Source organism: Rhinolophus sinicus, chromosome 4 (genome assembly GCF_057876585.1).
Source record: "Rhinolophus sinicus isolate RSI-liver-muscle chromosome 4, RSI-T2T, whole genome shotgun sequence".
Taxonomy (NCBI): domain Eukaryota; kingdom Metazoa; phylum Chordata; class Mammalia; order Chiroptera; family Rhinolophidae; genus Rhinolophus; species Rhinolophus sinicus.
Window position 1 is genome coordinate 96,344,488 of NC_142504.1, and position 566,016 is coordinate 96,910,503.

The 566,016-nt window shown below is 45.1% G+C and overlaps 6 protein-coding genes across 22 annotated transcripts; 2 read left to right on the forward strand and 4 right to left on the reverse strand.

Moving 5' to 3' along the window:
- Positions 1-369: 369 nt before the first annotated feature.
- LOC148758421 (uncharacterized) lies at positions 370-6,621 on the reverse strand. The gene is made up of 3 exons (XM_088797615.1): positions 6,483-6,621; positions 4,825-6,394; positions 370-624 (listed from the first exon to the last, which is right to left on the reverse strand). The coding sequence occupies exons 1-2, from the start codon at positions 6,619-6,621 to the stop codon at positions 5,511-5,513; spliced, it is 1,023 nt and encodes a 340-aa protein (XP_088653741.1). The 3' UTR covers positions 370-624; positions 4,825-5,510.
- On the forward strand, positions 4,851-71,369 carry ARK2N (arkadia (RNF111) N-terminal like PKA signaling regulator 2N). 5 transcript variants are annotated; one of them, XM_019739682.3, is made up of 5 exons: positions 5,461-5,598; positions 28,410-29,192; positions 49,157-49,339; positions 59,599-59,725; positions 67,391-71,369. In XM_019739682.3, the coding sequence occupies exons 2-5, from the start codon at positions 28,478-28,480 to the stop codon at positions 67,578-67,580; spliced, it is 1,215 nt and encodes a 404-aa protein (XP_019595241.1). In that variant the 5' UTR covers positions 5,461-5,598; positions 28,410-28,477; the 3' UTR covers positions 67,581-71,369. The 5 variants fall into 5 exon arrangements, 4 of the variants coding, with proteins under 4 accessions (XP_074196138.2, XP_019595241.1, XP_019595244.1 ...); XR_016021167.1 differs by lacking the exons at positions 59,599-59,725; positions 67,391-71,369 and adding an exon at positions 37,049-47,227 and having other exon boundaries at positions 49,157-49,284; XM_019739685.3 differs by lacking the exon at positions 49,157-49,339.
- A 53,156-nt stretch (positions 71,370-124,525) lies between these two features.
- ARK2C (arkadia (RNF111) C-terminal like ring finger ubiquitin ligase 2C) lies at positions 124,526-226,783 on the forward strand. Of its 2 annotated transcripts, XM_019739698.3 has the most exons (8): positions 124,532-125,097; positions 204,585-204,900; positions 206,427-206,537; positions 211,663-211,792; positions 213,760-213,864; positions 214,183-214,278; positions 219,973-220,079; positions 220,612-226,783. In XM_019739698.3, the coding sequence occupies exons 1-8, from the start codon at positions 125,037-125,039 to the stop codon at positions 220,727-220,729; spliced, it is 1,044 nt and encodes a 347-aa protein (XP_019595257.1). In that variant the 5' UTR covers positions 124,532-125,036; the 3' UTR covers positions 220,730-226,783. The 2 variants fall into 2 exon arrangements, with proteins under 2 accessions (XP_019595258.1, XP_019595257.1); XM_019739699.3 differs by lacking the exon at positions 206,427-206,537 and having other exon boundaries at positions 124,526-125,097.
- Positions 226,784-229,324: 2,541 nt separating this feature from the next.
- On the reverse strand, positions 229,325-370,665 carry LOXHD1 (lipoxygenase homology PLAT domains 1). Of its 4 annotated transcripts, XM_074340027.2 has the most exons (42): positions 366,926-370,665; positions 362,611-362,725; positions 356,128-356,208; positions 353,706-353,890; positions 335,067-335,165; positions 332,502-332,650; positions 324,419-324,542; positions 321,588-321,838; positions 319,676-319,811; positions 318,959-319,119; positions 317,863-317,949; positions 317,303-317,438; positions 307,383-307,537; positions 305,754-305,914; positions 300,363-300,439; positions 299,312-299,508; positions 296,737-296,929; positions 294,754-294,914; positions 292,005-292,476; positions 291,364-291,518; positions 289,447-289,580; positions 285,190-285,329; positions 284,335-284,439; positions 281,552-281,680; positions 280,224-280,388; positions 277,735-277,916; positions 272,966-273,082; positions 272,088-272,250; positions 268,239-268,393; positions 264,059-264,268; positions 263,799-263,934; positions 261,626-261,834; positions 260,595-260,780; positions 257,486-257,613; positions 255,097-255,214; positions 254,060-254,234; positions 252,322-252,507; positions 243,168-243,338; positions 240,313-240,445; positions 238,346-238,504; positions 233,667-233,786; positions 229,325-233,014 (listed from the first exon to the last, which is right to left on the reverse strand). In XM_074340027.2, the coding sequence occupies exons 1-42, from the start codon at positions 367,053-367,055 to the stop codon at positions 232,534-232,536; spliced, it is 6,927 nt and encodes a 2,308-aa protein (XP_074196128.2). In that variant the 5' UTR covers positions 367,056-370,665; the 3' UTR covers positions 229,325-232,533. The 4 variants fall into 4 exon arrangements, with proteins under 4 accessions (XP_074196128.2, XP_088654102.1, XP_074196131.2 ...); XM_088797976.1 differs by lacking the exon at positions 272,966-273,082; XM_074340030.2 differs by lacking the exon at positions 233,667-233,786.
- A 17,294-nt stretch (positions 370,666-387,959) lies between these two features.
- Positions 387,960-436,796, reverse strand: ST8SIA5 (ST8 alpha-N-acetyl-neuraminide alpha-2,8-sialyltransferase 5). 2 transcript variants are annotated; one of them, XM_019739696.3, is made up of 8 exons: positions 435,671-436,796; positions 426,534-426,641; positions 413,467-413,559; positions 404,328-404,414; positions 400,708-400,852; positions 396,923-397,035; positions 396,057-396,149; positions 387,960-394,930 (listed from the first exon to the last, which is right to left on the reverse strand). In XM_019739696.3, exons 1-8 carry the CDS (start codon positions 435,799-435,801, stop codon positions 394,462-394,464), a joined length of 1,239 nt encoding a protein of 412 aa, XP_019595255.1. In that variant the 5' UTR covers positions 435,802-436,796; the 3' UTR covers positions 387,960-394,461. The 2 variants fall into 2 exon arrangements, with proteins under 2 accessions (XP_019595255.1, XP_019595256.1); XM_019739697.3 differs by lacking the exon at positions 426,534-426,641 and having other exon boundaries at positions 435,671-436,782.
- Positions 436,797-473,348: 36,552 nt separating this feature from the next.
- PIAS2 (protein inhibitor of activated STAT 2) lies at positions 473,349-550,612 on the reverse strand. Of its 8 annotated transcripts, none has more exons than XM_074340022.2 (15): positions 550,370-550,556; positions 532,647-532,735; positions 520,884-521,358; positions 515,907-515,991; positions 507,859-507,909; positions 507,639-507,729; positions 504,389-504,523; positions 501,960-502,065; positions 500,557-500,630; positions 498,482-498,642; positions 493,340-493,473; positions 491,613-491,784; positions 484,190-484,329; positions 479,339-479,376; positions 473,349-476,650 (listed from the first exon to the last, which is right to left on the reverse strand). In XM_074340022.2, the coding sequence occupies exons 3-15, from the start codon at positions 521,353-521,355 to the stop codon at positions 476,471-476,473; spliced, it is 1,839 nt and encodes a 612-aa protein (XP_074196123.1). In that variant the 5' UTR covers positions 521,356-521,358; positions 532,647-532,735; positions 550,370-550,556; the 3' UTR covers positions 473,349-476,470. The 8 variants fall into 8 exon arrangements, with proteins under 8 accessions (XP_074196123.1, XP_019595230.1, XP_019595232.1 ...); XM_019739672.3 differs by having other exon boundaries at positions 476,337-476,653; positions 550,370-550,508; XM_019739671.3 differs by lacking the exon at positions 532,647-532,735 and having other exon boundaries at positions 550,370-550,612.
- Between the last annotated feature and the right edge of the window lie 15,404 nt (positions 550,613-566,016).

Below are 566,016 nucleotides of genomic sequence, written 5' to 3' on the forward strand. Positions count from 1 at the left end.
GCCCTTCTCCCAGCCTCTCACCTATTTGGCACCTGCACCATTTCCTTGTTTTGACATCCTTTCAGGTTTCTGTGTCTCCCCACCTAGATGCTTAGATGGACTTCCTCCATTCACATCCGTGTACCGCAGGGCAGAACAACCCGTGTCCTATGGTCTGGGGTGTCAGACGGATGAGAAAGAAGAATATGCACAACAGGTACTCAGGAGGGCCAATGTCAGGAAGGGAACAAACAATGCTGTGATGGGCTAGTTTAAATGGGGTGTCAGAGGAGCCCCTCACCCCTCCTACCCCGGAGGTCCCCCAAGGTCTGATGCTGTGTCATACAGAGCTATTTTTTTCATTGAAAAATGAAAGACCAATAATACATATTTGTTGAAAAATTTTAAGCTGTCCTTTGCTTTTATTTCTAGTTTTTATTAGAAGTTACAAGCTTTACATAGAGAAGGGGTGTCAGAGGGATCACGTGGCTGGAAAGAACTTGGAGCCCAAGATGGAAGAGCTTGGATTATCCATCCCAGAGAATGGAGGGAGCTGAGGGAGGCGTCTCTCGCACTCACCCTTGTTGTGTCGTTGGAACTAACCACTGTTCATTCACAAAAGGTGAAGGAATTCACAGACTCAACCTGAAATGAGGAGAGCAAGGAAAGTTTTACTGAAGGTCGGGCAGACAGAGACTGTCTGTGTTTAAAGAAGACAGCTGTCCCTGGTAGTAAGGAGAGAAACACCAGCGGGGGCTGGAGGAGGGGCTGCAGGGGCAGAGTCTTAGAAAACTGCACCTTACTTTAGGTTAGCTTTTTCTTATATAGGAGAGGGTAGGTAAATTTCCTTACAGCAGGAGATGTGACATATAGACTGAAGTCATTTGATTGGCATATGTTAGTTATATTAGTTTCTTTCTGTGCATGCTCTTACCCATTTCTTACAGAAAAACTCTCAGGGTGCAGAGCAAGCCTTAATGTTCATTTTATTTTCATTGTATTATAATAAGGCTAGAGTTCAAATAACGGACAGGTTCCAGCAGTTTGTGTAGGCATCAAGAACCAGCTTACTCTGGTTAGGGTCTTATCTCTTTTTTCTAAGGGTGTTTGGACATCTTGATTTATTTCTAGGGGATGAGCCTGGGCAGTTCCTGGGGAGGGGATGCAGGCCTGGGCAGTCCTCCTTCAGGCCCACGTTTATTAACCCTTCTTCTGCCTCACCAACCCTCAGCCACCACGTGGCTCCATGTTCATTACATCCTTCTGCCCTGCTCTGTTCTGGTTCCACATGAACTTGTTGCTCTTGAAAAATGACTCAGTTGAGATGGCAGCGCCACTGTACTGACCAGTGTGAGTCTGTGCCTGTTGGAGGTGCTGGCTTGGAGGGTCGCCATCAGAACAGTGGTCCTTTATATTTATAGAGTGTTTTCTAAGCCAAGAGTTGTGCTGAGAGCTTTACACATATGACTCATTTCACCCTCACTCCTCACAAGATCCTACAAGGTAGTGTGGATAAAAAAGGGGCCACATACTAAACATGACAAGCTCAGGGGAGGCCACATGGCAGGCCCTACAAACTCAGAGACTGAAATTAACCACATAGAATGGTGTGAACATAATAATTCCTAACTAAGAGCGGATCATGGCGGGAAGTCATATCCTTGGCCTGTAGCTTCCTTGACAAAGGTCAATGTTTACCTTAAGTCAGACTGTCTATCGTCTTTTTTGCATCCAAGATAGCATGCCCTGGAATGTCAGAGTACTTCCTTTTTCTGGACCCCTGAAGGCACAACCCACCAGCACCAGAACAGAGAGACTATAGAACCCCTCACTGTTATCTTACCCGGAATACCATCTCTAGGTGCTGTAAAGTGTTAATTATTAACTATCCTGTACCCACCAATGTAAAAGAAGTATGCATCTCTCCATTTTACTTTTTATCCAGTCCCGGAGATTTTCCTGCTCTGCTTTCTCCCACCCCCTTAACTCTTTTGCTGTGTTAATTGATTTCAAGGTGTTTTTTTCCAAAAAGTGTTAAAAATCCAAAAATAACCAAAAAGTTGATATTTTGACTATTTTATGCATTTAATAATAACAATTTGAGCTGCTTTGTGTATAAATGACATTATTTTTATGTGTAAAAATTTCGGATATATTCACTCAGATATATCTGACCATCGTGGCACTTAATCTACCCCCAATGGATTTCATGTAACCCTCCTTATGTCTCCTCCTTTGACTGTAATGTATAAAATAAGCTGCAAAACAGCCATTCTCCAGAGCATTTTCTTAATCTGCTGAGATTGTGCTTCCCGGCAATTGTCAGCAGTTTGGCTCACGTAAACTCATTCAAGTTCTCTTCAGGTCTGGACGTTTCTTCCGTCAACAGTAGTATCAGGGGTCACCTGTGTTTGACACAGGAGAACGCTGAGGCTCTGCGAGGTTACAGAAGTGAGGCAGAACCAGATCCAAATTCAGATCTGTTGGACTCCAGAGCCCCGGGTCCTGATGACCAGGTCACCTTCTGCTATTTGGAATCCTTAGAATGTTCTGGATGGCCTTGCGTATGGAGACATAATTAAATTCTGTGGAATAACGGATGCTCTGAGGCCAAGCAGGTCATGTTAACTCTGGAAGAGGTGACTTGTCTGCGCATACGTGGCCATCTCAGTGCAGAGAGGTTCATCCGTGCCTCCATCCCCAATTCAACTGCCTTATAGTAACCTGCTCCATCGGGAAGGAACAGAGTATACAGAATAGTCAAAGCAGGGGCAACACACTCTGATGCTACTGGTTAGTTCACCACTTCTAATAGCATCTGCTGCAGGCCCAGCCCTATTCCAGGTGCATCAGAAGCAAACAACGATGCCGATGGACTTGGCATTGGCCTGCAGGGCTTAGGACAGAAGTTGAGAGAACCACTGATATGATTCAGTAGTAACACTGCAGAGAGGCCAAGGGGTGGACATGTGTATAGGACAATGTCTGTGAGCAGAGTATTCTTAATAGAAATTTCTGTAGCGGCCATGGGATGGAGGGAGCTGGTAAGGGTGCTGGTGATATGGGTGGTGTCTGGGCTGGGCTGGTTTTATGGAGATGGGATTTCAGGAGTTGGGAGAGCTGAGTATGTGATGCACAGGAGATTCTAGGAGATAAATCTAAGGCAGCAGTAGGATCAACTCCTCAGCCCTTCATGCTCCTATAGAGAGGAAGAAGAAAGCAATTGCCTTACTCGCAATCTAAATATGGCGGTAATAGGGATAATAGTAATTAGGATATCAAATGCTCTAGCCTCCAAAAATATGTAGAGTCCACTCACTGTAGGCAATTGACTTGCTATCAAACAGGAAAGGGAGCCAAGATGGTACCTCAGTAGTCAGGGTCCTACTTCAGTATCTCTACAGTATTGACCAGATAAGACTGTCAAGGAGTTATTTTAAAACTGAATGTAGGGTGGCCGGATGGCTCAGTTGGTTAGAGCGCGACCTCGGAACATCAAGGTTGCCGGTTCAATTCTCCGCATGGGATGGTGGGCTGTGCCCCCTGCAACTAAAGATTGAAAATGGCGACTGGACTTGGAGCTGAGCTGTGCCCTCCGCAACTAAATTGAAGGACGACTTGGAGCTGAAGAGCCCTAGAGAAAACACACTGTTCCCCAATAAAATTAAAAAACAAAAGCAAACCAAAAACTGAATGTATTAGTCCACATTAATTAATTCATTCCAAGACTGACAGCTATGATCTTAGTAGTTCTTTTCTCTTTTTCTCCTGAAAGAGCTTAGGCTCTTGTCACGATCACACAGGCTCTCAAATTCCTTGAGGACTAAAGTAGCAGGGAAATATATGAATAAGTGAATGAATGAGCGAAATAACCTACATAGACAAAATGTTTAGATGGTATATAGTATGATCTCAGTTAATTTCAAAGAGGCAGTTGGTGGTAGTGGTTGAGAAAGCAGGCTCTAGAGTTGGGCTGTCTGTGTGGTAATCCAGTCTTGCCACTTACTGATGTGTGACCTTGGGCAGGTCACTTTACTACTTTGTGTCTCATTTTCACCTTTGTCATTTGGGGCTAATAATACCACCAAACTCATAGGTTTGTTGAGAGGATTAAATAAATGAATCCATTTAAATGCACAGTACAGTGCCTGGCATATAGTAGGCATTCAATGAAAGTTAGCTATCACTATAAAATTATTTTATCAATTTATTTATTTAGTCAGGGATGGAAAACTCCCATGCTTGTAGGCAGTCAGCATAAATGAGTGAACTGGGGGGAGCTGAAGGGCCTGATTTAAAAAGGGGAGACTGATTTTAAGGGCTGAGTGGCACCAGCGCTGTGATTTTCAGAATCTCCTCTTGGGGAGTGTCACCCCAGGTCCCCACATGGCTCCTGAAAAGGTCAAGATCGTTAACATTTTCTTCCCAAGCCCTTATTTATTTATTTATTTATTTATCTATGAAAACCGTGCTTTTAGAGAGCACAGCCTCTGGGCCAGATCTTGAGCGGTGAGGTTTGTTCTCAGCACCTCATCTTCCAGCCTTCGGAAGCCCTGTACCCCACCAAGTGGCGTGTGCCCACCTCACCTTCCCGCCGGGTCCTGCGTCCAGCACGTTTCCCCAGACCCTAGGCCTCAAGGAAGGGCCTCGAAAACTCATAGAGTGCAACGGTGTGTCACCCTTCCCAAGGTGAACTGCCAGTCAGGGGAGTGACTCTGCATAGGTGGAATTTGGGGCGTCTGCAACGCGCACAAGGGCGGAGCGGGGTGTCCCTGGCCCACCCCGTCTCACCAGCAGGTGGCGGTCTATCTGCGAGGCCTGCAAGGTTCCATTCCAGAAACTTACGGGATGTTGATGGCATTGCATGAGTTGCACGGCCGAGTCTCCCAGAGCCAAGCGGTGGGCATCCGCGAAAAAGTGAGGGGAGAAGGCCGCGCATCCCTAATGGAGTGACTCAAGCATTCGGACACTACGCGCTTCATTCGGGAAGGCTTCAGGAAGGGTGAGTCCTGAGCAGCGCCCGGGAAAGGGAGCGCCGTCCTTTTCGCAGGGCATTGTCCTTGGCTTGCATTGACTGGCTTTCTGAGCCTGGAGAAAGGTATTTCTGGAACGGAGCTGCCTGATCAGAAGGAGGGAGCGCGGGAAAGAAGCCCGGGAAGCCAGCCGGTGCCCGCGCGCCGGGCACCGTGGAGTTGAGAGGAGCGCGGGTTCCCTCCGCCAGAGGGCGCTGTGTGGCTTTCCATCCGCCTCCCTCTCCAGCCCCTAGAGGCTCTCGCCGCAGCGGCCGCTCTAGCTGACTCGGTGCGGGCTCGGTGGTTCCGGGCGGAAGTGAGGCGCCGAGCGGAACGGCCTCTGGTGACATTTTCTCCGGGCGGCGCGGACGAGTGAAGGGACTTGGTGGTGGAGGCTGCGGAGGTGGCGAGATTCCCTTTAGCCTCAGCGGGGCTCTGACCGCGACCCTCTGCTCGCCGCTGGGGCTTGTGCCGAGGAGGAGAAGGCGACGGTGGCCGTCGCGTCCCGAGTGACCGCGGCTAGAAGAGTCCCGGCCCGGGGGTCGGTGCGTGCCCCGACGGGGCGCGCGGAGCCGGCGAGGAGGTGCGGAGCCGCCGCGGAGCGCAGGTGAGGCGGCGAGGGGCGCAGGGCCGCGGCCTGGCTACGGGTCGCTCAGCGGGACCCGGGCTGCGTCTCGGGGAGGGATCGAGTGGAGTCGGAGGGGTGCGGGCCGCGGGGGAGAGCCCTGCGGCGTCCGGGCGCTGGCGTGGTGACGGGCCCGGCTGGCGCTCGCCGGTGTGAGCGCCCGGACTTGGCGGGAGGCGCGGCGCGGCTTGGGGGCCAACGACGGGGGTTGCTCGCACGCCCGCCGGTGACCCTCTGTGCTCCTGGCCCGGCCGCGTTGGCGGGCCGAGGCCCCTCGCCTCCCCCGGATCGCTGGGACCCGGGGCTGAGAGGACGCGGGAGGTGCCGCAGTCTGTGGGGCGCGCGGGGGAGCGGCTTTGCGGCCCTGGAGTTGCCTTCACGCAACTTTCCGGCGCCCGGGCCCGCTGGGGACGCGGCAGCGGCGGCTCCGCCAGCCCCGCGGGTCGGGTCTGGCGCCGACACCTGCCCGGACTCCGGAGAGCCCAGGCGGCCGCACGAGCGCCGCGGCTGCGGTGGCCGAGGGGAGGCAGGAAAGGCTGTCTCGGGCTCGGCGCCGCCTGCCTCTCAGCGCTTCCACCACCTTCGGTCGGCGGTCGCCTCTGGTCACGGGGAGGGATGCGTCCATCCTCAAAATGGACCGCTCCCGGCGAGTTTGTCAACTTTATTCGGAAAACCGGCGAGGATGGAAATGGACGGACCTCCAAGTCCCAGATCGTCGTCTCCTCGGACTCCTCCCCGGGTTCTCTTCTTGTCCCCAGTAGCGCTTCGTACTTGATTTCTCAGAGCAGCCACCTCTGTGTGTCGTTGGAGCATTTGCCCCTAACACAACCGCACGTCATTCATTCGGCCTGTTCAGTCGTGCTCGCCGCTGTCACAGACCAGATGCTCGCAGCTGGAAGGCGTGACCCGCTGTACGTGTTCTCCGAGGTGGAGCCGCTTGAGCAGTTTATCCTTGGATGCGCTTTTCGTCGCGTGCCTGAGTTTTTGCTTTCTGAATCCTTCCATCTAGTAGGATGAAAATCCCGCTGAACGCTGCTTTGCCAAGGTTGGACCTCTTCGTTACGAATACGTCTGGCAGTTTTGCTTAGGCTGTTGTGTGGTGTCGCTGGGCACATGCTAACGGTTTGAATCACTCCTTTTCTTCTCCTGGGATATTTTAAGGATGGAGTCTGTTAACTTTCTAATGTCGTTTTGCTGATCCCGGCAATCTGGATTCCAACAGTAAGCATTGCCTTTTTGGTTTAACAAGCATTTTTAGAGGCCTACAATGGATAGTTATTACCTGATGTCCTGCGGAGTCACAAAGCCAACGGTTTTTTAGTAGGAAGTGTAACATTTTGGCGCAGTAATCTGGCTAATACAATGCCTAGTTGAGTGCTATCTGCTCAGTAAATGTAAAATTATGAATTCAATCTGAATTGAGAAAACTAAGATGGAATTTACTGTGATAACCTGTATGCTCCTTTAAAAAGAGCCTCAGTGAAATTTCATGCAGTTCCATGGATTAAATGAGAATTAAAAATGTTTTTAAACATTTCGAAATCAGGTTCCTTCAGACTGTTAAATACCACTTGCAATCTTAACGCTTCAAACCATATCTTTTTTGTAATGTTAAGATATAGGTGTAAACTTCACATATAGGTATACAATTCGAAACGAAGGGAGAAACTTCAAGGTAATTACACCTAGGCATCAGCTAAATATGATTTCTTAATGGAAAATTTTTGTTTTCTGACATCTTTTTGTGAAAAAGGGGAGGGACTAGATTTTGGAGCTACAAACTTTTTCCCTTGTTAGCACCATATTAAGTTCACAGTGTAGACATTCCTCACTAATTCAGTTTATATTATTCTTAAATGCGTTTATGAAAGAGCAAGTGTCATGATACTTTGTTTTATAGTCTTCATGATTTATCCAAGACCCATACATTAAGATAGGTTCAGCTTTAGATTCTAATTTAATGCAGTTCTGTTAGACCTGGGTGCTCAATGTATGTCCTTCAAAGGATTCTATTTTCATTGGTACCTTAAGTCTCCTTACTGTATGATGAGTAACTTTTGGGAGCTTCTGTAGTCACTCATTATTCAAGGGGTTGTTTTGCTGGGATCTTCAATCTTATGGTTTTGTTTTGGTGTGTGCATGAAGAGACTTGTGTGGGTAATAAGGATTTTTTTTTTTTAAGTTTGGAACTGTTATGCATTAGAGACCCAAACTCTACCTTTGTAACTTTGGTAAATCATCTTAGACCTTTGTAATTTTTCTGCATGTAACTAGGGACATGTTTACTGAGTTGACAATACTTGAGAAAACCTGTAGAAGATGAAAAATAACTACGATGTGCTTTCTTTTGAACCACACTGATTTCAGTATTCTCTATTATTTTATGAAAGAGTTTGGGGCCAAATGAAGTTTCTTGGGTAGCTGTAATTATAGGGTATAAATGAAATAGATGTATTAGTTAGTAACTGAGTAAAAAGCTGTGAGACTATAGAAAGGGGTAAGAGCTATTGAGAAATCTTTGGGAAAATACAGACAACAAAACATTCTGGTGGAACCTCTTTATTTTCACCACACTGATTTATTGATTGCTTACTGTGTGCCAGGAGAGCTCTCGTTGCTAGAGCTGTACTGGTGAGTAAGATTGACAAATTTCCTGATGCCAAAGGAACTTACACATTTAAACCTGAGATTTGAGGTGCATTTCCAGGTGGGCATTCCAGGCTATTGAACAGCTTATGCAAAGTCATGAGTATCCGTGATCTCGAATGGTTAAGTGTGGCCAGGGCCTTGAGTTTACAGAGAGGATATGTAGGGTGAGACGAAGGTAGGGCCAAGTTGTGAAGGTACAGTATCTTAGTCTGCTAATGAGTTAGTTACTTTATTGTTTTTTTGGCGGGGGGCGGGGACCTCAGGTGGAATATAAAAGATGAGATAGGCATTCCTTTTGAAAGATTTTTCTTTAGCCTTCAGTTCAGTAACTAGAATTTTATTGGTTTTATTTATTTTGGATTGATTTTTGATCATCAGACTAATTTCATAGTTATTCTTCTTTAGTTGTCAGTTCTAGTCTTAATTTAAATTTGACTATTGTCATGAAACTTTGAAATCCTTAGCCTTTATCTTTAATTGTACCTACTTTCCTTACTTTTTCAGGACTCATGATTGAATTTAAGGGAAATAAGCAGTATTTTCTGCTTCTGTGTGGGCAGCTTCTCTCAGCAGAAGTGGGGTTGATGTTCAGTCAGTTTTCACACGCAGCCTTCCCGTCCTTGTGGTAAGAGAGGCGCAGGGTGAAACTAAAAAAGCATCTTGCTTGTTTTATTCTCTTCTGTATTCCTAAACTGCTAGGGAGGAAATGTGTATGTCATACATATTTATCATAACAGTAGTAGTAGCTGATAATAGTAAATGTGATTTCTAAATTCTCTAAAATAACCAGTATGATTCAGATTTGATGGTTGTCTTATTTAGGATTTGTGGCTTTAATTTAGTGTTTAAATTTTGTTTATTCTCTTTCATGTCTTTATTCAAAACAGGGACCTCATTCCTCTTTGCTCAGATTCTGTCACTTAGTAGCCAATGGACAGATGGTGTAAATCCTGTTATTAACTTGACTTTATTTAATTTTAAAACTACATGGGTGAGTATTTTCTAGTTAAGATTAATCAAAAGTAGAAATCTATCTGCAGAATTATTTGTATGTGGGGTATTAATACCTGGTTAAATAATAAACTCATTTCCTGACCACTTAGGTCCCAGGTGGGGATGGATACGAAGATAAAAGAAATAATTTCTGCTCAGGGATTTCAAATGTAGCGAACCAGATGATTTCTAAGTTTCTTTCCTGTGGAGAAGAAAAGTACACGTAGGAGAAAAGTAGACTGTATAACAAAACAACTATAGTATGGCATTAGTCTTTTCTTTATAAAAATCATTTAAACTAAGGTATTGGACAATAGTATTTTATTAAATGGGTCGTTAAGCTTAAAAGAAATTGATTGGAGTCTTGAATGTTCTTTTTGTACTACCAGTTCATTTACAAAATACTTTTTACTCTGCCTGGAATTCAAGTCCATGTATTAGTAAATTGGTTTTGATTGTTTAAAGAGGAACAAAATTAAATCTGTTAAAACTTATATAAGTCGTTCCCATGAATGCGGATAAACTAGGATTGTGCGTAGGTAATCTAGAAATCAGAAGTTTTCATTAATGTGATTAACATTAGGGAAACAAGATACTTACCGAAGGGATCACAAGTTGTTTTTCAGTGAGTTGTCTCGTTTAAACAAACAGCTTTTATGATGTCCAGAGTCAGCATTTTGTTAGGTGCCTTATAATTAGAGAAAGGTATTGTTGGGGAGAGGGAAGTTGGGTGTGGACTAAAACTCTAGGAAAACAGGACTGTTTTCCTTTCTGTATTAAGAACAAAAACCTCATGTGGTTAAGATTTTAAGCAGTATCCTGTCTGCCTTAATTTTAACCTAGATAGAAGCATAGTTTATTCTTAAATCAACATTTCATCATCAAGGGCTTCCCATTTTTCTCCACTGCAATCCACTAAACAATTTGCTGTGAGCCTTAGGCCATGTATAGTAGATAGGTTTTTGGCAATACTGATCTTGGGGACCTTAGGTCCCAGCATGTGGTAACTCTTCTTTATATGTACTGTTTTCTGAAGGAGATAGAAAATAGGAAGTGGCCAGAGCAGAAGTCTTAGAAATCCTTAAATTAATTCTGATTTACACTGATGGCGCTTTTGAGTACCTAGATGGTTTCATTAGCCATGGTGCATTCTTTGCATTGGGTGACTTCCTTGGTTTCTCACTTGACGCTCGTGTATTCCCAGCCCTGGTGCTGGGCCAGCTGCGTGTCAGTAGCGGTGGTATCTGCTACATGAAGTGATTTGAGCAGCCATTATCACTCTTGGCCTATTTATAGAGCTTATATCAGTGGGGAAAACGTTGGCTAGCAAGCAAGCAAAGCTACTCTCTTCCCGTGCTTGCAATCTCACAATTTATATTTCAGTTCTGGGTAGGCCAAATAGTCAGCTGCATTAATTTTTAGAGTGCCTTTTTGGTATTCCACCCTTTAGCACTCTAGTTTCTTAGTAAACTTCACTTTTGAAGGAAAAAACAAACAAAAACTGAAAAATAGCAGTAATTTCTTAATATCATGATATTTGATGTTCAGATTTCTCTATTATCTCGTAAATGCAGTTATTCAGATCAAGATTCAAATAAGGTCTGCATTGTTTTGTAATCTGTAGGTTCCCCTTCCATTTCTTTTCCCTGGCAAATTATTTGTTAAAGATACAAAAATTTTCCTGCAGTTTGAATTTGCCAGTTACAGTCCTGTGGTGGTTTTAAACATGTTCCTCTGTCCCCTGGGTTTCTTGTTAATTGATATTAGGTTTTAGAGGCTTGATCAGATTCAGTTTCTATGAGGTATGTTCTCTCTTTCTTTGTTTATCTTTTTTTTTTCACTTTGAGCAAAAATGCTTTATAGCTGCTATTGAGTGCTCCCATCAGGAGGCACATAGTGGTTGGTTCTCTGTGATGTCAGCAGCTGTTGATGCTTATTGCTTAGCTCCATGAATTTATCACTCATAATTCCTCATTCTGAATGCCTTTCATCATTCCCAGTTCTGAGTCTTTTATACTGTATCTTGTTTATAGCCTCTTCAGCCTCATCCTTTTGAGAGAGCTAAGTGAAGGGAAAGGAAGGGAAAAGTTGCTGTGGAGAAAAGGGCCATTTCCACTGTATTGTAATTCTGTAGTATTTTTACTTTAATCGTCATCATTGGTTCCTGCACTATCCACGTTATCCATGCTACAACTTCTCAGGGGAAAAACTAACCCCAAATCCTGACATAATGGAAAGACGTCCTTAGAAAGCAAAATTTGTTTTGCAGTATTAGTGCTTATTTAAGAGTGAAGTTGTCATTAAATTGTGCTTCTATGTAAAAATTAGAAAAGTGGTTAATTTTTCTATTTCAGAAGATTTGGGAACATCACTGTTAATAGACGTAATGGAATCTCTTCCTAGACCTGAACATCTGGAGAGAGGGGACTTCATTTTCTTTTTTAGTAAGATGCTCTCTACCTCTTTAGTTTTTAGTGTCTGGTTTTTGCTTCTTTATGCAGGAGTATGCCATGATTTTATAATACAGTATTCTAAGTATAAGGAAACAGCTTTACTAGGCTGTTAGCAGTTGTGTCCGTTTTTGCTTATGTATTTATATAGAAAGGTGAAAGGAGAGTTACTCGATCAGAAATCATGTTGATTCTTTATCGTGGAATACATTTTTACATACAAGTCAGTAGTAGTAAGTGTTAAGCAAACAAGGCATTTCATTAGTGGTCTTGGTGATTTTTAAAAATGATTCAGTTAATCAATTCAACAAATATTTATTAAATATTGTGTGTTAGGAACTGAGTGAACTGAAGATGATTAACATAATCCCTGCTTTCAAAGGAGATTGTAATATAATGAGTTTGAGGGGGGTGAGTGAAAACATTTACACAAATAACTGTTTTTTTAATTGTTTGCCTCATAATATGCTATTTCCCTCCTCCCCCATCTGTAAGGCTAACTCTTAATTTCTTGGACTTAAATTTTCTCAGCCATTGCTGTGTGTGTGTGTTTGCTTTTGTTTGCTTTAAAAATCACCCTCTTACAGCAGTGTATTTGTGTGTCACAGAAAAATCAGGTAGTAATCGTTAGATTCTAATTTTTTTGGATGATTACTAGTATTGTGATAATTCCCTAACGTTAGATTGTCACAATATCTATTCTGATATCCAACTTGTCTAACTGTAGAGTCACTTTATAATTTTTCTGTGACAGTTGCCAACACCAGCAGGAAGTAGACACACAATACTGTTTGAAAGCCCTGCTTCATTCTAGTTTTATCTTCACGGGTTGCAATTTGTCTCTTGGTCCTGGTCTCCTGTTCTTGTTTATATTTAAAAAACAAAGCCAAGCAAAACTTCAAAACACCTTACCTTTTTTTTTGTTTTGTTTTTTAAGTGTCTGGGTATAGAGAGTAGCCAAAGTTTGACAAAGAGTTTAAGAGGGTAGTTTTAAAGACCTACAACTGATTGCCATGGATTTTGTTTTTTTAACCTTGGTCCCAGTGATTTACTTGCTACTTTAGTTAGTTACTACAACTTTTTAAAAAATGAGTTAGCAATAGATGCAAGCTGTAATCTGTTTTATATTATAACTGTCTTGGAGGCAGAAACTTCTAAGGTTAGCTACATTCCTGTTGGTGGTTTCATGACTTTTTTTTTTTAAAGTCCCATCCATATAAGAAGTAACTGTTTTTACAACAATTTAGAAAGAGGCCAGTTGCTTTGATATTTAGTGCTAGGAGAGTGCATCCTTTTTGACTCACAGATTCAGTAATAAACATGCCGAGTTGAATATTTAAACTGTAAGCCAGCTAACAATTTTTGGATTTTGAAGCTAAACCTATTAAAAAAAATAACTTTAAAAAAATGTGTTTATACTAGACTGTTGAGGCTATTTAAACCGCAACTCTCTTACTTATTAATAACTCCTTCCCTTTTTATATGGCATAGTTTTTACTTTCATTGATTGTGCCTTGGGCATAATTTAAAGTAAGCACACTATGGAAAACTATAATCTTCTCCTAATATAAAGATAACAAAGAAATGATGGTTGTGTGGTTTCCATAAAATGGATCAAAACAACGGATGTTTTGTTTTTAGGGAAAATTATCAAAGGAGCAGTCTTGTTCACCTTCTTAAGTGTAAAATGCAAATATGTCTTGATTTATACAAAAAATGTATTCCTGTAGATTGTGGGCAAAATCCAATTTTAAATATCAAACTTCAAATACGTTAGGAAAATTTATTGTAAAGGGGTCTGTTTCAAAATATTATCTTTTAAATGTATAACCTAATTTAACTTTTGTAAAGATCCAGACGTTCAGAACTTTTATTTTGGTTAGAGAAGGCTGCTTGTGTAGCATGATCTAGTCTTAGGTTAAGAAGCAGGTTGGAAATTCAGAAACTGTTCTAAATATATCTGTCTAAATCTATCTAAATATATCTTGGCCACTGACCTACATATTCTTTTCTTAGAAATGGGGATTATACATTTCAGGTTAACTATGAGCAATAATTAATAAAATAATTAAAATGTTCCGAAAACCTAAATAGAGTTGTTTAGATTCGGTGTATCTTTTTAAATGACAGTTTTTTAAAAATCCTACAAATATGTAATAAAAATTCATCAATTAAAAAAAGTCACTAGTGACTAAAGCATTTTTTTAGTGGGTTTTTCAAATGAAATTGCCTATATCTTTTTTGCTTTTTAAAATATCCCTTGAAACTTTCTGAAAACATTGAGGTCTTGGATAATTCATGGTTGGATGTTTATGCTGTGTCTAAAATTGATCAGCAGAGCCGCTTGGAGGCATTAGTTTCCCAGTGCTGGGAAGCAAAGGCCGGGGTAAGGCAGATTGTTTTCATGTTGCCCTTTTCATGAAGTCTACAAGTAGAGCCATTAACTGGAGTGGTTTTCTGTATGCTGTGACCCTGGCTCCTATGAAAATGTTTATGCAGAAGATGACTGTAACATATATACACATATATATAGTAGCTCCATATGCATTTATTAAAAAGAAAAAATGAGATTTAATAGGTTCATTTAACTGTGAGAAGTCCAATGTGCAACTGGCCTGCGGCCTAGTTGGATCTAGGAACTCATATCATCTGGGCATTATTTTTCTTTCTTTGTGTTCTGGCTCTGTACTGCTTTTCTTTGTGGCTTCATTTTCAGCAGGGCTTTCCTCTCATGAGGGCAAAAGTTGGCCCCAAGCAGCTCCAAGTTAACAAGTTTTCTCAGCATTAAAATACTACTACTACTGCTGGACTTTATTTTTTAGAGCAGTTTCAGGTTTGCAGAAACTGAGCAGAAAGTAGAGAGAGTTTCTATATGCACCCCTCAGTTTTCTCCATTAACTTCTTACATTAGTTTGTTACATTTGTTACAATTGATGAGCTAATGTTGCTACAGTACTCAAGTCTAAGTTCACATTAGGGGTCACTTTTTGTGTTGAAAAACAAATACTGTGTTGAATAATACTGAATAACTAACAATTCTGTGGGTTTGACAAATGTTATCCATCATTACACTATCTGACTACATAGTTTCACTGCCCTACTTGACACCTTCCTTTCTTCCCCCCATATTTACTCAGTGATCTCTCAGATTCATTCACATTTCTTTTTTGTCATTACCATCAGTCTAGAGCTACCATAATTTTTTTGCCTTGCCTTCAAATTGTTATACTGACATTTACTCTTGTCTTTTCCAGCCAGTCTCCATTATGCAACCTGGGTGGTCTTTTTGAAGTACAAGTCAGTTTAAATCTATGAGGTGTGATCAAATAATATAGTGAATGTTTAAATTAAAAAAAATTATTACAGTAAAAGACACATTGCCATTAATCCCTCTCAAAATACTCACCCTCGCTTTGAATGCACTTATCCCATCGTTTTTGCCACTTTCTGAAGCAGTTCTGGAAGTCTTCTTTCGTGAGTGTCTTTAGTTGTACTGTCATGTCTGCCTCGATGTCCTGAATCATTTTGACTTTGGGGAAGAGCCAGAAGTCACACGGTGCAAGATCCGGTGAATAAGGTGGATGAGGACACACTGTCATGTTTTTATTTGACAGAAATTGCTGTATAGAAGCATATTTTTTTATCACACCTCATTATGTTTCCCTCCTTTATTTGAAACAATGGGTTTCTATTAACTCCTCAGGGCTGCCTTCCTAGACGTCCTAGGCTGTGTTACAGTTTAATTCCTTTCATGGTGCCAACATATGTTCTCTCTACTGGATTTACCACATAAATACATTTTATATTTACTTGTGTGATTATTCAATTGTGTGTTTATTCGATTGTCTCTTACTTAGACTATAAGCTTTGTTGGGAAGGTACAGTATATTTTCCAGTGCCTGGCATAGGTAGCTGATACTAGGTATTCGGTAAGTGTGTGTTAAATGCATGAATGAATCCAGATGACTTTGGTTGTACAGAAGCGACTTGTTAATTCCGTGGTGGGCTTAAAGGGAAGAGGAAGAGGAAAGAATATAAAGATTTAAAAAATACTGTTTCTTTATTTATTTCACTTTGTGCTCATTGTGTATTAGGTGCTTTAAATGTATTACTCATTTCCTCCTACCAACGACTAAAGTTTTACAACGAAGGAAGCCGAGGTTTAGAGAACATCAATAATTAGTGGACCATAGCACTTCAAATTCCCTTTCTTCTCTAGCCTTAGGACTCGTGTTTTGTGAACTTTTGTTTTCATTTTTGAAAGATGTTGGATCACTGTATCTCATGGCTGCCACCGTATTGCATTAGTGCTGAGAGTGGCATCGATGAAAACTGACTCACAGCAGTTTTTGTTTTTGCAGGATTATTGTCTTTGTTAAAATAGACCTTTCATCTAAACCTAATAATCTTTAAGTGATCTCAGATGAAACTTTGAAATCCCTTCTTGGATTTTGAGTCTAGTGCCTCTGACCTTTCTTGTTTCTTTTGATTTTCCTCATGTCTCTCATTATAGAATATAGCTTTGAGATTTGTAGTAGCCCTTTTTTACTCTTGTTTTTATTAATTGCAATTATTCTTACCTTTACAAGCCCAGTTAAATTGTTACCCTCTTTATATAGACACTGTTTTCTAGTTCTGATCTTGTGAATGTCTAGAGTTCTTTATACCTCTGCCGTAGTGCTTACCCATTTCTGTCCTACTTACACTCCTCCAATTCATTTGTGTGAGCTGCTTGCTGTCTTTGACTGCCCTGAAACACTTAAATAGCAGGTCTTCAACAGATACTTGTTTTTGATTGTACTCGAGTGCGAGTACTGTGATTTATTCATTTTTGTAACCACGAACCTAGCATGTTGCCTGACACAATAGCTATTTGATTAAATATCTTCTGTCCTAGTCTGTTTTTAAAAAGTTTTAGTATTTTGAAGAGTTTAACCAGAGGCACAAGATTAGATTTTCATTTTTAAATAAAAACAATTTGGGTTGCAATTGTAGTGATCAGGAGTGGATGTGGGGAGACCACTAATGTTTTAATGTCGTCCAGGCAGTGGGTATTGGTAGCTCGGACTAGGTAGGCAGTAGAGAAATGAAAAGACTTGAATGATATTTGGGTGGCCAGATTGATAGGACGTGGTGATGGAATGGGATTTGGAGCAGTATGGTTTTGGATATGGTAATGATACCAAATTAATTGCGCATTAATTGCTTGCTAGGGGCAGGACAGATTTGGCTATTTATTTTAGCACCTTAAATTGGCAATATCTTTGAGATAATTTAAGTAGAATGTCAGGGAGAGAGCTGATCGTCTGTGTTTGGAGATCTTTGGAAGAGCCTTTGGGATAGAGGTATGAATTTGGGCGCTAGGGATATGGATGATATTACCTAGAAGTAAAATGAAAGAGAGCCTAGGACTGGGCCATGAAGAACTAAATTTAAAGAGACGAGAAGAAAGAGTCAACAAAGGAGATATAAATTGGTTGAATTGGAAAGGAAGGGGGCAAAGCCAGAATAGTGTAATGGTATAGAAGTCCGTGGAAGGGTATTTTCGGGAAGGGGGAGGCATGGTTAACAGTTAACGATACTGCTGAGAGGTAAGGAGTGAGGACTGCAAAACTCGTGGATTTGGTGATATGAAGTAATGTTAGTCTTAGCAAAACTTTAGGTGGAATAATAGGAATAGAAACTAGATTGCATCGGGTTAAGCAGTGGAAGGTAAGGAATTAGAAGTGCTGACAGTTCTTAAAGTTTGGCAGTTGCAGTGAAAGTAGAGCAGGAAAGACGGATGTTTTTTGTTTTTGTCTTTTTTAAAGGAGACACTTGGACATACTTTTTCAACTTTTCATTCTCTTGAACAGTGTCTTTTGCAGAGCTGAAGTGTTTGATTTTAATAAAGTCTACTTACCATTTTTTTCTTTCATGGATCATGCTTTTGGTATTGAATGTGTATATATAAACTCATTGTCATACCTAAGTTCAGCTAAATTTTTATTGTTTTCACCTAGAAGTTTTACAGTTTTTCATTTTACACTTATGTCCATAAGCCACTTTGAGTTAATTTTTGTGAAAGGTGTTAAGTAAGGTATATGTTTAGTTTACTTTTTTTTTCATGTGGATGTCCAATTGTTTCAGCACCATTTGTTGAGGAGACTTTTTCTCCATTGAATTGCTTTTGCTCTTTTGTCAGAGGTCAATTTACTATTTGTGTGGGTCTGTTTCTGGGCTCTCTATTTCAGTTCAGTTGACCTATGTATCTGTTCTTTGCCTCATATTATACTGTCTTGATTACTGTAGCTTTGTAGTAAGTCTTTAAGTTGGGTAGTGTCAAGTCCTACAAACTTCAGTATTGTGTTGACAATTCTGAACCTTTTGCCTTTCCATATAAACTTTAGGATCCTCATGCCACTATCTACAAAATAGCTTGTTGGGATTTTGCTTGGGAATGTGTTGACTCTGTGGATCAAATTGGGAAGAATTGACATTTCAACAATAATGAGTCTCCCAGGAGTGGCCATATGGCTCAGTTGGTTGGAGTGCGAGCTCTTAACAACTGGTTGCTGGTTTGATTCCCACATGGGCCAGTGAGCTGCGCCCTCCACAACTAGATTGAAGACAACAAGCTGCCAGAGGGGCAGCCAGATGGCTCAGCTGGTTAGAGCGCGAGCTCTCAACAATAGGGTTGCCGGTTCAATTCCCACATGGGATGGCGGGCTGCGCCCTCCACGGCTAGACTGAAGGACAATGACTTGGAGCTGATGGGCCCTGGAAGAACATACTGTTCCCCATTGTTCCCCAATAAAAATTAAAAAAACAAAAAGCAAAAACAAAGCAATGAGTCTTCCAAACCATGGGGTATAGAATATCCCCTCATTATTTATATCACCTTGAAGGTTAAGAACAGGGAGAATTGGTCTGTGGTGCTAAAGGTCAGAATAATGGTTACTTTTGGGGGGGCAGGTAATGACTAGAAGGTGACGTGAAGGCTTTGGATTTGGGGAATGTTTTGTATCTGTGCTCATTACATGGATATGTTCATTTAAACAGTCCATTAAGTTGCACACTAATGATGTGTACACTTCTCTGTGGTACTATTTCAATCAAATCGTCCTTAAAAAAGAATAAAACGTAGAGGATAGAATCTATTTTGATTTGAAGAGCAGAGAATTCAGTACCCAAGTTTGTTTTATAGTGAGTGGTCTAACACCCACTTACTACTACTTTTGAAAATTTGTGGGTATAGATTTTTTGGGCAGGCTAAGGGAAGTGGGTAAAGAATTTAAATATTAAAAATAAGAGCAGACACATGAAAAGTTGATCTTTAGTATGTTTCTTGGGACCGTTTTTATGTTGAATATATATGTTGGTCACAGATAATAGAATATTTAGTATTAACTTTAAATAAAATTAAGGACTACAGTAGACTGTGTATTGGAAAAAAAACTATATCATCAATTCTTTTTGAAACATAGCATTCTCTCAAGGAAGGTTGGTATAAGCACTATTACTTGGTATTTGAAGCTAGATTAAATAAAACAGAAGACGGTGTCCTATTGGACCATCCTGCATTGCAAGGGAATAGACAGGATTACCTGTAAGTCTTCTTTTTTAAACTTAAATTTCTGTGATGGGAAAATATTATAGCCTCTTCTTTAGTGGGAAAAAACATTCTTGTTTTGTTAGCAAAATATTGACCCTCTTTAAAGTTGCTTTTTTGTCTAAATTTGAAGTCATAATTAGTTCAGAATGTTGTTTTGTGCAAGAGAGAAAGTTGGAATTCATGAGTTTTCTAATACTGTGGCTTGTACCTGTAAAGAATCAGTGTAAGATAACTGATTCATATAGATCATGTTTGAGGTATTAGCTGCTTGTATTTCTTACAGTTCCAAGGTGGTGATAGGAAATAAACAGATGCAGGAGTGCTAGCAATTAGAATGCCCCATTTTACATGACTGTAGAGCAAAAACTTGCCTAGAAGCAGTTTCATTTAGCGGGGCTGTGCTTGTGTCAGCTTGTGGTTTCAACGGAAAAGTGCCTGTAGCAACAGTAAACTTGTAACAGCAAATGACTTCAGTTTGCATTTGTCACATCAGGAAGGACTATACAGTTTCAGTTTATTCATTCATTTTGTGTCAGTTAAAGGATGGTTAATGATAGTTGTTTCTCACAAGGGGTAAAATTGAAAGTCTTAAAAGGCAAGTCTTACTTATGTTGAATGCTTAGTGACTTTCTATGTGCCATGTCAAAACCCTCAGGAGGGCTTCCTGTATGGTTAGTCTTAGCTAAGACTCCATTAGTCATGGTTCTTTCTCACAATTCTAAGTCTATAGGAAGTTGTTAAACATCTAAGAATATATTGCAAGAAGGAAGACTTTCTTCTTGTGTGTGTGTTTTATGGATATCTTTTTTTTTTCCCTCCAAGAATTATTTCTTACCTACCAGTTTATACACCAAAGAACTGGTTTGCTGCTGCTGCCTTTTTTTTTTTTTTTTTTTTGTAAAGTCTCTTCTCTGTTCACTCTATGCTTTCTCCCTGGATGAACTGATATATTCAGCTGCCACCTCTACTTAATGATGATGTTCAAATCTGAATTTCTTTTCTTTGAGACCTGCGTTCCTATGAGCATTATCTAGTTCATAGCAAAGTTGATTATTTCTCTTTTTACTCTTCCTGTAGTCCACGTCTTAATTGGGGTTACCCTCTGTTCAATTGTAGATGCCAGTAACCACCCAAGGAGTGGAGTGGTCTATATATAATTTGTGTGGGTGGAGTTGGTTGATAATGTTCAAATCTTCTATATTCTTGCTGATTTTCAGTCTAGTTTTATTCATTTAGAATAAGGAATTGAAATCGATTAGTGTTGAATTATCTGTCCTTTCCATTCTGTTAGTTTTCCTGTTATGTTAACCTTTGTATCATTATGAAGTGTCCCTCTTTGTGTCTAGTAAAATTGTCTGATATTGATATAGACATTTCAGCTCTCCTATAGTTGCTCTTTGCGTAATATATCTTTTTCCTTTTATTTCAACTTGTATTTCTTCGTTGAATCTAAGGTATGTCTGTTTAAAGTGCCTACCGGTGTATCTTTTTTTTTTTTTTTTTTTAAAGATTTTATTGGGGAAGGGGAACAGGACTTTATTGGGAAACAGTGTGTACTTCCAGGACTTTTTTCCAAGTCAAGTTGTTGTTTTTTCAATCTTAGTTGTGGAGCACGCAGCTCAGCTCCAGGTCCAGTTGCCGTTTTCTAGTTGGGCAGGGGGCACAGCCCACCATCCCTTGCTGGAGTCGAACTGGCAACCTTGTGGTTGAGAGGACGCGCTCCAACCAACTGAGCCATCCGGGAGCTCAGCGGCAGCTCAGGTCAAGGTGCTGTGTTCAATCTTAGTTGCAGGGGGGCGGAGCCCACCATCCCTTGTGGGACTCCAGGAATTGAACCGGCAACCTTGTGCTTGAGAGCCCACTGGCCCATGTGGGAATCGAACCGGCAGCCTTCGGAGTTAGGAGCATGGAGCTCAAACTGCCTGAGCCACCGGGCCGGCCCCAGGTGTATCTTTTTTATCCAACTTGACAATCTCTGCCTTTTGATTGGAGTATTTAGGCCATTCACATTTAATGTGATTATTACTATGGTTGGATTTACATTCGCCATTTTGTTATTTATTTTCTAACGTTTCTTTTTTGTTATTTCTCTGTATCTCCTTTACTGCCTTGGGTACGGGTTAAACTATATTTTTTGTTATTTTCTTAGTGGTTGCGCTAGGGATTACATCTGTATCTTTACCACAGTCTTTTTAAATTAATACTTCCAATAAAATATAGAAACATTGCTCCAGGATTGGAGAGTTTGCTCTCCTCGCTCACTTTTATGCTATTGTTTTAATATATGTAGCATCTATTTATATTATAAATCTAGCAATACAATTTTATAATTACCATGTTTCCCCTGAAAGTAAGACCTAGCCGGACAATCAGCTCTAAAGCGTCTTTTGGAGTAAAAATTAATATAAGACGCTTACTATAAGACCAGGTTTTCTATGATATATGATATGATACGATATCATATGATATGATACCAGGTCTTATATTAATTTTTGCTCCAAAAGACACATTAGAACTGATTGTCCGGCTAGGTCTTATTTTCGGGGAGACATGGTAGATGGTCCTTCTGATACTGCCCATTCATTCTGTGAATTTTCCCACAATGATTTCGTTACCCACCCTACCTCAGCCAACTTACTTCCATAGTCATATTCTAACCAAATGCTTCTCAAACTATCTGTTGTGAAGTACCAGTATATTTTTATTTTCAGTGGTAGATTTTCTGGGTAAAATACAGTCAAAATCAATTACTGGGAAATTGAAATGCGGTTTGGTTGTTACAACAATATCAAATTGCTGTAAGTTTCTAATCAATTACTCTTAATTTCTGTACTCTCATTGCAGACAGTCCTTCCAGGAACAACACTTTGCGTAGCACTATGTTAGATCTTGTCAGTTACCAATAACTGCAACCCTCCTCTCATCTCAGTTTCATTTCTAGTGCCCTTGGCTTACCACCTTCTATCTTTCCAGCTCACTCTATGGATATAGTACCGACTGCACTGGGTTGTGCATTCCATTGGTCCTACCACATTTCACTGCCTTGTGCCTTCTTGATGTGACATTAAAATCATTTCCTCGCACACATTCTTGCTTCTTTCTTGCTTTGTTCTCCTTGCTTGGCAAAACTACAGTTCTGGTTAAATCCAATTTCTACCTCCTTTGCCCTGGGACTTACTATGCAGTTGAACTTGAAAGGAGAAAAACGTAACCACGGGTACCAGTCTCACTTTAATTTTAAGTTCATGGCTATAACCCTTTAAGTGGGTCCTTATTATTGTCTGGAAATCATATACTGTACTTCTAGTTTGTTCCCCTTCACACTACTGTTTCACACCTGATCAGCCACACCACCGTCTCATTCATCCTCATTCTTAACTGGTAATGACCTTGCTTGCTACCTCCTCGAGAAGAAACTTGCAGTCAGAAGAAAACTTCCACAGATTCCCATTATGCTTGTCATTGGGCGATGCAAGAGTAGGATGACACCTTTTGTCTCAATAATAATTTTTGCCTTAAGGTACGTTTTGGCCATTAATCATTGTGTTAAATCAGCTTGGGGGGGATTTATATAATTTTATTTTCCTTTGAAGCTTTATCTGTCCTTATGTATGGGGGATTGGCATTAAACAACAGTTACTTAGCTACAATTACACAAAGTGTTGTGAAGGAAAGTAGATGTGTAAAATGTTTATAACCGGGATCTTACTCGTCTTCACAGTTCCAGAGGATACCCCAGGGAAGTCATATTCATTCTGGTATCAGCAAGAGCACCAGCAAGAGGCAGGCACAAAATGAGTGTGAAAGGTCAAAGATCTGAAAAAAACGGTTTATGTGACATTCTTTGTAGCTGGAGAGAGCTAGGGTGTGAGTGGCCCTTGATGAAATGAGCCGAGGACAGATTTCGGGCAGGGGAGAGCGAGCACAGCCCCTCCTGCTCCTTAAGTTTGTGTCAGTGATCCTTCCGGAGTTTGGAAATGGAATGTTGTGAATTGTTCTTTTTGACTCTGTTTAATTCTCCGTCACAAATGTTACAACCCTTTTCCATTTTTCACAAACCCAAACCGTCCTTCCTTTTCACCTTGTATTAAGCTTTGCTGACCAAGAAGGAGGTCTGATATGAAATAAACTCCCTTCTGATTTTCACAGTAGCTTCATTCAGCCTTATACTTTTTACTTCCCTGCCTCCTCAGAGGGGCCAGTATACTACTTCCTTTCCATGGTTTAACTCTTCTACCTGTCCTCATCTTCTGTCTCAATTAGAGTGCAGGACTAATAGAACAAATGTTGCACTTTCATTGTCCAGAATTAACAGCTGGTTTTAAAACTTATTGCATATAAACCCTTTTAAAGGGGAGAGAAAAACATCAGATAAAATTCAAGTTGCCTTTAACTTTCCTCTTGGTCACCGTCCTCCCCCCCCCCCCCCATAGGACATTTAAAAAATATTTTCTATATATGTGGAATCTAAAAAAAAATCTTTCTTATATAAACGTGTCATTTGCCTTGTAAAAATATTGTTCTACCTGCTGTATGAAGAATTGGTGGGTTGGTAGGAGCAAGACTAAATACGGAGAGACAGGAGATAATTGTCAATCATTCCATTGAAAAATAAATGGTGGAGATTGTGTTTAGAGTGGTTGACAATAGAGATGAAGAATAGTGGGCAGGCTAGACATGTGAGCAGGGAGGATTGGTAGGAATTAGTGAATGATGGCTGCAGTGAATACAGGATAAGGCATTATCAGAGATAACCCTCAAGGTTTTGACATGAGCAGCAGAGGTCACAGTGACGCTATTTCTGAGCCTGGGGAAAGCAGGAGAAGGAGCAGAGGGGGCAGTTCAGAGATGACTGTGGACATGAAGAGCTCGCGGTGCCCTTGTGAAATCTAAATGGAGATGACTCGTCCAGAGAAAGTCTGAGATGAGTAACAAACTTACTCATACAGGGATGGTATTGGACTCTGGGTGTAGAAAAGGTCACTTCGGTGGGTGAGTGAAGGACCCAGCCCTAGGACTAACTGCTGAGATTTGGTAGAGGAAGTTAAACCTGCAAAGTAGCCTGAGAAGGGGCAGCAAGAATAGGAAATCTGGGAGCCAAAGAAACAGTAGTTTAAGGCGGAGAGGGAGTGGTTGGGCCTAGAATGCTGCTTAGACATTAAGTGAGATGAGAGCCAGCTTGTGTCTGTTGGATTTAGAGACATGGGGGTCTTTACTGACCCCGGTAAGGACTGTTCTACTGGTTTAATAGAAGCAGATACTGTGTTTCCCTGAAAATAAGACCGGGTCTCATATTAATTTTTGCTCCAAAAGACGCACTGGGGCTTATGTTCAGGGGATGTCATCCTGAAAAATCATGCTACGGCTTATTTTCCGGTTAGGTCTTATTTTCAGGGAAACACGGTATCCGATGGGACTGGGTTGGAGAGGGAATGTGAGCGGTAAGGAAATAGAGGCAGGCTGTTTAGACAACTCTCTTAATAAGGTTGGCTTCGAAAGAGCGAGTGTGGTACCTGGAGGGGGATATGGGAGGGGGAGGGAGGAGAGGGAGGGAGGAGGCAGAAGGAGAATTTAAAAAAATGAATAAATGGGCGAATGAATGAATGGACGGTCCAGTTGAGTGTGAGATGTTGAGGAGTGCCAAGGAATCGTCAGTAACGTGGGGTTCCAGGGAGCTGAGACGGGATGAGCTGTCGTAGCCACACAGAGGAGGATTGCCTGTGGATTAGAGAGAGGGAAGAAGAGCATGGAGGAAATGCTGTTCTAATAGGATAAATGCTATATTTTGTATGTCTAGTATTTCACTGTACATTCGCTGTGAACAGTAAACCAGAGGGTTGAGAGCCTTTTATCCCATTTATAAGATCGAACTCCCATTTGATAATTTTGTCATTTTCTATTGCTGTCTACTTTGGACTACCTCTACCAGAAAAGTCCACGTCCCCCCTCCCCAAACCAATATATGCAGTAAATAATCTGGTTGTTTGGGAAGATTAATCTGTACCTATGACATCTTTTCCCCCTGTGTTGTGGGGACTTCATTTTTATTCCACTTCAGGGTTTTGTCAGAGCTTCTATTTCCACTTCCTGTGGCTTATTTTCCCTTGTGTTTTATGAATTAGAACAAAATTCCACCATAGGGGAAATTCTAGTAATATTCACTTGACCATATTTGACCTAAATAGTGGTTGGTGTCATGAGCAGAAGAAGCACAACTCCTTTTTCTTCATAAGACTTTTCAGTAGACCTCTACGTGAGAGTGGATTTTTAAATATATAATACTTGTATGCAATACAAAATTCAAGAGGTACAAAACCAGGTACAGTAAAAAGTCTTTGATTCCTATTCCCTCATTCACTCTATTTCATTGCCAAGGTAGCTGGTGTTAACGTTTTCTTAAGTATCTTCCTGGAGAGTCTGTGCATCTACAGGCAAGCTCATTTATAAATATAATTTTGTTCTTTTTTGACACAAATGGTATAAAGTACCTTTTTTGTTCATGTAACATATATTGAAAATTGCTCCATATTAGTATATAAAGAACTTTTCATTCTTTATGGCCGTTCTTGTGTGGACATACACATGATAAGCTATTTATTTGTGTCCCATTTATGGTTGATGCCAGTATTTGTGATTGATTTGGGCATATGTAAGTGGGTTTGACTGCAATACTGGTTGCTTTTGAGGCAGCAGAAGTCATAAATCTCGATAAACACTTAAGTTTAAGGAACTTGAAATGAAAGATAATCGTTTGATTGATGTGTCATATTGAAAGACATTGATATTGTCATGTTTTCTTAGAAGGAAAAACAAGTCAAGATTCATTTGTGCTACCCACACTGTTTACAGAAGAAGCAAGAGTTTTATGGTTATTTTAATAAATTTACTTTTCAACCCAGTGTTATATTATGTGGTTTGAAAGGTCCAGTTCTTCTGCTTTCAGAAGTTAATTTGAGACTGTGGTGCTTGTGCTTTATGGCTGGCATTCATTTCACTTGAGTCTATTTCTCAGGTATTTCAGCTTTAAGAAAAAGCTTTATTCCAGAATATAAACTTCATTCGCTGCAGAAGAATCAACTCTCATTCTTATTCAGTTAGAAAATCTTGGTTTATTCCTCATGCCTGGGGTATGTCCTATCTGCAAATATTTTATTTCCTGTTTGTTTTGCCAGCCTGCTTCGTTTATGACACCAGCAGTTTGATGGTTTCACTTTTACTCCCTCTGTTGGCTTTCAGAGGTGTTACATTCCTTTTGTAATGGTGTTAGGAATAACATTTATGCTTATTTTCGTTTAACTCAAAAATTAGTAATGATGCAAATATGCTTATGAAATAGGCTATATACATGGGATTGTTTACAATTAATAACTGTTTCTAGTGGTTATGAATGTTCTGGTTTTCATGAATGTGATAAGGAAACTTCATCCAAATGTCTGTTTTATCAGCAGCTGAGAACAGGGTCATGAAAAACAAAAAGCAGGTATGTAGAAAATTCATATTTATGCTAAGCAAAAAAGTAGGCTTGGCATGATAGATCAATCAAAGGATTTTTGAAAATTTTTTATTGGGGAATATTGGGGAACAGTGTGTTTCTCCAGGGCCCATCAGCTCCAAGTCATTGTCCTTCAATCTAGTTGTGGAGGGCGCAGCTCAGCTCCAAGTCCATTCGTCGTTTTCAATCTTTAGTTGCAGGGGACGCAGCCCACCATCCCAGGCGGGAATCGAACTGGCAACCTTGTTGTTGAGAGCTCGCACTGTAACCAACGGAGCCATCCGGCCGCCCCCAGAAGCTCAGTGGCATCTTGTTGTCTTCAATCTAGTTGTGGAGGGCGCAGTTCATTGGCCCATGTGGGAATCGAACCGGCAACCCTGTTGTCCAGAGCTCGCGCTCTAACCAGCTGAGCCATCCGGCTGCCCCAATCAAAGGATTTTTCAGATATTTTCTAGCTGCTGCCTACCTCATAGTGAACTATCAAGTAGCTCGGAGTGAAGTGATGATGTCTTATTGTACCTGACCGGCATACTGCTTAGCGTAATGTTTATGTCGGTGTGTGACCTGTGGGCCATCATGAGAATTGCCTTCTTTAACTTCCTATGTACAGAGTGAGGTAATAATTGCCCTGCACATTCTTAATATCCTCTTAAAAACTACCAGTTAACGAAGCTTGTACTGTATAAGTCACAACTCTTGTGGTTAAAGATTATGTCCTGTTTCTCCATGATTTAGTGGGATTACAGTACACACAGTGGGGTAGGGCTGTTAAGTCCTAAAGTTAACATCAAGGTGGAAAATGTGTGTAGGGTGTTTTCTCTTAAACCCCTTAAGTCATTCGTTGAATAGAGTGTCCTAGGTTTTCTAAGTTCACAAAATAGTTGCTCTGTATTTAGTAGCTGCTGTTTATGAAATAAAACATACGGTTAAACACTAGATTCACACTCAGCATGATGAGAGGTACGTGGGAACTAGGAAGGCCTGAGGGAATAACAAATTCAGGCCTTTCGTCGTAATGCCCTCTAGAGCAGCTTTTACTGAGAGGAAGAGCAGGCAGGTTTGATGCATGTAATTGCTTTGGTTGCTCATTTGCCAAATACACCTCCTGTAGTTGAAGTTTTGTGTGTTTTTTTTAAACGTAAAGGTACAGTTGATGCTACTCCACTGTAACTCTCCCCCACGCCCCCTTTCTTAAATGATTTGAGTGTAAAATTAATCATTCCAGTTAACTTGTTTTCTAGAGCACTTTTAAAGCCTTCTTTGTCATTTATATTAAAGTCAAAACGTACATATTACCTATGTCAGAATTTTGAGGATCCATTTCTTAAACACATTAAATTAAGTTTTAAAGTTGAAAACCCTTATTTGGTTGCTTGCTGGCCTTGCAGGTTCAGGAATAGAGGATTAATATTGTGCCATTTTTGGTAGCTGTGTATGCTAGTATTTTGATAGTACTAAGTCTTTTGAATTTGACTGTCAATGAATATATGAAGATACATATATTTTAAAGGCCTGTATGTTAATAACTTTCGCCACCCACTTAGAAAGGTAGGCATATTGTGTTTATGAAAGAATTTGCCATTTCTGTTAATTGATTTTGTGTGTTTTTGTACAGGTTGCTTTCCTGTGGCATCTTTGACATAGTTTCCTAGACTGCTCCATGATTTAACTCGAAAGTCTGAAATGAAGATGGAGGAGGCAGTTGGAAAAGTCGAAGAACTCATTGAGTCGGAAGTTCCACCGAAAACATCCGAACAAGAGACAGCTAAGGAGGAAGACGGATCTGTAGAACTGGAATCTCAAGTTCAGAAAGATGGTGTAGTAGATTCTGCAGTTCTTTCTTCAATGCCCTGCTTATTGATGGAACTGAGAAGGGACTCTTCTGAGTCTCAGTTAGCGTCCACAGAGAGTGACAAGCCGACAACTGGCCGAGTTTATGAGAGTGACTCCTCTAATCACTGCATGCTTTCCCCTTCCTCTAGTGGTCACCTGGCTGACTCCGATACGTTGTCTTCTGCAGAAGAGAATGAACCCTCCCAGGCAGAAACTGCGGTAGAAGGAGACCCTTCTGGAGTGTCTGGTGCCACAGTTGGGCGCAAGTCTCGGCGGTCCCGCTCTGAAAGTGAAACATCCACTATGGCTGCCAAGAAAAACCGGCAATCCAGTGATAAACAGAACGGCCGAGTTGCCAAGGTGAAAGGTCACCGGAGCCAAAAGCAGAAGGAGAGAATCAGGCTCCTGAGGCAGAAACGGGAGGCTGCTGCGCGTAAGAAATACAACCTGTTGCAGGACAGTAGTACCAGTGACAGTGACCTGACTTGTGACTCAAGCACGAGCTCGTCAGATGATGATGAAGAGGTTTCAGGGAGCAGCAAGACAATCACTGCAGAGATACCAGGTAGAGGGTGTTTTTTAAACTGACTCTTGAGCACCTGACAGCATTTCTCAGCCGTCAGGCTCAGTTAGATGAGTGACACTTGAAAAAATCCAGGACACCTGCAGCTCTGTAAATTTGAAGACTGCAGTGTATTAACAAGACGTGGCCAATTTAAAAAACCTGTGCTGAGGTTTCCAGTGCACTTTAGCACATCAGCAAAAAGAATATTTAAATGGCTAATGATAGGGACAAGATTATTTTTAAGTAATGGAATTTTCCACACACCTCTTTCTCTGTGACACGTGACCTGACTCCCATCATTGCCTTCTTAGCGCTGCTTAGATTCAGTACTCACTGGCCAGCATTATTACTAAGTACACTATCCTCAGGAATCGGCACCTTGCTTTATTATATAGCCGCTGCACTCGAGCTTCTGGTGTCTGAAATAACATGTTCTATCTTTTGTTAAAGTTTTCTAATAACTGTTCATCCTAAAACAATAGTTTTATGTGTTTTTCCTCGATTCAGTGCATGATAAGCTAGTTATCCTTGGTGCACATTTTTCTACTTAAGTTGTCACTCTCATTGAAAATAATGTTTTTGCAAAATCTCCCCCTTACTCCCAAAGCTTTAGAAAGTTTGATAGAAATCTGCTTGTTCCAGCATTATTAGTATAGGGTTTAATTTATTAAATGTTTGACACTATCTCTTTCTCCGTGTTATCACATCTGGTATTGTGCATGATAAAGGAAGTCTTTGGATTTCATAGTGGAAGAAAGATGAGATCTGAACAGTTCCTAATTGGTGAATTCTCATTATTGAAGAGACTGTTAGGATTAGGAACATTCTGTAAACTAGATTGCACTTAATAGGTCATGACAACATTGTTTATTGCTATATTAAAGAGGGAAGTTTTGGTTTTCAGAGTTTTATGAGTGACTATGTTTTTTCCTCCTAGTTTTCTGAAAGGTTTTTGATTTTACATATGCAGACAGCATATTGCTGACATACAAAGAATATTTCAAGAAAAAGAATATTGGTTAATTAAACCTCTAGCTAATCAAAACTGATATAAACTCAAAACAAGAATGATGGGTTTTAAAGCACTTTATAAGTCTTCAATTTCTAATAATAAAAATCTCATCATATAGTATATTAAATATAAGTTTTTAACAGTCAGAAGAAAGGCTTACTGTTTTAATATCTACTGAATTCTTATGGTAGTTCCTTAAAATTAATGGGGAGGGGGTTTAATTGAAGCTCATCAGTTAAGTGCATGAGAGAAGCAGACTTTGGGGTTGTTCTAAGGCAGGTTCTACATATATTTCAGTTTTACGTTTAATATTTTTAAGAAAACTTATTAATACCTGTAAAATTGTTTGTTTATTCTTATGTTCTGTTCTAATCTTAATCATGATGGATCTCTTGATACAGTGCTTAATTGCACTCACTAAACAGATCTTTATGTAACCACCCCAATACTTTGCCTTTTTATGGGAAGGAAGAAGGTAGGTGAACAAAATTCCCTTTGAAGATAGACCCCATTGTAGAGGTGGCATGAGAAATGTGTTCATGGGCGCTCTTCGTTTGGCTTACATAGTTAGATGTGCTTTGTTTATATTTTCCAAACCTCTTTGCTAATTGACTACCTTGACCAGTGTTTAAAACTTTTAAACCACCAGGGGTCTGTTTCTTGTCTATTCGGAAATGAATACTTACCAAACACCAAAGTAAATTAGTATCTATAAATTTCAGTTTCTAAAATTTATTTTGTTCATATGATGTAGTAAGTTGTGACTTTTGAAAATATGTCGAGTTTTCTAAGGTCATCACGGAGAATAAAGTGGTAGGTAAAAGTGCAGGGTCGCTGTATGTGACTGCCTTAGTTGTGCCCTGTATAGTTTTAGGAGGTGCTGTTCACATGAGACAGGTATGAATGGTCTTTCCTGCAGTTATGCAAAGCAGCAAAGATGGAACAGCCTACATTTAAATATCAGGAAGTTCATTTCAACTGTCCATATTGTTACCCTGGAAAAATTGTGACCTTGTGCATTTTAATACAACAGTTATTTGTACCTCAGTTTTCTGAGTCACAGTATCACTATGGAGAAGGGGGATACACTCAACCTTCTATAGCAAGGGCAGTTGTGGAAAGGTGTGGAAATCGTACAGATAGGATAAATTATGAACTGACTTGAGTGCAGCACCATGGACACTCAGGCGAACCTTAGACTGGACGTGCCTAACAGTCTCTGGGATGTTGAAATCTGAGTCCAGCTGTTGACACAGAATGAAACCAACAGGATTCTGCTATACTGAGATTCTTGCTCTATTCTTTCATCAAGGTCATCTAATTTAATAATTCAGAAAATGCTTTGTTTATAAGCTTTTGTTTGGCAACAGCTTCAACATAGAAGGAATCATGCTAAGTGTTCTCTTATGCCAAATAATTTAACAACTAATGCTTTTTCTTTTAAGAGGGAAAATAATGATGCAGACTTACATAGTGCACGATAATGCTTAAGAATTGAGTTTGATATCTGGGCAACAGATTTTTATGAAGCCTTTTTTTTTAGTTAACAGTTAACTGGAAAGCAGCTTAGTATGCATACTAGATCGTTCTGTCCTTGAAGTTTTTGAAAATGTATTACTGTTTTAAGAATCTGTTTGGAGGCATACCAAGATAATTCTAGCAGTTCGTTCATTCTGGGGACTTGGAGATGAGCAAAAATGGAATGTTATAGTGACTATTAATGTGAAAAATACTGTGTGATGGTCTTGAGTATTCAAGGCTCTTATCAGATGTCTCATTTATCTCATAGATGATCTTGCTGTACCGTTAATCACTCTTTGCAGTTTTATGACGGGAGCATTATTTCTCCTGGAGGGGGCGTGTCTCTGTAAAAATCACTTTGAGACTAGCTCTGTAAAGTCGGCTCTTTCAGGGCATTTTGATTTTAGTGAATATGAATAATGGACATCACATTTCATTCAGTTCAAGAAATTCTCTGAACAGACTAACTTACGTGCATCAGTTTACATGGGCAGCGAGGAAGTTTTTTCAGTAAGTGTTGTTTTTCATAAAGATTTAGCCTGGAGTAAACTTTAGGGTAACTGAATCTTGTTTTGGCTAAAATGACCTGCTTTTATGTGGCTTAATAGTCACCATATAAATAAATGCCTATTTAGACAGGTTCCAAAAGTAGTAACCACCTTGGTAGGTAAGGGTCAGTTGTCTTGGCTGATTTGTATTTAGAAAATCTAATTGGTCTATTTTCGAGAATGTCAGGGAGCCTGTTGGGGACAGTGGTGTGAGATCACTGAATTCCCAAACTGTGTGGCCGGAACCGCTTAGCCCCATTCACGCTGGATGTCACCACCCGCTATTCATCATAACACGTTTATGCACTGAAGTGCATTGTGACATTGCCTCACAATTTTTCTGTGGTAGAGACTTATGCTTGAGATCAATTTACTCTTGCTTGAAAATTTAAAAAACAGAAGTTTTTAAGTAATAAATCCTTTGTAGAAATTTTTGAAAATAGAAAAATGTGAAGTAGATTAAAATCACCCATAATCCTGTTTTATGTTAACATTTGAATATGCTGCCTTCCATAATATATAACAAAATTTATCATACGATGTATATGTACTTCTGTTTTTCTTTTCCTCTTAACATTGCATTTTGAGAATTCAGCCAAAACAATATTCTCCGTAAAATTTATTATTTAAAAAAAAATAATTTAGCTAACTGTAAGATAACTTCCCTAACACTGGTCCTTTGGGGCTGTTTTTACTTTTTGCTATTATGGGAAAGGGTGTGAACATTTTCAGCCCTTGACACATACTGCCACATTGCTTTTAAAGAATATATTAAGTTTATTCCACTTAAGAGCTTGAGGGTTTGGTGCACTTTATTCTTGCTGAGTATTTATTAAAAAAAAAAAAATTGCTGATTCGATGGAAGAATTGTATCTTAGCATTAATTTGCATTTCTTTGCTCACTAGTGAAGTTGAAAAATCATGTTTGTCCATTTGTATTCTTTTGGTAAACAATCTTATGTTCTTTGCACGTTTTCCTCCTGCCACATTTGTTTTATGATTTGTGAAGGTTCTTAGCCTATTTATTGGGGATTGAATTGCTTGGAAAAAAATTAATATTAACTTAAGCAGTGGGGGACTCATGGTAGAAGACCCCAAACCTACACTGGTAATACCATGACCTTTTTCCTAGACTGAATATGAAGTGGCTAAAAGCCCACATTCCCATTTTAAGCCTTTTATAATCTGGTTGTATTTTAGTAGCTATTTAGGAGACCCAGTAAATACATTGGTAACAAAACACTGAGACAGAGTAATCAGGTGAAAACTGCTTATTTTCAGCTTAGTAAATGCAAACAAGGCAGGTAAAATCCATGCAGTTTTCAATCTGGCTGTATAATAGAATCATTTGGGGAGCAGTTAAGATTTATGATGCCCAGGCACCACTCCAGACCAATTAAATCAGAATCTCTGGGTCTGACCCAGGCACCACCATTCCCCCACCCCCGAGCTTTTTGGTGATCTAATTGACATACAACATTGTGTAAGTATAAGGTGTAAAACGTGATTACTTGGTGGATATTTGTATTGTGAAATGATTACCACAATAATGTTAGTTAACACATTCATCATTTCACATAGTTACAATTTGTGTGTATTAAGAACTTTTAAGATCTGCTGTCTTAGCAACTTTCATATATATCCAGTATTGTTAACTACAGTCACCATGCTGTACATTACATCCCCAGAACTTACTCATCTTATAACTGGAAGCTTGTGCCCTTTGATCACCTTCCCCCATCCTCTCCCCCACCCCACCCGCGCCCACCACCAATTTGCTGTTTCTGTGAGTTCAGTTTGATTAGATTCCACATGTAAGTGAAATCATACAGTCTTTGTCTTTTTCTGTCTGACTTATTTCACTGAGCATAAAGGCATCAGCATTTGTAAAGCTCCCCCAATGGTGAGTGAGCAGCCAGAGCTGAGAATTGGCATTTTAAGTCTCCCATAGCTAAACATCATCATGAAACTGCAGTCTGGTTCAGTTAAGCTGTGTTAGTGCTAGTGGATATCAAGGTCTGAACAGTGGAGTCGAGTTTTTAAAAATCTTATCAATTATAAAAACCACAGTGTAGCTTTATATTAATTAACAAGCATGAGCACTTTTTTCTTTTATTCCATTTAAGTGATTCTTTTAAAAGCATGCGTTGTTTAAATGTGGTTTTTTCTCTGCTACAATGTCTGGATAGTGTTACCTTAAGTTTAGAAGCTTTGATATCTTCCCGATGGCTGTCCTTCTGCAGTCTTGAATGTTAAAGCAACAAGGTATTATTTTCGGCCTGCTTTTCCTAACTTACTTCCTGAAGTTGAGTGCCTATATTAACTTTGTATATGCAAAAGCATAAGCTTTGCTTTCGATACAATTCTTTTTCTCAAAGTAGAATACATCTTAGTATTAATAAAAGAACATATGTGTGTTTAAGGTGAGAATATGGTTCCTGTTTTCTTTTTAATAGACTTTATTTCTTAGAGCAGTTTTCGGTTCACAGCAAAATTGAGCAGAAGGTAGAAAGATTTTCCATATACCTCCTGCCTTCACACATGCGCAGCCTCCCTCACTGTCAGCATCATGCACCAGAGTGGGACATTTGTTACAATCGATGAACCTGCATTGACACATCATTGTCACCCAGAGTCCATAGTTTACATTAGGGTTCACTCTTGGTGTTGAACATCCTATGGGTTTTGACAAATGTCTAATTGGTCCCTGTTTTTAAGATCTCAAAATATCTTGCTTATCAGTGTTTATTGCTGGTAGTCATCTTTATGAGGCTGAAACTTACCTCACTGTCCCCAGCATAAGTATTTTTATACCATTTTCTGAATTGAGCTTTTAAATACACATTTTTAACTGTTTGTTGAAAAATAAGCAATGCCAGAATCTGAAACAAATCAAAGTAGCCATCTGATTTCCTGTGCTATACCCAGCAGTTCAAACAGGGGAAACTGTGTAAAGAAAGTTTAATATTCTTTAAATTCCATTTAATCTTTCCATAAGCTAAATATACCACACTCTGGGGAAAGGTACTTCCTTCTTGAGGAAGTTTACATATAAACAATTTTTTTTTAAACATGAAGAAAGGCTGGAGTAATCGGGAAAAGTAGTAAGATGAAATTAGAGGGAAGATTGGTAACAAAACTTCATGACGTTTTTATTTACTAGATAAAATGGTGCTAAAAATTTGTCCCATGCTTTTAGTTATTGAAATGAGGTGGCATAACTGGTTAAACAGTTCTCATTGTCTAGGAGAAACACTTAATACTGGGATCTGGTAAATTTTTCTTTTACATCTTCATAAAAAACCACTATTAAGATAAAGTGAACCATATTTTCAGAAATATCTGGGGTTAATTACAATTGAGCGTTTCATAGGGCTGTTTTTAATAAGACTTCTTAATATATAGGTAGATGGTAAGGGCCAAGATTGATTCCCTCAATCATTCGTTTATTTAGCAAATAGTTGAGCACCTACTATTCAGCATTGGGAATGCAACAGTGAGTGAAAAATCCCTGCCCTCATGGAACTTACTCTTTTTTGAGGAGACTATAAATGAATTACCATATGCTATCGTGTTTCCCCGAAAATAAGACCTTGCTGGACCATCAGCTCTAATGCGTCTTTTGGAGCAAAACTTAACATAAGACCTGGTCTTATTTTAATATAAGACCCGGTCTTTTTTAAATATAATACCCGGTCTTATATTAATTTTTGCTCCAAAAGATGCATTAGAGCTGATGGTCTGGCTAGGTCTTATTTTCGGGGAAACAGTGTCAGCTAGGAATATGCACTATGAATAATAATAAAGCAGGATATAAGAGATGAAGACCAGGGGTGAGATAGAAAAGCCATTTTAGATAGTGTAGTCAAGTGGTCTGAGGAGGCAACATTTTTATTAGCTCCCTGAAAAAATGAAGAGTTCAGTATAATTAGTTTTTTTAGAGACCCAAACTGTATGGGACCCAAACCAAAGATAATCTGGCCTCATTCAAGGATAAAACAGGATATGTAGGGGAGCATATTCTAAACTGAAATCCCATGAAACCACTGTTCTACTGGATAGTAATAGCTGTACATTATGTGCACATTTAGAAAGTGTTGGATCATGTGGAAACAGGTTTCTTTATTGCAGGACAACTCAGCCATTGATTTGCTCTCCAGAGGGGTGGGTAGCATATCCCAAACTTGTGTATATCCTTTATGTGGTTTCCATAAGGAATTTTTTAAAACTTGAAATGAGTGTTTGGTAAGACTCAGCTGAGAATTATTGTATACTGACTTATTATGGGCCAGCTGCCAAAATGACACTTAGAATTTTAAAGTCAAAGCAATAAAAATATTGGAGGACATAGTGGTTCTTAACCAAGGCTGTACATTCCAATCACCTGGGGAGCTTAAAACAAAACAAAACAAGCTTATAATGCCTTGGAGCCCACCTAGGTTTTGGTATTTGTTACACCACTCCTGGTTTTTATGTGTTAGCTAAGGTTGAAAACCACTGTCATAGATTAATAGTTACTTGTATTGTAACAGAATATGTGTTGCCAGGCAGATATATTGAAGCTATGAAAAATGGTGGTTATGTTAGTTGTTTTATTTTTCTTGGAATTACCTTAGTTTGGTTAGTTAATTTAAGTGCTGCTTCTCACTGCTCTATTTATATGGCTGTTCTTAGTAATGCTTATGCTATTTTCCTGAATAAGCATGTCTTAATAAAAATACAATTTTCTGAATTAATGATGTTTTATCAAATGGCCTGCCTCAATGTCTTTAAAGCTGACTTCAGTCGTGCTGGGGGATCTGAAGGAGCGCCCAGGGAAATTCCAGGATTACTGGACAGGGGTGCTGTGTGTGATAGGAACCACGTAGGCAGTGTCCTAGAAGAGGCCATGAGCTGTTTTTCCCAGATGCAGAGGCAGACAGAGGAGACGCTCTGCGTGTGGATGGAAAAGTTAACTCACCTTGACACTGGCGAAGAGAACAATCCGCTGCTGGAACCCAGGGGACTTAAAATGCAGCTAGTTGGCCAAAGCCTTTCCCCTATCACCCAATCAGGTGCTTACATGCAGATGCCTGATTTCCAAGAACTGCCACAGCAGCCCTTTGATTCTTATGTGACTTGCTGGAGTGTTGACAGTACATTAGAATTCCCAAAGACTTGTAACAGTTTTTCAGTTAACTTGGCTGAGAATGGGAATATTTTAGAACAACCTTTGAATCTATCACAAAATTGTGTTAACTATCTGCTTTTTGGATTGTGTAAGAAAGAATTTGTTTTTGCCCATTGTAAGTTTCTTTTGATTTTTAAAAATTATAATAGTAAACAGTTTCTTTTTTAAAAATTAGATATTCAGAACAAAGCGGAATTTGACAAATCTTAGCTTGAGTTTTGTTACATATGGTTGGAATGTAGAACCATATTTATATGATAACTAGGAATGATCCTTATTTTATGTTTTTTTTCATGCCAAAAATATAAATAAGGTATAAAATAGGGAATCTTAGTGAATCCAAATAGGTAAGTAGTTAATTCTTTGAGACTCTTTTAGCATTTATTTCCTACAAACACTGTTGACTTGTTTCTGATTCCGGTAGGGGGAATCACATAATTAATCCCACTCTGAAGATCATGAATGAATGTACTGCATGAACATTTTTATATCATTCTTCCATATGTCGTTTAATGAACTAGTTTGTTGCTAGTCTTCCATGAATTATAATATTAAGTAACATTTATATGAAGGAAGAATGAATTAATTTTTGAGCAAATATATACTCTGTACGTACTATGCAAGATACTGTGGGGAAAGCAGATTAGACTGGAGTTTGATATCATGCATGAGAACAATAGTCTTTCATTGTTACATAGATGATCTTGAGCTCTATCTTAAAGTTCAGTGCCTGAGGTAATAGCCTGACAGATATCATCCAGTGAAATTGTCCAGTACCTGATGTAAAGGTACCTGTTGAGGAAACAGATGAAATGATCACTCTATTAAGGGTATGTATTGAATGGGTTTTTAAGTGACTAGTGACTACGTGTATTAGCTAATGTACTACCAATTTAATTTTGTTTTCAATCCCTGGACTGAAAATAAATGGTCTTTGGCATGTTAAAGGGCCCATGGAGTATGTCAAAGGGAAGAAAATGTCATAGGATTGAAAGTCTTGCAACATGATATCTGTATGTGTGGCCCAGTATTGGGAGATACTGGTATTTTATCTTTTCTGCATTGGTAGGAATATTGTGAGAAACAGCTAAATTAGGATGAAAGTTTTCAATAGGAATATGTAACTTTGCTAACACTACCTTTTTAAAAAAAATTGTGCTTTGTACAAATAAAAATTTATTAGTCTTTCCCTTCAAATTTATAAGAATTTCTAAACATGAAAAAAGTTAAATATTTTAATATCTGATGAAGTTGCAACTTAGGGAAAATATCTAATTCTGTGTTTTGTAAGATGAAGGATAGGTGGTGTGTTTGGAGTTTCATATATAAACAATCAAGAACTTTATTTTAATAATTTACCAATAATTTTAGTCAGAAAAACTATCACCACTTTTTTTACTCAGTTCTATATCCACATACTTGCAACTTGTAAACTAGCTGCAATAGACTGAGCCCATTTTTTTTTTCTTTTCTAGTTTTGAACTGAAAAATAACTATGTTATTTGGTGTTTTCTTTTTTAGAACTTGATGTATGAGCATTGGAAGTTAACTTGGGGGGGAAGGCTTGTTAATGTGCTCAGTTCTCATTTAAGAATATATGTATGAATTGATGAAAAAGACCAGAAGTGTCGTCTTTATTGTGTAATGACTGTCAGATTTCCTGAACATAATTTGACAAATAGGGCTTGTCACCAGTAAGGTTTGAGCACCAATGCAACTTATGATAAATTTCTTCACATATGCTAAACTCTTACATAATGTTAGTATGACTTTTCACCATAAAATATAGGAATTTATTGTAATTGATGGATTTTTCTCAGAAATAATAGTGCAACACTTGTAAACTACTTCAGCTAATTTTTTTTTAAAGTTAAGTTTTGTATCAATGGAAAGAGCATATTGGTTTTGGATGACTGACCAAATTTGAACTAATTCTATAATCCTTACTTGAAGTTGAGATGTTTTCAGGGAAGTTTGTTCTGTCTTCAACTTTTTACTGGGTGCACAGATTTTACTAGACATGGAATTTAGACATAAGAAAATATTAATTTCAGCATGGTAACGATATTTTTCTATGCATGTATTGAAGCAGTTTTGCTTCAAGCACTTTTTTGTTTCTTGATTTAATATTTGATATATATATAAGCATGTTCTGAAATGCTTTTTATTTTTAAAATAGAAAATAAGAATTCATCTTTTAAGAATAACATAGACAAATAATTCCTAGTATTGACTGGATATATTCTGATTGTTGTTATTAGATAACAGAGTAAGAAGTCTGGAGTTTTTTCTGTTTTGTTTCTATGAAAAATTTAATTGGAATGGAATTATCAAAGGCTTTATTTTATTTTATTGAGGTATTATTGACTTACAGCATTATATTATTTTCAGGTATATAACATAATGATTCAGTATTTGTATGTATTGTGAGCAGTATTTGTATTGTGAGTTGACTACAATAAGTCTAGTTTACATCTGTCACAACACCTAGTTGCAGAATTTTTTTTGTGTGATAAGAACTTTTCAGATTTACTCTCTTAGCAACATTCAAGTATACAGTATGGTATTATTAACTATAATCACCATGCATCCTTACATCTCCATGGCTTAATTTATTTTATAACTGTAAGTTTATATCTTTTGACTCTCTTCACCCATAAACACTCAACTCCTCACGCCCTGCCGTCTACCTCTGGCAATAGCCAATCTCTGAATTTGGTTTTTGTTTTTTTAGATTTCATAATGGCACTTGTCTTTGTTTTAGCATAATACCCTCAAGATTCATCCATGTTGTCGCAAGAATTCATTTTTTATGCCTGCCATAAAAAAGAATGGAGATATATATATATTCGAATAGCACGAATATATATATATAAAACTACATTTTCTTTATCCATTAATCCGTTTGGACACTTATTTCCATGCTTTGGCTGTTGTGAATAATGCTGCAGTGAACATGGGGATGTCCTTTCAATTTAATGTTTTCATTTTCTTTGGATAAATACCCAGAAGTTGAATTGCTGGATCACATAGCAGCTCTATTTTTAATTTTTTGAGGAATCGCCATACTGTTTTCTGTAGTGGCTGCAGCGATTTACACAAGGGTTCAAACATAAGTTTTAATAATTGATATTCAAGGTAATAACATTTTGAATATTTAGAAGGTATTAAACACTAATAATTTTGGGAAGCCTTTCTACATAATTTCGGATAAAGATTAGAGGGGTTTTGGTAAAAAGAAAGGGAACACCAGAATATATTGAATTAATTCATAGAATATATGCCAAAATGCTAAAATTTATTTTAAAGTAAAATTTGATATTTTGGGGTTTGGAGAGTTTTGTAGCAGAAACATATACAATTTTATCCTGATTTTCAGTTTCTCACAGGGCCTTGAAAATATGTTGCTGTCTTAAAGATTGTTTTGAAAAACAATGTTTTTATGAGTTGTGCTTTAAATGATTACACCTTCTCAGGTTGCATAATTTTAAAATTCCTCTTTTTTTTAAAAAAAAAGTTTGTTTTTGTATTATGGACATGTAAAGAAGCATCAAGTATTTGCAGTAGTTTTAATACTTCTTTTGTTTTTTTTAACTGCTGTTGTGGATTATTGAATGCTTTTACTGACGCAAAGTCTGTATTCGTAAGATTATAAGTAGTACTTACAAGTACTAATACGAAGAAGTGGGAATTACTTTTTGTATTGTATGGTGACATTTTCATGTAGGTATTGTTTTAGAAGTGCCTACTGGTCTTTCCTCAATTTACCTTGAATTCCCTTAATTTTCCTTGAGTTTTAAAAGGGTGAGGAGTGTATTCTGTTTAGACTCTTGTAGTCTATAAAGGGCTAATGCTGGAAAGAAGCTTCTTTCAACCTATAGCATTATTCAAGACATGGTTGAAATGCTGTTTATTTAAGAATAAAATTCTATATCTGGATTATTGCATTTCTCTAATATATGCACGTAGAATTTAGCTGCTGGTATTTAAAAGAAGGCATCATCGCCTCACTAAAGGTAAACGTGTTTTCTGATAATCTGTCTGTAGACTGCTTTCTGCCTAGTTTGTGTTAATTCAGTGTTCTAGGACATTAGATACCTAATCATTTTAAGCGAATTTAACCGGCAGATTCGACGGATCTGGTTATTTGAGCCGCTTATTAGGTAATACTAATTCATAATTATATTGATGCATATTTGTGTGCATTATTAAAATTAAGTGGAATAAAAGCCCAAATAAAATTTTAATTTAGAACACAACACAGTGAAATTAAAATCTTAAGATTAAAAAAAAAGATTTAATATTTTGCGTGAAGTGTTTTTTTCCCCCACTTAGAAGTAGAATAAAGGATTCTGTCATTTTGGATCTTCAAGAGAAAGAAAAGCCTGTTTTTTTGGTTACCAATTCAGAGGAATGAGCTTAGTTTCAAGGGTGTGTGTGTGTGTACCCACCTTCAGAATTCTGTAATTAATTTTGTATGTTTATTAATGTTATATTTGACAACTGTCTGGAGACAGATAACTGCAATCGTAATCAGGGATTTTACTGGATTCAGGTCATTAATATAATACCCATTCATTGAGTCTTAAATATATGTAAGAAAAAAATGTTGCCAACAGATAAACCTAGTTACGGTGATTAAATTGGAGGGAAAAAGTCATTTTATTTATTTTTATTGTTGGTGAAAGTTTTTCGACCTCTTGTTTGTTTCACTAGCAGACTGAGTAAAAGAAGATACAACAATTTATTTTGCTTCATTTGTCGTTCCCTACTGCTATGCAGATTTAATAGCAAGGATCTCTGAATATAAGTATATCTTAATTTACATAAGATTTATACTTAAAATTTGTATGCAAGTCCAAATATTAGAAATGAAATCATTTAAATCTTCTTGGTAATGAAAGAAGTGATATAGTGAGTCCTTTTGTTGAGCAAACAGAGCACCCCAGGTTGCTATTACTAATGATTTCCACTTTTAATATCAACTGAATTTGCCTAATGGTACAGTTACATGAAAGTTATATAAGAGATGGTATACAGGCTTTGTTGCTATCAACTGTTTAGAATAACAAATTATAGGCAAGTTATCTTATAGAAGGTGACCTTTTAAGTAATTGCACCCGTTCTGTTTTGTTTGGCTTATACTGTTTTCCCTTTCTCCTGTTTGTATTATTTAAATAGCATAGTGAGGGCACAATGAAACTGATTTTGTGGAATGCCACAGGGCAGAAAATACAGTGTCAAAACAATTTCAGCAAATTTATTAAAATTTATTTATTATTAAATTGTTATATAAAAATTGTTCTCAAAGAAAAATTCTTCTCAAAATCCTCTCCAGAAATAGCATATATGCCCTCAATCATTGTAGAGATAAGAAATTTGTATTTAAATTTGTCCTCAAGAGTTGTTTGAGTATTATGAGTTGCAAACTAGCTTGAAGAACTTCGGAGTTTCTATGTATACTTTTAATTTTTTCCTTGATTTCTAATTTTACTTCCTCTGAAGTTTAGGAAAGTTAGTGGGGATTGAAACCCAATTGAGTTTACTAGTATTATTGAGTCGATCTTTTCGTATTTAATTATCACAACATATAACAGAATGAAAGAATAATAATTCACGAGGAAGTGTATTCTTTGATAACAAAGTCTTATTCCTATTATAACTAAGATTTGAGAAGAATGTTATTAAATTACTGTGATTTTTATTTTATTGCATTTTTCTTTATATCTTTTATCTGACTGTGCATTTGAAATGTAACAACTGACCTAGATAAATAAAAATTTTAAAAAAGAAATGTTTCTCGTTACTCTGTTGAGGACAGTGTTGTTATATTAGTGATTCCCTACCAGTTAATTCACAGTAAGTGTTCCTGAGTCAAGAAACCTGCTTTTCCATAATGAAATCAATGGTATTAGCTTGTAGTTGATAAAGCTAATAATAGAATTTACATATTTGTGGATAATTTTCAGTTTTTTGGTAATTGGTATGTCGAAAAAGGAAATAACAGAATACCATATTTAACATACAATGTCAAGATTCTTTTCCTTGATATGTCCTAAATTATCCTGTTAAAAATTGAGGAATATTTTGAAAATAACAAAATTTAGACTGCTTTGAGGAGTAATTAAAAAGCTGGAGTGGATGAATCTTTAGCAGGGTACATAGACATGTTGATGTAGCCAAAATCCTATCCAGTTTTTGTGTTTTTCTTTCTTGTATGTAGTGCAGATATTTGTTTTATTCTCTGTAGATCTGAACCTTCAAAACAGTAGGTCATGGACCTGCCCCTGAAATAGAAAGATATATTGAAAGATCGTGACCTCTTCCAGTGCCCCGTTTTCTGTATTTTTCTCTCCAACATCCAGATAAATTACGTCATCTTTTTTGAGTTAACTCCTTGATTCAGTTTTCCCAACTATGTAGTTAGTGATGATGGGTTAAAATTAAATTGTTTTTCTTGTTTGGGATCAACTTTTTAACCACCCTGATAATCTTAAATATTTGCTGTTACCTCTTCTTGGATCCTTTCATAATTAACTCTTCTTCAGTATCATAGGTAACTTCTGGGTGGAGAAAAAGACCTGTCATTTACCAGTATGACATAAGGACAGATGTAATCCTTAAAACTTTATCCCCCCCTTGGAATCTTCATAACACCTACATTTTTAGTAATTGAGATAGGTATGATGAAACAAGTACAAAGTAGGCATTGATTCAGTTGTATTTTAAAAAAGACTTCCAAACAAAATTTCAGTGCATATTGCCACGTTTCATTTCCATTTTAGCCCTATCTTCTCAGACAGTTTTCTTTTTACTAAAACAGTTTTAAGATGTTATTCTGAAGAAAATATACACAATGCAGTTTTTGGTATTTAAAGCTCCTTTTTTTCTAGGTATGGCACTTTTCTACATAGATTTTTGTCTTTTTTGGTTGATGTAATTAATCATCTTTTCTAAGAGATGCTTTCAAAATGACTACTTTCTATTTTTGCAAATTGTTCTATGTATATATTTTTATTATTTGATAGTAATAAAAATACAGCATAAATATTTTTGTATTTTTTCTCATTTGCAAATATAAGTTGTCATCTTGGTAAATATTTTGGTGTGTAATGAAAAGGGTGTTTTTTTCTTGGATAGATTCTCCTAAAATGCAAATTCCCTTCTGCAACTCTTGAGGTTGGCCTTTTCCCTCAATCCCACACCTCATTTAACCACACCTATTCCCCTCACCTGGCCTCCACATGCCTTCTTAGACACTTTGGCTAGTTAAGTGCTAAGAATTCTTTCGGGTGTAACTTTTTTTTTTTGAATCTCACTATCTGGATTGAGGTTGAGTGTGATTTCCACCCTTTCCTCTTTTCCCTTAATGTTGTAGATAATGGCACTGGGCCTGGACCCCTTAATGACTGGGCTGACAGAGCCTGTATGAGGTTCTTTGGCAGCAACAAGGTAGATTTTTCCTCTCCTAGTGAGGGGTCTTTTGATGTTGGCTGTAGTAGGGAGGAAAGAAGGAATTTTTTCTGAGTTTTATTGTTTATTACTATAACCATAGAAATGGTACTTGAAGGGGCAAATAATGTATTGATTCATTGCCCCACCTTTCCTTGGCCCTAAGGCAGCAAGAGAGGAGTGATATTTCCAGGTATCTCAGGGATACAAAAGGAATTCCTGTTTCCCGGATCTAGACTTCGGACTGGGAGACTGACAACATTTGTGTTAGTGGAAGGGCTCTGCAGACAAGGATGATGCTAAATATGAAATAACCCAAACTGCTCTCTATTTCACTTTGAAATACTTGTATGTGACTGCATCCAAGATGACATTTCAAACAAAAATAAAAACCCAAAAGGCCCATTTGTGATGATCTGGTTAACTCCAGCAACACATTTACTTCAGAAGGTAAATGAATCTATGACCCATATCAGGCACCAGCCCAGGCAGTGTCTCAAAGCTTTCTGCGTACTGCGTACAGCAGAGTTTACATGCAAAGATAAGCAAACAAATAGCGAAGTAGGGCAGGTGCTAATTATAATGGAAAGGTGGGGGGACCAATATTTGAATTCCTGTGTTCTGTGTTATGTCTTCTCTAACCCTCACCATATAACCCTGTGGAGAAGCAGTAGGCAGGATTTTAACCCATGTGTTTGCTGCCCAAAATCGGTGTGTACTTGCTGTGCTGCTCCCAGTCTCGCCTGTACATTCCTGTTCCCTCAACAAGGAGAACAACTGTAATCTATTCTCTTTCCACCTAACAAGGACTCAAGTTTCTCATCCATAAAATGATTGTGGTAAATTTTGTAATTACCTTGTATAGTTTCAAAATTTTGTGCTTTTGATTGTCAAATTTGAAAGGAAGGATTTGTCACGGTTAAATGTAGTAAAGGATGTTAGGTTTTGCTTTGTTTTTTTGTTTATGTGATTCAAATTGTTTCCATGAGATTTCTATAGAAGAGAATGTATTTAACTGAAAGAAAACTAATTTATAAAATTAAACATTTGATGACAACAATATAGAAGGTGTAAGTTTGTAAAAGTATAAATCTCATTGTCAGGAATGTGTGATGACATCTACATTTTGGTATTTGAAAGTTAGAACCTATTTATAGGCTAGGAGGTCAGTAAGAGGGTACAAACCTATTTCTAGCATAAAATGGGTGAGTTGATGTTCTTACATACAAAAAGTAGTCTGTTGATTGCTGGACCTAAGTTTTCTTGCCTTGTAATTTGTAACAGGCAGCAGAATTTCAAAATGTTCCAATCAGGAGGAGAAATATAGCACTTTGCTTAACCACAGACGAAATCGTTATTAACTAATTGTGTTAAATTTACCTTTATAAGAGTGATACTTTAATTGTAGAAAAGCTAGTGAGTTCATTATTATAAATTTTTGTTTTAAGATTTTAATAGTAATCACAGCAGGTAGGAGAATGTGGAGTTTGGATAACCTTAAATATTGTAAAAATGGAATGTGCTTACATTAATGACCAGATCGTAAATTGGAAATGTTTCCATGTGTAACTTGACTTGAAGTGACTATTTGGATGTTTTTGAAAGTCAGAATAATCTTAGTAGCAGTCCAGTTGTTTAACAGCATAGAGGAATAATCAAATAAGAGGAAGGGCAGTATCTCTATGTTTATTCCATCCTGTAATGAATTGACAGAGACATTCTGTCAAGGTGCTGAATTTTTTTGGCTCCTCCTCAGTGGTTTGGTGTTGTTTTTTATCTTCAAGAGATACTTCTTTTAAAAGATCGATAATATTACTGCAGGACCTTACCTGTCTCTTAATTCTGCTATGAAGCATGAGTCTCATTTTAAAAGAATATTACAAATTGTCACCATCAGTTAGCTAATATTCACTTAATAATTCAAAGTCCAAGCTCTGATGCTAAATGTGTTAAACATATCTTACGTAATCTTGGTTTGCTAATGATAAGTGTAAGGTGACCTTGGAATGCAAGGTCCTTAATTGTGGTTTCTTGGAAGACAAAGTTGGAAAGGCAACTATTCCTTTACTTTATTAAAATTTGTGTAGTATTGACTTGTCATCGCTTGAATATACTGGAAATGAAAAATGACAGTGATAATCATTTGTTTTAACTGTTAACTGTAATTAAAATATGAAAATATTACTGTCTTTGTTTATGATGAATACAAAATTTAAGCTAAGCTATAAGGTGTGCTGTTTGGAAATATGGAAGATGCAAGAATGAAGCCAGATAACAAGTTTATGCTTGTATTTCCTACTGATGAAGACTTTCAGACAAGTTATTTCCATGGGTAGGTGCTATCACTCTGCATGTACACATACACTTAATACTTTTTTGCATGACTATACATGTAGGAGTGGTACAATTTTGACTTGACTGTTGACCTGTTACCTTAATTTGGTAGTTGTGGGGGAGGGATGTGGGGCAAGTGCTGTGAGTGGTATTAGTGATACAATTTAAAAATAAACCACTAATTTTTTGTAAACACAAAACACTTAAAAAAAATAAAGCCCTTTAAAATATAGAACATTTGGTCAAATAGTCAATATTGTACTTGACCTTCATATTTGGGCACAAGTATTTGGACATCACATAGTACCTCAATTCCATAATAATCATTTTGAACTCTGATGAGAACTCAATAAATGATACAGCTTTCTTTTCTTTTTTTAGAAAAGAAAAACCTCAAACATGAACCAATTTTTTTATTTTTTTTTGCCATTTGAACTAAAATCCATTACCAACTGATACCAAGGCCACACTGTTGAATTTTATGAACTCGATTTTACCCTTTTGGGGGAATTAGAAATTGTTTTTAAGTAGTCAACTGAAATTGTCATGATCGTCAGACTTTCATGTTGTGACATGTCTGTTCTTTATACAGTGGCACTTAACAATTCATTTGCCTTTATGTTTGGTCATTTTTTTGTTTTAAAAATGTTGCTACATAAGCCTGTGGTTTGGGAACATAGTTTTAATGGATAAATAAATACCCAAGTATGTTCCATGTTTTATTCAGTGACAGTTTACACAATGGATGTTTGTATTAAAACAATAATCTTTCATTGTGTTCTATTTTAATGATTCATTGGCATATGTATTCCTTCATAGTCAAGATTTCCATAAAATAGGTGTGTTTAATGTTAATTTGTTGGATAATATTAAAAAATCTTTATGGAAACATAATTTGCCTGCATTTCCTAGTTGTTGGGGGGAGAAACAGCATTCCTTTATTTCTGCTTCTAAATTGGTGGTAGTCGTAAGGGATGTGTTTCATACTTGAATGAAAACTGTGCTTTTTGCTGTTATGTTAGAAAAAGATTAGATTAGCATTTTAAAGCATGTATCTGTTCTACAAGCATGAACATTGAGTTATTTTAGCATGAATCACTACAGTGTAATTACTTTGGAACTCAGCTGCCCTTTTCCAGCTAGTTAGGGGTTTAGAGGTAGAAGGGAGCTCTTATTTTTCCAGTAAGAACTTCAATATCTTCCTCTGAAATAACCCATAAGATAGCGTATCATTTCCTTGAGTCTGAGCTGGTTGTCTTTCTCAGGGAAAAGAAAATATAAATATCCCTCACAAGACATCCAAAGCAAAATCCTGAAGATGGATTTTGTGAGTCTTGTCTTTTTGTAGAATGTTGTAAAATGTATAACATCCCTGATATTATAAAAGAGCTTTACTGGAAATAGTTAAGTCAGTCAAGTAGAGCTCTTAGTGTTAACCTGACTTCTTTAGAAAGTAGGAAAATATATATTTGATTTTCTTCGGAATCTACTGGGGAGGTTTAGTATTAGTTACTAAGAGAAAGAACTAGATTCATTCTCTTAAAAAATACAAATTCAGTTTTAATAATTTGCATCTTTTTTTTCTTTAAAAGATCATTTTCACTTTCTCTGTGGAGTCTTCCCCTTTTTCTTAATCTTTTGCTCTGAGAGTATGACGTCAGTTCAGTGTAACATTGTTCAGTATAGTCTTGTCTTCTGTTCTTCATAACACTCCTTTACCTCCTTCCCAAATGTGTCCCTCATCTTTGTAAGCGTGGGTTATCTTTTCCACTCCCACCCTGTGTACAAAATATTAGATGTATAAAGTGCAGCTTTTCTGATCAGCTAGAGTAAGATAAAGGCAACTGGCGTTTAGAGGGCTCTTAGTTTCAGAAGTGTTTTTCACCCCACACATTAGATACAAGTATACATTTTCTTTCCTCCCTAGATGGACCTCCAGTTGTAGCTCATTATGATATGTCTGACACCAGCTCTGACCCAGAAGTGGTAAATGTGGACACTTTACTGGCGGCTGCAGTAGTTCAAGAGCACAGTAATTCTGTAGGAGGCCAGGACACAGGAGCTACCTGGAGGACCAGCGGGCTTCTAGAGGAGCTGAATGCGGAGGCAGGTTGGTCTCCCTCCCTTTCCCCTTCTCTAATGGTGTCATGTGCATGTGTCCTGGTAGCTTGTTCTTGTAGTGGACCCTGCCGAGCAGAGCAGGCTAACCCGAGGCATCTGGCGCTAGGTGTTGGTGACTACCCAGGGTGCCGTGTATGACAAACTGAAGGGAGATTTGGGTGACATGTCATTCATCTTTCCTAATCGGGAGGAGGCAAAAGTGACAATACATAAGACATTAATTATAGGCATAGGTAGATCTCAGTAGGCGTATTTCTTGATGAAAAATGCCTAACGTATGTAAAAACCACCCGGATGACCTAATACTCCTCCCCTTGCCCCAGCCCATCTCCGTTTCTCAGTTGTTTCCTTCAGGTAACTGCACAGCTGCCTTGAAGCTGGGGGAGGGGCTCTTAAACTTGCCCTGTGGGGCTGTTGCTCTGCAGCGCTGCACTTCCTTCCACCTCTCCATGTGCAGTGTCACTGTTACTTCCCCACCATAGTTCTCACATTTGTCTTTTCTAACCCTTCTCTTTCAGTTTCTGCCTCCGTTACCTCAGGGAAACCTCTCCCTGTCTTGCGTTACTTATCTTGGTTCTGTGATGATTCTTAAATGTGATATTTATTCACTAAAAAAACCCATTTGCCACTACCTTTGAAAATCTTGCACAGTGAGTCCGAGTTTCCTTCAATATGTTTCTCAAAACTCTTTCAACATTCTTTCTAATTTAAACCTTTTTCTAAAAGTACTAGTACTGAAGTTTAAAAAAAGAAGGGGAGGAGATTGAGAGACTGCTTATATAGTGTGTATTTTCTTACTTTCGTGTTATGGAAGGATCATGCTTTCCTAGTTAAATTATAAATTGCATTGGCTTTTATGAGTGAATCTAGTAACTTAATCACTACCTAAAATATATTTATGGGAAATGAGTTTCTATTACAAAAATAACAATGGGTTATAGTTTAGAACATTTTATATAAAAATTGTTAGAAAATAAAAAACAACTCCATAGATCATCGTCCTTAATTCTTCCTTTCATAATTTTTGATGGAAGTAAGTAAAACTCTCTTATTTGTTGAACTTCTAATTAATGTATTATGGCTAATTTTGGAGCCCGACCTGAATTTAATTTTAACTATGTTTTGACTGCTAACTGCCTGTTTGACTTTGGATGAGCTGTTTCTCCTCTGAACTTCAATTTTTATATGTATAAATACTTGCTTTGCCCAACAAGGGTCTTTTAAAGATTTATTAATATGTAAAAGTACTTTTAAAAGAAGTAAGTAATAATACTTTGTATCCAAGAGTGGTAGTTTGACCACATTTTGTGTAATATGTGTTTCCAAGTTTTATAATTTGTTATGTATACTGGCTAGTTTATCTTCATTTTTCATCCATTGACAAGTAAGTGATCCATTTTATTTCAATTTTATTTCCCTGTTGCTTTAATCTTGCCATTAAATGTTGACCACTTTATAGTAAATTCTTGAGAAAAACATGAAAAATTAACTTTTTTTTGCTTTTCATATAGCTAATTTTAATATTTGGGCCATATGGAATTGTTAATATCTGACTTCTTGACCTACAACAAACCCAGCAATTTCATATGATTCAACCTAATAATGCCAGGTTTGGGATCTTAAAATATCAATAAGGTTGCCAGCGTTGGAGAAAGCATCACGTTTTCAGATTCAAGTAATTGTTAGCTTGGTTATTTAAAACATCACTAGCACGCGTGGCTTCAACTTTGTTCCTCTTTCTTTTCCCCTTTCTATTCCGAAGCTGTCCTGAATTTGGTATTTGATGTTGAGGATTACTATGTATTTATTTTTTTTACTGCATTTGTTACATATCTGTAAACAAGCATGTTTTAATACTAATTGGTATTAACATTGAAGGTAATCACTTACAAATTGCTTCTTTAGTTCACCAGTTTTTGAGCTATGTTCTTGTTAGTAAGTGTGGTTCTAGTGCATTCATTTTTCACTGCTGTTTAGTATTTCACTGTATGAATGAATATATCACAATTGACCTACCCATTCTTTTGGATATCTAAGGTGCTATTCCAAATGATGCTGCCATTAACGTTTCTTATACATGTCTTTTGGTACATGTGTGTGATAATTTCTCTAGGATATAATAGCGAGAACGTATGTGTCTGTCAGACCATAAATTATGTGTAACTTTTTGTATATCATAGGATGTGGTCATAGCTGGGACACTTTTTTACAAAGTCATTTATTGGCTCATTCAAAGGCTTTTTTCCCCTTAAATTTGGCAATGCAGGTATGAGAATCAATAAAACTTAGTATACTCGAGTCCCAATGTAATTGTCATAGTGGGAACTCATCTTGCAAACTCAAAAGTACTTAGTGTTGCAACAAAATGTTAAAAGAATTTATCCTCAATGGTCAGTTTATAGTTTTGAGATGAACTATTATCTATCAATTGGATGATCATTCTTGTGTCTTGAGTTTAAGATAAATGTTCTAAGGGTTAATCTGAGTCTTTCTCTCCCTCCCAACAAAATAAAAACCCAGTCACTAAATAGACTGTTCAGGGGTTAATCAGTAGCAGCTTCTCAGACCAGCTCTGCAGCCCTACTCCATTTAGGATCATGAACATAATCATTGGAGATAGAATGCAAAATAGTTTTTACTGTTTAGTTTTAGTGGTTTTTGGTTGTTATTTATTTTATTTTATTTGAGGAATATTGGGGAACAGTGTGTTTCTCCAGGGCCCATCAGCTCCAAGTCATTGTCCTTCAGTCTAGTTGTGGAGGGCACAGCTCAGCTCCAAGTCCAGTTGCCGTTTTCAATCTTTAGTTGCAGGGGGCGCAGCCCACCACCCCATGTGGGAATTGAACCGGCAACCCTATTGTTGAGAACTCGCCCTCTAACCAACTGAGCCATCTGGCCACCCCTCTGGCAGCTCAGCGGCAGCTCGTTGTCTTCAGTCTAGTTGTGGAGGGCGCAGCTCACTGGCCCATGTGGGAATCAAACCGGCGACTCTGTTCAGAGCTCGCGCTCTACTGAGCCATCTGGCCGCCCCTGTTTAGCTTTAGTTTTAACCAAAGCAAAGAGTTGAAATTAGGAAAGCCCCTGGTCAACAAAAGACCTAAACTTTCCATTTCAACTCTACTATCTGTTCACTTTTTCTTACTTGATGCTGTCATTGAACAGTATAGTAGGTGGCAACAAATGGCCTGGTTTTGAACCAGCAGCCACTTACAAACTGTATGACCTCAGGTAAATTATGTAAAGCCTCAGTTTTCCCTATTTACAAAATTGGGATAAAACAAGTGTCCACCCCAAAAGGTTATTGTTAATCATTAAGTGAAATAACATAATGTGATTGGTACAGGATACAGCACACAGTAGGCCCTCAGGAATGCTAACCAACATTATAGTAATATAGACTGAAATAGACTGAATAAGGAAGTGATTAATGGACCCAGTCAGTGGGGTTCTGATTTACTGTCCTGCCTTGGAATGAGTTGTTCTCACTGCAGTATTTCTTACACTTTGCTGAAGCATGGAAATTACCTGAGGTGCTTACAAAAGTTCAGACTCCTAGGTTTCTCGCTAAAGGTTCTATAAGTAGATCTGAAATGGAGTGTGGGAATCTGATTTTTATGATTACCCCCAGCTAACTATTTCATTGGACATGTTTAGGAAGCTGTACTGGTACATCTGAAAATGGCTTAATTTTTGTCTATTGCTAGTAATAGCTCACTGTAAATGTAGATGAAGCTAAGAGAAGCAGCGGTCTGATGCTTTCTTGGTGTGGAAGGCTTATAATTGTGGTAAACTAAGTTTATTTACAGTTTTTTCCCTCCTGGAAAATTAAAAATTTTGAACAAATGATTTCATTTTTCTGTCAGCCTTCTCGTCAAGAAGGTAGGCTACGAACATTTTCCCATTCTTAAAATAGGGATGGTAATCTTGATTTGTCTGTTACACAAGCTTCGTTATAGTGCAGAGAAACAAACCTTGGGTTTCTTGTTCTTTTAGCATAGTGCTTTTTATAATCGGACCAGCATGGCCATGTTTCTGTGATTAGTACTTTGAAGTCAATATGTCCGTCCTGTGAAGGAGATCAAGTTTGGTCACGTTCTTTTTGTTTACCAGCTTCATATGGACCACAAGATTTTAGATTTCTGAACTGCTTTTCCACTTTTTAAAGTTGTTTTTAACATTCTTGTTAAAAAAAAAACCAGACTAAACACAAGGTAATAATTTGCTTGTTTTAAAGCAAAATGAGTAGGGACTTAAGATATTAACCCGTTTTATAGCTACTACACCACTGTCAGCCAGTATGTAATAATTTCCTTTAATATGCTGCAAATAGACCAGGACTAGCTCTTACGCAGTAGACTTGTGAGTTAAAATGTAGTTACGTTATTTCTTTGGAAGACAAAAGAAAATGTCTGCCATGATACATTAGTTACTACATTTTGTGTGCTTCTTTCTGACTTACATGTTGAAAAGGTTGTAGTGGGAGGACAAAAATTTAGAATTTTCTCATAAAGTAAAGTTATCTTTCCAACGAGCCACACAGGCAAAGACCTACACAGAGATAGCCGGCTGCCATAGAGCTAAATATAAGTCCTCTGATTTATTTCCAATTTAATGTATGATAATTGTGGTATTTACACTTTTCCTGCAGGGCTTATTCTTGTCCTCGAACAGGAATAGATTACAACCACGGACAGTATTTGAAGAACCTCATAGCATCTTTGGCTTACTTTTGCATATTCTTTAGGCAGTGCTCTGCCATTGGATTCCTGTGAGATCATGGCGAGGGGAGGCGGTGGGAATGGCCCAAAGGCCAGAGAGTGTCAGACTGCACAGGAGCTCCCAAAGGAATGTGTGACATGCTAAAGAGGGTTACATTGCGAGGAAAGGACTCATTGTCCTGGCTTGGAAATAGACAGAAGGGGGATGCTTGCCTGGCTATTGGAGAATGCTTTGGTGTCTCTCAAAGAGTATGGCATCCCATAGATTGGTGTGGGTCAGCTGACTTGTTATCTGAGTGGCACATTTGATCTAATGGCTCTGACAGGAAATGTGGCAAAATTCTCACACCATTGGTCTAGAGTTAATATTCACTAGAAAATTTGTATTTAGCCCCTGTCAGTTAATCTCATGTCCCTGATTTTATCTCGTACTGAGTTTTAGACTAAGTAATAAAGAATATTGGCTGCAAGAGCAGACCCTGATTTTAGAACATTATACAAGTTCTCTATTAAATTCCAGCAGGGTTGGATTACAATATTTGTGGTCAAAGTAGCCTTGCCAAAATGGTTTGGATTGATCTAATAATGTGAAAGCAATGTGCAAAATATTAGTTTCTAGATCCATAATGGATGAATAAAGTTAGAAGAATCTTAAATATGGGTGATGGTTATCTTGCTCTTTTTAAGATATTATAAAATTATGAGCAAAAGTAGCATACTTATTTTTTCATTTCTTCCCCCTTATTTTAAAAAAAAGGCAGAGTGATGATGTTTCCAGGTCTAAAAGGAGGCGATGTAGGTGGTAGGGTCAGGATGCCCGGCCTAATCAGTGAAGACGGGTTATTCAGAAATGTTGATGACGGAGACATTTCATAGAACATTCCACAAGTTGCAGTTATAAATTAGAACTATGGAGATAGAGCTGGGCACAGAGATGCTAAGAATTAACTTTGTCATATTCTTGTTGTGTTTTCTTAATCACTGTTGTTTAAAAACATTGAGCAATCAAGGAGGAAGAGTTTGCTTATAACAACCCTGACTCCTACAATCTGCCCGTTCAGTGTAATTCAGTTGTTTCTCTTGAGGACCGTAAGGCCTGAGGCCCTTGCTGAGAGTCTACCACAGGGCGCTTTAAGTGTCTCTTGGGGCTCACTTAGCTCTTTGCTTCTTAGTGAGTAGGCATGGAGAGTTTTGCCGTGGTTGTACATATAAACAGTGAGTATTCATATAACGAGTAATAATGAGAGCGGGACTTAAAGTGGAGAGAGATGGAGGATAGGCTTTCTCAGGAGAGAAACCAAGCCAGATGCCAAAATTTTTCACGAAGGAGTGAAACTGCCCTGGAGTCCATGTCTGAGTGAAAGGGAAGCATCCTGGGAGATGCGGGCTGCTGGTGTCGGTCCAGGAGGATGGCGGACGGTCCGTTACTGAGCAGCCGCTTCAGAGGACTGCAGGGGAGGTGGCATTTCAGGAGAGTCAGGTTTCCACGAGGAGATGAGGAGAAAGAAGTCCCTGCAGTTTTCCGTGGAGCTGGCATTCCCGAGGCCAGTGCAAAAGTTGTAGGAAGGTGAGGAGTGAGCGGCTGTGGCAAACGAGAGTGGTAACACCGAGTGGAGGAGAAGGTGGGAGACAAATCGACAGGTCCAGAGGCTTGTGTTTTGTGGGTGGCCAGGAGGGTGGAAATACAGTGTTTTACGTCTCATAACCAAGTATTTATTGTAGGAACAAATAGATGAAGTCAACTTACACCCGTACAATCCACGGCTGCGCTGGTTTCCTCCTACCTTTTCCTAATGCTTGCTCTTTTTCCACTGGGGGCCTTTCTCTACTCTCCTGCTGTTCCCTCCCCTGCACTGTTCTTTTGCCTCATGGACCCCAGCAGCCGCCCTTCACGGTCCCCTCCAAGCTTCCCTTCTTTCCCCGCCTGGCATCTGTGAGCCCAGCTGTCCTTTGCCAGCCTCCTCCGCTCCTTGTATCGTCGGCGCCCCTGCACACTGGGAGTCTGTATCCACATGGCTCCGCACAGCTGGAGAAAAGCACATGGTGGGGAGTTCAGGGTGACGTAACCCCAATCTGCATCCTCGCCCTGGCGTCAGTGCTGCCCTGTGCCTTTTCTCAGCAGCATTCGTGCCTCACAGTGGCGACTTCACTTTTCTAATCCCCCACCCACACCTGCGCTCTGCAGATGGCCTGGCCACATTCTTCACAGGTCAACCGTTCCTCAGCTTCTGTCATCAAACCTGTTTGTGTTCTCTGCCTTTTTTCTAAATGTGGCCTGGTCTCTCCTGTCTTTAAAAACTGCGGACATACACATCCCCCCACTCAAACCCTTCTTCCGCTCTCAGTACCTCTCTCAGTTCTCCTTTCCCTTTCATTCTTCAGCGTGCTTTGCTGCATTTGCTTCCGCTCCATCACCCCTCCGAAGCTCCTCTTGCTACGGTCACGTATGGTCATTTTGTCACTGATTCTGATGGGCTCTGCTTAGTCCCTCCCCTTATCAGCCTTCTCTGTTGGGCATTGGTAAGCACTTCTTTCTAGAAATGCTCTTTCCCTGGTGTCCTGGCTTCATACCTTTGGGATTCCTTTCTACCTCACTTACCTTGGTGAGCACCCCCTCCTCTGTCCGTCCCTTAATTACTGGCACTTGTCACTGTCCTGTTTTAGGCCCTCTTCACTCCACTGGGTGACCTGCACCTTCCCACCTATTGCTGAGGACTTACTGCATCTCTGTTTCCTCTCTAGACCTCTGACCTGAGATTTAGGACAGTACCTCCAGCTGCCTGTTGGACATCTCAGAGGCATGTCGTTGTCATGGTCTAAGCAACCACCCTCAGCCATTCATTGGTACACTGAATGCCACTGTAACTACCCAGCTTCCTAAATCAGAAACCTAGACGTCACTGTTTACTACTTGTGTTCTTTCCTTTCCTTTGTCTGATTTCCACCATTAGTAACCCTCTGTACATTACACACACACAGAGCAGTCCCCATTTTGTTTTCCCTAGTTCAGCCGTAATCATTTCTCACCCACGAAACTACAGCAAACTGTTTTCCTTGCCTGCAGTATTCCTTGCCCCACTGTTAGTTCCATTTCCAAAAGGAAATTTTTCAAAATGGAAACCCAGATCATGGCCCTTCTCTGCTTAAATCCTTCGGTGGCTTTCGACTTCTCGAGGTCAAGTCCGGACTCCTTATGATGATCTGACCTCTGCTGACTTTGCCAGCCTCATTTCTCATTTCTCTTTTTACTACCATTACTCCAAATCTCACTGAACTTGTACACCCTAAAGGGCGTACTCCCATGCTCCTTACGCTGTTTTCCCTCCCTTGTGCCTGCTCTTCTCTGAGAGCTCAGCTCCTTTGATTATCCTGAAGTCTGGGAAAACGGTTCCGATGTGCTTCCGCCCCGTCAGAGCAGTTTTCAAGCCATAGTGCAATGGACTGCTTTTTATCATCCCTGAATATGTTATAAGCTCGTCGAGGGTAGAGACACCTGCCTTGTTCCCCGTAGTGTTCCTAGCACTTAACACAGTGCATATCATAAACAAGTATTTATTGTAGGAACAAATAGGTGAAGTAAACTGTTGGACCCACACAAACCAAGGCTGCTCGAAATACCGAATAGAGACAAAGAGCAGGTTTGAAAAAAGAGAGATCGTCAGTTTGTATTCCTCCCTGGAGTGGCAGCAGCAACACTGCATGACCACAGTGATAACTGCACCACCGAAGTAGAAATTGGGTAAAAGACGTGGCCACAAGCAAGGTATTGGGCTCAGAGCAAGAATCGAGGTTTACCAAATCTAGACTTAACCAAACTCCATGTAAACAGCCCCAGATTTAACAAAACTGGGTTTTGTCTGGTGCATGCCACCTTGTATGCTGGTAGGGTTCAAAGGTGAATGCTCACTGCCAATGCCACATAGAACCCCATCGAGATTATTCTTTGATACAGAGGTTAACAAGCTCATGCAGACTGTAAGACAATCACCAGTTGTATCTAGAAACCATTTTAAGCTTTTTAGTGTTCTGTTTTCTCGTAATTAAAGAAAAAAAGTGAAAATTATATTAAAGAATTGTAAAGAGAGATACATAGTCATACGTATTCAAATTTGATTCCTTTTCACAGCTTTTACCTAGCACCTACGTATTTTTATAGTGTTATGTGTGATACTTATATGTGCATACATTTCCCCAACTTTCTACATAGCACTGTAGTGACTGTCTTTGGACATCGTAACATTTTGCTTATTTAAAGTTCTTTCTCCTTAGACTGAATTGTCAGGGGTGGGATTACAGGGTCAGAGGGTGTAAAAGTTGGAAGGCTTTTGCTTTGGGACTACCTATAACTTTCAAAAGGGTTCCACTAAAAGTTGGCAGGAGAATGAAAGTGCAAGGTTTCTCAGTGACCTTGAAGCATTGGAATGAGTGAGGTGAAGGAAGGGAGAGTTCTATGTGTAAAATCTTATTGGTGTTGGTTTAGTTTATGTGGTGTCACAAAAGATTTTTTTTTACTATGAAAAAATTTGTATCAGATGACAATATATTTAAATTAAAATACTCTTTAAATAGTAAATGAAAATTTGCACCTGTTATAACTCTGTTTATACCATGTTAACTCCTAGATATTCTAAAATTCATCCTTTTCAGTCAGAGCATTCATTAGCTTCTCTTGAGATAGAATTCTGTGGAAGCTCATGATTTCTGTGACGTTGAAGAACGTGTTTTATTCTCCCATGTAATAGACGCTTTGTGAAGACCATTGTGAAAAAGTCCTTACATGCCTCTGTGCCACAGCTGTTTTACTCTCCAGAGTTATGTGGTTTGTGTCTGTCTAATGAGAACTGTCAGCAACGTACAGGTTATGTTTTAGTTCCTCAGAGCAAAAATTGAGATCTTCTCTTTCACATGTGATTTTGGGTCAGATTTTATCAAATTTAAATTCACATAGAGAAAATTGTTAAATCTTTCATAACGCATCCTGGTATAAATATGATATTAATGACTATTTCTACTATTTATTTCATGTATGCCTTGAGCTTTTTTGGTAGAATTTTGTTCTATTAAAATGATAAGCAGTAGAGAACTCCATTGCTCTCTCAGTGGTGAAAAAACTGTTACGTGGGTAACTTAAAGACTGTAATTGAATGCAAAAAGAATTATGGAATAAAATATAGAGTATTATCACAGTTTTTATACACCTATATTTAGATGCACATACTTACCAAAGTACTCCAGGTTTTTTCTCCTAAGGGATAGGAACAGAGAGTGAGACTTGGAGCTCTTACTTTGATGTACTTCCACATTGTTTGAACATTGTTTTAGCCATGAGCATGTATTCTGTTTATTTTTTTTTAACTTTTTGTTTTTTAATAGAGCACTGTCCTGGCTTATTTGCCATGGGTAACAGTTTCACTGTGGCAGGCTCTCATAAGCCCATTCTGTTTCTGTGATTAAACCTGGATGAGATCTGTCAGTGAGTTGTTTCTGCTGCTTGTAAGACAAAATGTGTTTTTCCCCCCTTCTCTCTCAGGTCATTTGGATCCAGGATTCCTAGCAAGTGAGAAGACATCTGCTGGCAATGCACCCCTCAATGAAGAAATTAATATTGCCTCTTCAGATAGTGAAGTGGAGATTGTGGGAGTTCAGGAACATGCAAGGTAGGATATTAATTGGAATATTCTGATATTTTAAATTGTGAATTTTATTTTATCCAGAAAATACATGAGGAGAAAATGGTAGGCCTCATGGTATGGCTGGCATGAATGGCGGGAGCTATCTCTCAGCTTCCTTTGGCTTAAGAAACACTTGATTAAACATGATATTAGCTACAAGATGTGCTGCATAAATTGTCTCATATCAAGAACATTTCGACCATATGTGTATGTGAACTAGAACTGATGTTTTTCTTGTCTAGATTGCTTGACAGATTTTTCTCTCAGGGCATAAGTATCATATGTTTTCCCTTTTATTCATATTTTCTTGCCTTTCACTTTATCGTGAAATATATTGGGAGCAAACAATTAGGAAATATGCACCTGACATCATAACCTCTTTTGCTTGTTTCCTAGACCATCTCTCCTTATCGTTCATTAAAACTTGTAAGTTACTATAGTCTGTTGCTAACAAAGTATATTTCTATGATGTGCATGTGACTCAGGGATTCTTGTTTCTCCGGGAAAAAGAGAAAAAGCCAAAAGACATCCAATTAGTTTGTAGTATTATGAAATTATTTTATGAGGTTTGGCATTTTTAAGGTAGAGGTCAGCAATCTATAGCCCATTGGCCAAATCTGGCTTGCTGCTGATTTTGTATGGACCTCGAGCTAAGAATGGTTTTTACATTTTTAATTGGTTGAGGGGAAAATCAAAAGAAGAATGATGTTTTATGACATACGAAAATTACATGAAATTCAAATAAAATGTATTCACCCATAACTTCAGTTTTATTGGAACAGAGCCATGCTTGTTCATGTACATAGTCTGTGGCTGGTTTTGCGCTCCAGTGGCAGAGTTGAGAAGTTTCAACACCTTCTAGCCCTCAAAAGCCCAAGATATGTACTGTCTAGTCCTTTGCAGAAAAAATTTACTGACTCTTGCTTTAAGATACGTTCCTAAGAATTGGATGCAGCCCTCTCAGAAGTATTCCTGAGGAACATTTAACACACTCACATATAGATAGAAAACAAAAATTTAGACTTTGGAAAATCCGTATTCTGTATAGCAGGCAACTTTTCTCCTGTGTCACAAGTCTTAAGTTGTGGTTTCCTGATTTCCCCACTATCTGCATTACCTTGCTCTTAAATCCGATTTTACTCTTTGATTAGTAAGGTAATAAAACATTCACCAGCATTTCTTCTGTTGCTATAAAAGGTAAGACTTTAGGAGTGGAGAGTGGGGGCAAAATACACATGCATTTCAATTGAGGGGCCTTTTTCTAATGAAAACTGATTATGCTGAGAGCACTTCTCAGTTAAACAGCTGGGGCTTGAAGGACGTAGAGTTAAGTCATAGCTCAGCCTCCAGCGGGGCCAGTGCTGTCAGAACTACAATTGTCCTGGCGGTTCGTTCTCTATTTATGCCGTAAACAGGCCTGCGTAACTGCTTCCTTTTTCTCTTTTGTTAATAGTTACTTCCCCTATTCTTGTGGGAAGGAATTTTCATTCTTTAATCTTTTCTTTATTTCATTCTTTTTTCTTCCTTGATCAAAAACTTTTTCCTATTAAGTTCTCTCCCATTTTTCCATCTATTCCCTTCAAGCTGACTTACCTATTAGATGAGGAAGATAGAACTCCTGTTTCTTCCTTTACGTCAGCAAATGCCTGCCCTTAGTTCATTTCACTGTTGTTCCTTATAATACAGAAGACATAATTATCCTTTTAAGCCCCATGTCAGGATCTTTCTAGAATAGAATAATAGTACTTTTTATTTTAGGCTCCCTACTATAAAACTCACCCTGCCTATTGACAGATTAACGTGGGTAAATTATCTTCAGTTGTGTCAGGAGCAGATTATCCATTCACCAACCTCCTCCTGAGTTACATTTCACATTTCAATTCACTGTTTCTCATGTGTTCCTACTTAAGTAGGCAAGAGTAGGTAATCACGTGCATTGTTTATGTACTCTCTGACTCTGCTGAGCCGTATCACTTGGTCCAGTTCTTCGTTCCTCACTGTTTCCTTATGCCTAGAAATGTTACAGAGTTAGCCACCCTTCTTTTCAGCTTCTTTGTTCAACTTTTCTTCCATCATTAAATCTTTTGCTTCTTTTTGTACAAATATTATTGGTATCTGGAGTTAAAATTATCATTATAGTTCTATTAAAACTTGGAATTTTAAATTCTGAGTCCCTCCTCACCTCCAACGCACACACGTACACAAATTATATCTCCCGTACACCCTTCTTTGAACTTGTTAGGTTGAACGTACCCAGATTGTCGTTTTACTCTATAGACAGGTTCCACTCTTGTACTAAGTCACGTGACTTGGCTACATTTTAAATGACATGCTGTAACATTACTTTCAAGGACTTTTTCTTACAGGCTCTGAAGCATAAAGATGTGTTTTATTCTGATCCTTTGGTTTGAATCCCGGGGAAATCCTGTCTTGGAGGTGACAGATCCATTCTGAAATCTCAGTGATGGTTAATATTATCCATACAATGAAATGTAGAGTTGACAGATACTGTTGGAGTACTTTGAATTGACTCTTGTATCAGTTTGAGGGGATTTTTCATTTTGATCTTTGGGTCTAGGACTGAGTAGAGTCTCACTGGCTCTTCTCTGCCTTTCTGAAAAAATTTCCAGCAGTTTCTTTAGAAGCCTTATAATCTTTCAAACATTGAGATGAAAATGCTGAGAAGCAGGTGGGGGATAGGTTTTCTTAATGGTTGCTTCAGAATTGCCCCTTTGGCTGCCTGTATCTCATCTGGAATTTATTTCTTTTACAGGTCTAGGGTTGCAGTTATGAAGTATTGATGGGCTTCTGGCAGGGTTATCGCTTGGAAAAAGGTTTTAGGTTTTGATCCACATCTTTTTGTTCTAATTTGACTTGCATGCATAGATGTTTTGTTTGGATTTAGCTTTCCTGTTCTTATTTTTTCTTTTAATATTTACCTTGTTGTGGGCTTTCTGGGAGTTTTTAAAAACTCAGACTTGGTCCTTGAGTTCTCTTTAGCATTGTGGTTGCTCTGACTTGCGTTGGGTGCCATTTTTCCATATTTGGAAGCATTTTGGTTGACCTTTGCACTCAATAATTCTAGTTGTGATGTGTCCTTTTTTTGATAAAAGTTTTATTTTTCTTGCATGTTAATATCTTTCCCTGCTCTTTTACTTTAGATTTTGGTGTGTTTCTTGTAGCCATGGACTGGAAAGCATGCTTTCTGAACTAATGGTTGATTGCATCTTTAATGGCTGCTTTGTATTGCCGTGATGAACTCCTGACCTAAATGTTGTCATTTCTAGATATGAATTATTAGACAGTCCAGTTTCACAAGATGTCCTTTGCCAGTGAGATGGAGACTTTTCTAACTTCTCCAGTTCTTCCATGTCACTTAATTTTGCCAGAATTTTTCATTTGTGACCTCCATGCCAATATTTTTCTTCGTCTTTGGTCGTTTTTCCTTCTCTTCTACCAGCCTCGTTGGTAATTGCCCTGGGAAGATAAATCCATGTAGTGCAGATCTTTCTGTCACAGAACTGTCGGAGCAGCTCCTTCCGTACCTATTCTCTGAAGTTTCTTTGATAACCAGACCCTTCATTTCACTGGACTCTTTGGTCCTGTGCTCACTGGTGTTAATGTTGGTTCATCCCTCAGGAAAAGAATTGATGCGGGAAGGCTTTTGCATTTAAGACTTGTTGCTTCCTAGAACCAATTGCTAACGCTAATCCTAAAAAAGCAGGGGAGGCAGACGAGTATTTCCCTAAAGACGCAAGGATTCATTTCATCCTGTTAGGAAAAATAAGTAGGAGTGTTATCTAAGAGGTCACCTTCAGGCTCTGTAAATGAGAGCAAAAATAATTAATTTTTAATGTTGTTTTCTTAGAATAGTAAGTTAACTGTATCAAAAGCTGACCAGCAGAGCCTGCCCTCTTTCTGCTCTGTGTTTTTTTTTTTTCCCCTTGTTTTCCACTGTGAAGTCTCACCTTTATTGGTTTCAGTGTATGGAGAGCAGAACATTATTATATCAAAAGTTATTGTTTTTAAAGTGTTGTGGTTTTTTGGTTTGTTTGTTTGTTTAAGGAAAGTAAGGCCTAAGCATTTTCTTGGTTATAAGACTCAAAATTTGACTCTAGGTTGTGTTTCATACCTATCGTTCTCCTTCATACGCAAATGTGAGAACAAAGCCTGTATCTTCTAGAATTGGATTGGACCAATTGAAAAGTAGCTGCGTATGCTCCCATCCCATATCTTTCATAATGCAGAAAAACAATGTGTGAAAATCTGTGCGTTATGTTAGTTGCCTTACAAAATTTTGAGCCTCTCACATTTTTCTTTATAAGGCATCTCCATAGGGGTTATAACTGTTGTGGTTCCATTTCCTCCTGCATTTCTTTCTTCTCTGGCATAAGTTATTCTGTAATGTACACCGTCTTATAAAATAACTGAAATGTTTCTCTAGCACCCTTTTGTTTACTAGCCTGACCTTTTTTCCCCTGTACTTAAAAAAAAAAAAATGTGTTAAAAGCCTCTTTCTGTTCTCATCCACCTCCTAGCCATCATGCAAGATGGTTCACATCGAGTCATAAAAAAAATTGTGAATGTTTTCTTGGCTTATAATATACACAGAAATGTCATAAATGTACACTTTAAATTTTGCAAACTGTTCATAGTCAAGTAACCACTCAGATAAAAAAATACAACAGAAGTCCCCCTGAACCGCCTCTGGTCACACCCTTCCCCCACCATGGCCCCTGTAACTTACTCTTCTGACTTCTAACAGGGAAGTTTTGCCTGCACTGTTCAAAATCTTAAAGTCACTGATGACCTTAAAGGTCATCTTAGAATCTCCCTTGACAGTCCTGACAGGTGGCCCAGCAATTGCTTGAACGTTTAAAAGGCAGTTCCCTCCATTTTGTAATGGCTGTAGCTGTGTAGTAAGCATCATCCAAAACTTGCCTTTCGGAAACTGATAAATGGTTCGTATTCTGCTCTTGAGAGCGCTGTACAAGGTGGAGTAGCTTTCCCATGGTGATTCTCCCTCCTTTGGGAACTGCCCTTCCAGTGCAGTTAATAGGGGCCTGGAAAGTTTTTGACCAAAGATAGAGCCATCACATTTTCCAGAGAATCTTAACAATTTGAACCAGGCGAAACAGACGGAGAGAGTTGGGGCTTGAGTCAAATGAATGAGGTTGAGTTGTTCCATCATCCTTATGTTCTTTGAGATGCTCCAGTGTCTTTCTAATAAATTCCCCTTGTGCTTAAAGTAGCCCAAGTTGGCTTCTGGTAACTAGAACCATTTGTAACGTAACTACAGAAGTGATCTGATGCAGACAGTTGGAAGAAGTGCCTCACTTCCTTCTTCTTCTTCTGTCTCTTCAACCATTCCTCTGTAGTCACCACTGCCTCTGAACATCTCACTCTCATTCTGGACATTTTCTAGAATCTGTTTTGCCGATTTTTTTGAGTGACCCACGGGGGAGAGGCAGTGCTCTTTACAATCAAACACAGTGTAATCTTCAGGTGTAGTCTGAGGACAGCATAGTTATGTAGTGGAAAATGAACTCCCCAGCAGAGACCAGATTTTGTCCTGGTTCTGTGCTTAACTTGCTTAAGACCCTGGCCAGTTGTCTTTTGACCTTGGTTTTCTCATTTTATTTGAGCAGATTGGCTCAGATCCCTCTTAAAGCAACTACCTGAAGATTCACCTTGTATTGTATGATTACTTAGGAAGCAGTACAGGTTAATAATTGGGACTAAATACCTATTACTTCAGAGCTGTTTCTAGGAATTCTGCCAAAGATGACGTTGAGTCTGTAGCCATTCGTTCCGAGGAATTCCTCCTAAATTTTGTAGCCAGCTATACTTCGAGTAGTACTGTACAGATAAGCCTTTGAACTGTTGAAGAACTTTATGTATTTTTAAATTGTTAGTCTGGACCTGTCTTTGTGCTCTGCTGACTCTCGCTGTGTGTGCCTGACCTAATTTAATACACAAATTTGTAAAGTGACAGACAACATGACATGGAGCGCGTTGGACCGGAAGCTGGAGTTCCTGGGCCTGCCATTTTCAAGCAGTGCGACCCTAGGCAAATCATGTAACCTCTTTGAATCCTCAGGTTCGCTGTCTGTAGAATAGCTAATAACTTCCACATCTACCCCATAGGTCTGTTGGGAGTGTCAGAGGAGGTAAAACTGCTTAGTAAGCTTAGTATTAACTGCTATCCATCATCAAAACCATTTCTATAAATGTTGAATGGACTCCTTGGCTGGCAGTCTTCTGTGACTGCAGGATTACTTAATCTGGTGTACTTAATGGGTTGGACAGATTGGATTCTATTTTAGAGTTTATGTCCCTTGATTTCATGCTTTTTACTAGCTAATCTTTGAAAATGTGGTAGCCCCTGGGTTAGTAGCTATTGACCCAGGTCTGAACTGGGGACAGGCCTTGGCACTGTAACAAGTCTATATTCTGCCCCTGCTCTGGCCCCGTGGGATCTGTTTCCCAGCACCTGTCTAGGTAAGGGAGTCCTTTTAGCTTTTGTAGGAGCAGGGCCGCTTTCAAGGAGCTTAAGGTCCTTGGAGCAGTTCTTCAACTGAACCTTACCCTTTGTACTCTAATGATCTTTTGAACTTGGTGGTGCAGCTCGCCTTGAATCAAGGCCGGAATTTTCAAGTGACCCAGCATCACTCGTTCTATACAGTTGTCAGAACAGCTGCTCAAGATCCACTGTGCTAGTTTGTGTGACTAGAACCATGCCACTTGTCACTTCTCACACATGCTGCCTAGGGACTGGTCAGCATTTTCAATGTGAGGACATACGTAGCAGTGATGGCGTGAGCTGCCTGCCTGCCACTTGTTTAAATCAAAACTTAGTGGTTCAGCCTGGAGGCCCACAGCCCTGTCATTTGACTGGAACGTGAAATTCAGTATGTCAGCGTTTCTGAAACAATTCTCTTCCAGCAAACTCTTGGTGAGATTGTCAGCAAGGCAGTTCTGTCCCTCTGCTGGAGTACTTTTAGGGACTCGAAACTGAGTAGTCGTTTCTTTTAGAGAATCTCCTCAGCTGAGCGTTGTTCCTTTCACTGAGCTAAAGCAGGAGTGCTCCTGGTGATCCAGCCCAAGGTTTCTGTTGTAACCTTCAGGATGAGGGGAATTGATCCTTATGGATTTTGGAAATCTAATCTGTAAAGGGGTGTTACTATTACTGTCTTTGAAGGTATTATTACCAAATACGGCACAGAGCTCATTTTAAGAACAATTTTCATCTATATTTCTTACTGTTTTCATTTGTTCAGACTAAGATTGGCCATCTTAATTTTGCTCTGGGTTTTTATATGGTGCCCTGCCCTGAAGATAAGAGGTTTGAATGAGTTCAGAGAAACGTCATCTTATCTATTGTCAGTAACAGACCTAGACATAACTCGGTTTCTGAGACAAGATTCTTGGTTGGTGTTTCTTAGGCTAAACTGAGAGGAGGGGGAGACAAGACAGACAGACAGACACGGAGGGAAGAAGGGAGGAAGAAGGATATTGGTTGTGGGTTTCATGAACTTGCATAATAGGTTGAACTTAGAAAAAGTATTGATCAGTACTAGTGAAGCTGTATTGCCTTCTATCTTTCCTATGGTACCATCAGCCGTGTTTTTCTCTTCATCTCACTTGCAGGTGTGTCCATCCTCGAGGAGGTGTGATTCAGAGCGTTTCTTCGTGGAAGCATGGCGCAGGCACGCAGTATGTTAGCAGCCGGCAAGCACAGTCATGGACAGCTGTTACTCCCCAGCAGACGTGGGCTTCCCCCGCCGAAGTTGTTGACCTCACCTTGGATGAGGACAGCAGACGTAAATACCTACTGTAATGCAATGTCACTGTGTTTCCTCTGCACTGCTCCCTTCCACTTCTTCCTCCCCCTTTTTGTGACATGGAAGTTCATTGTCATAGCTTCAGCGTCAGAAGCTGTTTGTGGCATTTGTATAATCAAAACTCATGGAAAATTGCCCCCCCCCTTTTTTTTTTAATTAAAAGAGGTCACTTAGGAAAATAACTTATCACAGAGAAAAGAATTTCTTTCTTCCCTCAGTAGGAATATGAAAATGATGAATTGAGTTAGACAAATTCATTTTACTTGGTGACCTTTAATCTTAGGAAACTCTGCCTTTTAGAATACTATTTTAATTACCAGGTGAAATGAATTTCAGTTTTTGAATCTTGTATTTATTTTGCTGTGTAATAAAATTAATATCTAGACTTGACCACTGTCAGCCTACCCATTGGCACTCCCACCTTAGGGCATTTGCACACATATTAGTCAGGTCTTTATTGGCACCTAGTAGGGCATGTACATTTGGAAACCTGTCCTTAAAAACAGAAGATAGAAGTATTACTTTCCTTTTAGCTTAAGACTTCTGCCTTCTTTCCTGACGTTGCTCCTGTCAGACTTCCCACAACACAGATAATTGACAGGCCCTTTTGTGTTTATAAATACTGCTGAGGTGACTTACCTGGTCTCCTTGTTGCAATAATTCAGAACTCTTTGGAAAATGTCTCCTTTTGGGGCCCGAGGCATTTTGGATACATACCCACCATGAGGTTTTCTGGGCGTGGGAAGAGAGTATGGAGAGATCACTAGGAAAATCTCTGTCCCTCAACTTTTTTTCCTAGTTAATTCAAATAACGGCAGAACATAGAAAGCTGTTACTTGGGTAGAATATAAACAGTTACGTGGCTTCCAAGGCTGTGGGCACTTGAAAATCTGAGAGGAAAGTGCCTTCTTTCATAGCTCGTTTCTCCATAAAGGATGTTCAACTGTTCAACACTTGAGCTGAAGTTGACTTGATGCTACATTTGGGTATTTTCCTCCTCTACCTTGTAAAAGTGGAAAAACCAAAATAATACCATAAGAAACCAGATGCAAAGCACATTAATGGCACTAGGTTTTACTATCTCAAAGGAATGGCAGAGGGTAACAGGAGCTTCAGGGAATTCAGGAAATGCCAGTGTTGGAGTTTGTGGCATTAGTTACTACCTTTTTTCCTGTGATGTGTTGTAGTTACTAGTGAATTATTTTACAAGCAATACTTAGAGTTAGAACACTACATACTGTGCACAAGGAGGGGTGAAGTGATACTGGCCTAGAAGACCTCGCCTTTTGTTTCTTCCACAGTTTTTGTTTGCTTTTGGGGGGCTGGAGGGGTGTCTTGTTTCCCTTTTTATCATACAATGTTGCTAAAGCTCTTTGCCTCCCTCTCCAATGCCTTGGTGGCTCTTCCTTATCGTAAGAGCATGAGAACCACCGTTTTCAGTTTTCATACAGCGGACACACATACACCAAGTGCCTGTTGTGCATCAGGCACTGTGCAGGGTGGGGGCTGTGGGGCCGCTGAAACGAATGACACCCCCTGCGTGCGCATGCATCAGTGTCTGCCTGGCTCCACCTGCCTGGCCTTTTCTTCTGTTGTGGAAAGACTCGTGTATCCCTTTACTGTTCTTCCTGCTGCTTTAGTTCTTCCATACACCTCTTCCATGGGAATGGATTCCAGCATGCGTTCTGTGATCTCTGATAGCATCTCATTTGATCTGGCCTCTGTTCACCAACTTTTAATTTTCTGTCAAGCTACTTTGAATAGATCAGGCTTTTAAAAGACCATGAACCTCCAGTTGTAGCACCTCACATCTCAAGTCTTTCACATGGCCACAGTTTAGACAAAAACCAAAGACCCAGAGGCCAGAGCAAAATAGGACCTTCTGCAGATTCACTACTGGTGTATTCTTGGACCTTCACGTTTTACTTTAAGATTAATTTATTGAATTTTACTGTTACATGTTGTTTTTGACTTGAATTAAAATGCCAGACAAAGCAGAAATGTACAATTTCTGGTCTGTGTTTTCCAGGAAAATCATTGGGAAAAGAATAGATTATGTGACTTGAAGTTTTTGCAGCTTATTTTGTCCCCAGTATCAGGGCAGAGCCCCATTTTAGAGAACGTTTTTGTATTACCCACTCTTATGTTAACAGTATGTTTGTCCAGTTCCATATAGCAGGTGATTTCCCATGATGTGTTTTCTTTAGCCCCTAATAGTCATCCTCTGAAGAGAATTCTTCTGGTGTACGGTGTGCACTGTGGATTGGACGCAGAACGAAGTTGTAACCAAGCTCCTTTCTGGCTTTTGCTTTTATATCCGGTTGCACTTTGCCCTCCTCTCTCCCTGTTCTAGCACCCCGAATAGCTGACTTAACCCACCAGAACAGAGATTTAGACATTAAGATGCAAAAAGAGGAGGGGGAGGAACGGAAGAGACACTCAGCTTTTCCCCTACTAGGTTGGAACTTGTCCACCTACTAAGTGTAGAGAGACGGATGTTCCAACTCTTTTCATTGCCGGATCCAGTAGAGCGGTGATGTGGCGTCTGGCAAGGTATGAATGAGAAAATTCTCTGTGGTAAGCAACTCCTGTGACATTGGAAATTTCTTTTAAGGGGATCTTTTTAAACCAAAGTTTTGCATTTGGTAGCGTAAATATTTATGCTTCACAGGACCTCATTTATTCAGAGTAATAATATCTATGCTAAATGGGACCCTTGGGTCCCACATTGGTTTATGGCACTCCTCCCCCCAGTTTGAAACCACAGAGCAGGAACCTAGCTATTGTAGCGTTACAACTGCCCTATAACATGTGATTGCTGCTCGCCAGTAGTTGTCTTCATGTTGATGGAAGAGGCCAGACTGAATGGACTCCATTATTCTTTACAATTGAGCATCCCATAAACTCTTGTTTTTATGAGTATCAATTGTGAATATGAACTGTCTGATTTGCTAATTTAGTCAATTGTTCATTGTTACTTTTAGCAGATGAGCACCATAGGTAACTTAAAAATGAATGTTGCCTGTTTTCTGTACTGTGTCACAAGGTTGTTTGAAAAAGCTGGGGACACCATTTTGTCTTTCAGTTTAAACGTGTTTTTTTAAAGGCAAAGAGCCCCTAATCCCTGTTTTCCAGTATGTGTATGATGTGACTTCCATGTATATATAAAAATGATTGCGCCCTAACCAAACTTCCTCAGATTGTGCACTGTTTGTTTAAAATAATCACGTATTTTAGTTCAATGCTGTTGTATTTTTTTCATTTTATTTAAAACACTACGTACTTATTCTTTTAACAAATTTTAAAGGGTAGTGATCTTTTAAAAAATCACTGGATAACTAGGAAATTTTTTTTGTGTTTTTTTTTCTGTGTGTGTGTTTTTTTTTAAAGAGTACAAAGGTCATTGAGCCTTTTGCTCCTCTTACCGTGAAAATGAAATGTTAGCCATTGTATGGCTAGGAACCAATGCACTTGGTGGTTAACAGATCTGCTGTTGCTGGAGTGTGAGCGTGAACTTGATGCAGTGACGACAAATCATTGCTTAGAGTTAATGTTTTAAAATGTGCAACTCTAGTTTTTAAAACAAAATTTGGTTCTTTACATTCATTATTTAGTTTTTGTTTCCATTTAGTATTTAATGGTCTTTGGAGAAAAAAATAATAAAACAGAGTGTTATATATATATTTTTTGGTGCAAGATAAGATTTTCTGTTTTTTGAAATAAGTCTGTAGCATAAAGGTTAAACTATTTTAAGATAAAAATAAAATAGAGTGTATTTAAACAATGATAATTTCTGAGGATTTTTTTTCTATCTGCTTCAGTTAATTAGAGGTGCCTGGAGCAGCTTCCAAGTTAGCTTTTGGATGTGGATTGATTATATTTTGTTAACAGAGCTTATTGTTATAAGATGCCTGATTTTCTCAAGCAATAGCTGTGTCCTACTCCCAAAATGTTTTGCAAGTGGCCTTTGGTGTATTAGATCTAGATAAAAATAGCTTTGCAGTAGCTTTCCTATAGCCCCATCCCCTTTCCGGCTAGGACCAGTGAGTTTTCAAAGAGGGCTGACGTCTCCCTAGTGCTTAGGCCCCTTGTTCCCAGGAACAAAACTCAGCTGACAGTTACTTCCCAGAGGTCAGTGCGGCAGGTAAGACGAAGTGACTGCATACATTTTGCATGTGGTTGAACACTGAAGCACGTGTTTCAAAAATAGCCTGAATAACTTTCCCCTCATTTCGTTCCAGTTTCAGATTTTTCATTTGGTTATCAAAATGATAGGAAATACCATATTAACATCTCGTGACTTCTGTAATTTATCTTCACGTAAAGGACAAGGAGGAACCAGGGAGAGTGCGGCCTATATTCATTAAAACATCCAGTCCTGGATCTGTTAACGTTCCTCAAGAATGTTCAGTTCTACTCACACTGGAAGGAGATCTGTTAACAACTAGGAAGTGTACTGTTAACAATTAGGAGATGTTTTCAGTTTTTTGAAATGTTTCTTCTACACACTATTCTTATATCTGAGACCTAGATGTATTAGTGCAATGTGACACCTCTTTTCTTGGGGTTGAAAAAATTTTGTTTACCTACTAAGTCCTTGCTTTTCAAGCCTTTTGCCCTTGGATGCTGCTTTTAAAGAATAGACAAAGCATGAGTAAGTAAAATAATCTGTGGGTAGTACTTAATCTCATTCTGGCTCCCTCCTTCTCTTCTTTGCTAGCTTTTGGCCTTGCTTTCCCTTATTTGAATGTCTTTTTCACAGTAGATGACAGCTATTTGTAACTTCAGTCCCAACAGAAAAATTATAGATAAATCTTTATGAAATACATAAATACTTCTCCAGCTCTAATTTTGCAACCAATGTGAATTTCTCTGAGGTTTTGTTTTAATCACGTCACTGATCTGTAAAGGAGTGATGCTTCTAGGCCATTGGTAGGTATGAGTTTCTCTGTTTGCCTGACTCCATGTTTGAGAGCACTGACTCAGAATCAGAGAAGGTCCTGGGCTACCGTGGAGCGTTGGCTGGGAGAACCTGCCTGGAGCAAAGAAGGCAGTGAGCTCAGGTGAAGACGCAGGTGATGACCGTGAGCCTCGTGGAGATGCAGAAAGAGCACCCATTGCTCCAGCAGAGGTTATGGGGCTGTGGGCTCAGTTCAGCTGCCCTTATGCTGCTCTGCAGGCGGCAGACCTTCTAGCTGGAGATGGCTTTAGGCATCAGGGATCCCTTTGTGTGATGAGGAATCACTGTTTTTCTGTCTGCCGAGCCTTGGGGTCCATTGGTGGGGTGGATGTGAGTGAAGGATGAGAGTGCCAGCTGCAGTGAAGTCCACCCTCTGACAGGAGGTGTGGTGGCAGCAGCTGGTGTGATCTCACAGATCCTGGCCTGCTCGTTGGCAATGCCCCTTGCTAGTAAATTATATCGAACTAGCTTCTTCTTTGGTGAAGGAAGATATTTGGTACCAGCTTTTTTCTTTGTACTTTGATAACTGACACCTCAGAGGAATCATTTTAGTTTCTGTCCCATGATTGCTTCATCCTCAGAGTTGGAAGGTAAAGTGTTGTGGCCTGTTGAGCCCTCACTCTTGTGGTTGAGTCTAAAGCAAGCAAGTCTGACTTTAGGATGGATCTCGGCACCTGCAGTGTGAGGGGGATCACACCAGAGGGTGGGGTAACTAATATATGAAAAGCCTGAACCAGAGGACAGGAGACTCCAGAAAGGTCACCTGACCACTGAGGGATTTGCTTTCTGTACCTGTAAGCTGAAGAATTTCTTAGATTTCTTTTCTGAGACCAAAAGGTAGGACTGTGTGACTTTAGGGGTAATTCGTTGTTCCACAGATTCATTGGGCTGTGTAGGCAGGAATTCAGGAGAGACGCTTACTCCAAAATGCTGTTCAAAGAACTACCATTCTCTCACTTAAGCTTTTGGAAGGCATTGGGTGATAACGCCCACAGAGCCTTGAATTTCTACAAACTCTTTATTTTCAAAGTCTTGAAAGAATATTTATTTCAGAATTTCCACATGGGGCAGGGTAAGCAGTGGTACAGATTGGTGTCCTGACTGTGCAGATTGGAAGACTGAGAACAGAAGAACAACAGCTTATCCAGATTTACATAGCTAGACTTCGCAAGGGAAGATTGTGTTCTATGGTTCAAATGAGGGCTTTATGCTTAAAGAAAAACAAAACCTCTTTTCTCTACCTGGGTTTTTTGTTGTTGTTCTTTTTGCTGCTGATTCTACTTTGCACTGGCCTGCCTGAGAAGAATTGAAGTCTTCCTGAGAAGGTAATGTTTGAAGGGTTGGTTTCCCTTTTCTCTTCAGCAAGTGGTCACACCTGAGTACGCGTCCCAACTCAGGCTCTGGGATAATCTTGGAAACTTTTTCTGTACTTTTTCTCGTAGATTCCCTCTCTCATAGTTTATGGAGCAGGAAAATACAGATGGCCAATAAACACAGGAAAGATGCTTGGGCCCACTACTAACTGTAGAAACGCGTACTTACATGACAGATGCTGTTTCTTCCAGGCAGAATCTGATAGGAGTACATTTCAATCCAACGAGGAGGCAGGCCAAGGACAACTTCCGTGTCTTGTGTGAGCGTAGTTTGCTACACCTATTTTGGAAAAGGGTGGGATTGTCTAGTAAAGCTGAATATGTTTATACCTCAAGCCACGAACTGAAGGTTTCTGCGTGTGCCCCCCCCATTCATATTTTGAAGCTCTACTCCCCAGTGTAATGTTATTTGGAGGTGGGATCCTTGGGAGGCAATTAAGTTTCGATGAGGTCATAAGGGTGGGGCCCCCGTGATGAGATTAGTGTTCTTACAAGAAGAGAAGTTGAGGTAAGCCTTGCGTGAGAAGGCAGCTGCCTATAAGACAGGAAGAGGGCTCGCACCTGAATCCAGCCGTGTTGGCACCCTGCTCCCAGGCTGCCAGCCTCTAGAACTGTGAGAAAAAAATGTCTTGTTTTAAGCCACCCACTCTATAGTGTTTGGTTATCGCAACCCAAACTGAGACAGCCCATGATCCCCCAATTTCACTCCTTGGGGTCATACCCCTGAGCAATTTTTAAACTGTGATGTGTGCTAGTTTATGTGCTCAAAAATGTTTAGTGTCATTTTCCCAGTTTTTGTCTATTTCAACATGGATATCTATCTATAGGATGGATAAATAATGTATTATACAATGTTTAGCCACTCACTGTGGAAATTAATGAACGAGAGCTATATTTATGCGCTTACACCAGGAATACCAACATGGATACATCTTCAACAATGTGGAGTGCAGAAAAGCAAGTTGCAGATTGTGTACTACTACATGATGGGTTTGGATGCAGTTTAAAAAGACAACCCAATACTACATATTGACAAAGAATAGAGAACTACATGAGAACAATAAACAAATTCAGGGTAAAATTTCTTAAGTTGGGTGGTGGGGACACAGACATATTTTATTCTTGGTACCTTTATGTGTATCTTAAATATTTCATAATAAAATTAAATTTTTTTCTCTGTCTCAAGTAGAAAGAATAAAAGCTCTTTTTGACTTTACAGATTGACATTAGTGGGAATGATTAGGATCCGAAGCTGAGCCCCAGCACTTACTGAATATATCACCAAAAGCACAAACATTAACAAAAAATTAATTTGATAAATTGGACTTCATCAAAATTCATTTTGTGTTTGAAAGGGTGCCATCAAAGTGAAAAGACAACCCACAGAATGGGAGAAAATTTTGGAAATCTTTTATCTGATAAGGGACTTGTATCTAGAACATAAAGAACTCTTACAACTCAACAATAAGAAGACTAAAACCCAATTAAAAAATGGCCAAAGGATCTAAATAGACATGTCTCCAAGGAAGACAGACAATTGGTCAAAAACACATGAAAAATGCTCAACATCATTAGGCATCAAGGAAATGCAAATCAAAACCACAGTGAGGTACCACTTCATATCTACGAGGATAGCTAGAACAAAAACGTGAAATAACAAATGTTGGTGATAGGGTAGAAAAATCAGAACCCTCATGCATTGCTGGTAGGAGTGTAAAATGGTGCAGCCACCTTGGAAAACTGTTTGACTGTTCCTCAAATGGTTAAACGTAGAGTTGTCATGTGTACTCAGCCATTCCACTCCTAGGTACACACCCAAAAGAAACGAAATACGTCCACACAAAAACTTGTACACACATTTTTGTAGTAACATTATTCATGATAGTCATCAAAAGGTGGTAACAACCCAAAAGTCCATCAGCTGATGATTGGATACGCAAAATGTGGTGTAACCGTACAACTGAGTGTTAATTTGTCCATAAATAAGAATGAAGGACTGATACATGCTACAGCGTGGATGAACCTTGAAAACATGTTAAATGAAAGAAGGCCTTTACAAAAGGCCACATATTCTTTCATTTATAGGAAATGTCCAGAGTAGAAAAATCTATAGAAACAAAGTAGATTAGTAGATGCCAGGAGCTGGGGGGAGGTGGAAATAGGGAGTGATTGCTAATGGGTAAGAGGTTTCTTTTGGAGGTGAAGAAAATATTCTAAAATTCCATAGGGTGAGGCTACACCACTCGAAATATACTAAAAACCACTGAATTACTTTAAAAGGGTGAATTTTATGGTAAGTGAATTATATATCAATACAGCTGTTATAAAAAAAAAGCCAGTTACCTTTGGAATTGAGGGTACCATGATGTAAGCTGTTAATCTGCGGAAAATGGGTTTAGATAATGGGGGCATAAAGAATAGGAAGTGGCAACCCAGCTGTGAAAGGGGACTCAGGAGACTCAGGTGACAGTAATTGAAGGCGAGAATGAGCAATTTCCTCATTGGGTGCAGGCTGCCCTGACCCTGAGGACCCCTCCCCCTTGAGAAGGGGACCTACCTTCTGTGGAGATGTGACTTGCTGAGGTTTCCTGGCTGTTCAAACCTGCCACCAGAGGTTCAAGATTATTCAGAAAGAAACCAACCATTGCTCACCGAAATGTGAATGTTTGCCCTCAGGACAAGGTCAGGACCATAGCCTGTGAGCTCCAGGGACCTGCCCCTGGTTCTTGCCCAGAGAGTTTGCAGCCGCCCTGTGGTACAATTTCTCACAGTTGACATCCTGCCAGAGTGGTCCTAACTGCATCGTTTGGGCAGTGAGTCACGGGTGGGGGTAGGGGCCATTTCTTACTATATATGCCCCTGTCTCCTGTGAGATACTGCTGTGAGCTGCCGAACGTCTCTCATTTTCTGCGTGTCTCTCAGAGGTGCTGAGGCAGAAAATGTGTTGGGACCTTGGCTGTAGGCAGTGCTGGGGAGTACCTCTTTCATCCATTTAGTAATTTGCCACATGCCAAAGTAGCTGGCTAACTTCTACTGATATGCTCTTTGGGCTTTTAGCAGAGTACATTCATTTGCTGTGACATTAAAAATGTATACCATTAAAAACACGAACTTATCACTCAGCGGTGAAATACTCAAAATCCTTCACAGGCTCTAGCCAGTCAGAACTAGCACTGGAATTGGGGCTGGCACGGGCTCCCGTGGCTGGCGTGGGATAACCCAGTCATGGCTGGGCTGTGGAGCCTGGGGGAGCAACCAGGGTGGTCGGGGAGGCGTGCTAGCAGTTCAGGGCTGGGCTGTTTTGCCAACTGCAATTGAAATATGGCATAATTTTAACAACGGATAGAACCAGAGTAGTGCACCGTCAGAGTATCAGTCTTGCATTCACCTAGGCTCTCTGTGCCTCAGGTTCCTCACCCATACAATGGGGACAGAAATACCCACCTTATAGGACTGTCACAAGGAGTAAATGAAGGGAGGAAGCCAAGTCCATGCCACCAGTCTTGCCAGCCCTACACCAGTCTGGCTAGCTCAGCCGGGAAGCGTGTAGACCAAATAAAATTTGTCTGTAGGCTGCTGACAGTTTCACAGCAGCGAAGTTAAATCCTTACAACATTCTGGAAACAGCAGTGAAGCACTTTGAAGCAAGCACGCAAGCCACAATTTGGGTATGTGGTACCAGGCCTAGGGTGGTGAAAAAAAGTCCCGGGATCTGGGTTTGAGTCCTGCCTTCGTCGCTAACAAGCTGTGTAAGCCACCAAGGTCACTGACCTCTCTGGATCTCAACGCGCTCATCTATGAAGGGAGGACACTTGCGGACTCCCCCGGGTGGGGAAAGGGGGACTCACATAAGGTGATAGGGCAGCATCGGGTGATTCAAAGACCTTTCAAAGCAAGGCTGGTGGTAGTGGAAGTAATACATTGGGCCAGACGAGTGTGAAGTGTGGCAAACGAGAGAGCTTATGTTTTGTCTACAGGGCAAAGTTGCATCGCTTGCCATCAGAGAGTACAGGCTTGATGTTGCCAGATCTATGGGTTTTCCAAGAGAAAATGGAAATCTGGATTTTAAAAATGTAAATGTGAAATTTCTGATTAGTAGACATTCTTGTGTGGCCATGGTCAGACATGCTGAATATACAGCTTAAACAGACCTGTTGGTACAGGAAGAAAGAAGAATAGAGTAAACCTGGGCAGCCTCTATGTCCCCCACTCTCCACTCCCTGAGTCCTGGCATGGGATAAAAAGCAGTGAACCCGGGGTGCTTTGGCTCTCTGACCCTCATGCTGTACAGGCTGCTGAGACTTTGGAGCTGTAAGGGGGACAGGCATGCACCCCAGGGAGCTGTGGTCACTTGTATCCACGGTCTGGTGTATTGCCTGAGTACATCTCTGGTTAACTAGACAGTCAGCGAAAGGGAGTGGAGGCCAATTCTATGTCGTTGGTGTCACCAGCCTGTAACCTGAGCAATCCTATTTAGCCTAGCTCATCCAGGAAGTGTGTGGGCCAAGGAAAATTTGTCTGCAGTCCTGATTTAGCATGCAGGCTGCCAGTGTGCTACCTCTGCACCATGCAAATTTCACTGGTTAGCAAACACTTGCTGTGTGCTAGGCACTGAGCCAGACCCCAGGGACACAGGGGACTGGAAGCCAGTCCTCACCCTCAAGTGACTTGCTCGGTCTGGTGTCACAAACCATTGTCACAAAGCCCGACAATCGCTAAGACAGAGCTCAGTGCGGTGAGAACAAACAGAAGGCTCGTGTGGTGGAATGAGCACATGGGAGAAGAGCTCCTGCAGGAGGTGCTGGCTGCGCTAAGTTTGCAGGAGGGGGAGGAACTAGGGGGTCAGAGGAGGTAGAGAGGGGAGGGTGTGGGTGGGTGTCATTCCAGGCGCAAAGCTCAGGTAAAGCATGAAGGTGAGAGAGAGCATAGCTCGACAGAGGAACCATTGTTGGGGGAAAGGAGGTGAGTGCTGGGGAGAACATTGGAGATACAGTGGGGAGCCACGCGGCCAAGGGCCTCCCTGGCATCCCACGGACACTCCGGGGATTGGTCTCCACCAATAGAACATGGACGTTAGCCTCCAAAAGCCCACATTTAGCGGCAGAAAATGGAGATCTAAATACATAAATGAAATGATGGGAGCATGAAGGTTTGGAGGGGGCGAGTAAGTAGCTTTTCCTGGGAAGTAAAATGGGAGGTGAATTAGAGGACAATTGAGATTGGAAGTGGGGGATTTGATTAGGAAGCTTCTGCAGGAATTGAACAGATAAATGAAGAAGGCTGAATTAGTGGGGGGAAGGAGAACAGAGGTCAGAGTGAAGAAACAAATGTAAGAGGTCGTATCTTCAGGACTTGGAGGCAGAGTATTGGGGAGCTGGGGGTTGCAGAGCATGGGGGTGAGGAAGAACGAGTCAGGAAGAGAGGCTCCCATGTTTTGCATCCACTGAGCAGGAAATGCAGAAAAAGGATCAGGTTTGGAGAATGGAGCAGAGGCTTTTGATGTCTCATATGTCACACCCCTCCAAGATGAGGACAAGTTACTGCCCTTTGTACCTTCTGCCATTAAGGAGACAGCGCTTGGTGGATCTCTGGCTTTGGGTCGCAGTCCATGCCATATTTGGAAATACTGCTCCAGCCCATTCATTGAGTGGCTTGGTGCAAGGAGGGGTTCTGCAGCAAGCGCAGGCTACACTCCAGCTGCCCTGCTGCTGGACCATCTGACCCAGCAAGTTCAGTGATGCTGGAGGAATTTGTGACGGATAGGCTGCAGTGTGGAGTCTCAGACAGGCCCCACTAGGGGAGCTATATCAGGGACCCTATGGGTTTTGGAGCAGAGAACTATTCACTGTTTGAAAAGCAGCTCCCACCATGCTTTCTTGGGCCCTGACCATGAGACATCAATTGACAAAGACATTAGAATGGCTCATCGTTAGCTGGGTTGTGTACCATTCACCTTATAAATCCCAGCAGGCCCAACAGCAGTCCATTCTAAGATGGAAGTGGTACATCTAGGATTGGCATGAGCAGGGCCAGTGGGCCCAAGTCAGTTGTACAAATAGACGGCACGTGCCTGTTCCCCAGCCCTCCAAGGCACAACCCCCCCGTGGCATCGATGACTCTCCCTCAGTTCACACCAAGCATTTCCTTGTGACCAGCTAAGAGTGGAAGAAAGGTCCCGGGCCTAGTTCCATGTGTTGGTGTTAGCCACAAACAGACTGCTGGTTTGCTGAAGCCCCAGCCAGGGCAGCCTTGAAAGACCGGTTCGTGGAACCTCTGCCAGGGGGCAGAACTTCGAGCTGTGCGCCTGTTTGTCAGTGTGGTCCAGAGGGGGAAGTGTCTCATGAGGATGCGTCCCTTGGGCAGTGGCAAAGGGCTTGGTTGGTTGGTCAGGGACCCGAAAGGAAGAAGAAGCAACGCACAGGAGGCCTGGGGAAGGGGCGTGTGGATGATCCTATGGGAGGGGGCGCAACGTGTGTGGGTCATGAGGTTCATGCTAATACTTGTCAGAGATCACACACCACAGAGGAGGTGCCGGACAGCAGGACGCCCTCTGGAGGTCAGCCTTGACCTCAGCCATCGCAGGGATTGCACGATGAGGGAATAGGGTGGCCATGGTGATGGATGGAGGCTAGGCACGCACTCAACAGCATGGGATCCCTGGCAGGGTTGGGGCCACTGCCACTGCTGACTGATCTGTCAGCACAGAGCCAGGCCTGAGCCCTTGCCCAGCCGGCTACTTGAGGGAAGCTGATTACATCAGGTCCCTTGTACACTGGAAAGAGCAATAAAACCTCTTCCTGGGATTAATACCTACTCTAGCGTTAATCCAAGAGTTTACAGAGAGCCTGATTTATCTACATATGATGCCTCGTAACAACGCCTCAGAAAAAGCGGCTCATTTTATAGCAAAGGAGGTGTGACAATGGGTGAGTGACCAGGGGATCCGTCGGTCTGGTGCAAATTACTGGAAGCGGTGGACCGAATAGAAGGATGGAATGGCTTATACAAATATCAGCGAAGGTCCCAACTCAAAGATTACACTCGAACTGGGTGTTCTCATCCAGAATATCGCTGCTCTGTGGCACTCGATGTATCCCCAATTGCTAGAATATGCAGGCCCAGGAATCAACGGTGGAGGTTGGATTGGTCCCTCTCCCCATCACTCTCAAGGGGCCACTTGTACCAGGTGAGAAAATGTCTGAAACTGAGGAGATTCACTCAGGAATAAGTCTGGAACTCAGGGCTTCCAAGTCTGGTGATATCAGAATAGCTTCTTGGAACAACCATGGCCTGGCAAGGCCATGTCGACTGAGGGCTCAGCCCCCTTAGGAATGTCGGTCCGGGTCACTCCATCAGGCAGGCAACCCAGACCAGCTGATGATCAGGAACATCTAGAAGAGAAGTGGAGAAAGCTAATGATGAGCAGGTTTAGCCTCTAGACCTGCTGCTGCCGTGAGTGGGGTAGTAGCTTCTCCCACTAACTCTCCTGTACAAAGTGTTTTCAAGAGATTATGGCTGGCCACTACCTTGAAGACTCAGCAACTGAATAGACAATGTGGGGCGTAAGGGGATCAGAGTGGTGCCAGGGGCAGACTGGATGGACCACTTTGGATGCCCTTCATCACATCCCCTTTGTCAACCTCTGACTTCAGCGGCAGCCGTGGTAGACAGTCCTTGCTAAGCTTGGGCACATGCCGACAGCACCCCTGATTCAAGCGCACGGAGTGCATCATTCTGATGTCTATTCTAGGGCCTTCTTCAAAAAGCCATGGGAGTCTGTTTGGCTTGCGTGGCTCAAACACAGCCCTGAAGTTAGGGGAGTTAATGACCCTGGGACAACCTTCAACAACAGAGGATGAGAACCAGTGGATAGATGCCCCCTCCTCACATACGCTAGCCAGGGGATAAATGTACATCTTTTGGTCGGACGATTCTTGGAAGCATTCTGCATACTTCTCAAGGGATCTCAGTAGAATTGAGCCCCCACTGCTCACAGCAGTAATTTTCATAATGGACCTTATAGACTTTTCCCCCTTTGCTCTCTCACTCTCTTCCATTCCTCACTCCTATTTCCTGAAACTGCCTCCCAATTAAACCACCTGCACCTGAGTCTGTCTCAGGCTCTGCTTCTGGGAGAATCCTGACTAAGACAGGGAGGAACAGGCTGAGTTCACTCTACGCTTGACGGGTCGAAGAGACCCCGTGGAAATGGGAGGCAGGCAGTGGCCATGTGACTTTTGGAGATACAGACTTATATATTAGCATAAGGTAGCAGATAAAATCTCAGGCCCAAAGAAAACTTACATGTAAGAGGCTAATGAAAGAGGAGCACCCTTCTAAGGCAGAGGTTCTCATCCAGGGGCCATTTGAAACACCTGAAGACATTTTTAATTGTCACAATGTGGGTGGAGGGGGGAGACGGTTGTTGCTACTTCTTGTGGGTAGAAGTCAGGGATGCTGCTAAACATCCAACAAAGCACAAGTCAGATCCCCGTAACAAAGAATTATCAACCCAAAATGTCAGTATTACTGAGGTTGAGAAATTCTGTTCTAAGAAGATTGCAAAGGAGCCGTGAGAGTGGTAGGAAGGAAACCAGGAGAGAGTGGTGCTATGAAAACCAGTTTCCCAGAGCCAGAAGGCCACAGGTCATGCTGCAAAGGGCGCAGGGGACGTAAGAGGCAATAACTGTCCATTTAGTTTAGTGACAAGGACCTTTGTTTAAGCAGTTTCATCAGCAACATGGGGCAGAAGTCAGTTTGGAGTCGGGGAAGGCAGTGAAGACAAGTACAGATTCTTTCCAGGAGCTTTGAGGTGACCGAAAGGAAGGGGTGTTAGGATTAGCTAGAAGAAACTACAGACTAGAGGGAGAGTTTAAAAAGATAATGGGAAGACAAACATACTGTATATGTTGATGGTAATGAGCAGGGATACAGGAAACAGGATGATTGATGGGAGACAGAGCCCAGGGACATCTATGGAACCAAAACCCAGAGCACTAACTTGGTCAGGTGAGGGCAACTTCTTTCTTCTGAAGCTGGAAGGAGGCAAGCGTATGCGTAGTTATACATACAGTAGGGGAGGGAGCGGAGAGTGTTGAGGGGTTTACCTGGGGCCTTTTTGTTCTTTGTGTGTCTCGGAGATGGCTCTCTGTAGGGTGTAAGGGGAGAGTGATAGGGTAAGAGGCTTATGATAATAATTATTTGTGGATTGATTATATATGGTTGTTTATTATATTATGATTTGTATGCTCTGTTCTTCCAAAAGTCTCGTTGGAAAGTTTGTCCTTTTTCTTGGTATATTCCAGAGGTGAGCATAAGGTTATCATGGAAACTCAGGTTTCCCCTGAGACATCAACTGAAATTCCCCTTCTCTGTGGAATGCTTGTAGAAATCCCAAGTTTTCTCCAAGATGTTTATGGACTTGGGGTTTAGGTTTTTGGGGTCACCTCTGCCTCCTGCTTCCTGTGTCTGTACATGCTCTCTCTGTTCTGCCATGGATTTAAACTTGGACATGAAACCTTTGTCATTCCATTATACAAAACAGGGTCTGGGGTCTTGCAGTGCCCACCCGCGTGCCATTTTATGAGCACTTTGTTCTTCCTCTTCCTTTCACTGCTCCTCACCTATTTCCCACAAGTTGCCCTCATCTCCAAACCCTTCTGCTTCTCAGCTCTCCTGAGCGCTTCATCCCCAGGCAGGTTTATCCAAACCATCATGGTGCGCAGGGGACAAGCGTGCACCTTCCTATTAGACAGATTCATCCTCTGCTAGGAGGCAATTAGGGTTAAAAATCGTGAAAATGTGCTTGAAATGCCAGACAACAAATTCAGCAGTTAGGGTTTGGGGAGGGACCTCTAAGATTTATGCCAAAACCCACTGCAGCTCCCCACTGTAAACCAGGAAGGCCCACTCTTCAGGGCCATCATCTCACCTTGTAATAATACCTTGTAATAATACCTTGTAAGGTATATTAGCTCTTTCAGGGACAGTGTAGGGAGAAGTCAGAAGGCAGAGCAAAGCTAGAGGGGAGTTAGCGGCCCAGCTGGGAAAAGGGTCCCAACCGACTCTCCTCCTGCTGGCCTAGAGAAGTCAGAAGACCCAGCTTCTGGAACTTGTTTCTCTACTTGCCAGCCTTGTGGTCTTTGGTATTCTCATCTGCAAAGTGCGGATGCCAAGGGAGGAACAAGGGTTTAATGAAACGGGATCTATGCATGCCTGCCTCACAGTAGCTACTTAATATGTTCCAGACACCACTGTCACCTCTGCATTTGCAACAAGAAAAAGACCCGAGCCTTAACGTTTCTTGCCTGCGTGCTCAAGAATCATTAGCTAAATGTTTGGTGACCTTGGACAACTTCTTTCTTCAGTGCTGGTCAATAAGTCAGCAAGTGAGGGTCAAACACCCACATGGTACCTCACCACCCTGGTTTCGGGTTAAGATACGCAGAACCCAAGTTGCCCTCTAGAGCTTCAGCTCTCCCTGGGGAGATGACATGATTACACAAAGTGAAGACTGAGTGTGGCGCTGATGACCAGGGCCGTGTTTCTTTTGGAAATTAAAATGAATTAACATTTTGTTTTAGATTTTTGTGTGTGTGTGTGTGTGTGTTTTGATTTTGTCCCAAGAGGAAATCGGTACCTGTTCCCCAGACCCACACACCCAGTCAGGGCGGCTGAGGACGCCTGATGCAGTGCTGGCGGCGCCCAGCAGGGGGCGGCCTCGCTCTTCTCTGTCCGGGTCCCGGCGGGAGAACAGCCGCTGCACGGCGATTTGGCGGAGATACTTTCGCCAAGCTAGAGCTTGGCAGACTTTTTTGACCAAGACCCACAGTTGGACCTGCATTTTACATCAGTGTAAGTTTACGCACATGTGTATTTTGCTAAGCGATACTTACCCTTACTACTTGAGTGCACTCTGATCTATTTCTAGTTTGTTCAGTTCAGCCCGAGATTTGACCATTAAAAAATGCTGCTCACACCCGCCAATAGATGGAGACCTGTGCTCTGAAACCCACTGGGCGGCTAAGCTGGGTGAATGGGGTCGGGGAGATTTGGGGTCACCTAGGAAAGGGCCTTCCGCATAGCGGTTAAAAGTGTGGGCTTGGGAGCCTGGCTACGCGTGGAATCCTGTCTCTGCCTTTTTCTCCACCTGTGTCCTGGGCGACTTACTCTACCCCTCTGTGTTCAACACAACACTGGTTCTAACAGCTCCTTTTGCACTTCTCACTTCGAAACCGGATTGCTGCAGAAAGCCAGTCATGGTGGAAGCCTGCCTGGCATCTCGGATTCATTGATCCCACATGTGTTGACACCTGTTACCACAGATAGCAGCAGAAAGCTGCGGGGCTGACTGAGGTGGCCAGGGTGGCCGAGAGGCACACAGTTCCAACAGAGGTGATCAGGGCGAAGTGGTTAGCACTGGACGCCCTGGGAACAGGTGGACACCTGAAGCCTTAGCTCAGCGCTTTAACCCCAAGGTACAGGACCAGAAACCTGGAGGTGGGCCTGGCTGTTGTAAATAAACCATCCATGATGCTGATGCCTGCTCTAATCTGAGAGTGGCTTCCATTCGTACTTTACAGTCACTTTGGGGGGCGGGGGGAGACCCGGAACTAATGTAATCACAATGTCTGGGAGCGGCAGGCAAGCATCAGTAGTTTGGTGTTTTTTTTCCAATTTTTTATTGGGAAATATTGGAGAACAGCATGTTTTTCCAGGGCCCATCAGCTCCAAGTCAAGTCATTGTCTTTCAGTCTAGTTGTGAAGGGCGCAGCTCAGCTCCAAGTACAGTCACCATTTTCAATGTTAGTTGCAGGGAGCGCAGCCCACCATCGCATGCAGGAATCGAACCTGCAACCCTGTGGTTAAGAGCTTGCGCTCTAACCAACTGAGCCATCCGGCTGTCCCCGCATCAGTAGTTTTTAAAGAGATTCTCAGGTGATTCCACTGTGCAGTGAAGTAGGGGGCCCCTGCCCCTACCCAAACCCAGGGTGTAGGCCTTGAGAAAGCTTCCTGGAGGGGGTGTCGTGTAGTCAGAAACCTTAAATGCATTGGGGGCTTGCAAGTGAGCATGGTCTGGAGGGGGAATGTGCAAGGGGGAGGGGACTGCTGGTGCCCATAGAGGGTTCAAAGGGCCTATAATCTATTGTTGAAGAATTTGGGCTCTGGAGACAAGCCCTCTGGGTGAGAATCCTGCTGCACCCTTACGAGCCGCTGTGACCACAGGCAGGTCATTTAACTTTTCTGTTCCTCGTCCCTGTGGGGTCCCCATGAGAATTAAGCACATGTAAGAGATGTTAGTTATTACTCTTGGAGTTGTAATTATAAATTGAGCTAAAGACCCAGAGATGAACCAGGAAATCTCAGGAGCTTAGTGTGACAAGAGATGACATTGGAAAGATGGGGACACAACATCACAGAAAGCTTTGTCACCGCACTCTGGACCTAACGGCTCTGGGAAGCTACTGGAGAGTCTCAGGTGTCGGGGAGCCATGTGGAGATACGTGTGGAGAATGTGCTCGAGAGCAGTAGCGCTGGAGGAGAGCGACCAGGGGGGGGGGGCTCGTCGCCTTGGGACAGTCAGATGTGCTGGTGGCCCGCCTGGCACAGGGGTGATAGAAAGGTGAAATAGGCAGGAGTTGGAGATGAGGAAATGTTTCATTTCTGGGCTGGACAAACTGGGTGGGCCACGTACTGAGTTGGGGCACTCCCCCTCTACACCCAGCCCCAGCCCCAAGTTTTCTCTTTGTTCTGTAGACCGAGGCCCAGTGATAGGCGTGATGAGAATGGACGTCACCCCCCAACCCCAACCAAATACTGCCCAGGAACTCATTCCTTGGTTGAAGGCAGTGAAGGCCCATCCAGGCGGGTTCACTTCTTGTCACTTCAGTGTGTCGTAGTTTTTCTTCCTTTCTGCAGTCCTTCGCCCATGCCTCTGTCTTTCCTCCTCATCTACCAGAATCCTGCTTTCAGGCTATCCCCCATCTCCACTCCAGAGCTCACGTTTCTGAAGCCCTCCTAACCACAGTGACTATCCTGGGAAGGCCAGCCATCACGGATGTGCCACTCAGTCCTGTCATCAGCCTCACACCTGTGGCAATGGAAATATGAGCCCCAGGAGGCTGAGGAGGGTCTCCACGCCTCTGCCCCTCCCATGCTCCCGGGCCCAGGGGTTTGCCCAGCAGATGTGGGAGTAAGGCCCCCTGACTGGTTTGGAAGGAAAACACAGAATTTAATTACCAGTCAGGAAGGCCTTGTTGAGAATTAGATTATCAGAATCATCAGCTGGGACCTCAACCCCCAGGGGCTCAGTGGGAGAGAACAGATGGCAGAACATTCGCAGTGTCATCCTCGCTGTGTCTCAGAGGGTTGGGTGTATCCCTTTGGTTTCTGTGATGTGGCCTATCCTTTATGCTGAGGTGAGGGGTGGAAACAGCTGGGCTGGGTCCTCTGTGCACCCTGTCCAGCCCCATCCAAGGCAACTTCTCCCTAGTCCTGGCGGTGGAGATGTCGGATGCAGCCAGCAGCCAGCAGCCAGCGAGGCGTGGGACCAGGGGTCATGCTCAAGGAGAGCCACTGAGCTGCGAAGGATCCACTGACTGTATGCCTATGGCCATGTTAAGTGCTACCCTGGAGGTGCCAGAAATGTTAAGATGAAAGCCCCAGAAACAACAGGAGAAGGGCTCAACATGAAGGGCTGGGCTGTGTAACACAGACGCTGGTGCCTGGCGGGTAAGGAAGGTAGTGCGAAGTTGGAATTTGGACCCAGACAGACACGGGGTTTGTTCCCCTGAGAACAGAGAACAGTGCAGGAATCTGAGCCTCTGTGAACCTCAGTTTCCTCATATGCTAAACGGGGATGATACTAACACCTGTTTTTCAAGTGCTTAAAACTTTATGTATTCAAAAGTGATTAAGTGAGACGTGATGAAGTCTGTATAGTCATTTAGTGAAGTTTCTGGCACAGAGCAAGCTCTAACAAGTGGGAGCTATTACCATTGCTGCTGTTTTGTTGTGGTTATGTATGATTGTAGGAGATCAGGAAAGGGCGAGGCCACGGAATGGTCCTGAATGAATGACCTGAGGAGACAGCACCTGTAAAATGGGTTAGAGAAGAGACAAGGACTAATCAGCCAGAGGGAGCAAAATGTCCTGATTCTCAAAAAGAGAATGTGGTTCCTGGGCTGTAAGCTGAATGTCACTCAACAGCATTCTAGAATTAGTCAACAGATGGTCTGGGAGCACTTTACAGAGAACCATGCTTGTTCCAGAATTAATTCATTAAATCATGTCAGACCAAACTCGCAGCGATGTAATTACCAAAGGATTTTTTTCCCCATTCACTCAACATATTTGTTGCCAGCATGTTAGGAAGAGCAAAGGCTCTTTTGGCAAGGCACTGAACAAAGTTTCCCACACTCTCCGTGTGGACAGGAGAGAGAAACATGAGCAGGGTGATGTGGTTAGATCTGGTGTGTAACAATATGAACAGCTTCTCCCCAAGAGCTGGACGAGTGGACCAATGTCCACCGGGAGACCTGTGCCTGGTGTCAGGCCATGGGGCTCTAGTCCAGTCATTGAAGAGCCAGAGGGAACACATGGTGGGGAGAGATGGCACAATAGAGTAAGTGTTGGCACTTAAGGACTCAGCTAATGAAGGGCCAAAAATAATTAACAGAACAACAGAGAAGTAATTTTTTCTAACTCGAGTAATATAAGTTCATGGTAAAAAAATTTGGAAAATATGGAAGGTCATAAGGAAGTAATTAAAAGACACCTGTAATTCTCCCTGAATGGCACAGTTTGACCAAGAAAAATGATGGTGAGATTTAAGATGGTGAGGAGTACAGGATTGTTGAACCTCGGAAAGGGTTCATACTACATCAGTCTTGGAAGACTCGGCAGGCTGTTGGGGAAAATGTGAAGGCTCATCCGTACTGTTCACGAGGGCAGAGCTGGAGCACAGAGGCTCCGGAGAGGCCAGTCTCAGCTCCCTGAGAATGAATGAGCTTTCCAGGAAGTAGCTCCGCCCACCCCAGGGCCGGCTGCCTCGGGGAGGCGGGGCTTCCCATTCATTGCGATTATTCAAACAGAAGCTGCTTCTTAGTCACCTTCTTTTCTGAATATTACCGAAGAGCTCCCTCCTTGCTCTGGTTCCTTTCAACTCTAAGATTCACCGATCTAGAGGTGAAGACATGGAGGCAGAAAGAAATGTGTTCAGTTAATGTTACGAGCATGTTGCAAATCGGCGTGCCCTCAATTTTGTTAGAAGCATAGTGAAGTATATATTCATTGAAAAGAGGTGGCAAGAAAATAAATATTAATGCTTGGGCTGTGGAAGATGCTTTTCACCTTTTGGGCAGTTTTGATTTTTTTCAAGTTTTCTGCAACCGACTTATTTTAAAAATCGAATAAATGTCATTTTACAGTAAAGTAAATGTGTCTCCTGCACGTACGAGGGTACTTTCTTTACCGAACAAGGTAGACTAGGGAAGGGATAGGAGGGAGTGTATTCTAGATAGATACACGGGGTGGGCTTGATTGTAGAGGCTTTGGAAATTAGGCAGAGCTGTTTAAGTTTTGATGGTCACTCCAGTGGCAAAAAGAATGACCTTATTTGCTGAACCAAACTCAGGACAGAGAGTTAGAGTCAAGTGGGATTTATTTATGTGGTTTGTGGTCAGTTCCATGTATAGTTAGCTTATTGCCAGTCATCCCAGTATAGCAATGGCCAGAGGTTTGTGTCCCAACATGCGTGTGTCCTCTGAGGCAAGACTACAGGACATGTGCGAAGCATAGGAAAAATAAGGTTTCAAATGATAGAGCCAGAAGCTAGTCTGGGAAACATTCTTTTGACCATCAAATGCGTAAAATCAAGAACTTTGGTTCTTATCAATCCTTATTCAAAATGGAAATGCAATCCTATGATCGACAAAGATTCTCTCCTTGACCAAACTCTAGTTAGGCTCCTCTGAGCTCTCTTTTCAACGAGGCCGTGACTTTTCGGTCTTCCATGTTCCTCTCTTCACTGTGCCGTTTTAGCAAGAATCCTGCTAAGTCAGTTTAACCAGAATCCCCCACCCTCCATATCTGATCACCCTCACCTCCTACCTGTCCTTGCGCCCAGATGGCGTCTGATCACCTTGGCGTTCCTTCAGTGAGAAGCCTGTAGGTCCATTGAGCCAGATACCTCCTTACTCCTGATGTTTCCTCTTAGTAATGGTCTACCACTGACCCCCAACCCTGCTCCTTCGCTATAAATTCCCACTTTCCCTTATTGTATTAAGCCTGATCTCTCTTCCCTACTAAAGCCCCCATTGTAGTAGCCCCCCCCATAAATTCTTCCTTACCAGCTTTAAAAACCAGCATGAATAAGATTTTTATTTTTCATTTTATTTTATTTATTTATTTAATTAGTTTCAGGTGTACAAAACAATGTAATAGTTAGACATTTATCATTTATATCCCTCACACAGTGACAACTCCCCTACCCCATCCACTAGCCCTCTGACATCGCACACAGCCATTACATTTCCACTGTCTCTATTCCTAGTGCTGTACTCCGCTTCTTGTAAATATATATGTACATATATATATAATTAAATTAAAAAATTTTAACATAAGACACACCATACTTTTTTTTTTTTTTAAGTGGGAATCATATGAACTAGAATTTATCAGATTTTCTTGTGTTTCAATTCTGGCTGATTTGAATAAGAAAACACGAAATGCCCTAAGTTCCTATAGCCCACATACAAAAGAAACGGATACAGATTTTCCCAAGTTTAGCAACAATCTTAAACATGTCCATGACAAAACCCATACTAATTTGTGAACATGAACATTTTCTAAACTATCCATCATAAAAAACAAATTTAGATCAACCATGTTTGAGGAAAGCCTAGAATATCTTTCTGTTTTCTCTACAGAAAAAATTATGAAATTGTCCCAAGAAGAGGTAAGCAAAGAGTATGCAACCCCAAAAATATAGAAGAAAAGTATAATGGAGGAGGGCTGTAAATTAGTAAAATAGTTGTTTTTCTGCATTTTTGTAATATTTGGTATTTCTTAGCTTTTTAACATTTGTAATTTGCTATGCTTTCTTTTCTCGTTCTAGGTAAATGTTCATGTTTGTACTAATTTTATATTTGTCATCCTGTATTATTTTTGTTACAGAGGCCTACCCCCACATCCCCTCACCAAAAAAAAAAAAACACCAAAAACCAAACCGCTGCACAAACTTCAGGCCCCTCTGTCCCTGCCCTGCGGATCTGTGACTTGGTCACTGTCTTTCTGCCTCTTCGTGTTTTCTCTCAATCAAGATTGGTGCCCTGACCTTGCACCAGACCTTCCGGGGGGGGGGGGGGGGGGGGATTAAAGAGATGAGCGAGTTAATCTCGCCACCACCTCTCACACCTGCCTGCAGAAGCAAAGCACAGGGCATCCATTACTTCACTCGATCCTTACCAAAAACCATGAGGAAAAAAGCCCCACTTTTGTGTTATAGAAATGTTCAAATAAATGTATGCAAAATGGGTGGAATAACCACAGCCCTGGCTGCAGGCTAGGCTTGGTGAGGCCCAGAGGCCCTGGGCTAGGCAGTGGAGGAGCCAGAAGTTAAACCTCGAGTCCGAATTCTCTCTCTGTGCTACCCCCACGTTTCATGGCGCTTGGCAGGTGTGGTTATGTGGTCACATCCGAACCCTTCCACCCAGCTTGGAAATGGGCAGAATCTGACTGGCGGGGCGGGGACAGGAAGACAGCAGCAGTTTTGGGGCTCCTTTGGAACACAAAATGGGACTGAGGCTGTTTCTCCCAGGGGTCTGATGGGCACAGGTCCCCAGACGTCCAGGCCTGGGGGTGGGGGTGGGGCAGCAGCATGATCATTGGGGAACTTTTTCCCATTATGTGCTGTGCACCTCCCCCACCCCCCACCTATTTTGATACAAGCCGGAATGGGGAGAGGACAGGTGCTTTTTGGAAAATTTCCCAGGCAAATATGATACCCACCCACTTTTGGGATGAGAACCACCACCCAAGGGGCTCATGGGAGTAACCGAGAGCCCAGATCTGCTCACTGCAGAACGGAGCCATCTGTTCCTGGCGGAGGGTGGAGCAGGGGCTGTATATATATAGCCGGCCTGGGGGCTAGACTGCCTGGGTGAATCCCCACCTCACCTCCTCACTAGCCACTTGGCCCTGGCAAGTCACTGGACCCTGGAATCTGCCTGCTTGTCTATAGAATGGAAATAATGAAGCCCCTTATCGTGAATGTGATAATGCACACAAAGCACTTAGCACAGAATTTGACACATGCCACTCCAAAATATTAGCCTCTGCTGTTATTCATCAGCCAAGGGTGAAGAGAAAGGTATATTCTCTTCTCTGAGGCCCAGGCGAGCGGCAGCCTCCTCACCCTCAGGAGGCCGGATGCCAAAGGCCAGAGTCTTCTGAAATCCAGCCCAGCCTGTATCTCCTTTCAGTTCAGCTGGGACCACCCTCTTTTGTCAGGGGCTGGGGAGACCAGTTTGGGGAACCAGTCTCTGGTGTCACCCATCCCCACCCCTTCTGCAGGGAACTAGGGGTTGTCCTGCAGACAGTCTTTCCTTTTCAGCAGGAACAGGTGGGAAGCCTGGAACCAGAGAAGGAAGCTGGGGGAAGGGGTGGGGGATGGCGCCTGGCGGGCGTCTTTGGCACCCTGTGAAGAAGACAGTTTTTCTCAGGCTCCCCAGCCTCCCCTTTTCTCTCCTCTCTGGTAGCTCAGGTCCCCAAGGTGCTCAGGCCCGACTCTACCCAAGGGCCGGTTCAGGAGAAAAGGGGTAAATTCACTTTCATGAGGGTGTCGAAGACCGAATGCATTTCAGCTAAGACAGGGCAGTGCCTTGTAGTGATTTTGAAATGGCAGCAGAGCTCTTTCAAGTGATCTCACTCAAGTGCTCTGACTGGGGACTGATGGGGGCGGGGACAGGGGAGAGGGATGGGGGTTTGGTACTCTCCCTGAGGTACCCCTATGGGCCCCTAGGGCTGGGGAGCTGTGTTTGGAGAAGCAAGCTGTTCTACAAGCGAAGGTCTCCCCAGCCACAGGGGGCCGCTCCCTACCCCACCCTTTCTGAGGCCAGTCAGGGCAGAGTCAGCGCTTGAACTCAGAGCTCCTCCCCCAACTCCTGCCGGGCCCTTAGCAAGTGGGCAGTGGAGACTATGGAAGGGCCTTCATTGCTGCCCACCTGCAGGCTGGCTCCTGGCCTGCAGGGCCCTCCTGGATGCACAGACCCAGGGACAAGCCCACAGTGTCCCAAATCCTGGGGTCCACAGCCCTTCTCTGGAAGTTTCTATTCCCTGTTCCTGGGAGCTGAGGGGAAGGGGACAAAAATGAAGATCTAACTCCAACACTCCTGCCTCCCCTGCCCAGGTATCAGGGATAGACAGGAAGTGCTTTAGAAGTAGCTCCCTAGAGCTCAGACGAGCTGATGAGATGAGCTGCCCCCCACCCCCAGCTGCTGGCCCTACCTTCACTCCCTCCTCTCCCCTGCTGTGCTTGCAGGACATCCCCCAATCGCCCTTGTCCCCACTCCCAACAAAGGCCAACACCTCTGGAATTAATCCAAGTTTAATTGGATGAACATGGACACACAGCAGCCACAGCAGCTGTTTGGTAAGTGTGGCTAAGAAGCTGAGCCCTGCTGGAGATTAGATTAGACAAATCTAATGTTTGAGGGCCTCGGGGCTGAGCTCTTTCAGATAACTCAAACCCCGGACCCTCACAAGTCCTGTGTGCTAGCACCAGCCTCCCTGTTCTGGCCTCAGATCTGTCAGGTGCCCCCCACCCCCCCACACACACAGCAGCAGTCAGAAGTAACAGATTTGATGTACAGGCAGCCGAATGGAGGGGCTTAAAACAGAATGGAGAGAAAAACATCAGAGAGTGAGATCCATAACACAACCCATTTACATTAATTAAAGTGATAATGTGGCCCAAACAAGCATGTTTAAAAATATGAATCCTGTTAGGAAGGTGCCTATGGAGAGGAAAGGGAGGGAGAAGGAAGTGGGATCCAAAGGAAATGAGAGAAGAAAGAGGGTGTGGGAGAGAGAGAGTGAGAGGGGGAAGGGAGACAGAGGGAAGAGGGAGAGAGAAAGAAGGAAGAGAAAGAAGAAATGGGGGAAGGAGGGGTGGCTCATTTGGTTAGAGCACGAGCTCTAGGCAACGGGGCTGCTGGTTTGATTCCCACATGGGCCAGAGAGCTGCGCCCTCCACAACTAGAATGAAGTCAATGAGCTGCTACTTAGCTCCCAGATGGCTCAGCTGGTTGGAGCATGTCCCCTCAATCACAAGGTTGTTGGTTCGATTCCCTCCAAGGGATGGTGGGCTGCGCCCCCTGCAACTAACAATGGCAACTGAACCTGGAGCTGAGCTGCGCCCTCCACAACTAAGATTGAAAGGACAACAATTTGACTTGGAAAAATCCTGGAAGTACATACTGTTCCTTAATAAAGTCCTGTTCCCCTTCCCCAATAAAATCTTATAAAACTAAAAAGAAGAAATGAAGGAAGGAAGAGAGGAGGGAGGGAGGGAAAGAAGGAAGTAAAAGTCTTTACAAACCACCTCTAAATGCTTCTTTTGGAAATAAAGTTTGGATTTACTTTTTTTTTCACATAAAACCATAGAGCCTATATAATTTTCAAAAATGGGAAATGTGTTGATTAACAATTTCTTAAGTGTATTGGCATAGAATTGACCCTTGGTCATTCACAGAAGGTGAAGGAATTCATAAGGCTCAGCAAAGTAGGAGCGCAAAGAAAGTTTTTTTGAACGTTGGGCAGAGAGAGCATGCCCATGGCAGTGTGTAAAGAAGCTGGCTGCTGCGGGTTTCTATTTTAAAGAGAAGTACTGGCAAACGGAGTTTGCCAGGGCAGAGTCTGATAGGGACAGCTGCACCTAACTTCCGGTTCGTTTTCTCCTATATAGGAAAGGGAGAGTCAGGCAGGCAGGTCTGAGGGCTGACATCGCTTCCTGGGGTCTGGTCTGGTTTAAGATAATGTTATCTCCGGACTCCAGACTCCCACTCGACCACCACAGCCTGGGGCTTTTGCGTCACCAGTAAAAACTGCAAGGGAGTTGCAAATTGGATTCAGGTGTCTGGGCGCCTGAGGATTAAGAAATTGCCCTTTCCAGGTTGGGATTCTGTTGATTAAATGGATTAATGAGGGATGGGCAGCCTTGAGAAAGGGAACAGAACAGAGTTCTTAAATTAATCGGTGAGGGGAGAAACAAAGAGGAAACAGCTGAATATCAGGATGGATTCAACTACAAACTAGGTGTAACTGCAAGTGGCTAGACAGTGAGCTACGAGCTACGTGGTGAGTTAAACTGCAAACTCGCATTATGTTATTGATTCCCAAATTTCACCCTTACATTAAGGGCATACATTTTTTTTCTTTCGTCCAAAAGCCATTTCAAGGTTTACAGAAAAAAGGACAAAGGACAGATATAATGTTCTTTTTAAAACATAGTTAGAAACAGAGAGAGAAGTATCTCTGCATGCAAGAAGGGAAAGCAGCATTGAGGAGCTGACCACAGGTGAGTGACCAGTGGCCACACTAGCCCGCGTCAGTGTCATTTGACTGTGCTATTGTGAGATTCAGACTTTGAACTGGTGAAGGTACAGAACGATTGCACACTGGGACCTGAACCATGAGGAAAAAAGAAGAAACGAGAGTGGAGAGTCGTGCACGCTCTGCTCTAGAGAGTCATACTCTAATGAGGGAGAGCATTCCTGGAGCCTAAATGACTGAAACCGTCCATAGATCAAACATGAACCAATTATAGGAGCCCTCATTGAGCCTTTGCATGGTAGGTTGTGGTCAGGGGCTGTTAATCCAGAAGGCTCCCTGGAGATGAGTGCTAGAAGCCAGGGGCACAAAGCCAGAGGCAGACCAGGTTGGGCAGGAGATATTGTCTCTGGGACGGGGGAGAACGTGGCTGATTTGGGGCCTTTGATCTTTAGGGGGATAGGTGAGACCATCCATCCAGCACAATCACTTAGTTAGCTTTTCTCAGCACCTTTGAAAGGGCATGAGCCCAAGGGCTGAGGCTGAACCTGGAGCTGGGTGTGGTTCATGCTCTGTGAGGGTGGAACCGCTCCAGAGGCTCCTGTAGGGATGCGTGTTGAGGACAGTCTGGGGCTTCCTGTGGAGCTGGCCATTCTCCACGGGCAAACGTGCGTACATGTGAGCATGCGCAAATGTGTGCATGTAGGGGGGTGTCAGCATCCAAATTTACCATCGAAGAGAGCCTCAGGTTGCAGTTTTGGTCAATGTGAAACATGAGATCCAGGCCGGCAAACCCCAGACCAGGACACAGGACAGCAGTCTCGGATTGGCAGAGGCCTTGGTTAGCAGGGGCGGGGCCACGGCTCCGTGACTCCAGCAGGGCCCATTAAAGGAAAAGGGCTCAGGGTCCCAAGTACCTGGAGGGGTGGCTACCATCTCCTACAGTGTGAGTGGAAATGACATGTATCACTTCTGGGCTGTGGCTTTTAAGGTGTGGGAATGCCTCCTCCAAGTTCTCTTTCCACCAGGCAGTTGCACACAATAAAACCTTGGGTCAGGGATGGTAGGACCACAAAAGGGAATGAGCCTGGGAACCTGCATCACTGCACGGAAGAGAGCTGTCCTCTAACCAGGCTTGGACTGTGCCTTGCCCAGGGACGTGAGAAAGGGATTTCTATTGTGTTTAAGTCTTTCCATATCTGGGATCCGTTGATCACAGCAGTTTACCTGCCCTCATGATACCCCCACCATTTCCAGGCCTGCAGCAGCATTCTCAACTCCCTAACACCTGTTGGTTCTGTTTCAACTTCCGTCTCCATAGCTGCTGTGGACCTTCCTCAATGTGCACACTGCGCTGAGTGCTGGCTCCCTGTCTTTTCCTTGAGTTGCTCATACTTCCCACCACCTCTCCAGCTTCTCTAAACCCCATTCAACTTTCACAGTCTAGTTCTGACCATGTCTGCCTGGAAGCCCTCCCTGACCATTTCAGGCCAGGCCTCTGATAGCTCTGTCCCTCCCTGCCCAGCCATCCATGAGTCCCCTCCCTTTCCTGGTAGAGAGGTGGGGGAGGCAGGAATGTGAATTCTCCAGCCCGGGATGGCGGGAGTCTCAGCTGGCAGAGGGAAGGCAAGAGCTAATTTTAACAACAAACCCACAGGTTGCAGGCATATGGAGGAAACATGACTCTCAGTAATGGATTACATTTCTCTTGGGTGTTCCTGGGCACATACCCCATGCATGCTCACTCTCACTCTCGCTCTCACTCTCACTCTCACTCTCACTCTCACTCTCACTCTCACTCTCACTCTCACTCTTGTTCTCTCTCTCTCTCAATCTCTCTCTCTCTCTCTCTCTCTCTCTCTCTCTCTCTCTCTCACACACACACACACACACACACACACACACACACACAGATGTCTTCAGGCCCACAAACAAGACAGCAAGGCCACATGTGCCTGAAACAGCTGAGCAGTTGGGTCTAAAGCAGGAAAATGCCATATCCACTGCTTCACTAGTCTAACCAACTTGGGTAAGTAAAAGTAGCGGTGGCAGCTGGCAGGCCTCGGCTGACCACAGGCCAGGCAGAACTATGACTCTGTGGGAGGACACTGGGACAGCCCAGGAAGCAGGCTCAGTGGGAGGGGTCTGAGCTTGGCCTCCAAGCCTAGGCATCAGAAGGTGCTGGAGAGGGCCCTGGAGCCCAGGCCACCCCCTTCTTTCGCTCGGCCTTTACCCACCTGCTCCTGTTTGCCTTTCTATGTTTTGCAGTTTTGACAGTCAGCTTTCTAAAGGTAACCTCCTCTGTGAAGCCTTCCTGGATTCCATCAGGCAGAGAAGTCTCTCCTACCTTTTTCATGTCTCTATTACAATTCTGAGGATGTTGTGTCAAATTCTTCTCCCTTTCTAAACTTGACCTCCTCAGGTGTAGGATACGTGGTCTCCAATATGGTGGCTGGCACGGTCGTAATAAAATGATATATCTCTAATATATAAAGTATTTAAAAACTGAAGGAAAAAATATTTAAAACTCAGTGGGCAAAGGTATGAACACAGCATTCATACACACAAAAAGATAAAAACAGCCGTTAAACATATAAAAATATGTAGAGAAATGCTAAATAAAACCACACGGAGACGTTTCCCACTCATCAGATTGGCAAAACAGCAGTAGCTTGACAGTCACTTTGTTGGGAGGCTGCGGGGAGATAGCGTCACTTAGGCCCCACTGGTGGGGTGCACAACAGCACAACCCCACAGACAGTTGTCAACAGTTTAGAAAACTACACGTACCCTTCCACCCAGGAAGCCCACTGCAGGAACTTGCCCTGCAGTTACCCCTCAACAATATGGAAATACGTGAGTATGCAGGGTTCCTGGCAGCATGATTTGTGATTGCAACAGACAGGAAATGACCTAAGTGTCAAAGCACAAGAGATTGGTTGAATAAACTAGGGAACACCCACCCAATGGAATACCATGCAGCTGGAAGTGAATGAGGAAGAGCTTTGACTGATCGGAAGTGATTTTCAGGATATACCGTAAGTGAAAAAGCAATATGCATGAAAGAGCATGTAGTATTACCTTTTACGTAAGAAAGAAGGGAAAATAAGAAAACATGCGTGTATCTGCCTATTTTTTCCCCAAATATGCACAGGAAGGAAACTACTGTAACTACTGAAATTGGGGATCTACACAGGGCAGGTGGGGGAGGGAGGCTGGAGGAAAGACAAATGAGAACACTTCTCTGAGGGTACCTTTTTATTTGGTTTTAACTTTTGGAATTACGTCAATATTCTATGTAGGAAAAAATGTATTAATTCAACAAGAATGGGGGTACTATAAAATTGAGTTCAAGTGGAAATAAATGGATCCGACTGTATTTCAAATGAATAAAATAACCACACTGAAAGAAAACAGAAGCAATCCATGTAATTTTTTGAATACAGCACTTTATCCCTCAATATTCAGACTAAAAGAGCCAGAAATAAATCTTGATTGCTTAGAAAGCTTACCTTTTGCAGTGGTATAAAGAACATTATTGGGGCGATTGACAAATTGGAATATAGATTTTAGATCTGAAAAAATTTTATCAATATTACAAATGTAAATAATGTTTGCAATATACCAAATTCCCCAAATTTGATAACTATACTATGATTACGTAAAAGAACATTCTTGTCCTTAGGAAATACATACTGAAGTATTCTTGCAACTTTTCCTAAATAAGTTTGAAATGATTTTGAAATAAAAATTGAAAAAAGAAAAACACAAGCCCTCACATTTCGTGCACTTACCATACAATGGACACTGTGCTAAGACTTTTCATCCATTCCCTAATTTAATCCTCAGGACACTGAAATAGGCAGTTTGCCGTTCCCATTCTACAGATGAGGAAACTGGGACTCAGGGATATCCCATTACTTGCCCAAGGTCATGCTGTCGTTATTTTGGGGAAAATTGAAGCCAAGTCTGCCTGACTCTGCAAACTTTTGTCCTTACCCATCACCTCTCCCAAACATTGAATGAATGAAGGACTGTGTTCCAGATGAAACTTTGTCATTCCTCCCTAGCCATACCATGGGGGCTTTCTCTTCTCAGTGTCTCAGTTTCCACACCTTTAAAATAATTCCCTGCCTCACTGGTATGTGTGATAGGCTAATGAGGTGACAGCTGCACATGTGGTGTGACAAACAGAAGAACCATTCTCAGCATGTTCTGGGGGTTGTAACTTAGCTGGGGGAGGACACAAGGGACACTGCAGACAGAATGAGGTTTTTCACGAGGATGGTGAGTGGGGCTCACTATTGCCAGTGGATATTCGCAGTGGGTGAGGAGAGGACCACACCGGAGAAGCAAGTGGGGTTGCTGTTGAGTGGGACGGGACAACTTCTTACTATAACTCCTGGCCTCCCCTCAGCCCTTCCAGGAGAGAGTCAGCCTTGCTCAGGAAGAGACTGTTTCCATGTGTCCTGTTCATTCCATTTCTTTCTGTTGTCAGAGGAGGGCAGGGATCATTTATCTCATCCTTTAGCAGAATGAAAGAGATAGGTGGGCTGGGCCTAGCTGCTCAGGTACCTTGCTGCTCACCAGTGGGGCTGGGAGGCCAGGTGCAGTGTCTGGGTGGGAGTAGGGAGACACCGGGAACCCATGCCCGGGATGTTCACATCATGTGTTTGCTGTCAGAGAACCCCTATTGGCTAAACGATAAAGAGGTACTCCGATCACCGCAGGGAGGCTGGACCCCTCCCACCCCTGCCCCCTAAGGGACCTCTGCTCAGTCTCAGTGCAACATGAAAGCCACTGCCCTGGTGGCCTCCATCGTCCCTGTTCCCTCCTCCAGGTTCCCTTTCGGGCATGCGGCTGCCCTGGACATTGAATTAGCTTAGTTTCCCCTGGAGTGTGGGAGTAGGGTGTTTGGACGTTCACCTTAGCACTGGCCCCAACTCAGGGACCTCAACCAGACCTGGGACTTCCTCCTGGCACGAGCCAGGAGGGGACTGGGAGGGAGGGAGCTGCAGAATGGACCGGGACTTACCTGGCTACCTGCTGGGCACAGGAGGATGGAGTGAGATGCTGTGTGTCAACTAGTCTTGGGAGGAGACTGACCCTTGGGCAGTGTCACCAGGGAATTGGTCTTCACACTTGTGAGAGTGAAAGGGGACAGTATTAATAACCACATGGAGTACCTCTCCCCGGCGCAATGGGAGGAAAGGTAACCTGCCTTTGGAGGACCCATTGGAAATGAAGGTGAGAGGCTCTGAGGTGCCCGTGGGAGCTGGTGGGTTTAGTGGCTATGCCCATAGACTAACCTTGGAACTTGTGGATGTGACATTGTTTGGAAAAAGGGCCTTTGCTGACATAATTAAGTTAAGAATCTTGAGATGAGATTACCCGGATGGGCCCTAATTCCAATGGCAAGGGCCTTGGAGAGACAGAATAAGACAGAAGACACAGGGATCCCGAGGAGAAGACCAGGTGAAGACACAGGCAGCGATTGCAGTGATGCGGCCACAGGAGCACCTGGGGCGACCAGAAGCCGGAAGAGGCAGGAAGGAGTCTCTCCTCGATCCTCTGGAGGGAGTACGCCCTGTTGATGCCTTGATGTTGGACTTAGAACTGTGAGAGAATTAAATTTCTCTTGTTTTAAGCCACGAAGTTTATGTAAGTTATCACAGCAGCCCTAGGAAACATATAGTTGGCCAGGGGGCCTTCATGGACACCTTTCCCCACAAGCTCTATCCCTCTCAGGGACTGTTTCCTGAATTGCATTGTTCTCATGCAAGAGGTTACCCACCACCTCCCACCTCCTGCATCTCCTTGCGGGGGTCAGTCCTGTGCAGGGAGAAGGTAGGTCTTCAGGCTTGAAAGGGTCCCTCTGGGAGCCCTAAGCCGCTGCTCTGGCCCAGGCCCCATGTAGTGGAGAGAGGCCTAATCTGCTCTGTTTGATGGGGCATTTGGCTGGGAAGCAGGGGCAGCAGGATTGGCCTGGAGCCCTGGGGGGACAGAGTCCCAGAAAGCAGTTTCCAGGCTCTCGGCCTCACATAGAAAGGTGCTGGCTCAGGTAGTAAATGGCCATCAACTGTGATTACATGGCCATCAGCTGTAACCAGTGAGCCATTGGCCACTAATATAACTGCTGTGGCTATGCTAGCAGAAAGAAATGGGGCTAGCAAGAAGATGGTGGCTGGGCCTGCAAGCGGCCGCGCAGTGAGTGTTGTGAACAGTGTGGTTCCTGCTTCCTGTGTCTCCAACCCAGCCGCCAGAGAGAATATAATAGTACGACTCCCCTACCTATGGCTCCGTGGGTGTTCCTTTTTGGCCTCACCATGTCCTGCTTTCTTAGGTGGGGAGCAGGAGCAGAGATCCCGCATGACACCCCGCAGGCCGCCCTGCATGACAACCCCATGGAGTTAGACCATCTCTAACCTCCCCATCTGTGGCCTTGTCTCTCCTCCCGACCACAGCCAGCTGTTTCCCCAGAGGCCCCCGCCCCCCCGGCCCTGTCTCCACTCAGCCTGGCCCCTTTCATCACTTTTAAGAGGTCTAATAAACTTGTTCTTTCCCAGGCTTGATCATAGAGCTTCCTCTCCCGGGGCACTTGTAGTTTTAACTGGGGGAGAGGGGAGGCTGCCTCAAGTTTAGGTGGAATTTCACATGTTATGTCCAGTCCCTGGAGACTCATTTTACGACACAGGCTTCCCACCTCTCCCTACTGCGAGGGGTAGTGTTCCTGTTCCATCACTCTCGTCACACTTTCTAACTAATGTCTGAAGTTGCCCCACAAATACAATAGACTGTAAAATCCTGCATGGTGGGGGAAAATAATAGTATTCTCCCCACTCATACTAGCATGCCATTTGGATTAGTACAATTTCTGTAGACCCTCAACCCTCCCTCACATATCAAGCCAGATGCGCTTTACCTTAGATAGACAATAGCCTTGGATGTTTGAGCCACTCTTCCTGGGGGAGGAGGGAGTCACTTATATGCAGCTGAAGCCCTCTTGGTATTGATGAAGAGGATTTGGAAGGTAGAGAGGAGGAGAAAGGGCATTTAGCAGAGGATTGGCGAGCAATGGCTGGAGGACAGCCTTGAGAAAGCCAGGTGTGTTGGGCAGGGATACCTCATCTGTGTAGGGGAATCCTGGAGGTAAAGCTGCGAAGGCTGGTGCGAGCCAGACTGCAAGACGGCCTTAAAGGAACTCGAGTGCCACTAGCCTGCTGGCAACCTTCCGTAAGTTGCTTTCTCCTGGCCAGGGATTTACTTAGATCAGAAACTTTTAAGAAGGTTGTGGACAGACTTCATGGGGTCCAAGCGCCTCCTGCCAAGTCACATAAGGTGTGCAGCGTCTACGTGTATTTTTCTGGAGAGAGGCTCACGACTTCCATCAGACTCTCTAACAGGTCTGTGGCTCCTGAAGAGTTACAAATCACTGCCCCAGCTGGTTTTAGCAAGAAAGGTCTCTCCCTGATGTTAGGTGGGCTCAAAAGAGCCTTTGGTGTTTTGGGGAGCAGGGCAGTAGACACAGCAAAATTAAGGTTTTTGGTACCAGAAAAAAAAAATTTAATTTGGTAACAAACGCCTGTAGAAAATGGGTTTTAAAAAGCTGAAAAGTGCAAAAGAGAAAACGAAAACTTCCCCATAATTATTCCATCCTACTATCATTATGGTCAATACATATATATGTATATATCTATATACAGTCATGCGCCATGTACATTTCAGTCAACGACAGACTGCATATACAATCAATGGGGGTCCCATCAGATTACAAAGCAGCTGCAAATTTTTTATCATCTATTGACATTGTAATTGTCTTAACGTAGTCACAGCACAGTGCGTTACTGATGTGTTTGTGGTGATGCTGGTAAACAAACTTACCGCGCTGCTAGTTTTATAAAAGTACTGTACTTACATTGTGTTGCAGTTGCCAACAGTATTCCATACAGCAACGTGCTGTATGGACTTGTAGCCCAGGAGCAATAGGCTCCCCCAGGTAGCCTAGGCGTGTAGTAGGCTAGACCACTTAGGGGGCCTGGTGTACGTGGGCTGGGGGATTTGCTGCAAGTCCCAGCAGAAAAGCCACTGGGGGTTTCCAGCCTGGGTAGGCTTCCCCTTCCCTGTCTTGGGACCTCCTCGTGGGAGGGGGCCCCCAGGCCCACAGCTGCTTTGCTTGCTCTGGTGACAGGTGGCCAACTGGGGAGGGTTGGGCAGGGGGTTGGGGAGAGTCCAGAGCCCTGGATCCCAGGGCACATGAGTGCTGCTCTCTGCCTGGACACCCAAGCCCACTGAGGACCTCAACCAAGCCTTGAGTGTTCCACCTCCCTCCCCTCCTTGCCATCCCTGGCACGGCTTTACAATTGAGTGCAAAGGACTGAGGGGTCCAGGGTTAGCTGACCCTGGCTTTGCAGAGTTTGGGACTGTAGCCCCGCTCCTCCACATCCTGGTTCTGTGACCTCGGGCAAATGACTTCACCTCAGTACCTCAGCGTCCTTATCTGTAACATACAGCACAGTAACAAAGCTCCCTCGTGAGGCGGAAGAGGGTTCATTGAGTTAATGTGTCAAGTTCTCCGAACAATGCTGGCACATACTAGGTGTGCAGTAAATGTGAGTGATTATTATTGTTTGCCCATTATCCATGGATATAGTGCCTTAGGCCTCATCTGCACTGTGCTAATGGTGGAATTGCTGGCATCCGCCAACAGGGAACATTTTAGGGACAGGTAGTTCTCAGGGCCTCACTCAAGCTCGTACATTGCAGATAGTTCCAGCCCTAATCGGAAAGGCTTCTGTTCACATTGTGTCTCTGGCTGGAGAAAGGATTTCTGAGAGCATTGATCTTCCCGTCCCCTCTGTGTCCTGTGACCTCTGGGACACATGGATCAGTTTAGAGCAGGGAGACTGGCCTGGTCTTTTGCCTCAATAAGACTGAGCTCAGTGTACGGCTTGACACATGCAGACTGTCTGGGAATCATGTATCTGCTGACAGCAGGCTTGGGGTGTGTGTGTGTGTGTGTGTGTGTGTGTGTGTGTGTGTGTGTGAGAGAGAGAGAGAGAGAGAGAGAGAGAGAGAGAGAGAGAGAGAGAGAGAGACAACTTGATGTCCATCAAAACTTTGTGCTTCTGTTTCCTTGGTCTATAGTTGTCACTAGAAATGCCTGTCTAGCTATGGATGACATTTCCAGGCCTCTTTTCTGTCTCCATCTGGGTGGAGCCATGTGACTAGTTCTTGCCAATGGCACTGAGTAGATGTGATGGCTCACTTCCCAGACAAGAAGTGTTGGCCGTTCAGAAGCAGGTGTGCTTTCTCCCTGTTCTCTTTCCTACCTGCCATGGGGAAGTTGGCAGGTTGGCAGGAGTCTGGGTCCCTGAATCACCAGATGGGAAGTGATGCCTGCCTGCTAGCTAGAAACAACTACTGCTGTGGACTGAATAACTGTGTCTCCCCAAATTCATATGTTGAAGTCCTAACCCCAATCTGATGGTGTTAGGAGGTGGGGCCTTTGGGAGGTGATTAGATCATAAGGGTGGAACCCTTGTGAATGAGTTTAGTGCCTTTATATGTAAGAAGAGACATGAAAGAGATGATCTTTCTCTGCCGTGTGAGCACACAGTGAGAAGATGGTTGTCTGTGAACCAGGAAGTGGGCTCTCAGCAGACACCAAATTTGCCATCACTGGATCACAGGATTTCCCAGCTTCCAGAATTGTGAGAAATAGTGTCTGTTGTTTAAGCTGCCCAGTCTGTGGTACTTAGTTATAGCAGCCCAAGCTAAGACCCCCACTATGATAAAGAGGGAAATATTCTGAAACGTTTCAGGTTTATTTGTTACAGCATCTAGCATTACTCTAATGAGGAGGAAGATGGGGGTGAGGGAAGGCTTCACAGAGAAGTTAAAACCTGAGCAAGGTTTGAAAGATAGGTAGAAATTGCAGGGGTGGAATCAGGGTGGGAGAAAGAGGAGGGGAGATTTCAGCTCAATATAGGAAAGAATTGTTGAACGGTGACAGTTGGCCCTAGAAAATCTCTGTGAAGCAATGAGTTCCTTGGTCCTGGGAGCATATAAGCAGATATTGTCAGGAATGTTACCCTGAGTTACCATCAGCTCCAAGGTCCCTTCCAGATTCCAGAAGGAAAGGGCGGAGTTCTCCATAGTGTTGCCCAGAGTATCCCACACCTTTCTCCAGGGCTCTCTGAGCCTGGAGCGAGAGCCCACTAATAACTACCCACAATGACCACGTTAACTGGGTATGCTGAGAAGCCACCTACAGTTCCCAACGTTATGACCGGGCTGTGTTCCAGAAATCTCCATGTGAGCCAGTTGTTTGGAACTCAGAATGCATTTTCCCATAGAAACCAAGTTATAAACGGTGGTTGGTTTTCCAGTCCAGTCCACAAATTTCTATTTAACTCATAATATTCCTGAAGTTTATAATTAACAGTGCAATGTTAACTGCCCTTGGTCAACATCTAAAGTGTGGTTTATATGGGAAAATGCATTTCAGGTTCCAATTTGGAGTTCAGATATGTATCTCGCTTCTAAGTGGCATCAGCGGACTGGGGGCTCCATAGAGAGTCTAGGGGATGGGAAAAGCATTGTGGAGACCAAGAACTCCTACTTGTCCCCCAAGGTGGACTGAAGGCTCCATGACCCAGAAGTTCTGAATTGGGGAACAATGGGTCATGTCTCCATGGTGAGACAGGGCAGGGGTAGGAATTCAGACACAAATACCTCTCCCCACCTTGCACATAAGTCATGGAGTCTGCACACACTCAGTGGCCCTGCTCAGGGAAGTCACTGAACCCTGACCGGTCCAGGCAGGTCCCTGTTTGTAAGCAGCCTATGTACAGGCCACTTGGTGACCATTTGGCTGGAAGAGCTCTGCCCATCAGGGGTGATGGATGGAGGTGTGGAGAGCCAGTCCATTTGGCTGCCTCCAGGATTTGGACTGTGGAATAGAGAGGGACCAGGTCAGCTGGTAGCCAGGGAGGGCTGGGATGCAGACACACATTCATCAGTCAGGGTTCCAGGATGCAAACGACAGACACTGACTCTGGCTTCACCACAGCCTGTTGAATGGGACAGATCTCTGGCTATAGGGAGCATGCTTGGCTTGCGTGTAGGGCAAACCGGAAGTGCTGGGGAGTTCATGCTTCGGGAAGCAGCTCTCAAACTATGATGGATGGGGAATTGATGAGTAAACACCCCAGCTCTCTGAGGCATGTTCTACAGTGTCTCCCAGAGCTCCCCAGCAGGAGCAAGCTCCAGTTGCCCTGAGTGCTGACTAACTTGATATAATAGTTATTTATTGCTATGGAACAAACCATCCACACATTGTGTGGTGTAATACAATAATGATTAATTGTTTCTCATGATTCTATGGGTTCACTGGAGGCTCTTCTGCTGTTTCATCTAGGCTCCTTCATGTAACTATAATACATTCAACTGGAGGTTGGCCAGGACAGGGGGTCTATGAAAGCCTTGAGCACATGTCTGGCAGTTGGCTGGGTGGCTCATTTCCTCTCCATGTGACCCCTCATCCTCCAGCAGGCTAGACCGGCCTCCTTAACAGGAAGCTGCCTCTGGTGGCTTCCCAGTCTGCCCTGGCCTGGTTCAGTTTCAGTCTTCACATTTCCTGACCATCATGTCCACCTTTCTTAAGATGTTTTAGGTGAGTCTTGGTTTCTTTCTACCAAAGGAGACCAACTAACAAAGCCCAAGCCCCTATGTACACAGGTACCCATGCTGTTGGGGTTAGTTGTCCCTGTGGGTCTGGAATTGGGACCATAACACCTTCTGTAGAGAGGGGCCGTTTCCTGGGTCCCAGCCATCCCTTACGGAGAGGCTGCCTGCTCTTGGGCCCCCATCTTCACCTTGGCTCCTAACAAACGGCTTCTGTAACCCAGCATCCACTGGGTTCTGATGAGTCTGTTATGCTTCACTTCTGGTGGCTGCCTCGCTTGTTGGTTCATTTGTTCACTCTACAAATTTTTATTGTATATGTTGGAAACATTCACCCTCTTGGGGAGAATCACAGACCCAAAGCTATTAAGTAAGAGCAATTTGTATGTTTATCAGTCAGTCAAATCAGACAATGGAACAATTTCCAAGTCAGAGCCTTTCAATAGTGCTATACTTTAATGAGTATTAAAAGTTAAAGCGATACATATACACATTTTACAAAAGATAGTACTAAACGGCTTATGACATAGTAAGTGGTAATTCCCTGCTCCACCTTCTCTCACTACCCCAGTTCTCCTCCTTCAAAGCCACCACGGGACTCCATTACCTATCTCTTCTGGAATGTACCCATTTCTATATGTCTGAATAATATACCTATGTTGTTTGTTGTCCTTTGATTACTTAACTTGAGGCATTATTGATTGATTTCTTATTACGATAGATGAGGCTTAGAACTCTTACACCAATATCCTCTCTCCTTCTCTTCCCCATCCTTCCAATATGGTTATTTTATAATGTTTGCTTAAATCAACATTCAGAATCTGGTTACTATGCCTATTATGCTTAAAACTTATTCACAGCCAAGCATTGTAATGCATGCTATTGTTTTCTTTTTGCTTTTATTTTTTACAAAGTTAATAATTGCTTTGTTGTTTTCATTTGCTTAACTTTCTTTATATCTATTGCACATTCTTCTCACAGCAGGCTTTCCTTTTCTTTTTTGAATTTTTGTCATTTGATTGAGCGAAACTGATGACAATTGCCAGTAAGCAAAATCGGAACGAATCAAGAAAACGCTCTCAGTAGGTTTTTCCATAAGGTCAGTCGTAGGAGGTGACCTATTAGTTAATTTTTTTCCTGGAGTTGTCCTTCTGGGAGACCTTCATTTTTCTCTAACCTGGACATGCTATTCTCTCTAGGCCTGCCATCCAGTTGTCTCCCTGGGACTTCCTTTTGCTGTCATCCTTAAAATTCTCTTTGCCTTTCTTTTGAGTCGTGGGTCTATGTATCCTGGATCTCATGGCTTTCTCTTCCTCAGTTTACTCCCTTGCTTTGGTAAAGCACATTGTCAGGTGAGCAATGTGGCCTGGCGAACAATGGCTGCTCCCGTCTGGACTGACGACTCTCTGGGGCTTCCGTCCGTCATCTTCCACAAAATTCATTTGGCTTTTCACTTGGTTGGATCTCCTGTTTCCTGCATTCCTCTTTCTTGGTTTTAGTGGTGAACACCTTCTAGGAGCTTCCTGAGAAAGGATTGAGAGTGGTAGTTTTTAGAGACTTTGCATGACTGAAAAAACAAAAACAAAGACAAAAACACTGTCCTATGTTGTTGATAATTTCCCTGGATAAAGAATTCTGGGGTGGAAAACATGTTCCTTCAGAAGGATGAGGGCCTTGCTTCATCAGCTTCTCTACCATTACGGACGCTGAGAGGTTCAAATCCATTGGGATCTCTGACCCCTCCTATGGCGCCTATGCTGTTCTCCCTGGAAGTCTGCTGGGTGTTCTTCTTGGCCTCAGTCTTCTGAAAATTCCTGGTGATGTGCACGGGAATGGCATTGTTTTCAGCCATGATGCTGGAAGTGCAGTGGGCTATGTAGTTTTCATGGTACAGAATTATTAAAAAGACTCTGGGGCGCAACTCTGGGTTGCTTAGACATGAACTAGCTGGGCCTCAGGGTCCCCATCTCCTGGTAGGAGGAACTATAGCTACGCTTAGCTTCCTACAGGACCAACAGCTTCCTCTCCCCTATTATTTCCCATTGGGAGCCTGGGGGTACACATAGAAATGCCCAGACTCCAAGGTCACCAGATGCTGGGCAACTGGTATTGCCCAACAACTGCAAACATCAGGTCTGCCTGGTGCCCGGTAGACTATTATTACCCTCTTAGCAAGGTTGCTTTCCTCCAGTTGCTTATAAAAGGGAGACCCACAGTGAGGGTGGGGTCCCCCCACTGGAGCCAGACCCACAGTGTGTCCCAGCAGCACCCTGACCCTAACAAACCTCTCTGGAATGATGGGAAATTCAAGAGTTCCCACACCTTTTTTTTCATGTCTCGTCTCACAGACCTTGGCCTTGTGGTGTTTTTCTTATTCCAGTCAAGACTGTTTCTTACCACTTACTGGGAGATGTGAAATTCTCCTTGAATCCTGGGGCATGTCAGAGGTGAAGACCCAGAAGGACCATGTTTACAACAGCTCTATAACTCACGTTCTTCTGGGTGGGGCACCATTCCTAAATTATTTCGAGAATGATTTAATCATCTCCATTTTCTCTGTCTCTCCGTCTCTCTCTCTCTCTTATTCTGATGCTAGAGCGCCAGGGTTTTCCTTGCATTTGTGTCTTTGTTCTCCTTTCTGAAAGATTGCCTCAAGTTCATCTTCCAACCCTTCTATTGAGTTTCACATGTCTTCTCTCACGTTTTTGATTTCCAAGAACCTTTTTTTGTTGTTGTTCTCTAAATGTTCCTTTAAAAAATAACATTCTGTTCTCGATATGCAACATCTCGTATTTCTCTGGGGGATGTTAATGATCTTTAATTTTTTTCTTCTTCCTGAATAACATCTGCTGCCTTCAGGTCATTTGGTCTCGGTATTAGAGAAGTTTTTCTAGGAAGTCTGGTAACCTTTGGTTGTCTGCTTACAGTTAAGTGCAGTGGTGGGTGGGGAGGCCCCGAAATGCTGATTGGAAACTCTGAGTAGTGAGGGGGGTCCTTTGACTTTGAGCTTCTCTGTACGGTGATCTTGGTGGACCCTTCTCTGGGGAACCTCTGTGTCATGTCTTTATTTTGTGCTTTCCTTTTGAATGGTCAAATGTCCAAAGTTCTTTTCAGATCTTCTGTCTGGAGGGTGAATGTCAGGTGCCAGTGTTGTGGAGGCTGAGTTTGGGAGAAGAACGTGGGGTGAGGGAGCACTAATTAATTCCCTGCTCCAAGACTCTCTGTTTATTTTGCAGAGAATAAGCCTCCAGACCCCTACCCTGATGGAGAAGGGGGCCGATGCCCAGCTGTGGAGTGCTTCTCAAATCTCCTAATTTTCAGCAGCCCCCTTGCTCCCAATTCCAAGGGTACCATTTTGGTCAGCTCTTGAGCCGTTGAGAATTCTGCAGTGGAATTGGATCCTTTCTCAATTTTTCTCCCACTGGCTTAGGGTTCAGCTCCCTTGGGGCTGCCCATTTCCAGTTACCCCTTGTCCATTTCCTTTTCAGCCACCCCCCCCACCCCCCAATTTGTTGCTGCAGTATCCTCTCCTGTCTTTCCTGTCCTTGTAGGTTTATGTCTTAAACACTTTTTTTGTTAATAGTTTTAGTGAATTGTGGAAGGGAGCAAACTCAGGTCTGCGTGTTCAGCCTGCGATCTTTGCCTGCTCTCCCACTAGGCTCTGATTAGTCTACCAAGTGATCAGATCCTTTTACAGGCCTCAGTCCTGCTGACTTCATCTCTCTGTCACCTGGCAGTTAGGCCAGGCCCCCACTGGGCTGCTTCTCGAATTGCTGCAGCTGGGAGGCAGGGACAGGTTCCCTAGGGACAGAGCCCTCCCCCATACCCTGCCCCCACCCCACTCCAACCCCAGGCCTCTCAGAGCCTCAAAGACCTACAGCTTCTTCACAGAGAGCTAGGAGGGAGGGAGGCATAGCCGTGGGGTGAGAGGGGTGGAGTCTTGCCAGGCATGGCCGAGGATAACCCAGTCTGGCAGCCTGGGTGGACCCTACAGTTGCCTACGTGTCCATAAGCTGTGGACAGCAGGGAGGAGGGGCCACTGGAAAGGCACTGACACTGTTCTTTCTGGTCTTTATTCAAATGCTTGCCTTCTGAAGCTTGATCATTTTGGGGCCCAGGCTCCTTCTTTCAGAACTGGGGCTGACTCTTATTGGTCAGGTTAACTCCTTTCTGACAACAGTACATTAGCAGTTCTTGCTCTGGAGTCTTCAGCCCAAGTCTCTCCCTGAGGGGCACTTTTGGTGCTCACCCAACAACCATGGCCTCTCTTCCCACCCAACAGAATATTGATTGGTGCGGCCGGTGTTGGGTCAACCCCAGGGTGGGTCATGAGCAGTCAAAGCCAGTCATAGAAATCCCATTCTCCTGTATCAAAACCAAACCAGAAAGATATAAGAGGCATGAAGCAGAAAGAGACTAAGCAGAATTACTTATGCCATGCTACCACTGCGTACAGGATATGTACGGGGCATTGCTATGGTCAGCACTGTGTTAAGCAGTTTACATTCAGTCTGCACACCACCCTCTTGTGTAGGTAGTGGTATTATACCCATTATACAGATGAAGAAACTGAGGCTCAGAGAACTTCCAAAACTTTTCCATGGTAGCACCACTAGTAAGCATTGGATCCTACACCCACACTTAATCACTTCCCAGGTATACAGATAATGAGAATCCCTTTTCCAGCCAAGAATAAGAGGATTTAATTTGCCAGAGGTAATAGGAAGAAGGCTGTGTTTGTTCAATCAGTCAACCAGCAGCTAGTCAGTGAGCAAATGAGCAACTGGTCATCTGTCAGTCAAACAAGCATGGATTCATTTCCTCATTTCACCCTGAGCCAAGAGCTCAGTAGGCTTGGGGTGGTGAGACTGGAGAAGACCCTGTCCCTGCCCTCTGGGCACTCACAGCCCAGACACCAGCAAACAGATGACCAGAGGACAACGTCACAAGGGTTGCATTGTCATACGCACAGGTGCCTTGGAACGCAGAGGATGGCCTGGTTATTTTGACTTAGGAGAAGGGGAGAGAGCTGGAAACTGACGCTTCACAGTGGAGGGAATATTTTGTGGATTTAAAAGCAAGGCTCAGAAAAACAGTTTGGTGGTTCCTCAAAAAGTTATCATAGAATTGGTATATGACCCAGCAATTCCTCTCCTAGGTATGTACCCCAAAGAATTGAAAACAGGAACTCAAACAGATACTTGATTTCATTGTGTTACGAATACCAGGACCGGAAAGAACCAAAGCAGCCCTCAGAGAGTTAGGAGGGTCAGCTTTATTACGCCGGCGGGCTCAACGGAATCCTTCCCAAAGACTGAACCCTAGCAAGGTTTTGAGCAGGTTTTTATGGGTTGGGGACTTCCTTGAGTTGGGGAAGGGGTAGGTGTCATCTGGTGATTGGCTCGGGGTGCGGCTTGCAGGGGGTTATGCGGAAGTGGGCTGGGGCTTAGGCTGGGGACTTCTCTGTCTGCTGGGGCCACCATTTTAGGTCAGTTTCACATGGCAGGGAACCATTTTAGGTCAGTTTCTCCATCAATTGCAGCATTACTCACAATAGCCAAAAGGAGGAAACAACCCAAATGTCCATTCACAGATGACTAAATAAACAAAATTTTGTTTATCCATACAAAGGAATAATATTCAACCCTAAAAAGGAGGAAAATTTCTGACATATGCTACACAGGGATGAACCTTGCAGATAGTATTATGTTAAGAGAAATAGGCCATCACAAAAGGGCACATATTATCTGATTCCACTTACATAAAGTACCGAGAATAGGCAAGTGCATAGAGACAGAAAGTAGATTAGAAGTGCCCAGGGGCTGGGGAGGGGGGAATGGGGTGCTTAATGGGTACAGAGTTTCTGTATGAGGTGATGAAAAAGTTCGGGAAATAGGGGTGATGGTTACACAATATTGTGAATGCACTTAAGTTAACATGAAAGTACTTACTAGGAATGTATGCTAAAAAGCTCAAAATGGTAAATTTATATTGGACTACAATAAAACAAAACAAAAAAGTGAGTTTCAAATTTTGCCCAGGTTGAGTTGAGAATATTTGTATATTTTGTTAGGAAATGTAGGGAAACAAAAATGATACAGACAGGCCTGGGCAGGGAGAAAGCACAACCAATAAAGGGGTTTAAGAACACAAGCAAAATAATAGCCCAGGGCTGGTTTAGCCTTTTGCCAGGGGTGAGGAGAGGGTTAGTTGGGGAGGTGTCAATCTGGGAGGGCATCCTGGCAGAGGGATGAAACAGGAATGGCAAATTCAAAAGCCTTCAGGGGCAGGCAGGTAATGAAATGAGATATTCGAGCCTGGAGAGGGAGTAAAGACCATAGGGAGTGAGGTCTATAGGGGGGAGTGAGGAGATTTGATGTAAAATTCAAACAGCAGGGCTCTGCCGGCTAAACAATCACACACAAAGCCCCACCTCTGCTGTCCTGGGACCTCCTGGGGCAGCCAGATTATGGCCCGACAGGAAATGGCTGTGGGTCCTCTGCATTCTCACCTCTGGTGATTTCCAGGTGTCTCACGGTAGCTTGCTCCGGGTCTGCACCTCCACCCCTTCCCCACCCCTAGGCTGTGCAGAGACCTGGGATTCACTCTCACAGCCTTCTTTGGAGCTCCTAGGATGAATATACTGCAGACCCTGGCGAGACACCTCAGGTCTCCCTTCAGCCATGACTCATTTAAGGACAAGTCTGCTGGGTCAGATGCCCAACAGGGCTTAAGAATTCCAGGATCAGAGAGTGTTAGAGCAGGCAGGGACTCTGGAGCACGTCTGGGTGACCCTCTACGTGTACAGATGGGTAGATGGGTCCCAGAAGGACGGACACATGAGGTAAGAGCCCTTTGTCACTTTAAGTATTTTTGCAAAGACTGAGTGACTAGTTGTGAGTGAGGCTACAATGAAGATTTCCTTCCTGAGTCGGGCATGGACTGGGTTTTGTGGACTGTCCCTTCTGGATCTGAGAGTCCCTGATGCAAGGCCCCCCCATGAAGCCATTCTCCCCGTGAATGGCAGCTCATTTCCCTCTTCATTCAGTTTGAACACTCCCCATCTGGCTTTGCTTTGGAGCGGTTATTATTGGTAATCAACCATCAATCCAGCCCTAATGATGTAACCTGAACATATTATTCAGAGAAGCCTGGACCACATCTGCCTTGCAGAGGGACGTCCCCAGGAGGTCTGGCTGGACCTGATCTCTTCCCACCTCCCTCTAAGCCTGTTAAGGGGTAGGGGCCGGGCCTCTGCCCTAAGCCTTCCCCTCCCCCATCCCTATCTCCAGGGCCAGCCTCTGAAGGCATCTGAAATCCAGCCTTCTGCCGGGCCCAAACCTCAAACTCTTGGGAGTCTGACCCAAGGTGCGGAGACTGCCCAGAGAAGCAGGGACAGGAGACCCAGGGGAGGGGAAAGGGAGAAAAAAGGCTGTGGAGATCAATTCAGCTACTGTGGTAAATATGCTAAGGAGGGCTGAGCTTGTGCCTCCTGAGCTGTGGGAAGACTCAGCTTCTAGAGAGTTGACAGGTCAGAGGGAGCCTCTTGCATAAATTTACTGGTTTGTCCCAAGGCCACATTCTAAGCCAGTGAACAAAATGCTTCACTGGTTAAACCATGGAATCCAAAGGAGTGAGGGATGGTGATATTTTAAGGCACTGTGCCTGATTTGGGGAGAAATGTTGAGGGGATGTCATGGGAATCCTGGGCCCCTCAAGTTCTACTGTTAAGTGAGGCCAGTGCCTCCAGTGAGGTGTGGGGCCAGCCTGGCTTCTGGAGGTTGGGATAGCGAGTCACCTAATGTCTGTGGTGGCGCAACCAGGACTGGGAAGCACGCCTTGGTGTGAATCTTTGCCCTTGACTTGGATAAAGTGACCTAACCTCTCCGAGCCTCAATTCCCTCGCCTGTGAAATGGGGACAAGCACAGTCACCAGTCACTGTGCCCATTCCAGGGAGGGACAAGGAACACCGTGTGAGAAGGACACCAGTGGGAGGCTCTGTAAATGTGAGGCCTCAGGCCCCAAACCCCGCCTCACCTCCGCACCCCGTCTCCTTCCTCAAGGTCTCCTTCCTCAAGGTCTCCTTCCTCAAGGTCTCCTTCCTCAAGGTCTCCTTCCTCAAGGTCTCCTTCCTCAAGGTCTCCTTCCTCAAGGTCTCCTTCCTCAAGGTCTCCTTCCTCAAGGTCTTCGCAGGCCCCGGCTCCAAAAGGATGAATCACCTACTACTAACACAGAGTTCATTGCCGGCTAATGAGACCCTGGCTTGCAAAGTCAGAAAGTCGGCTGAGGATAAAAATGCTGGTCTGAGAATCTGATTTTTTTTTTTTTTTTTTTTTAAGAAACTCCTCCATTCCTGTTGGATTAGACATTTCTTTTGTTCTCCCTCAGCAGGCTCAGAGCACAGAGCCAGCAGAAGTGGGAGTGTTTTTAAAGTCACTCTCTTGCTCAAGAATGCAGAGCAGCTCCCCTTTGCCAATAGACAGGCATGGAGTAGCCACGGGTCTGGCAGCATGCTGGGTACTGGGCATCTGATGAAGAGCAAAGCAGATACAGGGCAGGCTGCCCGAGTGGCTGACAGTCTCAATCTCACAGCTGGGTTTTCCTAGATGGCTCCTCGTCATCTGCATGAGATTCACCTGGGACCAGGTGGGGCTTACTAAAATGCAGGTTCCTGGGCCCTTGAGTCAGAATCTCATGGGCTGGCTCCTGAGGATCTACCTTTTAAGTGAGTTTTCCATATGATTCTTATGTGCACTCAAGTATGAGAACCACCACCAAAGGATGGTGAATCTAGGGATTCCCCTCTGCTCTCATGTGGATTTCCAGCCCTCACCCTCCCCCACCAACCAAAAAGAAAGAATGAGGGACCCAAGGAGCTAAGATAAGGTCAAAATGCCCTCATTGCTTGCAAGGACAAGTGAAGTCTTTCATCTGTCACACCCAATTTGTTTGATCTGCCCTAACATTCCATTGACTACAATTGGGCCACTTCCCCCCTGCTTTCCCCTTCCCCATTGCCTCTTGACATTCATGAAAGTAGTGTCTTTACTTAGGAACTTACAACTGACACATTTCCATAAACCAGAACAAAGCCTTGTATCATAGCCAACATGTCACCTCTGTCTAGTACCCACATAGGCAGGAATCAGTGGTCATATGGTCATTTTACACTTGGTTGCCCATAGGAGAAAGTGGGGGAAAGTTGCAAAATAACAATGGTTTCACTGAGAGAAATTAAAAAAAAAAAAAAAAAGAATGCTGAGAAGCTTAAAAGAAAGAAAGAAATTTAATTCTTTTCTATTTTAAGGAAGTCATGGGGAGGGCATCTGGGGCTGATAGTGTGGCTATGCGAAATCATCTGGTGTCCAGGCTCTCAAATTTGCTTCTCCACCATCTGCATGAGATTTACTATACACTTTCCACTTTATGGTCCTATATGGCTGTTTCAGCTCCGCCCCATACATCTATCTTCCAGTTAGTACAAATGATAAAAGGGAAAAGAAAGGCATACCTCCTCACCTTAAAGAACACTTTTGGGAGTCACACATGAACTTTTGCTTACATCCCATTGGTTAGATCTTTGGCACACAGCTGGCTGCAAAGGAATCTGGGAAATGTAGTCTTTATTCTAGGTGGCCATGTCTAATTAAAAGTCAGAGGTTGTATAATCAAGCAAGAAGGGGAGAACAGAAAACGGGGGCTGCTAGCACTCTGCAGCACCATTGTAGTCTTCCTCAATCTGAGGCATGTTTTCTATGGTGATGCTTACATTTGAGTTGATTTATGAATATCTATGACTGCTTCATGTCTACTAAGAACAAGTCAGAGAAAATGTGGAAAAGTTAGTAAGAGTTAGAATCAGATCATCACAAAGGGAATGAGAGTAAAACATAACTTTTCAGAGATGAATATAGAGAGTGTGCTAAAAAAAAGCATACACATTTTAAGAAAGGAAAAACACTATTAAAATTGTAATACTCAATATATACTGACAAAAGATGAATACAAGTCACGTTTGACGTCTGCAATTACAAGACGTGCTCAAAGTGGTTCCCATCAGCGTCCAGACACTTCTGATTATGGCAAACTACTGCTTGAGCAATGTTGTCCAAAGCGTCCACTTGTGTACATCTATTTGCCCCCCCCCCCCCATATATAATCACTTTGGATGTAGGAGCTATTGGGTGTGGGGACCACCTTTGGAATGTTACATTCTCATGAGGAGAGGAGTGCTCACAGAACATTCTTTTCTCTGGATAAAAATGTTAGCTGTGTCCTCTGTTCCTCCTTCACACCCCTGCCCTCAGGCTCAATGTGCCATTCCTGGTCTGGCTTTCAACCCCACCCCATGAGGTAGCCCCGATTTCCCAGCCCCTATAATCTACCCCCACCCCTGCTCATTTTGTGCATAGATCACTCTTCCTCATCAGTTCACTCCTCTGCTCAGAACATCCAGTGCCCCTCTCTCAGTTTACCAAAACACTCCTAATTTCTTCATCAGGCGTGTGCACACACACACACACACACACACACACACACACACACAGAGTCTATTCCCATCAAATAAAATCCTTGACTATTTCCTTAACTTACCCTGTGCCTTGGCTTCTGTGGGCTTCTGCGCAAGCGGCTATCACCACCGTGGGCACACCTTAGCAAGTTTCCACTCGCCCCTGTGGGAGAAGAGCATGCCCTGGCTAGCTGAGGAGGATGAGAGACATGTGGAGTAGAGCCACCCAGCAACCCACAGATTGGCGTGAGAAGCTGGACTCCCGTAGCTGCCTCTGCGCAGGGGTGGGGCTGGCCCCTGCAAGCCGGTGCGAATAAATGCTTATTGCTGTGTGCCGCTGTGATTTTATAACTCTTTCTTATGCAATATTTTTGTAGCAAGAACTAGCCTATCCACCTGAATAGATATACTCTTTCGGCAGCGGTTTAAACAAGGTAGGAGCTTATTTCTCTCTCATAGGAAGGTTGTGAAATAGGTAATTGTCCACAGCAGCAGCCATGGGAGGTGTGCTGGAACAGTCTGTGGTCCAGAGCCCTTTGTGCAGCAGAGTAGAGACAATCCGAGGGGGTGAGTGGGCACTGAAATTCAGCCCGAGCTCCTGACCTGGGGCTCTGAGGCATATGAGGAAGAAGCACCATTTTCTTTTTTTAAAGTGTGTTTTTCCAGGACCCATCAGCTCCAAGTCATGTAGTTGTTTCAATCAAGTTGCAGAGGGCGCAGCTCACGTGGCCCATGTGGGGATCGAACTGGTAACCTTGTTGTTAAGAGCATCGCACTCTAACCAACTGAGCTAACCAGCCACCCCAAGAAGCACCATTTTCTAAGTTGCCCAACCAGAGGAAACATCTTTTTGTGTGCCTGCAGAGGGCAAAAAAATGTGTGCCAACTGTCTTGTAAAAATTTCAAATATAAACTCTATTCGTCAGGATTCTCCAGAGAAACAGGACCACTAGGATATGTATATAAATATGTAGAAGATTTATTATAAGGGATTGGCTCACATGATTAAGGAAACTGAGAAGTCCCACGGTCTGCCGTCTGCAAGCTGGAGAACCAGGACAGCTGAAGGTAGAGTTCTAGTCCAGACCCAAAGGCCTGAGAACCAGGGGAGCCAATGGTGTAAGTCCTAGTCTGAATGTGAAGACTGAAGAACTAGGAGCAGGATGTCCAAGGGAAGATGAAGATGGATGTCCCAGCTCAAGCAGAGAGAGTGAATTTGCCGCCCCTCTGCCTTTTGTTCTATCCAGGCCCTCAGTAGATTGGATGAGGCCCACCCACAATGGGGACTGATCTTCTTTACTTCGTCTACCAATTCATTTGCTAATCTCTTCCAGAAAACATCCTCACAGATACTGCCAGAAACAATGTTTTACCAGCTCTCTGGGCATCCCTTAGCCCAGTCAAGTTGACACATAAAGTTAACCATCACATAAACTATACAGTAGAGAGAATAAAATAATGTAATGAACCCTTATGTATCCTTCATCTAATTTTAACAATTATCAACACAATGCCAACCTAGTTTCATCTATACTTCTCCCCCGGGGAGAGGTAAGGACCTTCTGTAAAGCATCTGCAAATATAATGATTCTTTGTGTAAACATAACCACAATACCATTATTCCATCTAAAAACCCAACATTTCCTTAATATCATTAACATCTAGTCAGTGTTTGCATTTCCCCAATTATTTTTATAGCTTATTTGTTTTAATCATGTTTCACAAAAGTCTAAATGTTGCATTTGGTTGATAAGTCCCCATGTCTCTATAAGTTCCCCCACCATCTCTTTCCCCCTTATCATTTATTTTTTGAAGAAAATGTTTGTCTCGTACAATCTCTATGATCTGGATTTTGCAAATTGTATCCCAATAGTATCTTCAAATATATTTCTCTGTTTCCTGTGCTTCCTCTTAATTGTGACTTAGAGGTTTGTTTAAGCTCAGGTTCCATTTTCCAGAAAGACTATTTCATAGGTGCTGGTCCATTCTTCTTTCAGGAGCCAAGTCATGTCCCATTGCCTCTCTTTTGGTGATGGCTATTGTCTAGAACTATTATTTCATTAAGATGCTATTCTCATTTTATCATTCCTTCTTCGTTTATTAGCCAGTACTTCTCTACGAGAAACTTCCCTGCGCCAAATATTTCATTATCCCTAAATGGAGTTCACAGAAGGAAAGGCAGGACACAGGGCTTGATGGTTCCGATTTACCAGTTACATGTTTTCCTCCAAGACACAAGGCCTTCCCATTTTCTCAGCCTGTTGGAAATGGGCCCACTCTGTAGAGTTCTCACCCGCAGTGCCACTTAGACTTCCGTCTGACTCCCCATCATCCTTGGTTATGGACAACCCCTCTTGAATCCTCCTTATTTTCTTGTGTTTATGCTCTCACTCCCCAGTGACTGTCAGTCCCTGGGGCTGGGCCTCTGTGACTGCAGGCTGCATCGGTCTCCCCCACCATGTTTAGCGCAGGGCCGTTGTGACCCCAGTCACACGGTTCTGAGGATTGAAGTGCAGCTGTTTTGCACAGATTTTCAAAGTGTGGTCTACGTGATGCCAACACAACCTAGAGAAGAGCAGGAATTTTGTCATCAGTCTTGGACAATTTTCGATATCAACATGACTCCTGTGGTAGATTTGTTTCCACTTGTTGATTAAAATGCAACAGTGGTTGTACCCCAGATCTGAGGTTGAGCTCCGAAGGAGTTTTCCAAACATGCTTCTGGGCTCCAGAAACACGATGCTCTTAGACACCTTTCTGCAGGTGGTCAGAGAGGAGACAAAAGAGAGTTAGAAATCAAAGTGTGGGTGGTGGTTCAAGGTGACAGTCCTGTTTTTACTGCTGTAGAGGGTCATGTTTCTCCACTTTGGATCAGGAAATATAGATTGACCTTCACCTTTCATTTTTTTATATTTATTCCTGAGTTTTACAGTGCTAAGCCTGCAAACATGCTCTTGGTATTGGTTTTGGCAGGGAGTGGGAAGAACATACAAAGAAAAAACCCAATGAATGAAATATTTCTACAGATCTTTCTATTCTCAAGAATCTGCTTTATTGTACTTTTGTGGGCTTTAACTAATGGCAGGGGGAGTGGAAAACAGTCATCCCAGCACAATGAAAGAAAATGAGAAGTAGGAGCAATACTGGGCTGTGTGCTAGGAAATATGGATTCTAGTTCTAAGTCAGCCAGGAATGGTTGTGACCTTTTCTCCATTTCTGAGCCTCAGTTTCCTCATCTGTAAAACAAGGAGATGAGCAAGATAATAATCAAGTTTCATTCTTGGAGATCCCACTGTATTTATGCTTCTATAATTTTCTTTATTACTTATGGACTCCATAACTATCTTCTCGATTGAGCTTCACAGTAGACCTTTAAGGAAAATCTGACAGTATTATCTCCATTAGACAGGTCGTGCATTGAGGCTGAGAAATGGTAGGTGTTTGTCCAAAATTTCCTTCAAAATGAAACTCTTCTCCCTAATCCACATGAACTCCTTCTTACCAGGAGGCACATGTCTTGTGTGAATGTTGGTGCATTGGTGAATGTGGGCATCTGTCTGTTGTGTTTCTCTGATGTGTAATTATGAAGGGTACAGTTGGTAGGTAGATTTCTCTAGGTTTATCGCACTGTTCTATTGCTTGATAATTGCTTTTGTCTGATGCATGGTCCTTGTCACGGTATAATTTACACGAAATGCAAACACTAGGCAATCACAAGTAGCAACGGGAGGGCAAAAAGAAGTGGGTAAGGAGGGATGGACAAGCAAAGGGGAAACAACTAAGGCTAATAGCCAGACAGTTTTCTACGAGTATGTGCTCTATAAGTATTAACTTACTTGGTCCTCACATTAATCCTATGAGGAAGGTTGCTATAATCATGCCCATTTTACAGATATTGAAACCAAGACCTAGAGAAGTTAAATAACTTGTCCAAGTGAGTCAGTGGCAGAGCCAGAACGTCAAGCCAGGCAATCTGACTTCAGTTTATTTAATCACTCTATGGTTCAGGTCAGATTGGGTAGTCATAAGCCTTTATGAACTGCTCTTTAACCAAGATTAAAAACAACAACAACAACAACAACAACAAATGCCTACCCAAAGCTAGGAAGGTTGCAGAGGAATCGGCACATCAAGTATTGCTGGTAGCATTGACGAGTGCAATCTTTTTTTTTTTTTTTTTTTTAATTTATTGGGGTGACAATTGTTAGTAAAATTACATAGATTTCAGGTATACAATTCTGTATTACATCATCTATAAATCCCATTGTGTGTTCACCACCCAGAGTCAGTTCTCCTTCCATCACCATATATTTGATCCCCCTTACCCTTATCTCCCACCCCCCACGCCCCTTACCCTCTGGTAACCACTAGACTATTGTCTGTGTCTATGAGTTTCTGTTTCTCATTTGTTTGTCTTGTTCTTTTGTTGTTTTTGGTTTATATACCACATATCAGTGAAATCACATGGTTCTCTGCTTTTTCTGTCTGACTTATTTCGCTCAGTATTACACTCTCAAGATCCATCCATGTTGTCACTAATGTTCCTATATCATCTTTTCTTACCGCTGAATAGTATTCCATTGTGTATATATACCACAACTTCTTTATCCATTCATCTATCGAAGGACATTTTGGTTGTTTCCATGTCTTGGCCACCGTAAATAAAGCTGCAATGAACATTGGAGCACACGTGTCTTTATGTATAAATGTTTTCAGATTTTTTGGGCAGATACCCAGGAGAGGGATTGCTGGGTCATATGGTAATTCTATTTGTAATTTTGTGAGGAACCTCCACACTGCCTTCCATAACGGCTGAATGCAACCTTTTAAAAAGCAATACGCGTATGTGGCAAGAACCATAAAGTTTTCCATACTCGTCGATTTAAGAATGCCAGTCCTAGAAATTTGTTCTAAGCTTATACACGCAGTTTAACAAGAGCAACAAGCCATAAGCATGAAGAAGTTCACTGTATGATCTGCAATAATGGAAAACTGGGAGCAAATTAAGTGTGTAAGAATAGAGTATAATTAAGTAATTTCACAGTACATTCACTTGTTGGAATACTATGAAAACATTTAAAATGACAATTATGGAAATTTTGTAAAAGGACGGGAAAATGTTAAATTTAAAAAGCAGGATTAAAAATATGTAGACTGTGACCGTGAATCCGATGTATATGCATATTGGCAAAGTCTGACATAGAACAGGACAAAAATTCTAATAGTCAGGGTGTTTGTTAGGTCTTTCCATTGGAAGATTTTTATTAGTGGTGGCATTATGTTTATTTGACAGATAATGGAAAAAGGAAAGATCTGGTGGCAGGAATGGGTTGAAATGATCTTCTAGAGTGAGGTTTGGGACAGTTGGGAGGTCTTTCCTGACTGCCTTCCTCCCTGAGTTCTTTGGGGGCAGCTGGAGGTGTTAATGTGGGGAAGAGGATCCATGTGTTTGGGAGAGAAAACCGTGAACTGGGATCCTACCCTGCCGTCACCACTGAATGTGGTAACTGTCTTGGCAAAGCCAGGCTATGGTTTTCCCTTTGCTGTCTTCTCCTTTGCCTCCTCTCACTTCTGTTCGTCATTCTTCAAGTCTCAGCTTAGAAATCACTTTCTGGAATCAACCCCGACTGCCCTTCCTACCTCCCACGCAGTGGCCTAGGCACCCCTCCTAGGTATCGCCTTCCACCACCCTATGCTGATGCCCTTCTCTGCACCTGGCAGGCTTTCTGATGATTGCGTTTACATTTCCGAGGTGCCCTCTGGGCTGCAAGGGTCGGGGTCTCAGGAGGACCTGCATCACTGTCCTACGCCCTGACACAAGTACAGCATGTATTCAATGAATGGTCCTCCTTTGCCTTATCTCTCCAAGAATGGCAGGTTGGGTTGGATTAGATTCCTTCCAGTTCCACACACTGTGATTTTACCATCTCGTTTTTTACCAAATTCGTTAAATAAAAGAGCCACTGGGTTTTGAAGACAAGTCCCAATGCAGGACATGGCCTCTATCTTTCCTCTTGTAGATGCTCTGTCTCCGCCCTCCTCCCCACCAAGCACAGTCTGAGGGTTGTGCTGAGAGTTTTCATAGCCAGTGGGCTGAGTGTGCAGGCACAATCTTAGCAGTCCACCTGACAACAGGGCTGCAGGGTGAAGGCTCTTTGCTTCTGTCTTGCTTGTACCTGGTAGGCCAGTCACAGGCCACACGTGACAGCGAGGCTGTGCCTCCACGTGTGACTCTAAGGAGCCTGGTAGCCCTGATGTCATATGTGTGCCTGCCTCCTGTGGAAGTGGGCGTGTCTGAACACATGGCTGGTTGTGCTTGTGTCAGAGTGGAACGAATGTTGGTTGAATGACTCTGGGTTTTCTGGGTGTGTCTCTGTATAGAATGTGGATGAGTGACATATCTCGGTGGATGAGTGACTTTCAATTCAACAAATAATTATTGCCAATTTTGTGCTCTGCAAGAGCAGCACAGTGGTGCGACAGGCAAGGAGCGTACATATCTGCATTGTGTACATATCTGCATTGTGTGTCCGCTCTGTGTGTCTTTGGGAATGTGTTCTTGGCACACTTCCTGCGTTAACAAGGATTTTGGGGTGTGCATGTCTGTGTGACCGTGCCTGGGTTCTGTGTGCGCCTGTTTGCTCGCTTTCCAGCTTCACTTGTGCCCGCAGTCAGGCTCTGCACGTGCGCCAGCCTCCATGCGCACGTCCCCAAGTGACCCGTGCGCGGTGTGCAAGGACCTCAGGGTCGTGTGCACTTGGTGCGCTCGTGCCTGTCTCTCCGCACGCACGAATGCACTTCCACATGTCTGGGTGCACGTCCCACTCAGTGTGTGCACGTTGCGTGTGCACGCCGCCCGTGTCTGTGTGCAGGGCACTTCACGCGCGTGCGCTCCGGCCTGCGGGCGGCCAAGGATCCGCGCTGGACTCCACGCGTCTCCCGGGGCTGACCCCCGCCCCCCTCACCTCCCGCGCCGGGCCGCGGGCCACTGCGATTGGCTGCCCGATCCCCTTCAGCCGTCACCCCTCCCTCCGCCCTCCCCCCCCACCCGCGCGCCCGCGGTCCCTGCTGTCCCCCGCGGTTTCGGCGAGGCCGCGCCGCGCTGCGCTCCGCTCCCATTGGCTGCGCGCGCCTTTGTGTGGCGGCAGCTGCGGCCCCAGCGCCTTTGAATGTCGAGAGGGGCCGGAAAGGGAGCCTTTCCATGGGCCATCTGTCTCCCCGCCAGCCGCCGCCCCACCACCGCCCGCGCCCCGCGCTCCGCCTCCCGCCCCGGCGGCTCCCGCAGCCCCGCCGCCGCCCGCGCCCGCGCCCCGGAGCCGCGCCACAAAGGGCCCGCGCGCAGCCGCCGCCGCCGCCGCTGCGCGAGGAGCCAGGATGGTCCTGGTCCACGTCGGCTATCTCGTGCTTCCAGTGTTTGGCTCTGTGCGAAACAGAGGTATCGCTTTTTCCTTTCGGGGTCCGCTTCGGAGCGTGGATTGCCGCAGGCACCGGGGCGGGGGCGGGCGCTGCGGGCGACGGGGGGCTCAGGGCACACCCGCGGGGACGCAGGGCGAGCAGTCTCTTCTCCCCTTTCTCTTTTGGGGGCACCCCCGAATGTGGAGGCGGCCGACCTCGTAGGAGCTTTTGCAGTGAAGTTAGGGTTTGGTGAATCCCCAGCCCCATTTTTTATTCTTTGCGGCGGATGCAGTTCCTCCAAATCACAGCCCCTTCCCCTAATACCTAGCCCTGTATGATCGAAAGACGGAGAGAGATACATGACTGTGTGTATCTGTGTGTGTGCGTGCGCGTGCGTGTGTTTCTGTGTGTGGAAACATACTTGGTTTTCTATGATTTGCTGTTTTTGAGGTACATGTGTGTTTTGTGTTGTGTTTGTATTTCATTTTTGGGCCATTGATACCGATGGCTGACGAGCTGGGATCTGGTATCTGCCCCATCCCATGCCCCAGCCCCCACCCCTCGTGGGCACTTGCATGATTTCCAGTCCTCTTTTCTCCCTATAACCCTTTAAGTATGTGTCGCCCGTGTGCTATCCTCTTTAGCCCCCATTGTCTTTGTATGACAGTTGCATTCACGGGTTCAAGATGCGTGTGTGTGTGTGTGTGCAAGAGTGTGCACGCCTCGGAGAGTCAGACGTGTACTGCTGTGCACCCCTGGGCCCAGACGGAGCGGGTTGCCCGGTTCTTGGGTGTTGCTGTGTGTGAGGATGAGGTGGGAAGCTGCCCCATGGTCAGGCCTCTGCCCCGGGCAGGCATTGACCAAGCAGCAGGCCGGCGCAGGCTTTGTTTTTAACTGTGATATATGGGGTGTGTTTGCACGGTCCCCTTCCCCACATCCCTTTTCACATTCTGCTACAATAGCTTGATTTCCCCCTCTTCTCCCCCGCACCCATTTCTTCCATTTCCTTTTAATCAAAAATTCCCACCTCCCAAAGTAAATCCGAGATGCATCTAGATTCATTTTTTTTTCCTTTTTGTATTCTGCGTCTGGACTCACAATTTCTCTTCTTGGAAATGTTTCTTCTTTCCTTTCCCACTCCACGTCTCCTTAAATCCCTGCGGGCTAAAGCCCTCCCCCTCGCCCTCCCTCAGGCACAGAATGATGTCTTCCCCCTGCGACCAGGGCTGCTCCACCAAGTCTGAGTGGGGGGTGGGGTCGCGGGGCCAGCACTTCAGTGCGCCCCAGGGGCCCGATTGGGCGAGAAAATGAAAGCCCAGCCCTCTTTCTTCCATCCCAGCTGTCCCAACCCCACGCCTCTCCCCGGAACCTAAAAGGCAAGGTTGGCCCTCTTAGGCCTGTTTGAACCGCAGTTTTTTTTGTGTGTGATGATAGAATGATGACATTCTGCATTTATCAAATCTTTTTTTTCTTCATTGTGTAGCTCAGTGAATGGTCAACTCGCTGCTGTGTGCGCTGTGACCCTCTGCCTCCGCATTTAGCTGTATTGTGACACCCCTCTTAACCATCTCCTGTCTCCATCTGAGGAAGGCATTGCTATTTAAGCGGCAGTATCCCCTATCTCAGGCCGGCCTAGCACTGGGGGGCGGTGGAGGAATGGGTGTGAGAGGAATAGGAAGGGGGGGGGCCTGGATGAGGTCCTCCTTGAAATGCCAATCCCTCCTGCCCCAAATCACAATTATGTCTTATTACTTGGCATTTCCTCTGAAAACGGGTGTGGAACATTACACTAGGCAGAAATTCAAAAATGATTAAGAAGGATGTTGAGCCTGAAAGTATAATTATCCTGATTAAATCATTATCATCCTCATTAATACCACCAATCTCTAAATACCATTGCAGGATGCCGATTCTGTGTTTTGAAATTCAAATTGCTCAGCTGCCTTTACATTTTATTTTTAATACCAACCCCCCACCCCCAAACAAACAAAAAAAAAATCCAACAGAACAAATTCTGCCTGTCAGTCAAAGTTTACTTTCATGGCAAACACGCCCACAGGAAATTCGAGGGCTGATGGTGACTCCGCCTGTGGGTAAAATTTAGCACAATGTGATAAGAATTCATGACCTTCGGATAGAGGATACTAATGCTTAACCCAACAAGGTCCTAAACCACAGTCTTCTTGTAAAACTATTAGATAGCTTGCCAGCTTAAATCTGTTCTTTTTAGTTTCCATTGTAGTAGTGTAGGATGTATGTAGGCCATTTCAGAATAGATGTAGAGAAATAACCATTTTTGTATCTTCATCTTGTTTAGCCGAGTACATTGCACTGTAAATCCCTGTTAAGTGGATTCCTTTTGCCTTGGCTTGGAGGCTGTAACCTCCCCATTTCCCACTTAGCTGGGTGGTCATCAGTTAGCTTCCTGGTAGCACCCAGGCATAAGTGAAGAGATTACATGTAACTGGAGGCAAAAAATAATATATATATGAAAATCTTTGATGAAATGACAGTTGCTGCTACTCCATAGCCTCTGAAAATTTGGTGCAGCAAGGTCCCTGGCTTAAGGGGGAGCCATACCAAAGTGTCTTAATTGTTTAGTCGGACAATGTCAAGAGCATCTTGGGACATTCGCCCTGGCCCTCCGAGCTGCCCCTTTAACAGCCGGCTGCCTTCTGTGGTCTTGTGGGCCAGACCTGCTTGAAACAACAAACAAAACAGAGCAATAATGAAAGAAGAAGGCCCCTAACTTCGAGGGCCCTTCCAAAATAAAGTCCCAAGTGGCCTCCCCAGATTGCCATGTGGCAATCTGAAAGAAAAGGGGCGGGGGGGTGGGGGAAGAAGAAAAAAGAATTCCCAGCAAAATGGTTTTCCATTAAACAGGGATAGCGTGTTCTGCTGTGCTGAATTACTTCCTGTTCTTATTTTGTGGGTAATTTTTTCTGTATCAAATATCCTTTTGGTTGTGTATCTTTTTCACCTTTTCTTGTACTAAAACTAAAGCATGATCTGTATTTTTTTACATTCCCCAGTTGACAATGTACAGCGCTCGGTTAGAGATGTTACCCTGCTGAACCGTACTGTGGTCGTGTAGCCCGGGCCATCTGCTCATTGTACGCTGCTTTTGTTCTGTTGCCCTTCGAAGCATGGTGGGCCCAGCCTTTTTTTTTTTTCTTTCTTTTTTTTTGTATCGTGTGCATGACAACATTGTTACACACAGAATCCACTAATACTAATATACAATCTCTCAATAAAGAACTAGTTTCCTATATTAACCTAGTGTGCTTTTTCTCTTGCTGTTTTCCCATTTATTGTTGTATCCTGCTGTTTAGATATTCCCCCTTGCTTTTCTATCCCCACCCTCACCCACCCACCACTCCCACCTCCCATTGTAAGATTTCGAGTGAATGCCTTTTTCTTTCTTTTTTTTTTTTTTTTTTTTTACTTTTTTGTTTTGTTTTGTAGTACAGATATGGTAACCTTAATTTCATCCAGTCCATATCTTTTTATAATAGGTGTCTGGGGTGATGGGAGGGTCAGTTGTCCTGTCACACCCAAACAGCTCAACTGGGTAGAGAGAATCCCTATCTTTGGCCACCTGTGTAGCCAGGAGCCTCCACATTTCATCTTGGTTTCCAAATTACACTGTCACTCGGTTTTATGATGCTGGTGACGAGAAGGGGATATAACACTTAGTTGAGAAAAGGGATACTGTTCTTAACTAGCAATCTTGTAGCATTTCAGACTTGCCTGACAAACCCATTTTTAGTTGTGTTTTAACTTTTACTGTCTCATTGATTGATTGACTGTTCTTCTAAATCATGCTGGGTGACATGTTACATGTAGTTGAAGCCATGATCTGGAATTTTAAAGTACCCTTTTCTGTGTGCATATTTACATTCTTGGGACTGGCAATGTAAGTTTTGCATTCAGATCTTGCATCAGGAAGAGTTTGAAAGAGAAACCAATTCAGACCACCCCCACATTCATCCCAGGGCCAGCAGCCTGACCTGTTAGCGTAGAAATAAGAGGGCCTATGCCCTCTGCAGGCTGGGAGCCAGTTAAAGCTGATTATAGCCTGGATCCTGACAGCTGCCTTATCTGTGGCCCTAGTGCCTCTCTTTGAGAAAGAAAACCAGAACTCTGCCATTGTCTGAGAGTGTGTGTGTGTGTGTGTGTGTGTGTGTGTGTTTGGGGAACGGGAGGGATCAGGAGGGAAGTCAGGACGTATCCCTAAATTGAATTGGAAGAAGAATCCTTAAAATGTATCTTTGTCCCATAATTACATTTGAGAAGCCAGTAGAGAGATATTTTTTTTCCCCCAGAGTGGAACCCAAATTCAAGCATTTGTCAATTACACCTATTCAATTTCAGCCCAGAACAAGCCTTGCTAAATGAGGCATTTTAGACACTGAGGAAATCAGTTGATTAAAGAAATTCACGGTTCTTTCAAAGGGTCATCATTTTGGACCTGCTTTTCCTTGGCTGACATACCTCTCCTCCCCTCCCCTCCCCTGCCCCTCCTCTGGGCTGTCTCCCGGGCTTGCCTCTGCCCCTCTGCCAGGGTTCCTTCCCTGGGCAGGTGCACCCCTGTCTGACCACGGTGCTTCCTTGCCTTCTTTGTGGCTTGGTGCAACTCTCCTCTCCCCCCATGGCTGCCCTTGCTGCTCTAGCCCTTTGTTCTCGCGCTCTCCCCAGCCCGAGTGGGAAAGCTGAGCTGATTTACTGTGACACATGGACACACATGGAAGTCCCCAGGGGAGGCTCATGCTGTAGTTGTACAAGAAGAGATAGGCAGGTCTTCGAGGATTTGGTTTCTTTTTCTTCTCATCCTTCTCTTTTATTTTGGTTTACACGAAACTTTACATGTTGTACCTAGTTTAAGAAATACAATAAACCACTCCCAACCCAACCTCCATAATGAGAAAACCACCTAAGCCAAGTGATCACCCTCACTTTTGCCCTAAGGAGCAGTGGCTCATTAGATCAGTATTAACCAACTCCAAGATTTTATTTTTTCTAAATTAGTATTAATGTATGTCAGAATTATTGGACCAACACATTTCGAGGATGGTTTAATGACCTAGTAATACTATAGAAAGTTACTGGGTTAATGGGAAGTCATGTTTTAGCAACTTATCAAATGCACACTGTATTTGCACACAGATTGTCAGAATAAACACATTCATATGAAGGAATCTTTTCTTCTGATGGGACAATCCAATCATTACAAAGCCATTGTACTTTATATCTTTTCTCTCAGCCATCTGACACATACCTGTTTTAATAACGTTTTGACTCCAGGATTTTGGACCAGCCAGCGGTTCCATAGATCCGATACCACAGACTTTGTAATAAGATGGAACACAACTCTTGTTTACAGCTCTTCTTTCTGAACTAGAGAATGTCTCTCTTGAAACTACTAGCATCAGATAAGGTCCGCTTAACTGATGAGTTTTCTAAAATAATAGTATCCCATAAACAAGCAAATACTGATCATAGCATTCAAGGTTAGGAGAAAAGCCCACCAAGAGTCTCAATGCCTTAGTATGCAAATGACAGCGACTGGGTCACCTCTCTTTTTGCAGTTTGCTCACCTCCTGCCTCCCTACTCCCCACCCCCGACGTCCTTTCCATCTTTAAATAAGCAGGCTGCAGTGTCAACTGGAAAACAATGGTTTTCTGGGCTAGGGAAGCCAACCGCTCCGTGCAGGATCCAAGTACAGTGTGGTGGCCCCTTTCCTGCCTGGAGACACAGGCCTTGCTTTCTGATTCAGGGTGCGACATTGATCTCTCAGTCCAACCCAAGCACTGTTCCACAGATGGGCAAGAGATTTGTGCCTTAGTTTTTCTATGGCTCTAAATAGCTCTTTAAGAATTCATGGCTTACCGTAGTCTGCATGTGAATTAGTATTTATTTGTTTCTAGTGTGGTTTAGCAGCAGATGACCAAGAGAATTGGGAGGGAGGGCAGGTAGAGGGGAGGGCTTATCTTAGAGAGACTCAGACTTTTCCGATGACTTAAGAACTAAAAGCAAACATTCATAACCCCACAGCTGAACTACTCACAAGGCCTGTACCTTCATTTATTCAGTCATTCATTTCTTCGCTTGTTTGTTCATTTAGTTAATGAATGTTTACTGAATACCTACTTGGGGCCATACAAAGGGGGATACGAAAGCAATGTAGGGTCTGGGTGACTGCCCTCCTGAGACTCGTGCTGGGGAAACCTAAGTGCCCAAATGGATGGCAGGACACCCTGACTGGAGAGGAGGAAAGAGTTTGGAGCCGTCTAGGGTTGAGTCCTAGCCCAGTCTTGACCTGGAAGGGTGAACTTAGGCCACTGCTCTGACCATCCTTTAAACAATAACTGTCTTAAATACCGACCTGCTAGGATGTGTCTAGATTATTTGGAGGTATCTGACACACAGCAGGTGGCTAGGTGTGGGAGATGGCTGTCCCCCACCCCCCACAACTGGAGGAGTTTACTGGCCCGAGGGATCAAATAAAATCCAGATGCCCTTGCTGAGGAGGTGGGGTTGAGGTGTGCCTCAAAGGAGCAGGAAGGAGGAGAGCTCCGGGTGGGAGGGGGGCAAGGAGGGAGACTGGCCTAGGCCAAGTGGTTCTGCTGATCTGGCAAGAACAGAAAGTGCATCTGAGGAGGGAGAGGGGTGTGTGTGTGTGTGTGTGTGTGTGTGCAGGCCTGTTGCCTTGCACAGCTACAGGTGGCACCAGGACCATTGCCCTGCCTTTCAGTGGTTCTCCCTAGAGCACAGCTCCAGGAGTTAAGCAGCAGTTCTGGAGAACGTGGAAGATAAGGCAGGAAGAGATGTGGGAACCAGGTTCTGAAGGCCGTTGGAGGCTCCAGTAGAGTTTGGACTTGCTCTTTTAGCCATTGGGGCCTCTCTGGGGACAGTGCTGTTTCAACAACTTATTCTGGCCGCTGATGACTCAGGGGTGAGCCTAGGGGGCTGGCTGAGGCCAGGGAGGAAGCGGGGGCAGGCTTCCAGGGGTGAGGGAAGCCCAAACGGCGGCCTGGGGGATGGGAAAGACACCTCACACCAGGGGCCTTACTATAAGAGGAAATAAGGAGAACTGAGTCGATGTGGAGGGGCAGGGAAATTTGGGGTGCTTGGGAGAGTATAAGACCACGAAGACAGACAGGGAAGAGGGGAGAAACAGACAGTTTTGGGGAGAGATGAGTTCAGCATGCAAATAACAGACTGAATTTGAGATGCTGAGAGTGACAGCGGGGAGGGGACTGTGGCAGTGCCCTGGACTTGACAACTTCTAATACTTGGTTGGGGTAGGAAATTAACTTCAGTAATAACAATTCCTCCTATTGACATGACATCCCTTCAAAAACCTCTCCATGCTTGAAATCCCCTTCTTTGGTTATGCGTATATATCTTTCTTTACTCAGCAACCTTTCCTACCACACTGACACTCCTGGACCCCTGGACCCCATATCAGTTTGAACAACTTTTATCAAAGTTCGCCTTTCTTGAGAAAAGAGACCCCAAGGCAAGCAAGTGCCAGGATTATTGCCTGCATAGGTTTGTAAAAAGGTGTCGCTACCCATGGGACAAGGAGGAGCTGGCGGGAGTCCCCCTGATAGTAGAGTATGGGGATGCGCTAACTGGAGCAAAGGCAGGGGGTGACAGGTGGGGCGCGGGCTCTGATCGCAGGTTTGGTCCTGTCCACAGAGAGCTGATTTTCCCCAATTCAAACCTTTTTCTCTTCTGTTATTTCATTTCCTCCTGGACACAGCTTGTGAGGTGGTAACTGGGGACCAGAGGAGGAAACTGAGGCTGAGGGTGGGGAAAGCCTTTGCCACGCCCCCCCGACCCCCCACCCCAGCTTGTAAATGGCTGAACCAGACGTAGATGCCAGGTGTGTTTCCTGCACTGCCTGCCATGCCCACACGCTGTTAGGAACCCCAGGCAAGAGACCCAGGCAAGAACTGGAAAGGAATCCCCACTTTTCTTCCATGTCTGGGGGGACCAATTCGGAAAGCGAGGCTCCTTGTCTGCATTGGGAGAGGCCTTTGTCCAGCTGAGGGCTGGCCAAGCTGTGAGGGGGTCTGAGTTTCCAACACTGAGCCCCAGGCCCCTGAAAGGCGCCTCAGAGAGACAAAGAAGGTGCACGGTGGACCAGAGGACCCCCCCCCCCCCCCGCCCAAAGTAGGAAATGAACAGGGGGCCAGAACCGGAGTGGTGAGTCCTCTAAACTCAGAGGGAGCCTGGCTGGCTTGATGGGAGGGCAGGGGGGACTCTGCTCTGATTGCCACACAAGTAATCGGGTGGTCTTCTGAGGACTTGGGCTCCCAAGTTGGAGCACATCTTCCATTTTTTTGTCAGTTCATCTCAGTGCCTTGAGACGTTATATCAGTGTGATGTCACGGAAGTCATATCATCACATTTTGGAAAGTTTAGAAAACAGACCAAAGGAAAAAAAATCTCTTAGGAGTCCATCCTATTATGATCATGTTAGTGAAAGACTTTCCATGTTTTGGTTCATACATATATATGTAGAACTGTAAACACAGTCATAAACAATTTTGTATTCTCCATTTCTTAACATTTAATCACAAGCCTTTTCATGTTCTGCTACATTGTTTTCACAAGCATCACTTTTAATGGCTGCGTAATATTCCACCTGCATGGTGGCTGTGTACTCAGGCTCAGTGGCTTCTGAGGTACACAAACGGCCCTGGGTTGCAGGGCCACTCCGTGCTGGTCTGTCCACCACCTCTCCTGGGCTGCTGTTCGGGAGGAGGTGGTTAGTGGAACGGGTCTGACAGCACCCACGTCTCTCTGCCCACCATCAGCCCTTTCTATCAATAGGCCCATGTAGGTGGTGGGGAGGGCAGAGAAGAGAGGGCTCAGGGAAGGAAGAAGGTTTGATAAACTATTCTGAGATCTGGGTTCTGGTCTTTGTTCTGCTGCAAACTTCCACTGTGATCTTGAGCAAGTCAACGTCCTCTACCAGGTCTCAGTTTCCCCTCTGTGAAATGGGTACAACAGGCCCATTGTTTCTGCTTCGTAGGACTTGTCACATGAAGGAATACATAGGAAACAAAGGGAGAAGCCAACCAAAGGCAACAGTAACAATGACGACTCACATTATTCACAGTGGTCATCCTCAGACAGGCCACGCTGAACAGTGGGAATAGCCCCGGCTGTGAGTCCCACTCTGTCAGTAACCACCCGTATGACATGTTGGCTGAGTCTGACTGCTCTGCGCCCACACTTCCTATCTGCCAAGGGAGATAATTGGCCTAATTGCCCCCTCCTGCTCTAAAAAGCTGTGATTTCCTCTTGATGAGAAGAACTTACATTTCCATTGCCTTTCTCCGGGGCAGTTTAGCGCTCAGTAGATAGGCATTTGCCCTTCCACTGGCCGAGCTGCTGTGCTGTAGGAGTGAAGGGGAGCAGCAGTTACTTCTGGCTGCTGGTGCCAGGGCAGTGAGCGCAAGCCCCCTGGGGGTCCCGAGCTTAGGGTGGTCCCACTTCCTGGCCCTGCTGCTCTTGTTCGGCCTCAGAACTAGAAGTTCCTGTACATATCATTGGTTCCTAAGGTTGTCCTGTGCTGCTACTGGGCAGGGGACAGCCCTCCAGGAAGTTACCCCCGAGGTGGCTGTCCCATCACAGGGCTCAGCTCCTCTCCCAAGGTGGCGGTGGCTGTGCAGTGTGGCCTCCAGAGCCTAGGAGAGAAGTGGCAGCTGCTGACTCAGCACCAGCCTGCGGGGAGGGGAGGGGGGGAGGAGCTCTCAGAGCTGGGAGGAAGTGAGAATTCAGCCAACACCTGTCTCAAGGAAGGGCAGGAAGCTTTGGAACAGCTGCTGCTCCCGCTCTGGGCTGTGAGCGGGAGGGAAGGGGGTGGAGGCGCTCGCAAGCCTTCTCTTTCCCCCAGCCAGCTTGCTTAGCTCTGGCTCTCGTCCTGCAGCTGCCAGCGCCTCCATACCACCTCCCTCTCCCTGACTCAGGGGCCCTGCAGTGCTGCCTGCCCCCCAGGACCACCCCACACCTACAACAATTGCTTCTGCTCCCAAACTCTGTGGGCACTAATGGGTTAATGTGCCCAACCCACTCCAGGGCTGGAGACCCTGGCTTTCCTTAAGCCCAAGTGTGGCCCTTCCTGGGAGAGGTGGGGGGTGGCTCAGCCTCCATGGCATTCCTGGAGGGAGAGCTGGAATGCACTGAGGAGGAGGTCCTATCCTGCCCCCCCCCCTGCCCCGCCCCCCACACACCTATGAGGCCTGGCCCTGCTGACCACAGCTGAGAAATCTGGGGAAGGTGAGGCGCTGACTGGGGGAGATCTGGGCCCACAGGCCAGTCCCCTTTTTCAAAGCTCCCGGCACTGCCATTCACTCCAAGGCCCAGTAGTATCTGTACCCAACTCGGTACTGAGAGAGGACAGAAGAGGCAGCTGGACAGAGCCTGGTTCGGTCGGCGTTCACCAGAGCCCCTTTTGGACACCAGGATTGGCATGCTCTGACCTTGGTTTCATCTTTGGTGGCCTCATCCTTGGGGGCATAGGTGGAGAGCAGGCCTGAAGAGGGGGCTCAGTCAGCTGTTCTGAGTGAAGCTGGGCCTGGAAGGCAGCTCCCGCCTGTCTTCCTTTGGCTGAGGAGACACTGCGGCTGCTGCAGGCAGGGGTGCCCAGGAGGCAGGGGTGTCATGGCCCATGGCAGTAGGGGAAGGGCAGGGAGAGGCCGCGGGAGGGAATCCAGCTCTCTCCCCACCAGCAGGAGTGGGACTCAGGAAGGGGTGGGGGAAGAGAGGTCATGTTGGGTGAAGGGAGCAACAGCCAACCTGCCCTCACCTGGGCAGGTGAACTGGGAGCATGATGGAGAAGGTAGAGGAGAAGCCCAGACATGAACCTGGGATAGCATTTTCATTTTCCTATTCTATCCTCATCCCATCCTGAAGGGTTCCTGACCAGTGCGAGGTTCTCCTAGGAGAGAGGTGGAGGAAAGAGGGAACAAGAAGGATGGGGAGGTGGGAGGAGGATGTCAGAGACATGCTCTGTTGTCACCGTCCCCCACCCCTTAGCAGGTACCACTCATCTCATGGGAACTCACTACGTGTGTGCTGGTACGTGCAGAGTCCTGCTTTGTGCTCGTCATGGGTGGGTGGGCCAGGCCTGCCCTCTGGGGGGATCCGGGCTAGAGGGGAGACCGGACAGGTGTGGAACAGTGAGCAGAACTCTCCGCTCAGGGCTATAAAGGGCCTTGCCACGCCACAGGAAAGACTCAGCATGGTTTCCAGTTTTACTGCTAAATGTAGGGAAAAGCAGATTTTTATATTAAACTAAACAAGGAACTCTTCTGTCACCAATGGCACATTTTGCATGAACTTTTGTGCAGAAACATAGAATTCGAGGAACGTAGTTCCTTCGGGTGGCCAGGCCAGGCCCCTGTGGCTGGGGTGCTGGGACGCTGGGGTTGTCTCACAGCCCTCTGATAGCTGGCTGCTTGTGAGGAAGTGTTTCTGGGTGGTGCAATGTCTTCTTCCTACAGAACTAGAAACCCAAGACTGTCTGGTGGCTGGAGTCGCAAAGCCAGCTTCCAAGAGTCCCTTCAGGATTGGGACCCTGTCTGTTGAGGGCCAGTGTCCTTTCGGGGTCTTGACGTAAGGCCAGTTGGAAGCAGTCCGAGTTCCAGCAGTCCCAGCAAGGGACACTTCACGGGCCAGGCTGAAGGCAGCATGGGGGTTAATTGGGCAGAGGGAGAAGGGTGGCATTTCAATATGGTGACTGATCTACACGTGTCTGTCTGGAGAGGCAGGGCCAGGACTGGGAGCGAGGGTCTGAGGCGGGAGGTGGGGGGATGGAGATGAACCTCAAGAACAGGCATGTGAGGGAGGCCTTCCTTTGGGGCACACCCATTGGGGGCTGCCCCTGGTACTCTAAGGACTCTCCCCACCCCCCTGCTTTTTTCACGGTGGTAAAATATATTTAGCATAAAATGTGCCATTTTAGCCGTTTTATACTGTACAATTCAGTGGCACTAGGTCCAGTCACAACGCTGTGCCACCATCACCACTTTTTATCCCCAAAAGGTTTTCATCTCCCCAAATAGAAACTCAGGGCCCCTTGACTTTGAAGCCTGCTCTCTGGCAAGGCTGCAGTTCCCGGGGCTTCTTGAGGATGGCTGGGGGAGAACAAGTGGTAGCGAGAAATGCATAGATGGTGGCATCAGGCTGTCTTGGGTTCAACTCCTGGCCTTCCCACCTATGCATGGGGTGACTTTGGACCTCTCTGAGCCTCAGTCTCTTCATCAGAAAAACTGAAGATAATCGTTATTAATACCAGTGTCATGGGGACGTGAGGATGAAGAGAGTTGTGATGCACGTAGAGTACAAAGCACACAAAAGCCTGGGAGGTACTTAGCAAAAGATGGCCATTCCCAACACCCCCTCCCTCCCTCTGAACACATCCCTGTTTGTTTGGGTCTGGAACAGTTTGAGGTGTCCTAAGGGTGTGCAAAGGGGACAGACAGACAGGAAAGGGCCAGGCATGTTAATTGCATAAGCAATTCCTGAGAATCTATTTTGAGCTGTGTACAACTGAGGCACAGACAGTTTCTGGCTCACGGCCTAGCTGGAGAGACCTTTGAGCACCCATGAAGTGGGTGGAGAACGCATGGACTGAGCTACAGGCCATGGTCACGCTGGCCAGAAAGTGTGGTCCAGCCTGGAAACAGCTGGCCAGAGGCTTGGATGGGGAGAGGTCACTAAGACCTGCAGAAGTGAGGAGGGCCTGCCTCCCAGAAGAGGCGAAACGAGCTCGAGGAGGGAGACCTGTAGCTCTGTTGCCTGGGGGAAGCTGTCAGCTCAGTCTGCCCCCCTGCGCTGCCCCCTCTCCCACGTAGGCCCAGGTTGGAACCAAGAGGTGAATGTTCAGAATCCTGGGGCGGTCACTTTGTCTGATTTTTCTTTTTCTTTTCTGGAGTATGGGGCCTCTCATTTCATTGTCATCCCACCCATTCCAGTCCCCTTCCTCCCTCCCATCCCCCTGGCCCTGGCCATTCCCCCTGGAATTCTCTGTCTCCTCTCCCATCACTCTGCCCAGCCAGACTGCCTGAGGGCTCTCTCGGGTCCATGCACTGTCCCCTGGGAGAGCTGGGCTGATGGTGAGGCTGGCCAAGGGGTTTCGTGACCTCACTCTGAAGTGGACAACCCTCTCGGGTCACTGGTCCTGCTTACTCCAGAATGGGGTACTCCTTACCTGCCAGGCTGCGTGAGGATCAAATGAGCTGGCAGATGTAATGCGCCCACCATGACGTCTGGCACCGAGTATGGGGCTCCTCTTATTATACATGGCTCCCTACTGGGGAGTTTCCATATGCAGAACCCCCCACCTGCTCCTACGAGGCACTTTGAATTTGGTAAGGGGAACAAAGGGGAGGGAAAAACTTCTCTGAGTCTTAGCACTGTCACCTGTAAAATGGAAATAATCCTAGTAAACCCCACAGGGTTATAATGAGCCTCAGATTTGATCATGGATTTGTGTGGCTCATCTCACTGATGGGCACTGAGCATGTGTGCTGGACCAGGTGCCAGCTGGGCACTGGACACATGGGGATAATGATAACAGCAAATGCTCCTGTCACACTTGCTCTGGGCCAGGCACTCTCCTAAGCACATTACCTGCCCTAAAGAGACTCAGTCCGGACGGAAACACATACGTGAACAATCGGAAAGTCTGGTCCAAGGTGTGTGCTGGGTGCTTTCTCAGCCTGCGGGGAGCTGTCCTGGGGAAAGTGATGCCTGGAGGGGCTGATGCTGAGCTGAGTCTTCAAGGATGCGCAGGGCTGACCAGGTGGGGTCGACCAGGTGGGGCCAGGGTGTTGTAGGCAGAGAGGCTGCAAGGACAGGGTGCATGGAGAAGCAGAGTGCTGCAGAAGGGGCCTGGGGAGGAGGCAGCTGTCCGGGGGGCGGGGGGGGGGCTGGGGCTTTGTCACTGCTCATTGTCAGCATAGCCGTGTTGCCTGTTGATCAGCATTGCTGCTGGCTGATTGGCTTTTGTCAAGAACAAAGTGCACACAATCCACCCAGAGCTTCAGGTGTCCTGAGCTAAGGTCTGGGGTGTGGGTCGGGGGCTGGGCATTGCCCTTGAGGATCTAGAAAACAAGGTTGGGGTCTTGACGGATGCCCACGAGAAGATGATGGGGCATCCTCCTCCTCACAACAAGAACAACAATAAGGTTATTATGGCCAGGTGCTGGGGGGGCGGGGAGGCGTTCAGAGGAGGGGGCTGTGGGGCCAGAGAGACCTGGAGAATGGGGATGGTGGTGCAGCTGACTCTTGAAGTAAGGGCCTGGGGCAGCACTTCCCACACTGTCCGACCAAGCACCAGGGCCCCTTGAGCTGTTAAAAATTGTTGGTGCAAATGAATGACATGTTCCACCAACACGGAAAATGCTGCACACTGCACACCTGTCTTGAAGAGCCCCGGTTCACATTAGCACGATAAAGGCTGTGGTAAGTCCCGCAGGAAAGGAAGCCCTTTGCTTCTGCTTCCATAGCATTTTCCCAAACGATCTGAGTGCAGCACCGTGTGTGTGTGTGTGTGTGTGTGTGTGTGTGTGTGTGTGTGTGTGTGTGTGTGTGTGACTCCTAGAAACATGCCTGGAACGTGGGGCATGGAGCACAGTTTGGGAAATGCTGACAGGAGAACTGGGTCATCTAGCTCAAGACTGGCCCAAAGCACCTCCCTCATTCTGAGGGGAAATGGCAACTGAGAGAAAGGCCATGGAAGGTGGCTCATCAGTTGGTGATTGCCTGTCTTGAAGCCCCCCCACCCCAGTCTTCCTCCCAAGAGCGCCATCCTTCCCTACATCAGGGCAAGTCAGAGGTCAGTGGTGAGCCGTTACTCATTCCCAGCAACACCCTTGCTGGCCACCTAGGGGAAGCTCTGCCAGTTGGTCGGGGGCCGAGCCGACCTGGACGGAGCTCTCAGCCACTGAGGGACTGACCTTGTATCAAAGCCCCACTCTGCTACGGGCTTCCCTCCCGCCTTCTATTCGTGACCTTGTCCAGATTCCTTGGAGGTGGGCTTTCTCCTTGCCCAGCTGGGAGCCCCTGTGGCCTTAACCCACAGCTACGTTTGACACATGGCACCTGGTCCATGTAGCACTCGAGGTTCAGAGAATAGTGTAGATGCTCATCCTTGATGCACAGCCATCCCCACATGACCCCCTGTGATCCACATTTGTGCACAATCCACACTCATTTAGAATGTCAGCATGGACACTCATTAACATCTGTACTAGACGAGAACACGCAGCATATACACACACACACATTCACAGATGCCCACACATGCATGCACTTACCCACATGCTGCTCACACACACGTGTACACACAGGTACATGCATGACTCCTACACAACTTTAAGGGGAGCTGCAGAACCTGGGCAATGGCACCCAGTTGTCACCGTCCTCATTTGGGGCCCAGGAGGGGTAGTATCCGCCTGGGCTAATGAGGGAGGCACAGCTGATTTGCCGTGGCCTCTGCTATAGCCAGCCTGGTGATGGATAAAACAAACATCGCGAAGCCCCTTTGGGATGCTGTGTGGTCTGGAGGGCTTCGTGGAGGAGGTGGGTCTCAAGCTGGGATTGAAGACTGAGGTCCATGTCAGTAGGAAGTTCAAGAGGGGAGGGCGCTGAGGTGGGGAGGCTGCCCGAGGGGCACAGGGAGGAGGGCACAGAGGTGGGGAGGCTGCCTGAGGGGCACAGGGAGGAGTAGCTTGGTTGGTGTCCCCCCAACCCTGAGGACCCTGCAGCGGTTGTGGGGACAGTTTGGGCAGAGGTGTAAGAAGAAGAGGTGGGGGCCAGGGAGTGGCCAGCAGCCCTACTTGGCTGGGGTTTCCTCCTGCACCCTGAGCCGTGGTCCTGACGCCTGGGAGACTCCTCAGCCAGTGCTCAGCCTCTGCACCCAGGTGGCTCGGGGAATTAAAGAGATGGTGCAATATTAATGTTGCTGCCCAGTCTTATAAAGTGTCCTAACAAGCTGGTGAGCCAGGCACACTCAATTTTATTTATGGCTGCTATTATTTCTCCGACATTGAGATTAATTTGACGATAGCTGCTTATAAGCTCTTCTATCATCAGATGGGCCCATTACCTGGGAGGAGAGGAAGGTTGGATTTAATTTGTCAACAGTGTGCTGGGTTTTCCTGCTCCCGGAGTGTGTATGGGAGTCACAGCCATAAATCATGACGGAAGGCAGCAGCGGTGCTGAGACCAGAGACTCGGAGCTCTCCAAGCTGGCAGTGTTGGGGAGACGGATGCTTGGCAGGTGGGCCAGTCTGCACTCCCAGGGAGCTGGGTGGGCACCCACAACCATCCGTGCTGGTAGAGAACCCGGGACATCACCTGGCCAAGGAGCTTCAAACTCTAGAGTCCACACTAAGTAAGAATCATCTGGAAGCTTGTTAACATACAGATTCTTTCAGCCCTATGGAGTCACCACCTCTGAGGAGGGGGCTTGGGGTTTCCCCAGGTCTGTAGTTTTCGCAAAGGACACGTGCCCAGTGGTGCACTCTTGCCCCTATGAGTCTCTGCCTATGGAGGGCAGGTAAACAGACCTTAGTGGTTCCCTCCAGGTTCCCCCTGCTCCAAGCATAGGCTTCCCTTCCCTCGATATCTGAAGAGAAAGAGACAAGAGATAGGCTGGCAAAGAATGAGGTTGGGTCTTGACCAAAATGGGAAAGTTAGCAAAGCCTGTCTCCTTCCATCTGTGGAGGACTCACCTGCCCCCTGCCAAGCATTGTCATCCCTCCTGCCAAGCAGGAGAGAAACAGCAGTTCACGACGGCTTTATAGGCGTCAGCTCTCTGTCATTTTATGTTGATCTTTGGGTGACCTTTTAAAAAACATTTTTTTATTGGAGAATATTGGGGAGCAGTGTGTTTCTCCAGGGCCCATCAGCTCCAAGTCGTTGTCCTTCAATCTAGTTGTGGAGGGTGCAGCTCACTGGCCCATGTGGGAATCGAACGGGCAACCTTGTTGTTGAGAGCTCATGCTCCATCCAACTCCTTGTTGAGAGCTCACGCTCCAACCAACAGCCATCTGGCCACCCCTGGGTGACTTTTTAAAAAACCCAATTGAAAGATAAGAAAACCAAGGCATTGTAAGAGGTGGTTTTAAGTTACATGGCCTAGAAACAGAGCTCAGGGTTTAAATCTAGCTCAATGTCACCGAGGTCCCTTCTATGACCTGAGACAGTGTTCACAACCCGGCTGCCGGGCCCCTCTGTGAATCCACATGCAGACATTGCATCCTTCACCTGACAGTAAAACTACTGGTGTGTGTTTGGGATGGGGTCCTCAGGAATTCCACCCACCTCGCAGTCTTTCTCCAAGGGGTGGGTGTAGTTTCCTGGGGGCCTCTGGAGCAGAAGGCAATGGATCCTTCTCCACTGGTGGCGCTGTCACTGCAGGTTAGTGGGGGAGTTGGTTGTAGGGCAGGAGAGACCGACTCACATACATAACCCCCATCAGTGGCCCATGGCAGGTGACCTTGCCCCTTGCCTATCCCTGCATTTCCTGGGTCTGTCCCAGGATGCTAGCTTTATGTTCTTTGCCTCCCAGGCGTTGGCCTTTCCACCATTAGTTCTCCTCTTAGCAGGCTCCACAGGGCTCTGCTGGGCACTTCTGAGACTCCTTCAGGCCAAGCATCCCCAGTCCTTTCTCCTGGATGCCCTGGGTCCCATCTAGGACACTTGCCTTGACGAACTCTGGTTGTTCAAAGCCCATAAGACGGGAAGGAAGCCAATATGAATTCCATCAGATGCCCTCCCCTCACCGAGAATCTACACTTCCATTAATGTAGCCTAAGTTTGCATCAGACGTTTTGGGAATACTTCATCCTGTCTTTGAGCTTAATTCACAGGGACCAGAACTCTCGAATCTGGTAACAGTTGCTATGGAGATGCTATGTCCTTGCCTAGTGGAGCTGGTTTATTGGGTAGGGTGTCCGTTTGGCTCTGGTGACAGAGACTCAAAATAAACGTGGCTTACAGGGGATATCAACTCTCTTGGAACAGCCTAGAATTAGTGGTACTGGGCAGGTTCTTGATGTCAGGGACCCAAGTGCTTCCCCTCTTGTTGCTCCCACCTCCCTAGGGTGTGGTCCTATCCTGCATGGTCCAGGACAGTTCACCTCATGTCTACTTTCCAAGCAGCAGGATGGAGGAAGAAAGGAAAAGGCAGGAAGAACATGACACGCTGCACAAATCATTCCTACTCACATCCCATTGGCCAGAACTAGGTCACATGGCCATGTATAGCTGCAAAGGAGGCTGGGAAATGTAGTCTTTATTCTGGAAGGACATGAGCCCAGCTGAATTCAGGGGTTCTATTATCACAGAAGGAGAGAAGACATATTGGGAGACAACCAGTCGTCTTTGCCTCAGTTGGTTCTTAGGACCCACACCTCAGGCCTTACATTGATCCTAGTTAAAGATTGTCCTGTGTCTGCCCCTCTCAGTTTGGTATCATGGCAGGTGGGGCTACCATGCCCTCCTTGGCTTCACTAACAGGCAAGGACAGAGCCCCAAGGCAGGAAGCGAAAAGCAACCAGCCACTTACAAGTTGGTGTCAAACCACTGACCTGTATTGATGGGATTTGCTCACTCATCTATTTAAAATTCTCCTCTTGTTCTGGTGACTAGCTCTCTTTTCCCATCTTGTCCATAAGAAGATAGTAGGATGTTAGAGTTAAGAATGAGATCATGAGTGTGAGTGCCCATCCCAGGGTGCGGTGTATAGTAGGCCCTCAACAAAAGCTATGTGTCCTTGGGCAAGGCATTTACCCTCTTGGCGCTTCAGTTTCTCATCTGAGAAATGGGGATGTAATCGTGATCCTCCCCTTGGGTTGTTGGGAAGATTCAGTGAGAGTCCAGAGGCAGCACCCTGTGCAACGTCTGGAGCCGGGACCGGGAGCTGCCACAGAGGCAGGATAGCCTGGGAGTTAAGAGCACAGGCTCTGCGTCAGGCTGCTGGCTGTGCCTGAGGCTCTGTAACATCCTGAGAGGTTGTGAGAATTAAAGGGGGTACAGAGAGCTTTTAGCACAGGTGCCTGGCGAGCAGTGGGCACTCGATGAATACTAGTTTGCTCCCTGTCACCTACCCGCCACCACTGGTAAGGGACATCACCTAAAAATTCCTTAATTCCACACCATCCCTCTACAGATGGTTGGTGAAGGATGGGGAGGACTCTTTGGAGGAAGTGATGGGGCCAAGGAGACATGAGCTGCTGGTGGGTAGAGGACCAGGACGCTGGCTCCTTAGGCCAGTGTCGTGCCCGCTGCCCCGTGCTCCTGCTGCGGGTCCTCCCTCTGGTGAGGGAAATGTGATGTGCCTCAGAAGTGTGAACCAGACACAGACGTCCCATGTCGAGGGTCCAGAGACCTGGAACTAGGGGCATGGCTCCCAGGGAGTCCTAGTTAGTGGCCTGGCTGGGCGCTGTCCACCAAGACCCCGGTCTCATGGATTGTATGGGACGCATGAATGGCAGGGCTGGAAGGGATCCCAGAGATATCTGGTCCATCACCCAAGCCCTCATTTTATAAAAGGCCCAGAGAGAGGAAAGGGCTTGGCCAAGGGCACTCAGAGGGGGTGAGGACACAGGGCCCCTCCCCTCATTGTCCATTTCACTCCTGCACCAGGGGAGCAGGAGCCACAAAATCTTCATGCCTGGGAAGGTTAAGGGAGGGGCACGCAGCTTAGCAGAGACGCCTGCAGTGGCTCTGGGACGGCCTTTTTGGGGGGGCAGCTGTGATGGGGAAGACGTTTTGCAGGATGGGCTCAGACGCCAACTTCTAGGCCCACTGGTGTGTGTTGAAGGGCACGAGTGAGCAAAATCACACCTGCCTCCTAGGGCTGGGATGGAGACGAACTAACACAAGTTTGTAAACTCTGAGGGGCCATTCAGATGTGAAGGCTTCTGTCCATTTGGGCTATAAAGATGAATGTGCTCATGCACGAGTCACAGGGTGGAGGATGTATGATCAGGGTGTGTAGGGGCCGAAATCCAACAGTGCTATTAGCCACACAGGACCCCCTTACGTCTTAGAGGTCAAGCAGGACCTTGAAATCTTTACAAGTCTCAGTAGTTGGTTAGAACATCCTAAGGGTCTCTGCCTGATGCTCTGTAGGGTGCTTATGGAACATAGCACTACCGTGAGCCACAGTACCTGTGAGCTTCTAAGATGCACACGCTTTCCCATTTTATATCTCTGAAACTGGGCTGTGCCTTATAAATGCCCATGTGTCCTAGTTTTAATTGTCTTAAAGAAATCTTTCAGTGGCTCATAAAGTGATGGTGCACCATGCGATAGATGGCCGTTTAGGGCTTGTGAAATTGTCATTCTTTTTTTATATACCCTGTTCACAAACTTTTGGGGGCCTTAGATAAGTCTGTGGACGCCTCCAAGGCAACCTGTGATTCAGAAGATCCAGGTTCTTTCTCACCAGACTCACCTCCTTCATCTTGTTTTGAACATTGCTTGACCCCTCATACCCAAGGATTCTGGAACACATCCAGAAGCCAGTGAATAGGGAGAGGGGAGTCCTGGGACCCCTCTGATGGAGACCAGCCTTGTTAACCTCTCTGGTGGTCTCAGGCTCCCCGCTGGTCCAGTGGGAATAACACCCTCTTTCTGCCTCACTCTCTAGGGGCTGGTGAAGGTTACCAGGGATACTTGCTTTCTAAAAATGTTCAGACATGCCCCAGAGTTAATATCCTCCCTAAATCAGCTATCCAAGCCCCCTTCCTGTGCCGATCTGAGGACCGACAACCTTCCAGACACGCAGGTGACACTTACAGAATGCCCTCCTTCTGCTCTTCCAACAGCCACGGTTTCCCAGCGCCCTGGGATGTCCCTTCCCAAGGCCTCCGTTGCCCCTGCATTTAATGCTTCCCTGGCCTCCTGGCAGTCCCCATCCTTTCTTCCACCCTTGTGTACCCAGCTGCCCCCCTCAGGACTTTTCCTAACCCCAGCATTGCACTTGTGATCCAAAGCCTTCCACGGCCCCACTGTACCTGCAGGACTTTGGCACCTGGACACCCAGTACTGTCCCACCACGTGACATATCTGACTGACACGGATGATGATGACACAGAAGGGTCTCTGTGGGGGGTTGGGGCATGGGCAGCTGCAGGACCAAGGCCCTGGGGGCTCATCCTTGGCAGGGATGCCATGGCCCTTGGCCCTAGGCAAGGATGAGGTTGGCTCAATGCAAGCTCAGGTCTGTATCTCTACTATTCTTCCCTCATTGTCCCCTTTATTTATACGTAACTGTTTATTAATCCCCTACTCTGTGCTAGGAACTATGCAGAGGCTGAAAAAGAGATTGCCTTATCTTCTTTCCATTCATTCATTCATTCATTCATTCCATAAATATTGATTGAGTGGCTGACCCTCTTCCAGGCATGTTCTAGACCCTGAGGATGCAGCAGTGAATAAGACACAGGCAGCTGGGGGTTGGAAGAGCTCCTGGGGTCTCGGCACCCCCTTCCAAGGCTCTGCCTCCCCAGGCCCTTCTCAATGGCGTTGCAATCTGCCCCTCTCATGGTGTCACCTCTTCTCCCTCTGACTCCCTGCCTCCATTCTAGACCTTGTTCACATCTGGTCATGCTGCAGGTGACAGAGGTTTAACACTCAGAGGAAACTGAGACCCCAAAGGCTTCCATCAGGGACAGATGGTGCCTGGGTTGGAAAGGCAGTGTTCTGTGCTTTGAGCTGCAGCGTAGACTTCAGGTAGGACCTGAAGGTATGGCGAGGTCTAGTTGCCATACCTGTCATTAGGGTTACCTGGGGAGCTCGCAAAAACCCGTGTTTCCAGGTCCCACAGCAGAGCTACCTTTCTGGGGTAGGAATCTTTATTTTTATGTATTTGCTAGTTGTTTTGTCATTAAAGAAGACAGACACACGTGGAGAAAATGTAAACAGTATGGAAAACTCATTGCTGAACAGTGGAAGTTTCTCTCTTGCTTCCTCCATCACCTTTGCCCCCCAGGCTCCCTGCCCCCCAGAAGTAATGACTGTTCATACTCATCCTGGGTTAAGTAGCAAGCGTGCTGCCGTACATGTTGTGTTAAACAGAACCCGTATGTCTCTGCCCTCATGGAGCTTATAGTTTAGTGACTGGGCGGGAACAAATGACCCACAAATACATATGTAATTGTGAAATGTGACAAGGGTCAGGCATGAGCAGAACAGGGTGTCAGGAGAGAGAACGGCAGGCACCACCTCAGTTTGGTGGGCTGGGCTGGAGGAGGTGGGTGATTTCTAGTCAGCACCCCAGGTGATTCTGAAGGAACACTCGGGGTGGGGGTGGGGTCCCAAGACCCTCTCCGCTTTCTTCTCACTCAGTCTCTGGGGTACAGAGGGGAGCAAGAACCCTCCTGATGCTTGGGAGTCTCCCTCCAGTTAGGGAGACAGAACATATCCAAAAGGATCGTATTGGTTTCCTACGGCTTCTATGACACAGCACCACAAACTGAGGGGCTTAAAACAATAAATAAAGACTTATTCTCTCACCGTTCTGGAGCCTGGGAACCTGAAGTCAAGGTATTGACAAGGTCATGCTTCCTCTGAAGTCTCTAGGGAAGGATCCTTCCTGCCTATTCTGGCTTCTGGTGGTTGTTGGCAATCCTTGGAGTTCCTTGATTTCTAGCAACCTCACTCAAATCTCCGCTTCTGTCATCACGTGGCATTCTCCGTGTGTCCCTATGTCTCTACATGACTTCCTTGTAAGAACACCAGTTGTTGTACTATGGCCCACTCTAATGCATTCATCCTAACTTGATCACATCAACAAAGACCCTGTTTCCAAATAAGGTCACATTCACAGGTACTGGGAGTTAGGACTTCAAGGTCTCTTTTTTGGGGGGCAGGGGTGGTACAAAACCCACAATAAGGACGAAACATGCAGGCCCAGGAACCGGGACAGTCTGGGAGGGCTGCAAGGATTCAAGGAAGGGGTTATGGTCCCTGCAGGCTGGGGTGGGGAGGGCAAGGCAGGCTTCCAGAAGGGGAAAATCTTGATGGTTTGGGAAGATCCAGGTACATGGGAATGAGGGCAGAGTGCGTGCAAGTGCATGAGTGAAAGATGGCAGAGGCAGGAGTGCAAAAAGCACACACTGCCATGGGGAAGAGGCTCCAGGGACCTCCTCAGACCCCCTTCTAGAATGGTGAGGTCAGTAAAATGAGGCCAGAGTAATTTTGAAGCCTGCAATGCCATCCTAAAAGCAACCCATTGTTCCTCTCCTGAAGGAAGTGATTGGGGGCTGTGTGGTGTTCTCAGCCTTCCTCGGAGACCTTTCCCAACTCCTGTTGGCTGTGGCCTTCAGGTATGGTGACTGTCACCTGGGCTCCTGGGATGAGCTAACATGTGACCCCAAAGGTCACAGCCTCTGACCCTCAAGGACATGCTCCAAACACCCCAAACCATCCCTTCCTCTCCTTCTTATGCCGTCACCAACCAACTTCCTTTTCCACTCCTTCCCTTCTCACACACTCAGGGAGAAACCTGCATGTAGGTGGCATGACACCTGCCTTATTCATCACTGTATGCCCCGTGCCTAGAGAGGGTCTGCTCCTCAGACCTTATCCCTGCAAAGACTCAGATCTCTCAGCCCTTCGTGCTCTGTGTCAGGAGGACCGGACTCAGGTCCCGCCACTGCCACTGAGCTGACATAAAGCTTGGGTGAGGCACTTGCCCTCCCTGGGCCTCAGTTACTCTCTCAGGAAAGTGGAGGGAGTAATATCCCCTTCACAGGGCTTACATGAGAGGGAAATGTCAACAGTTATCAGGAAGCTAGAATGATGGAGTTCAATTGAGCTGACAGTCTGAGCTCCTGCTCCGCAATCTGAGCCCTGTGGTGTCAGGCCCAGGGGATTCAGGCTGGACAAGACAGGCTGCTCCCTGCCAGCAAGGGTGATGATGGTCTGTCTGCTGGGAAAGCTGGATCGTCCGTAAGGAGTTTACAGAATGATGAGCTGTGCAAAGGAAGAGTTCAGGCAGCTCTGACGGGGTGTGGTTTGGATTTCTGCTGGTTCCAGGGTCAGAGAAAGCCTGCCTGAGGAGGTGGCGCCAAGAGGAGGAATTAGCCAGGCAAACACTGGGAGAAGAGTTCTCAGCAGGAGGAATAGCATTTTGGAGGCTAGAGCTCATGGCCTGCCTAGAATTAGAGAGCAGTCTGGTGTGGCTGGAGCATAGAGAGTTAAGAGGATGTGAGAACTGAGACCAGAGAGCCCAGATAGACTCCATCTGAAAGGCTATTATGAGTTAACGTTCAATTTGGTTTAAAATCTACAGTGTATTTTTCTCACCTGTTTAGAAGAAGTTGGCAGAACATTCCAGGGTGGGTGTGGTGCCCCATCGTGGCAGGGACTCCGGCTCCTTCTACTAATTGCTCTGTCATCCATGACTTCCATTCCCAAAGTCACTCATGGCCCAAGATGGCTGCTAAAGCTCCAGCCCTCGTGTCTGCACTTCAGCAAATGCAAAGGAGGAAGCGGTGGGGATGCTTTCTCAAATTAAGGCACTTCCTAGAAATTGCATACACCATTTTCATTTAAATCCAACTGGACAGATTTCAGTCACATACGTGGTCACGCTTAGCTTCAAGGGAAGCTGTGAAAGTATCTTTATTGCAGACAACCATGGGCCAACTAAGAATGAGAGATTCTATTACTATGGAAAGGGAGAAAGACGGGTATTGGGGAAATAGCTCATGGCTTCCACCATAGTTATCATGTTTAATATTATGGTTGGTGAGGGCACTCTAGGTCAAACATATCATGAACTGCACCATAAGTTCATGAGCTGGCACCACTCAAGGGCTTCCACCTCACTCCTCCAAATAGAACCATCCTCCTCCCATCAACATGGTTCATTTGAGGACTAACCTCCTCTCCCTCATGGAAACCTCACTCCCCACCAAGGTGTTGAGGCTATTGGGGGTTTTCATTCCTGTTGCTAGGATGGCAGGAAGAGGGACAGTGTGTTGACAGCCAGCCATGGAGGAACAGAGGGTGTTTTATAAACAGGGGGCTAAACTGGTGGTCAGGTCCCACTGTAAAAGCAGTCTTCCTGCTTCTGTGGGCTAATCTGGGAACTCAGGGTTACTTAGGAAAATGCAATTGGAATTCCAAACAACTCATTTACAAACAAACCCTCAAGATCCAGGTTGCTTACGACTTTTTCTCAAAGACATTTCCATGGCAACCCCGCTTTCCAACCTGACCCTCCTTTCCTTTCTTTTGGGAAGAGAGCATCAGACAGCACAAGGCAAAGGACCGCTGTGTTAGGAAAGTTGTCTGAGTTTCCCTGGGGGCCAGGAGGTGCGGTGCGATGAGAGAAGCCTGCCCTATCCCCAGGACTGCCTCTCCCAGGTGCAGAAAGTGGGCTGTGGAGTTCTGTCTGGGGTGGTGCCAGCAGAGTCAGGCTGATACCCAGGTGCTCAGGCTGGGAGGGAGCTGAATGGCATCCAGCCTTGGAGTGTTCAAGCTGCTCTTGGGGACACCTGGGGACAGAGCTGTGGAGGAGGGAGGAGCCCAGGGGCAGGGCTTCATTCCGCAGCAGATAACCTCCCATCAGCTTTCCGGTGGGCTTCCACTGGACATTGCATCTGAAGGAAAAGCATGGCAACTAGAAAAAGTTGAAGACTCCAGCGGCCCCTCAGTGACAGCTGGTGAGAAACAACCTTGAAGGGGCGAGCCACTTGCCCAGATTTGCCTGGCTAGCTGGAGGCAAAGCTGGGGTGTGAGTGCGTTTTCCTGATAGCCAGTGTAAAGGGTTTCACCACACCACCCACACCGCTGCAGTGCCGTTGGATTAGGTACTAGTTTCTCAATCTCCCGAGAGAGGAGTGCTGGGATGCTTTGAGCTGGCTTCTCCCTGGCTCAGATGGAAAAGCGACAGGAAAAAATGAACTCTCACCCTTGCTCTCCAACATGAAACTTCAACCCAACCCCTGCATCCCTGCTGTTCTAAAATAGAAGAGAAAAATATTAATTGTATGTATTTACAATAATATACAAATCATTAGATATATATTATATATATCTATATCTATAGATATGTACAGAGGGTGCCAAAAAAAGTATACACATTTTAAGAAAGGAAAAAACTACTAAAACTGTAATACTCAATATATACTGACAAAAGATGAATACAAGTCACGTTTGACTTCTGCAATTACAAAAGGTGCTCAAAGTGGTTACCATCAGCGTCCAGACACTTCTGATTATGGTGAACTACTGCTTGAGCAACCTTGACCAAAGTGTCCGCTTGTATATGTTTCTTGGGCACCCCTGTTATACAGAGATTACACACACACACGTGTATATACATATACGTATATATGTATAAATTTGACTGGGCATTACAGGCACACGATACAGTATCCAAAGGCAGACAGTGTACACACAATGAAAGCAGGGCCTCTTCCTTTCTTGTGCCCAGCCCCCTGGTGGCCTTCCACAATTTCCTCTGGACCCTATCGAGGATCTTGCTCGTCCCATTTGGGCCTCTTGGTCTCTGTCAATGTTATTCTCAAGGTTGTTACTATATGTACACGATTATGGAAGGACAGTAAAGCAGGCTGACTGGCTGGGGAAGAGCCTGCCTCACAGTTGAGTGGTGGCCTAGGTGCGAAGGCCTGCTCCCTTCTCAGGTGTGAGCTAGGAGGCTCCTGGGTGAATGAGTCTCCAACCCTCCCCAGACCTTACTCTCCTGCACTAGCAAATGAGGGGGTTGGGTGAGATGCTGCAGAAGATCCCTTTTAGCTCACATTTCCATGATCCTATTATCTACTTCATGCCCCGCTTCCCCACTTAAAGAAATTAAGAAATAGGGCAGCTTTGAAGATAATAGCTCATTTATGTCCCTGAAGGATTTCAAAGGCATTTACAGATTGCAAGCAAAATGCAGCTCAAATTCAGCTGTAGTTGGCCAGCTGAAGGCACTCCCCTCCCACTTGCTCCCTAGTAAAAAGTAAGCACTGTAGTGGGGAGGCCCCTGGCTCTAGGCTTGGGAGTAGGTCCAAGGTGATAAAGGGTCAGGAGGCAGTGGCTTTCCCCTTCAAGGCCAGTCTTTCCTCCACCAGGCCGCAAGGTGTACCCCATTGGTCCTTGGGATATATTCTCAAGGAAGTCAGGTTTTCCCTTAAAAGTTTTGTGAGAAAGTTGTTTTCTACCTGAGATTCCTTAAGCCTAAGAGCCAGCTGGGTGAGTCCCTTAGGGCACTCCTAAAAGAAACAACAGATTTTCCCCAAGGTGCTAGCCTTCCAGGAATGGGGGTGGGGCAGGGGGAGGATAATGGAGAGGTCCTTCAGGTGCTAGGAGTTTGGCTCACTTGTCAGCAATACCTGCAGTTCCATCCTGGATGTCCTCCTTGTGGTTCATATTCTGTTCTTGAAAATTCCAAAGAGCAGCACGGAAGATGCCAGAATAGGTGGTGGCACAGCCACGCCTCACTCGTTTGAACCAGTGAAAGCCCTGAAGCTTTGTTACTTACAGACTCAGGGTAACTCGACCTTGGCCAACAAAACTTTGGGAACCTGCTTCGTGAACAAATAAGAGGGATCTGTGATAACCACACCAAGTTCAGTTATACTGAAGCAGGTGTGTTCAAAGTACGTGACAAGGTTTCCTTTTCACCAGTCCCCTCCGGTCCTTTTCTTTAAGTCACAGAAGCATGGCATACTAGAGCAGAAAGCACTTGCGAGGTGTGTCACTCAGCCTCTCCATTTTGCAGAGGTAGATACTGAGTCGTGAAGGGGAAAAATCATGGGAAGATACACTGGCCAAGGGCAAGCCGGACCCCCGAAGCTCTCAGGTGGAGCCCACAGAGATCTTTCCATGCCTCAGAAAGAGTCTAGAGTTAAACGGAGACCAGCCTCTATTGTTACCAGAATGGAAGCTGATGAGGGCGTGGGTTTTGCCCGGGTTGTTAATTGCTGAATCCGCAGCGCCTGGCCCGGGGTTGACACAGAGTAAATGCTCTCACTACATAGTAGTTGACCAAATGAAGTTGATCACATTACTGGACCACATTCTAAATCAGAGGGCTCTGAATAAATGTGGCTTTGCTGTGCCGTCTGCTAAGAAAAGATCTTCTCTGGGCTTCGGGTGTGGCCCTGAAGGTGAGCATTCTTAATTCTTCCACCTCCTTTGGCTCCAGAGGAAGCAAAGGTCAAACCTTCTCTCTTGGCAGAATAGAGGCTCTATTCTAGGTATTAAAAAGATTGAAAGGAACACACCACAGGGCCTCCAGCCAGATCTGCCTTTGTGAAGCTCCAGCTTTCACGGGAGCTGTGCAGCCTGCAAGAGGTGCCTATACCTGGCTTCCCCCCAGGGCTTTGGCTGCTCCTCCACTTGAGGTGCCCAGGAATCAGCATTCACCTTATTCACCCCTGCACACCCCCTCCTGTGTGCTGGTTGATGCCGACTGTGTATGTAGCCTGTCGTGGGCCCAGGGGAGGGGACGTGGGGGAGAGCAGGTAGTTAAGTCACAGCAGAGCCCGTGGGGGCTGATGGGCTCGTTGAGGAGCTATGACTCCTTGTCACAGTGAGCTCACCATGTCCCCCAGCCTGGCTGCAAGCTCCTCGAGGGCAGGGAACATGCCTCTTTGTCTGGGGTCTCCTTGTGGTCACATGAAATAGCTGGGTCCCATCAATGAGAGTGTGATTTCCAGACCCACCTGTCAGAGGGCCTGAAGACCAGGGGCTGCTGCTCCCCAAACCACTTTCCTAAGGACCAGAGGTCTTCTGGGACCTTGTGATCCCCACCCCCTCCCTATGCACTTCCTCCCCAACCAGAAGTTTGCTTAAGTTAAAAAACCCTCAGCAGTTAGCCAAAATATATTGTGGTGTGATGACAAAACTTCAAAGAAAAAGCCCCGAGGACATAGAACACGTACTCTACCTGCAGAGAGGCTCAGTTTATGGGGCCCTACAGGACCCTGAGTGATGCCTGCCTTGCACAAAGGTGAGGTGACCCCCTGGGCATGTGATTTTAGGTCACTTCCCACCCCCCGCCTCTCATTGTAAGAAACCCTCCTCCATCTATGGCTCGATGCCTAGATTTTAGGATTGGTATATAATTGAATACTGTGTTCTTCAGCGGTGACCACAATGAGGCTGGAGGCTCTGTAGTGTCCTTTGGTGGTTTCATAGGGTTTCCCTTAGCCTGCTCTGACAGCCTGTCCTTGCACGCTGGTTGGGGGTGGCTTTTCCTGAGGACCACACATTCCATGGGAGCATTGGTACAACAGGAAACCAGGCCCCATGGTTTCCTCCAAGCTCCTCTCTGTATTGCAGGCTGGAGGCCTCTGGAAGTGGCTGCTGGATTGGCCAGGATTCCTGGAACTTCAGGGTGGTTCAAGTCGTAAAGAGCCCTGGTTTGGGATCCAGGAGAGCTGGGCACAGCTGGCTTCCTCCCAGGTCTCGGGGGTCTGTTTCTCATTCTGCGACAAGAGAAGGTGGTGGGTTAGGGGGTCTCTGGGACTCCCCTTGCTTCTAATGCCTTATGAGTCTGATTCTCTCAGGTGTCTCCTTCCCCAGCTTCTCTAGGCAGCTTCCTGCTTTCTTGTTAGAGGAGGTGGGGTGGAGCTGCTCTTTGGAACCAGACATGGGTGGGAGGAAGGGGACTTGGATGACAGAAGACTAGATGGCAGGTGACCTAAAACCTGGGCTTCAGGCTCCCATGTGGAATCTTCAGAAACCCAAGTCCTGTGTCACCCATCCCACACCCCTGACTCAGGGCCACATAAGGTCAAGGGTCCAGGGGTTCTGTTTTGGGACCCCTGTCTGTCTCTAGAAGTCCCTGGAGGAGTCTTTTCTATGCTGAGTGAACACATGTAGTTATTTCTTCACAAGGATGCTGGCTTTTGATATATAGGGCTCCGAGTGCGAATTCTGACCTGGGCACCTTTTCATTTTGTGACCTTGGACATCTCACTTCACTTCTGAGTTTCCACACCTTCACTCAGTAGCAGGGAGATATAACTTTGTGGTTAGACTTGCCTGAGAGCAGGGTGTGGGCAAAGGACAGGAATGACTCTGAGAGGTGTCCAGCTAGGTGGTCACCCTGAAGGAAGTTAAAATCATCTGCAAAGGAAATGTCATGGCTTGTGAACAAACAATGGAGCCTCAGTACAAGTTGGGGTCTAATTAAGTTAACTCTAGTGATCCAGGCTTAAGCCTTCTGGAAGATTAGGGAGAGATGAGCTGGGAACAGCTGAGAGTGTTCCCCCTCCTCCTCCCCAAGTCTAGCCCAGCCTCAGAGGACATCCTGTTTTTCCCAAATGCCTTACTCATACTCTATAGTTCATTTCATGGTAAGCCCCTGAGAACTTGGTGGAGGGCTCATGGAGTGTTCCTCCCTGTTTTCTGTATGCTCTTAGGAGTGGCCGTGCCCAGCAGTGACTTCTGGGGATCCCAGGAGAACTTCTTGATAGCACAGTGGTTATTATTAAATGCTGGAATCATGACTGAGAGGCATAGTAGGATTTCTGAAAAGCTTCTAAGCTGGGAAAAAGGTGTTTCTTTCTGGAATGACTCAAGTGTAGCTCTGCCTTGAGACTTTTCTCTTTCCTTCTCCGTCTTGAGATTGGTTTGAATTCATTCATTCATTCATTCATTCATTCATTCATTCATTTACTTAACACACACCTTTGGATTGCCCCCTATATGTTAGGCGCTGTGCTAGAGGCTAGGGAAATGAGAGGAAACAAAATAGTCCTGGAGAGTAAAAATGCAAGTCTAGCAAAAGGCCTTCTGTGTCCTGATGAAAAGAATGGATTTTCTGAAACTGGCTTAGGGCCCAGTCCTCCCGTTGGGCTTCTGGGATTCACACCAAAAGGAAATTCATCATATACTTAATTTCCAAGAAAAAGGAAATAAATCACCAAAGCAAAACAACACTGTAGACCTTATAAAGCAAACACAACAGGAAGACACTGGGGTTGGGTGGATGAAAGGCTCCTTCCAGGCTGCCCATCTGTGGGGGATGTGGGATCTCTTCTTACAGACGCCGAGTTTTGGGGATTTTCCAAGGACCTTTTGGGATTTCGCTTCCTATTCAACTGGTTAAACCCTCTCCAGATGTTGGGTAGACCAGATGACCCTCGAGGTCTCCTTCTGCTTTAAAATTCAGCAATTCAGGAATTTTTAGGATCTGAGCTCAAATTGGAAGATTGCATTAATGTTCATCATGAGTGGTAGGGAACAATTTGTCCATAGTTGTGACCCGGAAAGGAAGTGGGATCCTACTTGGAAGAAAAGTGGCTCTCTGCCCCATGCCTTTGTGCCAAAGCCTTGTACTGACTCTTCGTGGCCGGATAGAATTGGTTCTCGAATAACAGATTGCCTGGTGTTCTCATAATCAGGCCGTTTCCATAAAAAGGTGGCCCCCAACCTGGGCTTTAACACCCACATTACCTCAAGCGTCCAGTATGTAGCAAGTTGTGTCTGTATAACCTTTGGCAACACGCTCTACAAATTATCCTTGGTTTCCTCACCAGCCGTCTGTGACTTTGTGCTTCAGTCAAGACCAGACTCCAGCCCCCTGAATATCAGATCAGAGGTTTGGTTCTCGAGCCTTCTTAAGCGTCGTCGTCACTTCAATGCCTTAAAAAATTCAGATCACTGGGCTCTACTCCTTGATAGTCACTGCAGCTGGTCTCGGGTGAGGGCAAGCATGTATGTTTTTAACCACATCACTTATCTAATTTTGATGCCTAGTTAGGGTAGAGAACCACATTACCTGAGGCCAATGAGTCTCCAAGTGTGGTCCCCTTTGCCAAGGGAGCTTGGAGAGCTCACCTGGGGAGCTTGTTAAACATGGAGATTCCTGGCCTCCTCCCCAGCGCTACTGAATAAGATTCCATGGGTAATTTTGTGGCCTGTCTGCTCTCCTGGACCTCAATGAGCCCATATGCTTGTACACAGAAATCCCTCCCAGGAGAAGTTGATTGGAAGTTCGCTAAGTGGGTTTACCTTGGAGATGTAGGCTGGGCCTGCCTGATGTTAGCTGCGATTGGCTTGGGGTGTAAGGTCCTGAACGGAAAAATGAAAGATGTTGGTTAAATCATTCACTCTTCCCCCATGTGTCTCCTTTCTCACCCGGACTCCTACCCACATCACCACTCTAACCCCCCAGGGCCATTGGGTGGGAAACCAAGACTCCGGGACCAGGCCTAGTCATGGGATAGAAGAGCAGGAAGCAGCCCAGGAGTGCACCCAGCATCCTGGTAGACCCAGGAGACCCAGGTCACCTTAGTCCAAGTGTGTCATAGGGTGTTGTCCCTATTCTCATTTGCTGTCTAGGAGAAGCCAGCTGGACCTCCTGCTAAGGTAATTTAGTTGTGTAGTTCTGTTCACTTCCGGACCTGGAGTTCAGTCTTCTCAGGTACATAGGGGGTCATGAAGCATTTGCTGTGTGCCAAGGCCTGGCTAGGAATAAAGAAAGGGGCGAGTTGTACAGAAAGTCCAGCATGGCGGTTGGGATTATAGTCTGGAGTGAGAACACTTGGGTTCAAATCCTGCGCTGCCATTTACTAGTGATGTGACCTTTGGCAAGTCACTTAACCTCTGAGAACCTCAATGTCCTCATGTTTATTTGTTCATATCCATTCCACCAACAGCTGTTTACTGAATACTGACTCACAATGAGCTGAGCTTGGCCGCATGTCATTTCTGAGAGCTGGGTACAGGGTCCTGGACAGGCCGTGTCAGGAGGTGTCCTGAGATCAAGGCAGAGTTCCTTCAGGTTAGAACAAAGGGACTGGGATCTACATAGGAATGCACCACGAGGAGTGCTGGTGTGCTTTGTGTTGGCTGGCAGGTCCTCAAAGGCTGGACTATCTGTCACTCTTCAGCAATGCCAAGTTCAGGGACACTCTAGAACCCAGCAGCTCTCACTTGGGGTCCTTCAGAGGGTGCTGACCAAGACCTCTCTCTGGAGAGCGTGTGATTGGAGAATGGAAGAGTTCATTGTACTGCTGACCCTGCCACTCACTTGTGCATCCTTACTCAAGCCACTTTGCTTCTTCCCGCCCTGGGATGCGGAGCCACAAGCCAGCCACGGCCCCGCCCGGAAGCCCTGTGCACAAGATAGCCTGGAAATAGTTCTCTGTAACATAGGTCATTGTTGTCACTTCTGCCTTCCCCTCTGTGGGGCACCTTAGGCTCACTCTCAGCTCACCCCACATTCTAGCGTGTCTCGGTCTTGCAGGAGAGGGTCACCGTCTGTAGAACTAGCTCATGTTACCCTGGCAACAGGCAGGCATAGTCTTGGGAGTGCTGGCCTGAGGGGGTAGGGGTCCTCCTGTTAGGATGGTGGAGGGGAGGTAGCAAGACTTCTCTTGCTTTGGCCATAGGAACAAAAGGTTCTGTTGCCTCTGGCCAGGCTGTTTTATCTGTACTTGTGAAACCCTGTACGTTTTGAGAGGGACAAAATCCATATGTTCCCTTTATTCTAACCACACTGCACTGCTGTTATGTAAGGGCTGCGTGGTGTCCAGGAAGCCTTCTGGGCCATAGGGAAAATGAGATTTCTCACCCCTGCACCCTTTCACTCTCCCTTCTTTTCCCACAGCCTCCCAGTGGCACCACCAGCCCCACTGAGGGAAGGGAAACTTCCTGCTCTGAAACAGGAAGCCGTGTGTGTGTGTGTGTGTGTGTGTGTGTGTGTGTGTGTGTGTGTGTGTGTAGGAGGATGTAGACTTAAAACTCCAAAGGTAATAAGTGGACAGAGGGCCCTGTCGTTCTTCTCATTACAAACCCCAAGCCTCCTGTCCCTCTTACTTGGCCCCTGCAAGAGTGGGTCCTCTGCAAAAGTGCAAAGCAGTGAGCTTGATAGTGTGGCTCTTGGTCTAGCATGGCCAGTGCTTAGCCTCTGGGGAATGGCAATGCCAGCTGAAGTCCTGGGCTAATCCCAATGCAATTGTCCATAGAGCACCATGCAGGCTTTCTAAGGTCCCATTACTCTTTCATTCCAAAACCACCTGTGGAGATGGCTGGCCTATCAGGCAGATGAGGAAAGTGAGATCAAGGGATGCTGAGGGAGTAAGCTGGAGTGGCCCAGTGAGTGGTGGGCTCTGTCCAGGCCTCCTGACTCCCCAGCGGCCCCCCATGTCCTGCCTGGGAGGACTGGCCTGGTTGATGCATCCCAGAGAGCAGGCCACGCCAATGGTGTGTTTTGCTGCTGTTGACCCACTTGAAAGTGATGTGGTGATACGAGAGCATAGTGTTGAGGACACAGAGGTCTTCGGAAACCTCTGCTGATGCTGAGGATGGGGCCAAGCACCCCCACAGAGGCCCCCTGGGCTTCCAAACAGCCTGCCTGTCACCCCCAGAGCAGACACACGTGCAAATAGCCCCTCCTTGGTTCTTCCCCGGACTGGACCCGCCCCAGCATCTGAGGGACGGGAGGAGTTGTTATCTGCGTCATGCCCTGGGGAAGCTGGGCTCAGAGGGGCTCAGAGTGGGGCCTGCTTATGCGGCCTCGGCCCCCAGCCCCCAGGCCCCAGGCCCAGCCCCGTGCCCTCGAGTGCTCCCGGCAGCTGCCTGCTTTCCCAGAAGCAGATGGACAGTTGCTCCCACAAAGGGGTTGTGTGGCACTCGTGCTGCAGTTCCCATGGCAAACTCAGGCCCCTCATGTTTCTAATTACTCCCGGTGTGCTTTTCTTCCCGGTGTGAGTACCGCCAGGCTGGGGTATTCTTGTCATCCTGGTGCCCCCGCCCCGCCAACCCCCCCAGTGTCCCTGTGTGGAGTCCTTCTCACAATCAGGGAAACGGGGGCCCAGGCAGCTTATGCGCTAGCCAGAGGGCTTTTGTTTTCTTTTAAAATTGTTCTATTTTAATAGATTAATTAACTTTTATTGTAAAAATATACATTAAAAATTTACCATTTTAAGCACACCGTTTTAAAAGCAAATTTTCCATTTTAAGGGTCCAGTGCAGTGGCATTAAGAACATTCACATTGTGGTGCAACCATCACCGTGTCCTTTTCCAGAACTTTTTCATCTTCCCCAACTGCAGCTGTTCCTAATGGACAGTCTCCTGGTCCCCCCAGCGCCTGGCAACCTCTATTCTACTTTCTGTCTCTTATGAGTTGTGCTCATCCAGGAACCTCATATAAGCGAAATCATACAAGATTTGTCCTTTTGTGTCTGGCTCATTTCACTTAGAATATTGTCTTCGAGGTTAGTCCATGTTGTACCATGTGTCAGAATTTCCTTCCCCAGCCAAGTAGCTTTATGTCTTCTGTTTTGCTCTAAATCTTTAGTTTTTAAACTTAAAAAAAAAAAAGTGATGGAATTCTCTCTCAGTTTTATTCTTCCTCAATAAAATCCTTACCTGGAGGCTCAGTACATGAGGCAGACGGGAGCAGAGATGCGCTGGCTGCGCTGAGAGAGCTGGGGTTCCCACACTGACTTTGGCATTCCTGGGACCCTTTCCAGGATCTCCTGGGCACACAGCTGGCTGTGCCCCAGGGAGTGGGGACAATTTGATTGACGTTAGGTCTACCTGTTGGCACTGAGGGCCCTGGCCTCCCTCCATTGCTGCACTTCCGTCTTCCTTCCTTTTTTTCCCCCCAAAAAATGTCCTCGTCATGTCCCTGGGCCCCAGCCAGGACCTCCAGACCCATCTAACACAAAGAAAGGTACAAACATCCTTTGCCTGGGGGATTTGGAGTTTCTTCTTGCAAACCCCCTGTCATGCAGGGTGTCATGCGGGGTCTCAGCTCCCGCTCCCCATGTAAGAACGCAGGATATGATGAGGCCAAAAAGGAACACCCACGGAACCATAGGTAGGGGTGTCATACCACTATATTCTCACTGGCAGCTTGGTTGGAGACACAGGAAGCAGGAGCCACACTATCCGTAACCTGCCGGCCACTTCTCTCTGCCAACCCACCTCACTTGCTAGCTGCAATCCGCCGTGCTAACTGCAATCCGCTCTTGCTAGCTCAGCCACCATCTTCTTGCTAGCCCCCATTTGCTGCTAGCGTAGCCATGGCAGTTATATTAGTGGCCAGTGGCTCACTGGTTACAGCTGACGGCCAACTAGCCACAGCTGATGGCCATCCAATCACAGTTGACAGCCATTTACTACCTGAGCCAGCACCTTTCCACGTGAGGCCGAGAGCCTGGAAACTGCACTCCTGGCTCTGTCCCCACACCTCTTCCAGGCTGTATTTATCGGTGTCTGTGTGAGTCTCTTCCAGGACCTGGCAGGAGCCTCTCTCTCCTCCGCTCCATCTCCCATTCACTTTTTCTCCTCCTCACTTTCCATGCCCTCAGAGCCTTCCAACTCCTCCCAGACGGCCCTGACCACGTTCTGTTCTATTCCCAGTGGCTTCCCCTGTATACTGGCTCTAGACAGTTCCTTTCCCGTTCATAAGAAATTACTTGTCATGAGTTCCATTTCCATAGTGCCTCGTGGGCGTTAATTGCAGTATTAGTTGCTGTGTGGGTTTAGGCACCTGGGGAACTCTAGGGCCATCAGGTGCCTCCTGACTCCTGGCAGTTTTATGTGAAGGTCCAGAGCACACAGAATTTCAGAGCCCGTGACAGGCAAGGTGGGGGTGACATTTTGGAGTGAGAGCAGCAGAGCAGAGTACCTTTTGGGTGTGCCATAAATCCATGACAACCATGGCTCACCTACTGTGAGTCAGGGCCTCGGGCTCAGGCTATGGAAACAACAAAACAGGCTTAGACCCTGCCCTTGAGGAGACTGTGGAATCTGGGGCAAGTTACTTGACCTCTTTTCACTTTTTTTTGTTATCTGTCAAATGGGTTGATACTGTCTCCCAGGACGAGGATTAAATGAGACAGAGCACGCAGAGGGTTTAGAACAAGCCGCAGTCAATCCCAGCAAGCACTGGCCACTCTGAGTATTACCCTAACCTGGGGCTGAGGGGCCGCAGGCTCCTCTCTGTACCAGCTTTTAGGTCCCCGGCTTTTAAACAGCAAAACTATCACCTGTCCTTCCGGTCCCCTTTAAGTCCTTTCTAAAATCAACATACATCAGGGAGGAAGCCACATTAGGTGGCTGGCTTCTCTGTGGCCAGAATCTCGGTGAGGTAAGTGTTAGCGCAATCATTTTCCAGACAAGGAAACCGAGGTTCAGGGTGGTTAAGGGACATGCCCAAGACAATATGGTTAGGACGGTTAGGACCTGGGCGAAGCCTCAGCCCAGCCCTGGCCAGCCTTGCGTTGAACTTGGCTTCTGATGAGAAAAGAGGGGGAGCAGAAGCATGCAGGAAACACAGGATGCAGCCCCTGGGGGGATGTTTTGGTCAGGGGCCTTTTGAAGCTTCCTGGATGGGAACCCTAGGCCCCACCTGTGCCCTGGAACATTCGACCAGAATTTGTAGGATGTTGCAAAATTACGGCCTGTGACTGGGAAGTTTTTTTTGGGGGGGCCTCTATTCAGTTCATTGAATTTAATTCGGCAAGCATGGTTAAGGATCGTCTGTGTGTAGGGACTGGGAGAGAATCAAAGAGGTAAAACCCAGCCCCTGCCCCTAGGGAGCGAGCAGGCGACTGGGAGAGGCGGCAATGCAGCGGCCTTGTACTGAGCGGTTGACCTAAGGCCACTGCATTTGAGCTCCCAGTCGGCTCAGGGACTGACAAGGGATTATTTTAGAGTGTGAATATATTTCTATGGAAGATCTTCAGAAGGTATAAAATGATCACATTTAATTATATCTTTACTAAACAGCTCTTAATGAAAAGACTCCTGTTTCATAAAACAGAGGCTGGAAGTTTGAGACTTACAGTTAATGTCACCCCCCCCTTCCTTCCCTTCTGCGCCCTCCCTCCCTCCCCTTCAACAGGTATTTATTGGCACCTGTTATGTCCTAGACACACACCGAATAAGACGTTTTCAGTGAGGTGAGGGAATATCAAACCAAAACTGCTCTAAAAAAGAAGTCTATTTTTTAAGAGAAAAGCAACTTCAACATTGCTCCAAAATGGCTGTGCATGGTGGTGCCACAGGAGCCGCAGGAGGGCATGTCGCTCAGATCTGGAGCCGGGAGTGGCTGGAGGAAGTTTTCTGGGAAGAAGTGATGTGGGAGAGGTGACTAGGACAGCAATATTTTATCAGGGGAAGGGGTGGAGGTTGAGGTGGGTTGCTGGAGAGAGGGTGTCCAGTAGAGAGAAAACCATGTATGAAGGTTCTATGAGCCAAATGTATGGCAGGTCGGGGAAGAGTGTAATTAATTTTGCTTGAGGACAGAGGCACGGGGCCTAGACAGAGGCTTCAGGGAGGGTCTGGTGCTTGACTGGGGCATTGTGGGATGAGTAGGAGTTTGATAAGCAAAGGTGGAGAGTACTCTGGGCAGAAGGAGTGGCATGAGTCACCAAATGCATGGTATATTCAGAATATGATGTTTATTCAGGTCCCCAGGTCCAGGGCAAGGGGTAAAGGAGGTGGGACGTGGCATATCAGGCATCCAGAGGAAGATCTGGGGCAGGAGAACTGCTAGTAGGTGACGGTGGGCTGCATGAGGAAGGTGGTGCAGAAATGGAGAGGCGGGGTGGGTTCATGGGGCATTTAGAAAGAGGATGGTGGGTCTTGGCAGCTGATGAGTTGAAATAGTTGAGAGATGAGGCTGGTGGAAGATGACCCTGGTTTGCATTTTAGCAACTGCCTGCTCTGTGATCCTAGTGCAGACTTAATGCTCCAGGGGACCCCCAGCCATTTATCTGTTTGTATTGGGGGAGTAGCCTGGAGGGCATGGTGTTCCAAAGTGAGATAAGGACCCCACACACGACTTATGGCGGCCAAGTTCTAGCCTGCACAGTAATTCACAATAGTTTCTCCCTTTGCCCATAATACAGATGAGAAAACTGAGGCTGGGTGGTTGCTGAAGGCCACCTAGGAGGTAGGGCCAGCACTGGTGCTAGAAGCCAGGCACCTGAGGCATATCCTCTAGAATATTCATCCGTCTGAACATACTCTGTGGGAGGGACAGGGTGAAAAGTGATGGCCTTTGCACCTGTCTCTATAAATCACCACCCCAATTGGCAAGGCTTCAGGGAGCTTGGTGGGGAGCTCTGAGGTGTCTCTGCAGGGTACGTGTAACCTCCCACACTCCTTGCCCTACCTTTCCCCCAGCACAACTCACATGGATAAACAGCTGAAACTAACGATATGTCAAGTGGAGGGACCCCAGTGCCCACATGGGGCTTACCTGCTCCTAATTAGGGCTGGAATGGGGAGGGCAGAGGGGAGCCAAAGGGTAGTTGCCAGCGTCTGCTCCCCAGGACTCACAGGTGGAGGCAGGTAGCAAAGGAAGGGGAAGGCTTTGGGGCCTCACTGACCCTGCTAAGAGCCCCCAGCCCCCCCACCACAGCCCCCAACTCTACCCCATGATAAAAGAGAGGAGCTGGGAATGTTATGGTCCTGGCAAGTCACTCAATCAAGGAAAACCCTCTTTACTTTCTATTGGGAGTCATTTAAGCTTGTGGACCCCACTCGTCCCCACTTGGACGACAAACACAGAACACTCTCCTTTAACTGTAATTTGAAATTTAAGAGAACAAATCAATCTCACAGGGCAAAGTGCTGGTTTTGTTTCAGGGCTGATACCTCATCTCTCCAGACTCTGAGAGGAGCCTCCCTCCTGCACCTTCCCCCACCTTCCATTTTACAGAGGAGGGAACGAGCCCAGAGGGGTTGAGTGACCTGCCCAAGGCTACCCAGTGATTTGTCCCGTGGGCCTGGACAAGAGCCCCGGTCCTCAGCTCTTTCTCCCGACTCCTTCTTTTCCCACGACAAGCTTCCTCCTTAGACCACCTTTAGGGTTCTTCCCCCAGCCCAGCTAACCCCGAGGTGTGGCCTCTCTAAAGGTGGCCATCATGTAGCCAGCCACCCTGGGGACCGAGCGAGCCTTCTGAAGCTAAGGGTGTGATTTCAGGAGCACAGGGAGGGGGTGTGTGAAGCCAGGGATCTGTTTCCCGTCAAGAAGTGCTGCCCTGTGAGTACTTGCTCCTGAACCTGTAACTGCAGGCAGGGTCATCTTGCTTCCAGGCTGGAGGCCTGGCCCTCTGGGAGGTTCCTGCCACCAGCCCTGCTTGCTGACCTCATCTCAAATGGACCTGGAATGTGAGAGAAGAAGAGATGAAGGTCCAAAGGCAAAGGCCCCCCGACCCTGTGACACTTCCTGATTCTTGGTCTCAAATTCTCTCCATCAGTCACCTGTGCTGTTGGGTTAAACTGTTTCCTCGCTAAAGCATCTTAAAAACAGCTCACTCCTTCGCCTACCCACAAGGGACAGATGGAAGAGCCTTGAACCTCTGCCTCCCTCTCCACCACCTGTCTCTGGGCCTCAGTTTCCTCCTCTATAAAATAGGAGGGTGGGGCTGGAGGGTCTTCCCACTGCCTCTCAGCTCAACCATCTTTGACTCGGTGACTCACAGGAAGGGAGAAGGGAAAGGCTACTGATGGGGAGTACGGGAACCGCAAAAGAAACCGGAGTCGTGTGTGCACCGTTGGGAGGGGACACAGGTTCAAGTGGCCAACCTGTCACTGCCCAGGCTGGGGGCCTGGAGGTGGGCCCTGGAGGAACGAACCCAGGGACCTGTCTTCCTTCCTCCCCCGTTGGCTTGAGGTGGGCTGTGCAGGGTATCCACTGGTCTGAAGGAGGCCCAAGGAACTTGTTCCAGGTTTCACTAAGAAGGAAGTAAAGGTGATAAATACGGGGACAGCCAAGACATCAGGACCAATAGCAGTGGGAATAGTAACAGGGATGCTTTTGTGGCCCGTGCAGTGTGTCAGGCACTGGTCTCAGTGCTTTGCCTTTGTGAACTCTGGCCCAGGGACCTGTCTTTCCTCAGGTCCCCAAGCTTCTGAACCTGCTGCTTACAGTGACACTGTGCTCGCTGCTGGGTGCTGGAGACTCTCAGGTGCGGTGACCTCTGAGGTCTCCGAGCTCCCAGTCTCTGGGATCCTGGAGCTCTGAACCCAGCCCTGGGCAGGATGCTTGTGAGTGGCCCCCCAGATATTAGGAAAGAGAGGTGGGAAGGCAAGGCCTGCTCTCCTGGGTCAGGTCCCATCACACTCTCCCCAGCCCTCCTCGCCAAAGTCTCAGGGGAATCCCAGAGTCAGCCTCGTGATGGAGAAGGAATGAAAGGGACAGAGGGAAAACTACACAGAATGCAACCCCAGACTGGCTTGTGTTTCTTTGTTTCAAAAAGGAATCTGTTATAGAAAACATCTTTCACTTTTGGGTTCCTCTGCCGAGTGTGGGAGTGTGACACAGCCTTGGGCTCTGCACTTTCCTGGGTCTCAGTCTCCCCATCTGTAAAACGGGACAATATTAACACTCTGCCCTCCCCATGGATGGGAAGCAGAGCTGTCCTAAAGCGAGGAGGGACTGCTGTTACAGCCAGCCCAGCTTGGAGAGGCCAGGCACGTCCTCTGTTGTCCACACTGACGCCAGGTTCCATCCACACTTGTGCCCTGTCTCAGGCCACAAAGGCAGGTTCAGCCCCAGGAAGCAGTGACCTGGACCCAGGCGGTGCTGTGCTTCTCGGCACCCCTCCCTCCTTTGTCGGCCTTCTCTCCAACAGTCACGTTGCAGGCTGCCCCTTGCTCAGTGTCGCAGAGCTTTCTGCTGCATCGATGTTAGGCCCCTCTTAGTGTGCTATTTCCAGAGAGGCCTCCTGGAGGGGAAAACATCCTTTAAGATTCTCAGGAACAAAACTCCAGGGGTGGGATTTCGGGGACGATCGGTGAGAAGGTATTTTTGGAGAGATGCACTTTTCCCTGGCCCTCTGGCCCAGGACTCAGCTCAGGTGCCCACGGTGTCACTTGCAGTTGTGTCCCTCAGGCCTCACAGGCAAGGTGCTCCCCAAAGGCCCTGTGGCTGAGCTTCTAGAGGTGCTGGGAGATAGCAGTGTGGCGGGTGCAGGCTCTCCTCGGCTCTGCCTCTGTCTGTACAGTCAGGCAGCTTTGGTTTGTAAGTGAGAGGCAGCGAAGATTTCCGACACAGCAAGTCTTGGCAGCTGAGCAGCCGGCTCCCCGGCAGCACAGATCCCTGGGGCACCATTTCCCATCCTCCTGAGCAGGGGTGGCCCCAAGGTGGCAGGGGTCCCTAAGATCTACAGCTGGGGAGCAATGGGGGCACTGCAGGAGCCCCCACTGGACTGATATAGTCAGGGCCCCATCCACAGGCTCTGTCCTGCTTCAGATGGACTGCAGAGCTCAGAGCCCCGGACTGGGCCCCTGCTGGGTTTGGGTTTCTGCAAACTTGTGGTTTTCAGAGATGAGATTTTTTATTTTATTTTAAAGAAGAATCCTTCCTCTTGTATGTCATTGAATGTTTTGCATTAATGCTTTCATGTAGTGCAGCCTCTTATTTTCCCATTGTTTATTTTGCTTAGTCCTGAAGGTGAAACCTTGGCCAACCCATGAATCCCGGCAGGCTCTGTTGACACTTGCGTACCCTAAGTTTCCAGCTTTTCCAGCCATCCTCCATCTATTGTCCATCTCCTTTGCTATGCACCACAGGCTGGGCAGGTGGCACAGGTGTGATTTCCTCTGTGTGCAGGGACAGAAAGGCTCCCGGAGCTTCATTGCCGGCCCGAGGCTTCCTCCTGGTGCTGAGGCAGAGCCTGAAGGGTCTCAGTCTCCTAGTCCCCAGGTCTGGAGCCTCATGCGCACGCCAGCCTGCCAGGCCGGCTTGGCCAGGTCGTGGGATTCACCTCGTGTCCTCCTTCCTCTCCCTGGGCCAGGCCAGGGTCAGGCCGAGGGCCCGGCCAGGCCGGGATGGGAGCTGGCTGGGTGAGATAGACTCACGCTGGACAATGGCTGACCAAGACAGAGACGCAGACACACCCCGCCCACCTGTGTGAGGTGGCCGATGTTGGGGGCTGAAGACAGAGGATGAACCCAAGACAGTGACACATTTTCAGAATGTTAAAAACATAATTCTCCTACAAATATGTAGTGAGCATGAGTTAAAGATTTATTTAAGTCGTGAATGAGGGAACCAGCAGAACGATAGTTGGAAAGAGGAATTAAAAATAAATATGTTTTTATATTTATTTATTATTTTATATTTATATTTATATTATTTTATATTTATTTATATTTATATTTATAACCATACACATTAATGGAGAAAAAAAGAATACTGCAATACGATTGCTAAATTAGATTCAAAGCTAGCTAATGTCCAGCAGGCAATAAAGCCATACCCTTTGGTGTTATACCCTCCACTGGATAAAAGTCATTTGCATGTTATCAATTTTCTTTCTTTCTTTTTTTTTTTTTTAACATTTTATTGGGGAAGGGGAACAGTGTGTACCTCCAGTACTTTTTTTCCAAGTCAAGTTGTTGTCTTTTCAGTCTTAGTTGTGGAGGGCGCAGCTCAGCTCCAGGTCCAGTTGCCGTTTCTAGTTGCAGGGGGCACAGCCCACCATCCCTTGCAGGAGTCGAACCGGAACCTTCTTGTTGAGAGGACGCACTCCAACCAACTGAGCCACCCGGGAGCTCAGCGGCAGCTCAGCTCAAGGTGCCGTGTTTAATCTTAGTTGCAGGGGGCGCTGCCCACCATCCCTTGCGGGAGTCGAGGCGCATCTTATCAATTTTCTAACGATAGCATCTAACTTTACAGAGACTGGGCTCTACCAACAGTAAGTAGTGAGTCAGACAGAGTTATGTTGGCCTAGAAAGCCAGACGGTTCTTAGGCAGGACTATCAGACGTGTTCTAGTATGACTTTGAAAAGATGCAGTCTTCTTTTTGCCTTATTTCAAAGTTTTGGGTATTTTTTTCTTAACAGCCAGCAGAAGTAGGCAGGAGGTGAAACAGGGATTCCAGCCAGAGAGAGCCCAACACTGAGAGGGCACAGCAGGGGGTTCCCAATCCAAGGCCACTGTCCCTCTGAGCTGGTCCTGCCCCTGCACCCCAGCTTGGTCGATCCCTCCCCCCATCTAGAACGTGACTGGTTAATCGAACAACTGGGGCACTTTATGATGGACATGCGTCCCAGAGAGCTAGGGGTGCCCAACACCTCATCTGGGGCTCCCTGTGGGATCTCATCTTCCCAAGAACCTGCAGGCTGGTGTGTATGAGCATGTGTCTGTGAGATTCTACTTCCTTTCATCACAAGAACTCTCTCCTTCAGGGCTCTGCCCGGAGCTGGGGCTCGAGAGCCTCTTCTTTCTTGAAACACCTCTGCCCGTGTTCTCTAGTCTCTCCAAAATCTGTTGCTCTTTCCTTGACTTTTTCCCATGGATATATTACCCACACATAACATCTCCCAGATAAGCAAACCCACACACTCAGGTGCTCCATGAAGAGCACAGTCTCCCCAGCAGAAAGGGGCCATCCCTATCTTCCACTTCTTCCCACTTGGGACCAAGGTTAGCCCATGCCACACCTTTGCCTGAATTAGAAAACAGTTCTCCTTCCCCCTGGCAGAGCACTCGCGTGGCTGCTTCAGCCCCACTCACCCCACGCGTGACATCTCTGAGCCTGGCACAGACAGCACATCTATAAATAGGAAAATTCTTCCCTCCCCCTCAGAGATTTTCAGAGTGGTCTCCAGGGCTCCCTTCAACATCTCGGTTGGCAAAACTTTGGTAGTTCCAATGGGAGGTAGTCCAGCCAACACATGTTCTCCAATGTCCTGTTCACCACGCTAGCGCCAGCTCTTGTCTCTTGGGTTGGAGACTAGGGTTGTCTGGATGATGTGATGTCAGAGGCCAGGAGAAGCCCATCCTACTCCAGCAATTACAGAGCTGCTTCCTGGGTCCTAAATCAAATGGCACAGAAATCAGAGTTACTCAAAGAAGGTATGTCCTCTTGGGACACAAGAGTGGTGGTACAGCTTCACATTTGAGTGTAAATGGCTAGTGACAGATTGTCTTGTCTGGAGGCCCTGGGCACTAGGAAGACAGTGAGTGCATGTGTGTGCACGTGTGCCACGCGCGTGTGCAGTGAGGGGTTCTGAAGAGGAAGGTGATTCACAAGGATGTTGATGTTGAGACTGGAGCTTTCCATGTTGCCTCTGCTGACATAATGGACAGAGAACCGCCTCTGGAGCCTCTAAATTCCCCCAGATTCTGCTCCTCTCCGCTGATGGGTGGAAGGAGGAATAAGCCTTGTTTTAAAATGCACAGAGAGCAAATCTAAATACCAGCCCCTCATCTAAAGGTGTCACCTCTCACCCTCTGGAGTATGAGCTAAGCACCCACCACCTCCTTCCAGAGCTTCGGCACCACCCAATCCCCACCCTTCTTGATCCACCTCTGCAGATGTGGCAGGACCCCCTGGAGGTAATTAATTAATAAATCAGTGTTTGCCTTCTTCTTGGAAGAGTGGTTTTTTCCCCCCGTAAGTGTTAAGTATTTCAGCTGAGCCCAGTGAGGTGTCTGTGCTGGAGGAGTTGGTTTATTAACAGGTGCCTGGAGCGCTGGAATGTTGTCTCCATAAAATGAGGGGATGGGGCCAGGTTCCCTGCTGCTGTTTGCCAGCTCTGACACTCTGGCTCCATGGACCCTGTTTCCATAGGAGAAATCTTCCAGGCCATCTGGGCCTCCGTCTCAGTTTTTTGTCTTTATTTTTTTGCCAAAAAAGAAGTATTGGGGTCCACCCACAGCTTCCTGGGGCCTTGGCAGCAAATGCACTTGGCCCATCAGTTCAGAGGGAATAGTCTCGAGTGAGAAGGAAATGCTGCTGGGTCTCTACTGTACCAGGGTTTATCCCCCTTCTCCTGGCTGCCTCAGAGCCCACATGGTGAGGCAGGCTGAATGAAAGCCTTCCCCACCCATGTACAGGGATCTGTGGACTCTGACACCCCTGGCTACTCTTTAATCATCCATGTCCTCATCCTCAACGTCATCTCCGACGTTTGTACAATTTGATGCTTTGCTAAATGCCACCATATATGTGCTCGTCCTATTTGAGACATGAACCCCCACTCTGATGGAGGTGGGGCAGGAACACCCATCATTGTTCGAGAGGACACAGTGGCTCAGAGGCAATAATACCAGCTTTCTTCTAAGGCCTGTGAGTACTGGAGCCAGAACTAGCACCCAGGTCTCTTTCTATGGTATTTACCCCAGGTTCTTCTTTCCTTCATTCCTACAATCCTTCCTTCCTTCCTTCCTTCCTTCCTTCCTTCCTTCCTTCCTTCCTTCCTTCCTTCTATCCATCCATCCATCCATCCATCCATCCATCCATCCATCCATCCATGCATGCAACAGATCTAAGAGCCCATTTCATGCCAAGCAGGTAGGTAAGGGGAGAATAGGAAACAAAAATGGCCTGTTCCCTGCCCCTAGTTGCTGTCAGTTAAGTGAGGAGTCTCTTCTCAGTCGATAGAAAGAGCCAGGGTATGGATGGGGCCCCAGAGAAGAAGTTCTCAGAGGAACAATTAGTTTCCTTTCCCACCACCTTCTCCTTCCTTCTACACATAGCAGACTGTATTTAGGTCATTTTGGGAGCCCTCCATCTTCTGATTTCTAGAACCTTTGGCATGCTGAGTAGGGTTTGGGTGGCCGAGGAGCAGCTAAATACTAGCAGAAGGGAGGAAGGACACTGACATTTTGGGCCCTGCTGGGTGCTGGCGCCGACCAGGCACTTTGCACCACAACTCATCTGTTCATTCCTCACAGCTTCCCAAGAGTGCAGGTGGTGAGGTGACCCGGGAGAGTGGGCCAGGTCAGGGAAACAGGGACTTCTGGCGGTCTCATGGCAGCGATATCCTGACATGCCTCATAAGCACAGAGACCTGGTCTGGCTAGTGCAGCAGGCACGTTTCTTGATGACCTGTGGTTGTCAACTTCAGTATCCAGCTGAGTCATGTGTGAAAAGGACAGAAAACTAGGCGTCACCTCCAGAAAGGCCCACAGCGGGCATGGGGTGTGGGGATCTGCATTAAAACCAGCCCCCTCCCCAGCCCACGACTGATGCAGAGCCCCAGGGCCCACCCTGAAGTCGGGGAAACAGCTTGTCCTTAGGACAGTGGACGCCTTCGGGAGTGAATCCAGTAGGAAAACAGCACTTAGCTCTGTGGACAGGAAAACTGTACAGAACTTGCCGTATTCCAGGACGTGCAGGGGAAACACTTGTCCAAACTTTGATGCCAAGTCCCCTCAAGGCTGTGCAAATGTCCCCTCCTGCGCTTGCAGTGCCACCTGAGAGTGGGTGTGGAGGGTGGGAAGGGAGGACATCACAAAATTGGAGGCGGTCCAGAGTTGGGCAAGCAAGCCAACGGAGGGGTACAAGAGCCCACCGAATGGGAACAGACAGAAACCCCAGGCAGCTTCTATTGTGGAGGCAAAGACTGAGGGGGAACGGCTTCTAGCTTCTACCACCCAGGACTTCTGAAACACCACGGTCCTCGCCCAAAAGCAGGCTCTTGAAGCAGAAGATGACTTCAGGGTTAATCTCGTTACAGGTACAGCGTGGGGCACGCAGGCTGCCAGCTCAGCTCCGGGGACAGGGCAGACATACTTAACTGACCACAGCTTGGAGCGCACAGAAGTCATGAGAACTTATCTTGCCCAGCTGGGCTCTGGAGTCTGACAGATCTAGGTACAAAGCCTGTCGTGGCTGTGCAGTTACTTAAGCCCTCTGAATCTCGGCTGATGGGAGCCTTAGAAGCAGTAAGGGGCCCACTGTCTGGGGGGGCTCTAGGCAGCTCCCGTGGGGCTGGCTCCGGGCATCGTGAAAAACAGGGAGAGCTCACCTTAGGTGCCCCAACCTTTCTCTTCAGTTTCCTGCTGCCCTTAGGCGGGGTGCACACCCTGTGGCAAACCAGGCTTTCACTAATTTCCTTCTTCCAGAAACTTCTCACTCAGGTGCAAGTGTTTAGGGATGGCGAGACACTGGGTGCTCGTACAGTGTGGTGGACTTTAAACAGGGAGAAAACAGAACTGAAAGTAACCAAGTCCACGTCCTGATTTCACCACAAAGGTACCCTTGGGGACACAAGCATGAGCCCAGGCCTGCGTCTCCGGAGTGGTGTCCCAGCCCCTGCCCCAGCTCGCAGTCCAAGCCTGAGACAGCTCCCTCCTTCTAGCCTGCCAGGCGCTCCTGACATTGGATTGTCCACAGGGCCTAGAACCAAAGCTCCGGCATGGCGGGTGGGGCACTCGGGGGCAGGGATCCAGACAGATGGTAGTGCTGGCCTGGCACATCACACCCATGTTGTGAGAGTCCCGGCCATCCAAGGAAGGGCGCGGTGCAGGCCCCCGTCTCCGGAAGCTTCTGAAGTTCTTGGCACCATGTTGGCTGGGTAGATTTTCTGCTGTTTTTGCAACAGGCTCAGTTAACCAAATTCAGCGGGTGTCTGTGCAGCCTGCTGGTTTCCCTTTCCCTTTGAAAGCCTGAGAGCTCTGGAGGGGAAATCTGAGACCGTACTTCAGATGCACCACAATGCTGTCTGTGTAAGGGCGGCCGGGATGGGAGAAGCCCTTCAAAGCACCAGATTCTTAGAAACAGGAAGCTGCCTGCTGCCTTCTGCCAGGAGTCAGCGAGGTTCGCCTCTCCTGGCCAGACCTGGAGTCCAGGCTTCATGTTGGTCGAGGGGGGCCGTGCCAGAAGTGTCCCTTCTTCCTGCCCTCTAGCTTGAAGGAGGAGGGAAGGGGGTCTTAATTAGACATCATTTTCATCTCTCATCTCCCTCTTCTGCCATTCTGAGGGTCAGGAGTAGGGCTTGGGGGTGGGCGGCAAAGTGGATTCCTTCCAGAGAAGGAAATACCAGATAGTGTGCATGGTTTCTCAGTGATGGCTGAGGGCAGGGGTCACTATGTCAGTCACTTAGAGCAAAGCGGAATGAGTGAGTGTGTGTGTGTGTGTGTGTGTGTGTGTGTTGGGGGGGTATGGGAGGTCATGGAGAAGTGGCAGGGTGGGAGGAAGGAGGTAGGTAGGAGGAAGAGCAGAGACCAGGAGACCAGGTGTTTCACACCAATATGTGTCAGGTGGTCTGAACCCTTGCCAGGAGCTGTGGCAGGTCCAGGAGAAGAAACCTAGCCCCTTGCCCCCAAGGTGCCCAGCGCTGGGGGGAAAATAATTGACCACAGGTGGAATCATGGGCCAGCAATGCCGGACAGTATCCCGTGAATTGTCAGATAGTGTGGCCATAACTGCATGGCTAGAGGAACACACAGTGTCAGGGAAAGCTCGAAGAAGAGGAAAATTTGAGCTTTCCACATGGTTGGTGGGTCTTGAATTGCAGAGGGCCCGGCATGGCCACCTGCTGTTGAACTAAGAGCATGCAGTCCACCCCCCAGGGACCCTATGGAGACCAGTGGCCTTAAAACTGCTGCCATCAAGGGATCTGGGTCGGGGACAGGAGAGGCCAAATATCCCAAATGCAGTGACCCCTTTCCTCTTCTGCTCAGTGCTCCTCAGTCAGTGTGTTGGGTGCTCACTGTCTTTTTCTCTCCAGGTGATCTGATCTTCAGTCCCCTGGGGTGCTGGGAACTCTGACTTTTAGGGCACCCCCCAAGCTCAGGCTGGGACCCTCACCCCATCTCTTAGCCTTCTTCTGGTTCTGTCTCTCCTGGTTGGATATCCTAGTCTCTCTCTTTAGTGCCAGCCCTGATTTCTAAGAACGGGCTGGATATTTCTGACCCTTGTGCTTTTTCTCCCCTCTATTCTGAGCCTTGTACTTTGGCCACGTGGGCAGTCTCTGGCTGCAGTCTTTGTACTTGGGCTTGGCCAGTGTCTTCATCGAGGGCAGGGACCTGAGTTCTCATTTGTCTGTGTCTTCCAAAGAGGGATTGGGCACCCAGCAGCTCCTCAGTGACTAGATGTGGCTTTATTAAGGGCTCCGATGGCTTTTTCCTGGCCTGTTAGAAGATGCTGTTATGGTCCTCGTCCCCTCTCTGAGTCAGATCAAACAGGGACCCTCGGTCTGTTAATGGGCAGTTTGTAAGATTGTGTGACCTGCCCTGAGTCCATGTTACATGCTTTGGGGGACAGAGAAAGAGAAGGAGAGATCGGAAGCAGCATCGCCTATATGATGTCGTTTCCAGGCACTTGGAACGCCCCCCTGTTCTCATGGGTTTCCAGCTGTTCAGAACATTCTCTGGTGCGTCAGTGAGCTTCAGTGTGTCAGGCCCAAGTCAGACCGTCTGTCAGGGACACTCTGTCGTCTCCCTAGGTCTAAACACAGCCTGAATTGTGCCAGCTTTCCAGCAGCCCTGTCACTGTGTTCCTAATGGCTAAATCCTGCTCCCACTCTGTTTGCATTTTTTTTCCTCCTTGGTCTTCTGTTAGAATGAAATGTTCTGGTAAGGGACTCAGGATGAGGCTCACGGAGGTATTTACAAGTCACCCACTCTGGGTTTATTGGGGAGAACAGGTTTGAGTTGGGCAGGTAGAAAGGGTGGGGGAGGGGATACAGGGCAGCTGAAGCTGCTAAGAGGCAAAGATTGCCAGCATCAAAGCTGAGCCTTGTACTGGAAATGCTGGGAGGCCCGGCCCTCCCACAAGGGAAAGGATGTACTGTGCAGGATGAGAGTTCCAGGGTCACGGGATGTGGGCTGGGAACCTAAGGGGATGCGAGGGCACAGAAACACTGGGTCTGGATCCCCAGCAGTCTGCTTGGTCCTGCTCAGAGGCAAGCCTGCTCCTCCCGGCCCTGCCCGAGAGTGAGGACCGGGGGCCATGGGTCCGTTTCCCAGGGAGCCACTTTTCTGGACACAGCCGCCCAGGCATGGCCCAGGGCCTCCCAGCCACCCATTCGGCTCGAGAGGCCACATCAAACTCAGCAGATCAGCAGACAAAATTCCAGCCGAATCAGAGGGCATCACGCAGCGTTTCAGCTCATCCTCCATTTCTCTAACTAAGAGAAACGTCACTCAGGACATTTTTTTCCTTATTGTGGAATTTTTCAGAACCCTCAGTGTTCAATTAACGAAATCTCCTTTCACTTAAATTGTATAATGGATACAAGAAATGAGGGCACAAAAAGATCTGCGTGAACCCCTCGTCCGCTTCTGGACCAGCGAAATGACTGGCCGGTAGTCACCCCGACAGCAAAGGCACACATGAAGGGAGCGGGGTCCCATTCCATCCTGCCCACTTCCCACTAAACCTCCTTAACAAATGTCAGCCACCTTCAGGGCTGCCCCTTAAGGAGTACCCACCATCGCGTCAGCCCTGGTGGGCTCAAACGTCTCTGTGGAGCTTCCTGGAGCCATGGGACCCTAGAGTTGAGCAGACCTTGGAGGTGTCTCTTCTTACAGTCCCCAAACACAGCAGGAAGGCACATCCTGGGTCCAGGAGTCTGGCTGACAACACGCATCTCCTGCCAGAGTGGGGGGCTTTAAACTGTGGGAGGGCCATCAGCTTTTACCGGCTCTCTATGGTGGGGTTCTTAGTAAGACACAGAAAAGACACTGAGAACCACAAATCTAATGCAAACTCAGAAAACCTCTCCTTGCTATTCCCAGAGGCCTTGGACTGAACTTTCTCCGGGAGAGGTCTCCCGTGTCGTTTGCTCATGAGGCAACCCATTCCTCTCTCCTTTTTAAAAAAGACTTACTGAGGTATAGTGGATGCTCAATAAACTGCACATATTTCAAGTGTACAATTTGATGAGTTTTGACATGTGTACATACCGTGTTTCCCCGAAAATAAGACCTAGCCGGACAATCAGCTGTAATGTATCTTTTGGAGGAAAAATTAATGTAAGACCCGGTCTTATTTTACTATAAGACCTAGTATAATATAATATAATGTAATATAATATAATATAATGTAATATAATATAATATAGTATCAGGTCTTATATTAATTTTTGCTCCAAAAGACGCATTAGAACTGATTGTCCGGCTAGGTCTTATTTTCAGGGAAACACAGTATTAGGTTGGTGCAAAAGTAATTGAGGTTTAGGAGGCTAAAAAATAATTGCAAAAACTGCAATTACTTTTGCACCAACTTAATACCTGTGAACCTATCTATTCCCTGTTGGTTAATCCTTCTTGACCGTTTATTAATTCATTTATCAGATCAGCTGCTTCTGGAGCACATCCTATCTGCAATGGGCAGTTACAATCTTATATTCAGTTAAAACCTGCTGCTAAATTTACTCTCCAACCTCAGCTTCACTAGGGTTGCTGGATAAAATACAGGATGCTCAGTTAAATTAGAATCACAGATACACAATGAATGGATTGTGTGTGTGTGTGTGTGTGTGTGTGTGTGTGTGTGTGTGTCCCAGGTATTGTAAGCGACATGTTCATACAAATATTGCATGAGATATTTATACTAAAAATTATTCATTATTTATCTGAAATTCAAATTTAACTGGCATCCTGTATTTTTATTTTCTAGCTGGCAACCCTAAGCTCTACGCTCTTGAGCTGTAGAGAATTCATGTGTTCCCTCTGCCAAGGGACAGCCTTTTTGATGTGTGAAGACCGGTCTCACTGCTCCCACGAGTCGTGAACCTTCCTGGTGTTTCCAGGTGCCGGACAGCACCTGCTCTGGTCTCAATGCCTTACGTTTAATTAACGATGTGAAGGTCACGTTAGCCTTTCTAAGACTTGTCCTGTGGCTCCTGTTGAGCTTGTCACACTCGAAAACCATGGCTCACATTTACGTGGGTGCCGTCAGGCAGGCCTGCCCTTCCGCCCTTAGGCAGAGGTATTGAATTAAGCCTTGGCCTCTCCATCTCTGCCGGTGATATTTCTTTCAGCTTGTTGGTTTGTCCATACTTCTAAGACATTGGAATCCCATGGAAGCCAGAGTCTCTCACCTAGCCAAATGCCATCCTTCCCAGATTAGAATATATTTAAATCCGATAAGCCTGACTGCAGATCTTCAGTCAAGTAACTGGTGGAAATGTGGACCAGGCCAAAGCTAAGCACAGCCACCTACGGTGAGCCCTGGAGAGAGCCCTACTCCCTGCTTGCCTCCCTCCCCCCTCCCTTCCCTCTCCCTTCCCCTCCCTCCCTCCCTGCCTGTAGGTTATCATTAGCCAACACTCATTGGGCCAATTTACCTAAGTGTAGTATCTAGTACCCAGACTACATTTCTCATTTTTAGCTACAAAGAATTCATAACAGTCTTCTTCAATTTTCTGCTTCATCCATTTCAGTGAACATTTATTGAACACATCCCTGTGCAATGTGCCAGATGCCTGGTGAAAATCAGATCCATTACCCTCTGGTGTCTTCATCTCCCCAACTAGGTAAAGCGGTCACCAAAGTTCATTCTTTAGGGAACTGTACTGGCCCCGAGTGACTATCCGCGTCCTCTCGCTTCCCCTTCCCACTCTAAGTGACCGCCAACCATTTTAAAATCCATTAAAAATTTGTCAAGGTGTTTTATATTCCAATTTCAAATTTCTGGATTTCATCTTTTTTCCTTATGGGAATATTTCAACAGAATTTACGGTCTGAGAAATCTGCCCTCTGCTGTGCTTCTTGATTCCTCAAAAATTGCTCAGTCGTCCTAAGGTCACACCTGCCTGTTCTCCCCTTGTGCTGCACTGTAATTGAATGTAGCTGGAAAGTGTAGGTTCAGTGAATGTGCTGGACGGCTCCCCTACTCTTTTTAACTTAATCTAATGAATTCTCACTAAGTAATTTGATGCATGTAGGTCAAGGACAGGAAATCGGGTGACAGAGGGAAAGTAACAGGTACGAAGCACTTATTTTGTGTCAGACATGAAATGTACCCAGTCAGTGTTCATTATATCATTTCACCCTCTCCAAACTCCATGGGGGTAGGAATTGTTAGCCTATTTTTGAGTTGGGGAAACTGAGGCTGACATGTTTAGAGAAGTTAAATGAGGTGCTTATGGTCACATAGCTGGTATGGCTGTGTGATGTATACAGAACTCACACCCAGCTCTGTTCAGCTTCAAAGTCTGTGTTCTTTCTACTGTACTACGGAGTTGAGCTTAACTTTGTGTGTGTGCAAGTATAATATGGCAAAACCCTTTTTTTTGGGGGGGAGGATGAGGTTCATCTTTGAATTCCTTTTTATGTAGGATCTGACTCATAAAATGAGTTTATTATGTTTGAATTCATCTGTTGTGTGCCATGTGGCAGACTGGGTGTTGCGTTCTGGGACTCAGAGAAATTGACTTGTTGAGTATTGCATAGCAGAACTTTTAGCTGACAGTCAGCAAATTCTTCAGCTCTGAGGGCTCCCCAGTAATAGCAGTGCCTGTGGCCAGAGACGTGGACAGCACAGCTTCTGGGAACCATGGAACTCTGTGTGACAATGGGCTGGCACCTGGACGTGCCTGGCTGCAGTGTGTGGGGCATTGTGGACCACATGGGAGGTGGGGCCGGTGAGGGGGACAGCAGTGGCTCCGGTGGGAACAATGGGTGCCGTAGACTCAGCTGAGGCAGTGGGATGGAGTGGCGGGAGGGTGGGAATGGTTGTGGGAGGCAGTAGAAACAACAAAGGGTGAAGGAGGAGAGCAAGCGGGAAACGCTAGGACGATTCCTGCCTGAGCCTGGGTCCAGATGAGCTCCGTGCACCCCAGGGTAGGACAGCTGGAGGAGCAGGTGGGAAGGGAAGTAAATTGGACTCGGATGGGTCGGGTTTGAAGTGTGTGTGGGAGAGCCAGGCAAAGAGCTTCTGAAGGTCTGGGGCTGGTGGGAGAGATTGGAGGTTACTGCTGTGAGAGTAGCCGTTTTCTAGTATTTGTATGTAAGACCTTCCCTGAAATAACCTCCTGCAGAATCAACATTCCCTCTCTCCCACCCAGAATGAGATTCTGCCTGGGCATTTAAACATGTGTGCACCCTTACACACTCACCCACCCACTTGGACACGTGCACATGCTCACATACAAACCCCTGCCTGTACACGTGTGTATACCTTTACACACTCACCCCCACCCTCCCCTCAGATACAAACATTCACATCTAGAACATTCATACACACATTGTGTAAACCCATACACACTCACCCATATACTCACACTCCTTCACACAAATACTTACACACTCCCTTAATACACTCTCGCACTTGTACATATTTGCACACTGATACCAACACGTGTACACTTTAACACACCCACGTACAAAGTCCCCTCATACAGATTCACACACATACCCACCCACACTCTTACACACATGTGTGCACCCTTACCCACACACACGCTCATACAGCCCATTCACACACTCCCCTTATCCACACACACTCTCAAAGTCCCACACTGTGCACTTTCGTACACTCACTCATTTAAACACACGCCCTCACACACATGTGTCCTCTCACTCACCCACTCCCACTCCTCAACTGCTCCTGTTGCATAGTCAGCCCTTCTCAGGTTCCTGGGGGAGCGGCCACTATCAAAGAACTGAGTGCCCAGGCAGAGTGACAGCTCCACAGTCAGGTGGACTCACATGGGGTGGCTCCCAACCCCTAATTGTCACCCACCCTTTGGGTGAGCCCTTTGGTCTCAGAGCTTCGGGACTTGCCGCTCTGTCCTAAATTCCAGGCCTCCAGAAAACACAAGACCAGGGTGTCTTTTGAGTAGAGCAAAGCGTTGGAACTAGAAGAATCCATAGCGAGCCTTTCATCTGGTTTGTTGTACAGATGACAGGGGCTGGGTTAGCTAGGGTCACCCTGCCAGGTGATGGCAGGTGAGGGACTAGAGCACCAAGATCTGGAGCAAGGGGAGCAATCACTGCTCTGGCTACAAGTGTGACCCCAGAGGAATCAGAGGTGAGCCCGAGTTTTGAGGGTCAGGCACGGCCCCCTTATAGCAATGAGGCCAGATGTTGGGCTGTGGGGCTCCTTCTGCCCCGTCCTGTCCCATACAGAGCTGTGCTCCCTTGGGTGGGGCCTGGATGGTGGCTGGGAGTGGGCTGTGAGGGCAGGTGTCAGGCGGCTCCCGCGCTGGCCCATCTATCCCAGAATCCTAGCGCTGATGGGGACACCCAGCCATAGGGGAAGCCAAGGTGGTTGTCTTTCCTTACGTCACCCTCTTTCTGTCCCCAAATAGCCTAGTTCCCCTTTAAAAATGACTATTTATAGGGCTCTTATTTAAGAGTCATCTAAAACCTTCTTGAACCTGCCTTTTCCCCCTGCCTCTACCACCTCTGGGGGGGAAATGAGGACTATAAATTGCATCCTACCGAATACAGCTGGACTTGCTTTGACTGGCCTTGAATTCCCTGTGTTTGAGATCTATTTGAAGTACTGGGGTCGGTGACAAGGGCTGCTGCCTCCCTGTCCAGGGCGTGTTCAGCCTGCGCCACACAGCGTGGGAGAGCAGATCTGGTCAGGTGGACAGCTTCAGACCCACCCAGCCCTTCGGAAAACCCAAGTTTTCCTTCCAGGCCAGGCTCTACGACATCCCACTCAAGCACTGGGGCCAATGACCGGCGTGGGGATTAGCTCTTTCTTGCTTGCTCACATGTACTCGCTCTCGTTGGTACACATTGTCCTGATCATTATTCGATGGCTTTATTTCTTCCCTGTTGTAAAACACGTAACAGAAATTTGGAAACTAGCATTCCTGATCGCATCCCTCAATAGGACCATGTTCATCTGTTGGTACTTCCTTCTAAATTTTCTCCCTAGCAGATGAGGTCTTGTTTAGTTTCATTTTTTTTTTTTTTTTTAAAGTTGAAAGTTAATCCCTTCGAACGCAGAGGCTCTTTCCAGACCTGAGTCTCCGGCACAGGCTTGCATGGGGGAATAAATGAATCACAGCTGTTGTTCACAGCTGGATTTTTAAAATTTAGAGCCAGGGATCCCTGGCTGGGAGCTGGCCTTGAGACGGATCAAGTAACTCCTGCCTGGAAGCGGCATACATTCCTGTTGGGGTGACAAGATCCACCCAGGGGAAAAAGTTGGGTGACATCACAGGCATGACATCATTGCAGATGTCACAAGGCTGCTTGGGGGAGCCGTGCCCATTGAGAAGCACAGGAATCTATGGCTGCTTTAGGAATCCAGGGTGGCAAACATCCAGTTGGGGTGGTCAGAGAAGTCTTCCTGGGAGAGGTGAGAGGGTGGCTGAGCTTTGAAGTCTTTGCAGAGGGATGTTGGGGGAGGGGATGCATTTCAGACTGGGGAAACAGCCTGGGGACACATATGGAGGCATAAAAAAGCTCAGGTGTGTCTGCAGGTCTGGTAGTAGCTCAGTGAGGTAGGGATGGTGGCCTGGAGTCAGACATGAAGGGTGCTGGCTGACCTGGAGGGAGAGGAGAGCCATGGACGTAGCTGATACAGGGGACGGTGAGCAGGAGGAAGCTTGGGTCTGCTTTAAGGAACAGGAAGAAGCCACTGAGGACATGGAGGGGGGATCTGCCAGGCAGCAGCTTTTGTCTTGCCATCTCTCGGCCCTACCTCCTGCCTACTCGGAACCATCCCTGGTCTCAGGCTGATATGACTGGTGTCAGCTTGGCTCATGGCAACCAAGATGACAGCCTCAGGCTGCCAAGTATCCACAGAGTGAAACACTCAGCACACAGAGCCAAACTGCCTGGATTTGAATTCCAGGTCTATCCCATTAAAGCCCACCAGCCAAGACCACCAGGAACACACCTGCAGCCAAACACAGGAAGGGAGAGCACACATCATGGAAAACTGCGGGGCACCACCAAGAGGGCTTTAAAGAGGTCACTTATGGAGTGTGGGGGCTGGTGTTCACTCTAGCATGGTTTTGGTCAGAGTTGGTAAACTAGAGGATTGCTGGAACAGTCAGAAGTCGTCTCTTCAGAACACACAAGTCTACTTGGAATTGCTGTCGGATCAGTTTGTCTGTGGTCTTATCTTGGAACATATGGGTGTGAGTGAGCTAGTGTCAGAAGAATTTGAGCTTAGATAGTCTGCCTGTGCCATTTATCTGTTTTATGAGTCATTGCACAGGCCTTTTTGCAAGTTGTGGTTCTGTTTCAAGTATCAATTCTCTATTCGCTGCCTCGCTGCCTTCAGGGCCATTTCTTTCTTTTTCTTCCTTCCTTCCTTCCTTCCTTCCTTCCTTCCTTCCTTCCTTCCTTCCTTCCTTCCTTCCTTCCTTCCTTCCTTTTAATTTTTATTAAATTTATTGGGGTGACAATGGTAGTAAAGTTAGATAGGTTTCAAGTGTACATTTCTGTACTATATCATCTTATAGATTGTATTGTGTGTTCACCACCCAGAGTCAGTTCTCCTTCCATCACCATGTATTTGACCCCGTTTACCCTCTTCTACCACCCCCTCCACTTACCCTCTGGTAACCACTAAACTATTGTCTGTGATTTTTTTGTTTGTGTGTCTTGTTCGTTTCTTACTTTCAGTTTTATATCCCATATATGAGTGAAGTCATATGGTTCTCGACTTTTTCTGATTTATTTCGTTTAGCATGCTAATCTCAAGATCCATCTATGTTGTCACAAATGGCACTATTTCATCTTTTCTTATGGCTGAGTAGTATTCCATTGTGTATATGTACCATATCTTCTTTATCCAATCATCTATCGAAGGACACTTTAGTTGTTCCCCTTCAGGGCCATTTCTTATTTGAAGTTTGTCCTCTCTGTGCCTTGGTTTCCTCATTGATAAGTGGGGATAAGAACCATAGCTACACCACCAAGTGATGAGGATTACATGAGATAGTGTATATGGAGCATCTAATAGTGCCTGGCATTCATTCAATGGATGCAATATGAATGTCAGCCATCATTATAACTACAAGCCCTAAGATTGAGAGAAAGACTGTTAATGCCTCCACTGCCCCCAAAGAAAGGAGAGTCTGCACATTCATTTTCCACTTAAAGAGAATGAAAGAGACACAGCGACATGAGAAAGCTTGACCAGATCGGCATGGTGTCCTAGGGAGCAGCCACCATGATCTAGAATATGCAAGTTCTGTTTGACTGGTATGATCTTCTGAGATAGAGAGAAGGGAGGGGATCAAAGGATGCTTTGAGGTTTGGGGCACATCTGCAGGTAAAGGGCGGTGACAAACTCTTCCTTAGTTTAGCTAAGGGCAGGGCAGGAGGAAATGGACTAAGGTAATGGCACTCTAAGAGTTTGGGTTTGAAAGAGGACGAGTTGCCTGACTCTGGGTTATTAAGCATTAGGGTGTGGAGGCTAAGGGGCAGCGAGGTGGCTTTGTCATTCCTCACTCTGGGTCTTAGCCTCCCCATTTAAAAAATGAAGGATTCGGAGTAGATGTCCTTGGAGGGCCTTTCAGGTTCCTTGCTTTTTTCTCTTCAAGGCATCTTAAAGATCACGGACATTTCTTTCTCATGACTGCACAATATTCCCTGAATATGCGTTCCCCTATTGATGGCCATTCGGTTGTTTCCAGTGTTTTGCACCTACAAACGACAGTGTACACTTGGTACATATATTTTTATGGAGTTGAATGCACATTTCTGTAGGATGCCAAGAGAAGTTGCCAGTTGACGGGGGTTGTACATTTATGATTTTCATGGCCATTGCCAAATTACTCTCCGTAGAGGTTGTACCACATATAACCCTCCTGCCAAGTTGTGGGCTCAGCTATTTCACTTATGTGGTGAGGGGTGGGAAGTCTTGGCAGTCCCTCTAACACACCTTCTACCTCTGAGGCTACATGATGTCAGGGCCCTGCTCTGCCCCATTTTTATGGTATCAAATGCTTAGCTGGGCTTGGCCTTCTTGCTCCTTTCCTTGCACTTTGCTTTTCTGCTCTCCAGCTAGCCCCAGTGAGAGAGAGAGAGAGAATGAGAATGAATGAATGAGAGAGAACTCCAGGTGTTCAATGTTTTACCAGTGATGTGCCAACAACTGTCATCATTCTAACTTCTGTGTACACACACCTGGCTTCCCACGGTCGGGATGGAGGAAGAAGAGAAGGAGGCCAGCCAGCTGTGTGTGTTATGGTGAAAGTCAAAACCCCTTGGGCATTGAGACTGAAGGGCAAACTCACGGTTCAGGTTCTCCTGAAGCATCATCACACGTAGCTTACCAAGGCTCCTGATACTTGGTGGCAATTTCACCCCAGGAACATGCTGGTAGGGCCTAGATCTTGGTTGTGCCCTGAAGCCGTGTCTGGAAACATTCAAAGCTATCACCAGTAACCATCCATGGGCGTAGCTGATGGGGAGGGCCTCCAAGACAAATGAACAAATGGAAATCTGTCACAAAGGAAGTGTAGACACCATCCAGCGAATGGAAGTGGTGCTCGGTCCTCCCATTCTCGTCATTGGTATGGCACATGGCAAACTTGCTTCATGCCTCATTTCCTCAGTTGTCCAGGTTAATGAACATGGTCAGCAAATGATCCCTGGATTCTTTACCTGTGTCTTTGTAATGTTTACAGGACCCTACACACACATACATTCATTAATCAAACATTTCCTGGGCACCAGTGTGTTTAGGTGCCGGCTGTGTGTGGCTGGCAGATGACTAAGACCCTACCTCCACCCCAAGGAAGTGGCTAAGTCAAGCCTCCTTGTGACAAAACGTAGGGTGGAAAGTAACAAGTGTCATAAACAATACAGGCAAAACAGGCCCAATGGATTCAGGTACCCTCTTCCATCCCTTGCCCCGCATGACAGCTCTCTTGGTTTGTATTCCCTGAACATCTGATAATTTTTAGCATTTAAGAAAGGGAGAGAACCAGAGTAGCAAGGAGCGGACCGCTGTGTGGAGCAGGTGGGCTGAGGCCTTGCAAAAGTGAGCACTAATTCTAGCATTTGCTGCTTTAACAGGGTCATTGGGAAGTTCCTTTGGGTTGGGCGAGTTTGCTGAAAGAGAACTGCAGTGGCATTGGCTGGAGAAAGGAAAGAGACGAGATTTCCTAGGGGCCGTTGTGCTTGGCCTTTACTGATGAGATGATGCCATGTGGCCATCATCGATAGGACATGTGCTTCTGGGTCAGTTGATTATGTCTCACCCTTGCCGTTGAGAGGGGGTTGCATGGAGCCATGGGCATCTTCTTGCCAAATCTCCTTTATTCCTGATCCATTCCTCTCAACGCACATTTGGTAAGTGCCTGCTGTGTATCAGCAGTGAGCCAGACAGCAGAGGTCCTGCCTCATGGAGTTGACATTCTGTTGTGTCCCCAACTGAGATCAAGTACCCATCCCAGGGAGGGTCACTTGGATCTTAGTGGTGAATCTTGAACGAGTCTTCACATTCCAGAGGAGTGAAACTACTGGTGGAATCTCAGGCATGGGTCAGATATTCGGGGCTGTTCACCCATGTGAGCAAAAGGGGCGGGGGTGGGGGTGGGGCGGCTGTTCCAGGAAACCAGATTCAGCCAAGTAGCTGGACGTGTCCGAATTATGGCCTGGGGCTGGGCCATGTGTGTGTGATCTTTACGCCCCTTTCTCCTGGACCCTTAGATGTCCACTATGAGACGAAGGGGCTGGGGTCCCATGGTATCCAGCCCCCTGGAAGGGCACCTAGGATGCCAGGCTCCCTGGGCTAAGAGCCTCTTGTCAGCAGAGTAATTGGATCTGACTTGCAGCGGGCAGGGAGCAGAGGTATTCAAGTCAGTCATACTATTTTTAGCCGCCCTCTCTTCCCCAAGTGCAGATCTCAAGCTCAGTAGGAGAGAATGGCTCATCCCTGAGCCTTGGGAATCCAGAAGCAACCCCCTCCCCGCTGGGGTATAAATCTCCCCACCCCCATCCTTCAAAATCAGATCTCACATTGGACAACTGCCCACCCATGAATCTTGTCACCACCACATGTTCTGGTTTGGGGAGGGCTAGACTCCAGGGACTGTGGGTCGAAGGGACATGTGCTGGTTTGGGCTGGCTGCCCAGCTGGCTGGAGGCGGGCCCACAGCCCTGGTCCCTTGGTTGCCTGGCAGCACCAGAGACTCACCACTAAGCCTGCAGGCAAACATGTCCCTGCCTGTCTGCAGCCTGCCACTGTCTTTGACTCTTGGTAGCAGCTCACAGCTGCCTGTCAGGCTCTGAAGACAGTGGGAGTCAGAGCAGAGAGCAGGCACCTCCTGTCAAACGTCCCTCTGGGAGCTGAGCCCCACGCTGCGTGCAGCCCTGGGTGGTGGGGAGGGCTCCAGGGGGGCCAGGGCTCAGCCACACTGCTGAGGAGGCTGCCTTGTTTGTCTATTTCTTCTCACTTGCTGCCCTTCCTCTTCCCGCGCCCCCGCAGCAGCTGCAGCCTCTGATTGAAGGGCCTCTGAGCTGCAGGTTGGCTATAAAATGTTTCCCCTCCAGGGGACCTAGAGCACATAGGAAGGGCAATTGCTGGTGGTCCTGACTACCCCTACCCCCACTCTTGGAGAAGGACAAGGCCACCTCAGGCTGGAGCTATCGTGGAAATGGAGATGCTATTGGCAGCCAGTACAGAGTGAACACCTCTCGTGCTCCAGATGTCACACCTATGGGCTAGGAATCACCGTGCCCTGTTATCGATGAGGACACAAATGCCCAAAAAGAGCTTCTGGCCAAGGTCACTGGCAATCCTCCGTGACATGACGAAGATCCTCAAAACACCCCAGAATTCTCGAGGCCTTAGATGCAAAGAATGAGGGATGCTTCAACTTCAAACAACACAGTCCCCTCTTGGAGAAGCTGTCCTAGGTGTCCGCCCATCTCAGCCAGGGGGTGCTAGGCTCTGTGGCACTCTGTTAAAGTTTGTTGCTTCGGGTGATAGGTCTTGAACTCACTTTTCAAAATTGTTTGGTTAAAACATTGCGAGCTGGGAACCCTCCCAGGACGTCTTCTTTCTAGAGTGGGATTAGAATGAGGCAGGCTGCCCTGACCCTTTCCAAGGGCACTGATTCTCGACTTCCCTCCCAAAGCAACTTTCATAAAGCAGCATCACGCAAGCCCCGCCTTATCCAGAAGTAGATATGTGGTGACATCTGAGGGGTCCTGGGAAGACCCTCGCCACCCCAAAGTAAGTCTGCTCAAACTGTCCCACAGTACCTGAGCTCACACCACTGCAGGGTCCTCCCTTTGGCTTTCTAAGAAGTTCTGAGTGGGGTCAGAGGACACTCTGGCTTTGGAGTCCTACAGAACTTTCTGGACTTGAACCCAAGTCCACCTGTGCAAGCCTGCAGCCTGGACAGGCAACAGCAGATTGTTTACTGTCTTTTCATCTCCGTTTCCTTATCTGCTAACTGGGGAGAGAAGGAGAGTTGAAATTTGGGGAGAGGAGATGGAGACAGTTGTGGGAGGCCCTGGGACCTGGGGTAGAGGAGGTGGGAGAATGAGGAAAGGGGCAGAACTGAAGATTGACGATGTTTTCCATTTTGCGGTACTTATTTTTTAAAGTTATTTTATTTTTTAAAGTGACTCAGTGTATTTTAAAAATCACTATAACATATGCACATGGTACAAAAAGGTGTATATATACAGAGAAAACAACATTCCCCTCCCTCCCCTGCCCCCAGCCACCCAGGTTCTGTCCTCAGGGGGAACCACTGTTGTCAGATCTCATGGATCCTTCCAGAAATCCTCTGCGTATTTACTTTTGCTGCACATACACTATAAACCACACACTTTAATTTAAGCTATTGCAGCATCCTCCGATTCCTCTCATATAAATGTTTGTTGTAACATCTTTAATACCAGACTTCATCTGTATAAGTCACATTATAATTTCCAAAGCACCTTACCCTTGTATATCTCATCTGAATCCCTGACAATCCTGGAGGTAGAGAAGGCAATATCCTTATGCTTATTTTGTAGGTCAGGAAGCTGCAGGTCAGAGAGGGTAGGCTACCTGTCGAAGGCCACACAGCAAATGAGTGATTAAGATTGGACTCGAATGCAACTTGCCTGAGTCCCCAAGCAGATGTATCCCCCTGCTTCCCTGAGGGAAAATACCTTACTTGCCCTACACAGTGTTGGGTATAGAGCATGTATTTAATGAAAAGTAACCGACCTGGGGAATCAGGAGTCTGTGTAGGTATCACCAACAGGCTAGTCTGACGAATCCCAGCAAGTGATGGGACAGGTTGTGGATACTAAGTTATGAGTGTGTGTGCGCACACACACACACACACACACACACACTCACACACACATGTTCAGCCCACACACGCACACGCACACACATACCCCTCACACTCCAGAAGGGCAAACGCAGCATGTGGAGTCCCTTGCTCCTCATGGCTTCCTTGCCCTAGTGGAGAAGGAGGGTGCAGTGGTAGCTGGGAACGGCCATGTAAGGCCGTATTAGGTTCATCAGGGGCCATTTTGCCCACAATAAACGTCTTAATTTTGTGCACCACAGAATTGCAAAGGGGGGGCATGCACTTCCACCAGGGCTGCAGGAGAATGTGTGAGGGACCAGGGCCTGATATAGCCCACAAGTCCTGTGGGGCCTCTTTAGAACTTGGCAAGACGGACTTTTAGTCTTGGCTCACGGACAGCCCACTGGCTTCAGATGACACCTGGAGCTGAGGAGATGGGGACAGGAGTAGTTTCCGGGCCTGGGAGAGCCCCTGTGTCTCTTCAAAGTGCCCCTTCACCTGGGCCTGGATGACCTTGGCCAGAGTTTAACTGACACCAGTCAGATACCCATGTAAGACCTAACATGGCAACCTCACCAGTAATTTGTGTAAAAGGCCCCCTCCTCAGTGTGCTCGGCCCTTTATCAAGACTGTTTTGATGGTGCTGACAGGGAAACAAAGATAGGCTTGGCGTCAGAAAACCAGGCTCCAAATCCCTAGCCCTGGGCCAAGTGATGTTAGGTAAGTCTGTCTAACCCTCTAAGTAAGCCTCAGTTTCTTCGTGTCTAAACTGGGAATCGTTTCCATAATTCACTGTGCCGGATGGTTGTGTGGCTGAATTTGGGAATTGCTTTGTAAGAGATGATGTGATACCCTGATACTACTGTCAGCATCAGAGAGGGACCGGAGTGGAGTTCCTGGGGGACCTGGAGCACGTGGGGAGAGGAAAGACAAGCAGGAAGGCAGGAAACAGTGCTCAAAGTCCCAGAAATGGACACCAACATGGGATGGAAGAGTCAGGATGACCAGTGCGGCACCAGCTGGCTACTCAGGGCGGGGGATTGCCCTCAGACTTTTTGACTTTGCTGCTGGCATTTTCCCTGCTAATTAACGTGTCATGGGGGAGAGAGGAGGAAAAACTCAAAACAATTGATTTGTCTATTTGCCAGCACAGCTGGGAAAAGGCTGGGTGTGGAAGGTCAACACAGGCTAAAAATCAGTGCTTCACGTTCTCAAAGAAACACACGGAACTGTGGGGTTCAATTCTCTGTTGCAATCGCTGATGAAAGCTCTAGGAAATCGAGGTTTAACTGCAAACCCTCCAGGGGGCAACAGGCAGAGAGAAGAGGCGTTTAAAGCTCCCTGGCTTTGTCAGGGGAAAGGTGATTCAGGGACATGGCTTGTGCTTAGAGAGCGAATTAATAAGTCATTCATCCATCCATGTATCCAGCCATCCACCCAGTAAGTGCGCCCTGAGCACCCAGAGTCCATCCAGCCCTTAACCAAGGGTGCTTTGGGTGTTGCAGGGAGAGAAAACAAGCATTTTGCTCTCCAAGCATCTAGACTCACATTCAAAACAATGAGAACATAACTCAAAATTGAGTCTGCACCTCAATCCATGGCAACACCATTGATTTGGTTAGTTTTTCTGTATAACAACCATTCCAAAGCTTGGCTTTATGACAGCAACCATTTATTCAGCTCACAAGTCAGTGGGTTGATAATTTGGGTCAGGCTCAAAGAACTTAGCTGGGAAGTTCTTTTGGTCTTTTCTGGGCTCACTCACATCTATGGTCCGCTGGGACAAACTGGTCCCGGATGGTCTCATCTAGGACAGTTTATCTCTGCTGCACGTGGTCTCTCATCCTCCAGCAGGTTAGCCTGGGCTTGTTCATAGGATAGAGGCAGGGGTCCAAGAGAGAGTGGAAAGGGCAAGGTCTCTTGAGGCCCAGGCTCAGAACCAGCCTGACATCACTTCCACTATATTCTGTTGGCCAAAGTCGGCCATGTGGCCAAGCCCAGATTCAAGGGGTGGGGAAATAGATCCTGCCTCTTGATGGGAGGAGCTGCAAAGTCACTTTGCAAGGAGCGTGCATGCCCACAAGGGAGGAATTAGGGCCACTTTGCAAACCATCAACCACACCACCATCTCGTTGCTCAGGACAAAAGATCTGGAGCCCTTGTGAATAACTGAGATTTCCTAGAGCTTTCATCCGCAACAGCAACAGAGACTTGAAACCCACAGTTCCATGTGTTTCCTTGGGAATGTGAACTGATACAGATGATGTCTCTCACGTCCCACATCCAATCCATCAGCAAATCTGGTCACCACTACCCTTGACATATATTTTGGATCTGATTACCTCTTCCTCCCTCTGTCCGATTCCCACCGTGGTCCAAGAAGCCATCGCCTCTCTCTTGGTCCTTGCTTCTTCAGTTTTATCCCGATAGCCTTTTCTCAACACAGCAGCCAAAGTGAGTCAAATCTTGTCGCTTCTCTGCTCAGATACCCTCCTTCGGCTCCTAATCTCACTCATAGTAAAAGCCAACAACCTATAACATCCCTGAAGTCTTGCATGATCGGTTTCCTTGAATCGCCAGTATCTATCTCACCTAAACTCCTGCCACTGCCCCGTCTCACTCAGCTCCAATCACACCAGTCTCTGATGTTCCTCAAAATGCCCGGCAGGCTGTCACCACAGGGCCGTGAAACTTGCAGTTCCATCTGCCTGGAAAGCTCTTCCCCTGATAGCTTCATGCTCCTTCAGCTCTTTATGCAGAAGTCACCTACTCAGGGAAGGCTCTCCTCGCCATCGTCATCCAATCTAAAGACATTCCCCCTACTCATCCCCTTCCCTGCTTCAGTTTGCTCCAGAGCTTTTATCATCATCATCATCACCATCATCAATAAATGATGTATTTTTAAATATATCTACTTATTGTCTAGACCAGTGCCATCTCATAGAAATTTAATGTAAGGCACATATATAATTAAAACATTTCTAGCCGCCACATTAAAAAAGTAAAAAGAAATAGGTGACATTTATTTTAATAATATACATTATTTAGTTCAACATATCCAAAATGTGTCATCTCAACATACATGTAATTTGCAAAGTTGTTCGTTTTTGTGGGTTTTTTTTTTTTTTTTGCATTATTTTGTTATTACTAAGATTTTGAACTCTTGTGACTATTTTATACTGGCAGCCTATGCCATTTGGACTAGCTACATTTCACATGCTGAACAGTCACGTGGTGTGACTACCCTGGACGGTGCAGAATTTGACCACCGTCCCATGAGGGCAAGGATTTCTGACGGCTATTCGTGGCTGCACCCCTAGCACCTAGAACAGAGCCTAACACGTAGTAGGCATGCCGTAAATATTTGGTGAGTGGATAAGTCAAGTTCAAAATCAAATGCAGTTGACCAATCAAATGCATGTGACCAGATAGTTTCAGACTCAGAAAAGATGTGTTGTCTGGCTGTCTTCATTCCCAGGGTGCTGGGGCAGCGCTGCGAAGGGGATCAAGTTAGTGCGTCTCTCCCAGCCTTGCCGTTTCACTCAACGTCTCCATGGTTTCCTACTCGCTCTCGATAGACAGAAAGCCTTGCAAGTTCATCCACACTAAATGTTAGGGATTTATTGTGTTGCTCTTTTGGGGGTGTTTGCATCTCAAGCAGGAGAGAGAGAAAGAGAGAGAGAGAGAAAGAGAGAGAGAGAGAGAGAGAGAGGAAATGCTTACTCCAAAGCACTGACTCCGTCCTGGAGAATTCTTGGCTCTGGTGGACCTGCTATTACTGCCTCATGAATCCCTCTGGTGCCTGGGTTCATTGGCGGCTCACCAGGTGCTTTGGCAGGAGCCCTGGGGCGGCCTATTGCCGGGTGCCCTGGCTACTCTTCCCCGCCTGGCATTTCACCCCAGACCATGCTTGGGGCTTGATGGGGAGAGAGGAGACTTGGGAGGAGTGGGTGTTACCGGAGCTCCATCTCTGCAGCCAGCACCGGGCAAGGCCCAGGGGACAGTAGAAGCGTTTGTCCTCTGTAAGGCACTTTCACAGGTGTGTTCATAGTGTTCCCCTGCCAGGTGGGCAGGTGACGCACTGTGTGCTCATTTTGCACATCAGAAGGCCGCGGCCAGAGACACGAAGTCAGGGGCCTCAGTTGCTCTCCTGAGGGCTTGCCCAGGGCCAGCCACCATGGGAGCAGGCACCTGGGGTTCTCAGTCTCGCTGGGGTGACCTGGTTGAAAGGATAATGACCTGGACTGATAACTATACAAGATACAAAGCAATGAGTGGAGTGAACAAGGGCACAGCTGGCCCAAGCCTGCCCAGGGAGGGCCACTCAGGCAGGGGGAGACAGGCACAGTCACAGGCCATGCCAGGGGCAGGTGAGGAGCTGGCAGAAGCACCTGAGGTGACTTGAGGTGGGCCTTTGTTGCTGGGATCTGTCAGTTCTGCGATACCTATAGCCCTGCTTTTCCGGGCATCTCTTCCCTCCTTCCCTCCCTCCCTCCCTCCTCCCCTCCCTCGCTCCCTCCTTCTTTCCCTCTTTCCTTCCTCCCCTCCCTCCCTCCCTCCTCTCTCTTCCCTCACTCTCTTTTGTTGTCTCCCTTCCTGTTCTCTCTTACAGCCTTCTCTCTCCTGCCTTCCTTTCTCCTGCCTCATATATTTCTTCCAGCAGCCTCCCTCACTCCCTTCTCCTTGTCTTGTCTGTCTCTGACATACACGTGCGTGCGCACACACACACACACACACACACACACACACACCCCCCACACCACGCCACCCCAGGGTGTTAGATTGAGATGCCCATGAGTAGTAATGGCTGGGAATCTAATTTAATTGCCTCTGGCTCCCTCTGAAAGCCAGTGGATATCTGCCCACTGGTGTAATTTGATTTCAGGGGCATGGCAGGGCCGGGAGCTCCCACAGAGCCCAGACCCACTGGCTGCCGTCTGAAATTCCACCATTAGAGTTTCATGATGCGATCTTGCCAAAACGTAACTGCTCCTGAGAAAAGCCACCGCCTTAACTTTTCTCCATTGTAGTTCAGAGTGAATGGGCGTGAGGGCCAGACTTGGAGCAGGGCAGAGGAGCGCAGGAGAACTTGCGGTCAGGAGAACGGGAACTCTCCTGGGAGAAAGGGAGGCAGAGGACTGGTGTTACCCTCAGGCCCGTCCACCGTCCACCGTCCTCACAGGTCCTTGATGTCAGGGGACTGTATGTTCTGCAAACCTCACTAGGGAGAGTCCTAGTTGAAACGGGTTTCTGAACTTGGTCTGCCTGTTTGGGGTACCGGGCAATGCTAATGTGAGTGCGCTACCACTTTGTGAAAGTTGTTGGGGCTTGGGGGCGAATTGCTGTACTAACGTTTACTTGAGTCTTTATCAAGAATATCTGAACTCATCACCTACTAGGAACTATGTGTGATTTACAACCGACACCATTCCCAGGGCAGACTCCTCCTTCCTCCGTCAGGTCAGGCAGGAGGAGGGTTCTTTCTGGGTCAGAAACCACTGCTGGGTTAGTTAGTTGTGATTTGTACTGACTAGCTCGTGTGCTGGGCCACGTGGGTCCATATTGGACTTGCAACTAGGCCCCAATGTTCATGGAAAGAATTCCAGTCTTTTTGTCTGCAGTGTCTCTCAGGTTAGTCTTTCTATTAGGTTGGTAAACATGTAATTGCGATTTGAAACGTTAAAAATAATTGCAAAAAGCGCAGTTACTTTTGCACCAACCTAATACCTTACACATTAGTTCCTTTAGTTACATGTGTCCCTCTGCCACCATGCAAGCCCACTAAGTGCTAAACGCTGGCAGGCAGCTGTTTTGCACACTGAGGCTTTTAGCAAGAGGCTACTTCCTAATGCTCAACACTTCATCTCCCTGCCTCCCTCCTCCCTCCCTCCCTTCCTTCCTCCCTCTTCTCTTCCCCTCCCTACCCACCCTCCCCCCTCCCCCTCCCCCTCCCCCTCCCCTCCCTCCCTCCCTCCCTCCCTCCCTCCCTTCCTTTAGCAAGTTCTTACTACTATGTATTAGGATCTGTGTCAGACACTAGAGATGGAAGTGACTGAGGTTGAGCCAGGTTCTGCCTTCGTGGAGTGAGGTCTTATGACCATAGATGCCCTCCACAAATGTCCTCCTATGACTACAGCGGGAATGTTTTTTATAAGCCTCTTTGGCATTAGATGGCGTTTGGCATTACTTTATGAGGAAAGGTATCTTCTGGGATGGACGATGCCCAGAAGACTGTACCATTACCCACAGGGGTTCTCTTCTGCAATTGCATCCTGTTTCTAGCCAGACACCCTCCCCAACCCCACCCCCGCCGCTCCCTTCCCTTACTCCTGGTCCCTGACAGCAACTGGAGCCAAATACTGGCCCTTTGCTGCTGCTGGAAGTTTGCTGTTTAATTGTCTCCTGCCCATGGATAAGCAGGCTTCCTTAGGATGGAGAGTCTCCTCCCTTCAGTGTCTTGAGAGCGGGGAATTCAGTTCCTTGGAAGAAGCGGAGCTTTTCATTAGAGATCAAAGACTGGCCCTGGGGAAGCATTCTCAAAGCTGCTGTTGGCTGTAAGGGATCCCTTTGGGCATATCACTTCCTTTCCAGGCCCTGTGTGTTCTCTGTTGGTCAGGGAACCAAACTACGGAGAGGGAGGAAAGGAGACCTCTGGCAGCCAAGGAACCAAGCCAGGGAATAGGCCTCTTGGGGTTGATGAGACTGGAGCAAAAGAGGTTAAACCAATTCACCTGGAGTAGGTAAGAAAGCCAGGAAGGATGGCTCAGGAAGCTGGGTTCTGAGCAAATGGCCATTCTCCATATTCTTTTGATTTGTCTGGTATATTGTCAAGCAGTTAGCTTATGAAGTACACCCCAGACTCCTGGTCCCACCATTCAAAACTCCCCACAATATGTCCCTCCCCCATCTTTCCTGTATTAACTCCCCAAGCATCCTGCCTCTGAATGGATGGATCACAAAGGATGCATTACCTAGTCACATGGAACTTGGATGTGTCCCCGGCTGGCAAAGTCAGTGGGCCGTTGGGAGGCTCAGAAGATGCAGGAAATGAAATTCTGAGCTGTCAGTACAGCAGGCAGAGGAGGCTCCTGGAGTCGGGGATACATTGAGTAGAACAGGGAGTCTGTCTTTGGATACCTGTCTTGACTGGTATCTCCTCCTTGCACCTGGGCTCCGGCCTCCAGGCTTGGGCTCTGAGTACTGAGCCCTCCGCTCTCCTCGCTGCCGTGCTTCTTCCTCTTTCCCCCCATCACCCCAGCCAGCGTTTCTGTGCCTTCATAGACCAGTCTGGCCTAATTATGATCAGGCAGGGGGAGGTGTCACAGTGATTTTGTATCCTGGGGAGCTTAGAATGGGACCTGGATGCATTCCAGGCCATCACCTACTCCAGTGTTCACATTCCTCAGCATGGACACCCTCAATGATGGGGAACTTTAGAGGACAAAGTGACATTCTAAAAAATGTCTTCCTTATGTTGAAGCAAATCTATCAGGAAGACCTTATGCCCTTTGCCTACAGCTATCACCTGACCTCATGTCAGATGACTCGAGTTTCCTCATAAGCCTGGTCCCATCCTCAGAGTCCAGTGTCCATGTTAATATGAGGTGTACCAAATTGGTGCCAGTACCCCAGAAGTTTCTGCCATCTTTTTTCATCACCAAAACCCTGTGAAAGTGGGACCCAAATGAAGCCTTCTGCATGAAGATTTCCAGTGGCCCCATAGGAATTGCCTTGAGACAGAAGCACCCGATGGGCTAGAAACACCTTGGCCTCCCCCATAAAGCTGGGGCTCGCCCTGGGCATTTTCTTAGGCCAGGGAGGAGGCCTGGGGCTACTGGCCAAGGTGGTCTGAGCCTAAGCAATCTTACTCACCATGGCCATTCCATAGCATCTCCCCCAGAAGAGATTCAAAACCGTTCTCCATGGGGACCAGCAGCTCGTCTCTTGCCATTTCATGGTTACTTAGGCAGGAATTGGCTTCCTTCTGGGGAAGCTCAGGAGAGGGATGGGGGTGGGGAGGGAGGTGGGACCACCAGGGCCATGTCATGTCATTCCTGGGCAAGTGGATTTCTCTCTGGGAATACCATGTGTGCACGTATATGGCACACGGGGATCTGGGTGCTGGGAGGGGGGGCTCTGAAATGGCCGGCCAGGGGAGAGCCCACTGCGCCGGGACTTCGGAGACCACAACTCTGGCCCCCACTTGGACATTACCCGAGAGCACTCGGACAGGCCACCTCACACTTCCTGGCCATGGGGTCCTTATCCGGAGAACAAAGGCTGTGTGATCTCTGAGCCGCATTTAGCTCGACTATTTGAGGACCCCATGAAGAACCGTACTTCCTTAGCAGCTGATAATTTGACACTTAACTTTTTCTTTTTAAAGATAATGGAGGAGTTTCTTTCTTTTCCTTCCTTCCTTCCCTCTTCCTCCTTGTCTTCTTGTCACCTTCCTCCCTCTTTCTTTCTCTTTTCCTCTGTCCTCCATTCTCTCATGTTCCTCTCATTCCCCCTCCTTCCCATCTTAGAAAATTCTTCAGCCCCTTCTAAGAACAAAGGGCATTTACTGAATGGTATTTGCCCTGAAAACACTCAACTTCACAGCTTATGATTGGAGATAAAATTTGTCCACAAATAAAATGCTAAGCGTCACAGGCAAATGCCACAAGTCCAATGGATAGAGGAGTCACATCCAGCTGGCAGATTATATCTCAGAGTTAAGATCTGTCCTGGGTAGTCGAGGTTGGACAGGATGGAACTGTCTAGTGAGGTAGGGTAGCTAGAATGGCCATTGTAGGCCCACAGGCAGGCAAGGCCCCCGGGGTCTGGGAGAGAAGAGAGGGAAGGGGGGGAGAGAGGGGGGGAGAGAGAGAGAGAGAGAGAGAGAGAGAGAGAGAGAGAGAGAGAGAGAGAGAGAGAGAGAGAGAGAGAGAGAGACCCCAGGAGGGGAGTTTGGGCAGGTTACAGAATGTTCCGAATTGGGTATTAGGATAACGTGGCAGCCATTTGGAAGGCGGATTTCAAAGGTCAGCATTGGTCTGCCCTGCTTCTCACTGCTTCCAGCCCACTTCAGTGCTGGACATGGCACCAGAACACTCACACACGTATCTCAATAGGGGGTGGTGGCGAGCGACCAGGGTCTGGGCTGTCCAGCTGTGGGACTCTGGGGCAGTCACAACGTTCAGTTCACAAACGTCTTCCTGGCAGCGAGATGAGAAGCCTGGCTAGAAGATGTCTGTGGCCCCAGCCAGCCGAGAGATTTTAGCAGGTGTGTCAGAGCAGTTAGCACGTGTTAAGAAACTGGGGCCTGAAGTCCAATGTCCCATCAGGTCTGATGGGGAGGGAAGGCACCCTGGCCCCTAGGACTGAGCTCTTATACCAGGTAACTAACTGCCTGGCTCTGAAAGCCTCTTTGGTAGCAGGAAGCCTTCCTTGCTGGCCTCTTGTGGGCATAAAATTGCTTTTCAAAAGACTGGTTTTCTTCGCAACCTGGAAGCAGGATTTTCAGAAAGGAGAACTATGTGACTCTAGCCCTAGCTTCGAAGAAGCACTCAGCAGTGACAAGTGTGAGCCTTCTGGTCCCTGGTCCCTGCCAGCTGGCTGTCCCCTGTCCTCTCCCCCCACACCATCCTGGCGCCTTTAGGAGGGAGTCTCCTTGGCCATCCCAGCACCACTACCCCGCCCCCTTCCGGATGCCTGTTCTGCCCCCAATTGTGAGGGAGAGTGATGCTGGGTCAATGAGCTGAGTGACAGCAGGGAACCTGACACCCTGAGAACTGGCCTGGGGAGGATGGGACGGCCAGGCTGGCTTCCCTGGAGACCTGGAGGGTTTGGTTCCCACCCTACTCTCCCCCAGTTGCGCATCCCTGGGAGCAGCGAGGGCCATGTGGCCCTGGTCTGGTAGGCTGGGGGGTTTGCAACAGAGATGTGGGCCAGTGTGGTGCCGGAGGCGCCCATGGGCAGAAGGTGATAATTCCCAGGGGTGGCCTGGGTGGGGGGCAGGACATCCTGAGATGTCAGCGTCCCACCTTTGTGCTGGTCCCACTACACAGCCTGTTCTGCCCCTTTTCTCTTAGCTCAAGGAACTGAACGCAATGCTGCTCCACTCTGGAGTCATGAGGCTGAAGGTTACATTAGTCAGGGCGACCATGTTGGTCCAGAGTAGGACGGCGAGGATATTCCTCCGGCTCAGGAGGCTGCCTGCTCTGGAGGAGCCTGTTAGCACTCATGGTTCTGCTTTCTCAGAGTGTCTCTGGCACTCTGACTTCTTGGCCTGGACCCTCGGGGCTTCTGCCCAGGCTCCTCATCCCCAGTCTGGAGGAAACCACAGATGGTCCCACTGTGTCCTCTGGGTGTCCTGGCCCCGATTCTGCACCTCTCTCCTCCTTGGGAGGTCCCCTCACTGCCACCTCTGCTTTTTCAAGTGTCTTAGTTCCCTGGTTCTGCACCCGCCCTCCTAGCGAAAACTGGCTTTCAGAAAAGACTGGTAAAATCTCCACTCTGTCATTTGCCACGTGAATGTCAGTGAATCTTCCACACTTACCTCTGTTATCTCCATCCACCTGCCCACAGCCCTAGGCCCCTGAGTCCTCTGCTTCTTCCTTACCTTTCCCTCCCCTGTGGGGCTGTGTGGTTTCTTCCGTCCTCTGATCCACCCACTCCCCAGCTGTCAGCCTGTTCAGGCTCCCTGCCCACGAGGCACGAATCAGCCACCAGTCCCCTGGCACTTGAGCAGCACCTCTTGTGTCCTGTGTGTGCCAGGTGGGCGTCAGGCGAGCCCCACACCAGGGGCTTCCTGTACCCCAGCTGGCAGAGCTAGACCTGGGCCTTCCTCCCCAGCCTGTCCCCCCTCGCTCATGCCCCTGCCCCTTGAAGGAGCTGCTCCCAACCAGCTGTCAGAGGTGCCAACAGTCAGCATGGATTTCCTGAATTCTAAGATGCACATATTTTTTCTTCACGCTTCTGAAACGAATTTGTCTTACAAAAACTCGAGTGGTGCTTTGTTTCTGTGAGACCTGTCCTCCCCACTCCCCCAAAATGTTACTTAGCTCATGATGAATCTTAGTTCATGATGAATGCAATTGATGGCATTTCAGCCCTGGGTAAATATGATAAATGGATAGTGTAATCGGGGACATCTAGAGATCATTTTTTAACCCAACGGAGTAATTCTAGTGGGAAAAATTGTAGGTTGTCTATCGATGGGGGCATTTTGGGATGTAAGTGTTGTTCAGACATCACTAATCATTGGCTTGTCATGGGCCCAGACAGCCCATGCTTAGAACTTCACTCTGGTTTTAGAGACCAAATAGAACAGCTAGTACCTGCTACTTTCACAGACCCCACATGACACAGGGCTGCGGCGAGGTGGGGGTTCCTGAATGAATGGCTCCTGGATTCAATTCCCTTCTGATCAGGGTGATGACACTTAAAACCCTCTGGGGATAGAGATGACAGGGGAGGGGTACAGAGTCTCAAAACGGAGGTCAGAGGACCTTTGCAGGTAGAAATTGTCTGAAATATTAATGGGACAAACAGATACTTTTGTTCACCTTTCTCTTGCTGCCCGTCCTGAGAGAGGGTACCTGCCCTCCAGTGCGTCAACTGGAGGGCATAGGTTGCAGGAGAGTGGACACCTCTCCAGGCTAGGGGACTCAGTCAGTCCTCTTCCTACTGGGTCGCCATAGAAACCTCCCCCTCGCAGGTGGGCACCCTTGTGGCAGGAGGGGCTTGTGGGAGGGGTGCCCCTGCTGTTCCTGGCAGGGAGAGGCTCCACCAGTGCCCGAGGGGGAGGACACTGGCTCGCCCCGTCTGACCTGTGCTGGCCAAGCCACAGCTTTAAAACCCAGGGCTTGCCCAAGCTCTCCTTGCCACCCTGCTTCCCACTCCATGTCAAACCAGTCAGATTTCAACCACCCTCATGGCCTCCGTCCCTGTGAGCCACTGGTTTCCCCTCAGTCCCTCCAATAGTCAATCAACCTGGTCTTTACTAAATGCCAACTCCAAGCGAGGTACGTGGGGATCCAGAGACAGTAAGACAGAGCTCAGCCAGCTGGGGGTGGCGAGTGTGAAGAAACAGCTCAAGTTAGCCACTGCCAGGTGCCCCGTGCGTGGTACAGACAGGGCATTCTATAGTAATGCAGAGGAGGATGGCACCCCTGGGGACTGGTGGGCAGGGGAGGCATTTTCAGAAGAGCTGAGAGGTGACCTTTAAAGATGGGGAAGGCAGCCGGTGAGGCGTGAGCAAAGGCCACTCGGTGGGAATGGGCACGGTGTGTCTGGAGATTTGAATAGACTAATGTGGAGGGCCGGGGGAGGGCTTGATGGGTTAGTGGGGATCAGGAGGATGGAGCTTTAAGATCAGGCTAGCGGTGGGCATCTCACCTGCTTGCTCAGGCCACAGTCCCTGGACTCATCGAAGCTTATCCAGAATGCTTGTGGGAATTTACGTTCTAGAGAATTCTTTTCTGGCTCACTTGAGGGCAGTCAGAAATTCTTTTGATTTTCATTTTGTTTTGCAAGTATTTATTTTAAAAACATTTAAAAAAAATCTATCAATGACATCCACATTATTTACAAGGTCAAATAGCACTGATATAAGTCACATTTAGTGACAGAGCAGTTATCTGCCCCTTGCCCTCCCCACCACGGTCCTGCTCCCCAAAGCTCAATATTTCCAACTCTTCTTCGGTATGTACTTCCTGAAATACATCAATTACTAAGTAAATTTCTAAATACATTCTTATAGCTCTTTGTTGCTTTTGCAATTTTGCTATTGGCTATTTTCTTCTTATTATGAGGGAAATGTCCTTTTCTGTTCTAATATAGTTTATTAATGTTTGTTTTATTATTAATAATTAATATTGTTCACTGTTGAACCAAGTATTGCATAATGATTACACTTTCTTGCACAACTTTTTCTCTTCCTGGAGGTAATAATTGCTTCACTGTTTTTGGTTGCCTTGTTTTCTATGACATTTTTACAAATTCTTACCAAATTCTCTATCAAATTGTAAGATTCCTTCAAATACTATTTTCATGTAGCCAAATTTATTGGTTATCCTCTTGTTTCCATCGCCCCCTGCCATACCTTCCCAGAGTGCCTACCCTCCTGCGTCCCTTGAAATGGTTGCTGGAGCCCCTACACAGCTGTGTGCTTGGGAAACCCCACCTCTTTGGGGTATCACCCCCTATTGCCTTGCTCCTCCCTTTGAGTTTCTCTGAGAAAGGGTTCCGAGAAGGTTGATCTTTTGAGACACTGCATGTTTGAAAATGGCTTTAATTCTATTCTCTCACGTGATTAATAGTTTGGCTGGGCATAGAATTCTAGATTGAAAATCTCTTCCCCTATCCCTGCAGTACTTTGAAGGCAGTTGATCTACTGTTTCCAAGCTTCCAATGTTACTCTTGGAAAATCTCATGTGATTCTGAGTCCTGACCCTTTGTGTAGCCCCTGTTTGCTTTCTCTTTGGAAGGTGTTAGAATCATCTCTTTGGCGCCAACTGTTTGGACATTTCATAGTCAGATGCCTTGGTGTGGTGTTTCTCCTCTATCAATTTTGCTGGCACTCAGAGGTCCTTTCTATCCAGAAACTCAGGCCTTCAGTTTTTGTAATTTCTTTTTTCCCCCCATAATTTCCTCTCTGTTGTTTCCTCTGTTCTCTCTTACTAGTCAATGTAGAATCTTCTGACTGGTTCCCTCACTGTTTGTATCCTTTTCCTCCTAGTTCCTATTGCCTTTGGGGGTGGGGGGGTGCTGCTTCCTGGGATATTTCCCCAGTGTTTCTTCCAATGCTTCTGTTGAATTTCAGATTTCGCCTCTTATGTTTTTAATTTCCAAGAGCTCTTTCTTATTTTCTCTTTGCACCTTTTAGAAGAACTGTTGTTTAATGGATCCAACATCTTATTTCTCTGAGGAGATTAATGATAGTATTTTGAAGTTTATTTTTTTCCTGTTTTTTTTTTTTTTTTGCATTACTTCAGTTCCTTTAAGTTATTTCATTTTTCTTTTTTAAAATGTGGTATAGTTTCTCTTTTTTCACTTTGTAATTTTACTCAAGACTGGCCACCATTGGGCTGTCTGTTCATATTGAAGAATAGGTCACTAAATGCTTCCAGAAACCTGTGTGTATGTACTTTTCAACTTATGGGCTTCATTATAGAGTGGCCAGCTGGGGACCCAGCCATTTTATTGGGGTACTTCCAACCAGAAGTATCTGTAAAATTCTTTCTGGGACCAGTTTCCAGCCTGGGGCTGTGGAAGGTGAAGGGAAGGTCCCTTGGGTGATAGTGCTTTCAGAACCAAGTGGCCGAAAGGGGCAGGGGTTTCCAAAGAGCCATGCCTAGATGTTCACTTAAGCCCCCTGTTTCAGTTTGGTCCTGTGTCCTGCTATCCTCTATTGGAGACCCTCTGGTTCAGTTTCCCCATAAGATGCAGTCAGTGTCCCACATGGGAAAGGAGAGGAGACCCAAGCAGAATTGCTCCTCACAGACTTGTAATCAGCCTCCCTGTTCTCAGCTCCTCTCTCTCCTGCTTCTACAGAAGCCACTGCCTCCAACTGCTGACGCTTCCAGCATGGGTGGCAAGATCTGTCCCCTCCTTGTTGACCGTCCCTTCGGTAGGCACTTGGTTTCCGATTTCTCAGCTCTGCTAATTCCTCCATCTGCTTTCCATCTTCCAAAAATCTGTTGACATCTGCTGCCTGCTGATGTCATTTCTGCTGTTCTCTCTGTCTTTGTCTGTTTATCTTCTCTTTATTCCTTTGCTCTCCTATCAGCGGGGTTTGGGAAGAAGCAGATACGTGTTAAACCTGCCACGTTTAGCAGGAAGCCTCTGAAAACCTTCCTGAAGTGCTGAGTTCTCTTCTTTGCCTTACTTACTAAAGGGCGCCAGTGCCAAGAGCTGCAGCTTTGCTCCTGGAGCATTTGTAAGGCCTGCTGGTCATCCAGGTCAATTTTATTTAGAAAAGTAGTGGTGACTTGATTAACGCAGCCTGAACCCAGCTTATAACTAAAAATGATTGCTTTTAAATAAGTTATAACAAATTATTTAATTATGATTTAAATAAAAGTTATTTTGCGTGATTAGTTGTTGTTGTTTTTTCTTAAAACTGCATGGAAAACAACTTCTGCCTGTTTTCTTTCTGGAAATGAGGGCTCCGTCTGGGCTGGGTCCTGGCTAGCCACGGCTTCAGTGAAGTTCAGAGCTTGGCTAGGCTGGACTCAGGGATCTCCATGTGGCATCTATTAGAAAAGGTTGTAAGGTCAAAGAGGTGGCATGGATGGAGTCTAAGTCAAGAAAGCCAAACTGCCTCCGAGACCTTAAAACTCCTTTAACAAGTGTGTTAATTTTGAAAACAGGATGTTTTTATCTATTCATTAAAGAAAGCACCACCCCTCCCTCTCTCCTCCAGCACATAAGGTATAGAGCCTTTACTTGGCAGCATTAAAGATGAACATATGGATATAAAAGTGGTGACACTGCTGCCTTCTTATGAAGGTCTTGAGTTTTACCAGCTGCAGGGGGTCCCCAGGGCGGTGAAGGGGGGGAGGTGTCTGTGGGGGAGGGGCGCAGTGCCGGCACCCACGGAGTCTTCTCCCTGTCCTTGCCTCACCAGGTGCCCCCTTTCAAAGGTCTCAGCATCCTCACGCTACCTCCTGCCGCCACTTCCACCTGGGCCCCCCGCAGCCGCAGCAACTCGCGCCGGACTTCCCCCTGGCCCATCCGGTACAGTCCCAGCCGGGCCTCAGCCCCCACATGGCCCAGGCCCACCAGCACAGCGGCGCCCTGCACCAGTCGCTGACCCCGCTGCCCACCCTGCAGTTCCAGGACGTCACAGGTCCCTCCTTCCTACCTCAGGCCCTGCACCAGCAATACCTCCTGCAGCAGCAGCTCCTGGAAGCCCAGCACCGCAGGCTCGTTTCGCATCCCAGGTGGGTGCTTCCTGGGGTGGGGCGAGGGCGGGGCCTGGGTGGGGCCAAGGGCAGGACAGCAGGCTACGCCGCGGGGCTTGGCCGGCAGTTACTATGTGGGTCTGTGCTGGAGGCGGCTTTTGCTCCAGGTTGAGGCATTCACTTCAGGCGGTGAACGCTCTCTTGACTCTACATGGGCTGCCTGCCTCGGTAGCTAGTGTGGTGTCCCTGTCACACTGCCCAGGTGCAGAGACAAGAGCTGGGTAGCTGGTGGTCGATGATGCTTGCAATGAACGTTTGCACATTGTGGGAGATTTGACTAAGGGATGCCTCATGTCCCCTCTAGTTTCCTTATCACCTGGTTCTAATAGCCAAGATCCCTAAGGAATACCAAAGACTATGGCTGGTTCAGCCCTGCTCTCAAAGAGTCCTTGGACTTGTTAGAGAGACCAGCTATGAAACAAATGGAGAGTAAGTTGGACCACACTAATCAAAGGGTGTGAAGGAGCTGTGGGACCTTGAGCAAGTCACTTCCCCTCATGAGCTTCAACTGTCAAGAGAAAGACTTGGACTAGATCAGTGGTGCTCTCTTTTTTTCTCAGGAAACTTTACACTCTTAATAGTTACTGAGGATTACAGCAAGCTGTGTTTATGGGTTATGACAATTGATGTTTACCATATTAGAAATTAAAACTGAGAAATTTAAGAAATATTTATTAATTCATTTTAAAATAACAATAACAAACTCATTATATGTTAATACCAACAATACAGTTTTGAAAAATAGCTATATATAAATGTAGTGAGAAGCATGACTTTTTAAAGACATATTTGCAAATCTCTCTAATGAACTCCACTGTTCGCTTGTGAGGGAATGAGCGTGAAAAAGAAAATAACATCATAGTATTATGATGAAAGTAGTTTTGACCTCACAAACCCTATGGAGGGATTCCCAGTGGTGCTTGGAGCACACTTTGAGAACTGCTGGACTAGGTGATCTCTAAGGCTCTACACATCCATGACTGTAGGTGTTGGGCGCCTAGGACAGAAAGTAAGTATTGTAGGAGGTCAGAGGGAGGAGAGGTCGCCATGACTGGAGTGTTCAGGGAGGCCTTCCTGCAGGAGGCGGCTTTGATCTAAAAACTGGGAAGAGTGTGGAGAAGGATGGAGGAGTAAGAGCATGGCAGGAGCATAGGGTACACAGAGGTGGAAGAGCCTGCACACCTGCCTGTCTTGAAGACAGCCTACTAAGGACCAGGGAAGTAATAGGAGGAGGAGCAGAGACAGAGAGCCTGGGTGGGGCAGGTAACCTGCAGCAGACACAGCCAGGGAGAGGCAGTACAGTAGGTAGCTGAAGATAGCAGGAATGTCTGAGTTAACGGCTGCTGCCCAGGTGGGAAGCTTCCTCGCAAGTTTGGAAAGAGGGACAAAGCTCGCTGCTCCATAAGCTGTGGGCTCAGGTTGGCTGGGCCTCCTCAGATCTCCTGGGGGCTGGGCTGGCCCTGGGCAGCCCTGACTCCATGGGCCCTCCTTCCCTTCTGGTGCAGGCGGAGTCAGGAGCGCGTGTCTGTCCACCCCCACCGCCTCCACCCCAGCTTTGACTTCGGCCACCAACTCCAGACGCCTCAGCCCAGGTATTTGGCTGAGGGCACTGACTGGTGAGTCTTTGGGGTCCCTGGGGAGGAGAAGAAGGGGAGAGGGTCTTGCCTGATCCATGAAGTTCCTGTATCCTTCACTTAAATAGTGCAGGAGGCCTGGTCCTCAAGCCCCAGCCTTTGCCCCTGGACCTGGTCACACTCAGTGTCAGTTTGTCCCCCGCTGGACTTGGTTCCAGCAATTAGCTCAGCAATTAGTCCAGCCTGGGGCTCAGTGCTCATGCTCCTGTAGGGGAGGTGGGGACAGAGTTACAAAACATTTCCAAATTCAATGAAGGCTGGGAACCAGTGGTGCTCCCTGGGGAAAGGGCAAAAAGAAGAGTTTCAGGAGCTAGGGTAGTCAGGGAAGGCTTCCTGGAGAAGGTGAGCCTCAAAGGATCCACAGAGAAGAGCCAAGTCAAGCCAGCAAGGCAAAACATAGGCTCATGGAGACAGAGCCAGACAAGTTGGAGGCAAAGACTGGGGAGAGAAGCTGGGAGACAGGATGAGGGCGTTGTGGTGTGTTGTAGGCACGATGCCCCTGTGAAATCTTCCCACAGTGTCCTGCACTTGGGACAGAGGACTTGGCTGCCCTGGGACACAGTGTTGCTTGGTTTTGGATCCTTGGTCCCCAGACTCTGATTCTAGCTCAGGAGAGAGGTGATCTAAACTCGGGTTGGATCCGAACCCCCAAACACTTGAAAAGACGTGCAGTTCACTGAAGTAGTCAGAGGTAAATGGCATCATACCTGTGACTTATTTTTAAATAGTTCAGGAGAAAAATTAATGGAGAAGTATATGTATATGTATGTATGCACGTATGTATGTACGTGAGAGAGAGGTATGGTGGGGGGAATAGAAATGCACTAAAATAGTAAAGCCATTAACATTTGGGGAATCTGGGTAAATACTATTCAGGAATTCTTTGTGCTATTCTTGCAACTTTGAGGTTAAAAACAAATTTTTTTGCTTTTATTTTTGAAGAAGAATGTAGAAATAAAAACAAAACAAAAAAACCTCAATGAAAAGGGATGGACTTTTAAAAAGAATAGACGTGCAATTGTGTCATGTCTCAGCCATTTAGTCAGGCAAACGGGCTTAGTCAAAGGTTGCTTTGGAAGCAACCTAGGACTAGACGCCTAGGAATGATTCAAAAAGATAGTTCTGTTGATTGAATGCTAAAGATACTTACAGGTGCAGGAAATAGTTATTTTAATATGTTCCCTTGTCCCCAACCCCTGCTGGTTCTCAGGTACACGCTGTTAAATCCAACACTCCCTTAAAAGATAGATTGCACAGCAGCTGACTTCAGCCCAGACTTTTTCTAATTAGCAGATTCAAATCAGGAAAATTTAATTGCAGTTTAGATTGAATTCTGTCCCTCAGTGTCAAGTCAATTCAGTTTAATTCAATCCAGCTACATGGAGCACTCAGGGCCCTTGCGTTTGGTTGAGCGACCTGAACAAACACACGGGGTCCAATGTGGCAAGTGGGACTGGACAGGTGACACAGGTGAGAGTTTTTCTGGAGAGGTATCCGGAGGAGCAGCGCAGGTGTTTAGCCTTTGCTGCTTTCTTTATTTAGTCTGATTTCCCCGGCCTTCTCACTCATTTCAATCATTGTGTTCCTGACTCCTGCTTGTTCCAAGAAACATAAAGACTGAGGCCCCAGAGTCTGGTTTCTGCCCCATCAGGAGACGCTGGGAGGACCTCCCGTGAGTCCCTCCTGGGCTCACCCCCTGGGCCCTGTCTGCCTGTCCTGTCCCCACTTCCCAAGTAGGATGCCCTTTCCAGAGGAGGAGGTGACACTTTCTTCTCCCTTATAATTAGCTCTGCTCCAACAAGGACCAGCTTCCTGGTGATGAGGGGCTTTTTGTAATTGTGGTCATGCCAATGGCATCCAGCCCCTCTTTTCTAGGGAGGCCTCTTCTGCCAGGAGATGTGGAGTCTGGAAATTAGATAACAGGAAATGCATTATAGGGGGGTACTCTGACCTGCTGCCAGGAGCCCTGGGAGGAAGGAAGTGGGGACAGTGTATCTTCAATCCTCCCACCTCCTTTTCCTTTTAGAGAATCATCAGAAACCATTGACGTCTGCCCTAGGTCATTCCAGGAATTGGGAAACCCCAGCTGCTATTGTCCAGCCCCATGCCTGAAGCTGTCCTGACCTTTCCCCCTTACTTTAGGATATTTTAATTCTACCCAAGCAGCTGCTTCCAGCTGGGATGTTTTCTTTCTGGCCCAGGCCCAATAACTTGACCCTGACCTTGAGCTGCCACTCCAGTGTCTCCATCCTCATCCTCCTCGTCTCTGACTCAATTCCAGATTTGCAGTTCCAGTTCTGCCCCCCAGGGCAGACTGCACATTACGCTACCACCCAGCTCTCTTCCTGCCTTGGTGGAGGCCTCCAGGCACCTCGGACTTGTGGGGGAGGGTGGGTGGAGGACGAGAACTTTCTATTGTCCTTCGCCTGCAGGCAGCTCTATTTTAGCAAAGCCTGGTCGGGACTCACCTGCAAGTTGGTGAGGCACTTTTGGGGCAAGCTCCCTGTGAAGAGTGGGAGAGTCAGCGTAGCAACCAGACTATTATTCCATGTTTCCAGGCCATTGATAGTGGCAAATAAAGTTCAGTTTGATGTTTAGACACAACTGATAAAAGTTGCTCATTGAGACAATGTCCACGAGAAAGCTCCAGGACACTGTTCTGGGTAACCCTGTGGCTTTAGACCTTTGGGGGGTTTCTGTGACCCCTTTCAGTACTTAGTTTCTCTGAAGGGTGGACTGGGCGCTGGCACCAGTGCATCTCAGCCTGGTTCTCACCGGCTGGTGGCAGCAGCAGAAAGGAGGCAGATACTGCGTCTCCAGGGGCTGATGTCTCCGTACAGGTGTAGGAAATAGTCTCCTCAGGCAAGTCCTGACTCAGGCTTCTTTAGGGTCCACACATCATCCCCTGTTCACAGATCCTGGGTTTAGGAAGGAATTTTCTGATGAGAGGATAAGAGGTGCATCGCAGACCCTGTGCAGGCCCAACCCAGGCAGCCCGTTCTTCTCCTTTTGCTTCTCTAGTCAGCATTCTTGGAATTGGAATGACTCTAGTCCAAGTTCCTTGGGATTTGCTTTTGGTAGAATTCCCTGAGCGTCTCTTTGCTGCCTTGAATCTGCTGGGCTCTCTGAAACTGCTGGGTAAATGCTAAGAGTCAGAGTTTCTGCCACATGAGGCTGCCCTGTGAACTCCTTTCCCTGAGGCAGATCATGGCATGAGCCCAGGCAAGGGTCAGAAACCCTGGTGGACCTAACTGGCGAGCCAAGGACCAAGGTATTGCCCTTCTTCAGGCCTCAGTTGGACCTGAGGAAACAAGCGGCTGGACTAGTGAATTTTTACGTTTACTTCAAGAGTTTAGCTCATTTCCTAAAGGACAGATTCCCAAAGGACATCAGGAGTTATTCCAGGGATCTGGGCTAATATATATAGAAAATATAGGCATCTGTACATTATATTTTATATATACATCACAGCTGGAAGCAGAAATTTCTTTAATGCCCCTGTTAACTAAACAATAACACTGACTAGGTAGTCTGTCACCAAAAGGATTTATTCGGGAAAAGGAAAAAGTACTGCAGCAGCAGGAGAATGTGCAGACCCCACGAGCCACGTGCACATTCTGACCATGTGCCAAGATGGCAGATATGTACACGGCAGGGAGACAGGAAGTCAGAACCTTGAGTTTTATGAAAAGGAAGTTAGGACCATAGAGTTCAAGGAGCCCAGCTCCGCCCACAGACCTCCCAGCCGGATCACTTTCCTTCAAGTCTCAGTTCATCTTTATCACCCCTCATATCTTTTTTTTTTTTTTTCAGTGTTTTTGTTGAAGAAATCGGGCTGTTTTTTCTGTAGTTTCCGCTTATCTAGATTTTGCTGGTCACACCCTGGTGGTATCACAATGTCCCTCAGTTTCCTACCTCCCTATACATTGGCACTTAGACCAAGGCTTGAGCAGATTCGGCTTCAACTCTTATTTTTTGGCAGAAATACTTTAGCGGTGGTGTTGGTTTTTCCAGCAGGAAGCTGGTTGCCTCTCCTTTTGTGATGTGAGTAGCAATGGATGATCTGTGCCTAGATCCTTTATTTCTTTAGGGGATACGAAAAGGTGACAAATAATTTAATCATTCCTTCTTCATTTATTAGCAAGAAAACTTTTACAAAGAGAAATTTCTGTTCATCAGCTACTTGTTACCCTGAAGTACAGTTAATAAAGGAAAGGCAAGATAGATGCTTGTTCCTGCCCCCCCCCCCCCGCCTCCCCTCCCACTTTATTTACTAGTTTTCAAAATGAGGAGTTGGTTCCCTAGCATCCTTCAAAGGGACCAATTTTCTTTAGCATCATTTCACTCTCATGGATTTATACCTATGTGATGTTTGAATCTGTTGCAATTATACTCATTGACGCGCAAATTGTCCAAACTGGCCAGTGGGAACCTCTTCAGGAGGGTTCCCGAATCCTTTTGACATAACTTTGGTAGTGTTTAATAACTGCCTCGCTTTCAGTTATTACAAGATGTTTCAGTCTCAATTTGCACATTTTCTGCCCCAGGCCTGAAAGTAGCCATTTTCCAAGAAGCTCCGGTACCTTTTCACTTGCATTAGTTGACCAGTTTTTAAGTGAAACGAATTGTCCTATACTTGAGGAGTGGGGTGGGGGCTGCGATTCAGAACAGCTTTTCCTGCCTCACTACTGTTGAGGTCCCTCTTCTATTGTTTTCTCTAAGTGCTAGAAGCATGGTCTCTGCTGCACCCTCTGCTTTCTCCGGACGTTGTCTTTGCTCTGAATCCCTGACCAGCTCAATTTGGGTTCTTTTAGCATTCCTCTTGGGGACGGGCTGTGTCTTGGGCGGGTGCTTTGGTGCACTAATTTCAAGAAGTCGTATGGAGCTTTGACTGTTCTAGCCCCTTCAGACCATGCAGAGCCCTTTCTTTCCCAGGGTCTTGTTTCTATCTCTATAAAGAGAAGGGATGGACCTGGTGAGGTCCAGTCGCTGCAGTTCTGGCAGTTTGTGACTGATGCTACAGCAGCGGCTGGCTATCTGAGGTCGCTTCTGTGACCCCCTGGCTGAGTCCCACTGCCTGTGGCTCACTGTGGCCGTGTCCCTACAGGGATCTCAGTGTGGACGCCGGCTTGAGTCCTGCTCAGTTCCAGGTGCGGCCCATCCCTCAGCACTATCAGCATTACCTAGCAACGCCTCGAATGCACCACTTTCCCAGAAACTCCTCCTCTACGCAGATGGTGAGTGAGGGGCTCTGCTGGCAACTGACTCTTGTTGGGGGCCATGGTGAGCTGGGGCCTGAGGCTCCTCTGTGTCCTGCTCTGTGTCCTGCTCCCCTGTGTCCTGCCCCCCATGTCCTAACCTCCCCCCCCCCGTGTCCTGCCCCCACCGTGGCCTGCCCCCCTCATGTCCTTCCCCCCCCCCGTCTCCCCCCCCCTCCCCAAGCCCTCCCCCGTGTCCTGCCCCCCCCATGTCCTCCCCCTCCTCCCCAAGCCCTCCCCCGTGTCCTGCCCCCCCACCATGTCCTCCCCCTCCTCCCCAAGCCCTCCCCCGTGTCCTGCCCCCCCCATGTCCTCCCCCTCCTCCCCAAGTCCCGCCTCCCTCCCTGTGTCCTGCTCCCTGGCAGACCCACAGCTCCCCTCCCCTCCCAGCTCCTCTTCCCACTCTGGCTTGAGGGGAAAGAAAAGAAAACTGCTGGACTAGAAGCCTGTGCTGCTGAGAGGACTGTGAGGGTGGAAAGGGGTGGGCATGGCAGGCTGTGGACTGTGGGGAAAAGACTCAGGTCTGCACCCTGTATGACCTCATTTAGTTAATGTCTTAGGGTCAGCCCTTTGCTGGGCATATATCTGTGAAATGGGATGAAGACCTCTGCCTGGCCCATCTCAGAGGACTGGAGTGAGGAACGAAAGAGGCCCCAAATGGGCCTGGCCTGCTGATCCCGTCTGCTTTCTGCAAGGGGCTGGCCTTCTCATCACTGCCGGTGCCCAGACTGCAGAAGGATCAGGGTGTGTTTGGGCGCCTTCAAGTGTGGAGCTTCACCAGCTTCATGGAAGGAAGGTGGCGATATTCCATTAAAGCAGCGAAAGACTGATTGAAAATCTTATTCCCAGACAGCTTCTTCATGTTGCTGCCCTAAAACATAATTCCAGCCTTCTACCCTCTGCCTCTGCTTTTCAGCATCAGACAAGTTCTTCCTACACAACACCTCAGTCTCCCTAGTTGTAAAATGAGAGGCTTGGGCAGGTAGTGTCAGACGTCCTGTCAGCTCTGAGGTTCTATGGTTCACCATCTATGGAGACACCATCTCCTAAGAATCAAAGCTAACATTTATTGAGCCCCTATTGCATACCAGGCACGGTTCTAAGCATTTTATATGGAGTATCTCATTTAAGCCTCTCAACAACCCCCCACACAAAAGGGTAGTATCCCTAGTTTACAAATTGGTAAACTGAGGCACAGAGAAGTTAAGTAATGGGCCAGGGTCATGCAGTGAGTAAGATGAGGAGCTAGGCTGGACACCTGCCCCTCTGACTCATACCTGGGTCAATGTGAGGCAGCACCATGCAAGTAGAGGGGCAAATTCTGTCTTTATTTAATAATTTGATATTTTGTTCATTATGGATTTTTTGCATTAATTTTGACTTAAAAAGTATATTGCATTAAAATATTCTTTATCTTGATTACTGAATCTTTTAGTGCCCCCTTAAATTTTGAGCCCTCTCTCACTCTGGTTGGGGTGAGGCAAGAGAGGGCTCAAAATTTAGAGTCAAGGGGAAGAGAATAGACTCTGCCTCTCAATTGCCTGGATTTGAAATCATGGTCCTGCCACTCAATTGCATAACTTGGGCCACTTAATCTGTTTGTGTCTCATTTACCCTGTTAGTAAAATGGGCATAGTAATTGCACTCACATTATAGATCAGATGAGAATATTAAATTTGTTAGTCATTTGAAGGATTTAGAGCAGTGCCTGCCATGAAATAAATGTCCCATCAGGTTAGGCATTACTTTATTGATTTTGCTATTCTTTTTGGGATTGGTCTAACAAAGCTTGGTTCTTGAGGAGGAGAGGGGGACCGAGGAGCAGGAAAGATGGCACTTTTGCCCACAGACTCTCAGGGTGTGCGGATTGGAGGTTACGGGAAGAGGAGTCAAATGCTGGGCTCATGGAGCCTGGAATCTTGTCTGAAGCGTTTTCTCCCCAACAGGTCGTCCATGAAATCCGAAACTACCCTTACCCTCAGCTTCACTTCCTTGCTCTCCAAGGACTGAACCCCAGCAGACACACCTCTGCGGTGAGGGAGAGCTACGAGGTACACCCACCCCTCCTGCCAGCCTGACTCCAGCGGGCTTGGTGGAGAAGCCATTATCATTCATCATTATCATTCATTGTGTCGCCTCTTTATCCCCCCTGCTAGTGGTGGGGCATGGGTGGGAAGGGGAACCTCTTGAGAGAGAGAAAAAAAGAGAGAACGAGTAGAGACATTGAGATCTTTCAGCATCAGACAAGTTCTTCCCAATGGTTATGTGAGTTCTTCCTGCTAACATTTTTCAGAGCCCCTCTTCCTTATCATGTGTATGTGTGTGCCTTTGCATGCACAGCGCGCACATATCCATTTTTCTCTTTGCAGGAGCTGCTGCAGCTCGAGGACAGGCTGGGAAATGTGACTCGGGGAGCTGTACAGAATACCATTGAGAGGTTCACCTTCCCCCACAAGTATAAGAAGGTGAGTTGACCAGCAGGCCAACCTGCATAGTTAGTGGGTGGGAGGTAAGGATTGTATAGTTGACCTTGTCCTAGTTGTCCACAGAGGAGCACAGTCCAAAATTTAGAAGCCTTTGCTCTAGACAGATTCTCTGAAGCAGTGGTACTTTTCCCGGATCTTGTCCCTTGCCTCTACCAGGTGTGACCAGGATGGGAGATAGGGGCCTCCTATCAGTAAAGAGGAGGTTGGGTATGTGTGTACATGTGGACTTGTTAATGGGTATACTAAGGCGGTGTACAGGGAAATGAATATTTGTATCTGAGTGTGGTGGGCAAAGGGAGCACTTGCACTGAAGGCTAAGACTTGTCTTTAGAAAAGAATTCCAAGTCCAGTCTTACATGTGGACAAATGGGCAACTAAGGCTTTAGAGCTTCCAATTCTCACTGGAAGCTGAGGATCACCTGGGGAGCTTTTAAAGCCACAGATTCATAGGCTTTGCCTATAGGGGTAGACTCTCCAGGGTTATTGCCAGGAATCCGAGACAATTTTTTAAAAAATTAAATTAAAAAAGTGAAAACAACCAAGATGTCTTTCAATAAATGAATGGATAAACAAACTATGTCAACTCCATGTAATGAAATATTATTCCATGATAAAAAGAAATGAGCTACTAAGCCATAAAAAAACACAAAGCAACCTAAAATGCATATTATTAAGTGGAAGAAGCCATCCTGAAAAGGCTGCATATGAAGGAATCCAACTATATAACATTCTGGAAAAGGCAAAACTAGAGACAGTAAAAAGATCCATTGTAAGCAGGGGTTTCAGGGAGGGACAGAAGAATGAATAGGTGAATCACAGGGGATTTTTTAGGGCAGTGAAACTATTTTCTATGATTCTGTAATGGTGGACACATGACAATACGCCTTTGTCAAAACCCATAGGATTGTTCAACACTAAGAGTAAGCCCTAATGTAAACTAACAGACTTTCGCTTATAACAGTGTATTGTTGTCGGTTCATCAGTGGTAACAAATGTGCCACACTAACGCATGATGTTAATAATAGGGCAAAATGTGTGTGTTGAGAGGGAGAGGGAAATGGGAACACACTATATTTTCTGCTCTATTTTTATATAAACCAAAACTGCTCTAAAAATTAAAGTCTGCTATGAAAACAAATAATTTTTAAAAATTTAAGAATTAAAAGCTTGACAAGCACTGAGAAACAGAGCGTTGTGATCAAGCCAGAGCCCATCTTCACCTCCTCATGAAGCCCTAGGATACAGTATCGTGAGCACTAGGTATTGGAATCAGACAGGGCCAGTTTTGAATTTCAGTTTTACTCTTGTCTTAGTCAGTTTAAGTAGTTGTAAGAAAATGCCGTTGACTGGGTGGCTTAAACAACAGACATTTAAGTCCAAGATCAAGGTACCAGTAGACTTGGTTCTTGGTGAGGGCTCTCTTCCTAGCTTGCAGACGGCTGCCTTCTTGCTTTGTCCTCACATGGTAGAGAAAGGAAGCTCTGGAGTCTTTTTCTCTTCTTATAAGGGCCCTAATCCCATCATGGGGCTTCACTTTAGTGACCTGATCGAAACCTAATCACCTCTCAAGGGCTCCATCTCCTAATACCATGACATTGGGGGTTGGGGCCTCAACCTATGAATTTGGGTGGGGGGACACAGACATTCAGTCTATAGCTACCACTTATAGCTGTGTAACTCTGGGCAACCTACTTGGCTTTTCTGCCCCCTTTGCTGCCCTTTTGAATGTCAAATGGGAATGATATATTAGTAGCTACCATCTGGGGTGCTCTGAGGATTCAGCGCAACAGTGCATGTACACAGCTCAGCACAGTGCCTGGGAAGTGGTGAGTGCTCAACGGGGTGAGCTGCTCTTCCCTGTATGTGATGCTCACTTGTTCGAGGCTTGCCCAGGTGCCCGTGGGGTCACCATTAAAGACCATGAATCTTGGTCAATGCACCTCCTCAGTGAGGCCCTGGATTTATCCTTAAGTGATCTCAACCAACATTTGAGTTTCTACTATGTGTCAGATATGGATAGTGTACTAATAGAGGAAATGACAATATTTCAGTAGTTAAGAACCTGCATGGGAAAAATGACCATTCTCTGGAGAGCTTCAAGTTATTGGAGAAGAACATGGAAGGGAATGAGGTTTGTTCAGGTACCTGGGAGCAGCTGCTCCTTCCCTGACCAAGGGGTGCTCACTCCTGCAAGGGCCACACACTCCACCTGCCATCATTGCAACAGGTTGTGAGGAAATAACGACAAGAACAAATACAAAGGCTGAAAAGGGGAAGTGGACTCAATCAGTGAGAGGAAGAGTTGAGTTAAAAACTAATGAGAATATTGATACATCTGATAAGGGGTTAATATCCAAAATTTATGAAACACTCATTCAACTCAACCCCCAAAAAACAAACAACCTAATTAAAAAATGGGCAGAGGACATGAAGATACATTTCTTTAAAGAAGACATACAGATGGCCAACAGACATATGAGAAAAAGTTCAACTTCACTAATCATTAGAGAAATGAAAATAAAAACCACAATGAGATACCACCTCACTCCGGTCAGAATAGCTATCATCAGTAAATCAACAAACAACAAGTGCTGGTGAGGATGTGGAGAAAAGGGAACGCTTGTGCACTGTCGGTGGGATTGCAGATTGGTGCAGCCACTATGGAAATCAGTATGGAGGTTCCTCAAAAACCTGGAAATGGAACTACCTTATGGCCCAGCAATTCTACTCCTGGGTATCTATCTAGAGAAATCTAAAACGCTAATTAGAAAAAATGTATGCACCCCTATGTTTATTGCAGTGCTATTCACAACAGCCAAGACGTGGAAAAAACCAAAATGCCCATTCGTAGATGACTGGATTAAGAAACTGTGGTACATTTATACAATGGAGTATTACTTGGCCATAAAGAATGAAATCTTACCATTTGCAACGATATGGATGGACCTAGAGAACATTATGTTAAGTGAAATAAGTCAGATGGAGAAAGACAAACACCATATGATCTCACGTATGTGTGGAATCTGAAGAATAAAATAAATGAGCAAACTACTCAGAAACAATCTCAGAAATATAGAGAATAACTGAGGGTTGCTAGATGGGAGTGGGATGGGGATGAGGGAGAAGGTGAAGGGATTAGAAAGCACAAATTGGTAACCACAAGATTGCCACGGGGATACGAAAGACAGTTTGGGGAGCATAACTCAAAATGTTGTAAAGATTTTGTAGGGTATCTGATGGACACTTGTCTTATTAGGGAGACCACTTCAGGGACGGTGTAGATTCCTGATCACTGCACTGTACACCTGAAGCTGAAGCTGAACAATAATGAATGTCAACTATAATTATATATATATATATATATATATATATATATATATATATATATATATATATATATATATATATATATATATGGTAACAGGATATGGAGTACAGCGTAGGGAACAGTCAATGGAATTGTAACAGCTAGATATGATGTCAGAGGGGTAATAGATTGAGGGTGGAGGGTTATCACTTTGTGAGGTGTGTAAATGTCTATAATATTATTTGTACACCTGAAACTAATTAAAAAAAACTAATGAGAATAAAGGGAGAATTAGGGGAATAAAATGTTATTAAAAAGGAATAGGAATAATTAAAAATGAGAAATGAGAAAGTTTAGGACCCAAATAAAATGTGGAAAAAAAACAACTTTAAAAATTTAAACTGAGAGTAAAATAATATAAAACAAAAAGGATATTTCAAAATAGTAATGATATAAAAATTAAAAGTATACAAAAATATAATCAAATAGAAAAATATAAAAAGAATAAGAACTAGGAAAAGACATGAAAACGACATAAAATTAAAATCAATAACATCCAAGTAAATGTTAATGAAATTGAGAAGGTGTGGGCAACAGGGATAAAAACATGTTAAACGCTGGAAAAGGTTAAAGTTAAAATAACAGTTACATAAATGAAAAGAGAAGACAAAAACTACAAGACCTAAAAGATTAAAAATACCAAAGAGGAAATAGGGTAAGATTGGAAAAGAGAATAGTTCCAAGAAATACAGATTAGATATAGTAAAACAAAGTAAGACTATTAAGTTTAAATTATTAACTATAAAAAGGAAATCATGAATAATTGTGGGGAAGTAAACAATACAAAATAGGCAAGTAGTTGATTCTTAATAGTGTCTTTTATCAAACATCCCTTTTCTCACAGGGCCAATGAAAAACAGGCCCCTCCTTCAGGAAACACAGCTGGGCTCTTAGGCAGGCAGATCATCATGGTTCCATTCATACTGAAAAGCCATGACAATTATGTGGGACTATGAATGTCATTCTAATTTTTCTGGATTCTGGATTAGGGAGAAATTTATTGCAGTAGCCTGGAGTGGTTTACAGTGGGGTGTAGGACACAGGTTGGCTAAGAGCAGAAAGTATGGATATTCTTGTATGTTCCAGTGAGGTTACCGACAAATCAGACTAAGGAACTCCAGAGCTTAGGACCAAGGACCAGAGTGAAAAGACCTGGCATCTAGGCCTGGCCCCAAGGTCAGGGTGGTCTTCATCTTGTGACTCTCCAGACTTTTCTCTTGACAAAATGATCTTTAAGTCTGCTTATTCCTGGAGAGGGGACAGAAGGGCTGGTTTTCTTCACATGGGTGTTTCACTGCAGAGTATAGAGATGGAAACACAAAAGATGGGCTGATTTCATTCACTGATTACATTCCTTCCTCCCCAGAATATTTATTAAGGATACTTGGCCAAGTGTGGGGTGATACCTAAAGGAGAGGGGTCCATAGTCCATGCCATCTAAGCACTTGGAACTTTCTACACAGTGGTTAACTATTTTCAAACAATTAGCATAGAATTTAAAACAGGACAATTAAAGTCAATAAGCATAAAAAGAAGGTCTGCATAATGACTGATCTTATGTTGGAACTAGTGCCTATTTTAAGGAACTTTCTGGACAGGAAGAGAAATCCAACAATATAAAATAGCAGTGTGGTACAAATCGTAGATGTTAATGTCAGATTGAAGAATTTTGCCTTCATCTAGTAATGAATGAATAAACAAACAGACATTAGTGAGTGGAAGGAAGGGAGCGAGAAAAGGAGGAAAGGGAGGGAGGGAGGGAAGGAGGGAGGAAGAAAGGAAGGAAGGAAAGGGATGAATGGATGCATGGATGAATGCTGGACCTAAAAGTGGAGGGAGAAGCTGGAGGCAGGGATCTAGGCTGGAAAGGGTGGAAGGAAGAGTGGACAGCATGAGGGGAACAGAAAGGAGGAAGCTGTTTATGCACAGCCATCATTTGGCAAAGGATTGATACATCGGCACACAATTCTTTTCCAAACTCTATGGTCCTAGGACAGTATAAAGTTTATGCCTGGGACATGAATTGCTTGGAACAACAAAATTAAAGTCCATTTGGCCTCTTCTTCACTGGGCTTTAACCTTCTGTATCCTCAGCAAGGAAGAGAGGGCTGGGGAGGGGGCAGGGAAAAGGATCTGGGAAGATCATGGGAAGCCTGGGTATTACTTAGGAGCTTAAAAAGAGACTGACTTACAGGGGGAAGGAGGTGGGGAAGAGGCTGCAAGGGAGTGGGGGAGGCTGTGGATGAAAGACAGTGACCACCAGGTGAGTCTACTCCAGGTAACAAATGCTCCTCTGCTTCTCATAGCGAAGACCCCAAGATGGCAAGGGCAAGAAAGAAGAGGGAGAGGAGTCAGATACAGATGAGAAATGCACAATTTGTCTGTCTATGCTGGAAGATGGAGAAGATGTGAGGTAGGAGGTCTGCCTTGGACTCCTTCTCTCTTCGTTCTTGGGTCAATCATGCACAGTGTGTCTGGGGTGGGGTTTGCTTGTGCATGTATGAGTGTGTGTGAGTGTGTGTGTGTGTGTGCTTGTGCCTGCCAACTATGTCATAGTGTGCTTTGTGGTTGTTCTGGGAAGGTGGGGTGTGGAACATTCTAGATATGTGGTGCCTATGGGTGTGGACTCATAGGTACTAAGTTTAAGAGAACAGTGTGATATTTGGCCTGGATGGGTCCTAGACAAAGTCATGGCTTTGTTTGAGGCTAAAATGAAAGAGCTTCATGGAGAAGAGGGCTTTGGGGCTTTCCTTCTTGTCATGACTTCCCATCCCAGCCACAACCTCACTCCATGGCAGGGCTCCCAAGACCCTCTTTGGCCAATCCCCCAGTGGTCCCAGGTGAGAGTCTACTGGTCCCTTGAGTAGTCACTACTCCTCAGTTTCTGGAACAGACCTGGGCCCCTACCCCTCAACCGTTCCTCTGACACTCCCCTTCTCTTTCAGGCGCCTACCGTGTATGCATCTCTTTCACCAACTGTGTGTGGACCAATGGCTCGCCATGAGCAAGAAGTGCCCCATCTGCCGGGTGGACATTGAGACACAACTGGGAGCCGACAGCTGAGGGAGGAATTAGCCAGTGGATGCCCCATTTTCCTTCACCAGGTCCCCCCACGGCCATAGCCCTTGCAGCCAAACTTTGCCTTCTGAGCCATTTGACGTAGAGGAAAAGCCTGCAAGCACATTTTGTGGAAAGAGGAGTTGGTGGTGTCAGTGTCCGAGGGAAAGGAAGGGTGGCGGGGAGGACCCCTCCATCCAGAATGGTGACTGCCCCCATCCACCTCGCTGCGCGGGAAGGAGGGAGCTGGCCGTGCCCGGAGCAGGGGTGGGAAGGGGGGGCCCACGCTGCTGAGAATCTAGATGTGATCCTGAAGGTCCTAGCCGACAGACCGGCCCCTCAATCCTGTCCTTTGAAGGATTGTATATATACCTCTCGACCACGTAGAAACCATGTAGGGGTCTCTAGCTATTTCTGTGGATGGCAGCCGGAGCATGTTAGCTTAAGAAAAATGTTGTGTGTGGTGCTCTAGTCATCTTGTGGTGGACATGTCGCTATTACCGAATTCGCACCAAATATTTCTCATTGAGTTTCTTGTTTTGGTGCCTGACTGAACCAACCAACGACAGCCCAAATCTTCCCGTCTTTAGGAGAGAAAAGGAAAAAACGGTGAAAAAAAAAAAAAAAAAAAAAGCCAAATCCTGTTTATGATGATAAAGGATTTTTTTTTTTTCACCCAGGTTGGGAGGCGGGAGGGGGGGGTTCTTGTTTTGTTTTTGGTTTTGTTTTTTTCCTTTGCTTTTGTTTTTCTCATGTTTACAGTGCACGGAGCATAGAAGAGGGGCATGTGGGAAAGGGGAGGACTAGAAAAGGAGCAGATGGGAGTCTTAGGTGGGCTTCTGAGGGGCTGAGCCAGGGTTGGGAAGGTAGAGTTTGAGTAGGTAGGAGAAGAATTCTGTCTTTAAGGAGGGATCTCCAGTTCCAGAGCCTATCTACTTAGCTCCAGCTGTCCCCCAGGCTCCACAATGAACCAGGGAGGGGCCAGCCTTCAACGAAAGCTGGCCCTGGGTTCCTCAGAATCAGGATGTCCCTGCTCATGCCAGATTCTTCCTGTTGGCTGTGCTCATGCCCTGTCACAACGAGGCAATTTGGCCACTGCCTCCTTGTGCAAAAAATGAACCCGAGGATGAAGATAAGCTAGCATAGGTGATGAACACTGGGTCTTGGGCAAAGTGCTCTCAGCTAGCATGCAAGGACTACGGTCAAACACTGTGGACCTTGAGGAGGACACGGAGCTTCCTTTGGGATGTCTCGGACCCTGCTGGAGTCCCTCAGACTTGGCCCTGGCCCTGAGACCACGTTGGCGGGCTTTGGGAGGTGCGTGCCCCTAGCCTCTGGCTCTTTCTCTGACTCTTCGATAACCTTGGGCAAGTCCCTTTCTTTCTCTGTGCCTCAGTTTCCTTCTCCTTAGAGTGGAGAGAAACACCAGTGCATCCCCATTTCCATTTCCTCTATGTCACCCAGATGTTATGAGGATCAATATTACCTGCCCAACACATCCACGCTCTCTCCTGGGAACCTCCTTGGGGTTCCGGGATGGAGGTGGTAGGAGAAACAGACCTGGAAATTCCAGGTGACACTGCACAGGGTGTCTTTCTGCACCACCCCACAATTTTTCTGAACCTCAAACGAGCAGAGAGATGGGAGGACAGAAGCATGGAGATGGGAAAAACCAACAAATTGCACCAAATCCCCCAATCCCAGCCCAACTTTCTTTATCTGGAGGAGGAAAACACCAGCTCCGCTGGAATTCTGTTCTCTTCCTCCTTTACCATCCCCTCCTCCTCTCCCTCGTTTGCACTGCCCTCAAAGCCTCCCTGTGCCCCAGTCTCAATGCCCTTATCACAATAAGAGAAGACTACAGGGCATAGGATACTTACTACATATATGAAGAAATTCCATAAAGTTAAGGAAATCTGAGTCTGCATTGCTGCTACAAAGGATAAAACCAGGACCAACGGGTAAAAATGACTGGGAGGCAGATTTTGGCTTGAGGTAGAAGCTTTTCGCACAACCAGAGCTGCAGGTGGAGGGACGACGGCTCTGGACCCCTGCAGGCAGAGAATGAAGGAGGTGGCTCCTTGTGGGAGGGTTCCTTGAGGAACCCTCAGATGAAGGCAGTGATCGCTGCGTGCCCACCTTCATGGGTGCCCGCCAGTGCAGGCACTGGGAGAGACAATAGCAAAGAAGACTAGATCCCCGTCTCAAGGAGTATACAGTCCAGCCCAGGAGCTAAGACACAAACAACAGTGCAGAAATGGTGAGGAGCCTGATTCAGGGTTGACGGCGGTGAGCATGACTTTGTCCCTTCCGTTCAGTGATTCCAGTGTGTGAGCAATGTCTTTAGGGATAAATGGCTGGAGACCTCACCAGCGTGGAAAGTACTTCTGAGTCAGGATTTGGGGGAAAGCTAGTTATTATAATAGTTGCCCTGGCGAGTTGGGAATCCTCCCCAGCCTGCTTCCGTCCAGAGGTAGCCAGGGTGGCCTAGGGGAGGTCCGTCCCCTGTTAGTCTCTTGTTCTTCTCTCCAAGGCCAGTTTGAAAAGCTAGCAGGTAGAGGGAGTCTGTGTAGAACAAGCACAGATGGAATGAGAGCTGGCCTCCTGGGTCCCAGTCTTGGCTCTTTGTGACAAAGTGGGCAGACCTAGAACGCTGCTTGCTTCTCTCTGGGCCTCAGCCGTAACACAAGGAGGTTGGATTGGATGCTTGCGAAATTTCCTTCCAACATTCACATTCTCTGATCCTTCTAACATCAACACATCATTCAAGTACTTAGAGTTGTGTGCTGACTGAGCTGTTGAAATGACTTGCTGTGGGCACCAACATCTGTTTCAGAGCCTGAGAGTGGGGCACGGTCCCCTCCTCAATTATCTGCAGGCTCCTCAGTGCCCCAGGAGAACTTTAGGCACTGACTGGGGTAGGTGGGATGCACCTGGAGGGGAGAGGTCAGCTGCTGGGGGTAGAGCCTAAAGCCTCCCTTTTCCTCCGCTCTCTCTGGGGCCCTCTTCCCCTACAGGTGGGCACAGGAGGTGACGTGGACCAAGGCACCTCCCAGCAACCTTAGCCGGGCAGCCGTCAGGGTGAGAAGAGAGGACAGGGGTCTGTGCTTCTGCTCCCTCGAGGCCCCCTCCCCTATTGTCTGGGAGCCGGGGAAGAGTAGAGAAGAGGCAGGCTCAGGCCTCAGCATCTCACACCTACCACCTCCAGGAGGGGAGACCTCCTGTTCTCCTGCTCAACTCAAGGGACTCAGACCCTTTCCTGACTGAGACGCATGAGTGCCTTCTGGGGCCAGAGCTGCCCCAGGGTCAAGTTGGGCCTCCAAGCCACAGCACAGCCCGGGCCGCAGTGGGTCCACTGAGGACGCCAATCACTGAAACTAATGCCACAAGCCCAGACTGTGTGGGCAGAGGGGGGGGCACAGAGCTCCCCCACTTGCCCGGACCCCCTGGGGCCCTGTAGCCCTTGCCTACCACCTGTGGCAGGACTCGAGCTCCTCTTCTGCAAATGTTCCCAGCCTCCGTGCAAGTATTCTTAACTCTTTACGCCTAATGAACAAGCACAGTTTTTTCAATGGTGAGTAAAAAGCACCAGATTTTCTTTTTTCCCCTGAAGAAATCCTCCAAGCCCCTCGCCTGCCGGCGGGACACACACTCCCCGAGTGGGGCTGTAGCAACGTCTGTCAGGTTTCCCCCTCGTGTTTCATCTCCTGCGCGCGTAGAGCAAATGCTAGAGCGATTTCAGCTGATAGAAAAACAAAAATGAAAAAAAAAAAACACAAAAAACAAAAACATGGCACGTTGCTAGTTTACAGGGTTTTGTGAGTTTAAATGCCTTATATTTAACAATCATAATTTATGACTAACTTGTAGATATCGTGGGTTCTTATTTAATTATTTTTATAGTTGTTTTGCATTTTTAATTATAATTTATTTATTTAGAAAGGATACTAATTTTTTTTATTACTCCTATTACCTCATTTTGGCGTTGTTTCTGGGAGTGGAATGCTTTGCATGCATTGGTACGATGACAAACAACTACGAATACAAAAAAAAAATTTAAATAAAATTCCGCGAACTTTATTTCGTCCAAATTATCAGGGTGTGTGATTGCAAGCTGTCCTACTGTGGTGCTGGCCTCTTTGGATACATTCCATACGAAATGCAAACCTTTGATTCTGTATGCTGTGATCTAGTGAAAAACTCCAATATAGTGACTGTATTTAGCACATATATAAATATAATTTGCACTCGTCAGCAGACTGGGGTAATCCTTTCACTTGCTACCCTTGGCCCTCCAACCCCCACCCCCATCATTACCCTGTTTTTTCCTTCTTCCGTCACCCTTCCCACAACCTCAGCCCACCCTGCCTTCATTCTCTGAGGAAGGTAGTCCGGGGGCTCTAGAGGTCACTCTCTCCACCTGAGGTCCAAATCTCTCTGCTTCCAGAATGTTCCATTCGGACATAACCAGCAGGAGCATCTGAAAGCCAAAAAACCTGATTTATTAGAACAAGCCCTGGACTGGGAGTCAGGAGGCTCCGCTTTTCAGACGACCTTTATTGTGAACTTTCCTGTAACCTTGAGCAAGTCACTGGGCCTCCCTGTGTCTCAGTTTTCTGGGCTGGGGTAAAGGGAGGTGAACTGGAGGGTATCTAGGGAAAGGAGAGGAGAGGAAGAGAGTGGACTGAGAATTTATCCAGCAGATTGGTTCAAAGGGGACCTCTGGAAGTTTCCTGTCCTTTGCAGCATCCTGTGGGTGAGAGGGAGGCAGGCCAGCTGGACACATCCCCAGACATGGGACCTGCTTTCTCACAAGGTTTGGTGGTCACTTGAAGAGTGAGCAGAAGTCCATGTCTTGTTAGCTATGGGGATGGGGTAGGCAGAATATAAGCCCAAGTTATGATGTTTGGGACTGGCACCCCATCCTCTCATCTCCCAGAGCCTTTGTTTTTAAGGCATCACCCTTGGCAACCCAAGATGGGGACACAGATTTTAGACTCATGGTCTCTCTTCCTTTACTCTCTCTGTCACTGCTCCGTGGGAAGAGTGCTAGGGGAGGGTTTGGGGAAACTGTGGCCTCAAAGGCTGGCACAGCAGTGAGCCCAGATGCCTTTGGGCCCAAAGGAGAGAGGAGGTCCATGGCCCCAGGAGAAGACTCTGCGTGGACTCGGACCCTGGCCCAGAGTGCGAGGATCACCCACTCCTGTGCTCTCTGCATGTCTGCCTCCTCCCTCCTTTCCTCCTTCCCTTCTTTTCCAGCCCATCACTCCCTCTTGCCTCTTGACATCACTGCCTTTGCTGGTGGAGAAGTCCAGCCTCCACATGAGGCCCCCTGGGATGGTGCTGATGGGGGAGGAAGTGGAGGCCCAATTCGCCACACTGCCTGGCCAGGCTTGTAAGAGTGGCTGGGCCATGCATGGTCCCTAAGTCCCACCTTTGCTCTGGCCAGACTATGCATCCCGTTCCCTGGGCTTCCTGCCTGCTGCCTGCCCAGCTTCCCTTTCTGCCTCTGCTCTGGGGCCTTGTTCTCTTGCTTTCCCACCGGGGCGTATGACTACCACACTGCCAGGCCTGGCAGACACTGCCCCCTTGGCAAGGCTCCTGGATGAACATGCCTTATGCTGCTCTGCAGGGTCAGAGTGGGAAGGGGCCCTTTCCCTGGCTGGCCTATGCCCCGACCCCTCCCACTCCAGCCTTTCCCTCCCCTAACCCCACCCCTGGCCCTGGCTGTGGCTCATTTCTCAGCTGTGGAGCCAGCCGAACTGGGCCCTCCAGGGGGTAATTTGGTTGCCCCTGGTAAGTGAAAGGATTATCCTCAGTTTTGATTGTCCTTTTTTGTAATCCTCCTGCTGTTCTGTTCTGTTGTGCTGTGCGACATTTTGCTACATAGACTATTTTATAGCAGAAAGCTAGAAGAATATTTATTATGAATATTAAAGCAATAGTGCATCAATGAAAAGGCAGAGACATTAGGAATTGTGTAAATGCTTAGATTCACTTTTGGTGGATTTTTTGTACTTTATTTATAACTAATAAAAATGAACTGCATTGCTAACTACACCTCACTCGTGCAGGGTGCTTATTTCTATGTAGACCCAGGGTATGTCCAGACAAAGCCTCTCACAGATCTCTGTGTCCAGGAACTGAGGTAATAGTAGGTATCTCTTCCTTACCCATTTTCCTCCTCCTCCCTCCTGTCTTTCCTCTTTTTCCTCTCCCCTCCCCTCTTCCTCTTCTTCCTCTGCTTCCTCTTCCTTCTCTCTTATGTATTCTTTTCTTTTACTTCTTTATCTCTCAAAGAATCTGTTCTGTGTTGTGAACCAACCATCTGATTAACCTGCTCCCTAAACTTTAGTTTATGGGTCTTAAAGGGAAAAGTTCCCATTTTTGATCAATTTTCAAGTGTAACCTCTTGTGTTTTGCACAGGAGGGCTCCTCCGTTTCCCTGTAGGAGAGAAGGAATTTGATTTTTGACAGTTGGTGTGTAGTTTGTATTCCTTTGTCAGAGCCCAGACTCAGACAGTCGGTGTTGTCTGGAACCTGTTCTCAGCGTGTGCGTCAGTGAACTGAAAGATGGCTTTTTGTCATAAACTACAAGCAGAACCTATATTAATGAACTTTAAATAAAAAGTCATAGACTTCATTTTTAGGGCAGTTTTCGGTTTACAGGAAAATGAGCAGAAAGTACAGAGAGTTCCCATATATTCTCTGGCCACTGGAACCCAGTTTGTCTGTTATTCACATTTTGCCTCAGTGGGGTACGTTATTAAAATGGATGAGCCAATAGCAATACATTATTATTGACTGAAGTCCATCGTTTACATTGGGTTAATGAATGTTTAAATCCCCAGTTCTTGCTTAAGGGAGATGGTCCCAAATTCTGTCTAGCTTTCCACGTATTTCCATCTATGTCTCTTGATCTACGAACCAGGGCTCTTTAATTCTGGCCTCACCACTAACCAGCGTGTAGATGTGGGAAAGACACTGCCCTTCCCTCGTTTGCCAACTGTAAAAATGTGGATGGTAGACTAGGCTCCTTCTAGTTCCTACCTTCTACAGGTCTCTACTCATAGGTCCCACCTCCCTCTGTTATCCTTGTCTATTTAATTACTGTCTACACAATGGAGTTTGTCCTAGAAGCAAAGGCCTGAGATACTTTTGGAAGTTTTCTTTCCTTGGATTTTGCCCCTCCCCTTCTCTCTCTCTCTCTCTCTCTCTCTCTCTCTCTCTCACACACACACACACACACACACACACAGCAAATGTGCCTGTGGCCTTCCTAACCTCCACCCCTCCCCCACCTCCCTATTGCAGTGCCCAGGAGGAAAGGAACTTTTCAGAAAACATCCAGACTCGTGCTCTGTGTGGGCTCGTGACTCCCAGTCACCATGAAGACCCCCAGGAGGTTAAGAAGGAGCAGAGTCTATCTGTATTCATCAGGACTCTCCAGGGAAAAAGAAGATAGATAGATAAAAGATGATAGATAGACAGATAGACGACAGATTTACATGAGGGAGAATTAGCTCACATGATTATGGAAGCTGAGAAGCCCCCCTGATCTGTTGTCCGCAAGCTGGAGCCTCAGGAAAGTTGGTGTATAATTCGGTTTGAGTTCAAAGGCCTGGGGACCAGGTGAGACTGGTGTCTCACTAAAAGGGCAGGAGAAGACGAATGTCCAGCTCAAGCAGGCAGGCAGGAAAGAAACAAATTCCTCCTTCCTCCGCCATTTTGTTCTATTCAGGCGCTCAGTGGATTGGATGATGCCCACCCACACCAGGGAGGGCAATCACTTTGCTGAACACACTGATTCAAATAATGTCATCTGGAAACACCCTCACAGACATACCCAAATAATGTTTAATCTGGACACTGTGACCAAATTGACACATCAAATTAACCGTCACACTTTCCTCACCTCTGCCTCAGGCCACGTTGAAGCTTCTAGGCTGGAGTACAGAACCCATCTTCCCTCCAGCTCATAAACAACACCACCTCTCCCACCATCCAGGTGCCACTACCCAAACTTCCCTGTTAAATTTAGGGCTTAAATGCTCTTTCCTCTCTTAAAAAGTCATTTCCTCTCCAAGTCTGTCTGTCCCAAACCTCCTTCTCTCCTGTGTGCTCCATTTACTTACTTCCTTTGTCTGAGGTCCAGACTCCCCCTCCTGTTCCCTGAAGCCCCTCACTCAGGGTGTCTGCTGGTGGTTGATGCCTGGTGCCTCGCTCTGCTAAGGGGCTGGGAGTAAAGGGGGTGTCTGTCTGTTCAGGAGGGACACAGCACCAGGGGTCCACAGGGAGTGGGGCAGCCGTGGTACTTCCTCTAGTTGACTCCTCATAATCAGAATTCAGAGGGGTGTATCTGAACTGGCTGAGTTTACTTCTATCAAAATCTTGGACGAAAAGGATTGTTCAGCCAGAGAGGAGAAAATCATATTGGAAGGCTTTTGTTTCACCTACTTAAGAGCAAAATGTTCTTTAGGCTTCCGTGCAACAGTTTGTATGTAAATAGCTTGTGTTAATTGCGAATGAGTTTTATCTTTCCTTTGATGTAGACCCCCCGGAGATACTTATTTGGAAATAAGTTACTCGAAAGCAATATAATTAAGGTTCTTTCCAAATATTTTTTAATGCAGGCTTGTCTCTAAATCAGGTGAGGAAAGAGAGCTGATATAAAAACCTCATCATTCAAGAAGCCGTCCTTATAAGGAAGAACTTTATGACAATGGGAGCTGTCAGCACCAGGGGGGTTTGGGGAAGGCACAGCAGCTCTGGCAAAAACTTCAGGGATGGAAGGAAGGTGCTGGGGGAGGAAGAAACCGTTCCTTCCTTTGTTTTCTTCACCCTGAGCTCTAGTGAGGGAACTCTGCCTTGGTGGAAGAAGAGGTAGCATTCCAGCACCACCTGGCCTTGGCTCACCACCCCAGGAATGACCAGGGGCTATGTCAGCAACATGGGCACTGGGGTGAGAGGGGTTGAAGAGGAAACCTTGCAAGAGAAGGGGCTTGTTCACCTTCACCATGGCTGACTGTTGGATCTCAGCCCTGGAATTAGGACTGCTGTGGTACAGAGTTTTGTGGGGGCTTTGGGTAGAAGAATAGCTTTCTGCCAGAGCCAGAACTAGGGGGAGGCAAGCGAGTGCCGTGGATGCAACATTTGGGGAGGCCTCCCTCTCAGGTACCAGCCCTGTTTTCACATGAGCCTGAGGTGACCCTGCCATTTTGCAGCCTGGGCTCCTTGCTTACTTCTCCCTAATTCCAGCTTTGCTTTTGGCTTTGTCAAAAGCACAATTCCTGAGATTGCCTGTAAAGAAGAGATGGGAATTGAAAGATAAAGCCCAGACCAAAGGCAGAAGGGGTAAGATTTGGAGGGAGGCCTGCTCCTGGGAGCTTCTCATGGGCATCCCTCATTCCTTCCTCAGGGTAGAGGGCAGGCATGTGGGCAGCAGCCAGGTGAGAGCAGAATGCAGCAGGGGTCAGTCTTTCCCCACTTTTCCCCAGAACTTGAAGTGGTTCCCTCCCACCTTCACCTACAGCTTCTGCACAGCCTGGGTGGAGAAAGGACCGTAGGATGTCGAGCAATAGAACTTGCCAGAGTCCCAGCACCTCTCTGCCCCTCCCCCAAGGCTGTACCCATCCCAAAGAGGGCTGTGGAGATGGGACTTGACAGACGTTGAATTCTCCAAGACTCCTGGCTCCTTGCTATCTCCTGTCCACCGCCATGCACATCTGCCCCCATCCCAGCCTCCTCCACAGCATGCGAAGGGCATCAGATAGCCTAGTATGAGCCCAGCTTTGCCCCTGTGGGCTGCTGAGTCAGTCAGAGGCCCACTCTGGCCCCACTCCTATAAAAACAGGGAGACTGGATGAGCACGGTGGGATGGAAGGGTGGATGGGTGACAGGACTCCCAGCAGAGAGAACAGCTCCAGCAGAGGCAGAGCAGAGAGGACAGTGTCTCATAGCCGGAGGGTAATCTACGGGGCATGGAACTGTGGGCAACTTGCCCACGATGGAAATGGCCCAGGTACTGGGAACATGGGGACTCAGGTGCGGGGTGTGGTGTCTCAGATCTGAAACGAGACAGAGTGTACAGGGACTGAGAAAGACCCCACAATAAGTGCGAGTGAGAGGAAGGTGCCAAACACCTGCCAGTCCAGAAAGAAAGACACTGACTCCAATAGCAATTGGAGCCAGACATTTAAATTACAGAGTTGAGATGGACTTTGTGCCTTAAGGTGGTTGTTGGACTTTTTATGACCTGAGAATGTCCAGAAGAGTTGCGAGGCTTGCCTCAATTTTCACAGGGACAGAGGAAGAATCAGTTCCACAGAAAAAGATACGGTAAAGCCATTTAACGATTACTTGTCCCCTAGGACAAAACAGCCTCCTAGAGTCTTGATCCGCAGATGGACATACCTTTCTACGCAGGTGCTGAGGTAATACTGCCTGCGTATGAACTCATGTAGTCCTCATACTAACCTACGAGAGAGGTGCGATCACTCTCCCTGTTTCACGGGTGACGACCCCGAGGCCTGAGAGAAGAAATAACGTGCCCAAGCTCTCCCAGCGGGTGAGAGGTGGAGCTGGGACTCAAGCCCAGGCAGGCTGCCTCGGAGCCTGTGCCTTCCATCTCGGCCCCTCTCCAAGAGTCTCTGAGGCTTCCCGAAACTTGCCTCAGAGCCACGAAGCCTTGCTAAGAATCTACACCTGTCTGCTGGAGGGCACAGGGTGACAAAGCAGGGCAGGGGAACCCCTTACTGGGGTGCCTCTCTATAGGAAGATTTCGGCCTAATGCACCTTGCCGCTCAGGCCCCCGTGCAGAAAATCAGAGGGGCTCAGCTCAGAGGCACTCTTCCTGTGCATTACCCTTTGTGACTGTCAGTCAGGGACTGTGCACGTGTATAGGGGGAGGGGGACGCACGTGCACATGTGCACATGAGTGTGTGGTTCTCCTGCTGCCTCTCTGTCAAAGTCATGACCCCTTGTCAGTGCACATTGCCCACAGTGAGCCACGGCCAATAGGTACTAAATGACCCCGATGTCCCCTTCTCCCCTCCCAGCCTGAATGCAGCAGTGACCAGGTATTGTCCCCCCATCACCTTCTGCTTAGGTCTCCACGTCTCAACTGTGTTATCACAGGCTGGGGCAGCAGGTGGGCACTTGGCAACGCGTTCCCTGCAAAGTGATAGAAAGAATCAAGTACCTTTTCACAGGCTCATAAATCCCTCTGGCAAAAACACTTCCTCCTGACGTTTTTCTCCATTTGTGCTGGATTTATTGAAACTGGGAAGAAGAGTGCATTGTTAGTGAGCAGATGCCAAGACGAGTTCTTTGTGGGGTGTGGTTGGTAATAATTTAATTAGCCCAGCTTTTTTGGTGGGGGGAGGGGAAGAGTGTTAATTAGTTTTTGCTTAAAATACACCATCTTGATGGCCTCTTCTTTCCTACTCTTTCCCCTGGGTGAAGCCCCAGTTTCCCATTCACACCTGCAGCAAGTCTTAGCCTGGTCATCGCTATTATTGGAAGAGAAAAATGCAAAGAGTTAGTTTTGCGCAGCCATGGCTTATGACACATGCTGACTGATTCCTGTAGGCCCGGGAGAAGGGGTGGGGTGGGGTGCAGTCACCGGCAGTGGCCTTCAAAGGACCGTGAAGTTCTGGTGCACAGTGCCACAGGCCACCTTTTGGTCCCCAGTTCCAGCTCCAGGAGGCTTCAGGAAAAGACTGCTGGAGGCCAGGGTGGGGGTGGGAAGGTGTGGCCAGGAGCAGCTGGGTGAGAGAGTGGCCCCGAGCGGACGGAGCGCCTGCAGCCCCTCAGACAGAAGGGAAGAGTTCTCTCCAGGTGAGCCCGTCCCCGCGCTTCTTGTCCAGCCACCTGCCGCACTTGAAGATGGTGGCCACTCCGGTTCTGGTGTTGGTCACCTCCACCTTATCCACCAGCCAGCCCGAGTAGTAGCCGCTGCTGTCGTGTTCCACGCGCACCTTGCGCAGCTCCCCCAGCTCCAGCGTCTCCAGGAAGAAGTGGTCGGTTTGACCTCGCTCGAACAGGTTGCGCATTTTCTTCTTCAGCTCCCGCTTGCCTGTGTCCCCATTGGACCCAAAGATGGTCACAAAGACGTTGGCGTCAGTGCCCGCCCCTGGCTCAAAGCCTGTTGTCACGATGACCTCGTACTTGACTGGCACCAGGCTCTGGACCTTGCTGGCAAAGCTCTCGGTGGTCTTGGTGACCTCGAATACCTTGAAGTACTTCCTCTTCCTCTTGAGGGGGATGAGGCTGTCGCAGTCAAAGAAGTACCTGGGGTGGGGGAGGGGCGAAGCTGAGTGCTCCCCAGCCAAGGCTCACGCCCTCCCTCAGGACCTCTGGCCCTCCCTCCATAAATGATTCCTTCCCAAGGTGACTGGATATTGGGGCCGGAAACATCTGCGTTAAAATGGGAGGAGGGGGTCTTCTTAATCTTCAGATTCACAGTGAGTGGCATCTGCATTCTTCTAGCTGCTGTTTGATTCTCCCTTTCTTTTCCCCCCTCACACACCACAGCTGATTCACCAGCCAGCTCCGATGAGCTGGTCTCTAAAATAGATCCAGAATCAGCTCACCTGGAAAAGTCGGCAGTGGCTTCCTATCTGCCCTGTTGCCCCTCTGGTCCAAGCCACTACCATCTTCCCTCCGGAATAATCAGCCTCCTAACTTGTTTCGCTGCTTCTTGCTTTCTACAGTGAATTCTCTACACAGTAGCCCAGTGACCCTGAGCCCAGGAACGTCATTCATCTGCTGAGAACCCTCCAATGGCTGCCCAGATTATGCACAAATCACCACCTTACGAAGGCCTGCAAGACACTACGTGATCTGACCCTCTTCCTGTCCCCTGCCCTTCTCCTTGAGGCTCACTCCATGCCAGTCATGCGGATCCCCTGGCTCCCTCAAAGGGACTGATTAATGTTTTTACCTGATATTGTCACTTTCAGAGGCAGCTGTGGGATTCAGAGTGACAATTCCAGGCAAAGCCAAGTATAAACGTGGCTGTGGAATGTGCGCTCCCAAATCCCTCACACTTGGCTGAGTTGAACTATGAGAGAGCGAGAGCGAGAGCAAGAGAGTGAGAGTGAGAGAGAACATGTACATGGACGGCACAGTGCACGAGCTAAGAGACAGTCCTCTACTTAAGAAGCCAGCATAGGGCCGGCCCAGTGGCTCAGGTGGTTGGAGCTCCGGCCGGTTCGATTCCCACATGGGCCAGTGGGCTCTCAACCACAAGGTTGCCGGTTCGATTCCTCGACTCCCGCAAAGGATTGTGGGCTCTGCTCCCTGCAACTAACAACGGCAACTGGACCTGGAGCTGAGCTGCGACCTCCATAACTTTGATTGAAAGGAGAACTTGACTTGGAAAAAATCCCGGAAGTACAACACTGTTCCCCAATAAAGTCCTGTTCTGCTTCCCCAATAAAATCTTAAAAAAAAAGAAAAAAGAAGAAGCCAGCAGAAGCAAGTCCAGGGCCAAGAGAAATGGTCGTGGATCAGAAAGTCCTTTCCCTACCCCCACCCACCCTCAACTTTAGCCTCTGGGTATCAGGGAGAAAGTCAGAGGGCACAGTGGGAAACTCTGCATAGGGTGTACGGGGTCCTGGGGTTTGCCCCAGCCCTGGCACCTGTGTGACCTCGAGTAAGTCACATGCCCTACCTAGACCTTGGTTTTCTCATTGGCAATGCTAATCTTTTACCAGTGTTGGAAATAAGCAGTCCTGGCACTGGCTAATGACTTCAGGAATGCAGCCCTGAAAGGGTGTGCCCAGTGGTGCCAAATCAAATCTTATTCTAGATAAAAATCCAAAACAGCAGAAAGACTCGGTTTTCTGCAAACTTACTAAGTGCCAGGGCTTCGCATTCTTCCATCTCATTAACTCCCACAACAACCCTCAGTTGTAGGTTGCATCCTCCCATTTCACAAAAAGGGAAAGCAAGGCTTGGAGGAGAGAACTTGCTGCTCACAGTGACCCCGAGCTGGAGCCCAGAGCCAGCCTGCCTGGCCACCTGAAGAGCCAGCCATTTAAAGGCACTAGGCAAGAAATCCTTATTCTATTTTGAGATCTCTCTTCCCCCAGTTTATCACTTGGTAAATCTGGGTTGTTACATACCACACTTCTTGGGGGAGGAGGGGTATATACTTCCATTCTTTGCTTTAAATTCTTTTAAAATGTATTTCTTGATGCATAGGCCCACTAATATACATAATTCTATATAAATGCACAAATCGTGTGAGCACATGCAAGTTTTTTCTAAATTCACTCTTTTCCTTTTCCTTTGTGCTTGGCGCGAGCTCCTTTTTTCTCCCTCATTTCCATTCAGTGTCCCAATGTCACCTCAGATAACCGAGGTAACAACTGCAAGGGTATCTTGCCAAACTTCCCTCCCTTTCACCCAACCTGCACAGACCCACAGAGACACAGACATGTGGGACGTCAGTGTTCCCTTTAGAAAACGGCATCATACAACATGTGTTTTCCCATCTCTTGCTTTTCTCACTCAACCGTCCTTCCTGGGAATTGCTCCAAGTCATCTGGTACCTATTTAATTCATTATTTTTAGTGGCTTGAGAAATATCCCCTGGGGTAGCTATCAGGAAATGTTTTCTAATAGACATAATTATAAGATCACCAAAACGTGGGACCTCCGAGCTTGGTGGAGTCAAGACTCTAGCTGTGGAAGGGACACATGCCAGGCTGTTCCTGCTGGAAATGGGGGCGGGTCATCAGCAAGAGTGAAGGCAAGAGAAGAGCGTAACAAACACAAAAGAAATTGAATATATGAAAAAACATGGAGAATATGATCACACTTCTGTGAACAGTGTGTATGTGAGACGTTAGAAAAATGCCAGAGAGCTTGAGGTCACCAAATGCTCGTGGCGGCCGACTCTGATGGGTAGGGCTTTAGGGAATTTTCACTTTCTTTTGTACGCTTTTTTTTTTTTTTTGGCATTATTTGAAGTTTTATAATTATGTATTGTATATGATATCAGGATAGAACAATGAAGCTGTTTTTGGTCTTAGAAAAAGAAACACACACCTCTCTGTGTGTCCTCCCACTGAAATCCTGAGGACATTATGATGAAGAATGGGTCAGAAAGGGAATGCACTTTGCTGGAAAGGAGTCAGAACTGGGAAAGGTTGGAAGATGAAAGCTTGAGATTATTGTGTTTATAAGAACTTGAGATTACATTCATTTGTCATCCATGGAAATCCAAATGTTATGGTTAACATGGTAGTTGGAAAGGAACTGCATACACAGGGTTATGTAGTGGTTTCTATAACGGCAGAATGCCAGCACGTTCTAGCATGGTGACATGTCAATCGCCACAAGGATGAAACACGCATGCATGGTCCTCCTTCTGGATGGAGGTGATATTTCTGGAGGGGACACAGGTTTTCATCCATCAGAAACCACAGGCCTGAGCCCTGCACAGGCAATGGGCTGGAGTAGGACTTCTGAGTCCCCCCCAGGCTGGAACCCCTCCCATCCTTCCCCTACCTCTAAACTCTGGAGAGCATCTAGCTCTCCTCCCAGAAGGAGAGACTGAGGCACAGAGAGGTGATGGGTTATTGCCTGAGGCCACGCAGCTGACTAGGTGACAGCTCTACTATCTGGACCCCCTGTACCCCCCATCCCTTTGGAAAGAACCCTGCCCTGAGGACATCCCTCCCTCCCCCTCCAGCCTGAGGACAAACTGGCCAAAGGCCACACTCCTGAGGGTGTAGAAAAAGATGCTTCACTGCGAGTGGCGGCCTCTTTGTACTGATGAAAAATCCCACAACTCAGCCCCCGAAGTTCATGCACTGGACTGTCACTTCTCCACCTCCTGCTGGAGGTGCCGTGCGATGCTAAGATCTTTGGCCCTCTCCTGCTCACAGCCAACACTGTTGGTTTCAAGTTAACTCAAGGGGTGACAATTTCATTTTATTATTCTATTGTACAGCAGTATTTTGTTTTATTTATTTTGGGGGTTTGCAGAGGAGCAGTATCAGCAGACGCATTCCCTGTAGCTGGGAGGTGCCCAGTTGCAAAAGGGGCTTTGACCTGTCCCTGGTGACTCTGCTAGGCCCTCTGTGTCTTAGCTCTCAAGTCCGCACCAGCATTGCTCCCAGCATCCCTACCTAGTGATTTCTACAGGATCTATTGTACTCTAGCTGGTCTTTCTCTAAAAGAGCAACCAATAACATTGCAGCCCAAGAGGGAAGCTGCTACTGACTGAATTTTGTCCCCCTCAAACTCACACGTTGAAGCCGTAACCCTCCAGTGTGATGGTATTTGGATATGGGACCTTTGGGAGATAATTAGGTTTAGATGAGGTTATGAGGGTGGGGACACCAAGATGGGATTTGTACCCGTAAAAGAAGAGAAATAGACACCAGGGCGCTCTCTCTCTCTCTCTCTCTCTCTCTCTCTCGCTCTCGCTCTCGCTCTCGCTCTCGCTCTCTCCCACATGAAGACACAGCAAACCAGGAAAAGAGACCTCATCAGAATCCAACTATGATGGCACCCTGACATCGCACTTCTAAACTTGGAAACTGTGAGAAAAAAATGTCTGTTGTTTGAGCCATCCAGCCTGAGGTACTTGGTTATGGGAGCCCAAGGTGACTAAAACAGTTCAGGAATCACAACTCTTTCCTGCCCAGTTCCCAAAGGGAAAGCTTGGTCAGAGAGAGCCAATTCCAGGGGCCTGCAGGTCTCGGGTTGAGCGTGGACAGACATTGCTTTGAGAAGCTTGGGCTCCTGAAGGCTGGAGCCTACCGCTGAGGGCCCCACCTGCGTTGGGTATGCCTGCACCTGGCTGCTACTTCTGTCTGGTCTGCTTATTCTGCAAGGTGTGACCATGGGCAGGGCCAGCCAGGGGAGGCCATGACAGGGGATAGTGAGGGGAGCATGTGTTGTGACCTCTGCTCTCACTCACGCCTTGGGCCTACCCTCCTGGAGGCAAGCATGCCCTCAGCTTCCCCTTCCTCCTCTTTTCAGGGTCTTTCCTGCCTTTCAGAGCCGCAGGCCCTTTCTGGCTTCCAGTGTGCTTACCAAATGGTTTTAATTAGACAAACTGATTGCTGTGGACTGTTACCCAGGAAACTAAGACCCTTAATCCTCCAGAAATGTCTGAGTCCCCGGAAGGCCCTGGTGGGGGAAAAGCAAAGCTCCTTATCTGGGGTCTTCGGAGGCCACGACATTACCCTGGCTGCCTCTGGTCCCTACCCTGTCCACACAGATGGCAGCCTTTCACTAGGACCATGGCAGCAGCAGGCTTTAAAGCTGTATTTCTCTGTCATTATACAGCAATAGGACGGGAGAGGAAGAAAAGTCTCGCTGTCTGGCACTGTGTGATATACTCAACATTCTTCCAAAGCAACCGTGGGTTAAAAGGCTGGAGCACCCAAGGTCATCTGGTCTAGTCCCCTGCCTCGGGGGGTAGGCCTATGGTTCAGGCAGCTCAAACCCGTACAGCTGCCTCTTTCTTCCTGTCCCAGAAGCCTCCTGAATGAGGTGACATCATCCTCAAAGGGGACACCTCCACATGCCCTGCCATGTTGCTCAGGGTGCAGCCTCAGGCTCTCCCTGCTGGGGGAGAGGCAGGAGGCACATACATACACGTTGCCGTACTCCATCTCGGTGATGGTGATGGTCTTCACGTGCCAGACCAGCTCTCGCTTGGGGATGAACCGGTCGTTCCTGGCAAGGTGGCCCACACACACGGCAGCCAGGTCCCCCAGCCAGACGCTGTCAAACTCAAATGTGTCTGTGGTCCCCCTGCAGGACACAAAGGTGTGGCCACTGAGCGCTGCTCGTGCCCAGTGAAGGAAGGAAGCATTTATTGAGTACCTGCTGTATGTCAGGCACTGGTCTGAGGACCATAGAATGACCAGCAAGATCTGATGCCAGGCCTCCCTGCCTGGAGGGGTTCGGTCTAGTTTTGGAAGAAGACAATCACAACCATTAAAAAGCCTGACCAGCACCTGTGGATGGTAACATCCGAAGGAGTTGGGAGGAGGGTGAGGCCCTGGGCCCTGGGTGGTGGGATCAGAGAGCAGAGGGAGGGGGAGTGTGGGGGCAGAGCCCCAGAAAGTAGTTTCCAGGCTCTCGGCCTCACATAGACAGGTGCTGGCTCAGGTAGTAAATGGCCAACTGTGATTGCATGGCCATCAGCTGTGGCTAGTTGGCCGTCAGCTGTAACCAATGAGCCATTGGCCACAATATAACTGCTGTGGCTACGCTAGCAGAGAGAGAGAGAAGAGAGGAGGAGAATGGGGCTAGCAAGAAGATGGCGGCTGGGCTGGCAAGCGTGGATGGCGGTTTGCGGACAGTGTGGATCCAGCCTCCAGTGAGAGTATAGTGGCGCCAGAGAGAATATAGTGGTATGACTCCCCTACCTATGGCTCCGTGGGTGTTCCTTTTTGGCCTCACCATATCCTGCGTTCTTGTATGGGGAGCGGGAGCAGAGACCCCACAGGCCTCCCTGCATGACAAATGGCGCAGCGAGCAGGGTCTCCCGCACGACAGGGAGGAAGGGAAGAGTCCTTGGAGGTGGACCTGACTTGACAAAGCCACAGGATCAGAACAGTGGGGTGTGGAGGCGCAGACATTTCTGGGACGTGTGCTGGTTCGGCTGGAGTTGGGGCTCGGTGGGGGAAACGGTAATGGAAAGGAGGTGGGCTGTGGCAGTCAGTGGTGGTCTGTAAGTGCCAATCGAAGGAGCCCAGACCTCGAACTGATGTAGAAGGAGTTTAAATAAAAGGTAGAGTAGGTTATGGGAAGGCGAGACTTTATTTAAGCAATTCTGTGGGGAGAGGGGAGATGAAGTGGGCATCTGAGCAGTTCAGAGGCAGCTCGGATGTGGGGGAGGCGGTGAGATTCTCCAGGTGTGTCTGCCAAGCGGGAGTGGTGAGTGGCGGCGCCTTGATACGAGACCGAATTTTGATTTTCCTGTAAAGCATCTTAGAGGCTCTCTCTTCCCTTCCTCCTTTTAACTAGAACTTAACTCTAAGCTGTTTTATCTGACCCTTTTGCAATTTTATGGGCGAATGTCTTCCTTTTCAACTAGACAGTGAGCTCCTTGTGTGTGTGGACGTGGGATAACGTCTGTAGTGATTTCCACCCTGCTGCATAGTGGCCTCGCTTTAATTAATTTATTGTTGCTGTAGCTTTCCATTAACTTTTTAAAAATTGAAACACAATACTTATAATATTGTGTAAATTTAAAGTGTATAACACGCTAATTTGATAACATATATTGTACTATGATTGCCGGTGTCGTGATAATTAGCAGCCCAATCACGCTACATAACTATCCTTTTTTTTTTTTTTTTTAGTAGTTGGACTAATTAAGTTCTAGACTCTTCTAGTGGGCTCTGTTTAAATGGCGGTCCCCTCTTTGCTTTCCTTTTTATAAATCTCCTGTTGCCTCCCTAGGAGGTCAGCACACAGTAGGTACTCAATAAGTACTTGCAGTTTAGGCCCATAAATATGCTTATGACCACCTGCCAAGGGGTTGATCCTTGGGGTCCCTCTCTTACCCACCCCACCCACCATCACTCCCCTGTGGGCACCCCTCTTCTTACTTCTTGAAGACACGCTGTCTACCAGAATTTTCCACGAGAAACTCTTTGGATCGGTTCTTCCTGCCCTCCAGGATGAGCCAGACGTTCTCCCTGGTTTCTCCGCCATTGCCTGTTTCTATGATGATCTCATAGGCTGCAGTGGAGAGGGAGGGAGAGGGTCAGCGGAGGGAAGCGGCATCAGGACAGGAGTGCAATGGCCACTCCCTCCAGGTCTTACATTTGATCTCAGACCACAGCCTGGGCTAGGGGAGCAGGTTCAAATCCTCACTGTTGAGGCACTAGAAATAGACTGGGCACTGATCTGGGGGCCAGGAGGATGTTCCCATTTTATTTATTGTAGCAGTCCTTTTGCCTGGTGAACATGGTAGCTGCTAGGAGTGAAGCACCAGCCACTTCTACTTCCAGAAAGCAGGAAGTTTCCAGGAGATGCTGGGGCCTGGCTCTCAGGGATGGATCAGTCCCCGAGATGCAAAGCAAAGGTCATATAAAGAGAAGGGGCCCAGCTACAGAAAGGGACGTGAAAGCCCCAGGCAGGCAAGACTCCAGAAGAGCCTCAACTCTCTAGCAAGAAGTCCCACTCCCAGTCTTGTGTCAGCTTTCACTCTGGTGTCACACTCAGCATCACAGCCGCCTCCCCTGCAGTTCCCTCAAGCATGTCTACATTCATCCATCCATCCGACATTTGTTAAGTGGGTGCCACGTGTCAGGACTAGGCTAGCATCTGGTAACACTAGAACTCGATGTCTACCCTCAGACACACACACCGACTGGACCAGAAGACGGAATGTGGTAAGCTTGCAACAAAGGGCCAAAGTCAGAGAAGAAGAATCTGGCTCCCTGTTCCCTCCCTCATCTGCTAGTACTTTCTCCGTCACTCACTCCAGCCCTCTGCCTCTGTGCTATTCCTGGAGCACTGAGGCATGCTCCTGCCTCAGAGCTCTGCAGTGACTGACTGTCCCCTCGGCCCCCGATGCTTCCCTCTTTCTCCCCCACACCAACCCATACTGGTTTGACTCACTCTCTCACCTCCTTCTAGTCCTTACTTAAATGTCACTTCCTCACAGAGGTCTGCTCCAACTACCCTAATTAAAATTGCAACCTGATCCTCACTAGGACTCCCAGCCCGTCTTACCTATTGTGTTCTCTTGTCCTTATTGCCCAGTACCGTCTAACATGCTATGTAGTTTACTTATTACGTTATTGTTTATGGTATCCCCCCTCCCACCTGAATGTAAGCTCCATGAGGGCAAGGGTCTTCCCAAGTGCCCAGAACAGTGCTTGGCACAGAAGCACTCAAGAAATATTTGTTGAGTGAGTGAATGAATGACTGGGCTAATCCCAGGAAGCTTCAGAAAGGAGGTATCATTGGACCTTGGGCTTAAAGAGCCATGACGGATCAGCAGAAAATGGAGGAGCGTTCAAGGCGGAGGAAGCAGCACAAGCAGATACTGAGGGAGGTGAGAGGGGCGTGAAGACCACGTGGTCCAGCCTATTCCTCAGGGGCCAGGCCGGGCATAGAGCTAGCGCACAGAAGCACACAGAAGCAAGTGGCTGTTTGGAATGCCCCCTATGCATGTAGCTCTTGCTGTAGTAAATGAATCGGGGGGGTTTGGGGTTCTGGATCCAAAGGGATAGCTCTATGTCTGTGCCTTTAGCTCAGAGATTTGATACAAACAATGAAGATAAGGGATGGCCATGCATGCAGCCCAATGTAATGTCAATCCCAGCCGCTCAGCAACGCTTTTGCCTTTGTGACTACTCTCAAGGACAATCGCTGCTACCTGGAAAAGGTAGAATGAATCAGAGCAGAGGCAGGTAGCCAACAACAGGGAAGAGATGTCCAGAAAGTACATGACACCTGGAGAAGGGCGGGGCCTGCAGAGCCGGGGAATGGGAAATGGCTGAGCTACTGTCAGGGACTAGAAGCCATCACAGGATGGAGAGTGGTCCCACGGTGCCCAACTTATTTCCTAACACAGGGTAAGGCATGTTCTGCAAACCAGACACCCATGAATTCAAAATGGATTCTGGGTGTTGCTAAGGAAATGGTTTATCAGCACCAAGGAGAGGAGGCCGGAGCGCTAGGAACCTTCATGCTCACTACGATGAATTCAGGGAGGAGACTCAGGAAACGATGCAGATGAAGGACATATGGACGGTAGCACATTCTTTCCTGAGGGTCCTGAGGGTAAGGGAGAGAAGTAAGGTGTCTAAGCAAGGACAGCTAGGTTGATGAAAAAGAAATGGAAGTGCCACATGGAAGTGCCACAAGGGCAGGGTTTCTGTGTTATTCATTGGTGTGTCCCCAGAACTCAGAATAGGCTGTGGCACTTAGTAGGTATTGAGTACGTATTTGCCAAATGGTCAAATAAAAGTAGCTGAGGGTTGGGATGTTTAGCTCCAGCTGAGTCCTTGGTTCTCCCCAGGATGAACTTCCATCTGAGGACACAGCTGTGGTTGTCTGTCCCCTTAGGAGCAGCATAGGAGGGTGCAGCGCTGCCCTCTGCAGGTTCCTAGTACAGACAGATGGATCCAGGTGTCTCCTGGGCTCGATGCCCCTACTCTTCCCTCTCCAGTTCACACGCATCTTTCTGGAACAAACACAGATGCTGCCTCCTCTCTGCAAGCTCTTTGCCAACCCAGGTTCATCAAGCAACATGTAGGGTGCTTGCTTATGTACCTCCACAACAGTATTTCCTTCACTGAGCATCTGATCCCCCCTCCAGCTATAACAGTCTCTTCTCTGGATTTTTAAGCATCATGTCCCACCTCCTTCCTAAGCTAATTCTTGTTTAACACTGGAGATTGAGAGCAGCCATCACAGCTAGGCTGAGCCCACCCATCTCCCCACATACTGGTCTCCTCCAGCTCATCATGGATCTCATTGTTGGCGCAGGCAAAGTCGCGGAGTGTCTGTCCGTCCCCTTCATTCTTGGAGAACCAGCAGTCACACTGGAAGCGGAAGGTCTCATCACGGGAGTTGTCCTTCACATCAATGTAGCTCAGGTGCCAGCCAGGAAATATCCCTGTGGGAACGAGGTCGTGAGGACCGGGAGCTGCATGTGCTCTCCCTCCCCCATCAGACTTCCACTCCCCTGAGCCCCGTGGCTGTGTGCCCCTGGGTAAGTTCTCTGAGCTCTCTTGACCTTGGTCTCCTTGTTGGTGAAAAGAGGGGTTGGGTTAGATGATCTCTGAGGGTTCCTCTAGCCCAGCGCATATAATTATTTTTACAAAACCCTTAACTTGGGGTTCATAAACCCATAGAGGATTTATGTATGAGATTTCAGCAGTCTATGGGCCCTGAGAAATTGTGTTATAATTATACAGGGACATTTCACCAGGGAGAGGGCCTATAGCTTTATAAGATTCGCAATGGGCTCTCTGACCCAGGAAGTAGAACTTGGGGAGTTCACGAAGCTGAAGGATGAATCCTGTGACTTCCTGACACCAGTATCCACCTAGCTCACACCCATTATCCTTCCAGAATCAGTTCAGGCATCACCACCACTGCCCACTCCGCCTGTATCGTATATCCGCCTTGCTCCCATAGCATCCCTCACCTACTTTGGCCACATCTTAACCACCCTGTTCATATGTGTCTCTTTCTCCCAGATCATGAGCCTTTGAAGGCAGGGACCAGTCTTATTTGTTTTTGTTTCCCCAGTGCCTAGCATAGCAACTGGCATGTAGTTGTCACTCAATGAACGCTGAATGAATGTCATGACTTCAAGAACCTTTGCTGTTTGACAGTTACAGGAAGACTCAGAAGCTGCTCTTTCTTTAGGGGACGTTGTTAAACCTGACACATCTTGCCCTAATATTGAACATATAGCTGCTTAGTTGGAATTGGCAGGGCTTCTTTCAGAAGTGTCCCTCCCAAGTCATAGCTATTGCATATGAATTGATATGCATTTGTTGTGACAGCTGCAGGTTATCTGCATCATGCACTGGTTCCGTTATTCTCCACCCTTCAATGTCCTTGATAACTCGGAAAGCCAAGGGGCTCTACGTGGGGGGAAATCCCAGTGGTATGACAGGTTATGGTGATGACCCTTGCTGCTCATAATATGTCCTCAAAGTAACCCCGCCAGGAAGGCATGTATATGCTTTACTCTCACATCTTGCTCTCATGCCACGTCGGGCTGTGGGGGTAGTCCCATTGTTCCTACCAAAAACCTTCTCGCTAGGATCAGACAGTACCCAAAGCCACAATTGTAGATCCTGCTGCTGGTCTCAAAAGTCTTATAAGCACAAAGGGACACACAAAAATGGACACACATTTCCAGTTGCCCAATGGCTTGCCGTCACTCTCAAAATAAAATACAAACTGCTCACCTGATCCCTTTCCACTCCGATTTCATTTCCTACTACTTGCAACTTCACTTACTGTATCCATCTACACTGACTGTTTAGTGCTTTAATATATGAAATCTGGTCTTACCTCGGAAACTTTGCATTTATTTTTATAGCTGCCTGGAACAATACATCCCCAGTGCTGAATGCTCATCCTGTCTCATTACTGAAGTGTCAGATCAAATCTCCTATCTTTGGGAAGGCTTTTGCTAACCATACTATTTGCAGAAGCTTCTTTATCCCCAATTACCTGCCATCACATCACCATATACCCACTCCACAATCTGAAACAATTTTGTTCTTATTTCCTTGCGTATTGTCTGTCTTTCTCCACTAGGTTGCAAGCCCCATGAGAGCAGGAATCTTGCCTGATCTATCCACCACTCTGTCCTAGTGTCTGGAACAGTGCTTGGCACATTATTTAATAAATGTCTGTTGAGTGCGTGAATGTGTACTATTATTGAATAGGGAAGAACAAGGAAGAATGGCCGTGGTGGCCACATTTTATAAAGGAGGGAGTAATTCAAAGCCCCACTAGGGAACATGGGCTGTCCTAGTAGAACTGGTTATTTTATCCCCAATGTTCTAAAGTTTACTGTAGGAAAAATGCTTAAAAACTGAACCAGTGTGGGGCCCCAATTTTTCCAGGCAAGAAATGGCAGACTCTGTATGGGAGTGAGACTGACTGACTCCTGGGTACTCCCTGGGTTTCATCACGCCATCTACTACCTGCAATTCCTCAGTGGTTTTCCACATCTGATGGAATAAAAAGAGAGCAACTCTGTGTTTTAAATACTTAGGACCTGACTCCATTCACCATATTTCTTACGTCCATAAAGAAGAGCCCTTATGTAAATCCTCCATCCCAGTGAGATGGATTTATTAAGCATAATTTTGGCATTTTTTCCCTTTCTCATTAAAGGTCCAAGCTATTCTGAACCTGGCTTAAATTCCTACCTATCCTCTGGACAACTTAGGCCCCACCTCCTCCATGAAGCCCTTCAAAATCCTCAGGCCTACCGCATTCACTGTCCACTCACTTGGCCGTGGGCACAGATGGCTTTGGATATCTTTGCTATTGAGGTCATGATCATGCTTCAACTCTTTTATGGTGATTTTTACGTGTATCTTTAACTTCTCCAGTAAGATGTTAAGATGTGGGAACTATGTCTTATGGCCTCTTGATTGCATCACAGGGATATTGACTCAATAATAAACATAGAATTGATAAATTATATTTAGTATGAACTGTCAGTTTTTTATTCCAGCACAAACCCTTGAAAATATTGTTTGAATAAATAGATAATTTACATCTCCAAACAACTCCCCTAAAAATAACCTTTGGCAAGTTAAGGGTCCAGGTGGGTAAACCAATTTTCTTAAATAAGATTAATGGATTGTTTGAAATGAGATATGGAACCATCACAGAGCCCTAGCCATAAAGGAATACAAGAATCTAGTTATTATCTTTCTGCAAACACTTTCATATACACATCATCAGAGCTAGGACACCAAGGGTGACACTCTTAGATTTGGCAGACCTGGGTTCCATTCTCAGCATACTTACAAATGGCACACATTTTATTTCCATGCTTCAATTTCCTTATTTGAACAATGTGATGGGGATAAAATTGAGTATTTAGGAGGTCCTTTATATTTCTGTGAATTTATACTATTGAAAAGAAAACATGTAAATTCATTTTGTGGTTAAAAAATTCCTCATTTCACAATAGAGTTTTTATTTCAGAGGAAGTAAGAAGAAGAGCAAGATGAATTAGAAAATAAACACAGTTATAATTTGTTCACTATTATAAAAGCTCTCTCAATAACTGGAATTACAGGGAAGAATTAATCACTTATCTTGATTTTCCTCTAAGAACCATACTTCAAATAGCTTGAAGGATTTTTTTTTTTTTTTTACAGAATTCTATCTAATAAGTGGATAAGAAGTGAAAATTAGAAAGTCACCATTCGTAACCCTAATTGGTCACCACTGGATGAAGCCATTATATGAAGAGTTATGGGGGGACTTTACAATGGAATAATCAAGCTTACCACCCCTGGATCCACTGTTCTATGCGAGCATCAATTAGAGTGGGACTGCTGTGATGTAATATGAAGTACACACGTACGAGTTCTGACAATTAAGTTCGCGAACTCATCCTAGAAAAAGTGCTACATACCTCATTGCTAAATATCACTATGGTCATTTTCAAAGTACTCCCCTTGGGAAGCTATACACCAATGCCACTGCTTAGTCCACCCTTCAAAGCAATTTTGGAACTCTTTTTCTGGAATGGCCATCTGAGCTGTTGTCATATTACACTTGATGTCCTGAATGTCACAGAATGTCTTCCTTTCAATATTTCCTTTATCTTTGGTAAAAAAAAAAGAAGTCATTGGGGGCCAGATCATGTGAGTAGGGAGGGTGTTCCAATACGGTTATTTGTTTACTGACTGAAAACTCCCTCACAGACAGTGCCGTGTGAGCTGGTGCATTGTTGTGATGCAAGAGCCATGAATTGTTGGCGAAAAGTTCAGGTCGTCTAACTTTTCCATGCAGTCTTTTCAGCACTTCCAAACAGTAAACTTGGTTAACTGTTTGTCCAGTTGGTACAAATTCATAATGAATAATCCCTCTGATATCTAAAAAGGTTAGCAATGTTGTTGCAACAAGTTCGCAAACTTAATTGTCAGAACTTCATGTACTACCTTTAAAGTATTTTTGCCAAAGAAAGTTGAACCTGAATCTAATCAAGCCTTGAGAGCTCCTGTGTTTCCCTAGAAATAAGACCTAACTGGAAAATAAGCCCTAATCTGTCTTTTGGAGCAAAAATTAATATAAGACCTGGTATTATTTTCGGGGAAATACGGTACCTCTTGGGTGAGTCAAGCTACCGTATTTCCCTGAAAATAAGTCTGGGTCTTAGATTAATTTTTGCTCCAAAAGATGCATTAGGGCTTAATTTCCGGTTAGGTCTTACTTTTGGGGAAACATGGTAACTTCCAGATAATAGAAAATATGGGGAATAAAGACACAATGATACCATGAAGAAGCAAACAGGTCCAGAATGCGGAAATTCTATAGATCATTGGACTCGGTTCCTTCAACAAGTTAATGGCTTAGAAGAATAAAGGGAGTAGGCCCTGCTCTTCATTAAAAGAGGCGAAGGAGCCATAACAATTAAATGTAGTGTGTAGACCTTGTTTGCATAATGATTCAAACAAAGTCACAAATACCAAGACATTTTTTGTGTTATTAAGGAACTTCGCATATGGAGTAGAGATTGGATGACACAAAGAAATCATTGTAAGTGTGATAATAGCATTGTGATTTCATAAGGAAATGTCCATTTTAAAAGAGCAACATACTATATATCTTTGGGATGAAATGACATGAGGTTTAGGATTTGATTTTATATCTTCCAGCAACCAAAAAGAAATTAAGAAAGAAAACTGAAAAGGGAAAGCAGGTATAACAAATCATAGTTCTTGAATTTATGCGACGGATATGTGGAAGTTCATTATACTTATTATTCTCTTCACTTTTGTGCATGTTTTAAAAATTTCATAAAAAAGAACTATTGGATAAACAAAAAGAGATGGAAAGGGAGATTCAGGGAAAGAGAAGATTGCTATGCTATTAACTAATCATTTGCAACCTGACTTATACAGTCATTTTTCAGGATCTATAACTTTTTGTGGAAGACTCTCAAACAAAATATATTTGTCCTCATAAATTTCTATGCAAAGGAAGCATAATGTAGCTTGAATATTTTTAAGCTGAATATGAAAAAAATGTGGCATAGAGCACTTAAGGACATGTTTAGCTGTCTTAGCTTATTTTAACATTTAAACTTCCATCCCTGGAGGAGAAAGCGACTATAAAGAAAAAATTAGGCACACAACCAGGACTTCCTGTCCCTCTCCCGACCCTAATATCCCAACCACCTGGGTTCAGTGAAGATATAGAAATGTTCCTTTCCCTGCCAATGATATGGTCCTGCTTTCAGATCCAATATCTGATTGAAGGGGAGGAGGCCCATTTCTCTGCCTACAAAGGGAAGAAGATAATATCAGTGACTCAGGATTTCTTTAAGTCCAAGGGCCGTTATGGGCCAAAGCAATCAGCAATCACATAGTCTTAGGCTATCCAAGGGAGGAATCAAACTCTTTGAAGAGCCTGGTCCCTATACCATCCATCTTAGTAGCAACAAATGATGCAGATGGAACTGTGTAGAGCTGTCCATGGTGCTGAACCACTTCTCTGTTCGTTCAGGGTTTTGACAACGATAAGACAGAAAGAATTGACTGTCGGGTTTTTGCATAGAAGAAAAACACATCAAAGCAAACCGAGAAAGTCTAGATATGCACATAATCAGTGTCAGATGTGGGCAGTGGTATTAGAGGGCTTAGTCATGATCACAAAGAGGTCATGGCCAGGACTACATTTTTTAAAATACTAAGACATAAGGAAAAACTCTGATGCTGGAGAAATGTGGGTTCCCTGTGACTGGAGCATGAAAATACAGGGATGGATCTAAGAGACCAAAATAAGGGTATGAATAAATTCTATTAAAATATGTTAAGTCCCTGCTATCACAAGCAGTATGATAGGCATTAGGGAAAGAACCATGAAGAAGACAATGACTTGAGCTGACAGTCAAGTAAAGGAGACAGAATACGTATGTAGTTACAAATATGATGACTGTTCTGGGAGGGGCTTCTAGAAATAGGAAGAACTTTCAGCAAGGAGGTGAGGACATAAGAGAGTGTGTTAATTATAAACAGGGACATGTAATTACGGCAGGGTGTATGGTGGGAGTTAGGTCACGAGGCAGGGGTCCAAATGGCTGGAATTATATGACAAGTCCAGAATCAGAACAGAAGCTAGTTTATGATGATTTTAGCTCTAGATTCTTCCTCTTTTTCTTGCTTAGAGGAATATAGTTGGTTTCTGAGCCCCAATTACCACTGAACTGCCTGCAAGAACTATGGAGATCCCAGCTGCCAAAGTTAAGAGCAATGAGTTTGTCACCTTGAGAATGATAACTCTGGACTACCTGGCCTCACTGGACTTTAAGCTGCTGCAGTTAACCCCACTGATATTAGGCTCTCTGATGGGACTGCACTCGTATTTGGTGTGTTTTATCTTGGCCTTGAATACTTTTCTGTCTAGCAGCAAATCCCAAGGCAGAGTCTTTGCTGCATGGCCCCTCTGCTCTCAAAAGTACTAATATCATGTCAGTGTGTGTTGGTAGCCAGGCAGAGAGTTGGGAGTTCACGGATGCAATGTGTTTCTTTGTGATGAGAGCAGGGACATACTTCCTGGGAATCTACTTTCTAAACAATGGTTTGCCTCTGGTGTGGATAGTGCAATCGCAAACTGTATGCATGGATGTTAGGGTAGACAGACCCCCACCCCATCTCACTCCTATTAATCTAATCTGTCAAATCCTTCTAATAAGGCTCATGATCACACAATCACAAGTGGGGTACAGTGCTTTTACTGAGCTACTGGTAGCCCAATTAAACACTGAAGTGACTGTCTTGCCCAAGTAATCCATTTGCTGGGTGTCATGGGCAGCAGTTCATCCCGGTCTTATGAACTCTCTGGGGAAGAAGACGGTCTTAATGATTATGACTCTTGTAGTAAATCAGACTTTCAACTACCAGACAACCTGCTACTAGTCCTAAGACAATCATAACGGATAACGAGAGGGTGGAAAAGAATTCAGGGGTCTTTGTTTTGTTTCCTTCTTAGGAAAGAGGAGTGATTCACTAGGGATATATATATATATATATATATATATATATATATATATATATATATTTATATATACGTATATTTATTTTTATGTATGCATATTCATATCAAGGCCGAAAGGAAATGATAATCCCTATCTCTGGGTATATTAGTCTTCTTGAGCTGCAATAAAAAAATATCATCGATTGGGTGGATTAGCAACAGCAATTTATTTCTCCCAGTTCTGGAAGATGGAAGTCTGAGATCAGGGCACTGGAAGGGTAGGTGTCTGGTGACAGTTCTCTCTTTGGATTGCAGATGGCCACCTTCTTGCTGTGTCTTCACATGAAGGAGAGCCGTTAGGAATATTTTGAGAATTTCCTACAAATATGTTTCTTTCCATAGACTCATAATGATGACACCTGAATAGACACATGAGGAAGAAATGTCTCCTTCCACTGAAGGCTTTTCTAGATAAGACATCCCCCACCCCACATCCTGATAACAAACATGTATGGGGGCACAGCCAACAGAGATAGAAAAAGCTGCCATCATCTCCTCATCTTTTTTTTTTTTTTGGCCCACTGGCACAGTGGCTGGGTGAGGGTTCAGCATGGCGATGGCAGGATGGGCTGGCACCTGGCATGGTGTACCAGGACAGGCATCAGATCTAGCATCAGAAGACATGGATTTGTTTTAGTGCCATCCCTTCCCTGCTATATGGCACTAAGTGAGATCTTCAGACTTCACAGGGCCTCAATATTTTTTGGTTGTACAAAAAAGAGATAATAAAATGCTGCAGTAATTCACCAAGTTGTTGTAAGGATAAAATGTTTGTATCTTTAGTACCTAAGAGAGCACCAGGCATGTAGTGAACACTGTAATGTTTGCTAAATGAATGACTGAATGGATATGACAATGATATTTGAGAATTGTGGAGTGCTGTGCACATATTTGTTATTGTATTGCTTTGAAGACTATTTTCCCTGTACCGAATATGAATTTATTTCATGTTATGGAAAATATTTAACTGTTTAACCTATGCTAAAGCAAAAGAGTCTAGATTCTCTTTAGGAAGAGAAGTTGTAAACTGCCAAGTTGGGTTTAATCAGTCACCACGACAGATGTATTGGTTTTCAATGGAGACTTGGAAGGACAAATACAACAGTCAGGACAGCTCTGGACCACTCATGAGGGAGACTCAGAAAGGCAGGAGAAGGCTTTGAGCAGATGCTAGTTTCACGGGAGGACAAGAGATCTGAGGTAGAATGGGATGAATTAAGAAGACAGTATGCTTCACAGGAGGTAAAAGTCGGTATTTAACTTTTCTAATTAAATAAAATAGAGCTTAAAGGCCCAATGTCAGAAAAAAAATGGTCAGTGAGGCCTGAAGACAACAAAAGGACAACCAAAGAGACATTGAGAACATGAACTTCATCACAATTACAAATGGGACAACGTCTCCTTAGGTACTTTGAAGTTAAAAATAAATTTCTCACTTGGCTTATATCCTATTCCATCATTTATAAGTGAATTTGACTAATTTTAGACTTGCTATTATAAATAAACAAGCATAACCCTTCATAGAAAATCCCTGGGAAGTGAATTTGGTGATATAGCCTTTTCTTTCCTTAATTTTTACGCCTGAACTAGGAGGACTTAATGCTCCAATATCACAGAAAATTAAGAACCACTCATCACGCTGGGAAAAAGCAGGAGGAACGAAGCTTCATCTCTAAAATTTGTCCAGAAATTTTGATGGGAGCATCAAAATGGTGGCAATCAGCTGTTTTCAGTTGCAGGCCACCCTGAGGTAGAAGGGTTGACACGCTGTCAGGGAGAGGGGGAGGGGCTCAGGTGGAGCGCTGAGGCCTGTCCCCCCGACCACCCTGACCTCGAGCGGGAGCTACCTTTATTGTCGTGCCAGACCCTCAGCTTGCAGAGGTGGCCCAGGCTCAGCATGTCGGGAAAGCTGAATGTGTCCGTGTTGTTCCGCTCAAACTTGTTCCAGTTGGGCGACTGCTTCAGGGCCAGCGTCCCACTGTCCCCGTTCTCCCCAAAGATGATGATGAACACATTGGCATCAGTGCCCGCACCTGGGAGTGCACAAAACAAGGGCTGTGGATACTGGCTTCTCCGAAACACAGCCCTCCTGCTCTGGCCTCGGTCCTTGGAGGAGCCAGAAGGGCAGATGGACAAGTTCAGGGTCAACGAGGCCAGGGGTGAGGTCAGAAATGACTGGTTAGTGTCCTGGGACTCTCGGGTCTCCAACTCTACCCTTCATTGTACCTCTGTGCCTTGTATATGCTGGTGCACTAACTGGAGTCCCAGTTAGCAAGTCTGAATGGTTTAGTACAAGAATTCATCTCGTGATGGGGAAATAAACCCACACTTACAAGGCACACCAGGTAGGCTGCCGTTATAGTTTAGAAATGCAGGCTCCCTCCGACACACCATGGGTTCAGAGGAAAGTTCCCCAAATCTACCTCTGGTTGACATTCTACACTAGAGTTCCTATCATTTGCTTAAGCCAAATAGAGATATTGACCCCAGTTAGAAAGAACATACTTCTGAAAGAGGTGACCCTGTGGATCTTTTCTGATACACACCCTGTGGTTACCACTGAATTTATCAATTATTTTCTGAGGGTGCATCATGAGGGGATTGGAGGGGCTTGAAAACATGTGGACACTTGGAACTTAAGCAAAAGGAGTAGAGGCTCCACCGTGAGGAGAAAAGGAAGAAGGGAGGTGCCAAAAACAGATTTTACGAGTTGTGCTGACTTATCACTTCTGCCTGAGATCCTACCATGAGAGCTTCATTTCTTTGGCTGAAGGCTTCTCTGTTGAACATGTAACCTACCAGGGCCAACAAGTGAATCCCTCACTAGCCATTTACAATGAGTGTGAATGAGTTTGCCAGATTCCTTGCAACAGCTCCTAGAGAACAGGCTTGGTGTAGGGAAGGGTCAGCAGGAGGCATTGCCTCTATGATGAGAGTATGTTCCCTCTCAGCTCCAGGCCTTCGCACACACGAGTGCTTTTGCTTGGAAGGCCCTTCCTCCGGTGTCTCGTCTGCCTCAGTAGCATCTGCTTATCTTTCTGGATCAGACTTCAGCACCACCTCTGGGAAGGCCTTCATGACCTGTGTCCCTGAGCCCCAGCTAGGTAAGGGGTCCTCCTCTAGGCTCCCCAGCACCTGTGCTGACAGAACCTCACTGTCGTCATTTCAGGAGAATGTGAGATCCACAAGGGCCGAGGGGCATGTCTCCATCCTAAGGCTTCAGGCCAAAGCTGGCACACAGCAGATGGTTGCCAAGCACCCGGATGTGGGAAGGAACCCCGAGCTGCACGGCACCTGGGTGAACGGCATCAGGAGGCAGCAGGAAGACAGAGGACTCTGAGTCATGCTCCATTTTCAACAGCGCTGAGCATACTGCTTGATAATGTTTCCCCACTTCTCCGAGGTGGGAGGGACAGAGCCAATTCAGTCATTGAGAGGAGATACTTCTGTCCACACAGAAAGTGACACACTGACTAACTTTTGGAAGGCCATCTAAGGAAAAGTGTCCTGACCGGAGCCCAGGGCCTGAGCCAGAACCTGAGGACGGTCAGAGTCGTGGGAGATGGGAGGGACCCTCTGACTCACCCAGGATGTCACTGGTCTTAACTATGATGGTGTAAGAAGTCGTCTCCATCATTTCCTCTCCGTTGATGACGGCGCACATTTCACACACCAGCGTCTTCTTGCCCTTCTGCTGGGACAGCCAGTCTCCATAGTAGAACATGGTGAGGTCTCCATTGTTCATGTTCTTCAGGAGGATCTGGGGGAGAGAAAGCGGCATGGGAACACCTCCCTCACCTCCACAGATCCCCTCCCTGCTAACGCCGCCTCTCAGACCCACGATCCCAGACCTGAGGCGACTTCTTCTGATTAGACCAACGTGTGGCATGGGCCGTCTCCAGGACAAAAACCCTGCCCTGTGTGCCTTGTGCAGGGTCTGAAACCCCCACCATGACTACCCTTGTTTGGGGACTTGGAAATGGGCAATTTGTCCAAACATGTTTCCAAGATTGTGCACAAGAAATGTGCGCTGCATGAATGGCAGAAAATGGACCAACCAAATCACGGTCAGCCATGAACACCTGGGACCAGTGCACCGAACTGGCCAGATCATCCTTGGCACGGGCACTGGCATATGGTTGGCTCAAGAAAAACCTGCTAATAGCTGACCAGGGGAGCAGGAGCCCGAGGGGACTCGGGACGGCCTTTGGTGGAACAGCGGATGAGAGGACTGGGTCAGGGAGCAGTAGAGGTCCAAGATGGAGAAAGAGGTAGAACCTACTTGGGTAATCACAGGGGCCCCAAAAGCCGCCTGGCTGCCCTGCCTGAAGTTCCCACCATTAGAGTCTCTCGCTGTGCCATTCCTTGCCCACGTCTCTGCACACTTCCGTGCATGCTGCATTCTCTGGCAGTTGATTCACTTTTGACTGGACACAAATAAATAAAACTATGTCTTCTGATTAATTCACATCAAAGGGGCCTAACTGGATTATAGAGGGAGGGTTGTGGAATAACCCTTTAAGATGACGTCTGCACTTTATCAAGGTCCGCTGACTACCCAAAAGAGCAGGAAGAAGGGTGGGCCGTGGGTGGAAGGGAAGGCGAGGGTGCGGACATTTTACCCTCTCCAGAAACCATTCAGGCCGGCTGCCCAGGCCGTCGATTCGGATCCGCATCTTGGTGAACGGAGCGATGTCCAGGATCTCCATGAGGAAGGTGTCATTCTGCTCCCGCTCAAATCTGGGGGTGGAGAGAATGGGCATGAGGGAGGAAAGCTGGCCCCATGGAGGGTTCAGCTCATGCCAGAAACCAAATTCAGGGGAAGGAGAAAACAAGCTTTTACTCAGCCTTTCTCTCAGCTCCCAGTGACTCTCTATTACCCTGTGTCTTGCACTGCAGATGTGTTCCCAAAATACTGGGTGAAGTGGGTTTGACTGGCAGGAGTAGCCCTGAGTCAAGACCGAATCTCATTCTTCTAGCCACCTAAGGACTCCTAGCTCCTCTCTGAGACTTGATTTCCTCATCGTAGTCTGGGGAGAATAACACTAGTCCTGGAATCTCACAAAAGTGTCACAAGGACCAAATACATGTGAAATCAACTTGAAATGTAAAAAAAAAAAAAAAAAAAAAAAAAAAATTCATACCTGGAAAACTGTACAGGGTCGCCGTGAATGGTGGGGCAGGTTGTGCACTGCACAACTCTAAATGGTGCCATTCACATTTTGAAAATACATAATCTGCACCACTGACTGCAGTGGCCCTCGATTGGGTAATGCTACTAATAACTGCCAAATGGCAGGTGGATAGAAGGTAATGTTGCTTTTGTTGCTATTACAATTTTTCTGCTGAATGAACTCATCATCTCCGAGATGCTCTATCTTTATTCCTTACTGCTCTTCCCACAGGGTGGCACATAAAATGTGAACTTCGATGCTGACTGATCGCTGACTGATTCCAGATGCTGCTGCTGCTGCTGCTAAGCCTCTGGGGGTAATGCAGGTAGCACTGAAGCTATGACACTTCATGACAATCGTCATGCCTTCTTGAATACGAGATATATTTTTAAAAACAGAGGCTACAGCCAGTGGGCCCTGGGACTGCAAATATTGCAAACTGAGAACTAATTACTCCTAGTCTTTAAAGGCCATGGGGGAACAGCAGTGCAGTCTAATCTCTTTTGATAACTTGCTCATGTGCATTTTATGAGTATTAGAAGAGAAAATGTTCTCCCTAAAGTCTGCCCGAAATCCCTCCTGCTCTCATTTAAGCCCAGTGCGCCCCTCTGGTCATGTGGATACTGGAAGAAGGAGCTCACAAATTCCCTCGTCAAGCTCATATCACATACAGAGTCTCTCACATAATCTTTCAACTCATTTGATCCCTTACTCTTGCCAGGTGTGCAATGCTGCAGATCAAAGGAACTTGAGAAGTTTGGCTTTGTATTTCTCCTTCATTTTCACCGTTAGCATTTAGCCACGTATCTCCATTTTATGGAGATTTTTATGGTGGGCAAATGTTCAGAAAGGGAGAAATGAACTTTTCTTCTAGAAGACTGCAGAGTGGATTACTTTGCTGCCTCACCCTTCTTTACAGACTAAACCCCACTACACCTGGATGGACCTCCTCTCCTCAGGGCAGAAGGCCCACATCCAAAGGGAAAGCCCTTCCTTAGCCCTTCATCCCTCTACCACTTACTAGCCGCCTCCTTCTGCTGCCCCAGACCCCCTCACGGCACCTCAGTAGACACGCAGTAGGGCTCCCACATTGTGGGGCTGCTGTTGGAGAAGTGGTCAGTCTTTGATACATGTTTTCTAATGCCTAAAATTCTTCTGAAAAATAGTTGCCTTTTCAACCTAAGGCTTTGGCCCTGGTTAGCCACAGGCTGTCCTCAGTCACAGAGACTCATGTATGAGTGGGTGCTGGGGTGGGCAGTCTTTGATAGGGGGTGGGGAACAGAAGAAAATCAGAGAAGGAAGGGAGTGAGGGACAGTCACAGTCCACACTTCCCAGATGTCACCTCTTCAGCTGCTGAGTAGAAGCTCCTCTAAGGAGATGAGCAGGGCAAACCCTGGAAAAGTTCAGCAGCCTTGTCCTGAGACAGAGGCTCAGGCGATTCCCAACGACACAATGCTATCAACTAATCTACAGACCTTCCAATAAACATTTCCAAGTGATGGAGGAAATAAGGAAGGAAGGAAGGAAGGAAGGAAGGAAGGAAGGAAGGAAGGAAGGAAGGAAGGAAGGAACAAAGGAACGAATGAAAGAAGGATAGGTTGGTTATGGGCTGAGGTGATCAAGGAAGCCTTCCTGGAGGAGGTAGACCTTGAAAAAGAAAAACCTTGAGACACAAGAGAGTGGTTGAAGGGCATTTCAGGAGGGAAGAATCACAGGGACAATGACATGAGGGTTGAAAGGCTGCAAGGTATGAGGGGGATGTGAGGGAAGCAGTCTGGTTGAGGGTGGAGGACTGGGTGTGAGGGAAGACAACGGGGAGAGGCTGCCCCTGGATACCTGGCCTTCTTTTTGTCCAGCTGCACTTCCTCTGTGCTGCCATTGATGCCGTAGAGGGTCATAAAGATGTTAGAGTCGGTGCCACCGCCGACCACATCCCCTGTCCACACCGTCATTTCATGGAGCACCTGCCAGGAAAAGGATGTGAGTCCCGAGCCTGGGCCTATTCTCTCCAGGGCAACACAACATGTTCTCCTACCTCCGTGGCTCTGAAAAGAGTGCCCCGCCCCCACCCAATCAACCGTGAATGACTAGAGGGCAAGAGTCAGGCTTTGTTACTCTGTGTCCCCCCACTGTGCTCAGTCCTGTACTAGAGGGGGTTCTGTTTCTGATAGAGAAAACGTGTGCAATAGAAACATGACTGAGAGCCCCAGGGCTCATTGATTTCTTTGTCAACTGAATTCCAACCTAAGTCCTTGTATTCTAGCAGCATATGGTGGCAGGACAGTGGCCTTTGGAGCTTTCCAAAGCGCCATTTGAATTCCAGATTTGCCACTGGCTAGCTGTTGAACCTGGGCAGATGCCCCCTGTTTGCCAGCCTCTGCTTTGTCCACCGAACGGGGAATAAACACTTTACAGAGTTGTGAGAGATACAGACACGGGACTTGTCACATGGTATGGTTTCAAGAAGCAGCAGCAGTTCTGGGTGACTGTCCCGCCGTCATGTTGCAGCCCACACACACCCTGAGCGTCAGTGAGCAAGGAACACTTCAGAGGTGATGCTTAAGGGCGCTCTGCCTCCACTCACCTGGGAAGCGGGACAATCACATATTCTATCTGATTTTCTTTTGCTTTAGTTTGGGATGTTGCCCTTTTACCTGAAGTTTGCCCCAAAGAGTATATATTCCCTTTGTCTGTCTCCACCAGAGGGGGAAGGAGCAGGCTGCCCTTCCTAGGACAGTGGCCTCACTGAAGCCCCTGCCTTGGTTCTTCCTCAGAGAGCCGGCCTCACGGCAAAGGGGGCCATCTTTATCCATGATATGGAGTGCCTTCTGGTCCTGGCTTCTTACACCGCTCCTTTTCACCAGGTGCCTGGGGACTAGCAATTAGGTCCCCAATTCAGCCTGGTATACCAGCCAGACATGCTTTGCCAGGAGCCAGGAGGCTCAAGCCTCTTCTGGTCTGCTAATGTGTGACCTTGGACAAGTCATCTAGCCTCTCTGGGCCTTGATTTTCTCATATAGCACATGGAAATAATGCTTCCCAAAAGCATTATTAGCAAAATGGTTCAGGAGAGGCTTGCATACGTGGCCAAGAGAATGCCAGGCTAACCATCTCCTTTGTAAATCCCTGACTCTTCCCTTCCCTTGTGGCTGCCACATGGTGTTGTCACCTGTACAGGTGCCTGGTGCCCACTAACCAGAAGCTTTAGAATTCAGAACCCAAGTTATTCACCACATTGTGCCTATTGGGTGCTGGTTGCTTTTCAAGCACCAGCTGGAATCTTTGCCACGATACTGCAAGGTTAGAAGTAGTATTTTCAGGCCTGGCTCGGAGGACAGGTTTGCCGAGGCAGTAATTGAAGAGGCTCTTGCTTTACCAGGAAAATCCGCTTAGACCATCTAACAAGGGCCTCTGTGATGGGCGCAGAGCTATTGAGAATGAAAGCAGGAGCCGGATGCTTTTTTTTGCTCTTACCCAGACAGGCATAAAAAATAAAATGATCAAAATGAGTGCTTTCTGGCCCCAAGGAGACTGGCCCCTGAAGGCTGGTGCCTCCAGACTCCTATGTTCTCTGTGTCTACCTTTCTCTCCTTTCATACAGACACATCTCTTTTTATGTCACAGGTGTGTTTCCAGAAAGAGACACAGAAACAGGGCTTTGTAATTCCGGTCTGCTATCAGACGTCCTGGGGAGATGGCCAATGCAAAGAACCCTGCGGTTCTTTGTAAAGTGACAAACCTGTGTTCTTTTGAAACATGAATAACAGGGATGTGAGTCCGGATTTCCATGGACTAAAGAGCTCAGAGGGAGATGCAGCGGCCCTGAGGGGGGTGTGCATGTGTGCTGGGGGGTGGCACACACACCGGCACACACATGCCCACGTGCACACTGGGAACTGGGTCAAGACAGAGGTCCCTGGAGGAATTGTATGCTCGCCCACACCGACCATCTGGCCACAGATGGAGATATCTGGGGAAAGGAGGGGCGGCTGTCTATGTTGTAGAAAGTTCTGCCCTCTGGCTTTCCAGTAGGGGAGGGGCAGGCATCCACTCTCCTGCCTGCCAAGGTTTTCACAGCCCATAACTCAGCCCTTCCTTCTGTTTCAATATATAATACAGGCAGGGCATGCTCAGGTCCAGGGTGATTCCTTCTCACCTTCGTGGGCAGCGTCTGAGCTAAATCTTGTAGCCCATTGGTTTGGATTCAGGGACTGAGATGAGGGCGGGAGTCTTCTTGACCCCACAGCTCTCAGAGAGAAAGAAAACCCTGCAGAGTCACGTGAACCAGAGGCCTCTGGGCTGCCAATGGGCCACGTATCCTTAGGCTCCAGTTCCCGGGCATCCTGTCTCCTGCTCAGCACTGACTTGTAAGTTTCTACAACGTGTCCCAGGTCATTTGGCCAGTTAGAGGTGGAGCCAGGACACGAGCACAGAGCTCCTGCCTTCCAGTCTTTTCCACTTAAGAAGGGCCTTGTGCAGACAGGTCTCACTTTACTCTGAGACCCAGAGGCTCACAGAATCCTGAATGCCATCTGTCCCCATCCCCGTCCTACCGGTGTTAATGGAGCATCCTTGGAGAATAATGACTCTGCCCATTTATGTAGAACTGGAACCTTGCAAAGCTCTTCATGGACTGTTCATGATCTCATTATTTCATAAGATCTTATGTGGAACAGAATGGGAAGCATTATTTCCATGTGCTATATGAGAACACCAAGGCCCGGAGAGTCGAGATGATTTGTCCAAGGTCACACAGTAGCGGACCAGAAGACTTGAGTCTTCTGGCTCCTAGCAAAGCACATCTGGCTGGTATACCAGGCTAAAGCCTCTGCCAATGCCCCAAGGACAGTCTCCTGCTTCCCTCACTTCCATCTCCTCACTGCTCCACACCCCCAATCTGCAGTGCCTTTGCTGTTCAATGCACACACAGAGGCCCCTTCTATACCTTCACCCCAATGTTCACCACTGTGGCATCTAGAAGGTCGAAGACGCAGGAGGTGAAGCCATCTCCTCGGTCCTTGGCGAGCCAGCAATTGCAGCGCAATGTGTACCTGGTTCCTTGGGTGGGCACGGCCAAACACAGCTCATCCACCAGCCAGCAGCTCTCCGGGGAGGCCCCATCATGGCCCAGCTGGAAGGGGCACATGGGTGCCGTGAGGAGTTTGGCATGACTGGAAAGGAAGCCCTGTCTGCTCAGCATCATGCAGTTTCCTCCTTCAGTGCTTTCCCAATGTTCTCTGGACTAACTGACCCAAGTCCTTTCCATGAGGGGAAGTGATTTTGAAGTTATTATTAAGGTCTCTAATTGGATGACTTTGAGTTAATCAAGAGTATTCTGGGTGGGTCGGACCTAATAAGGCAAGCCCTTTAAAAGAGAGTCTAGAGGTCAGAGATGGAAGAAGTCAGAGAGATGTGAAGCAGAAGACATCTCTTATTGGCCTTCCATGCTTCGGAGAGGGATGCATGGCAGGGAATGCAGGCAGCCTTTGGGAACTAGAGGCGTCAGTCCTATAACCACAAGGAAATACTCATAGATATCACCAATAACCAGTGAGCTTGGAACAGGACCCCAAGCCTCAGATGAGACTGCAGCCCTGGCCACAACTTGATTTCAGCCCAGTGGCACCTTGGGAGGAAGACCCAGCTAACTCACCTCTGGATGTCTGATCAATGAAATTGTGAGATAATACGTTTGTGTGGTCTTACGTTAGTACGTTTGTGGTCATTGGTTACACAGCAATAGAATACGAGTACACAAGGCGTCCCTATTGGTAGGTGGATAACTGGGACCTGGAGGGGTGAGTGACTCACCCAACATGATGGCAGAGGACAGGAGGTCTTGCCCCGCTACCTGCTCTGAGGCACGTCTCAGGTTGGTTGCTCTGCCCACCCTCTACGTCCCATCCTACCCATGGAGAGGTCAGCTCCTCCCTTCCCTGGGGGTGGTCAACATCCTGAGGCCCCAGGGGCCAGCACCTCTATTTTCTTGATGACGCCCACATCCAAGCCTCCGACGTAGAACTCCTCCACAGAGCCGCAGCTGAAGCCCTTCTTCCCTCGGGGGTGGTCTAGCCAGATTCGATTACTGCACTCGTCATCCTCCCCAGTGAGGATGACGAAGGCCCGGCTGTCGGTGGCTGCATCCTTGTCTTTCCCAGTGGTGACTGAGACATAGTAGGGAATAACTGCAAGAGATCACGGGAGCCCAGCCTCAGAACAGGCCAGGTGAACCAGGGCAGGCTTGGAAATGAAACTCGGAGACTTTGTCTCCCTGCCTCTGAGACAAAGTGCAATGGAGCTTTCCAGATTGGCGAGTTATCTATATTGAGTGTCTACTCTCCAAGGAGTGAGGGAATTGGTAACTCCCCAGTGAAGAGCAAAGAGAGCATCCTTGTCACTTCAGAAAGCCCTGTGACCAATTATCTTAGCTGCACCTAGCACTCCCATGTGAAACTGGGTAAGAACAATAATCTTTCCGCAAGTATAGGGGATGCCTGAAAAGCTTACCGCAAGAGCAAAAATGAGGTCGGCAAAAGCAAGATCTCACAGAAAGTAGAAATTTAGGGAAGAATAATAAAATAGTATTATAGATGTAACGTAGTAAATGAAAGTTCTAGAAGGCACCCATATTCATCCATCAAACTATATTCATCAGCATAGAAACGTGCTCATGTAGCATGTAGTGTAGTATAGAGTTCTAGTTGCCCACCCAGTATTTATTCTCCTTGCAGCTAGGGGTGGTCATGACATATAAGCTGATAAGTTTGGGAAAATTTGTTTTAAAGGGTCTGACTTAACTGGGAGGAGCACCTTTTGGCCCCTTCCCCTTCTAGTCATTTTGCTGGAGTGTGGATGTGATAGCTGGAGTTTCAGCAGTCATCTGGGAACTATGGACAACCTTTAAGATGGAAGCCACTTACGAGGTTGCCAGAGTGATTCAGTTGAAAGAGGCTAGGTCTCTAACTTCACTGGAGCTGCTGCATCAGTATCAACTGCTTACCCTTGAACTTTTATGTGAGAGAAAAGGAAAATCCCTCACTTGTTTAAGTCGCTATCTCCAGGTCTCTGCCACTTGTAGTTACTAATTGATATAAATGGGAAACCCTTCTCCTGGCTCGTGTTCCTCAGTAGCTTGAAAGACACGGCCTTGATGTAATGGGTTATAGGTTATGTCATCTGTGTCTCTGAAAAGTTTCCAAATTAGACCTTCCTGGATGGAATTACCTACATTGTTTTTTTTTCTGCGCCTGCCTATGACCTTGATTTAATCTTTATAAGGAGAGTCCCATTGGCCTTGCCACAGTAGATCACAGTGCTTAATTAAGGAGAGGCACATTCTTGCGGGTCCTGTCATTTATTCACATAGTGAGAAGGTAGAATATATAATGATCTGCTCTCTCTGCTCAACCCCACAGACCCACCATGTGGTCTCCTGGAGGGGAAGAGAGTGGTTGTCATGCTCTATATTTAAAAGAACTGAACAGAAAGGCAGTGCATTTAAATGTCTGATTGACAAATATAGAACTGCCTTAGCTCAAAAGTCTGGTTGGAAAAATGAGCTTGTCAGGAGATTTCAATATTGTTTTACAAAGGAGGGAAAAATGGAAGCCCAGAGAGTGACTTTCCCAAGGCCTCGTGTATTATAGTCAGAACTAGAAGTGGAACTTAAATCCCCCAAAAGCCAGCTTGTTTCCCCCACCCACCACGTCATGCCTTAACTGTGCATGGCCAAGGCCTTTGTGTGAAGCTTTACTAACATACAAAGGATTCGCATGGCCGCGGTTGCCTTCTGTCTGATGAGACTTGTTCTAGGTCCTCTCAGCTGAGTCTCTGTCCTGAGAGTCTGGGTAAGGGCAGAGTTTACAATGATACCCTCCTGGGGTTGGATCAGCGGATGAAAAGCGTCACCACTCTAACTTCCCTACGTCTTTGTATCCCCATCTATAAAGGGGACGAATCCCTGCCCTCTCACCTTTCAGGGTTGCTGTGGGGATGGAAGCAGGCGATAGGTGTGCAAGCTGTGTGCAAATTGCACGATGTTAGATTTAAGTCAGATGATGGTGGGGCTAACGCATGGCCTGTCCAAGAATAACTTACACACACGTCCATGTGCCTGTTCCTCCTCTGACGAGCCCTCTGCTTGGCTTACCTGTGCCCTCCTGAACGTAGTTGACCATGATCCCCGTCACTGTGGTGATGTCCACGTCCGCCATCTTGGAGCTCAGGGCGATCTCCCAGAAGTCAGCGGGGCTGCTGCAGTTGCTGCTCCGGTCCCCAGTGTACTCCTGCCCGGAAGAGCACGACCTAAGCCCGTTACACCTCTGGCACCTTCTGCCCCATGCGGCCTCCCTCAGGGATGAGGAGGATGACAGGCCACGGCTGAGCTCAGCCCCGCTGACTTTGACACACCTTCTCATAAAAAAGCCTCTCCAGTAGCCCATCCTCCTTCTTCAGGGAGAGCCAGCGCCCACACAGGAACAGGAACTCGTCCTCGTTGGTGTCGTTCCAGATGTCCACCTTCTCCACGTACCAGTCTGCACACAACTTGGTGTTGTCATGGCGGAGCTTGATCTTGTAGATGACGCCCAGGTCAGCGGCCTCAATGATGAAGGTGTCGGCCTGGGATGTCCAGATGTGGGAACTTGGGGGAGGGACGCTTCCCACCTCTACCCACTTTAACCCTATCCATCCAGTACCTTCCATACCCCTCAACTGTTGAACTCAACAGAACTTCCTAGCTGGGGAGACCTAGGAACCTGTAGGTCTACCCCAGTGCTTAGTATTCCAAGGCCTCACTTCCACCATGGTCCCAGTTTGCAGTCCAGTTCTTCTTGGGATAAGCCCTGTGGATGTTTGGAAGATGGAGTGGGGGTGGGACAGAAGAGGGTGCTCTGCCCAGGCCTGGTGACCGGACATCCTTATTTATGTTGAGTGCTGGCATGAGTTCTGGTGGGAGGCTGGAGGGGAAGAGCTACAGAAGGTGAAATCATTCTGAATGATGGGAGAGGACTTGAAATGTCCGTGGGGAAGCTGGGAGGCAGTCAGAAGAGCCAGCCAGCAAGCTGCAGGAGAGGGGGCAGAGACAGGACAGGCGCTGGCAGAGGCGAGGCTGAGGAGAGGTCAGGGGACAGCATCTTGAATGTGGGTTCATGAAGGTTTGGGGGGGTGGTGACATAAAGCCTTTCTCTGTGTCCCTGATTATCCCTTCAGCAAAGTGACATTACACTCTTGGGTGCTCGGGTTCTTTTGGAATTGTTCAGTAAGATGTGGAATTCTAGGCCTTGGGTGAAGTGGAGTCAAAACACAGGTTGAATGTGGCAGACAGGAGCCTGAGGAGCAGGAGGGACAGGTAGCCCCGAGTGACACCACTCTTCTCCTGAAAGATGTGCTGAGTCACAGTGCTGAGGGCAGGGAGCCTAGAGATTGCGTGATAGGATGTCCTCTGGGACAGTCCAGGGGGAAGGAGCAGCCGCCTGTGTCATGACTGAAGGCAGGGCTGGGAGGACTCTCCAGGAGGGGTATGAAGCTGTAGATGGGGGTACTGGGCCCTCCAGGCTGTCAGGGCAGATCAGTCTGCGGGCTGGGGAATCTGCCAGAGAACGGCGCATGGCTGACGGCAGGTGTGGATCCATGCGGGCCTTGGGGGACTGGCAAGTGACGGCGTTCATTAGAGCACAAACGGGCAACCTTATGACACAGCAATTCCACTGCTTTGCATGTGTCCTGGTGGGACACCTTCATATGTATACAAGGATACTTGCTGCAGGATAATTTTTACCGTGGAAAATTGGGAGCCATTAGGTGTTCACTACTTGGAGAACAGCTAAATAACTATGTCAATACCGTGTGTGGAATGTTATGTGTGTGGTGGTTAAAAAAGACTGAGCCAGCTCCATCTATGCTTGAATACCCTGACATAGAAGATTTTCAAGGTATCCCGTTGCATGCCAAAGGCAAGCTGAAGAAGTATTCCTATAAGACGATGCCTTTAATGTAAAAAATTAAACCCACAGAACAGCATTACATATTTTCTATGGGCACATGTACGTGGATGCAGGGAAAAGCCTTGGGAAGGTTGGGAGACAGGACAGAGTGTGGGGCATTCTAGAAACTGGGGCCCAGCCATGAAATTTTGTGAATCACATGGAGGGCTCGAGCCAGATCTGGGACGGGTAGAGAGCCCCTGATCGGTTGAAGTGAGGGAGTAACTCCATCACTTTTGAATAGGTTAACTGGGGGAGCCAGAGAATGGGTCGGGTTTCAGGAGCCTGGAGCATAGAGTCAGGCTGGTCCCATAAGTGAGATGAGATAAGGGAGGGCTGAACGGAGGTGGAGTTGACAGGGCTCATCTGGGAGCATCTTCAAGACCTGGTGATTGGCTGGATGTGGGTGGGGAGGGGGTGCGGAGAGGAGAGGGGTGTCGAGGACAATTCCTGGATTCTGGAGCCAGTGATTAGAGAAATGGAAGCTTTTCATGCTCAGCAGTGAACTTAAAGTCACACAGATCATCATGACAGAGCCAGCAGCAGCTCCAGCTCCCCCGAGGAGACGTCAAAACCCAAGGAAAGGAAGAGAAAGGGACTGGGCAGAATGGAGCGACGATTTTTCTTGTAATGTCACAATTGCTAGGAGAAAAGAAAATCTGACTCTGAACACAGAGGGGAAGGGATTGCATCATCTTCATTTATACTGTCATTCACTTATTCGTTCAACAAATATTTCTTGTGCCTACTCTGTGCCAGGCTCAGTGGATATAGCCACAAACGAAGACGGATCTACCAGCTGTATGAGGCACACTGCTATTTGACAAGCATTTACCAGGCATCAGCTCTGGGCATCAGTGACGTCAGGGAAAGGTGGGTTCTCCCAAGCCTTGTCAACACCCAGCACTAATAAAGGGCCAGCTTCAGGCCAGGCATGGTTCTAGGCACTTCATATGTTTTAATTCAGTGAACTTATTTTATGGCAGAGGAAACTGAGGCCCACAGATGCTACGTAACTTGCCCAAGATCACACAGCTAAGTCAGTGTCAGAGCCAGGATCTGAACTTAGGTGATTTGGCCCCAGCCACTGGTCTGGGTGCCTGGCCACTGCCTGGCACTGCCACATCCCACAGCAGCCCGTGTGAGTGAGCCTGGTAACCACATCCCTGGCATAGAGTCAGAAACAATCCACGAGTCACTGACCTCTTGGACATTCCATTTTTCCAAAATGGATAGACTTCCTATTAGCTACCTTACGTGCTACCTTACAAGGGCAGGGACAGTTCTATCTCGTGTGTGTGTGTGTGTGTGTGTGTGTGTGTGTGTGTGTGTGTATGAAATTATTCTTCCCTAATACAAAGTGCTGTTACATCTCTCGTCCTGTTTTTCAGCCCAGGGCTCTAAGTAGCTATCACAGTACTATTTCCACTTCAGAAGCAATAAACCAGAGCTAAAGGGAAATGGTTCATATCTGGATGATGGAGCAAATGAATGGGAGCCCAGGACCTGACCCCACAGGGACCTCATGGCCAGGCTGGGGTGTCTTCCAGGTGGCCTGGCTCATGGGGTCACCAGCCAGCTGCAGATCCAATTAGATGACACCTGCTTTCCTTGTTCCAGAGTTCATTTCCTCCTCATCTGTAGCAAATGTTTGAACACTAAAGGTCCTGCCTGGCTGAGGGTCAGGCTTAGGGAGACCTCAATAAATGCCCGCAGGTCGATGCACAAAAGGCCCACGTGTTCATGGCCGCAGGCAGGACCACAGATTGGGTGAAGAGCCAATCACCTTGCTCCGATCAGCCTGCCGCTACAGCCTGGCCTATGGGGGTTTCCAGATTTAGGTGAACGGAGAGAAGGGAAAGAGGCTGAGGAGAGAGTAAAGGGGCTTAAGGCAGAAAGGGCACACGAGAGCGAGGAGCTGGGCTGGGAGAGGAAAGCCGAGCTAGTGGGAAGGGAAATTTGGACAGAGCTGGCGGGGCTTTAGACATCATCTGGTCGCGTGGTGTTCAAGCTTGTTTTGTTTTGACCCACAGAACCCTTTGCTTGGCACCCCAACAGATTGCCCAGGTCAAATGGATCCACGTGTTGGGGGAGTGAATGCCCATCTGCTTACTCCACCCCTCTGTGCTTCCCCAGGGCCTGGGGGCTGCCCAGGGCTCTGCACAATACAGTTTCACTGATTCACATCAGATCCCTTCATTTTAGAGATGAGCAAAGGGAGGCCAGAGAAACTTAACCAGGTGAGGAATTGGTGGCAAAACCAGGCCTCCAGCACCCCAGTTCAAGCCTCTGTCTGTGCAGGCCTGCCACTCTGCGACAAGCGCCTCCACCTCACGACCTGCCCACAGTGGGCTGAGTTTCTGCAGACGGCCCAGTTCCCCATAGCTGGCAACCCGCGGCTCCAATAGGCCTCTTGCTTGCTCAAGCCCCACCCTCACCTCATATGCAGGACCCAGGGCCTGCACAGGCTGAGAGAGGGGACCAGCCCTCTGCAGGGGGAAGGGCAAAGTCCCCAGACAGCCTCGGGGACCAAGAAGAGCCGGCCCCCAGATACCTGGACCTGGGGAGGAGAAGGGAAGGGGGTCAACTCCGTGTGTCCCACTTACCGTTCCTCTCTCGAACTTGTTGGTGCGGTTCTCTGACTTGCCAAGGTACCGTTCCCCGGTGTCCCCCAGATCCCCGTAGATGGTGATGTAGACCTTGGCATCTGTCCCTGCCCCAGGAATGTTTCCTGTGAAGATCTGTACCGAGTACAGCACAACTGGGCGGGCAGTTGGATAGACAGACAGACAGAGGGACAAAGGGAAGAAAAGGATGGCATCGCTTTAGGTTTGGGGGGAACAGGATTTGCAGGCGGTGTTAGGCTTCTAGCCCAGGCCTCAAAGAAGAAGTAGTGTCTTCCTTGTATTTGATCAATCATGTACCTTCTGCTACAAGTCTGTGTGGATTCACCAGCAGGAAGTTCGTCCAGACACAGGACTCCTAAGACCCAGAGGATGGAGACTTCTCCCAGGGCCCTTCAAACCACCCATCCAGCTACCTACAGCTTCTGGGAGAAAGACTCAGGAAACTGCCTGACCTGTGCACGTTGTGGCCACTAAAGCTACTGGCCCTCACACACTGACAAGAATGTCCCTTCTCATTTGCGGGTGACCAGGAGCCACTCCAGGCCCTTCTACACAGTTTATGGGAAAGAGCAAAAGTTTTTGAAAAAATAGTTTCCCCTCAGTGCCCATTTCCTAGTTTTCATTTATTCTTTAACCAACTGCCGTTTGCTACCTGTTCCCAGAGCTCCAGGAAAACCCCTCTCCCCAAAGCCCCAGTGCCTGCCACCCTCCCCTTCATTTCCATGGCCTGTGGGAAGGGCCTGATAAAAATTGGTGTGACAATTATTAAAAATTATGAAGGAACATAAAAATGAATGCTGTCTTGTTTGTGCTTTGCTGCTACGGGTTCATGGAGGAAGAACAAAGTATCTCCTTTCCCAACCTCCACTCTGGGGTGGGAGGGGCGGGGAAGGCAAGTCGTGAGTTTTCATGAAGGCTAAGGATTCTTTGTCCCTTCTCCATATTCCTCTGTCCTATGAACTTTTGAGTTTCAGGCCAAGGAAGAGGGGACTTAGCTGGATTATCCCCAAGGGGAGGGAGGGAAGTTGTGGCTTTGAGGTGAAGGGCGGAAGTGGCCCAACTGGGAGGAAAGGTAGCTTTCCCAGCCTGGGAGCAGGTAAGAGTTGGGAGTCTCCACGGGTATCAGCAACTCCTCACCTGCACATAGAGACCCAATAGGGAGACGGCTATGGCTTATCTGGGGAGTTGGAACAAGGAGATCTCAAGGCGGAAGAGAGGATTTCGTGACAAAGCCACGGTCTGTGGAGAAGCACCCAGAGAAACAACACCTGCATGTCAGCAGGGAGCCAACAGCAGTGTTTCTGAGCGGCAGGGGCGCACAGGTACAGGTGGTACCCATCCTGGACGAAGGGCCAGACCCCTCCTGGGAGCCTCGGGATTCTTATAAGACCCTAGAAAGGGGGATTTCCCTCCTTTCAGGGACAGCATGGGCTTGCTTACCAACCCTCGCAAGTGGGCTCAGAACTTCATTTAATTAAATTTAGAAAAGTAAGGTGATGGGAGTTGCTCATATCCCTGGTTATGGAGCACATAGACGCCCACCTCTTGGTTCCTATGACTTTCCTCACTTCCCCTTGGATTCCACAGCGTTATTCTCCCCTGCTCTCCTTCTGCTTCTCTGGCTGCTCCTTCTCGAGCAGCTTCATGGGTTTCTGATCTCCTGCCTGCCCCCTGGATGCCACTGTCTCCCAGTCCCATCTACTTCCTTCGGCTCTCACCCTGCATGCCCTGGGTGTTGACTTCCATAAGTTCCCTGTCACCTAGGGGACACGTCCATCTGACTAGACCACAGTCACAACTCACGTCCGAACCTGAAATCTACGCCCTCCTGCACCCCCTTTGGCAAACCTTCTCCCGTCCCATCCTCCCCGTCTCCGTAGTCCTCCCCAGCACTCTGCTCTCCAAACCTCCAAGTTGCACTGTGAGAATCACTCTCAGAGCCCCGCCTCCCTCAAGGGTGGGAACCAGGGCTACTGACACTGCCCCCTCCACCCACCTCGCTCAGCTCAGTGCAGAATCTGGCCAGCATTTCACATGTTGCATTCCTAAATAAAACCTTCCCTTTGGTGTTGAAAAGAGTCAACATTACCCAAGCCTGTCTGGCTAATACTGACATGAGTAGCATGTGGAATTTTGTCACACTGTAGACATAACAGTGGACTGTCTTCCCCGGCGCCCCTACCCCCTGTCCCCCCATTTTTCTCTCTGTCCATTTCCTGGCTGTGCTTCAGCCATGCTCTACACCTGGGCAGGACATTTTCTAGGAGCCCTTGTTCCAGAGTGCGGTGCTGTGTCCCTAGGGGCTGTGATTAAACGGCCTTCCTGCTCCCCCTCTCCCACCTGCCACTGCTTTCTTTAGTCTTTTGGGAATTAGGAAAACTGATTCAGCTTCAGATGCTGAGCAATGCAGCTATGCAGTCAAATCCAGCTATTTCTGGATCCTCCTCCCTCCCCATCCCACCCGGGCCACACAGCGCTCAGTGGAAAGATGTTTCCCTAGAAACATCACCAAGCCCAGTGGGTCTGCAGCATGTTATTAATACAGAGCAGCCCAAAGGTGCCACTGGGACAGCTTTCCAGAACGTCCCGTGGGATCCAAGTACAAAAGGGAATTATCCCCCAGATTTCATAACAAAGAAAATTCAGAGAAAAGGATATGGATAGGGAACGGCATGTTATTGAGGCAACACTTGCTCTTATCTCTAAGCAGTGGCAGCTCAGATGAACAGAAATGTTAGAGCTATTTTATATCCCCTGGCTCCATATGGGGCCTGGAATCTTGGGTTTTATTCCAGTTTTATCCAAGAAGGCAGTGCACCAAATATAAGCTGGATTTCCAAGGTTTCATAGTGTCTCTGATCTTTTATCAAAGCTAAAATACAAAAGTATTCTCTAGTATGTCATCATGGCAGAAAGTCTGTTTGTTTGCAAGTGAATTTGATTTTTGACTTGGCTAAAGCTTATTTAGAGCTGGTAGCTGGTGAATAACGTAGTGGGAGACATGGACATTGGCAGTGCTGGCCAACACAGGGGGGTGACTGTCCATGTGGTCCAGGATGAATTCACGTGTGTGTGTGTGTGACTCATACACTCACATGTGTAAACACACACACAGTAGAAAGAAAGGAGAAGAGAAGGCTGAGGACTGAGCCTGGAATCAATACCACCTGGCACGAGAAAGGAAAACAGCATTCAGTCAGAGAGGTGGGAAGACGACCAGAAAATGGTGGCTCAATAGCAATGAAAAAGTACAGAAGTGTACGGTCAGGCTGACGCAACTCCTGCAGAGGAAACGACATCAGTGAGGAATGGATTACGGTAACTGACGCCAACAGGAAAGAAACCCATGACCTCGGTCACTCCGAAGCTGCACACAGGCCCTAGAACAAATAAACCATAGCTCCAGTCATGGATTCATCCAGGATGCTTCTGGATTCATCCTGGGTTGGCACAGCTGAATCCAGAAAGAGCAGAGAGGACCAAGCCCCACAGACTGTAGCCAAAGAAAGCAAGAGAAGGGACAGAATCAGGACCAGGATAATTGGGATGAGGCCCAGGAGAACACATTATCTGGATGTACCATCACACTGTCAGACCAGGAAAGGACTCGAGTGCAAACCTTGACTGAGACAGCCGAGACTTTGAAGAATAGCCCTGCCATTTATTAGCTGTGTGAACTTCGGCAGGTTATGTAACCTCTGTGAGCCTCAGTTGTCCCCTCCACGGAATGCAGATAATAATAGACTCTTCCTCCTGGGTACAAAGGCCCCGCCTGGCACAGGGAAGGTGCCTTACAAGGGAGGTGAGGAGGGCGATCACACCACTTACTGTCCAGCGGCTCCTCCACTTCCTTATAGATTTGCCTTAAGGATCCATCGTTCATGTATTTCTCAGTGAAGATGTCGAAAGGGACCAGTTCTCGAATGGTCTTCTTATCATCCTCGGAGGTGGCAAGCCATCGATCACAAGCAAAAGTAAAGGTCTCTGTACCCTGGGGTGAGGAGGCAAGAAAAAAGTTAGTCCTTAATGTGGAAACTGCCACCTTCTGTGGTTTATCAGCATGTCAACACTCATGGGGACCAAGGACAAAGGTCATGGAGCCCCATAGATAATGCAAAAGCCACAGGGAGACCCCCAACAACCCCGCCCCAATTCCAGCTGATCTCGTCTTAAAGACATATACAACCATATCAGGGCTGGCTCTTGAAGGCTGGGGTTTCCAGGGTCACTTAAGAATAGATATCTGGACCCCCATCTCGGAGATGCACACGCAGTGGGCAAGGGGAGGGGCTCTGTATTTTTCAATTTCTCCCAAGTCACTCAGATCCACAGCCATGACTGAAAGCTGCCTCTTAGGTTTGGAATTCTGTGGTGTCAGAATGTTTTCCAAATTGTTCAGGTGGATGTCCTTCTGTATTCACCTCTAAAAGCAGGCAGGGCAGGCTTGGTCACTCTCTAGTGGTATGGCCTTGGGGTGGGGAGCAGGGCATGGCTGCCCAGACCCTCCTCCAGACCCCTAAACTAGGTTCTGCAAGTTTCTGCTTGGAACCAGAGCTAGTTCCCGTATGCTGAGTGCACTGGGAGAATTTGTCTCAGAAGATTTTTTCTCAGCGTAATAAGGCTGTAGGTTCTTATAACGCATCTGCCTTGAATCTCTTCTAGAAAGAGGCACTAGGAACAGCAGGACAGAGCAATCAGAAACTCACATCTTTATCTGGAAGGAGCCTGCGGATTTCCACGTAGGCACAGTGCCACCCAGGATTTATACCCGTATTATCATGGCCAATCCGAATTTTTTCAATGATTTCTCCCACATCTTCTAACTGGAAAGGAGATAATGCACGAGATGTTAGCCGACAGGTCCAAGAAAGTACAACCTGAACAAAAATCTGCCTCCCCAGGGCATCACCCGGAGACCCTTTGAATTTCCAGTGGTCACTTTCTCTCCATTGTCCAGCCAAGCCAGCCCCACACATGCCATGTTCATGCTCCCTCACCCCCTTAAAATCAGCCTCGTTTCCGGAACTCAGTTCAATCAACCTCTGGGAGGTTGTGCCTTCTTTTCACGGCGGAGCCCAGCTCTAGCTCTTCCACGACTTACCCTTGAGCAGCTCATTCCCAGCTTGAGAACTGACGTGAGTACCAGAGGGTGAGTTCTGGTTCTGCCTATGCCCTGTCTTGCCAGCTTGATCTTCTCCTTGGTCTTCCAAGAGGCCCCTCCTTCTCCAGCCACTCCTCTTCTATATCCCTCTCGTTCCAGTCCCGTGAACTTGACTTTCTCTTGCCATGGAACCCTGGCACATGCTCTCCCTGCCCCTCTCTTCCTCGTTACCTAAACCAGTGTCTGTCTGTTGAACCTCATCATTCAGGTCTCAGCTCAAGGATCCCTTCCTCAGGGAAACCCCCTGAACCACCCGGAAAAAGTCAGATCTCTTCCTGATGGGCTCTTGTAGCATCCTACGCCCCCCGCTCCCCAACACAGAGCACTTCTCACAGTTGGGAGTCCTTTCCTGTGATTCCCTCTCCTCCACCCCTGAAAGCCGCAGGGCAGGCCGCCGAAAGCCCAGAAAACAGCCTGTGACCTAGGTACTGAATAAGTATTGACTGAAAGCATGAAAGAATGAGTGTTTCCTCATCTGCAAAACGCGAGTGGGAAAGTCGGCCAGCTTCTCTCACATACAATATTGAACCGTAACCAAGCTGGCGCGTGTGAAAGTCCCACTGAACAGAAAAGTGGATCCATGTGGGCCACAGTGAGTCCCTGAAATTCAGAAGCTGTAATCTCTCCTCTCGCCTGCCTGGAGCCGGTGGGGCCGGCGTGTAGGGGAGGGGTTCAGTAAGGAATTACTGATACGTCTCTTGGCGCCCTCTAAGGAAGTAGTGAGCTGGCCAGACACAAGGCAAGGTCATCTAGTCAGCTGGCAGCTGCCTCCCTGGCTGACTTCTGCCAGGCTGCCACTCCAGGGTCTCCAGGGACTCTTGGGCGTCTCCCAGTTCTCTTGTGTCACACGCTCCTCTGAAATGGTGCCATACATATGGATCCACACCCTGCCTCATCCCTACGAGCATCTGGGCAATAACAGGACAAAGAAAGAGATGAGGAAATTGGGGCACAAGGACAAGAGGACAGGGAGCATCCAGATGCCCTGGCTCATGGTTGGCTTATGGAACTCATGCTTCAAGATTTGATTTAACGGTTGTGTGTGTGTGTGTGTGTGTGTGTGTGTGTGTGTGTGTAGATTTGAGTTTTCTGCAGGCCCGCTGCAGAGCTGGCTACCTGCCTGCCCTGCTCTACCAACTTCTCAGTGCTACAAGGAGAGGGCATAGTCAGCTCTAGGTGGATGAGAACTCTTGATAAGTGAATGGTGTCTGAATGATTGCGTCATTCATCAAATGTGAAGACTCTGTAACCCCAGATGGAAGTGACCTTTGAATGAACTGCAACAGCCTCCAACCAGGTTTCCTCCCTCCTCACACACCCACCCGCAATAGGCAGCCCAAGGGGAGGCCCCTTAGCACTGCTTGGGGAACCTCCCCCCACTCCCACTCCACCCTCATCCTTCCCAATTGTAGTCTTGGCCCTGCCACCTGTGAGCTATGTGATCTGAGGCAAACCACGTGACCTTCCAGGCTCAACTTCCTCGTCTATAAAATGGGGGAAGAATAATGTCTCACCCAACTGAAGGCAGGGGTGTGGGAAGGGTAAACCCTTGAGGTTACTTCTAGGTCTAAGACCCCAGACTTGGTTCTTTGTGTCAACTATGCTGTCCTTCCGGGTGACTAGCATGGCACCACATTGCTGGAAACTGTGAATTAACATGGGTGCTGCAGATGCCGTTGCTTCTGCTACCCTGCATCCCTCCCCCAACTCCCCACTAGCCAGCTCACCCAGGCTTCATCAGAGAAGTGGAGTGCCCTGCAAGCCCCCAAGGGGCTTTCTGAATCATTAAACAAAGGTCAGAAATTTCAGGCTGATGTTAGTGCTGCGGATATTTTTAACGAGGCCTTATTTTTTCACAGTGGGAGAAACATGGAGGCTATAGGTGAAATCCCTTGGCTCAGAGAATCTCCCGTTGAGGACACTGACCTGCTTGTCAGAACCAGGGAGTGAAGACTCGTCTGCCTCACCCTATGTCCAGGGACTTCTTTTCCTCCTTCCCCATCCCATCTCTGAGGTGTGAGATGTGTGAACCTGGGCTTTGATCGTACTTTTGTAATCTTAACCATCCAGCCATCACGTGGGCTGTGCCAGGGAGGCCATCTTAGCCGTGACCCTCAGAGAGCAAGGAGGGTTTCGGGGAACCGCTGGCCATCGGTGGGGGGCCTCAGGGATGCACTCAGACAATGCCAGAATCAGAAGGGACCCTATTGTTCTTCCAAGAGGTGAAAGAATTAAGCAGGGAAGGCTCTGGACCAGAACTGCTTGAGTCTAGACCTTGGTTCTGCTGTTCAGTAATTATGACACCATGAGCAAGTTGCTTAAACTTACTGTGCCATTTCAGCTGCAAAATGGGATTTAATTACACTATCTAACTCTTGAAATGGTGGTGAGGATTAAAAGAGTTGATACACATCAAGTGCTTACAACAGGGCTGGCACATGGGAAGTGCTCAATAAATATTAGCTATTACTGCAATTTTCCCGGCCAATCCCTGCGTCTTAGGACGAAGACACAGAAAGAAGGTGTAGCTTGTTCACGGTCAGTGCCTGAGCCAGAACCAGAACCCAGGGCTACGGGCTTGCAATCCAATGCTCATCCTCTTACCCGAAGATCAGTCAAAAAAGAGATATGAAGAAAGAGCAAATCTTTTTCATGTGTTTCCAAGTTCTTCTATTCCCCCAACACCCAAATAGATATGAAAAGAGAAAAGGGGAAAAAAAAAAAGCAACAAATAACTAGCAAATGATAGCTGCCTGTTAGTGGGGATTTCATTGATAAAACCCCCCGGAAGTCATGTTGAGGTGTAATCACAGCCCAGCCAGTGAAAGCATCAGGCTGGGATGACTCACTCACCACGACATCTTGGGTGGATGAGAGGTGATTTTGTGTGGATAGATGAATCACTCTTGAATTTTCCTTGCTAACATATTCCACCAAGATGGCAACCTTCCCACAAGTGTTGATTGCTCCCAGGGAAGGTGGGGAGGGAGTAGGGAGTCCCTGGGACAGACACTGGCCAGGGAAGAAGGAAGGTGCTCTGGACTTTGTTTCCCATCAGAAAGCAGGGGCCGCATCTCCAAAGGTCTCCACTACCTGGGGAGTCCAGGCTCCTGAGAATGCCAGCTCTTCTCCTTCAGAGGTGTCCCCTTGAAGTCCTGCTTTATTGGGTCCTCTCCCTTAATCACGTCCCCCTGGCCGAATCTCAAACCACGTGCTGTGTTTACTTCTACCACGATGGTCCCCTGGCTCAGCAGTCCTCCCCTCCTTATCCCTTCTTATGACCATCTACAGATCCAGCTCAAAGCCATCATTTCCAGGGAGCTTCTCTCATCTCTGACACCCACAGCAGACTCAGTCAGCCCTGCCATATGCCCTCATCCCCATGGGCTAGTCTACTGTAGGGGCTAAGAGCGTATATTCTGAGCCAATCCCCCTGGGTTTGAATCCTGCTTCCCCTACAGTCCAGCTGTGTGATTTTATGTAAGCAACTAAACTCTCTGTGCGTCAGTTTCCCCATCTTCAAACAGGGATAATAATCACAGCCCATGGTTGCTCCGAGGGTTAAGGAAGTTAATACAGGTAAAGCTGTATGACAGCGTCTTCTTACCCACAGAAGCACCCATTGGGATGATTACCAAATTCTCTCATTAACTTTATGTGGAGGTTGGGGGTTCCCTAGCTGGACTGCAAGCCCCTTGCAGTCAGAGTCTGGGTCCTCCCTTTCTCTTGTCTCTCCCACCCAGTCTAACACAGTGGGTGCACAGGGGACGCACAGTGGGTGCACACGGGAGGTACTGAACTGAGGTGTACAGGAGATCAAGGAGCTGTGACCCACATCCATAGCAAACATCAACCAACCAAACCTCTAGGCCAGAGCTGAGGAGGAAGCCAAGGAACAAATGGGCTGTTCTGCATCAGGTTCCTTGGCCATAGCTTGGTGGATGAGCGGGAGACACAGCTGTGTGATGAGTGAGTCAGGAAGCCAGGCTCTTCCCGTGGAGACATGTCTGCTGTTGGTAGCACTAAAGATGGCCCCAATGGGGGTGGAATTGTGCCTCTGGTTTTCCCAAGCTCTGTCCACTCATTATGATCTTTGACCCTGGCACTAGTTCTGGAGAGACAGGGCAAGACTCACCATCCTCCTGTACTCAGATGTACTGAGGCCCAGAGAGGCCCATCTTCCTCACTCACAGAAGCCCATCCAGGTGACAGACACGTCTGCCTCTGCACACAGGGATCCTTCTTACCCTCCATCTTCTGGGCCCACCTCACCCCCCAAGCCTGGCTCCCTAGCAGCCTGCTGAGCCCACGTACCTCCATAATGAAGCGAGAGGCAGACTTCCTCTCAAAGAACACCTTCTGTTCCCTCTTGTTGCTGCACAACTTCCTCTGCTCGGTGCACAGACCATCGCAACCATAGATGACAATGAAGACGCTGGCGTTTGTCCCAGCGGCAAACACATCGCTCGTGTAGAAGGTGATCTCATAAGGAACAACTGAGGGTAAGGGACAGAGGGTTAAATCAGAGGGGTCATGAGAACAAGAACCAAACACAGGCAAGGTCACGTTCTCCACCAGCACCACCGCCCTGGACCTCTTCCCCAGGAGCTGCTGCCCGGGGACCTTCGTTGGGCCACGTTTACCTAACATAGTGAGCTAAAATTCTTTGTGACGTTTTCGTGTTTTGCATTTGTATATAAATGTGTATACTTACGCTGGGTCACAATAAAAAAGAAAGGAAACCCAGAGATACAACTCAAATGGAAATTAACCTTATCCCGTGATTTTGACCCTCGAAAGGAATCACTTTAGAAGTCACCTTCTCACAGGTGACTCCAACCTTCTCCAGAGGAGGAATTTGCTTTTCATTTATTATGAGTACTTTGCCGTAGAATTGTAGTAATATACTTGCAGTAGTAATAGTTGTTATTCATTGAGTATTTGCTACGTCAGACTTCGTGTTAAGCATGCTGCATTCCTTATCTCATTTAATCTTCACAATAACCCCATGGAGTAGGTATTATTGTACTCCATTTTACAAATGAGAAAACCAAGGCTCAGAGAGGCAAAGTAACTATCCCTAGGTGTGATTCTGACATTCAGGGCTGTACACTGCCTCCCGCCTTCTCCGTGGAGCCTATACGTTCAGACATCACAACATCCCCCTTCCTAATTTATATGCCTCTGCTCTGTGGGCAGCACATTTCAGCCGGTCCGTGCACGGCTTCGTCTGGTTGTGTTCTTCGTGGTTTCACATGTACTGAGAAGCCTTGATGAACCAACTGCCTTGATTCTTTCTAGGCTCCTGATGATGATGGCTGGGCACTGTCCCCCACCATTCCTGGGACTATAGCTCCCCAGTCCCTGGAACTCTCTGGCTTTGGGCCCCCAAGACCTTTACCTATCAGGGAAGTAGGTTCTGAGTAGCACACCCCTCCTCTCTGTGCTCCCGCCTGGGGAGAGCTGCACTTTGAAGCTGCCTCCAAGACTGGTCAGTCTGAAAGTCAAGTCTCTCCGGCACTTTGTTTTCTTTTTGGCAAATGTGAGTGTAAGACAAAGGGCAAGTGGATTAGTTTTAATATCAGACTGGAACTGAATATATTCAAGGTCAGGTTATACAAATTCTTTTTTTTTCTTCTTCCTATAGAGAGCGAGGCCTATCCTATGGCACAAAGGGCAAAACGGGTACTTCTGTCCCTGTTTGGCAAGGCTCCCTGCCAATACTGCTGCCAGCTCTATGCGCACATCTGTCAGATCAGTATGTCTGTCTTAGAGTACAGTCAGATTCCGGGGGCTGAGGCTGGATCTAGAACTTGCTTTGTATATGCAGGGACTTTACTAGAGGGAAATGTCACTTTATTTGAGGCTTTGCACCAAAAAGTATTTTGATGATCTGGTCATTTCTAGTTTAATTGCTGTAGGCAAAAAAACCCAAAACAAAACAAAACAAAAAAACCACACACAAAAAAACAAAGCAAAATAAAAAAAACATTCATCACTGATTCATACTGAGTATGAGTTGTTTGGGGGGGAATCTTCATCACTACTGATTCACACTGTTTAAGTATGAATTATCTGGGGGAAATCTTTTGGGATACTTAATTATTTAGTTAGAAAGAAATTGTATTGTTTGGGTTTGGTTCAGATTTTAGCATATTCAGACAGATTTTTATGGTTTGATTTCAGTTTGAGTCCCACTGTCTAGCATGTACCTACATGTACAAGTATGTAAATATTTAATACATACTTTCTGATGTTGACAGTGGAAGGGAAGTGTCAAAACCTTATCTAATTATTCCCCTTCCTCTTTTCCTTTAGCTGGTAAAGGAATTACATTTAACTTCTTTTCAACTTCTTTTTTTCCCCCCATCAGGATACAATCTTATAGCGGTAATTTCTCTGGTGTGTTAATGAATGGAATGAGGATGGATGATGGCGTTGATAATTATATCTCCCAGTTAGACCTTTATCTTTCTTCCTTTTTGGACCTTACGACCATCCTGTATTCTGATCTCTGTTTTTCAGACAAGGGAACTGAATCCCAGAGAGGTCAGGCTCTCTGCCTGTGGTCACCAGCTAGTTTGGGGTGGAGCTTGGAAGGAGTCCCATATTTTCTTTCCCTGGGACCAGGGTTCAGCCCACGGTTTGCATGGGGTCCAGGGAATTTGGGAAAGGAGGAAGAGACCGCAATCTCTAAGGTTGGCCTGGCCCAGAGTGGACACTGGAGGAGGGTTTGGGACCCAGGTAGGGGAGCGGGTGATGGAGCCTGGAAGTAGGGCAGCCTTGTTGTGTATAGTTCCTACATGGTGTGTACAGCCTCGTCTGAAGCTCCACGTGGAAGAGGTCCCTGACGAGGGCTCCGTCGTCTTCATTCTTGGCCAGCCAGCGGCCGCAGGGGAAGGTCATGCTCTTTCCAAGCGATGGGGCATCCACCTCTACCCACTCTAAAAACCAGCCCGGAGCCTTGCCTGGAAGGAGAGGAGACAGAAGCCGTCAAGGACTTCTACAGCGTGGCTTCCTATGGCTAACTTCAGGGATTCCGAACATCCTTCCTACTCAGAGGCTGATGCCCACAGCTTCACCATAAACGTGTCACCCCTTTTGTTTACAGCATTACTAACATGATTCCTGTGAAAACATGCCCCCAGCTGGAGCTGGCTCACACTCCAGGCTGCTGTCAATGAAATTAGCAGGCGCAAAAGAGCATGGGGAAGAGATGACAGGAGGGTAGGGAGTCTGAGGAGAGAAAAGCAAGGACATTGTCCCTGGTGGAAGGCACTCCAAACAGGGAGCCCAGAGATGCTAAAGAGGGCCTATGTTAACAGGACTTTATAATTTCACCCCGTGACAGCAAAGACACTCCCAGACCGCTGGCCTCAGTTTGTGATTCGTGAAGGGCAGGGGAATCAGTGAAGGACTGATGGTCCATATTCCCTGCAGAAAGGAGTGCTCAAGCTTAAAGAAGGCAATGGCAGCCAGGCAGGGAACCTCTTCCCTCAGTCCCAGGGGCTGGCAGAAGGGCCGCCTTCTGTAGACTAAGAAAACGTGGTTTGAAGACCATGAAAACGAGTCTGGCTTTACTTAGAACAAACTTGGATACATCCTTTGTCTTGCTGGAGTGTCAATGGGTCTTGGAAAGGACTGGATAGATCAGTGATTCTCAAAGGGGGGTGTGTCCCCAAAACAGCAGCCTCAGCATCACTTGTGAGAAATATAAACTCTTAGGCCCCAGCCCAGATTTACTGAATCAAAGATTCTGGGGATGGGACTTAGAAATCTGTGTTTTAACAAGCCCCACCCCCCCTTCCCCAGATGGTTCTGACGCACACTCAAGTTTGAGAGCCACTGAGCTAGATCAGGGATTCTTAAATCTGGCTGCACATTGAAATCACTAGGGGTGGGGGATGAGGGAAGGCTTTAAAATTCACCAGTGTCCAGGCCCCACCCCAGACCAATTGGTTCAGAATTTCTGTGTGTGGCCAGGGCTCCACTGGGCTGAAGGGATTAAGGATGTTGTGTCATTAGAGAAAGTGACATCCAAGTTGCCCCTAGATGCTTTCCCAGATCCCTACAGGGACCTGTCTGTGGTCTTTCTGTTCTTAGCAGGGAACAGAGGGGAGAGAAGCCAGACCTGTGTTATCGTGGCCAATCCTGATTTTCCATAACTCTCCCAGGTCCAGTGTTTCCACTGTGAAGATTTCGATGCTGTCTCTCTCAAACATGTCACTGTTGACCTTGGAAGATTCCAGGAAGGTGATTCCTGCCAACCAAATGATCCCAAAATGATTGGCTGGTCCTGAGAACTTTCAAACCTAGTCTGACCACCCCTTTCAGTCTTTCATCATAATGACCAAACTCGTGAATTTTCATCAGTTTTAGACTGTGCAATCGTTATCCACTGGGCACCTTTGGCATATTCTGTGTTGGTGTGCATCTTTATTGAGCTTCACAAAAACCCTCTGAGGTATGTATTCTTATTTCCAGTTTGTATCTCAAGAAAAGGAGCTACATCTAAAGGCGAAGTGCCTTATCCACAGTCATCCAGGAGAAAGTGGTAGGGCCCTGTCAGTGTCTGCTCTCCTTCCACACCCCTCCCATTTCTCCACATGGGGAGACAGCCAGGGTCAAAGCCCCCCGCCCCATGCTCCCCGGAGAAACAGGGACTCCCATGCAGGCTGGGGCATGTGGGAGTTCTCTGGCGACTCTTCTCTGAATAACACATGAGGGATGGCTTCAAATGCCCCCCACAAGCCACCTCACCTATGTAATCTGTCCTGGGACCTTGGCTGCGACACCAGTCTGAAATTTGAGACAGTCTCAGTGTCAGTGCCATCCCCCCCTCCTCAGCATGTACTGCGTTTCCCCTGTAGGTCCCAGCTCTGAGCTCACCTCAGGCCGGAAGTCTCCTGATACTCACAGGCCCGTTACTGACTGGTTTAAGTGCACCAAAACCAGACAGCCCTTGGTTCGATGCCTGGCTTTCCCATTGAATATCTGGGTGGCTGTGGGCAAATTACTTAATTCTCTGAGACTTGGTTTCCTCAAATGTCAAAAGGGGTGGTCTTGGTGCCTTCCCATAGAATTGTGAAGATTAAATAAGATGATGACTTTTGAGTGCTCAAGAAGGCACCTAACGCATAGAAATCCCTTGGCAAATAAAAGGAGTTGTTAGAGACCCTCAATTCCATGGCACATTGTTCAGTAACTACCACAATACATACAATTATAAGTTCAGTGCCACAATTACATACATTTATAAGTACCACAATTACATACATTTATAAGTTCTCACCCAATTCATTCATTATATATGATCTAACCTATTAAATAATAATATTGAATGTTTACTGAGGGTCATTTTGTCTCAAATATTTTACATGTTCAATTTCATTAAATCCACAACTCTGTGAGATATACACTAGTTTAATCTCCATTTTACAAATGGGGGAAACTAACGCACAGAGAGGTGAAGTAACTTTCCCAAGGTCACACAGATAATAACTGGTAGAGCAGAAATGTAAATCAATCAGTGAAACTTGAGTCCATGCTCTGCCACCACACCATTGTATTAGCATGTGAGCTAATATTATAAAACCCCAAGATCATGGATTAGATCACTTTGTCCTTCAACAATACTTAGCACGAGGCTCTGGACCCACATCATGTATTTTGAGCAAATACATGATGGCTATTTGAAGGACTCTCTCTGAACTCACTCTGAATGACTGGACAGGTGGCCAAAGTGCCTGGCTGACTCCACCACTAAGTACCAGCTTTCTGAGTACCTGGGCAGAAGTTCCAGAATGACTCCAAATTCCCTGAGCATCTCATATTGAGAGCACCATGGAATCCATTGGCTGAATCTCACTGGAGGTGGGGAAGAGCCACCATTGTCCTTATTGGGGTGCGGTTAGAGTTAGGGCTACCTCTGCCATTAGAACAGAAGGAGAAAGCTGGCAGAAAACACAGAGAAGAGACCACTCACTGTTTGGATTGGGGAGCCCCTTAAGTACGCTTTTGAAAGGGAAACTGAGTGATGTCTCTAGGAAGGACACAGGAAATGGTAAAAACTTTCAGAAAGGCCTAGAACAAGACTGACCACAGGGTTGGTCACCATTACCTTGGGTGAGGACACCAAAAGGAAGATGATTCACAGGGCTTCCACACACTTCTAGGGCTGTAGAGGCAGCAATGAAGACAAGAGAGAGGGCAGAGACTCTGTCCCCATAGAGTGCAGTTGGACAGCTTTAGTAAGATTTAGGAAGAATTTCCAAAGGAACCAACATTCACAACCCTTTTCTCTGATAAGGCTAGTTGCATGCAGTTTGTCCAGAGTCAGAGGCACGCAAGAATACTACACAGTGGGAAAAGAACAGTCTCTTCCATAAACGGTGCTGGCAAAACTGGATATTCACATGTACAAGAATTAATTTGGGCCCTTATCTTACGCCCTTCACAAAAATCAACTCAACATGGATTCAAGACTCAAACAGAAGCCCTGAAAACTGTAAACCCCCAAGAAGAAAACATAAGGCAAAACTTCATGACGTTAGCCTTGGCAACGATTTCATGGATGTGACACCAACAGCGCAGACCGCAAAAACGAAAATAAGCAAGTGGGACTACATCAAACTAAAAAGTTTAGGCACAGCAAAAGAAACTATCAACAGAGTGAAAAGGCAACCTGCAGAATAGGAAAAAGCTATTTGCAAACCATATATCTGACAAGGGGTTCATCCCCAAAAGATATAAGGAACGCCTACAACTCAATGAGGGAGAGGGAGGAAGGGAGGGAATGAGAGACAGAGAATGGGGCGGGGGGGGGGGGGCATGACCAGGGTTTCCTTGGAACATGCTGCCGAGTCTTCCAGTCTCCCTGGGGAGAACGTGTGCGACCCTCCATTGCTTTCTTACCAGTGTTATCTTCCGTGCCAAAGAGCGTGATGAAGACCTTGGCATCAGTGCCCGCATTCTTCTTGTCCCCAGTCTTTATGGTCACGGAGAATGTGGTACATTTATCTGCAGGAGAGGAGTGTGGAGAAGTGACTGGTAGATTGCTCCTCCGATGAAGGAAACAAGAGGAAATGGACTGCGTATGATTCAATGAGTGTGTTGACCATTTCTATGAATAGCTTTCCTTGCAGGATGTGTTGCTCTGCAGTTGCTTTGAGTCTGAGAAGCAGACATGAGGTCTCCCTCACCCCCAGCTCACCCGGGAAGCCCTCAATCAGGAACGTTGTAAGATACATAGGGGAGACTTTGGGTGACGGCAAGGGTCAGAGGCTCATCAGCCAGGAGCCCTGGTTTGGGAAGAATGTCCCAGGTTGGGAAGAATTTAAAGATGCAAGTTTCAAGGAGGAGAGCAGAAGCATCACAGAACCCTTGCAAGTTCATTCTTTCCCTTGACAAAAATGTACTGAGACCCTCTAATACGCCTGGAGGGCAGGACACCAGACTAAGTCAGAACCGGCTATAACCCATTCCATTCCATTCCATTCCATTCCATTCCATTCCATTCCATTCCATTCCATTCCATTCCATTCCATTCCATTCCATTCCAAGCCTTGTACTTTATACCCAGCCTTATGCTGTGGGAATACGTCCCCCCACCCCCCTATTCTTGCTGTGGAGTAATGAGATGGCAGTACACATAGAATGCCAGAGAAAGAAGCAACCAGAGCTCACAGGAGAGACAGGGAAGATGGAGATCTAGGGTGGGAGAGAGGGGAGGGGTGCTGGAGGGAAGAAATGATCTCTAGTTGAGGAAACCTTTCTGCTCCAGGCCCAGGTTGTTGTCACCACCCTCGTCCTCGTCTTGCACATAAGACTCATCCACTGGCAACAGCTCCCTGAACAGCTGGCCATCATCTTCATCCACTGCGAGCCAGCGTTGGCACAGAAAATAGTACCTGAGGGGGTGGGAAATGAGGAAAGGTTGGGAATGTCTTCTTGGAAAGATCTTACAAAAGATTAGTCATGGACTGAGAAAGAAGAGGCCCTCGGTAGTGCCAAATACCCCCTCTCTGCCTCCCCCCCAGCATTGCCCTTCCATCCTATCTAGCCTGCTAATCGTCCCATTAGTGTCACTTGCCTTGACTAGAGAACAAACGTGGGGATGAGTCTGCAGACAACTCAGTGAAAATGGCTGTGTAACACTGCCTGGAGCGTAGCAGACCCGCCATCGGGGTCATATTGAAGGTATCTAAAAGACGAGGAACTTCTGGGGACTGTTTCAACCCTTTCTGGAATGAATCTATTAGCCAAAGCTACTTTAGCAGAGGGTTATACATAAAAACTGCTCGATACATAAATGTTGAATTTTAGTGGGATGACCCAATTATGCTTTTGGAAGGTACAAAGCGTGTGGCTAAGGAACTGGCCTCAGACAAGGGGGCATCTGAGGAAGGGAGGCCCAGGTTAGACTCGTCAGTGTAGAGGCCAGGCCTGGGGCAATGGAAGTGCCTGAACGGAAGGGAAAGTAGACCAGGCAAGAGAGAGGCCGCAAAGTGGGATCATTAAAAACTTGCCTCTGGAGCCAGACCGGGTTCAAATCCTAACTCTGCCACTTATAGTCATGTGACCTTGAATTAGAGTTTCCAGAGTTAGCCAAGAAAATCACAGGACTCCCAGTTAAATTTGAGTTTTACATAATGAATAATATTTTAGTGTTTAAGTATGTCCTATTCAATATTTGGGACATACTAAAACATTAGTCATTGCTTATTGGAAAAACGGAGGCTCAGAGGGGTACAATGACTTTCCCAAGGCCACACAAGTCAAGAGTAGGAGAGAAAGGAATTGAACCTAATACATCTGCCCCCTTGACTGCCACAGTTTTCCACTCTTCAAAGGTTGAGTCTGAGCTGGCTGTTTCATCCCCAGCACTTAGCGTTGCATGTGTTCGTTGAATGAATGGATGAATCAATACATCAAATGAAACTTATTTGTTATTTGATTTAATCAGTGTTTATGGTACGCCTAGTGTATGCCATGTACTCTTCTAACTACTGGGGAGGACACAGCAATAAACAAAACAGATGAAGTCATTACCTTATGCACGTACCTTTTATTTCTATTGCAGGGAGAGGAACAATAACTAAATACAACAGTTTATCGGAGGGCAGATGATAAGTGATACGGAGAAAAACAGAGGAAGAAGAATTAAAGTTCTGGGAATTGGAGGTGTGGCCTCCCTGAACAGGTGACACCTGCACAGAAACCTGCCTAGATTAAGTATGAGCGTGAACCACTGGAGGAAGGAGTGCCAGGGAGAAGGAACCGCACATGTGAGGGCACTGGGGGGGAGGGGTGCATGTCCGTTGGGTTCAAGGCACAGTAAGGAGGGAGCAAGAGGGGGGCCAGGACTGAGAGATAAGCAGGGCATGCGGGGCAGCCACCGGAATCGGAATTGCTCTCTCTGGCTCTTACCCTGAGTGAAATGAGAGCCTCGGCAGGTCGTTGAACAGAAGGGGACGTGACCCTAAAGGCCAGACTGCTGCAGACACTAGGAGAGCCAGGGTGAAACAGAGGGACCAGTCAGGAGACTTTGATGAGGGGATGGGGAAGATGGGAGATGGGGGCTGACTCATGCTCTTCTGAAGGAAAACGTGGCCCACAGATTAGGGGTGAGGCATGAGAGGCAGAGAGGGCCATGGACATGTAATTTCATGGAGGCGGGCGACTGGGTCCAGGGCAGCTGAGGGATGGAGCCAGTGTTTATTTACCCTTATCCTGAGCTAATCAAGGTCGTGGGAGGCCCCAAGGCACTGTCAGGGAAAGGGGTGCCTCTCCAAGAAAGAGAGCAGATTCATTGCTGTGATTTTTTCCCCTTGAACTTGCATAATTTTATGTCTGTCTCCCGGAGCAGGCTTTGCTCAGAGCTGCTCTCTGAGTTTGCCGATGGTTGGAGCCAGCTCACCGCAGAGCCCAGACTATTGCTTCCATAGCAAGGAAACAAAGACATGTAAATACACAACACCAATATGAAAGGACAGCAAGGGAAGAGGAGATGAGGCAAGTGAGGAATGGAAGCCAGATGGAAAGACAGAAGGGAGGGGAAGAAGAGAGGTGAGTAATGAGAAGGTTCCATTCATAAGAGTGATAAAAATATATAATACTTGGGTGTAAACTTACCAAGAATGTGTCGCAGCGATATGTAGAGAATTGTAAAGCATTACTGAGATACCTAAAGGAACGCTTGGGTAAATGGAAATGTGTACCCGGGTGAGGTATATGCAATTCTCCACACACGCATTTAATGGCATAGCAATCAAAATTCCAACAGGATTCTTTTTTCAAATGACTTAATGTCTTGATTTGAAAAGGTAAGAATAGCTAGTGTTTTTAAAGAATAATGAAAGAGCACAAGTAGTGACAGATATTAAAATCGATTAAAAAGCTGCAATCATTTAAAAATTGTTAGGCTGGCCCAGAAATGCCAAATCAATGGAAAAGACTTAAGTGACCTTAACAGAGATGCAAAGGGAAGGTGGAGACGTTCACAGTTTGTCCTTGTCCCTATGTTTTTTTTGTAGCACTTTATCCTTTTCCACTTAAATGCCTTTGATTTTCAAAATACCTTGAGAAGTAAGCTGGGCTGACATCACGAAGCCCATTTATCAGAAGAGCAAATGAAAGCCCACAAAGATGGCGCAACTTATCCCGAATGACCTGGTGAGTTTCTGGCAAAGGACCTACCCCAGGTCAGGACCCTGGCTCCCAACTATGGGGTTGTAACATCGCCCTCTTGTGCCATCATGATGACCTCATGCAAATCCATGAAGTCAGGCCCTGTGTGAGCAGTGCCTCAGTGCCCCATTTGGAGTCATCTCTTGGGGCAGGATGGAGGTGGGAGATGAGGCAAGCCCCATCACCCCCTGCCCTGCACAGAGGGCAGCCCAAGAAGAGGGCATGCCCCAGGAGATAACAGGCTGCAGCCAAGACGGTTAATTCAACAAATATTCATTTACTGGGCGCCCACGACATTCCAGGCACTGGACGGCCCTGGGCAGCTCCACAACCAACTCCGGATCTTGCGGGCTTTCCTCTCTGCCTCCCTCCCCACCACCTTACTCCCCACCACATCTCAGGGACTTCTCTCATGTTTATTGCCCCTTGGTGCCTTTTGCACAAGAGTCAATGTAGCCAAATGATGGAAACAGTAGATTCATCATTAATAGTCTGGAGTTCTGGTCTCGGCTCGGGCACGAATTGGCTCTGGGGCTGCAGTTTCACCTCCTTGGGGAGCAGGAGGGTGGTTCCTTCACCTTTTAGGAAGATGGTACCCCCTTCCCAACCTAGCTCATGTGGTAGTTGTGAAACCCCAACAGGGACCAGCAAACTGTGGCCTGTGGGCCAAACCTGCCCACCACCTGCTTATGTACAGCTCACAAACTGAGCACAGATTTCAGATTTTTTATTAATGATTGGGGGAAACCTAAAGCACTATAATATTTTGTGACATGTGAAAATCACATGAGTTGCAAGCTTCAGTGTCCATAAAGTTTTACTGGAACACAGCCCCATCCATTCATTTAGGTATCATCTACGACTGCATTCCTGCTGCAAAGGCCAAGAAGAGTAGCTGTGATGGAGCAAAAGGGCCCCAAAGCCTAAAATATTTGCTATCTGCACTTTACAGAAAAGATTTGCTTATCCCCGGTCTGGAACATTAGAATACTGTACTGGAAGTCACTTTATAGGTGGAGAGACTTACGGGTAACTAAGTCTGGGCATAGAGAGTGGGCCAATAAATGTCTGGCAGGGACAGAACACCCGACCTTCTGAGTTAATGGCCCTCAAACAGTGGACTGGACGTTCTACCAGACTGTCGACAGGACAAGCAGCTCTCTAGGGGGCTGCCCAATGAGAGGGAAGGGAGGGAGGCAATGCCCACTCAACCAGCTACATGGGCCACCCCCCCTACCTTCGCCTGCAGGCAGCACAGCCACCCCACCCTCAGCCCTCATTGCTGACTCTTCCTTCCAGTGGCAGGAATGGCCCTCGCTCCCTCTCAGCCCCGCTCACGTGGTGTCGTTGTTCACGTCGGTGATGTCTATTCTGTCCAGGAACCAGCTTCCATTCTTGCCTGCGTTGTCGTGACGAACCCGAACTTTGATCAGGGGTCCCAGGTCCATGGCAGTCAGGGTGAAGGTGTCTGTCTGGAAAGAGTCAGGTTAGCACTCAGAGGGGTGACACCCTCCCCACCTTGCCATCAGTTTCACCCTCCCAGGACCTGGGGCAGCCTGAGGCTGCTGTAAGACCCAAACCAGCAAGGAATACCCACATTTGTGTTGTGGGATGTGTGTGCACGTGTGCGTGTGTGTACGTGCATGTGTGTGTGTGTGTGTGTGTGTGTGTGTGTGTGTGTGTGTGCAGGGCCTGTTGCTTGGGTGTGTGCACACGTGTGCATAATCTCCTTCAACCACAAATTCTGATTAAGCATCTGCTATGAACCAAAGTGTAAATCCAAAGTGATTTACAGAAAACAGAAGACCTGGATTTGCTTGCTACTGAGGTGGGAAGACAAAACGTGTACAAGTGTATGTACAGACACTGGAGGGAGCAGGAAACAGATGATACCAGGACAGGAGAAGGGAATGGCATCTTCTTGGCTGTCACTTTGTAAACTCTCTAATATTGAAAAACATTTCATATCTACAGAAAACTTGCGGAAATACCACAATGAAATTTTGTGTATCCTTCACTTAGATTTCACTACATTTGCGCTCTCTCTCTCTCTCTCTCTCTCTCTCTCTCTATTGTTTTCTGAATCATTTGAAAATGAATGGTAAGTACTATGACCCTTCGCCCCTAAATTCCTCAGCATAGATTTCCTAAGAACAAGGACATTCTTGTATAATCACAGTACAATGACAAAATTCAGGAAACTTAACATCAACAGTATTATTACCTAACGTAGAGTCTATATTCAGATTTTATCAATTGTACCACCTATGTCTTCTGCAGCAATTTTCTTCCAATTCAGGATCATAGTGGCTATAATTTTTAAAGGAAAGTACTGAAACACAGAAATAAACCCTGATCCTCAAGTAATGGGAAAGGGGCGTGGAAAGAAAAACCAGGACCTCTGAAATACATCAGGTGATGTGCCCAGAAGTACTTTATTGGATTTGGTTTCTTTCTTTCTTCCTTGGTGTTCATGAGGGAACCTGGCTTCGGACAGGGGCAAGAATGGGAAAGGCGAGATGAGGGACAGTCTTCTAGCCAGAGGACATTATACAATGTCTAAGGACAAAGATGACCGTTGTATTTTTCATGCTTTTCCCACTCTATCTGGAAGAGGAAGGTGGGGCCTTTCTTCCCAGTGCTCAAAGCCTCCGTGGCTCCCACCGCCTCAGGATGCAGTTCAGGCTTCTCAGCCTGTCCTTCAAGGCTCTCATCCCCCGTCCCTTTAAGTTGGCCTCATCAGGCTCCCCAGAGGCAGCACCCACCATGGCTCTGTGTTACCCACAGTGCAGTGGGAAGCCTCACTGTCCTCACACTGGCCTCCAGCACGTCCACTCCCACATCTTTGCCATGAGGTCCTATCCTCACAGAACACCTCTCACTGCCATCTTTAGACATCTACAACATACTCATCCACCAAGGTCCAGTTTACATCTCTTCTTCCTGCCAATTGTCCCCAAAGTGCCATCTTACAGTCAGCACTTCCTCCTTGACCCCCTGCTCCAGTCACTCAGCACCTATGTTATCAATGGCTAGTTCCTGTGGGCTTCATGGAGCTGGACCCCCACCTGTGCCTTTCTTATGGTCCCCACTGGTACTTATAGAAGAGGCACTTCCATGACACCTAGTTGGGTTGAACAAAGCTCATTGCTGGACGCAGTGGTCATTGTGGGTGGGGCAGCCTTGGGAATCACAGAGGACTCTCTCCACTCGAGTCCCAACCACCTGCCCAAGGGCAGAAAGCCCATACCCTACCTGCCCCTGCTTAAACTTGCTGGACTTGTCCGACTTCTTCAGGGGCCGCTCGCCTGTGTCCCCGTACTCCTCACCATAGATGGTCAGGTAGACGTTGGCACTGGTGGCGGCATTGGACACATTCCCGGTGATCACCTGGACTGTATAGGTGTTGGCTGGAGACAGAGAAAGACGCAGTGTTGAGGACACCTGGGTCTCAGGTTGGACCTGAGACTCAGCCTCTAGGATCCAGCAGATGGTGGAAAGAGGAAGGACCTACACCTACCGTCACATCTACACTAACCTGGAACTGAACTTGTCCCTCCTCCCGCCCTAAGGGTTTCCTTTGCCATGAAGCTCCAGAAGTCGTGAGTCATGGGAAAATTCGCCCTCAGCAACCCTCCTATCTTATGCCCCCCAACACTGAGTCATATCAGGGCTCCATCTACAGCCATCCAATTCCTCTGAGAGCCGCAGGACAAGAGCAAGTCTAACCCTCGACAGAGAACTGTCCGTGGTGGTATTTCCGACACAGGTCAGGAGAGCTATTTGGGAACCACGATGGGTACCCATCTATGGGGCCTCCATGTGACGGAAGAGCTAGGCGCCCTCCCCCCTCCCTGGGCCCCTTTTCGGGGCCTGTGTGACCCTCTCAGGCTTACGCTCAGGAGTGGACTGGCCAGCAGGCACCAGCTCCACGAGAACTTCATTGTCCTCTTTGTTCCGGGCCAGCCAGCGGTTGACATCGAACTTGTACTCCTCAACCACCTCCTGCATGCCCGGCCCGAACTCCTCCTCTTCCTCCTCCTCCTCAGTCTCCTCCTCCTCCTCTTCAGACGACGACTCCTCCGACGAGGACTCCTCCTCTTCCCCCTCCTCCTCCTCGTCGCTGCCCTTCTTCATCTTCTTCTTCATCTTCCTCTGCAGCTTGGCCTTCAGCCACTCCTTCTTGAGCACTTGCTGCAGCCTGGCCTTCTCCTTCTCCTGCTGGGCCTCCTCCTCGGGTGTGAGCTCCACCTCCTGCACCAGCAGTTGCCGCAGCCACAGTGTGTCCACGAACCAGCCGGGCGAGAAGCCCTCGTCCGTGTGCCCCAGCCGGATCTTAAAGACCTCTCCCACGTCCACCGCTTCCAGCTGTGCAAAGCGCAGGGCAGTGGCTGGGGTGGCCCCTGTGTCCTGCCCGCCTCCCCTGCAGAGCCGGGCACGGGACTGTGTGCGCAGCTACAGGACGGAGAGGCTCGGGCCCTCTGAGCTCAGAAGCTGCCACCAGCTCTCTCTCCTACACATCCAGCTTGGTTTCTTGGTTCTCCAGGACCTCTTGCTGGCCCCACCTTCCACCCAGACTTATTTCCTTCTAAACCCCTGTGATGGTCAAGATGGTCTTCCTACCCCCTCTCTCTCTCATACACACACACACACACACACACACACACACACACACACACACCACTATTCCTGTTTCCATATCGTTGCTCATGCAGTCCCTCACCCAGAATGCCTTCATTCCATCCTCTATCCCTAACTAAGGTGTATTCATTCAGATTTCTGAACTTTATTACTATGGTTAGTTTGTGATTCTCTGTGATCTCTTTCCAAAATTGCTTTTCAGCATTAATCATATATAACTTTTATAATAAGTAAAAAAGTGCTGTTATTTTTCAAAAACAAAAATCTCATCCATGCCCCCAGAGGCCCCAGGCTCCTCCCCTACCTAGCACATGGCCTCACCCCTCCTGGAGAGCTCAGAGGGGCCCCAGAGCTTAGCTGAGGGCCTGGCCTGGCCTGGATGCCCTCTTTTTCTGCAGAAGCTGGTCTCTGCCCACTCAGGTGGGAATTCTTAAGAGGAGGAGGGACTGTTCATTCTTGCGTCTTTTCCCTGCTGGGCCTAACATGTGGCTGGCTCTAATGGCAGTGTGGATAGGTTTAGCTTCTCCTCAGAGGATCAGGTCCTCAGCCTCCCATCTGCACTCTGTTCTGAGCCTCACAATGAGGTCTGTGGAGCTCGGGGGGCGGGGCTCACATGGTGTTCCTGTTACGTGGGCCACTCTTAGGGCACCTGTCATGCTAATGGGTCCTCTTCCCGGTGTTTGACACTTTTTAAAGTCCTGTCCCACCAGTTCCCCCACTTATGTGCTGGGAGAAACTGAGGCCCTGGGCTGTCTCATGAGCTGCCCAGTGTCCCATAATAGGAATCCAGACCGACATAAAAATTCAGGTCTTCTGACTCTCTGTTCACAAAGCTATGATGCCACCCAAATCACCTTTGTGAAAGAATTATATGCCAAAATGGAGCCCAGGATCCCCGGAAAAGAGGAGTTTCTTCTCAGCTCCTAAGAGGAAGGGCCCTGAACCTGCTGACTCCCTTCTTTAGCACACTGGATCTCCTGTCCAGCATTTTCCAGGTCACAGCATCCCTGCAATCAACCTCTCCAGGGAGGGCCATTTGCCATCCCCCTCCCCCATCTGTCTGCCCAGATATGAATGCATCTAAGCCACCTCGCCAGTTAGCATCCAGAAGATGTGCTGCTAAGTGCAATTTCCCAAGCACTTCCCCTGACAATGACTATTTTGATCCTTCCATGGACTATGCAGCAGGCCAGACAGGTGTTATAAAGCTGGGTGTGAACGGATGAAGAATCTGAGGCTCACAGAAGCACAACATTGGGGCCATCGCCTCCGCCTCAGTGTAATAAAAGTCAGACTCCATGAGGCCCCCTCCAGCACTAACGTTCTATACACTTGCAACCTTGGCCCAGCTCAGCCAGGCCCTTCCCTGCTGGGCGCTAGGTTAGGACTCTTTGCTGAGGGCCCAGCTGCTTGTGGCACACACACACACAGAGCACCGGCCTGCACACATATATCTGCAGACACACATGCACGCAAGCACACACTCATGTCCCATATAAAACATTCATGTGTCCACCAGTGGGCACCACCCTTGCATCTTCCTCTCCTGCCAACATGCTCACATTGCCTTCTTTTTTTCTCCTGTACTCAAAGGGAAGTTTTGAGGTCCAGGGCCCTCAGAACACAGCCAGGAGACCCCAGAGCTTCCCAGGATTCTGCCTGGGAGGCATAGCCCTGCCCTCAGGCTGACAGAGCCGTAGAATCAGAGGCCACAGGGCTGGCCATATTTTGCTAAATTAGGTTTGTCTACTCTAGTGGTGCTCAGATTTGGCAGCACATTGTATCACTGGTAGAGCTTTTAGAAGCATCCCCAGACAGCATCCCATCCTAGAGGCCCTCATTTAACTGATCCAGGTGTGGACCAGGCAGCACTTTTTTCTTAAAGTTTCCCAGGTGATTCTAATGAGAATCCAGAGATGAGAACCATTGATCTAGTCCAATCCCTTCATTTTCAGTCATCCACTGGGCCCGCTGTTGGCACCCCGCTGCCTTACCCCCACACACCTGGAACGTGTCCTTGGAGGCCCGATCAAAAACTTTGGAGCGACTGGAGAGGTAGAGAACTTCTGTCTTGCCTTTCTCGCCATAGATCTGTACGTAGACGCGGGCAGTGGTGCATGCTCCGCCCACATCCCCCGTCCAAATCTCAATCTCATAGTGGACCACTGGGTGGACACATGGGGAGAAATGGCACGTTTAGTAGTAGTACTGATTATAGTCATACTAACAATGAAAGTAATAAAACAAACATTTCCTGAGCTGGTACCATGTGTCTGGTGTTTTACAGGTAGTATCTCATCTAATCCTCTCATCAATATGATGAGTAAGTACTATCATTTCCATTTTGCAGGTGGACAAACTGAGGCACAGAGGAAAAGACCAGGGAGTGGAAGTGGCAAACTCAAACAATCAGACTCCAAAACCCAGTCATCCACTGCACCACATGTATCTTCTGGAAGCAGGAATGCAGAGTAGTCAATATGCCAGCCCTAGCACACTAATATAGGTAGGTGGGTACATAGAAATACAAACTGGTATATAGAAAACAATACAAATGAAAAAAATGAGGCTATCGCTAACTCCAGAAAAAATAAAAAGTTGTACAAGAGATGAAATGTGATCATCATCCAGTAAATAGCTCAGCAGTGAATAATATTTGCATAGTCATAATAATGTGAAAATTGAATACCGATTTAATTTTGTTGAAGGCTGGAAGGAGGGGACATGTGTATGTGCGCAAACACACCCACGCATATGTATGCATGTTGAAAGAGCTAAATCGTTCTCTTCCATAATGGGAAGTCAACAGTTAATGTCCATGACTGAAGAGTCAAGAAATCGATTCACTCACATTGTTAAAAATATGGAGATAAATTTCAGAAGAAAAAAACTAAAGTAATTTACAAGTTGTTACCTCTGAAGAAGGGGAATGGGGTAGGAGGAAGGGAGCTACTGCTCTTTTTATCTTTATCTTGTTAACTAATACCTGTATTACTCTGATGGAAATTAAGTTCTAATTCATAAAAAGAGGGGAGGGGTTGATTCTCCACACTGGCAGGTACTGTTACAAAGCATGTGCCTGTGACACAGCCCTCAAGGAACCTGCAGGTTAGTTGGGGAGAGAAAATGCACACACGAAAAGACACAAAGAGCTGTGGAAGAGGAAGAGCTGCGTTGCTATTGGGGTTTTTTCTCAGAAAAGCTACCTGTGCGAGTGGGCCTTGGGCAGTTGATGTCGAGGAAAGTATGGAAGCACAGAGGAGAGAAAAGTGACATTCTCTGTGCCAGGTTTTGGTCCCATGGTCTTCCTAACTCTCTAGATAACCTCTTGTTTCTCTGAGCCCTGCCATATCCATGGTTGTCACATCCTGTGCAATGGGTGGCCAGATCACCTAGAACTTCACCTTTGCCCTGTCCAAAAAGGTCCACCCCCCTCCACACACCCTTGCTAACCTCTCATCCTGCTTCATTTTCTTCATAGTTCTACTTGGCATTGCAGGATGTATTTATTGTTTGTCTGCCTGGTGGAATGTAAAGTCCACAAGGGCAAGGCTTTGCTCTGTTTTGCTCATGGCTGCCTCCACAGAGTTTAGGGTGGTTCTGGCTCAGAGAAACATTTGACACATATTTATTGAAGCAATGAATGAATAAACAGCTTTATCTCCTCAGCCAGTCTTCCCAGAGAAGACAGGAACTCTGTTCTCTTGTACACGGGGCTGAGAATATACATTTCTTAATAAAGTCACTTGCTGTCTGTAGCCCAGCACAAAATGTTTCATCATTTGAGTCCTCAGTTTCCCTATCTGTACAATGAGCCCTCTTCCCTCCCAGAACCATGGTACCAGAGGCAGTTGGAAGCCATCATTTTCTCCCCTCAGCCTCCCCCTTAAGACAAGATCCCATTCACGCCACAGCCCCTCCTCCTTCCCCACTACCCCGCCCCACAGGAGAACAATGTTGAGAGTCCCAGCCCTGCCACCTCCATACGTTTCTGAATCTCCACAACCTCGCTGGGATAGAGCTCCACCTGCAGGCGCCCATCGGCCTTGTTCTTGTCCAGCCAGCGGTTCACAGGGAAGGTGTACTGCTTGCCCTGGCGGGGCACACGGATCTGCATACTGCCCAGGAACCAGCCGGCGCGCTTGCCCAAGCCGTCATGCCCAATCACCAGCCGGTTGATCTGGAAGGAAATCCAGGGGTGTGGGTGAACAAGGAGCGGTGCCTAGAAACCTCCATGCCTCCATCCCCACCTCCCCAAACACCTGCACAAACTGCTCTCCTCAACCCCATCCCAGTTCCTCAGGAGGAAGGTGGGTACCAGTCCTGACCACAATCGGCCAGCTGGAGGGGGTGGGGGGCAGTGCACCATCTCTCCTGCCTGGAGCCTGTTGCCTCCTCTTTAGCCCAGCTCACCTCCTAGGGAAGTTGTGAGAAGCAAGTGAGGGCACAGGTGTGGCATGAACTCTGAAAGTTCCAGCATATGCTTAGTAATGCTCGGTGGTGTATGTAATATGCACTTGGTAATAATGTGGCGGCTTCACAAGAGAGCAAACATTCACCGCGTTAGCCATCTGTGTCTGGTAGCCATGTTATTTTGGGCTGTGTTTTGTTTTAAACAACACACTGTTGTAAGTATTTCTGCATTTCTTCTTTGACACACCCACCCTGTCGTGACAATACACAGCCTCTCAGGGTGCGGCCATCTCTGTGTCCAGTTCCTCCTCTCCTTCTTGGACCTGGAGAACATTTTTCTTTTTGTAACATCTTTGCCCACTGGCAACACAGATGGTTGCATAGCTGTTCATGTATCATCCTTATATGTACTTGGCTCTTTGATGTTCAAATTACTTTTTTTTTTTTTTGAAAGGCTGTATACTGGGCAATTCCGACATTTGATGGGATTATCAGATGGCCTTCTAGATCCCTTGCAGCCCCTTAGATTCTCTTTGTGATGGTTTGGAGGGGTGATGTCAGCCATGAGTCTGGTGCCAAAACACCAGATTTAGAACATTGTCCGTATGAGCCCTGCTCTCGCTCTCGTGAGTACTAAGTGCCTCTTTGCAGCTGGTAACGGAAACGTCATTATAGCTGAATGCACATAGCCAGGTCCCCTGGAATTGTTGGAAGGAAACCAGCTATGTTTACAAACATCGTCTGAGAACCCTTTGGGTGCTTGCCAAGGAACATGGGAGAGCTTCATTGTCTTTCTGTGGTACTGGGACTGTGACAGTCCTGAAGAGGAACCATTGACAGAGTAAGGACAGGGACAGGTGTCGTCTACCTGATATGACAGGAAGCTCTTTAAGGTCAGGGACTGTCTTTTAATTCCACAACACCTGACTTGAACCAGACTTGAAGCAATTGTTCACTCCATAACAGCTTGCGTTTATTGAGCACTTACTATGTGCATGGGGGTGTTACTTAACATAATTAATGGTAATAATAATCCCATTAGGATCCCCTTTTGTCATAAATGAAAACACTGAGGCACACAGAGATTAAGTAAATTACACGTGGCAGGGAAGTGGAATCATCAGACCTCAGACCCAGGCAGTGTTCAGCCAGAGTCCACACTCCCAATCACTTGGCCACACTGCTTGTCGAGGGGCCTTCCAAAATACAAGAAAAGGCCCAAATGCCCTCCCCCGTCCTTCAGATGTCCAAATTATCTTCTGGCTGCTGCCAGAAATCCTTAGTAAAGGGAACAAGATTTCACTCTACAATTATTAGTTCAACTTAAAATGTGAATACATTTTGATTTAAAAAAAAGCTTGATTTAAGCTCAATCCCATCAAGATATACATGACTGACATGAGGTCATTCTCTAGAGTGTATTTTGATGGATCATCTGAGATAGGGTGATGTTCTCTGAGAGGGGAAGGGGTAGGAAATGGGAGGTCGCAGGCAGGAAGCTTGTCACCATCTGAAATATCAACAAGCAATACCCTGAGAGGGACAGGTGTTCACACGAAGCCCAGCTCAGGTACTTCTAGAAACATTTCCAACCTCAAGGTCAGGGAGTTAGACCCGTGCTTTTCCAGATGAAGTGCTCAGACCGCCTGTGGCTGGGCCACCTGGAGCCCTGGTGGAGGGAGACACTCAGATCCCCTCTTCGAAAGCAGAATTTCTCAGGTGTGGCCTGGCAATGTGTGTGGACACAAGCTTCCTGGGCAGAATGCTGATGCACGTTCAAGTCTGGAATTGGGAATTACATTCAGGCCCTCTTTTCAGTTCTCCCTTTTCCTCCCTGCACACATACCAGGGTCCCCTTCTCTGGTGTCTGAGACCCAGCTACACTGGTCCTGGGTATGGAGGTAAAGAAAATGCTGGGACTACAGCAACTGAAAATACGTATTCCATCCCCAAAGAGACTCTGGAAGCTTAACCACTGTTCATAGATCTTCGGCTGCTCTAAGTCACAGCTGGAAAACAACACCCAAGTGGATATTTTTTCCCCTTCACAATGGGTTCATCCATGTGTAGGTGTGTGTGTGTGTGTGTGTGTGTGTGTGTTGCAGGGCAATGGGAGATGATGTCCTGTGGTTCTGGGAAGGAGACTTACAGTTCCAATGTTCAGGGTCTCGAGGGTGAACTCATCGACCCGGCCACGTTCAAAATAGCTTTTCAGGTTGTTATCAGAGACCAGAAGATCTTGCTGGATCGTGTCCGATTTGTCCCCGTAGAGCTTGATGTAGACTTGGGAATCTGTGCTGGCTCCAGGGACATCCCCCGTCTTCAAGGTGATGTGGTAGCGGAAGTCTGGACGCCCAAAGCAGGGGGGCAGGAAGGAAGGAGTTTAATACAGGGCTGTCGGGAAGGAGGGTAGTCTGCAGCCAAGGGTTGGCTCTTGCTCTCTCTAAGTAGCCCTGTGACTTGGAACGGGGCTCTCTCCATCTCTGTGGAGTCCTTTCATCTATAACTTCAAAATCCTAATACCTGCTTGACCTGCCCCACAAGGTGTGATCATGCTGGGAACAGGAAGCCATGCAATACCAAAAGGTAAGAGAAAGGATTTGAAGCCAGCAAACACCTTGTCCAATTTTTCATTTGATGGACAAGGAAACTGGGGCAAATGGAGCATGGACCTTTACAAATAGTGTTTAGTACATCATATACACAGTCTTATTGCTAAGAATTTTGATCTCAGCTTTTTAAATGAGGACTCTGAGCCTCAGATGCCTATGTATGGGGCTCAAGATGTCAACAGTTGGCCAACAGCCAGCTAGGAGTGAAGTCCTACTGTGAACCTTGAGCTCCCTGCTCTTAACTAGGACACCATGCTAATGTTACTGCATTTTATCACTCGGAAAGGTCTGCATCATCTAGGAAACAGAGAATCCCTTTTAGCTAGTATTATTGCTTTTGTTACTCTTATCAGTAGAGGTCCATATGCTTTCAGGGCCCCACACCCAAGGCCACAGAGTCTGTGTGTGCAGAGCAGACAAACAAGAGGTTTCCCTCAAATCCTCTTCCTCTCCCCGCTCCCCAGTGGTGCCTCTGAGGAATGAAGTGAAAAGCACATGGTTTCTCCAAGAGTTTGCTTCTGTGTAGCCCAGGGAGGGTGCATGTCTTGCCAAGGGAACCCCCATCACCTGGTCACCAGGACAACTTACTCTTGAGTGTCGCATTGCTGTAGCTGGGCAGCAACTCCCGGACCACCTGCCCGTCATCCTTGTTCTTATCCAGCCACCTGGGGGCAAACGACAGGCTATTAGCAAGTTGAGTGGGGCAGGCAGACAACCAACCAGCACACAATTTGTGCAGAGTCACTAGGGAGGCCAGCGCTTTGAACTCAGCAAAGGAAACCGTTCTGTAGAGTCAGAACAGGGGATCCCAACCCATATGGCAGAGGGAGGATTGCCCTGAGGAGGTGATATTTGGCTGAAACTAGGAGGGTGACAAGGAATTAACCAGGAGAAGAGGGAGGGGCCCTCCAGAGGGAACAACAGAGGCTGGGATAGTCTGCAGGCCAGTGTGGAGGGAGTACAGTGAGTGAAGGGTAGAGCTGGCAGGTAAGGATGGAATGGTGGAAGGGTCCTTTGCTGTGGGGCTTTGGCAGTCATGGTAAACAAGTTTGTCCGAAAAGCCATGAAGAGCCACGTCATCATGACCAACAGAAACAACCACCTTTTATTTCTAAGAGCTACCTTGCGAGTGGTACCGTGCTAAAGGCTCTGGGGTGGGGAGAGGCGGAGGAAAGGAACTAGGATGAACAAGACACAGCCCAGCCCTTAGAGGACCCCAGTCTGGTTAGAAGAAAGGAAAGACTGGCCAAGGCATTGAAGACCAAGACAAAGATGGCAGATGGATCAGCGTAGGTGCAGCAGGAATGCAGAGAAATAGAAAAGGCTCATGGTGGAGGGGCTTCGATCTGAGTTCTTAAGGACGAGTGAGATTCGCCAGCAAGGAGAAGCTGGTGTGGACCTTGGAGAGCTGTAGGTGGATAGCTGTCACTCGTCAATCCGTCGCAGTGGGCTGTGGAACCAGCTCTCTGCTGGTCATCCACTAGCAAAGACGAATTCACTTGAAGAGCCCTGTTCCACTGAGCACAGAGACCCAGCCTGAGAAATCAGACAATCATACAAGCACAGGTTGCCTCGGCCCCAGTACTCCAGATGGTCTCTGATAGAGGGTAATGGCAGCAGAAGAGACACTTTTGGTGTTCTCCGGGGCAACGGGGAAACCAAGACACTTGCATCTTGACCAAAGTATATGTATTTTTCGACGCCTTGTTGCTTGTCTTTGCAACACCCATGTATAATCCACCTATGTTATACTCCTGAGAGGGGGGTAATTCCCGGGCCACAGGACTATCAGAGGAAGCCCAGGCACTGCCTCCTCTCCAGCCCTGTGACAGGGAGCTCAGGCTGCCTACTGGCAGTTCTCTCAGCCAATATACTGCCCCCACCCCGGGGTCAAAGCAGGCAGCACAGTGGTCTCCCCATCCCTTCTCTCCGTCCCTCCCTTCCTCCTTCCCCAAGAACATGATCTTACATTCTGATGGGATCTTGCTGTCAGCTGGCTGCTAGCTAGCATGAAAAGGTGGTGCTGACAACTAAGTTGTTACACTTCCCATGGGCTTGGGTGCTGTGAACCCCGAACGCAAAAGAACATTTGCTATTCCCAAACATGAAGACACAATCGGGGAATTCCAGCCATTGATGACAGCAGCAAAGGGGAAGGGAGACATATTTGGGAGCAGGGAACTGCGGGCTAGAGCCCCTCAAGTCAACCCGGTAGAAGCCTCCCCCTCTGTCTGTCCTGGCATCTCCCACAGCCATGGAGACTACAGAGGAAAAGGTTGAGAAGCAGCCCTGGCCACGCATTCCCAGAGACAGGAAGGATGGAAAATCAGCCAGCCCACAGCCATAGGAAAATCTTACCTGCTCTCTTTTCATTCTTTCCATCACCTATCTGTCCCCAGGCCCTCCCCAGCAGTAAAAGGAAACCATGACTTGTCATTTCAGTTTCCACCTAAATACTTGAAGGATATTAATAGATATTTCCAAATATAGCCTTTTCTTTCAGCTTCAAACTCTTCAGCCCAGTTTCAGAGTGAGATGTTTCTAAACGGCTGAGGCAGTTTGCTGGTGGTTTTATGATTCTTTCCCTGGACTCGCAAGAACATGCAAGTATGCACATGTATGTACACACACACACACACACACACACACACACACACACACACACACCTGTCATAGCTAAAATGCTTATCACTCCCTGATCCTGGCAGAGACATTTTGAAAAATAGGCCTGGTTTGTCCCTTTCTCCCAGGGAATTAAAATAATAGTTCAGGTGAAAAAGAAGCAGCGTGTGAGCTCAGGCTCTACCTCCAGGCTCTTCAAAGTTCTCCTGGGTCTTGAGTCAGCAAATGCCATCACCACATGCCTCAGCATGATGTCAGAATCTATTTTCTAAAATTTGCATGAAGTGTTTGGGGGCAGGGTGAGTTCTGGGAGTTTGGGGGCCTCAGCTCTCCTCCTGCCCTGCAGTCAGCCTCATTGGCCTTAGGCACCACCTTCAGCAGACTTGGCTCCTTTCAAAGTGGAACCGCATTTCACCCTCACCGTCATCATCATGCTGGTCGGGAAGGCACAGAAAACCAGAGAAGTTAAGAGATTTTCCCAAAGTCACACAGCAAGTAGTCAGTGAGAATCCTGGTCCCCAGCTCCCTCTGCACCATGCATGTGGACACTATAACTTCTTCCTCATCCCTTTTCCAGGTTCCCCTCCTCTTCCCGACCTGCCTCAGTGCTTAGCCCTCACCATTTTCTTTATCCACGCTCTTCCTAAAGGATCCCGGCCATTTCCCTGCCTTAAAATCTCACCTCTAAGCCCTCGTTTCCTGAATTGATTTTTCAAGGCCGACTCCGCCTACTCAACTCACAACCATCTCAAATGTAACATGCCCCAACTAGACCTCCAGAATTCAGGCCGTCCCCACCTCAGGCTCCCCATTTCAGCACAGAGCCTGACACCTACCCACTTACCAAAGGCAGAGACCTGGATCCTCCAATCTCTCTCTCTCTCCCTCTCTCTCTCTCACTGGCTGGTCCAATGAACTCTACCTCCAGGTTCCATCTTTGCTGTAGCCCCTTCTCCCCACCTCACTGCCAGCACCACGGGCCAAGCTGCCATGTTATGGGTTGAATTGTGTTCCCTCTCCTCCCAAAAACACATTAATGTCTTAACCCCCAGTACCTCAGAATGTGAACTTATTTGGAAATAGTATCTTTACAGAGGTAATCAAGTTAAAATGGGGGGAGGGGTCCTGATCTAACATGACTGATGTCCTTACAGAAAGGAGAAATTCGGACACAGACACAGATGTGTACAGAGGGAAGACACTGTGAAGAGACACAGGGAGACGATAGCCACCTACGAGCCAAGGAGAACCTGCAGCGACCGGAGGCTGGGAGAGAGGCGTGAGCAGAACCTGCTCAGAGCTCCTTCCAAGAGAGCGCGGCCAGGCCGACACGTGGATTTTGGACGTCTGGCTTCCAGAAGTGTGAGACACTAACTCCGTTGTTTAAACCCATCAATTTGTGGTATGTTGTTACTGCAGCCCTCGTAAACCAATACGCATAGACCCCTCAAAGTCTCCTACCAGTCTCCCTGTTTCCTCACTGGACACCCTACAGCCTGTCCTCTACCCAGAAAGCAGAGGAACCTCCTAAAATGGAAGGGCCCCACCAAGCCCTGCCTGACATGGGCCTCTGCCCACCTCTGACCCCACCTGGTGGCCTTCTCCTTTGTGCTTCGTTCTGACTGAAATTCTAGAACCCTCAAGCTCTTTCCTTGACACTCTCCATCCCTCAGGAAGTCAGCCTAGATGTCCCCTCTGCAGATACACCTTCCCCACCATCTCCCTCTCTAACCCAGCCTGTTTCAGTGCGGCCACATCCCATCAGCCTCTGCCACCATCGGGCACTTCCTTTATCCCACTCCTCAAGAATTTGCAATTACTGCTTTGCTAATTCATTTCCTTATTGTTTAGGTTAGTTTAGTTTATGTTTCAGGCTATAAACTTCAGGAGAATAGGAAGCAAATGCATAGTAAATGTTTAATAAGTACTTTTTGAGTGGATGGGAATAAAACAATGATGGCTGTTCCATCCAGCATCCACATTCACTGGGGGCAAGTGAGACAGTGATCGATTTGAAGAGAGACCTGAGCCGTTCCACCCCATCCGTCTTCTTGCTTCTTCTCCATGTGTCAGGATACCTCTTGCCAACCTCTTCAGCCCCATGTCTCTTCTTCAGCCTGAATGACCCACCCAGCCTTCTCTTCTCCATCCATGGATACTCTGATCTTCCTTCCAGGCCCAAGTCCAGTTCCTCCTCTTCCTGGAAGCCTTCCTTGGCCTGCTTAACCCTTGCTCTGAGCCTCTTTCTGTCTTTTAGTGCCAGTGATTTGGAACTGCCTCTGTCATTACTTATCTTTTTAATGAAATCCCTTGTAATACTAGAATAGTGGCTACACTTTGAAGACTGTTAGAGACCTTTGTCATGGACGCAAAAGTTTCACAATTATTGTCCCGTGGGGTCATCGCAGTGGCCCTCCATGGCTGGGAACTTGTCCTGGGCTTATGGGATAGTAAGCAATCCAGCTGTAGCAAAGGTGTGTCTGTGTGCATGTGTGTGTGCATGTGAGGGCATTTGTGTGTGTGGACAGAGAAAGAATCATGCATTCATGGCTGGGCTGTTGGGCAGCTTGCCCACCCACTCCAAAGAGGGCTGTACTTCGTGCAGCCACCATCACGAAACCTGGCCCAGCCCTAAGGAAGTGGGCGTGGGCACGCAGCCCCTTGTCCACAGGTGCAGGACTCAGCCTGGACCTGAGATTTGCAGAGACCAGCCGGTCCTAAGTCTCAAATTAAGCATACTGGGTACACCTCCCAGATGTTGTCAGAGGTTAATGTGAAAGGCCAACTTGCAGCACAAAAACACTCATGCTGTCCCTTGTTTTAAAAATGTGTCTTTCAAGAACTTCTAGAAGTCAATGAGAGCCCAACCTGTCTGTCAAAGAAATCCAAACGTTTGAGAAAAAAGAGAAAAGAAACTTTACCTCACTAGTAAGCTGGGGAAAGGAAATGAAAACAAAGGAAGCTATCTTAAACAGATATTAACCAGGAAAAGTTGTGCTTGGAAGGCTATTATCCAAATTCGAAAAAACGACCTTTGATGCAAAAATTTGATGCAGCTCGTAGCTAACTCTCTGAAGTAATTCTCAGCGAAATTCCGGAATTGTCGTATTTTATTATTAAAAACTTCTGACATTTTGGAACTTTAATGGACACAATAGCCACACACTGGGGCACCCAACCCTGTGTGCATTCACGTGTGGAGTGGGGAGGAGGTGTAAACACCACTGCCTCTTCGTTGCACCGATATCCTTAAGCCACTAATTGGCTCCCTGGTCCTGGTCATAGAACTGGCTCTTCCCCACACTAGGACCCATACCCTAAGCTGGAGAAAATGAAAAGCAAGCAGGACTCGCGTACCTGAGACATGGGAACTCCACGTTGTCATCCTCAGGCTGGCCCTCCTCTCTCACCAGCACCCGCTCGAGGAACCAGCCGCTATTCCCGCCTTTACCATCGTGCCTGACTCTCACCCGCCTCACCTTCCGCAGGGTGACGGACTCAATGGTGAACTCGTCAACCTTTAGAGGGGAAGACAGCAAGTCCAGTTGGAAGTGGCTCCCCTGGGTCCCAAACACCCAATGGAGACACGGACCTAGAAATCAGCAAAGCCAGAGCCCCAGTTTCTCCCACTGGAGTCTCTCTCATTCGATGTCAAGTTCCCAACAATTGAGATCTCTAGCTTTTGAACAAACAACGGCTATTCCCTCAGATCTCCTTCTAAAAGATTGATGCCCCTGGCGGGCAAACACGTTAAGCTGTTGGCAAGCACTAACCATTGATTATGATGGAATTCCTTTTCTAATCTCTTCAGGCTCCCTGCTAGGAGGATACCGGTCCCTTTAGAGAAGGGAAGTCATTAGACTTGATTGGGGCGACCAGGGGTCTTGCTAATTTCACAAGTTTTGCCTGCCAAAGAGGCAGCCGAATGCAGTAGGAGCTAAAGAGGTGCCAAGGCTCCATGAGCACACCTGGGGCCTCCGGGGACAGGACACACAGGGTAAGGTTGAAGGACAAAGGAGTCAGAAGCTGTAGAAGGAAGAGAGAGAAAAAGGATGGACAGAGAGCTACACCCACATTCCAGGCCTTGCCCTGCTCTTGCCAAGGAAAGAGCCACCGAGGAACGAAAGGAGAGAGGCTTATGTGGCGACAGTCTGCATCTCCCCTTCACGGGGACAGCAACCGTGAGCCTCCCATTATTGCAACAAGGACTCTTTACTGTACACCTAGTGTGAGCTCTGGGCCAGGTCCACAGGCAGGGAAGTGCATCTGCCGTCCCGAATCCTCAAAACAGCCAGCCACAGGCAGGCGTCCCTTCCCACGTTTTAGAAATGAGGAAACTGAGGCTGGGGGAAATGGAATGATTGGCCCAGGCTGGGTTTGCCCCCAGATCTTCCTGCCCTCATTGCTTTCCATGGCCTCTCAGTAAACCCATTTGATTGTTGGGAGACAGAGGAAACACCAGTACATTAGTTATGAGGCTGAGAGCAGAATCAAGTTCTTCCACCCCCATGTTTGGTGTCTTTCCTGGTTTCTCTTTCAGAAAGGAAACCAAAAAGGTGCTCCCAGGGGTCGTGCCTAGTGCGGGACGCAAAGTTCCCACGTTGGCCCTCAGATGTCCCAGCTTTCCACTAGCCTGTAGGTGAGGCACCCAGCTTCCTTTCCTGCCTGCCCACCCCTGAGGGAAGAAAGGTGCTGCTCCTGTCTCCCTAACGTCCTCCTGTTCTGCCCTCTTCTCAAAGCTCAGGGGTGGGGAAGGGACCAAGACGCCCCTAGAGTGGCTCTCCAGCTCCCAGCTGGCTAGTCCTAGGAGCCTAGTTGGTGTCATGCATGTTAGGTCCCCGTTCCCCTCACCCAGAGTAAGCCTCTCTGATGGCTCAGTCATGGTTGTCAGCTCCACTTAGAGCAGGGAAGACCAGGGAGTGGGACTGGGGCAGTGAGGGGGTGGGGTGGCAGTCGGGGTAGGGGTGGTGCACCGGTGCAACTTACATTGCCTTTCTGAAACATGTTGTCGGTATTCCTGCAGTTGAATAGCAGCCGTTCCCCGGTGTCCCCCGCGTCACCATAAAGGCAGAGATAGACGTTGGCATCTGTTCCTGCACCTTCGAATTCCCCAGTGCACAGAGTCACACGGTACCGGGCCACTGGCAGGCAGAGAGAGGAACACCACTGGCTGACAGCCCCTGCTCCCCAGCACTGGCCTTGCTGCTCCCCACGTCTGAGCACTGACTCTTCCTCTCCCGCCAGCTCTCACCTGGGCTGACCTTGCTCTTTCACCCAGCTGTCCAAATCCTATCTCACACCAGTCAAGTCCCTGCAAACCTGCAAATCCCTTTTCCCAGTTAGATCAGAGGTTCCCAATTCTAGTCCATCATCAGAATCTGCTGGGAAACACAAATTCAGATTCCGGAGCCCCACTCCAGATTTCACAAATCTTAGTTTTCAGAGGTGGGACCCCTAAAACTGCATTGTTTACAAGCTCCCCCAGGAGATTCAGATGGAGTTAGCAGTGTTTGGGGACCACAAGTGTAATTCAAACACTTTGACATTTGATTCCATCCAAATCAGTAGACTCTTTTGCCTTTGGTTGTTCTCCAATTCATACGGGTCTTGTCTTCCCAAGTGAGATATATTTTCTTTGTGAATCAGAACGGAATCTTCCCTTGTCTTCAGAACTCTCCAGTACTAAGGACATGCCAGGAAGAGGAACAGAGAAAAAGGCACAAAATGCAGCAGCTATGGGATGGGTAGCAGTCTCTTCCCATGTCGAAAATGTACAGTGAAGGAGGCAGACCTCCATCTCTGCACATCACAGCCTTACCTCTCACTTAAAATAAGCTGGAAAGTGAAATTCATTCATTCATCCATTCCCTCATTCATTCATTCATGCATTTGCCCCACATCTGTTTACTGAAGCCTAGTAGGTAGGAAGCACCATTATAAGCACAAGGACAGCAGACTCCAGCGTCCATGGAGCTTCCATGGGAAAGGAAGATGGAAAAAAGAAAGGACAGGAAGGAAGCATGGCGAGGAGAGTTGAATAGTAAAATGATAAAAAATTATGAACAGGAAAATTTCTGAGTTATACCTGAACAAGGATAACACAATGGGGTGATGCTGCAGAGTGTGATGGAAGGGGGAGGAGTGTGGCGAGGGGGTGAAGATGACTTAGAGTGCAGACAAGCTTGCTGCAAGGAAATAACATGTGAGCTAAAATGACAATGCTAGGAGTCAGCACAGGAAACGCTGAGAGAAGAGAGTGCTGCTAAGCGCAGACCCCAATGTGGGGATGAGCAACGTGTGTTCCAGGAGCAGAGACAAGGCCAGTGTGGCTGGAGTAGAGGGGGTGGCAGGGGAATGAGAAGAGGCCCAGAGGTGGACAGGGGCCGGACGCGTGATACGTAACAGGTCGAAGTAAGAAGCGTGGCTTCTGTTGTTTTTGTTTTGGCTTTTAATGCAACAGGAAGCCATTAGAGGGCTTTAAGCAAGAAAGTAACTTCATCTGATCCATGTTTTAAAGAGCATTCTGGCTACCACGCGGAGAATTGATTATAGGGGAAGAAGAAGTGAATCAGAGAGGCCCATTAGTGGAATAAGTACAGTGGCCTGGAAAAGAGAGGGTACCTAGGACAGGTGGTATAGTGTATACGGCGAGAAGCCAGTAGATTAGAGACTTAGTTTTGAGGTAGAACCAACAGTACTTGGTGATAGATTGGATAGGTAATTGAGAGAACGAGAGGACTCAGGGGTGACGCCTAAATTTTTGGCTTGGGCAACTAGGTAATGTTGTCAATAAGAAGTAGAGATGCCTGAGGGGAAACGGGTTTGGAGATAGAGCTCAATGGTTCTGTTTAACTCATTATACATTTGACATGTTTATTCAATGTTCATCAAGAGAGGTCAAAATGCCAGTTGAATATGTATCCAGAGGGTCAGGATGGACATGACTTTGGTCAACACAAACATAGAGATTCCATGGAAAGCCATGGAACCAGGTTAGAACCTCTATAGAGAGAAAGTAGAGAAGGATTGTAGGGGGACAATAGCATTAAAGGTCAACCCCAGGGGAAGCTAGCAACGCAGATGAGAAGCAGCAGCCCATGGAGCAGCCAGTGAACTAGGGGGGATTTTACTCTGAACCTAAGACTGCTCTAAAAATGTCAATCTAAAAAAATGAAGGAGATGTTAAGGAATTCTCAGATAAACAAAAACTGAAAGAACTCATCAGTAGCAGACCTACTCTACAAGAAATGTTAAAGGGAGTCTTTCACCTTAGACATTAGAGAGTAACTTGAATTCACCCCAACAAATAAAGAGCGCCAGGAAAAGTAACGAGATACGTAAATATGTAGGCAGTATACATGTAATTTTGTTTGTAACTCTTGTCTTCTTATATCTTATATGAAAGACAACTGCATAAAGCAATAAATATAAAACTGCCTTGGTAGGTTTACAATGTAGAAAGATGTAATTTGTAGAACAATATAGTACAAAAGAAGGGGAAGGGGACAAATTTGTATTGGAGCAAAGCTGTACGTTATTGAAATTAGTTGGCATTAATCTGAATTAGATTGTTGTGAATTAAGGTATTAATTATAATTTCTTGGGCAACTATTAAGAAAATAACTCAAATATACATATATACGAGTGTGTGTGTGTGTGTGTGTGTGGGGGGTTGTGTGTATGAAACAAAGGCCTTAAAATGGTGTTCTAGACGGTATCTACTCAACACACCAAAAAAAGACGTGTGTGGCTTGAACTTTCCACTAGCGCTAAGGGAGGGAACACCCAGGCTTTCTCATCAAATTGCCCAGATATGAGGCAGAAAAGAGGAGGGGAGTGGTGTAGTTTGAAAGCTGTCAGCAGTCATACATCAAAAAGAAGTCAGACTCTTTGTTACATAGAGATTGGCAGAATGGATAATGAATCTAACTATCTGCTATATATTAACAGAAGAGACACACTTAAGATTCAAATATACAAGTTGAAAGGAAAAGGATGGCCACCAGAACTGCCTCAAGAAGAAATAGATAATCTGAATAGACTTAAAACAAGTGCAAAGATTAAATCAGGAATCAAAAAACTACCCATGAAGAAAAGCCCAGGCATAGGTGTCTTTACCACTGAATTCTACCAAGCATTCAAAGAAAAATTAATACCAATTCTTCTCAAATTCTTCAAAAGAAAAAACCAAAGGGGAATATTTCTCAACCCATTTTATGAGGCTAGCATTACCCTGCTACCAAAACTAGATAACTATATCACAAGGAAACTACAGACAGGTATATCTTATGACTAGGGATGCAACAATCCTCAACTAAACACTAGCAAACCAAATCCAGCAACATAAAAAGAATTACAACCATGACAAAGGAGGATTTATCTCAGGGGTACAACTCGGTTTAACTTCTGAAAATCAATTAATGTAATATACCATATCAATATAGTAAGCAAAAAGCACATGATCATCCAATAGTTTCAGAAAAAAACATTTGACAAAATCACTTTCACGATTTAAAGAAAAAAAAGTCAATGGGTTAGGAATAAAAGGGAACTTCATCAGCTCATAATAGTTATTGATGAAAAACCCACAGTTAACATAATACCTAATGGTGAAAGATTGGATGCTTTCCCCTAAGATCAGTAACAAGACGAGGATACCTGCTCCCACCACTTCTATTCGACATGGTACTGGAGGTTCGAGCCCAGGCCATTAGGCACCCAGATTGGAAAAGAAGAAGTAAAGCTATCTTTATTCATGGATGATGTGATTTTCTATATAGAAAATCATAAGGCACCCACTATAAAATATTAGAATTAATAAATCAGTTCAGTAAAGTTGTAGAGTACAAGATCAATATACCAAAATCAATTGTATTTCTATTCTCTTGCAATGAACAATCTGAAAATAAAATTAAGGAAACATTTCCATTCAAAATAGCATCAAAAGGAATAAGGTACTTATGAATACATTTAAGAAAACAAGTGAAAAACTAATAAGTCATGGGGATGCAATGTACAGCATGACAACTATAGTTAATAATACCATATAATATATTTGAAAGTTGCTAAGGAAGTAAATCTTATGTCTTATCAAAAGAAAAATATTCTGTAACTATGTGTGGTGATGGATGTTAACGAGACTTATTCTGGTGATCATTATATACAAATATCAAAACATGTACTGAAACTAATATAATATATGTTAGTTATACCTCAATTAAAAAAACAAATGAAAAACTTAGGCTGTGAAAGCTAAAGAGTTGTTGAAAGAAATTGATGATGATTTACATAAATGGAAAAGCATCCCAAGTTCATGATCAGGAGACTTAACATTGTTAAGATGACAATACTTCCCCAACTGATCTACAGATAAAATGCAATCTCTATCAGAATCCTAGCTGACTTCTTTGTAGAAATTGACAAGCTGATTCTAAAATACACAATACACGTGGAATTGCAAGGGACCTAGAATAGCCAAGAGAATCCTGAAAAGAAATAATAAAAAAGAATAACAAGTGGTGGCCAAGATGAGGAGAAACTGGGATTCTCACACATTACGGATGGGACTGCAAATTGATGCAGCTGTTTTGAAAAATAGTATGGTAGTTCCTCAAAAAGATAAACAAAGAGCTACCATATAACCAGCAATTCCATTCATAGGTACATACCTAAGAGAGTTGAAAACATATGTCCAAACAAAAACTTGTATATGAATGTTCATAGAAGCATCATTCATCATAGACAAAAGTGGAAATAGCCCAAATGTCCATCAGCAGTTGAGGGTGGTCTATCCATACAATGAAATATTATTCCGCAATGAAAAGAAGAACTGAAACATGCTACAGTGTGGATGGACCTTGAAAACATGCCACGTGAAAGAAACTAGACACAAAAGGCCACATATTATATGATTCTATTTATATGAAATGTCCAGAATAGGCAAATCTACAGAGACAAAAAGTAGATTATCGGTTGTCAGAAACTGAGGAGCAGGAATAGGTGTGACTGCTGATGGGAATGGTGTTTTCCTGGGGGGAGGGGGTGATGAAAATGTTCTAGAATTTGATAGTGGTGATAGACGCATTTTTTTTTATCAATATACTAAAAGCCACTGAATTGTATACTTTAAACGACTGAACTGCATGGTACATGAATTATATCCCAATAAAGCTGTAGTTTTTAAAAATAGACATACTATTCATTTTGGTAGTCCATTGAAAATGAGGATAAAGTATGTCAGGAATGACACAAATTTCTAGGAAGTTTAATTCAATGTACAAATGATTTCTTTTCAGTAATATACACACTTTTATTTTGGAGATATAAAGACAGCGGGAAGTAAATTTGACCACTAAATATGTGGGTCCATGAAGATAAGAGTGTCGGTAGCAAAAGCACTTGTTAAAAGGAAAAGCAAAGAATGACAGTAAAAGGAATGAATAGAATTAACTGGAGTGAAAATGGAAACACAATAGGGAGGCTAGAACACCAGCCTCGTTTCTTTCTTGGTTTTGATGAAAGTCACTTTGGTCTTTGTAACTGTAGCTATTAGGTAATTCCCAGAAGCAAACTGATGAGGGAATTTAGAAACCCCTTTGCCTGGGATTTCCAGCCCTCTTTGTTCAGGAGCTCTAAGATTCATCTGGTTGGAAGTGCTCAGGGGTTCTGATCCTCTCTAGGGGGTCCCTCCCATCCCACCAACCACTGAGGTCCCAAGTTCCTTCCTGGCAAAAAGTCTGTGGACAAGTGAAAATAATTATATTGTTAGCCATCTGCAGGGAAAGACTTTAAACAGATGGGTAAGTATCAGAGCCTCTTGTACTTTAATTTAAAAACTACAGCTCAGCCTGATTAACAGAAGCTCTGACTTTCGGCCCTGGCGTCCGACGGCCTCTGGCCCACTCATCACAGCTATGTAATCACTTTTGCTGGGCGTGCAGGGTAGAATGCTGATCTCATTGATTTTACTCTCTCACGTGGCTCCAAAGGGAAAGGCAAGGTGGAAATAAATTGTGAACCAGTGCAGGTTTTGTCCACGTCTCCCAATCTGCGTTTATCAGTTCAGAGCTTCTTGGCTTTCTACGTGGCATTAATTGCTTGTTTGACTGGCCCTTATTTTTTAAGTAAACTGGGAGCACACAATTTCAAATTTAGAGCATTGGTTTTAAATTGGTGTTGACTCATTTTTACATGACTCCAAGACTCCACTTTGGGGGTTCTCAGGAAGCCCTGCACAGTATTCATTATACCCCGGCATCAGCTGGGGAAGTGGGATGTTGTTGCCACCAGCTCTAGTGACTGTTACGAAGAAGCACCCAGACCAACAAAGGAGATTTGAGATCCTGTAGAGGTGAGTGAGAGCAAGGGTGTGTTCCAAGCATAAGAGAAAGAACAGTTGAGAGAAAGAAAGCCAAGTTGGTGTGGGCTCCAAAGTACTGCTAAGGACGCCTAAAAGGCATTAACCTGACTTTATAGCAAGGACACACAGCTCTGTCATCCAATGCTATTCACTAGAGTTTTTTTTTTCCCCATCGAAATGGTTTTTTAATAGTATCGCAGAATTGAAAAACAACAGCTAGCTAACCCCACACCTTGTACACTGTTTCAAAGGTTACAACATGTTTACATGTGTAACCTATAGAAATGCTCTTCTTCCTCACCTTTCCCACCATGATCTCTCCTTATCTGTCAAATCCCTACCCAACAAAAACCTAGCTCAGATGTCACTTCATCTGCAAAGTTTCTCCCAACTTGCTGGGCAGGAAGTTTATCTCGCTGCTGTGACATTTCCACCACGTCCTGCCAGGTCCATCTTCAAAATATTTCTGGAAGTTATCTTCTCCTCTCTAGTCTACTGGATCCCTGCCCCTTCGGGACTTCTTTTTCTCTTCCTGGGAAGACTGTTTATAGTTTTGCCCTTAAAATCCATCCTTCACACACCCACGAGTGGGCCATCCCCTGACAGCCCAGGAGCAATGTGGGGAGGAAGGAGCTGGAAGGAGTTCAAGGGTGGGGTGGAGTGTCACCAAGGTCATGAGAAGGCTGGGAGGGCAAGAGCTTGGGTCAGAAGCAGAGGCATGGAGTGCAGAGCAGAAGAAGCTTTGTGGGGTGATCCCGAGTGAGGTACTGGGGAGTGGCTGGTTCAGTGGGAGGGGGGTGGAGGTGAACACAGTGGGAAAGGACCAGGATGTGAATGAAAACAGCGGGAAAAAGGCTCTGAAGCTTTGACACGCATAAAACTTACTTGGGATGCTTGATAGAATTACAGATTGCCAAGAATAGTCCTCAGAGTCGAATCAGTATATCTGGAGTTGGGCCCAGGAATCTGCATTTTAACAAGCACTCTAGGTAATTTTGATACAGGTGGGCCTTTGACCACTCTTTGGGAAATACTACCTGTTATGGACTGAATTGTGTTTGCGTCCCACTCCAAATTTACATGTGGAAGTCCTAACTCCCTGTATCGCAGAACATGACCGTATTTGGAAGGTAGGGCCTGTAAAGAGTAATTAAAGTAAAATGAGGTGATATGAGTGGGCTCTAATCCAATAGGACTGATACCTTTAAAAGAAGACAGAGAGACACCAGGGGCACACAGAGGAAAGACTGTGTGAGGACACAGGGAGAAAGTCACCATTTGCAAGGCAAGGAGAGAGGTCTCAGAAGAAACCCACCTTGATCTTGGACTTCCAGCCTCCAGACTGTGAGGAAATAAATGTCTGCTGCTTAAGGCCCCTAGTCTGTGGTATATTGTTATGGCAGCCTAGGCAGATTAATACACTGCTCTAAAACAACGGCCGGCATTGGGAGTCTAGAAAATGACCAAGGGACACCTTCAGCAAAAGAAGAAATTGACCAGAGGCCAATAGAAGATGGAACTGAGCTGGGGCAGAAAAAACATGGTGAGCCGAGGTGAGCCTCAAGTCTGAAAGAACAGAGGGAGTCAGGAGAATGCCCCCTCCCGCTGGCCCCACAGTTTATGAGGAGGGAAAAGAGGGTTTGCAGGTAGGGAAGTCATGCTTCGGTCAAGGTAAGGAGGAGGCAGAGGTAAAGAATATTCTGGGCATTCTAAGTCAAAATGGTAGATTTCTCTCTGAAAAAACAAAACAAAACCAACTTACTACATTGACAGTATACAGGTTCTTTTAAAGTTTTAACCAAACAAAAATGGTTTCACCAATAAGGCTAACAGAGGGGCGAGAGTAGGCAACAGCACCAAGCTTTTGGAAGCTGAAGCTCAGCTAGACAAGTGATCAAGTCCTCTGAGCACAGTGGTTCCTCCCTCACAGCACTGGCACCACCTAGAAACTTGTTAGACGAACAAATTCCTGGGTCCTGCCTCAGACCCACTGAATCAGAAACTCCGCGGGTGGGGCCCAGCGATCGGTGTTACAATAAGCCCTTCGGTGATGAGGCACGCTGCATTTGAGGATCCCTGACTTAGCAGACCAGAGAGAATTCGTGGAAACTGTCAGCTGCAAAATCAGAGGAGCAACCCCACAAACAGGTAGTCCATAATGACAGCACCAGGAAACTGTGGAAATGGAGAGTGAGGAGCTGAAATCATGAGGGTGGTTAGAAGGGCTTAGAAAACCTCCTCACCAGTTGTTTATATCTGTGGGCTCAATTGTCGTACACAAGGAGGACAGATAAGGTAAGACAGATGTATTTTTGCCTTGGTGGGCTACATATTATATAAAGCCCCAATGTGGGGCAGAATCATGTTATTCCTCATGTTTACAGGGAGATGGCTGCCTTGTTTCCAAGAAGATATTACTGAATGTGAAAAGGCAGAGTATCATCACTGATCCCAGAGGCAGGAGACCTGGTTCTTGGTCTAACTCTGTCTCTGAGAATCAGTTTCTTTATCTGCATCAGGCTATTTTTAAGGACCTTTGAACACAAATATTCCATAGCCATATATTTTAAATAAAAATGAAGAAGAATAAAAAAACAGTGTTAACTACGAGTATTGCCTAATTAGACTAACAGACTGGCTGATCTCCTTTTAGATATTTGCTGTTTGGGGTGTCTATGTGTTTGAGTATTTAAATCTGTTCAAATCGTTTCAACAAATACATACACAGCTTCTACTAGATGTGCAAATGCCTGAGAAGTGATATCCAAATATTTAGAAGGGCTACTAGAACTATGGGTGACATTGTTCTCTATGTATTCTTAATTCTTTGTAATTTTGCAGTATTACTGTATAACTAAACAAATTAAGGACTACCACAGGGATAACAGATAGGCTAATTATCTTAAATGTGAATTCTGATCAATTGCTAATGTCTGCTTGGAGTGCTACATTGAGGGCTATGAAGCTCATTTGAGACTCAAAGGCAGAGAATGCTGTGATCACTCAGTAATGTCTGCCAAGGGAAAAGGATGGGACATGTGCTGTGTATTTGCCAACACTCTGATATATAACCTAGGGACAAAATGATCTCCCTTTACCCCTTTGAATGTGGATACCAGACTCCAGATTACAAGCTTAGACCTTCTCCTACTAGCCTTAAATAGAAATCAAGAACCCATCAAGGACAGACAAGCGTGGCTACTGAATCCAGCCTTCCATGCTGGGGAGCATCTCTTGCTTAATTTGAAGAGAATGTTTCCTTTAATTTCAGAGACACTCTAGAGAAACACTGTTTAGTGTAGATTCTTCTCATCCCCTCATAACCAAACCGAAGGCCGTTACTCTCCCCTTCCTCCCCCACACCCGTCACGCCTGGAAGATGGCTCCTTCAAGATGGTCTTGAGTCTGGACCTTCTAAATGTACCCTGGCCTTTACAGGGATGCTGCACAGTGAATAGACTATTAGCTCGTGAACCAGACTCCCTCTGGCTCACCGAGTGGGAGTTCCCACCGCCTCCCGCAGGATGAAGAGCTGCTCGGCACTTACTGCCCATGATCCTCCGCACCGCGGGGCCCTCTGCGGTCATCTCCCTCACAATCTCATTGTCGTCCTCGCTGGCGTCCAGCCAGCGATTGCAGTTGAAGTTGTATTTGTCCTTGGTCAGAGTGTTCATCAGGGTCATCTGGAATGAAATCCTGGGGTAAGCAAGTGGGTACCGAAGCTATTCATCCTGCCCTGAGGCCCCCGCTATCTGATCTCAGGGAGGCGAAGGCCATCCCCTACAGATGACTCTCGTGGGAGGTGGAGTGCCAGATTAACATTGATCTTTCTGGTCCTCTGAGGCCCACATGTGCCTAATGGCCAGGTGACTGGGGCAGAGTGCAAGTAAAGAACAAACAACTGAGCATTTTCTTAGTCTACTTTGGAAGTCTCTTCCCCATCAGGAAGTCCCTGTGTCCTGGGTCCGAATTCATGTCTCACCATAACTCTTCCCCACCCTCACACCCAACGGATACAAGCAAACTTATGTGACAGGCTCATTAGAAAGGCACCATTCTCGTTCCTCCCCCCAACCACCTCCCAAGCCCCAAGATGGTACATCTCACCCTTTCCAAATGCCATCCAGCACCAGGAGTCAAGCTATTATGCCATGCTCGAATCTTATAAAACCTGCCGAGATCCGGGAGCTCAATCTATGGTGAGAAATAACAAGGCTTGGGTGGGCATGACCAAGTGAAATGTATCTAACCTCATAGCTGACCCCCTGCCAGGAGGGCACCAGCTTGGGGCTTTTTCTTTAGCAGTGAGGATGGGTTTGCTTCAAGCCACCATCCTATGCTCTATCCTCTCATGCCCTTGTAACCAGTGGCATGTGACGGCGAGATAGCCACGTAGAGCTAGGGTTCAGTCTGAGCTGGTGAAACTGAACAAAAATAACTGACCCACAGTAGGATCCAGACTAAAGAAAATCTTCCAAGCAATAAACTTCCAGTAACAAAATCCATATGGCAGCCCTGCAAATTAGCACAAGCCCACGGCCCCAGAGCTCCGCTGGGCACTGAAACAGACAAAAAGATCAGTACAGCAGTGGTGCCCCTTCCCTAGGGGCTCGCAGTCTAGCCGAGAAGACAAATAAAGAAAGAGCAATGAACTGAGTGGTATAATAGAGGTACCGGTGGGGTGCTCTGAGAAGAGAGCAGCAAATTACAAATTATTCTTACCTAAAGGTCAGAGCCGCACTTCTGTTGGCAAAACCAGCCTTGCTCTAGTTATACACATACTGGAAATGTAAAGCTGAATTTCTTTTCAAATGTTCTGAAATATGTACGTCCCCTTAAATTTGCTCTTCACCCTCAATTCAGTTCAGGTTGGTCAGTTTGACACTCTGTTCCAGGTCTCTGTTCTACAATGATTCCCCAAGTTGCTAGGCTCCCAGATGCTCAAAACCATCCCATACTTGCTTCATCCCCCATGCTTGACTCTGGACTGTTTGATTCAGATGAAAGGACAGATCGAAACCATATCCATTTATGCATTGCCTATAGATCAAATTCGGTACTCTTGCAGGGACCGGAAGCCTCCATGATACCTTTTTGTCTTCAAATGTGATCTATCTACCTTGAAACACCAGAATCCCATGACAAATACCTCTTACACCCCTTCTTCCTTCTTCCCTCCCACCCTGTCACATTTCTCTCCTACCTTAAACTTCTCGAATATGCCCGGTCTCAAATACTGGCCATTGGGGTTCAGGACAATTTCATCCGTCCGCCCCTTCTTCCCATAAATCTGGACGAAGATGGGAGTGTTGGTACCAGCTTTCCTCAGGTCAGTCGTCAAGACCCACAGGGACCAACAGAATTCTGCAGAGACAGGTCAAGTTGTACCATAAACTTCAAGAAGTAGAGATGTTCGTGGCACCAGTGGGGAAAAGGAATAGATTGAAGGTGATCAGGACTGAAGCACAGTCTATGCACAGGTGCGTCTCACTCTTAGAAACCCATTATACCAAGTGCCAATTTGAAGAAGCCAAAGATTCTTTGCTATTTGAAAGAGGGTGCCTAGTCTTCCTTCTAATCAAGGAAGCACGTTAGTGTGTTTTAAATAGGAAGAACAGTTGACTCCACCCACCCTATGTCTGGTGTATTCAGAATACACTGTGTTGAGCATTTGGTTTAATGTCTAGTCCATCACAGCAGTTTATTCAACTTGGGGACTCCAGAGTATCAGCCTTGGTGCCAAGTGTATGGCCTAGACCTTGGAGAACTAAACTCCCTGGGAGGCCTTGTCCCTTTCTTTCCAGAAGGGAACTGAGAACCAGGAATGGATCCCCTCAAAGCTCTTGCCAAGTGGTCTGACATCCTGGCCTCCCCTGGCCCTGTCTGGGAGGCCACCGGACTCTGGACCCCTTCCACCTACTTTTCATCCTCTTCTTCCTGAGAGACACCATCTCGTAGAGCTGCCTCTCGATCAGCCCATCGCCCTTCTTCTCATCCAGCCAGTTGCTGCAAGGGAAGGTCTGCTGGACACCGGTGAAGGGGCACAGAATCACCACCTGGGGGGAGCAGACCGCAAGAATCTCCTGGAGCAGTTCCCGGGGTTGGGGCCTCCTTGCCGTGCTCAGTCACCTCCTCAGCCCTACGTTAAGGGTCATCTGCATTAGGAGCCTCAAGAAATGGCACTTTCTTCCTGTTGCCTGTCTCATTAAATCTTAGATCAAGCGATACCTTCTCCTTGTCAGAGGGGTAGTAGCTTGGGGGAGGGGAATTGTCACTTTGTGAGGGGTGTAAATGTGTAATTATTATGTTGCTTTGTACACCTGAAACTAATAAAAAGGAAAAAGGGGAAAAAAAGAAATACCTTCTTCAAGAAATCTTCCCAAGTAGATATCATCCATTCTCCAGTTTACTAGCCCAAATCACAAACCTTTCCCTCTGTACACAATACCCTCTTTAAACACCATATTTCTTTCTTGTTTTTAATTGTGCAGTGTGATGATTTATTAGTTTCAGGTGTACAAAGCAACATAATAGTTAGACATTTACACCCCTCACAAAGTCATAATTCCCCCTCCCCAAATCTACTACCACTCTGACATCGTATACAGCTGTTACAATTCCATTACTCTATTCCCTATGCTGTACTCCATATCATGTGACTATATATATTAAATTATAGTTGACATTCAATATTATTCATCTTCAGCTTCAGGTGTACAGTACAGCGAACACCGTATTTCTTTACGCACATTGTAAAATCTCAATCTGAACCAAATTAACTAGAATACTAAATTAATTCCCTATATTCATCTTGCAGGTAAAAGGTCAATCACATGAAAGATAATTAATATCTGGAATTTAATATAAAAACAAACTTGCCTCTTCTGGGCTTGATCTTCATTCAGCCTTCTCTCCTTCACCCTCTCCATCGCAAGCCAATTTCCAAACTCATGAATTTAGAACGTGGAAGTCTATCTAGCCCAGGCCACTCATATTATAGATGTTTAAAGGAATGTTTCTAGAACACTACAAAATCTTCTGTCAATATACACAGGCAAAATTTATGATAGCATATTCTTTTTGGGACAGAGAGGATTATATGACTGTGGAAGGACACAGAGGAGTTTCAAAAGTATGGTGGATGTTTTATTTCTTAAGTTGGGTGGTAGACAAAATTCATATTTGTTTTTCATCATTCTCTATATCTCACTTTTGTTATGTATATTCTGTAAAACATAAGTATCTCACAATAGAAACATATACTGGGGGTGCCAAAAAGATATATACAAGTGGACACTTTGGTCAGCGTTGCTCAAGCAGTAGTTGGCCATAATCAGAATTGTGTGGATGCTGATGGTACCACTTTGAGCACCTCTTGTAATTGCAGAAGTCAAAGGTGACTTGCATCCATCTTTGGTTATCAGTATATATTGAGTATTACCATTTTAATAGTTTTTTTTCCTTTCTTAAAATGTGTATACATTTTTTTGGCACCCTCTGTATTTAAAAATACTGGTTGATAGAGAGATTTGTAAGCTGAAGTGAAACACCACACCAGGAATTGCCAGCTGAGAGTACCTCCAGATACTCAACCCTGCATTTGGCCCTTGAATGCATGAACAGAACTGCGCCCCCCGCCCCTGCCCGGCTCCTGACGGTCAGCAAGACAAGATGGATAGGCACATTACCACCCGAAATGCCCATTGAAAGGGATTGCCCCTGTGCTCTGTTACTGGTCCGAAGGAAGCAGGAAGCAGGTTAGTGTTTGTATTTGCAAGTTAAAGAAGAGAGGCGTTGAACCAGGAAAGGGGCCTTCCAGGGGCATCCCTTACCTTCTCGCAGTACCAGCCTCTGTTGGCACCAACGTTGCAGTGCCCGATGGAGACCCGACTCAGGGGGCTGAGGAGGAGCGCCATCTCCAGGTGGAAGATGTCCGTGCGGGCGCGGTCAAACACACCGCCCTCCAGGAAGATTTTCCCGCTGTTCTTATTCCCTCTGGCCCCGTACATGACCATGTAGATTTTGGATTTGGTCCCAGCCCCTCGGAGATCCCCAGTGAAGATAGTGACAATATATGAGACAGCTAGTGTGGAAACAACAGGGGGAAGAAAAGGGTTCAGGGCCAGCTAATTACAATATCCTACCCAACTTCTGCCCTACCTGGCCATCACCTCCACAGAGTTCTTTCCCTTGTCTTCCTTCCCCAGATGACATGCAGCGCTCCTCTCAACCTCACTCTATCTTTTTCAGAGTTTGTGTGTCAGTGTTTGTGTGTCAGTGAGTTTAGGAATAAACTGTAGGTATTATTACAGGAAGCTGCCAGACCTGATGATAGGAAACTACCAAAGAAAAGGAGGAACGTGGGTCAGCTAAGAATGGTACTTATTGTTAATGTTAGTTAGCATGTGCATATTGTTAATACCTGCCGGATGAAGTCTGATATGTCTTATTGAATTGTAATACTCAACTCCATTAATAGAGATTTATATTCAGGGCTATCTGATTCATTTAGCTTGCTCTTTTGCTCATAACTTAAAAATATAACTTTTAATAGAGAACATGAATGTCCTTCACTGGCTGACGTTGTGGGATGAGGGAAGATGGAGAAAGGGAGAGAACATGGTGGGGTGAGCCGATTGGGGGTTTTGGTCGGTCAGGAGGACGTGGAGCTCAAGGGAAGAGCCAGCAAGGGGAGATTCAACTCTGAGACGGGACAGAGGAAGAGAAAACACCAAAGACAGATGTTTACACAGGAAAATCTCCTGTGTTTGTTCTGTCCTGGAGTCTAAAGTAATTGCATTTTAGTCCTTGTTCGCTGCCCCCACCTACTGCTGACCCTACTCCACGCCCTATCTTCACCCCTTGACCCCAGAGAAATACAAACCCCAAATTTCTTTGGAAGCTAGTACATGCAACCACATGGATGCAGTATTTAGTCATAGATATTTACACCTGCCTTTGTTTAACAAACATTTATTGAGTGCTTATTATATGCCGGATATTGGGAGAATACGAAGCTAAAAAGGAATGGCCACTGCCGCAAAAGAGCGGGTTTCCAGCTTTGTTCTTCAAAACTCACAGACAGATGGTATTCTCACACAACTCATTCTCACGTGGCCTGGGTTATCAGCAATTTCCAGCCTCTGACTTGCCACTGGAGGCAAGTAGAGTATCATAATTAAAGGAGTTCTGTTAAATCCATTCTAGTTCATGTTTTTAAGTAAATCATTTGCAAACTCTAGTTACAAATGACTTGTGCCACACCTCCCGTGTTTCCCCAAAAATAAGACCTAGCCGGACCATCAGCTCTAATGCATCTTTTGGAGCAAAAATTAATATAAGACCCGGTCTTATTTTACTGTACTGTACTGTACTGTACTAGACTAGACTAGACTAGACTAGACTAGACTAGACTAGACTATAATACCGGGTCTTATATTAATTTTTGCTCCAAACGACGTATTAGAGCTGATGGTCCAGCTAGGTCTTATTTTCAGGGAAACGGTAACAAAGGTCAGCGCGGGCCAAAGCGCCACAGTGTTGAGGTTGGAAAGTGCTGGAGCCGAGCAGCTTTTGGTGTCCTGAACTATAGCAGCTGGGGTCTGCCCAAAATGTCTGGAGCAGAAGAAGGGAAGAATTGCCCTGTCTAGAGGAGGTAGGGAGGGTTCAGAGGAAGTGACTGGAAGCAGGAATTTGGGAAACACAAAGACGAGAAATGGTATTACAGGCGGAGAAGGCAAGTTCCAAAAATAAAAGGAGAGAAAGAGTACGGCAAGCAGCTAAGGGAGGGGAGAGAGGGATGGCATGTGGGTGAGGTGGGGGGAGGGTGGGGGGTGGGGGTACAGGGAAGAGTGAAAGGTGTGCCGATGAGGTGGAGGGAGACGGAGGGTGTGGGGAAGTGGTGGGAGAAGACGTGGAAAGATTCTGCTGCTACGGTGAACCAGAGCCAAATTGTGGAGCAATTTGTACACTACACCCAAGAACTTGGACTTATTCTCTCGGCAGTGGGAGCCATGGGAGGTTCTGCACCAGGGCACATTTTTAGATATGCATTCATCCACATCGATTTTCTGGGACATCTATACACTTCCATGCTGTGAATAGCAGGTTTTCCATGGCATTCACACCGGGTAGAGAGTTAGAAGGCAGACCTAATCCTGGATCTGTCAGTTACCAGCTTGAGAGCTTGGACAGGTCTTTCGGCTTCCATGTGACTCAGTTTCCTCATCTGTGAAATGGAAACAATAACAGTTCCTATGCTACAGGGTTGTTGTGAGGATTAAAGGCGATGATGACCTGGGTCAGGTGCCTAGCAGGGGCTGGCATATAGTAAGCACTCAATATTAGGAGGAGCTGAGAGTAAATCAATGTCCTCATAAATGCCCACATGCATCAGGAGCTCTGGCTTCCTCCCATGGATGACTTCTTTCGCCCTGGGCAGTGAGTGTCTGCTCAGGGACATCGCCTCATCTCCTCTGGCATCAGCAGAGCCCCAGACTCCAGTCCAGAGGGACAGAACACTTTCAAGAGCAGGAGGAATGTGGTCTGAAGACACAGCGGCTCCCACTTGGTCACAGGCCTCTGGGCCCACAGAGGAGAACACTGCGCCTCCGGCAGAAAGTGAAATGTTAGCCAGTGGGATTTCCTCTCTCTTCAGTTCTACCTGTGGTCTCAGCTCCGCCCACTAAGATATCCCTTTGGATTTTGCCATCGTCTTCATTTAAGGCCAGCCAGCGGTTAAGAGGAAAGTCGTATTTTCTTTTGTTTGCAATATCATCGATGAAAATCTGGGAGGAGAAGGGAAGGAATGGTAAGTGTCACTGAGGGCGCACCTTGTGATCCAATCCAATTCCTCCATTCCTTGAGTGTACTCTATACATGCTCCTCTTAGTGGCTCAAGAAAAACTTACCACAAGGACACATCTGTCGCCAGGAAAACCTTACAAAACACTGAGCGTCACACAGGGATGCCTGGCAAATACCTCCTCCTTGAATTACTGAGCCACTGTTCCCTCTTCTGCTGTAGATTGTTTTTTAAAAATTGAGTGCAAGACACTGGGCGGGATTTACCTTGTGAGCCTGGGGCATGAGAACTGGGAGCCTGGATGTGTAGATGGCAACAAGAGCATCACCTTCCTCACCTGCGGAAGGTCGGGACGCTACCCTTCTTGGCGAGAAGCACAGTCCATGCAAAGGGAACTGCAAGACGCAAATCAGGCGCCCAGAATCCCAGGATCCGGTCATCAGGTCAGAAAACATCAGCCACTGACAGTGAAGCTAGTGGAATTTGTCACCTGTGAAGCTTCCCACGAGGGACTCACATGTAAGCTAAGTTGACAATGCTGAGATATATGCCTTCTAGAGATGATCAAGAAGCTGAGGGGTTTCCCCAAAATGTCCTGGGAAAACCCAACTGGGAACTCACTCTGACATAAGTGGAATTGTCAATAAGTGGGATGTGTCCTCCAGTCACAGTGCTGAGCAGGCATAAGACCTGGTGACACACCCGTTGAATTGGAAAGTAACAATATCTGCCCAGGTGTTCCCAAGACTGCCGAAGAGAGGGGCTCTGATTTTCCATGAAAACTCACTTCCTAAGACCAGAGCGTGTAGAGTACGGAAACAGGGCACACACTAGGCTGCCTGAAGGCATCTCACCTGGTTTGAATCCAGTGTTCAAAGAACATTTGGGGCTCTTGAGGACACCACCTACCAGGGAGGAGCCAGTCGCCTGGACCCGTCTTCTCACCAGGCTTCTGTCCCCCAAATAAATCAGCATTCAGGCTCTGGTTTATAAATCAGTCCCTTGTGAGTTTGGTTGGTGTGAGTCACCCTTCAGAGCTTGTTGATTTGACTGAATGTCTGTCCTGTTAAAGCTGAGTGACTGGAGACCACCAGGGCTAGGAGGGGTTTATGCTATGGTGGTCCAGGCATTCTCAAAACTCATTGATCTGCTCATTTTCTATGGGTTTCGTCTCCTGGGCTTGGGGGGGTAGACTGGGGAGTCACTGACAGTGGTCTGAGCCGGGTGTCAGCCTGCCTCTTAGCCCCCTTACTCTGACTCTCACAGAGTTGCAAAAGCAAGGTAAAGAAAGAGGACTTAGTTTATCAGATAAGCTGTCAAGTTTACTAATAAACCTAGATATATAGATTCACCATCTCTGTCTTTAAATGTTCACAGACTCATGTGCCAGACAAGTTTTGAAGAGCAAGGAAAATACCGTCACAGCTATAGAGATGTCATCAATAGAGGACCTTCTACTAGCCTGCTATCTGATGAAAATTCCTGACTTGAACAGTTTAGCTAATCTGAGACATAGAATGCGTACCATTAGGTACCTCTATAGGACAAAACTAGTTTGCACAGCTGAACCATAAAGGAAAGAGATAATAGTTGAATGAATGTTTGAATAACAAACAAGACTCTAAAAATTTGACTTTCTAAAATACCAAAAAAGAAAAAAAAAAGAAAGAAAGGCCAAGAGAGAACCTAACAGCTTAAAAACTGGTACAGAAAGTACAAAAGTCCATGAACAGTTTCAGAAATTTTCCAGATGCATATCAAAATATGTAAACAATTATTTATGGCATCTCTTGGTCCCAAGGTCTGCAGGATGAGGCTGGAGGAAGCCAGCTCCTGGAGAGTGAAACGTTTTGGGACACATCTAGTAGCACATGGTGATGGGTGAAGTGGGAAGGAGCGAAGAGTGAGACGGGAGGGACATGACACAGACACTCCAGTGTGTAGAGACCATACAGGGAGAAGGGGCAGAGAGCTGTCCCAGAGGCATTCTGGCCTCCGCTGATATGGGTCCTGGCTGAGCCATGACCCCTGTTGCTTAAGAGGGCATTACCAAGGGCCCCTTCCAAGGGAGGAGCGAGCAGCTGTCCCACTTTGGCTCACAAGTTGCCCAGACAACTCTGGGTTTTCATGGGGTTCCTTTTAGGAATTCAAGACATCTCAGGAATGGTTTTTGCTAAGAGAATGAAATGGCGGTGTTTCCTCCAGACCACTGTTTCACAGATTCTGTTGTTATGGCAGAGACGACTGTCAAATAAGACAGGAGAGATAGAAGCCCCCTTCACCATGAATGCTAGAAACGCACACCTAGAGTGTGTGTGTGTGTGTGTGTGTGTGTGAGAGAGAGAGAGAGAGAGAGAGAGAGAGAGAGAGAGAGAGAGAGAAGCAATGACCTAATAAAAAACAAGAGCCATTATCTCCTGGAGGAATATTCCCCACCTGCTGAGCAGCCCACAGACAGGGCTGGCCTTCTGAGAGGGGAGAGGGAAACCAGGGGTCATGAGCCCCTCAAGGTGAAATGGCAGCAGAGGAGGGGCCTGTCCACGGTGGAGCCCACTGTATTCTGCAGCAACAGGGACACAGAAGTCACAAGGCAAGACCACAAAAAGCCTAGAAAGATAAACCACCCCCAAACGAAAGGAGGAAAAGATGGAGCTGCAGAGCAGGGGTCACTTTTTTCTGGCTCTTTCCAGATGGTTCACAGATACGTCCAAACAGATGTGGGGCCTCCGTGCCTTCGGTGCCCCCCGACCCCCAAAGGTAAACATGTCTCCCATATATGGAGTTGGTCTTGAAATCAATAAGTTTTAGATCGATGTGGAATGTCAACTATTATTTATAGCAACTCTCCCTCCTTAATATTGGAATAACTTCCACCAACTTTAAATAAATAACCTGATTGGAGCAGAGGCCTGTTGTGTGCAGGAGGAACGAACCCCATACAAACAGACCAATATGGGGAGGCTGAAGGGTCTCCTCCCTCCCCCACGTGCCAAGATGCCCGAGCTGCAACAACCTGAGTGACCCACAGAATGTACCCTTCATGTACCAGCCATGGGAGAAGGAAATGAATGTAAAACAAGTCTCTGTTTTCAATCTTCCCTTTAAAAACGCAGATATGTTATCCAGTAAAGGTGGCCCTTGACCCATAAGCAGCCATGGCCACATTCCAAGAACCACTATTGAATTGTGGTTACCTTTTAGAGCTCTAAGACCATGGGAAAAGGGACAGGTGAGTTTTGACACAGGAAAAGAAGGGAGGAAGGCTTCTGGAGTTTATGCACCCACTCTGAAATAAATCTCAGCGTCCACGTGTTAGCAGAAGAGACCTGGGCTCACAAGAGAGCGAGACAATGTTCTAGGGGGGAAACTAAGGGCAGCAAAGGAAGGTGGGATTCTTCTCCTCCTCCTGTCACAAGGCTGCTCTTCCTCCTATGCCCATGTCTCACTCGTCACACTGAAATACTGTCCCATCAAGTACAATATGCCATAAACACAAATAACTGTAAATTTCAGCATTTGAATGGTGACCTTCCTAATACTCGTGCTGCTTCCTCTACACTTTCTTCCTCTTCTCTGAACCTACACATACACCCTCTCCCTTATTACCACCTCAGGCTCCCTGGCTCAATGAAGACCTTTCGTGGTCCTGCCCTCATCCACCTCCCGAACGTCCTTTCTCTGTTCTCTGAGTCCAGATCTATGCAACGTGCCTGCCCGTCCTTCCATCTCCTCCTCATCTATCACGCCTTCTGGCCAAAAGCGTCCTCCTCCCTCGCCCTCCTGGCCAAACCCTACCCCTTGTCATGGCCTAGCTCCAATGGACCCTTTTTGAAGTCTCTTCTGATGCCCAGTCAGACATGCTGCACCCCCACAACATCTGTTTGTACTTACTCAAGACTCTTATCTCATCCTGCTTTGCATTAAAGTTGGGTGATTCTGTTTTCTGATCTTCAAACTGGGTAACGTGGTCTGATCAACACGTGTGAGACCCCTAGGGTAGAATGTTTAGTCGCGAAAAGCCGAATATCCCTGAACTTTCGGGAGGTAAGTTATAGTAAGTAACCTGCCTTACTGTAAGTAAGCAATTAGTTAGGGATGTGTCTAATCTCTTTTAGAAGCAGGACTGTTGTTATTATAACAGCTGTAGTTGGTAGCGTGGGGTCTAGGACGTAACGGTCACTCAGTAAGTGTTTGTTGCCTGTTGAGTATTAGTTGGTGACATGAAGGCACATTGGGCTTCTCGGGGTCCTTGAATCCACTCCATGAACCTCTGTCTCCTCCTCCTCTCAGAGCCAGTAGTGATGGTTGAATTATACTCCTTAAAGCATGCAGCAGGCCATCACCTGATTCTAGGCTTTTCTAACACACGGCTCAATGGAGAGAATCCAGACTGGGGGCCCAGCGGACCTGGGGTAGGAGCCAGTCCTGCCACTGCAGAGCTGTGGGGCCCCGAGCCCGTCTCTCTCCTGAAGCAGTTACACCAAGGATGACCCACTGGCAGCACAACACCCCACCTTGTGGCTGCTCATCTTTTGAAGTGTTTATTGAATTGAACTAACCATCTGAGTTCATCACAACTGGCGATCTGACCAGATGTGGTGACCAAAGCCATGGGCACAGCCTGGTGGAGGGAGGGTGCCAGCCCCAGGGAGACGGCCAAGAGCAGGGGAAGGGCTGTGCCGGCCACGCCGAAGCCCATCAGCCCAGGCTGAGCAAGACACGCGGTCAACCGACTGGACAGAAGAGGAGGGAGACAACCTACAAAGGGGTTACTTATATTGGCTTTTACATGTGTCCCACTAAACCCTTAAACATAAATACCAAAGGAGGAGTTGTCATATGAAGTCCAAGGCCACCCAGCCTGGCCACTGAGCATGGGAGCATTTACTGTGCATGTGTCCAATCTGGAAATGCAGTCAATTTAACAGACCTTTTCATTGGCGTCTCTGGGGAGCTGAGGGCAACCTGATCCATCAGAGCAGAACGAGGAGGGGACAGCATGGAAGCCCAGTGGTGGGAGGCACGAGGTGAGGGCTGGTTATTCCTGGCACAGTCAGAAAGAGGCCAGAGGTGGCCCTGGGTTTTCCCCCAGCCTCTGGCTTCCACCTTGTACCCACCGTGCCTGGGACCTAGACTCTTCTTTCCTCTTTTTTTACCAAAATTCTTTCCTCAGAAAAATATCTAGTAAATCCAGGCACACTGACCTACAAAATGCTTGAATTATTTTTGTCTTCTCCCCAGGGAGCATTGTGCTTTGCTTAAGTTAAAGGAATAGGCTGTTAGGATATTTTCAGAAGCCAGTGAACTTTTGAGAGGAACACCCATCTTGGCTTTGCCGGGACAGACAGGGACCTGCCTACAAGGCCCTGAACGTGCCTATGAACTTAACACGGCCCCAAAGAGAATAACCAATCTCACACTGAAAGTAGCATGCTTGGCCTTTTGGTTTCAAATAGTGTCTGGATAGCAAACAGGAAGAAGGGAGGAAAAAAAGAAAAAAATGGAAGAAGGGATTAAGGGGAGAGGGAGAGATGGAGGGAGGAAGAAAACATCATTCTGAAGAATCAGAAGAGCCAAACTGTTTGGAAGGGAAGGGAGGATGAATGAACTCACATAGGCCTTACTCCTAGACATTTTCTGGCAAGACTTTTGAATGATACATGTAAAGAACATAAAACCACTCAAGCATCCTGGCTGAAAAGAAAACAAAACACAAAACAGCTTGTCCAGAAAGAAACAAAAGTCTGCTTGGCCTCAATGTCAGATTTCAGAAGACAATGGAACAAGATTGTACAATGTTTTAAAGGGCAAAACTATTCTCACCCATAGTGTTCACATTTCGCCAGGCTGCCCTTTCCACCGAGCATCACAAGAACAAAAGGTCCTGTCCTGGCATGCGAGCCTGCCTGCTTCGTGAAGCTTCCCAGAGAACACTGCGCGAGCGGGTCCAGGTGACCAAACGGAACTTCACCCCACATGGTGTGGCTGCAATGACCACGTCGCGGCCACACCCAGGCCATGAGGTGCACGTTGCGGTTCCTTTCACTAAACCTTATTTTCCCAGACTGCCTTCCTTCCCAGGATGAAGGAACTGGGCTTCCAGGTACCTACTCTGTGTCCCACCCTGGCTGAGGTCACAAAACACACCTGCCTCCTCTCCTGCGTCTGCCCAGTTGAACGAAAACCTCCTGAAGACGCCTCTGTCTATGCACTGGCTTTTTGGAGGCCTCTTGAGGTCCTTGAATCAACTCAGTGAGCCTGTCTCCTGGTACCCCATTTCTTCTCCAATCCAAGCAGCACGTAGCCTCCCGGAGTCCTATACAGCACCAGGCTGCCTGCTCTAAGGGCCAGGCAAGCTGCCTCCTTTCCAAAGGAAATGGCCATTCCTCGCTTCACTGAGTCAGTACCCTGTCCCATGCCAAACGCTGGAGAGGTACCCTGAAGAAACTTTCGGGCTAGTTATGGAGAGAAGCGTAACAGACACTCTAGGATGCTCACTCAACACCATTTCCAATCACCTTCCTCTTAGCGAATTTCCACTATAAAGGCTGGAAAACTAGACACTTGATGTCCCAGTTTCCATTGCAGCTAGGGTGGCCACATGACACATTTCTGGCTAGTGAAATGCAGGCAGAAGTTCCCAGGAGAGCTTTGCTCCTCTCACAATGAGGCAGAGCTTGCCAGGAAGAATCTTTATCCCTTGTGGTCTTCACCTCTCTTCCCGCTGAGAACACAGATAAGATGGCTAGAGGTTCAGCAGCCATCATGGGATCGTGAGGCCACAAGTCAGAGGACGAAAGCGACCGTGCTGAGAATGGCAATGCAGGGAGAGAACAGGTATCTCAGAAAGCAGCTGTACCAACCCTGAGCTGCCACATCTGGATTTCATGTGAGATGAGAAAGAGAAGCCCCTAATTATTTAAAACTGCACTTCAATTTTCTGACACTTGCAGCCAACTATTTTCCTAACTGCTACCAGGAGGTACATTAAATTAAGTAATAACAAAACCTCAACTATCAGACAGCCTCAGTCTCTACAGTCAAATTGCTCTAAATCTGAGGGTTTTCTGTTTTAAGCAATAAGGCCTTTTCCAAAATACTTTTAAAAAATATATTAGACATTAAACTTTTCCGATGATTCTGTGGTGAGCTGAGATATACTGATAGCCTCATGACTAAGGGAAATATATGCAAAGGGCTGGTAACCCATTTTCTAAATGACCTCAGACTTCTATCAATTTTTAATATCCCTTTGGCTTTTTATATCATCGTTGACTCCCCATTATAGTTCTCAAATCCCTACCTATTACAGGGCCTCTTTCTGCCTCTGGTTTCCTGCGATAGGTTTAAATTGGCAGGTAGCAAATCTGCTAGAAGGGATTGCAAGTAAGCACTGTTAATGAGAGTCTGAGGGGTCTTTATGAGGGCAGAGCAATATAAAGCTAGGGGCATAAACTTTCCTTACAAACTTTGAACCGGATATATCTTAGCTTCTCAGAAGCCTTTTAACCATCTTCTTAGTTGTTAGCTTTGTCCTGGGTCGGTGAAGTTACGTGGGACCTGAGATTCAGAAATTTGAGGTAGAGAGCAATAGCCCAAGATAAGTCACAAGAAAGCTAATGGTGAGGGTCAAATGCACACTCTATGCAGGCAGGGTTATAAACATTCATGGGAGGGTGGTGCTGGTAGGCCAGAGTCAGGACAGTCTCATGGCAGAGCCTTGAAGAATGAGCAGGTCCTGGCTGGATTCAAATGAGGAAACCAGGCTTTCTAGGAAGGTGATAACATGGGCAGAGTCTTAGAGGTTATGGCCAGTGGGCTTAGGTAGAGAGTGAAGGTAGTCGGACTATTAGGGGAAGTAGTGGCTGAGCTAGAACCCTCTGAAGAGCCCGAATTCCCCCTTCCCAGGGTACAGGGACCACAGACAGTTAGCGGAGCCCACCTTGTTCAGGAACCAACCGGGTGACGGCCCCTTGTTGTTGTGGCCGATAGTAATCTTCATCAGCTGCCCCAAGTCAGGGGCATCCAGCGTGAAATTGTCTTCAGCTGCCTTTTCGAAGTTTTTCTTGTCGCTGTCCAGCTTCCGCTCCCCTGTGTGCACAGGGAGACACACACGAAAATTAAAAACCAGAGGACGAGAAAGAACCAGCTCCAAGCCTGAATGGTCTACCTACTGAAGAATGGTCTCAAAAGTCAAGCAGGGGAGGAGGTCCTGAGGTGGGGGGATAGTCGGTATGCGGGTACTCTCTGAAGTGCCTACACTCCAATTATGACCCTAAAACTGCTCTAAAAATACAGTTAAATTATACACAAAATTCAACAAGGGTAACCTCACTCAGATCTATGGGCTCCTTAAGGCCTCCACCTCCAGTCAACGCAGAAGCTTGTGCTGTGTGTGGCTTGTGCCTCGGATCCGGCACGGATTTCTGATTTCTGCCTTAGTCTGGAGTCCCCGTCCTACTCAGCCAATCTGCACCCCCATCCCTAGCCCTTAGGCCCTGCCTCGCTTGTACCAACTGCTTGTCCTGAGCTAGGAGCACAGCGTGTGGTACCAGGCTGTGCTGGGACCCTGACAGCAGCACACAGACGTCCTCAGGCCTGACTCCTTTTTTGGAAAGCAGTGATGAGAGCTGTCATCACACACTGCCAGTTGTTCAACTTGGATTTTTTTCCCCTCACGTATTCCTTGCCACAATCCTAGAAGGAGGTGTTATTAACTCTGTCTTACAGATGAGGAAACTGAGACTTAGAGAAGTCTAATCACTTGCCAAAAGTCACACGGGTAATAAGCACGTCATTAGGACTCATTCTAACCTGTTCCTTCTACTTTGCAATTTTCCACTATTATATTCCAAGTCAATAGGTCACAGGAACCCTTCCAGCCCCATCGAAGCACCGACTTTTGACTTATGCCGCACCCTGTTTTCTTTTCTAAAATTCAATTTTTTAAGTTTTTCTAAATTTTAATTGCAACAATTCAAACATACAGAAAATAATATAAGATATCCATGTTCCCACCCACCTAGATTTCAGTTCATACAGATGTTAACATTTTGTCCAATTGACTTAGACTTTTCTCTTTTTAAAAGGAAATAAATCATGACAGATCTAAAGTCTCACTGTCCATCATCCCTACCCTACACTCTGTCCCTCAAATAAACACGGTTTTTACTTGGTATGAATTGTTGCCATGAATTTTTGTTTGCCCATATTTGTATCCATAAAGAAAATATACTACTTTTGCATGTTCTAGAATTTACATAAATAATACTGTGCGCATCTCTGCCTCAAGTTTCTCATCTGTACAATGGGGATAATAACAGCACCACTTTGTAGGGTCTATGGTGAGGATTTATTGAATTGGTGCACACAAAGCACTTATAATAAGTGCTGTTGTCATTGGGATCATCGTCACTGCGGTGATGATCGTTTCACCATCATCACCGCATGGCCTTGTGCAACTTACTTTTGGGTTAATATTATGCTTTCGAGATTACCCTGTTGAAGCTAGTAACTGGTTCATTCATCCAACTGCTGTATACTAGTCATTGAAGGAAAAAAAGACTGTTATGTATGCTTTCTTCCACTGATGGACACCTAGGTTGTTTCTAGTTTTCTGCTGTTGTAACTAGTCTTGACCTGGAGTCTTTTGTACCTATCCTCTGCTGTACGTTTGTAAAAACTGGTTCTAATTTTGCACATCTTGCCTTCTGTACAGCCAGTATCTCATTTCATGACCCCAAAAGGGTATGGAAACCCTGTAGATTGATGAAAACCCTGTAGATGGTTGAACATGCAAGTTCTCTCCTCTCAAAAGCCACAGCATTACTTCACAGATAATACTTTTTGAATTCTCTCTTCATTTCTGGCACCTGGAGACTTCTCTTTCTTTCTTATAAGCTCAGCAATGCACTTTGAATTTTCTAATATAGTGTGCCCAAAATCCACATAGCTTTACTGACTCCTATGCTATTCCATTAAATGGGAAGAAGCAGGAGAGAACCACCTGTCTCAGTTCCGCAGGCATGAATGCCTGTAGTGGCATCTGTGTTCTCAGTACCTGCTCCACATATGAGGCCAACACGATTCTATCCCTGGCCCCATTCTGGTCTGCCCAAAACCACTACATTGAATCAGGCCGTGCCCAGCCACATCCCAAAATATATCTCAAGATGGACATGAAACTTAGGGAGATAAAGAAGGTAAGTGACAATGAGTTCCCTGGGGACGTGGAGTTTGGATTTGTTCTAGGATGCAGGAAAGTTTTAACTCAACCTCAACCCCAAGCATACCTTATTCTGAAGACACATCTCACACATAAATTTTATAAGCTGGGCACTTTGCTGCCCAGGGAAGGCCATGACACCACATTGCAAGAAGAGAGATGCTCAACAGACAAGCCTAGAGGAGACTGGCGCTGCCTTCCTCTTCCAGGATGGTGGGAAACAGCCCACCTGAGAAGGAGTTCTGGGCATGGCTTGTGAAGAAAAGACTTCAAATCTATTACCTGTGTCTCCGTACTCTCCAAAGATATTGATAAAGACATCAGCATCCGTCCCTGCACCAAGGATATCGCCAGTGTACACCTTGATTTCATACCGGTTACCTGAGAATGAGGACAGAAAAAGCCTCAGCTCATTAGCATACTGAGGAGAGAAGAACAGAGACCCCAAAGCAGCAACTACATTATCCGCCCTTCCCTCCAGCAATGCATGAACGGTCACCATTACTGTTAATAAGCAAGAAATAAGTTGCCTGACGTTGGTTCCAAATCGTCATTGCTAATACATACATGCATCAAATCAACACATTATCTACCTTAAACTTACCAATGCTATATTTCAATAAAGCTTAAAAAAACTCAAATGGTTATTGCTAAGCTGATGGCATCGCATAAATCAGAGGTAAAGGAGACTTCTGTTTTCATCTACCTTGAGATGCAGGAATCAGCCCACATCCAAAGCATCACACTGACCCAACCCACCCGCGTATCTCCTCTGGATATTGAAATGCCTCCATTAACTGAGCCTCTGCATCTACTCTGCCTTCTTCTCCAGTCTGTTCTCCACACTTCATCACAGTGTAACAAGTCATCAGGGAAAATGGATTCTGCAAATGAAAACTGTCAAGGCCACAACCAATGCTAAGACTAGAGGCACCCACAGGAGCCAGCAAATGCATACTTTGGGGTTACCTCATTGAAGGACCTACATCTGCTTCCTGTATCTTTGCTCCATTCATTGAACAGAAATCTATTCTCTGTTACCGCCAAATGCTTCAGTCTTGGCCTTGACTTTGAGGCAGGATGGGGCTCAATGTAAACTTGACAACATTCTGAGCCCTGCCCAGGTCTTCCCAGATGGAACCTGACTTAGGGTGAGAAGCAAAGGGCAGGGGTTGCTGTGTGGTGTGGGACGGGAGACCCTCCAGCTTTTCTTTATGTGCCAACAATTCTAAGGGCTGAGGCAACTTTGCCTTCCCTTTTCCCTTCCTGCAATGGCTTCCTATGTTTTATGTAGCAGAATCTTTTGTTCAGCTATCTTATGCCCAGTAAGTGAAGCTGATAAAAATTAGAGCTGTTTGAATTGAGGCCCAGAGTCAGCCCCTCCCCCAGCTTCTTCCTAGAGCCACACCTGATGTCCCGGCCCCCAGGGGTCTTTCTCTTCTGCACTCCTTGGCTCTGCCATGTTGTCTGTGTCAGTGATTTCTAAGTTCACCATCAACTGCCTTCTACTGCTTGCTGTTTCCTGCAGGTAAGGCTTCTAAGTTCCTCAAGCGTACTGCAGGGGACCCACAGAGGACACCCCCCACACACAGCCCTGAAGGCTGGTCTTTGACCTGCTAAGAACCCTGAGCCAGGAGGGAGCAAAAGCTTATCTTTCTCTCCTCTATGCTCCCTTCCCCGTGGGGGAGGGAAGACCCTCCAATCCTTGTCCCCAACTGAAGGCTGCAGTAAGACAGTCACTCCCAGATTCCCACCCTTTCCTATTTCACCATGAAGACCCCTCTGAGATGGAAGACAGAATCGTGGCCTTCAGAGACCAGATCCAGGCAATCCGAAGTCAGTGGCTTGAAACTTGGGCCATATTCAGGCTACCTGGGGAGCTTGTACACAGGGCAGATTTCCAGGCTCCCCCTCAGATTGTGATATGTGATTGTGTAGGACCAGGAAGGCCTTGGCCATGACCACCTGATCATGCCCTTGATTGTCTTCCAAGTTGCAGAGGCCTCCTGCTGAAGGGTTGGTGCTGTCCTCCCCAGGCAGGCAGGGCCTCTGCTTCACATTCTTTCTGAGGTCCAGCCCAGGGCTCACTTCACCCAGAGGCAAGACCCCTTTGCAGCGTGGCAAGTTGCCCAGGGCCCCTTGGCTGGTGATGCCACAGTGTGGTGGCAGTTGGGAGAGTCTCTGAAGGCCATTGCTGGGCACTGGTCAGTCAGAAGGGGCAGCAGAACTCCAGAGGGCACTGGGCACAGTGAAGCAGGAGAAATAATGAGTGTCCAGGAAGCCTTTTGGGTGGAGTAGCAGACATTCCGAATTATTACAGAAGGCAGAATTAGAATGAGTGGGCTGAGTTATCAAGAGGGATATTTTAGCTCACCAAAAGCAACATTTTCTAGTAACTAGGGTTATCCAACAAGGAATGGGATGCCCTTGGGGGAAGTGAGTTTCCTGTCCCTGGAGATACCCAGGCATCACTATCTGTCACGGAGGCTGTGGAGAATAGGCTATAAGAGAGAGAACGCGCGCACTAGCGGTCCTTCTCAATCTACAATTCCCTGACATTTGACCGGGAAAGACAGCCCTGCAGACTGTGGAGGGAAGCCAGGAGCTGCAGGGGGCATCTCAGAAGATGGAGGAGGTACCCAAGGCCCGTGCAGGTGAGGCCTGGGAAGCAGGGGCCCACTCAGCTTTGGGAACACAGAGCATCCCTGTCCTGGGAAAGTGCAGAGAAGCAGAGCATCAAGGCCGAGATGAGGCAAGGTGGAGACAGCCAAGGGGCAGAGATCCAGAGGCCAGACAGCGCTGGGGTGGGAAGGAGCTTCTAGGTTTTTCTGACTGAGGCAGACAAGGGACCCAAAGATCATGAAGTCAGGTGAACAGAGGGCAGACGGAAGTCATCTGGGACAAGAGGGGACTGTCTTCTAACCTCTGAGAACTGCCCTGGGTCTCCACGTAGTTGGCTACGAAGAGAGCAGGATGTCTGTGTCGGATGACCTTCAACCACGTTGGGGGATGGGGTGGGTGCGAGCGCAGCAGCAGGGTGGGCAGGCATAGGTCACAACCAGTTTTTAAAAGGTCCCACTGTTAGAGGGAGAATGGCACTGATTATATTACTGTCCTCCCTCTCTTTTTTCTTTTTAACATTTCCTCTTCAAGCAGAATCCCAGACTATCGGATCTGCTATTTCCCAAACGAGGCCTAGGGACCCATGCCAAACCTAAATTATAATTAAGTGCATATATCGATGAAAGAGCCCTGAATAAAAGCAGGGCTTCCTTCTCTCCCAGTTGGCAAACTGTCAGAGCAGTGCATCAAACCTTTCTCCCCAGTGGTCATTTAAGAAACTCCCCCAACTTCCTGTGATCAGAATTTCAATGAGTACAAACTAGCACTTCCGGTTACAAGTGGATTTGGGTATGTTGGATTTGCTCCTTAGGTCTGGTGATCACTGAGAGGGCAAAAGGTCCTCATGTGGCACGTGGCTGCCCATCTGGTAACAGGAACCTGTGCACAAAGGGAGAGCCAAGGGCCAATAAAAATCCCTGCCCCAGGCCAGAAGGGATGAAGGCAGTAGAGAAAGATGATGAGAAGAAAGGGTTAAAAGAGGAAGGCCAGGGTTGACCCACCTTCTAGGGCAAATAATACTAAACATTCACACAGGCCTTGCTGCCCACAAGGCACTAGGTCGTCTTTGAGGTCACCTGACCCACACAATGGCAACGTGATACAGGCAGGACAGGTACTGTTGATATTCTCATTGACAGATGAGGAAATTGAGGCTCAGAGGGCAAGGTGGCTTGCCTGAGGACACACAGCTGCTAAACGATGCAACGGGGGCTCATAGCCAGGCCTCTTGTCTCAGAATCCAGAGCCTTTTCCAGAATACCTCACGGCTTCTCCTGCTCTATGCCAGAGGTCAGCAAACTGTTTTTGGAAAGTGGCCTATAGTAAATATTTTAGGTCTTGCAGCTCACTGGGTCTCTGTCTCAACTATTCAACGCTGCTGTTGTCTCACCACAGTAGTCCTACGCAATATTATTAGTATATAAAAATTATGTAAACACATGGGTGTGGCTATGTTTCAATAAAATTTTATGGACACAGACATTTAAATTCCATATAACTTTCCGGTGTAGGGAAATATTATTCTTGTTTTGAACTCCTTTCAACCTTTTAAAAATGTAAAAACCTTTCTTAGCTCAAGGTCCACAGAAAGACAGGAGGCAGGAGGTGTTGGCCAACCCCCCTGCCCTAGGCTCTCAGGCATCGTTCTCTGTGTGTCTAGGAAGAACACTGGCTCCTGGAATGGGAGCAATACTCCTGGTGCAGGGGGTCAGCTGCCGGCTGCAGGACAACCACAGCTCATCCTAACCACGAGCTAAGCAGCTCAAATCTCCAAAGATTGGAGAACTATTGTCCTTTCTCTGTTGAAGTGGAGGAGGTGAGAAGGAGCCTGTCCTGTGCGCAGTGTGGGCAGGCAGGGCCAGCTTTCCCTGCCTGCATGATGCTGTGTGCCTGAGCTGAGCCCGACATTGCCCTGAGTCCAGTGGAGTAGGGGCCTGGGCCAGGGTTTCCTGAAAGCAGGGACATATGGCCACACCAGTTCTGCAACTTTAGGCATTGTGTCTTCAACTCATTGCCTAGCTGAGGGCAGGCAAGGAACAGAGATAGGAAGAGGGGAGAAGGTCAACTTAGAGGAGGAGCTAGCGAGGACGGGAGAAAGAGGGCTTAGTGACAGATCACGAGAATTGCTGCCCCAGCCAGGGTTGGCCCATGGTTTACCTATTTGGCATATTATCTGCTAGAAAATTCTCCCTAGAACTGATTTTTCTCTGGCCTTTCAGCTGGGCTACCATTATCCTATACAGTGCCTCTGTGCAGATTAGAAAAAAGAATCTCTTCCTCAAGACACTTTACTGCCATCTGTTGGATAATTGTCATAATAAATGCACAAATATACAGCTTCCATCTCTTTACACAGACACACTTGTGCAGTGCACAACCTGCACAACAACCCAGCTACCATACCTTTTAGGCAGTAGCCTTCTTCTGCTATAGGACACTATGGGCTCTGAGAGGCCAAACTAATTTGAGCATTGATCTGAAAAGTAAGCAATAAGGGACACAGACTAGGCATTAAGTTAATCACATAGGGCCTTCTAAAGCCAAACAAAATTAAGGTGAGGTCCTAAACTTGTGGAGTCACCGGTAGTTGCAGCCTAAAGGCATTGCTGGCCTCAAGGCCACAGTAGAAGGTGGTCTGTGTCTTTCTTGCCCTGCCCAGGGGATACACAAGCCCAGCCTTGCCTCCCCCTCCCCTCTTTTTTTTAACTCTGCAGGCCTCATGGCAGAGGCACAGTCTGCTTCTGCCAAATGGGAAATCTGTCCCCTGCAGGCCAGCCGGAAGCTGCCTGAATGGGCTTCCAGAAAAGGCAGGCACTGGCAGGTCCCAGCTGCCTCCTGCGCCTGGTGCGCCGGCCGCCTCCACAGCCTCCCCTGCGCTGTCTGGAACAGTCAGCACACAGCAGTGACAAGACACATCTCCACAGAGCCGCCTTGGGTGGCGGGAGGAGGCACCGCCATGAGGGGGCTGGAACCCCCAAATCCTGGTACCACATGCGCACTGAGCCTGGCTGAGCTGCTCATCATGTTCACAACAGAAGTCAAGCAAATGTCCTGTAACTAAGCCCCTGTCCCGCTTGCCGAGGAAGGGACCATCCCACACCCACCATCATCTGAGCCGCAGAGAGAGAAGCTCCAGGCTTTTTTAGGAAGCAGAGAATCATGAATGAACTGATGGTGAACTGACTCACCGAGTTTTTTTCCCTTGCCTTTCACCCATTCTCAGATCCTCTGTAATTAGATCGTGTCTTTATTTATTTTGGCAGGTGAGGAGAGGAGAGGGGGGCTGGCAGGAGGATGACTGGACTTGATTTTATCCCCCCTTCTCGAATCTGCAATAGCTCACACCCTGACACCCATCACTTCCGCTCACAGAGAGCCAGACACAGAGAAGTGAGACATCACAGGCACTGCGTGGGAGATTAAAATGGTGAGGAATGCAATTCAGCGGGGCTGCCCTGGGGGTGGGGGATGAGGAGGAATGGTCTCCCCCAGCCAAGGAAGGCCCCTGACTACACAAGCCTTCCCAGGTCCTGGGCGGGGGTGGTTAGCAGAACCCAAGGATGGGTGGCAATGCTACATGCCTGGAGCTGGGGCATGGCCACTGACCAATGGCCAATGACTCTCCCCCATACTGCCCCCAAAAGTTTTCCTCTATTTTTCCCTTGGGTCCAGAGGCCCAAATCTCTCACCCAGATCTACCCTATTCTTCAAATAGGACTGGAACTTTTCTGCTTTCTCAACTTGGCTGCCCTTGAAAATACATCCATTGCTGAAAATAATAAGAGCCTCTGATGGTTACTGAGGACATACTATGGGCCAGTCACATCTATTGTCTCCTTTAATCCTCATCGTGACACACCCCATTGCTACTATTGGCACGATTTTCTGATGGGGCAATGGAAACAGGAGGTTCTGAAAGGTAACGAAGTTCTCACAGCTAGAAAGGATGAAGCCCAGATAGGACAAGAAGACGCTCTCTCAGCTGTCACTTCACCCACCCTGCCAAGTCTGGCTTAAAGCCCATGTGCTCCACTGCAGAACTCCTGGGGTCTGTGTCATTTACTTGGCATTTGACAGGCCACGGGCTGACCTCAGCTGAGCCTGGTTATACAATGACATTGAAACATCACTTTGTCATTAATAGCTGCTCATGGGAGGTAATCAAGAAAAAACACTCTACCTCTTTATCACCCCCCAATAAATACACAACTAGCACATTCTCCTAGGAAGCTGTTCAAGGTAAGCCTGATGTCACCAGGTGTTGAAACACTGTATGGAGCAGATCAGCTTTCTCCCCCTGAGCTCCCTGTGCTCACCCCCTGCATCCAGTTCATTGCTGAGACCATGAAGCTCTTTCCATGGGCCCCTCAGGGACTCCTCTTGGCTCCCACCCCTGCTGCTCCCCAGAAGAGCCTTCCTTTCCGCCCGCACCCCGGCAACCTCGGTTCCATTTCTTCCCTTTCCAACCCAGGTTCTACGCCAGTGCTGGAGTTTATCTGCCCGTAGCGCTGGGAAACCAGCACATCTCATCTCTGTTGGTGGGAGCAGAGTCATGCAACCTTTCTAGAGGCAGGTGAGCCATTTGTGTCCAAAGCCTTACCATTCTGCAAACCCCTGGGACCAAGACTTGAATCACTGTGCATAACAATGAGATTATGCAAGGATATTGTGCTCAAAGATTACCCGTAGAGATGTCTGTCACAGCACTGTTAATAACAAAAAACTAAGAACAACCTAAAAAGATCCAAAATGGGGGATCCTTGGGGTGAATTATGATATTCACTCATTCATGGAATACCATGTAACTATTTAAAACAATGGTTTAGACTATTAAAATAATTACTATTTAAAATAATACTAATTTATTTAATAATACTATTAAATAATAACTATTTAAAATAATTCTTTGATGCTACAATATAGCGTTAAGTGAAAAAAACCTGGTCACAAGTTGACCATAAGACAGTACCATTTAAAATCAGTATGTAATGTTTAACACATTCATGCACAAAAATAGAACAGGAAGGAAATTCACCAAAATGTTAACAGGAAGGTCTCTAGGGCTAATCTACACAGTGATTCAGTTCAGGGTTCTGGGTTTACTCTTGGCTCCATCACGTACATGCAGATTACTTAACCTCTCTGTGCCTCAGTTTCCTTTATCTGTAAAGTTGAAAAGTAATAATCTCTCCCTTGTGGGGTTGTTGTGAAGATTAGATAGGTGATAGATAGATAGATAGATAGATAGATAGATAGATAGATAGATAGATAGATAGATAGATTAGAATGATGCTTGGCCCTGATTAAGTGCCCAATAAAAATGAACTATTATCATTTTTGGGTTATGGGATTACAGAAGAGTTTATTATTATTATTCTTGCTTATTCACACTTTTAACATTTTTTATAGCAGCCATATTTTTCCCTGTAATTGAAAACTAAAGATCGAAGCCACCCAAAGCTAATACTTGAATAAGTCAAGTCCTCCATAGTCCAGAAGTTGTTGAGCACTCCTGCCAGTCTATGAGACATTCCTAAAGAAAACCCATGTACACAATAGATACTCTTACACCCGCAGGCTGGCTTCGGCACCAGGAAGCTTTGATCTGGCCAGAGTGGTTATGAGGCTGGAGGCTGAGGGAGGAAGAGAAAACAGACACAAGGGCTGCCAGGTGGACATCCAGCCCCAGGCAGGTGGGAGCCCCTCCTATGACTCTGTGCTCCCTCCGGCCAACACTTGGATCTCAGGGGAGAGCTCCAGGAGGAAAACATAGGTGGCTGGACTGGACACACACAGCTGGAGCAGGACCAAGGCCATGTCTGTCCCATAAGTTCAGCTTTTCATGCACACAAAACCAGCACTGAGAAAGTGCCGTTTCCACAAATAGAACAAAAAGGTTATTATATAAACACCTATTTGAAAATCAAAATAATGAAGCATAGGGCAGATACACAATTTTGTGCACTTCCCAAAAGTTCTGCCTGCTGGATTAAAAGAGAGTGTGACTGGCGGTGGTCCCGGGGGGCCTGAGGCCACAGTGAAGCTGTGAGTTGCAGGGTCTGTTCCCAGCTGGGTGAATGAGATACACAGCCTATCCCCAAGTACCCTCATTCTGTTTAAAAGCCTATAAACTCCTCTCAATCATGAAGTCTTAGCCTGGGCGTCACCTCCTCTAAGAAGTCCTCCTGATTCCCCCTTCCTCTGTGCTTCCATTGGTCATCCATCAGAGCGTTTTATCCCCTTGCACTGTGATTACTTACTGACCTGACTCTCTCCCCTTTATACTCTAGGATCCTAAGAGAAAGGCCTGTACAAATTAACCCTGAGCACAGGATCTGGTGCATAGAAGGTTCCCAATAAATGATCACTGAATCACTGAATGGCATTGGAGGAGCATGAGCTGGCAGCTAGGTCACCAAGAGCAGATCACTTAATTTCCCGACGCTTCCGTTTTCTCCTCTATAAAATGGAGGGGGAATAGGTAAGGTCCCTTTTGTTTCTGAAATTCTCTGATACTCTTCAGTGGGGCCTCATTCAAAGCAGTTCTCTTCTTCCCACTCTTTCCGGAGATGATTTTCTGCGTGAGGTGGGAGCCGAGGGGGTGGGCGGGAAGCTGCTGTGAGGTTCAGAGGAGGAGAGCGTTGCAGGGCTGGCCCAGCTCTCCCTACCCTGAAGTCCTCGCAGCTGCGAGTCCGTGGGCCCAGGACTACCTCTGTGTGGTTCCAAGGAACAAGGACTCCCCAGCAGCACGCACAGCGACCAGAGCTCAGAAGGCCCTGGGGAACATTTGCGCTGGGTGAAGGGGAAACGTCAGGGAGAAGTAAGAGAATTGGAAAGAAAGGTGTCCCCTGCAGGCTTCAGCAACAATCAAGTTCATGAATCTACTCCCAGGCGTCTAGATGAGCCTGCCGATTGTAGAGGGGAGCCTGGCACTGAGTCGTTCCAAAATCCTTTTCGATTCTGAAAGGTCAGAATCCCGAGTCTGTGAGCCTCAGAGTCAGAACAAGCCAGAGTGTGGGGGAAGCAGATGGGGAAACATCAGGATTGCAACAACCACCACGATACTTGCAACATTACTGAGCACTTACTCATGCCCGGCACTGCACTAAGGCTTTTATATTAATTTCCCCAGTTAATCAGCTCAACCACTTCATAAAGTGGGAGTTCATATTATCTGAATTTTACAGATGAGGAAATAGAGGCACAGAGCTTACGGCACCTGCTCGTGCTTACATAACTGGTAGAGTGGCAGAGCCGGGTTTTGACCAGAGATGGGGGGGGGGCACTATGCAAAAAGATGGGGAGTATGAGAGGAAGGGGGATGAAACGGGGAAGGAGTATCCACAGCAGAAGGGGGGGCACCAAAGCCAATCTCCTCTCACCTTGTGGAGGAGGGCTAGCCCTAGGCCCGCCCTTTTCTGTTTGGTGGTGAAGGTAAACACCCTACTAATCCTGAAAAGACCCAAGAGGCCACCTAGTACACCCATTCTACAGGGGAAGAAACTGAGGCTGGGAGAGGAACTGAGATCTGCCCCAGCTCTCATCACTATGGGGGCAAAGTCAGAACAGGGTGTATAGTCAGTCCCCTGAGCTTTGTGATCCCCCCCTGAGCTATATTTTCAAATTAAAGATCTAATTACTCTCTGGTATCATCCAATAGAATCTGGGAACAAGTCATGGCTGCTGGTTTATTTGGCAGAACCTTCATGATGGGACTGTTTTCCATCAATCACCTGGGCTGCTTTTATTTTGCATTTGCTCTTGTACCATGCAGACCTGGCAGGTCCACAGTCCACTGCAGGTAGGCAATTTGCACATACCCTACTACTTTAATACAATCCCTTTCTTGTCCCCTCCTTTCTCCAGATGCACCCTGGGTACCATGCCCAACATGGTGTTGCTGAGACCGGGTGCACGTCTGGAGCTGTGTGATAATCATTGTGTAGCACAGGGCGGGCTGTAATGAAATTATAACCCAGTTACCTGACGACATAACCGGGAGTGGGAAGAGTGATTGTGCTGGACAAACACAATCCCATTTTTACCCATTCCCCGGGCCCCAGGCAGCTTTCAGCCCCAGCAATGGTTGTCCCATTTGGGACAACCTCCAACAGCCCCTTGGTCTGTTTGGAGCATAACACAAATCTGGCTGTAGGCATATTTATTATAAATCCACCAAAGAAGAAAACACTCCTTAGAAGAAGGCTTATCCCGCAGGAGCAGGTCCCAGATGGAAAGGGGGACGGGGTCCAAGGACCTATCTCAGACTGGGCCCTTCTGAGGGCAAGGGCCCTCTCTGCTGTCGGTGGGGCTAGGGTCTGAAACATTGATGAGCTGTTGTGCCTGGGAACCGACAGTCCTGGGGTGTGAACAGCCCCCAGGCCAGCTGGAACTCCGCTCTTGGCTTCAGAGGCCCGTCTCGTTGCCAAGTTGGCAGAGCTTTCCCTCAGCAACGTGCTGTAGGCTCAGGACTAAGTTAAGCCACGTGATCATTGCAATGCTTTTCACGGTGGGAGGGTTTGTGGGCTGGTGTTGGGATGGGGACAATGACTTGGCCAGAAGGCAGGAAATGACATCATATCAGCAGTGAGAAGCCCAGGCAGGTCTGCCCTAAACAGGTCTAACCGACACTGCCCTACCAGGTGACAGCCCCTGGCCCAGGCTCCTTCAAGACCCAACACTGGGTCATCCCAAATCTACCCAGAGAGATCACACCATCGTATACCACCTTGTCTAACTCAAATATCACCCCCACCTCCCCTCCCATCCTACGATTCTGCCCCCAATCCCACCGCCAGCCTCAGGGATGTGCCCTGAGTTTCCCTGAGACCACAGAGCGGTGGGTAGTCCTGTGTTCTCAGCCTGTGCAACTCAGAGTCCTTACCAACTGCATCTGGTGTTTGTCCCATGCATGTCACCCCAAAAGTAACAACAGCAAGGTAGGGGGAGTGAAATCAGTGGGCAGGAGACACCTGGAGCCAGGCAAGACAGATGAGGAGACACTTAGCTAGCAGAATACCAGGGACAGCCAGCCCAATGAGGGACCTCAGAGAACACCCAATACAATCTTCGGATAAGAGGAGGGGCAGCTCGGAGAAGACAAGTAACTTGCATCAGGCGTATAATGAGCGAGGGCCAAGACTGGAAGCTAGTTCTCCACCCCCCAGTAGAGCTCTTTCCAACCAGCTTGCGTCTACACACGACCCTCACCACACACACATGAGCCTGTTTCTTACCAGTCTCCACCTGCATTCCTGGGTCCCAATGACCAAGCTGGCAAATACCAGTGAAAGTGTTACCCCCAGAGAAACTTGGGCTTGGCAGGGGAGACCAGATAGACACATAGTAAGTAGTTAGCACCCAAAAAGGCAAAGAGCAGTCCCTGAGATCTGGTGTTTCTCAGCTGTTTACCTGTCTCAAAGCACCTGGGCTACAACCCACGCCATCAGCCACGATGGCTCATTCTGGCTGTGATTCAGCCAGAGTGAATCTGAACCCCAGGGAACAGGTTGCAAAGTTCTTCCTCTCTGCCCATGAGATTCCTTGCACATCTCCTGACTATAGCTGGGTAGGGGACCCCACGGAGAGGCACTGCACTACAATGGATGGCACAGACTTCAATTTCTCTGGAGTTTGCAGGGGCTGGGGGGCCCAAGGCAAGGGAGCAGATGACTCTTTCCAGAGAGGCCAGGGCTTGAAAGCCAATGGGTTTGGATGACATGAAGAAAACTGAAGGAGAGGATGAAAGAGAGCAGTGAGGAGAAGAGACGCTGGCCTTGACATTTTCTCTGACCCTGGTGTATGTGTTAATGGTGGTTTTCTCTCAAATTAACTTGGGAGCACAGAGAACCCACCCAGGCAGCAATCAGGGAGACCCCTGGGGCTCCGGGGAGACCAGCCCTGCTGGGTCTTTGCTGGGCTTGATGGATTGGGGCCCGAATCTGTGTCAGTGGTCTGTCTTCCAATCTACAATCTGGGGGCCGGTGGGGAGAGGGTGTCTTATCATGTCCCTCAGGCCTCACTCCCATTTCCTGTGGGTCCCTTGAAACCTCCTCATGCCCTATTAGTGCTAGAGAGAAGTTATGTTCAGAGCCACTGCCTGCCAGACACTGAAGCCAATGCAATCCGAGCAAATAGCTTGAGAAATGGGAGCTGCTAGCCTGAGACTAACCTTCATTGCAGGTGCAAAGTGGGGATAATAATAAACTTCACCACCTAGGAGTGCTCTGGATTTTGAATAAGATACTAATTGTATGCACATGTAGACACAGGCTATAGAAGTATATTGTCCAAAGGTCACGTAGCTAGTAGGTGGCATTGTTGGGATTTGAACCTAGGACTCCAACTTGACACATGGAGCTCTGAACCACGACACCCTCCACCCTTGTTGTGGGTGAGTGCCTTGTACTATGGCCATCTGTTTCCTCTACTGGACTGTGAGCGCCTGGAGGGCAAGGACCGTGTCCTTACACCAAATCCAGTATCTAAGAGCAGCTCAGGGGGGCATCACCGATGGCAGTTGTTATTGATGATGCTTCAATCCAAGGCCTGGGAGACCACATTGAGATTCAGCCAGGGGCTGCCATACGTGTGTAGGTGTCCTCTGTGTTCTGAGTTGTCAACAGAGTGAGCCATTCCAGACAGGATGGAAGAAATCCTCCAGAAAGGGAGTCAGGCTTCCATGGCAAGGGAGGGAATGCCAAGAGGCAGATGGCAAGAGGGAAAACTCACTACACTTCTGGAGCAATTTGATAGCCAAGGCTGTGTTCCCACAGACAACCAATGCCGATATGCTGAAAAAGTGGCTGCCAGACTTCCCTAGGCCCCAGAAAGTACAGGACCCCTGACACCTACTCTAAGAGGGAGACAAGCATAGAGGCAGCTGCTGACTCCCTGTTAGGGTGCACGTATGTCTGAGGTTCTTAAGCAGGAGGTGTGATGTCTGCCTGGCCCACTCCACTGCAATATGGGGAGGGAGCCAGCCAAGACTGGGACACCAACCCCTGCTGACTCCACATGGGGATAAGTCAGGAGAATCCAGGCGGCTTCTCCAGCGGCCTGAAGTCCTGAGCAAGAACTGAGGACTTGGGGTGGAGATGGCATTTTCATCCTTCCTTCCAGGTAAGTAAGAGCCCTTTGACTGCAAAGCCAATATGGCATCCTCTCACTGTTAAAGAAAAACAACAGTTGATGGAAGGAGAACTGACTCTGGGTGGTGAACACACAAGGTGATATATAGATGATGTGTTACAGAATTGTACACCTGAAACCTATGTAACTTTACTAACCATTGTCACCCCAATAAACTGTAATTAAAGAAAAAAGTTAGTGGACACTTAGAATGAATTAAAGAACCAAGACATTAAGAATTCCTGAAAAGCCAAAACAATCTTTAAAAAGAAGAACAAAGTTGGAGGTCTCATACATCTGATTTCAAACTTTCTACAAAGCTGCAGTAATCAAAAGAGTGTGGTACTCATGTCGGTGATCAATGATTTTCAACAAGTGTGCCAAAGCCATTCAATGGGTAAAGCAGAGTCTTTTCAACAAATTATGCTGGGAAAACTGGATAGCCACAGGCAAAAGAATTAAATTGGACTCTTACTTTCCATCGTATGAAAAATTAACTCAAAACGGATCAACAAGTTAGATGGAAGAACTAAAACCAAAACACTGAAGAAGAAAACGTTTGTCATGGGGCAAAAGCTTCATAACATTGAATTTGGCAATGATTTCTTGGATATGAAACCAAAAGTACAGGCAACAAAAGAAAAATAGATAAAATGGACTTCACAAAAATTAAAAATTTTTGTATATCAACATGCACCCACAGAGTGAAAAGGCAGCTCATAGAATGGGAGAAAATATTTTAAATCATATATCTAGTAAGGGGTTAATATCCGGAAATACATTCTAGATAGATGCCTACAACTCAACAACAAAAAAAATCAGACAACCTGTTTTAAAAGGACTTGAATGGATAGTTCTCCAAAGAAGATGTACAAATGACCAATAGGCACATGGAGAAATGCTCAGCATCACTAATCAGTAGGGAAATGCAAATCAAAACCACAGTGGAGATACTACCCTACACCTATGAAGATGGTTATTATTTAAAGGGGAAATAACAAGTCCTGATGAGGATGTAGAGAAATTGGAACCCTTGTGCACGGCTGGTGGGAATGTGAAATGATACAGCTGCTGTGGAAAACAGTATGGCAGTCCCTCAAAAAGTAAAATTACCATATTCTATTACATAGAATTACCATATCATCTAGTAATTCTACTTCTGGGTATAAACTCAAAAGAACTGAAAGCAGGGACCCAGACAGATATTTGTACACTAATGTTAATAGCAGCATTATTCACAAGAGCTACAAGGTGGAAACAACCCAAATGTCCATTGACAGATGAATGAATAAATAAAAGATAGTAGATATATACAGTGGAATATTATTCTGCCTTACAAATAAATGAAATTCTGAGACATACTGCAACAGGGATGAACTCTGAAGACATTATGCTAAATGAAATAAGTCAGTCACAAAAGGATAAATACTGTATGATTCCACTTATGTGAGATTCCTAAGTAGTCAAATTCAAAGGGACATAAAGTAGAATAAAAGTTAGCAGGGTGTGGGGAAACAGGAATAAGAAGTTATTGTTTAATAGGTACCGAGTTTCAGTTAGGGAAGATGAAAAAGTTCTGGAGGTGGATGGTGATGGTCATTACACAACAGTGTGAATTTGCTTAGTGCCACTGAAAAATGTTAAGATGGTAAATGTAATGTTATATGTATTTTATAATAATAATAAAAGAAGCAGGGCGATGGAGTCAGGGGGCCCCTTGCACTCTCTTCCAATGAGTTCCATCTGGAACACAAGGTTCTAGCCTAGGAGGTCCATTCTTGAGGGTCACTGACAAACCAGAAATACTCAGGAGGCAGGCTGGACATGGGCTACAAGACGTGAGGCTGAGGAACATGGGGATGTGATCCTGAGAGGAGAGAACCCTGTCTTCACACAGCTGAAGGGCAGACATGAAAACATACACCGTGGTGTGTTGGGAGGACCAGAACAGAGAAGCAGAAGTCTTGCGGAGCCCGGATGGGGTCTATATTCAGGCAGGTCTTTCTGACTACCAGTGCCGCTTAGCAGTGGAACGGGGTGTGACTATCCAACACTCAAGAAAGGCTGGATTCAAACTAGGGCTGGAGAGGCCACTGGTGGGGATGCTGTGGAAGGGATTCCTGTGACAGGAGGAGATTCGTCCAACGGACGTCCATGAGCCCTCGTCATGATTCCTCAAGCTCTGACCTCTTAGGTGCCAGACTGTCCTTGGACTTGCCCTGCCTAAGGGACAGGCAAAAAGCATATTCCCCCAAGAATTAGGAGACTCACATTCTAGTCCCAGCTCCATCAGTCATGGGCTGTTTGGTCCTGGATGAGTCACCACCTCCCTGGACCTCCGTTTACTCGTCTGTGTAATTAACACCTGCCAGCCTTTCCTCACCTCCTCAGCCTTAGAGGTGTGTGGTAAGTGAAGCAAGGACTTGTGAAGAAGAGAGCCCAGATATCTTCTCAGCCCTCCTCCCCACCCTCCTGGCCTTCCCTTCTTCGCAGATCAGGGCTGGCAGTGTTTCCCAGGGTGCAGTGTGCACACACCTAGTGGTATACTGGATGCTACTTGGGATACGGGACGGTTCTCTGTACTAATGTAAATCTGATACCTGGAGCAAATGATAACAGTTTTTCATGATAGTAATATCAACATTCTTTTAACAATAAATTTACAAGTTAATGTAGGTTGCAAAAAGTGAGTTAAAGAAGAAGTAGTAAATAATAAGGGTAGTGGTACTTGAATAAGGCAAAAATCTTGAAGGTGGAATGTGTGTTTAGGGACCATTGATGGATTAAGGAGATATACCAACCTGGCTCCCAGGCCCCACAACAGATACCCAGGGCCTGGCAATCAGACCCAGAGAAAACCAAGGGGCAAAGCATTTGGGTTGGTCCTACTGCCTGGTTTCCTTAAGGTGCCAGGTGCAGCGATTTTACCAGCCAATTGAGAACAACTAAGAAATTGAACCTGATTCTGGGATCCTCCATCCACACAACTGGGAGTTGATCAGCTTCTGCCTCCTTCTTTTGGCAACACTTCATGCCTACCTTCTCCCCAGTGGGTTCCAGGAAAAGGGGGCCCTGATCAGGTCATTGACCCCCAAAGTGCCAGGAATGTGTTGGGTGCCTCCCCTAAAAGGTACATGTAGAGAGAAGCCTAGAGAGGAATGTGTAATCTCCATGGCAGATGAGGCACGGTGCCCTGAGCAAGGGCCGATGTTTTTGCCCACGGCAGCAGTCACCTGCACCACAGGTGGGGCAAGCTCCCCTTGTGCCTGAGCCTTTAAGCAGGGTGTGCGAAATCCCTTTACAGGAACCATCTAGAAATCTGATCACGGTCCAGTCCCCTCCACTCCCACCGCTATCTGCGGGTCACATCGGTCAAAGGGTCAGTTGGTCAGCCTAGAACACCTGCCTTCCCTGAGGAGCAGGAATGAAAGAAGGTTCCAGATGATTATCAGCCAGAACTTCAGGAGATGGCTCTCAGAGGTGGGGAGAGGGAACAAGGCCAGCTAAGGATCCATCCTCCCTTGGTGGGTCGTGATGGGGGTGGAATATACACTGAAAATGTTCCCTTTCCTCTCTCCTCTTTCTGTTATTGCCAACCTCCCACGTTTTGAAATATTGTTACCTATTAAACTGCATGGATGAAGAAATAATTACCATCCCCATTTTGATCATCAAAGACCTCTGATAGCAATCAAAAATCAAGTGCAATAATTACAGGTGAAAAGCAAAGAAACTTAACCTTTGGTTTACCAACGCAGTCATTTGAATATTTGAAGATCCTGGGTTTCATTCTTTCTAGAATGTAGCCTGGAAATACTAAAACTACACTGCCAACTATCCTATAAAGTGGTAAGGGGGGCGCTCAGGCAGCCTGGCTCAGGGATGGAGTCAGAGGGTATCTTTGTCTTCCCTTTAGGAATCAAGAAAACACTACCTTGTATGATTCTTGTGGGAAGCTGGAGAACCCCTGAGTTACATTCTTTCTCAATGGTGACTTTTTGGAAGTTCTTCTCTTAACAGCCCATTCTTTCAAACGCCACATGCATAGAAAAGACTGGAAATGATTGCATAAAAATATCAGGAGTGATGTTTTTCCAGGTGATGGAATTAATAAGTATTCTTTTTTTATGTTTGTATGTCTCTATTTTCTAAAATGTCTGTAATGATCAAATGTGGCTTTTGTAATAAGAGAAAAGATTGATAACATATCTTTAAAAAAAAGAATCAATAAAGTTGTAAGTTATTACCATGAGAATCACAGAGGAGCAAGGCAAGCGTTCAAGGTCGGAGGTGAGAGATCAGAGGCAGACAGAAAAATTAAGAAAGAAAGCCCACTGAGACATAGGGTGTGTTTGTTTCTGCCCAGCTGGGTTGCAAAAGACAGTGGAACTTGGAGACCAAGGATGCAGGGTGGAAGGCAGAATCCAGCATGTTGTACTGCAGGGTGGCCAAGGGAAAGTCACTTCTCGTGGCTGCCAAGTGCCTTTCCGTCCGACAGCCCATGATTCTGTGGGAGCAGGGAATTATGATGATGCCCCCCTTTTGGGAAAGGCAAATGTGTTCAACAATGCGGTGAGGTGAGCTCCTCACTTTAGGGGACAAAGGTGTGATAAAATCAGACATGGGACACGTGTGTGTATTTATAGGCTTCGTTCCCCTGCCTCCTACTGAGCTAAAATGACTGAATTGAAGGCCTTTGGCTAGAGATGTACTTGAAGTTGTTTCATTCATACAATCAGGAGTCAGGGGCAGCACGATGGAATGCTGGAAGCGCTGAGTTCTCACCCCCGTCCGCCATGCCCTAGCTAGAACTCGCTTTCCTTGGGCATCAGAAGGAAGGCAGGGGAAGCTGCCTTTGAACTCAGAGGGACGCTCGGTAGATACCTATCAACACGTATTTCTGAAAACACTGCATGTGCTCAGGGCTGCTCCCGTCCCTCCCTTATGCCTCTAGGTCGTCTTATAGTTCCCACTTCCTTGATCCCCCAGACCACGTAAGCTTGCTCTTGGAAGGCCACAGGGAAGCGATGGGGCTTCACCCGGGCCCCACCTGACAGGAAGATCCTGGAGGGTGGCAAGGGGGCGATGGAACTGCTCAGAGCAAGACAGAGGCCTGGGTGAGCCCAGCCCAGGTAGGGGGGACAGTGGGTAGGCCACGCTGGCACTGACCTCGGGGCACTTCCATGGGGCTGAAGCTGGCCAACAGGTCGCGGCACCACTGGCGGTCACCTTCCAGGTCGCTCAGCCAGCTGCAGCAGTTGAAGTAATAACGGAGGTGAGGCCGCTTTAGGTCGGTCAGAATCACACGGTCTAGGTACCAGCTGGGACTCGAGCCTGTGTTGTCATGTTCGATCCTGGGGCAGAAGCAGATACCCACAGGGTCACTGGCAGATGGAGACAATGCCCTTCCATGCAGGAATAGCCAAATGTGTACTCCAAGGAGAGGTTCAATCATTTTGTTGTTGTTACTTTACCTCTCCAACCTCAGTTTCCTCATCTATGAAATGGGGATATCTTATTAATGATGTGCTTCTTAATGAGGATTACATTGTTACATTGCCTGCAAAGAAATATTGCCTTCCATAGAAAATCCAGGATTGCCAAGGCTCGCAACACGACCATCTCCAGTTTCCCTTCTCTCCCTGACTCCCTCCCAGACCCCCCAGATACTCTCCTTGGCCCCATTACCCAGAGGATTCTCCCATAGCCATCTCGACTGGTACTGTCCCATAGAAATATCACATGAGCTGCATGTGACAACCACATATATAATTTTGTATCTTATAGTAGCCACATTGAAAAAGAAACTGGTGAAATTAATTTTAATAGTATAGTCTATTTAATCCATTTATCATTTCAATATGTAACCATGTAAAAATTTATTGAGATATTTCACATTCTTTTTCTTGTACTGTTTTTAAAAATCTGGTGTTTTTAGATGCACAGCATATCTTGATTTGTACTAGTCACATTTCAAGTTCTCAGTAGCCACAAGTGGCCGGGGGACTGCTGTATAGCACAGCACAGATCCAGACTCTTCATAATTGGGCCCCCAGTAACTTCCCCCACTTCCTATAGTGCCCCTTATCCTCAGCAGCCCAGGTTTCCTCTCTGAGGTCAGTTTCTTCCCCAGAACTTGACCCCTAGACAACCTCGCTTTGCACCAAGCATCTCATCCCTGCCTATCACAGTGAGACCTTTCCTTGCAGGACTTAACAGGACAAATACAGCCTCATCTAACACACAACCCCCTATGTGTCATGTGAATGACACATATGATATAGACAGGATGCATGCCTATATCTGACACAGAGCCTGGCACATAGTAGGACTTCATCTTAGTGATCGCCTTTCCCCACATACCGACACCCTCTTCCCAACCCTCCCCTGTGAGAGCGCCTTCCCTGCTCATAGCCCCTTTTCCCTACACAGCCAGTGCCAGGGCCTCATGTGTCTGCTCTCATTTCCCCAGTAAATAGAGTTCCTGATGCTACACTTTCTAGTGGGAGGAACAAAAATCAGGGCTGAACTGAGGCAGCATTTGACCCCCATCTAGGCCCCAGTTTGAGTCCAGTCAGACCACAGATGATTTTGACATTCCAACAAATCGGCATGAACTTGAATGGGGAGCAGGAAGAGGGGGATAAAAAGGGACAATGGAAGGCTCTTCCTCTGCAAGAGGCTGAGTTATCCCTCCCATCATTTTCACAAGCCCCACCTCCTCAAACAAGCTCAGGGGCACGCTCTACCAAAAGGCATCCTGCAACACCTTTCCTCTTCCTGCTAACACTCTAACATCCTGTCATCACTGACACTCGCTGAGTGCTTATAGTGTATCTGTTACTGTGCTAAGCACAACTCACCAACCCTAGGAGCTAGGTGCCATTACTACAGATGAAAACAACTGAGGCTTCGAGAGGAAACCGATCCAAAGTCCCACAGCTAGTAAATAATGGCAGGACAGAAATCTGAACCATGGTGATCTGGACTCAGTCTGGCCCTAACCACTGTGCTAGTGTCTCTCGGGGCTTCTTTCCCAAGTTTGTGGAAAACTGTCTCAAACTGTCTTAACTCAGAGAAGTGAATTTCTAATGGGGAAGTTTAGGGCACCATGACTCAGGGTGCGAGGGAAAGAGTTGAGTCTTGGGCTGGCCCGGTGGTTCAGGTGGTTGGAGCTCCGTGCTCCTAATGCTGAAGGCTGCCGGTTCGATTCCCACACGGGCCAGTGGGCTCTCAACCACAAGGTTGCTGGTTCAACTCCTAGAGTCCTGTAAGGGATGGTGGGCTGCGCCCCCTGCCACTAACAACTGGACCTGGAGCTGAGCTGCGTCCTCCACAGTTAAGATTGAAAGGACAACAACTTGACTTGGAAAAAGTCCTGGAAGCACACACTGTTCCCCAATAAAGTCCTGTTCCCCTCCCCCCAATAAAATCTTTAAAAAAAATAAAAAGAAAAGAGTTGAGTCTTTGGTCACTCCTCAAAGGACACAAGAAGAGTAATCAACATCCAGACAGGGTCCAACGTGAAGTCAGTTCCTACTGTCCTTTGCCTGCCTCTCACACTGCCCCTGGCCAGGGCCCAGCGTCTCACCTGATTTTGTAGATGAGGCCCACATTGTTTGTTCTTACCCGGAACACGTCAGTGTTGGCTTTCGCAAAGGCAGACTGACTCCTGCAATGAACATGTGCACAGTTAGCACAGATCAGTGTTTGGCTCACAGGCCAGGGAGAAAAGCCAAGGGCTGGCACCTCCCTTCCTCATCCACCATCCCACTCCTGGGAAGTGCTACAAGGAACTGATCCTGTCCTGACAGTCCTTTCTCATGTGACTTGGAGAGGCAGAGGGCAAGGACGGTTAGTACTCATTCCTTGCTTTCACACTCAGCTTCCCATGTGGTCCTTGCCATGTGTTGTCAAAGCAGGCGTGGTGGGCAATACTAGCCCCACGTTACAAACAAGCAAACTGCTAATTGATAGCAGAGCTGGGACCGGAACCTGGCTCTCCAAAGCCATGAGCCAATGCCCTCTGGCTGTTCTGGGTTGGGACAGAGGAGGAGGAAGGAGGGCGTGATGAAAGCCACGCTGCTCTCAGTTCTGCAGGCTTTCTGGCCCCTCTTCCTTTCTTGCCTTGCTCTTGCTGGGGAAAGAAGCAATGGCAGCCCCAAGTGGATGCAGAACTTGGGTGGGGGCCCATGGTCCTGCCAGTCCAACAAGGAAGAAAATACTCAACCCAAGTCAGCAACTGGGGAAGTGAGGTGGTGAGCAAAGGCATATCTGGCATCCTGCAGATGGTGCAAATGGAAGCAAGTACACCTGAGACGTTCCGCAGTGAGCCCAGCCTTGGGAGCACCCTTTTTCGATCAGTGTACATGGGAGGGCTGGAGCCAACTTGCTACAGACTCCTCCGGGCGTGGAAGCCTGAATCTCAAGTGGATACCTGCCCCTTCCCCTGTGGGCCAGGACGCCTGCTGTTTCCGCCCGGGACTTTTCGCAGCTCTCCGGCCCCGTCAGTGATGTCTCTGCAGGGCTGAGAGCTGTAGACCTCCCTCAGTGCCCCCGGCTCTCGGCACCAACACCCCGCCCATGGGGCAAGAAAAGCACAAAGACATACGCCTGTTTATTGGACACCAGTGTGTTTCAGAATAAAGAGGGAGGAGAAGGGTCTTCTCCCCCAGGCAACAAGACTCAGACTCGCTCAGTAACAGAAGGCTTTTAAGGTTCTCAGATGCTGTGATTCTGCAAACAGACCCACTTTGGCAAACAGCCTGCCCAGAGAGATGTCTCCTTACGGTGGGTATATCATGAGACATGGGCCTGTGGCCCTTCTAAAGCAGTGCAGAGCTCATGAAATCGGGGCGGCCTTGTCAGGGAAAAGGGACCCCAATGGTGCAGTCTGGGCGCAGAGGGGGAGAGGGAGAGTGGTACAACCTTCCTGTTTTGCTGGATGCAAGGGCCCAGTCCCCGGCTCACTGCATATACCTGTCAGAATCTGACCTCCAAGGGCGAATAACAACACACCTGCATTTTGTTTCAGAGTCAAAGCAGTTGTCAAATGACTTGGAAAACACATAAACATGGATCCTGTATGTCAATTTGTGTGAATAGGAAACAAAGAAATAAATATGAGATAGTTTCTGTTTCAATATCTGAGACAAGGAATTGATTTTTGTTTTTGTTTTTTAGAATAAATAGATAAGAGTCTTTACCTCAAATAAATACCCTAAGAAACATAAACCCTGGGAAGGTATACGATGGAATATTATGCAGGCATTAAAAATCCTGTTATAAAAAAAGATTTTGTGAAACAGAAACAAGATTATGATATAGGCTTAAAAGAAAAAAAAGCAAGTTAAAAATAGAATGTACAAAACAACAACCAATAGAAACAGGATAGCAACTTCATTTAAAAACAGTTAAGATGGGAAGGATTTATACAAAAACCTCATGTCTAGATGGTAAGACTATTATGAAGTGTTAGTTATTTATTCTGGTCTATACATATATATATTATTTTTTCTTTAGTTTTCTGAAGGGAGAACGTCTTGTTTTGTTTAATTATGTAAAAAGTACAGCCCATGTTTCAGAGAGCCCCCACTCCACCCAGCCTGCAGCTGCCTGTGGCGAATTCTCTGGAATGAGTTTGAGGATTGCTGGCTTCATCTTCTCAGGGTGCGTGGAATTTGGGCAACAGCCAATGCCGATGATTAGGGAAAGAGGAGGGTGATTTAGAAAGGAAAAAACGAGACGTGATTTGGAAGGAAAGCAGCTGGCTTTCCGGGGTGCCTCTGACAAGAGGCTCCCACAGCTGCGAGCAGTAAGGGGGGGCTCCGTGCCTTCAGAAAGGCCCTGTGCACGGACCAAGTGGAATGTGGATTCCTGCATTCCAGTGTGTGTGTGTTGAATGGTTGACCGTGGTCTTTATAGCCACTCAGAAAACAAATATTAAGAACTGAGATAGAGGAAAGGAGACCGAGAGAGAAAGGTCTTCCAGGTGGGCCAGGGAGCGCTCAGCACTGTCTCACGGCCACACTGCAGCCTTCTGGGGCATCACAGGAGATGAAACCATCAGCCCGGTGTTTGTAAGATGAAGACCAACATCGTCTTGGCAGACAAGAGGAAGCTGCTGTCTCACAGGGGTCTCTCTCTTCAGAGGAGGGAGAGGAAAAGGACTCAGGGACATGGCTATACGGACTCCCTTGTCTCAGGGAGGGGCTGGATAATCCCAAACAAGGCCCAACCCCATCCCACTTGGGGTCAGATTCTGAAATCGCCACTTCTGGCAAGTGCCTAAGGGTTTGAGAAAAATGACTGGGATGGAGTAGAAATAGCAAAGGACAGAGGGCCCCTCCCTGGTCAAAGGAAACATTAGAAATGAAGACTTCTTCACGTTCCCTGGTGGAAGACTGCAGCTTCTCCACGGCTCCTGGGAGACCCAGGAATGAAGGCTAATACAGAACACAGCCCAGTGCCCATGCCCCCTCCCCAGGAGGGCTTTTACGGTTTGCACAGGGCATGTTAGCCGCAAACCAGGCAGAGCCAGCAGGCTAACATGCCAGGCATTCTCTGACACTCTCAGACGGTGAATTCCCAACAGGAGAACCGTGATCCAGAACATAAATGAGATCCCATCCTTTTGCCATATTCTAAACACATGATGCAGTGTGGGGGCTGGTCTTGATGACTGGAAAGGAAACCCAGAGACAGGGGTCGTCTCTGGGATCCACGACTGTTACCACTAAACTGGTGTGGGGGTCGGCTAATGGGGAATCAAAGTGAACATGTCACACCCTTTGCTGCCTAGGAGAGGGTCCAATGTGTATGGAGGAATTTAGACACCAGACCACGAGGGTGAGGACAGGCAGCATTTTAACATCAGGCCCCAATGTTCCTTTACTGGAAAAAGATCAAAACTCCTAAGAAGCCATTTGGGAGTGGAAGGTGAAAGGCTGGGCGTAGGAGAGAAGACACGAGAGAGAAAAGGACATGGAAGAAGCAGGAGGGAAAGGCAGGGTGAGAGACATGGCCAGTGGCTACAGAGAAAGGGGTCAGGGAAAAATTCCAGGCAAGGTGGTGGCTTAATGTAAATTGTTGGCATTGCTGCCGTGTGAACTTCTGGTGCCCCAAGCTATCAGTGCAGCCTGATACACTCACAAATGCCTTGTAGTGTGTTTGTGTATGTGTGTGCGTGAAGCAAGGAAAAAGAAACTCGGTTTCAACTGACACATAGCTTTGGTTTGGGGTGAGATGGTGTGACAAGGAGGGGACAGCAGCAGACAGTGATATGAGAGATTCGGAGACGCGTGGGCATCTGAGCAGACCCAGGAACTGGCGGGTGTGATGGCTGCGCTGGGCTCACTGCATCTCAGTCTCACAGAGCTTGCTGACCACCAGGGCCACGGGCATCGGGTGACATGGGCAACCTGGAATTCCTTGGAAAGCAATGCTCCCCTCTCAGACCCGAGATCTCTGTCTTGAATCGAAAGGGTCTTGGTGAGGTTCGTTTCTACGCAATTCTCTTTGTGGCCGTTTTCTCAGGTCTTACAGCAGCCAGACTCTAGCTCTTCCTTCTCCATTTATCTGCTCACTGTGGTCAGATTAATTTTTCTTGGCTGCATAGTAAGTCGAGCGTCCCCTGATCGGCTTGCAAACAAGGATTTCTACAGTCTGGTCCTGCCCTGCCTTTGCAACCTTCCTCTTCTGTGCCCTCCAGGTCACCTCCCAGTCCCTGGAGGACTGTGGGGCCCACACAGCCTCCATACCTTTGCAAGCTGTTCCCCTTCTAAAGTACCCTCTTTCTGTTCCTCTCTTACCTGAGTTCTTTTCACCATGTGATGCCCCAACTGTGTCCTCCCCTATAAAGTCTCGCTCTAGCCACCCAGATCCCACTTCATGCACAGAGCTCTGACTATTTGTAAGCAAACCTCCCCTCATCCTCTGGCCCTACCTGGCATCTCTCTGGGCATCACCTCTCCAGCCTCTCGAGGGCATACAGCTGATTCTGCACAACAAGCCTGTGTCCCTGAAACGACCACTCACCATGGGCTCCTGCAGAACCCTCCAGACCAGCCCTATTGGGGTCCTGGCCAGATCTGTGTCCCTGCTGTCCTACCTGGAGTATGACACAGACATGGGAGAGACCCCCACCAGCAGACCTGCGGGGTAATTGGGGAGATTGTTGATTCCTAACCGTGGGCGAGCCCAGAGAAGCTGCCTGCCTACGTGTGCTTCCAGCAGCGCCTGGAGACCCTGCTGACACTGCCAGCTCATTCATGCTTCACACTCCTTTACCCTGATGCAGTCTTTCCTTCCCTGTTGAGAAGGAAGGCGGGAACTCAGATTCCCAGGAACAGGGACTCAGTGACAAAGCCTCAGGAGGGGTTATAAGAGATGACCCTGGGGGCCTTCCTGAGAGGTGTATTGAAAAAGGTGAGGAAGAAGAGTCTAAGGATACTGGATGCACAAAAGACAGGGAGGAACCACCACAAAAGGAGAAAATTGTTCCTTTTGTTTAAAAAAGGCAGGCTGGGAACTCCAGAAAACAACTTGGCCAACTCCCCAAGGTCTACTGGCTTTTCCCTGGGCGGGTGCCTTCTGGGAGGTCACATGGCAAAGAGGATGGACTTTTCCTGTATTCTCTTTACCGGGCCCCCATCACTGGAGGGAAAGACTTCCACAAATGAGTCACTCTGCAGTATAAGCAGAACAAGAAGGCGGGTACCTTGATATGCGGAAAACGGACAGAATAGGGTGCTATGCCTGCCTCAACACTGTGGCCTTTACACCATAGTCTGATCTCAGAGTAACAAGTGGCACAGGGCCTGGTCAGTCTGCTGCGGACACAGTTTGGGGATGTTCTGGCCCCAGCCCTTCACAGCTTCCCCTGCCATCGCTGGAGGAGCCAAGCCATAATCCCCACAGGTCACAGCCTCAGCCCCAGAAAGCCTTCAGGGGTCCCCACATACACTGGCCAGGGCCACAGGCCACATGCTCGAGGAAAAAGTCTACATTAAGAACCTGGGGTTTGAGGACCAGCTTTACCACCAAAAAGCTCCATGATTCAGCTGCTCACTGCTCCTCTCAAGGCCTCAGTTTCCGCAAAATGGGTGAATCACATTTAGCGGTTTTCAAATTTCTCTTGGCTACGGAGCTCTTGGCGCAAATAGAACCTGACCCAGAAACTTGGTGGGGAGAACAATCCTAAGTTGAGCTGCTCAGGAGGAAGGAAGGATGGGGCACAGTGGGCCCAGAATCAGCTGATATGTCATGGGTGCCGTTTAGCACAGATTGAAAACCAGCTGCCTAGACCGTCCGCAAGGCCCCTAGACATCTCTGGAATTCAGTGATTCTGCTAAGCATGGCCGAGTACTCATATATCTGTGAGTGCCGTGTGCAGTGGGAGGAAAGGCTTGAAAAGAGAGAAGGTCCTGCTCTCAATGGGTTCTAAGGAAATGGAAGACACAAGACACAAGACACACACACACACACACACACACACACACACACACACACATGCTCATCCACACAAACACACACATAAGCACACGCGAAAGTAATGTAAATGGCTGACTCGAGTGTGCGTGAGCTGGTTTAATACGATGCTGGTTCCTAGGGGAGATGTAGGAGCAGCGTTTCAGCTCGTGGCTCCCTCACATGCATGACCTTGTCTCCTCTTCTCCAAAGCCCTATGAGTTTGGTAAAAGGGGGTTCTCACTTCCAGATGATATATGAGGAAGCCAAGGCCTTGGATACAAGAGATTCGACTAAAGTTACATGACAACTAAGTGGTAAAGCTGGACCCAGACCCAGGCCTCCTGATCCTGAGTTTTGTTCTCCCACATCAAGGGATAGCTAATCTGAATTCTTGCACATTTTGAGATCCAAAGTAGACATTACTGTACATAAAAACTCAAGAGAGGCGCTAAGGAAGGTTGACAGGAAATCACTGGGAGAGACCTGGCTGACAGGTAGGTCTGTCATTAGCAGAGGCTGGTGCCACGTAACGTGCCCGTGGACGCACACGTCTTCTCCCCTGACTCCCAACCCAGGACCCCACCAAGGTTTAGTTAGTACTCACTTGCTGGTGAGCTGGAGTTTAGGAGAGATCCCGTTCTCTCCAAAAAGGGTGATGAACACATTGGCATCTGTCCCTGCGCCCCGAACGTCTCCTGTGGATGTGACCACCTCGTACACTGGAGGAGGAAAGGAGAAGACAGATGGCGGTCTCAGAGAAAAACACCCAGAACCCTACATGGGCTTGGAGAAGACATAGCTCCTGCCAGCCCCTCAGGGGATGCCCAGCCACAAAGGACTCTGTGAACCCCGCTACAACCTGCAAGCTTCTGAGCCAGGGTCAGACTCACACCAAGTCTTGCTGTGAGTCCAAACCTGCACACTTCATGCTGCATACTCATCTTACAGGTAAGGAATCTTTAGGCACGGGGACAAGCCCAAGTCACACATTATACGGTGTCAACACCCGAACCCAGCCTGTGGCCTCCAGATGCCCAGTCTGTGGTCTTTCCAGCACAGCACACGCAGGCCCTCCTAGACATGACCTTCTTCACAGCCTGCACCAAGCTCGCACCTTCCTCTCTGCCCTCTGACAATGCAACTGCCTTGCCAGGCCTCACCTCCCATGACCTTCTGGGCATTGCACTGTTATCTCAGGATAAGCCATTCATTCCAGGGCTGGGGGGTGCAGGGCTTTGCCAGGAGTCTCTCTTTGGTAGGGCACTGATTTCCCCTCTTTTTGACCCCTTGTAGCTTGTTCCGTTTGCTGTTGACACCGTTCCTTTTAATGTCCCTGGTGATGGATGAAGGTCCCCATCAAGACACCGTGAGGGAGAGAAAGGAAGCAGTCTATTTGCAAGACTCTCTGTCTCTTGCAATAAACAAAGCCTTAATTCTTCCTAGTCCACACCATAGGGGTGTCTGATCTGCAAACAACTCCTGAAGCCCTCCCTGGGACAACTCTGGGCCCTGAAGTGTTGCCCACATGGCTTGCATATACACCAGGGCATTTCCAAACCAAGTGTCCATAGGAAAATGATCAGCCTGGCAAAAATTCTAGAACCACATCATATGAGAGAAGACATAGAGGCTTGGAGATGCTTGGTTTGGAGAAAAGGAGAGTCTGGGCTATAGGATGAAGAAACTATCTCAATAGTTCATTAAGGGTACAAATCTATATTTAAAAAAGGACCACACAATCTTTTTAATAGGCAACAATTTGTTTAAAAAAATAAACATACACTTACCCTAAGACCCAGAAATTCCACTTTGAGGTATTTACCCAAGAGAAATAAAAACATGTCTACACAAAGACCCGCACACAAATGTTCGTAGCAGCTTTATTCATAATAGCCCTAAAGTGGAAACAACCTAAATCTCCATCACCAGGTGAATGGATAAACAACTTGTAGTACATCATACAATGGAATACTACTCAGCAATAGAAAGGAATGAACTACTGACACATACAATATGGATAAATCTCAAGCTCGTTATGCTGAGCCAAAGAAGTCAGACATAAAACACTATACACTATAATGCCATTTATATGAAACTATAGAAAAGACAAATATAATCTATTGTAACAGAAAGCAGAACATGGTTTCCTTGGAGTAGGGGAATTGACTGAAAAGGAGCACAGGGAAATTTGGGGGGATAATTTAAATATACTACATATAGATTGTGTTAATGGTTGTACAGAAGTATACATGTGCCCATCCTCATCAAACAGCACATTTAAAACGGATGCATTTCATTGTAAAATTATACTTCAATAAAGTTGAAAAATGGACAAGAGAATTAAGTAGGCATGTCATAAATGAGGGTATCCAAATAACCAATAAGCATATGGAGACGTGTTCAGCATCATTATTCATCAGGGAAATGCAAACTAAAATTACAATAACATACTACTATATATGCCCCAGAATGGCTAAAATTAAAAAGACTGACAATACTAAGTATTGGCAAGAATATGGAGCTATTGGCACTCCCGTACATTGTTGGTGAGAGTGTAAATTGTTATGAGCTCTGGTAGTTAAACATAATGTCCATCCTATGACCCAGGGATTCTACTTCCAATTATAAATCCAAGAGAAATGAGTGCATGTGTCCATCAACAGATGTGTACAAGTACAAGATCTGTATCAGCTTTATTCATGATAGCTAAAAACTGGAGAAAACCCAAGAGTACATAAACAATACAATGGTTAAATAAATGGTGATGTATTCATAAAATGCTATAGTGCACCATAGCAAAAAAGAGCAAACTACATAACGTGTCACAACATGGATAAATCGCTCAGATACAATGTTGAGTGAAAGAAAAGCTACATACAAAAAGTGTATACTGCATGATTCCATTTATCTGAAGTTCAAGAACAGAAAAAACTAATCTATGGGGATAGAATCAGGAAAACTATTATGTCTGGGAAGGCGAGCAAAGGAGTTTTCTGGAGGTTGGAAGTGTTCTGTGTCTTGTGCTAAGCGGCGGTTACATAAGCACGCATATGTAACAATTCATCATGCTATACCTTTACGAGTTTTGTGCTGTATATATATTATTCCTCAAATTTAAATTTTTAATTAAAAAAACTCAGATATCTGACGAACTATCTTGTGGAAAAACAAATTCTGTGGAAGATATAAAATTCTGTGTGGCTCTAAAGGGGAGGACCCCAACTCATAAAGTCTGTTTGTCAGCACAAAGAATTGTCAACAGCAACAGAGATGTTGCTCCAAGCACAGAGCCTGGCAAGTGGGAGATGCTCAATAAGTAATTAACCTCATGAATGGATGAGCAAATAAATGAATGAATTAAACAATCAATAAAATGAGCATGAACTATAGAACTAAATGGATTATTATCTGAATTCCAATTCTACCATTACTGGCTATGTGATTTCAACCAAATTTCTTACTGAGCCTCAATTTCCTCATCTCTGAAGTAGGGATAATTTCTTTCTTAAAGGATTATGGTAAGTATTAAAGCAAATAAAACAAAGTTTTCAATGTTCATACCCATTGACCTAGCATTTCCATTTCTGGGCATTTATCTTACAGACACTCCTCCACAGTTGGACAAAAGATATGCATTCCGTAAGTGGTAGACTTATCATCAGCATCACCACCATCATCACATCATCACCATCAGTGTCATCATCATCATCATCAGCAGCAGGGTCATTGTCACCATTGTTATCATCATCATCATCAGCATCAGCATCAGCATCATCATCACCATCAAGGTCATCGTCACCACCATCACAATCATCATCATCACCATCAGGGTCCTCATGGTCACCATTACTGTCATCATCATCACCACCATCATCATCTCCATTGTTGTCATCATCAGCATCAATATCCTTCTCATCATCACTGCATCATTCCATTAACAATATCCCCAAGGAGGCTGCCTTGAGGAATTGTATCCCAACAGATGCGGGGATTGTGAACAAGCCCCTGGGCAGGCACAGAGCAGGCATTCAATAAACACTTGGTGAATAAATGAATGGGTGAGGGAATGGATGAACGAATGAATGGATATGGTGCTTACAGGGACTAGTGAGCCCCTCTGGAGTAAGTGCTGAGAATTTTAGTGCTTTCAGGGACCAGGGACCAGACAGGCAGCATGGATGGATAACACACGGCTAGTATGAAAGATAAGGAGAGGTGGAGACTATCACAACCCGGAAGTCCACAGCCTAGAAGCAGTCACAGCCAAAAATATTTGAAAACATTAAAAGGCAGAAGAAAACAAAACACCAAAAACCCTTCTGCAGGCCAAACTTGGTTCCTGGGTTCCCAGTTCACCCCTTCTCTGGTTTACCTGGCAAGAAGGTAGAGCATTTCAAAGCAGCTCCCAAAGCCCCAGAAGAAGAGGAGACTAAAAGGACAAGGCCCTGGGGTCCAGAGTCCACGTGGGCCACAGCCTCTCCTTGCAAAGCCCCAGGCCCCCATCTCCATTGGCAACAGTGGGCAGCAGCCCCGAGCCCCCGCTGGACACGCTGCCAGGGGTCAGGTGTCCTCCCCACCACACCCAGTCACAGCCCTGTCAGGTCAGGCTCTGCCTAAAGCAGGCCACGCCATGGAGACCAGACTGCAATGTGGCTCATGGGCAAGGACCTGGGGAATGTGAGCACTGCCGTTCTAGTCTATTCTGTGCCAATAAGATAGTGACAAAGGGCAGGTCTCTGTCTCTGCATCCAGTAGGGGGCGCTAGCGTAATGCCTGCCCGTTTACTCCAAGGGGATATAGATAGTACAGACGCAATAGGAAATCCATAAGAAAGGGGTTGGAACCTCAAGTTCCTCCCTCAAAGCACAGGACGAGATCCTCGGCTGCGCCCCCCACACCCCGCAGGCCGGACCGCGCACCTTTGGCCTTGTAGTACTCGTGCTCCAGTTCCTCGTCGTCGTCGTCGGAGGCATAATTCAGCAGCTCCTCCTCATACAGCGCTACGAAGTCAATGTCTTTCTTTCTCCTCTTTTTCTTCTGGGGCATCATTTTGCTGGCTGCTTCGTCCTGGCCCTCGCTAGCTCACCGGGCCTTCCTCCCTGCACCACCTTGGACCCTCGGCCCTCTCTCCCTGGGCGCCTGTGCCGTCTGGGTGGGCCAGGAGCCACACTTGGGTCCCCCGTGCCCACAGCGCTGCTCCTGCTCCCCTTGCTTCTTGGGCCTCTGAGCTGAACCTCAGTGCCTTATCTCTGTCTTTCCTGTCCCTGGCCCCTCTCTCTGCCATCCCCTTGCTGGTCACCTCCTCTTGCACCTGCCCTGGGTTTTCTCCTTGGGCCTCATCACTTATTCATAGGGGCTGAGGGCAGGCTGTCCTCCTTCCTCCATGCCCCTCCCAACAGCTCTCTCCTCCCTTCATGCAGAATCAGGTGACATCGAGCCCTTGGCATCAGTTTCCCACCTGGCCTCCCAGCAAAGGGGGCACTTGGATCTCCTCCAGGCCACCCGAGGGGTGGGTGGCGGCCTCCCGCCATGGAGATCACTCTAGCCCCACAGGCTTCGAGGGCCGTGAACGATGCCCCTGGGCCTGGGACCTTCCTGAGGAGAGCAGAGCCCCAAACCAGCTAAGCTGCCAGGACTCAGAGGCCTGTTTCTCTCCATTATTCATGACCTCTGATCGTCTTACGGAGCAGGCAAGGTTCTTGCTGGATTTTTCTTGCTCTCTTTCTCTGCTTCTATCTCAAGATTGCTGCCTCCTTAAAGTGGCCATTTAGCCAGGGGAGACCTGCTACCTTTCAGGGGTGCTGCTCCGAGGAGCGCTCGGACCACCCACAAAGCATTTACTGAGTTGTGAGTGACAGCACTGGTAGACCCTAGAGAAGGACACTGGGGAAGCCCACCAGTGGGGTTTCTCAGTGTCCTGGGTGACCCCACAATGCCCAGGCAAGTGGGGCAAGGTTCACAGGCATGTGTTATAACAAGAAATCACCCGCATTGCCCTCTGGGCTCTCACATAAAAAAGTAAAAACCTTCCGAGCCCACTGCAGATGCCAACCCTACTCGGCCCTGACCTTCTCCACCTGCAGCCCCATACGGGGCATTCTCAGTTGGAGCAAGAGAATCAGGGCCCACAGACCCCTCTCTACCCTCAGTCAGAAAGGAAAATTCCCCTCAGGGCCACTACACTCCTCTTCCTTGCTTATTGTACTTTATCAAGATTTTATTAAGGCACTTAATTAAGATTTTATGAAGATTTCTTACAACCCCAGTTGTAAGATTTCTATGTAAATCTTAAACTGCTAGAAATTTTCAGTCCACTTGGAACGCTCCTTCCTCTGTCCTGGTGAGGTCACTGGCCAGAACTGGGCCTGATGAGCACCTCTTGGCCATGTGGCCTGGCCAAGGCCTGTCTCCCCATCCACAAAGGGGGGTACTAATGATGCATGCAAACATGTTGGGCACTTGGAGAAAGTGCTCAGCAAGTGGAAGCCTCTGGAACACAGTAGAGGCTTAATAAATGCCTGGGACTCTCAATCTGAATTTCTCTTTCTTATTTTTCGTGGAGGGGGGAGTGATGCTTTGTTATCACCTCAAATTGCTCCAGAAGCCCTCCTTCAGTTCCTGTATGCAAGGACCGGCACTCTGTGTCCTCCTTCTTCTGCGGGTTCCCTCTCTCTGTAGCATATCAGAGGCCACAAGTGAACAGCCTGGAACGTCTGTGTCTCCCCTATTTCCTGGGAGGACTGCCTTGTAAGGGCTTCTTTACTTGTCACCTTCCTCCTGCCTCTCCCAGCCATGAGCTCTGTGGAGGCAGGGTTCATGCCACCAGGGTCGCCATGAAGCTCCCAGAACCTATAGCACACCTGGCACACAGTGGGCCTCCATGTGCATTTGTTCAGTTAATAAATAAATGACTGAATTGCAGGCAGGTCTGTCTGTAAAGCAGCCATGAACATAAGGCTCTCACTATTTCCACAAGGAAAACAATATGGGCTAAAAAGAAACCACACTATAAATGATGTATTGGTGAAGTGAATGTTCCAGAACAAATACCACTCTGAGTGCCACTGGCCTGGAGAAGAGGTCATTTCCTGGGTCCAAGAGCGCTACCTTCACAAATATGAACAACTGTTCTGTGGAGCAAGCACTAGATCCACCTGTGTGGATGAAAGGACAGTCTTATGACCAGAGGTGGTGATTACAGAAAGGCAGGTTTCCACCCAATCCAGGAAGAAGGAATGAAGACTCAGTCCTGCCTGGGGTGGCAGTGGCTGTGGGGTGACAGAGATGTGAGGTCTGGAAAGCATCTCTTGCCAGCCGACAGCAGGAATTGCTCTGGCGGTCCCTGTGGATTTGAACCTGACAGGCCTCTGTCTGGTAGCTGGGAATTTCTAAGGCACTGAATGGCAGGTACAAGTAGACACTGGAGCAACCATGACAGGTTACCCAGCTAGGGTCCTCTGTGATGGGCCAGGGGCCAGGGAAGAGCACCGGCCCGCTCCAGGCTTGGCTGCAAAACCCTGACCAGAGTGAGGGGCTCTGCCCCAGACCCGTGGGGACTGAGAGGAGGGCAGGAGAGTGTCTGCCAGCCCTGCCTGGGGCCTCCAGCCTGAGGCAGAGTTCAGAGAGGACGAGGGAGCTAGCTGGTCTGCAATCACCACGCGACTTTTCACAAGCTCCTCTCTTGTCACCTCTGTGTCCCACCACCTCTCTGCCTGGCATTGAGTCCAACTATTGAGCTCTTAGCCCCAAGCTCCAGCACCCAAGTTCCCTGGCCACCACCTCTCTTCTGTGTTCTGGGTCTCCTCCCCTCATAGATGCCCTCTGTCAAGGTCAATGTTTCCTTAAATGGGATTCCAGGACCACCTGGATTAAACTCTGCACAAGAACTCATCAAAATGCCGCTTTCTATTGTCCATATTGTGCCCCCCCCCCCCAGACCTACTGAAGGTAAAATTTGGAATCTACAAGTTTAACAACACCCTCTCCTGGGGGTAGGGGGGTAGCACGTTATATGAACTAAAACTTGGAAGCCATAGTAGTCTACACCTTCCCAGGTGACCTCAATCAGCTCACCTGGCTTTGGGGAGAGGCTTAGCTTCCATCCCAGGGCTACACATTGGAGTCACAGGGAGAGTTTTTAAACGATGATGCCTGGGGTATAGGAAGGCGTGGAACTCACCTCCTCCCATGAGCAAAATCAAATACACATGTATATTGACAGCAGTTACTCGGGTGAGACAACCAAGCACTGAATGAACCGCTTCTGACAACAAACAAGTGAACGAGACCAAATACAGAAGTCTTGGGAAGCCGAGAGAGCCCTCTGGGAGCCACGGGAACTCTCTGGGGAGGGAGGAGCCTGCAAGAGCCTCTGTTTACATCCCTCTCAGCTTTGCCAGGTCTGGGGGCGCTCTATCCTGTGACCTGGGACCTACCTGCAAGATCACCTCAGTGCATTCACAGCTACGTTGCCTGCAGCCTTGTTTTTTTAAGTATAATTGGTATACAGTCTTATTATATGTTGGTTATATGAGTTTCACGTGTACAATATAATGATTCAACATTTTTATACATTACGATGTGATCATCCCACTAATTCTAGGAATCACCTGTCACTGTGTAAACTTATCACAATATTGCTGACTATATTCCCCTTCCCCTTTTCACTCATCCTCCCACCCCCTCCCTACTGGTAACCATCCCTTTGGTTTCTGTTTCTACAAGTCTGTTTTTATTTTGTTTTCAGAGTCCACATACTAGTGAAACCATACAGTATTTGTCTTTCTCTACCTGGCTTAATTCACTTGGAAGCAACCTAGAGTCCATCAATAGATGAATAGCTAAAGAAGATGTCATGTATATATACACAATGGAATATTAGGCAGTAATTAAAAAAAGAATGAAATGTTGCATTTGTGACAACGTGGGTGGATCTAGAGAGTATTATGCTTGGAGCCTTTGTCTCCCAACAAAGGGAGCAAGCAGGAAGACAGGGCATCACCACACCCACCTGCCCTCCCTGCCGAGAGCTGCTCCACAAGGCCAGTGCCCCAGGGGCAGTGAGCTCATGCTCGGCTCCACGCAGCTGCCCCAAACCATCGGGCACATGGCACCTACACATAAGTCCCCTACCCAGGACCACTTTCGGTACAACAAACAAGAGATTTATGGGAGCTCTCCAGGGACTGTGGGACTTCTCTGGAGTCCAAGGGGATGGTGAGCAGCGCTGTCCACATCACCCTTCACCTCCATAGGGTGGGGGGGGCTTCATCCACAGGCTCTGGCCTGCCTGCCAGGTCACTGCAGCACGTTCCCAGACACACCACCAGGGCACATTTCAGCCCGAACAAAGGGAAAAAGCAAGATCGACAAGGCGTTACTACAGACACCTGGCTTCCCCACCCAGAGCTGCTCCAGCTCCGTGAGTCTGTGCCCCATATGCCTTGGGTGCCTGCTCGGGCTTCTACCACCTGCCAAATCCACATGGCACACACAGTCTACACAGAGCCCACTTCTGCATAAGGCCACTTGTCCAAGAATGGAAGAGACAAAATTATTTTTGTCTAATTCATTTATCAAACATAGAAAGTAAAACAAGATGAAAAGACAGAAGAATATCTCTCAAATGAAGGAATAAGAAAAATCCCCAGGGAAAAATAAACCCTAAGGAAATGGAAACAAATAATTTGCCCGATAAAGAATTCAAAGACATGGTCATAAAGATGGTTACCAAACTTGAGAGTGAAATAGAGGAATTTGGGGAGAATTTCAACAAAGAGTTAGAACGTATAAGAATGAACTACGCAGACCTGAGGAATACAATAACTGAGATGAAAAACACATCAGAAGGAAACAACAGTAGATTAACTGATACAGAGCTAGAGCAGCAACCTGAAGGACGGACTACTGCAAATCCACCAATCAGAACGGCAGAAAGAAAAAGGAATTTTAAAAATGAGGTTAGTTGAAGGGGCCTCTGGGATAACATCAAACACTCACACATTTGCATTATGGGGATCCCAGAAGGAGAAGGGGGAAAGGAACCCAAACTTTATTTAAAGAAATAATGGTTGAAACATTTCCTAACCTGGGAAAGGAAACAGATATCCAGGTCCGGGAAGCAAAGAGAATTCCCAACAAGATGAATCCAGAGACCCACACCAAGACATACTGTAGTTAAAATTATAGAAGTTAAAAAGAATCTTGAAGGAAGCAAGAGAAAAGCAAGTTACATACAAAGGAAACCCTATAAGGTTATCAGCTGATTTCTAATCAGCAACTTTACAGACCAGAAAGGAGAGGCAGGATATCTTTAAAGTGCTGAAAGAAAGGAACCTACAACCTAGAATAACTTGCCAGCAAGGTTATCATCCAGAATTGAAGGAGAGATAGAGTTTCCCTGACAAGCAAAAACTAATCCAGCTTTATAAGAAATGTAAAGGGTCATCTTTAAATAGAAAAGGAAAGGCCATAACCTAAAATAAGAAAATATGAGAAGGGCAAAAACCTTCTCAAATAGTCAACAAATACAGAAAATCAGATATTTAAAAAGCTACTACAAAGGTTAAAAAAAAGTATCAAATTCAACTCAAACTACTGTAAGTAGTTAGGAGATACACAACACAAAAAAATCTCAAATATCACATCAATAACATAAAACATGGAGGGGGGAGTAAAAATGCAGTCCTCATAGAAAATATTCGAACTTAAATGCCTATCAGCTTAAAATAGACTACTATAAAGTGATGTATACAAACCTCATAGTAACCACAAACCAAAAACCTACAAAAGATATAAAAAGAACAAAGAGAAAAGAATCTAAACAAAACACTAAAGAAAAACAGTAAACCAAAAGAAAGAGATCAAGAGAAGAAAGGAACAGAGGATGCCTTATAAAAACAACTTAAAAACAATTAACAAAATGGCAATAAGTACATACTTACCAATAATTATTTTAAATGTAAATGGATTAAATGCTCCAATAGGGTGGCTATTAAAAAATGTGACCCATCTAAATGCTGCTTACAAGAGACCTCAAATCAAAAGACACATACAGACTGAAAATGAAGGGATGGAAAAATATATTCCACGCAAGTAGAAATGAAAAGAAAACTGAAGTAGTAAAACTCATAATACAAAACAGACTTTAAAACAAAAGATGTGAAAAAAGACCAAATTATAAAGGCATCAGTCCAAGAAGAGGATATAACAATCATAAATATCTATCCACCCAACATTGGAGCATCTAGATATATAAAGCAATTATTAATGAACATAAAGGGAGAAATCCACAGTAATAGTATTGGATAATAGGGCCGGCCCGGTGGCTCAGGCGGTTAGAGCTCCGTGCTCCTAACTCCGAAGGCTGCCGGTTCGATTCCCACATGGGCCAGTGGGCTCTCAACCAGGTTGCCAGTTCAATTTCTCGAGTCCCGCAAGGGATGGTGGGCTCTGCCCCCTGCAACTAAGATTGAACACGGCACCTTGAGCTGAGCTGCCTCCCGGATGGCTCAGTTGTTGGTTGGAGCGCGGGCTCTCAACCACAAGGTTGCCAAGTTCAATTCCTCGACTCCCGCAAGGGATGGTGGGCAGCGCCCCCTGCAACTAAAATTGAACACGGCACCTTGAGCTGAGCTTCCGCTGAGCTCCCGGATGGCTCAGTTGGTTGGAGCCTGTCCTCTCAACCACACGGTTGCCGGTTCAACTCCCGCAAGGGATGGTGGGCTGTGCCCCCTGCAACTAGCAACGGCAACTGGACCTGGAGCTGAGCTGCGCCCTCCACAACTAAGACTGAAAGGACAACAACTTGAAGCTGAACAGCACCCCCTACAACTAAGATTGAAAGGACAACAATTTGACCATTGTTCCCCCAATAAAGTCCTCTTCCCCTTCCCCAATAAAAAAAAAAAAAAAAAAAAAAAAAAAAAAAAAAATAGTATTGGATAATAGAAAGCGGAATAATAGAATGTGGAGAAAAGGGATCCCTCCTACACTATTGGTGGGATTGTAAATTGGTGCAGTCACTATGGAAAACAGTATGGAGTTTCCTCAAAAAATTAAAAATAGAACTGCTGGGCCGGCCCGGTGGCTCAGGCGGTTAGAGTTCCGTGCTCCTAACTCCAAAGGCTGCCGGTTCGATTCCCACATGGGCCAGTGGGCTCTCAACCACAAGGTTGCCAGTTCAATCCCTCGAGTCCCGCAAGGGATGGTGGGCTGCGCCCCCTGCACCTAGCAATGGCAACTGGACCTGGAGCTGAGCTGCGCCCTCCACAACTAAGACTGAAAGAACATCTTGAAGCTGAACAGAACCCTCCACAACTAAGATTGAAAGGACAACAACTTGACTTGGAGAAAAGTCCTGGAACTGCACACTGTTCCCCAATAAAGTCCTGTTCCCCTTCCCCAATAAAATCTTTAAAAACAAAAAAATAGAACTGCTATATGATCCAGCAATTCCACTTCCAGGTATTTATTCAAAGAAAACAAAAACACTAATCCAAGAAGATATATGGACCCCTATGTTCATTGCAGCACTACTAGTAAAAACTAAGATATGAAAGCAACCTAGATATCCATTAATGATGGATAAATAAAGATGTGGTATACACACACACACACACACACACACACACACACACACACAGAGGAATATTATTCAGCAAGACAAAGAATGAAATCTTGCCATATGAGACAACATGGATGGACTTAGAGGGTATTATGTCAAGTGAAATGTCAGACAAGCTTGGAGTTCCGGAAAAATGGCGGAGTGAGGTGAGCCTCTGTAAAGCTCCCCTGGAATTTACAAAGAATCGAACAACAAAAACTCCACAAAGGACTCCCTGCACAGCAGACAGGCAAGACGAAGAGGCCCACTACCGACTGAAATCACCTACAGGTGGGAGATTCGCGCGCGAGCGGGGGGAGGAGGAAAGTGAGAAGCGGGCGGAGACGCAGCTCCGCGGGCGCAGGACTCAGACCCAGCTCAGTGCGCCGAGCTCGCTGCTTCCCGGAACTACCGCAGCTGCGGGAGATCGGACTGCTAGGGCTCCGCCAGGGCTCCACAGGGCTGAGGGGACAGCATATAACACGGCTGAACCCAACGCTCACGGCAGAGACCTCGGAGAAAAGACTGAGGGAAAAAGGCTGAAAACGGTGGTTTAAGCCCGCACTGCCGAGCAGAGAACGGAGCCTTAGGCACTGAGACTAGCCGCCCCCTCCCTCCCCTCTCAGAGCTCGCCCCGCCCCCACCTGCCCGGTGCTAGAAGCGAAACAGTAGCAGTGTCAGATCAAAACAACAGAAAATTTGCTATATTTGAGAACTGTGGCCCACAAACACAAATCCACAGCCCAACTAGTTCCGGCAAAGGGAAGAGAGCTGTGGAAGCAGGACAGGCTGTGGTGGTGGTCGCTGCCATTGCTCTGGGCCACCTCTCACAGCTCACCCCGCCCCTGGCCCCACCTATCTGGGCGGTTCCCTGCAGGAGTAAACAGAACTGCTGAACAAAAGAAAGACCTCTTCCTATCAACTTGTTGCAGAAGTCACTCCTGTAGATGTCTAGGAAGAGAAATAGTAAACCAGTAATCGCCATGAGTAACCAAGGCAACAAGATAGCTCAGAAAGAAAGTGAAAAATCTCCAGAAAAGGCACTTAAATATACAGAAATATGTGACTTAAATGACAGAGAATTCAAGGCTGCAGTTCTGAAAAAACTCAACGAGATACAAGAAAACACAGATAGGCAGTTAAATGAACTCAGAAACTCAATTAAAGAACAGTATGAGCATTTTACGAAAGAGATTGAAATTTTAAAAAAGAACCAAATAGAATTTCTGGAGATTAAGAACTCAATAGAAGAAATTAAGAATGAAATAACCAGCTTAGGTAGTAGAGTTGACCAGATGGAGGAAAGAATCAGTGACATCGAAGATAGAAACCTGGAAATGACACAGATAGAAGAAGAAAGAGACTTGAGACTTAAAAGAAATGAAAGAACTCTACAAGAACTTTCTGACTCCATCAGAAAGAGCAATATAAGAATAATGGGCATACCAGAAGGAGAAGAAAGAGAGAAGGGAACAGAGAATATATTCAAACAAATCGTCGATGAGAACTTCCCAAATTTGTGGACAGAACTGGACCCTCGAATCCAAGAAGCAAATAGAACACCTAGTTACCTCAATCCCAACAGGCCTTCTCCAAGGCACATTGTACTGAAGCTGTCTAAAATCAACGACAAAGAAAGAATCCTCAAGGCAGCCAGGGAAAAGAAGACGGTAACTTACAAAGGAAAGCCCATTAGATTATCATCAGATTTTTCAGCAGAAACTCTACAAGCCAGGAGGGAGTGGAACCAAATATTCAAACTATTGAAAGAGAGAAATCATGAGCCAAGAATAATATATCCAGCAAAGATATCCTTTAGATATGAAGGAGGAATAAAGACCTTTCCAGACATACAGAAGCTGAGGGAATTTTCTAATACACGACCTGCACTACAAGAAATACTAAAGGAGGCTATTCGACCACCATCAACAGGGACAATTTGTGGCAACCAAAACTCAAAAAGGGGGAGAATAAAGGCCTGAACCGGAATATGGGAATGGAGAAAGTAAGCGTGCTGAAGAAAATGGAATACTCTAAATATCAAACTTACTTTTACATAAACTTAAGGGTAACCACTCAAAAAAAATCCAGAACTGAAATATATACTGAAATAAAAGAAGAAACAGAGGGAAACATCATAGAATACCACCACACAGAAATAATAGACAACAACAAAAAGGCAAAGAAACAATGGAGACACAGCCTTACCAGAAAACTAAAGATAGAATGACAGGAAATTCTCACATATCAATAATCACCCTAAATGTAAATGGACTGAACTCACCAATAAAAAGGCACAGAGTAGCAGATTGGATCAAAAAACTAAACCCAACCATATGCTGTCTCCAAGAGACACATCTCAGCTACAAGGACAAGCATAGACTCAAAGTGAAAGGGTGGAAATTGACACTCCAAGCAAATGGTGCCCAGAGAAAATCAGGTGTAGCCATAATGATATCAGATGAAACAGACTTCAAGGTGAAAAAGATAACAAGAGACAAAGATGGACATTTCATAATGGTGAAGGGGACTGTAAAACAAGAAGACATAACAGTCATCAATATTTATGCCCCCAGTCAGGGAGCACCGAAATACACCAAGCAACTACTAACAGAACTAAAGGGAGAAATTGACCAAAACACAATTATACTAGGGGACTTAAATACATCATTGACAGCTATGGATAGATCATCCAAACAGAAAATAAATAACGACATAGTAGCCCTAAATGACACATTAGATGAAATGGACATAATTGACATTTATAGAGCACTTCATCCTAAAACATCAGACTACACATTCTTTTCTAGTGTACATGGAACATTCTCAAGGATAGACCATATATTGGGACATAAAATCAGTCTCAACAAATTTAAAAAGATTGAAATCATACCATGCATATTCTCTGATCACAAGGCTTTGAAATTGGATATCAACTGTAAAAAGAAAGCGGGAAAAAACACAAATACATGGAGACTAAACAACATACTTTTAAAGAAGGACTGGGTCAAAGAAGAAATTAGAGGAGAGATCAAAAGATACATAGAAACAAATGACAATGAAAATACATCCTACCAAAATTTTTGGGATGCAGCGAAAGCAGTTTTAAGGGGGAAATTTATCTCATTACAGGCCTATCTCAAGAAACAGGAAAATTCCCAAATAAATAACCTCATGTTACACCTTAAAGAACTAGAAAAAGAAGAACAGGTAAAACCCAAGGTCAGCAGAAGAAAGGAAATAACAAAAATTAGAGCAGAAATAAATGAAATAGAGAACAGAAAGACAATAGAAAAAATTAATGCGACAAAGAGCTGGTTCTTTGAGAAGATTAACAAAATTGACAAACCCTTGGCTAGACTTACTAAGATAAAAAGAGAGAAGACACTGATTAACAAAATCAGAAACGTAAAAGGGGAAGTTATCACGGACACCACAGAAATACAAAGGATCATCCAAGAATACTATGAAGGACTATATGCCACCAAATTCAACAACCTAGAAGAAATGGATAAGTTCTTAGAAACATATAGCCTTCCAAGGCTGAACCATGAAGAACTGGAAAATCTAAACAGACCGATCACCAGTAACGAAATTGAATCAGTCATCCAAAACCTTCCCAAAAGCAAAAGTCCGGGACCAGATGGCTTCACTAGTGAATTCTACCAAACCTTCAAAGAGGATCTAATACCAATTCTGCACAAACTCTTCCAAAAAATTGAAGAAGAAACAGTACTCCCCAACACATTTTATGAGGCCAACATTACCCTGATACCAAAACCTGGTAAAGACAGCACAAAAAAAGAAAACTACAGACCAATATCTCTGATGAATACCGATGCAAAAATTCTAAATAAAATTCTAGCAAATCGAATACAACAATGCATTAAAAAGATTATTCATCACGACCAAGTGGGGTTCATCCCCGGGGCACAAGGATGGTTCAACATACGCAAATCCATCAATGTGATACATCATATAAACAAAATAAAGGACAAAAATCATATGATTATATCAATTGATGCAGAAAAAGCATTTGACAAGATACAACATCCATTTATGATTAAAACACTTAATAAAATAGGTATAGAAGGAAAATACCTTAACATAATAAAAGCCATATATGACAAGCCCTCTGCTAATCTCATAATTAATGGAGAAAGACTGAAGCCCTTTGCTCTACGTTCAGGAACACGACAGGGATGTCCCCTATCACCTCTGCTTTTCAACATCGTGTTGGAAGTCCTTGCCAGAGCAATCAGGCAAGAGAAAGAAATCAAAGGCATCCAAATTGGGAATGAAGAAGTTAAATTATCACTCTTTGCAGATGACATGATGCTATATATAGAAAACCCTAAAGACTCCACCAAAAAGCTATTAGAAACAATCAACGAATACAGTAAAGTTGCTGGCTACAAAATCAACGCACAAAAGTCCATTGCCTTCCTATATACCAACAATGAAATCTCAGAAAAAGAAATACAAAAAACAATTCCTTTTACAATTGCATCAAAAAGAATAAAATACCTAGGAATAAACTTAACCAAGGATGTGAAAGACCTATATGCTGAAAACTATAAGACTTTTCTGAAAGAAATTGAAGAAGACACAAAGAAATGGAAAGACATTCCGTGCTCATGGATTGGAAGAATCAACATAGTTAAAATGGCCATATTACCCAAAGCAATATACAGATTCAATGCAATCCCCATCAAAATCCCAATGGCATATTTTAAAGAAATAGAACAAAAAATCATCAGATTTGTTTGGAACCACAAAAGACCCCGAATAGCCAAAGCAATCTTAAGAAAAAAGAACTATAATGGAGGTATCACACTTCCTGACTTTGGCCTGTACTACAGGGCCACAATAATCAAAACAGCATGGTATTGGCAGAAAAACAGACATATAGACCAATGGAATAGAATTGAGAACCCAGAAATAAAACCACATAAATATGGACAGATAATTTTTGACAAAGAAGCTAAAAACATACAATGGAGCAAAGACAGCCTCTTCAATAAATGGAGCTGGGAGAATTGGATAGCCACGTGCAAAAGAATGAAACTGGACTGCTATTTGTCACCATGTACCAAAATTAATTCAAAATGGATCAAAGACTTAAGCATAAGACCTGACACAATAAACTGCATAGAAGAAAACATAGGTACTAAACTTATGGACCTTGGGTTCAAAGAGCATTTTATGAATTTGACTCCAAAGGCAATGGAAGTAAAAGCTAAAATAAACAAATGGGACTATATGAAACTTAAAAGCTTCTGCACAGCAAAAGAAACCATTGACAAAATAAAGAGGCCACCAACTGAATGGGAGAAGATTTTTGCAAACAGTGCCTCCGATAAGGGGCTAGTATCCAGAATATACAAGGAACTCATGCAACTGAACAACAAAAAAACAAACAACCCAATTGAAAAATGGGCAGAGGACTTGAAGAGACATTTCTCCAAAGAGGACATACAAATGGCAAATAGACATATGAAAAAATGCTCAACATCACTAATCATCAGAGAAATGCAAATCAAAACCACAATGAGATATCACCTCACCCCAGTCAGAATGGCCATCATCAACAAGACAAATAGTAACAAATGTTGGAGAGGCTGTGGAGAAAAAGGAACCCTCATACACTGTTGGTGGGAATGCAGACTGGTGCAGCCGTTATGGAAGGCGGTGTGGAGGTTCCTCAAAAAATTACGAATAGAATTGCCATATGACCCAGCAATCCCTCTCCTGGGTATCTACCCAAAAAATCTGAAAACATTTAGAGATAAAGACACGTGTGCTCCAATGTTCATTGCAGCTTTGTTTACAGTGGCCAAGACATGGAAACAACCAAAATGTCCTTCGATAGATGAATGGATGAAGAAGTTGTGGTATATATACACAATGGAATACTATTCGGCAGTAAGAAAAGATGATATAGGAACATTTGTGACAACATGGATGGATCTTGAGAGTGTAATGCTGAGCGAAATAAGTCAGACAGAAAAAGCAGAGAACCATGTGATTTCACTGATATGTGGTATATAAACCAAAACAACAAAAGAACAAGACAAACAAATGAGAAACAGAAACTCATAGACACAGACAATGGTTTGGTGGTTGCCAGAGGGTAAGGGGGGTGGGGGGTGGGGGGTGGGGGGTGGGAGATATGGGTAAGGGGGATCAAATATATGGTGATGGAAGGAGAACTGACTCTGGGTGATGAACACACAACGGGATTTATAGATGATGTAATACAGAATTGTACACCTGAAATCTATGTAATTTTACTAACAACTGTCACCTCAATAAATTTAATAAAAAAAAAAAAAAAAAAAAAAAAAAAAAAAAAAAGAAATGTCAGACAAAAACAAATACCATATGATCTCACTTACATGTGGAATCTAAAGAATAAAATACATGAATAAACAAAACAGAAACAGACCCATAGATAGAAAGAACAAGCTGATGGTTGCCAAAGAGGAGGGGGTAGGGGATAGGAGTAAAAAAAATATTTTTCCACTTCAATACACATTAAAACGGCATATAAAAAAAGAGTATTAAAATTGCAAGGTTGAAAGATCACATAATTCAAAATAAATAAAAGAAAGAAATGTTAAGACTATGAAGATATTCCACCCCCAAAAAATGCTGACGCCTGGGTCCCACTCCCAGAGATCATGATTCACTCCTTCTAGGGGGGAGCCTGGACATGGAGTTTTCAAAGCTCCCAGCTGATGCAGGACCTGTGAGCAGCAGTGGACACTCACATCCTCCCCAAGGCCTGGGGCAGCTTTGTTCTTTGCAGCCACTCAGGTCCCCACAAATGGAAGGCATCTCTGATCCTAAACATCCTCGTTACCTAGGAAAGATCAACTTCGCCTTGTCCCCTGTCCTGCTGAGGGACAGCTCAGAAATCAGAATGAGGAAATGTCTATTACACTGTTTTGTATACCTGAAACTAAAACACACAAAAAACAAACAAACAAACAAACAAACAACAACAACAACAAAAACAGAAAAGAAAAAAAAGGAGAAAAGAGAAAACCACACACACACACACACACACACACACACACACACACACGTCAGGATGAACAATACTAGTGAGGTTTAGTTGTGGGTGACGCTCGCCCCCTGCTGCCACGGTGTGGTTTGACCGCTGTTGTGAATACCATTTAGGTTCTTTAGGAGGCCTTCAAGATTACTGGGAAATACTAGGGAAATGTTTTTCATTTAATCTTTGTGAAACGCAGGCTTTTTCGCTCCTCTTCCCAGCCAGGCCATCACTTTCTATCCTATTCACCTCCTCCCTCTCTTGGGAGCTGAGGTCTGACCCAGCCTCACCAAAGAATTAGTCTCTGTGGATGTTTAACGCCCAATCTTCTACGGGAATCTTGGCGGGTTTGCTCCCAGGCTGCTCTCAGAGCCAATGCCCCGGACAGAGCCATTACCCTCCTTTGGGTGGACAGTCCCCAATCCCACTTCAGCTTCTGCCCCAGCAGTATATCCCACAGCCTTCCACTGCCAGAGTCCCCTCACTCTGGCAGAAGACACCCTTTTCCTCTGGAAAATCCTTGGCACCAGGACTCCATGGGAACTTGCCCAACTCAGCTTGACTCTGTTGCCCTGGGTCACTTGAGCTTCTCCAGGCAAGAGTGGGGCGCCAGTGCTCTGTGCCCCAACTGCAGGGAACCACAGTACACTTGCTGGGTGGTCCCACGGAAGCCCAGCCCACTGAGCCTGGGGTGAGGAGACAGCACTCACCTTGCTGGTGGGGCTTCCAAGTTCTCAAAACTGGAAAGTCTTTTCAAAAAGTCGACTACCCTAGCAGTTCTGTGCCACTTCTTTTCTAACCTTTGATCTTTGTGAAAAAGAATGAAATCTTGCCATTTGCAACAACATGAGTGGATCTAGAGGGTATTATGCTCAGTAAAATAAGTCAGACTGAGAAAGACAAATACCATATGGCTTCACTTATATGTGGAATCTAAAAACAAAACAAAATAAAAACAGACTTATAGAAACAGAGACCAAAGGGGATGGTTACCAGAAGGGAGGGTGTGGGGGAGGGGTGAAAGGGGACGAGGTATGCGGTCAGTAATATTCTGATAAGTTTACACAATGACAGATGATTATTAGAATTAGTGGGATGATGATATTATAATGTATAAAAATGTCAAATCACTATATTGTACACTTGAAATTAATATAACCAATATAAGATTGTATACCGAATATACTTAAAAAATAAATGTAAAAAAACTTGTTGAATGAAGTGACAAGTAGTGTGTATCTGGTGTTTATTAAATAAATAAAAGGACTACATTCAACTTCTGTCCCCCAGCTCATTGACTGATCGATTGATTGATTCAAAAATATGTATTGAAGTCCTACTTCCCTGACCTTCGGCTCCTTTTCATGCTATGATAGACTCGAATACAATACCCAGGCGTCAGGACTGCCCCCGAACAGTATCCTTAGGTTCCACAACTGCTTGCTTGAGTGTTTGGCAAGCATGAAACACAACTTAATTAATTACAATGAGATGCAACTGTAATAAGGAAATGTTTAAACATCTTGCAGCTGGCACTGAACTTCTCCAAGATGGAAGCTGAGTTGAGATCCAGCCTCAGCAGGAGACCAACCACACAGAAAATGCTTAAACAGCTCCAGAGAGAAAATGGCAGGAATGTGTATTCCATTGAGACAGAGTTGGGGAGATGAGAACTGGGAAGCAAAGAATGGAGAGGAAGAAGAGGGGCCAGAGAGATGGGCTGAGGCTGGCGCCACGTGGCCAGTCCACGTTGGGAGGTTGGCCAGTGGATGGGCTGTCCAAGGACACGTGAGCCAGGGACACCTAACATTCCATTTGAAGTCGCCTGTTTGGAAGTGGTTTCCATCTGTTTCCTATCTCCTCCCACCACAATTTGGCCCACATTCTATGATCATCAAATTAAGAAAGGGCTCCACAGATTTCCGGGTGGTTAAATGATATACAACAGAAACATGCTCAAAAGCAGGAGTCTTAGGCAAAGGGATCAAAAAAGCATCCCTGCGAATTTGCAGAGATCACAGGGAAGGCTTTGGACTTGCACAAGACGCGGACGTAAGGACGCTAAGCCGTCTTATCTACATCTCATAGACCAGCAGGCTCCAGTCAGGGTGCTTTGCGCAGGAATTAACAAACAATTTTTTTTTAACATAACCCTATTTTAAATAGGAGATGAGCATGAAAAGAACTTTTTTTAAAAAAAAAAAAAGGGGAGGGGAGGGTAATTAGTGCTCAGATGCCTTTGATGTGACTTTGGACCTTGACAGAGCTACTTTGCTTAAAGAGAGGCATGTCTTCGAAGCTACCTAGATATTGGGGTCTGCTTCCAGTTGAGGAGCATATCTCAGTTTCCCCTGCTTGGCAGCCCTGCAGCCCTCAGGAACTCTCGCTTCTCTGATAGCAGCCTGCAGTCCTCTTTCCATGTCCTTCTGCTCCCTATATAGTCGGGTCAGAGCTACCCCCAATGTGGTTTGGACCTGGTCTTTGAGACTTTCCGGTGAGCACACCTGCATCCCCGCTTGGGTTGCCATGCCTACCACAGACAGGCCTCCTGATCCTCACGTACCCCCCAACCCTGCCCAAAGAGGTGCCCAGGGTGGCTGTGCATTCCTGGGAAGAAGTCCTGGCAGCCTCCCGCATTGGGCTGCCCAGACCTGGCCACACACACACACACAGCCCCATCCCCCGATCCACTCCCTTGGAAGGGCATAGAGCTTTCCTCTCCAGGGTGAGCAAATCAATAGAGCAAGAGAGAGACTTTTTAAGCAATGCCCCAGCTCCACGCATGGATGGAGTGTCTCCACATACCAGCATAAGACGTCGTGGCCTCCCTCTTCTTTTCCAATGAAAAAGGCTCCATGGAGCACAAAGCCGTGTGATTCGGCTTCCGGGAGAGGAAAGCAGGGCAGGGATGGGGCTGAGGAGTATGTGAAGGTCATGGCCATGTGGCTACTTTGTCTTCACATACCGGAGGCCACGCAGGGATGAGTGGGTGCCACCAACCCTTCAGGGACAAGCTCCGCGGGCTGCCTGCACATGAGCCCCTAGGCAAGGCCTTCTGGAAACTGACATCAAGCCTGGCTGAAGCTGTGCCCAGGTGCTGCAGGGCAAAGGTTTCCGCTGTCCTCCTGCTGACCCCATTGCCTGTCTTGGCTTCATTCTGGGAATGAGTGGCAGGACATTGACTCCGAACAGTACCACGCAACAACCCGTTGTATGTTCATGGAGCTACAGTGTTAGGTTAAAAAAAAAAACACATATACATATGTTTCACGGTTCAAACAATACGGCTTTGAAGAAGAGTTATAGTTTTCTGAAGGAAGGTCCATCAGGCCCAGAAAGAGAACTTGTAAGCCACCACGACCCGGCCACACCCCTAAAATGTGCGTGCAGAGTGTGGGAGGAGCCCCAGAGAGGACTAGCTGGCCCCCCAAAGTGACCTTGGAGGCAGGAACTTGTTGAGAAGCCAGACACGGTGGGAAGCAAGGGTCCTGCTGGAGAAAGGTGCTGGAGGGCTGGATCCTGGGTGGGCTGGCAACAGCTGCTGCTTGGGACCCCATCAGGCTCTTCCCAAATGGCCGCAGCACCAGGGCGCTGGCAGCACAAGCTTGATGCCCTCCACACTCTCATGTTGCTCAGACCTGTGGCCTTGGGTGACTCTCTCCAAGTACAGCTGCCTCCCCTCCCACCCCACCAGGGATAGCCACCCAGTGCTATTAACTCTTGGGTGGCCAGGGCTTGGAGCCCAGAGAAAAATGAACACCAATCAGGCCCCGCCACACAGCTACTGGGCAGGGATTGAGGCCGGAGGGATGCCCAGGCCTGGGCCAGACTCCAGATCAGCTGAATGACCTGATCATCAGAGGGATGAAAGCTCAGGGCCTAGGAGACACAGCAAGACACGGTCACCTCCCCCTGCCCCTGGGGAGCTTGGGCACTCAACAACAGAGCACCACCTCCAATCCCATGTGACTTGGGGCATGACACTGTCATGTTTCTGGGCCTCAGTTAAGTAGGGATGCCCCTGTCTGCCCCACCCTCTTCACAGGAACACAGCGAGGCCAGGTAAGAAAAAAGGATGGTGAAGGTATTTATAAAGCACAAGTGTTGATCGTGGAGGGGAAAGTCGTATTCCTCAATTCACAAGTAAACCCAGGCCTGAGTCACTGCAGAGCCAGCCCAGCCCCAGCTTAGGGCCTGATCACCACCTCCCACCCCCACCCTGCCGCCACAATAAGGACACAGCCACCCAGCAGAAGGGCAGAAAGAGGCTGCCCTGGGACCGCCACTGACCACACTGCAAGTTCCTCTGAAGGGAGGAAGGTGGAAGAGACGTGTTTCTGCTCCTCCTGTCCTTTTTCTTGGGAGAAGAGGAGGAAGAGAGGGAAATGTGAGCCCCAACGAGTGAGTTTCCCCATCTCATTTACCCTGCATCATCAGATAATAAACGATTTCACCTACCGGAACTTCAAGATGACTGAAGGCTAACCTTTTAAGCACCAAGATTGCAATGAACATGTTGTGTTTGGGGATGATTGGGGATGGAAGTAATTCTAAAGTGGCTCAGGTGCTTCTCTGCCTTCTTACAGTGCGCTGAACGATGTTTGATGGTTTTCATACCTCAGCTTGGTGTGGACGTCGCAGAGGGAACTGATCTGAAATATTTCGTTTCCCTTTCGGTTATTAGGACACATTTACCCCTCCACTAAATGATCATTTGCTGTTTTCTGAGATACATAGTTTTGGTCTTTTTAATGCCATTACTATTAAGCTATTAGCTGCCACTTCTGCTGTGTCTAGCACCTTTTATCATGCTCTTAGTTTGCTTGATTATAAGAAGCCAGAACCAAGTTCACTAGAATTGAAGTCAAAATTAAAGGGGACACCCTGAGGGATGTGCTGTTAGCAAAACATTTGGTCTTTGATACGGAGTTTATAGCATCAATTTGAGGGGCTGAAAATTAATTTTCTGTCGCTAAGTCCCTGGCTCCCTGGGGGCTGAGTGAACTCACTGGATATATTGTCCTGGGAAGTGAGGAGTGCTTGGACCTTGTGTCAGTAAAATAGCAACCATTTCCTCCTTTAACAAGTCAAGATGTTCAGGGGTTTTGTAAACTTTGTGGCAGAATATGGAATTCTGAGCTGCCACAGGGATCGAGTTCTCACGGGGACCACACTGCTGGGGGCGTCTTTGAGGGAAGGGCCGGGGACTTGTCTCCAGTTGGAGGAAGAAGAGATTGAAGTATTACCGTGTTTCCCCAAAAATAAGATCTAGATGGACCATCAGCTCTAATGCGTCTTTTAGAGCAAAAATTAATATAAGACCTGGTTCTATATTATAGTAAAATAAGACCGGGTCTTATATTAATTTTTGCTCCAAAAGACGCATTAGAGATGATTGTCCAGCTAGGTCTTATTTTCGGGGAAACACGGAGACTAGCTGGTTTCAACTTTTCCAAGGGAAAGTGGGGAAGGAGGGAAGAACATGATCCAGTGGGTGTGAATCCAGCCCCAGGCCACTCAGTTCATTTCTGTGGGACCCTCCTTCTGTTTGTTTTTTTTGGGGGTGAAGGAAGCCAGAGCCCTGGGCCCAGCTTTCTCCCCTAGTGGCCCAGGAACTCCCCCCACAATTCTAGAGGATATAAAACTTTTACCCCAACGCTATGCAAATCCTTTAGTTGAAGGAAATGAGTTACTTGGTTGCCAAGGGAACCATCCCCCAACTGGAAAGAGAGACAGTCACTGATTTCTGCCTTTGGTGCCGAGAGCTAAGTCATGGTTGTGTGTCTTTCTCTTTCTTTTCTTTGTTTTTTAAAGAGAAAAAGGTTCACAAAAGAGACTATGCAGTGGAAATATCCAAAGTGGCATAAAAGATGTGCAAAGCTATTGCCTCTTGGGACACTGAGTCCAGCTGTCCAAGCAAGACCAGGTCTGCTCTGACCTTCGGCAAAGGCGCCAAGGCTGCCGGAAGCCAGGGACTGACCCAGGACAACTGCTCAAGACAAAAACAAAAATCAGAATGCTATTATAGGGACACTGAAAACAGTTTATATCATTGGAGAACAGCTAGTACCTAAGCGATTCTATATAAAATAAGCCGATCCCCAAAATACAGATACTGTATGATTCCACTTATATGAGGTACCTAGAGGCATCAGATCCACAGAATCAGAAAGCAGAATGGTGGTTGCCAGGGGCTGGGAGAGGGGGACATGGGGAGTTGAAAAGCACTCTGGAGATTGTTTGCATGACAGTGTGAATATACTGAACATTACTAAACTGTACACTTAAAAATAGTTAAGATGGTAAATTTATGTGCGTTTTACCACAGTTAAAAATGAAAACAAAACAAAACAAAAAACAAACCCAGAAATCTCTGATAATGTCAAGGCCAAAACAGATCCTGTAAATGTCACAGATTCCTGAGCAGTGAATTTTTGATGCTAGTTTAATAGCGGGTGATGTAGTACATTTATATTTATAGAAAACACAGAAGTTGGGTCACGTGCCAGATTCTTGTTTTCACTCTTTTCTAACTTAAGACTCCAATCTGAATTGTGAGCCGGACGTCGCCCCCTCACCTGGCGGCAGCCCCTGAACCACAAGTGGTGCAGAGTGGTTCTCTCCAGCAGCTGTGCCTGCCAATGTCACCTGGGACGCTGTGCTAAGTTGATGCCTTGGCATTGCTGCCCTCCCCCGATAGGCCCCGAGTTCAGAGCTGGGGTTTTAACAAGCACCCAGGGGATTCACGTACAGGTGATGTACACTCCACCCTTTAAAGAACACACTGCTGTATCACGATGACGTGTAGGATGTGAGCGGCCTCCATACACTACCCTGCTTTGACCAGACCTCCAAACAACAGAAGGCGCACGCTGGCCTTGTCTGACCCCTGAACCACAAGCAGCATCCTCGAGGAGGGGTGCCCTGGTTGCCAGGAGAGGCCAGGGTGTGTGCTAAACTCAGAGCAGCACCATCCTCCCCCCCCCTCCCCAAGAAAAGAGCCCCAAGGTCTTGGCCTTCTACCAGGCCTCTGGAGCAGATGGTTTGCAGAGTTCAGCTCATCTCTTTCTCAGCCAATAAGTAACACATTCCACTTGTTTTTTTGTGACACTATTGATAAATCCCTCATGCCAACTCGCACCTCAGCACAGTGATACAAGATCCTGATAAATCTATACGGTTTTGAGGAGAGAAGATAAATGGAAGGAAGGGAAAAAGGAAAACATCCTTCCCTTATTTAGTTTAAACTAGAGAAAGAGGGTTGGTTAGCAGGCAAAAGGGATGAGCAAGAAGATTATAATGGGGGGAAACAAAGAGGGTAACAGAGACAGGGTGATAGAGCCAGCAAGCGACCAAAACACAGACATTTCAGCCTCCTGGGCCCCAAGCTCCCCAAGGATCGGTGGTGGAGTCTGCGTAGCTCAAGCTTTCCACAGAGAAGGTACGAGGCAAAAAAAACAGAGGACTCTCTTAAGCTGATAATTTCACGGGTGTTACGCAGGTTATTAATAGGGTTTCCTGAACCATGGAGCCCACTAGGTAACCAGAGACCCCACTGCCATAGTAAACATGTGTCTATGTGCCAGTGCTGGGGGCCCAAGATGAGCCAGATATGGTGGCTTCCCTTAGGGAAAGGACAAACCCTCAGCCAAGGACACAAGATGCCCACGCCATGTGCCATGAGGACGTCCTCACAGAAGTCAGTGATGGTTGGAGCAGAAGAACAGAGGAGAGCGTGCCCTGCTCAGGTTCACAGAGGGGAGGACACAGGACATGACTTGACATCATCTTCAAGAGTGACAGAGTAAAGGGGAGGAGAGAGGAAGGCAGGAAAGTGGGGCCAATCCAGGCATTTTCAACAGCTTGTGCAAAGGCACAGGAGAAATATGGGGATGGGGTGGGAAGATGGCAGGAGGGTCTCTAGGAAGTGAGTGAGCCAGCTTGGGCCATGCCCTACATGACTCGTAGGGAATCTGGACTATATGGTACAGGCATGTAAGGGACTTCACCAAAGGTGTTTCCAGAAAGTAATTCTCTAGAAGCAGAAGATCAGTCAGAGGGCCTGAGTTTAGGGCAGAAGAGATGCAGGTAGGGAATGAATTCAAGGGACATTTATGAGTTAGAATTGACATGATTTGGAAAACAAAACAACCTAGAGGGTGAAGGAGCAGTAAGAACCAAGGGTGATCCAGGTTTGGGGTTAAGTGGCCAGTGGTGGGGTAGAGCCATTCACCAAGGGATGACTGGGGAAGGGAGGAGGCAGAGAGAACCTGCATACCCTGGTTGTCTAGTTAGTGTCGATTACTGTGCTAGGCATCGTGTAACCGTAATCCACGTAACCCTCGTCACAGCTGGTGAGGCTGGTATCCTGGCCTCGTTCCTCAGATGATGAAACTGAGCCTCTAGGGGCTTCAGCAACTCCCCCGAGGTCACCCAGCTAGTAAGTGGCAGGAGGTGACGCGGAGTCCAGATTATCCTTTTAACTATACCAGTCGAGGACACATTCAAGTTTGAGAGGGCGCAGGTACAGGTGTATAGGAGGCCACAGTGAGCACATTTCTGATGCTCTGAGGGAGAGCCGGTCCGGAGGGAGGGGGTTTAAGATGCAAGGACAGGAGGGACTTGAGGCTGTGAAGAGAGAAGATTTCTGAAGCAATGCTCCTAGAAAGAGAAGAGAACCCTGAGGTAGCTTCACAGAAGATGAATCAATAAAGGGGCCAGAGCAGGAACATTCAGAGAGACAGGGGGAAAGTTGGGGGAGAGTGGTTTGTCAGGAAACAAAGGAGAAGAAGACTCAAAAAAACCAAAGGCCACCTCTGTCACATGTCACATGGATGTCAAGGATCGGGCCTAAGAAGTATCCACTGCTTTGGCCATTACCATCTTTCTCCTGCCCACCTTCAGAATTCAGGATGGACTCTGCCATGTGCTTGCCCTCCTCTCCTGATAACTGTCCCCAAGCCAGGACTTGCCAGCACTCAGCACAGCTCGTGGGTGCTTGTGGGCCTCCTGGTTCAGCATCTGGATACACCCACTGGACTGGGAGCTCCAAGAGGGCAGAGGCTACATTTTGGTCATCACCACGATAGTTCTCCAGCACCCAGCCCAATGCCTGGCACAAAGTGAGCCCTCAGCTAATATGTGTTGAAGCCCTGGCTGATGCCAGCTTGGTGCTGTCCTTAGATTGTCAGAAAGTGCTGCCCCTGCCTCCTCCCCATACTCAGCAAAGGCAAGGGTGATGGGCTCTCTGTGGCACCAGGTGATAAGCTGGGCTGAGTTGCTGCGACAGCACTGCTGAAATGGTCTCAGAGGCAGCACCTGACCTTGAGCCACCTTCCCTTTTGCTTGGCTAAGCACCAAGTCATTTATTTACTTGTTTTTGCTGCCTTTCAACCCTGAAGCAGTGGGTTGAGCACAAAGGAAGATGCACCTTTGTTTGTGGAGCGTCAGCTGCCCCTAAATAAGAATTTAACTGGTAGTGTACAATACAGGGTGGGATAGTGATGGGGCTGCGAGGAACGTGATGGAGGCTTCCTGAGTCAATGCCCGAGTCTTTCTGAGCCTTTGAAAAATGTTTGTTCTACAAACTCTGGCTGCAGGAAAAAGAGAGTGGCCTGGAAATCAGGAGATCGGGTGAGTCCCAGCTGAGGCACTAGCTGGCCATGGGACCTTGGGCAAGTCACTTAACATGCTGTGATTTGATGTGGGCACCTCTCCTCACCTGCAAAATGTGGATAGGGCCTCAGTTCCCCTCCAGTGCCAGAACGGCATCCATTCTACTGTGGGTGGGTTAGTGCTACTTCCAGGAGCAGGGTTGGGGGGAGTGGGGAGTCTATAAGTGAAGACTGCTTTTTGGACCCAAGACAGCCTCCTGTGCTCATCACAGCCTCGCAGAGCAATTGTCCCTAGAGAGAGCCGAGTACCCCCTGCAGTGGAATCTCAGTCAGGATCCCTCTTGTTTGACACTGGTTGGGAAGTGGCTAAGACAGAGGTTTGGAGCTTAGGGAAGTCCTGTTATGCTTACAGGAGATAGTGCCCAGAAAGACCTCAGTCTAGGGCCTGACACAGAATGAGTCGGTAAATCTTAGCTATGGTGATCATAAATATCATTTATGGCTTCGTTCCAAATATCATGAATGCCTCAAAAGAAATTAGAGATTATAGAGACCCTAGAGACTGAAGCCTCTAGTTGTAGAGATGAGGAAACTGAGACCCTAAGGGAGAGGAAGAAACTTGCCCTAAGACTAGAGCAGAAATAGGACCATGAGTCATGTGACCCAGTGCCTACGTGGGGTGACTCCTCATGCTCCATCCCCAGCTCTTACAACGGCCCTGGCTGAGACAGACACCAGCCCACAACACCCTCGGCTGTGAGAACCCTGATGTCTGACTCACCAAGGCTTCAGCTCCCAAACACTGCCCCACCTGGAATGTAAACATTACGCCCAGGGCTTCTGGAAGTGGGTCTGTCCACAGCAGGCACTCGGTAGAGACCCAGGCATGACCTGACCCAGGTGACACCCCCATTCTGTGCCTGTTCCTTTGAGTAGGACAAAATGGTCTTTAAGAGCCTTCTAGTTCTGACATTCCGTGGTCTCAAGAACTGGGCTCAATTAACTACAGACAAGTGGCTGGAAACCTCAGTTTACCAGAATCTTTCCCAGAAGCTCCTTCCTTGGGAGAAATAGGCAGAAACCAAGAAAGCATAACCATCCACTGTCCTTGTGCAGTTCTTCCCGCTTTACCAAGGACTTGGGCGTACCTTGTCACCTGGCTACTTCCCTGCTGTGCAGACAAGCAGGCTGAGGCTCCGAGCAACCAGACGGTTTCCGAGTTGGAACCAGGGCTCAGCACAAAGGTGGAAGGTCGGCATCTAGAACAGCACTGTGCAAGGAGCACATGGTCTATGATGACCCACCAACATGAAAAAAAGCCAAGGTGAAGTGGTTTCACCAAGAAAGAAGCCTGGGTCGTAAGCCTGGAGGCGCAGGATGGCACCCGTGCTCTCCTCTGTCTCCTATTGGCTGGGCCTGTTGCTCTGCCTGTAAAATAAGGTGATCAGATAAAAGCACGCTCCCTGCTGTGTTCTCCTAGCTCTTCCTCCCCCTCCTCAGAGCACCCAGCATTCAGGGCTGGATTTTGTTAATGATCTGCCTGCTACCCGTATTAGACAGAAATGCCGCCTATATGGGCAGACTTCAGAGACACTGCGAGTTCGGTTCCAGACCACCGCCATACAGTGAATTGTAATCTTTTTGCTGGTGGAGGGTCTTGCCTTCAATTGGTAAAAAACACAACATCTGAGAAGAGCTCAATAAAGTGAAGGGCAACAAAACGAGGTGTGCCTGTAGTTGTCATCATGTCTTCCCAAGCCCAACCCCAGATCAAAGCAGAACAGGCTTGTGGAATAGGCCTGTTTACAGAAGGGAGGGACGAAAAGGAAGAAGGGAAAGGGGACAGGAGGGAAGTGGGGGGAATAGAAGGAGGGAAGGGGCTGACGTCCCCCAAGCACTGATTACACAAAGCTGAATTCTAAGGCAATTCACCAACGGTGTCTATTAGGCACAGCTGCGTTAATGATGGAAATGCCAGCGGGAAGCAAAGGGAATGGATTTCAGATGCAACACGGCATATTAAAGCCCTTTTAGCCTAGGCACAGCTGACTTCCCAAAGTGCAGGCCCTGTGGGTCCATATGCCTGCAGGCCACCAGGCTGTGCCATGTGGGAAGTCCCATCTTTACAGTAGACCCCTCAGTGACGCTGGTATCAGAGGCCATGATGTGCTTCCATCCACTAAGCACTAAGCTCACCAGTTACATGGCAGCACCAGCCAGGCAGAGCCTTACGATTCCTGTTCAGAAAGGCGATATAGCAGGATTGTGCAGTATTCAGGAACATAAAGAGGAATGGATCTTATAAATAACTCCTGGTTAAAACAGCCGAAAATAAGGAGACAGAAGAGGAAGCAAATCGCTAAGCACTTATTAAGTCGATAACATTGGCTTCAGAACCTTAGTGCAATGGCTGGTCTGGTTTATTTCCTTCTCATCAAAAGATCAAATGCAGGATTGAATTTGGAGGCACCAAGACAGTGTGTGTGTGTGTGTGTGTGTGTGTGTGTGTGTGTGTGTATTTGAAAGTTGTGGCTCTCCTCAGCTGAGGGTATCTTGGTGAAGATCCTAACACACAGGCCTTGCATTCCATCTCATGGTGTCATTTTAATAGACTCAGTCAGTTGGTGTGACCTTGGTTGATAAGCCTCTGGACCTCTCTGAGCCACTCTATCTTCACAGGAAGGTCTGGTGGCGGGGTTGCCCTCTACTCTCTGAGATTCTAGAGAGCAAATCAGGGCTGAAGCCTCGGTATAAAACTCAGGAACCCAAAAGTCTGAATTAAACCTCGCACATGCTCACAGGTCCTGTCTCCCCCTTTTCCATTCTCTGTGGGCCTTCCTTCCTGTAGGTGACAAGGCCGCGACAGTTTGTGCTCCTCTTGGATGCTAAAATTGAGTGGAAATGTGCTTTATTCACTTGCAGTCCCCAGGGCCCAGATCTCGCATTGTGGTCAGGGCTAAGACACAGGGCCCAGGCTAAGGTCCGGGATGCCTGGCACAGAGCTGATTGCCGCAGCCCCCACCCCTGCCTCTGGGCCCACAGGTCCCAAGAAGGAAGCGGAACTACCGAGGGAGTGGCGGCCTTTCATCCAGGCCCTCGCACTGCCCTGCCCGGCACAGGGGGGAAGAGGACGGTGAGGTGTTGGGTGCCGGGTGGGGCCGGGCGGCCTCCTTGCCCTCAGCAGCAGCTGCAGGTGCCCGTGTGCACACGCAGAATGCCGCGGCTGTGCAGGTGCAGGAAGTTGAAGATCTCAGAGGGCATGGCGTGAAAGCCCGGGCGCGGCTTGACGTTGTCATAGTAGTGATGGGTGATGTAGAGCCCTGAGGGGTTCATGGGGAAGGCCCAGAAGCCAAACAGGTGCACCTCCTCGCAGAGCTCCAGTGCCGCGGTGACCAGGATGAGGCCGGTGCTGATGCGCTTGGCTCGCACGCCCAGGCTGAGCCAGTAGCGCGACACGTTGACCAGGTACTGCGGGTGGAAGTAGTAGACGGCCTGCGGCGACTGGAAGTCGTCCAGCACGTACTTGACGCGGATGGACACGTCGGTGTTGCGCGTGTTGTAGAAGGCGGGCAGCAGAACGGAGGCGTTTTCGTACAACTGCAGCACGCGATAGAAGGGCCGCCGCCACTTCTCCAGCTTGTGGAACCTGGGCGGGCGGGTGCAGAGGGACAGGGTCGGCGGCCCACTCCCCGTGAGGTCCGGGGCCCTTGCTTCCCCCACCCCTGCACCCTGGGATCCTTTGAAAGGACCGAGGGGCGTCCTTTCATCTCAGTCACCTCAACAGGTGAATGTCCAGCCTTCCTTGGGGACAGTTATATTTTTGTAAGTGGGGCAGGAGAGAACAATCTGAACCCAAAGTGACCAATATATAGTGTGTGCCTTCAGGGCGAGGGCAAGGCTTAACCCAAACTGAGGAGGTTGGCCCTGGTGGGCTCAGTGGGGAGGTGGTGAGGGTGTGCAGGCTTTCCCTAGAGCCCTGGGGGCATTTACCTGTACGGTCTTCCCCAAGATCGAAATGCAGGATGGCAAACCAGCTGCCTGTCCTCTCAGCCATACGCCTGCAGCCCCTCACTCACCTGTCCTTTACATTAAACGGCTCTCAGGGTGGCCTCCTCTTACACCTGTCTAATGCTCCTTCACTCTGCTGGCTCTGTCGGTGCTCCTGGGACTCTGACCCAATTTAACAGCTCCCCCTCCTCTTACCTTTCATCTGACCTGGACGGTGTGACTATGCCCAGGTTGGAGTTTTAACACATTAACCCTCTCCCCTGAGGCCTCCCAGATGGACAGACCCCAAGAAGGAGCTAGGTGGGGGGTTGAGGTCTTTGCATGAGGCTTCTCCCCAGTGTCACCTGGACACACTGGACAGGGAGCTACCCACTGCCTGTCACACACTGAAAGCTCTGTGACCCATCCCTAGGTGAAGACAGTCTAGCCCAGTGCTGTCCAGAAGAAATACAATGCAGGCCAGATATGTCATTTTAAATGTTCTAGTAAGCACATTTAAATAAGCAGAAAAAAAATGGGTGCAATTAATTTTTATATTTTATTTAACTAGATATACCCAAAATGCTATCATTTCAACATGTAATCAATATAAAAATTTAATGAGATATGGTCCATCCTCTTGTTCACATTAAGTCTTTGAAATCGGGGGGGTGTTTTACACTTATAGTACATGTTTACACTAGCCATGTTTCAGTGCCCAGTAGCCACATGTGACTACTGGGTACCATGTTGGACAGCACAGGTCTAGAAAGAGGGCCACTAACCTCTCTGTGATGATGCTGGGATTCACGGTAACCACATCTGTCTTCACCCCAACATCTGTGGTGTATTTCTCTGAGATGGGGGGTAGATTGCACCTGCAGAAGAGATGAGACAGCCCAGAGGCATGTGGTCAGTCATTCCAGATGGAGGTCGGGTGAGGGTGAAGGGAAGGACGGGATGATGATCACATAAGTAGAGGGGTGCAGAGGCAGCCAGCTGGGTGGAATCTTTGTGGCCTGGGCATGAAGGGGACAGTTTGACCCCTTCCTCCACCAACCCCAATAATTGTGAATCTATGACCCAGGCAGCTTCAACATAAGTCTCTCTACTATAAGATTTTATTTTCAACCTATCTTCTTTACCCAACCTGAAGACATAAATAAGGATACCCAAAGAAATAAGAGGGGGCTCTACATAAGAAAGAAGAAATACAAGGCTCAGTCTCTAACGTAGGGAAAGCAAGGGTGAAGTTCATACTGGTGTCAGCCACAAGGCTACCCTGGTTCCAAATAGTGCTTGTGGAGGAGTAGAACCCAACCAGGAAAGTGGCCGCTCAGACAGCCTCACCCACAAATCTGCATGGCCCCTGGGAGATCTCTATGTTTTCACATCTGTTGTGCCATTTGCTCCCATTCTGCAAATGTGGAGACTGAGGACTTGAGAAGTTCGACCACATGCCCAACAGGGCAGAACTGGAGAGGAGAAGGGCCAAGCCAGAGCATAAGGGCTTGCAGGGGTGGGGAGTGGGGGATTAATCATATAAAGGGCAGCATTATGGGGGTGGGGTACCACAGGGGAAGGCACGAAGGGGGAGGGCCATAGGGATAGAAGCAGCAGGAGCAGCAGGAGACCAGGGTGATTCTTTTACCGGAAAACAAAGTCAGCGCTGTTGATCTCCCTCCCGCAGCGGCTGTTCTTTAGGATGCCTCCGTTGCCCACCACTGCACACTTCTTAAACTGGGACCGGTAGTAGGGCATGTCCTGGGGAGACAGGGGGGGCACAGCCTTCATCTGGTGCTCTTACCTCCATACCCACATCCACCTCCACTCCTCATGGCCCCATGAGTCAGCCTGGTGGAGAACATTAGAGAAAAGTGGTTATTCCACCTGCATATGAGAAAAGAGGTCAAAAGACCTATTCTCAGTCCCACAGGCAATTATGAATGAGCTGGGACCAGAAGCCAGGTCTCCATAGCCTTTTTCAATAAGCCCTGGTGTCTAGAGAGAAGAGAGAACAGGTTATGGTTAGCCCTGCTTGCCTTTAGTTTTCCCAATGTTTGGAAGCTCAGCTTTTTTATGACTGTGAGTGTACGTATTTTAATGATTAATGTACGTGTTCTGTGGGATGACAGCAGCAGAGATGAGGGCAGGGTCACCCAGGGACCAGAGCCCTAAACCTGGCCCTCACCCCTGTCAGGACACAGGACTGAGACAGAAAGGTCATCTGGACTGGGATAGATGCCAGGACTTGGCAGCAGCAGGGACAAGACACTAGGAGAGAGCAAGTAAGGCCACGTCAGGGGAGCAATGAGAGGCTGGGACGCCTGAGTTCTCTGCAAAGAGAGAGCGCTGAGCCCAGGGGAGCGCAGGACTTACACTGAGTGGTAACATTCACGGGAGGTCGGGATGGAGCTCCCAGTGCTTTGACCTTGTCATACCTCAGGTGGCAGGTTACCTTGGTCTGGGCATTGGCTGCCCACAAGGCTCCCTGGACATGCTTTCCCGGGCACCACAGGCAAGTTGGCAGGAAAAAGCGAATAGTGGCCTGAGAGTTAGGAGACCTGGTTTTATCATGTCCCCACTCTAGGCCATAATCCCCTCATGGCCCACCTGAGGCAGGTAGAAGTGGGCAGGCATGGGGCAGGAGGACAGGCCTGGAGTCAAGGGTAAGGTGACCAGCCATCCCAGTTTGCCCAGGACTGGGGCACTTTGCCCGGGATGCAGGACTTAACATTTGGTCAAACCGGGAAAGTCTGGGCAAACCAGGATTGGGCACCCTAGTCAAAAGCCCCAAGTTCAATCCTGGGTTTACCCTATCGTGAGGTGAGGGAACCATAGCAAGTTTTTAGAGCTCTCAGCAATTCAGCTTTGTACATTTTATAACATTTGTTACAAATTACAATGCGGTAATTTGTACAATTAGGATGGTAATGTGTTTCATGTGATTCAATGAGCTGATGTAAAGCAGTTTCTCAACTTGGCACTGTGGACAGTTTGGACCAGACCATTCTTTGTTGTGGAGGCTGACCTGTGCTCTGTGGGACGCTTGGCAGCACCCCTCGCCTCTCCCACTACACGCCAGGCATACCCCCAGTCATGACAACCAAAAATGTCTCCAGACATTGCTAAATGTCCCCAAACGGCCCCCTGGTTGAGAACCATGGATGACAAAGAAAAGCCTACCTACAGCAGCGTTCGGCCCAGAGGGGTCTCAGCAAGAAGACCAGGTTGTTATTATGAGGTGGCCCTGAAGGTCCCTTCCATCTGTGACACCAGGAGCCTACTGGGCAGCTCTCCCAGCACACGCTAGCTGGCTGGCCCTGCAGGAGAGCGGCCCCCGTCAGCACCTTGGGCTTCCATTGGGACCTACCGCCAGATGGGCCGTTGGAAAAATCACACTACGACAGGATCATGGGGAATGAAACTGAATCTAAAGGAGATGCTGCATCATCTGTAGGAGATTGTCTTCCTTCATGGCCCATTTTCCCTGAAGTGACAGGCCTGGGGCCAAGATGGGGAAACAAGGGTTTCTCATGACCAGTGGGGGAACCGCACTGACTTTTACTAGAGAAAGGGAAAAAACAAAGTCATCTTTGGAGAGACCATCAAAGGCTTTTTATGTTCTATGTCAGTGTTTCTCAAACTTCTGTAAATCAAAATCGACTGGGGGACTTTCTGAAAATATGAGTTCCTGGGCTCCATCCCAGACCATGGAATCAGAATCTTTAGGGTGGGAATAGGAGACTGAGAAGCTCTATTTTTTTTTTTTTTTTTTTTTTAACAATCTCAACGAAATACTTTTAGGGAAGTTCGGGACTTCTGTGTCACATATTCTATTCAGGGGGTCTCAAATTATGGCCTGTGGGCCACATCTGACCTACCACCTATTTCTGCATAGCTCGAAAGCTAAGAATGATTTTATATTTTTTAATAGTTGGAAAAAAATCAACAGAAGAATATTTTGTGACATGTAAAAATAATATAAAATTCAAATTTCAACATTTAAGAGGAACTCAAGTGTTACTGGAACACAGCCACATTCACTTGTTTACTCATCTCTATGGCTGCTTTGTGCAAGAACAATAAAGGTGAATAGTTGTGACAGAGACCATATGGCCTGCAGAGCCTAAAATATTTACTCTCTGGCCCTTTCCAGAGAACATTTGGCAATCCCTCCTCTAATTCTCTGGGCCTCAGCAGTCTATACCCGTGGCCCTTTGCGGACCCATATGTCAAAACCAAGCTGTGTGTTACCCACTGGGATGACTGGCGTGAGATACAAGTTTACCTGCTGTCAACCTAGTGCTCCAGGCCATGCAAGACCCACGTTGTCAACATGGCTCACACCGCAGCGTCCTCCACCACTGTGATGTGGGAGGGTCCATTTGACACCTCTCCACCTTTAGCTCCTCCCCGGCGCCCCCACAATGCCCAGTCTCACCAGTACACTCTGGTGCACGTAACAGGATGCAGGGAACCCTGCGACGTGTTTCATTAGCACATCCTTGAGAAGCAGGGCAGCCGAGGCCCTCAGATTTCATGCAGAAAGACCTGAACTTGGCCCCACTCAGCATTTTTACAAACTAGACCCACAAGGTCCTGCCCTGAGCCCGGCACCCTCCAGGAGGTGGCTGTGAACACGTCCCATGGAATCTTCCTCGGCTTCAGAAGGTAACCATCAGAATCTGTCTCCAGGGCCCCTTCTCTGAGAATCTGATGCAGCAAACATGTGCATGTAGCTGAGTTTCCATGATCTGAGTAGTTTGCTCATATCGATCACTCACTCATTCTGTGGTTGCCCCGGGACCAGGGAGCCACTGGTCTGGCCCTGGATGAACAGCCTACCTGCAGATTTCTTACACATGAAAGGAAAAACATAAATGTCTGTCTTCTTTAAGTCTCTGCTATTTGAGAGTTTCTGTTATAAGCGCCCAAACCTATTTCTAGTCTAAACCCCAGTGTTACAGGTGGGGAGACTGAAGCCTAGAAAAACAAAATGACAGCTTAAGGTCATCCAAGACAAGACCAAGCTTTCAGTGCTTTGCTTTGCAGTGCTTGGTGATTTCTTGTGTACACGCAACCTTTGCATGGATGTTTTGGCTCTTATGCGGCCCGTGGGTGGGGGACAAATGCTTATCATTGTCCCAGATAGCTTCAGGATGTCCACTACAAACAGCGCAACCACCAAAATTCTATGACCACTTTCTTGTCAAAAGTCATTCGAATAATAGCCATTATTCGAATAATAGCCATTAACCCCCAAGGATCCCAGAAGATGTTCTACCGAGCCTAATGGCCAACCAGGGCCAGGGCAAGTGGGGGCAGAGGGCAAAGCAGAGTAGTGCCAACCACAGTGACAAGGCCACAGAGGGCCAGGCTGGGTCAGTTCCATTGCCCCCCACCCCACCCAGACCACCCTGCTCAAAGCGGCACCTTGGGAAACATGCGGAAAATCTCCTGGTTGATATGGTAGATGCCACTCGTATCCACCTCGTACTTGAGCTTCGTCCCCAGGGGAGTGTTCTTCTGGGTGGTGAAGAGGAAGGAGGGGGCATTGCAGCACCTGGACAGAGTGGACCTGTGGGGCAGGAGACAGATGGGAGAGACCGGTGACACAGGGCTGAGCAAGGCTCTTGAAACAGAGGGGTCCCTTGGGGAGACAAGGGAGAACCATTTTCTCCCACCCACCCCAACCCTCCCCACACATCTGTTCATACAGTCCCCTCCCCCTTCAGTACTCTTCCCAATGCCAAGGTCTTTCAGGGTCCAGTCACGTTTCTCAATGTGAACTCCCAGCTGCCCCATCCCCAGACCACACTGGCTTCTGCAGGCCTGGAGTACAGACTGGGTCCTACCTGCTTCACCATCGGCCAACTCCCTCCCTGCTTGAATGAAAGCCCCTTGATGGCAGGGACCCCGCCTCTCGGGATCCTGCATAATGTCAGTCACACGAGTGTTCGACTACCTGGTACCTGCCAATTGCGGCTGACTCGTTCATCTGAGCTTTCATCAAGATCTGCTAAGCACCCTACTACTTCCCGGAAACACTATGTAGCCAGCCCTCACGGAAGCCCAGGGACGCAGAGCTCTTCCTTGGGTTCTTGGCCCTCAGACTGGACTCTAGACAAGGCGTTGACCTGGTCTGATAGGGTCAAAAATCTAAGACACACTTGGTCAACAGAAATGTGCCACTTCAATCATTTAGAAACTGTCTTAGGAACAGGGGAGGGCCAGAAATTTGGGGTGGTGCATTGATAACTGGATGACTTCCTGCAGAAAGCAGAACCTAGCTTCCAAAAGACATTTGCAGGAGTTCATTATTTAATGAAAAAATAATAATAACCCTTTGGTTTTCACTCACAAAAAAACACTCAAACATGAGCTTCAGACGGGATAAAGCTGAGATGATGCAAACAGGCTTAAAACAAACACCCTCCAAGGGAGAATGTGTCTGATGAGGGCAGCGTGGGAGGCAGCCAGGCCAGAGGAGCCTGGCTTTTCTCTCGTCTGCAGCTGCTGTCCCATCGGCAGTGCGTTTTCCCAGGCCTGCTGGCAAGGTTTGGTGATAGGGTCAGATCCTGGGCTCATCTTGCTCCCCCTGCCCTGGGGACCCAAAGCCCTCTGCCCTGGCTGCAGAGGGGCTGGGTTTGACAAAGGGTGCAAATTGCCACCCTCTCACATCGGGGATTTCAGGCCCATGAGGACCCACTTTCTCCTAAAACAGCAGCAGTGGGCTGAGTACACCCTGGCCTTCTTCTCCCGACATTGGCTCCCGACAAAGTCACACCCAAGGTCCAGGTGGCCATGGGAGAAATGGAACACCTTCCCCATGGAGCCTGGATGAGGACCACTAGGGGCTTTCTGGAAAGTTCACAACCTAGATCTAGGATGGAAACTTGGCTTGCCACCCTGATGTCAAGAAGCCTGGGTCCAGCTGTGGGGCTTCAGGCAGGACTCTTTCCCTCTCTGACCCTCAGTTTCCTCAACTGTAGAATACAGGGTTGGCTCTTCTGACCCTCTGTAATTCTGTGACTCCAGGTTGCCAAAGCCAAGAAGGTTATACACATACGTTTTTATGACTTTATCTCTTACAGGGACTTCACTGAGGAGCTCGGCTCGCTGCCGGTTACCGAGAACATTCTTTCCTATGAAGGGTTGGGTTTCAGAATGTGACCACGCACGGGGCCACGCCTGGGTCAGTATGACAAACAAGCACCTGGCCTGTTTAGCTTTGCTGGTACAGAAACTCAACCTTGTCAGCCCACTGGAGATCACCCCATTGCAGGACTCAGACTAACCAAGCTCACAAGTGACTGATACATAAACCAGAATGCCAGTGTATCTACTTGGAAGCATTAGGGTGAGAGAGGGCCTCCTTTACAGGATTCCTTTCCTGTAACTGGAATGCTTAGGCCTGTCTTCTGTCACACCCTCCCCACCCTGCCCCACTTCACTGCATTGCGTTCCTGTGAACCTGAGTTGACAATCTCATCATTGTTCAATGAGCTTGTAACAAGCACAAAGGTAGGCCACCGACAGACTTGAAGGTATTTCCACGTAGAGCATGGCAAGGCCTGATGTCACTCACCTCCGTTTCTCACACCCAAAGCCACTCTCCCACTGCCCCTGCCAGAGGGTCTCAACTCCCCTGGCGCCTCTCCCCTGGAGAGCGCTGGCTAATCCCTACCAAAGGGTCACTGTTTTTCTCCTGCCACATTATCTTCCTGTCGCTTCATCACTTCCTTAGATACGTATGTGAATCCCACTGGTGAGGCTTCTGTCCAGCTCAGCCTGGACAGCACCCTTGTGCATCTCACTGACCTCGTCCACACTGAGTGTTTAGCAGCCACTCCCTCAGTGTAACTCAGATTCACCCAGCCCCAGGGACATCTGCCTGCCCAGTGCCCACGGTGACAGCTCTTTCTGAGGTGTGGACTTGGGGCAGCCCTTACAGCCCAGGCCCTGGACCTTCTCCCTGCTCTTCCAGTACTTGGCTCAAGTTCAGATTCTACTTCTGATACATGGGTCTCTGAAAACTACTGTCGGACCTTAGCTGGGTTGCTGCAGCGTCCCAGAGGACTTTGGTTCCAGGCTGTAGGCACCTGCTCTTCAGGGGTGATCACTTTAAATAGCCACATTAAAAAATATATATATATGCCACTTAAAACTACTACCCAGTCTCTAGATGGCCTGGAATTGCAGCAAACTGGAACAAATGACTTATGAAGAAAATACACAATACTTAGTGTTATTTGCTTCTCACAGACTCCCATGTAGGGTTCCTTCATGCTGATGGCCCCTCGGTATGTTTAAACTACAAGCTGAGCTGCTGAAATCCAGTTTATGCACACATAGCCAGGAGCCTAACAATTCTATTTAATAATACGTTCTACCTGCACGGAAACAAAATCATGAACTCACAGACTTTTAGAGGTGGAGAGGACCCTACAGTTCGCCATTAATCGAAACGAATGTTTGGACATTGGCAGCCGCTTAGCTCTCAAGGACAGGGGAACTTTAAGATGTAGCTCTTGCCTCTCTGGGAGCTTATAATCTGTCAATTTTGGTTAGAGAACAATTAGAAGATAACCTACAGCAGGGCTCAAATGTCCAGGATAGGCGGTAAGAACCCAAGAGCTCCAAGAAAGAGGGGGCTGCTGAGTTGGAGCAGCTGCCCCAGGCGTGGGGAGGGGAAGAGGGAGGTGCTTAAGGAGACTTAACACACAGGCCAGCTGGAGAGCCCCTGCAAACCACTTCACCGTTACGTCTCAGGTGACCTCAGCTCTACCGGGGATGGCACCACTGAACTTGCAGGGCTGTTGCAAGGACTCAGGGTGAGCCTGTGGAGGACAGCACCCTGCCGGTGCCCACCTCAGCCTGCGTGCTGAGTCAGAGACCCCTGCCCCCACTGCCCCGACTCCAAAGCCCCGTCAGGGCCAGCTCCCGGGAGATGCCCCTGGGGCAGGCCTTGCGGGATGAGGGGCATCCGAAGAGATGGCAGGAGGTAAACCACCCAGGCAGAGGGCCGGGCGGGAGAGACGAGTCATAGGTACTTGAACTGGTTGGCTTCAGAGATGTTCATCGCCCATTTGCACATCTGCAGGCTCCTCCACCTGTCGAACAGCTCCGACTGCTTCACCCTGGGGGAGTGGAGGACGGAAGAGTCCATGAGAGGGCCAGGCTGGACAAAGTGTCGTCATTCCCAAACGCGCTCCCTTCCTGCTCCACGCATGCCAAATCCCGGGCTGGCCCTCTGCATTAACTGCATTTTCTTATTGTCTGTAGTCTTGATGCTTGGGTACCTGGGGCCTTGCTAATTCCTAGAGATGGCACACAACTCTCCTGCAAGCACACCTTTCATAGGCACACCAACCAATCCAGAGCCCACTCCCTCGCCCACCTCCTTCATCCACTGAGCCACCAGCCCCTGCCCGAATCATCCCAGGGCCAGATATCAGATCACCAGGGGCAGTCCCTGGGCCACAGAGCCCACCGAAATTATTCAAACTAGCCAACCCGAAACCTGTCTACCCCGCCTTGCCATTCCTTCCTATGAAAACCACACAAACGGCTCTCCCCCAGGTCATCCCCTCACCCCTCTGCCTCCAACCCACCCTGATGTTTCCCCTGTGGCCCTGCACGGCGAACTGTGCCGCCAGTTTCCAGGGATCTGTGTCCTTCATGAGTCATTTCCGATTCTGTGTGTCTTACCACATCTGATTAAAACCAACCCCGGGTACATTTTAAAACATTTTCCCTCCTGTGCCCACTCCCCATGGACCTACCAATTGTCTCAGGAACCCCTGAGGGGATGAGGCCACTTCCCTAAGGGAAGGTCTGTAAATCACCCACACACTGAGCTCAGCACACAGTGGGGCTCATGACAAGGGCACGCCCCCTCTAGCTGCCCTTTCCAAGGGCAGATCACAATTTCCAGATGACAGAAAGGAAGAGATGAGAAACCTGAGATGTGCTCCTTTTGTCTGAACACCCACCTGCAAGGTTTTAGGCCAGTCGGTTTTTACACACCTCTGCTTCTGATACCCTGAAGCACACTCTGGAAGGGGGATGTCTAAATCACGTGGGAGTCTCCCTTTGACTGAAACCAGCAAAAAACATTGATCATGGGACCCTTTTCCCACTGAGCAGGGCATCAGACTGGAGTTCCTCAGAAATACTGGGAAATGCTGGACAGATCATTAAGTTCCTTAAAGGACAGCTATGAATTTTCTCTCCTTACCACTGCCACAGTCCCCGTGCCAGGGCCAGGCGACCTGCAGCTGTTCAGGGTCACCTGGCTCTGGACTCGTTCAGAAGCTGGCTGGTCTTGGGCGTGGTACAGAGAGGAGCCCTTTCAAGGTCCTTCTGGTTTGATCACGACTGGGGAAGTGAGCAGCTCCCAGGAGCTGGGTGTTATCAAAAAACTACTGTAACTGTAGCTCTTACTCCGAGGTCCACTGAAGGGCTGAAGGGAACTCATGAGCCCTGTGAATCACAGGCAAAATCCCATGTCTATCCACCCATGTGCGTATCTTGGGGACAATCTGAAGCTTCCATCAACTTCCCAAAGGGGTCTGTGGTTCCCCAAAAAAGGCAAATACTCAGTTAACCAGAAGGTACAAAACAGGCCCATTTTACAGAGCCGAGTCCCTCTGTTTAGTTGGAGGGGGAAATCGTTCTCAAACAGGGCAAGCCTCACCTACAGAGGGAATATGCGACTGGTGGGGGGAGGCGTGATTGCAGGAAAAGTCGTACTGGATAGTGGCTATCCAGCACGTGGATTTGGGAAGCAGACGGGGACTTGAGCCTCAGACTCAGTTCAGATACTCCTTGACTATGGGACTGGCTTAGCAGCTGCAAAGAGCGGGAAGGTGCCCCTCCTCCCATCCTGACCTGTCCTTCTGGCTTTCCCAAATCTCCCACAGCAGCTTTCACATCTCAAGCTCACGTGACACTGGAGGAGAGATGTCATTACACAGAGGTGGCCTGGCTTACCCACTGCTTCCCTCCCCCCCTTCCTGCAACCCACAGGCCCCTAGAACAGCCCCCTGTGCTGCCAATGCCTCAAACGCCTGCCTGCCAGAAACACAGCTATGGTAACACTGCAGGCCGGGGTCCCAAGTTTGACTGTTACCGGTGTCAGGGCCTCACTCTCTGTGCCTCCAATGCCTGTGTCATACACTGGACCAGGGTTGGGGCCTGCACACCTGGCTCCATCCCTGATGTGCAATGTAACCTCGGATAAGTCATTTAATCCCTCTGAGACTCAGCTGCTTTATCTGTGAGACGGATATAATAACCTGTGCCCTGCAGATCTCAAAGGTTGTCAGAAAGAACAAATGAGATAATACGTGCCAAATATTTTATAAATTGCTTTACAAATGCACAGATCATCTCTAAAGGCGAAGGGTTGATCTCAGGCACTTATCTCCTTTCTCCCAAGACACCATTAATATTCCAGAAGAAGAATAAATAAGGTATAAACCTACCAGATGAACAGAATAATGGGAGTGGGTGCGGGTCTCAGGGGAAGAGAGATTTCAACAAGTGTGCGGAAGGAGAAGGGGTGACATAGCAGGGATGGCATAGCCCAGAGATAGAACCAATTTGCATGGAAAATTTTAAAGGGCCGTGGAGGGAAGGGAAGCAACGCGGTGTTAAAAGGAGGATTAGTTGTGAGTCCCTATCCAGAACCATCAAGCCCACCCCACAGCAGCCAAATATTTAATGTCCAATGAGGGGAGAGGGATTGAATCAGACTGTCAGTTCCTGCCTAAAAATAATTTATGATTCGTAGTGAAAAGATCTGGGCATTCTAGCAGCAAAAGGGCCAGCAGCATCTTGAACACCCAAGCACAAGGAAAGCCTGCTCTCAGACTCGAGTTCCTATCAGCTTTGTATTGTTTAATCTTAAATATGAATAGATAACCAAGGATCACCTGGTCACCCTGCAGGAAACAGACCAAGAGAAACCATCAGATAAAATGACCACAGAGAATTTATCCCACAAAATCCAAACCACTAATTCTAAAAGACAGGTGCATGCCTATGTTCACTGCAGCACTATTTACAAGAGCCAAGATGTGGAAGCAACCTAAGCGTCCCTTCATAGACGAATGGATGAAAATGGGTATGTACTCATATATACAATGGACTATTACTCGGCCATAAAGAGAATGAAATCTTACCATTTGTGACAATGTAGATGGACTTAGAGGGTGTTATGCTAAGTGAAATAAGGCAGACAGAATAAGATAAAGACCATATGGTCTCACTTATGTGGAATCTAAAAACCAAAATAAATGAACGAACAAAATAGAAACAAACTCATAGATACAGAAAACAAATCAGTGGTTGCCAGATTGGGGCGGGGGGGGGGGGGAGATGAGTGAAAAGGCGAAAGGGATTAAGAATCACAAATTGCCAGTTATTAAAATAGCCACGGGCATGTAAAGTACAGCATAGGTAATATAATCAGTAAAATTATAATAACTATGTAAGGTGTCAGATGGGCACTAGCCTTATCAGGATGATCACTTCATAAGGTATAAAATGTCAAATCACTATATTGTACACCTGAAACTAATATTTTATGTCAACTATAATAGAAAATAAATTTTAGAAAAAAGAACATTTGGGACTTTTTTGGTACGTTATGATTATGGGTATTATTTCTTCTATTTCTTGCTTTCATTATTTTTCTTATACTGTTTTTTGTCATAAACGTATTCAAAATATAAGCCTGTACAGCTAATTAAACTATTTCATATTAATCACCATTTGTATCTACAAACTAAATACACAAATAAGTAAATACTGGTTAAAGAAATGACCACAGAGAGAACTATTGGAGGAACAAACTATAACTTAAAAATATTCTACTGAGTGTCCTCAGAGATGTTCAAGAATCATGATGTCCTTAAAACAATAACCGACTGCGCTGAGAACAAAGAAGGAGCTCTTGAGAAACAGTTCATTAGAGGAGCTGGAAGATAATAAAGCCAAGGAATTTTCTCAAAGGAAAAAGAGACAGCAAAAGACGACATTAAAATATATCAGTCTTAGAGGAGCTACGAAGAAAATCCAGTATACAACCCAGAGGAACTAGAAAGAGGCAGCAGAGGAGGAAATGTAAAGAGATTTAAGTGAAAGTTCAAGACTTTGGACATGAGCCCCAGGCGAAGAGGTCCCCAGGGGTGTGAAGCCTGAGGCACACAATCGGGACATTTCAGAACAGTCATGATCTGAAAAGACTCAAGAGAGAAGACAGGTCACCGCCAAAGGAACAATTAGTGTCCTGCTCATAGCGTCCTCGATTCCAGAAGGTCGTCAGTATTCTGGGGGAAAATGACTTTCACCTAAAATACCGACCCCACCAAACCAACAATCGAGTGTAAAGGAAGAATGAAATCATTTAGACATAGAAGGACCCCAAACTTTACCTCCCACCCACCATTTTGGGGGAGTTGACTTGAAGACGGATGGAAGCAAACTGTAGGAGGAAACCAAGAAGCAAGCAGCGATGGGTTCTAGGCCAAGGTGAGTCTGACCTAAAGGCAGAGAAGGAAGTCCCCGGACAATGACATGTGACCCATCAGGAAGGCAGCCTAGCCAGTTTGGAGCGAGAGGATGAAGGGAAACCCTGGGGGAATGCCTGATTGATGCAGAGTTGGGAAAAAAATAAATAGGGCATAACAGAGTTAAAGAGTTGAAGGGAGAGAAGATGACTACGATCTCCAGGAAAAAAGGGGGGTGGGGAACGTACAAGAAAGGAGATGGAATCACTGTTGTCTGATCTTCAAACATCAGAGTTAACCGAGAGAGAAAACCCAAAAAGGACTTGCTATGGTTACAAATAGAATGTATGTTATCAGCCTTGACATTTTAAAAGTAAACTCATGGATGACTGAAGCCAGAGGCTGCAACTAAAAAGTAGGGGTCATTTTAACAACCTCATCTTACAAAGTACAGGATCAAGAGGTACTGTCAATATTTGGTAGAACAAGAAATAGGTTACTTGGGCAATCTATAGATAGGAGAGCTAAAAATAGCAATACCCTTCAACAGGGAAAAGTGGGGAGGGGGTTGGGGGAGGGGTAAGGGAGCTGAGTGCTCCCCCACGAAGCAGGACATCAGTGAGCACAGCGCAAACGTCTTCAGTCAGGAAACAGCAGCAGGCATGTAGTACTTAGAGGTATGGAGGTAATTACCAGGACAAACAGCAAGAGGTGGAAGGAACGGTGCTGTAGGAGAAGGTGTGGGACAGGACACTGTCGCTTTTTACTATTACAAGCTTTTACATTCTACTTGATTTGTTTCCCCTTTCCTTCCATGGCCTCCCCTCTTTCCACCCAGGTCTCGTCCACTCCTCCATCCACTCATCCACTTAACAAATGCGTCTTGAGCCCATGCAGGGTAAGACTCCATGACTCAGAGGTACCTGGGAACAAAGCAGCCGCCCACCCTGGAGAGCCCTGCCCGGCCCTGGCCCCCAGCCTCTCTCCTGTCTCAGTACAGGGCTCAGCCAGGGTTCCCCACCCCAGAAACATGGGGAAGGGGCAGCAGGAGAGGCCAGTGGGGTGAGGTGAGACCACCTGGGTGCGAGCACAGGCAGCAGCTGGTTTAAAAATAAAGAGGCTCTAGAATGACTAAGTGCAAACATAATTTTTGTCAGTATTAGCGACAATGTGTTTTCATAACAAATCAGCATAGAGCAATTCTTCATGCATCTGACACTGTCAGGGAAGGAGGCCTTGTCCATGTGGGAATTTTCCAGCTGACTGACTTTTACCATTGATTGGAGCAATGCTGGATCACAGACAGTCGTTCCCAGATGAATCACACACGTCCCTGTCTCCTCAGACAGAACGCCAGCTGACATTCATGTGCCTGAAGGGCCGTGCAGTGCACCCGTCCTGCCCCCTCTGTTCATAGATGGGGATTTAACCTTTTCCCGATGACTCAGGGCCTCCACCAGGAGCGCCGCTCACCACTCTAGGCTGGAGCACAGCAAAGCCGGCAGATAGCCAGGTGGTGTCAGAACTACTCGGATCAGAGGCTGGCTCTCTGATTTCAGCCCTGGAGGGCCCACTGACTCCAAAAAGGGGGCACTGGCCTTTCTGCCCCCCGCCCCCCGCATGCCACCAGGCTCACACGCAGATGCCCCATGACCAGCCCTGGCCTCTCCTCTCCTCTTAGACCCCAAGACTCCCCGGGTGTGGGGACCAAAGAGAGGGCAACTGCCATGGAAGAGACAGGGGCGTGCAAGGCCCAGAGGGCACCAGCTGGGATGGCGGCTCAGTTCAGGAGACCAGAGTGGGTGTCCCAAAGGCAGAGATGAGAATTAGAGCCAAACATGCAGAGGACCAAATGCCACCAACATGAGTCCACGACAAGGCACAAAGGGCAGGCACAGATCACAGGGAAATATGAGGTTCCCTATCACACCCCATGTTTGTGATGTAGGCTTGAAACAAAGGGCCCAGGTCATGTCCAATTTGGTCCCTAAATGGAAGGTGTGATAGGCACTGTTAGTAGGAGCTGAATTGTGTCTCCCTCAAAATTTGTATGTTGAAGCCCTAACCGCCAATATCTTAACATATAACGACATTTGGAGATAAGGTCTTTTAAAAGGCAGTTAAGTTAAAATAACATTACTAGGGTGGGCCCTAATCCACTGTGACTGATGTCCTTATAAGAGGAGATTAGGACACAGGTACACAGAGGGAAGACCCTGTGAGGACACAGATGGAAGGCGGCCATCAAAATGGCAAAGAGAGAGGCCTCAGAAGAAACCGTCTCTGTCAACACCTTGACCTCAGACATCTAGCCTCTGGAATGCTGAGAAAATAAAGTTCGGTTGTTTAAGCCACCCAGTCTGTGGTACTTTGTTATAGGAACCCTAGCAAACCAACACAGGGACCCATACTAAAATATAGACAACATATGGGTAGAGAGGTGGGAAGTGACATAGAAGGAGGCTCAATTTATGGGGTCTCTCAGATCTTCCTGTGCAGACCTTGAAGTAATCGTGAAGAAACTGTCTGCATTTTATAATTAAAAATGTAATTATTTACCCTTTGAAAACTCTAAGGTGAGCTCTCTGTGAGAGTGCTCTGGCTTTCCACAGTATAATGTTTCAGGGCCTGAGATCTTCGAATTCTGAGAAAAGATAAAGGTTCTCTTCTTATGAGCTTATGGATTTGGCTCCTGACTGAGGTCCGGGCAGCTATCTTGGTCACTAAATCCCAGCTCCTCGGTGGCGTGCATTCAGCACCAATTACATCATAGCCCCACCACCTCCTGCGTAAAACACTTTCCATGGGTTCCCAGTGCCCTCAGATAAAGATAAAATCTAAATCAGGCTCTGCCCTACAAGGTTCCTCTAGTGACACAGCTTCCATTTCCCCTCTCATGCTGCCATTCAAGCTGCCCTGACCCTTCCGGGCCTGGGACACAGTGGGATCCTTTCTGGCACAGGGTCCTTCTGTCCTCCTTAACTCCTATTACCCTTCAGAGCAGAGAGCCAATGTCGCTTCCTCAGAGCAGCCTTGCCTGACAACCCCTCCCTGCCCCAGCCCAGAGTAAGTTCCCTGTATCCCCTTGTCTCCCAGGGTAATCGGTTCCCCCCGCCCCCTCCCCACCCTGGGCTGTGAGCTCCATGAGGGCAGGTACCACTGTGTGTCCTCAGCCCAGGGCTGGATAGGATTGACAGGAGGGCGAGCTGCCTCAAGTGTTTATCTCCAGAGCGGGAACACAGCCCCTCGGTTGGTACAGGGGCCATAAACAATGCAGCTAATCCCAGCTGCACGTTTGGTCTTATCTTGGAACTTTCCTGCAGCTACTAAGCTTATGAAGCCTGAATGACAGCCAGAAAAGCTGTTGCTGTTGCTGGTGGTGGTTCTAGAGGGAGAGAAAGGGGAAGGAGGAGGCACATGAACATTTATTGAGCACCTATTATGTGTGTTACTATGTATGTGGACTGCTATGTATGTGGACATGTTATTTCAGCTCGTCTTTATGGCAACCCCTAAAAGCTAGGTACAAGGTCCCCATTTGTGTAGGTAAGGAAAGGCTCGGAGAGATTAATTCATTTGTATGAAGATGCAAAGCTGGTAAGGTGCAGCATTGGCTTTGGATCCCAGCTCTGCCTGACCTCAAGGCCCAGGCTCTTTCTATGACCCACACGGCCTGGAAATCATGGCAGATGGCTCAAGGAGCAATGGCTCCTGCCCGTGGGGCATGGACAGCGTCCTGGTGGTCATGTCAGGGGCCCATGAGTCCTCACAAATGCCCAATACTGCCTGACTGTGAATGAACTGTATTTCTTCCACATCTAGATATAACTATTTTCAAATAAATATACATCCTGTCATGAGTAACACAACCCAAATTCCTCTAAATGGGTTTACTGAATTCATGGCAGTCCTAGGAGGGAGGGAAAATTGTGGTACACACACACACACACACACACACACACACACACGTTCAGCATGGAATGTGCTTTTCCTCCCACAGGATCTAAAAGAGCCGTAGGTGACATACTGTTCATTGGGAAGAGGAGAGCACAGTTCTTTTGCCATATACGTAGAAGAAGAGAAAAAGTAAAGACTATCCACACGTAGGTGCCGTGTTTTGCACAGACTTTCTGGAAGGAGGGACGAGGATACATGGGTTGTCTCTGAGGAGAACTGGGGGGCTGTGTGTGGGGACTTCTCACTGCATACCTTTTGTACCTGTTGAATGTTGTGTCATTTAAATACCCAAAACAATACAAAACGTCAATGAATATATAGTTTTTTAAAGGTGGTAGCAAGAAGGCAACGTGCACCCCTCGGCACAAAGGACTGAATTTCAGGTCAGACGCGCCCGTGCCCTCTTCAATTTCTACACACAAGGAGCACGGTGATGATAATCGCAGAGACTGGTAATTGAGCCGGGGACTCAAAGGCCCGAGTCACCACAGGTGACCTTGCACACTTTGGGTTTTTTTCATAAAACACACACCATCATCCCTGCGTGCCGCTGGCCAGGGCTTTCCCACTGCCAGGGTCCTGGGAAGCAGACTTAGTTCTTGCTCTGTCGGGCCCCACCACGGTTCCTGCTTCCTTCTGCCCCGTCCCCACCCCGCCCTCCACCTTGCCCCTCCCCCACACGCAGCGTGCCCCCACCACCCACCCCGGTCACACTCACATGGACAGCACCTTCACTTCCAAGATTTCGTGCCTCAGCTCCAGGCATCTTGTGGAGTTGTATTCCAAAGGGCCCTCGTAAAATTCAAAGTACCTGGAAACCAACAGGGACAGAGGTTACCATGCAGAGAAGCAGGCCTGACTGTTGGGGGCCTCTCTGGGCTCTTATTGGGGAGGGTGGGGGGCTATCCTGGTCAAACAAATAGAGCAAACCAGCCCCACCCAGCAGATGACCTGGGGGGCGGCTCCAGGACCACTGAGGCCTCCAGCTCGATCACTGGGTGGGTGATTACACACAGCAACCCCAACACCCCGGGAGCGTCGGCATTTCCGGGAGTGTGACCCCATTTCAGCACATCATGGCATTCAGAAGCAGCTCCGGTTCTACGTTGGTGCGAAGGAGAGGAAAAGGAGGTGGGTGCTCTGTGCACTCTCTCACTCTGGCTCTTCCTGGGATCAGTTATTGCAGGAGGCAGCTCTGGGAGTCGGCAGTGAGGCTGCTGCCTTCGGCTGGTCCTGCCCTTTTCCTGCCCCTTTTATCTCCTCTTGGGAAAGTTACACAACGACAGCCACACGCATAGCTGAGATCTACTGCTTTTCCCAATGTACTAGCATTTCCATTTCTATCAGCTCACTTGATCCTTAGGCCCACGCTGTGACTAGGTGAGACTGACATTTCTTTCTCCCCATTTGGCAGCTGGGAAAACTGAGGTAAACAGGTGGAACTCTGGGTCCCACTGCAGAGGGGGCCCAAACATCAGCTGGCTCCAGGCATGTCAGAGCCACCTCAGTGTCCCTTCTGCAGCTTCATACAGAATGACAATACGAATTTCAGCCAGTGCTTGCCGAGCTCTTACCACGGGCCAAGTGTGGGGCCCAGCACTTGACATGGAGGAATTCATGTTTCATCTTTGTAACTAGTCTATGAGGAAAGTGGTCATCATAAGCATCAGAACGGGCTCCGGGAGTTAACTCACTTGCCCAGAATCATGTCATTAGAAGGTGGCAGAGCTGGAACATGACCTTGCACGCTGAGTCAAGGCTGCTCTTGTCCATTCACCTACAAGGACAGCTGGTGTCCCCTGGAAAGGGCCCTCTGGTCTCCCAGACAAGGAGACGTTTAAGGCCTCCCTTTTTCGTACCTGACAGTTCGTACTACCCCAGGGAAGGAAGAGCATCTGCTAGACGGGGGGGGGGGGGTGAATGCGGTAGTTCACTGCTGGGCGCTGCCACAGAGGCAGTGTGGGGCCTCCAAGGGCAGAAGCCAGTACACCCTCTCCCCATGTCCTGTCTTTCTGGAGGTTGTTCAGAAGAGGCTGGGGCATATTCAGCTGGGAGAGTTGAACCCCTTGACAGTCTCAACACCACGGAATCAAGACGCCTACAGGGTCAAGCCACATGAAACGTGGGGTCAGTGGTCACACAATAGGTGGCCTTGGAGAATCAGAAGTGGAAGTGGCGCCTCAGGGCTCCTCCTGGGCCCTGCAAGGCATGAGCAAGGATTTAAAGTAAAGTCGTCCCTCGAACATTTCCCAGACACCCTCCCAACATGCGGCAGTAGTTATTTCACATGTATTCTCACATGTCTAACTTACAAACTAAGGTATGTGCTGCTTTAGAAATACTAAGTCATTTTATCCCGTGTTTTATTACTTCTTTTAAAAATATTTGTATTTTAAATAACTTTAAAAATATTTGTTTTTTAAATAACTTTCCAAATAATTTCATATTTAATACTCTAAAAAATATTATATTTATAAATCTCTGTTCTTCATAATTGTAATAATAAAATTTATAGTTAATTTTTTAAGTATTACAATTATATATTTAAGTAATTTAAAATAATATTTTAAAAGATGGAAACATTTTATACAACAAATTGGTTCGTATTTACAAAATAAGTTGGTTCCTTGTTCTACTGTCATAAAAGAATTGAAGCAAAGTTAATAAAAATGAGGCACTGGAGATCCCCAAAATATCATACTTTTTTTCTCTGCTTCTCTTGTGTTTTGAAACTCTTTTCTCTGTCATTTTCAACTGGCAAACTCATATTGACCTTTCAGTACTCAGCTCGAATGCCCCTTCTTCTGGGAAGCTTTCTTTGACCCCCACCTCCAAGGTCCCTCTGTACACTGTTTCTTAAATTAAAGCAAATTATCATATTAAAATAGTCTATTTATGGGGCGGCTGGATGGCTCAGTTGGTTAGAGCATGAGCTCTCAACAACAAGGTTGCCAGTTCGAGTCCCACATGGGCCAGTGAACTCCCCACAACTGAATTGAAAACAATGGCTTGAGCTTGGAGCTGAGCCACCTGTGGGCAGCCGGTTGGCTTGTGGTTAGTGTGCGGTGCTCATAACACCAAGGTCGCCAGCTCAATTCCCACATGGACCAGTGAGCTGTGCCCTCCACAACTAGATTGAAAATGACTTGACTTGGAGCTGAACTGCGCCCTCCACCAGATTGAAAAACAACAACTTGACATGGAGTTGATGGGTCCTGGAAAAACACATCGTTCAACAATTAAAAAAAAAGTCTGTTTATATATCCATTTCCCCTTCCAAACTAAGAGAATCTCAAACATAGGGACTCTGTTTTTGTTATCTCTGTACCTTCTGTACTACAGAGGCAGGAAAGCTACAAAATGACATTTTCCAGACTCCCTTGCAGCTAGGGTTTTGGATGCAGTTTAGGTTCAACCAATCAGAAGACTGATTCAGAGCGGTGTTCCAGGAGAATGATAAGGCTCCAAGCATTGTTTTCGGGGTGCTGAATGTGGCAGAGGTGGCAGGGCTCTTGGAAACTGCAGTGGTGGCAACACCTTCCTGATTATATCAGAGGCAGCAGCTTTCATGGTGGCCCCATTTCACGATGCAGTTAGGGAGGCCTTTTTGGAAGCTCAGCCTGGTGTCTTTCTTCAGCCTTTCTAATGATTCTGAGCTAGCCGTACCCTTAATAAATCCCTTTCTGTTTGAACTAGTTAAAATAGATTCTGTTATCTGCAACTCCAGGGGTCAGCCTGGGGCCACAAATAAAGTCCATGACCTTGGCTCTAACTCATGTCCTTTTCCAGTCACACCACAGTAAGTGAGGTCTGGCATCTTATCACAAAGATCATCATTTGCAATGAAAGCCAGTGGCACTAAGCCTTTTGGAATCCACTAAGTCATCTGAAGCCATGGTCTCAGGCTGCTACCAGCAAAGCTCCAGATTCAAATGATGCAGGAGATAATTATAAGGAGACTTTCCCTAGAGTGCTCAGTGAGTTGGGAGACTTGTGGACACATCTTGGCTCTGCCTCTAAACCAGCTGTGTAACTTTAGGTAAATCCCTTCCTGTCTCTGGGCCTCTGCTTTCTCCTCCTTAAAATAATCTGTTTGAACTCGGTGATATTTAAAGCACTACCCAGCACTAAAATTCAGGACCAAGGTTCCCTCAGTTTCCCACTCACTAACCAAGCCAGAACAATACTATGAATTAATGATATACAAACAGGAGGAAGTTGAAACTGAGCAGCCCCTTCCTTCAATCAGCCAGCCCCTCCATTGCCTTCACAAGGCCCTCCCTGCCTTACCTCCACCAGCCTCCACCCCATTTCCCTTTCTCCTGAATCCCCAACATCACTCATATACAGAACTAGGCAGTACAATGATCCCAAATGGTCTTGTGCCATGTGTTTCATGGCTGTCGGGGGAGAGGCTTTAGAAACAGGGTTCACATCCCTTCTCTGCTTCTCACTGGCCACCCAAGGCCCATCACTTTTCTGAACCTTAGTTTCCTCATTTTAAAATCAACATAAAAAAATGCAGCATATGTGTAACAGAGCTAAGATAAGATGTTGATGAGAATTTCAGGAAAAGCACTAGCACAGTGCCTGGCACACAGGAAACACCCAAGAAATATTAATTCCCTTTCTGGCCCTTTTTCCTGCCATTAAAAGGCAAGAGCAGATGGAGGACACCCCGGGAGTCAGAGACTTGCTTACGGGCCCTCAGCTGGTTGATGGCAGGGCTGAGTCAGGTGTGAATAACTCAGGAAGTTTCTCCACAGGCTGGATCTTCCGTGTGCTGTCATTAGTAAACCTCTCCCCCACCTCTGCTTGGATAAAGCCCACGCTGAGTTCTCAGTGGACGTGGGGATGTCCTCGATCACCCATGTCTGCTGTAGACTCCATGGATTAACTATGCTTTTCTGACCTTTGACATCTGGGGCCTTGCTGACCCTGAAGAGATGGCCCCTCCCAGGGCTAGCCTAGAGATTCCTAGAGTAAGGGACACCTCACTCACTGGCCTGCGAGCACAGCTTTCCACGCAAACTAATACAGAGCTCATACCTCACCCCCACCAACTCCTCTCACACTCAAAGCTGCTGTCCCAGGTGCCCTGAAAACACTCCAGGTGGTACCTAAGTCAGTCATCAAAACTGTTCCATGCCTGGTTCTAAAACCTCAGTTTACCCATCTGGAAAATGAAGCTAATAGCCCTTGCTTCCTTCTCCATCCTACCTGGGCTTTACTTTTGGGGGACTATACTGCTCCATCACGGTCTCTAAAGATGACTGATTTGAGGAAATAAAATGGCGAGAAGCACTGCCACACTGGGTCACCCTCGATTCTGCTTCTGACAGGATGCCCAAGGACTGCATTCTGGAGGAAGCCATGGAAATCCCTGTTTGGTCTGGATATATGAGTAGACCATTCGGCAGACATCAAACATGATGCTTACATTTCTGTGTGTGTGTAATAACATAGGAAGAGGCTCACATGATAATATCGAGTGGAAAATGCAAGTTACAAAACTATGATCTCCGAAAAGAATTACCTATACATATGTGAATGCACAGGAAAAGAAAAGGTCTATAACAAAATATTAATAATGGGTTTCTCCAGGGATTGGGATTATGAGTGATTTTTGAAATACTTTTCTGTATTTTTACAAACTTTCTGTAATGGGGTTATGACTCTTTCATTATTGTAAATCACTAATAAAGACCCTTTATTTTAAATCCTAGATCTCCCTTGAAATTGCTCCAGCGTCCCCTTAACCTACTAGAAGGCAGAGAGAAGCAGTTTCTCCAACCTTCTTAACTCCATTAGCCTCTCAAGGTGAGTTAGTTACTGTCTCTTCTTTCAATTCTGGAAAGACGATCTCTATCCAGCTCAAAGGGGAGGGGACTCTGGCATCACATTCGGGCATCTCACTGGTATAAATAGTCCCAGCCAGTTAGATAGGAGCCCAGCTCATCTCAGATGTCACTTGGCTTCCGGCCGCCAAGTCCTATGCTGGTGCCAGCAACATCCGTCCTGCCCCCTGTGCTGTGCCCCCAGAAACTGTGGTGGGCAGCGCTGGGCAGTCCTGACGGCCTGATCAGAATGTGATGGCCTCCACTGAGGAGACAAATGCAGATGGCAAAGAACAAAGGTAATCCCGGTGGTCCTGAACACTGGTTCCCTGCCCCCCACCCAGACTTGGGCTCCAGCTTTACAGGCTGAAGAGGCCTCATTTTAGCAGACCCAGGGGCCAGTGGACAGAGTCTGGCTTTGTCATTCTTGCCGGCCGTTGCCCACAAGCCCGCCCCACAGAGGGCTCCCCTGATCAGAAGCCTGATCACCCCTCCAGAGCTTCTTTAGAACCATGGAGTCTTCCTTGGGGGCCCCAGTAACTACTGGCTGGTACGGGATGAGGCCCATGCATTCAACCTTCTATGTATCACTCTCTTCCTCCCCAGACACGGATGTTGTTCAAGAGAACAGGAGCCCAGGGCGGTTGCTGTATTGTTCATGCCTGTAAGCCCTCCACCAGCCCCAGCTCAGAAATCTAACCCCCTGGGCTCCTATCAAGTCTGGTACAGTCTCAGAGAACCAAAGAGTAGTTCATTTATTCCACATTGGGCAGGAAACCAGTGTAGGTATGGCACCTCCGAGCAAATTAGGGAAAAGCACCTCTGTCTGCAGATGAACAAAGCCATATGCCAGGCACATGGCTTGTCAAGTGAGAGTGAGCTGGATTGCAGCCCCACTTGTCCCCTTGGCTGGGTATTTTTGTGCAGTGCCCAACCCGTACAACTGTATGTGGCAGCCTGATACTGGACTCTTTGACTTTCTCTCATTTAATCCTCCCAACAACCTGATAAGACAGGCATTATTTTCACATTTTGTATTCAAGCCTCAGACTGTAAGAGGTAAAGTAACTTGCCCACTGTCATTCAGCTAGTAAACGGTGACGCTACAAAGGGAACCTCAGGCTTCCAAGAGCCCAGAACCCACGTTCTGCCTCTGACAAGCCACGGTCAGGTCACTGGGGTTTTCTCAGTGAGCAGCCCCCTTCCGCTCCCAAGGCCCACAGCCCTCAGTGAGCTCAGTGCTATTTCTAGAGCCAGAACAGCTGCTGAGTGGAGACAGCACGCTACGCGCCGGAGCAAACACACAGAAATCAGAGTCTGAAAATTGCAGCCTGACAACTCACAGGACTGGAGTGTCTGTCTTCCCAAATAGGTAGAGAGAGATAAGCAGGGCTTGGCTGTTAACCACAGGTTGCAGCTGCCAGGAGGAGACATGCCTGGACCACGGCCCTTTCTGGGCCAGGGTTTCCTCATCTGTCCACCGGAATCCCCTGAGCTCGTTTAAGATACCAGAACTAAAAGTTAAACAGCCTGAGGTCCTAAGTGCCACCTGTGATAGTCTTATGATTAATCTGCTCCTGGTGTGGACCTCACCGCGTGTTGTTCTGGCATGGGGAGGGGGTGGTTGGGGTCAAGGGCAAAGCCTGATACCAATATTCCTCCTTCCCCCAACCAGCAGTTGGGCAGGGCGCCAGACCACATGTCTAGCCCATTCCCTGGAAGAACACAGATATGGCAACCTTGTTTTCTGGGCCAGACCAGGGAGCCCTGAAAAGCTCCTCTTGTAAGATCCAGCTCACCAGCCGGGAGCCCCCACGTGCCTAAACTCGCTCTGATCAGCCTTCCACACACATATTGTCCCGCTGCTCCTGGGGGCCTTCACCCCCGTCCCTCCAGGTGCCCACACTAAGAGCTGTGACCTAGTGGCCTCCTCCTCGTTCATCTCCCTCCCAGTCTTGTCACCTTGACTTCCTTAGCAGGTCTCCTCCCCATCCAGTGCGAGGGACCTGAAAGGGTTTTCTTTCTCACCTGAATTAGTCTCTCTGTCTGGACTACTCTTCCTCGCAGTGTCTTCCCAGTTCCTACAGCCCAGCACTCAGCTGCCTTTGGCAGCCTTCCCTGCCCTTCCTCGTGGCCATTGATGAATGGGATGAGAGCTGTGCGTGGCTGGCTACATGGGATGGCAAATTGGGCAGCCTTGGGTGCCTTACCTTCCGAGTACTGCGCACTGATTATCAGGGGGATGCCTGGTTCTCCCGGACCAACCCGCCCCCTTTTTCTTTCCAGTCTCCATTTCTTTCCATCACATTCCTTTCAGTGGCTTCCTGCCTTTGTTAAGCGACAGGTATAATATTCTTGAAGATGGTCTAAGAGGCAGATGAAGATGAAGATGGAGAGGAGGGAGGATGCATGATGGCCGGAAGGGAGTCACAGGCAGTTTGGGGAGCTGACATGAGGTGAGGAAGGGGTGAGGCCCAGACAGGCACCCGGGATCATCTGACCTGGAAAGGCAGCCCCGAGAGGGAGCGTCTCCTGCCCCTGTGAGTCAGGGGCAAAGCTGGGGCCAGGCTCTACCTGGGAGGTCCCCTCAGGGGACCCCCCCACCCCCACCCCAAGTGAATGAGCAAGTGGAGTTTTACAGATGAAGAAAGTGAGGCACAGAATGGTTCACGTAAATGGTTATTTGCCCAAGAGATTCCATTCTGACTCAACTAACGGCCACAAAGCTTAGGGGGCCAAGGGAGCTCATGGAATGACACCACCTGAGGAAGTCAAGGCACCCAGAGCCCCGCCTCCAGAGACAGCCTCCTCTGTCTGTCAACCCAGAGAGGCCCAGTCAGGCGTGTGGGGGGACAGGGGGAAGCTGTGTCATCTGTGTTTTATTTTTCCAGTACCCAGCCCTGAACACTGCCAAACCTGATCCTTCCAGTTCTTCCCAGCTGGATGGAGCCCAAGAGCTCGGTCCCTTTATTTACACATTTATTTTTGTCCTTTTCCATAGAAGTGAAAATTGACCAGAAAGCCTTACGCTAAGCCAGCCTACACCCACAATGTGCAGACCCACTGCTGCCAGGCCCCCAACAGTTGTCAGCACCCCTGGAAGTCCGCCATGGAAAATTCTTTCCATGGGGGTAACCTTGCCACCAAGGGCTCCTTTGTGAAATGCAGAAAGGCCAGGAGCAGGTGGAAGGAAGCATTTGTCAGGGATGACCGTCAGGCAAGCACTAAGCACAGAGACTGGGGCATGAGGGTGACACACAGAAGGTACAAAGTGGGAAAGAGATAGGAGACAAGCACTAACGACAACAGTCATTATAGGGAGGGAATATGCACAGTTACCTACGTAAATCAACCTGGCCATTTTATTACGGTCTGATTGCCAGGAGGTGAGGGCAGGACGAGGTGGTGTGAGAGGACTTGGGAAGAAATGCCGAGGAGGCCAGCCCGACCCTGCTGACCTGTCCGCAGCCCATCAGTGCTGGGACCCCAGAGTCACCCTGGATGGTAGATGTCTCACCTCCACCACCACCCCCACCTGGAGGTGGTGACTCAGTTTCATCATCTATAAATGGGTGCAATGACGGTAGCCAGCCCAAAGGTTGGAGGGTGTAGATTAAATGCAGTAAGACGCCTGGCACACAAACAGCCCCCAATAGCACTTCGCCACAGGCGTTGCCTGTCGAGTCCAAGCCACGTCTCGCCCCTCCGTGGAATCACTTCTCACTTCTACACTGAGCTCTCGGAGCATTCACCATCTGGACCACACAATTTATTACCGAATGATACATTGTCTTGAAACAATTAGGGAACAATTCAATACAACAGAATAAAGCACTGAATTAAATTCCATCAAGTTCCTTCCAGCTCTGAAATGACAATTCCAAACCCCATGTTGTGCAGGGCACGCTAGATATACACACAGATCTCAACCCAGAGACGTGGGCTCTGGGCTAGGACCTCAACATCAGCTTGGGGCTTGCTTTTTTCTCCTGTGGCTTGTGCTACCCTCCCACTAGGAAGCCTCTGCACCCCAACCTGAAGCCCAGTTGCACAGGGAGAATGCTGTCCCAGGAACAGGCAGCTTGGCCAGCTCTGCTCTAGACCTCAGCGAGCTGTGTCCCCTGAGGTATCTTTGCACACCCCCTTTTACCACCCCAGACCAGAGCAGGAAGGCCAAGGCTACCAGAGGCTGGGAGAAGGGGCCAATGAGGCCAGGGTCCCTGTGGGATGTACCTGGAGTTAGAGGGTCCAGACAGCCCTGCATGCACAGGGGTCCAGCCCGGTTGTCCAGGGCAGGAGGCTCCTCAGGATTTGGGGGAATACCTGAGCAAACACGGAAGGCTGTACCTGCACTGGCCAGAGAGTTCTGTGCGTGTAATGATAGACATAGCCCTCCGGGCAGACACATCTTACAGAACGTAGACCTAAAGGTGCTATCTGGGAAGGCTTCTGGGAGGAGGTGGCATAGGAGGTGGATATTGGCAGGACAAGGATTTATCTAGATGGGGAGCAGGGCGCAGTTGGCTGAAGCTGAGCGAAGACCTTTGTGCTGCAGCTACGGGCCAGGCTAAGAGTCAGCACCTGGGGGCTTCTGCCTCAGCTGCCCTCAACCCCCCATCCTTTCCCTGTGATGCCCTGAGGTAGCAGGTGCAATGCTGCCCACCCTGCAGGACCAGGACCACCAAGGGCACTGCCGCCTCCCCTGTCCTCTGAGGGGTCATTAGGCAGGCAGGCAGTTGGCCCGGCTGGAGGGGGCAAAGCACTGAGCCGGCTGGGGCCGAGAGTGCCCTTCCTCTCCTCTTCTCCCCTTCCCATCCCCCTTCTCAGAATTGTGAAGCTGTGTGGGGAGTGTTTGGGAGGGTTTCTCAGTCACTTATTGCAGAAGTATATAATCTGCCTTCGTTGCTTTCTCTCTCCTTCATCTACACGCCCTCCCCCCCACTTTCAGTCTCCCTTTTCCCACACTGCCACCCAGAACTCTCAGACCACCCCACTACCTGCTCTTCTCAAGAGAAAATGCTCTGATCATTCCAAACTGTGAATGGGTTTATGATTCCAAAGTGTCCCCTTTCTGGGGATTAACTTTTAAAGACAGTGTCGGGGGGGAAAAGGTTTAATCCAAAGGAACAGATCTCTAAGTGACGGAGAATTCAGGGACACTGACATTGGAGCTTGCTTTCTTACCAATAGCCTTTACTATGTCGCTGCTTAATTCCTTCTTTTATTCAAGTAACATTTATTGAGCACCTACTGCATGGCAGGTGCCATACTGGCTACTGAGAATTCAAAGATGGGGACGTACAATTGCTGTCTAGTGGGGAAACAGAAACACATCATTTGAACATGGTGAGAACTGCCTTCAAAGACCTTCCTGCTTCTTCAAAGCACCCACTTAAATCGACATATTTGCTGATTAAAAATTATTCCTATCTGCTCGTTCAAGCAGTTCCCTTAAGGATGCTTATTGGGCCACACTTTTAGACCTAGACCTGACATTACTAAAGCTATATGCCAGTGTGTATTTTATAACTCACACACTTTCCAGTTCAGCCTGGACTTCCCCTAGCTCACATCCAATGAGAAGTCCTGACCACGGCCTCCCCGAGCACTGTCTGGCCTAGATTTTCTTTGTGATCGGTTTGGCATTTTCCGGACGCATCTTTGTGATCGGTTTGGCATTTTGGACTGCTTCTTCTCCTTGTGGCTCCTGGGTGAGGATACGATTTATGAGTCATTTGCTTTTTCTGCCCCTCTTTATCCTCTGCTTAAATACATGGTACCTTCTGACTTCCCTTCCATCTCCGTTAATAATGACTGATAACAGGTGGTACCACACCTCACACACCACACAACTATAAAGAGCAAAATATGGCAGGTGTTGAATTATTCAGTAGGTGAATAATACCACCCGCTCATCACACAATCCAGGCACGAAAAGTGTGCACTGGGATGATGTATTTCACTCTGCAGAGCACTTTCTATGGCATCCTACTTCCGTCCTTCTCCAAGTCCTGCAAAGCTGCTGCCAGAAGCTGTCCTGCCCATTCTGAGGAAGGCAGACGCCACTCCTATGCCAAGGTTAAAAATTCCCGGACAAACGGGTCAGGTCTAATTCCATTAACCATTGTCTCCCACATATTGTGGTTTCTCACATATATGGGTACTGTTGGGGTCAACCCAAAATTGAGATCTGAATTTGAAATTGTCCCCGAAAAACTTGGGATGTGTGGTCATCATATTTCTAAGGGAGTTCTCAGTGAAATGGTGGCTCTCCAGAGGGAAATCAACACAGTGTCTTAATTCCAAAACCAAACTGACACTGTGTCAGTGTCACAGCGTCTCTGACCCTGATAGAGCCCAGCTGAGAGGGAAGAGGAGGCTGGCCCAGCCACTGAGAGAAGAAGAGAAAATAAAGGGGAGGGAGATGAGACAGGGAGTAGGAAAGAAAGGAAGTGGAGGAGAGAGGCAGGAAATAGGGCTAGAGAAAAAAAGTGGACCAAGAAAGGATGGCAGGAAGAAAGGGAGAGGAGAGACTAGGTGAGGTGAGAGAGGCAGAGAAATTAGAGACAACATTGTGGAAAGAGGGAGGAAGAGCAGAGCTGATGGCAGTAGGAAAAGTCAGAAGAAGAACTCTCACAGTGATCTCAGCCACTGCCCAGGGACGTCTGTCCAGAAATGGCCTCCCAGAAGCCACCTTACTCAGTGGATTAGCATTTTTCTAGTCAAATTCTCTTGATCCCTTCGCAGAGCCCTTCCCAGGGAGGCAGACACTTGCTGACTTATCTAGACTGCGCCCCATTGGGGTAGGAGGGTCACAGCACCAGGCACAACTCTGGATGCCTCACTGTACCTGGGTGACAGCCTAGGGGCGAGCAGCTGGTCCGGGCTCCCAGCACACATTTGTGGAAAGAACTGAGCTCCTAAAAGGCCAGAATAAGACCCTAATCCCGGTCACTGGCCTGCAGCCCCACGCCCTCAGGTCTGTCTGTAGGCACCTCCCCAACTGACTTTGGATGCTGGAGCCATATCTTTTCTTTTCCAAAGTATTGAACAAAATCACATATCAGGGGTCCCTGAAAAACACATTATTTCTCCTCTGCACGAACAATGTAATGTTCTGGTGTCAAAACGAACAGTAACAAAAACGCAGGCCTCTTTCCCAGGGAAACAGAGCTGCGAGTTAGCACATACTTAGAAATGCAAAGTTAAGGAACTAAACAACTTAATCAGCCCCTGGAAACCCTTAGCTGGCACATTCCAGCCATGCCCGGCTCCAGCAGAGAAAGCCCTGTTCAAAAAAATTCCCTGCAATGCGCCCCCTGCGATGAGTGCATCCCACTCATTTTCATTCATCCAACATCTAGGTACTGAACTCCTACTCCCAGATATACAGAGCGCCCTTAACCACCAATTTTAGCTCCAACGTTACAGCAGATCAACAAGAAATACCACGTGATGGTCTGAATGTGGATCTCAGTGCCCTCTGGATGGAACCGGTGCTTCCCAGCCAAGCTCAGCCTCACCGGCGGGCAGAGTAGGGACTGCTTACACAGTGGGATTTCAGAGGAGCAGGGAGGCCACGGCTGACACCCGCCCCTCATGCCACCTACATGCCCTTGCAGGCTTATGTCCAAAATCCTTGCAGCTGGGAGAGAGCTGATACCCCCACCTCAAATGGAGGCTTGAAACCCAGGTCACCCCCCCACCCCCCCAACCACTTCCCCAACAGAAAGGGGCCAGTGAGTCCCAACTTTGCTCTGGATGGTCCTAGGCCTCACCCCTCATGTCAAAGACAAGCCAGGATCCTAAAACGCAGTGAGCTTTGAGCCACTGTGATGAGCCAGCTTCTTCCTGGAGGGCGGCTCTGGGGATACGCCATGGGGCAGGGGCCCATGGGATTAGCCCAGGACACACTTCCCCCTCCCTGGTCATTCACCGGGGTCTGTACCTGGAGCTGGAGTCACTGCCGCTCTGCACTGCTGGATCGTCCGTGACATTAAAGAGCCCCGTCCAATTGGCCAGCTGGTCGCCATTCTGCCAACCAAACTGGAGGCCTCTGGCAAAAGAACGAGGCAGTCGGTACTCATGCTGATGATCTGGGTTAAGCCTGTCTACCAGAGAGCCACATTCTGTCCTTGTGTCGAGTGACACATCCCATCGATCATGCACTTCGTGGGGACGGGGGTGATAACCAACCATGAGGAGGAGGAGAATAAACCCTAACGTGCTCTCTGCTCATCTACATCCATTCCCTTGTTGCACCTTTACCAGCAGAGCTGAGGTTACACATTGTACACACAGGGAAACGGAGGCTGAGCCAGACCAAGGTTGCAGAGCTCCCCTACCTCCGGTGGCATGGCCCTCAGCTCCCACCTCTGGAGACTTACACCAGAAGAGCTCTCTCTTGCCAACACTGTGCTATTCTCAGAGGCCAGACACTGCAAAGCTTTTAATGAAATCTAGTTTTCCAACACTTGTCCTGGTTTAAGATGATGGACTCAACTCACACGGTTATCTCCGCTCCCACCTCTAACCTGGCTGACGTGACAGCAAAGGAATAAATAAGGACATGGGCTTGGAGACAGGGATGGGAGGGGGCTAGCGACAACATTTGGGAAGATGAAAAGCAAGAGGGTAAGTGCCTTAGACCAGAGAGAATGGAATCCTGACTGTCTATAAGAAGCAAATCCATTTGCGATACACAACTCAGAAAGTGAGAGATGGTCACACAATGCCTTCAGTTTCATCTTCACTCTCCTTGGACCATTTAGACTGGAACACACCCTGGCTAACACACCCAATGAAAATCCAACCGTACATTAATATTTCATGTTCCCACAAAGTGCTTCATTTCCACCAGGAAGCAAAGTCAAGCGTCTGGGACCAGACAGAGAATGAGTGAACAAGAGGCAGCAGGAACTGCCTCCTCTTTATGTCCTGCCTGCCAGGGTAGGTGCCCTGAGCTCTAGCCCACTGTGGCCATATGGGAAGGTAGGTCCCTACAACAAAATGCCGCTCTGTTCATTTTTTCCAAGAGATGCTGGAAATCTAGATTTTTAATTTCCCCAATTTGAAATGCTGATCATTAATTCAAACTTGAAACATTGTGCAGACCAAATACCCCATGCTGCAGGCCGACAGCAGCCTGGGGACCGCCATTACCACCTCCCAACTCAAATCAGCTTGCTGGTTCCTGACCGCAGTCCTATGAGGGAGACAGAGTGGGCCTCATCTATCACAGCTGAGGAAACTGAGGCAGAGTGGGAAGTGACCTCTCAGCCAGCTGGTGGCAACTCAAGGCCTGGAACCCAGGAGTCCTGACTCCTAGTTCCGTCCTCTTGCCACCAAAGTTCTGGCTCCTGTCCCAGGTGTCATTTGCACACAGCACACCTTGGGGTCTTCCAGCTGCCGGCGGGTCAGCCACCCTCAGCCTTCTGCCTCATGCACAAATAGACACGCTCACCATTGCAAAAGGCACCCACAGAGGAAGCCCAGGTGAGCGCATTCAGGAGCTCTGCCTGTAACCACCCCTTTCCTTCCCACTCAACAAAGCACATAATAGGAATGCAAATGACTGTGCTATTATTACAAGGATAACCTTGAGTCGGCTCCATTTGAAAAACATAATAAAAGAAGAAAATCATTCACAAAACATCAGTACTTAACTTTCCTGGGGGGATAATCTATTGCATTCTTCATTTGTATTCTCACACCCCCATTCCAAGAAGGTAGCTTGGCTTCCCCCCCCTCTTATTTAGGGTAACGTGGGTTGGATGAGGGCTGAAAGAAATTGTGCTGCACCATCCTGGAGGGAGGTGAGAGGGCCTTCGGGTCTTAGGAGGTGTGGGGTGGAAGTGGAGAGACCACCACGGCTGAGCAGAAAATTCCTCAGGTCCAGGAAGCCTGCTCTGCTATGGCGGTTTGGGGTTCCTCTCCCACATCTCCCTCTAAATGAAAAGCAGGGCCTCAGAAAGAGCGCCACTTAGGGCACCTCAGAAGACTGGACCTAGAGCTAGACGCCTCCAGAGAGCAGTGAACGGATTGGCTGAGGCCCGGGGTGGCCTGGGGTGTCTTCCCAATCTTTGTTCAGCCCTCTCGACTTTCACATGAGCCTGGGGGGCGGGGGTGGAAGGAAGACGCCCCCATAGTGATAGACCAAATTTCCCACCAGCTGGTGGATAAGGTTTAGTCTTTTTCTTAATCAAAAGAAAATTGAGGCAATGAGCCATTTCTTTCACACCGAACTTGTGAAATAAAATGTATCAACATTCTTCTATTATTAATCAGCAAATCACTTGCATTGTACCTCACAGCTGACTGAGGATACCTTTCCTTTATTCATTCATGCTATTTTTATTTTATTACATATGTATACGTATCAAATATTTATTTCATTATATTATCCTATATTTACTGAATGGCCATGCCAGGCTGGGAGCTGGGATTCAACAGTGAAAAACTAACAAAGGTCCTGCCCCAATGACAATTTCTACTGGAGGGAGACAGATATATCAACCATAAACTAATCTCTGACACAATGTGTAATGGGTCAGATGGTGGGAAATGCTGTGGTAAAAAAATAAAGGGAGTCGAGGGAGATAAAGGGTTTGAGGTGAGTTCGGGGTGCTATTCCACACAGAGTGGTCTTCACCCTGAGAAGGTGACATCGAGCAGGACAGAAACTGGGTGACAAGGGAGCAGATGGATCCTGGGGAAGAACGTTCCAGAAGAGAACTAGTTTCTGCAATGCCTGGGGCATGAGTGCCATGGCTTGTTCTGGGGCTGGCGAGCTGGTCCGTGCAGCTGGAACTGAAGGAGCCAGGGGCAGGCAGCACAGGCAGCGCCACCTTCCTGTGGTCCCTCAAAGCCATCTAGGAGGGAGCTGGGCCCAGTGTCGTCTTATGAGGAGCAAAGAACTCAGCTGGAGCACCACGAAAGTCTGTGAGGGCCTTCCCTGGGGTGCCCAGATTGCCCTCCTCCACCTCCCACAGTCCCCTGCGCTCCCCAGGTCCACATAAGGAGCTGGGCGTATGGTCAGGAGAGGCCTGCCAGAGAAGGTGCTAGGACCTTCCCACCCAGGTCAGAGCGGAAATGCCTGCCAGCTGGGAAGCCGTTCAGAGGGATGAATGGGCATAATTATCAGGTTCCACGTTCTCCCTCGCCTGTCCTTGTTCCTGACTCACTAGTGACTCATGTTATTTATCTGTGAAGCACCGGAAGGTAACATAGCTCCCAAAAGAACCTCAAGGGGAAAGGGAAGTGGGTTCATTCCCCAAGGATTGCCTGTGGGGCCTTCATCTGGGGCAACAGAAAAGATGCTGGAGGTGGGAGCATCCTGAGAGAGGAGAAGAATGGGGGGGGGGGTGTTCCCCAAGCTGGCCCTCCATGCTCTGCACCCCCAGAGGGGAAAGGAGGAGACTGGCGGAGCAAGTGGCAGCCTACAGGTGGCAGAGGGCTGGCCTCCCCGAGAACCACCAGGCCCGGGGCCTGGGCTGCCAGGGAGCGGATGGAGCCCTCCTGAATTCTAAGGCTGTCCATGGTTCTGCAGGAGGCCTCCGGCTAAGAAGCGGCTGGGGCAGGACCCAGGGGGAGTTCAAGTGCTAGCAGTGTTAAGACAGGGGTGGGGAGGCTACACAGCCCTGGGAGGGGTCCAGAGAGAGCAATCAGACAAGCTCCAGACACAGCTGAGGGACCACCTCACTGCCCCCAGCCACTGCACCACAGAGGAGCCCAGACTCCACCCCCACCCCAGGCCAACCTCCAAACAGTCCTGCCTCCAGACCTCCAGGCCTGCCCGACCTCCCCTGGGGGCCAGACCTCCCTGAGTAGCCCCCCGAGGCCATCCAATAATGTCTGGCTACTCTTTGTGAAATATTTGGTCAGTATCAATTTCCAGGAGGAAAGCACACACCAGCCTGCAAAGGGGAACACACACGAGCCTCCCAGCTCTCCTCTGGCACTCAGGCCCTGAACTGCATGTCCCGTAAGGTCCCACCTGGCTACTCACCACCCTGATTGCTGTCTCTTCTGAAACCTACAAGATTGATAGTCTATGCCACACAATTACAAATTTATTTTACACTGTCTTATGTATTTTTTCATGTTTGTCTCTTTCCGTGTTCTGGAAGTTCCTTAAGGACATGTATCACAGCTAATAATTCTTTAGAAACACCCCCTCACCCCCAGCACAAAGCTGAATGGGTGTTTAATGGGTGCTCGTTGATTGTTAGGAAAAACGTGTTGGGATTTCCTTTGTGTGCATCCATTCATTCAACAGTTAATGTCAGGCACCGTGCTAGGTCCTGGGAATCCAGAGATGAATAAAACATCTCTTACAAGGGTCTTACAAGCTATGTGACCTTATACAAGTTACTCATCCTCTCTGAATATTAAGTGAGAATGATTGTATCTGTTGAATGTTGAACAGGACTGTCGTGGGGACTAAGTGAAGTAATCCTCATTCAGTATTATCTACTTAGATCAGAACCTGGCGCATTAAATCTTAATGAATGTTAATCATTAATACTATTGCCTGATGAATCTCACCTGTGTGTGGTGGGGGCACGGTCCCTACACACAGGGGTAAGAGCTAAATTGAAGAATTACTGGGTGAGAGGTTATTAGATGAGAAGTAAGTGGGCTTGGATAGCTCAAAGAAGAGAGGCTAGATCCTCTAAGAGGTAAAAATTTCCCAAAAGTACAAATGTCAAAAAGGACTAGAGAAAGAGAGATGGGCAAGGGAGCAGAGAGAGAGGGCAGCACTGTGTCCCTGACAGACATTTGGGGAAGCGACAGGAAGCTAATATCCACCACCGAGTGCAGGCTGGGCACTTAGCAGGCCAGGGCCAGGACTAGAGTGAAGCAAACAGGGCGCCCAGGGCACACCATTGAGGGCAGCCCCACTCTCAGGCTTGTGCGAGTGCAGGGCAGACACCTGAGAGGGGGCCTCCTGAAATTCTGTCCCCAGGGTGCCTTGCTTGCCATACCCTAGTGCCGGCCCTGCAGCAGGTACTCAGTAAAAACTTGCTCTGCCCAGCAAAACCTGAGTTGTTCTGCCAGCATGGGACACATCCCAGGGGACAGTCAGTTCAGCTCCTTCCTCTGTGGGGCACCCTGCACCTCCATCCCCCGCCCCCACTAGGCACCCTCTCCTTGCAGACCTACCCCTTGCATAGATCCTTAGGTCCCATGGTCCCCATCCCCGGGGCTGCGCCTGTTTCTCAGGTCACTCAAACAGGAGGGTTTGTCCCTAGGTGGGGTGAGGTGGGCAGAGTTGGCTCAGCGAGGAGCACTTCGAATATACACCTCAGATACAGCACAAAGTCAGGCTGTACTTTTCCTTGACCCAGTTTTTCATCCTCAAGTCTCAGGCCTGCACCAGCCACTTGCAGGCAGCCCAGATCTGCGCCCTCGAGGTGCAGGAGACAAGAAGGCTGCGGGGAAGACAGCATATAGGACAGTCCTCTCCACAGAAGGCAGGACAAAATAGGCCCCGCCTCAGCTCCTGGCCGCTGTGCGGTGACACACAAAGCAACAGGACAGCTGAGCAGAATGTACTGAGTACAGACAGCACAGGCACTGTGAATTCAGAGCAGGGGGAGAACACTGGGCTGAGAATGGAAGGAAAAGCCCGATTTGGACTGGCAGGGAGACAGGTGGGAAGGCACGGCCGCGGGCACACAGGTGGGTAAAGGCACAGCACCAGGACAGACGTGATGTGTGTAAAAGGAGCCATGGTCTCCTGAAGAGCGGGGCTTCAGATACAGACTGATCACAGGGGGTGAGACTTCTGTTTGAGGAGGGAGTAAGGGAGGGAGACATTCAAGGACTTCCAGTCCTGGCAAAACGGCAGACTGAAAAATCCTCTGTGGCGTGCGCCCCTTCAGGAGTGAAGGATTTCTTCCTCACCTGTTGGGGTGCCAAGAGCCGGCAGCCCCCCAGCTCTCAGTGTCCTCTGGGAATTGCCTCATGAGAGGAGATTCAAGTTGGCCAAGATTACGCCCTCTTCCAGAAGGAGCCCACATCTTACGACTGAAAATTTGACCCAGAGGTATAAAGGCCTGGCCTCCTCACCCCTGAGGCAACTCTCCAGGCCTCCCTAGGACTTCACATGAGGCCTCCCTAGGACTTCACATGAGGCCTCCCTAGGACTTCACATGAGGCCTCCCTAGGACTTCCTGGAGCTCAGGGCCTCCTTCTGCTCAGTCTTCCTTCTTCTCCCTTCTTCAGGTGTTGATCCCAAGAACACATCTAAATAAAGATGGTGCAGCCTAGTCTCTAGCTTAGAGTCTGCTTTCTAGGAAACCCACTCGGCAACATCTCCCACTAAAAAAACACTAAAATAACCATTAAAATATGTATAAAATGTCTTCTTAAATGAATGAATAATCTGGTAAGGAAAGAAGGAGTAGATGAGTTGTAAAGCCAGCAGCTGCCCCAGGGGCATCTGCCAATCTCCATAATTCACACCCCCCTTGTAATGGTGATATTATTATAACAAGCAAATACTAACCAAATGGAAGCTGCCTCACTGTATGACATTAGCCCAAATGAACTTGAAGGCTCAAAGTGTACCAGAAATAAACAAAGTCACTACATTATAATAAAAGATTCATTCACTGGGAAGATGATACATGTAAACTAGCATGCATCTAATAACATCACCACTTCAATATGCGGAAGGCAAAAGTAGAGAAGGAGAAATTGACAAATCTGTTAGCATGGAGGAAGATTTCATCACACATCTTTTAGAAATTGAATGATCAAGCAGAACGGAAAGAAATCAAGAGGGATACAGAAGATTAAAAAACACAAAACCACTTGATTGAATAGATGTGTAAAAATAGTGCACCTAATAATGAGAGAATCACATTTTTTTCAAGTACACCCATAATACTTAGAAAAAACCCACCTCCTACTAGACCACAAAGCAAATCTCAACACATTTCAAGGAGTCAGCATCATAAATATTATGTTCTCCAATCACCATGCATTTGAATAAAAAATTCAAAAAAACATAAAGTAAAAGAAGAAAGTATTTGGAAATTTTAAAGCATTTCAAATTTATGAGTGAAAAAAAATAAATCATGATAGAAATTAGAAAATACCTGGAATTCACAATAATGTAAATACTTCCGGTAGTTACTAACTGTATGACCCTGAACAAATTACTTAACCGCATGTGCCTCAGTTTCCTCATCTATAAAATGAGAACAGGAACAGTAACTTGTTAGGATTCAGTATGGTAATATACAAAGCACTCGAACAACGGCCTGGAGCACAGTAAATGCCAATACAATTCTGAGTCCTTATCATCATTATCACCCCAGAGAAGTATTTAGAGGAAATTTTATAGTCTTAAAAGTTTACATGAGAAAATAATAAAGACTAGAAATTAAAGAGATAAGCATCCAAATTAAGAAGCTAGAAAAAGAACCTGGTTCAGGGTCAGGATAGCCTCCATGCAGAACTAACCAAAGGTCAGGCCAAGTGGTACAGTGTGGGTAGGGTCACATGTGGTTCCAAGAGAGAGGAGGTGGTGCCACATCTCTGCACGTTCGCTGCTGCCTTCTTTAGTTCTTCCTCTCCACCTATCCAAACCTTATCCTTCCTTTAAAGGCCCACTCAGGTCCACCTCCTCCAGGAAGTCTTCCCTAACTACTTCAGTCCAGGAGTGCCTCCCCCCACAGACATTTTAACACTTACTTTGAAACTATCTCATTTGTGGCCATTTTGTTCCCCCAAACAGACTTCAAGCCCCAGGACACCATTTGGGGCGCAGCTGTCCTTGCCTAGGGACATCGGGGGCGGGGTGGGAGGGTGGCAGTAACCAAAAGAGGAGGTAGGCCCAATGAGCTCCTGAAAGCCAGGAGGTTCCCTGAAAATGTCCTTTCAAGCAGCACCATGCAGAGCTCATCCTCTGCCTTCAACCAGGGATGGCCAGGAGCAGTGGCTTGGCTGGAAGCAAATGTCCCAGACAAGGACCCAGCAGCAATCCTCATTCTCCCACCATCATGTGCAGCCCAGACTGGGGGGCACAAATGACTGATGTGGAACCCAAAGGATGAAAAGGGAACAACTGTGTTTATTATTTGGAAGTTTAGAGAAGAGATGGGATGTTTATATAGCTAGAGAAGCATTTTGTTTTCTATGGGGGGGAGCGGCAGTGAAAGTAGGGAGACACTGGCAGCCAAGAAAAAAACCTACAGCAGAAAGGAGAGGTGGGCTCTTTCCCGAAGAGCCTCTGATATGGGCGTTATCTACCCTATGGCAGTGCTCTCCCCAGGCCCTGAAACCAAGCAGAGTAACCCGAAGCGTTTCCTCTCACCCTGCAGAGAGGGCAGAAGGAAACGGTTGGCATTCAGTGTATCTTCCGCACACACAGGGACTGAGGCTGGGCCCTCCTGCTCTTTCTCTTAATGAAGTTGGCGGGTGGATGGGGTGGGGTGGGAGCAGAGTTCAACAAGGGGAGGGCTAACTTCTGCTGGAGCTCTGACCTTCTGAGTAAGAATGAGAAACAACTGCTTGTTTCAGGTTGTGAGTTTCACAGATCCAGAGTTTACTGCTTTATAAGTTCATTATCCCTGTCGCATCGTCCCAGCCCACCATCACACCCACCTAACTGACGCTCTGGGGTGAAAAATATGCTTTTCCTCCCAAGGGCCCCCACAAAAGTTCAGGACTCGAGAGATAATCCAACCAAATCTAGAATGCCATGGAACCAAACGGCCAGGGCACTCTAGATTTGGGGGACACCGCTCTGACCCCTGTCGCCGCTCCTGGCATTCAAATGGATTTATCATCAGCTTAGCCACTAGGAATTCTAGCTTGTCCCCATTTTTCACAACAGAACAAAGTTGTCAGCCCCTCTGGCCGGCGCTGGGCAGGCTCTCATTTCTGGCTGGGAGGAGAGAGGCACTTTGGAGCGCCACCGTGACCCAAACCTAACGCGGCTGTGCTGGGGCTAAGTGCAAAACCCACGGTCACTCACCCTGGGGGCGCCCGAGGAGTGGGGGATGCTGCGGACGCCACCTACGGCTTGCCCACGCGTTTCGCGCACCCCCACCCGCACTCGGACTTTCTCACCTTTTGATGTAGTTTCGGCCATATAAGATCTGTTGCAGCAAGGTCACCAAGGCGAAGGCGCAGATGAAGATGAAGAGCAAAGTTCGGTTCCCCAACAAATCCCGGTTCGCCGAGGGATCCGCGTAGCGCATCCTGGCGGCCGCTCGCGCGCGGCGGGGCACGGCGGACGCTTGGCGCCGGGAGTCCCAGCAATCACGCGCAGGGCTCCGGTAGCCCGGGGGTCGCACGATCGACCAGGCGCCTCTTGGAGCGGTTGGGCGAGTGGGGACTTCTCGGGGCAAAGTTTCTGGATGCCGCGGCCGGAGCAGGGGACATCCGAGCGTCGCCGGCGCCGGAGCGGCGGGCAGGGCAGGGCTGGCCGCAGGGAGCTCAGCCGCAGTCCGGGGCCTTCCCTCCCGCTGTCTTTACCTCCGGGCTCTAGTGCCCGGCATCCGCCGATTTCCCTGCGGAGGGGCGACGCCAAGTGCCCCAAACCCGGGGCAGCCCCTCCCGCGGAGGTGGCGGCCAATCGCGAGCGGGGCCCTGGCGCGGTGCGCCCAAGAGCGCCGCGCACCGCCCCCTCCGGTCGCGCTCGGGTCCGCGGTTCCCCAGCGCGGTGCCCTGCCCGGGCGGGCCACGTCCGATCCCCGCGCCCGCAGCGACAGAGCGCGAAGGTTGGCCTTCAGTTCTGCAGATGGGAGGTGGGGGACAAAATACCCGGACAGTCTGGCTAATGACAGGCGGGCGGTGGAGAGGAGGGTGGAATGGAAAACGCCAGGTTTAAATAGTGGAATTTACAAAGGCGGCAGGAAAGGGAAGCCGCTGCTGCGGAGCTGTGCTTGCTGGAGGGTGGGTATTCGCATGCGGTGCGCAGGGCACTGAGTCACCGCGGTGGCCGCGTCCTCACGCTCTCCGGGAGATCTCTCCGGAGAATGCGAAGCAAGGTCAGCCGGGCAGCCCTTCAAGGACAGCGCGAGCGCGGCTCCGCATGCTGATGGCGCCAGGCGCCCAACTCCTGCGGGGAGGAAATTCAGGGGCTCTCCGTCCCTGCCACAGGCCTCCTCTCCCTCCCCAACTGCAGCTCCCGGCTGTTCGTCAAAGACCTTGTTGTCACCCAGACACTGGGACCTTGTCTCATCCTTGGAACCACTCGTAAATCTTAGGTCAGGCAGCTGGCCGCCTTCGGGTACCACAGTCCCCGAAAGCTTTAGTAAGTCACTAAGTCTAGAAAGGTTTGTGTTTCAAGAGTGCACACCAAGGAAAATAAACACAGAAATGCAATGCCAAAATCGTGCCTCTTCAGAAATCCTAACCCCTCAAGGCACTACTCTTCTCCCTCCCCCCCTTCCCAGCCCGCACACCAAGCGACAGCCCTGTCATCCTGACACCACAGTCTCTGGCGCTGGGGTGTCACGTGCCTGTGGCGATCACTACTGAGCCTTCGCTGGATGATTCTAGGGCGCCCCTTCCCAGGACCCTCCAGCCACTGGGGGGAGATTCTGGAGTCAGGGCAGAGATTCGACTGGGAACTTGAAGGAAAGGCGAATAGTGGTAAAAAAAAAAAAAAGAACTTTGATGGGAAAGTGCCCAGACTCCAAAACGCTGCCCTTGGCATTTAATAGTTTCCTCTTTGAACTAGAAAGATTAAAAAGAAATGCACGCTTACATCTCATGATTAGGGTGCCACCGATAACTTGGAATTCTTGTGAATTCACAAGGTGGAAATGGACCCTGTGCTATAGATACAGAGTTTATGTATCAAATAAGTATTACCCGTGAGGGTCGCAGATAGTATTTTTAACCAATTAAAGAAATAACAAACATCTAAACAGCCCATTATTATAATAAACCTGATACTTGTTTGGTGCCTTACACATCAAAAAGTACTTGCTCTTGCGTATGTATTAATGAATCAGCACCCCCTAGCCTCTGGCTAACCCATTTGACCGTGGAAAGGATCAAAGCTTTAGTTGCCCAAAGTAACTCACCTACGAAGAAGTCTTTGGAGTCTTGTGGCTCTTTCTCCCATCCAGTCAGAGGGGGCTTCACGGGAGCGTGACCAGTGCCTACTCCACACCCTTGGCTTCATGTTCCACGCTTGCTGTCTTCCACTTCATAATTTTTGAACAAGGAGGCCCTGCACTTCACATTGCACTGGGCCACACACATTATGTGGCAGGTCCTGCCCACAGCTCCAAGTTGACAGAGTTCCAACGGTTCACCTAGTTGGCCCTCACCTGCAGAGTTCATGAGGTACCATCATCATCACGCCAGGCAAGGTGCTTTTGCTTCGTTTCTTTTCCTGCTTATTCTCCACCCCCATCAGGTACCCACTCTGATAGCTGTCTTTGGATGCATACTTCCTTGGAAAAAAAACAAACCTATTTTAAAGTAATAAATGCAGAATATTCTAAAAATGTACAGCTTGCTGAGTTTCCACGAGCTGAACACACCCATGTAACCAGCACACAGATCAAGAAACAAAAACACTGTCAGCCCCCAGGACCGCCTCCTGTCCCTTTCCAGCTCCTCTGTACTCAAGCGTGGTTAAACTCTTTGACTTCCAACACCAAAGAGAGTGCTTCCTGTTCTTGTGCTTTATACAAGCGGAATCGTACGTTATGTATTCTTCCGTGTCTGAATTCTTCTGCTCACCATCGATGGTGAGACTCATCCATGTTGCTCTGCTTGGTAGACAGAGTTATAAGATGGCCCCCATTGATTCCATTATCCTCTCTTAATACACACACTTTCTTCCAGTTATTCAACTGAACATTAATTGAGGGGCTGCTGGAAAGGGATTTTGCAGATGTAATCATTAAAGCCCAAGTCAGTTGGCTTTGAGATAGGGAGATGGTTCTCAAGGGACCTGATCACATGAGCCTTTAAAAGGGGCTGGGCTCTTTCTAGCAAAAGAGATTTGAAGTAGGAGAGGGCCTGACACGAGGGAAGTTCTTCACTGTTGCCTTGGAAGACAGAGGGGTCCACATGGCAAGAGATGCAGATGGCCTCTGGGCGCTGAGATTGGCCCCTGGCTGACAGCCAGCAAGGAAATGACAGCCAGTCCTCCAATCACAGAAAAGACTCTGAATTCTGCCAACAACCGGAATGAACTTGGAAGAAGATCCTGAGCTCCAGACCCCTGCATCTTAACTTCAGCCTGTGAGGCCCTCAGCACAGAACCCAGCTATATCGTGTGCAGATTTAAGACCTACACAACTGCAAGCTGGTAAGTGTGTGTTGTTTTAAGCCCTAAAAATTGTGGACCTTTGTTTCATAGTGATAGAAAGTGAATGTTTGTGTGTTAGAGGTTACTTGATATTACTGCTATATCGTATACCGCTGTTGGACTGCACGTAACGGATGGATTCATTCTACTGTTGATCGACCCCGGGTAGTTGCTGCCATAAACCTTCCAGTATGTGTCTTTTGGTGAATACGTGCATGTATATCTGCTGGGTATCAGTACAGTGGTACCTCGGTTTTCAAACGTCTCCGTTGACAAACAATTCGGTTTACGAACGCCGTAAATTTTATGGATCTATGGTATCATTAGATAGTACAATTCATGCTAAATTTGCCGTTTTAGGGGTTGATTTTAAAGGTCTGGAACGGATTAATCCATTTTGCATTACTTTCTATGGGGAAACCGTGCCTCGGTTTTCGAACGTTTCAGAACCCGAACGGTCTTCCAGAACAAATTATGTTCGAAAACCGAGGTACTGCTATATTTAGAAGTGAAATTGCTGGGCCATAGAGGGTACGTATGTTCCTTTTTAGTGACTACTGCCAAACAGTTTCCCAAATGGGTAAATTATTTTTTTCATGGGTATTTTATTCAGACTTGCCATGGCCTAATAAGGAACTGGTTCCCACTCTCGCTGACACTAACATTAACTGGCTAATCTAATAGCAAAAAGCCCACCAACCCAAGAGCCGAAGTAGTTGAGAAGTAACAGCTTTAAGCCCTGGTACTGACTCTCCCCAATGGCCAGGCCATCTGCATGAGTTAGCGGTGAAGAAGCCCGAGGCTGACATTAGCCACACTTAGAACTTGGTGGCAGTATTCTGTGTGTGTGTGGGGTGGGGGGGTTTGCATTACTTGCTACTCTGTCGATGATCAGCATTGGCCAGTGCCCCTCTGCAGACACTGCTCTTCTAATCCTGATGGGGTTTTAAATCTGACTGTCTTCACAGCCAGGCAAGGAAGCATCTTTCACACACGCACAAACACACATATCTGTGTGGGAATCAGACCCAGAAGACCTTGCAACACGGAGGTCTGCGGTCCTTGTTGTGTCTATTAATATGGATGTGGGTTCCATTTTAAGCCGAATGTATATTCTAATGGTAGAATTGCAGCAAACACTCAAAAAGCCTTGCAAACAAAAGAGTAAACACATGGATAGTTGATCACGATGCCAGAGTCAGCGAGCACCATTTTTACATCCTAATTGCCAGGAATGGGGACAGCTGCGTCATTGTTTCAAACACACACTCGCACACAATTCAGCCGAGAACAAATGTCAACACGGGCAAAATCTACCAAATGACTGATAACTGATGGGCACGGCTCATGCTGGGAGCATCGTCTCCAATATAAAATGGGGGAAAAAAATCCTTGTTAACAAAGATCTTAGAGGTTTCTACTGGTTTAAGAAAGCCAGGTTTTGTATCAGATGGCACAAGTGCAACCTGCCAGATTATGTAAGTGACGTGCCACCCATGTGTTCAAGGAGTTTGAGAGAAGTACGTGCTGTTCTTGTGCCTCTTTATATTTGTGTTACAAGGCAGGCGTCAAGGGGCTGATTCCTGGTTGGGGGGCACTCGGCCTGTGAGGAGGGGGTCTTGCAGCCACTGAGTTGAAATGCCCATCGATGACCTCGTAATCCAGAGAGGCAGATTCGCCCTGGCATGGTCAACTGCAGAACCCTGGGCTCTGCTGCATCAGTCCTATTTTCAATAAGTTATTATTACAGAATAGAATTATAAATTACCCCTCTTGTCCAGTTCCCTTATGAAGTACAAACTCTGTTCTAACTAACGTATGAAATAATCTTGAACATGGAAATGAAGTTACCTTTAGGCCTTCCTGTCTCCAACCTGAGGAACAACCTCCTCTGTCTTAGCTCTACCTCCCAGGTATTCCTCTCCTGCATTTGCCCCAATTTATCCAGTTTGTTTCAAAGGATAGAGACATTAATAATAATAATAATAATCCATAATGGTTCATGCATCCAATGCATTGCAGTGCAGAAAGATTCACTTCCACTGCAGGTATGTCACACTTCCGCAGGTAGCCAGAAACAGTGACACTATTTATAATAAGGTCACTCAACACCTATTTAGATGACATGGTGGCCAAAATGGCCCTGGACTCTCCTTTGCTCACCTTAAAGGCCGAGCCCTGAGGTAGAAACACCTTTGAAGAAAAGCACTGATGAATTCAGTCGAGAAAATGCTTTATTTTCCAATCCGGTGCCGGCCCCTAGATATGTTCTGATGGTGGGCTGTGTAATGCTAGAATTTCAAAGAATGCCCTGTAAACATAGCTGCTCTGAAATGTTTAATGTTCCTTGGGCACCTGAGAAGAGAAAGGGGATGAGTGTCCCACTGTGGTCGTCCACTTCTGACGCTCAGTGCTGATGCCATGACCAGAGCGAGGCATGCGTCATTTCACCACCGCCCTAGGTCCAAGTGAAAGCAGCAGGCATTTGGTAGACTGGCGGGAGCGCCAACCATGTGCCAGGTATTGCGTGACATGACAAGGACATGAGGATCAGCAAGTCACAGTCGGTGCCCTAAAAAAAGAGTTTGCAGCATGGTGAAGACAGCAGACAGACATTCCCTATAGTAGGATAAATATGCTTTTAACCCAAATTGGGGGTGGCAGGGGTGGGGAGGTTGGCAGCGGGTGGAATGGCAGGGAGGCATCCAAAGCAGGCAGATTTGACCTGAATTGTGACAGGTAAGGTCAGTCAGCCAGGCAAAGGAGTGGGATGAAGTGTGCTGGGCAGAGGGAGAATGTGGGCAAAGGCTGGCAGTGGGAGATGTGGCACAGTCTGCTCAGTGTGGCTGCAGAGAGGAGGCAGGGTGGGTGGGAAGGAGCGGGAGCACTGAGAGTTGGGATTTTATCCATGGAACCACTGCAAGATTTGACATAGGGAAATGATGCGATCAGATCTGCATTTTAGGTAAAGCAGTATGTGGGCCGGTGGAGAACAGTTTGAGGAAGAAATGCCCGAAAAGGCAAGGGTGTGACAGCTTAGCTTTCTTTTCACTGACAGCATCAGACCCCTCCCACTGCCACAGCCCCCGTCACACACTCCATTGATGTCTCATTATTGTACCAACTTGAGAATGAATGCTCTGCCTCCTTCCAGGGGAGCAGGCAAGGAGAGGCAGAGGATCGTGGCCTTATGGAAGCTGGCACCGTATTACGTGCATCATCATCCAATGCATTTGATAGTCATAGAAATCAGTTAAGCATGGTCACCCAGGGATGGTCCACTGAGCACTGGTACATCCTCAGAGCTTGTCTCTGGCACACTCTTTTGGCCACTTTCTGGGGTTCCCTCTGCTGCACAGGTTCCTGGTGCAAAAACACTCTCTTCCCCCTCCCTTTTAAAATCCTGCTCTTGGGAAAGGTTCTGATGGCTTTCATTTAAATCCCAGTGTTCCTGATGGAGACAAATTTAACTGGAAGTGTCATCTGTGCCCGTAGTAAAGGTGGTGTCCCATGAGAAGTGCACGCAGAGCACTGTAAAGAAACCTACATCACCTTAACTCCATCCTCAAATGTGTCCCATGCACTCTAGTGGGGAGTGGTTTTCTGGAGCAATACCTACCTATCTGATGTTATAGTAGGAATTCGTGGAGACAGAATTTGTCTTAAAGAAAATTTCTGGTCATCCAATGATGTCAATACTTACATGTGAAAAACAATAGGATTGGTGTCTTCTGCCTGGCCACAGTGTAGTCACCAATATGGCAGCCTAGCCTTCCTATGTTGTGGGTTTGCCCAGGTTGTCATTACTTCCAGGGCGAGTAGACAGTGCTATACCCCAGGGGTCAGCAAGCTCTTTCGGAAAGGGCCAGAGAGTAAATGCTGCAGGTTTTGTGAGCCAAACTCTGCAGGTTTTGTTGCATATAAATCTGCTATTGCAGTGTAGAAGTACAAGTAATGCAGAAACGAATGGGCATGACCGGAGTTGGCACATGGGCTGTAGTTTGCTGCCCCTGACCCAAACCATGTGATATGCAGAGCCCTGTGCAAAAAGTCCTAAACCATTGACCAAGGAGTCACTGTAAAAGTCATTCCCATGTTCAGGAGTTATGTCTACAAAGGCGGGATAAATTATTACGTTAACCCTTATCCACCATCAATGTGTTCGCACAGACTCATTTATCCTTGAGATGTAGCCTAGAGGTGACAGGGTAACATTTCCATGTATAAAGTACCCTCTAACTTTACCCAGCTGTCTCATAAATACACGCCCCTAGTCACCAGGGGCCACTGAGCATGAATATGGGTTCTGTTCCTTGTGTCCTGAATTCTTACATCCTGAAGGTCAGTGTCAATTAAGATCTTTTGACTAAAGTAACTGGAACCGTCGAGAAATTTATTATCCCATATATTAGAAAAAGGTGGGGTGGGCTCTACAATTGGCTACTCAGTGTTTTTAGAATGCAGGTTCTTTCCATCTTCTGCTCTGCCATCTAAAGTACAGACTCCTACAACCTAAACACCCATCAACAGCCGATTGGATAAAGAAGAGGCTGTGCACATATACAATGGACTATGACTCAGTCATAAAAAAAAGAATGAAATCTTACCATTTGCAACATGGATGAACCTAAAGGGCATTATGCTAAGTGAAATAAGTCAGACAGAGAAAGACAAATGCCGTATGACTTCACTTACATGTGGAATCTAAAGAACAAAATGAACAAAGACAAGTAGATACAGAGAACAAATTGAAGGTTGCCAAATGGGAGGGGAGTTGGGGAGCAGGGTGAAAAAGTGAAGGGATTAAGGAGTACAAATTAGCAGTTACAAAACAGCCATGGGGATGTAAAGTACAGCTTAGGGAATTAGCCAATAACATTGTAATAACTATGTATGGTGTCAGGTGGGTACAAGGCCCATCAGGGAGATTACTTCGTAAAACCACTATGCTTTATACGTAAAGCTACTATAATATTGAATGTCAACTGTAATTGAAATTTTTTTTTAAAAAAAATGTATACACAAAAACAGAAAAAATAAAGCATAGGCTTCTAACAGCCCTAGTGGCGTAGTCAGTCTCATAATCTGAAGGTTCTGAGTTAAAGTTTAGGCTTCTTCCTAAGAATGCTGTCCTCATGTCCTGTGATGGCTTCGAGCAGTGAGGGGGGGGGAAGGGAAGGGAAGAGAAGAGAAGAGGGGAGAAAAGAGAGAGAAGGAGAGAGGGGGAGGAAGGGAGGGGAGGGGAGAGAAGGGAGAGAGACTCTCCTCCAACCTGGGGGTCACTGGAGGGATGCCGGGTACTGACTGCTTTATACCTGGGTCCCTGCAGCACGACCAGAGGATGGTATTATCATAGTTGCCTCAATCTAGTAAGAGCCCTCCTCACTGGGGTCAGTTCCAGAAACCACATTGCTACTGCACAGAGGGAGACAGGATGGATGCCGGAGACTCAACCACCATGTCCACCGCATCGAGAGCAGCACTTTCCTCACCTGTGTCCTCCTTTTAACGGAACACTGTCGCTGGGGCTCAGTTGTGTTTGATGACAGAGAAATGGGAGAGTGGTGATACATGCCCTTTCAACAGCCCAGACACATTTCAGAACCATGTTCAGCTGCACCGGTGGCCATGTCTCCTGCCCATCCCTCCAAACACACACACACACACACACACACACACACACACACACACACACACACACTTACCGGTGCTGGCACTTAGTTCGTATGACTGTAATAGCCAAGCTCATTAAGAAGCCAGGCACAGGTCAACCAACTTACAAGTGTGGAAACAGATGATGTTTATTGTCTGAGCGCCTCAGTGTTTGGCTGCCAAGGCTGTGACAGGCTGGAGAAAGTGGCTGACAGTGTCCTGGAGTGTGGGAGGTGCTGTAGGACGGCGGGAAAGATCTCAGCACCGGAGTCGGGAGGAGACATGCTTTAGGTCACAGCTTTGGGAGCTCTGGAAAGACCTTCTCTCACCCACTGGTGTCCTCACATGTAAACTGGAAAATATGAAACCTGTCACTCAACGTACAAGTTTGTGAAGATCACATGTGAAAACATAAGAGCACTTTGTAAACTGTAAAGCTGTACGAGTCTAAGATAAACAGCATTATTTACTACGGCCTGAGAGAGAGGGAGAGATTTCACAAACGGGGAGTCTCAACAAATCGGTGACGGTGGCCAGGCGTCCTCTGTGGCTTCCCTCTGACCCCCATCAGCCCTTGACCTCTCCAAGTGCTAGGATGACTCTCCAGCATCCCCACTGGAACCCAGGCCAGGATCTGCCCTCTTCACCCTCCTCCCACCACAAGTTACCTGCCTTGGGTCTCACTGTCTCATCTCCATCATACATGTCTGAAGCTGACCTTCAGGAAATCTGAAGGTTAATTGTCTCAAGGTTAACTGTTAGTTGGAAGCTAACTGAAGGAAGTACGAAAGAGCATGTCCTAAGAGTCAAAAACCTAAATTCTAGGTCTGGCTCTGCCACTAACTGGCCATCTGAATTCAGGCTCAATTAAGCTATTGGCAACCTTGGACTTTTAGCCTATAAAAGAGAGCTGTGGTTTTTAAAACTTTCCCAGCATTGAAACCCTGGCTTCAAAGCACAAGGATGCCCTGTGTCCTCCATCCTCCCCTTATGTCCCTTCTTAGCTAAACGGCAGCCCCTGGGCACCATCCTAGCATGTGAGGGCTCGCGGGAGCATAGTTTGGAAACCACTGGGCTGATTCCCCAAGGTTCCATTCATCTTTGAAATCCTGTCTCTACTTCTAAGATAAATGACTTCATGCTAATGTGAGGTAATATAATCTAGTACTCCTCCCTAGAATCATTTGTATCTGAGGAAGAATTCTCCAAGCTGTATAATCTTATGAAGTAATGCATAAAGATGGAATTTCAGGCACCATGTACGTGGAAGAGGTAGTTAGGAGACTCCCTGGATCCTCTAAAATCATTCTACTTGGGTTATCCTTTCAACTTTCATATAGGACCTGCTACTGTCAGGAAGTGGTGAATGGCATTTTTCCGGGTGCTGAGTGACCTCTTGGCTTCCCAACGTGGGGCCTGTCAAAGGGTGGGCTCCCATCAGGTCCTTGGTTAACCATGAGGCCCCAGGACAAGGACAGGCCACTGTGTCTTTCATGGGGAGCATATGAATTAGAATTAGGTTCAGCTCTGAGGGACACAGATCCCTAAATGGCAAGATTTAATAAAAATGCACTTTTTTTTTTTTCTCTGTCATATGACATTCAAAGGGAAGCAATCCCAGGCTAGAGGAGTAGTTCTATTCAAACATGTCTTTGAAGATCTGGGCTCCTTCCAGCTCATTACTTTAATATCCCGAGGATGTAGCTCTGGTCCTCGTGGTCTAATGTAGACACGACAGCGCCAGCCATCACCTCTAAGGTCCAGTTAACAAGATAGAGGAAGAGATAAAGAAAGGTGGGTCTTTCTCCCTTTAAGAACATTCCCCGAAGTCTCACCTATCTCTTCTGCTCACATCTCATTGGCTAACCTGAGTCATGTAGTCAACCTAGATTCAAGGGAAGCTGAAGAAAATAGTCTTCTAGCTGCGCAGAAGGAAGGAGGACCAATGACCGACAGCGGCTGCCACGTCAGGAGCTCGTCAGCCACAGGCAGGGTGAGCAGTTCTGTACGCTGGCCCAGATCCTTGAGGATTTTACCTGGGTATCTTCAGATTCTTCAACGTAAATATTTGAAATTTATTTAGTTTTTTTCAACTATAGTTGACATTCGATATATTTTTTTTTAATTTTATTGGGGACTACTGGGGGCAGTGTGTTTCTCCAGGGCCCATCAGCACAAATCACTGTCCTTCAATCTTAGTTGCAGGGGGTGCAGCTCACCATCCCATGCGGAAATTGAACTGGCAATCTTGTTAAAAGCTCGCGCTCTAACCAACTGAGCCATCCGGCTGCCCCTCGATATTATTTTATATTAATTTTAGGAGTACAGCATAGTGGTCAGACATTTATATAATTTAAGCAGTGATCCCCCATTAGTCTAATACCAACCTGGCAATAGCTATTACAATATTATTGACTATATTCTCCATGCTGTTTTGTAACTACCAATTTGTATTTTTTTAATCCCTTCACCTTTTTTACTCCCAAACTCCGGCAACCATCAGTTTGTTCTCTGTATCTACGAGTCCGTTTCTGAAATGTAACTTTTAATGTCATTTGAATAGATGTGGATGAGAGCTGCATAAGCAATAGTATGAACATGAACTTTAAAAATACATTTGGACTCAAGAACTATATGCTACAAAGTTCCTATTTTCTTTTTAACCTTTAAAAAAAAGTGTAACATATGTACAGAAAAGTGCACAAATCATGGTATACAGCTCCATGAATTATCACAAAGTGAAGACACCCATGTAACTACCACTAAGAAAAAGAAAGAGGGAGGGAGGGAGGGAGGGAGGGAGGGAGCAAGGGAAGAGAAGGGGGCGGGGAGAGAGACAGAGAGCCCCAGCCCCCAGAACCCACCTTGGGCACCTCCCTATCTAATGTGCCATCTGAATCCTTTCCTTTTCTCCACTTCTCTTCACAACTCTGTCCTAGCCCTGTTTCCTCTTCTGCTCACCTCATTTCCAGGCCTCCCAGATACCCCAGGGGGGTGGGATGGTCATTTTTGAGACTGTTTTGCCTTCTGGCACAGAGGAAATAGCGTGAGCTTTGGAGCCAGACTTACCAAGATGGAGACCCCAGCTCCTCTGCTCCCCAGCTCTGTGAATCCGGGCGACAGAAGGCACCTCTCCAATGCCCACCCAAGCACTGTCCTGAGGGTCAGACCTGCTGGTTCTCGCACTTCCCACACAACCTGCAGCAGGCTCCATACGTGCTGGCCCACGTGACAGTCAGTGTGTTTCCATTTTAATTCTCTTGCTTGGGCCTTTTTAAAGCCTTGTGAGGCAACATTCAGTCTTTTCATATCACAGATTGACACGGATGCCCACCGAGGCAAAATGACTTGTTGAACATCACACAGCACGTCAGCGGCAGAGCGCAGACTGGACCCTGAGCTCTGAGCTGGGCCCCGACACAATCGGGAGCTGCACCCTCCTTCCCAGAGGCGCTGTGACGGGGAGGGAATTCAGACCTGCCTACAGCCCGTAGTCATCCAGATGCGTTTGGCCCAGGGGTCCCTGGTTCTTTAACAGATTCACTGTCATTTCCTAAACAGACACACAGATGCCAACCTTATGACACTTGCTAATAAAAACAACTCCCTCAGCAGGATTGGGTTCCAATCGTGCCTAATAATAACTGCAGACCTGGAGGAGTAAATACCTGGTCATGCAAAGGGTGGGTGGGACCCTCCAGGACGATACAACGTGGAGTGGGCAGAGCCAAGTCAGCGTCCGCAGCCAGGGCAGGGCAGAGCCTGGAGCTGGCAAACAGGGTACCTGGCAGCATGAGGGCAGCGAACCAAAGTGGGGCCCCATCCTGCCTGTGTTGGCAAAGCTGGGGCAGTTCATGCCACCATCCAGCAAATACTACTGAATGATGCCCCGGGCACAGGCGCTGGGTGATACATGGGCCTGTGTGGTGTGGGGGCTCAGAGGAAAACTCCTCCCCCTTCCCAAGATGTTCAGACAGTGACTTAGCAGGGGTCGGTTCTTTCCTTCTATTAGACACATCAGACTGATGAGCTAGTAACCTGAGGAGAGGGGGCCTCGGGGCGTGTCCACGTGACGTCCAGAGGACAGGGCGAGAGCCTTCCCTGAGAGGCGGTGTGGCCGAGCTCTGTGGTTTCTCTTTGTCCATTGCGGAGGCCTCTCCCGTCCTCTGTCCTCCTCCTCTCGTCCTGCTCTGTCATTTCTCCTTCCCTTCTGCACGAGGCTCTGAAATCCCAAGCTCCACAGTACTGAGTGGTCACTGCGGGCAAAGTGTTAGTTCACGTCAGCGTCACAGTCCTGCGAGGTCGGAGCTAGTACTATGCCCAGACCAGTGAGAACATCGAGGCACAAAGGGTTAAGGAACGTGTCTGAGGTGGAAATGCCGTGTTTCCCTGAAAATAAGACCTAGCCGGACAATCAGCTGTATGTGTCTTTTGTGCAAAAATTAATATAAGACCTGGTATCATACTATTATATATAAGATATGATATATGACATATAAGACCCGGTCTTATTTTACTATAAGACCTAATACTAATAATTTTTACTAAAAATTATTTAATATTAATTTTTCCTCCAAAAGACACATTAGATCTGATTGTCCGGCTAGGTCTTATTTTGGGGGAAACACGGTGGGAGGAACCCAGACCACCGGGTTCTAGAGCCCACCCTTCTGCTTCAGGTGAAATCTAACTCACGCTGCGGGGTGCTGGTTCCCCAGACTCCTGTATTGTCTTCCGAGGCTCAGAACCCCAGGGCCCAGGGTAGGGTTGGGGTGCTCCTGGGTGGGCAGAGCTCAGCTCCTTCATACCCTTTCAAGGCTCCTGTCACAACTGTCCCACCCTTTCCTCGCCCTGGTCTGTACACTCATCGCCTGGTACTGTGGCGCCCTGCCTTCCCCTCCACCTCGTCTCCTGCCACCATGCTGGGGGGGTTAGATGTCCATCCAGAAGATGCAGCCACCGGCCACCTCCCAGGCTGTCACCCCTGTGCTTGCCTGCTTCTCCCAGTGGTCCCCAGTACGATGCAAGAGGGGATACGGCTAAGGGCGTGGGCTCTGCAGTCATGTTGTCTCGGTTCTAAGGCCAACCCAGCCAGTTACCAGTTTTGTCCCCTCAGATAAGTTCCTTGACTTCTCTGAGCCTCTGTTTCTTTATTTATGAAATAGGCTAATAAAAGAAACTACCTTCCAGGGTTACTGTGAGGAGCGAGATTAGGCCGGTTACTTAAAAGGGAGCTGACTGTCTAGGAAGAGCTTAGGAAATGTTAGCACTTGCTAAGCCCACATCTTGTCAAGCAAACTCCGAAACCGTAAATCAGAAATTCTGCTTTCTAACCACAACTCCCTGTTTTCCTTTTTTTTTTTTTTTTTTTTTTGGAGGAATTCCATTTATTGTGAATGCATTTTCACAATATATATTTATTGCAGTCATCAATTATCAGTGAAAAATATCAAGTGTTTATAAAATTTTTAAGAATGGCAGACTCACAGAACACACGTTACCTTGCAGTTTTACCTCTTAAGGATGAACAAAGAGAATTGTAATCAAACAAGTAAACAGGAATTTATTTTTCAACAAGATTCAATCCAAACTGAACAAAATTCTACCCTAAAACTTATTCCATGCAAATATTGGAATAAAAGTCAGGATCAACATATTCTCAACTTTAGACTTTCTAGGAAAAAAAAAAGTAATAGTGATCAGGAGAAGCTCTTGATCAAAAGTACAACAAAGCAATGTTATGTGGCCACGGGCCTTGATTCAAACTTTGATCCATTTCACTCCAACGATGGGCGTCAATGCTAAGTCAGGCACTACATGTGGATCTAGTTCATCTTATCATAGACTTACATCTACTCTGTCATGGGTCAGTGACACGTGCAGTCCTGGTGGCTTTCCTTCCTTTTGCCCGGCTGTGCGAACAGCTAGAGAACGCAACGACTCTTGACTGATTTTTGAGGAAGATAGACTTAGCAAGGCAGTGGTCGCTTCTCCTGCCAGCCCTGCTCTTCCAGGGGACACTACAGATGAGAAAAGACTCACGGGAGGCTCCCTCACGGTGGTGGGAATTGAGACTAAGACAATTTTGGTTCAATCAAATGAGGTATTAGTTCCTGTTTTCCATTCTTAAAGGTCTTCTGCTCCAACCAGCCTACCCTCCCGTGTCAGCACCCCAAGGGAGGGAGCCCCCATTCTACCAGCTACCTCTTGGCTTCGCGTCCATTCCTACTTTGTTAACACGCCCTTGATCAATCACGTTACTGACATTCCTATAATTACCTACAATTTCCCCATACTTGGTCTGTGCCTATTAGGATTAGGTTCAATGGCAGGTAATAGAAACCCCAAAATAACAATCCTTAAAATCATTAGGGTTTATTTCTCACATAAAAAAATCCATAGTTAGCCCAGAGGTGGCATGGTGGCTCTAAGTGCAGCAGGGACCCAAGCTCCTCTTCTCCGGCTGTTCACTCATGTTTAGCACATTGTTTCATAGTCCAAGATGGCTGTCTGAGCTCCAGCTATTGTGTCTACATTCCAGACAGCGTGATGGAGGAAGGAAGAGAAGGGAAGAACAAAAGGGAGAGTCCCAGCAGTCTATCCTCCTATGTGGGGCCTTCCCATCCAACACCTTTTCTTACATCTCACCAGCCAGAATCCTGTCACTTAGCCACACCTTCACTGCTCACTTCCTGTCCCCAATGAAAGGGAGAAACGGGGAGGATGGCCCTACCGCTCGCTGTACCGGCCGGGCCCATCCACAGCCAGTGACGACTCTGCCATCCACCTCCACTGCCAGGCTGTCCCACTGCTGGAGAAAATAACAGAACCATGCTGACAGGCACCTCTGCAGACTCATGGCTTCCAGCCACTGGACCCCCATACTCCCAGACAGGCCCTTCTCCTCCCTCTTGCACTGCGCATGGCACTTATTCCAACTATTCAATCACTTTCCTGCAACACTCTTCCCACCCTTGTTCCTGGCAGAAGGTCTCATCTTCCATCCTTCCTCTCATCTGTCTATAGACTCTCCTTTCACTCCTCGGAAGCCGCTCCAGCTCCAACCAGGAGGCGACTGCCACCCTGGCAAGAGCAGGCCTTCTCGGTCCCCTGAATCCCACAATAAATCTTAGCACAGAGCTGAGCACACACCAACAGAAATAAACTGATGAGCGCTAAGGCACTAATAGCTAACAGTTTCATCTATACACTCTCCCGCCATGGTTTGTTTTATGCTTCACTCCAAAGGAGGCACCTAGGGGGACGGCGGAGGACCCTAGGCAGGCTGACTAGCGGCTGCTTTAGGGACAATGGACCTCCCCCCCCACACCCGCAGCTGATGGGCCTTCGAACAGAGCGCACTTCCCCTGAAGAAAGCTCAGAATCATTTGGCTCCATCAGCCCTACCTGCCTCTGACACTTAACGCCAGTCCCCAGGCTCAGTCGCTACTGGCAGAGCCCCTGGGCACACCATCTGCTTCCAAAAGGAATGCCAGTATTTCCCTATGTTAAGGGGAAGGTATCTGTACTCTTACAAAAATGTCCCCTTTGCATTCCTGGATACTTGGGAGGAACAGTCTGGGGCAGATGGCCCTGGGTTTGGGGACTGGTGGAGATAGGCCACCCCATTCTCCAATTAAAGGAGTGGAAGTGGGAGAAGGGCTGGCATTCAAAGCGCCCCAACCCCCCCTGCACAGAGCTGGTTGGTGGGGGCTCCCTCTAGTTCTGAGCCCCCGCAGCACCCACCTTCCTCTGCTCCCATCAGGGCTAATGAGCGCCTGGGTCAGGAAATCGCTCAGTCGCTAAGGGGTTCCTACTTAGTGTGAAAAGTCTGACTTAGAGGCTGCTATAAAAAGGAGCAAAAATAACAGATGTGCCTCTTCGTCAGTCTTTATGTTCCCTGTTTCCTTTATCACACACATCTTGCAAGAGCTACTCATTTTCACATTTTCCTCAGTCACTTCCTCCCTCCAACGTGAATTACTTAAAATAACAGCCACCCTCTGGGTCAGCCTCACAGCCACGCAGAGCAGGCAGCTGCTCGGGATAAGGACTGCGCCCAGGAGAGGCCTCAGGTGACCCTTTCCCCCATCGCAGTCCCACAGACTCTCCAGCTGGGCAGCACCACGGCCCCTCCTTCTGCAGCCAAACGTGGCGCTGAGTAAGAGGCCTGGGGGGCTCGCCTCCCACCTCCCACGGTGGAGGCTGGGATGGCACTGGAAACTCTCCCGAGGACAAGATTGGTTAGGAGAGCAAGAGAGAACACAGGCCATCTGCATGGAAAGAGCATCTGAGCAGAGCTGGGACCTGGGTTCTGGTCCAATATATGCTATCGGCATGCTGTGTGGCCGTGGGCAAGTTGCTTCCCTCCTCTGGGCCTCTGCTAAGGGCATGCGAGGGCCCTTCCTGTGTTTGATCGTGCCTCCCAGATCTCTGCACTCTCCATCCCTCACCAAGTAGGCTTGCCAACCTCTCAGTTAGCTGTCTATTTGTGTCATGCCTGGTCTCATGTAATAGACTCTGGACGGTTCTCCCAGCCTCCCCTCGGCCCCTACAGTCCGTTCTGCACACTGCCACCAGACGCTGATCTCATGGCCTTTTGAAACCTATCAGTCACTCTCCATGGCCTGCAGCTCCTTAGCAAGGATTATTACTGTCTTACTCTACCTCTTTCCATAGCTCCCAGCTTCATTCACAAATATTTACTAAGCACCTGCTACGTGCCAAGCACTGTTCTAGGAGCTCAGAATACAGCAATCAGCCTTCAAGACTCAGGTCAATCGTCACCTCCCCTGAAATGCCTTCCCTCGCTCCACTCCCTCATGCCCACCTGCAGGGTGAGCTCATTGCTTCCTGCCATGTGTGCAAGCTGCTATACACGACCAGATTGTGAGATAGCTGAGAACAGGAACCTTTCCCTCCTTCATTGCTCTATCAGGGAAGATACATGTTCAGTCAATGTTTGCTGGGTGTGATGCTTAATTTTGTGTCAATTTGGCTAGGCCACAGTACCCAGATATTTGGTCAAACATTATTCTAGATGGTTCAATGAAGGGATTTTTAAAGATGCGATTAACATTTAAATCAGTAGACTTTGAGTAAAGCAGATTCCTCTCCCTGATGTGGGTGGGCCTCATCCAATCAGTTGAAGGCCCTAAGAGAAAAAGACTGACCTCCCCGAGGAAGCGGGACTTCTGCTTCCAGATTGCGTTTGGACTTGAGCTACAAGTCCCTGGGTCTGCAGCCTGCTGGCCTACCTGCAGATTTTGAGCTCAGCAACCCCCACAATCACCAGAGCCAATTCCGTAAATTCTTTCTCTAGACACACACACACACACACACACACATCCCTTAGCCCAGTCAAGCTGACACACAAAATTAACCATCACATTTACATACAGTAAGATTTACCCTTTTAGTTATACAGTTCTATGAGATTTAACAAAGGCAGAGTTGTATGATCACCATGAAAATTAAAATAAAGAACATTTCTCCAAATTCCAAATGACCCTCTGTAGTCAATTCTTCCTGCCATCCCCATGCCCTGGCAACTACGGATCTGCTTTCTATCCCTCCAGTTTTGCCCTTTGCAGAATGTCACATAAATGGCATTATATATTACACAATTTTTGAGTCTAGTTTCTTTTATTTAACTATACGTTTGAGATTCATCCATATTATTGGGGATATCAGCAGCATTTCCTTTTTATTGCAGAGATGTATCACAGTTTATACCTAGGAGTGGGATTGCTGGATCATGTTGTATGTTTAACATTCTAATAAACTCCCAAACTGTTTTCCAAAGTGGCTGTACCATTTTGCATTCCCCCCAACAATGCATGAGAGTTGAACTTTCCAGAACTGGTACTGTCATTTTTTTTTTCTTTTCTGGCTGTTCTGATGGGCATATAATGATGTCTCACTGTAGTTTTAACTTGCATTTGCCTAATGACTAATGATGTTGAGCATCTTTTTATGCAATCGTTTATCATCCATATTTATTCTTTAGTGAAGTTTCTATTCAAAAACTTTGCCCATTTAATGAGTTGTTTGTTTTCTTATTCTTGGAGATATATATATATATATATATATATACATACATATATACACACACACACACACACACACACACACACACAGATATATTGAATTTTTTTTCTGGATGTGGATATGTCTTTTGCAAATATTTTCTCCCAGTCTGTAACTCATCTTTTCATTTTTTCAACCATGTGTTTTAAAAAATACATTGAGCTTTGATGAAGCTCAGTGTGGTTTTTGTTTTGTATTGTTTTGATTTTAGAAAATGTTTATGGTGTTGATCCTAGAAATCTTTGCCTAACGCAAGATCAAAAAGATGTTTTCCGTCTTCTTCTGTAAGTTTCACAGTTTTAGGTATTTCATTTAAGTCTATGATTAATTTTTTCTTAACCAATGATTCCTTTATTTAGAGACAACTAACAATTGATAGTTGACATATTTCTATGAGGTTTTTAAGCTGATGAAATTTCAACTGTTTGCTTGTGCCCACTGCATTAATAAAAGGACTTTCTTTTTCAGAGCAGCTTCAGGATCACAGCAAAATTGAACAGAAAGCACAAAGAGTTCCCATATGGCCCCAGCCCACCCTAACCTAATGCACAACCTCCCCTCAAAATCAACACCCCCATGAGAGTTATACATGTGTTACACTCAACGAACCTGCACTGACGCGTCACGGTCGCCCCAAATCCATAGTGCACATTAGGGACCGCTCTTGGTGTACATTCTATGACAAACGTGTACCCCCCACTACAGTGTCATACACAATAGTTCACTGCCCACAACAGTTCCTGTGCTCGGCCTATTCATCCCTCCCTTCCCCCGACCCATGGCAACCACTGACCTTTTTATTGTCTTCATAGTTTTGCCTTTTCCAGGATGTCAGATAATTGCAATCATACAATGCGTGGCCTTTTCAGGTTGGTTTCTGTCACTTAGTAATATGCATCTAAGTTTCCTCCATGTCTTTTCATGGCTCATGTCAGTTTAATGCTGCTTAGTACCCCATTGTGTGGATGGACCACACTTTAGTTACCCATCACCTACTGAAGAGCATCTTAGTGGGTTCCCATGTTTGTCCATTATGAATAAAGCTGCTCTTAACATCATGCGCAGGTTTCTGTGTGGACATACGTTTTCAGCTCCTTTGGGTAAATATCAAGGAGTGCGATTGCTGGATCACTTGGTAAAGGTATGTTTAATTTCGTAAGAAACCAAATGTGTCTTCCCAAGCGGCTATATCAGCAACGAGTAAGAGCTCCTGCGGCTCCACGTCCTCGCCAGTATTTGGTGTTGTCTGTGTTCTGGATTCTGGCCATTCCTATATGTTACTTTAAGTTGCATAGTGACATAATGTCATTAAATTCCATAATGACAAATGATGCTGAGAATCTTTTCATAGACTTATTTGCCATCTTATTTGTATATCTTCTTTGGTGAGGTGTCTGTTCAGGCCTTTGGCCCATTTTTTAAATTGAGTTGTCTGTTTTCTTACTGTTCAATTTTAAGAATTCTTTGTATATTTAGAATAACAATCCTTTATCAGATTTGTCGTTTGCAAATATGTTTTCCCAGTCTGTGTCTTGTCTTCTCGTTTTCTTGACAGTATCTTTTGAGAAGCAGAGGTTCTTAATTTTAACGAAATCTAGTTTATCAGTTATTTCATGGATTATGCCTTTGGTGTTGTATGTAAAAAGCCATCATGATACCCAAGGCCAGATGTTCACCTATTATCTTCTAATGAATTTATCATTCACTTCTATCTTTGTGAGCTTGTTGCTTTTTCGCTAAGAAATCATAAAAACCTTGAAGGAAGCATCCTTTAAAAAAAAAAAAAAAGAAATCTCCGTATTGCCCACAACACTTTGCATAACAGTAGATGGTCAATACAATGATGGCTGAACAGGGGAGTTTACTCACAAATACAAATGAAGCTTCCGTGATCAGAGGCTACACCACATCTTTCTGGCCCCAACTCACATCAGCCCGAAGTTCTCACTGGACACACTCCGATAGAAACATAATGCCCACAAGAGACCACTACAAACCTGTGAAGTCCCCAGGTCTTCTGTATGCCTCCCCTCCCTTTGCTATGACCTTGACCCCCGCAGGGTCTCCATGGTTTCTCATTCTCTTGCTTGATAGCTGTCCAAAGAAGAAGGGATTCATACATGCTTAGAGTAAAGCGTATTCACACTAATGCTTGCCAGCTTCTTTTATGTCATGAAAGGATTTTTCTCTTGTAAAAGAAACGAGGGGCATTCATGAGTAGATGAAGAGGGTCTTCAGGAGATCTTGCTCTGAAATGCCATGCCATGCCCAACATGGTTCCTGAGGGAGTATGAAAGAAGGTCTGGGTATGGCCCCGGGGAATTGTGGGTGGGAGGGAGGGTGTGTGTGTGTGTGAGAGAGAGAGAGAGAGAGACAGAGAGAGAGAGGAGAAATGAGAGACATCAGGTAAGAGAATACTATTAATAGTCAATAGAGTGTTTACAGCGTGAGAAAACTTTTAATTTTAGTTGTCAATATAAAAATAATTGTAATTGCAGTTATTTAGAAGAATAGCTTGCCATTTCTAGCAAATTATCACGCAGAATAATAAGTACATGAGTGAGTGATTTTCAGACCCTTCTTCAAAACCATAGGTTTCTATGGTGACACTTTTAGACAGGCTCAGCACCCACCACATTTCACCTGGGCCACTCCGCTTCATCTACTTAGAAGATTTAATTGGAAAGAAAACAATTTCTCTGAAGATGAAGAAAAGAGAATAGGGGCCAGGGCCAAGGAGGGAAAGAATTTGCAAACCATGGACATGCAAGGTTAAATGTAGGTGAGCTAAACTTGTGACTGTGATTAAACCTTTTCCCCCAACTCTGAAACAGCAGCACAGTAAGACAGAAATAGCTTGACCAAATATTAAAACTCATCGTAGAGCCTCAGTCATTAAAACAGTACGGTCGTGACACTTGAATGGAATAGATTACTAATGCAACAGAATAGAAAGTACAGAAATAAACCAAAACATGTACCGCAATTTGGGAAACAATGAATGTGGCTTGTAAAAGAAAAGCAGACGCTCTGCATTGTGAGCTGCTCCCAGACAGGGAGGCAAATGAAAAACGCCCAAATTCTTGGAAAAGGTAGGCTCTGAATGGGGACCTTAATCTCTCTCCTACCAGTGGTTTTGGGCCTGCCTGAGCCAAAATAAAATACAGCACTCGCTATAATTGGGTGTTCCTTTCTAAATTCAGGTAATTTGGGGCAGCTCGACAGCAGGCTGAGTTCCCGCTTCATTAAGCCTCTGTTCACCAAAAAGCTCTTCAAAGCCCCCTCCCCTCCTGCCTCGGGCTCCACGTCCCTCCCATGGGGGGCCAGCTGTTCCAGGCAAAGAAGTGGAGGATCTTCAGAGGCCAGAGGCCCTGCCTAACCCTCACCCAGGCCAAGGCTCAGGTAGACATTACAGCAGAAAGCAGCTCTCTGTGGCTTCCGCTCCACCCGGCTCCCAGCCCCTGAATTCTGATGGGCCCGGGCTGCCGGTGTTTCAAATGTGCAGCTAAGGGTGAGAAAGGCCACTTTAAATCGTACGGTATCTTTCCACAAACTTTGGTAAATCATTCAACATGATACGTGAGTGAATAAGAGAATATAAGTAAAAGTGCCTTCAAGCTACAGTGCTGCCTAAATGTGACCCATATTCAGGGTGGTGACAGCAGGGTGGATGTGACGAGGTCTCCATCTCTGGGGACACTCACATTTGTGCTGGGAAGTAGGGTGAGGCCTCCTGTCGCAAATGTGGATTTCAGGTTGAATTATTTTGTCCATGTTATTTTTCTAATAGCTTTAGTGCTGCAAAATACATACTTGTAAGTTGTCACCGTTCTCTCATGGGTATTCTTAGGTGAGCAGGGTTCATGAGCAAAGCAGCATCCCTGCTGCCCAGCCTGAGTCTGAGGCTTGTTACTTCCTCTGTTTCCCTCCCCACAACCCTCTCTCCCCAGAAGTTACAGGGAGACAGTTGGGAATGGCCACCCATTCTATTTCTGTATCCTAATGTAGCCAACTTTGTAGTATGTTGCCGTTTTCTACACGTTGTATTTAACTTATTAGTTTAAACCTGGTTTATTTTATTATAAAATATAAGCACTTTGCATTTCTTTTTATTCATTAGTTCATGTATCAGTGTTTTTAATTTTATTCTTTACCCATTAAATACCATTAGTCCAATTCTACACTGAATTTCATGTGTCAATCTTGCTTACTAAATGATTTTGGCAAAACACTACATATCCTAAATGAAGTAGGAATTTAGATTTGAATTTTATAAAATTAATTCTCTTAGTAATAAGGAAATTTCCTGAGTTATAGCTAAATTGGAAGATTTGGGCTCCAGGGACGAGGGGCCTCAAGGACAAAGCTTCACTGACCTGCTATGGACTGAATGTTTGTATTCCCCACATCGCCCCCCCCCCCCCCGCCCCAAAATTCATATGTTGAATTGTAATGCCCAAAGTGATGGTATTGGGAGGTGGGGCCTTTGGGAGATGATTGGATCAAGAGGGTGGGGCCCTCAGGAATGGGATCAGAGCCCCTAGGAGGAGTGAAAAGACCAGAGCTCTTCCTTTTCACTACATGGGGATACTGGACCATGACATTCAAGAAACAGAGGCACCAGGACCCTTTTAAAGGCCGTGGGAAGAGCCCTAGTAAACAGTTCACCTGGTCATGTGTACGTGTGTTTGCAAAAATTTGCAAATAATGCAATATATGCAATTATAAACGCATTTTATGATTTTTTAAAATGGGGATTGTGAAAAATAGAATGTATCAGAATTCCTGTGTTTTTTAAGCACAAACCTGTAGTGGTACTACAAACAGTGGGTGCGTCTGTTGGTGAAGTTGCAGGCTTTATGTAGCCCAACTGTCAGCAGTAAATAAATTCTGATCAACTTTCCTAGAAAACTGAATTCACGGTTTGTTCTCTCTATAGAAAATATTATAAAATAGGGAAGAGCATGTGATGAATATATAAAGTCGAAGGAATAGGTCATTTTATCTTTTGTAGAATGGTGCTGCATTTGATTTTCTCGCATGTGAAGGTCAATTTCCTAATGGGAGGGTTATGGCTATATTATTTGAATTTTATATTAACATAGTATGCAGTTCAGCTAAATGCACAGAAATATAATTCACTATTGGTAAACACGTCAATACTCTGACAGTGTCGATATGATGAGTTTGTTTTTTCAGAAAGCATATTCTCAAAGGTAGCATTTTTCAAAGTAAAATACGAGACTTAAAAATGTTATCACTCTATCATACTTCCTAACATTGTTAGGAATGTGAATGTTTTTATGACAATAATTCTGAATGAAATAAAATTAGAGACAGTGTTATATCATCTCATTTCTCTGTCAAACTTTGAATCACTACATTCCAGGAGAAAAATTTGAAACATAAAAAAAAAAAAAAAAAAAGTTTAGTGACTTCCTTCCACCCAAGAAGGATCTGGATTTATCCTTCTGCCTGCAACAATCAAAATATCCAAAAACTATATGAAACAATTGCTTCTAAGATACTGATCATCAGGCAACAAAGAACAGTGGTCCGAGAGAGGGGAGACAAAGGAGACGAGCCCTGCAATTCTCCCAGCTCACTGCCTTGAGAATTTCCAAGCTACAGAACAGAGGAGAATCCAGGCAGAGCCCAGCAGACCCCTCAGATTGAGAAGATGGAGCTGAGAGTCCAGAGACCAAGGTGGTGAGAATTTTCAGGATGGAATACCAGAGATTAGGAGCTAAATAGAGAGGAAACCCCAGAATCCTAGAGAGGGACGCCCTCAGGAACCCATCACAATGGTCATCAAGAAAAGCATGTGAGGAAATTATCTGAGGTTGGGGGAAGAACCATCCAAAAGAATGAGAGGGAAAAATGCCTAGCATTCACCCGGGGCCAGGAATAGTGCCTATTCCCAAGAGCCAGAGTATAAAACCTCCTAACTCACAGACATTGGGTACAATCACCGGAAATGTTCTGCCTCAGAGGTGAGGAACAATTGGCTAGAGAGAAAGCCCTATTCTGGAGGTACCTAACACATCATAAGCAAGACCTGAAAGGAGCAAATGTTTCCAAGTAACATAGCTGCATCCTAGAACAATGCTCAATTATATTCATGGGAATACAAATATATCCCACAGCTGGTAAGGTGAAATTCACATATCTCGCACACAAAGATTGCCAGGTATACCAAGAAACAGGGAAATGCTACCCATAATAAGGAGAAATGTCAATCAATCAGAACCCAGCCAGAACTGTCCCAGATGTTAGAATTCGCCAATAAAGATGGTTATAGAGTTTTTATAACTTTTTTCTGTTTGTTCAAAAAATCAAATGGCAATTTGGAAGATACTAAAAACAGACCCCAAGTGAACTTCTAGAGATGAAAAATATACTGAATGAAATTACCAGACGATTAGTCCTGCTGTATTTAAATGTTAATGAAATCCTATATGCTTTTAAGACACATAAGGAAAAAGCATTTCTTGACACTTTTATATATGTGTGTGTGTGTGTGTGTGTGTGTGTGTGTGTGTGTATAGTGTGTATATTGAGACATAATGTAACATATATTTCTTACTATGGTCACAATTGAAAGTTTAGAATCACTAATGTAGGGCCTTGTAGGTCATGGTAAAAACATTGGATTTTACCCTTAATGAGCAAGGAAAACATTGCAGAGTTTTGAGCAGAGCAGTTACATGATCTGATCTGTGTTTTAAGAAGACAAACTTGTTGCTGTGAGAAATAGCCATAGGGAGGCAGGGACGGAAGCAACAATCCATGTTTCCTACAGTTACAATAGTCCAAGAGAAGACACATATGGCAGGCTGACTCCCCATGCAGCCAAACCATGTAATAACCTGCTAAGATGGAATGAGTTTCTCCTCAAGAATGAAAAATCGGGGCTTCTATATCCCTAACATATGAATGACAGAGACAGCGACTCAGCTGAGAAAATATGTAGTTTCTCCAAATCATTACATAAATCATCAAGAAACCAGTATTAGTTCATAATCTGCACATTTTGAAAAATCAAAGTTCACTTCAAACTTTATCTTTTAAAACGAAGTAATAAATTCACACAGTTCTAAATACATAGATGCGAAAAGGTGGACGTGAACAAAACAGCTGCTCCTCTTCTCCCAGCCACTCAGCATTATCGTTACATCTACCATGTGAAGAGAATGGTTCACCCCTCATGAGTCATTCTCTACTTTTTGCTAGAGGTGGGTGAATTTTGAGATGCACTTGAAAGACAAAAAAAGACTATTCCACAATGTCTGTGACGATGAGAGCACTGATGAAGGGGTATTTCTTTTAGCCTTGGTGGCAGGATGAGAATAATGGTAAAGCAACTTGAAAGATGCTTTCCTTGAGTCTGTCTTAAAGGATCAAGAGGCATTGCAAGGAAGGAAATGAAGACTGTACAGGCTTAAAGGAGGAACAAAATTAGTTAATACAATTCAGGGTTTCTTTGATCTCACTTTCCTTTCTAGCTCCTGGACTATTTTGCTGTTCAGCGGTAACTCACCTTGCTTTAGTGATGCAAAGATCATTACACACCACCTGTCCAACTTACAATACAAAGTTATCATGAGGTTCAGATGAAATAATGGATGTGGAAAACAGAACGCTGTATCATTTTTAAGTTAGAATGCTATTATTGCCACCTCTTCTACTACTAAAATAAAATGCCTTTAAGGACCTAAGCATACTGCTAGAGCTTTATTTTTTTAACTTAAGACATAGGTGGATGCTTTGAGTTGAGCTACGTTTAATGAGATAAAAGAGAAAGGATTGACTGCAATAAGGGAGGATGGGAGAAAAGGCTTGTGGACTCTCGTGTCCTGGGCAAGAGGAGGTACCCAGTGATGAAAAGAGTTTAGAACAGGAGCTAAGATAACCAAAGATAAATGTTGCCAAATTTGGCCCAGATGTGGCTCCACTGGGGAGGGAGAGTGGTGCTTTCTTTACTTCTCATCTAATTCATTTCAAGTATTAGACATGTCCAAGAAATAAAGCTATACACTGTTTGGGGGGAAATTGGCATTAAATATTATTATTGAAAATAAAATATGCTACTTCTGCTTCAGGCCAAGGTGAAATAACAGGAATCAGATTTACTCCTCTACCTGAAACAATGAACAACCAAAATATATGAAATAATAGTTCTCAAGACACTGGATATTTATTTGGCAGTTAAGGAAAGTGATCTTAGAGAAAAGGAAAAATAAACCAGATGAGCTCTGGGATTGACCCACCTTTCCTCATCAAGAGATTTTTAGATCACAGGTTAAGGAGTGGCAATGCAGGAAGAGGTCAACAGTGTCATTCCAAAGTTGGAGAGAGTCCAATCCAGCATGAAAAAAGCATGGAAACTCCTTTCATTCCCACCCTAACAATAAGAAAAACCTAAACAAACTGAAAACCAACAATTCTTCATAGATCCAACAGAGAACTAATATCACAGTACATACCACTGCCCCAAATATTGGAGAGATTCCATTAATATAGGATCTGGTCTTATTTTACTATAAGACCAGGTCTTATCAAACATAATATAAGACCAAGTCTTATATTAATTTTTGCTCCAAAAGCTGCATTAGAGCTGATTGTCCAGCGAGGTCTTATTTTCAGGGAAACATGGTACCTTACACTTTAGCATTAAAAGTCACTGCACTCTTCTCAAAGCTGTCAGCCATCACTGTCTTCACTTTCTCTCCTCCACCGTCCCATGAATCCCTCCAGCCAGGCCTCTGTTCTCACCACTCGCCTACAACTGCCTTTGTTGGAGTCCGCAGAGACTCCCACATCGCCAAGTCCAGGGGCCGGAACTTTCACGAGACTTTCTGTCCTTTTTCCCCTGAGAGGTACAGGAATATGATTTAAGAAACAATCAAAGCTCAGGCGGCTTGACTATTAATGAAATTTTGATATTAATGAATTGGCAGCAAATGGCGGGGGGGGGGGATGGAAAGCTAAAAATATAATTCTCTCTGGGAGAAATATAGACTATCTCCTTAATCATAATTTCAAATTTCTCTTTTTGTTTCAATGAGTGTATATGAATTTTGTATTCAGAAAAAACAAACAAACACATACACACTGTTCTCTAATGCTCCTTCCACCCCCATTATCAACATAGGGGCTACTGAAACTTAAAGAAGTTTGCAGAAAACAATGAAATGCCAATACAGATTAACAAAATCACCTCACACAACCTATTTGAGATTGACCACTAACTCTAAAATAGGTCTAGCCATTTGCAGGCGCTCATTCCTTAGCAAGTTCCATTAGCCAGTACGTGCTACATGGCCTTCTAATTGAGAAAACATAACACCCTGATATCTTAGTCAGTTTGTTTTAAATAACATTTTAGACAATAATCACTCTGGTCAACACCACAGAGAAAATTTGGGTTCTATCCCTACCCTTCGGCAAAGGACGAGCGGAAAGCCGAGACTTCCTCCCTCATCCATTTGTAGGAAGGTGCCTCTCCCCACTGTGTGTGGAGTCACACACAGCTGAGGGAGGAGCCGGGATTGTCACACCTGTCAGCGGGTAATGAGTCCCATCCTCACCCCCATGTCAGTGGAGACGATATGCCACCGTACCTGGACTTCCACCCCCACCTGGTGATAATGCAGCAGCCCTCCCCTTCATGCCGTGTTATCACAGGACATCTGGTGGAGAATCAAGACTTGCCCACCACCTGGAGGGAAGGAGGCCACCTTGCTCCACTTGGCATCCGTGAATGCCACGTGGGGAGCAATAACGCGGCACCCCTACCCCACAGCCAGGATGGTCTCAGCCTAGAAGACAGCCAGGACGCCTGCCTCTGCCCAGCAGGAAGGGGGTGCTCCTACCCCCCTGAGTGTCAATGTAAGCCAAGCAGGGAACCTGGATTTCTACCCACAGCTGGCAGTAGCGAGGTACTCCCCTTCCCCGACCAGGGCAAGGCCAGAGGAAGCCTGATAAAACAAAAGATTTATATAAATTCCAGTCTCACAATACCCCAAGTGTCCAAGATTTGATAAAAAACATCAATGGATTCCAATGAGATGACACAGATGTTAGAATCAGATCTGACAAGGATTTTAAAGGAGTCATCATAAAACGGCTTCAAAATAAGCCATTACAAACATGCTGAAACAACTGAAAAAAGTCTCAGCAAAGAAAAAGAGGGAGAAGAACCAGATGGAAATTCCAGGACTGAAAAATACAATAGAAAATCCCCTAAAATGAAAGCAGATGTCTATACAAATACTCATATACATATGCTCACAGCAGTATTATTCATAATAGTCAAAAGGTAGAAACAGCCCAGATGCCTACCACGTGGTGGATGGATAAACAAAGTGTTGTCTGTCCTTCCCTTGGGATATTAATTGGCCATAAAAAGGAACGAAATATTGATATATGGTAGGTAGTCCCTCTTTATCCAGAGTTTTGTTTTCCCCCATTTCAGTAACCTACAGTCAACCACAGTCCAAAAATATTACATGGAAAATTCCAGAAATAAACAATTCATAAGTTTTAAATTTCACACCATTCTAAGTAGTGTGATGAAATCTCACACCATCCCACTCCATCCTGCCCGGGATGTGAACCATCGCTTTGTCCACATAGCTGCACTGTATACACTACCTGCCTGTTGTCACATTATAGCCATCTCAGGGATCAGATAGACTGTCTTGGTATCGCAGTGCTTATGTTCAAGTAACCTTTATTGTACTTAATAATGGCCCAAAGCCATTCACATAACTTTTATTACAGTATATTGTTATAATTGCTCTATTATATTATTATTGTTAATCTCTTACTGTGCCTAATTTATAAATAAACTTTATCGTAGGTATGTATACTATGTATAGGAAAAAACAGTATATATAGGGTTTGGTACTATTGATGGTTTCTGGCATCCACTGGGTATCTTGGAACATTCCCTATGGATAAGGGGGGACCAGTGTAAGTTACGATGTAGATGAACCTTGCAAACATTAGGCTAACTGAAAGAACTCAGTCACGATAGGACACATATGAGTTTATATAAAATGCCCAGAATAGGCGAATATATAGACAGAAAGTTGATTAGTGGTTTGCCTAGCGCTTGGGCTGTGACAGATGGGGAAATTAGGGGTGGGCGATTGCTAATGGATATGGGGTTTCTTTGAGGGGTGAGGATAACGTTCTAAGTTAATTGTAGTGATGGTTGCACAACTCTATGACTGTACCAGAAACCAATGAACTGTACATATTGAAGGAGTGAATTGTATGATGTGTTATGGGCTGAATTGTGTCCCGCACAAAAAAAGATATGTTGGAGTCCTAGCCCCTAGTACCTCAGAACACGGCTTTATTTAGAGCTAGGGTCTTTACAGAGTAATCACGTTATAATGAGATTAAGCTGGGCCCTAATCCAGTATGACAAGTGTCCTTACAAAAAGGGGAAATCTGAACACAGACATGCACAGAGAGAAGACAATGTGAGGGGACGCAGGGCAAAGATGACATCTACCCTGTTTCCTCGAAAACAAGACCTAGCCGGACCATCAGCTCTAATGCGTCTTTTGGAGCAAAAATTAATATAAGGCCCGGTATTATATATTACATTACATTAACTATATTACACCCGGTTGTATTATATTATAATTATATATCATTATACCAGGTCTCATATAAGACCCGGTCTTATATTATAGTAAAATAAGGCCGGGTCTTATATTAATTTTTGCTCCAAAAGACGCATTCGAGCTGATTGTCCAGCTAGGTCTTACTTCCGGGGAAACACGGTGTGAGCCAAAGAGAGGCCTGGAGCGGATCCTTCCCTTAGAGCCCTTCGAAGGAACCAACTCTGCTCATACCTTGATTTCAGACTTGTAGCTTCCAGTTCACGAGAAAATACACTTCTGTTGTTTAAGTCACCCACTTCGCGGAACTTTCTTACAGCAGCCCCAGCAAACTAAAACAGTATGTAAATTATCTCTCAGTAAAGATGCTACCAAAAAATAAACGATATGCTGTCTACAAGAAACTCACGTCACATACAGTAACATAATTAGGGTGAAAGTAAAAGCTATTGTAGACATTTGCAACAGTGTGGTCAACAACAACAACAACCCCAGCCTTCCTGGAACCTACATTTTAGAGGAACGACTGGCAGTACCAAGAAATGTGGGTCAAGTGGCTGGAGAAAGGCAAGGTCACACAAACATCTACATTTCCAGGCAGAAACGAGAGAAAAGGCGCTCCTGAAGAAGACAGAAAAAGAACTGTTACGAAAACCAAGGAATGGAAGGAACTGGGTCAAATGCGGATGTGCAAGTTAGTGCAAGTCAAGTCCATGGAACTTGACAACTACGTGCACATTTTTACTTCAGCTAAGAATCATTTGAGGAGTGTGATTCCATCATGGCAACTACCTGCCAGCATCCCCAAGATGCTACCCCTGTCATTCTTCTGTTGCAGCTACTTGACAAAAACTCAGCCCTGAGAAAATCGGCTCTACCAGTGAGCACTGCTGAAGAAACGTCCCCCAGGTAAATGGATGCCACTGTGAGTCTCTAGTGTCCAACTCACTGCTGCTCTTTTCTAGTCCATCCTTGTTCCCTTTCTCTAGGGTCACTGTTTCAAACTCTCTGCTATCTTTGTGCTACCGCCATCCTCACCCCCTCCCCACTTCTGGAACTGGCCACATCACTTGGTCCTCAAAGACGTGAAAGCAAAACCGCTGGATGAAAACTTTCAACTCTTGCCACTCAAATGACCCACGTGCCGGTGCCCATATCCATCACTTCATCTGCCTCTGACAGGGATCCCAACTTCCCCCTCCTGCTCAGGAAACTCGGGGTGCCACTGATCCTGGCCAATCCTCCCACACCCCCCAAATTTTCACTCCCCCCACTCTGATTCCATGCCACCCTCCAATTAGCATTTAAACACGAGACTCAAGCTTTTCCCACGTTTAAAATAAATTCCCTCAACCACACACAGTTCTATTGCTACACCCTCACCCCTCATCACAGCCAGTCCGTTACCTGCCCACTTCATTACTTTGCAGTCTTCTTCCCACTGCAACCTGGATGCAATCTTCAGCATTTCACTGAATTTGTTCTTGATGAAATTACTAGCTATGGCTTGGTGAGGAAAGCCAAAGGAAGAGCTAGATTACCATAATTCTTAAGTTCTAAGATGCAGTCTCTCCTCCCCCACATTTTAATGGGTTACATCTTACATCCAATGGAACTGAAAGCAATGGGTCATAGTTTAACTTTTTATTAGGTTGGTGCAAAACTAATTGTGGCTTTTGCATTAACCTTTTAAACCACAATTACTTTTGCACCAACTTAATAAAGACGTCTTAGAATCAATCAGTTATAAATTCAATGAAATATGGTGTTTCTGAAGATTTTTTTTTTTTTTTTTTTAGATTTTATTGGGGAAGGGGAACAGGACTTTATTGGGGAATAGTGTGTACTTCCAGGCCTTTTTTCCAAGTCAAGTTGTCCTTTCAATCTTAGTTGTGGAGAGCACAGCTCAGCTCCAGGTCCAGTTGCTGTTTTCTAGTTGCAGGGGGCACAGCAACCTTGTGGTTGAGAGGACTCACTCCAACCAACTGAGCCATCCGGGAGCTCAGCGGCAGCTCAACTCAAGGTGCTGTGTTCAATCTTAGTTGCAGTGGGCGGAGCCCACCATCCCCTGCGGGACTTGAGGAGTTGAACCGGCAACCTTGTGGTTGAGAGCCCACTGGCCCATGTGGGAATTCAACCGGCAGCCTTCAGAGTTAGGAGCATGGAGCTCTAACCGCCTGAGCCACCGGGCCGGCTCCTGAAGATTTTTTTTAAATGGCTAATTTATTTTATAGTTTAGAATAGTTTGCTACATTATAGCAAATACTTTTAACTCCACTGACCACTCTCCCTGGAACCCTCTATTCTTTTGGCCTCTGTGATACCACTCCCGTTCTGATACACCTCCTGTCTCCGCTGTTTCTTCTCAATCTCGTGTTCCTTTTCTAGCCCTTTTCTACCTCACCAACTTGTCTGGGTGAGTTCTTGCACTTTCATGGTTTCAGTACCAACACCATGTTGTAGGATGACCCTGTAGCTCATCTAATGGCGTGTGGGCATGACGTCCAGAGACATCAAGTTAACTGATTCCTGTTCCAGTTCCAAAGAACTGAATCCAATAAGGACTTGGGTCAAGTTGATGACCTAGAGAGACTGAGGGTGATAAATCAGAATGGTTACCCCATGACCGTATTGTGTAACTCAGTGTAGGGTACCTGCCCTAGCCCAAGTATTCCTCAGTATATAGGTTACACGAAGAATTTCCCCAGCCTTATATAGAGAGTAGGCTGGGTCTACAAAGGGTCACAGGCTTTCAGGCTACTCGCATATTATCCCCACTGTGTACACTGCCCTACCAATCCCCCATTCCTGGCCCATGCTGCTATAAGATCTTGGAGTCTAGCAGTTTAGTGCACTGACTTCTTCCCAACTCCCCAGCACCTTTCATCTCTACCATCTGCCCCAAACATGTACCTCCTCTGTTTTCCTCTCTTGGTGAACATCTGCTACTCAGGTATTAAAATGATTTCCACAGTCAGCATAAGTCAGCAAATACAAAGTTCCCCGCCATTTTTTCATTCACAAATCTTTATTGAGCACCTACTATGCACCATACCTTGTCAGGCTCTGGGAAGCAAGTGAAATAAGGTATCACCCCTGCCCTCATGGAGCTTACAATCTAGTAAGGAAACAGACAGCACATAAATACATAAACACACAGGTTATAAGTGCCATGTAAAATATAAATAGAGCGATGTGATAAAGTTAGGAAACATCTTTTTAGACAGAATGATCAGGAGAGGCCTCTCTTGTGGTTAAAAGCTGTATTTGAAGCCTGGCTCCTCACTTATAAGCTGCATGACCTTAGGCAAGTAACTTACCCTCAGAATCTGTTTCCACATTTGTAAAAGAGATAATCATACCCAATTCAGCAAATGCTCACTACTGTTAATGATTATGAGAACTCTTCAATGCCTTCTCACTGCTTTACAAGGTCCTTCATGATTTCTTACATACTCACTATTCCTGAGCAAATATCCAGCTATTGTGAGCATGTTCAATCCTCTTTACTGGACAAACTTCCACCAACTCTTATTCCCTCTTGCATGCTACTTCTATGAAATCGGTTACCTGCATCTGTGTGCTACTGCAGAACCCTCTACTTCACCTTTTACGGTTGCATTTTAATCTATTAATAACCTACTCATCTGCATACTCTACTGAGTACAACTTTGGTGAAGGTAGGTTCCTATCCATCCTGTGTTCCAAGTGCCTGATACAATGTCTGGCACATAGTAGGATCTCAAATACTCGATGACAGACTTGTAAGCCAAAAACAGCTGTAGAAGTTGAAAGACATGGAGGAAAGAGGGGAAAGCCTGATGGAAGTTAGGTCATGATGACCGGTGAGCCAAAGGTCTATGTGGCTGAATTGGCCTTCAGGCCCACCTCATCCTGAGACGGAAATAAAGATGAAGGGGGGCGTAGATGCAGAGAAACCAGGCTGAAGTAACTAGATCTTCTCATTGAATTAGAAAGCAAAGTTACCCGCTGAGAAGTGTGTGGGTTCACAAAGGAGTGGTACTATTTGTAATAATTGATGAGAATGGGCAGAAGAACCATGCAATGCCAAGTCAAAGGACGGACAGGTGACTCAGGGAGGGATCCAAGCATATGTTCAAGGCTGTGAAGCAGCAGTCTAACTTGGACAAAAGTACAGACAAAACAAGGAGCAAAATAGCGCAAGTTTCAGGGGAAGAAAATGGTGGAGGTGAGAAAATGAAAAACCTCACAGGCTCAACTACTGGATGGACCATTCATAAGAACACTGAAGATACTGAGAATAATGATAGAATTAGAGATGGCAAGAACACCGTGAGTCAGGAAGTGAAGCCTTCAGAGAGTCAGTGATCAGATTACTTGGTAGAAGTAGCTGAGAGTATAACCTCTTGGCAAGGGCTGCAAAGGGGCAGATTTTGTCAGAGACCTTGGGAGAAATTTCAAAATTATCATAGAAGGGCAGCAATGACCACCTCTTGAGATATGTGAAATGTGAACACCGACCACATTGATGAAAGATAAAGAATACGGCAGGACTTCAGGTGACAGCCAAATTTGTTAGGGCAAGTCAGGGAAGAGAAAAATGAAAAGGTCTGAAATGCAGCCAAGCACGGTTTAGGGATGAGAGTGGGTGGGAGGGGAATTTCAAGTGACTAGAATATATACAGAATGGAGACAAGTGAAGGTGAAAAGCGAGGACAAAGGAAATGTGTAGTTCTTAAAAGACAAGAAAAACAAGGGTTTCATGGACACTTCCCTTCAGAAGTCTCATGCCTAACATAAAATTCATCATCGTCTCCCCTAAAAGACTCAGGCTTGAGAAATGGACTCGGCTCTCACTCCCATGCCCATTCAGACACTGAATCTGGAGTAACCCTTTTGAAATGGCTCCAGTACCCACTCCTTCCTCATTCCTGTGGACATCGTCTTCAATCGGTTCTAATTCTGTGTCCAGAGTCCCTTATTGGTCTCCTAAACAGCACACCTAATGAATGCCACTTCAGTTTAGTCAGAGGGCTTTTGAGTTAGGTCTACTTCAGACTCCCAAGTCCACTGTGAAACTGACCTACATCTGTTTCTTCATTTGTAAAATGGGGACAGTATCATTTTCCTTTGAAGGGCTATGGTAAGGAACGAGACACGTTTTTGTGAACTTCTTAGCACAATGCCCATTAGTAGGTAAGAATTCTTGATTTTTGACAACTTGATTATCAGCCCTTTGAAGTCTGGGACCAGATCGTTTATACTATTGTACGCCACACACTTACAAAACACACTAAATAAATATTTGTTGACTAGCTTGATGAAGGCCAAACTCTGAGGCACATTCTACTTTGTAACACAAAACTCTTCATTTAAAAGAGTTAAATGCTCAGAACTCAAAACAAAAGCTTTAACAGGCAATTTGGGAAATAATGAATGTGGTATGCCAATCAAGAATACACCGTAAGATTCTGAAAACAGCGATGTTTTTCTTTCCCCACAGCTGCCCTCAGAATACCAAGATCTGACTGAAAACATAGAAGAATACAAAGTGAAAAACAAAGCTTGCCCAGCTTTTGTTGCTGTTTTAGACTTATCACACTTCCAGTTTGTGTGGGACTGCCTGCCTTTGAGGAGCTCAGAAAGGCCAAAACAGAGCCTACAGTCAGAGGAAAAAGAGAACTGGCTACTCAGGGCTGGCCCTAGGCACAAATGGCTTATTTTTAGTCAAGATTTCTAACTAAGAATGAAAAATGCAGCCTGGCAATGGGCTACTTCACAGTGCAAGTAAAACTACGTGAAAAATCATTTGGCTAGCTGTATTATACAGGTGTTTCCGGAACATGTCAGATACATACCATGTTTCCCCAAAAGTAAGACCTAGCCGGACCATCAGCTGTAATGCGTCTTTTAGAGCAAAAATTAATATAAGACCCGGTCTTATTTTAATATAAGACCAGATAATTTATAACATTAATACCCGGTCTTACATAAGACCGGGTCTTGTATTAATTTTTGCTCCAAAAGACGCATTAGAGCTGAAGGTCTGGCTAGGTCTTATTTTCGGGGAAAGACGGTATATCTGATGAGACAGCCCAGGAAAATCACTGCCAATTACGTCCAAATCAGCAGGCTCACCAGGGTCAGAAGGGCAGAGGGTCATAGTGCATAAATGAGCATATCCACTTGGAAAGGTGACATGAATCAAGAACTATCTTTGACCCAGAAATTTACCTCTAGGAATTTTTCCTAAGGACATAATTTGTGCACAAAGACATTCAACTGTAACAGTATGAGATGCAATCTAAAATGTCCCAGGGGGAAAGGTGATATAAATCATGGCACATCCATACAGTGGAATAGCATGCAATAAATAAAGGTTGACATAGTTTTTAGTGACATGGAATAACGTCTGCAGATTGAGAAAAAGACCAAGATAAAAATTATACTGATAAATGAATGAAACTATGTAGCAACATGCACAAGAGACTGGCAAGAAATGCGCAAAAATATTAGTGCTTTTTTTCCCTCTACATAATAGAATTATAGGCAATTATTATTTTTCTTTATACTTTTCTGTTGTCTGAATTTTCCATAATGAGAATGTATTACTGGCATAAACAGAAACAAAAACATTATTGAATCAGGCAAGCATTAAAGAAGAATGGGCATTTTCACACAGCTTTGTTTCTGCTAGGAATTGGTGTGATTCCCAGCAACAATGACCAAAAAGGAAAAAAAAAAGAAAAAAAAAGCTTACAAACCAGTCATCTATTTGACAGTAGCATCAGGCTCTTAAAAAAGTAGAGAAATTCTTAGTCTTTTCCACAAGTTTCACCCTATATATGTAGAACTGTAGCAAAACGATGGTGAATCAGGTTGAATCATCAATCACGGATCTAAATGTCAACACCAAGCTCCTACACCACATGGATCCAGGGCCAATAAATAAAATGTCAAACCCAAGTTTAAATGGCACACTGCTCTACATTTTCCAAGACGAAAAACATTAGGAAAATAAAAGTGTTTACTGAAAAACAAAAACAACAGTTAAGTGGTGTTTTACCGAATGGGGGCTAGAGAGAAATGAACGGCATACTTAAACTAATGCTTTGTAAAAATCGGCTTTATTTAAAAAGACAAAATGTAACTAATTAGGACTTTATTGGCAAAAGAAAAACAGAAAAGTTAGTCACTAAATGACCAGTGTCCAGGATTGGTCTGAAGGTAGAATGTCTGAATGGTCTGAACCTCAAAGTCAGAACAGTCTGTTGAACACCACTTGAAATCCAACATCTTATCTTTCTTCAAATTCCTTAAGATTCTACCTTAGGGAAACTTGTTTTATACCAAGAGTCATAGATGACTTTATTTATACTCATGACCTCTAATCGTATTTTCATTCTAGCTTTCCTGAAACACATTATTAGATAAATGCCACATAATCTAAATTCACCTCTACTGTTTTATTTGGCCTTTATAATTATCCTAGGACAGATGCCAAATATTTATACCTTCTGTGCAGAAATGCAAGTAAAATCCTCGAATGGCTCACCTAAGGGTCAGAAAGTTTGTGAATGTAAGCAAATCTTAGTCGTGAAGCTATATTCAGCACCAATTTACACTGTCAGAAGTTACCAAAGCAAGAAAAGCCCTTAATATTCTATGTGAATCAAGGTAACAATATAGGGGGGCTAGGTGTCTGTAAGAGACCAGAACTAGAACTGCAGCTCCTTTCCTTAAACGAGGTGCTCCACATACATACTGGTTGGCTGACATCTAAGTAACAGCTAAGACAACCTCCTCTAGAACGCATTATACTGGGCTTGGTTAAGCAGAAATCGGGGCTAGTAAAATCAACTACTAAAAAGTCAGGGTCTCGGTAAAATTATTTAGTGACCATAGTAAAAAAGGGATCATGGCTTCATAACTATGCTGTTGTCATCAGGCCAAAGGCAGAAAGAAAAGTACTCACCTTCAAAGATACATACACAAAAACACCAATTTTAAGATTACAAACTTAAAAGTGCATTTAAAAAAATGTTAAGTCACCTGTATGAGATAAATTGGATAAATTTATGAGATAAATTTATATGTAATTTCAGTGTAAAGCACCAAAAACGAACACTAAAACTGTTCACATAAAATACCGAAAACAAATCACAACTATAAAAGCAGAGAGGTATCGGTTACAAGAACCAAGTAAATAAACTAATTTCTATTAATATTTTCATTTACCTTATAAAACTCTGTTGGTTAAATTGGGGAGTAGTCTCAGAATCTAAAAGGTAACAAAATGATAACAAATATACATCATTTCTTTATTAACAAATTATACCACACAAATCAGGTTACTTTTTCTGCTTACAGAGTTACAGAAATTGCATCTGTATTTGAAGCAGCAACATTAAAATCTTACTATGAAGAAATTCTATATCTGGACCAAAGGACTGTAACATGGATTGGAAATCTAACGACAAGAAGACTGGCAACTATGGTGCAACTACTGCAAGAAGTTTGTTTTCCACGTTCTTCCTAATAAGCCGCTCTCCAAAAAGGGACAATACATTAAGTGGATGATGCAGCCAAAGAAGGGATGATATAGAAAATCACATGAAATTAAATCAGTATAAGTTGCACAGAGGCCATGAAAACTTGAGCAGGTGTGAAAACCAAGCAGTGACAAGTCAGCTCGGTGGAGTTGCACCAACCCTGAAATAACACATCCCTATTCTAACTGAAATCGGAATCTTCATCGGGCACTTCAGCTTGAGAATCAGTCATTTAAAAAGGAGGTTTTATCTTTAAAGCAGATACAGGTTAGGGAGAGAAAGCTAAACATTGGGAAAGTATTAACTCCTTGAGAACTCAAAAATTAGGAAGCCAAATGAAGCAAAGGGAAAGATAAAATTTGGATGAAAATGTTTCTCTAAGGGTAAAACTCAGTTTCCTGAGGGATTTAAAATCAAACACATACAACGGTTTTCAAAGTGGGATTCAAGCCCATCTCCCAACCGTTACTTGTTTAAATTCAAACATTTCTGTTTTACCTTTTGTGGTTTCAGGAAAGATTTCCTTTTTAAAAAAGGGATGCCATCCCTATCAATTGTTTTTTCTTTGAGTTTGAAAATGATTGCTAGGAGACAGATTACACTGGTGAGAAATATGATCAGAGATCTAAAAGATATTTTCTTTGCCAGTGTTACTAGTCTAAAAAGTATCAACAAAGATTTGAATATTATTCTGTGAAGTAAATGAGCAAAAGAAGTTCTTAAGAGGAAATTAAACGCTATTCCCACCACCCCTAAATCTGTTCTGCCACTGCCTCCAAGCTCAGTATTTCTGGATAGTACGGACAAAATTCTAACAAACATCCCAGCCACACCTTACTCCAAAAACATTTCATTCTATGGCTGCATAGAATTTCTTTTTTTGAGAAGGCAATCCTCAAATTTATAGAAATCCCTAGAATGAGAACGTTCAATTACCAAAAATCACACACATTATATCAGGGCAGAATCTGCATAGTGCTCTTCAACATACCCACTAAAAAGAGCAGACAGATCTTAAAATTTCACTCTGCATTCCGTAGCGAACAGTATCAAAGTGTAAATGACAACCAGGGAAAAAATGCATTAACACAAAGGCCATTTTTCTTTGATGGAATCAGGAAGAAAAGTGGAACTGCAGAAGAGAAGTGGAACCCAAGCTTTGGCCACTTACCACGACCTCATTACTTCAACAAAATAGAACAAATCTCTGTGGAAAGGACGCATTCGGCAAACATCACTTCTTTCCATGTATTTTTCTTTCACATCAGGTTAAACAAAAGTTGCTGTCATTTTAGAATCATTAATTACATCTTTTTTAATTAGAAAAAAGTTTACTTGAACATTTACATAATTTTATTGCTGTTTATTACAACAAAAAAATTTTTCACTGATTTGTAGAATCCAACCAGTCACATACGAAATTGAAATCCATCTCCCAAGAAGACAGTGACAGCTGAATGCATCTGATGCTCGGAGCACAGAAAGAGTAAGAAAAATGCTGTGTGTCATTTGGTTCTTGCTGCAGTCATCTGTGTTCATTTCTCAGAAAGCAAAAGAATCCATTTGACATTTCAATAAATATCAAAGTAATTGTTACCAAAAAAGAGCTTCCACGGACCAGAGATCCAAGAAAAGAGCAGTTCTGATGAATGATTCCTAGAATTGAGTGAGTCCTCCTTTAGTCCAATGAGATGATGTCAGGAATGTTACTTCCACTGCTGGTAATGACCCCTGTCTCACTCCTGCTGCTGGTTGAACTAACATGAGCACTGCTCTCATGGGGGCTGGTGGTGGTGACAGACGTACTGCTTGCTGTTAAGGGTGAGGTGAGACTATCCAAAAACATAGGAGGACAGTACTGCTTGAAACAAACAATGATGCCGATGAGGAAAAGGCTACATTGATTTTTAAATAAAGAGACTAGAAACTGTTAGATATGCAAAAGTGAGAGCCACATTTTTAAATCCCAGGGGGATTTAAAATTTTCTCAAAACTTCACGTCTTTGGATGGAAGGTGGCATGAATTTAGTTATTTTACATTATTTAGTGAATGCAGCCTATTCTTAAGTCTCTCAAAACGTACAGAATTTGTTTGTTGACTAAACATATAGGTACAACTACAAAATGTCAACAATAACTGAAGTTATTTAATAGCAAATATTGGCCCCACAATTATGACTCCTACTTAACCTCAAAAAGAATTTGCTTGCTAAATGCATTTACACCAGGTTTAAATCACACTGCAATAGGCTAGTAAATACTTATTTTAAATGGTATTAAGCAGAAATGCTAATACAAAATTCAATAAGTCTCTCAAAGTTAAGTGTCCATCAGACCCTTGAGGAATAATGTTAAGACTGATCAGCTAAATGGTGGCTTTTGACCCCTTTGTACATATGTGTAACAATACTTGTGTAATTACAAGGACGTCATTCATTCTAAAATAGACTACATGGTAGCTAACTACCACGGGATGCTCAGAACAGAGAATTCTCTCGTGTAATCACAGAATTTTGAAATGAACCTTAAAGGAGATCTAGTCTAATATTTCTTATGACGCTTGCTTGACACCCCTCTCCAAGAGTTCCTATTTCGTTTCCTTACCATCTTGGTTGCTGATTCCTAAACAAATTCAAACCTCAGTTTAATACTCTAATATTGACCAAGAGGAGTAGAGAGAGACAAGAGGTAAAAGCTTTTTCACATATTTTTCACGTATTTTATGTGAGAAACAACTACAGTGACTTTAGTAAAATCAGTGAGGTCTACTATATACTACAAGAGATGTCCTAAGTCTGTCTTTAGAATGGTAGTGTGGAAGAAGATCTGTAAGGATACCTGACCAGTATTATCAATTCTATAGACGGCTATCACTAGAGATATTGTTATAGAACAAGAATTTGAAACTGAGGTTGTTTAGACTATATGATCTTCAAAAAGATATGGGAATGACAGCCCCAGATTTAGGTAGCTAGTCAGTGGATGAACAACTACAATTCAGGCTGCCTTTTAAAAAAGTAACTTCATATTTAGGATGGATAACTGTCTTGGTTTGCCAATAAAATGAACGCCATGCACAAGAGATTCAAGGGACATTAGTTAAGAGGGAGGAGAGTTTCTAAAGAACGTTGAACTCTCAGGTACTAAACTTCTTTAAAAGTCAATAAATTTCTAACTTTCCACTAAAATTGGGAACGAATTCAGAAAAAAGCCCAGAAATATACATTTTATTTTTACTTCCTCTGCGGCAGTTTTTGACTGCCTAGTAGTAAAAAAGCACTCTATTTCAATTATAAAATGAATGTTAGGTACTACAGCCCTGCTTTCAACAGGTTTGATGCCTTAAATTTTTATAATACTCAGGTTATGGCCATTTTACCTCTAACTGTATCCTTTATTATGTGTAATCAGCACATATCCACCCAAGGATAACAGATTTAGGGGGCAATATGGAGGAAAATTAGAACAAACCTAAAGATTCTAAAGAAAACTGAAGGTATAACCTCACGCTTTTACTGGCTTGTCAATAAGTCAGCCTGACACTTAGCATGCCCAACAGCACTATGAAATCAGAACCCTCTAGGTTCCAAGATCTTTGTTTTGTTTTGTTGTTTTAAAAGGATGGCTCACGTAAAAAAAAAATTAGTAATACTGTAAGCCTGAAGAATCCATTTCCTAAAAAAATAATATAGATACGTTTGCTATACAGAGAATCTACTCATGTCAAAGTCAACTCAGAGTGAGAAGAAATTCCTCCTTCTGTGCAAGCTCCCTTGGGCCCAAATTTCCAGTGTTGTTTGTGTGATTAGACTCTTCAAACAGAAGGCCGATACGAGACCTGTAGTTGACGGATTCTGACCAGCCTATGAAGTGGTGGTCCCGTTCTTCCTCTGAACTCCCTACTCCCAACATTTCTCAAACTCTCTCTCTTGTTCTGTCTCCCTTTCCCCTTTGGCTCTCCCAGGCCTTCCCCTCCTCTGTTCTGCTTCTGCCTGTCAGTCGAGCCCACACTCATTTGACTTCATGTTGGGCCTCTGGGATACCAGTTTCTTATTCCTGACAGAGAAAACAGGAATAATTGGTTTATAGCAACTTCAGATGGGGGCATGCCCAAAGTCTGCATCTGATTGCCTTCAAAACCAAGGAATAATCAAGGTAATCATTCAAGTCAGTGTAAGCAGCTTCAGCTGTTTCGTATGCACAGAACAAGTGTTTTATAATTATTTCTGTCAAGTTTTAACTTTGCCATCTAGCACGCTTCCTTTCATTTTAATGACTCAAATGCTTGTAAGAAATGCCAACTGATTACTAAACTAAATAAAATATAATTAAAAATTCAGGTAGAAAGGCCAAAATATCATAAACCGAAAAACAGTAACTTTATTCCTCCGAATAAAATTGTAAAATAGTCACAAAGCACCTCCTTTCCATCAATTTGAGTAACTGAGAGTTGACTGTCCTGATTTTATGCAACTGGTCATTTTTAGTTAGTATGACATAAGCAACAATCAAATACAAATTAGTTGCTTAAATTCAGGATACATACCTGGGGATCAACTGGAATAAGGGAAAGAAAATCCAAACCTAAAACAAAAATGCTTTGTTAATAGTTGTCTCATATTTTGGAGACAAGAATTATTTCCCAAAATCATTCTGTATTTATCATAAGGCATAAAACACTGGGGGTAAGTGCTTACCATTCTGCGTTAGGAAAGTTCTATACCAAAAGCAGTGATATATAATGTGCCTAAAACCCCAATACGAACATATTTCCTGAGAAAACATCTGGAAAAATCACTTCCCAGAGACTTAAAGGGAGGAGTCCAAAAATTTCCAGAGAAGTAGGACTTAGTGAAAGGAAACACTTCCCCGCTTCATCACTTAACAGAATGAAAAGCAATAAAAATGATGAGATAATGATCTGGATACGGACCATTAAAAAAACATACTTAGGCTCTTAAGAAACTTGACATTTATTTTTTAACAATACACCACATTGAGCTTCATCTAAAATGCCACTTCTTAAACAGATGTCTATTTCATGGGGCGCTTTCTGTCCCCCTTCCCACATCAATAGTACACAGTTCCATGCTCTGCACAAAGCAAGCACTTGGTAATTTCTCCTCACTAACAAGCTCAATCTTATCAAGGCATACTGGGTTATAAGCCAATGCAGTTTTCCAAACCAAAGATTTAAGATTCTCCAATTAAGCTTTAGAAATAGGAATGTGGAAAAGGTTGCCCAGTAATACCATTTTGAAGTATTCAAGTTATAACAATAAATAATAAAAAAACTCGGGTCTGAAAAGTCAAGCAATAAATTTCAGTCAGTTCCCCTAGACCTACCTCCCTGTTTGACTAAATTTCAAAACATTAAAAAAAAGAACAACCACATACTAGGTATAGGTCACTAAGACAGGTCCAATTTCTATTAAATTCTATCAATTTTTATTTGCCAACAATTCGATGTCACCTTAAATAACAATCATACAGACTGAAAGTCTGATATTGGACTGTTACTCAAAATAGAGAATATTAGTGGGAATGGTACTTAAAATATTTAATAACCAGAATGAATAATTTATAACTCTAACTTTTAAAGTATATTTATTCCCTTAGAATCTCTAAATTAAGGTATGATAAAAATGCTTATCAAGTGATAGAAGCTGGTAGCACCAATCATTTGAAAGAAATCATTCCATTTCTAAAGCATTTAAAAAAATTGTTGATATGATTTTTCACTCCGTAATGCCTGTCATTAGCTATATGATATAGTGGGGTTTGAGCCAACACTGGACAAAGGGAATCAAAACAAACTTTTCAAACAACTTCCCTATTAATCAGTAGGTGATATATCTGAATAAGGAGAGTTTCTCTTCACATTAATGATATCATTCAATAAATCTTCTCTCTGCTTCAGTTGAACAGTAATTCAAAATGTGCTAACCCTTAAAATATCATCTGAGAATTTTATATATTCAACATTTCTGTTATTGAATAAGTCACAAAAATACTTTATTGGCATGTCATTTAAGTGGCTTAATTTTATTAATTTTATTTTGTTTGGCTTCAAATGGTATAACATTTTGCTTTCTATAATAGCTTCTGCTTTTTTATAGTTTATTTAATTTTATATATTCAGTTACTTTTAATGTTTGTTCAATCAGTCCATTTGAATAACAAACTTTTTATAAAGCTAAGAAAGTATTGATATCTCTGTTCGAATATTTGAAGTCAAAACTCTCAAAAAAAAACCAACCACTTTCATTCTCTAAATGTTAAACTACTCCCATTTTATAACTTCAATATAAATACATACACAGGCTTGATATAATTTTCTGTTTTTGCAGCTCCAGCACTGAAGGCTGCCCACTGAAGTACAAAGAGTCTTCCTATTTTCATTATTTCAATTTCCAGCTCTTCAGATGTACTATAAATTTCTCTGATTATTTCATGTGTGCCAGTGTATGTGTGTGTGTGTGTGTGTGTAGATTGTGTGTATATACACACACAATCCATTGATTTAAGAGATTTACTTGATCTGTATCTTTTAACACCTCATCCAGGGATAACTTACACACTGCACAGTAAAATAACCTAGACATTTTTCTAAAATGTTGGTTGGACTCTAGACTATCTCCCTAGCATTACACAGATGCTGTCTATACAAAATCCAATACTGTTCTAACGTAAATATTTCTCACTGAAACCATTTTCTCTCAAACATTAACCTAAAATTTGATGTATTTCAGATGTTATTCTTTCAAAAATAACTTTATTATCAGTCTTGCATTTTACATTTTAAGTAGACTATTAAAACTTGTATGAAATAGATGAAGTTTCATGAACAGCAACTAATGTTACTTTCTTATTTTGTAAGTTTAGCAAAATGCTGTTTTCTTATTTCACCTTAAGTTTTCAATTGCAACAATAGGTTATATTGATACATATTTATGTCCCCTTATGTATTTCACAGTTGAAAATGCTCAATTATTTTTAACTAATAATCAGGTAATCTTAAAAAAATTCTGATGGTACATTCTAAATGTTTTTATTTTATTAACACTGATAAAATTGTAGTTTTTAGATTTTAAGTGCTTCTTTATGTGGAACTGACTCTACTTTATCTTATTAATAACACATTTTCCTTACTTGAGCCATGAGCTTGAACAAAACATGATTGCTACATGATTAGATATGTAAATGTTTAGCACTTTCAAATTTTAATGATACAACTTTTGAGCACCATTCGCACCTGACAATATGGCACTAGCAATAATAAGGCAGTCATATTTTTTTCTTGAAATAATCAAGCTGTTTCCATTCCATAAATACAAATTATTTGTTTTATTTTGAATTCACTGTTGCACAGTATCAGAAGATGTTCCAAGCTGCAGTTCATTATTAATATCATTTCTTCTTTGTTCCCCTGCAGATTCAGAAGATTCATGTTTATGATGTTTAAAAGGAATGTTAAGAAATGTATTAAAACTTTGTCATCTCTCCATTGTTGGTGTTCTATTTAATATTTTATTATAAATTATTAAATTTATAAATATCAAAACTCTGTACAGTATGACTAATTACATAAAAATTATGCACAAAAATAAAACCAAAGTCATTACTAATTATACAAGAGCACATTCACAATAAAACCAAAGTAAAAACTATTTAGATATAGTAACTGCTACATAATCCACAGATGATGATAAACTGCTAATTCTTCTAAAGTACAACAGATCCTATTCTACTCAGTTTATGAATTGGTAGAAAGCATTTCAACATTTTAATAACCAGTATCACCATATTGGTTTATTTTGGCTAAATATCAACCCTGGATATTAGTCTTAGTTCCTTAATACTAGCTTGAAATGTATTTTATGAAATGCACAGTTAACATATTTTATTGCACTTTTCTCAAACCTGCACATTTTATAAAGTAAATAATCTCAATTTCCGCCCAAATTTTGAAAAACTGTAAACTGACTTTGGGTGGTGAACACACAATGCAATTTATAGATGATTTAATATTGAATTGGACACTTGAAAACTATATAATTTTACTCATCAATGTCACCTCAATAAATTTAATTTAAAAAATGTTTTAAATATAAAACAAAAAAATTGATCCAGAATCAATCACACAATTTGAAAACACAGTGATTTATAAATTCTGTTTAGTGCTAAATGGCCACCAGGGTCACTTTAATAAACAGAACATTTGTCCTTTTTTTTCATATCAGGATTAATTTTTAATTCAAAGTCTTTAGGAAACAAATTCTTCTGGAATGCTTACTTATATACTAAAATGACACATGGACACTCTTCAAGTTCACTTAAAACTAGCCAGCATTAGAGCAAAACATGGCAGTTAGGAATTAAGACTCTCCAAGTTGCTTTCTTTCTTATGGACCATGAAATCTCACCTGCACCTTAGCATCAAGCTTTGTATACAACAAATACGTTATAATTAGTGATAGCTGGGTTTATGAACAATTTTTTAAAATATCAATTCCCAAAGCACATACGGAATAAACATATTTAAGAAGCAAAAGGTATTTAACATTTTTTGATGGATACTATCGTTAGCCTATGCTTTTCCATTTGAATAATCTGAACAAATTTCACGTGGCAAAATTACACTGGGCCAGATAATGCAACTATCAACTGTTTCCACAACACAAATCTTGCCCAACAGAATATACAGTTCTTAAAATAAAGACCTCATTAAGGGGACTAAGAAGAATAAATCATAGGTCAAAATTAACTTCAGAAATCTAAAAAAGGAAATTAATAACAGGAGGAGGGAATTGAATTCCCCTAAAAGGGCCCTTCAGAGAGAAGGGAAGTCATGAACATAAGGGGCACTGGTTCTAACCTGCTCACATTTGATAGATACATATAAGAGATATCCCCAAATATTAAGCAATGCTCTAGGGAAACAGCTGGTAGATTCTATTTTGACAGGGAAAAAACTCCAACCGGTAAAGCTAGTAGGCAACACTGACGCCATAGTACACCAGCATATTCTGCACTTGTGATGGGCTACCAAGAAGAGTACGAGAAAATTCTCTCCCTAACCTGTGAAGCCTGTAAAATAAACAAACTAAAAAAAAGTCTCTGAATGCAAACTCTCCATGAGGGAGAATAAATTCTATAAAAATTTCCTTCTATCCTATTACTATGTATTTTTATCATCAGGAATCTATAGATTGCTCTATAGTTAAAATGATAGGAACTGAATAAGATATATTAAAAGACACTACCTTTACATGAAGCCTTCAAATTTCCTTAGCCTTTTCTATTTAAAATTTTTAAACTAATTTTGCTCCACAGATTAAGATTAAAAATAAACAACAAAACTTGATAGAACCAAACAAAACAACTCTTCACATACCTGGCAAATCGGATGACATGCTTGATATTGGCGTGTGGTGGAATGGTACTGAGTAGTCTGTTAAGGAAGGCGGAATAGCAGCAGGATCAACCGAAGTCACACTGGGCACCCTTACAGAAGATGGCTGATACATGAGAACCCTGTTTTAAATAGCATGGGAAATTACAAACAATCTGGCTGTTAGTTCACAGGAGAGAAGGCTGCACTACCGGGCATTCTCAGTCGTAAGTTCACTAAGTCTCAACACAACTATCTGGCAGCTACTCACTACACAGTACTTCACTCTCCTCTCCTCTTTCCTTAACAATCTTCATTTTAACATGAATGCACGTTGGCTCAACAGCAGCTGTGATGTAAGAGCAAGTCAGTATTGAAACATAATGTAATGAACAGCAGTGCTGGAGTAATACATAAAATGTTCATCCACAAATAGAAATATACTTTACATATGCTTTTATTAATGTATGTATAACATGTAGATATTAATAGTTTTACTTATAAAGAAACTTAGAAATAAAATAGAGGACTCCTAAATTTAATTTAAATCACGGTACCTTCATGAGTGAAGCTACTTACTGTAGTTCAACCAGAATTTGTTCCACTCTAACTTGAATTGTGTTAATTATTAGCGCTCTTATCTGGGAATCACCTGAGTAAACATAGCCAATCCTAAAGCCAGCCAACCTGATGACGACAGGCAGCAATCAGAAATTAGAATAAGATGACTACTCAGGATTTCAGATATAATATTCAGAAATGAAAACACTGGCTACTATGATACCATCTACTCTTCTAAGAGGGTTTATGACTGAAATTAGCTGTTCATTCTACTTAAACTAATTAAACAAATTAAACACACTTAAGAAAACCTTTATAACTGGTATTATATATATATATATACACACTATATATAATTATAACTTTATAATTTTAAGCAGTATAATTAAACATAATTTTGAAAAAGTTCAAGAATAAAAGAGACGATTTTGCATTCTTCCTATTTAAGCTTCATTTTGCCTTGGCCCAGGATAAACAATTAGAACTCACAAGAAAAACATTTTGGACGTACACAAGGAACTAAGCAATGTTACCGTCCTGTGGCTGATGGCGGACATCTTTTTGTCTGACATCTCATTGAGGTTGCAGTGGTAGCATCTGCTCTCTGAGCTTTGAGATGTCACCCAAGATGTCGCCCAAGATAACAAGACGATAGGTGCCAGAAAGTCGGCCAAGAAAGACAAAGACCCAGGGAACAAATCTGGGAGCAAGGCCAAAAAGTAGTAGTTCAAAAGCAAAATTCGGGACAAGCGCAATAACTTAGCCTTGTTTGACAAAGCCACATACAACAAATTCTGTGAAGGAAGAAGTTCCCAACTGTCAACTGATAACCCCAGCTATTGCTCTGAGAGACTGAAGATTCGCAGTTCCTGGCCGGGGCAGCCCTTCAGGAGCCCCTCAGTGAGGGATTTTACTGAACTGGTTTCCAAGCACAAAGTTCAAGTGATTTACACCAGAAACACCAACAGTGGAGATGCCCTTGATGCATAAACAGGTCCTACCAACTGTACATTTTGAAAAATAAAACTTTATTAAATAAGGGGGGGGGACGGGACATGGGGACATTATGTTAACATCCCAAAGCACTGCCAGAAAACTAGTGCAAGCTTAACGAGAGGCACAGAATTCTGTAGCTGGAAGGGACGATTACAAAGAGGAAGAAAGTAAAACCTACAGAAACTTCAAGTAGGACCGTGGTCACAAAGCTAGACTGAGATAACTAGGCCCTCTAGATGTCCTTTCCCTTGGCTAAAACACTTTGTTATTGCTCAGATTATTAAATACTAGTAACAATATATGATGACATAGTTGCATGACATTCTTTATACTCTAAACAACTGACAAAACTACTTCATAACCTCAATTTAAATTTCAAACCACTTACATAACCACGACCTATTTAGACACTGGAATCTTTCTAAAACTCGTTTATATTATGACATAAGGATCTTGTCCAGCTGTTATTCTGCAGTATGTCAGAAATATGGATGTCATGGTAAATGTGCAAAATGAAGTCATATTGAGAGTATATACAGCTGCGTTGGCAACTGAGTAATCTCAGAAAAATGAATAAACAACATAGGTCAGAGTTCAGAAATCTGAAAAACAGATCCATTTAGGAGGCATAGGAAATAGAATATGCTTGAGACGATAACACAAGCCTAGTACTTAAAAACGTTTTCCAGAGGTAGATGAAGATGGAAGGAAGTCATCTTCCAAACAGCAGCTTGCTTAGCTTAGAATCAATACTTCTTAGCCTCCAATGTGACCTGGAGACCTAACAGGACAAACAGGAGGTAAACTATGTTGGAAAAGGCAGACTCTGGAGGGGGAAAGAGAGAACCTGGGATGAGATCAAATAAGTTACGTTTTTCTGGAGGTTTCAAAACAGTTGTCCTCTATAGGAACGAAAGCAAAACAGGAAATCACCAAAAGTATTTTCAAATTACACATGACCCTCCTTCCCACATAGGAATGTGTATCAGAAATTAGAGGAGGGGGCATAGGAGGTAAGGAGGAGAGATTGATACGTTAGTGCTGAGGAGGGGGTTTAAAAAGTGGCTCTTATCATTCTGGCTGCCTCACAGTATTAACATCTTATTTTTAAAAATACTTAAGAGACAAGCTTTTAAAGACAAATACACACACACACACACACACACACGCAGACACACACACACACACACACAAAATTTCATTTATTTTTAACAAGTTCCTACTTAAACGTACATTTAATCTATCTAGTTTTCCTCCGACACTGAGAGAAACTAAAAGAAAATGTTCAGGTTTACAAGAAAAAGAAAATGTCCACCTTCCCCTGCTCACCCTTCTCTTCCTCTGATATCTCACACTGGAGATTTTCTTTTGTCTTAATCTTGAATTGACCGTTCAACTTGGATCAGATTTACAGGAAACAACAACAAAACTCACTTTCCTCTCCCGCCCCTTTACTTATATCTGTAAAGGAATCAGATCAATGTCCCAACAGGCCATCTGTCACAATAACATCTCATTGCATATGTTCTAATCTTATAACATGAAACTTTACTTAAATGATTAACCTTCCTTGTTTCTTCAATATAAAATTGATGACTGTCACATGTCGACATGTAAAATTGTCAAAATCTAGTGAAGGCAAAAATTATTAAATCAACATCTAAAACCTCAGCAAACATCTGAAAAACTAAACTATTTGGTGTAGGTTAATTCCTATTGCCTGAACTTTGCAACCACTAACACATACAACTTTATATATATTGGGTGAAATTAGTCATTTGCTAGGATTATCAAATTATATGTGGTAGATTTTTATTTTAATCATAATCTTCATAAGGACCACATTTAGAAGGGCAACTGATTCTAATGCCTATGCAAAAAAAAAGTTGTATTTATAGATATAATACATCTAATACATACCGTGTTTTCCCGAAAATAAGACGTTGCCGGACAGTCAGCTCTAATGCGTCGTTTTGAGCAAAAATTAATATAAGACCCGTTCTTATTTTACATAATGGGTCTTATATTAATTTTTGCTCCTAACGACGCATTAGAGATGACTGTCCGGCTACGTCTTATTTTAGGGAAAACATGGTAGAATAACAGGGACCATGGAGAAATGTAAATGGCTTATGTCTGGTGGAACTGTGAGTTTAAAAATGTGATGCTATAAAGTAATAAAAATTCTTTAAAAAAAAAAAATTCTTTAAAAGCTTTTAACATTTGTGACTGCCTCCTCGTAGAATTGGGAAATAACACACATAGGCACATGTGTACATATATGTTTTTAAATTTTATACCTTTATCCATAATATCATAGCACAAAGGTAAATTGCTGGAATGCTACGAGACAGAGAACATTAGTATTTTAGACAGTGTACTGCATCACTGAATTCACCATAGTTGGCCCAGACTTAAATATCTAAAAATGGATTAACAATTCAGTAACTTGAATTTTTATCCGTAAACCTGAAATTCACTGTATACTCCCTCCCAGTTTATGATCATAAAAATATAAAAAAAGATTCAATTTTGCTATGAATTCCTAATGATCCTTAATCCAGAGAAATACATATTTATCTCTATTCTTTGTTTCATGTCTTTAGAATAACTCCATATTAATGATAAAGCAATCATTCAACTTCCAGAGTGGGGTAGGGGCAAAATATTTAAAATGATCTTTTAATGTAGAAAAATATCAGAGATTTTCTAAAAGCCTTAAATTAAGGTGCCAGTTTCTTCTGATAGCTATTACATGACTGTATTTAAGGACTACAGTATGTATGCAAGGAAAGAAGTTAGAAGGATTACCATCAAAATGTTATCAGTGGTTATCTCCAGGCAGAATGCTTTTAACTTCTTGGTGCTTTGTAAAATTGTTTGTAAGTATAATATTTACTAAAACTACACCTCTTAAAAAATGACTGCTGACATAATTTCTGTACTGTAACTTAAAATAAGTTTTCCTAGTTTCTCATTCTCTATTCTTTCTGATTTGCTTACTATCACTGAGCAAGAAGTCCTATGATAAACTTACATAGCAAAGGAAAACCATAAAAATTCTAGATGCTGAGCCACAAGAGAGGATATGAAAAGAATGACCAGGAACAGAACCAAAAAAGTGTAAGAGTTGAAGGGAGTACAGATATAAGGGAATACATAGCATGAGTCTCCACTATTCGACTGGGACCGGTGCCATCTACTCTACCTTACCACAGAAAATGTGATTTTAGCACAAAGCATCAACTTTCTTAGTGTTCAGAAAGCTCCAGTGGAAAGTTTTTCCATGTATCTTTCCTCCATTGGACTTTGATCTACCAAATGTTATAACAAAGAATAAACTTAATCCAGTTAATCAATGGTTCCCTTTGAAGAACTATAAGACAGCTATTACATATTCTCTTCTCCTGACTAACAACTTCAGTCGCTAGACCCATTCACCCATCATGCTAGTTTCCACCACTTACCATCCCGTTCCCCAACTCTGACTACACTCATCTGTTACTACTCTTCGTGATGATCAGCACTGACTAAAATGGTCAAAGTGAAGGGCATCTAACCTAAAATTCAACCAAACTAGCATGTATGTGTGTATCCTGGACACTGTACTTTTATCAATGCTGCCTAATGACAAAGCAACTCATGTGGTGAATGCTTCAAATCATTAAGTGAATTCTGACATTTCAGAGAGTTTCTATCAGGAATGGCTATTAATTTACTGAATGCCCTTCCAGCACCTATTAAGATGACTATATAGTTGTCCATATGCCAAGATCCATTTTGTCAATGTACTTCCTAATAGTAAAGCCTTCCTGGATAAACCCTACTGGGTGATAATAGATGCCATTTTAATATATAATTAAATGATTTCCTAAGATTGAATTCAGAATTTTCATTGATCATCCTGTCTGCCGGTTTCATAAGGGTTGTTCTGTATAGCTGTTAATGTGTAAATCTAGTTTGGATACTAAGAGTTATGCTGATTTTCATGGAATGAGCTGGGTAGCTGCATTTATAGATGCGATTTTCATGTGTTGCTGGTGTAATCACAAATTTCCACCTTATTATTTACAATGTTAGTTTTCGTTTTCTTTTTAACCTAGAAGAGAAGCAGTACATCTAGCTCTATAATAGCTGACCACGGAAGTGAACTAGCCATATTCCTCTGCATATTGAAGTCATTTCAAGTTGTCACCAAAAGTACATGCCATTCCTCCAGTCTCGTGTCATCAAATACTGGTAAAAATGTGCTAAAGGACAGACAAACAGAAGACCTTCATGGCGACCTCTATGGCCACCAAAGACACTCTCCAAGACCACATCAATTCATGAGTCAGCATCACTATGCATGACCCATCAACCTGGCGTGAATCATCTAACTATAATACTGTGAAACCTGTGTTTTTCCAGCATATTCTAAAGAAAAGTAAAGCCTGGAGACACCACATCTAAGTATTCATTCCCATGATTTTCCACTCCAGTAAACATTTAGAAATTATATTTTCATTTTTTTATCATTTAAATTCTAGAAGCTCCAACCATAATTGTCTAAAAGGAATAATAAATGATCAGCATCCCAGAAAAAAACTCACTTGAAATACTTTTCTCATTTTCTGGTCCACCAAAAAAAAAAAAAAAAAATTACATTCTGATTAAATGGGTAAAAAACATATATATACACCCTACTAAATAACATCTGCAAATAGAAGTATTTGAACAGTGAGGAAGGCAGCACGAAAGGTTTCATTCTCCTGGTTTCACAAGCACCTTTTAAAGAATGTTGCAGTAGTGCACTGAGAGAATAATTCCATTTATACAAAATGTCTAGAATAGGCCAATTTATAGAGATGAATAGACCAATGGTTGCCTAGATTTGGGATATGAATGGGGATTAACTGCAAATGAACATGAGAGAAGTTTACTGGGCATTGGAAATAGTCTACAATTGAATTGTGATGACTGTACAACTCTATGAGTTTACTAAAATCACTGATCTGTGCAACTGAATACTTAAGTTGGGAAACTTTTATGGTATGTAAATTATACCCCAATAAAGTCATTAGAAAAAATAAGTGCACTGAGAGGACAAAAAGACAAGACTGGCACACCGAAGACAGAAAGAATGCATTCATGTGTTGTCAAGAGAACGCTCTGCTATTTTCCTGCAGGTTCCAAAATCTCTGGCTAAAAAGCACCTATTGCTAACTACTCAAACCTGTTATTTACTATAGGCGAGCAATGGCTTCTGCCAGATTAATCGTAAAGAATGTATTTTGGAAGGCATTTAATTTGCCCATATTTTGCCCTGGAGAGGGAGAGAATGGAAGGCAATCAATCTTTACTGAAAAACTAGCAGGTGCCTGACACTGAGGCTGCGCTCTTTCATTATCTTATTGAAACCTGAAAATACTTTCATGAGGTAGGCATTATATAACCCCACTTTACAGAACAGGAAAAGAAGGCTCAAACAAGTTAAGTATTTCATCCAAGATCACAGAATGAGTCAACAATGGTGTCAAAATTGGAATCCACACTTGTCAGATTCCCAATTCCACACTCTCTTACAGCAGGCTTTCTCCGTTGGTCTGTGATGCCAAACAGGTTCGAGAAAATGACAAAAAGTATCAAATATGAAATAATAACACATGAGAAGATTTCAACTCTCACTTCCCAAAGATGGGAATATTTTCTTTATCCAGATTTGCTTTTCTATAAATAACGTGCTCACTTGAAAATATTTCGGCTGAACAAAGGCAAATTAAAATAGCCTTCTATGATTATGCAACTCTCAAACAGATATTTACAAACCTGTCCCAATAACAGTTAGTTCCAAGTATAATAAACAATAGTGAACTATAAATTAACAAACCCTTTGGTTGGGCTGCTTTGTGTTTCTGACATAAAGATGCACTTCCTTTTGGCAGGGGGGTCTTCCTCTTCATCAGAAGAGCTTTCTATTGTTAAGTCAATAACATCCACTTTCTTCTTGCTTGCCTCATTGGCTACAGTCACTGAACAAGGCTTACTGAGGACACTTGAACCTGCATGTAGGGAACAGAAGGAAAAGAAAAAACTCAAAGGTGTGACACAAACTCTAGTCATAGGAGTCTTAACCATGCAGCATGTCCAGGAGAACACACAGCCAATAAAGCCACATATTCTGTCCCTTGGAAAGTCACCAACTTTCTAACACCAGACATCTGTATGTAAAATGACTACTAACCTGGGGAGCCAGGGTGAAGCCTTGACAGAAGGTCAAAAGCCTTCTTCAGGCAGCAGGCTCTTAGTTATCTCCCCGGTACTGACAATGCATTTGTGCATACCCTTCGGTTCACACTGTCTCCCCAGGTAAGCAGTCATTTCACAGACAGACATCTGGAGTTAAAGGGCTGATTGCCAGCCAGGGACAAGAGGATGTGGCTTCACTGGCTGTGTATTCCCCCAGACACATGGCAGTGTGCAGTAGAATCAGATACTTCCATTCTAGAAAAGCAATGGTGTTCATGTTAAAGAATGTACAGGCTCTTCACCATAAGCCAGAACATGATAAAACTTTTCACCTTGAAAAAACGCCAAACTTCTCACTTAAGTGATTCAGACATTTAAAACTTTTCTTATCAATTACCTACTAACCACCTAGGTTCTCCTTTTTGTCCACTATGATGATCTCATGCACCATATTTAACTCACTATTTCATAGAAAGTATATTATGCCCTGTTATCTATTTAGTAGAAAAATAATGCTATAGTTGATAATGAAAAAGCAGCAGCAATTAATCGACTAAATCAATATTTTTCTCAAAGATGAGGGAAACAAACCTTAATTATTGTACCCATAGGTTCAGTAACAATCAAGGAGAATGATTAATATTGACATTAATCCTTTCCTTTTTCCTCTCTTCTTATTTTGAACACCAATTATTCACTGGTTATTACAACATCAAAAATAGTCAACATAAAACTCAAAAGCAATGAGTGGATTAGATTAGATAAAAAGAAACTAGTAAATCCATCTATGGGTTTCAATTACTCAGACTGCCCTTAGTTTCCCCACTCAATGTGGACAGGTGCAGGGAGTTGAAGGCTGAGTACACATCCTAGGTAACCTAGGTAACCACAGCAATGTCAAGTGCCTTCCCACAAAGAAATGGAAATAATTTGTTAATTTTTTTAACTAACCTGTGGCCACCTTTGCCTACCCTGGATGAATGGATGAGGTAAATCTAACCACACATCTATTTGGGGTTACCCCAACAGGAGCTCTAAAAGCAATTCTGAAACACTGTCCATAGAAATATCATTTATAATTTTTCATTTTGTATAAACACCATATGTTAAAACAATTTTAGATGATTGTTTCATTTACTTTACATATGAAAAATAAACTATGAAAAGGCTGATTATAAGACGGTATAATCTTTAGCATATTTCGTAAAGAATAAAAATTATTTGGGGGAAATTACATATGGAATAGCTGATCAAAAGGTAAAGTTAGCAAACTGAGCTCCCAACATAGTTCTACTGGACAAGGTTAATGATAAAGATAATACGGCACGAATCTCACTGCTTCATTCTCTGCTGCCATTCTGCACATACTTTCTATTTTTGTACAGGGTTGGCTGGACACTTTCATAGCTTCTTTCTTCGGTCTCATTGGACACCAAGAGCCATCTTCTTGAAATTTGATCTCATCCACATCAGAACAGTCATTGAGAATTTCCATAAAAAGCCTATAAATCAATTAAGTACATAAATATAATCAATGGCTTTGTTCAATGGTGAAATTTTAATGAAGAAATACACATTACCTTGGAGACAAAAGTAAAACCTGATTTTGGTTTGTTTTAGTATTTCAACATTTCACGCTTTACCACAACTATTATACCCCTTTCCTCCTAAGTTTTAGGTCTTTAATGAGCAATACAAGTTAAGTGACTTATCGAGTCATCGGAAAAATTAGTGGTTAAACAGAAATAGACAGTTGGAGCCTCCAAACTGAGACTGGCAGTAAAGAACAACCTTCAAACAACACATAAAATATACATAAGCAAACATAAAGGTTGCTATACAGAAAATAATTTATAAGATTATGAAGGAAAAAAGAATTATAGGGTGGGGAAAAGAAGAAATAGGGATATGAAAGAAATGTCAGTAAATTTAAAATAACTCAGAGCATACAAATGATGTTCTATGGCTAAAATGAAATTAAATTTGAAATCATCAGAAAAATAGGCAAAAAATCACCAACTGTTTGGAAACTAAACAAAACAACCCACGCGACAAAGAAAACATAAAAACAGAAATCAGAAAGTATTTTGAACTAAATGAAAATGAAAATATAATAAAATTTGTGGAATGTAGCTAAAGTAGTACTTAGAGGAAAATTTCTAGTACTAATCTTCCTATACTAGAAAAGAACTGAAAGCTCAGATTCTACCTAAATGAAGAGCAAATTAAAGTGAAAATAAACAAGAAAAGGGAAATAACAAAAAAACAAATGAAATAGAAAAAAGGCAGTATCAATGAAACCAAAAAGCTGGTACTTTAAGGTGAATGACATTGACCAACTTCCAGTCAGACTTAAGCTCATCAAAAAGAAATAGATAACCTGAGGAGCTCTATGCCTATTGAAGAAATTGAATTTACAGTTAACTTTACCACAAAGAAAATTCCAGGGCCAAACATCTTCACTAGGCAATTCTGCCAAATATCTGAGGACACATAATACCATCACTTCCCAACTTACTGTATAAGGCCAGCATTACTCTGATACTAAAACCAGACAAACACATTACAAGAAAACAGACCAATATCCCTCATGAGTTTAGCAAAACAAACCCAACAATAAATAAAAAGGATAAGAAAACCCAAGTGGGATTTATCCCCAGAATACATGATTAGTTTAACATTTGAATGTTAAATCATAATGTTAATAAACTAGTCAGTTCAAGACAGCAAGACAAAGAAACAAAAGGCAATCAGGTTATAAAGAAATAAAACTGACTTTACTCATAAACTACATCACTGTCTATAGAATATGCTATATTATCTACAATAAAGCAACTAGAACTACAAAATGAGTTCAGTAAATTTTCAAGATATGAGCAATCTACTAAAGTCAACTATATTTCTATATGCAACCAGAAATTTTTCTAAAAAAACAATACCACATCAAAAATATGAACTACTTAGGGATAAATTTGACATAAGGCGTATGAGGCCAATATACTGAAAACGACCAGATTACTGAGACCTAATTAACTAGAGATATATCATGTTCATGGATCAGAAGACAATACTGTTAAGTCATCACTAACTGACCTATAGTTTCAATGTGATACAAATCAAAATCTCTCGCTTGCTTCTAATTGGCAAGCCATTTCTAAAATTTGTAACGAAACGCAAAAGATCTGTAACAGCCAAAATAATTGTGAAAAAGAACAAAGTCAGACACCATATGTCCAGTATTGACATAAATATAGACATATCAATGGAAAAGAATAGAGTCTAGAAATAAACCCATACATATATGTGTAATTTGAGAACACTTTAAATGAATATGGCAGAACAAATTGATAATAGTAAAGAAAATTCTGAAATGCATGGCCTAAGAGATATTAACATGTAACAGAAATCCAATAATTAAAATAGGTTTATACTGGCCCACTAATACTTTGATCAATGGAGCAAATAGCAGTTCAGAAATTAACACTACTGTATGTAAGAATGTATTAAATGATGGAGGCAGTATCTTAAACTCATGGGAGAGATTATTCAATCAATGTTGGTGAGACTATTGACTAACAATCAGGGTGGTAGGGTGGAGTGACCCTACCATAATGGGATCACCTACTCCCAACCTAAAGTTGCTTCCCATCCCAAATTTTCCTCACATAGTTCCATTCTTTACCTTCAGAGCACTTAACACGCACCGAATTTTACCACGTATAATGCACACCCACATTTTTGGCACAAATTTTCAAGGAAATAAATCTTTCGTTTTAATTTTTTAATTCAAATTTTTATTGGTTTACATTTACGTGCTTTTTTTAATATTATAAAAGAATTTTGGCATTTATTTTTTAACATATTATGGTACAAGAAATTTTATGTACCGGTAACAAATTTACAATATTTACACACCGTAGAAGGCCAAGAACACTTTATCGTTACAAGTTCGTAGTAAGTTCAACAAAATTGATTATGGTATTCCAAGGCATTATTTTGTACATGGATATTGTCATTGATTTCTAGAGTTACACTTTTAACTCATCAGCTTCAATGAAAGAATTTAAAACACTTATACACAGAATTAGTACTAACCACGTATAATGTGTATCCTTATTTTCCCCTCACTAATGTGGGCAAAAAAGTGTGCATTATACACGGCAAAATACAGTAATATGCAATTCTTCACTGTCTCCAAACACTAGAAGTGCTCTGATAACCATTTTAGACCCAGTATCTGACAAATAGCAGGTATTTAATAAATACTGTGTTGAATAAATTCATGAAGGAATTCATGATAGAATGAAGAACTACATGACTGAAAGGAAAAAAAAACACTGACATCTTAAAAGTACTTGACAAAAAAAACAAGTGAATGTTCATATAAAATCTCTGGGACTTTCTAAACACATTAAAGACAGAAATTCAAAATGAAAAGACAGACTTGATGAAATAAAAATTCCAAGTTTCTGAATGAGAAAAATAACACAAAAAAACACAATTAGAAGGCAAACTGGGAAAATATATTTGGCACATGTGGACAGAGAAATTAATGTCCTCAAATTATAATGACCACTTATAAATTAGAAAGAAAAATATGAACAACCACATTAAAAAAATGGAGGAAAAGAAAGAAACATTAAGAGGCAATTCATAAGCTACTATAACAATCAACGTATGGATGAAGAAATGTCTGATAATTCTTATAATAAAAAAATAGAAATAAAACTAGTAAGATATCTTTTCAACAAGGGAATTTGTAAAGACATTTAAAAACTAAAATTTAATAACGTATGATAAGATTGATAAGAAGACTGAGAAGTAGTAGGCTTTTAATACTCTCCTGGCAGGAGAGTAAAATGACTTCCTAGGAAAGAGTAAAATAGTCTACTCCTTCTGGGAAGCATCTTAATAATAGTAAAAGCCTTAAAATCATACATTTTCTTTGATTCAGCACTGCAATTTCTAAGAACATAAGGAAAAATCAATAGACATACACACAAAAAAGTTTCAAAAATGTTCACATTACAAGGCAACTTAAAATAGAAAAAGTAGAAGCAAACAATATAGGCAATAACAGAAAAAAATGTTGAAATGATTAGTAGTAAACCCATAAAATGGATCAACTATTTAGGAAACACACCCTAAAATATTAATGGGCAAAGGGGCATGACATATGCAACTTATTCTCAAGTGGCTCAAAAGAATTCTGAAAATAGTAATAATCATCTCTTTCTCTTTACACACACACACCAAAAATGTATATACACATGTATTAAGAGGGAATGTGATAAAACAAATAGTATGACAGAATGTTAGCAATTGACACACCTAGGTCAAAGTTATATGAAAGGTTCTTTGTGCTACTATTGCAACTTCTCTATAAGTTTGAAATTATTTCAAAATAAGTTAAAAAATTTTTTAAAAACCAGTAAAGTGGAAGTTTATAAAGAGAAAAGCAAAAAGTGCCATTTGCTTTTCATTGCCTCATTCCTTTCTACAGTAACACTCTTTTAAAACTTAAAAAAGAAATGTTGTACAAGTATCTTTAAAGATCTAGGGTATTTTTCACTCTACATTGAATGAAAAATTGTATGTACAGACAAGTCATTATGTAAAGTATGACTTCAATCTTTTTAATACATCAATAACAAAATCATCACCATAGGATGAAATGCTGATAATTTTATTTTAATCTTTTCATTAACTGTATTTTCTAAACTTACAGTGGTGCATGGATGATATATGTAATTTTTAAAAAGTGTTTTTCAAAAAAAGGGCACCTCACTTTTATTGATAGTTCATATCATTTTCCTTAATCCTGACACACGCAACATGACACAAGAGGTAATGCTTTAGAGTGTGGACTTGAGTCAGAAAAACCTGGATGCGAATTCCAGTTTTGAATTTACCAGCTGTGTAACAGAATTCTACCGACCCTATTACTTGCTCTGTGTTTTTGCATAGACCCTAGTTTCTTTCAAGAAGTTCTACCATTTCCCCCCAAAATAAGACCTCCCCCGAAAATAAGCCCCAGTTAAGATTGTCAGCCAGAAGGACGCATTTAGTCCAGTATGACGATGTTCCAGAAGAAGATGACATGACTGTATTTGAATAAATGTAGATTGCTGTACATAAAAAAATAAGACATCTCCTGAAAATACATCCTAATGCATCTTTCGGAGCAAAAATTAATATAAGACCCGGTCTTATTTTCGGGGAAACACAGTAGATAAGCAAAATGACATCACTAAGTGGACTTTCCCCTCTTGCCAATAGGCTACAAAATATGATCTTGGGAAGCAGAGAGAAAAAGAAACTACTCACCTTCTTGCCCCCAACACAAATCACAAAGATAAAAAGGCCACTAACCACAATTTAAAAATAAGATTGAGTATAATTAAGTATAAAGCAAAAATCACATAAACACCTGAACTCTATGCTAGAGCAGAATTTATGTGAGGCTGTGTGAATGGAGACCAGCTAACATTTATATGGGGATGTACTTACCCATCTAAAATTAAACTTTCGTAGGCAGCTTTTTTGTCACACACAGGACATATCCAGGTGGGCTTCTTCTCATTCATTTGCAGATAAAGGGCAGCATCAAAACACTGTAGATGTGTACAAGTCACTGCACGGCATGGGATTGTCAGCCTCATTTTCCCTAACTACAGGACAGGGAAGAAAACATGGGGAACTGTATCAGAAAGGAGAACAAAGCCTCAAAGGGAACAGTCAGTTGTAAAAGTCTGAAAAAGTCAAACAAGGAAGATCAAAATGAAAAAGAAATTCAAACCAGAATTTCCATCAAGATCGCTGAATATTTTATTAGTATTCATTGATTGCCCTATGATTTTTAAAAGACCATTTCACTTTCTGAAAATAGGTAACATAAATTCACAGGTAGAAAAAGATCCATATATAATGAAAACATGTCTCTTTCTCTCCTGCTCCCGTGTTTATTAGAATCACTGTTACTTGTCTCTTGCATGTCCTTTCCTGGATGTTCTACATATAATCAAGTGTGTGTTTTAAAAAACATTTTTCCACAAATGGTGGCATACAATATGCATAATTTTGAACCTCCCATCACATAACATAACTTGGTGACTGTCTCGCATGTATCAATACATAAAAAGCTACCAGGATATGAAGGTACCATAATTGACAGGACACATCAGAACATATGCCTGAAGGTTTGCACACAGCTTATGACCAGAGAAGGTCCTGGGTCCAAACACATGGTCTCTAGGGCCTCTGCCACCACCTCAGGGCGTTAATGTCCTCCCCTGCTGGGACTGCAGACCTTCTCTCTGGGTTTGAAAACCACAGGTTCCCAATTTGTAAGCAATCCCAATTTCAGGTAATTCTATTCACTTTCAATAAAGGTAAATTAGTTTTAAGTTAATGATAATAATAGAAAAAAGGCTTCAGAAAGATATATGCAAACACCACTTTCCAGGATGATAGAGAGGTGGACTTATAATCAGGATATTTATATTATAGTCCAACGTGGCAATATGGAATACATATTGTTAAGAGAACTGGAATGTCCGAACACAATTTTTATCCTTGTTCTACTACAAGTTACTACCGCATGGTTGGAACTAGCCAACCTTTCAGTCTCAGTGTCCTCATCAGCAAAATGGGAACGAGTCTCATACAGATTGCCAAGACAGTTAAATAAGGAACACATAATAGGAACTGAACAAATTATTCCCTTCTCTCTCGGACACAATTCTATCTCCATTTAAAACTCTGTACATGTCTCACAATGGTGGCTGGTCACCAAATGCCTCCGAAACTACATTATAAATTCCAGATTCCATATAAAGTTCCTCTCAGGTGAAAGGATCCCCTCCAATAAAGCCTTTATCCACTTTTGACCTTTCCCATCATTTGATACTCCAATAGCACAATTACATGCGGTAAGTATAGTCTTCCGCTTTTTCATGTGAGTTGGTTTTCTCTCTCAAACTACACTATCTTTCTGAAAACTTTTTATCAAGTCTTCAGTATTTGTCCCCACAATTAGCTCAGTGCCAAGCACACAGAAGAATCTTAGAATGGCTGACTGATTCTGCACCACAGTCTCTATGTAAGGAGATATAAAATGAAAATTATTGTGCAATTTAGAAGTACATTACAAACAAATTAAGACATCTCACACATTCTAACTCATTAACGCAGAACCATCAATTAGCATTTATCAGGTCCTAGTAATTTTATTGCTGTTTTTCAATACTGCTTATATTCTGATAAAAGGAGCCAACTCACTATATATGTTTATTATTAGCTGTGGATTACCTATAGCATTAACTATGACAGATTATTCTGAACCTAAAGCTCTCTTCCCTCTTTGCTACAATATCCTTTTAGGTCTCTTCTTGCTTAGTCATTGCCTGAAGAATGTGTGCGTTCTTTTGAATTAAAATGCTTAAGCATGAAGATTCCTGGATAGGAAAACAACAAAAGTTTACAATTCTGTCATAATATATCATTCATTATCACACGTACTTTCATAGGAAAACTAGTAATTCATAAAAATTAAAACACCCAGAATGTTTTGTTGCTTTACTTACAGGGCACATCAAGGATACCCGAAGGCTCGTTGTAGCGATTTCACTATCAGGATCTGCAGTAAGTTTTTCTTTAACTTTAAAAAGAAGGAAAAATAACAATAAATTTTTAAAAAATTAATTGTGACATAGGAACAAAGTTAAAGAAATACATATCTTATTTAAAGTTTCCCAAACACTTTGAATAGGTCAAGAAACTACAAAAACAAAACAAAAAAACAAAATGTTAAGTACTAACGTATTGAAAACACAAGCATATTTCAGTATTAGGTTAAAGAATTATAAACTTGTAAACCTAGATCACATATTTAATTGAATTTTTAAAGGTAAAACTGCAGATAAGGAAGCGTTTCAAAACAGAAAGTTGTTTAAGACTTAAGAACAAAACAATTAGGAAAGACACTTGGAAAGCAGCAATACTCTGAGCTTCAATGCTACCCTAATACATTTGTAAACAGAAAAGGTAAAATATTCTTATACTTCCTTTGACAACTGAAAATGACTAAAAATGTGGTAATGTGCCTTTGAGTTTATTCACCAGGTAATGTACACAAGTTACTGTATATGCAAGCTAATAAATACATGCATTGCCTCCAGATGCCCTAATTCTCAACACCATTATAGGGAGAATGGAACTGGAACTGGAGACCGTGGAACTGGAGTGGGGTAAGAAAACTTAGGAAACAGCTTTCTTGGCTTTCAGCTCTAGGCAGGAAGATCCATACTGTGCTGTTTGAGGAGAGGAGAAATGGTTTGAGTTATAAGAAACAAAATACCATTTCAAAAGCCGTACTTGGCTCCCATTTCAACCTATAGATCCTTTTCTCCTTTCTGGTTCATTCAGTGGGTTGGAAGTAATTGGGGGGGAAATATTCCCTTTCCCAGAAAAATGTCTTTTTCAATTAAATTCAATTATTGAACTGAATTATTTACAGTTCGGGCTACTTTTTTTCTCTACCTATTATTCTATATTATGAAAGCAAAGTACAAAATAAAACATCTAGAAGGCAAATATACTGGTGGTGGTTATCAACATCTCTTCAGCAAAAGGAGCTTTTTATTATTTAGAATTTATAAAAATGTACATTCTATTAAACACTGGAGGTTTTGAAAACTTGCATTCGTATTCTCAAGTCAATGTATGTATCAAAACAACCATCAACCTGATGTTTACCTAAATAAGTTTCCATGAAAAGGCCCAAAATCAGACTAGTTGGGTTAAAACTAATCCTCTTGGGAGTGATTTCTAAAAGGAGGGTTTTTTAAATTTAGAGTATTTTTTAACTCAAAATTCATTTTATGTTTCTAGTAATTGTTCCCAAATTATTCCTGTATTGATGTATATGTGAGGTTTTTTTTTTCCATTAAAGTATCTCATATGCTCAAGTCTTACAAACATTACTTACTTAGTGCTCTGGAATGATCAGGGTTTCTAATACCTTTCATTTTTAATCTCTGTAATAACATGGCTGATGTGAGCTGTCGTACAAGATATACAGACATGGAGTAATTCTACAAAGAAAGACAATCTGTATTAAAGATGAGAGATAATAGTCTCCTTATTTACACATAATACTTGTTTAAGAACCTCTGATTTCTAAAAATAACATTCAAAATAACTTCCACAGGAAGATCGATGAGTGCTAAGGGAACAAAATCAGCTCAGCTCCATCAGGGAAGATACAAGCTCAATCATATTGAAGGTATTTCTCAATCACTTATCACTTTAACACATCCATGTGAAAGATAACTTAGATCAGTTTTTCAAATTGTTTTTCTAATTTAGCAAAACTGGTACCTTAGGGACCACCATGGTATGAATGAGATGTACCCTCCCATGCCTCCTTCTAACTAGAACTGTTCTGTTTTTATGTAATGGGCTCTCACAATATTTTCATTGAAAACTGAGTTCCACTGCAGAAACAAACACCAGTGGTCTGAATTAACCTTCACATCCAGAGTTCCAAAGTTCCAGTTCTGGCAGAAGAACCCACTTGCTACATGGTCTTGAACAAATCATTCAAATGAACCCCAAATCAGCTTTCATCTGAGGAAAAATTTGACAAATAACTCCTGTTCCCAACTGGGCATTTTACTAGGGAAGTGGCAGCCACTGGAGTATCTAAGACACATGAAGAAATGATAAAAATTAAAAAGATAAGGCTAGAAAATAACAGCGGCCAGTCCCATACCTGTTAGATCTGGCACAAAGGAACCTTCATTAGCTATTTACAGAGCTATAAAGGGATGAAATATAATTTTACCTAAATGCTAAAAATCTATCTTACCATTTTTACTACATATATTCAATCAATTCTACAATAAACAAAATACTTTCAGTAGTTGCCAAACCAAATGTTTTAAATATTTTTAATGTCCTGCAATAGTCCTTTTAAATATTTGAATACCTAATATATGTGCAAATTTTAAGTCAATTAATCATTTTAATTACAAGGAAAGGATATTCCCATTATGTGGCACAAAAACAAACCAACCAGGTCTTCACTGGCTATGATCATTTATTCAAAAATCTGAACATTTCCAATGGTATTGTAACAGTTATATATAAGATGTCAGAGGGGTAGTAGCCTGGGGGTGGAGGGTTATCATTTTGTGAGGGGTGTAAATGTCTAACTATTATGTTGCTTTGTACACCTGAAACTAATTAAAAAATCTGAACATTTCAAAAAGATATACTCTTCTGTTCAAATTCCTCTTACTAAGCTTTAAAGCATTAATACTTGCTCATTTAATAATGTTTCTTACATTTGTATACAACACTCATTCTCAAGATTTTACTAATTCTTTATAAGTAGGACTCAAGGAATTATACAACTTTGCCAAAACCAAACAATAGCCAATTTGGGACTAAGCCAAGATTTTCTGAATACTTATCCAATACTCTACCACTGCACTGTTCACGCAAATGAAAAATATTAGAAATCGGCACCCTATGATAATATTGATGTTTCAGTAAAAATACAGAAAAAAGAGAACAATCATTGAAGAGACAGTAACATTTTTACAGTCCAAAAATTAATACAAAAACACTCTTCTTTCTGTCCAGCTCTGCAATTACCTTGGTAATAAAACCAAAAAAATTCCTGCTACAAATATATGACTCAACTTCTTCATCCATAAAATAGAAATATTATCCTTTTTTTCTATGAAACAGCAACTTTAAAGTTTATGTTCAGAAATTAAATAATATCTTTTGCCATTCTATTATTTCAGTTATATGAACAAGTAGTTCTAAAATGGAAATCCTTTGTTGTATTAATCAGTATCTCATAACTGAAATAATGCATTTTGAGATAAAGAATCAGCAGAAAGCCAGGTGCATCAACCTAAAGGTATAGAGAAAATAACACAATTCTATGTAAATATTTTCATGAGATGCACACATATTATCTGAAGTATCAGCTATTTATGTAAAAGCTGGAACAGATTATTTCTCATCACAACATGAGTAAACTATTTTCCCCAAAGCTTAATAAAGCTTCTTCGTTCCTCTTCATAAATACATAACATAACCCAAAGTTTCAAGTTTCTTACCATACTATTTAAAGACAATTGTGATTAAACCACTACCTTAAGAAATATTATAATTATACTTATTCCCTTTCCAGGAAAATAAAGAGAGGATACTCAGGAAACTTTAAATTTTATAACCTTAAGGATCTCCACCTCCACCCCTAAACTGGAAATTACTGGTTTTTTAGAGATTACAATCAGAAAACGAAAACAAGCTGGAGCAGTAGACTAAGAAAAAAAACAAAATGAATCAACTCCTAGAGGAATTACATTCATGTTACCCAGAGGAGAGAATCTTTACCTTTCCAATTTCTGATGCCCAAGAAATGGAAATCTGGTTTGGCACAGCTGAAGATAACCTAACTAAAGATGTAATATTCAAAGGGCGTCCAGGGCGCTTCTGTTCAATCCCATTTTTAGGTGGTGGTGCGTAGCCCTATAACCATAAGAAAGAAAACCAATTTAAATTATCTATAGGCAATCAAACATTTTCTCTAAGACAGATACGGGATCCTGCTTAGTTTCAGTTACACTCATTATTTTTATTTTATCCTGGAAATCACACAGTCCTCACCTTCAGGTTACCAATCCAGAAAAGGAAAATGACCTTTTAAAACAGTTATAAAGGAGTTCACAAATTCAGAAAGAAAACAACAAACTCCACATCCCACCCTTAAAATGAAAGATGCTGCCACTTTGCCACTTCAGTGCTGCCTCCCTCTCCTTTCTATAGGCGATGGAGTCGCACCCCTGTGTACTCCTTCACCTCAGGAGCTCCCGCTCAACGCGCACTGACATATGGGGCAGGAAAGAGGGAAAACAAGGTTTGGGGATTAAAAGGAGAACAAGTTAATGAGTTTCAAAGGAATTAGTACAATCTTGTGTGTGATAAAAATGCTCTCCACTGCTTTTTCCCGAGTAGAACAGAGATTATAACTTTTAACATCGGGTCAAGTTAACAAATAATCAATATTTCAACTGGCAGTATATTAGCTTGATGGCTATAATATTGCTATTTGTGCTTTATTCTACTTTTTCTAGTTATTAAGTATTTAATGTACCCATTTTTAAATAGCAAATGCACTCATTTTTGATTCACAGTACATCCAAATCTCAACTACCACTTTTCAGTTTGTGATTTTCAAAACCAAAATATTTTTAGAATATTAAAATTTCTAAGCTGCAAAAACATCTACGTATTGAAGTAGATGCCATATTTTACTGAATAAGATGCAATTGATGTAATTTAACCATGTACCATTACCATCAAGAAGGAAAAAACACTAATGATACAATCTAGTGTATCATTACTTGTTGCTGCGTATATAGCACAGAAATAATACTCGTACGCGAAATGAATTGGCTAGCATATTCCTTTTGGATATACATAAGAATCTTTTGAATTGCTTTTTACTCAGTCATCAATGCATATATTTTCCACATGATATTCTCCTATATGCCACCAAGAGCTCTGGAGATGAAAGTATTCTATCTATTAATTTTATTTCAGCATAAAACTATTAATATATTCGACTCCACTAACATTTCTCAGATTTCCTTCAAGTCACTGACACCCTTAAATTAACTGCATCCGTTAATGCTGATATATTCTGGATCTCATGAGAATATACTGATCAAAGGTTTTTGGATACAGCCAGGATTCCTGTACCTTCCTCAAAATGTTCTTAAAATCATTTGTTGAATGAAAAACCAAGGGCGTGCAGCTCATCGGTCCTGCCGTGGGAATAACGTCTAGGTTGTACACATGCAGGCGACAACAATACATTACAGCTGCCACCTGGTCATTAGTGATTTAAGACACCTCTGGATTTTAGGGATGTTAAAAATAAGCACCTTAAAAAAAAAAAAAGAAATACCATGTTGGTGGTACTACATAGCAGAGCTAAGGAACACATCCTGTCTGTCACAACTCAGGGAACACCCTTCACCGCCTCACAGGAGGCCTAGCTACTAAGTTATTTATGAAGTGGGAATTCACATGGTAATTTGTAATCTACAACTTGCAACAAGACTTTGAAAATCATTTTTAAAAAGTTTGAACAGGGGAAGAGAAGATAAAAAAAAGAACTTCCATTATACTCTGGAAAAGGGAGGTGTGTCTGTGTGCAGAAGAGTATGCCCATCTAAACTTGCTCAAGTGAAATAAAACAATTTATAAGTGCTCTTATAAATAAGATTCTAGGAACTGGTTCAATGAGCAACAGGTATATGGAATATCAACACCACTATCTGGGTAATTTTGAATGGAACCTTTGTTTTGCATAGTTTTTGGCCTGGAAGAGAATTCTGTCTTCTGGTACGTCAACCAAATAAAAACAATGGCAGAACGTCTGCCAAGATGGTAATAATAACTCATGAACTGGCTGAACAGTGAACTTTGGAGATTAGAATTTAAGACACCAAGCAACCCTATTTTAAGTTACTTTGACAGAGAAAGACAGCAATTAGGGGTGAGGGAGAATAACAGACGGTAAGAATGAGGTGTTAGCAAATTCAAAGTCAAGTGCAGTACCAGTCTTAATCACCTCAAGTATTTTAAATCTATACTTTTCCACACTTACTAGTTTGGTTTCATTGGTAATTCTGAGTTATCTGTTAACTTGTATTCTCCCTCTCACCATCAGCAACACCTCCACTCAACCAACAATTCCCTGTCTATTAAGAACAGAATATAGCTGGAATATTGTAAAATACAAATGTTTAGCCTTCATATATTTCTAACAATTTTCTAAATCTAAAGCAAAAATAAAATGAAGTTCATTTGACAGGGAACCTCTGGAGCAAATCTAAAGGCTTTCTAAATAAAGGCTGCTGGAGAGCCAGTGATGGATTTTGTTTCAGTCTCAATCTAACATTTCAATAGAAGATCTACCCAAAGAACATTTTCTGTTACATGCTATGACAACGTCCTACCTTACTTGTAATTGTGACAAAGGCTGACAGTGTTGTACCTTTAACATTTCCCCCAGAATTTTCTAATTACCACTATTACTTTAATACCATCAACACAAATGTATTTTTTTTAATTTTATATTATAGAAATTTTCAAATACATACAAAAGTAGGGAGAACAGTAAGTACCCACCAACCAGCTTCAATGATTATCAACATGTTGCTAGCTATGCTCTGTCTGCCTCTGGCCTCCCTGCCAGCCCACCCCAAAATACACACACCATATTTATATACATGTTTGGTTTTGCCCCCGAGTATTTAAATGAGAATTCCAGACATGCCATTTGACCCAGATACTTTTACACACTTCTTTAATAAGACCTTAAAAAAAATAGTATCACAACCTTACAAAATTAACCATAATTTTAAAAAATTATCTAACATAGTTTATATTCAAATTTCTCAACTGCCTCAAAGATGTCTTTTATCTTTTTTTATTATTGAAATTTCAAACACATACAAAAAGAGATAAAAGTATAATAAACCCCCACACCTCTATCATCCAATTCAATAATTTATTTACTCATAATCAGTCTTTACCACTCTACCCCACCCCCTGGTGAATAAAAGCAACTTACAGGCAAAGGAAACAGCTTTCCATTTACTTTTATACACAGACTATTGGGATAGTTATCTTCTTGAGGGCAACTTGTCTCTGCCAGGCAAAGTCTGCATTAAAGAAAAAGAAAAAGAAATTATTCTGAAATAATGTATTCAAACACACTTATGTATTTTCAAATTCATGCTATATGCACATAGTCAGCAAGTATGTTATTAAAGTTAAAATTTCAAACTCGCCTCAGCTGAACTTGGACTGTATAATCTCTCCTACCACCTGGCAAAAAATCCCTGTTGAAAAAAGAAAGAAATTGGGTTATGAAAGCACAACAAGAATCACAGGAGCATTCTCACCAGAAAAAAAAGTTAGTATTTTTTATTCTTATTCCTTAAGAGATGAACACTAGCCTACCAATAAGCCAGAGATGATAACCCTCATTTATTTAACATTTAATCACGTCTTTATGGTAATGTTAGGGTATTTTCACTTCACAGAACTTTCACAATGCAATATTTATTTCAATAGGCAACCAATTTGGTTAACATGAAAAGGAGTACCCTAGGTTCTAAAAGAGTTTAATAAACTAATTTGTTTGCTTATAGTGGTTCTTAACTTTGGCTGAGCACTCTAATCACTTGCTAATTTTTTTTTTAATATAAAGGCCCAGTCACCAGATATTCTTATTGATCTGGAGTACAGCCTGAGCATTAGTTTTTTACAGATACACAGATGATTCTAATACAGAACTACAATAAAGAACTGGTACCAATATCTCTACACCATGGCAACTTCTTAATTATGTATCCAACTAAGGACACAGAACCTCTTTGAATTTCCAGATGGGAACCTAATAGAGTCCCATATAAAATATCTCTGGCAGTGAACCTTCCAAATCCTTACCACTCAAAATAGAATCCACAATGACGCAGCATGTTACTGCTTGGAACTTGTTTAAAATGCAGAATCTCAGGCCCAGACCTACAGAATTAGAATCTTCATTGTAACAAGATCCCTAAATGACATGTATGACCAGTTTAAGAAGTATTGTCCGTAGCCACTATCATAAATCTTGGACTTTCTCAGAGAGAATAACATTCGAGATAATTCCTTTCTGGAGGGTACACTTAGCCCTCCTCTTGCTCTACTGAGGCCAGTCTTCTCACTGTTTCCAATTCTCTGTGTTCATTGGAAGGCAGTCAAGCACGGTAGGGACCACCCTGAGGTCTACAGTCCCAAGCTGTATGACCTTGGGAAAATGATTTCCCCTTTCTGGGCCACAGTTTCTACATGTTAAAGATGGCACCTTACTGCATCTACCCTATGGAGTTCTTGTGATGACTAAATGTGTTAAGAACACACTGAAAGTGCCTGAATACAAGAAGTGCTCAATGTGTGTGAGCAGCTGGCTACTAACATTGTTAACTCCGTCCTCACTGTTTCCCTCGCAAGTGGGATCCTCCACCCTTCTCGAGTGTCTATTCAAAACATCCCAATCTCCTAGACGGCACCCGACCTTTTATGAGTAACCCATATCATTTCACTCATTCAAGAAACATTTCACAATTTGGGGGCTAGCGCTTCAAAGGTAAATAAGACAATATTTGCTCTTAAAAATTGTATATGCTAGTAGGTAACAGATATATACAACTAAAATAAAATGTAGTAAGTGCTGTAAGTGCTATAGTACATTATGAAAAATAAATGCTATAGAAAAAACGGGAAATTTAATTCTGTCTCCAAAGTTCAAGGCAGTTATCACAATTGGTCCGATGAAATTAGAAAATGGCTTGTACAGTAGTTCTGCGTATTTCTACTTAAGAGACACACTTCCACCAGTACCAGTGGCTTCACGAGTGCAGTGATTCTCAACAAAAGGGTGAGGATCAACCAGAGCTACATAACAGAATCCTGACTAGGCTGGGGAACATAATTTAAGAAAAGGAGAAATGACTAAAGATGGATCTAGAAAGGTAGATGGAAGCATGTTATAAAGGGTTTGAAATAGCTCGCTAAAGATTTAGACTTTATTCCAGTAGGGGAAAGTACCAAACTGGGAAAGGCAATGTGCTAAATATCTTCACAAACATTATGAGTAACGACTAAGCATCTTCTGACACTCATTTTCTGCCCGTTTCACTGTCCTGGGAACTTTCACAAGTTGCTCTCATTCATCAGGTGTAAAGTAGGCATCTACTATATACCAGGCACTGTGACAGGCTTTGAGAATATAAAAATGAGTAGGAGACGTCGCTTTCATTAAGAAGTTTGAAATGCAAGTGGTCAAATAAATGAAACAACGCTTTAATAGAATATATGTACACAGTACAATGAGAGACAAAGGATGTGCTTGGGGAAATCGGGAAAGGTATCACAGAAAAGGTTAAGACCTGAACTGGCCCTTAAAACAGAGTAGCGAGGAAGAGGATATGCAAACAGCTGTGAGAGCCCAGCTGGAGTACAGGCTGCCGGTGAAGAGTCACAGGACATGAGGTGATAAAAACAGATGAGTAAGAGCAAAATGTTGAAGAGAACGGCCAGGCAAGAGTGTGTGGACTTCATGAGGTATCACTACAGGGTTTCTAAGCACAGGAGAGAAAAAACTGAATTAGCTTTAGAAACACCACAGGGTCAGCCACCAGTCAGGAGAACACAACTGTACAAGCAAAAGATGAAGGCTCAAAGTTACTTAAACATGAGTACCACTGAATGACACTGAGGTATAAAAACTGATAGGACTCGGTGGCTGACTCGAGGCCGGAAGGTAGAAGGGAAGGGAAGCATCTAGGAGCACCAGGGTTTGGAATGGTGCAAGTGGACAGATGGTGACACCACTCACAGGTAAGAGGTAAATCGAGCAAGGCATTCAATAACTTGAGTGGTCATGATTATTCTGCCCATTTTACACACTGGGTAAATAGATTCAGTGGGCTTTAAGTAGCTTACCCAGGGGCACACAGAGCTCTGTGATCGACCTGGAATTCACATTCTAGTTGGTCTTACTCTAAAGACAATGCTGGCTTCCTCAAAGGTAGAGTTGTGTCAAGTTTTAAACCTTGAGTTTCCTTGTTTTAAGTAAAAGAATCAACGGAGTGTAGCAGATTGAAGGGATGTGGTCGATGAAGTGTGGGGTAATACAAAGACGCCTCTGTCCAGGCAGAGCCTATGCCACTGATGAAACACGCAGGAGGAGGAAATAAGCCACACAAAAATCTCCCTAAAGGCCAAGTTCATTTTTCAACTTTGAACCCCTGGTGCCTGGAACACTGTCTGGACCAAAGTAAACAGTAAATAAATATATGCTGTGAGACTATACGAATAAATGAAAAAAACAAAAGACAAACCAGCAGGTTTGGGAAGAAAGCAAGTTCAATTCTGGATGTGCTGTTTGATGGTACCTGTGAGTCATCAAAGTAGAAGCAGTGAGCAAGGTCTCCAGAGAGAAGTGTTGAGGTGATTTTGCAGCCACTAATATAAAACTAACAAAGTACATTCATGGGTACCAGCGGAGGGTAGTGAGAAGCTTATCACAGATGGATTTCTGGGAACGTGACAGAGAAGACAGTGCGAGACTGAGAGCCCGATTAGCGGCAGCAGTACCAAGTGGGAGGGGGGGCGCTAAAACCCCGACGAGAGCTGAACTCACTCATCAATCTTCACAAGATGTGGTAAAAAGAGCAAACACAAACGTGAATGTATTAAAGCCTCTGGTTTAGACCTTAATACCATTAACCGGCAAAGAGGCGCTGGATGCACAGCAGTGGTTCTCAAATTTGCTGCGTAGTGGAAACACCCGGGGGCTTTAAAAACTACTATTATTTGGGCTCCATTCTCAGAACCTAATTTAATTGGTATGAATGAAGCCTGGGTATTTGGAATCTTAAAAGCTCCCCAGTTGATTCTAACATGCAGCAAAGTTTGAGAACCACAGGGACAGAAGTTAAATGACACAATAAGCGCAATCATCTAAATCGAGAATGTGTAATATGCTACAGAAATCAAATGACTGTGTTTTTGTTTTTAAAGACAGTGGTAGAAGTAGGCTAACAAGAGAGGAACCAGGGCTCCTTGGAGAAGTGATTGATTCCAGAACTGGGGCAGAGAAATTACAACATGAGCCTGGAGCATCTTTGTTGGGCCAAAAAATAAAGTAGTGCTCAGAAATGGATGGAGACATAGCAAAAAGGGCACAGGAGCCAACCTGAAAGAATGCCCAGTGGCCAAAGGTAGAACAGTTTGAGCAACAACATAAATTACTACAGCACTAAATTATAACCCTCAGAGTCCCCAAGAGCCCACATGGATACAAGTAAATCCTTGAATTAAAAAGTGGGTGGAAAGGGACAGCTCTTCCTTACAAAAGAGTAACTCCAGTGTGAAAAATAAGGACAATAGAAAATCATACCACTAGAAAAGAGTGTTTCTGATGAAATAATTGCTAAAGGCAAGATCCACGAGGGAATGCTAAGTTGGTGGGAACTCTGAAGAAAAACAGAAAAGTGCCTAGTTTCCAGCTATCTCCCCCAAGATATGTATTAATAACAAAGGAAAAACCAGCAACTTTACCGTGAAAAAAATCTGGTAGACAACACCCTACCCACGTGATCGAGGTTAACATCAACAAAACTAAGATGTGTCAATATTACGTAGCCCCTGATAGGACACACTGAGAAGGGTATACAGCTTGAGGTATTCTTGCCAAAAATGCATAATCTCAATCTAATAATGGCAAAACATAGATCCCAAATTACAGGACATTCTACAAACACCTGACCAGTACTCTTCAAAGAAGTATCAACAGTTATAAAAGACAAGGAAAAAAACTAAGAAACTATTCCAGACTGAAAGAGACCAAAATGACGTAATTGTGATTTGAGATCTTGGATTGGATCCAGGTAGAGCAAATCAACAGCAGAAAAACTCGTAAAATCCAAATAAAGTCTGTAGTTAATAGTATTGTACCAAGGTTAATTTCTTGGTTTTGATAATTGTACTATGGTTATGCAAGATGTTAATATGAAGGGAAGCTGGGTAAAGAGTATATCTACTATTTCTACAAATTTTCTGTAAATCTATAATTACTTCAAAGTAAAAAGTTTTTTAAAAACCCTGGGAGTCAAAAGTAATACATGGCCATGTTTAAATACAGAAACAACTGAGAAAATTTGAATATGGGCTAGACATTGTTTTATATTAAGGAATTACTAATTTTTTAGTGTGATTACGCATCTTGAGGTATTTTTTGGTGAAATCGTATGATACTTGTGATTTGCTTTAAAATATTTCAGGGAAAAAAGGGGAGGGAGGGCACATACAGACTGCCAAAATGTTGATTAATTGAAGTTAGGTAATGGGTATCAAACTTACTTCCACTCACAAAGAAGAGGTTTTACTATTTGATTACAAAACTCTGAAAAGGCTGAGGTTTATATGTACATGTGTATGTGTGTTTTATTTTGTTTTCTTCAGAGGGAGGGTTGCAAATAACTTTACTTCAAATGTTAATTAAAAAAAAAAGTTGGTGGTTAAAAATACGTAAGAAAATTTATCACATTAACCATTTTTAAGTGTATAGTTCTGTGGCATTAAGTGCATTCATACTGTTGGGTAACCATCATCACCATCCAGCTCCAGAATATGATTAAAATTCTAAATTGAAAATTATTCAAATTTTAGTCACTCATTTTTTGATTAGTTAATACATTCACATAGTTCAAACTTCAAAAAGATGTAAAATTGTATCTTGAAATCTGTATCTTTAAATTTACTTACTCTAAATAATCTCCTTCCTTCAAAGGCCCACCCAACACTCTAGTGAAGCTGTCCCAGACCTCCAAGGTTAAGAGTAATCTCCTCCTCCTATGAATAAGCTCTTGTCAATCACTGAACTGGCTCTTTTCATACAATACCTAGCAATGCTAACGCGATCATTTCACGTATATGAGCTGGTTCACTACAAGACTACAAGCAACTTGTAGAAAGGGGTCATGTCATATAATATTGTGCTTTGTACCTAATAAAATACCTAGTAAGTGTTGATCTCGAGCAAGGAATCATCACTGAATAAAAAACCCTTAAAATTAATAAGGTTTTAGATAAGATATAATATTTATTCTATTTATTTGTTTGTTGGTTTATTACCATCCCCAAGATTGAAAGTCCTTCCAATTCACAAAAACTCACTGCAATGCCTTGCCCCGATGAACATGAACTCCATCAAGCTATATTCATTTTACTTCTTTGATAAATGTCTCCTCTAAATTCTCTCTGTATTTTCTGAAACCCCTATTATTTGGATACTGTATCTTTTGGACTAATCCTTGTACTGTCTGGTTTTTTAAACCTTATTTTTCAACGCTTTGTCTTTTTCCCCTTTGTGAGAAAGCCAGTCTGTCTATGCACTACTTTTTGGGAGCTTAACCTTTACAAGGTCAGATTATAAAATCAATTTGAGATTTTGTTGAAAATGTGCACTCTATCTATCTATCCGCAAGTGATATGATTAGTGAAAGAATCTAAAGCTGTGCCCCAGGATCTTCCACATAACAGTGCATCTTCAAGATGTTAGGGTGTTTAAAAGAGATACGAGGCCTATAAATTTGGTTCCACCATCTTGGGAGACTGAAAATGAACATGAACATACTAAAGCCTCTGAAAAGGCCGGCAGTAAAGAACTTACGTAATTATGTTGAAAACAGAATTTCTAAAACTTAACTGCAGAATTCTTACTTCTGAAAAACTCTCAACATATCAGAAAAGATGAGTATTTTAATGAATAGTTGAAAGGAAGTAAAAGACTTCTAATTTGCTCAACTCTGTGTTCCACTTTTAATTCTAAACTCCAGAAAATTATTTAACCTCCAGGAGCCTCAATTTCCTTAGGATAAATCTTTAAGAATACAATTTCAAAGAGTCATATAAATATTATTAACATCAAAGATGACTACATTTTTTTTTTAAAGATTTTATTGGGGAAGGGGAACAGGACTTTATTGGGGAACAGTGTATACTTCCAGGACTTTTTTTCCAAGTCAAGTTGCTATCCTTTCAATCTTAGTTGTGGAGGGCGCAGCTCAGCTCCAGGTCCAGTTGCCCTTGTTAGTTGCAGGGGGCGCAGCCCACCATCCCTTCTGGGAGTAGAACCGGCAACCTTGTGGTTGAGAGGCAACCTCGTGGTTGAGAGGACGCGCTCCAACCAACTGAGCCATCCGGGAGCTCAGCGGCAGCTCAGCTCAAGATGCCTTGTTCAATGTCAGCTGCAGGGGGCGCTGCCCACCATCCCTTGCGGGAGTCGAGGAGTTCAAAGGGCAACCGGCAGCCTTCGGAGTTAGGAGCAAGGATCCAACCACCTGAGCCACTAGGGCCAGATGACTACATTTTTAATTGGAGCAGATGTGCTCTTCTTTCCTCTGGTATCTGCTAGTTCATTTGCTTATTACAAATGTGTCTACGTTTCTTCTATTTTCCTAAATGGCAAAGCTACGAGTACTTTTCATAACTGTATTCAGATTTCTGCCAATTTTTTGTCCAGGTGATCATACAGCTCAGAACAGTCCCAGTTTAAGTTCTTGTCCCAGAAAAACTATTAATAATGTCTAACTTTCACTCTAAAAATACCTCAGTTTGCATGATAAAGTATATATGATCATCCTACCTGTGGGCTGTTATCACAAATTCTTTTTTATGTTGTTATATTTCAAACAAAATTTTCATCAAAAAAAATTATTGCCAAACGTGACAAAAAGTAATTCAAAGATACTCTGGTGTTTTACTCAAAGGTTACATTTTTTTTCTCATTTAGAGTATTTATTAAATATTTGACTAACCTTAGTTTTATATACTACACTTAAGGAGAAATAATCCAACTGTTATGGACTGAATTGCATGCCCCAAAATTCATATTGAAGCCCTAACCCCCCCAAGGTGACCTATGTGGAGACGGGAACTTTAAAAAGGTAATTAAGGTTACATAAGGTCATCCAGTTGGGGCCCTAATCCAATATGACTGGCATCCACGTAAGAAAAGGAAGAGACACAGGGACCACAGGCCCACAGGGGAGGGCCACGTGAGCACACACAGCAAGAAGGCCGCCATCCGCAGCCAAGGACAGAGGGCTCAGAAGAAACCACATCTGGCAACACCTTAATCTTGGACTTCAAGCCTACTGAAATGTGAGAAAATCAATTTCTCTTGTGTAAGCCACCCAGTGTGTGGTACTTTGTTACGACAGCCCTCGCAGACTAATACACCAACATTCATGGAGAAATATATTCCAAACATTCTTCTTACCTGGATATGCATATCTCTCTAACTTGCTGAGGTGTCAGAGCAAAAATAAAAAACTTCTCTTGAAATCGTTGAATACTGCTTTGAACTGGGGAGGGGAAAAAAAAGATAATATTCAAATAGCAAATTCAAGGATATTAGCACCTGCAATAACCAAATATTTTTAATAGAGTCGGCCAAATTCTAAAAATTTTATAGATTTAAAATACTCCAAAACAAATAAGTATTATACTGCACTCATCTTGGAATCATGAAAGTCAAGTCACTCTAAAGCAGGTTCAATTTTAAGCATTTAATCATTCTTTATTCTAATACACAAATTATAACATAGTCAAAATATGACACAACCCTTCAAAATTATATTTCACCCTTGACTATATAGTATCATTTAATGAAAATCTGATCAAGCCAATCCCCTCTCCCCCAGGAGAACACTATCCAAGATGCAGGTGTCTTTTGGGTTTCTTTCTTTGTTGTGTTTTCTTTCTTTGTTGTGTTTTGCTTTCAATACTTTTATATTCAATTACACATGTCACTCATATAAAATTTAAAACTTTAAAACTTCCAAGTTGATAGAATATTAAAATACATAATTATTTGCACACAAGATTATCTAATTTAAAAAGATGACCTAATGAAGTCATCCGTAACTAGATTATTAAAAATTGTAATATATTTACTTCACAAAGAACTTCAAGATGCATTATACTGATGTATTATTCACTAATGTTCTAGTGCCCATTAGCACAAAACAAAAGCTAATACGGAGCCCTCAAGTCTTCTGCTTTGTAACACGTACTGAAACATGCAAGAAAAGGAAAAAAGGCTCTTGTACGTTTCTAGCCACTTTTTTCCAGATGCATGAAGATAAATCAACAAGATGCCAGTTAAATATCAAATGTCAGAGGCCTTCAAGCCACAAGTCACACCAAGTCAAGGAGAATATTAACTCCTTGGGTAAAACTATTTTTCCTTTAAGCACAGGCAGTGTATTGTAACAATTACGCTCCTAGAAATCATATCAGAGAGTGGCTCATATTTTCACAGTACATTTAAAAAAGGAGGAGGGAGAGGGATGCTGTTTATGATGAAGGCCTGAAAATGAATCAAAACTGTCAGTCACAACCACACTATGGGGCATAAACACAGACACAGAACTACAGCACTAAGTCTCTCCATTTCTTCCCTCCCACTCGCTCTTTCTGGTGCAGATCCCACTCTCTAGCCATAGCTAAGGTCACCAGTGACCTCTTACCTGTCCAATTCCATAACCTGCATTTAGAGACTAGAGGTGAACGTACTTTGTTTTCCAATCTTAGCGAATAGTATGAGCACCCAGCCCTTCCAGTCAGAAAACTCAAATGGTCGAACACAGAAGAAGAAAAATGGGGCATATACTTAATAATGGGAGACTATCCCCCAACTCTGATGGAAGCGGGTAAAGTCCCTACAGATCAAACTCCAAGCAAAATCAATACAAAGAAAACTACAAAATCAAACTACTGAAAATCAACGACGACTATAAAATCTTGAGAGCAGTCAGAGAAAAAACAAACAGTAAGTACAAGGGAACAATAAGAATAAAGGCTGACTTCTCTTCAGAAACAATATAGGCCAGAAGTTATCTTTAAAGTGGTGAAAGGAAAACAACTATCAACTGAAAATTCAATACCCTTAAAAAATAGGGTGAAATAACGAATTTTAAATAACCAAAAGCCAGGAGAATTTGTTGAAGGCTGACATATAGTATAAGAAATGTAAAAAGAAATTACCAGGATTAAAAAAAAGATAATACCAAATTCAAAACCAAATTTTCAGGAATGAAAACCACAAATAGTAAATAAGTGGTAAAGGTAAAATAATATGCAGTTTTTTCTTATGATTTCTTTAAAAACACAAAGCAGTAGCATTGAAAGGCAGGATTTATAACATAGGTAGAAGTAAAAGACATGACAAGAGCAAAAAGAATAAATGAAATTACCCAACAGCTGAGATTCTGACTTCATTCTAACAAGCGTCATTAACATAAATCTCCAGAGACAGATCCACTCTTAGTGCACCTAAAATGTCAGGTATCTACACCTGCAAAGCTTGGTACAAGATCTTCAGTGAATTCACCAGCATAAATGACAGTATTTGAGGTCCTTCTAGGACTGGAGTCAACCTACCCAGAAAAGTACGCATATACCATCAACCTTACCTTGAAACCGGAATGCTTCCCTAGTCAACATATGCCAACATTTATGTACAATTTATAGAACTTGCAGCTTAATGTTAATAGTTTATATCCTAACAGACACATCTTTGCTATGTCTTTTATTTTTCTGAAATAGTTTTGGCTTTATCAATTATTTCCTGCCAGATTTTCAGTCCAAAATATAATCCCAAATAATCACGCCATTTCTATGGAAAAATGGATCTGTCTCATCACTATGAACCGTAGTTAGGTTCTAGGAACTTACAGCAAGAAAAAAAAAGTGCATATGGTAATAAAATCTAATTTGTATTAACACTTACTGACAGTTTTTAGGTAGGGCAATTTTATGACAGAACAGTAGCCAAAAACACACTAAACTTGCCGTAAGGTAAGTCTATTAGCTAGACTTTCATTTTAATGCGGATCAGGAGAAAGAATGGCAGGGTGTAAAGTAGAAGCATGCAGGTTTTGTGGTTTTTCTCCCCATTAGGTTCTCCAACATAGGATCAGAAAACCAGTTCTACATACCGTGTTAAATTATTAATTAAAACAGTCATAGGCAGGACTCCTGAAAAACATATAAATACCCAGTTTTTAGCTCAGAGATAAAGTTATTTTATAAGCCCTGAGGTTACATATATATATTTCTGACATTCTAACTACAAGCAAAAGGCAGGTTTTTCTCAGCCACTCTTCTACACAAAGTACCTCTGGCATTATCTAAGCCAAATGAGATACAAAAGTTTTATTTCAGTAAACTTACTAAAAGCCTACTATTTTTCTTTAACCTTACTGAAATTACTGAAGACAAACTCTATGAAGATTACAGAAAAGCAAGAAAATGTCTATTTCTATTTGGGAACCAAGCAGGAAAGTAAGGAAAGAACAGCAGGAAGCCCCCCCAGGGTTCAGCCGTTGGCACACCCCGGATGCCAGGAGCAGAGCAGACACAATGCTCTATCTTGTCTCAAGTCTCCAGGCTTCTTTTTAGGCCCTCAACCCTGTCTCGGCAACACCTTCCACTGTCACCACAGCCCCACAGGCACTCTTATCTCTCAGCCCTCACCTGGGCCATATTCCAGAAGAGTCCCAGGGGGCAGTCACCTAAGCATATCACTAGTCTAAATCTTTCTCAAAATACATACAAAGAAATAAACTTGCAGTAACTGCTGAAAAAGAACCGTATGTATGCGCCATGATACTGTGTACTGGTAGCACTGGTATAAACCAAAAACCATGACAATGGGAGAAATAAACAAATTAATTATGGAAACATTTAACCAGATAAATGAACCTGTAAAAACAAAAGTTAGAGATGAAAGTAAAATCATAAAAGAAAGGCAACTGGGTAACCAACATTTAAAATGTTTGCTCCTATTATTAATTTAAAAATAAAATAACTAAACAAGTTTTCATCCATAAAATCACAAAGATTTGTTTTTAATGACACCTAATCAAGGCAGAAAGTAAAGTGCAATGAGAGACAGTCTCTCTCTCACTTTGTGTAATTTAAACTGGCATAGCTCTTCTGGAAACTAATTTAGCCATGTTAGTTATCAAGAATCTAAATGTTTTTAATCTTTGATGCAATAATTCTATTCATAGGACATTGTACAAATATGCAAATGCAAACAAACAGAATTCTCACCATGTTTCCCCAACAATAAGACCTAGCCGGACCATCAGCTCTAATGTGTCTTTTGACACATTTGAAGCAAAAATTAGGTCTTATACTGTAAGACCGGGTATTATATTATATCCGGTCTTACAATAAAATAAGACCAGGTCTTATAATAATTTTTGCTCCAAAAGATGCATTAGAGCTGATGGTCCAGCTAGGTCTTATTTTCGGGGACACGGTATTTCAAAATGAAGGGATGAAATGCATTATTTTACCTGCCTGGCTCAGTATTACTAATAAAAACAATTAAAACAAGGACCTGGGAAAAGCATAGCAACCTTGGCCTGCCAACCGATTAGGTCATACTGACCCAGTTAACCAATTCTGCCCTCAAAATTTCCTTCTGGCGCAACCAAGATAATCTGCAGTATAATCCTATACAAAAGACCAAAGCACATTGATATATTTAAGAGTTTTCAAATGTCTTTTAAAAAAAGGGTTTTCCCAGGATGGAAAAGAAAATAATTACTCAGGTTAACTATGAAATATCACTTCCCAAACAATTTATTTCATCAATAAAGCCAAATATCTCTGTAAACAATTTCATTAGGCAGTAAGAAATTATGCTACTATAACACAGAAGTCATCAACCTAGGTAAAAATTTGTTAAAAGTCACACATATCAACTTTTAGTAATATAATAAAATTTATTAAATTTTCTGAGCAGTTGATGGACATTAATCTAAAAAAAATCTTAAAAACATGTGTGTCAAGCTCCCTGTGCCACTTTAGAAAAAAAATTAAGTTATAAAACGTTTATTTCTTAGAAAAGCAGTTTAAAAGGTATGTTAAACAGTAATCTCTCTGTAAAAATATCCAAAGTATCAAAACACAGAATCAGAGGCAATAAGATCTGTGTCTGTTCCCACACACACAGAAGCAATTTGAGTTCTAAGCCATAAGAACGTGCATGGATGATGAATCAACAGTTTTGTATTAGATTTAGGTCGTGGTTGCCAATATTTTTTTATCTGGACATTTCAACATTTGGCATTAATGCCTCAATTTTATAATATTAATAGCAAATCATTACTCAATAGTTGAAGGACTCCTGCTTTATTTACTCGCTTTCCCAGAATAAATGCATTGCTCTAACACTTACCTAAACTCGTGGGCTTGATGAGAACATCAAGAACATCATAAAAGGGTAAGTTTTTTAACTGCACGTCAGGATGGACAGGAGGAATTGGGGGAGATGGCTGCTGCATCTCAAACGTGGGCTTAGTATCTTGAAGCAACACGGAACCAACAGGAGAGGACGGTGAATGGGGTGTAACTGACGTGGAAGGCAAGGCGTGGATTCCAGCCACCGCCAAGTCAGGTTCTACAGGTGACGAGCTACCATCCAAACTGAAAACGGATGATTTGATTGTGGATAAATCAGAAAGTCCTTCAAGAGTTCGTGGGTATCGGCGTCTATACAATTCTCGGATTTTAATCTGAACTGCAGGGCTACAGCCGCTCTTCAATAAATGCAACGCCCTCATCAGGAGGTCATGCTTGCGTCCACTTTTATTCCGCCCAGCAAAGCCTAGCAATACTTGTAGTTCAGAAACCCTAAAACTAGAAACCATATTCTAAAAGGAAAGAGAAAAAAAAAAAGACATAAGCAAATAGTCACCTTCAAGTATATAAATACCTTATTTAAACTATAAATTCTGATTTTTCCAGCATTCTTTCAACTGGCACATTCTAGTAACCAGCATTTCCACCTACCAGTTAGATTCATTCCTGTTCATGCTGTCATCCCGCACCCTGCCAAATCACACTGAAGTTATGGTGTTATGTTTTGTTGTACTTTGAATTTTGGTAGTCTATTGGTGTCTCTTAAACCATTATCTGATTATACACATATGAAAACCCGTATCTGCTTTCTCATTACGAAGTTTATAACTAATGAAAATGTACCTTTTCGAAACTAAGCCTTACCAATACATGTTTGTCATGGTATTATTAATTAACCAAAGAATTACATTTTACAATATTGCATGCATAACTTTTGATGCTAAGTAATAAATCTATAAAATCAAGACAGAAATGAGATCCAATGAAGTTTTCACCCAACTCAAATATTAAGGAACAGAAAATACAAGGAAATTATTTTTAAAAAGTAAAGCTAAAAATTCATGTATCTTATTTAGCAGATATCAAACTTCTAAAACGACTGAAGGTCCCAACTGAGCATCCAATGAGAAAAAGACTTTTGAAGAGCAAGGAAATGAGTGGTCACAAATCTCAAAGGACAAGAGTCCAAGCCATTCTCCACTGACTTGTTCTTGGGTGTAAAATGAAGGGAATAAGCAATTCCCGCTTCAGATCTCACCGTCTGTTTTTTCAACAAAACCTAGTATATACCTTCAGCGATTTGCTGCCTCAGAAATCCACCTACTTAGGGATTTTCAGACAATGAAGGTAGTCAGATTTACTTGTCACACACATACCACCTAGCCAAAAAGAAGAGTATGACCTACAGCTGAACAAACACCCTTTCAGAAACCTACCCTTTCAGAAATCGACCCAAGGAAACTACCTCCCCTCCCCCGCCCGTCCTCAGTAGTGCACCCTCCACAGCTACCTGGGATTCCTTCTCAACCTGGTAGCTGTGCGTAGGCAATACCTACAGCAGGCACTGATTCATAATACGTAATTCCTCTGTTCTGCACTTGTCTCATCGATAGCCCAGAAGCAATTGTTTAAAACTCTCCTTGGCTTCTAATAGTTGTCAGGAATAACACTTTTCAGTTTTCAGAACTGCAAACAAATTTAAATACTGTGTTTCCCCGAAAATAAGACCTAGCCGGACTATCAGCTCTAATGCATCTTTTGGAGCAAAAATTAATATAAGACACGGTATTATATTATATATTATATTACATTAATTATATTATATTATAGTACATATTAGACCCGGTCTTATAGTAAAATAAGACCGGGTCTTATATAATACCCGGGCTTCGTTCATTTTTGTTTCAAAAGACGCGTGGAGCTGATAGTCCAGCTAGGTCTTATTTTCAGGGAAACAGCTACCACACGAGCCAGTATAGCTCTAAATGACACTCTCACAGCAACATGTATCATAATGCCATTGTCATACTTTAACTCGCTTCATTTCCTCCATGGGTTAAGATGAATATTGAATTTATCTTACCCCTATGCTATGGACAAAAAAAATAGAAAAACAAAACAAAGATGGAAAATCAGAAAATTCTTGGCCATCTCATTATACACCTGCTCCAGTTTACTCAAGGTTTCATGCACCAAAAGGACTGATAGCTTCCCAGGCTAAGTGTCTTCCCAAGCAAGAAATGGGACTTCTTCCCTGAAGTCCCCAATCACACTAAATATTTCAACTGACGTGTGCTTATGTCACAGTCGTATAAGCAACATTCGATCATGGAGGACACTTAGCCCCAACAAAGACAATCATAAAGAAACGACACCTGTGATTCTTTCTAAAGAAATGGAATACATTACTTTGCTTCCCTCCTTCCAGTTATTTTTAGATATTGTTAAGAAAACCTGTTTTACAGAAATACAGGAAGAGAACACCAAGTCACCCTAAGCTTGGCTCTCAAAAAGGAGGTCTCATTTCACTTATTTCCAATGGTAACTTTACCTGACAAAGAATGCTAATAAAAATGGCTCTATTAGCTATTGTAAACACACAAACAAAAGGAAAGAAAGAGATAAGGGCTTAGACCCACAAATGTGAAATAACAGGATTCTGTCGCAAAAAAGAAGCCCTCCGGTTTGGGGAAGGGCAAAGAAAACAACAGCAGACAGGACAGTCTTTGCACTGCAAACTGCTCCAAAGGTAAAGTAATGTCAGGCCCTCCCAAGGACGATGGCTTTGAGACTCCATGGTCTCCTGTGGAAAACTTCACAACAGTAGTAAGTAGTTGTCTGTAGGTCAAGTACCAGCATCAAGACTCAGGACCTTGGGAAAGTCACTTCATCCCTCTGGTCATCAATTCTATTTAAAAACAAACAACAAAAACTGCCCTTTATTTAGCATTTACTATTAAGATATTCCCTACGGAGCTTACTAAGTCAAATTCTATGAACGTTTTTCTTGGCAAACCTTGCTGGATCCCATTCTTCTTAAAGTGATGCTTTTTTATTTATTTTTTGACTCCATCTTCAACCCAATTTCAGCCGTCACCAGGTAAGGTGAGTCTGCCATACCTGCTATGAAGAATGGATTTCAGCTATCATTCTTCCACTGACTTCTGCTGCCTACATCTTTAGTATAATCTTTAAGTGGATTTTATCCAGTCCATCCTGCTGCCTCCCAAAATCTCCCGTCTAATACTTCAGTTACAAATGCTATAAGCTCTACACAGAGGAATTCCTCAAAAAATGCTTGCTGATTAACTTTAAGGAAATTCTCTGAACTACAGAGGAATATGCTGGCATAACAGATTTCTTAAAAAGATACAAAATCTGGATTTCCCAAGAAAAGCTAATATAAATTAAGACTAGGACTTCAAATCAACCTTGTTTCTTTATCAAATTTAAGTAACACAAAATTATAAAACCTTTTAAAGCTGGGACATTACATAATTGAATATTACACGTAAGTGTGAAGGCAAACTGAAGGTGCTACCTTTAGAAAATAACTCATCAAACAAGTAAATATGATAGTTACATGTGATTACAAGTGAGTAAAAATATTTCCCTGAAACTGCTCTTCAAATCTTAAATATGAGATGGAAACTGCCAAACATAGCCCAGAATTTGGGGAAGCCCTAACAGGTTGGAACTCATGGTAAAGATCAATACAAACTCTGTAGATCCTCTATCTGCGATCATGTATAACATGGAGTAGGGAGAGGAGCTGCTGAGGGAAACTGATAAATCACAGTAGTATCGCCTATCCCACCTACAACATTGAAACAATCTACATCTTCATTTATAAGTAGGAATGGATAAAGAAAAACCATCAGGTATTCCTAACTACTACCCATTTCAGAGGCCATAGGAGGCCCCCATTACTGGCCCTGCATTCCTGTGAAATCACATTCCCTATAATTAAATCCTTTTACTTGAGAGACCTTATGTGGATCTCTTCCTTACACACTATTAAAGTAACTCCTCAGCTAAAGAAATCAAAATTGAAAGTCAACTATTAAAACAAACAATAAAGAGAATACTACATTTCAAAATCTATAAAGTAAGCCAAAGCTTAGGAGAACATCCCCCTAAATGCTTCTATTATTATACAATACAAGATTGAAAATAAGTAGTAAGTTTAGAAACAAAAAAGTAAGGTGGTCCCTTGGTACCTGGGGGAGTGGTTCCAGGACCAAAATCCACAGATGTGGAACCCATGGATACAGAAGGCTGACTGTAACAACAAAATAAACACACATCTTCAAAAAGAGTAAAGAATTTAAAAATAAAAGAAAACATGAATTAGCAAGCAAAAAGCAAAAAAGTCTGTAAAGTCAGGTTCCAAAAAGAATGAAACAGTCTTGAGAATGAGAAAAGGAATATAAAGACCACAAACACTAAGGAAATTTCTTTAAACAAAGCGTATAGCATATGCAACTACATTCTAATAACTTAAAGACATAGACAAAAGTTATTTCCAAAAAAAAAATGTAAATCACTCAAGTTGATTCAAGAGGTATACATATATTTTTTAAAGATTTTATTATTGGGGAAGGGAAACAGGACTTTATTGGGGAACAGTGTGTATTTCCAGGACTTTTTCCAAGTCAAGTTGTTGTCCTTTCAATCTTAGTGGTGGAGGGCGCAGCTCAGCTCCAGGTCCAGTTGCCACTGTTAGTTGCAGAGGGTGCAGCCCACCATCCCTTGCAGGAGTCGAACCGGCAACCTTGTGGTTGAGCACCCACTGGCCCATGTGGGAATCGAACCGGCAGCCTTCAGCGTTAGGAGCATGGAGCCCCAACCACCTGAGCCACCGAGCCAGCCCAAGAGGTATACTATCTTTGCCTCTCTCCACTTCCAAAAGCATCTACCCAGACAAGATATCTTAATGAATAAATTCTACTAAACCTTCAAGAAAAAGATGAAATTCTGTTCCTTAAAACTGTTTGAGAGAATAAAAGAAAGTCAAATACATGTTAGAAGATAAACATGGAAAAATCTGTTGAACAAATTTTAAAAACATGCAAATTATTGTTTTTCAAACTTCAGCAGCGAGTCCACTCATCCAACCAAAACTTTAGGCAAAAGCCTGATGAAACAGGGGGCCTAGTATGCTACCTCTTCTTTCTCATTTTCCAATACAGACTATAAGGAGTCTTTTTGTTAACACATCAATGCTTCCTGTGAATATAGACACGAAAGCTCTCAATGTACCCTAATATAATTTAATCAAGGAAAATAAAAATGGTTTACCATAAACTTAGTTAATTACTTGGTTCAGATGATCTCTATCCTTATAGTCACATACTGAAATATTTATGGATAAAATTATACAATATATGAGACTTCCTTTAAAATCATTTGGGGTGACCCAAGTAGCCAAAGCAATATTAAGAACGAAGAACAAAGCTGGAAGTATCACACTCCCTGATTTCAAATTATATTGCAAAGCTGTGGTAATCAAAACAGTAAGGTGTTGGCATAAAAACAGACACACAGATCAATGGAACAGAACAGAGAGCCCAGAAATAAAATCACACATATATGGTCAATTAATTTACAACAAAGGAGCCAAGAGTATACAATAGGGAAAGGACAGTATCTTCAATAAATGGTGCTGAGAAAACTAGACAGCCACATGCAAAATAATAAATTGGACCATTATCTGACACCTTACACAGAAGTTAACTAAAAATGGATTAAAGACTTGAATGTAAGACCTGAAACTATAAAACCCCTAGAAGAAAACACAGGCAGTAATGAGCTCCATAACATAGGTCTTGGCGGTGATTTTTTTCAACCTGACACCAAAAGCAAAAGCAAAAAAACCAAGTGGGACTACATTAAACTAAAAAGCTTCTGCATAGCAAAGGAAACCATCAACAAAATGTAAAGGCAACCTACTGAATGGGAGAAAATATTTGCAGATCATATAGTATCTAATTAGGGATTAATATCCAAAATAGATAAAGAACTCATAAAACCCAATAGCAAAATACCAAACAATCCAATTTTTAAAAATGGGCAGAAGATACGAATAGACAGTTTCCAAACATGACATACAAATGATCAACAGATACATGAAAAGATGGTCAACATCACTAATCATCGGGGAGATGCAATTCAAAACCACAATGAGATATCACCTCACAGCTATCAGAATGGTTATTATCAGAAAGATGAGAAAAAACAAGGATTAAGGAATATATGTTTCTACATAAATGAAATGTATAATATGGCAGGTTGTGAATACATGGGCAAAAATAGAGGAGGAAAAGGAAACAGGGAATGAAGAGGCAGAAGATTTCCACTTTAAAGGAGGGATGGTCTCATTGAGAAGGAAACTGAGTAACTGAAGGAATAAGAGAGCACCAATGGATACTGAAGGAAAAGCAGTCCAAGGCACAGGACACACGGGTGCACAAGTTCTGAGGAGGAAAGCACATGCCTAACACATTGAAGGGAAAGTAAAAAGCCCATCACTGTTCAACAGTGTAATATAGAGAAATGAGTATTAAGATAGCAAAATCATGAGTAAAAAATGATAAACCTGTGGAGGGAGGTGCTCAGCCTAAACAAACATTTACTGTATAAAACTAACATCAAATTTGTGAGACTAAGAAAAGCTAGAACAAAAATGCTGGGCAACAGTGGCACACGTATAAGTTGGTAGTGTGGTAAACAGTTTCAAGTATTCTGTAGGTGAGAAAAAGATAGTCAATTTAGACTTACATACATGTATTAAAACTTCAAGAAAATTCATGAAAACTTCAAGAGTTTTAATTGAAAAGTATATAATTTCACAACTAGTAAATGGGGAAAACAGGAGCTAGAGAAAAGGAAAAAAATCTCCTCAAAAGGTGGTAAGAAAACAGATGAAGACAGAAAACACAGAAAAAGTAGGAAGCAAAAAATAAAGAGGTAAAGAAAAGCAAATACATTAGTAATTCCAACAAATATAAATGAAATAAACTCTAACTAAAGGAACAAGATTAGTGATACCACCACAGAAACTATAGACATCAAAGAGATAATACAGGAATACTACGAACAACTCTATACACATAAATTTGGCAACTTAGATGAAAAGACCAATTCCTTGAAAAATACAAACCACCAAAACTCACCAAATATGACACAGATCATGTGACTACCCCACCAACTACTCAGGAAACTTAATTCATAATTAAAAGAAACGACCAGGCTCAGAATATTTTACAGGGGAATTCTACCTAACATTTAAAGAATTAACACCAAGCCTATGTAATTTCTTCCAGAAAATATAACAGAATATTTTCAAATTCATTTTATGAAGCTAGTATTTCCCTGATATCAAATCCAAAGACAGTACAAAAAATACAACTACAACTCAATATCCCCCATGAATATAAATGCTAAAATACTTAAAATATTAGCAAATTGATCTCAGCATTTTATAAAAAGAATTATACACCATTACCAAGTGATGTTTGTTCAAGGGATGCAAGGCTGGTTCAATGTTTGAAATCCACATAGTACACTTTATTAGTAGCTGAACAAGGTAAATATGTGATTATATCAATTAATGCAGAAAAAGCATTTGATAAATTCAACACCGCCCATGATAAAAATTCTCAGAAAAACAGAAATAGAGAAGAACTTCCTCAACGTGACAGAAAGCATCTACAAAAAAATCTAGATGCTAACATACTTAATGGTGAAAGACTGACTGCTTCCTTCTAAGATGGGGAACGAGGCAAAGATGTCTACTCTGAGCATTGTCAATCAGCGTAGTGCTGAAGTTCTCGCTGGTGGGAAAAGACAAAAGGAAATAAAAGGCATACAGTTGGAAAAATATAAAGAAAAAAAACACAAACCTGCCTGTATTTGAAGGTTCCCAAGGAATCTACAAAACAACTTGTAGAACTAATAACTGAGTTCAGCAAGGTCGCAGGATATGAAGACCAACACATAAATACCAATCACATTTCTATATACTAACAAAGAATATGTGGAAACAAGTTTTAAAAAAATACCACTTATAATCGCTCCAAAGAAAATTAAAATACGTATGTTTTAAAACATAACAAAACATGCACTTGTATGCTGAAAACTATAAAACACTAATGAAACAAGTCTAAGCTAAATAAATGGGTTCTTCAGGGATTGGAAGACTCAACAAAGTAACATCATCAATATTCCCTAAACAGATATACAGATTTAACACAATTCCTACCCAAATCCCACCAAGATTTTTTATAGATATACATTCTTCTAAAATGCATATGAAAAGGCAAAGGAACTAAAAGAGCTAAAACAATTTTGAAACAGAATAGAGTTATCAGTCTATCCCATTTCACATCTTAGGTCAGTACTCAGGACTGGGCTATTAGCAGAGAGAGAGACACATACGTCAATGGAACAGGATAAAGAACCCAGAAATAGACCTACACAAATATGCCCAAATAGTTTTTGACAAAAGTGCAAAAGTAACTCAAATGGAGGAAAGACAGACGGCCTTTCAATAAACGGTGCTGGAGCAACTGCACATCCACAGAAAGATCAAAAAACAAAGAACTTCCACCTAAGTCTCACATTTTATAAAAGAACTAACTCCAAATGGATCAGAGACTTAAGCGTTAGAATAAAGCAACAAAACTTTTAGGAAAAAACAAGAAGAGAATCTTCAGGACCTAGGGCTACGATAAGACATGAAGTGTTAGACTTCATGCTCAAAGCAAGATCCACAAAAGGTAAAACGATACAGTGGAATTCACCAAAATTAAAACTTGTGCTCTGTTATGACCCTGTTAAAAGGATGAAGAGACAATCGACAGGCTTGGAGAAAATATTTACAAAGCACATATCCAACTGTCATGCTCCAGCTCCCCACATAAGAACGCAGGACATGGTGAGGCCAAACAGTAACACCCACGGAGCCATAGGTAGGGGAGTCATACTACTATATTCTCACTGGCATCTGGGTTGGAGACACATTAAGCAGCCACACGATCCCCAACCTGCCGTCCACTTCTCTCTGCCAATCAACCCCACTTGCTAGCTGCAATCCGCGCTTGCTAGCTCAGCCACCATCTTCTTGCTAGCCCCCATTTGCTGCTAGTGTAGCCACGGCAGTTATATTAGTGGCCGATGGCTCACTGGTTACAGCTGACAGCCAACTAGCCACAGCTGATGGCCATCCAATCACAGCTGATGGCCATTTACTACCTGAGTGAGCACCTTTCCACCTGAGGGTGAGAGCCTGGAAACTGCACTCCTGGCTCTGTCCCCACACCAACACACAACTAGTATCTAAAATGTATCTAAAACTCTCAAAACTCAACAGAAAAAAACACACCAATCCAATCAGAAAAAGGACAAAAGACATAAAGAGACATTTCACCAGTGGGAATATACAGATGAAAAATAAGCACATGAAAGTATCTCCAGTATCATTACCCACTAGGGGAATGCACATTAAAACCTTACTGAGGTATCACTAGATACATACCAGAATGACTGAAATGAAAAACACTGAAACCACACGCTGGCAAGGATGCAGAGAAATGGGATCACTTCATACACTGCTAATAGGAATGGAAAATGGTACAGCCACTCTGGAAAACAGTTCGGCAAGTTCTTTAAAAACTATATGTACAAGAAGCGTACAGCCCAGTAATTGCAGCCCTGGGCATTTATCACAAAGAAATGAAATCTTATGTTCACAAAACACCTATGCACAAATTTTTATAGCACTTTTATTCATAATAGCCAAAAACTGTAATCAGCCCAGATGCCTTAAAGAGGTCCATGCTGTGGAATACTAGTCAGCAGTGAAGAGAGCACTACTCAACACTTGATACACATAGCAACATAGATGAGTTTCCAGGGAATGATGCTGGGTGAGAAAAACCAAACCCCAAAGGTGACATACTGTACGGTTCCATTTACATAACAACCTTGAAAAGACAAAATCATAGAAATAAAGAACAGATGAGTGGGTCCCAGAGATTAAGGGGAGAGAAAGAAGTGGGTGTCATTATAAAAACGACAACATGAGGGGTCCTTGTGATGGAAAGGGCTGTATCTTGACTGTGTCCATAATACCTTGGCTGTGATACTGCACTACAGTTTTGCAAGATGTTACCACTGGGGGAAAACGGGGTAAAGAGTACATGGGATGTCTCTGTATTATGTCTTGGCAACTGACTGAACTGACAATTATCTTAATAAAAAGTTTAATTTGAAATTACAAAAACCAAGACCATCAGTAACATGATGTTCCCAAGAGACGAAAGTAGAATGTAGGGGGAGGAAGAATTTTAAAAATCAGCCAAAATGAGCTGACGAAAAGAAAAACAGTGTAGGTACAGCAATATCAGACAGCAGTATGTAATACAAAAAGCATTCCTAGACAGTCACTAGACAGAGTAAAAGTTTCAATTCAACAGAAAATATCACAAATTTAAACTTTCATATACTAGTAACAACTTAAAAATACATTTTAAAAATTGATAGAACTACAAGAAAAACTGGAAAAATATAAAAAGATTCTCTAAAACATAAAGACGTAAGATTTGAACAACAGAATTAAGATGCCTAACTACTGGACATATATAAATCTTTGCACCAATAAATGGAGAATAGACATTCTCTTCAAATACAAACAAAAATTACAAAAACTGGTAACAGTCTCAACAGATTCCAAAGGACTGATATCATACAGATCACGCTGCCTAACCACAACACAATTACAAATCAATAACTAAACAAACCCCCATATGGTTAGGAATAAAACTTTTAAATAACTCATAAATTAAAGAATTCACAGTGGAAAACAGAAAAATAGTGATAATACTGCACATCAAAACTTGTGTGATGCAGGAAAAATGATACATAGAAACTCATGGTCTTAAATGCCTATGTTAAAATGTTGAAAATAAGCAAGGCGTCCAACTTAATTAGAAAAATAGAAATGAATCCAAAGGAAGCATAAAGAATGAACAGAAATTAATGAGATAGAGGAAGGATACATTAAAGAGCATAAAAAAGACAAAAACTTGATTCTTTGAAGTCTTTAAAAATTGCCAAACTTTTAGCTTTTAAAACTGATCAAGGAAAAGAAGGCTTAAAAAGAAAACGAACATTAACTTACAGGCACTACAAAATTAGAGATCAACAAATTAATGCCATAATTTCAAGAATATGGATAAAATGGACAACTTTCTATTAAAGTATACCCTGCCAAAACCGGTTTGAAAATTGAAAAAACAAACAATCCTATAACCAAAGCAAATGAATCAGTAGTTAAGAAGTGTCCCACAAAGAAAACACCAGTAACAATTTTACAAGGGAATTCTACCAAACACTTAACAGCATTCTGATCTTACAATAACTCTTCCAGAAGTGGAAAGGCATGTATTTTTAAAATTACAGGTCAATATTGCTCATTATTAGAGGCAAAAATGCTGAATTAACTATCTTCAAACTGAATCCAATAATGAAAAAAAAAGACAGATCAGGGTTGACTTTATACTTGGAACACAGGTTGATTTAAATATCAGAAAATGAATCAATGTATTTTATCATATTAACAGACTACAGGAAAAAAAACCAACAGGTTACAGAATAAAATCCTCTCGAAAGATGCAGAAAAAGTTGCTGATAAACTTCAACATCCATTTTTTAAAATTAGCAAACCAGTAATAGAAAGGAACATCCTTAACCTGAAAAGATTATCTACAATAAACCTACAGTAAGCATCATACTTAACTGTGAAACTCTGAAAGCATTTCCTTTAAAATCAGGAACAAGATCAGGATGCCCCCATCATCGCTTCTATTCAACATTGTACTGGAGATCCTAGCCAGCACATTAAGACAAGAAAAAGAAAGAAAGAAAAAAAAGCATAAGAATTGGAAAGGAGGAAACAAAGAGGTCATTATTCACAGATTGGTCTGTCTGCATAGAAAATCCAAACGAATTCTACAGATAATTTATCACAAGAGTATAGCACAGTTGTTATACAAAGTCAAATTTTACTTCTATACACCAGCAAGGTAGAAAATATAATTATATAAAAATAACATTTATGATTTGATATAAAAATAAGATACCCAGAAATAAACGTAACATGTTTGCAATAGTTTAGTTGAAGAAAATTATAACTTTGAGAAACACAGTAAAAGACCTAAATAAATGGAGATTACAATGTTCATGATTAAGAAAACTTAACAAAATGTTAATTCTCTCCAAACTGGTTTCGATTCAATGCATTTCCCATCAAAATCCCAACAGGTTTTGTGTGTGTGTGTGTGTGTGTGTGTGTGTGTGTGTGTGTGTGTGTTAAAAAGATAATTCTGAAAGTATATGGAGAAGGAAACAGCCAAGAATCTCGTTAAAGAACTACAAGTCAGGAGGACTTGACCTACTTCCGTATACCCCAATAACTGACTAGATAGACTGTTTCAAACCAACCCTCCCAGTGAAAACCCAAACACTGAACAAAACATAAGAAAACATCTGTCTGAAGGCATAAGGCGCTGCAAAGGTAGCAAAGACCTGCGAGGCCACAACTGTGGAACGAAGGGAACGCCTGGAACACTGGATCCCTTCTGTCCCCTGGAAGCATCTGCCAATGGGAAAAGGGCAACGGATAGGTTGAAAAGTCAAGTAGAAGTTTGAACAGACTTACAGGGTTGGGGAAAAGAGAAGATATTTGCGAAATATAACCAGTAAGAGCTGGTATCAGTGATATGTAATGAACTCCTACAAATAAATATGAAAAAGACAGATGGCCCAATATAAAAATGGGTGTAAAACTTGGCAAACCACGTCACAAAAGATATCCAAATGGCCAATAAGTAAAGGGGCTTTACATCATTACCCATTAAAGGAATAAGGGAATGCAATTTAAAAGCACTGAACATGCACCAAAACATCGAAAATTAAAAGGGTGGACAAGAAAGAACATGGAGCAACTGGAACTCTTATTATTTTGCTAGTGAAAAGGCATGAACAAACTACAGCTACATACAATATACACAATACAAAGGAAGGAAGGAGAAAAAGAGGATAAAGCTGTTATAAATTAAAAATATAATTTCTGAAATAAGTTCTGTAGAAAAATTCAAAGACAAAGTCAGGAAACTCTTCCAGAGTGTAAATAAATAAAACTTCAAGGAAGTCCAACATTCACCTGTCAAGAGTCTCAGAGAAAACAGAAAAGGAGGTAAAGAAATGATCAAAGAAATAGGAGATAATTCCTCAGACCTGAAGAGTCTTAGAACTGAAAAGGTACCCCCACCAATGAATGAAAAAGGCCTACAACTAAACACATTTCACAAAAGCAAAGATAAAGAGATCACCGTAAAGACTGTATACAAAGTGACTACAAAAGGATAATCAGATTTGCAATGGACCTCTATTAGCAACACTGGGTGTCTTAAATTCCTACAGCAAAGCTTTTGAAGTTCAGAGAGAAAAAATGTATTATCAACTTAAAATTCTGTATCTAAATTTTCAATCAGAAACAAAGGCAAGCCATTTTCAAACATTCAATAAATTAGAAAATTTATCACCAGCATGTATCCTTGCTGAAACAACTACCTGTAATTATATTCCAGTAAAAATTGAAGAAAAAAAAAAGGACATGGTATCCAAATAACAGACCTAACACAGGAGTGCAATGTAAAGTAATCCCAGGATGACAGCTGTATAAGCCACCAAGAAAGCAAGCTGCCCAAATGAGATAAGGTCGAGCGTGCCAGAAAGCCTATCTTCAAGAAAAGCTGAATGGTTAAAAGATGAGAACACACCGTAATATGAAATTTAAAAAATGATATCCATGAGCTTCCCTCACTCAAGCAGGACTTTGTTGTACTTCTCCTTTAAGGAGCACAGGTTTAGTAACAGAAGTTTCTCTACAGCTCCACATGAATTAGTTCTCCAGTGACTAAGACGTATCATCAGCATACATTTTACAAAGGCGGATTCTTGGTACTCAATTTCTAGAATCTCCTGTAGAAGCACAGTTTAGAAGAGTTATAAACCATAATATAAATGCTACAAATCTTGATAATGTAATAGAAAATGAAAGCAGGATGGAAAGGAAGAGTGGAGGTAAGAGAAACAAAGGGAAATGGGTGGATGTTAAATCCTTCTTGGAAAGGCTGGGAATTGAACAGATGTCTGATAAGCCAAGAAACAGAAATTTAACAAAATTGACAGGCCAAGAAACAGAAATTTAACTATTACAAAAAGTTAAACATAATCAACAACAGAATTAGGAAAAAGTGGAAAACATAATGACCTAAATTTCTTATCTACTAGAAAGTCAAGCAACAGATACTGTTAAGAGTTAAAAGAAAACTCAAGGTATAGAAAGATATGTGGTATTTTTGAGTTTTGGAATTAACCTAAAAAAATTTTTTTAATTTTTTTTTTTTTAAAGATTTTATTGGGGAAGGGGAACAGGACTTTATTGGGGAATAGTGTGTACTTCCAGGCCTTTTTTCCAAGTCAAGTTGTTGTCCTTTCAATCTTAGTTGTGGAGGGTGCCATTCAGCTTCAAGTTGTCCTTTCAATCTTAGTTGTGGAGGGTGCAGCTCAGCTCCAGGTCCAGTTGCCGTTGTTAGTTGCAGGGGGCGACAGTCCACCATCCCTTGCGGGAGTCGAGGAATCGAACTGGCAACCGTGTGGTTGAGAGGATGCGCTCCAACCAACTGAGCCATCCGGGAGCTCAGCGGCAGCTCAGCTCAAGGTGTCGTGTTCAATCTTAGTTGCAGGGGGCAGAGCCCACCATCCCTTGCAGAAGTCGAGGAATGGAACTGGCAACCTTGTGGTTGACAGCCCACTGGCCCATGTGGGAATCAACCGGGAGCCTTCGGAGTTAGGAGCATGGAGTTCTAACCGCCTGAGCCACTGGGCCGGCCTTAAAAAAATTTAAAAAACCAAAAAACAGTTTAAGGCAGTTATATCAGAAGTGGGACTTAGTGGGAAAGAAGGACTTTTCCTTTGGAATTATCCTGCACTGTCTGCACAAGTATTGCTTTTATTTGGGGGGGGGGGGGGAGACAGAAGGAGAAGCAGGGGGAGATGAGGAATGGAAATAAGAGAATAAAAAATATTAAAACCATTTTCCAGATTAGAAAAAAAGTAAAATTACTTGTTCGACATCATAAATTGAATAGCATGCTAATATAAAAAAAAAAATACACATTCTGTGACATAATCAAGATTTTCTCTTACTGACCTACATGAATAAGTAAATGGAGAGCTCTGAATGTCTTTGTTAGGTTCATATTGTCTGCGAAGTGAAAAAAAAAGAAACATTTGTTTCAAACTATTTTTCCAAAAAGTCTAGGGAAAAGGCCACATTACTAGGGGGTTCAAAATGAACATTCATAGAGAACAGTTTGGACTATGACACCAATTGATATCACATAACACTTGTACTTCAATTCAACTGTGATGTGAGATACCTGAAGAAAAACACTACCTGTCAAGACAGCTCAATGAGGAAAGAATCATCTTTCAAAATATAGGGCTGGGAAAACTGGATATCCACATGCAAAAGAAGCTGAATCCCTATCTCACACCATAAACTAACATTAACTCAAAATGGATCAATGACCTTAATGCAAAAGCTAAAACTATAAACTCTTCGATGAAAATGGGTGTAAATCTTTATGACACTGGATTAGGTAATGGTTTCTTAGACTTGACATCAAAAGCACAAGCAATAAACGAAAAGTAGATAAACTCTGTCAAAATCAAAAATTTTGGAGCTTCAAAGTACACTATCGAGAAAGTGAAGACAGTATAAAAAAAGAAAATGTTTGCAATCACGTGTCTGATGCAGAACTTGTATCTAGAATACATAAAGAACTTAAACTTAATAAAAAAAACAAATAACCCAATTAAAAAATGGGCAAAAGGTCTGACCTGATGTTTCTCCAAAGAAGATGTATAAATGACCAATAAGCACATGAAAAGATGCTCAACATTATTAGTCATCAGGGAAATGCAAATAAAACCACAATGACATACCGCTTCACACCATGAGATTGAGGGTGTGGAGAAATTAGAACCCTTATACACTGCTGGTGGGAGTATAAAATGGTGTGGCAGTTTTGGAAAACAGTACAGCAGGTCCTCAAAAACTTAAGCACAGTTACCACATGACCCAGGAAATCCACTCCTAGGAAACTAACTACCCAAGAACATTGAAAAACATATGTCCACACAAATTTATACACTAGTAGATGAATGTTCATATTAGCCAAAAAGTAGAAACAACCCCAATGTACATAAATTCATGAATGGATAGACAAATTGTAGTCTATTCCGTACAATGGAATACTATTCAGTCATAAAAAGGAATACAAGTACTGATGTACGCTACAACGTGAACGAACCATGAAAAGCCTATGTAAGATGAAAGAAGCCAAACACAAAAGGCTACATGTACGATTCTACTTCTACAAAATGCCCAGAACAGGCAAGTCCATAGACAGAAAGTGGATTGGTGAATGCTGAGGGCTGGGGGAGAGTATAGGGAGTGGCTCCTAATGGGTACATGGTTTCTTTGGGGACGATGAAAATGTTCTGGAATTAGATGGTGGTGTGGTGACAGTTGCACAACTCTATAAAGTGACCAAAAACACTGAACACTTTAAAAGGCTGAATTTTATGGTATGGAAAGTATATCCCAATTTTAAAAAATCTAAAAAGACTAGTTAAGATCCAATCCAGAAAAATAAAGGCAAAAATGTTGAGTCAAGAGAAACATCTGGAGAATGTTATACTTAGAAAAATGTCAGCTTTATCAGAAAAGGTACTTGTGTTTACCAGAGGAAAGGTGCAGACCTAAGGAACAAAGAAATGCAAAAGTGTCTACTGTAGGTAAGAATATCTTGGTTTAATGACTACTAGGAATTATTGATTTCATTTTAATTTAAATACAATTGACCCTTGCATAACACAGGTTTGAACCGTACCATGTATGAACAGGTACACTCATACATGGATTTCTCCCCCCCAAAAAAATACAGTTGGCTCTTCCCCATCCATGAGTTTCGCATCTGTGATTCAACCAGTCACAGATCAAAAACAGTATTTTTGCATTCCCAACTGCAGTTTCCCAACCGAGGACTGAAAATACTGTTTTCAATCTGTGGTTGGTTGAGTCTGTGTATTTGAAGGGCCAACTGGGGAGTCAAAAGATATGTGCAGATTTCCAACGGCGCAGGGGTCAGGGCCCATAACCCTGCCGTTGTTCAAGGGTCAACTAACTATATTTAGCTTATTATTATTATTATTATTATTAGTTTCAGGTGTATAAAACAATGTAATAGACATGTATACTGCTCACAAGTGATAACCCCCTCCCCCAACCTACTACCCCTCTGACATCGTATACATATAGCTGTTACAGTTCCAGACTCTCTTCCTTTTGCTGTACTCCACATCCTGTGACTATATATTAACTATATTTAGTTTTGAACGTGCTTTCATAGCCATGATCTCAAGTGAGATACTCCTGGAAATTTTAGTTGTGTCCATTAATAGCCTTAAATCACATGGTAGATTCTGTTACACCTATCGTATCTATTAGACTATTTCCTTGCGCAATAGTTGGGGGTAGGAGGGATGAGGCCCTCTTAACTCAAATCCCTCATTAACTTCCCATTCTCCTTCTGCAACCCAACAGCATCTAAAGCTATCAGGATGGCAAGTCCTGCTAGGTATAAGGAACCCAACAGTCCAGCCTTCTAGACGGAAAATCTTGTTACAAAACTACTTAAGCCTCAGTATAAAAGATTTTCTGTGTCTGGTTTACCAGTATCGATTCTTAAATTAATTAAGCAAGAAGCCCATTCTACTGAGGTGGCATTAACGCTGCAGTGCCTACATAAGTAAACCAAAATCTAAGCCTGTAAATAGCTCCAGGTGATGAAAGCAAAACCTAAAGACAACAATCACAAACAGCCAACTAGGGCTTAAGGCTATAGCCAGTCAATAATTTCCTTACTTTGCTTTCACCCTTCCTCTGTAAAAGTTTTTCCCCACCTCCGGTAAACAGAGTACTTCTGATGGAGAAACTCACCTAAAATGGTTCCCTGCCACGTGGAACCGACCTAAAATGGTGGCCCCAGTGGAGAGAGAAGTCCCCAGCCTATGGCCCAGCCCACTTCCGCATAATCCCCTGCAAGCCACACCCCGAGCCAATCACCAGATGACACCTACCCCTTCCCCAACTCAAGGAAGTCTCCAACCCATAAAAACCTGCTCAAAACCTTGCTAGGGGCTCAGTCTTTTGGGAAAGATCCCACTGAGCCCGCCAGCGTAATAAAGCTGACCCTCCTAACTCTCTGAGTGCCAGTTTGGGTTCTTTCCGATCCTGGTATCCATAACACTTCTACCCACTTCCGGTTTGATATTGCCCAATTCGAATTAAGTTTTGCTCAAATAAATTCCTAAAATGTTAATGTGCCTCAGTTCATCTTTTAACAGGTCTGGTGTCAGATGCAGGACCCAAAAGAGACCCACAACAACCCCAAAGAGCAAGAAGCACCCAGGTGAAGGCACCCACTGGCCCACTGAGTTCACTGCTTTCCTGCTGCATCTGGAGGTGACAGGTAAGTCCCTCTCAAATATGAGTTCCACAGTTTTTGTGTTTAAAAGAGCGCTTCGAATTTACTTGAGTATTTCTTTCTCATGACTGGGTCTGGGGTTGGCAGACTTAAAAGAAACCGAACTGGATCCAACTTGGGTTGGATTGGATCTAACTCAGGTAATAAGGGAGAAAAAAAGAGAAAAGTGGGTTCCTCTGAGTCCACACAATCTGGGACTCCTCCATCTGGGACCCATGGCTAACTGTATATAGAAAAATTATAGACCCAGAACTTGTGTTTTTCTGAACCCATGGTCAGTAAATAATCTTGAAGTACAGCAGTCACAGTAGGGAAATTTCAACCAAGATAAGCCTATCCATTTATGAGGTGCTCTAGAGAAAAAAGGGTCCCGAATTTCCCCCTAAACAATGGGACGTATTTTTTTATTGGTATGCAAAAGGTTCTAAAAAACTAAATGAATAAAAAAAAATGCCTCTTTAAAAGATTCTTGACAAAAGGCAAATGAAAAGTTTAAGCAACAAGCTGAAGGTGAATCTAAAAGGAAGTGTACACTAACTTAACCTTGACTGTTCAAACTGTGTCTTCCCTTTACCCTCCTCTTCCTAAATATTCTGAACCTACTAATCCCTTTTACTCAATTGCCTTTCACTCTGAAGATGAGCTAGAGTTAAACAAACGCCTTTTAAAGTGAGGCCATCTACTGAGCTTGGAAAACCAAATGCATTCCATTCATCTTTTCTCCATGGTCAAAGGCTGAACTTCGGGCCACTATCAAAGATTTTCCAAACCTTAAAGAGAATCCTCAAAAACTTTACAAGTTGGAATTCTAAGTAGAGCTTACAATCTGGAACTCCTGGATAGCTACCAATTTATTCATATGACATTAGGACCTAGTGACACCTGAATGTAGATGGCTAAAGCCACATGGGAAGATCCCAAGAGCAATATTAAAGACCCATATACTAATCGCTCTGCCAGGGTTGGCCCAAAACACACTAGAAAAATAGCCCACGACCTACTTGAAAGTACTGATAAGGTATTTTTTTCAAAAGACTGACTGCTCTATCATTCGATCTTGCAAACGAAAGAAGGATGAACCAATATCAGACTAAAAGATTAGAAAACAATTCTGTGAAACATTCTGGGCTTTATCAAACAAAGAAAACGCCTTGATTTCCTTATTCATTAGCAGGCTCCAGTCCAAACTAAACAAAGAGACACAAGCTGGGCTGGGAAACTGCCCCTTTTGCTGAATTAACAGCCCTAGCTGAGCATTTGGAAAAAACTTGCAGCAAGATAAAATTTAAAAATCTAATAAACTAATGGCCCTGCAGTTACAACAGCTCCACAGGCTGAGAACCTCCACGTACACATTTCAAGCCAGAACCCACAGATCCTCCATTCAGGAATACTTTGCCCCAAAATGCCTGCCTCTACTGTAAACAACCAGGGCACTGGAAAAGGGATTGCCCCATGCTGAACCCACTGTTTAATAGACCTCCACCTATTAATCCAGACTGTTTTCCCATTGGGGAGTCTTAAAAAAATTTGATTACCGAAATAATAATCATTGATGGGGCTCTGAGGAATCCTTCAGTAAATCGCTCTTCATGATATCTCTAAAGGAGCAAGAGGAAACTAAGATAAAAATCAATGGAAAATTCTGTACCGTATTGGTGGATAGTTCCATGAAACAGCAAATCCCTGGGAGTACAGAATATTTCTGTAGTGGAGGTTTCTAACCAAATTCAAAGAGCACCTGTGTCTAAACCGGTCCAGATAACACTAGGGCCATTTTCAGGAAAACGCATTTCCTTCTGTGTGACTGACACTGCCCCAGTAAACCTGTTAGGATGAGATTTTGCTTTCTAAAATGAAAAGTCATGTAAAACTTAACTAAGAAGGAGAAATGATCTTAGAATTTCCTGACCCTCCTGAACCTGAGCTACTGTGGTCGTGCAAGCAGGAGTGGATGAAATTGAGAAAGTATAAAAGCCCTGATCTCTCAGAAGTGCCTGAATGCTGATGGGTTTCTTCTTCAACAAAGGCAAAATTAAGAGCTCTGAACCCAAGAAAATCCAAATAGATCATTCTAAACCCCTGCCTAAATCCCCTCCATATCCACTAAAACCAGAAGCTATCCCAGGACTCTCACCAACTGTAGAAGACTTAAGAAAGGACTTACAATTCTGTGCACTAATCCCTGTAACATTCTGATCTTATTCATTAAAAAACCAAATGGACGAAGTTAGAAATTTGTCCAGGGTCTGCGTGCAGTTCGTAAAACTGTGATACCAAGGTTTCCTATAGTTACAAATCCCAATACCTTGTTATCTAATGTACCTACAGACTCAAAATGACTCAGAATGGTGGATCTTTGATCTGCTTTCTTCAGTATCCCAGTTGACAAGGAGGATCAATATTTGTTTACCTTCACTTGGAAAAAACTAGAACTATACCTGGACTGTAATGCCACAAGATACACTGAAGCCCTATCCTATTTTTCACAGGTTTTACATCAAGACTTGGCAACCTTATAATTCCCTAAGAACTCTACACTCATTCAATATGTAGACGACTTATTGCTAAGTTCCCCTCCGAGGGAGGATTCAGAAATAGATGCAATTTATCTATTACAGCGATTAGTTTGTAAAGGCCACAAGGCCTCCAAGGAAAAACTCCAATTCTCAAAAGAGAAGGTTCACCGCATAGGGCACGACTTGACTGCAGAAGGCATTTCCCTCTCACCTGAAAGCATAAACACTATCCAAAATTTCCCTACACCTACATCTAAATTAATTACAATAAAGGAGGCTCCTTGGACTTGCAGAATACCGTAGATCTTGGGTTCCAAATTTTTTTCTGATCGCAATTCCCCTATATGAGTTTACAAAGAAGTCAATTCCAGAGCCCTTACCCTGGGAAGATAATCATGAGCAAGACTTTACCCAACTAAAATTGGCACTACAACAAACTCCAGCCCTAAGGCTCCCAAAGTATACTAAACTTTTCACCTTATTTGCCCACAAGCCTGATAACCAGGCACAAGTTCTAACACAAGAGCATGGAGGAAACCACAGACCTATTCCTACAGCTTACAATTAGAACCAGTAGCCAGAGCATATCTAAACTGTTTGAAAGCAGTAGCCACAGCAGCTAAATTGAGGGAAGCCTCAACTGAATGGGTCTTAGGATACGACTTACAAGTACCTCATCCTATTGAAAGTCTATTAAGGTCCAATCAGACTCAACATTTTTCAGCAAGCAGACTAATACCTTATGATTAATAAGGAGAATACCTCATTCTCCTTTCACCTTCTTTTTTTTTTTTTTGCAGCTAACACATCTGTTTATTTAGAAAATCTACAGGAATCTAAAAATCAACAATTAGAATAAGCGAATTTTGCCAAATTGCAGGATGTAAGTTTAATAAAATCAATTATAGTTTTATATACTGGTAAATAAAAACTTAAAAAGTCTTTTTCAACAACACAAAACACGAAATATTTGGGAATTTTACAAGACAATGGAAACCATCTCCTCTGAAAATTATAGAACATGGTGGAGAGAATTTTAAAGAAGACCTAAATAAATGGAGAGACATGGATCCAAAGGCTCAGTATAATGAAGATGTTAATTATCCACAAATTTATATATACATTCAAAACATTCCCAATCAAAATCCAAGTAGGATCAGTTTTAGAAATTGGTAAACTGATTCTAAAATTTATATGAAAAGTTAAACTTATTTTTTTTTTTTAAATTAAATTTATTGGGGTGACAATTGTTAGTAAAATTACATAGATTTCAGGTGTACAATTCTGTATTACATCATCTATAAATCCCATTGTATGTTCATCACCCAGAGTCAGTTCTTCCATCACCATATATTCGATCCCCCTTACCCTCACCTCCCCCCCAACCCCCCCTCCTTTCACCTTCTTAACTCCATCTTTAAGCACTGCAACTTGCTCAACCCTGTGACCCTTGCCTGACGATGGCACCCATCACAGTTAACTGTGTAGATGAGGGGTCACAGTTAAGCCCTCGCTTACAAAACACATTCAAAAGCCCAGATTTAATGCCCTTCATTGCTGGGTCCCGTGCTAAGAATGCAGAAAGGAAGTGTCACGCAGGATATGCTGAAACAAGCCAATGGGAACTACTGGAAAAGGGGATCCTTCCCCAGTTTAAGTCTGCTCACCCAGCAGACCTACATGCCCTCCTCACTCAGGCTTGGCAGCTGGTCAAAGAAAAAGCAGCAGCCATTTATACTGAGAGCAGATATGCCCTTGGGGTGCCGTCCATGACTTTGGTATGTTATAGAAACAGAGGGTTCCTCACTTCTACTGGAATCCCAACCAAATTGCAATTAAAACTGAAGCTCATACCAGAAAAACAGAGCCTGAGTATCCGGGAAACGCTCTAGCAGACTTCCATGCCACATTAGCCAGAACTAAAATTATTACAATATGCAACTTGAACGAACTCCGTAAGATTGATTCTAACCAAATTACTTATGATAATTTACATAAAAGACAAAATCAGGCACCTAAGCTGGAGTAACAATGTTGAGACCAATAAGGGTGCAAAGTTAATATTAAACAAGGACTTACTGAGGGCCCGGACGGCCACGTGGTTCTTCCTGCACCCTTACAAATGTCATTACTAAAAGCTCTACACTCAGCAACTCATCATGGCACAGATACAATATGAAAAAGTATTGATGGGATGACTGTTCCAAGGCCGCAAAAGTCATTTACAACCAATGTCTTATTTGTCAAGCCTATGACCCTGAAAAGACCATTAAGGTATTATTAGATGGAGCATTCCCACCACCTCGTAGGCCATTAGAACACTTACAAATGGACTTCATTCAATTGCCTCCTACAATGGGTTATCAATATGTTCTTGTAATTGTTTGTATGTTCTCAGGCTGGACTGAAGCCTTTCCATGCAGAAAAGCTGATGCCACAACAGTGGCTAAGAAACTTTTAGAAACTGTATTTCCTTTATGGAGTATACAGAGAAATCTCTAATGATAGGGGAACTCATTTCACTGGACAAATAATTAAGCAATTAAATAAGGCACTGCTAACACATTGCATTTACTGTCCTTAGTCATCTGGCAAGTTGAATGGACAAACGGAAAGTTAAAACTGAAGCTAGCTAAAATTAACAGAATCAACTGGACTGCCCTGGACAAAAGTTCTACCATTGGTTTTGATGGCAATTAGATCAACACCTATAGAAAAGAATAAATTAACACCTTATAAAATAGTAACAGAAAGACCGATGTCTTTGAGGATAGAACCACATGTGTCTCCTGTACTCATAAATTCTGATATGACTCAATATTGCAAAGCTTTGGGCCGGCCTGGTGGCTCAGGCAGTTAGAACTCCATGCTCCTAACTCCGAAGGCTGCCGGTTCGATTCCCACATGGGCCAGTGGGCTCTCAACCACAAGGTTGCCAGTTCAATTCCTCGAGTCCCACAAGGGATGGTGGGCAGCGCCCCCTGCAACTAGCAATGGCAACTGGACCTGGAGCTGAGCTGCACCCTCCACAACTAAGACTGAAAGGACAACTTGACTTGGAAAAAAGTCCTGGAAGTACACACTGTTCCCCAATAAAGTCCTGTTCCCCTTCCCCAATAAAATCTTAAAAAAAAAAAAAAAATTGCAAAGCTTTAATGAATTATGCCAAAGTAAATTTACACCCAGTGAAGAAAGCTTTCTGTGAACCTCCAACAGATGGTCAAACATTCCACAACTTAGTACCTGGAGAGTAGGTCTTCTGGAAATGACACCTAAGAAAGAATGCCCTTGAACCTCTTTGAAATGGACCATACCAGATCCTCCTCGCTACCCAGAAACAGACACAAGACGAACAATGGGATAAGCAGCAAAAGTAATTCTTCCGTGGATCATAACCTATGAGTTTCACAATGAGACAAGAGCAATTTACCTCTGATCGTGACTTACAGGTGGCGCTAATACCAAGTTTCTAGTCAATCTCTTGCGTACAACATGACAATCAAAAGGGGGGAATTGTTAAATTAATCAAACAAGGAGGCCTTGGACTGAGGTGACACTAATGCTTGGCACCTATGTAAGGAAACCAAAATCTAAGCCAACAAGGGTGGAAGCTATAGCCAGTCAATAATTTCCTTACTTTGCTTCTGTCTTTGTAAGTTTTTCCCCCAGCTTCTGTCAACGGAGTTCTCCTCACCACTTCTGGTATGGCGCTGTTTGATTCAAATCGATTTTTGCTCAAATAAATTCCTAAAAGCTTAATACGCCTCAGTTTATCTTTTAACACCACTAATAGCTTTGAATCACATGGTGGATTCTGTTACATCTATCACATCTATGTGTATTAGACTATTTCCTTGCCCAGTGGTTGGGGGTTATGAGTACCTCTAACTCTAGTCCCCCATTAATTTAATTTCCCGTTCTCCTTCTGCAACCCAACAGCACCTGAAGCTACCAGGATGGCAAGTCCTGCTAGGTATAGGGAACTAAACACTCAACCCTTCTAGATAGAAAATCTTCTGTTATAAAATTACTTAAGCCTCTTAGTATAAAAGATCTTCTGTGTCTGGTTTACCAGGATCAATTAAGAAAGCTATAATCACTGGCTTTCACTAGCCCAAATACATAACCAGAGATTTGCACACGCATTCATTCTCGTGTTCTGACACACAGAGATAATAAATTCTCAATGCACAAAAAGAATAGTGAAAAATTCAGAAGAGCGATCCTTTTGAAAGAATCTTAACAATAGATCCCCTTCAACCCCTCCATTTGAGTGGAGAGAAGTACCGTGTTTCCCCAAAAATAAGACGTAGCCAGACTATCAGCTCTAATGCGTCTTTTGGAGCAAAAATTAATATAAGACCCGGTCTTATTTTCAGGGAAACACAGTAGTTAATTTGCAAACCAGTGAATCGCAAACTCCTACCAACATAATAAGTGCTGCAAATAAGCAACTGGTGAATTGAGTGATTTCTTCTCTAGCACCTTGGAAGCTTCTAATACATGATGCATTATTATAGTCAAGATCTATGACTATTCAGACTGCAATTTCCCTTCACAGGGAATTTGCCCCTTCCTTTCTCTCAACCCACCAGGGTGCTCTCATGAGTCAGGTTTGTATGATGGGACTCTAACCTGACTACAGATGATGACAACAGAAGTGGACTCTCACCTAAGGTCAGGCCATCACTCTCTCTCCCAGAACTGGAAGAAAGATGTGCTGGTTGGTATTCTACTGGTCACCAGAACGGAAAGAAGGAAAGTGTAGGGCTGCCGTATTCTGCTATGGCCAGACAAGATCTCTGGTACTGGCTCACACAGCAGTCTCAAAAACTGCAACTGCCAAGCAGCCTCTTAAGGTTCTACAGGACTTGTCTCTTCAAACAACCTCCCCTCCCCCAAACCTACAAAGCAAAAGCACAGGAGTCACTATGAGAATGACCTCTTCCCAAATTCCTGACCTCCATCCAGTACAGGAGATGGCAGCACCAGCCAGAAGTGACCAGCTCTGGTTATACAGACTCATGGAGTGGCCCTGAATGATAATGGACAAAGATAATGGAAATCCTCTCAGCAGAACAGCAGCCAAATATGCGGCTTCAGGTCGGCTATTTCCTCTACTGCCAAGAAGTCAGCCAACAAACTAATCCCCGTGATTTTTCCTGGTGCTTTAATTTACTTGACTATCACTCTGACCATAGTAATATAGTCTGAAGCAAAGGCCACTTAGAATGTCCTAGATGTTTCTTCCCTTTTCATCTTTTCTAAATAGATTTTTCAGTCAATTGCCCCTCCAATATTGTATGTTATGTGAAGGAAAAGGGGGCCATGTAACAAATCTGACAAGCTCAGTGACCAAAGTAACCTCACAGTGTGATCTGATCATAAATTCCTACCTGGTGGATAGTCATTTCCAGGCCTCTAACTTCCTTAGTGAAAGGTTTATCTTCATGTTAAGCAAGCTCTGTCCATTGTTCTTTGGAATCTAGGGTAATACACCTTTGAAATGCCAGAGTAATCCTCCTTTCCAGACCCCTCTGGGAATCGTCCTCAAGGAAGCTCATAGTCTTGTTGCCTATATACTATCACTATTTCCTACTGTGATTGTTAAATATAAACTACCCTGTACCCACCAATGTAAAAGAAATATATCTCTCTATTTTATTTTTATCCAGTCATAGGGATTTCCCCTCCTTGCTCTCTCCACCTCCTTAACCTACTACCACCAATAGATTTCATGTAATGTTCTTTACATTCCCTCCTTTCATTCCAAATGTATAAAAAGAACTGCAAAACTGCCATTCACTGGAGCATTTTTGAGCTCTTCCTTCTGGGCATGTCTTCAGTTTGGTTCTAATAAACTCTTATAAAATTTTCTATAGGTTTGGACGTTCTTACCTCAGGAGTCACATAAGAAGGGTGTTGGTTATTTATCAGGCAATGTAGTCCATGGGTTACAGAAGGATAGCTGGGAGTGCCGCCTGGACCCAAAGGAAGATGAACGGTGCAGTATAGTTCAGACTCTGAAGAGCACCAACTCTAAAGCTAGACATCGGAGGTTCAAAACCCATGTCTTCCAGACTCGAACTGCATGACCTAGGCCAGGTTACTTCATCTCTCTGTGCCTCAATTTCTTCACAGAATTGTTGTGACAATTAAGTATGTCTGTGTAGTGCTTCGACCAGAGCCAGGCATGTATTATAATAAGCACTATATTCTACCGGATATCTGCATTATCATTACCATCATCACCCTTTGCACTGGCGGGGGGCTGAAGGGGGCGGGAATACAGTTCATCTTTAAATGTAGAAGATGCCACTGAGCAGCTAAGGCAAGGACTGGAGTGGATAATTCTTCCAGCATCTCCACAGCCCATACCCTCCCCTCCTCTGAAAACTCTCCCCATTAACCTATTGTTAGTTACCTAATGTGAACTGTGAGGGAGGGGGGCCATCTTCTAGCAAGTGCAGGGAGAAGTAATCACAACTGATTTACAGAAAGCGATGATGAAGCTGACCCACAAAACAAATCAGAAAAGAGAACAAGGTGGAGGGGGGAGACACAGAGAGAAAAGCTTCTTTGATTTCCAACCACTTGGCAGTTTCTGGTTCCACTCCAACCAAAGCACTGACTGTTCTTTCTGCTCTATACCAGTAAATAAACTATCTGCTTTTTATTAAGCTTTGAACAACATGTAAAAAAGTGTAATACAAGACTTGGAAAAGTTCATCAACAAAAAAAATCTTAGAAAAGTTGTATACTCGTACATCTGTTATTACACAAAAATTAAGACAATACTGCAGGTAAAAATAAATTTAACTTTAAACTTCAGTCTTCTCAACCCATCCCAAACCTAACACATGAATTTACACAGGTGAGGCTCAGGCCTGGTTGCTTCAAAAGCTCCACAGGTGTTAAAGCTCTGCAACTGGGGTTCTGAGACACTCAAATCCTTATACGTACTTTATCCTTATGAACACCTTTTACGTACTATCATGGTTCTCTGTATAAACTAGTATAGGGCATTAATTCATTAATATACTTTTATCTTTACTGGGAATTAAAGAATTCTTGAAACAGGAAGGAAAAATGACAGGCATTATACAACCTGTAACAATCTCCCTTTAGATCAGAATAATTAATGCATTCTTTTGCTGATGTCCACTGTACCAGCCAGGTCACCAGCCAACATCCTTCCCCGACCCCATCCCCTGCCAAAAAACAATAACAAACATACAAAACTGAATCTTTTACCGGATTCCTTTCCTTCTTATTCCAAAAAAGTAATCCTAACACCATTCGTTCATGTTATGCAAAAGGTTTACAGTGAATTTCAAGTTTACATTCATCTCTATTTTGACTTTGTTTTAAAAATCAGGGTTTCCGTCCTTAAGTATTCCAGTTATGTCACCAGTAATTCAAGTGAGCCATAAAAAATAAATCTGGTTCCTTTATCACAGTTTTGTTTCGCTGAGGACTCTGAAGGTTATCAACCCGGGGGGGTAGGGTGGAGGGGGAAAGAGCCTTTACGTTCCACTTCCAGCACACCCCTTTTCAAACCTCTACTGTACAAAGGGATCAACAATAAAGTTGCGACCTTGTTCTAAGGCTAGGAGGGAAAATGTTTTTCCTCAACAGCAAGACGAGTTCACAAACACACCTCACGACAACACGGACTTTGCGGATTTCTTACCATAGCCCTCAGAAAATATCAAGGTTGAAGGCCGATAATTGAAGGCAGGGGTCCCAAAAGACAACGCTTCTCTCCAACACGTTGAGGAAGCACTGGTGGGAGGGGCCTTTCTCGTGACCCATCTGACTAAACGGTAGCATCAGTCATAGAGAAAAGAGAATTCCTAAACCCAACTTCACGTTTCTGAAAACAGTCTCCCACCGAGTGAGGAGCGTGTGGACTTCTGAATAGCCAGAGACTCGGACACCCCTCGCGAAGGTGGAAAAGCAAATCCTGCTTCCACATCTGCCCTTAAAATAACGGGGAAGTCGCGTCCCCACGAGCCCCTGCCGAGGGCGGCCCCGGACCCCGCGCCAGGTGTGCGGAGCCCAGGCCCGACCAAAGGGCCGCTAGCCCTGGGCCCCAGGCCGCCAACCCCGACGCGGCCCCGGCGTCCTCCGCCGCCGCGTTCCCCTCCCCCTCCCGCCGCCTGCCCCGGCGCCCACTCACTCCGACGCGGGCCGGGACTCCGGGCTCCACAAACCCGTCCCCGCGTAGCAAGAAGGTGGCGGCCGGCGACGCTGCAGTTTCCCCGCCTTCCCTCCCCTCCCCCGCGGCCTCCGCTCTGCACTCCCGCGCCCCCGCTTACCCTCAACTCTTCGAAATCCGCCATTTTATACCAACCGCGGGCGCCGCCGCCGCTGCCGCCACAGCACCCCCTCCCGTTGCCGCCAACGACGCCGCCGCCGCCACCACGGCCACCGCCGCCGCCTCCAGCACCATCCTGCACTGGGCGCCGCTGAAGACGCCGCGGCCGCCGCCGCCGTCGCCGCCGCCGGGCCCGTCACGTGACAGACACAGGAGCTCCGCCCCCGGCCGCGCGGCCCCGCCCACCAGGCGCCCCCCCCCACCGGGCCCACCACTTTCCGCCGGCTTCTTCCGGCCGCGCTCCCCGCTTTCTGCGTGATCCTCCCGTTAGCTCCCGCCCTCTATCGTGCCCTGCCCGCCTCCCGCATGCCTCCTCGTGCCTAGCCATGTCGCGGGCCCCTCTCAGCCCCGAGCGGTGATACCCCTCCCCCGAGCGGTGGCCGGAGCCCGACCCCCTGAAGCGCCGTCGCAACTGCAGCGTTACCCGCGGGCTTGGAGTAGAGCCTGGCCCGGGGGAGTGGCTGAGAAGAGGTCGGGACTCGTGACGGGAACATTTCGGGAGAATTCTTACGGTCCCTTTCACACGGTGGCTGTGGACGGAGGAAGCCACTGCCAATGAAAGTGTCCTCCAGCGTAGTTGTCTCGGAACAATCTAAGTATGGGTGCTGGATGAGCTATTGTTCCGATCTAATGATGCAGGATTGGTGGGGCCTCTTTGGATTGCTAATCTCCTCAAAGTACTAACGGGGCTGATTCTGACTTTGAAGGGCAACTGAATGTCATGGACAGCAGAGTTGAAAGGGTTGGGGGGAGGGGTGGCACTGGAAGAGAAGTGAAATAAGAGAGTTATCAGAAGGGCCATGATAAAAAGTCGAGGAGTCAGGGAAATCTGATAGCTAGGAAAGAATGAAATGGCAAGGGCAGAGAAGATGGAAGGAAGCTTGATGGCACTTCTGACTTGCTGATAAAGGATGAGAGAAGATGCTGAGTAAAACTGATCAGAAAATTTGCTGGACCAAGTACAGGGTTCAGATTTCCTTGAAGAGGTTAATGGAACTCATTGACGAAAAGACTTTGAAACACAATATAATTTACACAGCCCCGTTTAATCTGGTTCCTACCTACTGCCTCCTCCCACTCCCCCTCACTTCACCAACAATGCACTTCTTTCAGTTCCTCCATCAGACCCACTACCCACCACTGATGAGACAGTGTCTTACCAACCACCACCTTTTGAGACCTCTGAATGTTGATCCTCGGGCCCAGAATAACTTCCCACTCTTTCCCTCTTCCCCTCTTGGACTCCGTTCATCCTTCAGGTCTTAGTTTAACTATCACTTCTTCAGGAAGAACTTCCCGAAACCCACATGCCCCATTTTAATTCAAATCCCTCTCTACGACTGCTCATAGGACCTGAACTTTTCTTCGTAATATTTCTCCATGGTAATTATGTAATTATTTGTGTGATTATTACATAAGTAGTGTTTTAAGTTTTTTACCTTAAAATTTTTTTAACCCACTTGACTAATGACTGATAAACGCCTGACAAATTATTCATTTGTTTAATGAAAAATGAAGAACAGTATCTAGAGTAGGTTATACACCAGGGGTGTCCAAACTTTTTTCAACGTTTTTCACCAAGGGCCATATGCAGTAAAATACACAAACAGCCGGGTCACTCACTCGAGGTGAAGTACGTATTGCCTCACCTGGTTTATTTAAGTAAACTAAATATATTTTTGGAATTTGCTGCGGGCCAATTAACAATGGATTGCGGGGCCGCAGTTGGCCCGCAGGCCACAGTTTTGACACCCCTGTTCTACACCATTAATTTTGTGGTCTCAGTTTGTCTTATTCTTGATCTTAGCTTAGTCTCCTTAGGCCCTGGTTTATACCTCAATAGAGTTTAACATTATTCAACAGACATTAAATGAAGGTTACTGTGGACTAGGAGTTTAGGGAACAGAAAGAAGAATAGAATACAATAAGCCTTTCCGCCAAGGATCTTACAACCCATAAGAGGGACCAACAGGAATACAAAACTAAGAGAAGCAAAGCTGCACTGAAACTTGTTTGTAGTGTTCATTGTAGGGTTGGGTAGGTTTGACTGCATAGAGTATTAGGTGCTGGTCCAGACTGGCCTATGCCAATAACAACTGATGTCCCCCTGGATGCCGTGATTAGATCAGAACTGTTCCTGTAAATCCAACTACAGGGCATTTCCAGGTTTGCCAATTAGGTCAAGTGTGGGCCCCTGCCCCCAAGGTAGGCCAATCAGGTAGGGCAATAAACTTCTTAGATATTCAGTGATTAGAGCTGAGGAGACTCCAGAATGTGGAATGCTGTAGCTATTTTGCTATGAGGGGCCAGCTTGAGAACCAACCCATGTCATTGGCAAGAATCACTAAAAAAAAAATCAAAATTAGCTTTGACACCCTGTCGTGTAGGGCAGCCTGCGGGGTCTCTGCTCCCGCTCCCTGCACAAGAACGCAGGATATGGCTAGGCCAAAAAGGAACACCCACGGAGCCATAGATAGGGGAGTCATACCACTATACTCTCGCTGGCAGCTGGGTTGGAGAAACAGGAGCCACACAATTCTCAACCCTCACTGCGCCGCTTGCAGGCTCAGCTACCATCTTCTTGCTAGCCCCCCATTTTTCTTGCTAGCGTAGCCACAGCAGTTATATTAGTGGCCAGTGGCTCACTGGTTACAGCTGACAGCCAACTAGCCACAGCTGATGGCCATCCAATCACAGTTGATGGTCATTTACTACCTGAGCCAGCACCTTTCTATGTGAGGCCGAGAGCCTGGAAACTGCTTTCTGGGGCTCTGTCCCCACACACCCACCTTACCTCTATACTTGTCAGTGTTCTTGAGCCAATTCCTTTTTACTGTCTTAGATAGTTTGAAATGAGTTTTCTATTAGTTGCAACCAAAAGAATTCTGAAATAGGATGCTACTTTGTCTGCCCAGGCCAGATTACTAATTTGGCATCTTTTCTAAACTATACTCCTTATATTCATTCAATATTCTTTTCAAGGGAAAGCTGAGTGGTAAAGTATAGAAAGAATGCCTCTCTCTTTACTGTCATGAGTAATTCAGCTCTGGCTCAAATTTGTAGTATATCCTACTTATCAAAAACAAATCTGCACTTACTTGGATCTAACTTCCTTATAATGTGTTATAACAGTAGGCTCACCACCACTGTAGACCACATACCAAAGTACCACTCCAGCCACATACAGAACTGTTTCCCCAGAGGAATTCCATTAAATACTATTTTATTTACATTTTCAAGGATAAAAATCTGTTTTATGGATTGAGATTCTAGGCAATTACCTGGTTGAGCTATCATCTTAATCTGGCTCCAATTAAAAATAAGTATTACAATGAAAGTGTCCTAAGATTATACTACATACTCGTACAGTCAAAAGTCTCAGGATTGGCTTTTCCATTTATTAGGTGTGTAACTTTAGCAAAGTCTCAACCTAATTTTTCTAATCTATCTATAATACAAGAATGATTATTACTGATCTAAGGATGTTGGACGATTAAATGAGATAAAGTATATGAGTACATTTTATAAATTTATAAATTGATATATAATAATTTTTTGTATCTAAATAGCTGATAAACACACCAAAAAAAGTATTAAGAAGCACTCAGATACCCATATGGTATGTCCTAGTATCTTCAGAAAGGAGTATTCAACCTAATTGGACCATTAATGGAAAATTGAGTTTAGTCCCAAGTACAGGTCTTTTTTTTTTTTTTAAGATTTTTTATTGGGGAAGGGGAACAGGACTTTATTGGGGAACAGTTTGTACTTCCAGGACTTTTTTCCAAGTCAAGTTGTTGTCCTTTCAGTCTTAGTTGTGGAGGGCACAGCTCAGCTCGAGGTCCAGTTGCAGTTGCTAGTTGCAGGGGGTGCAGCCCACCATCCCTTGCGGGACTCGAGGAATTGAACTGGCAACTCTGTGGTTGAGAGCCTACTGGCCCATGTGGGAATCGAACCGGCAGCCTTCAGTGTTAGGAGCATGGAGCTCTAACCGCCTGAGCCACCGGGCCGGCCCCCAAGTACAGGTCTTTTTAATTATTTCCCTTCCTATCTCTGAACACATCAATCATCCCTGATCTCAACATTTTTCTTTTCCTTTCCACTCTTTTCCTCTTCCTATAACCATGTTCAAGCCTCCTAGATAATTTCAGGTCACCTTTCTTCTTTTGCCAAACATACATCTATTTTAATCACATATGTTCACTCGTTTACATTTTGCAAATAGTGTTTGGCTTAACCTTTACTGAAACTAATATCAAGGAAACTGAACAATTAATTTATCTTTTAATTTTATATCCCCAACTTTTTATTCTGATTTTTTTTTAATCTGTAAAGAAAAATTGAAAGCATAATACAATGAACATCTGTATACATTCCAACTAGATTCAACAATTGTTAATATTTGAACAACAATCTTTATTAAGGTATAATTTACATACAGTGAAATCCTCATATCTTAAGTAAACTCTTCAATTGGTTTTGAAAGATGCTTATCAAGATACAGAACATTTCTGTTACCCCGGAAAGTTCCCTCCTACTCCTTCCCAGTCAAACCTCCCACCAGAAACAACCAATGATCTGACTTCTAAATTTACAGAGAAAATTGAAAAATGAAGGAACATTGTCTACTTATTGTAAAATGCTATTATAACCTCAATGCCAAAACCAGGCAAAAATTAGTTTTCCTATCTAACTTATAAACAAATCTTACGCCAGGAATGCTGACATAAATATTAGACAACTAGATAATTTGATTCAACTCACCAATTGAGAACAATCAAAATATCTGAATTTAGAAAAACAAAAGCAAATACCTAATATAAAGAATTATCCAGCCCAAATCTTAGAAGGCTGTATTCCAGGTAGTTAAACCAAACATCTATCCTGAAGGCATTTGACAATCCAAAGGTAAAATCTATAAACTGAGCTATGACTTTTGAAGGATTCCTGAGTAAGAGAGAAATACATCTAAATCTAGTGCCACCGAAGATGGAAAGTCTAACATAAACACTCCCCATATTTAATACAAGACCCCATAAGGTAAAGATAAACCAGAAGTAAGTCAGCACTTCCAATCAGGTTTTACAGTAATCAGGAAACTTCAAGCCTTGAACACTGAATAAATAGGTCCTAGGCTGGCATTTCACAATTACTGGGCAGAAACAAACAAAAATCCTCTGCAGATGAAGGCATCATTACCTCAAACCTCAGATTATTCTACAGATAATTTTCCAAATAAAATGACTAGCAGGGTCAGAAATCAGAAAAAGACTGCAATAAAAGCGTGCTTACGCTTTTAAAAATTTAAATAAAAAGTTTGAAAAAATCTAATAGGAACTCTAAAATTCAGAGGTTTAAGAACTCAATTGAGGCCGGTCCGGTGGCTCAGGCAGTTGGAGCTCCATGCTCCTAACTCCAAAGGCTGCCGGTTCAATTCCCACATGGGCCAGTGGGCAATCAACCACAAAGTTGCCGGTTCAACTCCTCGAGTCCCGCAAGAGATGGTGGGCTCCACCCCCTGCAACTAAGATTGAACACAGCACCTTGAGGTGAGCTGCCTGCAGACGGCTCAGCTGGTTGGAGCGCAGGTTCTCAACCACAATGTTGCCAGTTGGATTCCTCGAGTTCCACAAGGGATGGTGGGCTGCGCCCCCTGCAACTTACAACAGCAACTGGACCTGGAGCTGAGCTGCGCCCTCCACAACTAAGATTGAAAGGATAACAACTTGACTTGGGAAAAAAAAAAAGTCCTGGAAGTACACACTGTTCCCCAATAAAGTCCTGTTCCCCTTCCCCAATACAATCTTTAAAAAAAAAAAAAAAAAAAGGACGTCAATTGATAAATTTAGTATATTACACACAGTTTAAGCAACACAGTTTAAGCAAGAATTAACAACCAGAACACTTTAGAAGGCTAATTAAAATGACACAAAGACCAAAAAAAAGCTGGAAAATATATAAGAAAACATTAGAGACATAGATTTGAGAGATAAACGATAACCTTGAAAGGGTCTAACAAATGTTTAGCTGGAGTCCTCAAAGAACAGAAAAATCCTGAATGAGGCAGAAGTAATATGTGAAGAGATAAAGTTTGAGATTTTCCAGACTAATGAAAAATACTGTAGGTAAAGGCTTAACAAAACCCTTTCACATTATGCATGAGAACTTGACCTTCAGCTAACTTTCTAGCTCTTTCCATACAAAAACATGATAGAGGTTTACAATAAAAATCATCTCTGAGTAGCAGATTGGATCAAAAAACTAACCCCAACCATATGCTGTCTCCAAGAGACACATCTCAGCTACAAGGACAAGCATAGACTCAAAGTGAAAGGGTGGAAATTGACACTCCAACCAAATGGTATCCAGAGAAAATCAGGTGTACCCATACTGATATCAGATGAAACAGACTTCAGGCTGAAAAAGGTAACAAGAGACAAAGATGGACATTTCATAATGGTAAAGGGGATTATACAACAAGAAGACATAATAGTCATCCATATTTATGCCCCCAATCAGGGAACACCGAAATATACCAAGCAACTACTAACAGAACTAAAGGGAGAAATTGACCAAAACACAATTATACTAGGGGACTTAAATACATCATTGACAGCTATGGATAGATCATCCAAACAGAAAATAAATAATGAAATAGCAGCCCTAAATGACACATTAGATGAAATGGACATAATTGACATATATAGAGCACTTCATCCTAAAACATCAGACTATACATTTTTTTCTAGTGCACATGGAACATTCTCAAGGATACACCATATGTTGGGACATAAAATCAGCCTCAGCAAATTTAAGAAGGTTGAAATCATACCAAGCATATTCTCTGATCACAAGGCTTTGAAATTGGATATCAACTGCAAAAAGAAAGCAGGAAAAAAACACAAATACATGGAGATTAAACAACACATTTTTAAAGAATGACCAGGTCAAAGAAGAAATTAGAGGAGCAATCAAAAGATACATAGAAACAAATGACAATGAAAATGCATCCTACCAAAATTTTTGGGACACAGCGAAAGCAGTTTTAAGAGGGAGATTTATATCATTACAGGCCAATCTCAAGAAACAAGAAAAATCTCAAATAAATAACCTCACGTTACACCTTAAAGAACTAGAAAAAGAAGAACAAATGAAACCCAAGGTCAGCAGAAGAAAGGAAATAATAAAACGCAAAGCAGAACTAAATGAAATAGAGAACAAAAAGACAATAGAAAAAATTAATGTGACAAAGAGCTGGTTCTTTGAAAAAATTAACAAAATTGACAAACCTTTGGTAAGACTCACTAAGATAAAAAGAGAGAAGACACTAATTAACAAAATCAGAAATGAAAAAGTGGAAATTATCACGGATGCCACAGAAATACAAAGGATCATCCAAAAATACTTTGAAGGACTATATGCCACCTAATTCAATAATCTAGAAGAAATGGACAAGTTCTTAGAAACATATAGCCTTCCTAAGCTGAACCATGAAGAACTGCAAAATCTAAACAGACCGATCACCAGTAATGAAATTGAATCAGTCATCCAAAACCTTCCCAAAAGCAAAAGTCCAGACCAGATGGCTTCACTAGTGAATTCTACCAAACCTTCAAAGAGGATGTAATACCAATCCTGCTCAAACTATTCCAAAAAATTGAAGAAGTGACAGTACTCCCTAACTCATTTTATGAGGCCAACATTACCCTGATACCAAAACCTGGTAAGGACAACACAAAAAAATAAAACTACAGACCAATATCTCTGATGAATACAAATGCAAAAATCCTAAACAAAATTCTAGCAAATCGAATACAACACTGCATTAAAAAGATTATTCATCACGACCAAGTGGGGTTCATTCCCGGAGCACAAGGATGGTTCAACATCCGCAAATCCATCAATGTGATACATCACATAAACAAAATAAAGGACAAAAATCATATGATTATATCAATTGATGCAGAAAAAGCATTTGACAAGATACAACATCCATTTATGATTAAAACACTTAATAAAATAGGTACAGAAGGAAAATACCTTAACATAATAAAGGCCATATATGACAAACCCTCAGCTAATCTCATAATTAATGGTGAAAAACTGAAGCCCTTTGCTCTATGTTCAGGAACATGACAGGGCTGTCCCCTATCACCTCTGCTTTTCAACATAGTGTTGGAAGTCCTTGCCAGAGCAATCAGGCAAAAGAAAGAAATAAAAGGCATCCAAATTGGGAATGAAGAAGTTAAATTGTCACTCTTTCCAGATGACATGATACTATATATATAGAAAACACTAAAGACTCCACCAAAAAGCTATTACAAACAATCAATGAATACAGTAAAGTTGCCGGCTACAAAATCAACGTACAAAAGTCCATTGCATTCCTATATACTAACAATGAAATCTCAGAAAAAGAAATACAAAAAACAATTCCTTTTGCAATTGCAGCAAAAGAATAAAATACCTAGGAATAAACTTAACCAAGGATGTGAAAGACCTATATGCTGAAAACTACAAGACATTTTTAAAAGAAATTGAAGAAGACACAAAGAAATGGAAAGACATTCCGTGCTCATGGATTGGAAGAATCAACATAGTTAAAATGACAATATTACCCAAAGCAATATACAGATTTAATTCAATCCCATCAAAATCCCAATGGCATTTTTTAAAGAAGTAGAACAAAAAATAATCAGATTTGTTTGAAACCACAAAAGACCCCGAATAGCCAAAGCAATCTTAAGAAAAAAGAACAATACTGGAGGTATCACACTCCCTGACTTTAGCTTGTACTACAGGGCTACAACAATCAAAACAGCATGGTATTGGCAGAAAAACAGACACATAGACCAATGGAATAGATTTGAGAACCCAGAAATAAAACCACATAAATATGGACAGATAATTTTTGACAAAGAATAAAAAAACATACAATGGAGAAAAGACAGCCTCTTCAATAAATGGTGCTGGCAGAATTGAATAGCCACGTGCAAAAGAATGAAACTGGACTGCTATCTATCACCATGTACCAAAATTAATTCAAAATGGATCAAAGATTTAAGCATAAGACCTGAAACAATAAACTGCATAGACGAAAACATAGGTACTAAATTTATGGACCTTGGGTTCAAAGAGCATTTTATGAATTTGACTCCAAAGGCAAGGGAAATAAAAACTAAAATAAATGAATGGGACTATATGAAACTTAAAAGCTTCTGCACAGCAAAAGAAACCATTGACAAAATAAAGAGGCCACCAACTGAATGGGAGAAGATTTTTGCAAACAGTGCCTCTGATAATGGGCTAATATCCAAAGTATACAAGGAACTCATGCAACTCAACAACAAAAAAACAAACAACCCAATTGAAAAATAATGGGCAGAGGACCTGAAGAGACATTTCTCCAAAGAGGACATACAAATGGCAAATAGACATATGAAAAAATGCTCAACATCACTAATCATCAGAGAAATGCAAATAAAAACCACAATGAGATATCACCTCACTCCAGTCAGAATGGCTATCATCAACAAGACAAACAGTAACAAGTGTTGGAGAGGCTGTGGAGAAAAAGGAACCCTCATACACTGTTGGTGAGAATGCAGACTGGTGCAGCCGCTATGGAAGGCAGTGTGGAGGTTCCTCAAAAAATTATGAATAGAATTACCATATGACCCAGCAATCCCTCTCCTGGATATCTACCAAAAAAATCTGAAAACATTTATCCATAAAGACACGTGTGCTCCAATGTTCATTGCAGCTTTATTTACGGTGGCCAAGACATGGAAACAACTAAACTGTCCTTCGATAGATAAATGGATAAAGAAGTTGTGGTATATATACACAATGGAATACTATTCGGCGGTAAGAAAAGATGAAATAGGACCATTTGTGACAACATGGATGGATCTTGAGAGTATAATGCTAAGAGAAGTAAGTCAGACAGAAAAAGCAGAGAACAATATGATTTCACTGATATGTGGTATATAAACCAAAAACAAAAAAAGAACAAGACAAACCAATGAGAAACAAAAACTCATAGACACAGGCAATAGTTTAGTGGTTACCAGAGGGTAAAGGGGGTGGGGGTGGGAGATGAGGGTAAGGGGGATCAAATATATGGTGATGGAAGGAGAACTGACTCTACGTGGTGAACACACAATGGGATTTATAGATGATGTAATACAGAATTGTACACCTGAAATCTATGTAATTTTACTAACAATTGTCACCCCAATAAACTTTAAAAAAAAAATCTCTGATTCGAAAATTGCCTTTAGAGCAGAAATTAAAATGAATTATAAATACCTGATGGGGATGCCATACTTGGTACTTTCCTGAGAGAGTTAAGTTTACCAGTGAAATATTGCAATTTTAAGCTTGTATGCATCAAATGACATGCCTCTGTATCATACAGAACTACAATGAGAAATAATTGAAATCCACAAATATAGGGAAGCTTTTTACCACACCTATCTCAATCATTGATAAAAAAGGCAAACAAAAAAATCATTAAAGATATAGAACTTTGGATATAGAACTGCATAATTAATAATCTTGACCCAGTGAATACAAATAATGTGCAGAAAATGCATTATTTCAAGTACACATGGAACATTTACAAAAACTGAACACATGCTGACAATAGAACAGGTCTCAATCATTTTTAAAATCATGATAAAATACACATAACAAAATATACCATCTTATTCATTTTTAAGTGTATAGTTCTGTGTGGCATTAAGTATAATCACCTTGTACATTCATCATAACCTTTCATCCCCAGAACTCTTTTTATCTTGCAAAACTAAAACTCTACTCATTACTCAGTAACTCCCTGTTCTCTCCTTCCCCCATCCCCTAGCAACCACCGTTCTATTTTCTCCATGAATTTGACTAAGTACCTCATATAAGTGGAATTATATAGTACTTATCTTTTTGTGACTGGCTAATTTCCATTAGCATAATATCTCCAAAGTTCATTCATGTTGTACCATGTGACAGAATTCTCTTCCTCTTTAAGGCTGAATAATATTCCATTGTATGTGTATAGCATATTTTGTTATTCATTTATCTGTTGATGGACATTGAGATTGTGTTTTAATCAGTTTGGACTACTAAACGAAATACCAGACTGGGTGGTTAAACAACAAACATTTATTTCTCACAGTTCTGGAGGCTGCGAAGTCCAAGATCAAAATGCCAGCAGATTTGGTGTCTGATGAGGGCCTTCTTCCTGATTTGCAGATGGCCACCTTCTTGTTATATCTTTACATGGTGGGGAATGGGACCTCTGGTCTCTTTCTCTTATAAGGACATTAATCCCATGATAGGGCCTCTGCCCTCATAACCTTAGCTAAATCCAGTTACCTCCCAAAGGCCTCACCTCCAAATACCATCACACTGGGGATTAGGGCTTCAACATACGGGTTTTAAGGGGACACAGACATTCAGTCCATGGCATGTTGCCTCTATCTTTTAGCTATTGTGAATAATGCTGCTAGGAACATGGGTGCACCAATATCTCTTTAAGACCTTGTTTTCAATTCTTTTAGGTAAATACCTGGAAGTGAAATTGCTGGATCATATGGTAATACTATTTTTGAGGAACTGCCATACTGTTTTCCAAAGTGATCCACCATTTTACAGTCCTAACAGCAGTACACAAGGGTTTCAATTTCTCCACATCCTCATCACAAGTTATCTCCTGGTATTGATAGTAGCCATACTAATAGGTGTTAGGTGGTATCTCATGGTTTTGATTTGCATTTCTTTAATGACTAGTGATGTTGATCACATTTTCCTGGGCTTACTGTCCATTTGTACATATTCTCTAGAGAAATGTATATTCAAGTCCCTTACCCATTTTTTAATCAGTTGTTTGTTGTTTTGTTTTGAGTTTCAACAACAAATTTTAAAGGATTGAAATCAGATTATGTACTATGCACAACTAAACTAAAAATCAATAATAGATAACTAGAAAATCACCATATTTTTGCAAATTAAGAAATACCATTCTAAATAATCTATGGCTTAAAGAAGAAATCACAATGAAAAAATTAAAACTACCCAAATGATAATGAAAATACTACATATTAAAATTTGCAAATTGTACTTAAAGCAATGGTTGTAGGGAAATTAAAACCTTAAATGTATATGTTAAAAAAGAAAAAAGGCTGATACTCATGTTGACCTAAACTTTAAAAAACAGTACAAAAAAGTAAAGCCAAGGAAAGTAAAATGAAGGACATATTAAACATAAGAAAATAAATTGATGAAAGGGAAAACTAACATATAATTCATAAACAATGCTCGTCATTTACTAAAAAATTACCAGACATGCTAGAAAACAAGATCAAGTGACTAAACCCCACATGGCAGGTTTGTAAGGAGCTGCTACAAGACTGTTTTTCATTCACTTCTCTACCATAGAGATTGTCATGAGACAATTTTTTTTATCATCTCCCAGGTTTTGTTCAGATATGAAAAGTCATGGTAATAGTATATACCCTTGATGTGATGTGATGAAAATGGCACTTACCTCTATAACCTTCCTCTCAAAACCCATAACCCCAGATTAATTATGAGAAAAAAATCAAACAAATCCCAATTAAGGGGCAGTCTACAAACTACTTGACCAGTGTTTCTTAAAAGTGTAAAAGTCATCAAAAACAAGGAAAGAAAAAATAACTGTTATAGCCAAGAGGAGCGTAAGGAGACATAAATGTGATGTGGTATCCTGGCTAGAATCCTGGAACAAAAAAAGGCCAGTGCAAGAACTAAGGAAATTAAGTATGAACTTTAGTTAATAATAATAGATTGATATTTGTTCATTAGTTGTGACATATGTACCATATAAATACAAGATGTTAATAAAAAAGAAACTGAGACATATGGGACACTCTGTACTGTGTGCACAATTGGAATCTAAAACCTATTTTGTTAATCATAAAATTTCAAAATTATATTTGTTAATGATAGAAAAGGAATGACTATTAGATTTCAAATATATAATTTCAACTTTTGAAGGATTGTAAAAATGTGAAATTTCTTGTCAATTGTATCTATAGGAATTTGAAGATATTGTCATTAAAATGCCTTAATCAGGAAGTGTAGCTATTTCAAGCATTAAATCGGCTCATGGAAGTACTCTCAAGCTTTTAATCAAAACTTCTGAAATTTTTTATTTGGAAGTTTTAACAGATTTAATATTTTATATTTTCCTTACTATGTTAGCACTCATTTTTTTCTTATAATTAATGGTGAGCTTTTTCACCAAGTTGCAGGTAGATGTTCATAAATTCCCTCCAGCTTATCAACATATCACAGAAATTTTATCATTTTGTTTGTGTGCTATGACCTGAAAAAGGTTAGGAAGCGCTAACCTGGAGAAATGCTTATTCACGTACATGTGAACTAGGAGATATATACTGGGATATTTGTTACATCACTGCTTGTAATCGTGAAAATTTGAAAACAACTTATCTTGTCCATCAAGAAGAGAGTGGATATAAGCCTTGTGGTGTGTTCTTGCAAAAACGTGCTACGTATAGAGTAAGAAAAAAATGAATAAGCCAGAGCTACATATAAGAGCATGAACAAATCACAAAACCAATGTGAAATGAAAAAACCAAATTGGAAAAAAAGTTATGTACCTCTGATGTAAAGTTTTCAAAAACATAAAACAATGCAGTAGCTTTATGGATATATACATATGTGACAGAAGTTCAAAAACATACATGTGAATGATGAATATCAAAACCAGAATAGTGGGTACCTCTGAGCAAAGATGGTATCTGTGGGCTATTCTGGAGGATTCCACTATATTTATAAAGTTTCTTTCTTTAAAAAAAAGATCTCAAGCAAATATGGCAAAATGTTAAGATATGACAGAATTAGAAGCTGGGTATACCAATTTTTTATTCTCTATATTTGTATGCTTGAAACATTTCATTATAAAACACAAAATGCATCCTAAATATGATCATTCTTCACTACTTCACTGCTATTGCCATCGTCGTCCTGGCTGACTACAGCAGTCTTCTGTCTTATTTCCTTGCTTTCTATCCTGTTCCACTACAACCACTCTCCATATAATAGTCAGAATGATATTTTATAAATGTAGATCTGATCTCACCCTTCCCTATTCAAAAACCTTTCAATGGGTTCACATCACTCTAAAAATAAAAATAAAACTCCTTATCACAGTCCACAGCCCCTTGTTTTATCGCCCACAGTTAGCCCTTATTCTTCCTCCACAATCACTATTTATCTCCTCAAACTGATTTATTTTCCTCTTGGAACTACTCACAACCTCAAATTATATTAATTCATTGTGTACGGGCACAATTATTTCTGGAGTCCTCCGCCCTCACTAGAATATAAGCTGCATGAAAGCAGGCACTTTGTTCTCTGCTGTATCCCCATTGCCAAGAACATGTTTTGACTCATAGGAAGTATGAAATATTTTCTGGATGAATGAATAAGTGAATGATTTCATTTTTATTCAAAAAGGGGAGGAATGACATTTCATTGGTAAAAAAAATTGGTGTAATAAAATGTATGGAAGTAGAAAATTACAGGGTACTCTATCAACAACAGTAATAGGTAAGATTCATTAAGTGCTCATATGTGCCAGGCATTTCTAAGCATCGGAACCACATACTTTTTGTGAGGCATGTCAGCCTTTCTCTCATAGGCCCTGCAAACCTGTTTGTGTCATGGGAGCCTCCTCCCTAGCCATAGATGATTGGATTTGGATGGAACACTGGCTGAGAAAAGCCCATCTGTTAGCCGGGCAGAAGCAATCAGATGCTTTTTCTTGAAAATGTGTACTGAGAGATTTACAGGCTAAAGAAGTTTGAAGATGAGTCATGGTAATGGCAGGACATTTTTGAGTGATGGGGACAGCTGTGGAGGTCCCTAAAGCTGCACTGGTATCTGCCCTTTCTAAACCTTATTGTTCAATGTTTCCTTGGCTTAATGACCTAAGTTACCCACTATCCTTCCAGTAAAATCCACTCCCTTCATTTTTAAAACAATATGGATAGGTTTCTTTGTTTTGTTGATTATTCATTCTCCTAAAAGCAAAAAATGCAAACAATCTCTTGATCAAGGAAACTTGACTAAGACAGTCTTTCCCACGCATGGTCTCATTTAATTCTTGCAACACTATGAGAGAGTATTACTATTCCCATTTTACAGATGAGGAGACAAGGCCTGAATAGGTCCAATACATTTCCTAAAATCTCAGAGCAGTAAAGACTCTAATCCTGGCCTGTGTGACTCTAGAGAGGAGCTCTGAACTGCTACACGTGGCTGCAGGAAGGGCAGCAGAAAGACTGTTGTGGAGATGAAGTTAGGAAGACAGGACAAACATTTTGACACCATTTGGGGTAAATTAGAAAATGGCACTAATAAAATTTTCAGTATCATTTGAAAAAACCAGATTTCACTGTTTTGGGATAAGTTCCAGTAAAGGCTCTTTGTTCTTATATTTCAACAATTGTTGGCAAAGAGAGATTTATACCAACACAGAATGTCTGTATGATTAAAACTTTTTCTCTTCCCATTGACAGTTTTTAA

Excerpts from the sequence above, each read along its gene's own strand:
- LOC148758421 (XM_088797615.1), bottom strand. The coding sequence starts at position 6,621 with ATGGAAGGATTCAGAAAGCAAAAACTCAGGCACGCGACGAAAAGCGCA. Across the intron at positions 6,395-6,482 it reads GCATCTGGTCTGTGACAGCG|AAATCAAGTACGAAGCGCTA; the intron begins GCGAGCACGACT and ends GGCTGCTCTGAG.
- LOXHD1 (XM_074340027.2), bottom strand. The coding sequence starts at position 367,055 with ATGATGCCCCAGAAGAAAAAGAGGAGAAAGAAAGACATTGACTTCGTA. Across the intron at positions 319,120-319,675 it reads CAGGAAGAAGAGGATGAAAA|AATTCTGTTGGTCCCTGTGG; the intron begins GTAGGTGGAAGG and ends CTGTCTCTGCAG. Across the intron at positions 300,440-305,753 it reads GTGGAGTTCCCATGTCTCAG|GTGGCTGGATAAGAACAAGG; the intron begins GTACGCGAGTCC and ends GTTTGCCCCCAG.
- ARK2N (XM_074340037.2), top strand. The coding sequence starts at position 28,478 with ATGAAGATGGAGGAGGCAGTTGGAAAAGTCGAAGAACTCATTGAGTCG. Across the intron at positions 29,193-37,048 it reads AATCACTGCAGAGATACCAG|CTGACTTCAGTCGTGCTGGG; the intron begins GTAGAGGGTGTT and ends ATGTCTTTAAAG.
- ARK2C (XM_019739698.3), top strand. The coding sequence starts at position 125,037 with ATGGTCCTGGTCCACGTCGGCTATCTCGTGCTTCCAGTGTTTGGCTCT. Across the intron at positions 211,793-213,759 it reads ACTCCTCCTCTACGCAGATG|GTCGTCCATGAAATCCGAAA; the intron begins GTGAGTGAGGGG and ends TCTCCCCAACAG. Across the intron at positions 220,080-220,611 it reads GAAGATGGAGAAGATGTGAG|GCGCCTACCGTGTATGCATC; the intron begins GTAGGAGGTCTG and ends CTTCTCTTTCAG.
- PIAS2 (XM_019739669.3), bottom strand. The coding sequence starts at position 550,393 with ATGGCGGATTTCGAAGAGTTGAGG. Across the intron at positions 507,910-515,906 it reads AGAGAGATATGCATATCCAG|GGATTTTTTGCCAGGTGGTA; the intron begins GTAAGAAGAATG and ends TTTTTTCAACAG. Across the intron at positions 502,066-504,388 it reads GGGCATCAGAAATTGGAAAG|AATTACTCCATGTCTGTATA; the intron begins GTAAAGATTCTC and ends CTTTCTTTGTAG.
- ST8SIA5 (XM_019739696.3), bottom strand. The coding sequence starts at position 435,801 with ATGCGCTACGCGGATCCCTCGGCGAACCGGGATTTGTTGGGGAACCGA. Across the intron at positions 413,560-426,533 it reads GGCAGTGACTCCAGCTCCAG|GTACTTTGAATTTTACGAGG; the intron begins GTACAGACCCCG and ends GTTGGTTTCCAG. Across the intron at positions 397,036-400,707 it reads TTTTCCGCATGTTTCCCAAG|GACATGCCCTACTACCGGTC; the intron begins GTGCCGCTTTGA and ends CTGTCTCCCCAG.